This window comes from Toxotes jaculatrix, chromosome 1, assembly GCF_017976425.1.
Source record: "Toxotes jaculatrix isolate fToxJac2 chromosome 1, fToxJac2.pri, whole genome shotgun sequence".
Taxonomy (NCBI): Eukaryota; Metazoa; Chordata; class Actinopteri; family Toxotidae; genus Toxotes; species Toxotes jaculatrix.
The window spans coordinates 5,661,498-6,161,236 of record NC_054394.1 but is presented as its reverse complement, the minus strand read 5'-3'; the positions used below and the strand labels follow the sequence as shown (position 1 = coordinate 6,161,236).

At 40.9% G+C, this 499,739-nt stretch overlaps 11 protein-coding genes, 1 long non-coding RNA gene and 1 other non-coding gene across 18 annotated transcripts; 4 read left to right on the top strand and 9 right to left on the bottom strand.

Annotated features, from left to right (window-relative positions):
• Positions 1-888: 888 nt before the first annotated feature.
• Positions 889-18,140, bottom strand: abcc12 (ATP-binding cassette, sub-family C (CFTR/MRP), member 12). The gene is made up of 31 exons (XM_041042487.1): positions 18,049-18,140; positions 17,088-17,144; positions 16,691-16,848; positions 16,387-16,533; positions 15,938-16,085; positions 14,941-15,177; positions 13,202-13,375; positions 12,385-12,532; positions 11,401-11,549; positions 11,086-11,193; positions 10,507-10,737; positions 10,350-10,421; positions 10,066-10,190; positions 8,977-9,049; positions 7,918-8,121; positions 7,411-7,542; positions 7,012-7,108; positions 6,311-6,361; positions 5,317-5,418; positions 5,100-5,203; positions 4,264-4,446; positions 3,919-4,145; positions 3,637-3,774; positions 3,253-3,442; positions 3,072-3,161; positions 2,642-2,831; positions 2,239-2,398; positions 2,012-2,090; positions 1,635-1,748; positions 1,247-1,411; positions 889-1,157 (listed from the first exon to the last, which is right to left on the bottom strand). Exons 2-31 carry the CDS (start codon positions 17,136-17,138, stop codon positions 1,065-1,067), a joined length of 4,140 nt encoding a protein of 1,379 aa, XP_040898421.1. The 5' UTR covers positions 17,139-17,144; positions 18,049-18,140; the 3' UTR covers positions 889-1,064.
• Positions 18,141-20,445: 2,305 nt separating this feature from the next.
• Positions 20,446-75,081, bottom strand: cep89 (centrosomal protein 89). The gene is made up of 18 exons (XM_041065958.1): positions 74,250-75,081; positions 73,694-73,800; positions 72,665-72,811; positions 71,690-71,882; positions 69,983-70,034; positions 68,609-68,716; positions 67,346-67,591; positions 66,397-66,539; positions 65,004-65,054; positions 64,346-64,429; positions 63,357-63,460; positions 62,054-62,169; positions 61,627-61,807; positions 61,053-61,220; positions 59,393-59,534; positions 54,605-54,694; positions 29,119-29,267; positions 20,446-21,670 (listed from the first exon to the last, which is right to left on the bottom strand). Exons 1-18 carry the CDS (start codon positions 74,289-74,291, stop codon positions 21,370-21,372), a joined length of 2,424 nt encoding a protein of 807 aa, XP_040921892.1. The 5' UTR covers positions 74,292-75,081; the 3' UTR covers positions 20,446-21,369.
• Positions 29,192-46,985, top strand: zgc:165481 (uncharacterized protein LOC100073327 homolog). The gene is made up of 2 exons (XM_041064775.1): positions 29,192-29,428; positions 46,167-46,985. The coding sequence occupies exons 1-2, from the start codon at positions 29,365-29,367 to the stop codon at positions 46,910-46,912; spliced, it is 810 nt and encodes a 269-aa protein (XP_040920709.1). The 5' UTR covers positions 29,192-29,364; the 3' UTR covers positions 46,913-46,985.
• A 716-nt stretch (positions 75,082-75,797) lies between the features above and the next one.
• rhpn2 (rhophilin, Rho GTPase binding protein 2) lies at positions 75,798-105,355 on the bottom strand. Of its 3 annotated transcripts, none has more exons than XM_041060084.1 (15): positions 105,156-105,355; positions 100,288-100,403; positions 94,210-94,338; positions 89,211-89,286; positions 88,354-88,431; positions 87,634-87,758; positions 86,748-86,914; positions 84,541-84,728; positions 84,168-84,324; positions 82,449-82,568; positions 82,044-82,238; positions 81,514-81,590; positions 79,775-79,921; positions 78,474-78,629; positions 75,798-78,125 (listed from the first exon to the last, which is right to left on the bottom strand). In XM_041060084.1, exons 1-15 carry the CDS (start codon positions 105,219-105,221, stop codon positions 77,859-77,861), a joined length of 2,064 nt encoding a protein of 687 aa, XP_040916018.1. In that variant the 5' UTR covers positions 105,222-105,355; the 3' UTR covers positions 75,798-77,858. The 3 variants fall into 3 exon arrangements, with proteins under 3 accessions (XP_040916018.1, XP_040916108.1, XP_040916193.1); XM_041060174.1 differs by having other exon boundaries at positions 81,544-81,590; XM_041060259.1 differs by lacking the exon at positions 105,156-105,355 and adding an exon at positions 101,471-101,594.
• A 12,787-nt stretch (positions 105,356-118,142) lies between these two features.
• Positions 118,143-138,910, top strand: slc7a10a (solute carrier family 7 member 10a). Its single transcript, XM_041034979.1, has 11 exons — positions 118,143-118,328; positions 123,634-123,838; positions 124,958-125,109; positions 133,258-133,383; positions 133,924-134,077; positions 134,309-134,432; positions 134,866-134,969; positions 135,089-135,185; positions 135,373-135,522; positions 136,606-136,783; positions 136,894-138,910. Exons 1-11 carry the CDS (start codon positions 118,223-118,225, stop codon positions 136,992-136,994), a joined length of 1,497 nt encoding a protein of 498 aa, XP_040890913.1. The 5' UTR covers positions 118,143-118,222; the 3' UTR covers positions 136,995-138,910.
• On the bottom strand, positions 125,742-136,244 carry LOC121179882. Of its 2 annotated transcripts, none has more exons than XR_005893895.1 (3): positions 136,181-136,244; positions 133,268-133,375; positions 125,742-127,681 (listed from the first exon to the last, which is right to left on the bottom strand). It is a non-coding gene; the product is annotated as an uncharacterized LOC121179882 (long non-coding RNA). The 2 variants fall into 2 exon arrangements; XR_005893894.1 differs by lacking the exon at positions 136,181-136,244 and adding an exon at positions 135,882-136,137.
• Positions 138,911-142,743: 3,833 nt separating the features above from the next.
• Positions 142,744-150,995, bottom strand: lrp3 (low density lipoprotein receptor-related protein 3). The gene is made up of 7 exons (XM_041039823.1): positions 150,935-150,995; positions 147,095-147,233; positions 146,802-147,007; positions 145,409-146,025; positions 144,668-145,140; positions 144,178-144,310; positions 142,744-143,580 (listed from the first exon to the last, which is right to left on the bottom strand). The coding sequence occupies exons 1-7, from the start codon at positions 150,993-150,995 to the stop codon at positions 142,744-142,746; spliced, it is 2,466 nt and encodes an 821-aa protein (XP_040895757.1).
• A 1,676-nt stretch (positions 150,996-152,671) lies between these two features.
• trnat-agu lies at positions 152,672-152,745 on the bottom strand. Its single transcript has one exon. It is a non-coding gene; the product is annotated as a tRNA-Thr (tRNA).
• Positions 152,746-154,434: 1,689 nt separating this feature from the next.
• dnaja2a (DnaJ heat shock protein family (Hsp40) member A2a) lies at positions 154,435-164,000 on the bottom strand. The gene is made up of 9 exons (XM_041037374.1): positions 163,845-164,000; positions 162,450-162,509; positions 160,900-161,129; positions 160,724-160,804; positions 160,480-160,613; positions 160,192-160,388; positions 157,925-158,069; positions 156,815-156,942; positions 154,435-155,457 (listed from the first exon to the last, which is right to left on the bottom strand). The coding sequence occupies exons 1-9, from the start codon at positions 163,920-163,922 to the stop codon at positions 155,269-155,271; spliced, it is 1,242 nt and encodes a 413-aa protein (XP_040893308.1). The 5' UTR covers positions 163,923-164,000; the 3' UTR covers positions 154,435-155,268.
• Positions 164,001-166,548: 2,548 nt separating this feature from the next.
• LOC121182085 (neuropilin and tolloid-like protein 2) lies at positions 166,549-180,092 on the bottom strand (the record flags this gene model as incomplete). The annotated part of the gene is made up of 9 exons (XM_041038411.1): positions 166,549-167,447; positions 168,498-168,628; positions 168,808-168,921; positions 171,725-171,953; positions 175,640-175,767; positions 176,372-176,419; positions 176,956-177,204; positions 179,602-179,745; positions 180,029-180,092. Coding segments are annotated over 9 exons (1,839 nt in total), but the record flags the coding sequence as incomplete, so codon positions are not given.
• Positions 180,093-186,635: 6,543 nt separating this feature from the next.
• On the bottom strand, positions 186,636-309,404 carry itfg1 (integrin alpha FG-GAP repeat containing 1). Its single transcript, XM_041041986.1, has 18 exons — positions 309,173-309,404; positions 308,785-308,869; positions 308,409-308,542; positions 307,845-307,902; positions 307,016-307,093; positions 306,806-306,900; positions 284,400-284,449; positions 277,082-277,163; positions 263,967-264,061; positions 252,106-252,257; positions 235,094-235,244; positions 233,780-233,888; positions 216,817-216,860; positions 213,947-214,025; positions 199,865-199,989; positions 195,284-195,366; positions 194,164-194,281; positions 186,636-187,888 (listed from the first exon to the last, which is right to left on the bottom strand). The coding sequence occupies exons 1-18, from the start codon at positions 309,348-309,350 to the stop codon at positions 187,829-187,831; spliced, it is 1,776 nt and encodes a 591-aa protein (XP_040897920.1). The 5' UTR covers positions 309,351-309,404; the 3' UTR covers positions 186,636-187,828.
• Positions 309,405-309,897: 493 nt separating this feature from the next.
• On the top strand, positions 309,898-406,042 carry phkb (phosphorylase kinase, beta). 3 transcript variants are annotated; one of them, XM_041063938.1, is made up of 32 exons: positions 309,898-309,990; positions 311,151-311,256; positions 312,468-312,554; positions 322,881-323,019; positions 325,577-325,676; positions 329,333-329,440; positions 330,260-330,340; positions 333,612-333,727; positions 337,380-337,443; positions 340,952-341,047; positions 343,053-343,250; positions 348,254-348,311; positions 349,924-350,001; positions 351,493-351,651; positions 352,039-352,133; positions 378,830-378,885; positions 380,375-380,468; positions 388,326-388,409; positions 389,241-389,345; positions 390,576-390,658; positions 391,319-391,409; positions 393,853-393,911; positions 394,231-394,393; positions 395,470-395,551; positions 395,882-395,939; positions 398,917-399,007; positions 400,279-400,484; positions 400,744-400,878; positions 401,224-401,353; positions 403,021-403,128; positions 403,469-403,609; positions 404,392-406,042. In XM_041063938.1, the coding sequence occupies exons 2-32, from the start codon at positions 311,202-311,204 to the stop codon at positions 404,527-404,529; spliced, it is 3,258 nt and encodes a 1,085-aa protein (XP_040919872.1). In that variant the 5' UTR covers positions 309,898-309,990; positions 311,151-311,201; the 3' UTR covers positions 404,530-406,042. The 3 variants fall into 3 exon arrangements, with proteins under 3 accessions (XP_040919872.1, XP_040919702.1, XP_040919782.1); XM_041063768.1 differs by lacking the exon at positions 311,151-311,256 and having other exon boundaries at positions 309,905-309,990; XM_041063848.1 differs by lacking the exons at positions 311,151-311,256; positions 398,917-399,007 and adding an exon at positions 396,271-396,361 and having other exon boundaries at positions 309,905-309,990.
• Positions 406,043-442,091: 36,049 nt separating this feature from the next.
• On the top strand, positions 442,092-499,128 carry adamts18 (ADAM metallopeptidase with thrombospondin type 1 motif, 18). Its single transcript, XM_041038339.1, has 25 exons — positions 442,092-442,175; positions 442,415-442,417; positions 442,795-442,876; positions 444,209-444,522; positions 458,066-458,378; positions 460,743-460,957; positions 461,106-461,189; positions 461,279-461,438; positions 462,853-462,958; positions 463,920-464,057; positions 464,149-464,302; positions 465,744-465,839; positions 467,506-467,654; positions 473,913-474,085; positions 475,088-475,218; positions 476,353-476,476; positions 476,757-477,001; positions 485,686-485,806; positions 487,095-487,221; positions 493,045-493,249; positions 495,341-495,535; positions 496,136-496,206; positions 496,389-496,554; positions 498,003-498,198; positions 498,747-499,128. Exons 1-25 carry the CDS (start codon positions 442,092-442,094, stop codon positions 498,860-498,862), a joined length of 3,768 nt encoding a protein of 1,255 aa, XP_040894273.1. The 3' UTR covers positions 498,863-499,128.
• Positions 499,129-499,739: the final 611 nt, after the last annotated feature.

Sequence of the window (499,739 nt, the reverse complement as noted above, 5' to 3'; positions counted from 1 at the left end):
GAGTCATGCCTTTATATTTTTATGTGTAAAGATTATCTATCTAAATATGTAAATTATGCATCCCCGTGGTTTTTATCATGAGTGGACGTGAGAGGATGGAGAGTGGAGAGATAAAGAAAGGATTGAGAGAGCAGACTGAGGATGAGACCCCACCACTAAAACACAATAACCAAAGCTGAAAGGAATGTCATGCCTTAACAGGATTTCACAGCAGAAAACCCTCTTGCTCATAAGACACTGGCTGGATCTGAAGCTCATGTGTGTGAAATTCTCTTTTAAAAGAGACACAACTGTCGTAGCAAACTTTCCATATGAACTGATCCTCCAACAAATTTACTGACTTTGCAAAACTACAGAGCATTAACCCCCCCCCCCCCCCCCCCCCCCCCCACACACTTCAGTCAACATGTCCTAGTGCTTTCAGTGCAGTGGATAGAGGGCGGTGGGTCAAGTGGTGAAAATAAAAGAGCTGGTAATGCAAAATAGGCATCCACAATGCATGTAAAAATAAGCAATGAGCAATATTAAGCTTCAAATTTGCCTGACACTTTTCAAATGCAAATTTAATGGGAGATGACAGCTGAGGAGGGACATGTGTAATTGATTGCACAGTTAAAATACAGCACACAGCAAACGGAAACGTACAAATTTCCATGATTTATTGGCACTGTTTGCGACACCAGAAACGTGTTCTGTATGTCTGCAAGACATGTCTGAAGGACCTAGAAAATCAATAAATAATGTGTTTTAAATAAAAGTGACAGGTCATATCCACTCCCATGAAAGACCTATGATAAACAATGTCCATGTATTTGTTTCAGCAGACAGCAGAGATAAACATAACACTGTTTACACAGTCTGAAAGGAGAAAAACAAAATGTTGTCTTCTCCTGCATTAACTTGAAACCACGCCTCTGCTGCTCAGTTACACCTCACACCAGCACATTAGTCCAGATTAGAATGTGAGAATTCTGATTAAGATATGGTTGTGTGAATGAATAACTATTAATATATTACAGTGATCACGGTGCGGTTGTGCTGCGGTGTCACAGGTCGCATGTGGTTCAAGTGTTCGTAGTGTTAGAAGCTGCCAGGAGTGAGGAGAACAGAGAGTCTGGTCTTTGCCTCAGCACATCTGGGTGGTCCAACTCTGCTGCCTGTCAGGCGCAACACACACCATCAGAGTAGGTTCATTATCACGCAATCTTAATCTTTATGTATTGATGTTTGTTTTTGGTTTTATTACCTCTCCATTGTCCATGACCAGGATACGATCTGTGTGCGTCACAGTATTGATACGATGGGCAATGGTGAGCATGGTGCAGTCCTGGAAGGCCTCTCTGATGGTGTTCTGGATCAGAGCATCTGTCTCTGCATCAATGGAGGCTGTTGCCTCATCCAAGAGAATGATCTGTTGGACAACAGGAGGGACAGGTCAGTGTGGATAAAGGGACTGGTTTACAAAGAGGAGAGTTAGGACGGCCTAGGACAGTGAAGGTTTGGCAGGGAGTAGTTAGACTGGTGTCACAGCACACAGATACAGCATATAGAAGTAATTATCTAAGCTGTTCAGTAGCACTAAAACTGTCAAGCATGCAGATGAAAATGAATAAGAGGAAGACACATGAGCAAACCTTGGAGTTACGGAGCAGTGCTCTAGCCATACAGATCAGTTGTCTTTCTCCTACAGAGAAGTTCTCTCCATTCTCCAGCACCTGTGCCTGTAGCTTCCCCTCCAGTCTGGAGATCTGGGGAAATACAGCAATAATCATAGCATCACTTTTAATACTGCAACTTCTACAAGACTGACTAGACTGACAGACAACAAACAGCCATGAGTAAACATGCTTATGTGTTTTTTTTTTTTTTTTTTTTTTTTTTTAAAGACAGATAGATGAGAAGGTCAGTACCACTCTCACATCTTGAATGGCAACAGCTGGTCTGGATAAACGACCACACACTGTAATAAAGCTGTAAATACACTGTGCTTCACATTGTACTGGTATCATACAGAGTCCTTCATGTAGGTCTTCTCCAGCGCTGCCCAGATCTCGTCATCGGTGTAGTTATTAAAGGGATCTAGGTTGTACCTGTAGGCAAACATTATCACACTTGATTAGTGACTAACCCACAGGAGTGTGAGCAATGTGTGTGCGTGCATGCGTGCGTGCATGCGTGCGTGTGTGTGTGTGTGTGTAACCAAAAAGCTCAGTGGAGTTAAGGCTTGGCAAAAGTTACCTGACTGTGCCAATGAATAACACAGGATCCTGGGGGATGATGGACAATTTACTGCGCAGATCCTGCAGACCAATGGCCATGATGTCCACTCCGTCTATCAAGATGGTTCCTTCAGATGGCTCCACCAGCCTGAACAGAGCCACGCCTAAGGAGGACTTCCCTACAGACGCAAAGCAGAGAGCACCTGACCGTTGTAACCCTAACTGTGTAAGAGAGGTAGCGTTTTCCTCAGAGCCACATAGTCCTGCCTTAACAAAATAACAGCATCATTTCAACATGTAAACCCCAAGATGCAGCTGCTACACATGCTGAGCTGTCAAATTTGTCTTGTCTAAGACAAATCAAAAAAAAGAAAGAAAAAATAAGACGTTATGACTGACAACTGCTGGAGTTAAGGTCTTACCAGAGCCTGTCCTTCCCACAATTCCCAGCTTCTCTCCACCCTTGATGTGGAAACTGAGTCCATCCAGGACAATGGGTGTATTCTCCCTGTACCTCATCTTATAGTCCTGGAAGGTGATGGCTCCACTCTTTGGCCAGTCCTCTGGAATCTGAGCCTCCTTTCTGTGCCTGGCGGCCTCAGGCTTGCAACTCTGCACACACCAAACAGCGACTAAGCTGAGGGATGGATCTCAAAAGATAATTAACTGCATGGAGCTCTCTGGTCCTCTTTGGCAAGAAGCACAAACAGCTCTAACAACTCCTCTTCTAGATGTAGTTTAATGGACAGTCTCAAGAAGACCACAGCAGATGGAAGGACTGGTGGTAGTAACCAGCCAATCTGTGTGTAAACGCCCATTATTTTTCTGAGGAAAAGAAGTCTAGAGTCTGACCGTGATGTATTCCAGTAACCGTTCCACCGAGCTGAACCTCGCCTCCACCTCTGTCGACTGCCTAACTACGTATTGAAGCATGCCTGTCAACTGGAAAACACACAAACATTCTGTAAACACACATGTTGCATTTACTTTCAAAAATAAAGCAAACATTACTGAATATGCTGTCTGACCTCACCTGTATGGTGTAGGACATGGCCAGGCCTTTCAAGGCTGGACTGATGAAGTCATCTTTGCTGAGCACTACAAACAGAGCCACCAACAAGGTCATGCTCGCAGCCATGAAGTCCAGCCAGAAGGAGAGCCAACGTGTCCCAGAGTTAAAGAGTAAGTAGTGGTTGGAGTTGATGTCGTTTAGGGTCTTGAACCTACAATGTGACACACAGCACACACAACGCAGACCAGGATCAGACTGAGACAGCATCTACTGCTCCTGCGTTGCATTTACATAAAGCAGTGAACAATCAAAACACTGCGCACATTCTCAGAAGGGTCAGCAAACAAAAAACAAAAACATAAAAAAATATAAAGTATTTCATGATCAGGAGCTCTGGTATCTTACAGTTTTATGTGGCTGTCTCTTATGTTGTAGGCATGAATGGTGCTGAGGCCCTGCAGGGTAGAGGTGGTGAGAGAGATGCAGGGAGAGCGACTGATGTTCTCCATCCTCTTCATCTGACGGATACTCCTCTGGAAAACGCTGCAGAGAAATTGCACCTGATATTCAGTATACCCTAAACAACTCTTCACTGTCCGTTCACAAGCCTGCTTTTAAGACGCGCAGCAGCTTCCACGAAAATCGAAATCGTGTTAACTGCACAAATAACTCTTTGAGTTAACTCACAAGAGAATGAGGGTGAACAAAGCTCCTATAACAACCACAGCTACGAGCATGGGGGGGAAGACAGCAGAGATGATGACAAGTGTGAAAGTGACCATTAGACAAAACTGCAAGAAAGGGTCCATGTGGAGGGGAAGCACAGTGTCCAGCTCCTCCTGGTCTTTAGAGAAGCGGTTGAGAATGCGGCCTGCCGGTGTCGTGTCGAAGAAACTCATGGGACTGTCGATAATCTGAGAGAGGAAATTCAATTGATGTGTGAGGAGTAAACGCTGTTATCTGCAAATGAAATGGTAACGTTTGAATGTTTGATGGTTTATAGTTTGCTGGAGTTCAGCCATTCCACACTACCTTCTTGAACATGGTGTTGTGGAGTTTGCAGGCGGCATTCAAGGTGACGTGAGTGTAGAAGAAGCACTTGATGATGGCAAGCACCACCATGACAACCACCATCATGCCATAAATCAGCTGGTAGAAGTGCAGGTTTGGGTTTTGTGAGATGTCCCCCTGGTTGGAAGTTGTGGTATTGGGTGACTGGGATAAAACAGAGAAAATGTATTATGTTAGCCGAAAGATAAGAGATAGAGATAAACACAAAAATAATTTTAATTACAACAGGGACACAACAGGGCACAGAGGTGTGGATATAACACACACTCTGTCTGCTCAGGTGTCGTCAGTCAATACACAGTTGTAGTTCACAGTATGAGTCAGTGTACATATATAATGGTAATGGCCAGCTTCAGTGCTGTGAGAGGATTCTGTAAACACAAAATTACAGTGCGAGACAAATATGGTTTTCTGATACATCCTGATGTCCAAAGTTAATTTATGTGTAGCCATTTTATCCTTTGAGGGTGAAAAGTAGGTGAAATAAAATCAATAAAAAAAGACAGAGAAAAATGTTACATGTTGGATCCATATCAGCTAAGATGACAAGAGGCTCTTTGGGTAACGCTTCACTATAACTGTCCAAACACGCATGTCTGATAGAACATATAACAGTCTTTATTGTTTCCAGCTGTGGGAGGCTCTAACACATTCACGTTTAAACCAGAGATGGTGAAGGGTTTCTGTCTGTGTGTGCATATGTGTGTGTGTGAGAGAGAGAGAGAGAGAGAGAGAGAGAGAGAGAGAGAGAGAGAGAGAGAGAGAGAGAGAGAGAGAGAGAGAGAGATGGTTCTCACCCCATTACCCTGCCCCAGCCAAAAGCTGAGCCACCAGTTGCTGAAGGCTGTGGACCCAATTATCAGGACAATGTTCAGGAAGGTGAGGAAGGTGATAATATAGCCTGCAGCAACACAGTGACACCAAACATCATCAGGCAGATCTCACGTGTGAATTGTAGATTATTGCATAGAATTACGGCAGTGTGTGCCTGTGTGTGTGTGTGTGTTTTCAGACCTCCAGCTGCCTGGCAGTACTGCTGATAAACTCTCCAGGAGATGGCGCCCTCTGTGGAGGTCTCCTGTTTGACCAGCTGATCATCAACCTTGACAGCAGCAGCTTAAGAGGAAGAAAAGGATTTTATAGAAGCATAGTATGCCTGAAGTGACTTTCATTTGCATGAGCATGCGTCCTGAATAACTGGACTGTGTTCCAATGGATAAAAAAAAAAAAAAAAAAGAAAAGATGCATTCATGTACACTAGCCTCACTGAAGATTCAATCACCCAAACATTTGCTACATTCACAGCTGTGGAAATTGGAAATTCAGTGTGTCTTGAATTCACAGGACTACAGAAGGATGATGATTGTGTTCATACAGATTCTGGGATGATAAATGAAACCATCTGTCTGGATTTTAAATCTGTTGCAATATTTCTGCAGTAATGGCTTGGGATATAAACTTGGGGCCAGGTTATGCTTAAAAAGAAGTGGTATAAACGAGATTTTATAGCTGTTCCCAGCAGTCACACTCCAAGGCAGAGTGAAAATCCAACCATCTTAAAAAGGGGCGAGACGTGATAATTGTTTAAATATGGGGATAGTGGCAGGTTTTTTCTCTCCTGGCAGGCATTAATGGTGTTGCACTTGTTCGCTTGTTTGCGAACATGAAAAGTGACAGAAACAGCTGTGTTATAGAAGACAAGTTCAAACCCTGCTTACTCGCTCACCTCCACTAACCGAGCCAGTCACTGCAGTAGGTGTGAGTGTGCGAATTTCAGACTGTTGGTTTTGGAAAGTTACAAAACTTGTCGTACATGGTCGGACATGTGTGGGGAGAGGGGATATCTGACACTGTTCAACCATCCAACAGGCACCTCTGTTGAAGTATAACCTTTGTCTTTTAGGTTCCCACAATAAAATGAAACAAAATGAGTCTGACCTCGATGTGGAGGCTGCATGTATCACGTCTGAACCCAAAGTACATTTTAATTCAAGTTTTGTGGACTTACAGTTTTGGTCGGCTTCTGTTCCATCATCCGTTTCATCTGATATGTCAAATGCTGAAAGGAAGCACAGATGTGGGTCATTTTGCTGCTCACAGCTACAGTTGGCATAACGTCCACACAGGATCTGACATAACTATCTCCTCTGCTGCTTCTGTGAGCACACAGAAATCCAGCTGGATGTTGGATGGTAAAATATAAATAAAATGACAGGAGATGTTACAGTTGTCTTCCTACTCAAATAATACAATAATCACAGTATACTGACACTCAGGGTTGAGGGTTTGTTGCTCTGTCTGGTATTGTTTTACAAAGCTTTGTTCTCATTAACCTTCCTTTTGCCATCCATGATCGCCTTGTTACCTGAGTGAACTGCTGGCCCCACCTTTTGCCGACTCATGGTTAAACATTGGCACTTGTGTGTGTGTGTGCTGACACTTCATGAGTGAATTGTGCCAAGAGTAACGCAACATGTTGCACCTATCCAACAGTATCCCTGTGTCTTTGTTCTGACTGTTTCTGCTCCCTAAACTAAGCTTTCAGAGACTTATTTCCAACAGTTACTACAGACTGTGACTGTCTAATGAACTCCAGCCTTATTTTCATTCATTTTAATTTCTATAAGGACAAATTGAGGCATCACAAAATGTATCCTCTAAAATTGTGTGGTGATTACATTATCAAACATTTTTCGCTGGTTTCCCTACCAGGGTTCACTATCCCACTGTCTGTGCGATCTCTTTGCTCGACTTCCTTCAGCTGGGCAGCGTCTTGGGGTGACGCTTTCTCCTCCTTGCTTGGAGTCTGCAGACAGTACGCGAAAAGACAGTGATACTGTTGAACTGATGCTAAACACGTGCATGTAAACGTGAAATCTCTCAATCTGAGTTACAGCTGACAAATAATGTTTCAGCAATAGTGAAAAAAAATCGTGTTATAACTGAAATTATTGAACCATTTGTTTATTGTTTCTTTGCTAGTAAAACAATAAAGCAGCTAGTAAAACAATAACGAACTGGTGAAAAGGTTTTACAGCTTGTAAAACAGTAAGTACGGAGAGAGAGAATCGCAGAGCTACAGCAATTAGTTTCAGTTTTGTGACAAACTTTGGAATCCATCTGGTAGTTGCTGATCAGCTGAGCGTAGCGTCCATTGACTTTCATCAGGGCCTGGTGGTCTCCAGCCTCCCGGACCTCCCCATCCTCCAGAACCAGGATATCATCACAGAACTCCAAATACTGCAAAACACAAGTGAAGGGAAAAAAAAAACTCACGCTAAAGATAAAAGCATAAGATGAAGTGGCAGCAATCAAACACCAACTCTTGATGTATGTATTAGCACAGCAGAACAACATAGATCTTATTTTTTAATCACGGACATTCTTAAATTTAAATTATCCTAAATTTATCTTAAATTATCTTAAATAAATGGTAATGTTAAAACTTTTCTTACCCAGAATCCTCTGAAAGTACAGATGAGTTTGACAGATTTATTGAAAAATAAAGAAATGTTTATATATTCTGGGAAATAGCCTTATTGCCCTCTTTATTACTGAGGCTCCACTGTTCACTATCTGCTAAAGACTAAAGCAGTGTCTACAGTATTATCCTACCTGCAGCTGGTGTGTGACCAGTATGATGGATTTTCCCTGGAGCTCCTTTTTAATGCATTCTTCAAAGATATGCTTCCCCACATGGGCATCGACGGCAGACAGTGGATCATCAAGGAGGAAGATGTCCTTATTGGAGTAGACAGCTCTGGCCAGGCTGATCCTCTGCTTCTGCCCCCCTGACAGATTGAGCCCGCGCTCTCCAATCTGCCAGCAACACAGACAACAACTAATAAGACCACTTCTTACCTTTACTATTTTACAACAATGGACAATACATGAAGCCAGAACATGTCTCTGCAAAAAAAAAAAGTACAAGAGGAGGAATGAAAGTGAAGAATAGATTCAAATACACTCAGGGACATTTGGACTTGACCCAAAGTTGAGCTGTAGACAAGACCTGATATGATTTATGCTATGCAGTCCTCTGTCATACAAGACCTTGAAGCATGACACCACCATCTATAACTGTATAAATGAATTTTAAATGCTATTCAGGACAATGTTCAACACCTGTGACTCAGCATTTCCTTCATCCATGTAACTTTTACCCTGATTTTAGATTCACTATAAAAAGCCATAGATGCTTGTGATCCTGTAAAACTATAACTTGAGAACATGACTATTTTTTTGTTACTCGCCAAATGGTGGCTGAGTTCTGCCACCTGGGAAAATACCAGAAGAGACCAGGAAGAAAGTCTCTCACCTGTTCTTAGAGATAAAGGCAGCAATAATAATAATGACCATGAGAACTAAAAATCAAGAGGTTTATAACACACACTAGTGCCAATGACCCTGGTGTTAGACGGAATAATTAGGACAAGGATATGATCATTATTGTATTGATGTCTTTCACTTGATACATGAACATATGCAGGAAAGTGTGTGTGAATATATGTGTATACCCATGTAGACACACACTTCACGGGTGTATAAATGGATGTGTGTAATAAATCAGTGGTAACAAATAAATCACTTTATCTCACTGCATACTATGAATTGATAACTGTGTGAACAGTTAACTTGCCTTTTTCAGTTCAGTGACTGAGAGAAAGCTCCTACCTCTGTTTGGTCACCATATGGGAGGATTTTCAGGTCAGCTCTGAGACAACAGACATCCACAACTCTGTCGTATCTGTGGAGTATCAGTGCAAGACAGTGTCTGACTGAACAGAGCCACTTTCAGAACATGATTTAGTCATTTAGTTAAATTTAGTTGACCCTAACCCTAACCCCTAACAAACTAAAATGAGATGTATCTTTTTTTTTTTTTTTTTTAGAGGGTCAAAATACATCAAGAAACATTTGAAAAACATTATTCTGTTTTCCGAAAATGTAATAAAATGTCCCAACGCATTATATTTAATACTAAACGTAGCACTCTGGATAAAAGTAATATGAATGCAGCCATTTATTTCAGTTTAACAATGCTTTGAATTGTTTTTAGTCAACCATACCAGGTTTCTCACTAATAGTAAAAACAGACTCTAACTGAAAGCTACAGCAGCACAACAAACAGTTTTTAATTCCTGCAGATGCACTCAGACACACTGTCACTGGCAGTTTATTAGGAGCAATGTGAGTACAAACTCTTCTTTTACTGTTTCTGTGGATACACAGACAGTGCACATGTGGGAGAAAAGCAGCATTTCTGTTTGTAGTTTCAGAAAACACTGTCAGTGTCTGACTTTTCCCACAGTATTTACTTCATGCATAATTACAGCTCAGCTATAATAACCAACCACAGTCATAACTGCCAGCCAAGTGACGTGACTCATTAAATACTGTGCACAGGTCAGCAGTCTTGCTTCGTGCCATCTCTGGGAGTGTGTGGTGGCTCTCCAATGATAATCCTGCCAGATAACAGGGACGACCTCTGCTCTTGTTTAACCATTTTGCCAGATGTAAACTCACAAAGATAACAGGAACTTTCTGCGAGTTAAAAATTTCTCAAAAGAAAGGTCTGTTCAAGCCTCATGTTAATAGTGTGTGTCAGTGCAGCCATGAGGAACAGTGGCAAAACATTAACAGCACAGTTGGTATCCCCTTAGATAAAAATAGCTCCTATTGGTTTCATATTCATATCTCAAGTTTAGCTGCAGTTATTTACAATTAGTGACAATCATTTGTGTTGGTTAAGGGATTCATTACTTGGCCTGGTCAAGAGGTTCACCCATCAGGATGTTTTCTTGAACAGTCCCATGGAATATCCAGGCCTGCTGGGAAACGTAGGCAAATGTCCCGTCAGCTGTGAGGGATCCCTCAAGAAGGTGCATCTAAAATCCCAAAACAAACAAACAACCATGGGAAAAGCTACACAACAACACTAAACTCTGGTTTACAGATAGAATAAGGCAAATATGGCAAAATATATAATAATATATGGCAAATTGTAAAAGAGAATAAAAGATGTAAAAGACAAAGGAAGAACCAACCTGTTCCAAAATGCTGGAAATCAGTGACGTCTTTCCACTCCCCACATTCCCACAGACACCGAGCAGGTTTCCCTTCAGAAAACAATACACAGATTATAAGTTTACATTTAGTCCAGTCAAGTTAATCTCACTTATCCTCATCAGTGGTAAAGCACACCTTAGGCAGTGTGAAGGAGATGTTTCTCAGAGTCGGCAAAGCTTTAGTGTTCTCACTGTGGGACACCTCATCCACCTTGTGTTCCTTCACCCCATTCTCCGTGCTGGGAGGGGGGTCTGGCTGGCTCTTTGGTTTGGTCCAGGAAATTGTTGCATTTTTCATCACTATAGCTGAGTCGCTGTCTTTACTCTGCATCAGGTATGGCTCTGGATTCTGGATCATCAATATTTTCTGAAACAGCAATGCGAGGTATTAAAAAGCTTTTTTTAAAGGTTTTTAATGTTAAAAAAATGAGGTTGTAATTGCTGCAGGTTCATTATGTTTAAATAAAGACAAAATAAAAGCTCTAGACAAACTGACTCCATCTTGTGGTTCTGTGGATTGTGACCTTTGAAGGAGGAAATTGTTTTACATCTCACTATCACTAGAAGGTCAGACATTACAATCTTGCAGTTTGTCTTACTGGATGAGATAATAGTAAAACAAGATAATAAATAACAAAATAAAATAACATGAACACTGTGACTGCTAACATCTGTTGTCCTAACTGCTGAGAGAGGGAACAAAAAGAAGATTTACCTTCAGTCGGGTCAGTGACACAGTAGCTTCAGCCAGAGCCTTCACAGACATGGGCAGCAGAGCCAGGCAGAACCTCATGGAGTTGAAGATGGCGATGGTGGTGAAAGCCTGGAAATAACACAAAGAGTGAGGCTTAAACAGAACATGACACCACACAACACTGGTCATACATTTGTTTTAAAAAGACACAATGCTCTAGCAGCTGGGCAGCACCTGTCTGTGGCCTGCTCTGCTTTAGTACAAATCATGATGAACTATTCACAGCAACGCACCTACATTAACCACTTAAATCATAAAGGTTGTTCTGGTACTCACATCGGATGTGTTGAGGCTGAAGTGCAACAAAGTGTGTACGATGAAGGTGAGGATGGTGGCGAGGGTGGGGATGATGCTTGTGATGCTGGTATTAATATTCTGGATGTAACTGACCTTCTGCAGTTCTCTCTTCTCATTTTTCCTTAAGTCTATAAGAGACAACATCAGATTTGTTTTTGTTTTTTTTTGTTTTTTTTTATCTTTACTACTAATCTGCTGAGCTTCCAGCTCAGACCCATCACATTTTAATCCACAGTTGTCCACTGAGCACCTTCACTGTGCCAGCTGAGGGATATGTTATTTGCTCAAAAGCAGCTAGAAGGTGTTTAGACTATGAAGACATTTATAACATTAAAATAATTTGTCTTAAAATCATTTAAATATGTAAACAGAGGAGTTGAAGACCTAGGGACTCTTTTTAATACGTAAAGCTGTGTGGAGTCCATTCCAAAAGATTACAAACACACAAAAAAAGTGCATGAAAAAACTAATTAGGTTTAAACAATAGCACAATCAATCATAAATGGTCAAAACAAAATTTGCTTGTGAGTGAGGCAAAGGTCAGGAAAAAGGTGTCAATTTGTGGCTTTTGCAGCAGTCTCAAAAAAAAAGGGGGGGGTGGGGGCTGAACTGCAGCAGCTTCTAATGCAGTGAGTTCAATGAGAAAGACAGTTGCTGAAATGTAAACAAAGTGTGAGAGAGTATGTGGCCAACCTCTGGTGCCTCTGGCAGGATGGTTATGTGAAAAACTAATAATAAAGTTATCTGAGTTGCAAATTTCCGCTGACCCCTAGATTTCCAGACACATGTTCCCATTTTCCCTTTAAAAATCCCAACTTTTCTCTGGAAAATGGGGGACGCATCTTTCAAGATCAGTGTTGTGCTTACACAGAGTGGTCAGTATAAATGGTGATACACAAACAAGATTAAAGACTCATCTGTCTGACAAAGACAAAGTCAACATGCAGCTGCCTATTTTCATACCTGCAATCTTCTTCTCAAATGAATCTTCCCAGGCATACATTTTGATAAGTTTGATGCTGTTGAGAATCTCATTCATTGTGCGAACACGGCTGTCTGTTATCATCAAGGATTTCCATCTGAAAATGTTAATGAGCTTGGCCAACAAAAACTGAAAATAGAAAAAAAATAAAATAATAATGTCAGTGTCAGTGACAATGCAAGCAGCAAGGTGCTTCTGTGGCTGAGTTAGTAGTCAAATACCTCAGGATGGATGGAATAGGATGAAATATTAGCCTCGCACTTGCTAGTTTTTTTGTTTTTTTTTACAGAGTGGTGAGAAAGATTCATAACAACAAACTTATTGTCTTTGTTTCTACAAGCTACAGTTGTGTCATATTTTTTTAAATTAGACATACTGGTCTATGTTAGACACTGTATGTTTTCCTGCTAAGTCACAGCCTTGAAGTATCATGTGCCTTTAGTTCAGTATTGGTCAGGACACACAGAGGACACACAGACAAGCTGGAGACTATCTAGGACTTTAATTGTATAATATAGTAAAAATGACTCAGACTTGGCAACATTTTTGTTTGTATGAAATCAAGACAATCACGTTTCTTCATACAGCATCATGTAGACTTTAAGTTATGTCTAATGTCTATACTGGACCATTTAGAATAAATGTATAGCTTGTTTACTATATTTGTTTATAGCTTTACATAATTACAATACCCCATTTTATCTGTTTGTAATGTCCTAGATCAAATCTGAAAACAGTGATTTCACTGCTAATCAAAAAAAAAAATATATATATATATATAAATATATATGAACAGACCTGTATGGGGATGAAGATGAGGTAGGTGCAGACTCCAGTCAGTGCGGTGTAGCCCAGGATGTGGCAGGAATAGACTACACACACAATAAAGAGCACTGGGGAAGACAGCAAAAAGCTCCCAAATATCACTGCCTCGAATAATCTGTGGCCGTCATTGGTCAAAACATTAATCATCTGGACGGGAGAGACACAGAGACACAGAGACAGAGAGAAAGACTGTAATCTGCATGTGCCACAACAGCATCATTGCAAGGACAAGATGCTTAAACTAGTCAAAGTCTGTCAAACTAATAATAATAATAATAATTCTGAGTTCTGGTTTCTGGAGGGAGAACATGAAAGAATGAGAAATGCTACTTCCCACCAAGAACAAGCAAATCTCACAGATGATGGGCAAAGCAGTTTTTGCCTGGCTGTCCGCCAAGTGTCCTCTGGTTTTCCCTTTTCTCGACACATGACTGCCCCACCCCTCCACACACCTGTTTCCACTTCTCATGAGCCCTGCACTCACCTGAGTTCCCTCCACCTGCACCTCATTCTCTGATCAGCCTTACACTACATTTACCAGTTCACTGGCTTTGTTCCTTGCCAGAACGTTATGTTATGTTGCTGTGTGCTTCATGTCTAGGCTCCTTGTTTGTGTTTTGACCTTTTGCCTGTTTATTGGATTTTGGTTTTCTGTCTGTCTTCTCTGGTTTTGACCTCTTGACTCGCCTTGCCATTTCCAGGAGCTACCTAGGGGTCAGATCCCCCAAAAGGAAGCAGGGGTCTTGAAGATGTCGATCCTCTGAGCTGCCCAGTTCCACACAGTCTCAGCTGCCCAGTGACCCAGGGCCTCCACCAACCACAGCTGATGCCCAGCTGAATTCCAAGCTGGACCCTGAGTTGGCTATCCCTGCTGACGTCTTGTCTGTGCCCTCGGTCAGGGGGTCCCAGCCAAAGTCCTGCCTGTTTCTGAATCAGTTCCTGAGTGGGCCGCCTCAGCCGACATCAAACCTGTTCCTGGTCCCCAGTTGGCCATCAATGCTGACACAGCTTGACCTTTCAGACCATCACCTGGCTGTCGTCTCAGCCGCCACAGGCGAGCCAGATCATCAGGCTGCCTGCCCGATACTCCAGTTACCTCCCTCTGTTGCACTGGCTCTCAGCTTTGCCTCTGTTAGCTTGTCTGGGCTCCCTGTCACTGGCCTCTCACTCTGGACCCACTCTGGACCCCAGTGCCCCAATCTCTATCCAAAGGGGACCCGCCTTCACCATCACCTCCTGCTTGACTTCCAGAGCGGTCCTGCCTTTGACTTTATTGATGCTCACTGGACTGGGTTGGTTCTGGGCCACCCTCCAGAGCTGCTCCATCTACATCACCAGCATCCAGACCACTGCCTAGAGCTGCACCACCCTTTGATCTTACTTCTTGGTCACCCTGCAGACCTGCTCCTCTTGTCTGTCTTGACCCCAGGTGGTCGGCCTGAAATCCTTCGCTCCAGTCTTTGGCTCACAAGCATAGAATCTCTTCTTCAGCCGTGTTACGTTGCTGTGTGCTTTATCTCTCAGTTCCTTGTTTCTGTTTTGCCTGTGTTTTGACCTTCTGCCTGTTTATTAGACTTTGGATTCATGTCTGTGAATATCTGGATTAGTTTGCCTGTCTTGTCTGGTTTTGACGCTTGCCTGCCTCAACATCCCAAAATCCTTTGATTCTCTTTATGTAAATAAAATCACTGTAATACACACACAGTCTGTACCTCTCCCATTGAAATGCTGCTGTGCGCCCGCAGAGAGATGACTTTCTGAAAGGCCATGGATGAGAAGGCCCCTTTCACTCTGACAGCTGTGCGCAGGTTTATCGCCCACAGCAAGGATATTAGGAAGGCTTTGAAGAACTCCGAGGTGAACAAACCCAAGGCCAGACCAACACCGTAGGACACCGGGGAGTCCCCTGGGTCTTCAACATAGTTTAAGATCTTATAGACCAGAACAGCCTGAGAAGACAGAGGTTTGTAACATTTAAATAGAGCATTAAACAGTAACCAGAAATCAGTGTTGGTGTTGGAGTTAGTTGGAGGTACTTAATATCACCCATTTCTAAACAGGAAGCTTTTATTTCCACAGCATTTTCTTATCTGATTAAAAAATTTTCCAGCACTGATGCAAGTGTAGTGGACAACTTCTATTTTTCTGAGTGTTGTAAAGTAACTAAGTACTTTTAATCAAGTACTTAAATGCAGTTTGGACATACATTTATTTTACTTATGTTAGTTTATACTTCTTCTCTACTGCAGAGGACGTTGTATTTTCTGCACCAGTGTATTTATCTGGCAGCTATAGTTAAGAGTTACTTTTAAGTTTAAGATTTTACCACCAAACAATTTTATGATGTGCTTATAAAATACATTATAAAATACATGCATTGTTAAAGATTAAACCAGTGGTTTCCAGTCTTTTTGACATGTGGCCGTTTACAAGAAAACATTTCCACATGGAGACACATGTGATGTCTACCAGTTCTTAGCAGTTCCACTTGAGACATTTCCCCTTTGCAGGTAGTTTCATTTAACTGTTTTAAGATAGAGGTATATTTTGCTGGTAATACCTTTTGATTTTTAAATAAGCAAGGTTTTGAACACAGGCCTGTTACTTTTAGTGGAGTATTTTACCGTGTCATGTTGTAGTAAAAGATACTTAGATTTATTATTTAGATCTTAAGAAAAGATCTTTCACCACAGTTTTTTTTCCACTCACCGGGCCCAGAAACGCAGCCACCATGGCAAGAACACCAATCATGACGGCCAGAATCAGCCTGGTTCTTTGAAAGCGAATGATCACTCGAGCCAAAGAAGCTTTCTCCAGGCCTACCTTTGCCACTTCTTCCCCCCAGAGTCTCTCAAGCCTGCACAACACACACAGCCAGGGTAACAGTACTTAACAGTACAGGACACTTGTTTTTCCCAAATTGTCTTTACTCATAGTCAAAACTGTTGTCCTTGTCAACAGCTTCATGTATGTAAAAACATACATGAAGCTGGTGTATGTTTCATGATAGTTTCCTCTCATTTTCATCAATTTTTTCCCCGATCTGAATTTCACCAACTAGTCTCGTCGTGTGTCCCGTCTACACATGTGCTGTAATTACATCAAATGACAGTAGAGAAATGTGGGACGCTCATGATTCAGAAAGCAGAGTGTCATACCGCTCTCCGCTGGTGGTAGCCACATCCAACGGGGACAGGTTGAGAGACTTGATGTCCAACTTATTCCTGAATAGAGCCCACATCATGGGGGTCATCCAGGCAAAGGTTGTAAAGGACAGAAAACCTGCATTGTCCAAAGGGTGGGACCTGGACATAGATACATCACCTGATATAAGCTCTGCAATGTGTGAAATATGTAGTAGGAACAAGCAAATAGAACTGACCAAGTTCTGTAAAAATATTATCTAAGAGTGGTTTATCAGATAATATTTAAGTGACAAAGTATGTCATCAATGAGACTGACTGTGAGGAGGACCAGCGGAAGGGTTTGAGGGTCTGAAGGCTCTTGTGGTATTTTCTGAACGGGGACGGGTGGGGTATTTCACTGTTGTCCAGATCAGTATCAGTATATTCTGGACCGGAGACCACAGATCCACTTCTCCACCTGATACCATCCACTGACTTAAGGGTCAGAAATAAAAAGAGACAGTGTCCAAGAGTCAGAAGGACGGAGTTGAACAGAGAAACAGAGACAGCAGAGAGGGAGTGTGTGCGCTTTTTGTCAATATTCAAAGTGAAGATTCTCAAAAACTAGATCAAACACATCTGCCACAAAAACACAGGATACAGGAGAAACAATAGACAATGAAAAGATCTCAGGCAGTGAACACAACATGTGAAGTTACGGGGAGTGTACTTACAAAAGAGTCTCTTCGTGCACCATTCTTCTCCAAAGAATAGTCTGTCTTCATTTTGTCCTGTGCCGAGGGCAACGAGTGTGCAAAGTCAACAAAATATGTAAAGCAGAAATGTTGCTTAAATTACAGGAGTCTTCTTCCTATCTGCGTCGCGCCTCCATTTACACTGAGTCAAAGTTCCTGCAGCCAAATTAAATCACATGGATTGAGATGAGTCCACGTGACCCTTGCTAATGCATAGTAAATTCACAAGGAGATGAAAAGGCAAAATGGATGGAACAGCTCTGAGCCGTTGTAATACTGCGAGTTATGATGGTTTATGAGGATGGATAGAAAAGATATAAACAAAAAAAAGGAGCATTTTCTTTTTTTCTACAGCATAGACCATAAACTTCTAAACCAACACAGAACCACAGACAGTGCAACCAACAGGGGCCCTGCAGGGGGTGGGGTGACAGTGACACAGCTATTTTGTCCTGAGATGAGTTTCTAACAATGATGACCTGAAGCTGGATCATGTAAACTGTATTAAGGGCTTTGTGTCTGCTGTACGCAGAGAGAAGCAACAGAGTGTGATGGGCTAAAAAACACTTAGAGAAACAGATTATTTAAGAGCAGATTTTTAAAATAGCATCTTTAGATATTCTGTTACTGCAACATTCATGTCTCACATGTCAAAAACATTTCATATTCAGACAAAAAATGTTGGCCAAAGATTTCAGAAAGAGGTAACATGGAGATATTAAATTACCTGATTAAACTGAGATAAATTTCATGGAACTGACTCAGGTACTAAATCTTGCGAGAAGCAAAATAAACCACAATCAATACAGTTTAGCTCAAGTTCACCTGAAAAAAAAAAACTTCAACAACAACAACAACAAACAAAAGTGATCCAAACTAATTTAAATTAAACTGAGAGAAACTCTGGCTGTAAAAGTATCTCAGTGAAACAGAACAATACCTCTTTGTGGAGGACAAGGAAGACGCACTGCAGTTTATTAAACGTGAGTCTGAAGCTGAGACAAGAGCAACATTTAACTCAATTGACCAAAGGTTAACCTGTGTGTGTGTGTGTGGGGGGGGGGGGGGGGGTTATTACCAGGTAATAAGTAATTTATAAATGGTAACAGTGAAAAACCGCCCTCTGCTGGTAGATGATGAAAATGAGCTGTCAGTTAATCCAGGACCATAACTGGGTGACAGCTGACTGGGCTTAGAGAGAAAGGGTCGTGAGAGGAAGACGCGATCTCTGTTAAGAGCAAAATGAGCAAAAGTAAATGTGGACATGACAGTTCACCTTATGTAGCTCAAATAAATATTATAACATAAACTTTGTATTTATATGTGTTTAAGAAGAAAAATAAATGATCAGATTATCTGATAATCCAAAAACTATATTTCTTTGAGTTTTTGGATTATCAGATACACAGGTCATGAAAATATGTCCAACACAAAGGAAACAGAAAATGTTTGAATGTTTTGTGTATAATGTTTTTAATGAAGAAAGTTATATGTTTATAAATTAGCGTCCACTATAGTCCACTAGGTATTTAGCTGTTACAGTGGTTGTGATTCACTATAAGTGAATTTTACTTGTTTCAAACTGATAAACTCTGACCAAACAAAGTGCACGGTTTTATGCACATGCTGCTCAGAGTGCAAACATCTCTTAAATATTATCATTTTTTTGGTAGTTTTTTTTTTTTTCAAGGCTGGACTGTGCTGGGTTGCTGCGGGGGATGGAGAAGATATTTCAATCTTAATATTTGACCTTCATCATGCAAAGTAAAAATTCTGGTTTAACCTGATGAAGGGAAAAAGACTGAAGTGTTTTTAATAAAGTAAATACATGTAACTGAGGCTCAGACTCATTTCTCAGGAGTTTATGGCTCTTTACATCTGCTAATAAGACCTCATGTGTAAGGAGAGTGTGTGTGTTGTGCTCAATGAAATGATCCTACATAAATAAGTATAAGGTTATAAAGTATGACTTTGAAACTGTGGTAGAGAATGACTATTGCTAAGTCTGGAACACCAGAGGAGGCAGTTGCCAAAAACTCAGGAGGAGAGGACCCGAACGCAGAAACACTTAGGAGTCTGCAATCAATAACAGGTATGTGAAATAAGGTGAATTTAACATGCACGGTCTGTGAACAACTTAAGTTGGACACTGTTGGATTCATGGATGAATTCTGTCAAACCAACTCAGTTTTGTTGAATTTTAAAACATGTCACCAGGATCATTCTTGCATGTGTTGCTGAAATTTGTGAAGGTGACTCTGATAGGTGATACAGCTTTTGTTGGGCCCACAAACTTACATCGTCTCATCTAAGACATTTTAATATGCAGTGTTTATGTTGGTTTGGACATAAATGTCTGGAGGGCTGACACAGAGTAGTCAGGATGACGTAACATGTTTTATTGCGGTTTATGAAAGCACGTGTCCATGCTTCTTGCTGACAACACAGAGTCTGAGTGGCTCAGTACAGTAATTTGGCTGACTGATTTGTTGGTCATATTCTCCACCTGACATTTTGGCTGGCAGTACGCTGTTCAGATTTACTGGCATGCTCTACTGTTACACCAAGCATTAGGAGGGTCCATCATCCCACAACAGCTATCACACGTGTCTGAGCCGCTGTGCTGCCGTCACCCTGCTCTGTGTTCGTCAGCAGGGATTTGTGGTAAATCTCCATACAGACAGTACTGTAGCTTCACAGGGTTACATGTGACTAAGAGTGCATAACATCACTTCTGTGATACAACCACAGACCTGCTGGATTAGACTGAAAGCACAAGGCAGAGTCCTCCAAGAAGAACTGAATCAACAGCAACTGGGCTTGGTGGTAGCTCTTGAAGATGTTTCACCTTTCATCCTGGAGACTTCTTCAGTTCTGACTGACAGGTCTGAGGAGTCCCAGGTATTTAACCATCGTAAGGTCGTTGTCAAAGCCATTGATGTCACTTGGTTCATTAGTGCTCCTGGCTGTTGTAAAGACAGTCGTGGATGAGAGGTGAAACAGCTTCAAGATCTACAACCAATTCCAGCTGCCCTGGATTCAGTTCTTCTTGGAGGACTCTGCCTTGTGCTTTCAGTCTAATCCAGCAGGTCTGTGGTTGTATCACAGAGGTGATGTTATGCACTCTTAGTCAAACCTGTGTTATATCTTTATGTCTTAGCAATTTTTTTACCTCCACACAATAAAAACCCACTTCTTCTGCATTGCAGTGGAAAAACAATCACTGTTACACAAACTTTCTCAATAAAGATCAGTTTCTGAGTCAGTGACACACATGAAGCTCATGACAAAGGAAACTTGTGCTTTATTAACAGTAAATTACGCCTATGCCTCAAAATATAAACTGATAGTTAACAAGAGTACTACGAAATTTGAGACAAGCATGTATAAATATATGTACATTTCTGTCTGTAAACACTAACGTTTACTCTTTTAATCTGTACTTATTATTTTCAAAACAAGGAAATTCCTCTGAAATACCATCAACAGCATCTCTCCCAGATAAATCACTCAATGTCATTTTGATCAGCAGGGGTCAGTTTGATTTCCTGTGAAAAAAAGTTTGTAAAGTGTGTGGATGACCCCTGGACACACACATGGCGTACCTGTAGCTTTTCCATGTCTGTCACTTCTGGACCACACGTATAATATCACTACAGTGACAATCCCACATGTGTCCAGCAGGTGGCAACGTTCTTTAGGCTTAATCAAGCTAAATATTTATTATTTTTGCTCTTACTTGTTTATCTGTTTTTCTTGGCATGATCTATAAAACCCTGAGACAAATTTAGAAAGACAAAACAGATTTAACAAAAAGAAAAAAGGAAAAAAAACATGAAAAAAAAATCTTTGGAAATCACACTGTCCATAACATCATGAAAAGTCTTGCTGGCCACACTGTCAGAGCTCAGCAGCATTGTTAAGAGATTTTTTCCATTTTGTTCTTTCAATGCTTTATAGGTTTATAGGTTTTGAAGTGTTGAGTGTACATCCCTAAATAACTCCACTTAACTGTACATGTTTGCTTCCACCAGAGAGACATGAGAAACGTACAACTACACTGTGTGTTTAAAGCAGCTGTGAGTTTGTTACAAAACATGGTGCAAATCCACAGCTGTTTCATCTGTGAAGCAAACTCAAGCTGGCATACTGTGTGTCTGTAGGTTAACACGTTGGCTGAAACTAGTCTACAGTAAAAGCCCAGCTATCTTTCCTGATATGAATGGACAGGCACACCTACAGGGTTATGGCTCCTAGAGTTTTAGCAATAGAAATCCAGCCCATGCTTATGCTTCTCATCCAAGGAGCTGTTCGGGTGGACTGAGTCAGATTTTAATACAGACCTTCTCTGTAGCCCAGGGCCTTCAGAGCTGTGAGGCTGATGCTGGGTGGGTGAGGTGGTCTCATCGGGAGCCTGAGAAGGCCAGCCAAGAGAGGCGCTGTCAGAAACAGGCCAGCCATGGAGGTCCGCAGTGAGTCTAGATTCCAAAAGAGTCTCCTTCATCTGCTGATTTTCCCAGGTTGCTGCCTGCCACACCACCTCCAACTCCTCCTCTACTTCCCTGGAGGAGCACAGAGAGAAGAAAAGATAAGGAAGCCAATCAGTCTGAGAGTCTATTTATCTATAACTAAGAAAGCAAGTTGTTGGGATGACATGAGTAAAATGAAAATACAAAAGCAGTTTCTGAAAACACTTAACACTTCAGTACAAATAATACTATTAATATACAGAGTGATAAACTGAATTTAGCCAAACTGGTCAGAGAAAAATTGAGAATGAAATAACAAAGAAGGTGAACAGACTGAGGTAGAGCTAATACTGTGAAGTGCGGGTGTAGTAGGGAGCAGCAACAGTGTTTTTAGGTGGAATAACGGGTGATATACAGTGTGGCTATGGTCATGAAACGGAGTCATGCATCACTGTGGCCACATTAAGGGATCAGGCTGAACACAGGAAGAGCTACACATCTACATCTCTACTGTCTCACACAGTGGAAATCCTGAGACACCTTCAGCTGCCATTAATGGCCGATTCATTTTAAGTGTACTCTGTCTAAATGTTACTTGAGTCCAGTGCTGGCTTATCTGCTGATTTCTACTGTGCAAATGTCATGAGTGTTAACACTGCAGCACAGAAAGAGGCATCATGGGGACACACTGACTCCAGTAGCTCACACGGCTCCATTTCAATCTTCTATCACCATAGCACAATACTAAAAGTACCTCAGGACCCATCCCCACCACTCCTCCTTATCCAAAAACACCGGGCTGCTGGGAATACAATTGCATGCATCATCTCCTTTCCCAATTATTTCTAAAGTAGTGCCTGAAGCATTGAATTTTGTAATTGAAATGGAGAAAGGCTCATAGCTACAATCAACATGCTGTATTTGAGCAGAATCCTGGCTGTAGCAGAATAGAGGAGACAGAGATATGCAGTCAGAGTGAAGGATCTGTATACCTGCTTCAGGATAACTTTAAAATAGTCTGCCACAAGATGTTTTATTTTGTCAGCTTTTAACGTAGACACATGCTTTAGGGCAGTTGTGATATTTTCTCATACATTCTTTTTTATTTTCTGCACATACACAGTATGTCAGAGTATTTTCTTATCTAAAAGGACTGATGGTGCTACCAATCATACTAATGGCCAGATATATTGAGACGGTGTGGCTAGTTTCTGATTCCTTCCTTGTCTGGATTTCCAATGTTTCCATGTGAGCCATGTGAGTGCAGTTTGTGTGTCATGTGAGGTGCATTCTTTATGTCAGCAGTGAGGGATCATCACACACGGAGGAGGAGATGAGATGATATGTGTGGTAGACTGAGAATTAAGCTGGAAAGTTTGGCATTGATTTCTGTCCCTCTGAAGCGTTCGTGCAAAAAAGGTCAGAGCGAGATTACGATTAATAAACAAGTCAAATGTGAAGATCACAAGACTGTGACCCATGTTAACTGATATTTAAGAATTACTAATTAGTTGTGATTGAACAACACTTTGAGGAACGACTTTCCAAATGCTTTCTTTTGCTACGATTTTTATTTCTTTTGCTTTTACCTTCACTCTCCTGACCCCAGGAAATGCTGTCTGATTTTGTCTGCACTGCAGTTGTATGTACAGCAAAGTGACAATAAAGCCTGATTTGATTTGATTTGAGCGAACATCAGGCTGTTTAACAGAGGAACTCAGCAGACAATTCACACTCCAGCTCCACCATCAAAGATGGAAGGAAACGCTCTTTTCACCTCTGCCTGTTTGTTTATCACTATGTAGCAAACATTTTGATTAGGTTTTTGATTGGACACTTTGATTGACGGTGTTCAAACCTGGTAAAAAAAAAAAAACACACTCAGGAATGGACTGGATTAAACCTTACACATGCACACACACACATACACACACACTCACACACCCAGAAGGCTACCTTATTCAATTTGTGTAAATAAAACATTGAGTGTGTAAATCAGTGTGATGACCACAACACTCACATTATGTTAGAAAGGATCTTTTAGCTAAAGCATAAGAGCACTCCTCTATCAAATGAACTCACCAGGCACAATGCAGGAAAAAGTGGAGTGTTTCTATATAAAGCAGCAATCATTGGGCTCAGGCAGGGTGTTACACTGCATTCAGATCATATGGGAATAACTGTCAGAGTAGCATGATTGTTAAAGGCTCTGACTTGGAAGTGCTCACACATTCAAACTCAAATGAAACCATAAAACTCAGCTTTCTGGAGTTTTCTTCCAGAACCACCTTTTAACTATGATGTGAAGCTGTGAAGCTATTTCAGCCTAATCAGCTCAATGGGAGATGTGATGACATTTGATTTGGGTCACACCATGATCATAAAGTAATGTCTCAAAATGTGAATGTAGTCTCTCTGGAGTGAGAAAGAAAATCTTTCCTGGACTCAGATACATAACTCCGAACACTTCACAGTCATGCTGTTGTCATTCTTTTGGTTCAAATTTATTAAACAATGAGACCTTAATCCAAAGTGTCCATACCTAACAGTTATTTTAACCCCAGCGAAACCTGTTTATTCAGCCAAGAATTACTTTAATTACCTGAATTTAACTAAGAGCAAGACGCTTTATAGTTCTTGGTTAAACTCTCCCAAAAGGCAACACTTCATATGTAACTACATCTGATTAAAAAAAAAAAAAAGTTATAATAGAAATACATACTACTGTTTTGAGCTTGATATAATATTAAGGCTGTATTGAGACCCTGTCAGAGAGCTGTTGTTTAAGTTCCTCTCTGTTTGTATAGCATACGGTCAGTTCAAACACCATTTCATTAATGCTGGTCATGTGCTACCTCCCATTATGTTTATACTGGTACTTGGTGGTTGCTATTTCAAAGTGCACGTAAAACAAAAAGTGACAGGTACGTGCATGTTGGGTGAATCCACTAATCATCTGTTATTTCACACAGAGAGGGACAGCAGAGGGGATAATGGTAATAGAAAACAATAACGCTCCAAGGAGACAGCACGTAATTACTTGGGTGTGCTGTTATTGTTACAATGGCTGATGCATTATAGCTCCTCTGTCATATGCTGTTCACACGTCAGCAACTGAAGCAATCAGCTGCCACGTCTGGACTCAGTTAGCTGCTTATTATAGTGGAGGGAACATCAGCATGACTGTACAGCACAAATGGGATGTGCACGTGTAAATACACAAATGTACATGTATATTTAAAATGAAGTGACGGGCTATAGATCCTTGTCGTACAAGAAAGCTACACAGACTAATCTGTGCACACCAGCTTGTCTGAAGAAAACAAACATATTGTACCTCCCCTGCCTCCAAGAATACTACTGTGTGGGACAGTAAAGGCCATTAATTTGTTTGTGTACACCAGCATAATGTGCGAGATGGAAAGAAACTGAAAGTGCAATGACAAAAGGGGTATGAATAGCAGCGCTGATAGCAGATACTCAATCACAAAACACTGTAAACAAAGATAACTCTCATATTAATACATTACTGAAAACCTGGCATGACACAGTAAAATGAGGTGGACTAGGTGATTCATCTAAACTGTTCTGGCGGTGTGATTACGATATGGAAGTTCTTACAAATATATCTGATGATAGACTTGGATGGATCACTAAAGGCCTTATTAATTACAATACATTCATTCACAAGGTTGTATACCAGTATTTTGAATCCTTACAGAAAAAAACATGGTCTGGAATGAAATGATTTCTATATGTATACCTACAAGTTTGGCATTATCTGAGCCAGAACCTTAGTGTAGCTTTAGAAACAGGAGAGACGGAAACCATGAAAATCTTCTTGTCAACATCCAAATCCACAATGTGTAATAAGACTGTGTCCAGACTGTATAATAGCATTCTCCAGATCTGAAAATATAACATAAAGTAGAAGAAGGAGGGAAATTGTAATATTTCAGAGGAGGGCTGGAGAAGAATATGTCAAACACAATGGAATTCAATTAGTTCAACTACAATGATGAGAATTCTGTTGGAAAAATATTGAACGTTCTTTTACTGAGCCCTTGCAAAAACAATACTAGGGAAGTGGAGGTGGATGCTGGAGACTACGTGGGAGAAATGACACCGATTGCTTCCATATTTTAGGGATTTGCCAGCTTATTTTGCCTTACTGGCAGGAAACTCATAAACATATTAATAATTTATTTGGAGTCGACATTCCTTTTAGATGTGATACTATATACCGTATATGGGTGCCATCTCATTTGAAGGAAGGAATATCAGTGATAAGAAACTGCTACAAATACGTTTGGCAGCAGGCTGTCATGAGGAATCGGCTGCAGATGTTTTCTTGAAACTACTGAAAAACAAGTTTAGTTTGCATTTAATAGTCTGGGGCTTTTCCCTATGACTTTCTAAACCTTGACAATGTACATCATGTATATCATATTTTCAATTAATTGTAAATATAATCCACACATATTTTACACCTATTACAAGAATTACTACAAATATATTCTTAACTTATTATTATAAACCCATCCTCAAACAGTTCTCAGTATTGATCCATTCCATCCATTTCAACCAATTCTAATTTATCCTCCATAAAATACAGAACTCATTCAGTCCCACCTATTCAAAACCCTAAAAACTCCACATAGTTTTAAATTCTTAATGTTCTGCAAATGAATAATATAATGACAGGTTGTCAGCCAGGTGACTGCTGAAAGAAATCAAATGAAAGCAGACCTACCTGTCAAAATGAAAATACACCAGAAACTTCAGCTATATTTATGAAGAGCACTCACATATATAGCAAACCTTTCTATGTTTTTGTGGCTAGGTATGGGGAAGGCAGGACTGCTTTTAGAGGGGAAAAAAAAGTGATCTGAAGGCTCAGTCCCCTCCTGAGCTCCTGGAAGTCTCAGGCAGTGCTGCGTCCCTGGAGGCTACGCAGAACTCAGCAGGCAGGCGGCAATCACAACCTATCAGCATCTCTGCTAATGTTGCACGGGCAGAATACAAAGCAGTGGATCAGAGAGAAAAAAAGCATGAGGCAGAGAGAGATTTTTCCTCTGTGTGGAGGTGAGAAGTCAAACTTCAAACTCAGTTCCACAAGGGAAACCTGGTTTCTCAAAACCACAAGTTGGAGCTAGGACCAGAAACTACTACACTGATTTCATACTTTTGCTGTGCCTGCTAAACCAGTCTTCACTAGCTCCTATCATTTGGAGGTCAGTCAGGGCTTCACCTAGATGCATTTCAGTGATGTCCATGGTCCAGTGTAGGGTGCATGTTTGGTGTGTGGTGTGGTAGAGCCTGTAGGTTAGCAGTGTGAGTGATGCGTGCGCAGTAGTGGGTGTGTGATTTGTCATTAGGATGCCCTCAGGGCAGAGCAGGACAGGATCTTCAAACAATCTGATTAGCTAGCTTTCATTTGATAGCAGCAGGCAGCAGGCCCAGAGACTGAGCTAAAAACAGCCATACTAACAGGGGAATAAAGGGGAAGCGGTAGGTTGTTTCAGGAGCAACAAAGTACCAGTCTGGGTTTTTTGCAGGTGTCACTCTCCGTAGCAGTAAAAAAAATCTTAAAATAACGTTTCCCCGAAAACCAGCCATAATTCAAATTGTACATTACTAACTACATTACTTCATTCTTTCATTGTTTATATAACCATGGAACTAGCCTGGCCTTTTCTAATAATTCTGTTTACCACAGCCATGTTCTTGCATGATGATCAGAGTTGGAACTATTTTGCTAAATACAGTACTTCTCACTCCCTCATCAGGACAATTCAATTAGCTTAATGCAATAGTCTGGGGTTATCTTCATTAACAAGCAGCCTTCATTTACAAGATTGCTCTTCTCGTTTTGTCTTTTGACATACTGACATCAGGCACTACCTCAAAAGAATTATATAGAAGAATCATATATTTATATGCAAGAAAAATACAAGGTACATAAATGTACATAAATACAACATACACAGTATAAAAAACTGAATTTGCTGTCTCGTATTAACAAACCATTGCAATTATTGCCTGGTGGGCAATAATTGGTATGTTGTTTAGGACAGCAGTAGGCCTTTCTCTGTAATTCTAAAATATCATGTTTCAGGCACAACTTATGCAAATCCTTTTCAAAAGCAGATGTGACAACACAACTGTGAAATGTGAGTCATAGTAAGGATTGGAGGATTACTAGAAATGGCTGATCCTGAGAGGGTTAATTGACTTAGTGTGAAGAGAGAATTTTAGGATGGAGCTGTGTGATCTGCTGCGTCCACTGGTTTACAGGGGTGTCAGCATCTGTCTCCCGAGCTAACGATGAGACTGTTGTGTACTCTTGTTGTGTGCTGGATTGTTGTACCGTTATGGGTTGCACTGCGTTGTATAAAGCCAAATCGCTACTATTTTCAAGGTTTACACAGATAATCATGCTTGAGATGTAAAAAAATTCAGTGACGTCAACTAAACATGACAAACCCTTTTGATAAAGGATCCCTTTAAATTTTTTTAACACATATTTTGGCCACTTTGGGGCAGCACAAAAAAAATTCTAAACAACCTGTCTCTGAAGTTTAGCCATTGCAGCTAAACTGCAACAGCAAATTGATTTTGTACAAAACATAATTGTGAAAGAATTATGTTTTTTATGTGGCATTCTGCCACCTTTGCTTAATAATAGGCATTCATCTGGAGCTGTGTTTCTGGTCACCTGATGAATGTAAGTAAATTTTCACTCTCCTTTTAGCTCTGTTTTGGTCTCCACCAACTGCTGAGGAAAATGCCTGGATGTTCAACTGCTAAACACTCCACTATGTTCACCATCTACAGCTGACTGTCGGTCTTTCATTTAGTGCTGGGCAGGTTTCATACAGTAGATTTATTAGAGCTCTTTTTACTTAAAATAGCTGCACGCTGCAGCTGGAAATGAGACGATGAGATAAGGGAGGTGAGTGTTATTCAAAAAGTAATGTTGCAGGCTGTGAAGCCACAAGAAGTTTAAAAATGCTGAAACACACTAGCGCTGAGGGGAACTGCAGAGTCACGTGATAATCATCTGTGGGTTCCTCACTACTCTTACAAACATCAATTTGGTCGTTAAGGAGCCGTGTGTACTGAGCAAGGTATTTATTTAACAGTAGAAAAATGAACCTGCCAGTACTCTGTTGAGCAAACTACTGTTTATTATTGTTTTTGAGGCAAACAATTCAAGAAAAAAGACATGATTTTAAACAGCTTGAAACTGATCTGTTAGTCTAGACATCTCTTTCTGTTTCTAGTCAGTAATTGTTTTGTTGATGTGACCTGTTCTGCCTCCATGCACACCTTACTGCTACAGCTCACTGCCTCTGGCCTCCCTCCTTTTTCAAGCTACACACACCATCACCTCACTCTCCTCCTCCTCTCTCATTCACACGTTGTCTTCCTATCCTCCTCCCTTTTTTTCTGCCTGCCTGCCTCCTACCATTTCTCCTCCACTCTCTCCTGCCTCCCTCTCTCTCTCTCTCTCGCTCTCCTCTTCACTCCCCTCCTACCGTTTGGACTGCAGTAGTCTCTCCTCAGCCTCCTGTCTTTCTCTTAGCAGCCTCTGCAGGTGAAGGATCTCCCTCTGGTAAGAAGCTGTCCTCCCCTCTGCTGCCTCCTCCAACGCTGCCAGTCTGGTTGACGCCTGCCTCCGGTACACCTGCACATAACATACACACACGCGCGTGCACACACAACACACACACACACAGAGAGGAATGAGATGTGGAGTGTTGCTATGAAAGAGGTGGATTTACATGAAGGACAGCGCAGCAGAGACAACTGGAGTGGAGGAGGGGGAGTCACACACATTGGGACAAGGTGAGGAACAACACACACTAACCTGCAGATATTCTACAGAGTGGCTACTTGTACTGCATTTGGTGTTTATTTGTTTGGAGGGTTTGCACTTGTGTTGGTGTCTGTTTGTGTCTATGTCCAGGATTAATAGTTGTTGTTTTAGACTCATATTTAAGTTGCTGTATCCACAGATAAGCAGCTGCTGAGCTGCAGACAGCCTATAACTACTGCTCTTAGTGCAGCACCCACACACACTCATACAAGTGGAATACATGTTTATTGTTCTGTGGACTAGTTTAACTCAGCTACTGCAGTATAACGCTCATGACATGATAAAGCAAAAGGAGGGCCATTTAAGTTAAGAAATAATCAATGACAGAAAGCACTGTAAGAAGGAACGAGAGGCAGAGGATAAATAAAGATGCACAAAAAGAAAGAGAGGGTAAGATACTGCGTGTTGCTGCTTTGTGCTCTGCAGTTGGAGAAGGAAAAAGGTGTGAATAAGGACAGAAAAGGACTGAACAAGGCAAAAGGACTAAATAAGGACACACACTGTGTGTGTCTGCTTTCAGCCAGTTTATTTGTGTGTTCATTGGAGTTTCAGTCTGAAACAAACAAGTTGTTTCAACTCTTTTACATACTTACAGATCACAGGCTTTATCACTGGCTTATTGGGAATGGATTATTAGACATTTTGTACTGCAGCACTTAATCAAAGTGTTTTATGCTTTAACACTGGTGATGATTTTGATACTGATTTATCTATAAGACCATACCTCTGATGCTCCCCTGCTCCCTTCCTTTTAAATCTAGTAATTATGATACCAGATCAGAGGCCTGGCGAGATGTAATTATCCAAACATGATGGGTTCGCACATTGAATATTTTCCTGACTGTTGTATACAAGCACAGGAGTCAACTGTTTTTTTTCTTTAGCCAGCCAATTACATTCAGGATTCATGTTTCTCCCAACAACAAAAAACATGGAACAATTTGTCATTGTAAAACCTGAGTGCTATAGAATGAGTCCAATGCTAAACAGAGAGATGGCATACAATAGGAAATCAGTTAGCAGAAATGAACCATTTCTTGTGAAATAAAGGAGTGAATTATCTTTTCTCACCTAAATAACTGTACTCCTGTTACATCTATGTGACACCACCTGTTAAACAGGCTTTGGAATCACATGTTGAACTTCATTACCTGTTCATTGACTTTATAGCTTTGATAATTCACATTTTCTATGATTGAGTCCATGGTTGTGGTTTTGAATTTACGTATGTGTTTCTTATCGATTTTATGAATGTTTAGGCCACGCTCAAAGTCAAGACAGCTTGCTCTCTTTCTAGTCTGTCTGATGAAAGATGGGGAAAAAAAAGAAATGAATTGCCCAGGACAGATTTGAGAGCTGAGAACATGTCAAAATGATTTTTGCTCTGAGTAAAAAGGACTTGATGAACAAGTGGGTAAAATTCATTTTTAAGTTCAGCAGGGTGTGTGCAAAAACACAGAGTCAATGTCACTGAAGGAAAAGAATCAAACAATCCACTTTAATTAGTAATTTGTGAATTAACTGTGTAATGTATACTTGTATGTAGCGCTCCGGTGTGAATTCATACTATAAAATCCTATACTGAGGTAAGTATTACTAACAGAAAAGTAGGAAAATAAAGAAAAATCAAAAGGCATAGCTACAAATCTAACAACTTTTTTGAGAAACCTTAGCTACTTTCCACAGAAGACAGTAACTAGTATTTCCCCTCGAGGGCAAGGTCAGGCTTTCCTACTGCAGGCACACCCCTCTATGTGTCTCATTCATTTGACTGCACATCAGCTGACATAGACATGAATGAGCTTCTAACCTTCTCTCTGAGTGATCATTTTAGAAGTAAATATAGCTGAAATCACAGCACAGCCGTTGTCTTTAACTTATGTGTATGGTGATTTTGTCAGATGACGTTGCACTTGTGAAATCTGGATTTTAGCAGAACAGAGCAGCAGCTTGAAAATGAGCACAGAGAGTAGAAGACAAACAGATAAAGGGCTTAAAGCAGCTGACACCACGCACAATGAAAATATGATACGATGATGTCACAAATATGCTAATTAGCGTATCATGTCATCTAGAGACGTTTGGCAACTTTTCAAACAGGCCTTAGCCAGTAGTTGTTTACAGCAGTTCCACAGTTTTTAATTATGTCCTCAATTTTACCATATGCTAGGTTTTGACCTAGTATTGTTGTATTAGTATTCTTATAATCTATGCCAACTAATGCAAGGATGACTAGGGCACCAATCTGGTCATAGCTAGAAACTGAAGGGGGTGTATCTGGTACCACTATGTGACACTTTCAAGATGTATGATTTGAGTGTAGTTAAATTTGGTTGTTGCCTAGTCCTTCTATATCATACCCATACCCTGTACCATATTCTACACCCTGTGTTACCATTTCTACCACACAGCTAATAACTGTTGCAAAGGCAGGATGCACCTCCTTCACAACAAATGAATCTTATTTTGAGACAAACAGACGAAAGTTAAAAATCAAAAATGAATGTTGAAGGAAGATAGTCCATGAAGAACAAAATCCAACCATTTACCATTTACCTCAATCATTTACCCATTTCCATAATGACTGAATAAACACTGTACCTCAGAGTTGACATTATATCTATACGTGCCCGTTTTTTTATATGTGCTGTATTTATGTGTAATTTCCCTCACTGCTAAAGACAATCAAATGTGTCTCAGCAGTTCATCTCTCAGATATACTTACAGACCACAGAATATAAACAGAAGACACAGCCCCATGAAGCTTATGAGCAAGTCATCATTAACAGATGGATAGACATGTGCAAACGTTTGTTCAGCAGTAGGCACACTGGAAATTCCTGCTGTTGAAATGGATGTGTGAATGAAGTCCAAATCCTGATAGCAGACAGACCTTGAGATCGATTGGGTACATGAGAAATATACTGTACAAGCCCTGACCTCACCCTGGGTGTGTAATTCATTACAAACCTGTTTCATGAAATCATTTGTTACAGGCACAGGATGACAAAGATGTATGACCTCACTGTCTCCTGAATGTATTGGATGTCACAATGCCCAAAAAGCCCTTCAACCATGAGGTGGCTTGTTTTCTTAGATATTTTACCTTATAGGCAGGGCAGCTCTGCTTTATAACACAATGTGCGTTCTGTGCATCATCAGACCAACAACTGAAAACATTTCAAAGATTCTGCTTTTCACTGAACCAACTCTTGTGTAGCTGTTAGGCTTAATCACAACACACACTATGTTAAACAAGCTGTTCTGTTTCCACAAATATGTGTAAGCAAGAGGCCACAAATTGCAAGTAGTGTTGCAGAGACAGATAACGTAAGCATGACTCAGATGCAATTGTGTACACAGCTCAGGACCACACTGCAGTACCACAAAGAATCAAATCAGCACTGAAAAATATGTGCGTATAGTTAAAATGAAGTACATCAGTATTAGTATATACATGCAGCATGCCTATGTTAAATTTTAGCATATGTCATCAGTTACCACCCTGCTATTGTATGATGTACTTAGAAGCCCCTTGAGGCAAATTTATGGTTTGTGATTTGGTCTATTTAAATAGACTCTGACCGAAGAGGCTGTCAACAAAGACAGGCTATTTACCATTGCCCTTCTTCAGGGGCCAGAGAGTGGGAATTCCAAGAATCAGCATCGTCTTTACAAGTAAAAACTCTGATTCTGAGTGCGTGTGTGTGTGTGGCTGCGTTTCAGAGAGTTACACAGAACTTAATCAAACCAAACCATCTTAAGCTGTACTGACAAAGCTACCAGTATGTATTAAAATGACCAAAATAGCTAACGAACTGACCACTGCAACTTGATAATGCAATTATTTGGAAAAGTTTTTCCACATTTGGGCATATGCAGGGTAGGCCAAAACTGTCCAAGAAGTCATTCTTATTTTTTCATTTATTCATGTGTTTATTTACAATGCTTTAGTAAAGAAAATCATTAGGCAATTTATTTATAATACACTGAGGGAATTTACATTGCAGCAAAGAGAAGTCAAAGACACAGGGCAACACACCAGATCAAACATGTTTTTTAAAAATTAGAACGCTCCAGACACATTCAAGAAGCACTCAAAGAAAGTTTGAGAGCACAGGATCTGCAGGGGGCCAACTCTGTCTCAGCAGGGTGGCTACAAGCCCTGCTGACAAGTGCAATCTAAATATTCATCTCAACTGTATCTGAATCTTGTCCTATTATATACTGGGGACATGGCTAAGAGCCTTAGTCCTTTAAAATGGCCCCAGCTTTCTCCCCAGGCAGCATGCTAAATCCCAGTTGTGCTCAGTAACGAATGGAAATGGTATTAGATGTTGGAGAACTGTAATCTGGGAAGCAAAATGTCTCCAAAGCTTGGCCTGAATCTCCATCAACCCCCCAGGGAGGCAGCAGGGCGCCAGCATCAGCCCAACCGAAGCGGTGACATTTTGCCCTCACAACAAGCTGAGCTAAGCAATGCCAAACCAATACATCTCCCCTTGTAGCTGTAGCCCAGAGGCTGGCTGACCTTCTCCACCCAGTAACAGCAAAAATACTAAAAATTCAGAGCAGACAAGTATTTTTTTTCTACATCCCAGGGAGTGATTGTAGCTGTATTAAAGATGTTTTTCATTATTTTGTTAACAGTTTTTTGTTACACTTTTGTCTCCGGAGATTTCACTGAGCACAGTTCTCTTTTTGTCCTCACACCTGAGAATCTTTCAGTACAAACACTGTCTTTGACTGATGGCCACAAGGTTTTCAGCAGGGACTGAGATTTGTTATTAGTCTCAACAATATTCCTGTTAATTCCAAGACAACATTAAATCAGTTTTGTATTGATATAAAGATAGAATCTCCTGTTATATAGGAGGGTTTTGAAACCCCACAATTGAGCTGTATTGCATGTGATCCTTTGCTCAGAAATTGTAAGTACATTTCAGTCGGCCAGCTCACATTAAATGGAGTTTTATGTGAATACAGAATACGTATTTGGCATCCAGACTCTCTGGCAATAACAACTATCCCCTGTGGTGACCTCGATCTTACAGGTGGACGCTGTAGGAGAGCACTGAATATATGTGGCAGTGACTAACTTGGGTTGCCTACTCTAGCTGGCTCGCAGGCTTCACACCATTAATCTTCTAAAATGACCAGTCACTTGATTCCTTTGTGTGTCCATATGAAAACCCAGCTGTAGTTGATCCTTTAGGTCCTACCACCTCGTCAAAGCTGACCATGTCTCAGCACTGCCATATGTCCTGCCTTATGCTGAAATTGGATTTGTGCCACAGCCAACAACTGCTACAACAGTCTGAATGCAGAGCAAATTAAGATTCTGTTAAGACGACTGTATATGCAGTATATGCTCTCTTTTTATCTTCCAACCTGCCATTATTCTAATTAACACCTTGAAACCTCACTAATAACATCATACTATTTTATCCAATTCTTTCATTCACAAATCCAAACGATTCCCTGCAGCAACAACTCCATTCCGTTAGCTAGAAAACACTGCGTGTGTAAACAGATTAACCTTTCCGCCTGAGATTGGCTGTCTCTTGTCATTAGCAAGGGTAAGCCCAGAGGTAATGAAGCAGTTGCATGGAGCAAGCAAAAATCAAGTACACAAGACCCTACCCTACACCCACCTGACTGTATTTAATAAGAGACAAGTGGATGTACTAAATGAGAGCACAGTGAAACAAAAGAACACAATACAGGAAGTTAAATCTAATGGATGAAACAGGTTTATCTGATGTAGGCATGCAGTGGAGCAACATATGTTTCCTGTATGTTTCCTAAAGTACTGTTTGTTTACTCGACAGCTTCCACTAGAAGGCAATGTAAGAGTGTGGCTGCAATTCTTCGCTCCCAGGGGCCCAAAAAAACCCTCTGTGGTTGTACTTGTTAGCTTCCAGCGGCTAACCATAGAACCACAGAAAACTAACAATACACTGGGCAACTCCCTGTGGCCAATAGCAGAATCCTGTGGGTATCTGGGCAGCTCCAAGGTGTGAATACATAAAACTTCATGACTGTGAAGCAGGGTGGGGTTGGAAAACAGCATTTACTGTAGGTCAGCAAACTTCAGTAAAGGTTAGAAATTATGACATTTCTCCTCCTGAACCAGTGGCGAGCAGCATAAACATCAATATCAAGGAGGATCTGATTTGCCACCTCCCACAAGATTTTGCTGTCATACCCCCCTCCTTTAAAAATCTCTGACCTTTGTCAGCAAGTCAAGTTCTTGTGGTGTGGAGAGTCTACAGTTGTGTGGTGGTTTGTTGGAGGCTGTTTTAAAACGGCAAACAATGATACTGTGTAATCTAAAATGCAATCTTTTTTGACTGCTGGGTTTGACACAAATAGCTGGGATAGGCCTGACTCTGTGGCAGGTGGGAGAAAGCTGTTTACCTACCAGAGTAAAATCAACCATTTGTTGGTATTTAATAGAACTGATGTTTTGAAGCATGTTTAAGATGTAAAGATCCTGGTGGTTTGGCTCTGTGTTTACCTTTGAGACTCTTCTTATTTCTTTGTCATTTCCCTGGCATATAATCATTTAGAGGTTAAGGTAGATTAATGAGGTGAATCTCTTTCACAGATCTGGACTTGATACTGTGTATTGCTGGCAGCCTACTGATGCCTACAGATGGCAGTTGTTTACTGCTATTTCTACTGCCCAGATATGTTGTTCTACTTAGTTGTTCTACATTTTAACTGGGATGAAAAATCACATATTGTGCTGTGATGTGTATCCTGTGGTTGGGGTTACTGTGGTATTAAGCTGAACAGCTGTCCACTCAATCAACAACAGACATTAGACATGGGTGTGCATTTCAAGAGGCCGCTTTGCCACTGTCGCATGTTGTCGCAGCACAGCTACCATAATATTTTCACTGGACAACATGGAGGCAGTAACAATAGCCACTCTGAGAGCACTTTAAGAGCACTCCTCTGGTATGGGGAAAGCTGGTGCTCCCAGAATAAACCCACATTACCACAGAGATTCACACTCAGGGCCTGCTTGATCTGAAGCAACAGTGCTCAGTCAACACCCCCCCCCATATCATTCAATGGTTTTTGTGATCATTTCTACTGGACTCGAGCATCTAATGAAGCTTGTTCTGACAAACCACACTGTCAGCAGTGGCTGGATCATTTGTGATGTGGCTAACATATCCATTTCCACCCCAAGGCTTCCCATTGCTGCTCTGTGTCACAAAGTGAGTGAAAGAATGCTGATGCAATTATTTTGTTATTTGCTATTTTTTACATGCATTATTTTGTATTACTGTTATTGTTATATGTTTTTTTACCTCTGGTCCTACAGTAATCAACAGGTTAAAATCATTTCTGCACTACAAACAGATTTCTCCACTACTACTATGCTTCTACAGTGATACAGCAAAAACACCCTGACACAGAATCACTAATCTGCCTTTATTTGACACGCCTGCAAAAACTGTGAGGAGCCAGTTGCTCAGATTACATGCTTAAATGCTCCATTAACACATTATGCTGCATCTTGTTACAGGCCATAACCCCAACTTCAACTCTTTTCTTCAATTCTATTCACTTCTTATTTTATTGTGCTTTTATTGTGAAATACCTTCAGTTTTGTTGAATCACTGCTTACACATGTTGTTAGTTACTAGCTTATCTGAACATTGTATCACCTCTGTCATTGTTGCAGGTGGCCCTGTTTTGTTAGTGTATGCTTTTCTTGCTGCCTCACACTCTTGTGTTTGCCTTCATTAAATGGCAGAGCTTCCAGAACTGAGCCACAATACTGTGCTTATGATGAAACACACTTTGACAAATGTGGTCTTGACAGAATGTTGTTTGTGTGAGATGCATCACTTTAGGTCCATAGATTTGTCTTTGTCACAGCTAAAGATTGCAGAAAATTGCCTGAAAATCAATCTAAATGACAGCAGCTAAAAAGCTGAACAGGTTACTATACAGAATATGGAGTAGGAATGCCACAACTGATTATACTGCAATGTTTTTAGACAAATTTACCTACTGTTCTGTCAGGCAAGGCTGAGAACTACTTAACCTCTCTAACTCTATTAAGAAAAGTCAGTAGACTGTGCTTGGAAGGTTTTGCAGGTGAACATGCACTGAAGTCATTCAGAGATGTTTGCACGGCTGTTTTTGTTTTTACACGTTTAGAACAAAGCGCGCGTGTGTGTGTGAGAGTCGAATTTACCAATCAGCATGCGTGAGATGCAGGTCTGCATGATGCATTGTTGAAATTTGGAAGGTGTGCACGTCAGTTACTCTGTGACCAGTACTTACCCATAACACCCTTCTCTATTGTCTCAACGTAGATTCAGGAGACATTTTTAGATGTATCTTTGCAGAAGCATAATTTCAGCTTAAACTGCCAACCAGTCAAATTTCCATACTTTTTTTCAACTTCTGATTGAAAGTTAAAAATCCTAAATCCCAGTTTGGCCTATTGAGAGTCGTTTGACTGGACTTAATGTCAAGCTTTTGGAATAGTCAGGGTGTAAATGTATATGAATTGATTTAGTTGCATAAACAAATACAATGAAATATGAGAATTTATTGGGATTTAGTGCAGACTTTAAGGAATACTAATACAGAATATAAAGTTCTAAGAAATATGAAAGTGCACCAAAATATTATTAGCAAAGGGCAATGTTCCTGTGCAGTATTTCAAATAAATAAACCCAGAAAGTACAGTTGGAACTTACTCTATGTATTTTAACAGGCCAACTGTTCAAAAAAATAAAGGAAGTTTACCAAAACTGCTCTGTTTTTACACATAATTGTTGTGAACAAGGATGAAAAATCTGCCAACAGCAGCATGAAGGTAATCCTCTGGATCAATGGCATAATTCAGAGAAGCATCACCAAGCAGATATTCTGACAGCAAAGGTCAAAGCTATCATCAACAATCCACACAGAGAGGAGGAGGAGAGAGGAGGGGACAGGGTAACAGAGAACATACAGCCTTGGGAGAATAAATACACCATCTTGTCTGCCATACGATCTGATAAATCATAAGCCATACACATACACACAAATGTGCAGCCAGAGTTTAGGAACAGTGGGGTGCACTGGGGGCTTTTTGTGAAGTGTGCCTGCTGTATGTCTGGCAGTCAAAATGTTGTAGGAGGTAGATCCTCTGCAGGTGTGCTGTTAGTCACATGGCAAGTTTGAGAATTTTTCTCACTTTTTTAAAACTATCACACATGCACTTGATATTTTTGAGCATATGTTTTAGGTGAATTGTAACATTGTGAGATACAGCAGCTCTGCACTCTGAAATTGTTGACATATGTAAGGAAAAGATATTTTCCCAAATAATTAAAACATTGTCAGTAAAAAGGCACAGAATCAGACTCAATCCAAGTACCTATCGGCTAAAACCAAAAGCAAATAGTTTTTTCAAGAAGAGAGCACAAATCCACTAGCTTGCCCTTATCATATGCTACAGTGTAAATGCAGGTAAACAGCGCTTGATCAAATTCATCTTGCCAGGATCTATACAGAGTATTGACTGTTTTTTAATCCTGGCTGTAAAAGGTTCAGATCCAATAGAGCGCCTGGAGATCAGTGTTGCACAGACTTCTGTAGCTATGATAATACAGCTTAGACTTTGCTTTTATCTTGGGGATCAAAGTCTTTTCCATTACGCGACAAAACTTGTCGATCAAAGCACTTTTTTCTTTTAAAAATACCGACTTGTTACTGGTAGTGGTTTGTAGAATAATTTAATGTGATACGTTATTGATTTTCGCAATGGGGAAATTCTCCTCTGGTTGGACCTCACGTGAGAGGGAGGCCAGCTACAAAACAGCATGGATTGAGATGGCAGAGATTCAATCAATCTGTTGGTTAGTACATACTGTTCTAAGTTATTCAAATTAAATGACAAAATACATTGCTTGAACCACCCCTTAGAAGGACACGTTTTCTGATCGGAAGCCCCTATTAGCAGGACGACAGGATTTGTCAGAGTTCAAAATTGTTACAAATCACAGGTCATCTTTATTGTGATGTGACAACTCCAGGGTTAAGGTTTGGTTAGGTTTACGCACAAATACGATGTGGTTAGGTTTAGAGAAAGATCCTGATTTGAGTTAAAATAAACTTGGGATAAAATGACTACTTGGCTAGGTTTCGGGGAGCTTCATCATCATGGTTACAAAGATAAGTGGTTAAGTGGTTAAGTATATGGAACAATCATGGTCAAGGTCACAAGGAAACAACAGGGAACAGTGGTCTCTTGTGTTATAGCTGTATGTTTTAGTGACCCAACCATCCATCCTGACTTCTTCCCTACACAAACACTTTCACCTGGCTGGCTCCTTTGCACCCATCACAGTAACTACTTTTACACTGCTTTAAGGCCTTTCCATTTACTTAACTGAAATATAAAACCATCTGAAGGTGGTTGGACAGGTATGTGTGCAGTTTTAAGTTTAAATGAAATCTAGTACACAGTCGAAATTAAGCATAATTATGCATATCACATCTACTGTGAGTACCTTGATTGACTGTAGGCAGTGAGTAAGCTCTCATCATGGATGTTTATGAGTTTAGGCAGCAGGTATTTCATGGTATTTTGATCATGTTATATGCTGTAGTGAAATCTCATTATCACCTGAAAGGCTCCTTTGATTCAGACTTCCTTGTTTTTCTCATTCCTCTGAAGCTTCTTTATCCCTTCACTATTTCACACAAGTCAAATGTTTTTGTTTTGTCAAGTTGAATTAGGTTTTCCTTGTTGTCATGTAAGAATCACACTGGAACAACATGGAACAACATGGCATGCTAGAGCAGAATCAAATGCATACAGGATAAAAGTGCACATTAGTGTTTAAATGCAATGTGCAACTTAGATAGTAGGTAAACTCAGCCTCCAGTTTTATGTGTGTAAATAACATGTTTCTAGATGTATATGAAATGTTTAGTCAGCCTGAACCTCTGTATCTTCAAAGCACACTCTCTGAATAAAGAGTAGTCTCCAAAATCATTACACAGCCCAACTCATCCTGCTGTCTACAGTATATATTATTGAAAATGCCAAGATAATAAGAGGGACTCTCCTGTGTTTTCTAGAGAACGATGCAATAAACTACTGTATGTTTGCACAGTATGTTTTTACAGTAAGATGTAACTGGATCTCTAAATATCTCTAGAGAATAGGAACACAATTTCATTCTTTCCAGCCTCAACTCTCCCCCAGTCCACCAATTCCTAAATGTCAAATGTCAGCTTTCGTCCACCTCCTCCCCTGTGTTCTGTGTTATTCCTCGTCCACAGTGGAGCTACATAACCATTTCAAATCAGTCTCACACTTTTCAAATTTAACATTTTTACCTTGGAGACCCATTATTCAGTCAGTCAACCTGTCAATGAGTCAGTCGACTAGTCAGTTAACTCATCTGTCAGTCAGTCAGTACATAAGTCAATCACCTGCTCTGTCAGTCAGAACTCACATATATGACACAACACTGGGAAGCTGTTCTCCTACATTTGTCTTTCTTCATGTGGACTTCACAACACTGTATTCTACCACTCTATCACTGTCTTTGATTATTTATTGTTTTGTGGCTCATCAATCGCTCCTCTGCACAGCTACAGCTGCCCTTTATTGTACCACCATGCACCTGTATGAGCCCACTGTTATTTATACCAGCAGCTCATCACCACAGGCTCCCTTCAGTTCTAGAAGAAGGCATGTACAAGGCCAAGTTGAAATCAAGTTCAGGACTGAGAAATGAAGAATCTGGCAGCAGATAAAGATTAGAAAAACACGGCTGGTTGTTGAACCTCAGCAGCTCAGCAGAAAAATGTTCTCCCAAATGACAACGTAGCTGAACTGCTCTGGACCATCCATCTGGCTGACAAATGGTGGCTGTGATGTGCCATTAAAGGTAGTAATAAGCCAATAAAAGAGGAGAAAAAGGAGAAAGCAAACTGATGTAAATAATGCTGATGATGTTTCAAAATATTTAAAAAAGGCTTTGAAAAAGTTTTATGAAATATGAAAAGCATTATTTTGTCTTGATGAGACACACAATTCTTTCTGGTAACAAAGCTGATTGTTGTTGTTTACACTGCAAACACAGGATAGTTCTATGAACAACTGTAACCTTTACACTAAGGTTCATGTTGCATGTTGCATAGCAAGGAGCTGGATACTCCCGTGCACAATCCCAGTGTTGTGCCCTTTCTTTACAACATGTATTTGTCCTTGACTTCAGGGGAAAACAGGGCGATTCTGCTCCTGGGATTGATGTAGAAGGAGCTGGTTCTTTCTGACATCTTTCTGACATGTTTCAGAAGGCTTTTTAACGCAACAGACTGGTGGCTGAAATATTTAACAGTCACCAAGTCACAGAGAGGCCTGCTGGGCAATTGCCAATGCAACATCCACCTATTCAATCTATATTTCATGGTCATGAATGAATGAATGACTGGCTTTTCTTTATATAGCATCTTCCTGTCAGGAGGGGGACTTGCTAATGACCAAATACAGATTTAAAGTAAAGTAATAGGAATGAAGTAACTGCAATGGGTCAGCAAAGTACTCAGTAACTTTTTGGAGGTTTAACTAAACCCTTTGTAATCCTCTTGAACCTTTACAGAATCACAATGAATTTAACCACATAAAACAGGACCTGAACAAAGCTTCTCTGCTGCGACCCCATCCTATCCATGTAGCTACAAGGACTGTATAAGAATGCTTACCATCTTACTGTAGCTGATATTAGGAATATGAGGAGAACTGATGAAACTCTGTATACAGGATGTCCACGTCAGCATGTTCTGGTGGCTGATGATAACATCTACACACCCGCAAAAAGCTGCATATAAGCACATTATGTCTTCAAAGTGGGCAGGGGTAATGCCACTCAGTAGCTGTCATCTCAAAGACTTCAGACCCCATGAAGATATTTCAGCTCTCCTTTTGTGAAAAGTTACACATAAAGCAGGATTCATATCCCAGAAGGACCATTGCTAGGTGACAGGGAGAACTATAAGAAACATCGCTTTTTGTCTTAGATGTGAGGAAGTCCACCAACGGCCAGCTAAAACAATGCCTGATCTGTGCTACAATGGCCAGACAAATGGTGGAGTCTCAGTGGTCAAGGGTGATGAATGTCAAAGATGCATGTTTCTCCCAGACCAATCAGCCTATAAGGCAGATGTCAAAACCACTGTATGCAGGAAAAACTAAATCTGTGGAAGGAAGAGGAAAGTTTCCTACATCATTCATTTTTAATCGATTAGAAATATAAGAAAGCAATGCACATATAGAACAGGACTTTATAAACACAAAGCACACAACTAAATACCAGAGAGGCACCAAAGTAGTTGGTGATACATGCCCATACTACACTGTCTCCAAAATCCTTGATGGATAAGATCACTCATTTTCTACTCTCAGAACAGAGACTGGATTTGGCTCATATAAAGAAAGTAATATTCTAAATTAGTTAGTGAGATTCTTAACATTTTAAAGAAAGACAGGAAATTCAATATATATAGTCCACTGGAATATAATTTTCATGTGAAACTCAATGACCTGACATGCCTCTCAAAGTACACAGTCTTATCAGTTATCACCGCAAAGCTGATCACTGTTAGACACATCTCTGACACAGCAAACCAGTATACTAACACAACTGGCATCACCGTTGAGCTATTCTTGATGACAGTATCTGGAGTGGAGCGTGTTTCTCATCCAGTCCCCTATCCAATATGTTTCAAGTTGATCTGGGAATATGAAATGGCATTCTGAAAATTACAGACCTGCTGCTAAGCATCCCGTCCCTTTAGTGTGATCACACCTATTTCACAACTCTGAGGGGCATTCTGAGAAATCCACAGTAGATTTGCTTCACTAAAGAATAAGAAGTGTTTGAGTCTTTGCCTCTGGTGGTGAGTTATCAGAGAGCCCATCATGGCTCTGATATGTTCTGTTATATAAGCAAAAGAAATGGTATATCACAGCTGAATGTTTGTGGAATAAGATGTGTTGTATATACCGGTATTGGTTGTACAGTACAGTATGTTTTGGTTTGTATTATTTGGTCTGGTCAGTCTCTAGACTTTGTATGTTCCTGGTCCTGTAGAGTTAGAATAATGCAATTCTTTCTGTGCTAAGTAATTTAACAGTAACAAACCACATGTGTTTGTTATCAGCCATAACCTGAGGATGAATCAGCCTTTAGCTTTATAATCTTTGCTAGGTTCACATATTCATAGTCAGAGTTGATCTTTATTATTATATTTTCCTCTATATCCTGGCTAATTATGTTGTTGCCCTTGAATTCTCAATCAAGGTAATGCCAAGTGAGTTACTTTCAGAAGCTCTTGTCATTTCCTGTTAAACACAAGTTCAGCTGGCTCTCCCATCAGGACTGTGAGGGGATAATATGAGGGGAAAGTGAGGCTCAGTGTTTGTGAGTTTATGTTGTTGTAATCTTAGTAGAATTAGTGTATTGTAATTACTGTTTTTGTGCATGGCCACTAATGTTAAGCCTATGTGATGATGTGGTATTTCTGGCCAGAACAAACAACAGTGTTACACTATCAGTATTCACATACGGGGCTAGCAGGGTCACACAGATGTTTGAGAGGGAGGTTGTATCATTAACCTTCAGTCCAGGGCAAAACTAATAGCATGACATTATTGTTACTACTGCATCTACAGTATATTCTAAGATTTTACCAACTGGTTACCACCCTTTCGAAGTAATATAATCATACCATCATGTACCTACCATTCCATACAAATAATCACCACTATATACCACCAACATATTAAACCCCACCAAAATATTCCTAATATTCTAGTATCATTGCCCACTGCACCAAGACACTACCACTCTACAATGATGTTACCAACAAACATTACCACCACATCAACATGTTATCCCCATGCCTTTGCACACTGCCCCAAGTCATTAGTCACTTAAGAATGACAAAAAAATTTGAAAATTAATTATTAAAATTTAAGAAATGATGTTTCCAATTTAAACAATAATATATTTTTTAAAAAGCGTATTAAGACACAGCCACAATGAATCAAGAATACATAGTTACATCTCTTCTCAATGGAATTCAGTTTCACCCTCAAAAGCCTCAAAACATGTGACCCAATCTATAAATCATACTAATTAAATGAAGAGACGAAGGAAAATAGGCCATTAACTGTAAAACTATATTAATCAAAGACTGGACACACAATGTAAAATAGCCTGTACTAAAATAGTAAAATTAATCTTTGCATTAATTTTGAGACTTCGTCGTATTATCATATTATAAAGATGTAGAAATCTTAAGGGACCTCTAACAGTTTGTTCCTGCAGATGATCTACCACAGTAAAAGTCTGGAGCAGAGTACAGGAGGTGGAGGCTCCTTAAACTCATTCCTATTTATGCTTGGTGTCTATGGATGCATGCTTACAGCTATTTGACCTTATTAATGATGACTGACAGCGTCTTGCTGTTTCTCCATGGAGAAAACAGATCTTAGGAGTTTTCTTGTATCAGCCCTTTAGGACTTCAGTAGCTGTCAGCAATTATGTACAATCCCAGTGAAGCTGCTGGCATCGACTAGAGCTGATACAGGAGTGACAGTCACACAAGTGTTGATATCCTGCACACAAGCTTGTCTAAACCTTAATCCCAGATTATAACTTGAATGTATTTTCATGGGTGGTGGGCGAGGGCAAGTGAGCACTGTGTTTAAAGCAGGTACCTCAGGGGTGGTGATAAGGTTGTGTGAATTGTGACATCTAATCAATAACGATGCCTGCGTTTTCTATTCTTCTCCTTATTCTTTGTAGTAGAGTATTTGCAAGTATTTGCAAGTATCTCCACACAGAGTAGATTTAGTTGGCATATAGCTCCGAGGCATGGATGACAGCACCTACTCCTCTTGGAAAAATCAATAGACTGGAAGCATGATGGTTTTTAAGTAGCTTTTTTTTTTTAACTCTACATCTGCCACAGCTCACATGTTTTTAAATTCTTCCATTATTACAACAATTTTGTAATAATGGCTTTAACTTCCTGCATTTGATCTGGATTAATTCAGCTGAAGTTGATGCTAACTAAAACATTAATTTGGTCAGTGACATTACAAACAACATAGAAGTGAACAAAGAAATTACTTTGCTCTACAGTTCCACATCCTAGCAAACCAAATTAAAAGACTAAACAGGGCTTTATATCATCAAAGCAACAACAAATAAACTAAACTAAAAGCAACAATGTAAAAGATTCAATTCAGGGGTAATTTAATGAAGAACTGCAAAAACATGGTATTTTACACAAAAACACTGAATCAACAAAATCTTTTGAAGGAGCAGCTATCCCTACCACCTCTCCCCAAAGATCAATAGCATTACTGGCTCCTGCTTTGCCTCAAAGAGCTGTGGGACGACACCCTGATCCAATTCCCAAACCATAAATCATTCATCAGCAGCAGGTACACAGAGTAGAAGCAGTCAGAGAAGAAGACAGAGTCCTGACCTTTTCCTGCTGGGCAGTGATACACCAGATACTGTAGTCAGAAACATCTGCTTGTTTCAGTGCCATCTCTAACATCCTACTCAGAGTCACAACGCTGGACTAGAAAGATAAAGATCACTGTACCTCTAACTCTTTTTCTCAATCTGTGTCTGCCTCTATATCTTTTCCCAGAACATGACTTGAAGATGAGCTCCCCTCAGCCTGAGTTAGAGGAGAAGGACTGTCCTCCACCAGAGGAATTAGAATGTAAAATTTGTTACCAGCGCTACAATGCCCACAACCGCAAGCCCAAGATCCTGGACTGCCTGCACCGGGTCTGTGCCCGCTGCCTCATTAAGATCCTGGACATTGCTGATGGTGCAGGCTGCATCTCCTGCCCCTTCTGCCGACACCAAACTGAGATTACAGAGTTTGAGGTGTCAGCCCTGCCTGACGATGCTAATATTATGTCCCACTTGGCAATGCGGGACAAATCCTGGAGCTCCGACCACAACAGGGAGGTGGTCCTGACTCCAAAGAGTTTCTCCTCCTCTAGCCCGTCTCATGACTCCTCCAACTGCCTGGTCATCACCATTATGGAAGTGCAGGGAGACACACAGCACTCCCCAAGCCCCAACGGCAGCTCTGACATTTATGCTGAGCAGAGCCTGGACTCAGTATCGATGGGCTCAAATGGGCCCGCTGACCAGGACGCCCTGTCCAAGTTCTGTAATCACGTCCCACGCATCCTGGTCTGGCTGCTGGGTTTCTTATACTTTGGCTCACTGCCTCTAGGAATCTACTTGCTAGTGATCCAAAGAGTGACACTGGGTATTGTATGCGTTAGCTTGGTGCCATCAAGCTTGACAGTTTGCCTGGTATATGGCTTCTGCCAGTGTCTGTGTCAGGGTATGTGTGACTGCTCCTCCAGGGGCTGATACGAGGCTACCAAACCAGTGGTCCTTGGATGGGATAAAGTCAGCTGCAGAAAACAGGTATTTGCTTTGTTATGTAGATAGATATGATGCCAAAAAGTGAAGGTAATGCCCTTTCCTCAACAGGAGTCTGACTGGCTACCAGTCAGTTATTTTCATGCAAATAATGGGCCAGCCACAAGACTTAGGAAGACCATCTTCAGTGATGGTCCACACTTTCCAGCTGACTAATGAAACTCAGAAACTAGTCTGGCAAGAGCCACTGGCAAACTCTGTTAGTGGGAGCAGACTGTACCTATTTCTGTGATGTATTTCTGTGACCTTAATTGTTCAATGTTGTGTGTATGACCTAGTTTATCATAAAACTTGAGAGCAGACCTTTACTCTTTGACTTACACAATAAAAGCACTGATGAAATCCTAGGCCCTCATTTATCAATGTTGTACATCTAGAAAAATCTTGCAACCATTTTTAACTGAATGGTGGGATTTACTAATTTTTAACTTTACTTTAGGATGTCTGTAGATTTTGATTCAGCTTTAAGCCATTAATACATACAGCACCTTGAGTTGAAAAGTGAGCACTACAACTGACATACCATACACCACACAAGCAAACAATTAAGAAAAAAAAATCAATCGATTGTCTACATTCAAAGTCTGGTAATTTACTTGGTTTTCTTGGGCTATAATCAAATCAATTAACAACTGCATTAAATTATGTCTGGAAAATTGCCAATTGTCAGTAGCAAAAAGGGAGGGAATCAGTGTTGTAGGTGATTTGAAATTAAAAGCAAAGGCACCACAAAGACATTGATTGACAGTGAAAACTTATTTTCATTTTAAATTTGAAAATATTTTCAAATGAAACCATTTCTTTGTGCGTTAAGGAGTGTTTTTCAAAACTATACACCAGCATTTATGCTACAGGCAACCCAGAACTGAATGGATGTTAACTGTGATACTCGTCTTGCCATTAGCTCCTGAAAATATCATCACTAAACGAATGTTGTATGAAGGAAATGCATTGGCACTAACATCTATGGGTTGAAAGATATCAGTCTATTGAACCTGTTGATATAAGTCTGTTGCAACATCTTTTTATCCTGACACTGAAAAAAAGCTGTCCATTTGGCTGAATTTTTACCACAGAAATTCCAGATGTTCCAAATGAGGAATAAAAATGATAGTTGCAATGCAACAAACATTTTAAAATACAAAAGAAAATTACCAAATTTAATGAATGAATTGGCAAATAATACTTCATTTGTTTTACTGTCACAGTCACAGCAGTAGCTTTGAACACACAGTATGTGTGATGAGGTTTGTTGGTGTTGAATATTGAATGTGCCCCTCTCCTTCCCTCTCTTTTTCTCTCTGCTTCAAATAAATACTCACATACCATTCAGGTTGTTGTGTTGAATCTACAGTGTTTGGTACATCTAACACATAAGCCAGACTCATATCTCAGGTTTTTTTGTACTCTTTAAATATTAAGCTCAACAACCTCCAGTTTCTTGTTGGGTTGAATGTAGCAAGGCTGCTTGGTTTTTTTGGTACAGGTTGTAAAAAGCTCATTTGGCTCAAAGGTACAGTTTGTGCTTATGGGAGTCCTCTGTTAACCTTCACATTGGATAACCTGGTGCACATACTGCCATACCTAATCCATGTGGATGTGTTACTGTGTGGCACCTCAAGGTTGTGTGTATTATTTATGTGCTATCTTGATTCATGTCAGAGAAAAGCTCCAATATGTGTACGATCCTGGCATATGAACTTCTGACTAAAAGTCACAATAACTTGCGGTGTAAACATTTAAATGTCATTTCAAAGCTGTCAATGAAGTCTCCTGTAGCTTTAAGCCTCTCCTGTGGTTTCCAAAAAGGAGTTTTCCTTTTACTTCTGCATCCTCAATATAAATTCTGCTGTTTGTTTTCTGAGACAGCAATGAGTTAAAAGGAAGAGTTAGACTATAAATTGCTTTTTAGGGGTGTTTCATTATGTAAGTGAAGGTGGGGGTGTTTAGAGCAGTTATTTACATGACAATGACAATTATCAACTTTCTTGTACTCACAAGGACTCCACATTCACTCAATTTAGGACCTTTTCAGTACAACTGTGATAACTGAGGGCCATGGACGGATTACTTTTAGATATATTGGATGATAAACTTCAGGTACTGATATTTTTTCATTAAAATGGAAATGTAGCATTTTGGAAAACACTTTATGCTAAACCCATCCTGTATAAGTCCAGGACTTATTTTCTATTTTCCTTTTTCCTTCTGACTTCTTCCTATCTTTGTTTCTCTACCTGTCTCTATACTCACTTCTATGTTTCCTGTGTGACTGAAGCTCTCAGCTTAGTGCCACGCTTCTGATAAAAGATGCTACTAGAGAATGAAATAAATGGAGAATTATTTTCTATACATGGCTTGTGTGCTTATTATGGGCTGCTTTAATTCATTAAGTTCACTTTTTGAATATCAACAAGTAACACAATCAACATTGCTGTCATCACTGTTTAATCTTGCACAGTCTGTCTCATCAAACTCAAAAAGACTAGGTGCTGGTGTTAGAATTCAAACCAATAAAATCTAAAGGTGAGAGCTTATTAGTACTTTCACAGAAAGTGTTGTGCAGTGTTGGGCTTGCTAAGATAGAGGTCTAGCTGCATGAGATTACTGTTAGGAGTCAAAAAAAATAGTGACAGGTCCAAAGAGACAGACAACAAAAGAACCATGTCTTTCATAGATAGTGGTGATAAGTCAGGGTAATAGCATTCCTTACTTGACAAATATGAATCAGTCTTTTTTTAAAGTACTGTGATGGTCAAAGATATACAGTAATAAAGCAATAATGTGCTGAGACTGTTTTATACAGTGTAATCAGCAGGAGGCACACAAACTAAGACAGAAAAAAGAAACACAGAAATGAGAGATGACAGACAATGGCAGCAGGTCAGACAGTAGAAAGATATTTTATTTTTCTGCCTGACTGGCAGAACTGTTAGAGTACTTGTCAGTGGAGCGTTTGTCCTGCTGGCTGTACTGCCCGACATCTACAGGACCCTGTCTTTCATCTTTTTCAGTTGAGTGGCAGGTTACATAAAAAAAAACTGTCCTCTCCTACATCTGAAAAGAGAATTACCATTGGTCCAAATATAAGACCACTGAACATAGTAGACTGTCCTGGTTATGAGGGATAATCCACAGACCTCACTGACCTCATGTTTTTATAGGGACTGTTTCTTTGAAAATGGTACCAATTATCATAGTTGACAGTATGTAGTGTAGTGTAGTTTATCAAGGACAAGATGTGATAATAAAGAATGCTGATGTTAACTCTTGTTTAGCTTCTGTCTCTTAACACTTCTTTTCTTCTGCTGAAGTTAGCAGGCTAACCAGCCAGCCCTGGACTGGTCGGCCTATCTCGTCACTTTCTGATATTATAACCTTTTGTCTTGTAAACACAATGATGGCTGAAACTCTTGGTAAAAGACACTTAGCAGCTCCTGGTTCAGCGGCAGAGAAAACCTAAGAAGAGCTCCTTCAAGCCCAATCTGACACAGTTACCCTATCTGATCCAATGAGATGAGGGGAAAAATGATTAATTTCTTCAATAAGCACCAAAGACTGAAGGTCAGAGCTCACAGCACACAGGCAACAGAAGGAGCAAATATTCCTATGATCATATGATTAAGGTTAATCACTGTTGTACATGTAAAAGGTTTTGGAAAAGACATGCAAAGAATGGAGGAGAATTTTTAAAGAAAAAATAGGCTGAAAGTCATCTCACACTGACGTCAAGCAGCACAGGTCATGCTTGTGATCTGGCTATATTTATACATACACTCACTAAAATATTCAACATTTTCAGGTGTTTCAAAAAGATGGGGGCATGGATTTTAATTTGACATGAATAATGTAGTAACAATATGTCCTCTCTTTATAGCACACACTTTACACACAATCCCTCACTTTTCAATTCACAAGGCAGCAACGTGCATTACAATCACTATAGGTTTATAACAATCGAATGAAATCTATAGTTGAGTTGAGTTTTTAGTTGGTCACTAAAAAGAAAGAAACTGATACTGATATTTGCTAGTACTGTATTTCATTTCATTTGTGTGAAAAAACTTTTTTTTCAATTCCCACCTGCTAACTGCTGTGAGGATGAGAATCTCATCAAGTTCAGCAGACCCCATGAGCTGCAGTACGATACAAAAGGGACTGTGGCAAGTAAATGGTCAGGGAAAAAAGTGCAACATTTGAAACTCCATTTCAATGTCTTTCAGAACATAATTGAGCTTTAAAATGGAATATTTGACTGTAAAGGTCAGTGAAATGAGGCCACCATCTTGTGGACTTTTACTGTCATTTTAACTGAGTGGACATCATCAACTCACATGCTCCCACAGCGGCATGTTGGCTGCTGTCCTCTTCCTCTCCTACACCTGTCTCTTCATTAGCTACAGTTATCCCTTCCTGACCCTCTCTTTCTGCTTTAGCTGCCACAGCAGCAGTGGAAATATTCTAAACACATGAACTGGATAGCGAACCTGCTGCTGTAGGGGCCCTTTTTTTATGAGACTCTCTGTGTGTTGCCTCAGAGGGACAAACAGCCAGAATGGTCATTCTGGCTGGAGGATTTATGTTTGATTCAGAGTGTGCAGGGAGGAGAGGGGCTATTCATAGATAGGTCTGTTGTCAATGAGAGAGAGAGAGAGAGAGAGAGAGAGAGAGAGAGAGAGAGAGAGAGAGAGAGAGAGAGAGAGACTGGTGCTAGGAGGGGCTGAGTAAATCCATGCACTGCATGCAGCTCTACTGTGAAATAAGATTTTACCCATCTTAAATAGTAAAAAATACAAAATCAATATGTGGAGGCCAATGTTGATATTGTGGTGTGGTTGCCACAAATAAATCAGTGTATGGGAAACACTGCTGTATATGCTCACCACCCTCTTCTCTGGCAGTCATGGGGTTTTTGTGCTGTGAATCTGTGAGTAACTGGCAATTTTGATAATATATATTATTTACTACCTGTAAGTGGCAAACCTCAAACCAAAATGTTTCCTTTCTTTAATTTGTTTGTTGTCGAGGTTCAAAGGCCCCTGGAAAGCAGAGAATTCTGTAACTACCCACTGAAATGTAGAGAGCTGACAAGAATAATAACACTGATGCAGACCTGTGCAGAATCAAAATCTTGAGCAAAAACTAGTTGCAACCACTGAGACATTGTAATCAGGCATTGCATCATTTTGCTCATACAGTGAACTACAAGTAATCGCAACACTATAAAAATTAAAAAATTAAAAAGTCAAATGAGATCAAGTCACCACTCAAATGTCTCAGCACGCTTGAAATTAAAAGAAAAAATTATCGGTGAAGCTAAATCCTACACAAACAACACCACAGGTTGTATATAATCATAACAAATGTAATTCTCAGTAAACAGATGGCTCAATACTAACCACATAACTAACTCGACAATGCAAAATCAAATGCAGTAACTATGACAAAGAAATTATTATGGCTGAATTGTGCCTCTGTATCAGTGTTGTCTTACCCATGTGTAAAGGCTCAATACGTCTTGCTCTGGCTAATGTGAACCTCCTCAAAACTGTAAACTGTGTTTGGCCTGTTTGAGTTGATTTCTGTTTTTTCCTACATGTTTCTGGTCCCTGCAGTGTTTGACAGTGAAGTCAGTAAGAGGCTGGTTGAAGGAAGGATGTTCTCCAGTGCAGTGCAAACTTCCCACGTGCCACTTTCATAAAGTGAATGAGCAACTGCGAACATGACTTCTTTGATATAAGAAAAAAAAATAGCTGGAACCTCCAGGAATGCACATAACTAAGGTAACCACAATTTGCTCTTTTTCTTTGTTTTATTGTGAATTCAGTGTCTTTGGGTTTTGGTTGGAAAAAATGAGTAACAAGATGGTTATAGATCAAGCTCATATATCTAGTGATGAACATTTTTAAAAAAAATTTTTCACACTTCATGCGCAATTATTCCATAAAAGACAGATTAAACACATAGAGACAGCTTATTCAATGACATGAATAATCTGTGCAGGTGCAGGCCTTTTTTGGTATTTAATGAAGGCATATACTTGATGATGCGTGACCAATTTATTGCATTGTGGCAGGTCTATCACAGTCAGTGGTTTTGCTCAAGTATAACCTCTGCAGCACCTTCAAGGACCTTTAAGTGTTATCGCAGTTAATCTCTTGTTTCGCTGGCGGGGGATGAAGAAGTACACTAATGAAGAATAAAAGGAGGAAGGGAATAATGTCCTTCCACACATCTACAGCTCTCCTCTTTCAATGGTCTGATTACCACCAATAGAACTCACATTCACACACAAAAACACACACCTCTTTCTCTCTGGGCTGTTGCTATAGAGACACTAATAAAATTGTCAGAACCACTGAGATGTTTTTCCCTGCTGCGGCTTGATTGACAAGCGCTGCTGACAGCTGGAACACACCAAGAGCACTAGCCCTAGAGCACGGCACCAATAGTGAAAGACTAACATCATGTGCACGTTTAGCATAGCAAACAAACAAACACGCAAACATACAAAGGCTGTACCAGCTGGTGTTGCAGGACAAGTGTCAACCGTAGTGGTAAGATTCAAACCAAGATGGCACTGTAGGTAGATGTAGAAAAGGTAACCATGGTGACTCACTAAAGTGGGTTCATTTTATTTCTACAGAAAGTCATGGAATCCATGCAGTTTTTGTGAAAGAACACAAGAGGAGAAAACAGGTTGTTCCTGTTCTGATATCTACCACTTAGTAAAAAAAAACAAAAAAACATCCATGTACAATAACGTGCTCCAGAAATGATAAATATTCAATTCAATTCATAAATTATGACGAGATATTAAACAGAAAATAAGTGTGGAAACTCTCTCCCACTGCTCCAGTGTTCTGTTCAGCTTAGTAACATAATTATTATAGAGATAGTGCACTCAAACAAAGTGATTTCATACTACTTATCATACTACTTGATAAGTACTATGACGCAAATGTCATACTACTTATCAAGCGTACATTTACAGCACTTCTCATTCTCTGCAGACCAATACACACAGAGTCAGTGCTATTATTGCTGATCATTATCATTATGCGGCTGTTTTCTTTACATTTATCCTGCTGTGTGTAGTGTGATTCTACACTATTAAAGACCAGGAAAAATTACCCAATAAGCCCAGCTCAGGAGATGGCAATCTGAGAGACACGTCTGTTCATCAGTTTATACCTTCTGAGAACTGGAGGCTGATAATAGATAGTTTATCAAGTGCAGTGAAGTGGACAGATCAATAGGAAGTAGAGTGGAGGGGCATCATGGGCAAAATGAAGTTTAGGTGAAACGCTGTGTTTCAGTGTGGTTGGTTTAAGCACCAACTGAGTCAAAGTTGGAGCCTCACAAGCTGGCCTGACATCAGGGGTTAAGACTGAATTAACTTGCATGCCATTTAACAGAGTAGTCTTACAGAACTATGGAATTTTCCGATTCAGCAGATGTGGTTAAATCCTAATTCTCCACACAGGCTGCTCAAAGAAACACCAAATTCAATAAAAGTCAGTGAGCAAGGTTTTGCCAATACATAATTCTCATGATAAAATGGGCCTTTCATAGGGGCTGATTGTAGAGAGAAAGTGATGTTTGAATAAAGGAACTTACTTTGACTTGTTCCTGTAGTTTTCCAAATTGAACTGTGCCATTCAGAATCTTCCCGATGAATTCCTGCTTTTCTTGCTGAAGACCTGAAGCCTGGAGAGGTAGAGAGGGAAGACAGGGGGTTACTGATCTAAGAGTGGAACACAGAGGGGGGTGGAAAGCACAATTGGATGAAGGAAGTTGGGGATTATGGGAGAGATGGATGAAGGAAAAGAAGCAAAGATTGTTGAGACTGTTGCCAATTTGAAGTTGTCCTGTGTGAGCCACAAACACTGCAACAAACTGTCAGTTTAACATAATCAAAGGTCGAGAACTGTAAATGTTCGGGATATAAAAAAGGTGCATGGAAACTACAAAAACAATTAATAGCAATAGTCACTCAATGTCAAATTCTTAATCAAAGCAATGTTGCAATGTCTGTCAGCATTAAACACAGCTAGTGCTTCTCCATGTCACCAAAACAAAGTAGATGGACTTCTCTCTGTCTTTCAATATCAATCACAAATTTGAATAGCTTTGTTAAAAGAAGGTTATTCACTGCAAAATTCAGAAAAGATAGACTGCAGACCTAACTCTAAATTTAAAAGAAACGTGTGTGTTTGTGCTTCAAAGGTGAAGCTCAGCAAACTGTCGAGGAGAGTAACATAAATACTGTTATCCTGGGGGTAAAAGTCTGACACTGAAGTCAACTACAATTAAAAGTCAGCTGCTCTGCCAGTCTTCTTTAAATCTGGACATAGAAACAGCTCTGCTTCTCGCTTAATGTGCTCTAACCACCAATGCAGCAAATAAACAACAATAATACCTGTACACACACACACACCCACACACACACACACACACACACACATTGTTGTGGTCACCTTGTTCTCATCCAGACAAAATTGGTTCTTGTTAGCTTTAGACCCGCTACCTCTAATGTGGTGTCAGTCTGACCTTCTACAAGCTCTTGCTTATCCTCTAAACAGTTAGCTATGGCAAAGTCCCTGCATGTGTTAACATTTACCGGGAAAAAAACTCTCCATTCCTCTGCCAGACATGCAACCAGCTGAGCCAAGTAAATACCGCAGTACTTTCTTTGCTAACTTCTATGTGTTTCAGATTAGCTCTAGTTTTTGGTTTATATTATGACTATAACTGCATGTACTGGTGAGAGCATACATTTGCATAATCAAGGAAATTATACCACAAAACTCAACGCTAACATTATATTAACTTTAAAATTCTATGGATCACAAGAGCCATCTGTGTAAGAGTCAGCTGTGTAACATGACAGTGTACTACTACTGACAATGTTGTGATTCCAGTCAGATGTCAAGCCTCTGTTTGATTTCATGCTTGTGTGTTTTCTTCTTGCTGAAAATAGAAAGTAAAGTAACAGAAACCAAACTGAAGTCTTGGTCAAAGCTTGTTTTAACTTTTTCCCCTGTGCATTGCATTGTGGGACGGTGTGTCTGACAAAAGTCAAGATAGTTTAGTAAACTAACTGACGTAGGAGTATATTCATTTCACTTTTGTGGAGTGAATGCACTACCTTCTCAAAAGTATGTGGCATGGCATTGGCATGCAGCATATTTTTGACCACCTCCACTAGTCAGGGCCAGATTTACCAACATGAATACCATCATTCAGAGTGCACTCCTGGTCTAAGTGTACGAAGGCAGCAGCTCATTAGTGCCTGCCAGGCACATTCTGCAAGAGAATGAGAGCTCAACATGGACATAATTCAGTGCTGCAATTCTCAGTTATTGCCAACTCTGAAAAGAGATGTCATCCTGGCTGATTCCAAAGAATTTACTCGATCTACCTAAAACATCTGTTTCTCTCCAAATCTTTAAGCTTAATTACCTCCTATTAGTAATACCACAGGAGTTATAAAACAAATGTTATCCATCCATATATGGAATGATGGAAGTTTCACCAAAGACACAAAATATACAGAATCAACTACAAGTGGTGGAACCAAGAGAGAGCGAGACAGCGAGAGAGGTCTCTTTAGACCTATTTTTAAAAGTGGCGACAAATTTGACCCTCAGAATTACAGAGAGGTAAAACCTATGATTTCATTAAAGCAAGGTATTTAAATAACAGATGTGCAATTAAAATTGGAAACAAAAGAACCAGTTATTACAGCTCCATGGGTGAGAAAGAGCTGCAAAAATCCACAGCCCCTGGTATAACCCTGCAGGACACAGACAAGTCAAATGATGTTTGCTGATGACCTAGTTCTCCTGTCCCCCTCCACAAAGAGCCTGGACATCCTCCACAAGTTCAGGCAAACATGTGCACTGACTGTGAATATAGAAAAGACCAAAATACTGACCTTTCAATAACAATACAACTCTCTGAAAAATAAAACTCCCACTAGGAAATATAGACATAATGCAAAACATTATACAGTACATATTTAGGCTTGAATATCAATTCCACTGAATATTTTGTCATGGCAGTGGATGAGCTGAAAGAGAAGGCAAGAAAGGCTTTTTTCACCATCAAAAGAAAAATCCTGATTGACTTTCTGATTAAGACCTGGCTCAGAATTCTAAATTCAGTAGTAAACCCAATAATATTAAATGGTAGCAAAGTGTGGGTCCATTAAACAAACAAGATCTCCAAAAAAACATCCCCTGGAAGCTCTACATGCAGAGTTGCACAAAAACATACTTAGAGTTCACAAACACAAAGCAAATAATGCATGCAGAGCAGAACTTGGCCAGTACCTTTTAATAATTGCAATTCAAAGGCAAGCCATTAAATTTTATAAACACCCGCGATCTAGTGACCCCCACTTCAATACTACCTCTACCAATACAAGGCCCTTAAGTGCCAAGAGTCGAACAAAGGGTAAACTCTGCCAGCTGGTCCTGAAGCTCTGCCCACACCAAATGATCTGGTTCAACCAAATCATCTCAAAACAAAAAGAAAATTAAATCAAATATTGAAACAAAACAAATCCAAGGTGGCAGAATACCTGACCGCTGCGACTGATAGAGAACTGAGGAAAATGTTGACAATGACAGACGGAGTGGACACAGCCTGGCCACAGAAACAGGCCATCACAGGCAGAACAGGCACCCCAGGGAGGCCAGGCTGTGCTCACTTTGGAATCACTTCATTATATACTGGGAGAAATGTAAGGATTTGAGAGAAACATATAAACAATATATATCCTGAGTTTATCCAGGATATACTGAATTTGAGAGAGAGAGAGTGGAGATGTGATGTCTCACTGGGGTACATGCAGCCAAATGTACACTCTGAGTGTCTTCTCAATACGATTTTTCGTGATTTTTCATTCCTCCATCCTCTGTTTGTGTGTTAGTCAAACATTGTATTAATCTCTAATCTATGGTCCCAGTCTCTTTCGGTTTTAAGTGATGTATCTTTTATCAAGTCACTCATTTAATTTAACTCACTCTATGTCTGCTGTCTTTGAGTTTACTGTTGGCTAAAGATGATCTTTTTATTATTGTTCCCACCACAGCCTGTCTCATTAATACAGTATACCTGCACTGTATACAGCAAAAAGCTTGTGCCCTTTTTCATGTCAAGCATTTTTACTTGTCATAGCAGGAAAAGCACAGATGAAACATATTTAGTTAATGATGGCTCAGTTCTATCAAGTGTCCCACTAAGCCATGACAGTCAGCGAGCATGTAAATACCAGGACCATGAAACTAGTTCACCTAAATGGAATGCAGTTGTTTCTAATTACACCTGTGCTTTTTCTGCTGTGACAACTCTGTTGCAGGCACCTTAGTAAATTTAGTTGAATGATTTATCAGTTGTCCCTGCAAGAGTGCACCTCAGATGGCAGGGAAACTGCACCTGTTTGATAAATGACACACATGACTTCAGGCACAAAAGCGGCGCAAAAGGTTTCGAAAATCTGGCCTGAGCCCTGAGAGTTTTCTGTCTCTGTGGATCTGTTAGCTCTTCAGTATATGTAAAGGGCAGCGTTACTGGGCTTTTTCCAGATTGTCTGTGTTGCCTTGTTGCTGTGGCACTTGATTGATTCCTGTCTGGAAGTTTGTGTTCGGGGTGCCGGCTCTGCCAGCTCTCCTGTGGTTGTTTTTGTAACCACCACCCACCTGCCTGCACACCAGGTTACATGCCTAACAAATGACTGAGTACTCTGTTTTTAAACCAAACCCACTGAGTTTTAGTGTCTGCGTTTTCAGTCATATGTTGCCAACTAATAAAGCTGACAGTTGCTTTATTTAGCCTAAAGGTCAAATAAACACTGTGGTTCCAAAAAACAACTTTGTCTTCCTGTCCTACTTGGCCTGTTTGTATTCCTTTTTAAAAATTGAATTTTACTATTTGTAACTGTGTACAGCAGGAAATTGGTTTTAAAAGTTAAATCTTTTATTTTATTCACTGGAAAGTTCTATTATTATTATTATTATTATCATTATTATTATTATTAATACTATTCCATTGTTGTATGGTAGAAATGATCTGTGTCCGGTGTGTGTATGTAAGCATGAGATCTCTGCTGTTGGTGGATTTCAATACACAACATTTAGCCTAACCAGCTAGTTTGGACACGCTTACAGAGACAGTAGTGTTAGCACTTTCATTTATTGTACCTGGTCTGTCTCCAGTGTCAACAGTACAAATTATACCTCATTTCCCTGCAGTGTCACAGGTATACTATTACATGTACCTGTATGTACATACCTGGTCTCAGTAGACCTAGAATGCCAGTAGTACTATGTGTACAATGTGTACTGTGTGTATTATGAATAACACAAAATTGTTCTACAGTATCAGTAGCATCAGAAGTACCGTGCGTAATAGCTGGTCTCTCTCCTGGGAAATGTGCTCTGCCACAGAAATGACTGCTTCCATGTAATGGCGAATCTTTTCCTCTTTCAACAAGCACTCTTCCTTCTGCTGCTTCAACACACTCATCTTCCTCTCTGCCTTCCTGGATGATGGAGAGACAGGAGAGAAGAAGGAATATGTAAAAGAGAATTAAAGAAAGTGAGAAAAAAAGATGGGGAGAAAGAAAAACAATGGGATGGAAAGGAAAGGAGGATGGCAAAACACAGACGGACAAATATAGTGGAGAAGGGAGGCGATTTAAGAAAAATGAAGGACAGAATAATGTAGCAGGGGTTAAGGGAAAGGAACATGGCAGATAGAAGCACAGGAGACAAGGAACAGAAGAGAGAAAATAAGAGTTAACTGGACAATGTCTTGAGACCCTGTCATCTTGATGCAGGCAGGGTGAAAACACTGTTGGCTAATCAAACACCTTGTGACAATCTTCACACTTCAGAATGAGAAAGTCCACATTAATCTGAGCTTGTCTATGGGGAGCAGAGGAAGGTTTCACAGGCCAGAACAGATTGTAGAACAGAACAATCGTATTGTAATATGATTAATAGTATTTGTAATGCTGTTCCAAAGCCACTCTAAACTTCACCTTATGTCTGTTCAGTGTTTTAAATAACATCACCCTCTCACAGTGGAACTTTCATGGTCGTTTTTATTTAACTGTTTTGGGTGGAGTGAGCTTCTTAATTAAAACATGGAATAAAACTCTGGAGAGGGGTGATGACCCCCATTTTCAAAAAACTGGTTCTGAGCAGGGCTCCAGCTGTCACACTGCTGACCTTTCCTACAAGCAGGGAAGAGGCCGCCCCACTCAGATCTCACTTCAGATTCAACTTGGGTTTCTAATTAGTGGCTTTACAGCTCTTTGATCTGACTCAGTTATTAGCAATCTGATATGAGGAGGACTTACTGTTTTTTGTGCTTTATTTGATTAGATTTTCTATGATACACCTTGATTTATTTGTCAAAACTATTTACTGTACTGTTATTATACTGTTTCAAGGGAGTTCACTGAGAGTCAGATCCTTTTCAGGAAAGTCCTAATCACACAGTTCTATACACCCACACCTTAAACCTGCCCAGTACAACCACAGGCTGCAGCCTCACTGGAGGAGTTAAGGGTTTAAGGCCTTTCTCAAGGGCACTGCGCTGCTCTTTAACTTCCCCTGCCCACATCTATCCTGCCTATCCAGGGATCAAACTGGTGACCTTCCAGTCACTTTCCAGTCACACACACACAGGTTTGAAGAAGAACACTTTGTATAGTCCAATCTTTTGACAAGAAGTATGTGGTAATGTAATACCCCACTGTTGAGCAGCTGCTCCATCTGTCTGTTAATATATAACAGCTACTCGCTCAGCTTCACAAAGGCACTGCTCCTTCTCTGTCCCCATTTTTGGACTTAGACTGTAACCCATATTGCTTTGACTCTAGTGTCCAGCATTTTTTTTTAAATTCAGCTAGGGTTTAAATCCAAAGATAATTTGAAGCTGACTTTGTGATAAATTAATTGAGCAAAAGGCAGATCCATCAGGGATTTGTGTGGCATGCACCAGGATTCATGTGTGAGATGACAGCAGACAAAGAACACTGAATATGTAGTACCTTTTGGCTTGTCTGGTGAGCTCAAGCTCAGCCTCCATTCTCTTCATATCAGCAGTCAGGTTGGCATTGTCCACAGCCAGTCGCCTGTTCTCTTCCTGTAGACTGGACACTCTAAGAAGCAGCTCGTCTGCTTCTCTCTTGCTCCTGTTCTGCTGCTGCTCCAGCTGCCTGAGAGCCGAGAGCAGATTTCACAGCACATTATAACACAGCATCTGGTACTTAATGAACACTATTCAACAAGATGTATGCTGTCACTATATAATGTACCAATATACAGCAATATGTCTACGTTTTAATAAGCCTGCTAACTAGCATCCTTATGATACCTGAGTTTTCTGTTTAATCCTATTGGCTTTCTTGTCGTCTTCTAACAATACAGCTAAAGCAGTAACAGGTGTGATTTTACTCTACTACATCAACTTATTTGTTCAGTGAATGTGTTCAGTTCTTCTTCTTCTTGTTCAAAACGAGAGAAAAGAACTGTGCCCCCCTCAGAAGCAGAACAGTCATTAAAACTGACTAGTTCATATTTTAAACAAAGAAATATTTAATGAAATAAGACATTGCGGCGTACCCTCTGAGTTTCCCAGCAATGGTGCAATGTTCATCCCAGGTGACAGCATCCTTCAGGCGGGCCTGCATAACTTGGGCCTCCCTCATATTTTTCTGCACCTCCCTCCTGCTCTCTTCCAGGTCCTCCTGCAATTGCTGCTTTTCTGCCTCTAACAACATCAGTTGCTTAGACACCTTGGATACTACAGAGAGAGGGAAGAGATGGGGACGAGAGGAGAAGGGAGTATAATGAACAGTCTAAATGAAAGCAGAGCAGAACCGAGAACAGGACACAGGGCCATGGTGAAAGAGAATTATGCTAGACATTTTCTCAGAGAGGATTTTTCCTTGTACCTGCCTCCTGTAAAAATGAAATAAATTCTTCATTGGTATCACCAGTGAAGAATTTATTTAGTTTCTACACTGAAGTATTTCACTGCACCCAGTACCTTCAGAGTGGTGTCTGCTGTGGTTGGCTTTGGCCTTAACATGATGAGCCTCGAGCTGATCAACCAAAACCTGGTTCTCCTGCAAAACCAAAAAAGCCTGTTCTCGTAGTTGATGACTGCAGAGAGAAAGAGGGAGGGAGAAATGTCTGCACTATTTTAGCTGAACACAAAGCTGCTATGGGAATAACATGAACACAGCAATTATAAATCATCAGACAAAAAAAAAACATCACTACCTTAATTAGTACTGAATAGCTTATAACATTTTGAAAAGGGAATCACTTTTACTTTAAAAGCCACATACTTTATTTCTAATACTAACACTCTTTATTTTTTATGGATTTTTTTAAAAGAATTGTATCTCATACCCCATTTAAGTTAAATGTAATTTTTGATGTATTAGCACTAAATGTAGCTACAGTATGTGTATGCTCTGATTTAGTCATCATCGAAAACAATATAATGTGGTATTTTGTAGGGCCCTGTTTGTTCTCGTCTCTGTGTACTAGATTAAATGTAATGCCTTCTTCTTCCTCGTGACCAGTTTTGTGTGCTTTAGTGCAACCGGTAATCTCGGAGTTAAATCAGGGAACGCAGTAGCGAGATACCAAGCAAACTGCAAGAGCCTGAAAAACACAGGATTCAACCTGACAATCTGTGGAATGAGCATCAAGCTAGAGATGGTGAGAGGTGAACAGGCACTAGACTGAGAGCCGCTTAAATGATTATTTGGTTTGTATGCAAACTGATGTACTGTAAACAGGTCTCGGCTCTTTCTCTTACGTGTTAGGGTGGCACAATAAGAGGTATTATGAGGTATTCTCTTCTACAGCGAGGCAAGCATTTAATTTGAAATCTGCTCTGGAGTTTTCAGAGGTGCCTTTTGCTCTTATCATCGTAATCATCAATAAATGTGGTCAAATTAGGTTAAAATGTCTCAAACTGCAGCTGTCTCATGTACAAGTGAGTGCAATTATCTGACTTACCAGACCTACGTTTACAAAGAGCAGATACTGTAGGTTTGAAGGTGTCAGCAATATTCTGAGTTAGAGAGCTGATGATAGAAAGAGTATTGATGGGGAAAATATAGGTACACAGAAGAAAATGTCAAGGTTTTACTACTTTTATTTTATTATTTCAGGCAATATAAGCTTTAGTAACAGACCCAGAGACAGGCAAGCAGCGGTGCAGAAGAGAATAGAGGAGGTGTTTCAACTACATCAGGAGAATGAGTAGTGACAGTCAAACAAGTGCTGACAGCGCTGAAGCACAGCACACACACACACACAGTATGTCTTCTTACCAGTCCTTCAGGCTGAATCCTCCGATCTTTGCAATTTCATCATGGAGTCTCTCATTTTCTTTGATCACCTCCTCTACGTGAACACGCAACCTCTTCACCTCCTCCTGCGACAGACAAAGACCTCTGATTTCAAGGATGCATGATAAGAAGTTTTAAGCAGGACATGGCAAAATAAAACTGAAAAAGAAATCTTCTACTCTACCAAGGATTAGGGATCCCCCCTAGTGAGACGCCACTTTTGACTGTGACTACAGCCTGGAACACCTGTGCTCTTGTTAGTGCTATTCACCCAGTGGAACTGTTACTTCTTCCCTCAACAAGGAATTGGATTACCTCCATGCACATAAACCTGCTGAGTAGAGTCTCATCAGAGGCAACTTAATTGTCCACTGTGTGAAAGTAGTTTTTTTTTTTTCCTGAAGGCTGTTACTGGATGCTTTTTTGATTCTTATCCGCCTGATACAAAAAAAGAAGGAAGTGGGGAAATGTCAAATTTTTTGAAGGATCTCTAATGTATTCACCATCTAATATATTCTCCCTTTCTTCATTTCTCTTTGACAGCTGAAATAACCTGTTATTATCAAGCAAGACCGAGTTTGTGCTCGTAGATGGAGAACAACTAAATTTCAGTTCCACTTCACCACTCACAGTAAGTAAGTGGTTAATAACATATACAATAACAGACAGCCCTTGTTTCTCTCTAAAATCATAGTTTAAGCTAATGCACAAGGGGCTGTGTTAAAGAGCAGTGAAAAACCGCTTTCAGAGACATCATGTTCACCACTAAGTGTATTGCAGGTTTTGATCCCATGGGTTGCATACATCCAAGCTGGCATATAAATGTTGCAAAATGCAGCAAAGTTAACTGCGTGTTGCTCATGTCTCAGATACCACAGCCCATGGAACACTCTCATGAAAGCAGAGGAGGATTGATGGGATAATAATTAGAAGCTCACACTAATGCATGCAATCAGTCAAACACATTTTACCTCTGTGGTTTGGAGAAGTGCATCTTTCTCATTTATCCTGTCTTCATAGGCCAGCAGTAGAGGAGATAAATACTTCATGTCAAGCTACAAAAAAGGACAAAGAGAAATGGTCCAAATTAGCTACAGCATCAACGCCATAAATCTATTCTCATATAGAGTTTACAAAAGGCAGGACAATCACTTTTCAGCTAGCGAGTCACAGGGGGTGGTAAATCTGAACCATACAAAGTGCAAATGGGCTTAGTTTTCTTTATCGATTCAGCAGGTTTCCAGTCACTGTGGATAGTTCGTAAACAACCTGGCATTCTGATTTAGTCATCTGAGTGATAAAGCAAACCTTCTTTTTTGTGAACCAGGCCCTGAGCTTCTAAACTACCAGACAGAGCAGGGACGATTTCACCCATTAAATCCATCTCACGAGGACGAGACAGAGACGGAAAAGAACAGTCACATTAATCTGCTGGGCAACCATTTTAACTTAATAGGCACTGTCTTAAATGATCATCCAGCCCTATTAAATACCATGACTTGCATATTAAACTAACCAGTCAAGTTAAACATACTGATTAACTAAATTTGACTAATAACCAGCTTTAATGTTAGATTACTGTCCTGCCATACTACAATAATAATGCTATATATATATATGTATACTGACCAGCCAGGGAGGAGGAGACCCTGTCTTTGGTAAGCCACTGATTTTGGAGATCTAAATGAGACACAGTAAGAAAGAGAAAGATAAAATGAAAATGTTAGTCAGCATACCATCATCATAGGTTAATACTGGTCAATACTGTATGTTAGCTTTAAATGTAGTCCTTCGCACAAGCATAGTAAATGTAACACATTTTGTTGATAGAACCAGAGAGTTAAAGTCTAGTATAGTTTGTATGACAAAAGCAGATCTGAAAGAATTCAGGTCACTGACAAAGACAGGGTTTTATATTTTGCTGTTTCTTCTGTACAGGTGTTGGAAAGATTTCACAGGGAATCCATTCCAACATTTTCTATAGCAAAGAACATTACACTTATATAACAATAGAACAAATGGGGAATCAAAAGTAAATGACAGTTCCTATGGAAGCAGACAATTTTAACTAATTAAACCAATTCACACGTCTCCTATGTCTTATTACTGCATTTTTCTACTATAAAACTACTCCCCACTCTTTTTCCTTTATGTCGTCCTTTCACCAGCCACACATCAGCTGTCAGTAATGAGGGCTAGCAGAGACATGCAGCCACAGAGGAAACAAACTGGTAACGATGAAAGCAGGAGATCTCCTGGTGTGAAGACACAGCATGCAGCAGCCATGAATAAAACCACGGGCTGGCTGTCTTCTGCAGTGTAACACACACACAACAACCCAGAATGGACAGACAGCCACAGACAAGAACAAGAAACTCCTTTAGTCCAACAAATCAGATGGAAGAACAGACAAAAAGAAAACCTTATTTCGCTCAGCAGGTTCGAGTTCAAAAGCAGATTTCCATCTTAAAGGATCGGCGAGAAACAATGTTTCTTTTTTTGTGCTAAAGCTGTAAAAAAAAAAAAGATGTACTGGTAATAGATTCTGCATAAAAGCATTAGGCTGAATTAGGCTAGGGGGAGAGGTGATAAAAGGGTTGCAGTGCAGGGTAAAGCAGACTAAAATTTCTCCTGTTAGTGAAAAAAACATATACCTCATACACCTGACTTAATTTAATTCTTGCAACTTGCAATGCAATGGGACAGGCTAATTGATAAGTGGAAAGGTTCGCGGAGCAATTCTCTGACAGGAGGGGCACTTCTGCAGGTAAGCTTTTTATGGCTAGCTATTTAGGTCTTCTCACAAAATCCTCTTGATCAAGGCATAAGCCCATAACTGCATTGTGGGCTACAAGCAGGTTTAAGGAGGCCACATTCATGAACTGTCATTCTTTTGAGAGTGTTTCCACAAAAAAAGAAGAACATAGTCTCAAAAACACTGAGGAGAGTCAAACAAAAGCACTTCATTTATAAATTGGAGTAATACTCAGACGCAGAGGTATCATCTTGTAGCTTGTCATACCTCCTGTTTGGACAACGGTCTGAAGCGGGTTTGGTAGCGGCTCAGCTCCACATTCAGACGGTGTACTGTCAATTTGAGGGCATCATTTTCATCCACCAGCTCCTGAGCATGCTGCCTCAAATTCTGTAGCTCTGCCTGGTTGCCTGCAAGCACAGTACGTCAGGTTATAAATATTTCGGAGACATTAAATAATGATCTTATTCAGAGTACCGTGATACTTAAATAGAATGTGCTAGAATAATTCATAAATCTCCAAATATTATAATACATCATAAACAAGAAGTGTCAAAGTCAAGAGCTTAGAGGCCTTACAATATGCAGCACAACAGCCATAGTCATTATTATAGTTTCAGCAGGAATGAACAGTGAGAACTGGAGAAATCTAAACTAAAGAACATTATGGCAGGATGGCTTAGTGAGGCACTCCATGCGGTCTGCTGGCTGACACTGAACCTCAACCTGGGGGAGGAAAACAGAATGTCATCCCTGGGGTATAGTAAAGAGTACATAATCAATGCATCACCAGCAGACACTGGCAGTAGCACTCCAGTACTTTTCCATACTGCTTGCTCCTTCCCACCAGGAGATCAGAGTCACTAATCACCAAGCCAACCTGCTACCCATTTAGACTGGCAATTTTCCATCCTCCTTTAAACTCTTTTTGATTTTCTCCACTTTCATGTTCCTTTTCATTGCTCCCTCTCCCTCTTCTTCTCATCATGCTGAGGTGGTGCCATGGAGATCAAGGATCAGAGCCATATCTACTCACAGCACTATCTCCAGCTCGCTCCTTCCACCCTTGCACAGCCATCAATGTGCTGTGACTCACTTCTTCATTCCCTCTCTTTCTCATTTCCCTTCATCCCTTTCCCTTTGTTACTCCCTCACTCTCTCTCTGTTGATTCTCTTTCCGTCTTTTTGTATATCTCTGGTGGTTCCTTCACTCTACCTGCAGATGACCTCAGGTTTGAGGAGGCTTGGCTGTGACTGATCTCCTGTTCCAGTCGTTGCAGTCTCTCTTCCAGTAGCTTTTGTTCATCAGCCATTCTTGTTTTCTTCGGCAGGGCCCGTACTGCCTCCCTCTGCACCTCACTGTCTGCTTTGCTGGGATCTGGAGATGGCTGGGTGGGGTGTTTCGGGTTTTTGGCTTGGCTGGCTTGGCTGAGGTGGTCAATGGTTAGGAGGGGTAGCACAGCTGAAATACAAAAGTTAAACTCTTTAAATGGCAGTACATGTACATTTTCTAAATGGAATAATAGGTGGAAATGTAGTGTATTCCTAAGAATATAGTCTCATTACAGACAGAGAACTACTTATGGCTATACTTTTAAAAATACAGTATCTCACATGGCATCACATTACATCACATCTACAAAGAAATTTGTGTGAGGAGCAGTACAATACATGTCTGGAACTGTTACATATTACATAAAGCTTGAAGATCTGACTGTCACTTTGACAATTTCTTGAACTATATTATGTGACTAAAACTAACAACTGTTTGTAAGTACAACTGTATGTATGTAAGCATGTATTAGCTGTACAGTAAAACGCTTACAAGTAAAAGTTATATCATGGAATAGTGTGGTATGGTGGGGGTTGCTTTTTGTCACAGTAAGAGAAAAAAAAAATTGTCCTTAATTGCTACCAGTGGTTGAGGTGAGAAATCTTGTAGCATGAAAGCTCAGAGGAACTCAAGCATATTGCATTTCAAAGGATGCTACATGGATGCCTTCAAATGGACATACGACATAATACAAGCTTCCTGCTACAGTAAATACATATGGACAGACCCTGCTCATACTATTTGATATTTATGCATACCTTCGTTTGTCACAAAGACTGATGTCATGAACACATTACAAAGGGTAATGTCCTACAGATAATCTGTGGTTCCCATCAAACGTCTGGTCTGCCATGACATACAAAGAGAGAGGGCACCACAACTAATGGTGTGCAGTGGTATGAGGCAGGTGTTAACTAATCACAGATAATGGCTATATGACAGTATCTCCAGTGAGTGCACTGGTGAGAGCTAGGTCTGCAGCTGTCTACTTTGGGTAGATAACACGATGAAGAAGGGTGAAAGAAATGTGGATTGTCTCTTTAAATTCAATATACAGAGAGAGGACAAAAAGGATTCTGCAAACTTCAAAAAAACAGTAGTCAAAATTACAAGAAAACATATGGTATCTTCAGGATTTCCACTTACATGGTACATCTTCTTTCCGACTGCCAGAGCTCTTCCTGCCAGAGGCTTTCTTCTCAGATGAATCACAGCTGAGTTCAGGAGACTGGACACTGGTTTCCTCTGTGAAATCTGTGAGATGAGAACATCATGCCATCATTAAATGAGTGAAAGGTTCTGTGGACTTAATTATATAACCCATTTTACCATGAATTGCATATTATTATCAGACTTTGCTCATAGCTTGAATGTTATATATAACAACAATAATGAGGCTTTCCATTTAGCTCCAATGACATAAGGCTACATTATGGCTGTTACGAAACAACATGTTGGTTGAATAAGAGCCGTATCTTCTTTCTTCGATAACGACAGAGGAGACATACTGTATATGGTGCAGCTGAGCCTGTCAGATTCTGTCATATTTCTTTGTTTGGGCAAAAATTCTCAAATCAATATGCACGTCTTTCTTCATATTGTCAAAACAGAAAAGAGTAAATGTCCATCAGATGGTTTTAATGGAGGTGTAATGTCAAGATTTTATTGTTGCTAGGAGGTCCACTTATTCAGAAAAGCTTTATCTGAATTCCAAGCACACTAATTTGAAAGTGCTCCAGCAAAACACCAGCAGCACCATCAACAGCATTACATTTGTTACTGTGATTTTCATAGTATACAGAATTAGCTCATTCATTAGAGTATTCTGTCAGGGAACACTTAATAATTATAATTATTCTAACTACTAAATATACTATCAACTACTGGGGGCTGCTAAGATATATTATTGTTTATTTACTAACACTCAACACAGTATTGTTGGCTGAAGTTGATGTTACCACCTCCCCTTAACTTCAGTGGTTAAAACCAGCTTAATGAGCTTAAATACTTTTAATGTAAATGTGATATGTAAACTCAGTGGACTCCAATTTAGAAAAGTCATAAACAGTGTATTTGCTAGTGACTAGTGATGGGACAGCAGCCTGTATAAATAAACAACGTGATAAATACACAAAAAATTATACTATTATATTGTACTGAATACGTGGACGCTGAGTTTCTACAATCTCTGGATCAGTACTGAAAAATGACTGACAACATAAATACAAAATCACAGTATGACCAGTAAATATTCTAAAGTTCAATAGTCAAATGTGCTTGAATAATTTCTGATGTTTTCCAAGAAATCCCTCTGGAAATCTACAATATGTAGATACCGACTGCTGAAGTTGTTTTATTGGACTGTGTAATATGTAGGTTAAATAAACAGTGATCTTAGGTAAGTTTACTATGGATTAATAAATTATACTATACTCATGGTATTGATAGATACTGTAGAAGACTATACCTGTCTTCTACAGTATCTATCAATACCATCTTCCGTTAGTGTGAAGTCCTTGCCTGGAGACGGTGCTCTTCTGACAATTATCCGAGTTGGGTGGGGCGTTCTGGTCTGGAAGAAGGACAGACAGATAAAAAACAGGCAGTCAGACAGAATGTGGGTAAGTCTTTTCAAACTGATTTCCAAAGCTCCACTGTCTGGATCCCTTTTGTGCGAGGCTCTTTCAGAGACCACTGCATTTATAGCCACTGTCAAAATGTGGACAATAAGATCTTGTGCGTTTACTGTTGTGAATCTTAAGAGACACGTTAAAGCAATGAGTCTGTGTTTGAATGAGTCACGGTGGTGAGTTCGGTGTTGCAGCTGAAAAAAAGAGCAGGAAAGAAACAAAGAATGAAATACAGCACATGACTGAAGAAGAAGACTGCTCTGTAATGAACTATAACCATGATTAGAAAAGATTCTATGGTTATATATTCACATGCAAACAGTACAGTGATTTTTTTTCACACCCACTACCTCCTTACCCTGAATAATAAAGATGGCTCCTGATGAATGTGACTGTTTACAGTCCTGTAAATTTCTGAAGGCATAGTCTAATGTTTCTTCTTGATGGATCTTATTTGTATGGAGGTGCATTATTCTGTTAGACTCTAAAGTACTGACTAATATACTGTGTGCTCTCCTTATATTTTGGTACAAGGAGCAGCGACAACATATTCTGTGTCACAAAAATCTTTCAACAAACTTTGACTGAGTACTGTTGTGAATAAACCAGCAGGCAGCTAGACTCCGTGATTACCTGGAAACACAACTGACAGGGGGAAATAGAGCCCACTGGGGCCATTACAGGTTAGCAACCCAAGGTAGCAGTATACAGGACAAAAATATCCCGCAAGTCTGTGAGAGCAGACTCTTGGCGATATAATCACTGGGACATTGAACAGAAGTCTCACAAGAAGAAATTACCTATAAAGACCATGGAAAAAGACTTGACAGTGAGAAGGTAAAACATGTCATTTCAGGCATCGAGAGAAAAACATTTCAGGTGTGTGGCTGGGAAAAAAGTACCCAGTATTAATACACTCTAGTCAGTGACTACAACCACAACTACTAAGGCACAGAAAAAAAAAATCGGAATTTGAAAAGAGTAACACTGAAAGTCCTTAAAAAATGCTGCTTAGTTAGAATCAAATCCTGTGAAAGTTTAAGCAAAAACTATATAGGTCACTTTTCCACCATAGAGGAGTAGAGATACATCACCTTTTCTGTGTACAACAGTGCCTCCCAGTGGGTCTGACTGGTATCACAATGCCCACAATTAGCTCCAGAAGCATAAAAGATATTTGAGCAACATTCAAAATGGAGCTTGTTTAAAGCAGATATTCAGATCTGTCATAACACATGTTTAACTGATAACATTAGCAATGTCTCAGTTAGCCATTTCAGTGTACACACAGAGCCCTGGGACCGGCTCAGTTTAATGTAATTCATGTCATTAGTAAGGTTATTACTTACACCTGTGCTGTTCCTGCTGTAACCTACATCAATTCCTGTTGAACAGGTTTGCTGGCAGCTGCCCAGTGCAATCCTCTGCTAAGCAACTTAAACTGGAGGTTAACTAGTCTGTTAAAAAGCTCTTTGAGAGCAGTTATTTATGGTGGGAAGAATGTTGCTTTCACTGACAACATTTACTGCAATTAGAGTCAGCAACACTCCAGTCAGAAACTTGCTCACACAAGAATAATCTTTTTGTAGAACGCTACCTTAGGTTTTAGTGGCAGAGAATAAACAGGCTCTGTGATTGAATTAGTCTCCCCTCTTTCCAGTGTTTGGTAGATATGGTCTTCCCTGTCCTCTTCATTCTCTACCTCCTCTTCCTTGCCTTCCAGCTCCTCCTCTGAGTGGTCAGGAGAGGACCAGCGTGGCCGGCTAGCCAAATCCTCTGACCATCTGTCTCTGAAGAAGGTAAGAATTTCATGTTTCAAAAGAACAGTGGAGGAAAATTTGCTTAAATTTAAATTCAGTTTTCTTACATGGACAAACCTGTCAAGCCTGTACTAAAAGTATTTCTCACAGCAAACATTTTAACTTGCCATACTAGAACAAGGTGTTACTTATAACATTAACAATGGCACAGTGTCATGGTAAACCCTGAAAGTGTGACACTGAATCAGCATGCACAATATCATGACCCTGAACATGAAGCAGCTAAATGGATATCAGTCACCGTTAATTTTATTATTTCCACCTATGCTTTTCCTTCTGTGACATGTCAAAATGTCTTCAGTGACGGAGGCCTAAATTACTGAAAAATAAAATATTTTTTTAAATGGGTTTTAAGGCTCACTACAAGACTAGATGGTTTCTTGAGATGGATGTTCTCAAGTGCATAAGAAGCAGATAATTGAGGAGAGAAGAAAACCAGGGCCTAGATTTAGACTCTTTTTCAGGGTCACATCCCACATTTTACAAACAGCTCTTCTGATTTTATTACCACATCTGGAGATCATAGAATTTCTACATTAAAAGGAGCTCAAATTATACTCTTACCTCTAGTCCTAAAAGCAGGACCAATCGTGTGGCATTTTGGCCCATTTGGGACCAATTTCCTATTCTGATGCACTTGATAAATACAGGTCAAGTTTAAACTGGAGCCAACTCTGCGTAGTTAGAATCATTTGACACAAAGCTTGTGATAATACTGTTGTATATGTTGCAATGTTGTAGAGGACGTTTACCTGGTGTAAAGTGCTTTTCTTATGTTTGGTTCAGATATGAAGGACTCTGATCGATCACTCTCAGAGAAAGACCTTGGTCTGGCAGGTGGGATGGCCCATGTCTGTCCAGTGAGTGAAGAAGACAAGATGGCTGCTGCTAATGCTGATCTGTAGATGGAAAAACACAATTCATTTGAAGAGAGATAAATACACTGTGTAACAGAAAGGTATGAAAATGCAAGCTTCTTGTCACATCAAAATTTCAAGTCATAGTTTTTTATTTCTAATGTTGATATTGATGTCACATATTATTCTGTCATGCTATCAAACTCAGTTTCCTTAAATGAGTTTGAAAGCACTTTTTACATTCACCATGTGAAGTAGTATGGTTGACCCCATAGTAACAAATGTCCTCCTCATCTACCCTTTGGTTTTTAAATCACAACAATAACCCTATGAACCAGATATAGGACGTTAAGCAAAGAAAAAGAAAAAAAAAACAAATAAAATTTGTGGTAAAGAAAGGAAAATACATGATGAGGAACAGTAATGAGTGAATCAATAATGGAAACAGTCTTTTGCACTGCAGTGACAATTACAAAGCTCTTACAGGAAGAAACCGGAATGCAACTTATGTAGGACATGTTTGGGACATGTAGAGGCATCAACTCAGACAAATGGGTCAACAATCTGTTGCTACAATCCAGCAGCAAGGTGTTACCGAGGTAAAATGTAGACAATACTGCCCATTAGTTGCCCAATAAGTGACCTTTGAGAGACACTGCATTGTGGAAGATACAGAGAGTAAAAGAAGCTGTTTCCTCCAAATTCATTCAGAAGCTGTGAACAAAAACTTCAAGAACTTTTCACAAATACGCATGATGATGTGAACTAATCAAATGTGGTTATTAAGCTCAATTTCCACTTACAAACTTACAAATAGGTACAGAAAAACCATCACAATTTAATGGTTAACAGGAAACAGTGTCAGAGGAAAACAACAAAACGAAAGAATGATGGAGGTTAAAGGTGATGCAGAGTGTTAGGTACCTGGGTCTCTCAGGTGAGGGGTCTGGGCTACGGGGGGGTGGGGTACGAGGCACAGCAGGCTTTGGAGCAATGGAGGCAGCAGGGATCAAACCAGGGGCTATATGCCTCTACACAACACACACAGAGGGAAGGTTAGGGAGATGGTTAGAATCACACAGACAAACACACAGTGCTGCTACTATGACAATGGTTAAGGAGGGTTTACGTTAGAACATAAAATAACTGCTGACACCTAAACTGAGGAAAAACAGGATAAATAGGAGAATGGGGAAGAGTAGAAAGGATGATAAAATAATCACATCATGACCATCTGATTAACGAGATACCGAGCAGTGATATGTTTACACAGCAGCCTGTGACAGCACGTTACCAGATGTTAGTTTAAATACTGAACATAAGATAACTTTTGTTTACTTTAAGTAACCAAAGCTAGCGTGGTTTCAGAAGCAAATAACAGCTAGGTTAATGTTATCTACATGAAAAAAATAAAAATTACACGTCTAGCTAGCTAGACACAGGGAAACGTTCATTTTTTTGTAAAAGGCTCAAAACTTACAAACTCCTTGTCTTTCTCCCTCCTGAAGCTGAATTTTAACATAGTGGAAAATATGTTTTTGTTCCTTCCTTCTCTGGCAAAGTTATTGTTTTGGCAAAAGCAAACAGCTTAACTTGTTTACCGTGTATTCTTTAAACAACATTAGAGCAGTTTACTTCTCATGGCCATATCTTTCAAATTATCGGTCCTGTAGCGATAAAGCAAAATGCGCTAGCTAACTATACTCAACAGGCTGGTTCGTTTCAGGTTAAGGTATCTAGACGCTTCACCAACGGAAAACACGTCGCTACAAACGAAGCGTTGATTGGCTAGAAGTGAGGAGCGAAGCCAATCAGTGACTGATATATTTCACCTAGCAACGATGCACTTACCAACCAGCGGCCTGACCAACAGGGGGCAATGTCGCCCTGTTTAATGATATGGCTGGTTAAATGCCAGCTCCTGCTTCTAAGTACATGAGGCTGTTTGAAACATTTTTCTTTTCTTTTCTTTTCTTTTCTTTTCTTTTCTTTTCTTTTCTTTTCTTTTCTTTCTTTATTCATCAATAAAGCAACTATAATATTTATCCTGCATACAATAGATAATATACAATACATATCAAATTAAATGCATCCCATTAAAAATAACACATCACTAATAGCTTTTAAAGTATACACTACACACATATCACCATTACCGTTCAAATATTTTTCTTCTGTGCAGTCCACTTCGTTCACAATGTGTTTTGAACTATTTTAATTAGCTGCAAAACTTGGCAAACAAAATAAAGATGTTTGTGCTACCTTTCGAATTTTCTCAAATACCTCCATACCACTGATGGATACAATTTAGGAAAGGGAAAGAAAACATGTATCCTCCATCTTGCTTTTATACACATCTGTTCTCTGAATATATATATATATATATATATATATATGTATATATATATGTATATGTATATGTATATGTATATGTATATGTATATATATATAATTATCTCTCAGTTCTTCCATTCATTGTGAGTTTTATCAAGTGCTGCCCTTTGCCCTTAGGAATGCTTGAAATTTGAATCTTATAATCAAAAGTCAACAGATTTGATTATTGCAATATTCACTTGTCCTGCAAAAATAAATCTCAATACCACAGAGAATTTGACCTTTTGGGGGATTCATTTCCAGCCGAAGTCCAAAACTATAAGAATCAGGAGCCAGCTCTTTCACTCAGGCAGAATGCCCTTCCACACATAACAAGTACAAAACCACACACAGACAAGTACCCAGGCATTGTAGAAACTCTGATGCTATGAATGGTATGGGCGAAGAAAGGCCTGATGGGTAAAACTTAATCACATGGTGTTTCTCTTATGTTTCTATGATGGTGGATTAGAATGCCATGTGAGCACAGGGCAGATTTGAAACTGTTAAAAACCAGTGAGTGTTGACTTAGTGTGTGTTGGCTCACTGAGGGGCTGTGGTCTAACTTCATTCCAGTCATTCTTAACCTGCTTGGTAGTTTCAACCACAGAGATACACAGAAAAACACAATTATATTAGAACAAAATCCAGGAAATTTGTTTTTGTCCCCGTTTTATTGAGATCTGAGTTCACACATATAACAAAGACTTACCAACAAAGCATTTACACCGCAGTTGCTATGCAGCACCGAGTACAGATAAAGAAATGGCAACATGAAACCTCTGAAGAACAGGTACCATAGCTCTCTGCATATACACCCAGGCATTTAGGATCACTATGCACTGTGAAATGCATGCAAAAGTTTAAATCATCACACCTGTGTAGGTATACCTGCCACTGCTAGCACACTTAGTTGGCACCTATTAATATGAATCAGCTACTGCACATTCTTGTTATACACTGATTGTGACACTTTCCTTCATGATTTAGTATAAATGGCACTTAAGACATCATATTAAGTAAACAGAGACAGTAAAGAGTGTTACATCTTCTCAGTGTTACTGTTTAAAAACATTTACATTTTAAAATATCTTTACATAGACAAAATGTACCAGTATATATACGTTCACCAAAGGATTAAGCAAGGCTAGTAAAATACATTCCTCCAAGAAACCAACCAAGAAATCCGACGTGCAAAAATTCACAACTTGACCATTCACAAACTAGTTTTGACACCTACAACTTAACAGGTAAATATATATATATTTTTGTGTGTATTTTTCATTACATAAATAATTTGATTATCAAATGTGTATAAGAATCTACTTTGTAGATAAAGAGATAGTCCAACACTGCAAAGTGTCAGTTGAATGTGGGATGTGAACAGGATTAAGACAAGTAGAGACAAATGGTAGAAACCTGACTGTGGGCTTTGATTGAAGTCACTGACCTGCTGTCTAGGTTCAATGCAGGAATGTCATCAGTCTGCCCACATTCTTCCCTTGCGGAGATAAAATAACCTTTAACTACATCAAGATTCACATTACTGGAGTCAAACAGCTCATGTTCTACCTACAAATGGACAAACTGCCAGACAGCAGCAGCACTGATAAAAGAGGGCCAGAAGTGGGTAAGATGAGTCAGGATGATAAATGGTATATACTGGCATAGCAGGGACATGGAGGCATTTTGGTCTGTGGCGTAACTGGTACATTAAGCAAACCTAAAACACCAGTATTTCCATTTACACTGTGTCCCAGGCTTGGCACTCAACAGAAACAATAATCCTCAAAGGCTATCTCAAAAATACAAAAATGACAATAATACAGAACCAAGGTATATATATATGTTTTTTAGCAGCTTATAGGATATTGCATTCTTCAACTCTCCCCCACACAAAAAAAACAACTGCACAGCACAATCTGTTTTCCCTAAATCAGTTTAACATACTGCAACAAGTTTACATCTACATATCTATTCAGAAAATATATGTATTTCAATACCCAAAACTGATCACTGTCCACAGAACATCTGACAATGACCAGATCCTTCGCATATACAGTATGAAATTAACATTAACTGAGGATACACAGAGAACATAACTGCACAGTGCACAGCTACATCAGTACACAATGGAGCTAACAAGGGAATGCTTAAGCCACAAAAAAATCACCCCTTTGCAGTCAAGTAGAAACCGACACTGGGTGTGTTTGTACAACTTTGTTTTCGTCCTTCAATTCGTCTGGAGTATTTCTTCAAGAAAACATACTGAGATGACAGTTTAACTTAGAAACCTGTCTCAGTGCTGTGTTTATATATAGACTGGAATGATAACTGGTATGTTTTTCCCACAGTGCAGTCGTACTGTGCTGTACGCATACTGGCATGGTACAGAATGATTTTCCATTATGTCTAGTGTGCAGTCCAGTTTACTTCTGATACTGAACTGTGCTGGGAAGGTGCCCATGTACCAACATGGGCACCCATATACAGTATTTGGCACAGCCACTTTCCAAGGTAGCTGGCAGTAATGTCACAGCGGTGACATTCAAGTTACATACACTACTGCTCAGTATTCCAGTGGAAACACCAAAGGGCACTGACTCTGTACCACAGCAGGTCCAGTATGGGTACAGCACAGCACTGTATATAGCCATACTAGGCTCAATATGCATAATGCACGATGCTTGCAGACAGTAAAAAGTCTGCAGCGAGTTCAGTACAGGGCGCTGTCATTGTTGTAGGAGCTGGAGCTGGGGAAGGTGGGACAGGGTTTATTCCAGGGCAGGCCACCAGACTGGTCTGCTGTGGGAAGGCTGAGGGTGCTGGCACTCTTCAGCTTGTTCTTCAGACCCCAGCTGAGGAAGGATGACTTCTTGGTTACCTTGCGGGCTTTGGGGTTCTTGTCATCATCATCATAGGCCAGACAAATCATGGAGTAGGTCTTCGGTAGGTTTCCACAGAAGGTGGCACTCTTGGTAGGCTGGATGGAGAGGGATGGACAATGACATTTAGCGGAAAGTGGCAGTCACTGTGTGTTTCATCAGAGTTGCTCTCTGTTTTGGATTTTGTCACTGTCTTAACACTTAAGTCAATAACAAATACACTGCCGCAGTCTCTAAAACACTACATGTAGGTCACATCCAAAGAGCCATTTCTCATGTGAAACCATACTGTTTTTCTTGGCAGGAAACACCTTTAAGGAGAAATCTGAGACTCTGTTCAGTCATCTGATACAAAAACCAATTTTGCTGTCGCTCTTTGATAATCAAACAAACCAGACAGATGACATTTCTCTCAGCCAATAGGAAGGAAAGGGAGCATTGCATACCATGGGGGGGTTGCTGTCCATTAAGCTGACCACTTGGATGTCGATCCCCTCCTCATTCACGTCCTTCAGAAGCCGCATCACCTCGCTCACACCCAACCATTTGCAGTCAGTGTCGCTCACAGCAACAATGTAGTCACCTTCTTTGAGGCCATCAGCCTGAGAAAAACATGAGGGAGAACAGGAGTTAGAGAGGAGGACCAGTGAAACGTCCTGCTACTGCAGCACACAGAGTAAATATTTGTTTGAACGGCAACCAAGTCAGATTTCAGCTACTTCAACTCCCTGGAGGTATCACCGAGGTACACTTAGCTTTAGTCCCAAACAAAGCTTTTTTTCCACAGCAGGCAAAAGACTTGGTAGTATGTGTGTGTGTGTGTGTGTATCAGAGCACATTAATTCATGGCTGTGGGAAATCTGTCTTATCTACATGTGTGCAGCTATTTCTGTCCGATAACTTGATCTGTGTTCACCAGAGGCTGAACAAAAACTCGGGGGAATCAGTCAGTTCTAAAATAAATCTTGTTCAACGCAGGTTTAAAAGTTATAAAGAGTCTGGCCTAGTTAAGCTTATGCAATACTACTAATCTGTTCCTCTGTATAGCCCGCAGGGCCTAATAAGAGTCTGCTCTTTGTCAGCACCTCTTAATGAGCTGTCAGACTGAAAAGGATTGCAGAGAGTAAATACTCTGATTCTTAATTAAATTAGTAGCCACAGTGGCTGAGGAGGGGGAGGAGAGAGCCACCAAACATTCTTTGAAGCTGAATCCTGTTTAAGTTTCTGAGAATGACTTCATTTATTCAAAGGTTCTCCGAACAGACAAGACTGTGTCATTTGAACTTATTTGATATTCAGTATACAAGCATGCCTGATACTTCAAGCTGTTTGTTTTCCCACTGTAGAGAAAGTCACTCACTGCTAGTCAATCCTGCTGCATATTGAGCAACCTTTGCATCTGGCTTTTGTTAAAGTTTGACAGAAGAAAATACTGAGTAGGGCCCCTGAAATATTTTCTGTGCTCTAAAAATAACATAGTTTGTTAAATTATTTCTAACAGCCTGGGGATGATGAAAATTCTCCCACTGTCCCACGTGTGAAATACAGTTGTATCTATTGATGCATTTGTTAGTAAAGATGAGAGTTAATCACAGTTTACAGTTCTAGGGCTAAAAAAGGGCTAAAAGGACCATAAATATTCAACTGACTATAAATCTACTGTAAGTTGACTGTTGAAGACTGGCAGCATTACAGAAAATCAATCTTCCCCTGTTGAGTCAAAGGTAAAGAAAATAGGTTAACTCACAGCAGCTGGGCAGAGTGGGTCCAACGAAACCACCTGGACTGGTGATTCTCCTTTCAGGGTGAAACCCAGGTCTCTGTCTTCTGGGCAAAGTCGTACTGTCCGTGGGGCTGTCCACCGCTGCTTGGCTGAGAAGAATGACAGAGGGCCCTGAGTGGAGACAGTGAGGGGATGCAGTGGTTAATATGGCTGTTTTCTATAATCAAGAGGATAATATCCTTTAGAGTTTAAATATTTTGGTGAATGTCTGTGGGAAACTGATTAACCACCATAATAATTCCCTCTTGTGTCCTTACAGACCTGTTAAACATAATTTAAGTCCACATATGTGATCTCCTACTACAGCAGTACATATACCTCATAACCAGAATTGTGGTCAGACAGACAGACAGACTCGTGTACATTTAAGCCCAAATTCACAGGTGGTAAATGAAAGTCACGAGTCATGGGCCAAATTTAAATGACCACACATAAATTGACAAAAATGGTAGAATTATCTAGAACTACAGAACAAAAAGTGATGTCTTAAAATTGTTGTTGTTTGTCTTTAAAAAAAACTTTCATGTCAAATACAGGAAAGTATTTTATTTAAAATGGTTTGGAAGCAGGCAAAGTAAAACCAAATGTTTGGTATATGAATCAAACTGAGTTAATTTATTTTATCATTAATAACACTGACTAACAAACATGCCCTACTTTCCATTTAGGCTACTGAAGCCAGCTGCTATCTTGAATTAATGCACTTATCTGATGGGAAAATCTCTCCTCCGCTAAATCCTGACAATCAGCCCTATGTAACACCAAGATGAGGCCTGTTGCTCCTGCCTCTTTAATTATCACCACAGCGATTGTGTGGAGAGATAGTACTGGATTTATCTTTTCAGCCTCTCATTGCTCTGCAGATCTCGAGGGATTACCGTCTTGTTGCTGAGACTGTTAATGAAGAGCAAGGTGGAATTTTACAGCAGGAGCCAGAGAGGTACTTATTCAGAGATTCCTTACACCTGTTGCCTGGGAACATGCTCTGACCTTTGATCTCCTTGCCAGTTATTTGCTTGTAAGGTTGTTCATCATGTGAATGAATCCTGTTTTGTTTTTTGCTTTAGTAATTGTAAACTGTGCCACATGACAGAAATGACGTACTTAAAACTGAATGTCTCTTTCCGAGGACGTGAACAGAAGATTCCAGCTCCAGTGACAGAGGAAGCCAGTGCCCCCACCCAGCCACCACCATGATAATGTGAACAGTATAATAATATGACCTCATGAGGCTTTTAGGAGGTGCTATCAGGGGTATAATCTAATTCTCAGATTCTCCAGCTCCAGCCAAATTCAAATAACCAACACCAACTTCAGTGGAGATTTTTTTTCCCCACTAAACTTTAATGGCAAAGTTCAACTCCTGCCATGTGCCTCTAAATAAATATCACAAAAATCCAAGAGTTTGAGCCAGGATCAGAGCACCTCTATCCATGTTAATGTTAGTTTGGATTTGTTGCTTTGGATGAAAGTCCAGGAGGCTTTGGAAACAAGAGAGGGCTTTGCTCAAATGTGCCAAAGCTTCCAGGAGACTCACCCTTGGTTGGTTGTACTCTGAAATAACAAAAATACTTTCAGGGTGTTGAAAAAACAAGAACCCTTTAAATATCTAAAACACAAATCCAGAGCCATTTCAGGTCCAACCAACCAACATTTATGAAAAAACAGCAATGTAAGTGGAAGAATATTAGTAACCCACATACCAGCCTCTGGAAAAAGTCGGTGACTTTCACCTTTGTGGTTGCAGGAACCTCCATCTCTGCTTTGTGCTCTGTTTTAGCTATGGAAAGAAAGGAGGGAAAACAAAGCTGTCATTCTACAGTGTTTACTGTCAGAACCACATTTTAACTGTTGGCCTGTAGAGAGGGAGTTAGCAGTGCAAACATTACATCATCTGTATGTGGAAATAAATGTCACTTATCACATCTGATTGCAGCAGGTGTGGTACACACCACAGCAATCAGCCTTTTTACTGTTTCCTGAGAGACAAACCTCACAAATCAACACACTGGTTGGCATCAGTGCATTAGTGTTTGTTGTGGTGACACTAAGGCTACTGGTTAGTTTCTATGTCAGCCACAGAGAGAATGGCTGTCACCTCAGTGACGCTTAATGGAGACTCAAATAAACTTAACAATCAATTCTAATCCTATCTTAGCATCTCATGTTTACTTAAACAGGATATTTTCTTTGATTGTGGTGCTCCCCTCTCTCAAAAACACCCAAGACTCACAGATGATGTCGGGCGCCTCCATGTAGTCAGTGAATTCTTCCTCGCTTTCATTTTCACTGAACTTTTTAAGTGAGCGCTGGTTACTGGCTTTTAAAATGTCCTCCAGGATCTCCAGTTTGTTCAAGTGATGGCACAAACTATAAATCCTCAGAGCCTCCTCATGACCCAGGATGGCCCGTCGAATGTGTGCTTTGCCTAGGGAGAGGGAGGGAAATTCACCATAAAATGGATAAGGAGAGGGATAAGGGGTAGAAGAGAAGAGAACAAGAGAATAAGGAGTAAAGAGTAAAGAAAAAGACGGACAGAGACAAAAAGGGAGAGTCAGGTCTGGTGTCACTGGCACTCTACTGTGCTCTACTGTCTTCTTTTGTTTCTTCTGTGCTCAGCCTGTGTGCTCACTCTTACCAATTCGTTCACGCTCATCTTTCTTCTTCAGGATGTCCAGAGGAGAGCGTCCCTCAGGAAGACGATCATAGACCTGTGACAGGGTCTTCTCCTGCTGGTCCTCATCATCACTGGGACCCACTGCACACATAGAGAACACAAGGAATTGTTAACAGAGATATATGTTTTATTTTTTAAAACAAACAAAAGAAAAGGTTCTCCCATGCAGGGTAGGTCATTGTTGAAACAAACGGCTAACACTACACATCATAAGGTATGAATGGAGACAATACACAGTGCATGTCTATATACATTCATGCACACTCTTCGGGTTTTCAAAAATGGGCAATTGGGAATTTATATGATTTGATTTTTTAATGTACAAATCTGATATATACAGAATACTGTAACTGTATGTATCATGGATAACCATAGAGTCATTCACCCTGGTTCTGGCTCTGTTCTAAACTCAGAACTTGTTGAATTCCTTTATCTGTCTCTTCTCCTTCACATCCTGACTCATTACGTTTAACAGGTAAATCCAAAGCACCGGAGATATCTAGAAGCCTGACTACTCTGTTCCACAGAAGACAGTATAAAGTGTTTATTCAGTAGTGTTTGTGGTTAATCTGTTTACTACAGAGGTCCTCATTCTGTCCTGTTTCTGGGCCGGGTTCTCTTTCTACAGTGCTGTGGTAATTGCTCTATTCTCTTCCTTCACACAGGAATCTGTTAATGAGCTGCCAAACTCAAAGCTGCTTCGCTCTGTTGTTCCCCTATTCAGTCCCGACCCATTCATAGCACAGGGTAAAACTATGACCATCCACTGTAAAACTCAATTTGCTGTATTTTGTCCTTATCTTGTTATCGCTCACAGATTAAAACATTTTGAATCGTGGGCCAGTATGACGCTGGAAATAACTAATAAATATAGTGTTTGTACTTTTTCAACTAAACTGAATTAGTTGTCAACTTTATATCAAAAATAATGACAAGCCATCAAGAAATAAAGCAATATGATAAAAAAAAATTAGCAACAACGACTACCACCAATCACTGGAGGCTTTTTGCTTACTCACAAAACGTCTTTCCCTTCTTCTCTCACTCAGTCACTGGCTCTCTTGCCATCTGATCATGTAGACAACATTACGAGGCTACATAACTGTAATCCGCACACAGTCTACACTACTTCCACTTCACTAACTCAAACTGTCTCTTCTTTTCCCTCAAGCTCTCTTGTTGTCTTTCTCTAACCAGAGTTCCTGGAAACACAGCCTCTCTTTACCATGGGGTGTGTGTCCCTGAATAGCTGTTATGTAATAGCATTGTGGCTGGCTGTGGTTCTGACCGGTCATCTGACATGACCAGCCCTGTGGCCTATACAGCACTTTAAGAGAAGGATCAGGTTTTCCAGAGTGTTCAAAACCAGGCAGCTAAAGTCTTCTCACTCCCAGAAGTGTTTTACACCTTAACTGCCAACAGCCAGGCTAATATAACACACACACATATATATATATAAAAAAAAACAAAAAAAAACAAAAAAAAACATCTAAAACTTAAATCAGGTGTTTAGATGGAGTGGGGGTGGAGATCGACTACAGCTGCTAAAACTAAATAAAATGAAGTCCACCTGTTAAGCCAAATTTACTGTGGCAGCACAGTGTTGCTATTAAAAGAGGGACAATGTCAAATTTGTGTTGACATTGTGAAAACTGTGTAAACTATCAGTAAACTTCTTACACTGGTGGTCAAGCAGGGCTGAGGCCACAAAGTAGTGTGCCATGGAGCGGTAGTGGTTGGTTTTGACTTGCGACATGGTGGACCAGAACAACGGGACATTGTCTTTGATTGGTGTCTGGATCATGGACTGGTGAACATGGTCGTAGGTTTCCGAGACCTGGCAGGAAAAGGAGGACAGAGTTACTGAGAGGACATTATAAGCAACTGACCTGGATAAAATCACTGATAGAAGTGAAGGATCTGACTGTGGTGACATTATCACTTTACATTCACTTAAAGTACAGTATATCCAACCGAGTCCACAGTTAAAGAAACAGAACACTGTGTCTATAAGATGTGAGGACTGTGTGTGTGTGTCTTTGTTGCTGTTCACCTTCGCAGCCTCTTGGGCCATTTTCATCAGGGAGTAGAACTGGTTTCGAATCCCAGGCAATGCAGTCTTCTCAAACAGACACTCCTGAGCCTGAGCAAGCATCATCCGGATCAACATACTGAGCATGGCTGGACTCATGTCGTAGCTGGGAGTGTGGGTGAATGTCTCCTTCAGATGGTTCAGGATACCTGGGGGAGAATGAGTCATCATTCCAGGCACAAAACCAAACTATTCCAGTTTAAGAATAATCATAGCTAACAATCATTTAATTCAGTTGGGAGATTCTGTGCTAAAACATGGCAAAGGAAAACAACACTTCTTCATTTTCTTTGCAATGACTTTCTTAACTTAAGACCATTTGGACAGCATAAAAAAATGTTTTCATGTTTAAAAAGAAGGCATGTAACCTCTGTAATCTTCATCCTATTTGGCTCTGTGAGAACAAAATAATTTGACTGCTGTAAACTGCATCATAAGAATTACACATTTTTAAGTGTTTTGTTTTGTGATTCTATTTTGAGACAGCGACTTAAATCTCTTTTCTCTTTCCTATCTCCTCAATGAGAGTGTTCAGTGAGTGGGCTCAGCTATAAAACAAGAGGCCATGTAATCCAAACGGATAATCCAAGAACAATCCGTCATTTACATCCACTGTTGTAATGGTAAACAGAACATCTCTAGTTTGGCTTTTGGTCTTGGGTGTGGATGGACCAAAAGTTAGGAAATGTACAGTAGATTCCCAACATTCAACTTTACAACGTTACTCTGATAGCAGTAGTTTGTCCTACTAGTAGTAGTCTTATAAAATAATGGTTTGGGCAATGTGAATTTTGTAAATTTCTAGTGAATATTCATGAGCAAAACTGGAAAATGGTTATAGTTTACTGGTTCACAAAATGACAAACTGAGCTCTTCAGCATGATGGTACATTAACCCTAATTATTGACACTCTCTTGTACCGATGTTTTAAAATGTTCCACACAGAAGTTAAGTGATTCAGTATGTGTCCTTCCTTTCCGAAGGTCTGTTGCTCTTACTGCAGTATTCAGAAGTGAGATCAATGTCAATGTGTTTCTTTAAAATTTAGCCAAGACACAAACCTTCTTAAATTAGTTTTTCATGTTCAATGGAAGCAATAAGACCATGTGCAATCCAACTGAGAGCGCCTCCCTCTTATTTTACAGATTAAAAACCTGGCAGCACAGAGTTGTAGACAACTTAATAACAGAGCAGTGCCTCACTAGTCTTCATCTAAGACCCTGCGATAGCTGCTTGCCCCCTCCCATCCTCTAAAACTCTTTTGTGTCCCTGGCTAAAGGGCACTGCAGCAGGCCTTCAACAGCTAGAATCCCTGCCTATCACCTCCCAGCTTAGCTTACTACCGGTTCTTCATGCTAGTGACAATGTTCCCCATAACTGCATAATTGTTTTACTTAGTACAAGCCTAAATTATAGCCATCAAAGCGGTACAACCAAAGCCCTGGCTCGTTCAGAGCTGTAATTATACTGCACTACTCCTCATACTGCCAAGTCGTAATTCTATCAAGACTCGTCTGAGCTTCTTGAAACCTCTGAGGGTCGGGAAACCAGTTCATATGACTGGTACTCTCTGGAGCTCAGCCACATGACAAGAAGCCAGAGGAACATCCACTGCATTCTCCGTCACGGAACAGAAGTCAGAGGGTGGAGGCTGGAATATATTTTGAAAATAAGGCTGCGTTCGCACTGGTGCTCTTTTTGCTGAACAGCATGTGCCTGTGTAATGTCAAGGTCATTAGAAAATGTTTGCAAGGAGAAAGGAACCTCTTAGATTTAGATAAATCACAGCATCGTAGTGATGAGCTGATTTACATGTGAAATGTTTAAAAGAACAAAACTATTAAGATATTGTGTTGACACTGCTGTTCTTTATCTGTACTCCTGTACTATCTTTTTCTTCCTCTCTCCCACTTATAATATGTACTCTGAACTATTTCTGTTAAAGGGAAACTTGCAGAACTTTAAGTACTTCCATAATTTTTCTTGTCTGTATCACTGAAACCACATATAGCACGGTATCACAGATAAGCCTGGTTTAAGAAGTAAGGAAAAGAATGTTTCTAATATGGCGTCTTTGAATGTTTGAGAAGACACTATAAAGTCCTCTCTAGGCTGGTGAGAGAGCAATTATCAAATTAACCCAGTTTACCACCCCTATCTCTTCCTACCTGCAGCTTTCTGGAAGGAAGAGATAGCCTCCTCCAGGCCGGCTATTGTCTGTCGGTCACTACGGGTACCGATCTGAGAGTAGAGGGCGGCCATGTTGAAGAGGATGCTGGCCTTCTCCAGGGACAGGTTCTGTTGGCACAATGGCACTCCTGTGAAGGAGTCATACCTGAGGGAAGGAAGAGGGAGTGGTCACTCACTCATAATTAAGTCAAATAAAAGCCAAGATGATAATGTAAAAGATAAAACTAGTAATATAGAATTTGATAATTGGAATAAAAAAATATGTCCAGCAGGAATCAAGAAGGTAAATAATAAATAAATGAATAAAAGCCAGTTGACCACAATTAGGAATTTTACATGCAGTAGTATTTACATATATTATATATTCTGTTTGCACATTTCTAGTTCAGTCTATTTCTCTCCTTCACATCTAAAGCTTGTGAGGGTTTATACTGTTAAGTCTTCTCACTTTTCTCCATCTCTGTTGAACGAATGAAGCACTTTCAGTATCTCATTCTGTAGGGAGCCAGAGACTTCAGGTGCTTTGCTTTTCAGACACCTTTTACTATTATGATGGATGACATAAAATTTCCTCCAAATGAATGAAAACTGTTACAAACTCCATTAATGAGATTCAGTGTTTGTGACTGGCATTTTCTGGCAGAGATATACTAGCTCATCCATGGATTTATGAATGCAACAAAAAACGGAGTATTTGATGTTTAAGCTCCAAGGCTTTGGAAAACCCTGGTGCAGTTAGATTAAAGAGCAGGACAGCTTTGTTTATAATGTTGTTTGCTTATTCTCTGTCGAAGTAACCTTTGATAATTGCTCTTACTATTACATAGTTTTTAATTAGATCTAATTATAACGATTTGTGAGTACCAGGTGAAGAAGATGCCAGTCTGTCGATTTGGGGAGAAGAATCGGCTCTCCATCAGAGGAAGATGGCTGTAGTATTTTGCAAGCAGCTCCACTCCTGCCTCGTTTCGACTTGGCGTCCGACAAGCCTGGGACATGAAAGGAAAGAGATCTGATACAGGAGAACTTCAGGACAGGTGGACAGGATGTTAAATAGAAGACCACCTAAAGGATCAGTTCACTCAAATCGCCAAAAATATTGCACTCACAATAATGTTACCTTACTCTCTGGATAGCTTCACTTTTATGTACTGAGGTTTTCAGGTATCCATCTCTGAAAATTGTGCCACTATATGTATACAACAGAGGTGTGTGTTTTTCTGTTTCTATTTTTGTATGTGGTGATCACAGCATCGAAAATTTACATAATTCAGAGGAAGCTGGACATTGTTTCTGGAAAGGCGCTCTGCGGTTTTTCAAATGTCAGTTTTGACTATCACATACTGTAAAAATAAACAAAAAAAATTACCCAAAAAAAATGGTAGTAGAAAAACCAATACCTGAGTAATTCAGAAAATAAAACTAAAACTATCTGCATCGTTAATGTATGCTTTTGTGATATGGCTGAACCAATCATTTGTAAAGCCCTTTAACACATGATCAATCTGAAACTAAACTATGCTTTATTTGTCTAAATATATACACACACACACACACACACACACACACACACACACACTCTACCTGTCGCAGGTCCATCAGGTCAGCAATCTCATCTTCAAAACTGTTCCCATCTTCACTGTAGTGCTCCAAAATAAAGTCCTGTCAAAAACAAACCTCATCATCATCTTAATACTCGTCTGGCCAGTTGTGGTGAAACCTTTCAGCAACAGGAAAGCCTCTCGCACGGCTAACCCCCTCTGTCTTATCATTTGTGATTGTGCAGTGCCAAGTAGGCTGGTGAGAGCAGTCATTCTGTCAGAGCCAGCCAGAGGTAGGAGACACCTGGTCATTAAGGCTGAGGTGTGCTTACAGTCAATAAAGAGAACAGAATCTGCTCAGAGATCATGAAGTCAAAACACCTCTCACAATGCCTGCCAACAGGATGCAACATGCAATAAATGTGCCATCGGGATATTTACAAGAGTGCTTCACTGCACTGGGGCATAGCTGAAGTACATGAAACTCTACCAACCTCAATAACTACTGACCCACTTCTGGTTCATAGGACACATCTTTTTATAGGCAAATGATGTATTGTTCCTGAATACAAGGTGAACACAGTGTAGTAGCTATTGTACAAGGTGCAGACAATGTGACCCAAATCCTTCTTGAAAGCAGACTTTAATTTTGAAATAACTAAATCCTTACTGCCTACGAATGTGGGTCACATTTGTTGCATTCAAACTGGCAGTATTTTTAGTTTTTATTTGCTTAGTTTCGACTTAAGGCTGCTAATCCTACTTGTCCATGAACATAATCTGTATTTAACATTTAAGTCAAAACACCAAATGGAAAATTCGACATGTCTTGTACAATTATTTATACACATTTGGTTTAATAAGGAGAGAATGGTGAAACTGCAGTAGTTTCTTCTGTACCTTGAAAGGAGTGGAGAAGTCAATTTCTTTTGTCTCCTTTAGACCAAGAGCAATGAGGGGGATGTTGGCAGTTTCCCTGTAAATAAAACAGATCATTATTACATACATACAAGAGGTTAATATTCTTGACGTTTGCTCACAGACATGTTGGACAATAACGCATTAAATGCTGGCAACACATGATACAGCAGGACCTTACACACAAGAGGACAATGCAGTGTTTATCTCATTCACAAAAAACTAATGTAAACACGGCCAAACAGAAAAGCTCATCAATACCACCCATTAGTTTACAGATATTATAATGCGGCTCTAAAGTTCTAAGGCTCTAAGGTGTGGTACAAGACATCAACCAACAAGAAACTCCCTTTGACCAGAGACCAGGCCTTGTTAGGAATATCAGTCAGATTAGTAAATAATAATGTGTATATTGCTATGAGCAGCCTGATCGCACCAGCGTCAGTTTTGTTGCTTGAGAAAGTTTATACTTTGGTTTAATCTTTAGTGAGGTTTCATAGATGGTAAGTCTGGGTTAAACACATGGTGCCGTTAGAGCAAAGCACAGAACACACTGCAGGAGTCAGGATTTAAAGGTGTATGGGGCCCCCACATATCTCTGCGTTGTAAAGTTACGCAGCTCTCTGCTGATTATTCATTCTTGAGTTGTAACCCTGCTTCAGTAACGCAAACAATTCTTTCTTCATGCCACTCAAAGCAGGCTTCTTCTTTATTATTTGATCTCACTTAACAACAAACAGAGAGAGCCATAAAACACCAGGTTAACCTTCTATTTTGATCTCAGCTGTGGTTATAATGGTTTGGAGCCTCCTTGGCTGTATGAACCTGGAGGTCCTTGGCGCTGACAGATGGAAAGCAGGTTCAACTTGTTATCAGAGCTGAGGAAATATAACCTGACAGATACCTACTGCTGATTAGACAGAGCCTCTAAAAAACAAAACCCTTCCCCTGCTGAAAGAAGAATAATGAGGCATTACTAAATAAACTGCCCTTTTTAAAAACATGCCAACTTTGCTTCTGGATTTGCGAGGCATTTAAGTTATTCAAAACAACCGCCAATGAGTGCAACAGCAACGCCAACTTCAGATCCAAAATAATCAATAACCCTAACCCATGAAGAAATATTCATCAATGACCTTATCCCAAATCTATTATATTCATAACACTTTCCGTCAAAGAGATCAGAGATGACGTACAGACTTTTCACCGCAGAAGACATCAAAACCAGAGGGCTCAGAAAACAACTCCTCACATTCATTCATCACTTGATGATAAGGCAGCATTCCTCTGGCATACTGGCTCTGTGAATCACAGATAACCTCATTCATCAGTAACACTGACAGAGCACGATGGAGACTACAGTGTAATCCATTAGTACTTGTAGATGAGATCACGCTGGTCTTTTCTCTGGTCTGACGGAGGGAGGGGACTGGGGGATGAGGATATCTGTTCTGCAGGGAATCTGAAATGTTAAAAGCCTCTCAAAAGCTCACTCCCCCTCCCTACAAACTCTCTCTCTCTCTCTCTCTCTCTCTCTCTCTCTCTCTCACTCACACACACACACACACACACACACACACACACACACACACACACACACCCCTTCCCACCACTGTTTAAGTGCCAGTGTTCAAGACATGGAACAGACTACCACCCTGGCAGTCTAGCCCGAGCTCTGGTTTACAGTGGGGGCCCAGCACAACATAAATTGTTAACTAGCTAATTACTGCTAAAAACTGCTAATGTCAAAATGTGTGTAGTCACAATCTGAGCACATATAGTGAATATAATTTGTTTTCTTACAAGCAATCACTTTTCATAGGCCGAAGAAGCCGAGGGCTTCATCTGTCTAAAATGACCTCAAATAACAAATAAGTGCAAATTTTTCTTTCCACTCTACATCATGTAGCAAAGTTGGCGAAGCTGCCTGATATCTTTATCTCACTGTTTTCATTTGTCATCACTTTAGCCATGCTGATTCAGAAGGTGTTTAGGAAAGTTCAGTTTGTTGTCCAGGTCAAGAACATTGCACAAAGTAACTGAACAAACATTTACTACATCACAAATCACAGAACAAGACACATTTTGGTACTTTGAGTGACACAGAGGGAACAGTACCCTCAAAAAATACATAATCAGCATAATGCTCAACATTTCCTTTCTTTGTTTTCATATTTGATGAGATTGGCAAGAATACAGTGATTAGCTGCTTGTTTTTTCACTGGGTGGTTCAAGGAGGTCACTAACGTCGTGTAGCACGTGTACTATACCAGTCACATATGCTGTATGTGCTTTCTGTTATGCATTACCTCACACCAAAACCAGCTGAATCTGGTCTGAGTGAGAAATAACCTCAGAAAGAACGCTATTCAGGGGATGGTGGGCCGGTGGGAAAAGCCTAGAGAAGCAAGGAGAGGTTTTTGTTTCTGTACCTAAGACTGAGGTTGTGTTTCAGGCTGAGGGGAGGAGGCTAACTCTCCATTGTGGCTGTACGGCGTCATCCCACAGAGACACCTGCTCAGAAATGACAAGGGACGACTTTCTCATCATATCTGATATTCCCATGTACATGTCACCTGTACACCTCTATGTATGGCCATTTGTAAATCTAGTACTGTCAATATAACAAGGTGAAACCTTTGGAATTTGCACGTGTTTAATTTTCTTGTAAACACACACAATGGAGGACAGATGATGGTACTTTCTCAGCCTGCCTATTGTTTGCGCTTGTAGCAGTGAGCAGGTGCTTCTCTAAGAGCCTGACAACAAGGCTGATGGGAGACTGGATGTTCCCACACTCGAGTCCGTTTGATCCCATGTGACAGAGGACACTTGGGTCTAAAGACTGTGCAGAGAAGCAGCTGTTTAATTTTGAGGACATTGCGGTCACGTAATCAGTAAACTAAATGTCTTTTTCTTAGTGGCTGATATGCAATGTTTTATCTAAGTCCAGAAAGAGGAGGTAGTTCCTTGTTGTTCCCTTCACAGCTGACACCCTGTATGTTTCTGTGGGGAACAACATTAACTAAATCACTGAACTTGCACGGGGAGTCCTGTCTGCAGACAGGAAACCTGATTTACCAGGTTAAATCCTTCTGGTCCTTACAGCACCAACATTTGTTAAGCCAAACAAACTAATCTGGCCTTTTTGTGTCGCGCCAACAAAAGCTGGCATTTTGGGTGTTATGAGATCATCTGCAGATTTATGTCAGAAATTAAAAGAAAACACTAACTAGGTCTGTGACTCATTACAAAATACTTTCTAATGCTTGTACAATGACACAGCCTAAGAGTAGAAGCCTAATGCTGAACAACGTATGATTTCTATCAATGACCCTCAGAACCATTACCATGGTTACTGCAACACAACACCCCCTTCCCCCACAAACCTACACTAACCCCCCTGCCTTCCTCATCATTTTATTGCTCTGTTGTGATTTGTTGCCATGGGCAACATGGCATCTTCTGCAGTAGTCTGTTTGTGTTGGGGTTTGAGTATGCACATATGTGTGTGTGTGTGTGTGTGTGTGTGTGTGTGTGTGTGTGTGTGTGTATGTGTGTGTGTGTATGTGTAAGTGTGTGTGTGTCCAGGCAGATGGCTTATAGAGGTCTGAAGTGTTCTTAATAGCCACCTGGAGACATGCTTCAATCAAAGAGCCTTTAAATCATGGTAATTTGCATTAACACAAGAGCTATTTGAAGACTTTTATTTTAAATATATGTTCACAATGGAAAGATTTGTTTGACTCCAGTTCATCATTTATTATCTATAAAAGTGAAAGTCACTACCCAGTTACTGAAGTCATGCCATGCTTTACAAAGCCCTCAGTTAGCTTTACACCTATAGGGTTATTTAGTCAGGGTTTGACATGTTATCATAAGAACATGTCTAAGTTTTTAGACAGATGCAAATTCTCAAATATTATCTGTCACCTCTCTACATTTACGTACCACAGTCAACAACTCCTTTGTGTCCTACCTGACACATGACTGAGGCAATGAGTGCATCCTCATGACATAAATACTGCACTGTCAACCACACCCTATAAACCTTGCTTGTCTTTAAAGAAAGAAAACACCAGAAACTATCACTGTCGCACACACCTACACACACTCGATCATCAGACTGACTGGGAGAAGCCTTGCACCAGATTCTTATCTTAGTTTGCATTCACATCCAGCTGGTCCAGTTTAACAACAACAAACTCTTGCACTTTGTGTTCATGGGTTTCTGCATGTCTGTGTCTTTCTTCATACACCTCTTTTCTCTGCTCCTCTGTCATCAAGCATCTTTCATCTGAAAGAGCACATGATAACATAATCACAGAGGGTCAGAGCCATCACTCTCTTCTTGGCTGCCAATTAACACTATGTGTCTCTGTTCTTCTTTGTCTGTGTTTTAATAGCAGCCTGAGGTTTAGATCTCCAGATGGAGGACTTCTTTACATACTGAGATGACTTTAACCACTCCCTCACCTGCGCAGGTTCAGGAAATCAAAAATGGGGTCAGCTGAGTTTAAGATTATGGTTAAAATTGCACAGAATTTTGGGTCCGTGGAGACACTGTTGGTGCCACTATCGGTTGTATCTACAGTAGAAAGCTCTGGCTGCCATGCATGCATTTCAAGTTGCAATATTCTCATCACAGGTAATTAGAATCTTGATGCATTGAAACTGCGTTTTCATTGGTGAAATGAGCTGTAAACAATGCAAAATGTCACCTGTGTGGTTAAAAAAACAACACACAAAATAAGCTGCAGTCTCTCAAGATCTTGTGCTGCTGACAAGTTGTTTCTTTGATTAATAGTATATCCATTTTACAAATGCCCCAAAGAAGTTCACATTTCCTCATTTTATGATTTCTTTCTTATTTTTTTTAAATAATAAACTTACAAATACTCAACATCTTGTACTGGCAGAGGAGGATGTAAGTACTAGAATTAGTAGCAGTAAAAGACAAAACCGTAATATTTGTACTTACTGGGTGTTCTGGTAGACCTCCACTGAGCTGTTGAGTCCTTCCAGCTGTCCCATCAGTAGCTGCAGGTTGGCATTAACATAACTCAGCTCCAACAGAACCATCTCTTTGACCTTGTTGTTAGATGTGGCCCTGCACACAGGAGAGATTGGTAGGAGAGAGATGTTGAGAAACAATAAAAAAAAAGAAAAAAATGTAAAATGAGAGAAAAAGATCATAAAATGTTTTACATAAAGAGAGGGAAAGAGGAAAAGAAAAGAAATATCAGCCTTGTTATTATCCACCCTGACAGAGCCAAACTTTCCTGTAGCTGATTATTAAAACAAGCGTGCCTCCCCTGGTATTCTGGACCACAGACCTGTGTCACTGTGCCCTGCTGTGCACTTGATTTACTCTCCAGCACACAGCCAAGATCTATGAATCACAGCTGTAATCCTTATGTAGCTCAACAACTCATTACCATGGTAGAAAAAAAATCCACCACTGCATGACAAATTCGATATGATCCCACCATGTACGCAGCACTACACTGCCGATATATTAGTAGAGACCACAAGTCACATGCACAACCACAACCCTGCTGCGATGTAGGTACTGCTCAAGGACACATTAGCATGGTGTGTGCTTGAATATGAGTCCCCTGGCTGAGGAACCGCTTCTTGCTGTTTCCATGAAAGTGTGTTGAATATGACAGAAAGCGCCCTGGAAATAAACATATTCAAACATTTTTCACAAACAATGTGCCTATAGATTTCCACGGGTGATTTATTTCCATGTGACCATCAGTTTCTTAAACAATTTTGGATCATTGTTTAATGTTTTACTGCTTATTTCTGAAAACACAAATAATAGCATGAATAAAAAGAATATGTAAAATATGCACACCTTTGTGTTAAGGTAAGGAAGACCATTGCTCTAAATGTCTGTGTGTTTGCGTGAATGCACGTAGGCACGCACACACATGCACAGCATCTATAAGGAAAAAACAGATAAGGGATTGGGATTGCTGCACAGCAGAGATAAGGTTGTAATGATACCTCTGATGGGTGTGTGTCATTGTGTTTGTATGTCTGTGTTTGTGTTAGCATACACATACAAAGCAGTTAGATTCTTTGTAATGCAGAATTTATGATATATTGTCAGTTTGCAAAAACACAACCTGCAATTCACATGCATCTGTGGTGATACAAGGTAACACACATATACACACACATACACACCTCAGAGGCCTCACAATATCCTTATCTGTATTTTACAGTGAATTGTAACACACACTCAGTCGTAACTAATGGGACACACACCCACACGTACACATCCCTGCTCCAAACCTGTCAGTCTGGAGATGTTTCACTGTTGTCAATCACAGCCTGTTTCCTTGTCATCTTATCTCTCTCTACCATGTAATTACAAAGGATGTGATTCTTTTTTAACAAGAAAGGTGAGATGTGAAGAAGCCCTGTCAGGAAGGAGTTAAAAAAATAAGTTCAGATGAAGGTTACAGTACAAAAAAGTCAACAGAGACTTTGACTGGGAGTTTGTTTTGAGTTTTTTTCCTTCCATTTAAACATTTTCACTCAAAACTTCTTAAAGGTTGTAAGTTTTATTGAGTAGATTAAAAACAAGGGAGGAAAGGACCAGCATAAAAAAAAACTGATACCATTGTGTTTCAGGAGACAAACTCCATTCAAAGATGAAATGATTTAATATAGCACGGCATGCGGTGGAACAACAATGCGGTGGAAAAACACTGTACTCTTTCCTGCTAAGAGTGACCACGGTACTTTACCAGATTACTAGTGGTAGTTTTTCTCTCCATACAATGATACAACTCAGTGGACCATAACCAGCACATCAATATTCACACCACACCATCACATCCTTTTGGCACACTTAAGGGAATGGTCTGGGGAATCCATTAGGGTGGAGGAGGAAGAAGTACTGTTGTTTGGACTGAGTGAATGCCAGTTTGCTAGCCTGGAGGTTATTATTAATATCCAATTTAATATTTAATATCATCCCACAGTGCATGGGAATCAGACTGTAAACCAGTAAGTGTGGTTTCACTGAAGTTTTCCCCATTCCCATTCTCTGAAAAAGCTGTTTATGTTTTTGGCAGACTGACAGTTTGTTGTATTTTTCCTCGAGGTCTTTGATCTGAAAAGAGATATCTGGTACTGATTGGAGTTTCATAACTGACAGAGATATAGATACGGCTGCTCCTTAATAGTTGACCAAACATTAATCGATGAGAAGAGTCTTAGTTGAATGAGTTTTAATAGCTCGGTTGGTCACAGGAACCTGGCTGCTCCCTGTGGTTATTAGATAATAATTATATATATCAGGCAGGAAATCTAAATTGTGGGATCATTTTGAGAGGGTAAAGGACAACCTCAAGAAGGTGACAGGCAAACATTCGCCAATCATTACTGGACCTCAAACGTGGCTTATCATTTGAATCGTGTATGCATCCAAAGGACAGCCACTTAGCATGGCCGCTCGCTCTAAACTTCTCCTTGCTGGTTTTTTCCGCCACTTTCAGAATCATTTCCATTTTTGGCCGCGTTATTAACAGACAGCTCGCTCTGTGCATATGCAAGACGACGTCAGGGTCATCTGTTTGTGGGCCTTAAATTTTTAACAGAACACCTGTATTACAAACTGGCGGTGTGGGGTCTGAAAGAAAGTGGCATTGAAGATATGATGCAGGAAGGGTTCCCATAATGCAACGCTTCTGAGTTGCATTATGGGAAATGTAGGATCGAGTGATTTAAGAGCTTGACCCACACTCTGAACTAAAATTAGGATATCTCAGTGTGTGCTGCTTCACATTAGAATTTTTTTTGTTTGCCCCCTAAATTCATGGAAATGCAAAATCCCTAAAATCCCTAAAATGTTCCTTTAAAGCTCTACATGTGGCTTCATTTTATTCATTTTTTTTTTTTAATTTTTTTTTATTCATTTGATTTATGCAGTGCTTCTTAATGCTTTTGCCAGTGCTTTTCTCTTTACCATTTTCACTGAGAAGAGAAGAGAGGAGAAGAGAAAAGAAGAGAAGAGAAGAGAAGAGAACTGGTCTGACCAGACTGACTCCACCTGTTGCTGATAGAGGGAGGAATGCAGAACAAGAGAGGAGAAAAAAAGGGAGGTAGGGGAATTGACAGCACCAAATGACACACACACACACACACACACACACACACACACACACACACACACACACACACACACACACTCTCTCTCTCTTAATCAGATCTTTACATGTTGCTAGTTTGGAACTGAAAATTTCACATCATCCTTTTGATTTTTTACACCAGGAGAACTGAGAATCTGCTTTTGACATGAATACAGCACGACAATCCAGGTGGATGCTGAAGAAGGTAGGATAGCCATGACATCCCTGTTGTGCCCACCCCAAGAGACGCTGACGCACACAGACGGGGAGATCACAGGTATCATTACAGTCAGACTCCATATGCTTTAAGGGCTTAAAAATAAAGCCCAGGGCATACCTGAAACTCAAAAATGCATCCAGGCTGTTGTCTGGGCTGCAGATGGGCTGGTGAACACACACACACCCACACCCACACACACACACACACACACACACACACACACACACACACACACACACAAACACACACAGTCCATTTCCCCTGGCCTTGGCTGGGCAGACCATGTGAAGTTCTAAGGAATGTGGAGGCTTCAGAGGCTGACAGTGGCTTAGACAGGCCTAACGGACACATACACATATACTAACACACACACACTCACAGCAGCAGTATCCTCCCTCACCAGACTAATCTAAACGCAAACATCAAGAGAGATGATCCAGGAATCCCAGGGGCAGAAGTTGAGGCGACTCTCTGTCAGAGACAAGGTGTGCCATTGAACCTTTTGTTTACCTAGACAGGAAGCTACAGCCTCAGAGACAAAGGATACCACAGGACACTTTTCCTGACAGCAGACACTTGACTGTTCAGTGTGTTGACAGACATTTAACTTAACACCATCCTGATGGTTGTGAAATACACTATTCCTGCCAAAGGCCACATGGAACAAAAGCTGGACAAAGTAACAGGTATAAATATATAATCTAAGGCAATCCAATACAGTATGCCTGAAATAAACACTACTTTTATGAAGCTTATGATATTCCATTTCTGTTGACACTTTTTCAGAGTGTTTTAGAGCAGAGATATACTCTGGAAATTGGAAATGAAGGGCTGAAGTTTTCTCTTACATTTTCTTGTAGATTTCCTACAACTAACTACAATAAAAGGGCCTTAAAAAGATGACGTAAGGCTCTAGATGTTTCCTGTCTTCTATTTTTGTCTTACCAGGCAGCTAGTAGCTGACAGACTTGTTTTTTTCCTGTGTAGCAGGTTCTGGTGGTATTACATTTAAAAGACTGTTCCTCAGATGCTTAGAAATCTACAAGGAAAAGATCATTTTTTGATCTTCAGAAATCCACTTCTCAAATATGATGGCCTTATGTTTCAGTTACCATCAAAAATCATTCTTAATGAGGCAATAATGACAGAGGGTGATCACAGGACGGTTGTGCCAGATTACAAAGTACTTCTGAAAGTCGACTCTGTTCTATAACCAGATTTTACTTTGAAGGCTACAGAAGGGAACAACAACAAAGTAAAAGAGAAAGAGTTTAAACACCTGTACTGCGCTGTAAGGCTGTTAATCATAGATACAACATTCATATATCGCTCTCTGACTGGTGGAGCAGCTTCAGCCTTAGGGTTCTGCTCACACTGAAGTGAAAATGTACAAACATTTCTTCACAGAAAGTACATCAAAAACCTGTATTCTGTTTCACACTGTATTTCACAATATATTCCTGAAAAGACACATAAACTGAACAAATAAAGGGCAGTGCTGATGCAATGACTGAAAGGTGTGACAGCCACAAATTGCATTTTTTGTATGTAACTGTTTGCATACCATTTGCATGGATACGGAGTCACCAATGCATCATTAAATATGTTTACAACTTAGGTTTAAAATATATCAGTGAAACTAAATTCTATGTTTTAGAGGGTTAGTGCAATACTCATATACAAATGAACCTATTTATAGCTTTATGTTTGGCTGACATTACAGAGGGATGATTAGGCAAAGCATGGTGACTGGTTTAAAAAGAAGTGTTAGTCATCACGATGTTATTCAGAAAAACAGCTCTGTTTGGGGAGGAGAAGCCCCGAAACAGACTGAACAAAAAGCATGAAGCTGCAAAGTAAAGTTCTTCATATACTTCTCTGTTTCATTGTACCTGCTGAGAAGTCTGATCTCAAATTCAACCTTTCCTGAACAGGTTTTTTTTTTTTTATTCATTTTCTAAATCTCAGACATCTTCTCCCACAACAAATTCACCTTTTATCTCTACAGCCACATGATAACTACAGAAACTCATACTTTTCTACAGTCCCTTCTGTCTATACAGAAGGGACTGTAGATTTACAGGCCAGGAGAGGACAAATGTACAAAATTAGAAAAAAAAACACCCAAATCCTATCAAAATATCAAAAATCCAGACAGGAGGCATCACAGTTTTGTAATCTATATTCAAAAAACAAAGGCTCATTAAAAATGTTTCATCTTTATTATCTGTGTACATTGAATGCTCCTGTTCAGGATTGTTATCACTTAATATCATCTGCACTTGTTTGAAGTCTCACCAAGAATTCATGGCAAGTCATACTCACACAACGATGGAGGAAGTGAAGCCAAACTGATCCCAACATCAACAGACCAGACTAGAGTTTACTACAGGTCACATATACCACAGTAAACCGACTGACAAACAATGTAGACAAATAAATGACACATAAATGAATGAATGACGTGAGCAGAGAAAGATAAACTTAGAAGCGCTGGCTTTCCCTGGAGTTAACAGCTGCAAATGTATATCTGTGTATGTGTTTATTTCTGTTTGAGGTTAACCAATGCATACTGTTCTCTGTATGTTTTGAAATGATTCGATCCTCCCACTAAAAAAACACAGGCACACACAAATGTACGTATATGTAAGTATATGTGTGCATTATCAGTCATCAGTTTTGTTCTTACTTCAGCAGGTTCTCAGCTCCAGCCCTCATCCTCATCTGTTTGATGATCTGCTGGTTCAGACTGGCTCGCTTATTCTGCAGTTTGCTTCGTCCAGTCTGGGCGAACGGGTTACAGCCCTGAGACAAGGAGATAAAGGAACAATCACGTCAGCAGAAAAGAAAAACTCATTAAAATGCAGAGACTGAAAAGACACTAAGCACATCTAGAAAAACTGTACTGTATAAAAAGGATGAAATGAATCACACTGATGGGTTTTACACTGCAGTGACTCAGTGGACAACAATCATGAATCAGTACCTCAAATTTTTTGCATCTTTATTTATTTATACCAAGTCAGTCACAATGACTTTTTTTTCCAATGAATAACTGTTGTTTTTGTCTTTTTTTTTTTGTTCTTGTTTTCTTGTTCAGTGCATTCAGAAATGTTTTGTTAGTTTAAATCTGAACACATCATGAGTTCAGTCACAGCTAAAAGACTCACAACTTATAACATTTCAGCTCCTGCTTTGTTCTTCATTTTTCAAGACATGTCAATTGACTACAACAGAGCTGGGAAGATACTACCGTTTGGTCAATGTGATAAATTACTGATCACAACATTCACTCTTTTAAATTAATTTATGTGAATTTTTACTTTATGTCTACTCCCTGATATAACAGTAAAAATAAATCTACGCTGGGTGTGGGAAGAGCTGCACCTTGTTATATAATCCACAACAGAAACACAAGCTCTCACTCTCTGTGTGTGTAGTCTTGTAGCGGTATGTAACGGCCTGCATGTGACTGTGACTGTATGTGCCCTTGTCCCTATCACAGCCACAAGTGTCCCAGCCTCCCTAAGTCAACAGGCTGTCACTCATAGCAGCACAGATAAACTGGCCTCAGACATTCATACTGACTGACTAACAGCACAGCAGAGGTGTGGTCTGCACTGCACTTGGATGGCAAAACACAACATCATGCACAGAGACTCGTCAGCTCAGTAAAACCAGTTAGTTTACTGTCCTCAACACGAAACGCTCTTTCATTGTAGCTATTTATCTGATGGAGCTTCAGTTTCTACTTAACAACATCAAGGTAAAGATGTTACCAAGTATTCCTGTGAACATCGCATGGTCATGGATAACACAGAACCAAAGAGAAATCATATCAGTGTAGTTACATGTTAATTTCTCAAGTTCACCTTTTTCTGCACTTGAGGTCAGGGTAACATCAGCAACAGGGAGGCTTCTCTGACTCGTCCCCATCAGGTCATACAACAGCGTAAAAAAAATAAAAATCAAATTTTCACACAAGCCACAACTTTGTTTTTTTGATTTTCAATACCCATTTCTCCTGTACCGTGGTCAAAGTGGACAGGTCACAGACAGCTACCTCCTTGCAAGTACGTTTATGTTTACATCTGAGTCATGTCACTGATGCTCTTACTTCCTGTAAAAAGTAATAAGCAGAACAGGACAGAGGAAGGTGACAGTACCTCAAGAACAAATTTCAACACAAAAGGTCAAGTTTCTGTAACAAGGGTCACATTCACATTTTTTTTTTTTTTAAGTTAAAGTACAATGCTCTCTAACCACTCTGCTATGGTCACCTGGGTGTTCCTGTACAAACACTTCAGTGACCTGGGAGTATAATGATTAACCATTTACACAAATGAAAGCCTCGTTAATTTCACAATAGAGCTGTATTGAGGCTGCTGGGGGCGTGGCAGGGTTGGACATAGCAGGAGTTGTTCTTGGAATGACAGCAGGGTGAGGACACCGGCGCACAACAGGAGCGGGCGTAGACTCATTGCGGTGTGTCATTACGTCAATCATTACATCAAAAATGGGGTGTATGTGTGTGCTAAAGGACAAGGGAGTGGCTCGTGGTTGATAGTAACCATAGCAGTATGTTTCCATTTTTAATATGTAGGCCATTAATGCTAACAACTGCTCGCATTCCAAAGTAATGATCCTGATCCTGAGTAGTGACGCTATTTTAATCAGTGACTAATACATCTCGTCTCATCATTAAGACGTACTTTTAGTCCACAAACCTGATGTCCTGATCTGATTTAACACTGGAAAGTAAAGTAAAAATCAGTGCAGCAGTTCTTATGACCGCGCTGCACAGACCGTTTGACATCCTATACTGACCGACACAGAGGACCCCTAAACCTGGCTACTTGCCCTGTTACTGCCTTGCCTAACCCACTGAACCACTCAGGGAATTGAACCCTTCCTACCCACTGCTATGCTCAAACAGTGCAGCCTTTCTCTACAAGCGCACAAAACACTTTGTTAGAGCAAAACACAAAGACAGTCCAGTCCATTATGATATCCATCAAACAGCAAATAATTTTGCTGTTGTATAACTGAGGCTTCATAAAGAACATGTAGAGCAATGGTTCATGGGATCGCTGGTTGACACAAGTGGTGATTAAGACTGGCAACCAGCCAGAAAGAGGCTTCGGCCATGACCCAGTTGTGGCAGTATAACGGACTCACTACCGTAAATGCACAGTGTGTGTTCAGTATCTCTATATTCACACCTCTTTATGATGAAGTAAATGACAAGCTGAAATCATGTATGCTCCCTGTTTCCTCTCCAGTTATAGTGGGGAGCCTTGGATAGATTACTCAGAACAGAATGTGCCTCATTCAGTCCAAATAGAGACATCTTTATATTCAGTGGACTACTGTAAGAGACAATATTTGATCACAGCTGCATCTCTCATTTCCCTTTTTCCAATACAAACCCCGCTGAGGGAATCTAAGTGTGTCTCCAAGTCGAGGGAGCTCGTCTGGTTTGTGAACCAGGACACATGTTGTCAATTTGTGTCTGTGGTCTGGCTGCAGGACTGCCCCAGGCCAGATGCTACGTCAATGCGCTCATTGGCCGAGGAGGATAAGGAGAAGAAACATGCCGATTCGGCTTTTTGTTCTGCCATGTTTCCATCCTGCAGCCATCCAGTCGGACCTCAGCCAGCTGGAGGTGAAACAGTGGATGGCTGGGAAGGAAGCCCTGAACCACAACAGCTCCCCCAAGCATCGGTCGAACCCAGTGAGGCCTTGTAAATCATTAAACTCATTTTCACCCAAGAGAAAGCGAGGCACAAAAAAATGGTATCGAAGATCATCTTGGCTCCGCTTGGTTAAAAATTTGACCAAAAAGTTTCCAAATTGCAAATCTCTTTACCATGACACAATGAGAAAGTAGAACTCGTTTGCTTTGTGGTTTCAGCGAATGTGCAAGCCTTCTTATACTGAGGGCTTCTGCACTGAAAGTAAAGACTCCTGAACGCTCAACTGAGAAACACGGAGGGTAAAGGGAATGTAGACAGAGTGAGAACGACAGATTAAAAATAGACAAACTGGGCTCCACAGTGTGCGTTACAGTAAGAAAGGAAACAGTTTGTGATTGATGTATTAGGCTCTATAGTCTCACGTCCTGTGGCAGTTCCAGACCCTGGATCCAACTGACCTTTTATAGACACAGGAAGGGCAGAACAGAGCCTAAATCCAGACAGCGTTCAGAAGGGGATTCGGGGGGATTGAGAGACACAAAGGTCCTGTTCAGATGCCCATCTAAACAAGCTTGTCTAGAAAAACAACCCAGTTGAGGACACCGGTGCAAATGTGAGACATAGACCACAGCATGGCAGACAGAGAACTCAGTAAAAACACATTAGATAATCACTCAGCCACTGCCAAGTGCTTTTCTCATAGCCTCAAACGAAACAAACTCACAGCTCCTGAAAACGTTGCAGTTGAAGGTAACTGAGACAAAAAGCTGAGAGATTTCGCTGCTGGTCCTGATGCAAAGAATGCTAATTACTTTAATGATTGTCACTGTATAATGACAACTCACCAGCTGATTTACATGATGAAGAGGCTTCAGCTTCAACACAAACACAGAAAGGGAGAATACTCCTCTTATCTTTGTAACACGGTGGGCAGCCCACCACTTACATTTACATTTCAGTTGTTTGGATGATGCTGTTATCCAGAGCATCTCCCATCCGTGCAACTCTAAGAGCCAGTCAATCAATAAAAAAGGTCAAAGATCAGCGCAATAAAACCTTGAGCACAAAAGTAACTGGTTATGAAGAAATACGAAACTGAGCAAAGTTTTTACCAGATCAAAAGCAAGAAGAAAACAGGTCTGGTAAAATTATCTAAGGGAAGTGGGCTTATCTCACCTAAATTTAGCAGGGGTATCAGCAAACCCTTAACACTGTCAATCACTATCACCCCTGTGACAGCCAACAGGAAACTGAAAAGGTTAATTATGGGATGCACACACTGACGCACACACTGACACCTGATGCTGACAGTGCTGTAGTCTCTGCTGCTGTTGGTGACACATCAGGAGCTGCTGTGTTTGTTAGATTAAAATAAGGCTGACACCACGCTATTAAAAAAAAAACATTTAAACATGTATGTTGTATAACGTTTTTTTCCTCTTGTGGTGTTTTATACTCACCTCTGAATTATGTCAGGTTTTATTTATCTTACATTACGTCAGTGGATATTTGGCTTGAAACTGTGGTTTCAAGCCAAACTAGTTAAGCGAATGGCTGTATTTCTGTCTGCTGAGGAGCAGAAGACAAGGATTTGGGTATAAAATCTGTTGTTTGGGCTCTGTGAAGTGCCTTTGATATGCTGCAACTGAGATGCCTACTGAAAACAGCTCTAGCAAAACCACAAACAGTGAGCCAAAGACATTATTTTTCTGTTTACAGTTGTTTAAAAACAAACAAACAAACAAAAAACAGTCCACCGTGGCATGTCCCTCTCCCTCTGTGTATAACGCTGGCCAGTCCAGCGGACAGATGGTGCCTCCGTATAATTTGGTTGCGAAAGTGACGCGAAACAAAAACTCACCTTTTTGAAATAAGTGCTGTCTCCTCTGCTGTCTTTGATGCCGTTTGGTAAAAGTGTGTCCGTCATCCTGAAGGCTCGCACTCCTGAGTCTCCGAAGAAAAACAAGAGACTTTAAAAAAAAAAGAAAAAAAGGATGATAATAATGTAAACCAGATCGCTGATGTTCAACAGGTGAGTGTCCTCTGTCCTTCGACACTGTCTCTGCTCTGACTTCACTTCACTCAGACGGAGAGTTTTCCAGCAGAAACCAGTAACTCCGCCCAAACGGGGGAAAAAAGGAAAGGAAAAAAAGAGAACAGTGACTGGGTGGTGCGTTCACAGACACGCGCTCCTCCAGCACCTGTGCCGTTCAGGTGATGAGCGTTAGACAGTGGGACAGGCTGCCTGCGACACAACACTGTGTGTTTACTAATACACATCACGCACTGAAGTATGACTGACAGACGCCAGTTAGCCCTAATAAAGTTAATCTCTTTAATGCTAAAATTGCTTGGTTGAGCTAATGGAAGGTCCACTGCTGTATTTTCATTTATATTTAATTAATATATAATATTTAATTCTTTTTATATAAAATTTAATTTATATTTAATTCTACGTGAACTCACAGAAAATCACAAGTGGCACAGAAAATCTAGTCCATACCACAGCAAAACCATAGAGGCTACAGAGGAATTATCTGAAGCTATGGAAATAATAATCACCTAAAGGTCCAACACCTGTCTGACTAAAGGAAGTCACACCTTGACCTCTGTATCAAAGTACTGAATAGTATCAGTGCTGTATGTGAAAACCATATCATTATCAAAAAACCAATAAATTAAACATTTTGCTGACAAAGGCACTGGCAGTAGTTTCAGGCAGTCCTCACCTGCCATCTCATTTTTTCGTTTCCTTAGCTGCTGTCAGCACAGTTGTATAATACCAGTAAAAGAAAAAAATGCAAATGGATCATAGACCGCATGAAATGGATACTTCCCTTTAAAACCACACAGAGAGTGGTCACATATTATATATTCTGTGTCTACAAGTGTAGGAAATCATACTTTGACCTCAGATTCAAAGATGATGTTGAGCTTCAGTGAACAAACAAAATGGTGCTTATTACATCCAGTATATCATCTCATCAGTGACTGTCACATGAATGATTACAACAGTTGCAGTAGCAACCCTTGCCGGAAACACCAGCCGTATTTTCTGAGGCTCCATGGCAGCATTTGACTTGCTGAATAGCATGAATTTGAATTTTATATAACATATCATATAATAAAATACACATTGCATGTGTGAGTGGTATGAAAAAAAATATCCTGAGAAAAAAGTTTAGTATTGTTATGAGGCAAAGAAATAAATGGCAATACTTTAGGTTTAAGGGTAAAAAAAAAACCTCTTGAATCCACAATGAGTAACTGTAACTTTAATAATATTGTAACAGCACTGTTCAGTGTTCAACAAGTGTTTTTCCTTTGCAGATCTCATCACATGTGGGAACAAAGACAGGTGGCCTGAAATAGAGACATAAACAGACAGATCAATCCAAACACTATAAAAAGTAATAAAAATGTAGAGCATCTGGTCTTTAAACTGCAGTTTTATTTGGCTGCCTGGCAACGGCAGCAAGACGAGCCGTGGTCATCTGTCGAGGCTTGTTTGTGACTGTGCTGATTTCTGACTGACTTCTCGGTGAGAGCGTCTGTGTGTGAACTGAACTCTACCCCAGAGTTAACTCACCAGTGTCTTGTTCAAAGGTACCCCAGCAGTATTTGTTGCAGTGATTTTAGCTCTTTCAGTTTGCTTGTGCCTGAGATGAAACACGAGACGCCGTCTGCTCGTGTGTGGCTGGTTCTGCCAGTTAGAAAGCGGGTTAAATTCCTGTTTGTGGAAGAGGTGGTTATTAATGTCAGGAGAGGATTATTGATAACAGCTAAACAGAGGTGAAGCCGGGGTATGAGGGCGTTGATGTGGCAATAAATTAGGCCAAAGCTTTGTCTGGGACATTTCTGCATCTGAAAGCCAGACAAGGGCTTTCATAAGGGAAACGTTTTTATTTCTAACCTGATTTAACATCAGTGAGGTTGAATGATTTCGTTTTCATCTGACTCATGCACGTTAGAAAGAATTATAAATTGCAACTGCAATTGTTAAAAAGGATTTTTAAAAGGATTTCACATATTCATGTTAAAACGAATATCGTACGAGCACTAGTGACTGCTCCACGTACTCCAGGACATTATATTTACACTTTTACAGGCTGATCCCTATGCAGGGAAAACTTTTGGTGTTTTCAGGGCTCTCACAGAAGAGGTTACAAAAGGACAAGAGATGGAAGCTCAAGTTGTAACTGACCATTCACTCCAGTCAGGTGTTACACATTCAACTCACATCACTCTGCTTGATAGAGTCACAGTCCTGTACAAACCTGTCAAACTGGTTATGCTGGTGACCAGTTAATACCGGATCAAAGACATTTGCGCTGGTGAACACCGTGTGTTTCATTTCCTTCACTTTCGTTTTTTTGGTTGTAACAACTAAGCAGAGGAAGTTTGTATTAGTCATAATTTGTCAGCAAAATGTTTATTAGTCAGCACATTTTAATGCTTCATGTTTATGGTCAAAGGAGTCCAGCAACACAGAATGTTGTTGCTTTGTTATATTTGAGAAATAAGCCTGACATTGAGATGATGGTCTGAAAAAGTGCTTACTTCTGTCATCATTACAGAGGCCTGGACTTTCAGTTACACAAAAAACATCACAAAATAATAATAATAATAATAATAATAATAATAATAATAATAATAATAGTAAAGAGTGAGTTAGCTCCTGGATCTGTTATGGTGAATACATGAAGGCAACTGTAGTTACTAATTATGCTGTGAAGTAGCACAATTATCCACTAATGGACTGATAGAAAATTAATTTTCAACATTAATGATAAGTGATTAATCCATCAAGTCATCAAGGAAATGGAGGATCGTTGTTGTACTAAACAACACCAACCACTAGGTGGAGGCAGAGGTTAATACTTAAGCATTAACATTGTACTTTGTTTATTGTGCTTTCCTTGTGAATCAATTATCTGCTTTTCTGTTTGAGTTTTCTCTTGGTTTTCTTCCAGTATTTCAACATTCTTCCACTGTACAGCAAACCAGTGCTGAATGAGGTGCTTTTTTTCACATCATCACTGTATTTACAATCACCCTTCCACAGTTTAAAGAAATTTAAGACTTTAAAACATGATGACAACTCACTGTGCTTTTCACTCATTTATTAGTTTCAAGTGATGAATGAAATCAACAGTTATAATTGTCCACCTCTTCTCTCTTTGAAAATGTGTCTTTGTGTGTTTGGATTGTTTACAGTCCCTCAGTGACTCAGCCGGGGACCTGCTTTATTTCAAAAGACAAACTTTTGGACTTGCCATGGCAGGAAAAAACCAGTGTAACTGATAACAGCACTAATTCCGCCAATGAACAATGACATGAGCAGTGACAAGAACAATAGCAGGGCCCTGGAACTGCCACACCTAAATGAAATACCATCATCATTAATAAATTTATGTACGTCTGTGTTTGACGAGTCACAGTTTCTGCCATGCCTGCATGTATTGATTGTTAAATGTCTTTCATGTTATGACATTCTGTAAAAATGGTGAATAGAGGTTACTATTGATCTTCTATTAAAATGTGCTTTGCTCTCAGGTTGTGAATGATTAAACTGATGACCATACAGAAATTCATTTTAGAATGTACTTACTAAATCTTCCATGGGGGGAAAAGCAGTACTGCACTAACTTCTGTGGATTAAAAGCTGTTAGTCTGTTGAACTTCTGAGCACACCCGCAGTCACAGCAAGGTGTCAGGGTTGTGAGATGTTGAGCAATGCAACATTATTTGCTCTTTAACATTTTCTTCAGAAAACCAGTAGGACTCCAAATGAATAGGACAGACTGTTCAGTCAAAGGTATAATAGTTTAAACCAAAGAAACTCATTAGCTGTAATTGCTGCAGTCTGCACATGCTGTGTTGCTAGGGATGTTTTTCTTGACAGGTCTGTCCACTGTCCTCACAGTCAACAGTGTTTTAGATTTTCTTGTACTTTTCATGTGTCCTGGTCAATGTGAGTTAACAGTGAAGTTTACAGAAGTTATGTAGACACATGACCATGGAAGGAAAAAAAAAAATCCAAGTTCCCTTTGACATTGCATGTAAAGTCATGAGAGCATCTAAAGTTAATGTCTGAACTCCATAAGCTGCTTATGTGAGTTAACCCAGCAGACCCTGGCACTTATGGCTGTAAAACCACTTTAAAGGTTTTGCCTGTGTTCACAGAACTCTGCAGGGTGGTGAAAAACTGAGCTACATTTTCCATTCACAGCATATTTTTATAGCATTTTGCTACTTCAGCAACAGTGCTACATGTTCTATGTTTTAGAGGGGTTTCACCATGGAAAAAAGAAAACACTCCAAGAGAGGACTGAATATTTCCTTTTTTTTTTGTTCATGCAAGCAATAGAAATTAAAAGTACTAAAATCTGATAGCGATGCTCAACTACCAGCGCCATCATTCCAAAAAATCTTAATGCCAGCCTTCAGAAACCCATATTAATTCAACTATATAGAAGTCCCTGCCTGTTAAAGAGTGCAGTGAACTGAGGGTGCTTTGCTTTTCCGCTCATTTCTCTTCTCCTCACAACGAAGCACAAAGCTGTTTTTAAGTGAACTGCTTCCCGACTGCTTTTCTAAAGGCAGAAGGGGCATGGCGGTGAACAACGGGCACTGGCGTTCAACCCCCGGCCCAACAGGAAGTGCTGTGGGGTTGCTATGCAGCTCTGCTTCCCTACAACAAGAACTCTGGGTTCCCTGTTAACAAATGATGTGTGGTGAGGGCAGTATGGCAAACTGTTTGAGCAGGCACTCCAGAAGCCCTACAGTAAGAATAGATCAAGGGCGGGATGAAAGAGAGAATGAGAGAGAATGATAGTTTGTCCTTGGCTGTAAAGTGGTGTTGGGTTCATGGCCTCGTCTCCTTCCTTTCTCTTTGGGTCCCTCTTTACTCATTCCTTCTTTTCTGTTTCCTTCCACCACTCTTCCCTCTCTACCTGTCTCTATCCATTCTCTCCTTTCTCCCACCTTTCCTCCCTCAGTGGCTCTCTCCTTGCTCTTGTCTCTAGCCTCCATCATCTCCCTCGTTCAACCCCCTTTCCCTTCCCTCCAACATCCTGTCTTTCCTTCCTCTCGTTCTCTTCCATCTAGAATGGAAGAGAATATATTTTCTTCATGAAGGAATGCATAACTCGATGCAAAGGTGATATAAATATTCACTTGATTACTGGTGATAAAATGATCTAGACATCATTATGCAACTGATTCCATCCATTCGTTGAGTTAAAAAAAACTACACTGTATTAACTACCTGCAAATTTAAATAGGTGACTATGATATATAAAGTTTTGTATTACAGTTTTAAAACTGTAATTATGGACTTGATCTGAAGGAGAGGACTGAGTAGTGACTGAGCTCCCCAAAGTAAAATGGTAAATATTCCCTAACAGCCAAAAGTCAGAACAGGTAAAACCAGTTTTCAACTATATGACGTGATGAAAAATTTAGGCAAGAGGAGTCAGACCAATTCCACTAAAACCACAGAGAAAGAAAATATGGGGGATTTAGTCGCTGGCTGTGAGGATAATGGATGCCAAGTTATTATATTACCACCCTGACAATTTTAGCAGGGAGAATAGAGACGCAACACATGAGATGAGGAGCGACTTCAGAATATTTTGGAGAGTATGTTCACAGCAATATGAAAAAGCACTTCAATCCACTAAGCAAGAAATAAAACCTTAGTTATGCTGGTGTATATTCCAGAAATCCCACACTATGGTATGGAATTGCTATTAGCTCTTGATTATTGTCATACTCTGTATCCTCAAATCACCAGTTTGTTGACTCAAATGAAGAGTGTTATGTTATTCTAAGAGGGTTAAGGTAAGCCAGATTTAGCTGCACAGTGCTTACTTGTGTAATGTAATGCAAAATAAACAGTTAAAACTGTCAGGTGGACAATGGGTAATCCAAATGAACAAGTTTCACTTCATAAAGTTTTATTTTTGACTGAGATCTGTGAATATAACTATTCTAACCTCACAGTGCTTTGAGCTGAGCTCAAATTTTGGCATGCTGATCGAGCATGTTCACTTCCCTAGTTAACATGTTAGCATGCTAAAAATAGCTAATTACAACATGTGAAGCTGAGGCTGAATTGAATGTCATTATTTTTGCTGCCATCAACCAAACCACTGGAGAAACTGAGTTTTTGACTTGATGGTGGTGACTGATAGACGTTGGGGATGACCAGTGATTTAAATTCATCCTCTGGGGATCATGAAAGTCTGTACCAAATCTTGTGCCAGTCTGTCCTGTAGATGTTGAGATATTTCACAGGATAAGTGAAAAAATTAGATGAGAAGTCAGAGGATCACCCAAGTCTGTTTTCCTTTACTGTTTAACAGACAAAGTCTACCAATGGCAAACCCATAAACGGTCTCCAATTCCTGAGATTACAGTGAACAACTGATGGAAGTGCCTGATGCACAAAATGTGTCCTTTAAATTTGCAAAATTTCTTGGCTGCATGCAGATAAGGCTTTAAAATGGTACAGGTGTTATCAGCCCATCATCAATTACTGTGTGTAGAAATGCAGACTTTATAGGATCGAGCCTCTGAACTGGGACACAACTCTCTTCTGAGGCTACTCACAAATCCTTTAGTTGATTGTCCACTGCAGCCTATAAACACCTGAATCATTATCTTCCTCCTTTTTTTTCTCATTACTTTTCCTTTACTCCTCTTCCTTCTGTTCACCCTGTCCTCTTGGTCCTCCTCCTTGTATACGCCTCTCCCTCCTCCTGCCTCTGTTCTGGGATGCTGTGATGTATTTGTTTACAGCACAACTCCTCCCCTTATGCCACCACAGTATTTTGGCTGTTTACCCTCCATCTCCTCCTCTTCCTCATCCCCTCCTGCAATCACACTGAAGCCAGTGTTTCAGCTTGCCTTCCTGTCGCCAACAAAGCATCTCTTCTCTTTGTTGGGGCCTCCTTTTGGAGAGGGAGGCCGGTCTCCAAGTTAATTGTGCATTCATTAGCATTCGCCTGCCGCAGCTTAACGACTCAACTCCTTAACCTGTAGATGAATTGGTATGAGTGTGTGTGTGTGTGTGTGTGTTTATATATTTGTTATTCTTCTCTGTTTGAGGCTGTGGACACACCACTAAAAAACAGAAATGAAGAATATTGTTCATTTACATTGCCCACCAGGTTTCATCTGCTACTGTTTAAAATAAAAAAGGCAAGCTTTCATTTAAATACATGGTAAACTGGTAAGAAATTAACCAGATAGGCACTAGCAGCTCAGTGAGGCTGTAGTTGGGCACAGTGGGGCTTTAAACTAAATGCAGCATTCTTATGGCTGGTGATAGCAGCACAGACAGGGAGGACACAAGCGCAAACACACGAGCAGGTGCAGTTAAGCAACTTTAATAAACAGAATGAGGAGGACCAGGTTTCCAGACAGATGGATGGATAAGCAGGTAGGCAGACAACAGGCTAGTACACACAGACAATCTGACTGGGAAGAAGGGTCTGGTATAAATACCAAGGAGCAGACCAGGGTGTGTAGGTGGGCAGGGAAGCTCAGGTGCTTGAAAATAGGACACAGGTGAGCAGGTGCGGATTTGGCAATCAGGTGACTGGAATGGGAAGAAAAGTCTGAGGACATCTAGTGGTCAGATGGAGAGTAGCAGGAGAGAGAGGCCAAAATAAACAGGGCTGAGAGAGGAATCGTGACAGTAAGGATGGCAGGCCCAGAGGAGGGAATGAAGGAAACATAAACCTCACACAAAGAACAGATGAGGCTGATGGGAATGCCTCTTGTTTTGGAGGCACATTGCAAAAAAAAGCATTGGATAAATTCAAATTTTGAAATTTAAAGTCAGCAGATGTGAGGCTACATAATGCAATACATGCCCACTTCCTGTAGACATAAAGATAAAACCAAGGAAGTGTAGAACTTCCTTGTTGCTGAAAAGCACAAGGTCAATATCATACGTTAAATAAAAAAAATAGGACAACCAGACATTGTTTATCAGTCAGCCCTCTTCTCTTAAATACTGTTCAAGCACAGCTTACATGCATAATCCTTTATGTAGCAAAGCATGTTTGAAGTTTGTGCAAGAACAGAATCTCTGACCACCACCAATGGAAAGTGTGTGTATACAAGCATTTCCAGAGTGTAAATACAATGAATGACTCCTATGTATTCACATATTTTTTTAAATGCCCAGAAATGTGTTATAGTACTCGGTCAACCATCATCTGCTGTGGACGCGTGTGTAGGTGTGCATATAGGTCGCTGACATATTGAAAAAAAAACAATTGAAAACCAGGATGTCATCAGTGACAACAAATACACTGCAGGGGTGAAAATGAATCATTCTGAGGTAATGTTCTCACACTAGCACATTGTCTGGCACATATATGCTAATATGCCCAACTGGTATGTGTGTGAAGCTTTAGGAGACTCTGAGGAGAGACACTCTAACTTCAGTGAAAAAAAAGACACTCTAACTTCAGTGAATATCTATAGCCCCAGCGCAGATCATTTTCCCTTTCTTCACTCGTTATGGTACCATTTAACTTTCCTGACTCACAAATCATCCGAGGTGGTGACTGTAACACAGTACTGGACCCGCACATTGATCGCTCATCATCAACCTCCACCAATAAACCCAACCACTCCCCATCCTCATCAAACATGTATGGGCATCCTTTATCAAAATCCATTACACTCTTTGAATAAAAGCACACACAATGAGAGATGCTGCAAAGACTGACAAGAGAAGGAACCTAATATCATACTGTACATACAAGATGAAAGAAGAAATCACAAAAAAAAACATTAAAAAAGAGGTGAAGAGTACCTAATCAGCCCAAATCAGCCGCAGTATGGTTGTGGACTCTCTTGGTTTCTATCTATTCAAATGATCTAACTCACTCAATTATTTGTTTGTGTGTCCCCTACACAGCCTAATAATAATATCTGTATTTCCAAGTTTATCTTTTTCAGAAATATCAGAATGAACTTTGTATAACTCCACAAGGAACCAAAGCCATTAAGTGCTCGACAGACTGAGTGTTAACCAGTGTAATCCTATGACCTGTAATTTTTTACTGAAGTGAAGTGAAGTGACTGAAGACGTCTGTGTGGAACAGTTCTCTGCTGATCCCCCACCTCAGAGGAATGAGCAGAGGCTCAAATTACAGCAGCACAGAAGAAAAACAAGACTCACCTGAATCCTGTCCAGCCACATTTTAACCTGAACTATTCTGAGAAAGGGTCAACATTTTAATTTCTTTTATTTGGACAGTGGACAGTTTGGAGGCTACAGCAGTTGTGTGTTTACCACAACTTGATAAAATACATCACAGCTACACAACTGATCTAAGTCATGAGGATTCAGTGTCTTTTCTGGGGAAACAAATCATATGTTTATAGTTTTGTATCAGTGAACGATGGGGCGCCAAATGTAAAAATTTTGCTCTTTTAGTTACTATGTTTTGAATGTTTGGCTCAGTCTCCTCACATTTAAAAAAAAACTGTGTAAAACATCATGTTATATGCAACTGTTAACAATATATATGTAAAAAGTAAATGTTAAATCTAAATAACTTTGGCCCACGCCCCTTGCAGTAGCCTCAGGCTGCACAACCCAGACTTTGCCTGTGTTTGAACAGGTGGTTATGGCAAGTGTACGGACTGCACGTCATGCAGTTCCAGTGGTACTGTCCACACCATTAAAAGTAAGTTAAATAATTTTAACATCTCTCTTCTGTTGCTTGCAAGGCTGCATCAGGATGTGGATCTAAGTACAAAGGCAACTTACTTGAGGTTCTTGAGGATGTTTCAGAACTCAAGAAGCCTTTTGGACAAGAGGTGTAGCTTCTCTAAGAATCTGAAGCAAGTCCAGCTTTTTTAGTTACCACTTGTTGACTGAGTTCTTAATGTGTAAAACTGACTTGTATAATATGTGATTATTGCAATAGGCATCTCCCATGGCAATCAGCTCCTTCAACCCCGCTCTCTAGCCATCCTCTTCAGGCATAGATAGATTGATAGATTCAAGTGCAAACTCATCAACAGCACTTTTCTGCACAACAAAGAGGGCGGTCTGACATCAGTGACATCAGTGATGAGAATAATTCCTACATGGTCTACTTTGTCAATTTCCTGAGCACCTTGGCTGTTGCCAGGTAACATCGTCTCCACGCTGCTCGTGGACAACATTGGATCATTGAGGATGCTAGGTAATATGGGTGCAGCATCCTTTATGTGCAGCAGTGGCTTTTTAGCATTTAATTTCTTAAATAAAGTCAAACTGAGTGTTAGATGTTGAAAGGCACAGTTTTCATTTGCTACTATGGAGCTGCTCAGTTGCTGCCAGTAGGTATTGAAGTTTGATAGGTTCCAGATCTCCTGGCGAGACTGGAGGATTAATAAATCTATTTAGAAGTACAACATAAACACTTTTAATGCATAAATGCCCCACCCACCCTTATCACCAGTGGGTTTCAATGTGATATCTTGCATCTGCTGTTTTTTCCTGTCCTTTGGCAAACAGCAACTTAGCCATGATTGCTTCGCTCTGTCTGTTCAGGGGAATCAGCATCACTTCCTGGAACGCCCTGGATGCGATGACTGCCAAGCTTTACTCCTCTGACAAGAGGTAGGCATTTAAGGCCTGCCCTGAAATTTCCCTGACAGCTTTAAGACACTGTCAGTTTTAACGATGTGTTAAACAATGTCAAAACAGTTACCCGACAATGACTGATTGGCTTACAGGGCTGGCTGACTTTGTGGGGTGAAATCATTGATGGTTTTTGTGATGTAAAGCATTTAGCTGTCTTGTTGGCACCTAATGGCTTTAGCAGCATGTGCTCCTCGGTTTTTTTTGTCCCACCATAAATAGCAGAGTATATAAATCCTAATTTGATCTGCTAATTGAAATTGAACCTGGTATGACATAAAAACGTGGCTGTTAGTTGAAAAATCTCACCAAAGAGACAGCTTTTGAGAATTTTGATTTCAGGAGATGTAGCTCTATCTTGTGGTTATATACAGTCCCTACAGCCTCTACAATGAATAATATGAAAACACTGATAGTCCTGAGACTCTCCTTAACGGTTAATATCAAGGAGTAAATGGCTGAACCTGGGGTACAAAGTGAGAGCTGAATATTCTGTTGCTGTGTGACTCCACTGATTTTCTCCTTTGATTGTTTATATTCCACTGTATTCCGTACTCTTTGCCTCAGGAGCACTGGTTGCCTGCAGTTTTCTGCCCCCTCAAACTACCAGAGATGTGGAGCCAGCTGCTGCAATAGTGTGGCACCAACAACCTTCCAGAGGCAGAAGAGTTGTCACCACACTGTGAATGAACAAATCAAGAGCCCTCCAGATCCTGCCCTCTATCCCCTCCACCCACATTCATAGAGTACAGTTTGCACAACACAACACAACACAGCTCTGCAGTGCTGCAAATGTTTGGGATTATTTGATAGGTACCCCTCTGTGCTATAAAGACAAGTGGAGCTGTGACAAACCATTATAATGCCTGAGTAATTCTGATCTGACTGAGACAAATTATTCATGATTGCTCAGAATTGTTGCCAATGCAACAAGGTAAGCATAATGTTAAGGTGTTCAATGAGACTGTGTCATCTTATACAATATTGCAGTACAATAGTACATTTAGATTTGCTCCCCTGACACACACACAGGGTTGTTTGAAAATTGTAACCAAATGTTTTATTTGGTGTCCCATAGTTCACTGACACAAAACTATAAATGTATTATTTCTTTCCCTTGAAAAGACACTGTATCTTCATGACCTAGATCAGTGTGATGCTGCACACAGCAAATGTGAAGCTGTGATGTATTTTACCAAGTTATAAACACACAACCTTCAGCCTCACTGTAGCCTCCAGTCAACATGTATAGAGAAGTTGGCCACTTCAAAGAAAAGAAATTAATAGGTATAGGTACTTAACTTTATACAAATACATACTTTTTGTGCTTTTGCCGAGCCTTATGACAGATACACATCTTTATTTTTACAAAAACAACAGGAATGGTTCAGGTTAATGTGGTCAGACAGGATTCAGGTGATCCTGTTTTCCTTATGTGCTGCTGTAATTTGAGCAGAGGCTCAAATTTGAGCAGAGGCTCAAATTACAGTGATGGTGGTGGGTGGGAGGGGAGTTCAACAAAAAACTGTTCCACACAGATGTCTTCAGTCCCTAACTTTCAGATCTTAGCAGCCCAGGTCATAGGATTACACTGGTTAACATTCAGACTGTCAAGCACTTAATGGCTTTGGTTCCTTGTGGTGTTATACAAAGTTCATTCTGATATTTCTGAAAAAGATAAACTTGGAAAAACAGATATTATTATAAATAGGCTGTGTGAGGGACACACACACACACAAACAAATAATTGAGTGAGTTAGATCATTTGAATAGATAGAAACCAAGAGAGTCCACAACCATACTGCAGCTGATTGAGGCTGCTCTCAGTACATGTCGTGAATAATAAATCGAGCACAATGAATACACAACATGTTGATTTACATGAATTTGTGTTTTAAATGTGAGGACAGTGCGCTAAATATTCAAAATACATCAGCTAGAAAATTGCAATCAAACTTTAGTGGACGCCACGATTCAACAAGTTAAACACATATCTACAGACTTGTTAAGAAAACTGCAGGTAAGTAAATCTCTGTTTACTTCTTCTGGGCTCATGTGCGAAATCCCTCAGCTCTGTCACACCTGCACAGAAGCCTACCTGAGAGAGGGTGGGGGCCACAGTGGTAGGTTGAGCGCATGCGCACGGCCTCCTCCTCCGTTCATCATTAGGATATTATAAGGGCAGCCCGGAGAGCGGAGCCTGGTTCAGTGTACAGTATCTGGACCGGACCGCGGCGGGCAGGAAGCACATTTGCAAGGCGGAGGAGATGGAGGACAAAGAGAAAAAGAAGAAGGATAAAAACTCGTCCAATAGCGACAGAGTCACTCTGAAAAAAGAAATTGGACTTTTGAGCGCTTGCGCTATTATCATCGGTGAGTGTGTGACAGCTTTTGTCTTAACTGCTGTGTTCACGAAGAGCGGGTCGATACGGTGAATTCAGCTCCGAGGAGAAGTTAACGGGGGTGGGAAACGTGTGTGAGCGACCGGCTGCCGGAGTAACTGCTGAAACGTGGCGGATGTGCAGTTGTTTCTTTGTTGTTAAAAGTTACAATAATCGCGGCACACAATAGGAGTCTGTTTTACAGAGACAGTTTCAGGTCGAGTCCAGGTCTACTGTAAGGATACTGTAGGTGTATGAATTGGACTTATCATTCTGAAATGATTTAACAGGCTGATCTGGCGTAAAACCGCCAACATGCGCGCTGAAAGGTCGGTTTTACGCACGGATGGTCCACTTCTGATCTCTGGGTCCGGTTCAGACTGCCGGGTTTTGGATTGTGTGTGGAAACTGTTGCATCAGTCGGTGATGATCTGAATATGGACATGCCTACGTGGCTGGATCTTCTCACGTTATACTTGAAAGGCACACATTACAGCCTCCGTGTGGTTCTGAGAGACTGTTGAGCATTGATACTGTAACACTGCCAGAGATGGGGGTTCAATTTCCCCGAGCAGGGTAAAGCAAGGCATTGATGTTATTCCTTCCTGGCGATCACCCTATTATAATTCCCCCATAGTGCACATGTGCTGATGATGCAAGACAGGTAGTGTGTTAGAGAAAAGCCAAACTTGACAGACAGTGAGGTTTTAAGGCAGGAAGTTGCGTTGTTTCCTGTCAATATGAGAGATGTATTTGACAGTGTTACTGTGCAACGGTACTCAGTGGCGGAAACGACTCATCGACAGCAGTACGCTCAACAGGTTATTATAATCTGACAGCAATACAGAAGGCTCCCCAACGGGCCTGTGACTGGGTACATACATTATCTGGCCTCTGTTTTTCTAGAGGCAGGAGGAGGAGGCAGCTACTGACTTTATATCATGACACAAATGTTGTCATGAAGTCATGGAGTTATATACTGTGTGAAAGTCTGTTCATGAATTTTTTTTAGATGCTTTGACTTACTTTTTTTTATTGTACACTATGGATTGTTCATTTTAGAGGAAGTCAACTCTGGACTGGATAGATAAGAGAATGGATAAAGAGATCACCTTGTGCCATGACCTTCCTCAAAAACTGCTCTTAACTCTGAAGTTACAACTTAAGATGTATGGCTATGTGTGGTCCTACATCAGGGGCAACAGAGTCATAGGGCAGACTGTCACTGGACAATGTCATGTAGTCATAAGGAGTGAAAATATACAGTATTTTCATATATAATATAAGTTTTCACTGTGCCTCTGCAGACGGGACCTCCAAATGATTAGGGTGGTAAACCACAAGTGGGCGGACCCCTGCAAATCAAAGGGATGGCAGAACAAACCAAGATGACTGGAAGCTGAAGGCAGATGTTGGACATTATAGACTGTAGAACTGGTGGTTTACACAGTATTTTTTTTTGTTGTAAACAGTGTTTATAGCCCCTGTAAATGAGATCTCAGTGGAAAGTGGTATATAAAGCACAACCTGACATTTAAAGAAAGTTACAAAAGAAAAAGGCAGCCATGGGGCCCTTTCAAAACTACAATTTACCATTTCAGTAGCTTATCTTTGTACTCAAGGTCAATTCTGTTGTGCTTTGATAGAAACTGATATCGTCCCAGTTGATACTCATTCTTTGGTTTGCCTGTTTAACTTAGGTTTTTGTTCATTTGGCAAGCAGTAGCTGTACAAATCCTTTACTAAAGTCTCAAAATACACCAACAGTTCTGATTAGCCTTTGCAGTGTATCAGAGAGCTTCAACAGTTACCTATTTGGTCCATTTTACTGTTGCTAGTGTGAAATGAACACTCAAATCACTCAGGTTAATAATGACCACATGCAAAGTCTTTTTTGCAAAGCACAGATGGAGTGAAGCCTGTGCAGCTCGTTCACACAAACAGCTTGAGTCATGCTGTTACCCACCAGATACAGCCTACTCACATATCCAATGCCCCACTCTAGTAAGGTGGGCTGTTGAAGCTGTTGGTGTGCATGGCTGCTGCTTCACTTCATATAACTACTAAATACACCACCACTGCTGCTGCTGCTGCTTACATTTAGAGCTAGACACCGAACCAAATGTATCAAATGACAATAATAATCTCTAAACCAAAATGAATCTACTTATACTTGTGTGTCACAGCTCAGATTTAGGAGGACTCAATAGCACAAATCAGAGGCACTCTTAAAAGTTCAAAACAGCTCACCTTTATTAAGGCTCAGCAGGCAGCAGCAGGTAAGGCAGGTGAAGTCAGGGGGTGGGCAGAGGTCAGCATGTAGGCAAACTAACCAGGCAAAGGCAAAATCCAAAAAACAGGCAGGGAAAACAGGGAAAAACAAAAGAAGGCTGTAAAGCTACAGTGCAGAAAACACAAGGCATGGGAATGGGCCAGTTTAAATACTAAGATCTGATTAGGGAATCAGGAACAGGTGAGTAGGGAAGAGTCAGTTGGCTGAAAGGCGGGAAAGCCACAGAGGGCGTGGCAGGGTCTGAAATGACAGGAGAGTTACTGATATGGAAAAGGAAGGCAGAGAATGAATGAACGCATGAATGATGTGTGACATATCAGTAAATATGTCGATAATCATTATTCCCACATTTTACCAGCCCCACCTCCACTCCAGCAACTGCCTGCAGATTGTTGCCCTTCGAGGGGGAGAGCCTTTTACAGTATCATCACTCCCTTCTTCAGGCTCGTTAACGGTGGTAGGAAAAGTTCAGGTCCATTAAGACAAAAAAAAAAAAATGCCCAATGCACCTACACCCATACATTTTTTCACACAGTCTTTTCCATGATTTGAATAAAATAGGGATTAATCTGAACAGAAATTACTCTGCCAGTGCAGGGAGGCTGAGAAGGTCAGTAGGACTGATTCACGCTTTCAGCTGCGATGCCAAATTTTATGACATAACAAACACAACATAGGCATTATGTAACCGCTCTGCATCTCACCATGGCCTCCACAATCAGTTCTGACAGTGATAAATGTACTATTCGGACCTCCTCTCTCGCATTGCATCATTAGAGAGCATTCAGAGCTGATCCAACAAGGAAACTGCAATGGTGTGCCTCACTGGGCTTTAACGGCTAAAATGTTTATAGTGGACAGAGGTTTTCTTTTTTTGTGAAGACTCCTTTTGACTCCTTTTGTACCAAAGTTCTCCAAAGAGGAGAAAAACATGCAGGACAGTGCACAACACGTTCTGCTTGCACAGCTGCTGTTTGGTTACTTTCTTATGTGTGTTAGTTTTTGTTTTGTCTCTTCTTTTCATAAAGGTGATGACATATGAATGCCAGGATGGATTTGAACTCATGGCTCATGGCTTATTAGTATGTGCCTTAGCCAACAGAGCCACCAGGGAACCTCTGTTTATCCCTGTTTGGGGGACAGCTGAGGCAGGACCTCCATGAGCCATGTTTCCATCACGCCACAAGGCCCAACTGGCTTAACCAGTGCCATTTTCAAATATAATTATCATTGTGCCATTACATGCCTTTAACCAGTGCCATTTTCAAATATAATTATCATTGTGTCATTACATGCCTGGGGCAGATGTTGCTTCTAATTCTTCTGTTGTTTGCCATAGTTTAAATCTAAATTATACAAGCCACACAACAAGTTAAACAAATGATGCTGCAGTTGTACTGATACTTTCCTACTTCAGTTACTATGTTTGTGTCACAGGTGGCTTTGCTGTTTTGGTCCCCAGGGAGCTAATTAGGGGTCCAGTGTTGCCGGGATGAGCTGTTTTCTAATTTCTAATTAATTAGATGGTTAAACTTGCTCTGGGTGGTTTGTCATAATTTGGGCAACTTTTTGTACCAAGAAAATTGGTCCCTTCTCCTGTTAGCAAATAGTGGTATGATTGAAACACAGCTCTTCTACAGGCTTTTTTCCTATTTAAATCATTATTCAGTCATAGATTTGTGACAGAAGTTTTCAAAAAGTTTACACCTGTTCATATAAGTGAGGACTTTAACATAAAATTATTCAAAAGACTTGGTAGTAATAACATTTTTCTGACCTGTGGTGTCCTCCAAATATGTATTAAATGAAAATAAACATTTTTATGATGACTGGGCAACTACATTTGGACACTGTGGGGTCTGTACTGCTTTGTCCTTTGTCTTATTATGATTGTGCAAAAGCAATGTTGTTATTTATTTTTATTTTTTCATTTTTTTGACCCTGGTTAGATCTCACTGACAGTTCAGTACATACATGCATATCCAGCCTTTATCAGAACATAGTGCATCGTCTTAGGTAGCACTGATGCAATTTTTTTCCCTCTTGGTTGGAAAACAATGACTCGATTCTGCCTTAGACTGCAGTGTAGATGGGACTGAACTTTTCAAAAACAGTGACAAATAACTGACAACCTTCACAGGCACGATGGATGGTTGTTTCCATGTAACAGCAGTGATATAATTCAACTGTTTATGTGATTTTAATGGTAAAAATTGATCACAACCTGTATTTATGGTTCCTGTCAGGTGACTTTATGAGCATAAAACAATTCTAATATTCATGCAATCATCTTACAACAGAAATGGAAATGGGGGGACAGAACAGAGGTTCAGCTTATTGAGACTAGGCTGTATGTGCTGTTATGTCTGTCAAAACATCTCTATGTCTAACTTGAACCCAATTCTTTCTTTCTGGTAGATTCAGAGTCATCTACAACTGAACAGAAAAAAGTTGTTACCTAATCTATTGTTAGGCTGCTTTGACCTCTGACCCTACTTCTTTACTAGTGTGTATCTAGATGTGTTGCCTATTCTTGTTATATTTACTGTCCTTATAAATTTACTGTCTCTATAAAAATGAGGGTCAGCCAAATATATGGAATGTAAAATATCATAAAAACTGTCCATCCAGTCCATCACAAGACAGATTCAGTGACAATTATACTGTGGTTTTTGGAGATTGTACAAGTCATAAACCATTAACCAGAGTCAGCTGAAAAAATCCTTAGGGATTTAATTTAAATGGTTGGGATGTTTTAATACGCCTCTTTGGACTTCTTCTTTTTTTTTTTTTGTCTAACCAAGAAGTTAAAGTTTTCACTTGATGCTAAATGTTTGGTGGGTTACAACAGTAATATGATTTGAAATTAAGGTATGATGTCTTCATGTGTAACAGAAGGTAAACTTGTTTTGCAAAGGTCTGTGCTGCCTGAGTGACCTGTATTTACACACTTAATTAGTTATAGGCAAGTGTAAATAACCTTAGTCTTTGCTTTTCTCCTAAGGGAACATCATCGGCTCTGGGATATTCATCTCTCCTAAAGGAGTGCTGGAGCATGCAGGCTCAGTGGGGCTGTCACTCATCGTCTGGGTTTGTGGAGGGGGGATCTGTGCCCTTGGGTCCATGTGCTATGCTGAACTGGGTGTCACCATCCCAAAGTCTGGAGGAGACTACTCTTATGTGACAGAAATCTTTGGAGGGCTAGTGGGGTAAGAACTGTAGTTTTTGTCCATTCCCTTTTTTAACACAACACTTTGACACGTCCTCGGCGAAGAAGTTTGATGTTGGCTGTGTAAAGTTTTCAGCACTTGAACTAACTTGGTATGGATTATACTGCAATGGTCCAGGGCCCATACACAAGAGGGTTGGTTTAACAGGACTGCCAGTCTGGAACCAATCTGCTCTGATGGTCTTATGACTTTCATGTGGTCATGTGACATGTCAGCTGATCACAGAACGATCATAGGGAAGGTCAAGCATACCATACACTGCGTGTCTGTAGGGGCGCTGTGCCTGTTTGGTCCTGTGTTGCTTTTTTTAGTCCATTCATTTGCACGTGTGAGGCACAAAAAGAAATGTATTAGTAATCCAAAGCTGAATCATAAGCTTAACCCCTGTGCTACTCAAACACATGGTTCTCATCCATTTAATTGTATGGGAACTACACTGCACTGAATGAGAAAGTCTGAATGGAAACTTCAAATTTTGTTCAGTTTCTTTTCCTCAATACTGAAAACCTGTTTTTTTTTTTAGCTGACAGCAACAGGGATGCAACAGAAACTCTATCTGTCTTTGTAGTAATACATTCCTCAATTAGTGTATTACAACATCAAGTTTTTTTTTTGTCTCACCATTAAATATGTCCACCAATAGGCAGCACCAAAGAACAATAACCTCATTTATCTAACATTCATGTTTTAAAGACTCAAATTCAAAAATGCTAAAACCCCCAAATGTAGCAGTCTCAGTGTCATTCACAGTAAGATGAGGCATACTCTGTTCTAGTTGCTACAACAGTTTTCACTGGCATAGTGTTTTTTCACTGTCTCCTCATTACATGTCTCTTATAACTAATGCAAAGACGCCCTTTAGCAAGTCACCCAACCCTAACTGAAATTAACAGCAGGAAACTGTGGTTGTACGAGCCAGCACTCAGAACGAGTGTAAAAGTGAAATCAGGATGTAATAGAGAAACAGCAGGGACAACTCTTCCCTCGACAAACTAACCAGTCAACGCACAACCGTTTGTAGCAGCAACTTTTCCATAAAAATCTGAACTGTGTATTGTCACATATGAAACCCAGCTTCTCTTCTTTGTCTCTTTGTAGCTTCCTGTTGTTATGGAGTGCCGTCCTCATCATGTATCCGACCACACTGGCCGTCATCGCGCTCACCTTCTCCAATTACGTCCTGCAGCCGGCCTTCCAGAACTGCTTGCCTCCATTCATCGCCACCAGACTCCTCGCCACCATCTGTATCTGTGAGTCACAGCAGCTCAAAGCCCTGTGAAACTTCTTTTACTCCAGATTTAGTCATAATGCAGTCTATGAAGTTTGTGCTTTTCTATAATGTTTCTAAACTGCGCTTCCTAGGGAGCATCTGTCCATCAGTGTATGACTTTAACTCTTAAGTCTTTTTCCTCTGGTTCCTATACATAAAGCTTGAGCTTACAATGGTGGCGCTCTTTTCTTTCTCTTCAGCCAGGATAACTACAGCTGCTTCAAAACAGAATTTCAAATTGCAAACCTTGGCAGGATTCCTACTCTGTGAGGTTTCTGAAACGCAGTCAGTCATCTTGTGCCATATCAACTCAGTAATACTTTAAATTCTATGCAAAATTGCATACTAAATGATAAACCACAGAGTTTGATTTTCAGGCTTGTGTGTCCCAAAACTTAAGAGGAGAAGAGCTGTGTCACTGCAATGTACAGAGTTTGTAATACGACATGGCAGAAATGTTAGACCTCAAACTTCAGGAAGCAGCATTAAGGTGTAGGTACAATCACCACATCTGTGGAAATAAACTGGAAAGAAATTATTTAACTGACTAATGTCTGAAGGAAGATCAGTGAGGCTCTGAAGAAGTCTAAGCTGTGAGGAATTAATGGGCAATCCACTTTATTATTTAGCTCAGACAACGTTGGTATGTTCACATTAACATCAGTATTGTTAATGGGTTGGGCACTTTCAGCTGATATACTGTACATTACATGTATTTAATCCATATACAGTTACATTTTATGTAGTTAGGGAGTCATTGACTTCCTAAAGAGCAAATAACCATGAGTCAAATAGTTCTCAAAAGGGAATATGTTAAATAATTTGCTTTCCAGGCCTGTTTTGTTACTGTTGGACAGAACCAGGTGAGCTGATTCCCCCAGTTTACAGTTTATGAAAAGCTAAGCTAACTGCATTTGTTTCACATTTAAAGGACAGATACTGTATGAGAGTGGTAACAATCTTCTCATTTAACTCATACTAAGAAAATAGATTTCTTAAAATGCTGAACGATTCCTCAAAACCAAAAATTTGGCTTAGCACAGGAAAACCTTTGTGATGATGTAAATGGTTTCATAACAGAAACGATATCATGTTGGTATGAAGAAAAAAAACTAATTTTGTTGACTGTTGTTAGCCAGTGTTTGACAGAAGCTTTGCACAATCCTTCCAAAGTCACAAGCTGATGGCCTGAAGGTTTGCCAAATGTTGGTCAGGTGGACTTTCTTGGTTGACTCGAGTGTAGATGGTTGATGAGCTTGTTGGTCATCTGTCTGGAGAAACCTGCTTTGAAATCAGTTTCAAATGATCCCATTGGTGTATTGATACTGGAACTGACTGGTCTGCATTCCTGCTTGCTGACACTCCAGCCTCCGTCATCATGACATCCTGCTTCACAGTATCACACTTCAGACCTTCTGTTGCTTCAGACATTCAGGTCATCTGACTGTATGACCCAGAGTGACTCCCACTGGGGTACACATTAGAGCAAACACCCTTTCCTAGATCAGCATTACAAGCAAATGGTCTTAGGGTCAAGGGTAAAGGGTCAGAGCAAACTTACGTTTGATTAAAGAAATACTGATTGAGCACTAAATGATGTTAGATCACAAATAAGTGCTCAGGAAACAAATGAGCAGAGAGTCCCTGTCTAGACAAACCTCTCCATCCAGCTGGATAAACTGGAGCACCCAGTGACTAAGGGTGTCTTCCCACCTGTTCCCACCTGGTCGCACAAATATAGAACAAGGAGAAAGCCACAAAACTACAAAGGGTAAGTCAAACTCTGCTAACCACATCCAGCTACTTTCATCGTATGGCTTGAAGATATTATGATACTGTGACAGTTCACAGTGTGCTTACGGCTGCCATTGTCATTTGATAATTCCTTATGAAACGCTGTGCTCTATTTCCAGCCTCTGATCAGCACCTTTCCTTGAAATGTTGGAGTACAGCAATATGTATTTAAATAGCCAGTGGCAAAAGCAGACTGTGCATGTATCTGGTTGACAAGCCAGCCAGTTTGGTCTTGTCTGAACTGGATGGAGAAAGGGAAACGGGGGGACAGACAGGAGAGGCTTAGCGATCCGTGCATGAGTGTGTGTGCACATGTCAGGCTGGGGTTAGCATTTACAGAACACACCTCCACTATTTTTGGCGACAGAATGCTACAACTGCTGCCTAGTTAGGCCAGGGGCCCACTCTGTGAGTGTGTTGTACTCCTGAGTGTGGTGCGAGTTCGAGTGTCTACGTACGTGGACGTGTGTGTGTGTGTGTGTGTCAGTATCAGTGTCAGACTACATAATGGTGCCAGCCTTTGTGGACGCCGCTAATGAGAGGGTGTGTCTACAGCATTGTGCATTGTTTTGCAGTGGTTACCGTGACGCTCCTGTCACTGAGCGCCATGGTAACACGAAATGGGCAGGACACCTTGCACATCAATGATGGGGGATCCAATTGGCCAGATGACATTCTGGTTGGCTGTTTGATGTTCCTATTGGCTGCTTGGTACCACCCCCATCCTCCTCTCTGGTCCACAGCATCACACTTCGGACCTACAGTCACAGGGACATTGCAGTCATCTATGTGTGATCAGCAGTTACATAAGCTTCAGTCTTTATGTCAGAAACTTTATCAGCAACTTGTGAGCAGGGAAATCATCAGGTTCCACAGCTCTCTGAATCAGGGACAAGAGAAAGTGATGGTAAACACTTTGATATGTCTTTTCACTGTTGCTTCATCTCTCTCAAACACCAGAGAAGGAGCTTGAAAGTGAGACATGTCACTTGTCTAACAGCTGGTGGTGTAAATAATAAACTAGCTCGCTATGCTATCATGGCACATGTGGGAATGATTGCTGTAATCACCACTAACAGCCTTTGCTGAGAGCAGAGGATGGATTTCTATTTTCATTCAAAGGTCACACGTCCTGTTAGCCTTAGGTTTACAAAGCTCTGTATGCAGTGAGTCACTCTGCAGCTGTGTTCATCATAAATGTCTCTAAACTAATCCAGGACCATAAACCATATACCATAAACAGACCCACAGAAGCAAAAACCCGTCGAGTCATTCAGAACTTGGGGAAGGGGAATTAGCAAAACTACAGATCAGTATTAAGCCACGTTAGGAAAGTAAATTAAGTATCTCTGCTGTTGTCTTGACTTTGTGAACAGTGTTTTTCTGAAACACTCAGGGAGATTAACTGGATTAAATGTTGTTCTGCACTGCTGAGTCTTACTGAGGCCACTGTTATGTCAACTGAACTTTTCTCAGTGAAGGGTTTACGAATGTGAGTCAGCCTAGATATGTGTCCCCCCCAGCCCTCACCCCCCCTCCTCCTCCGCAGAGTGTACTTTATGAGAGTCACAAGTAACCCAGGTGTGTGTGTGTGTGTGTGTGAGAGAGAGAGAGAGAAAACCAGACAGGTCCAGTGGTGGGCTGCTGGTGTTTATCTAAGAATAGGAACACTGGACAGCCCACAGCACTATAACACCCACTTCAGGAGATTTACTGTGTAAACTCATCATTTATTTTTTTATTTGACTATTGATCCCTTTTAAAAGACTGCAAAGGGTACATCTACCAGCAGTGAACAACAGAATAAATTTATTCTTGAAAGTGTAAAAGTGTAAAAGATTGTGGCAGGTCTCATAGACCCAAGCACCACTAATTTCACATCATATCCAACAATCAATAGAGATGTGAAATGTTTTTTAGTTTTTGGTTTTTCAAAGCAGGAGAGATACACACCTCAGTTATACTGAGGAGAAACAGGACTATTAAGTTCTGTTTTTCATTCCAGTGCAGCAGGGTGCCAATTTTTGTCACCACATGTGTGTGCCACATCAGTGTGGAGGTGCAGCACTGGTACAAAGACAAGGAGCGGTAGTGTTTTTCATCCAGTCCCATGTTATATTGCTCCCACTGGTTTTGATGGAAGCCATTATTCAAATACATTCAATAAAAATCAACATAATGTTCAAGTGTAGGTAGTGCATTAACTGCAAATTTAAAAGTGAAAATGTGATTACAGAATCATTCAGAAGTCCTTCAGTGTGGCCCAGGACACATTTGCATTCACACTCCATAAAAGAATGTCCAGACCGCCTCCCAATGTGGTCTGAGTGATCGGACGTCAACTGCGTCCTCAGTGTGTCTTGCATTCACACCTGTATTTAGAGCTGTCCAATCGTGATCAGCTGAGATGCATGTTAATACATACAGGGTCTGAACAGAGCCACAGGTCCTCAGCTGTACATGAACTGGGGAGGCTGCAGTTCACTGCGGGCACTTCAACCCATATTTTTCAATGATTTCTGGTCTCTGTACTTCTAACTTCTTTCCTTTTTCTTTCTGGAACAAAAACAAAACTGTTTTCCATTTATAAAAAAAAATAGTTTGTAGATTTAATTTGCTTTGAGTGCTCTTAACAAACAGTGTGTAAGATTTCATTCCTTTGGGCCTTAAGTTGCTTGTCGCTGGAGTTTGGAAAAGAGAGCCCTCCCTAGAGTCAGAACAACAACACAACTATAGGCACAGCATAGACACAAATGAAGCAGTGCACAGTATGCAGGGGAAGAACGGACATCACGCGCTAATCAAGTTTTATTACGTATGAGTGATTCAAATTTAAAGTTGGCACAGATGCATTCACCATGCTGGACTTGTTATATCGAGAGCTGCATAAAACTCATTTAATTGAGGGATCATGGTCAGTCACCAGACTAAAAGCTACAACACGGAAAAACCAGAGTGGTCCACTGAAAAAAGGACAAGAACGAAAAGTGAATCTGTGGGTAACATGACTCACGGGACAGAGAGGTCATCACAAAATGCACATGGAGCTTTGAAACCCTCCAGCATCTTTGTTCTATCACAGGCAAACAAACCAACAAAAAACAGCAAACTACCTGCTATTTTGTAAGCTGTTAAAAGGTAGTGTGGACAGAATTTATAGCCTACTGCACTGAATATAAATGAATGAATGAAAAAATAAAAGTAAAAATAAAAAATACAGTACTTTACCATAGTAACATTGCATCTTGTTTGTTTTAAAGAGTAAACACAGTAAATTGTAAATGCACCACAGCACCAAGAAACCTACTGTCAAAAACACAGAAGAATGTCCCTCTTCCAGTGTCTGACCTTAATTCACAGACATGTCGACACACAGCTCTGTGTGAGCTGCAGAATGGAAAAAAACTCAGTTTCTGTCATTCAGGAATTCTTTTCAAAGCCCCAAAGGAAAACTGTACAAAATGAGCTCACAAGTCAAACTGTCAGTCACACTGTCAGTCCAGCCAGTGTGTTTTTTCCATGACATTCTAATTTATTTTTTTACTCTTAAGGGTTGTTTAATGAAGATGAGCTTGTAAAATTAGGTTTTTTATGTATTCATACATTTTATTTATTATATTTGCTGTTTAAAATAAAAAAACATGGTAATAGAGATTTTTCAAACATGAATTTTTACAACTCCAAACTCCGATCTTCATCAGTGAACATGTATAAAGTACGTGTTGTCCCATCTATCTGTAGGTCTGTGCAGTGCTCTTAGATAGATCTCCTTTAAAAAACCATTGCTGGGGTGAGAATGGGAGTTAAATAGAGAAAGATTAACAGAGACGGCTGGATGCGCCCCTCCTTTTATCTACCCTTACTCTATATCACTGACTGTACAATGTTAGTTGTCAGCACGTCTCCGCATTTCTTTCACTCAGACTAAATCCTGTAGATTTACTGTAGAGTGAAGGGGGTTCTGGTGTCAGATACCTTGTGATGGAAACAGGGGCCTGGGAGGTTATTGCCAGTTCAATGATTCCAGTGACCAGACCCTGGACCAGGAGGAGGCGTTCCCGAGGTCAAAGCCCCCTGATAAATCTGCACTGAGTTGGGATGAGAATCCATTAAAAGTAAAAGCAGTAATTAGTTTAGTATTCCAGTGCTGAGGCAGCCTTCAAAAGAAGTTGTGATGGCGGGACACAGATTTACCTGCGCTGTCACATTCAAAGCCTGCTGGCACCTCCTTCCTGTCAGGGTTAACACAGGGGGAAGCTGGGGGAGGTGGTGGGGGGTTTCACAGGAACACAGGGACGGAAATGCATTTAACTCCCCCCCAGGGTAATTGACTATAAAACACCGCGGTGTTGTAGGGGGAGAGAAAGCTCTGCCCGGTGCCACCAAAACCTCCTGCCAAAAATTCACACGTGTGTGTATGTGAGTGTGCCCGCGCCAACGGAAGCAGTTTGTTCAGATTTCTGTGGTGGGAGGGGAACCTTCCCCTGGTGATGGATGACATGGTTGATAACACCCCCTCGCCCATATATGCTCCTGCTCACACACATATACTGCGGCGCCGCTCCAGGAGTGAAAGGTCAGCAGAGAAATATAGGGATTAAATAAGATGTGTTCTTAAGACATAACAGCATGCATATTTAACATCTTACACTGTTTATTTTATTCTACTTAATACTATACCCTTGATCTGACAGTATTTAATTTAGACTTCATCCATGTTGGAGGTGTTACACATCCAAAACTGTCTGAATTAACAAGATTGTTTTTGCAAATGTTAACAAGGTGCATGTCTGAAAGGCGCTTATAATAGGTACCATAAATATATTCATATTTATGGTACATTGTCTTCCAGGCTCAAATGTGAGGTATAGTGTGTACAGGAGAGGAGAGCACACCCCATACTTAAACTACACAAAATGTTTCCTCTGATTCTCTCTCTGTGCTGGCCAAACTCACACTTCCTGCTGGGTTTACCTCTCATTTGTAAGCCTGCACTTGAGTTTGAGGGCAACTGGAGAGCCACTTGCACTTGCTCCGTTTGGCTCAGTTGGAATCCGGCCAGCCCTTGTTTTGGTGGCACTTGCAAACACACAAAACTGTGGGTCAGTGTGAACACACTGCGCACAGGAAACAGGAGGCAGGAAATGTTCAACCTCATAAACTTCTGTCTATTTTCTCAGGAAAGATGTTCTCTTCTTTTATGTCTGTATGCTGACTAAACAGGAATGTGGAGTCTGTGGTGTGATGTACAATCTTAAGCTTTAACATTAATATGAAAGAGGCATCACACTACATGTAGTCCATGTGAGCTGGCACAGGCATGTACAGTATGTTTCACTGCAAAATGAAAACACAAATGTGATTATACACTGCAGACAATGATACTTGTATATAGAGGAACACCGAAAATTCAAAAATAAGATGAGCATAAAATAACAGTGTGTTTAGGTCAGCTTTGGTCGTTGTTCTATCAGTGTGCAATAAAGTTTTGCTTTTGAATTATTTATCCACGCATCTTTCTGTGAACCAGCCCCTTTGTCGTTCAGAGAGGATTCTGAGGCCTGGTTGTAGCAAAACTGCAAATTTTCTGTGGACTTCAGGATGGAAATCTGATACTAGTGTGACCTCTTTTATTTCAAATGCTTAGTTAAAAATCTGCATATCTCAATGAGAATAAGCATACACAAACACATGTTCACATACAAACATTTTTTAAAGGAAAGTACTAAGACAGATCACCGATAATGACCTTATGATTCAACCTTATTGTTAGATAAAGTCAGTATCAGTGCTGAAACCAATCCAGTGTATTGAAGGCTGTCTAATTCTTCGACTCAACGATTATTCTCGTGCGTCAACACAGAAAATAGTCTCAATGCCGTCTTTGTGCTGAAGCTAACATGGGTGGTTAAATAAAAACCACTGTCAGTGTGTCCTGCACAGAGTGCCATCACAGTACAAAACCTTATTAAGTCTCTCAGACATCCCTCAGTCTAACATTTGCTTTCCTGCCTGTACATATGTATGTCTTACACTTTACATTAGATTTTTAAGATTTTAGATTTGTAAATAAAAATCCAAATTGCATTGTTATAGCTAGTATATAATACTCAGAGACAGAGTTGTAAGCTCTCTGCTAGTCATAGCAACTGACTGAATCAACACAGAGCTTAGTTAGTTAGCACTCAGTAACTTTGACTCAATGCTTTCTGCACAGAAACACATCCAGCTGGTGAATAACCCTGCTGTTTTTCGCTTGAGGTTTATGTCTCATTTTATGAAAGTGTATTTATTCATTCTCTTTGCATATTTGTGTGTGTGTGTGTGTTTGCAGTATTCCTGACCTGGGTGAACTGCTCCAGTGTGCGCTGGGCGACGAGGATCCAAGATGTTTTCACTGTAGGAAAACTCCTCGCTCTGGCACTCATCATAGTGGTAGGACTCGTCCAAATCTGCAGAGGTAAACACACACACACTTACTTTCTGGTGAGACTAAATCTTCCAAATGACAGTAATTGTGGTTTGGTCATTAAACGATTGTGCATTCTGTCACAGCAGCAAAAATGTACTGACGCTGGTGACACATGCACCATGTGAGTCGATATAACATGAAAAAGCTAGTTTGGAAAGTTAGTTTAAACCGGTACAAATTATTGTAATGCATCTGAAAAGTAACTTTGAATATTACAGCTATAGGCAGTAATATGGTGCCCAGGCTCTGGTTTTACAATTTGATCATGAAAAGGGGAAAAATATGATGCAATATTTTTGGCAGAATTCTTATCAAAGCTGTAATGAAGATGAAGGAATACTGTAATGACAACCATCAGGACCACCAACCTGTTAAACCTGTTAGTTTGGACTGTTTGAAACTGGTAAAACTGGTAAATCTCATCATTTTCCATATGACTTGAAGCCAACAAACTGTGGATTTTTTTATTTATTTCACTACCATTGAACTCGACCATGATCTTTTCACTGTTTCATCCACCCCCTCCAGGACACTATGATGCCCTGCAGCCCAGTGTGGCCTTTGAGTTTCGTCAGGACCCCTCAGTGGGACAGATAGCTCTGGCCTTCCTCCAGGCCTCATTTGCCTACAGTGGCTGGAATTTCCTTAACTATGTGACAGAGGAGGTCGTGGAGCCACGCAGGTACGGCATGCACATGCACAGAAAGTGTTTCATATCTCTCCAGTTTTCATACAAGGCCATTAGTGCACTACTGGGCAGTAGCCACACTGCTGGTCTAGCTGGTTACACCTTTGCTACGTAGTTCAAAACTGCATTAGTGGTTTTACAGCATTAACTATTTGTGTAAAGCTGAAACACCAACAATTGAATGATCACCATTACTTCTATCATTGCTATTTTTCTAATAATAAGGAACCTGCCTCGCGCCATCTACATTTCCATCCCACTGGTCACCCTGGTCTACACTATGACCAACATTGCCTACTTCTCCTCCATGACCCCTGAGGAGCTGCTGGCCTCCAATGCTGTGGCAGTGGTAAGCAGCTCTCATCTCCGAGAGTGGATGCTTCACATACAGTCAGAGTTTATATACTTTTATACACTGCTAAATAAGAGTATTGTCTGGAACTTCAATCCGAGATCTAATAACTGTCATCCAATCAGTAAGTCAGTACAGCTTTGTAATGTCCCAGTAGGGACATAACAGTCATATGAGATCAGTTTGTGACTACTTTACTCTGGCAGACTGGAAACAAGTCGTGTTCTGTTTAATAAAAAACAAATCCCCTTTTCTCTGTCACACACTCGAGCCTTGTAAGTGTAGCCACAGTCTGGTATGGCTAAACAGGGTGTTCAAAATCCACATTCCCTCTTTTAGTGAATTTGACCATGAATCAGCGAGTGGATCAAAAATTCAAACACTCAGTGAAAGTCCCTGCTCTGATCCATTATTCACTGTGCTGTTCCAGACATTCGGGGAAAAGCTGCTGGGGATGTTTTCCTGGGTGATGCCAATTTCTGTAGCACTGTCCACCTTTGGAGGAATCAACGGATATCTGTTCACCTCCTCCAGGTAGAACACACACACATACTATGCTTTGGAGTACACTACATGTCCAACCTTAGTTTTAGTGTCCTTTGTATAACTGGTTGTTATGTTCGCACACAAATATATGTCTGTCTCTTTTGTAGATTGTGTTTTTCAGGGGCCAGAGAGGGTCACCTGCCCTATCTGCTGGCTATGATCCACCTAAAGAACTGCACTCCAATCCCGGCCCTCTTGGTCTGTGTAAGTACAGTACTGTCAGTTTTGTCTAAGTTGTCTAGCCTCACAATGACACACAGCCGAAGAAGTGGCCACAGACACAAACAACACTTTGCTGGAGAAAAGCGCTGGGTGCCCATCAACATACTAATTTGCATGTTTTTTAGTTTAATATATACTTGATCTTAGAGTCTGTGTTCATGTCCCACAGTGCATTGCCACAATAGTCATCCTGTGCATTGGAGAGACCCACAACCTGATCAACTACGTGTCCTTTATCAACTATCTGTCCTATGGGGTGACCATCGCTGGCCTCCTCTACCTCCGCAAGAAGAGACCCAACCTGGCCAGACCCATCAAGGTACAGAAACCTAATAGCCACAGATCCATGGCAGGGACAAAATTTAACTTTTAGGGACCTTGTTCAAGACACAGCAGCATATTATTTAACCATCAGGTCATTTCTCTCAGCAGTTTACCACAAATTAACTGAACCACTTCCTCCTTGCCAAAAGTCTTCTGCTCAAATATAAACTTTTCACCTTATCAGCTGTAACTGGGAAATGTTAAAATATTAAATGTACTCTCAACATGAATCCAGAGGCCACAAGATGACAGCAGAGCACACTGAAGAACAGAAATAATGCATGGAAAAAATGTACAGATAGAAATAAAAAACAAAATAGAGTGAATTAGTTCTTGCTGTAATAGTAAGCTTACCTTCGCATGAATTTCATAATGACTTATTTGCCTTAATGCCAACATTTATTAAAAATGTATGTCTACATGGAGGTTAATTGTTTTGGACACATTTACTAACGTGAACCAAACAACTGAAAAGGCTAACGTTAGCTTAGCTTCTCATTTTCGCCTTAAACTAGCTGGGAGACGTCACCAGCAGGTGAAACAGCTGTAGCCAACTCACATTAATTATCCAACGTAGCTAACTGTTATTCCTACAAGCTCTGAACCAATAACTTTCCGTCAGTCAGTCTGTGAAACCACACGTCTGCTGTCACCTCAGCGGCCGAAGCGGAGACTGACAACAGTCAACAGGATAAGTTACAGTCCGTTACATAATGTTATTGTCGGACATGACTTACCGGTAGTTGTATTGTATTCACGGTCATGGATAATATTGTGGCGCCCCCTGGTGCCAAAGAGGTCGCATACACAATTCTCGTGTGTCTTGTCAAGCAGAATACAAATAGTTTAAAACGATATATTATATTATATTATATTATATTATATTATATTATATTATATTATATTATATTATATTATATTGAGTAAATTATATGCAGAATATGTGTGAGTTTCCAAATGTATAATTCATATCAAATGTATAAAAATGTGTTTGTTTCAGATGGAACAATGAATATAAGGTGGAAAATCCTCAGGATTGTGTTGAAATGTCTGTTTTTTGGTTTGTTTTTGTGTGCAGGTAAACATGTTGATCCCCATCAGCTACATGATTTTCTGGGCTGTACTGCTGTGCTTTAGTCTGTACTCTGAACCAGTGGTTTGTGGCCTGGGAATGGTCATCATGCTGACTGGAGTCCCTGTATACTTTGTGGGTGTTCAATGGAAGGAAAAACCCAAATGGATCTACAGGCTAGTTGGTGAGTTAGTCTGTGCCAGAGTGCATAAAAATTAAAATGATATTGAAAAAATATTATTAAATGTTAGCAGTTTGTAATTAAAACACCTCCTGTTGTCGTTTGTGTTGCAGAGAGAGTCACTTATATGGGCCAGAAGGTGTGTTATGTGGTGTTTCCTCAGGAAGACCCTTCAGAGACTGAACCCCTCACTTCCTCCAAAGCCATTGACTGAGCAGTGCAGTCAACCAGGAATTCCCTTTTTACATCAACAACTGTACTTCCAGTTTTTGCGTTACAAGTTTTCATATTGTTTGGTCAGTTTGTGAATGGTGAAGAGATGGTTTCGCCTATGTTTCTTAGTCATAGGTGCAGTCTGAATGGGGCTGCAATGAAGCCGCAGTATAGAAGAAGTGGATGGTTATATTTAGGGCATTAGCATGTAAAGCCCTAAAGCTAGGGCATGTGTTGTAATTGGTTGGTTTGGTAGCACTATCCATCCATTCTCCTCACCAGTATGCCAAGTTTTCTCTTTCATGTGCATTTTCATCTCGTCTTCTCCCTTCTGCTCACTCAAGGAGCTTCCATCTGTCATCTTTCAAGTTCTTATACTTTTATTACTTTAACTAAATCCTTGTGCTAATGTGCCTTATGAAATGTATGTGTCGGTATAGTTGGTAATTGGTTTGTGCGGGTATTTTGAGCGTGTCATAACTTTTATGAGGTAAATATGCAAGCAGTTTCTGCACTTAGCAATACTTCTCTATTACTGCTGCTATCTTCAGCTCTGTTTTCACTAATTACTCACATGATGTTTCCTGTTGTCAACTGTGGATGAGCATTTTTCTGTCTGCATCGCTGCCTGGTTATAGTATCTGGCCATTTCTTTCACTTTACACCCCGTTTTTTCCTTTTTTTAGTACATCACTCCTCTCTCCTGATAGATACTTTGGATGTCTTCATGTTCTTATTAGAGATGTGATCTACACAATGACACTAATCTTTCCCAGCAATATTTACAAGACATGAAAGACTACTTCAGCAGGAGGATCACAGTTTATGGCTTCAGCTTGAAAAATTGCCAGCTCTCTCAGAAATTAATAAGCAGCATTGTTGCAACACATGATGACAGGCTGTTCTTCCAGGTTTTTAATGTTCACCGGTCTCTTTGGTCTCTGAGTTGACCAGCTCAATCCCCCTGGTGAGCGTGTTGCTTTAGAAGTATTCTCATCTCTGGGAATGGCACTGTGAACTCTCACAAGGTGCTTAACCTGCCAAGACAGTTATTAGATTTCACATTTCTCACCTGATGCTATGATACAGTACTTACACGAAGGTGTTGTTGGATAACATTAGCAGAATCCATTCTGACAGATAGGTGGATGATTGGCAGTGGATGTTTACTTGTGCATTGACCTGCTCCCTCTTCCCCAAAGACCTATCATCACTGCAATGAGCCCTGGCCCAGTGATTTATTATAGATCAACTGACTTACTGTGGTACTCTTGACATAATATGATTGAAGTAATTATAGTCCTATTAACTTCTGTTATCCTGTTTCCAATATATTGATTTATTATGGTCCAAATGAAATACAAAGTCGCCTCTAAATTATTTTTGGCCAAACTGATCTCCCTTCTGGAGTTATAGCACCACAGTATGTTAATTTACTGGGGTCCTGGTAACATTGGTGTTGACATGTATTTGGGTAATGTATTACATCACTTGTTTATAGGCGGTTTATGTTATGCATAAAACAGAAGATGAAGGGTTAGGCCAGTGGCCTTTTTAACGTGATGTAAACCAGCAGGTTGTGTATATTTAGTCCTTTTCCAGGCCAGCAGGTGCTGGGAATTTCCCCTGCATCAAATCCACAGACGCACACTTAAGACAACATGCATGTCTGTTTGTAATGTCCAGGCGCTGTTAGCTCAGTTGAGATCTGTAAATACTGTGTAAAGGAAAAAAAATGTTCCAAGTGCGCCAGGGACTCCCACAAAGATCATTCCTCAGACATGTTGTGATACATTTACATACGTACTGTACAATTGATGGGTGTACCTCTGTGTTTTGTAAAAGAGTGTAAAGTTGTACAAGAATAACAATGTAATTGCTTATTAAATATAGCAACTTCTGAGATGCATAACTTTTTTTGGGGGGGTGTGGGATGAGCGCCATCTTCAGGTCATAAATTCTATTTGGTGTTAATAAGCAAATGTTAACGTGCTAATACACTAAACTAAGATGGCAGCTATGGGGAACATGGTACCTGGTAAACATCAGCATCTTAGCACTGTCACTGTAAGCATGTTAGCATGCTGATATTAGAATTTAGTTTGCTTGTTTAGTCTCTACAAGTAACGTTAAAGTACTCCCAAAATATTGCAAATAAAAATGAGATAGCACACTAAAAATCAACAAATAATAACCAGCTTGATGTTTATTCATTGCAGGCACAGGGGAACAATGACTAATAAACAGAAAGCTGTTATGTATCATTACAGGGTTTTTTTTTTTAATCAACTATCCCCACAATGTCATGGTGGCATTTCTCTTTCAGCACAAAATGTACAAATATAGATCTCAAAATGAGAGAAATGCCTTTATACAAACACGGTATATGTCGACTTCAGCCTTTGACAGGAAAGAAGCTTAAAATCAAACAGCAAGGAGGAGGGATGTCACAGACGACCTGGTCCAGCAGGACTACACTGTCCAATGACCCTGATCCAGTGTATTTACCTGTGTGTAAATTTGTTCATTACTGACAGATAAGATTTCCTCTTAACCACATTTGCATTTACCTACAACAAATTAAAACTGAAAATGCTACTAAATCATCTTCTATAATATGTTGGCAAACCACACTTATGTGATACAAATTATTACAGATTCTTCAAAATCAGAATAAACAAGAATCTTCCAGATTATCACTTAAATACACATGTAAATACACTGAGTTAAGGTCACTCGAAGACACATTTTCTTTTCCCTATCTCTCCTGCCATAATAATCCCAGAGACAAGATTCCTGATACAGTAGTGCACTATACTTCCATAGCAGTCTGTTGTACCAATTGCATGTAATATCATACATCTATGTTCAGACACACAGTCAAGTCTAATCTCTTCAAACATGTAAACCACAGCTGTGTTTCATGAAACTGTCCACGATCATTACAATGGCAAGGAAAAACCATTAAGGCATTAAGAACACATCTGTACATCACGAAGCAAGTAAGGACGTACTTTCTGCAGAGGTGTGACTTTTTCTTTCCAAACAGCAGCTAACGCTTTCACTTTAAGTCAAATATGGACTGACAGGCTTTGAACTTAAAACGGCAAGGTACAATGGAAGAAGAGCACAAAATGTGTAAGACTAGGAATGAGTAAAGTGATTTGTGATTTTCTCCATTTTTCAAAGAAGGGAAAAGGAATAAGAACAGGTCCTTGGGGAGGGGTATGGAGACATCTCTAATGGCACATAACATGTAGCAGCTGTTTATGACAAAGCTCATGAGGGTAGAATGGCACGTTTAGCTCGCTTAAAAAAAACAGCAGGAAAGACAGTGTATTTAGTACTGAAACCTGACACTGCAGCTAAAAAAATCAACCAGAATTTGGCTTCTGGTCATTTCCCATGCTCTCCCTTCCAATACAGCTTATCTGACATTTCTGTTCACCACCAATATCCTGCAGTAAAAGAGGGAGAAATTCACTGATTTCAACAAAAACGAAACAGGTACATTCTTTAAGTCCAACAGTGATTAGCAAAAGGTTACCAGTGTCATACCTTGGACAGACAAGCTCTACAAAAAGCCTTACACACTCAAGGTGACCAGGTTTAATTTCAGTGTTTGTCAAGGCAGAAAGAGAAATATAAAGAAGAACTAGTGTAGGTTTCCACTGAGGACTGAAAAATAGAAGTCTTTGCTTTAATGTCAGATCAAAATTCCACAGCATACATTGTGATTGTCCACTTAAACCATCAGTCCAGACGTCCGCAGTGGCCAGTGTGGGGTCCGCAGGACTGCAGAGGTACCACTGGGAAGAAGACGACTCTACAAACAATCAATATTACGAGCCGACGCCTCTCTTCCCAATATTTCCTGGATATGCACAGAAATTCCTCACTGCACTGATTGAAAATCAGAGCACACAGGTGGATTCATTCAAGTGGCAAAAGGTTGCAGAGGACAGGTTGGGTTTGAATTTCAGGAAGAGGAGCTGAGCAGAGTAACGGACTTCTCTGTAAATGGACTCACAATCACACCTTCCATCCAAGTTTGGCTTTTTAAAATCGATGATTTATCAAGTGAAAAATGTTGAATTGAAAAACCAATTGATACTACTTCCAAAACTTTAAGGAAAAGGGTCTTCATGTTTGTTAAAAAGGGTCAGAGTATCACTGAAGAAGATTAGCACAAGAATGTGAATAAATACTGACAAAGGTTTGGCATGATCGAACTCCTGCATGATTCAGGGATGCTAAAGGGAATAGTTTGACGTTGTTGGAAACTAAGCGTATTTGTTGTTAAAGAGTTCGTGTCGCATCTCATACTAATCTCATATTGTTAAAAATAAGGCTATTGCCCGTTAGCTTAGCATAAAAACTGGAAACAGGGGTACAGCTACCCCGGCTCTCTGTGAAGGCCATAAATCTGCCGACCTCCCAAGCTCACGAGCACATCTTCAAACAGAGCCAGGCAAGCTGTTTGATCCTATTTCCAGTCTAATCTATGATAGTGGCTTGGTGTAGCCATATTTTTGTCTAACAAACACAGCAAAGAGGTTGGTATCGGTTTTCTCCTCTAAATCTCTGCCTTCAAGCAAATAAGAATATGTCCCAAAATGTAGAATTTTGCTTTTGAGTGGTTCAAAGTTAAGTTTAGAAGCTAAGTGTGGTGATATTCTACATTTTTCTTACTGTCAACAAAGACCAAAACCAACAATGTATTAATCCTCCAGACAAATATTGTTTGTGTAGTGGCATGTTCTCTCATTACCACAAACATGGACACTGTAGTTAATTTAACTCAGTGCCACATACAACATCCTGCTGCCACAAATACTCAGCAGTGCACCAAATGTGTATTAATCCATGGCTGAAAACAGTCCCCAACAAATGCACTGCTTGCTTCTGTTTGAGACATGCTTCATGGAAACTACATCGCCCTGTTGTTTTTGAAAATGATTTACCCTATATAGAAAATGCAAGTATATGCACAGGCAGCTGAAGTCAAAACAATATTAACAGACAGACAAATACATTGTTGGTTTTAGCCTTTTCACACATGTTGACAATAACAAAAATATAAACTATTGCCAGCTTTATCCTTTAACACGACAGCCACCTATGACTGTCTATAAGTGTCACACAATAATAATTATAACACCACCTCACAGAATAAAGTGGGAATAAGACAGAGGATGATTAATCTGATAAATTCATATGTGATCACTCCATAGGCTTTTATGGTTCACAGTATAGAGCGGCGTATAATGGCTCTGGGTAAGGGCACAAAGGCTGCTTTGGCAAACATGTTGCCAGTATTATGTTGGTACAGGTGGCCAGAATTGAGTGTGATTTTCTGGAACAGGCTCATGATAAGTTTTATATCCAAACAGGTCAAACAGGGAAGTCTGTCTGCATTTAACAGTGGGAGTCAACATGAGTCCTACACAAAAAGTTTTACAACACAGACCAAAAGCACTACCAATGCTGGTTTTATTAATCTTAGGAAAAGGCTGCATGTGCATAATTTTGTGCATATGCAGATTTTTAAGCATTAAATGTGTTTAATGGACATGAATTAATTATATTTTATTGGGTCTGATACTGTACCTCCGCCATGTGGCTGGCTAAGGTAAGGGTCTGAACCCTGGATCTGGTGGGGACAAATTTCAAGGACACTTCAGCAGGGCAGATATTGTCAACACCAGGTCTAAACGGAGTGAGGCAATGGAAAGCATCTTCCTAAACATTCAGGAAGGAGTTGTCTCCCTCCCTGAATCTCCTCCCTCATCACTATAGGTCCTGCTGAACCTGCAGAGCCTGGTCTTGCCTTCCCTCCTCCTCTCATCCCTGTTTCTTCTGTCACTGTCCTCATCTTTCTCAGAAGAAGACAAGGGCTCAGTGGGTGAAGTCACCTCTGGACCCTGTGGGTGAGACTGGGGTGTTGGTGTCTGAGAGCCGGGAAATACAGGGGGTGAGACAGGGGACAAGGGACCTAAAGGAGAGTAACGTCTCAAGGAAACGCCTTTAAGGTTAACTGCAAGCTCCAGAACCAGTTTTCTTGATGCCCGAGGGTGACATAGGGGCACAGAGGCTTCCTGTGATGTCCGGGGAAGTCCACTGTGGGCCGAAGAGTCACTCTGACCAGCAGTGGGAGGCTCAGACTGTGGAGCCCTGGTGAATTCCCTGCTGACAGGTGATGGTTCCTCATCCTCTGGACTGTCTACTGACTGCGAGGAAAGAGGAGAGGCAGGGCTCTCCGGTGTGCAGGGCTGCAGGTCCATGGTGGCTGAGCAGTAAGGGCCTGGCATACCCGCCATGTCAACCTCATCCCCAAGATGAGCCCTGGCCCTGGCCTGAGGCCCTTGCTCCCCCACAGTCCGGTAGCTGTGGAGCCCCAGTGTGACCTGTGTGGGTCCAGGGGGATCCAGCAGTGGGGCGTGGCCTCTGGATCTCCCTCCACTGCGGAACAGGCTATTCCACAGATGCCCGAGACGCCGTCGAGAGGAGGAGGAGGTGGAGCGCCGCGTGGAATGACGTCTGATCTGCCTGCGCATTGCCAGCCGCAGGTTCTGTAACATGGAGGCCTGCAAGATGGCGGAGGGCAGACAGAGGAAGACACAGAGAAACTATAATTCTACAGTTTACCAGATAAAGTGGCCACTTACAGCCCTATTCTTGTGCTGGTGCAAAGCTAGATGTCATGTAAATGCAATGCAATTTTCGTCTATTTTTGTCCTCTTGCACTCCTGGTTCCAGACAAAGCTGTAGTTTAGGCTTGGTGGGCAGTTTTAAGTTTATACAGTGAAATCATCTGGAGCAGAGCAGCCATTCTCCATTAAAGCTGTTGGTGCATTTTGATTTTGAGCTCAAAGCTTCAAACTCAAAAGACCATTTCCTCTGAGTAACCAAATTATTTTTCCACTGTATCAAGAAGATGATTACAAGGATCCATTTTGCCACTCAAATGTAATCACGTCTCAAACCATGTGCAGCAGTCGCACAATTACGCACATAGTGTTCATGTGACTGGGTTCAACCCCACTAAACGCTTAAAGGAGCCGCTTGAGATTTTGGGGAATATGCTTGCTCACTTTCATGCAGAAAGTTCTGTCCATGCAAAAATTGGTTTGTCACATCCGTATCAAATTCCCTTAGGGCAGAATTATGTGTGAATGCGCTACCTGGGTGGGGTTGTACACTGGGAAATCCTCCACTGGAGGGATGAGACCCTGGGCGATCAGCTGACCATAGGAGGGGGGAGCCTCTCTCTGAACAAACTCTGCCTCCATGCGAGTCATCTGAGTCTCAAAGGCTCTACAGGGGACAGCGAAAGAGGAGAATAAGGAGAGCAGACAGACAGCAAGTCAGAAGGAAGGCGAACTGAAGTGTTGAGTGTTGGGAGTTAGTGATAAAGAAAAACATCTTAGTTTGAGAAAGGCTATGAATAATTTAATCACAGCAGCGTGTGCAGCATTTACACCATCAACAGCAATAAGATGCAATAACAGACTGTGACAGTTTATCTTTGGACTTCACTTAACCTGGGAGATAAAACATTTTAAATGTGTTGCTATGGTGACAAATTCATTCAGACATAAATTAAATCAAAAGGAAAACAAAGAAGCAGAATTAAATGCTGAGTAAAGAAAGACAGAGGTGTTGTTTCTCCACCTGTACTCTCTGCTCCTGAGCGAGTGGAGTTTGAGGGCACAGCCGAGGGCAATGACCAGCAGCAGACTACAGACCAGACTGCCGATCAGGGCGGCAGTAATGACTTTCCTGGGTACTGCAGCCAGGCAGTCCCTCTCATCGCTCCCGTCTAAGCAGTCCTCCTGGCCGTCACAACGCCACGTCTCAAAGATGCAGAGGTTAGTCCCACAATGGAAGTTTCCAGGTTGGCAGTCGTAGCAGTTCTTCTCATCTGACCCATCCGGGCACCTCTTCTGGTTGTTGCAGCGCTCTGAGGCCGGGTAGCACACTCCGGTACCACCCTCGCAGGGAAACTCCCCATCAGGGCACATCGGACAGGCTTCCTCGTCGCGGCCAGACGGGCAGTGCCAGTAGCCATCGCAGCGCTGGCGCTCCGAGTAGCAGCCCTGATCGCTGCCGCAGGGATGCTCGCCAGGAAAACAATAACCTTTGACCTGGGAGGGTGGAGGAGAAACAGATCACTGTATAGACACAGAGAGGACGACTTGTACTGAGCCTGACTGATTGTGTTCTCTGCACCAACAGAACAGTTACTTCCTCTACCAAACACACTATTCAAAAAACGATTTAATCCTTAACATGTTTCCTTGGAGAAGTTTAAAGAAGGAGTTTTAAAGCCTAAGTTGAGAAGGACAGATGGAGATGAATGAAAGATTTAGACTTTTCTGAGAAACAGGATACAATATTCCCACATTAAACTACCTGGTATGTGGCGTTAAAGCCACGTCCAGGGCTGTGAGGCTGAGCCATGTACAGCACACTCATCTGCCCCCGACTCGACTCCAGCAGTGCCAGGCGCCTGTTGTTATGATACGACAACACCTGTAAGAGATGCTCTGCCTGCTGCAGAAGGCCATTGTAAACATGCAGTGAATCTCCGGGCCCAAGCTGCAGGTCCAGCTGCAGCACAATGGGTTTGGGGTCCTGGGTGTCCAGCAGCCAGGAACATCTCAGCTCCGTAACAGCGCTGCGATTAGCCTGGAAAAAATCTGGGGAAGCAAAGGAGCCATAGAAGTTCCCCAGGCGTTTTCCACAGGTGGTGTCGGGGCAGCCCAGCTCATCAGTTCCATCGTGGCAGTCTCGAGCTCCGTTGCAGTGCAGGGCAGCAGGCAGACAGCGGGTGGACTGGACCTCAGTGCATGGCAGGGAGCCAAAGGGGCAGACGCCATGCTGGGCCTCAGTGGGAGGAGGGGAGCAGCTACGTTCATCGGTGGCATCGCCGCATTCATCCTGACCGTTGCACTTCCACGAGCGAGGAAGACACTTCCCGTTCCCACACAGGAATTCATCTGACTGACAGCTGCTCTGACCCAGGTGACCTACAGAGGATGGAAATGAACAGACTGGAACCTCAGGCGATCACTCGAGAGAAAGATCTGACAAAAACACACTAGTTAGCAGCAAGCGCACGCACAACATCTTAAAGAGGAAATCATTCAAAAATCATCATTTGGATGTACTGAACAAACACACAAACACTGCCTGAAAGCCACTATAAAAATCCTGAAAACATGTGGACCTGCAACAGAATATGTTATTACTTATTTGATAACTTGTAAGGAAAAAACAATACAATAATTCAGTTGGTGTGTAATAATACACCTGAGCACCCTTAGCGCCCTGTGGCCTGGAGTGCTTACTCTTAAGGGACGGATGGGCTAAGAGTGCTTCTATAGCCCAGGCCCTGAGTTGCTGCTGATGGTCCGTGGACCTTCGTCAGCTCATCGTGGCCAAAAGCTGACACAGATAATAGGAAAAAGAGTCTATGTAGAGTCAAAACCCAACAATGACCAGCAACGAGAGAAAATATTTCTACGCAACATAACAGGAATAAAAATACTGCTATGATCAGACATGGACTTAGAGGGTTTTATAATACTAGTGTGATAAATGACGGCATGAAGACATGAAAGTACAGTATTATAAGCCATCACGCTCAAGGCTCTGGTAATTTTCGCTCCAACTTCACTGACAATTTTATTGTCTGTATTTCAGATTGTTTACATTTTGTTCCTTGTAAAACTAGAAATTTGGATTCACTCGGGTTAAGAAATGGACAAAATATAAACTGAATGTCCTCCCTCGTCCAGCTTACCTCTGATGTAAGAGAGGCGGAAGCCCTGGGCTTGCCCAGAGCTGTTGGCTTGAGAGTGGAAGTAGAGCCAAACACGCCCCCTGGTGGAAATGACGGGTGGAGGCACGATGGAGCCGCACAGCCTGGATTCCCCGTTCCACGTAGGGGTCAGCAGGAGCCAGTCTCCCAGACAATTTCCCGACTCGGCCAGGTCAAAGCTACGGAAACTGTAGCAGATCATTGATCATCTGAGGAGCTTACTCAAATACAAATGTCACATGTATGGAGAGCAGAGTATGTGTTAGTGACTCTACCTGATGGTAATGACCTCGCCGTGACCCCCCTGGATATGCCAGCTGCAGTTGACTCCAGGGGGGTAGTTTAAAGGCCAGGAGGGGCTGTAGATCACACCCCTCCGCTCTGTATGGACCTCCACCTGCTCACTGCAGCCTGCTGGGTAACAAAGAGACAGGGGGAGATGTGAACACATATTAGTGAGGTCGGTGTCTGCAGTCCTTTTGTAGTTGTTCATGTTTCACCAACAAAACACTGACCTGGAAGAAATATTATTATTTCATAGTGTTAGGTCTTCATGAATAAACAGAGATAAAATGAGTAAATGTGCTCCACAGAGATGAATTTTTCTATGGTCATTAAACAACTTGGCTTCACATACATGCATTCATTATTCAAATTTACAGGCGCTCTTATTCAGCACAAATTAAAATGAGAGCGACTGCAGAATTTCAGAGCCTTGGTTAAAGGGTAAGACTGGCGATATTCTATACTTTTGCTATTGTCAACAAATTCCATGAAATGGCTAAAGTCAACAATTTCCCAACCTGACAGTTGCACCCAAACCACATTTATATCATACCGAAGGAACAAATATATTTCCGGCAACATGGTGGTGTATGTGTTCATAGTAATGAAAGAATATGTCACCCAGCGCAACAGCGAAGCTCACTGATGTGTTATTAATGGTGTTCGGACAACAATGGAGCTCTGTGACAAAGAGGGATAAGATATTTCAGGCTTTGGTTGCTCAGAAAATACTTGATACTGGGATCAATTTATTGCTGGTTTTGCCATTTTTAAAGAAAATGTTGACAATAAGAGAAATATCACCATATACATGTCACATCTGTAAATCCATGATGTTTGTCCTGTGGAGCGTTTTACATAACCATGGGGAATCCTTTTCATCTTCAATTCTAAAGAGCGAAACTGCACTGTTTTTTCACAAGAGAGATATCATCCGTTCCTTTACTCACCATGAACTTATGTATGCTCAGCAGGATCCATACGGCTACTGCCAGACACACACTACACACACACACACACACACACTCACTCACTCACTCACTCATATTAGTTCCTTCATTCAAACATAAAGTACCAGGAAAGTACCATTAATGAATCCATTAAAGGGCGTTACCAGATTGCTGCTTCATTCATCAAAAACATATTTACTGTTTTATTCAATTCTCATCTTTTGTCTCTGATCAGAGAAAAAAAAAACCTTAAAACAATCTCTCAACAAGACAAATGACCTAAGTGCCTTTCAGGGGAGCTTTGAGCTGATCACATGGGGCCAAAACAGAAGCAGCAGCAGTCAAACTGGCAGCCAAGGCAACAGCATCGCCTGCTGCCATCACACCATTGCTCCAGGGAACAACACAGTGTGAGCCAGTGCAGAGGAGCACCAGGAACAGGACACAGGCCTGTGTGGAGCACAGGCACTGAATCTTATTGTTTGTTTTGACCTTGAATTGTGACACGAGAGTAACATCGGTGGATTTTTATTCTCTTTCTTATGCTGAGAACAAGAACATAGAGCAATAAGTTTGATGTTTAATCATCTCATTACTGCTTAATGCCACAGTAGGAACGAAACACACGCAAGAAGAAGCTGTCGAACAAGCCCCTTAATTAAGAAGAACCATAGAGACAGAACATTAGCTGAACTGCTTAACGATGATTATCCAACACTCACACACAGCAGAGAGTCTGCTCGCTTCTGCTGAGTATGTGTGTTTGTTTCAAGCTTTCTTGATGAATCAGTGCAGTCAGCACAGTGAAACGGGGGGCGGAGGCAGGAATCATTTAGAGCTCAGTGATGGATATCGACTACCCAGACATGGCTAGCTTAGCACACACACACACACACACACACACACACACACACACACACACACACACAAACAAACAAACAAACAAAGTTAGACTGGATGAAGTAGTCTGTGAAGTAGAGCTGCACAGGTTTGCAGCTTGATCATAGTTTTGACTGCTTTCCACTACAGCAAATTTCCTAAATTAATTCTTTTATGATCATTAGTACATTATGATGTCCATACAGTATGACCGCTAGTGCAGTTCCCTCTGTCTTCAAACTAAAAATCAAAAGTTGTCAGAATAATCTGATGGTGGCAGGCTGGACAAATCAGCACAAGGTAAACCTTCAGGATTCTCTGAGAAGTTACTGGTTCACTGGTTTTTAGTCTCGTCTTCGTGCTTACATGAGTCTGGGTTAGTTAAGTTGCTGAATTTTATTTCTGCCGGTGCACAAAGTCAAAACCTTTTAACTTTCACTTACTTTGCTGAGTGAACAGCAACATACATTCAAAGAGAAATCCACTGTACCAGTTTCTCTACTACTCGCAGTAGCCTCAACTGACCAGAATGCATTGGAGCTACGGGACATGGGTTTTGAAGACAGGGTGCAGCTCTAGCTCTTTTCTTTGATGAAGACTCTGCTCTTTGATGTTCTGATTTTTTCCAGCATTTTAAACCAGAGACCTAATGCATTAAGTTCAGCTAACAAGTACAAAAACAGCAAAGAAGACACTGCTCTTTTGTAAGGCATCACATGCCAAATGGGTTGGAAACCACTGCAATGCATAACATATTATGAGCCCATCATGCTTTTTTAGGTAAACCCTTAAACTCAAAGTAACTGGTAACTACAGCTGTTAAATACGTACATACATAAAGTAGAATATTTCCCTCTGAAATGTGGGGAAGTGCAGGTACAGTATCAGTATCAGAAACTAGAAAAACCTGATTAAAATACGAGTACCTCAAAACAGTATTTAAGTAGAGAACACAGAGTAAATGTACTCACTTACTTTCCACCACATATACTGTACAGACAACCTCAGAAACACACACGGGCGGATTAAGTTTCTGAATTTAGATTTTATTTTGCTGTGTTACAGAGTTAAGCTCTGCAATTTTTCATTGTTGTTTTCAAAAGCAAAATTTAATCCACTGACGCTCTGAAAGTGTGTCTAAAAATGAAATAAAGAGATGCCAACCTCACTATGACTCCTATCAGTTTTTCTGATCCCTAAGTCTGAAGCTGATTAGAATGCTGTACATGTGTGTGTGTGTGACTTTGATCCTCCTAGTACTTTGTGTGAAAAGGTGCTAGGACACAAACAAGCACCAACATGCGTTCTGGGTAGTGTGTGTTACATGGTGTGTGAGTAAACTGGCTGTATCTCCCAAGAACCCTTCTCTCCTCACACACAGACACACACACATACACCTTTAAAATCTGTAACAGTCTAACCTCCCTATTGGACAGCTTTCTCCTTCATTTTCACGCCAATAAAGAGAGGGATATGATAATAGAGAGGGGGAGGAGGGGGGAGGATTGACTGGCTGCAGAGAAGCAGTGATGTAATGCTGATAGCAGCATCACATTTGTGAAAGAGCATCCATGTTTCCACACTAACCCCGATCATTTACCCACAACAGATCAATACCCCCGCAGGTTTCTGCAGAATGATAGCCTCATCCTCTCACGCCACCCGATCACAACAGCCAACACATTTCGTCTCATGTCACTTTATCAAAGTGACACAGGACAAAGCAGCGAGAAAAATAACATCTACCACTATTGGGGGGTGAACGAGAGATGTTACAGGAGCGTTCAGCTGTGATAGTCAGCGTTTAAAGCTTTGGAAACTACAGGATCTGAAAAACAATCACCAAGAAACACAAGGTGTCCACTGAATTTTCCTGGGTAATTCGCATCACTTGCATTCTGCCATATTTTCATTATGAACCGCACAGATATGTAACAAAGATGTGAACAGATCTCCACTTAAACATTACAGCAGTGTGGATGCATTGTGTTTTTTTCTCACCTGCACAGAGCACAGCAGAGCGGAACCACAGCAGTCCGAGCAGCAGCTCCGTCAGTCCCATGGTCCGGCGGGGACTTCTGCTATTATCTCCGGCACAGTTTCCTCTGTTTGTCGGACATCTGTGTCCTCCAAGCAAACTCCCGCACCTGCTTTCAGCTCAGACACACCGGGCACAACGAAGGACCCTCACTGTGAAAAGGCATTGTGTCCTTTGCAGCGGCAGACAAGACGCCAAATTTAAGTTAGCGAAAGCAAACCACACTATTTCCGGTCATTGCCTTCAAAATAAAAGCTACATTGAATCATTTTGAGCAACACCAAACCGTTAAAATAAAGACTGCACCTGAGAACATACTGAATAAGACATACGCTTATTCAGGTGTTAGTTCATAAACTTGATTTTCATGGTTTGTTGTGTTGGGTCTGTGTAGTCTACTAGGGTAATACACAAACATGATATGTACTCAAAGAATGGCAAATCTACAGATGCATTTATATAGCTCTCCTCAAACGTTTCCATATGTTTTTTACATTTCATAATAGACTGAATGTAATCTGAATTTCATGATACTGATCAACAGAAAAAAACACAACATCTAAGAGAAAAAGTCACTAACATTTGATCAAATTTAATTACAAATGTAAATCACAAAACTACTGATTGCCTAAGACAATACTTAAGCACCTCTGGGAGCTGTGCAACCTTTAGTCTGACATATCTGTATCAGCTTTGCACGTCTGGACAGATGTGTAAAGATAATTTTGTTGATCGGGATAAAACAAATGTAATAACATGTTTCTTTAATTTTGTTGTTAGAAAAAAGAGACGCAATGAGGAGAAATTAAAATATCAAAATACAACAGCCTCAAACATAATGCACCAAAATACGTGTATTCAAATTAAAGGTGAAAAAATTGATCCAGAAGGTGAAAGAGAAAAATACACTGATGCAATACAAATGTAGGAACAAAAACACTGGATAACAACAAAGCATTGTACAGAAAAAAAACCCCAAATTTTAGGCAGCAAAGACTAGTCAACTGACGGCTGTACAGTTTTAAAAGTTAAACCTCTCTGCTATGTATGATTTGGTCTTTCTAGGTTATAAAACAACTGAGCATTGTGTACCGGTGGTGTAAGGTGTGTTCTTATCATGAAAAATAAAAATATAAAATATAAAACATATTAAAGACACAGTGTACTGAAGGTCTTATTTTGAAGACAAAACTGTCTAACTTCCGCTCTTATTGAGGTCCACTCTGCGTTCGGCTTGCTGCATCTAAGACTAATCATGATTCTGTTTCCAGGGCTTTTTTCGTCCTCTCATGAGGACTGAACGGAACAAACAGTTGGGTAGAAACTGTACACGCTTCTCTGATGTACACTTCACGCCATGAGCAGTGTTTACTAGTTGCACTGGCGCGTTCTTCGAAGATACGGTTACCTCAGAATTTCCTTCACCCAATCTCTCCATAGACTGACGGCTTCTTGCGTCAGTAGACTGCTCCACTGCCGCCCTCATGTGGCCAGATGGGTGCACCGCAACTCTCTGACAAAGTAAATACGTATTTAGTACATTTACTTTAAATTTCTGCATTTTTACTGAAGCCTCGAAGCATGCTTCAAGAGGTGGAAAGGAAAATGACTGTTACGAACAGAAAGATTAAATCAGTGTTCTCATAAGAGGAACCAACGGGACCGTGGAGAGCAGTAGTACAAGAAAAAAAATTAAGAAAAGGCACCGCTGGGATTCGAACCCAGGATCTCCTGTTTACTAGACAGGCGCTTTAACCAACTAAGCCACGGCGCCGGTGAGTGCATGAGACGAAATAGGCGCTTAAAAATAGTCCATTGACCTTTTTACACCTGTAATTGAATGACGTTATCTGTTTTGATACGGACTCCTCGGGCTCATTTCTCATTAGCCTCTGCTACTGAAGCTATGGTTGTAGTACCGTGGGAAGTTGACACTCCTACTGAAATTAACCTGCAACAAAAGAGAAAAGCACCAATAAGCTAACTCCTCCTGCGTGTTGGCGCGTGTGCGCTCCTGACTTGATCACCTGGCATTTTTCATTAAATAAGTGATGAGTTCATGCCACTATTAATCTATATAAATAAAAACATAAGCTCCTTCAGTTACCTCCGATTCTGTCCAGGCACCAGGTGCAACCCCCCTGTTCTGAAGCTGATCGGCCGGGACCGCACTGCAAATAAACCCTTATGAGATTCAATTAAACAAACAAACAAAAAAAAAAGGAATAAAACATTACGATTAACGAACACAAGGGGGAGTAATGTATGAGCCTTATTCACAAGCATCCTATGGCTTGGACTGAATACTAAGGAGAAGTATTCAGTCCCAATTAGGACTAGAATTCTTAAATTTATTTTAGGGTTAGGTTTGTTCCTATTTTTTTATTTAATTAAATCTAGTTCCTTTTAAATGGTCCTATGTATTGACAAATATTAATTTCACATTCACTGACACTCACCCAGTCACCTCTGAACCAGTCACTGTGGACAGTGAGTACTCACTGCATACGCCCATATGCTTATCTCATCAGTTGTTCTTAGAACAGCATTTCGTGGTTAGAAGGACTCCTAATGTTAAAATCTCAATACAGTAAAGCTCCTTTATTGATCTTGAGGCTTGTTTCTTGACAGTCTTGGTGCCATTCCCTCAGTTTCTCTTGACTCTCATTTTATTTTTATTTTTATTATTATTAAGGTTAAAATTAGCATAACCCTCAGCTGATCAATGTATTCTTGCTTGAAAATCAAGAGAGAAAAATCAAGGAGAAAATATAGGAGTCACCAAAAATGTATGCATGACCAGCAGAAACCCACAGAGGTAATACTACTCCACCTATGCAGAAAACATCAAACTCTCCTTCAGACTTGAAACAGTGCGCTGTTGGTCTGGACAGCTTTCATTCACTCAGCCTGCACTGAGAATGGAGTGTGATCTCACTCATGTTTGTGGAGTGACTGACTGATGATGGAAACTTTTGAATTAGAAAACTGATCTAACGTAAGCATTGTGACATTTTAGGCAGGTGGTGTTTGCTGTCAACAGTAGCTGAGAATAATTGGAAATCAATGACAGTATTAGTGGATTAGTTCTACTCACTGACACCGTTTCTGCAAATGAACAGTTGATTTCCACTGTGGTGTTTTCAGGCTCTGACAGCTAGTTTGGGTGACGACAAAGATGTCAGCAACAAAGATCTGAAACATCAAAACCAATCAGCTGGATACAACCACTGGGGTATTTTTTTATTCATTGTGTAAAGAAAATGAATGAGAATGAAGGAATCCACACACAACGTACATGATATTTCAACAATTTATTCAACAACTTCATAGACATTTTCTTAAGAAGTGTGCTGCTTTATTTGACTGATGTTTGATAAGTGCGGGAACCAAAGCTTTTTTACATGCACATGGTCTCAGCACAGATACAGGCTATAGGGTTTCCGTCATGTTCACTTGTCGATTTTCTTTTTTTTTTTTTTTTAAATCACACAGCTTTGAATACAGCAGCTGATGAAGCTTATCAACAACCAGTTCAATGATATACACAATAACCAATTTTCTGTTTCAATTAAAATATAAAGAAAGGAAAAAAAAAAAACAAGTAAAAACCTACAAAGAAAACAAAGCTGTAAAAATCTGAAACAAATCCTACGAATGACGCTGAGTAGATGAGTCCATGAATGCATGAGTCCAAGGATTTGCACGTCACACATTGCTCAGCTGCTTTGTCTGTGTATGCACATTGGTTAGTTTTTAAATTAATTATTGTAAATACTATGAAAACAAAATGCAAGTCACACACTCAGCAAACAAGAAACATTCCTTTCTTTGATCTGGAGTTCACATTAGAGGAGGGGGATGGACTTTAACAGGGGTGACAGAGGAATGGAAGGGCTGGGGTGGGGGGGTTCACATTGAACACCAGATCACAGTCCTACAGGGCACAGTTTTCACTGGGGCAACCATTGGTTTGGTACTTCTTAAATACTTTATCTAACTTCTACCTGAAGCTCCTGTTTAATGTCTCTAAATCTGTTTCAGGTGCAGTGTAAGAGGTTTTTGGCTGCCCCAGTGTCAGCTCCTCAGACACAGATCAAAATAATCCAAGCACACAGTCAATAACAACAATCAACAACTCCAGGTTCAACGATTCCATGTAGTATCTGTGTCTGAGGAACTACCTAAGCCTTTTCAGTCTGACCTACCTCCTTGTTTACTCTGCAACTCGTACATTTTCTCCCCATGTAGAACGTGGGTCATATGTGTGTGTGAGAGAGAGAGAGAGAGTATGAGATTACTGGTGGGCACACTGTACCCCCGGCCCGTGGTGTCCGCCCTCTTCGTCGGAGCTGTCGTTGTAGGCCTCTCTGCGGTTACCTGATGTCGAGCTCTGGCTGGCGTCATAGTCCTGCAGGTCGACCTCCTCTGTGTCTCCGGTGATGATGGGCGGCTCTGACCGTGAGGGCAGCATGTCCTCCAGCTCCTACGTGTGAAGAACACTCGTCATAACGCGGCTTTAACAGATTGCCTCGTCGTGTTTTCTAACCACGCAGGAGCATCGAATGGTTGTGAGAGTGCAGTGCTACAGATGGGATTCAGCTGTTATCATGGAACAGAAATCATCTCTACTGAGAGCGCAGCATCTTCAGGGAGAATAACAAGTACTACTGTGTGAATAGAAGTGCTCATTAAATAACCCATTAATGGCCAGAATAGCACTAATCCCTTTTACTGGATTTACTGGTATAAATTTAGCTGCCAGTTCTTCCTTGTGGTGGCCTCAGCCTTCTCTTTACAAACGCCACGTGGAGCACCAGTTTACTCACTTTAGTTTTTCTACACTGTAATTCAATCACACATTTTGATCCAGCGCCAATAAATTGATGTTATAAGGCCAAAAATATTTTTTTTAATAACTTGCTCCCCAATTTAACTACAATACTACAATGCTCCCAAATCAAAGCACCATCTACTACTATGTTTAAGCAAAATGATGATATAATGAAACATTTTCTGTGGAGCGGGAGAAGGCCATGGACTGAACTGAGTAAAGGATGTGCCCATATGGAGAAAGGAGGGAGCACCATTCATATTGGGAATTGGGAGGAAATATCTAGACCTGAATTCATAAAATGTTCAAACTTACACATAATGTACAAAGATACACATCACTATAGCACAACACCACAATCTGTATTGGGAAAAATCCTGCTTATTGGAGGCAGTGACATTCCCATGGTTTAAGCACTGCTGGTGATTTATTGGAGGATGGTGTCATACAATAATCTAGTAGAGTAATTTTAACTTGGTAGGAAAAGGAAATTTCTGAAAGTACTTACAGATAAGAAGCTGTATTATGTCTGAGTCTTACAGTGTGGCTGATAACACAATTATAAACTATCTAGAACTACAATAGGAAAATGGCAAAGGGTCACAATTTTATAAAACAACTCACTTTGTCCTACACAATCACCAAGAGTCAAAAACCCAAATATATTGTGTTTGCTAATATAAAAGACTGAGAAAGCCATTAAATACTCACATTGGAACCACTCAATTGTTACTTTTGAGCAAAAAAAATTACGTAAATAATAATCAAAACAGTTTCTGATTTCTTTTCTGATAGACTGATTGTTTCAGCTCTAATTCACATTTTGTAATTGTTGGTCTTGTGCAGGTGCAGCCTGTCTGTCTGTAGGTATGAACGTACACAGTGACACAGGTGAAGTATGAAGTATTAGTTCTAACCAACACATGTTCTGAATGTTTGAATCTTCACAATGAAAACCTAAATACCAAAACCTGATCAGACAGTTAATGAAAGGAGCAACATGTCATACCGCAAGTTTCTCAGGGCTGATCCAGTTGTTGTCGGGGAACTGGACATCAAACTTGACATACAGATCTCCCTTCTCGAAAGGGTTTCGGTACTGTGGCATGCCCTCTCCTCGCACCACCCTGACTGAGCCTGGAAAACATGCAGCATGTTAAAAAGGTACAAGGTTGACACACAATTTACTTTTATGAAATTTCATTCTTGCTATAGACACTAATTAAACCGTGCCACATGCTGCAATATTGCTAATTCCACGACTTCCCATGATGTGTGTGGTGTGTATAGGTCTTTGTGGAGCTCACTGAGGATGCTGATGACCCCACTCTCCTGTCATTTATCAAATACTGTGGCATGTCCATGACTGGGACACCCAGGTCCAAGGACATCCTAAAAAGGTCCCTCCTTGTTGTGTTCTCATTAGGGAGTCTGAGCATTAAATGGTTAAATGTGGTAAATGCATCTTTTTCTCTTTGTTTCAGCTCCTTCAAACTACAGCTGCATTTTTATCGCCCCAAAGCGGCCTCTGGTGTGTGTGTGTTTCAGTGTGTACATGGTAAACGGAGCTTTCTCACAATGATGACCTAAGCCAGCACAGTGAAGGTCGAGGTGGTGCCACAGCAAAGTTAAGACAACCTTCAATGTAGCCGAATACACAACAGAGCTGCTGTCATTATCTTTGGTTTGTGTTGATTTTGACAGACGCCGGGTCATTATAAAATAAGGGTTTTTATCATCGCTGCACAGCAGCGTCTCAGTGACTCCTGGTTAAAATGTAGTGTTTATGGGCCATGATTGCATCACAGGAAAACAGAGAGCAGGAGGATACTGGACAAAGGTGTAATCAGGCTGCTCGGTAACTGGGTGGGTGTGTAGCTGGGGATGTGTGGCAGCAAAATCAAGAAGATAACTTTCTGTTATCTTTTTCTGTAATCATCCACCGTAAACACCGATATAGCTGATGATACCACATAGTTGCTGTCAGTCTGTAAATGTAAAATCTGTCATTTTATCTGTGTTAACAAAATTAGCCCAGTGCCAAAAATCTTTTCCTCATCACAAACGCAAACTAAAACTAACAGCAACTAAAATCTAGATGACGTAACAAGAGTCTCACCTGGTTCAATGACTTTGCCAGGAGGGTACTTCACAACGATCTGTCTGCCGTCTAAGTGTTTCAGCATAAACTGGAAGCCGCACAGCGCCTCCACCAGCCCAATCTTGTGGTTCATGAACAGGTCGTTGCCATCTCGCCTGAATGTCTGGAAGTTGAGAGAAAAAGATTGTTAAAAATCTTGGTTGACGACTCCACAGAGACTTGATGACTTGATGTTAAAACATTTGTTAACAACTACCTAACTAACTGGCTTTCATGGGTGTTTTATATGATACATCACTGAACCTTCTATTATTTCCATGTTTTAATCATAGAAGTAACCTATCAGCATCCAGAGCACAGATTCTGTAATTCTTTACAGTCAGTGCTATCTGTATTGGTGTTGCCAGCTCTAGTAACCTACTTTGCTTCCACCGTGCGCTGACGTATTCTGACATCAGCGGTGAAAACCTCCTGGGAGAAAGAGCCTGGGGCATTGCTACAGCTCAGCCTGCTGTTCCAGTTCAGCCGAAATGACTTTGCACCGTCAGAGGCAGCCTGACTCGTACAAGCCAGTATCCACCGCTGACAAAACCCAATTAAGACAGGCAGGGACAGCTACCTGTGACGATTAAGTTCAGCTGCTAGATAGCAGACGCACAATGAAAATAAAAGCTGTCGTGTAACCAATAGTTTCAGCTCATCATCGCAGCAACAGCCCTACCCAGAAATGTCAGGGACTTGTGAGACTTGTTCGTCTTAAAGACTGATGTCTCCACATTACCTACATCATGTTATTAATGCTCCTCTTTGTTTCTTGAACTCTTAGAAACGCAGAGGTGTTGATCAGGTCATTACCTTACTCAAGAACATAGGACAGACCAACTACTGAGGAGGGTGTGCTTGGCATGGGTGGTGTGCTGGTTAGCAAAACCAGGACTAAACCCACACCACATATGCTGGTAAGTGTGACTCCTACTTTTAAGCATACATTTTCACCAACAAATGTATTTTTTAATTAACTGAACAAAGGTGTGGTAGTGTTTGGCAGAACACTAGAGCCTTTGCTTGACTTACGTGTGTCTGTGCAGTATGAGTGCAAAGTTAAGACATCATTCCAAATTATTTATGTATGAAGGTACGTCTGGTCCAACTACTGCAACATAGCTGTAAATTCTTTTAACTTGCTCTTTCTGAAACCAAGAGAATTTTGCACTGTTCTCTCAATTTGATTTTGAATTTTTTTATTTAATATGAAGAATAAATATTGATTATTCACACAAAAACTATGATTGATTGTTTTTTCTTTTTTAAATCCAGCCGTATTGATTCTTGTAAGAGGGTCAATATGCATTGTGGCAAGTATCCTCTCATGTCCTAAATTTGCACAATGTGACAGAACAGCCCTGTCAAGACAACCTGGTCCTCTGCACTCAAGACAGTGGAGAGGCCTGAAGTACCACCAGCTGGATCTGCTGTGACAAGCTGCTCATGTAACTCTGTAACCCTGTCACAAGCTGTAAACGACTTGTTCTTCTAACCTACACGAGGAAAATCTGATTGATAATGAAACTGGTTATGCACACTCATCGCTGAATGGAAAACCAGTATGCATTCATTTTGTTCAACACATGTCAGTAAGCCCATGCACATCACAGAGGATCAGATACACAAAGCACAGCTACAATGAATCAAAGGGACAAAGCCAGAAAACAAGAACAGCGAACAACAGAGACGATAGTGTTTGTGACCTCAAGTAAGCTGACTGAGTTTGACTTTTACTGTGAAGCAGCTATGAGAAGTGATGGTAATAAATCTTTGGTTTGTAAAGTTTTAAATAAGTGAGTATGAATTTCTATAAATCTGCATTAGGAATCTTTTGCTGCTTTTTTGTTGAATTAGTTTTGTACAATATGAACAATGACTTGGCAATTTAATTTTTGTAGAAGCAGCTGAAGAAGAAACCCATTCCACGTGGTACATTTTATGCATAAAGAGAACTTCACAGGCACAGGGAAACTGCAACCCCAAGAAAAGCTGAGCTCTGAAGAATCTAACAGTGGGAAGTTGTGGCCACATGAGGGAAGTTGGTTTAGAGCTAAGGTCACCTTTCTATGGGCAGGAAATAATTAGTAACTGACAAATAAAACTATGACATAAGCAAAACTGTGTCCTAAATAATAATCTAAAAAAACCCCACAAAAAACATTTCCCCCATGATACAGACTGCGCAGGGGAAGCAGGGGGTGGGGTAAGATGAATATGGCTACAGAGACTGGCCCACCTACCTCATGCTCTTTTTCCTGCAGGACGAGGACTATATCCCCAGGCTCAATGCCAGGTGCCTGGTCAGCTTCCCCTCCAAAGGTAATTTTCTGGCTGTGCTTCATGCCTTTGTCCACGTGTACCTCCAGAATCTTCACCTCCTTCACGACCTTCTTGCCCTCACATTTTTTACAGCGGTCTTTCTCACTGATGACTTCACCTGGGGTGGGTTAGAGGAAAACAAAGTGAGGCAAGTCAAGACCTCGAAAAATACGCAGAAGAATTACAGTTAGAATCGCTGTGCCCCTTACCTTCACCATTACAATCAGTACACACAGACTGCATCTGTTGGACCATCCCTGGGGCCAGCTGTCTGATCATGATGCGCATGCCACGCCCCCTACATGTTGTACATTTCTGTACAGCACCTGTCTTGCCTCCCTGCCTGTGAACGTACACACCAAGACACAGATTAAACTCAGAAAATGGAACAGGATTAACAAGACATCAGCAATGCAATAAGGACTACAGCACCACACTGGTTATACAACTTACCCATTACAAGTACCACACAGTACATTCTTGCTAAGTTGTAGTTTAGTTGTTTTCCCATTATAAAGGTCCTCCAGTGACACCCTGTTGAAAAAAGTGTGATGTTTACATACTGTTAAGTGACACAAGACACACAAAGCATATACACATTACTTAAGTAGAATAAATCTTTGTCTTACTTGAGTGGATGGACCATGTCCTCTCCTCTCCTCCGACCTCCATTCCTGGAGCGACTCCCCTGGCCGCCCATGAAGCCAAAGAGTCCACCACCAAAGATGTGGGAGAAGATGTCGTCCATGCCTGGACCACCCCCACCTCCTTCCCGCAGGCCTTGTTCTCCATAGCGATCATAAAGTTCCTTCTTTTCAGGGTTGGTCAACACCTCATAGGCAAAGCTGATTTCTTTGAACTATGTTTTTAGAGGACAGAAAACAAAAACAACAAAAAATAACCAGATGTGCTTTATCAGAACAGTAGAATCACACAGCAAATAAACAGGAAATGAAGGAGCAACCAGTCGTTTTAACTGACCTAGCGATGCTACAGGCTGGAACAACAGATGCCTTTGTTAGAGGACTGAAGTGGTTAACTAAAATAATTTTCCACATCAGGTTCATATGGGAACAAGAGTTATCATTCATTTTCTGTGAAGGACACGTGGGACCTAGATTTCCATTAGTCTTTCACCACAGCTGTGGTGAGAGCAAGAAAAGCATGCTTATGGCTGACACTTTTTACATAGGGGTCCATGCCAAATCACGTCCTGACACTCATCATCCCATATAACCCTTAAAATATCCTGAAGTTGACACCAATAAGACAAGCACATTGTGTAAAACTGATTACACAGAACGGGACTTTTGAAGACTCACATGTAAACAGCACAAGTACAATTTGTACATATTTCGTCCACTAATTTCATCGATGAATCAAGTTTTAAACATTCAGATATAACTGCTGCTAAATGTGAAAAAAAAAATCCGACAGCATAACGAACGACAATGTTGAACATTACTTCATACTTTACTCAGAACCTCTCTGACAGTTTCTCAACGAAGATTGATCATGAGTTATGAGTCCATCTCTCTGACACTGGAAAGGAGGAGCTGGGCAGCGCACGGTTCATTTGCGTAGATGCAAGTGTTTTGACTGTTACAAATAACTACCTCCAGGCTTCATTCTCTGAAGCTGCCATTTCCTGTTGCTAACAATGTGATCCCCTGCTGAGAAAATGGCACTCTGCCATGGGAAAAGATGGAAGAGAGGGCCTTAATGTTTCACGTCTCCACTAATATTCCAGAAATGCTGCTTTAGAAACTAATGACTAAATTATGTAGAGCTGTGGGAGGTCTGTGATGATACTGATGGGGGGGCGGGCCGCTAATACCATGACTCTGGCCTAACTGTAAAGGAAAAGTAAAAGTAAAACTACAATGGACAGTAAATTTAGAGCATGGTCAGCACCAAAGAAAGCATACTGAGAACTATACATTGAGGTTTCAAATGCAGCAAACTCTAGTCATTTTGCACTGTGAGTGTAATATTTAAACCATACTAGACACTGGTGAATAATACTAAAAATTGTGTAAGGAAATGACTCCCTCCAATAAGCATCATTTTTAAGCCTTTCTGGTGAGGCAACAAACCACCTAAACCTTCGTCTCTTTTATTTACATTTTCATTTAGAGAGAAACAGCAAAGGATTGTGGGATTGTCAATAATACCTTACCTTGTCACCAGCATTTGGGTTCTTGTCAGGGTGGTATTCTTTTGCCAGTTTCCGGTATGCCTAGGAATAGACACAAGATGAAGCTTTGTTAGTTAATACCACGTCCACTGTAGACATGCATTGTTTACGGGAGTCGCACACCGACATGACTCAACCATGTGACGGAACCTTATCTACCGTTTACGCAATCACACTCCCTGACGAAACCAGATGTTAGGCCGGCACCACTGTACCTGAAACTGCGCTAAGCTGTTAAATAACGATTAGCAGTTTACGTTCGGCTGATTCTTGTTAAACCGTTTCCAGGAATTACGACAGTTGCTCTCATAATGACACTTTATACATTATACCCGGAATTACCCCTTTGTTGTAAAAAAGAAAAATGGCAGTTCAAAATGTCTGACAATTTAATCGCTAACGTTTAGGTAAACGTGCGTATGCCAATTAGCATATCCTGCTAACACGAGCCACAGATGACGATCCGGTAGCGGTCTTGTTAACAAAATGTGACATGTGTTGGCTAAACCATCTAATAAAATTAAATTAAATAAGAATGTGACAGTATAATTTGCTTACAAAATACTGGACACCCGAAACGCGTAGGCTCATAGTTAGAACTTAAATAGCCCAGCATCGGATGGTTACAATGACACGCTGGGTGAAGCCAGGTAGCTCATGCTAGCGAAAGCTGGATTTGGCGTTAACAATTTAACACTAATCTTTCACCTTGTATCATAAGCTGGCTTCACAAACCCGGAGGCGAAAATACACTTTTAGGATCCACTGCAGTGATGCCAGTAAAGTAATACTCCACTCAACGTCAAACGTTTACATTACTTTCGTGTACATCTGAACTGAGGCTCAGTTACGCTAATCCAAATATCCATGATCCAAAGATTAAAACTCAAGTCGGCTCCCTGTCATTAACTCAGTTGTCACACTCCCTACACAAATGTGTGTCAGGCACCTAGTTGTCACTAGTTCACAGCTTCTGGGACACACAAACTACCTCTTTCCAGAGTATTCGACAGGCTTAGCTACCTCCATGACAAACACCTAAGCTAAAGCTAACGTGAGGTCAATCGTTTGATTCGTTGAAGCCAAGTTAACTCTATTTCGCTTTCGATTAACGTTAACCGCGTTAAATTTATAGAGAAAAACAATTAAAATACCGGACTGAACGCAGTTTATAGTTCACGTCAACCGTTAGAGCCGAATCATCACATGAACATCTAGGCCAGTTAGCTTACTGGTTTAGCAGGCTAGCTCCCCGCTAACGTTAGCTAGCTGCGCATAGCAACGCATTTCCTGATCGTAGCAATTGTAACATTTAGAAACTCGAAACAAACAAATACCGTGATTCCGCAGTTTGTTCGGCCTTTGTTGTGTAATTACCTTTTTCAGTTCATTTTCAGATGCGGACGGAGATACTCCAAGAATGTCGTATAGTTTTGTATCGGCAACATTCGCCATGGTGTTGCTGTGGATGTTGTTTCAGCAGAGAGGTGGATGGACAAAGAGAAGGAGCCGGTGGAAAATGTTTTGCTCGTCTAGTGTCTGAGTTTCCGGAAAGTTAGGCGCTCTGAGTGTACGCTGCTGCCTCCAGGCTGTTGGTGTGTTGCATGACCGCTGGTCTGAGCTAACGCCAATGAATTCGTTACATATATTTGTTCTATATCACGATTCTGACCCACCCTTTTGTGTGTGTGCGTGCGTTTTTAGAACAGAAAAGAGTAAGCTGCCCATTCATGTTATAGTGACTAGATTTGTGCTGCAGATATTTGTAATTCATTTGAACCTATTAAAATACAAAGTTAATTTAATATCCACTATCTGTAAATTACATTCTGACACCTTAAAATTATACATTCTGAACATTTGCAATAATTTGACTACTGAGTTTTATGAAGTCTCCACATGAATATATATTAAATCTTTAATTAAGTTAATGAATTCAGCAACTCCTGATAAGTACAATTTAAGTTAGCTCAAATTTTAAACAGTCCCAACTTCAGTTAAGGTTACATCTAATGTTAAGATATCTTAATTATACTTTTTGACACATAAATTATTTGCAGTTGTCATTATCTTGAGTTCTGTCCAGATAAAACTAAAGTGTAAAAAGTATTTATTAAAGGTCAAATGTTCTTTAAAGTTATTTATAAAGGTGTTCTACCTTAAAATGAGTTGTGACAGATCTTGTTTGGCAGATATCTTCATGTATTAGTCTGACTAGTGGGAATATGTTTACCGTCAAGACATCATTAATTACCTGACTCATCCAAATACTGTTGTACATATCACCTTTCAAGTACTGTAAAAAAAGACTGTGCTTCATGTTCAGACTGCTGTTTCGATCTTGTGTTTATCAGCAGATAAAAAGTGGAGTCTGTCTGCAGGTGAAGCCGTATTCATTTCTTTCCTCTGAGCGATGTTCATGTTGGAGCAACCCATGGGGGCTTATAGTTGCATAAATACACCACAAGAATGAATGTTTTAATTCTGAGTAAACCGCACAGTGTCTTATCATTAATACTTTGCAGCTAATTGTGTTAACTGTAGACACCAATGATAACATACTGTAGTTCTGTGAGTAGTTATCGAGTATGTGATGTATAACCTTGTATATTCAACAACTCAGTTTTATTATTGATGTAATACAAAGGTTAACAGATATTTGAAGTGATTTCCGAGACTTTAATTAGGAAGATCTGCTGCGCAGCAACGTCTGTGTGTGTGTGTACGAGAGTGAATGACAGAACAAATGCTGCAAAGATTCATTAAACTTACTTTATGCCTTTCAGTCAATAATACCTGAAGCCTGAAATTCTGATTATTCAACCATGAACTGCATCTGAGGGTTCACAAATAAATCATGTCTAAATCACTTCTGCAGCACGGCAAAGGCAGGCACCTTGCGTAGATTGTCTCTTGTCTGTCTGCATGTCACAGTGTGAGTCTTACCTTAATGCGACATCTCCAGCTGCAGCTCCTCCTTGGTTATAATGAACAGCGAAGCTCACACAGGGAGGTGAGTAATTTCTCATTTAATTCAACAGAATGAAATTATACAACCAGTGGTTAAAATAATAAATGAGTCCCATATAGGCTACATGTCTGTCTCTTTATGGAAACAGGTTGTGCTTGTTTTAAACACTCAGTTCATGGGGAAATTGAGAAATGACATTTTCTCCTGGTAAGAGTGGGGTTTGGGAGTGGGATGGTTTCTATTTTCGATTCAGTCCAGGCCTCACAACCAAGCATTTAATACTCCATAAACAATTACTTATTGCCTGAATGCCCATACGCTATAAAGCTCACAGAGCATAAATAGTCTTTTCTTCTTTATTTCTTACCAAAATAAGACAGTCTCTTCATGTGCTCTTCCTGAGGAGAGACTGAATGGAGTGTACCTTCTGTGTATGTGTGAGGTAACCATGAAAACTACACAATTATTATTGTAATATCACATCGTTATCATTGTCATCATCATCATCATCATCATCATCACATTTCTGATCAGCGTCAACAACAGCAACTTCACCATCAACTTCAACCTCACTGTTATCAACACCACGTCATGGATAAGTCATCTTCATAAAATCATCTGAGCAACATTTGAAAAAGATTAAAGAGATAAAAGCCAAGCATCATCATGAGGCTGGATACATACTGGTTTAACAGTACAGTACACTGACAAAAATAAAGACTCAAATAAATTATAATAAGACGAACTATATATCATATATCATATATCTGTGCATGGCAGATGAATAAATGTAAAAACTCAGTCTCTCCACCTTTCTCCCTGTATCTGAGTGGTTTCCTGGTCTTTAAGACAACCTAACAGACAGAAGTCTGGATCTGCATGCGAGAACGTTCTCCTGAAAGTCTCTGATGGAGGGAGAGGTTAAATGAGTTGAAGACCGGAGAAGAGACAAAATGTCTCCAAGCTTCCTTCATATGAAATCCCTCAGTATTCTGCAGAATAGAACCACTGCTTTCCTCGGTTATTCCTCTTCTCATTTCTTGTCTCCCATTGTTCCCAAACCTCCACATGAGACTATGAGTGGAGAAGGTCCTTAAGAGTTTTACCCACAATACTATTCATACTGCTTGGAGAAATATGGTAGAAGAAGAAACAAGAGTGATCAATTTGAGATTATTGGTACTCTCCTGTCTTGTCTTCTTCCTTCTCTTATCTCGATGAGTGAAATGCACAGTCTGCCTGGATTCTCTTTCTGCTTGTCTTCCTCCCCTCTCCACCTAGAAGTCCATGGACATGGAGCGCTGCTGTGGATCAACTATGGTGGTGCTGTTACGAGCGCTGTTGCCACGGACACTGAGGGTTCCGCAGGCTCCTGCCATCCCACCACCGATACCTCCAGCAATACCACTAGGCCCCGCCATGCCCACTCCTCCGGGCATACCCATTCCTCCGGTCATCGCCACTCCTCCTGTTATCCCCACTGCCCCGCCAATCCCTCCTCCCGCTATCCCTGATGCTCCACCTATTGCTCCGCCACCTGTGGCTCCTCCTCCCACTCCTCCTCCACCGCGGCCATAGATCTCACATGGGATCTCCTCTGTGACGCGGTCCTCAATGACCTGCTGGTCGCAGTCGTGAGTCTGTGAGTGCTGCTTGTAGCCGTAGCAGCTCTTCTTGTAGCTGGCTGTGGAGTTGAATGTCTTCATGGGTGGTGGCTTGGAGAAGTCATTGTGGTAGGACAGCTCCATTGAGCTCAGGGTGGTGCGGCTGTGCTTCATACTACCGCCACCAGTAGCCACTGAGGCTTGCGAGCCGCAGTGGTGCTCGTGGACACAGCGGGACATGGTGGAGGAGCGCCGCAGCTTGTGGAAGCTGTCCAGCTCCTCAGACAGGTCAGCCAGGTCTGAGGATATCTCTTTGTCACGTAGAGAGAAGAGCTCGTAGTGCGGCGGATCGAAGACCTCTTGAAATCCGGCCTTGTTGAAAACACCGGGCCGGCGAGCTACAACCTTGAAAACAAGAAGATCCATTCAGACCATTAAACTTTAGTGATTAGGAGACCACTAGTTTTCACGTTGATATCAAGACGACAAACAAAATAATCCTTTTCAGATGTACAGCTGTCAGAAAACACAATAAATGAGCTACTTTATGGGTCCTGTTCTCTCAGTTTATTACTATGAGTAATAGGGTCCAACATTAACATAAAATTTCTGCCAAAATTACTACAGTTTTGAGATTTCTGTGTTGTGTTTTTATGTGTACTGTGAATTAGTTTCTGATGTCTGTTAGCAGGTTGTTGCTTATGTTGACAGACCACTGTCAATTATATCTGATCAATGCATCTAAGGATTTTTTTCAACCAAACTTTAACTTTGATTTTTGCTTATTTAGTTGTGAATATTTAGTTTTCCAAGATGGGAGGTGGGAGGAAAGAGGTAAAAGGTTTTTTTCTTGATTTTTAAATTTGGGGCTATATATATCTGTTTTACTGTTGGGTTATCAGCCAAATGCACAGTATCTGTTGTACTGGTATTTTGTTAGCCTGTGGTAAAAACATTTTCATAAAGTTGCAAGAACATCTAAACCATCATCTGCTCAGCATCAACAAGCCAGAGGTCCTACAGAGCCATCATTTTGCACAATGTTCTGCAGTCGTAGACAGAGAAATCTTTTACAGAGTCAGAGACACCAGTTTCTTTACCAGTAACAGCCTCAGTACACCAGGTATAAAAAAGGCTTTTTGGGTAAGGAGCGCCTTCTGGCAGCTGTAGGAAATCACAAACTGAATCACAGATTAATGAGGCAGGTTAATAGAAAGTGATTAAACCAAAAAGAAAATCACCTTGAAACTAAACATCTCCTGTGATGTACTGGATTAGTTCTGATATGGTCTATAATGGTGTATAATTCAAGGGATTTCATTTCTCCCTGTCTCCAAATCTACATGTGACCCCATCTGGTCTGAAATCCCACAATCGCTTTCAATTATGTTTCTCGTGTTCTGGCTTGATATGCTTTTCTGCTGAGAAAAAAGTCAATCACAAGAGACAAGCTACCTTTTTTCTTGGTTGCTTCATTTGGACCAGGATGGAGATGATAAGAAGAACCAGAACTATGCCTGATGAGACACCAATGACAGTGCCATGGGTCTTAGTGATCTGATGGAACAGCCCCTTAGAGCGTTTTTCTGCGGGGGGTAGAGGTGAGGACAGGAGACAAGAAGAGAGAATAAGAAAAATAAAGAAAGAAATGGAAAGTTTTAAAACGATGTACAAAAAGATAAAAAGAGGATACAAAAACTTGGTAAATATATCCTAAGCCATGATAACTTCAATTGGGAATAACTGTCAGAAAGAAGACAATCACCTTTGCAGTGGTTTTCATCCCATGGGTAGACACAGTTCTGAACCCCATTGCACACCAGGGAGTTGTTAATACACATGTTGCTGTGGCAGAAGAATGTATTGGCTGAACATGGAGCTGCAGGCAAAACACAATATACAGAGAAAGTGGAATTTATCAAAAACAAGAGAAAAACAGCTAACAGTGCTGAGTAAAAGATGACTACACTGAGAAAAGGACCAGAAGCGATTTTGATGATGAGCACAATAAAACACTAGCAACTATAAAAGAACAATAGTTTGGCTGTAGAACTCTGTAGAGGCATGTAATAAAAGATAAAATGTTCTATTAATTCTTGAAACTCTGGAGGTCTAACAGAGACAGATCACACAAGGCCATACATCATCGTTTCCTACAGACACAAGGTGCAACATCAGGGGGTGATGAAGGGAAGAGATGGCAGCTTCACTGAGCTGCAACCTTCATGTCAAGGGAGTCTGAGAGGGGGCGTGGAGAGGGTGGGGGGTCGCCTGTGAGGACAGTTTGAAAACAAGGAGCAGGAGGAGAGGAGGAATATGGACAAGATGAAAAGAAAGGAAAGGGACAGGGGGTGGGGGTAGAAATGGCTTTGGGCCATCATGGGGTGCAGATGGTCAAGCAGGTGCCGTGAGACACCGCACATTAAAGTGACTGTTAGCGTATGAAGGCTTAGATGGCAGAGACAGAGATGACTAGTAATTGATGCTGGCTGCTCGGCTCAGGAGATCATTACAGTGCCAGTCAGAAGGAAGGGCAAGGCCGAGGGAAGATGCAGATGCCTGGGTCTTGGTGTAGATGATTTGCAGCTACAGTAAAAGCTATGGGAAATCTGATGTACAGATAGGAACAGGTGAACTAGAAATTGGTTGAAGGGCAGTGGTTTAATATATTTCTTATGTGTCCTCTAGTGCTATTTTCTTCTTTTTAATTTTTTTTTTCTGAAACCAGCACCTGGTGAAAAGAGCAGTATATCCATCATACTCACATTTTAAATTTTTTCTCTGTAGTGTCACATTTTCACAGAGTTTCAGTAGATGAAACCGTGTTAACGGCATTTTGATTACATGATATTGAGGTGTAAAACAGAGACCTAAGATGAAACATTTGTATTTTTCCCATTGTTACCTCTCATCTATTGAATCAAGATGAGTCAAGTGAATGAGTTTTACTTATATATCTCAAAATCCTCTGCCAGTCTCTACGCCAGGGTAAACTCCACCCAAAACACCCTTTCCCAGCCCCTTTGACAAAAAATTTCCTCGTCGTCTTTTTTTTTTTTCACACACACGGGCTTTAACAGCCACAGACACACTCTTTGAGTCTTTATCACAACTGAAACAGATTGTGGTCCGCTCCACCAGCTTCACCCCTGCTCTGAGGTCCCCTGTGACGAGGGCTCTGAGCCTCCACTTCCCTTTCCCTCCGTGCTTCCTCCGCCTCAGGGTTAAATAACTTTGACAAAGGGACATATATATGTGTGCGTAATGGTGTGTAAGAAAGTGTGTGTATGCGTCGGAGTATCCTTCCCATCTATCTCCCCGTGAGCCTGCAGACGGGGTCGCTCCCCTGACACTGTGATCACTTCCAAACTGATTATGCAACTCCCGCCTTCAAAATGTAGTTTCTCAGAGGGTGTCAGCAGTGCTTCACCCTCTTACCCCCACACTCCCTCCATACACACACACAAGCACACATCTCACGTCTGAAAGTATACACAGTGGGCGTGAGTGAGTCTTAATATGTCTGGTATACATGTCAGAGGGGATTCTGTCAGAAGATTAGAGCACATTAAGGATGATGGAGTGCGCAAGGCGAAACTCATCTTGTTCTCTGAGTGACAAAGATTAATGGTTCCTCCTGACCTCCAAGTAAACTTTGAGCCAGTGGGTGACTCTGACCAAATAAAGTTTGGGAGTCATTCAAGAGACTTCAGACGTCTCTAAGATGAACTGTGTGATCAGAATTAATGAGGATCCAAATGGTCTTAAGGATTCTCAGAATAAAAAAAAACACCCTTGCTGAATTTAAAAGGCCATTAAGCTCTGACTGCAATGGTTATGGCTTTACTGATGAAAACAACATTAGCATTCACCCCGGGTTTGGAAAGTGTGCAGGAGAATGTGGCAATTAATATCTCAGTCTATTCAGGCATTTAATGAAAATATTACGGTGCACTAACAGAAAATCTGTTTCCTGCATGGCAATTTCAGCTACTTTATGTACAATCTTTAACAGCATTTGTTTAAAACTTCTTTGCCCTTCAAAAATGATGAAGCTTAATATATAATTACTTCCACTAGATCCATTAACCCTACTCAGCTTGTCTTTTCACCAAAACAGAGAAATAAATTCATATTTTCCTGTTGTAAGTGACCTCTAATAAGCACAGTATCATGCTATGACACTCATATCAAGAAATCATTTGGTGTTTTATTTAAAAAATGCTGGAGTAAATAATTGGTTTTTGAATATCTGTGCTCTAAACAAAGCACAGTGTAATTAGCTTTCCTCACTGAAATGACACTTCAGTGTCTGTTAGTGGCTACTGATGCAAACAGAATGTGGGGCCTCATAAATCAGCTGTTTTTGTGTGTGGATAATGTGGTGGCTGGTAGGGTTTGGGTGTTACAGTAATGATATATGGTGCCGTATGTAGTCCGTAATATAAAGTTGCACAGTCACAGGGGGCCAGGGAAATCTGAATGGAGCTTCGTCTTTCAGTGATCTCCATACTTAGATACACATTCAGCCAAACTGAAACAAGGACGTGGAATCTGATTTACGTCTGTCACTGGATTTACACTATAAATAATAAAGCAGAACTCTGATATTTTTGACATGGGTTCTATTTTTCCATCCTGCCTCTTCATAAAGTTATGTTGTCCAGATGACTGGTACTCACGGTCAACAAAGGAAGTGAAGAGCATGCGGAAGCGGCTGAGTCGGCTCTTCTCATCAGCCCACATTCGCACGACTCCCACCCCGTTATCCAACATCACATCGTTGGCCACGGTGCTACAGAACTTGGCCTTGAGGTTCTCGATGGCGCTGCTGCCATCGTACACGGCCACAAAGTTCTTCTTGCACTCATTAGAGTGTTCCATCTGGTACTCCATGAAGCGCAGGTAGATCTACAGACAGGAGATGGGAATCAGTGTGGAGGCAAATGAACAGGACACAGCAGTCTTTGGTTTCACCTCACAGCTGTCTAAACATAATGAGAAACTGATTGCTCTCTGATGGCAAAGATGCATTAAATCATTAAATCAAAAAAATGTTCAGACACACAGAGTCAGTAAAATAGAATGGATTAGAGCAGAACCCTGTGATGTCCGATTCTCCAGAGTCCACAGGGACAGAAACATGGTGAACAGTTTAGAAGATGGATAGAAGATGCACTGACAGAGAAACAAATCAAATAACAACAACGCAAATCTAATCTAAGCTGTGATGCAAGCATGCATTATTCATATACTGACAGCTGGCTACTTAATTAATCTTTGAACATATCTGTCATTGCCTGCTCTGTCTCCCTCACCCTTCTCTTTTCTCATAGCTGTGTCTCTGTTCAGAGAATGCCTCAGGGACTGAGGGCTAGTGAGCTGAACCAGCACCCTTTCACAAAATGAGAGAGTCTGGCCTCGGAGTACGAAACTAGTGGTGTGCTTGGGTGGTCCCTTAAAAACTCGAAAATATTCCACCAAGAAACTGTGGTCAAACAGCTTACAGAGCAGTAACTACCAGTGGGAAATTCAGGAAAGTTATGTGATTCTGAAGTTCACAGTGTGAGCTGTGATGTTTCCCTTCAACATGTTCAGCAACTGGTAAATTCAAACACAACCACTTGGTAAATACGACTCACTCATGTGATTATGTACTACCATACAGTTGATGAGGTTTGTTTGACGGGACTGAAATACACCTGTGTGTCCTCTAAGTTCAGGTAAAAAAGAGCTCAGTTTCTAAGCCTCTGAGTATTTTCACAGCAAAGATACTTTATTCTATATATTCTATTAATTACACCACACGATGATGGTTGAAACCGGTGTAGCAAACTCAACTCTTTATAGATTTAAGTCTAACACAGGTCAACATTTCTTTCTACACTCTGGTGCCATGGAATGGAATAAACAACCTCCTATAATTAAGGAGGAAACAGAAATGGCTGCACAATAGTGTTAATAATATTAACATCTTGAGCTATGTAAAACAAGCCAATGTCTCTTATGAATGTGTGAGTAATGCATTTAATGTGTCTTTGTGTGCTTTTGAAAAGACTTCATCAATTGTTTGTTTATATGACTTACTTTTCTTTAGCCTTGCTTTCTAATGTCTAATATCTGTCAGACACTGAATGCCTGTTGGCATCTTGATGAGGTGGGTGGACTGTGTAACCACCAAGAACAATGATGGAAATGAGTCCAGGACTTTGTTCCTTGACGATGACTGGTGCGTTGTACTGTGTATGGGAGTGCGAGAACATGCACTTTTCTTAATATGTGACGTATCAAAATGCTTATTTTGGAAAAGGATGCACAGTTTGAGCTTGTGTCTGTGTTTACACAGGCTTTCTTCACAGCAGACACTTTGACTCGTCATAGCAGGAAAAGCACAGGTGTTACTAATAACATTAATGATGGCTCTGATCTATTGAAGTCTCCGAATAAGCCGTGGCTGTGTGACAGTGAGCTAGCATGCACAGTACCAGCTAAATGGAATTCAGCCATCATTACTTTTATTATTTACACCTGTGCTCTTGCTGCTGTAATATATCTAAATATCTTTTGTGAAAAAGCCTGTTACAGAGCCTGTGGTTTGCTGTCGTTCACTGACGTCCTCAGTGCATTTCTTGGCTCGCTCTGTGAATCAGAGGAACACCAATGTGACCAGCGACTTGCCTGCACAGCAGCTTATCCTTTGCTCATTAGTTAGTCCAAACATACACATGTAGTAGTGTTAGTTTTCACCTTGTGAAGTCATTACAAAATGGGGGAGCAACAACTTTGAAGAAACTCCAGCACATTTGGCACACAGGCACCTGTAACCATGCAGCAGTTAAGCAGCTGCTCTTATGTTGCTGCTGAATGTGCTGCTCTGTTCCTTCTGCTTCGGTGAGCTAATATCTGACTAGGCAACTCAGTGCTGCTGCTAAATTCAGACCCTCTTCAGCACTGCCTCACACTGCACATGTAGGACCAGTGAAATGACTGTGGGGGACAAATCTGTGACTGTGTGAGGGAAGTTGGCTAATGCGGGAGTGAGTCATGCATGAATGTTTACATGTGTATGTATCAGATATTACTTGGTATACACATGTGTATGGGTAATTGCTTGCAGAACTGTATGTGACAGTATTTATTATGTAATTTGTGACTGTATGTGTGTGTCTGTTGTTTTATACTTAATTAGATGTGCATGAATTTGTGTGTGTGTCAGTATATTGTGGCCAGTGAATAGCATAGCAGTGTGATGATGACTCATTTAGTCATGAGGGACAAACAGAGCAGCAATGAATTGAGGCTGTCTAGGTTATGGTTGTAATTTCAATAGGGTTTTGGATCTCCACTCATAAATATCAGAAGTTACGAGAACACATCACTAGGCTTTCACTCTTGGTTTGAAAAAGTACTTATGAATCTCCAGGGCTGTATTTTATAAATAAAATTTATTTGCCTGCAACCCCCACCCCCCGCCAACCCCCCCACTCTCACGCTGCCTCTGTGCATTTTTGCACTGCTCTTACCCATTATGTATTAAAGTACGATCACAATGCAGACATGGCCACTGGAGGATTTGTTCTACATGCATGCACACAACATATTTAAATCAGGAAAACCACAACAGGCTTGTAGAGATATATACGTCTGCTTGGCCGCTTGTTTACTAATTACTTTCTTTGGAACAGAGCCAGTCAAACAATTATTTCCCCATGACACAAAGGCCGAGAACAGAAGGAGAACTTTTGACCCGAAAGATGAATCGCAGGATTTTTGTTTTTGGGAGATAAATCCATTTTCCACATTGATACTGGAATTCTCTATTGAACCATGCACTGACTCCACATATGCTATTACAGAGAGAGTACAAAAGGGAAAAGTGTAAAAATAATACTGATGTTGAGATAGAGAACAATGCCAAGGTGAAGTGCTGAAGCAACTCAGCTGACAGACAGCAGGAACACACTGAACAGAATGATAGTGCACAGGGTGAGTTCAGAGTTGACTCCACAAACTAGTTAGAAATTCTGAGCTGTTCCTATTCTTGTTTATATTCAGAGCATCACTCTGCTTAAACTCTGTTCACACGGTGAGCCTTTATGAGATGAGATTTTATATCACTTGTCATTTGGTCAGGGCTCAGAAAAAAAAAAAACTCTGTGCAGTTGTTTGCCATTTAAACTGATTACAATAATTAGAAAACATTTGTGCCAAAATAAACATTGTGAGTGTGAACATTACAAAGCCCTGAGAAAAAACATGTGCACTAAATCTGTCAGTGTCTTCAAGGGTAGTGAAATGGTAGAACATAACCGAGAGCAACGTTACTGATGGTTCAGATATAACATTTTTAACAATCCTCCTATGTTGTTCAGTCTTTCAGTGGAGTCAATATGAGTGTCTTTAACAAATATCCCCAAGAGTACTGTAATATGTATTTTATAATGGCTTGAACATGAGTCATTCAAATAAATGCATAGACCATAGCTCATAAAATGAAGCCTTCTGAAAGTAGCAAACATGGGTTGAAGGGTTGAAGGATAGGATAAAAGCAACACATGCCATCATTCCTGATGACTAACGTGGTCGCTTATTCTGACCTTGGACTGAGGAGGAGCCCTAATGGTCCAGATACAGTCCAGGGCATCACCAGGCTTCACTCGCTCTTCCTCCTCCACCTGACTGGAGCGAATAACCCCATCCCATCCACCGATTTCAAACTGACAGTCTGTAGAGAGATAAAATGTGGGGGAGATGTAAGAAGAAAAAGAAAGGGGAGAGAGAGAGAGAGAGAGAGAGAGAGAGAGAGAGAGAGAGAGAGAGAGAGAGAGAGAGAGAGAGATAGGGGGGATAAAAGGTAGGGAAGGTGAGAAAGGGGTCACATGGATGTATATGGGAGAAGCAAAAAAGAGGAGAGACCAGAGAGAGAAAGAGCATATAATTTAGAGGGAAAAGGGTAGGATGAGAAGAGGAGCATGACAGATAGAGGGACAGATGAAGGATTTCACTGAAAGAAACGAAGGATTTAAGGTGGAACTGAAGTGAGCACAGTGGATTAGGACAAAGGACAATAAGAAGACAGAAGAACAAAGGCAAGAAGACAGGATGGGAAGTGCAGGATAAAAGGAGTGTGCTCTTTCATGTGTTTTAACTTGTGCATGTGTGCGCATGAACACCCTTTCACTTTATGTACAATTGTGTGCTTGTCAAGGTACATTTGCATGTTCAGCATTCACGTCAGAGGCAGAGATAGCCTCCGGTAAGCTTCTGAGCACAGAGGGGGCTCTTCAAAAGGGATCGAACACGAACCGACGAAATACTGAAGAGCTTACCTGGGATGGGGTTTAGCAGTCCGCCCACGTGCAGATGGAAATCAGGGTCTGAAATGATAAGATTTGGGAGGCACATCACTGTCAATCCACATATAGCAGAAATAGGTAAGCAGAGAACACAAGATAAGATCCCATTAAGGCAGGCCAGATAAAGCAGAGAAGGGTCTGTTTGAAGCTAATATCTGTCGCTTGATGGGAGACGCTGATTTCTCAGCATACTGGGTTCAGGAGGCTCTGATGCTGAATGTGTGTCTGCTGAAGAGCAAGAAAAGTGAAGGGAAGAAGCTTGTGATGTTTGGAAAATTGGAGACCCTGTGGGTGACCTGTGGATGTCCAGCCTGCTGCTGTTCAGTCATTTTTTACTGGTAATGAACGCAAACAAGATGGGCAACGCAGAAAAAAATCTATTTTAGGGAAGAGTGGTGTCTTCTCTGTCACACTGAGATCAGATTCTCCTTTTTACTTTGTGGGACTTTGTAAAAGCAAACTAACCACACACCTTACTCAAAATCTTAGAATGAAGAGTCTGAGGTGTATTGTGTTGTGTTACATTCACTGCATATACACAGTCTGGGTGTCCCTACCTGCAATGAAGGTGTACTTGATGCGGAAGCCAAGGCCCTCCAGCTCCTCATCGCTGGTGAACTTGATCCACATGAAACGTCCCGTTGACGTGACCAGCCCTGGAATCTTTGCCCCACAGAAGCGATCAATGAGTGGTGAGAACCCGAACGGCCCATCACGGATTTCGATGTGATCGAAGCGGCACTCAAATGAGGGCTCGATGTAGTAATTCTTATCAAAAGCCAGCTGAATCCTCTGTCTAGGGAGAGCTTTGGTGAACATGGGAGAGGGGGGAGGAAGGAAACAAAGGGAAAAATCCATGAAAAGAATTAAATTAAATCTTGCTTTTGCAGAACAAAGAAAAATCTGGATGGGATTTGAAAGCATAAATTGAAAGCAGAGTCAAATATGATTCATCTGATGTTGAAGTTGAGAACATAGACTGTTACTTCTAACCCCTTACCTGACTGTGGAGGGCAAACCTTTTAGAAGTTGGCTCAGACCTACAGTAGGAGTACAGTACTATTTATAGGTAACCAAAGCCCTATTCAGACATGGAATGTGTAACACAGCATCTGTTAAAGTGATGGCTTTTTGTCATTCATCATAATATCTTTTACTGAATGTAAGCGATCCTTTCAGCTTGGTTCAGACATGACAGGACATTTACAGAGAGAGCCTCAATGATCAAGCGAAATTTGGTACCTGGTACACGATGAGGACCAGTGGCACTGCTGAAGAACAGCACTGATAATAATACATACATAATAATAATAATGATACACAATAAACAGCAATAAACAGGTTTTTGAACTGTTGAGAAAGCTCTGTGTCTGAGTTCTGTTTCTGGGTCCTGAAATCAATGTGAGCAGAAGGGAAGCTCGCCTCACATGAGGAAGTTTCACACTAATACTTATTGGGGCATCTTTTGAATGTGATACTCAAATTCAACTAAACATCCATGGAACACTGGATAAACTGCCGATAAACTACAGCATCACACAAAATTTATATATATATATATATATTTATGTATATACATATACACAACAGAAGCACAGTCTGACATACCAGCATTGCCGTCTCTGAGTCAGTGTACCCAGAACAGTACAATCACAGCATAAACTGTAGATCACAAGTTCATCTGTCATGCAAATCTGGCCTATGATATGTACTGAATGGACAGAACTCTTTAATAACATTACCCCGCTTCTACACAGAGGAAGTATTTAACAAGGGCAAGTCATGTCGGCCTTGGGAGATGAATCATGCTAAATAAAGATGCTGGCAGTGGGGGGGCTCTGAATCATCTCAGGCATGGTGAAGCCAAACATCCCCCATTAGAGAAAAAAAGAGCGAGGTCAAGGGTGGTACATGTGTACGGCACAGTGTGTAACTGAAATAAAATAACACAGAAGAATCTCTTTTCTCTGTGTGAATTTGCGTCTCTGTTCTTGTCTTTGAATTTGAGCCTGAGTGTTCCGCCTTTCTGCTCGAACGAGCAGCTTGTATGCCCGCACTTCCTGCTATCTCTGTGTACGCTCCCTGGTGTGTTGAGTCTCATTCTCTCCATAACTTTCTATCTCACTCTCTCTCTCTCACACACACACACACACACATAAATGACACGGCGTGATACAGAAAGAGCAGAAAGTATAATCACCCAATCTATTGAGCTGATGAACTGGGGGACATGACACAATCAATGAGCCTCACTAACCACAAATTATGATTACAAAGCTATCTGATTAGCAGTTACGCCAAACGTGAGCATCTCTCTGTCTCTGTGAGAGGCAGAAAAAAAAAAGATACTGACTAAGGCCATTCAAGACCAAATAATAGCAAATGATAGGTTCCATTCGTTGCTTCCAAGACCAACTGTGATGTACTGCTGCACACACCAGCACGCTGCCTGTGATGTAGTCTCCGCTTATTTATCAACAATGGGTCTGGGCTTGCTTTGTCCACAGGGGGAGCCCTTGAGCCATGTGTAAAATCTTTTACCCACCATGGCAAGAAAAAGTACCGAGCACACATCTCATCTGCATGAAAGGCTGGACTTTAACTTCGTGGACAGACAGTTCAGCAAATTAGTATGAAAACACATCAAGCAATATCCCAGACCTCATCTCCTATAGCTGCTAATGATGCCTCACAATATGTTTCCCATGCGGCAGGCCACCAAATCACCCATGGATGTGATTATTTCTGGTAAACATAAAAGTGTTGACAAGGACGCTTGCAATTCAGTCATATATCACCAAAACTCGGTTGTGTAGCAGATGTTCATCTCTTTTATGTTTCATTCTATAGCGGGGGTCATCTAGCACACCCTGCCAATAGAGATGAACACAGCACTACTCTGATTAGGCCAGAAGTCAGGGCTGCCCACCATGCGCCACTTTCCATCATTTTCAAAGGGCTTTAACTGTGCGGTGAAACAAATTCAGGATGGCTCATTCGGAAAATGTCAGGCTGATTGCCCGCTAGCAAAAGAACACAAAATCAGATAGGGGCAAGGTTATATAAAACAATGTCAGTCAGACTAATGACATTCACTGAAGGAGGCAATATGCTGAAAGGCAGGAATCCATGTCAGCTGTTCTGGTGACAACAGCTACCAAGCAGAAGATGAAGTGTTGACATGGAACAAGCCCTGGCTTTACCTTCCAGGATGTAAACACACTCCTTGTTGGGTGGGTAGGTGTTGGGGTAGTTTGGCGACGTGAACACCCCGCCATTGATGTTACGGACCCACGTTCCACAGTCGTTCTGGTTGGGGCTCTGGCCGCCATGTTCGCTCGGGGAATCTGAAAGCAGAGAGGCAGAGAGACAGACAGACAGATGGGTTATTGAGTCAGGGGATCAATGAGAGAATGATTGGAAGGCAGGGGGAGTGGAAGGAGGGTTAGAGCAAGAGAAGGGGGGAAAACAGGCAGGGAATAAAGAGGGAGAGGAAAGACAGGACAGAATTCAGAAAGGAACCATTTTGTCCTATTATACAAGTGAAGATAATGCCTCCTTATTACAGACTGGTGCAGTATAAGTGAAACAGCATTAATGGAAGAGAAAAGAATTTCAGCTCCAGCTTACCTTTAGCTCTCTGTGCCAGAGCGAAGCCCTCTTTTACTAGAAAGAAGAGTATCCACGCTGTAAAGCAGAGATATTACACATTAGTTACAGATGACATAATGGAGAATTTATATCTCAAGGTGTTCAAGGGTGAAAAAATGGAAATCACTAAACAACCACAGAATAAGTATGCGTGATCAGCTGCAGTATTGATTTCACCTGACCTTGATGAATAGACAGTAAAAAAAAACAAATCAAAACCATTTTTAAGTAAATCTCTGACTGAACTGGTAAATTTAAAAATGCACTGCTGAGAAAAGTGGAGCAGAGCTGTGAGAGAAAAGATAATTCTAAGGTATTTATCAATGTAGGCATGTCTTTATAATACTGATGCATGTTCAGGATCTCATCATGTCACTGTCAATAGAAAACATTCAGAAAGGGCAGCAAGGGAAAGAATGAACATGTAGTGATGAATGCTCTTATAAATGATGGAGCTACACGACTGTAAGAAATGCTGAGCATGGACATTGTATAGTTTAGTTGATGAAGTTAACCTTCTCAACTTCAGGCACCCTGGGGACAGATGGGTTGCCACGTACATTATATGCGTTATATGGTTCAATTTCATGAATGCAACTTGAGCTATTCAACATTCTTCTACTCGAGTTATGAACTGAATGCAAACCCGGAATCTTCTGTTCAGTGAGACAGAACATTTATGAACTGTTATCATCCATGTCATGATTTTGTCTTTGTGGTGCAGTTCTCGTCCCACTGAGCTATGGCTGCAGCTAATGATTATTTTCACTGCTGATTGATCTGCATGTCCTTTTCCAGATTAATTGATTAAATATCAGTTAATAAAATGTCAGAAAGTAGTGATAAATCCCTAAGACAAAGAAAAGCAGAAAATTCTCTCAACCGAGCAGATGAAACCAGTAAATGTGTGACATTTCTGCCAGAAAAAAGGGGACTTAAACAATTAATTATCAAAACAGCACTCAAAATGGTAATCAATTAATGAACTGTTTCAGCTCTACACTGAACGAACCAAAGATTTAAATAAAGTACCACTAATTCCACAGACACTCACAGAAGAAAAAAATAGTATTAGCTGTGGCATTAAAGTGTAGTGCTAGTTGTGTTTTTGGCTGCTGACACATACTGAACAGAGTTAAAGTGGTTTAAGGAAGCTTTCTTAACTTCAGTAAAACGAATGGTAAAAATATTTCTTGGATAATTAAAATAGTCCAGTGCAACAGCTGCTGTGAAATAATACACGAACAGTATCTGCTGGGGAACTTGCAATATTTGTAGGTTAGTAACACTTTGTACAGTTAGCACCTGTAGATGCATCAGAATGAGTACATGCTGAAGTAGTATTACTATGATTGGTAGACAGGGCAGGATTATCTGACATAGTCATAACATTTAAAAGTGGACGTACTAACAGGATCATCTAGTAGTTCATTAAACATAGTCTCAAACATCAACTCTCATGCCATACACAAGGCTCTAACCCACTAATCTGCAGCCTCTAGGCACCAGAAACATAAAGCATTAGTAGAAAAAACAGGATTACAGGCTCCAGACTGCAGACTTACAGCACTGATGAGAAGACAGGCATTTGGGCAGAGCATGACTACAGACAATAGGTGAAATATGTTGTATTACAATGATATCTGCACTGAGGGCGAGCGCGTTACAGCGTCTGACACTGTCTTGCCCTGATAAGCCGCTGTAGACCTGATCCCCACTGAGTTCATAATAGGTTGGCCCGTTCACATCAAATTAGAGAGCGAACATGAGCCTGGCACATTGCATAATGGCACCCAGGAAGGAAGGATGGAGGGCTGAGACAGAGAGAGAGAGAGAGAGAGAGAGAGAGAGAGAGAGAGAGAGAGAGAGAGAGAGAGAGAGATCTAATGAAGAAGAATGCATGGTTAACATAAGCAGTGAGCACAGCTGCACCAGTGAGCATGCATGTTTGAACGGACTCATTTTGAAATGCACATATACGCACGGCCCCCAGGCTCCTGGCTCCTCATTACTCCTTATAATACTTATCTCCATTATCATGCAATGAAGTATGGTAGGTGGGAGTATGAACTACCACAGGCACATTTAGGGAACAGGCCACCCAAATGCAAGAGCCAAATAACATCTTATCACACTTCCATTGGCTTTTGGTTGGAAATATTAACTAAACAGATTCTGTAAGAACATTATGTTTGGTGGTGGTTCTACCTGTACATTTTATGAACCAAAAGCAGAGGAAGAAATGTGTATCAAGCATACACATATTTAAATAGAGTTACCAGGCAATAGTTGCATAATTTATGTAGGTATTTGTAACATCTCTAGTAACATTATAAATAAATCACCAGCCAAACAGAGCTGCAGTCATTGTCACTTCAACACCAGGAGGAGAACTTGTGAAAATGGATGAGGAAAAATAATCTGTGAAACATAAACACACACAGATTATCTATTAACATGCTGTGTTACAAAATCCATCACATTTTGGATAATTCCAAAATGGGCTGGTTCGTTCATGTGCAGCTCAGTTCTTTAAAGAAATATTCCCATAAACTTTTTTTTTAAAGGCATCGTCTTATCCCTCAGAAAGAAGTTGCCTCTGACCTCTGTTCCTTTCAAAGAACGACAGGGAAAATCACCGCGGGTAGGTCATGTCATTTTACATCACTTCTCACTTTGGTTTACGAGCCAAGTTAAGGATGTAATCTGCTTCCTTCTCACGAAACTGACAAGACATTAGCACAAAAATAAAAAAATAAAAATAAAGAACAGAGAAGGCCACCACAGCCCAGCACTGAAGATGGTATTCTGTTGTAAATAAGGAACTATGGCCTTACTTAGGTCTATATAAGGCACACTACAGCTACAGAGAGGCCACCAGACCATAGGCGACTTAATAAGATAACGTGTTGAGGTAAAAGGTAAGAACAGGCCTCTCACAGTAAAGCCACCATTAAAGCTTCATGGTCCAAGACATGATTTTTCCCCTGCTGTTACAGCTGAAATGAAGAATTACGCCATTGTGGTAACAAGCCATGGCTTAAAAAGGTAAACTACACCTGCGGCTCCTTCAGAGATAATCAGACTATATAATGAATAGGTATTATCTAGTTAACTGCAGTTAAATAGTAGCTAATGACCTAGGAATGGCATACAATTCACACATATTTACCTGTTTAACCACATGACTGCTGCGGTAAACTGCCCACATCAAAGCATCAAGAACGCTTAGTTGAACGCATCAAGAGGTGTTGCAGCTGTCTGCTGCGGCGCGTGCCTCAGGTGTTGATGGCGCGAGACATTTGGAGCTGGAGTCACTTGAAGCAGCAGCACGCGCACAGGCTATCGCGTGTGCAGGACAGCGGACATTAGTGTCTGGCTTTGAACTTGGACAGCTTCCCTCGCCACCGAGGAGAGACACTCTCACGCAGTGTGAACTAATACGAGCTGCTGCCTGTTTAATTCACAAACACTGTTTTATATTAATTAAAGAAAAAAAAAAGATGGCACCTACAACCTCCAGACTCCAGTGCTTCTTTTTTGGAGACAAAATATTTGTGACGGACAAAATGTTTTTTAATGTTCGTTTATTGGAAAACACTTAGTGCTCCCTGATGGTTGTATCGCCCCTGTATGGATTTCAAATAGGATTTGACCTTAACTGTCCATTATAGTCCTGAACCACAACTAGACTGCACTGGTATGAACAGAGACACTCCTCACTGTGACCGGTTCTGCTCCCCCCTTTTCTGCATTAAGCTCAAACAGACCAGCACACAGGAGAATTACAGTGATATAATGAATCATTTTTCAATTAATAATTAATAATAGCAGAGTATTAATGAAACGTTTTAGGGACTGTTTTACGTTATTTTATTTTATTATTAGTAAAATAATTTCTAACAATGCCTGAGCTCTGGTTGGTTCAGACCAAGCAGACCCAGAAGAACCTCTCTGGCTTTTTCTGAATCTTAGGAAAATAGGAGGCATGCCAGCAGATGCTGGAGCCTGAGCCACTGGATTATAAATCAGTGCTAAATGGAGATGTCGATCAGTGATGTGGGCAATAAAACGGGAAGCTCTGCCATAAAAAGTCACAAGAGGGCAAGTTGATGCTAAAGACAAATAAACGAGTCAGACATAGAGATATGGCAGAGAGTGGAGGAGGAAGACACTGTGCAGTTTTCATTTATTTACCTGTAGATTCGCTTACTGAATACATGCAAAATAAAGAGGACTTTGTTCTGAAGCTGACCCATAATGAGCTTTTTATCCTTTCGTGTGACTGTAATTGCTTTATGATGTGTGTCGAAATCTAAATCATCCACTGTGCGAAGAAGAGAGAGAGAAAGGACAAAAAGATAAAAACATTTAATCCAAGATTAAAATGAACTGGTCCTTGTTTCTGCTCAGGGCACCGGACCCTGACGCGCACCGCGGATGCTCGGGCAGCACACACACACGCGCGCGCACACGCACACGCACACGCACACACACACACACACACACACACACACACACACACACACACACACACACACACACACACACACACACACACACACACACAACTCACCTCTGTACATTTCCTCTCACGGTGTGATTCCAACCCTAAAAGCACCTTTTTCTAAAAACGCCCTCCGTCCCTGTCCATTGTAGGGGTCCTCGGGGATCTTCACAAAATCCAACTTTTCTCGGCCAACAGTAAATCCATTACGCAGAGCCACGCTCCAAGAAGACAGCCGCACCGTGCTCCTCTTCAGTCGGCGATCCCGCTGCGTTTGGCTGGAGGATGAGCGCTGCTGCGAGCCGTTCAGCCAGGCATCATCGCTGTGAATACAGCTTCCAGTGGGACCACAGCGGAGATGACATGTGGAGATGGACTGGTCCAGGTGGGGTGACGCGTTCTAGGAGAGGTAGGTATCCAGAGGACGCATATGGATGGATGATGGATGGAGAGAGACAGAGAGAGATAAAGGAAGAGTACGGAGGAGGAGGAGGAGGAGGAGAGTCTGTCTCTATCTGATCTCCGTCCGTGTCTGAACTAAGAAATGCTCCTGAACGAGGCTCATTTAAGCCGTGGGCGCTGCTTACATCAATGAGTGGCTTGTCATGAGCATTGCCAAGATAGACGGAGTTAAGAAACCATTCTTCCGGTTATTTCTTTCAAAATAAAATCTTACTTGTTGCAACTTTTAAAATTACAGCAGTTGAGTGAAAAGTAATCCAAAGAGCAAGCAAAACGCATCACATTTTTTTGTCAGAATTTGCATTTTTTGCTATAGGTTAATTACTTGAGGATATATTACTGAAATACACGAACGTTATAAATTAAGAGGTGGGTAATTAATGGAAAAGGTTTGTCTCCACCAAATAAAAAAATATATTGCGAATCACTTCTGATGTTTTGAAACTCAACCATGCTAACTTTCAAGTTGGCAGAAACTACAATCATTTTAAAAGAAATGATTGTAGAGACTTGCTGAAAGAAGCTGCTCTCAGTATATATCACTCAGATCCTAAAGGCACATGTCTAATCAGTTCAGAGAACTTTATTGTCATTCCCTTTACGTCTCAAGTACGTTTAAACAACGAGATTTCGTTGCACCAGCTTGAAAGATCACAGTAGTTAGAGGCAGAGAAAGAAAAACACAATAAGCTACAAAAAATAATTTACCGTAGAATAAGGCTAAAATAAAATACAAAGTATTTACAAAGTAAGTCCTTTTCAGCAAAATGTGATGTGGATATTGGTGTCAGTCTAAGTTAGGACACATTAGAATCTATGATCTGTCAGTTGCAGACTTAATCAGTCTTTGTTCTGTTCATATAATTTTTAAGTTTTAGTAGCGACTGTGGGGAATTTCTCTTTTTTGTTTCCGTACTTTTATTTTTAAGGCTACACCACCTCGTTTCCGGTTCTGCACCGGTTTTCTCTATATAACTTAACTCAGCTTGTAGAGCAACACCCCCTCCTTGCTTTAAGCCCCCCTCTCTCTCCCTCTCCCTCTCTCTCTCTCCCTCTCTCCGTGTCTCCCTCCCAGCAAGCACACGGATGGACACAGCTATTGACCATCAATACAGTATATGTTTGTTACACACGTTAGTCTAACATACACTAACATGAGTGACCACGCCCCCTTTCTCGCCGACCGTTTCCCATCCGCTTAAAGGCTACCAAGCCTGGGACTGTCTTACTCTCATTTGCCATGCAGGGGAGGTTAACTCCCTCCATGCATTATTTAGCAGGGTGGCTCCTGGAGTGGGGTGCTGGGCGCAGAGGGTTGCTCAGAGGGGGCTCCAGGGGTCCTGCGGAAAATTAAAGGCAGTTTAATTTCCGTGCTGCTTCACTCAGTACAAATTTAGATAATGAGAGCATCTAAGGGTGATTATTTTTAGAGTAAACTTCCCTCTAGCTTCCCTGCTACTAAATAAACAAAAAGATGTTCTTAGAAAGGAGTTTCAGGGGAAGAATTCTGGGTTTGGGACCTAATGTGTATTGATTTATTTCACAAGCAGCTTTAAGGAGAGTTCAACTTTAAAAAGACAAGAAATGTAATAACCCACACGTTAACCAACCCAGAGCTGATTTAAACTGGAGAAACCTTTATTCTCAACCTCAGTAAGTAAACACATTTAGTAGCTTCGACATTCATTTGCAGATCAAATTCACAAAACAAAAATAAATTGCATACAGCCACAATTAATCATTAGTTTAAAAAAAAAGTGCAAACCACTTGGAAAGGCATGAGCTCATATTCCTGTGAAATAAATATCTGAACACACCAGAGCACTGAGCCCGATTAACTTTACAAAGACAACCAAAATTAAACCTACACCTCGAAACAAGCTGGAGTTAATGGTTTTAAGATTCTTTGCAGAGCCTTGATGCAGTAGCATTAGACATTTGCAGGATGCAACTCCTGTTTTTGGGACTCCCATGATGCACTGTGATACAGTCGAGTGTGAAAAAGTTGAATTTGTACTCAGCAAACCTGAAGGCCATTCATCATTTTTTGGTGAGATTGGCAGCAGAAAAATCATGTGTCCGTCTTTCCCTCCCACTTTGCACCAGTTGCTGCTGCACAGTTGCCGTGCTGAGACTGATATCACAGAATTGAATTCAGTTTCATTTCCCAGGTACTAAAGTCTGAAGGATTTCTTTACAATGAAAAACGCTGAGGAGAATTAACCAGACAAAGAGAACAGACAGTGAAACACACACACACACATGGATTTCAAGTAACATGACAACACCTGGTGCCAAAGGTGCTTCCCTCCCAATGAACTGATATAAACAACGACACTAATGGAGGAACTTGTTGGGCGTTTTCACACAAATCTATGTCATTTTGTCAAAATACTCTAATAACACCACTGATGATCATGCTGCTGACGACAGCCAGTCCAAAGAAATCCCTGCTTTAAACTGGTGAGTGATCTCCATTAGGATTTCTCTCTATGTCTCCATGGCCGTGTTACAGCTCCTGTACTTCTAACACTGGAATGAATAAATGAAATGGAACATAAATATTTTACATCTGACTTGAGGACTGAAAAATATCAAAAAGAAACGTTTTGGTGCAAATGAGGATCCATTTATTGGCCCATGAAATGAATCTGTGTGAAAATGTGTGTGTGTGTGTGTGTGTGTGTGTGTGTGTGTGTGTGTGTGTGTGTGTGTGTGTGTGTGTGTGTGTGTGTGTGTGTGTGTGTGTGTGTTGGGGGGGTTTTGGAGGGCAGGCGGAGGAGTGCAGGAGATGATGCAGTTTTCTTCCTTCACATGGCATCGAAATGGAAACGGTGGGCTTCCTGTCTCTTCTCTCGGTCGTCCGCTTTCTGGACAACACACACACACACACACACAGAGTGAGACAGACAGAGGGAGAGAAATATAAACAGTCAAGGTTTTTTGGTGTGTGGATCGTGATCTGCAACATCAGCCTTTAACTTACTTTGCAGTGATGAACACACAGGACGTGTAGATTCTGTCGTACCTGTGTGTGTGTGTGTGTGTGTGTGTGTTTGTGCTTACCAGTGTTTATTTTGTAAAAAGAAACTATAACCATTTTTTCTAAGTTGAACATGAGACTAAACTAGTATGACAAAATGTTTTGCAGTGTGCGTCAATGAATAATAACTACACAATAAGTGAAAGATGCACAAATGAACCATATTCCAGGCTTATCCAACAACCTGCAAACATCTGGAAACTCACACACTATAAAACAGAATCTGCCGCCCAAAAATAAATCTGTCTGAATGATCTCACTGCTCTGTAGAGACAACAGGCAGCTACAATAGTGACCAGTGAGCAGGAACGACAGGAAGTGTCTGGCCCTGTTAACCAGACAGAGGAATGACAACTGGATTTACCAATGTGGGTGATTTGGACTATTTAGCCTGTTATTACTGCAGAGAAGACAGATGTTTATAGCAACAGCTATAAACAGGTAAACTGTGCCTTTGCCGCTAAAGACAGCAACACCTGTAATCATGGAAACTCTACAGATCAAAGATGGAGACAGAAAAATAAAAATGCTCGACAAAACTGAGATGTCTTTAAAATGTCTTTACTTTTTTATTCCCAAAACTAACAATAATCAGATAACGTGAATAAAAATTATATATATTTTCATCTAAAGACTACACTAAAATCAAATGGAAATCAGGCACCAGGACTACAACTGGTGTGTACCATTGTGTGTATATGCGTGTGAGTGTGCTGTATTACAAGCTGAGAAAACAGCCAAAGTGTGGACATACAAGCTGCACCGTGGCCTTCAGTGATCCTTTTCAGCTGGACCAGTGGCTTCTTTCAGCAGTCACAACCAAACTGAATGTGTTCAGATTATTTAAACAGCCATAGCACTAAAGCCAGTTGTGTTAGAACAGGCCTGCTGTAATATTCACTGATTAAATATGCCCATATAGCTTAATTAAATGGAGCCACTGGTAAATCAGTGTATTTTGGACCCCTGTGCTTGTGCAACAACAACTACGACAACAACTACCAATTAATTAGTGAAAAAATGAAAAAGCCACTAGGCAAAAAATGAGCAAAGAATAAATTAAGGTGAACTTTGTAGTGTAATTATCAAATTTGTTGAGCGACCACGAGAGAACAGATGTAGCAAGTGTTCAGTCAGACTTCTGGTGAGGAAGTTAACCTTTTAAATATTTAATTACAGAGCAACAGGTAGAAAAAGTCACATCAGTTATCTGCCATCTTGGCAAATCCTTTGTCTCACACAATCACAGGAGGAAAAACACGGCAAAAACACAGCACAACATGGAAATGATAACAATAAACCAACTCAGACACACACACACACACACACACACACACACACACACACACACACACACACACACACACACACACACACACACACACACACACACACACACACACACACACACACACACACACACTCTGTCCTTACATGGAAAGGCCTTTTAAGGATAAGTGTATATAAAGGCACTGGTATGTGTGTATTTATAGCCAACAGGCTATTATCATCATCTGGGTATCGAGACAGACAGGCAGGTGTGATGGCTGGAGGCGGCTGCGTCCAGCTAAGCTGAGAACAAGCTGACAGACGTGCAGCATCGAGCACCTCACCCCCCTACAACACCTCCTCCCCGAGGGCCCCGCTCACATCACATGATCCTGATATTCGTGGTGTGGTGAGGACAAAGTTTAGACAACAGCAGCGGCCTTTCATATTTCAGACTGAGTACGTTTCATGGCTGAGGTCACAGTTAAAGTGGACTCCAGCCTAAATCTCACACAACGTGGACTTCAAAGGTGGCTGTAAAAAGTTTTTAGTTTATAATTTACACCAAAATTCAGCTAAATTCACTGTGTCTGTCTCAGTCCTCTCCCACTGTTGAGCTCGTGAGCAGCAACCACTCTGCCCTGACTTACTGAGTGGTAAGCCTGATGTTTTACTGCTCTGTAGAGACAACAGATTTGAACTACTGATTTGATATGGTTTTACTGCCACAAACAGGATGGGGAATCATTTGAATTTTGTCAATATTATTGCAAATATACTACCAATGTTTTGGTACTTCTAATTCACAAAAAACCCTGAATTCTCAAATGCTAAATGTCACCAAAACACAAACAGTTATACGAGATAGAATTCAACAAATAAAAAACAGTGTAAAGAGTGTGAAGTGAACAAAGCTGAGAAAGATTAGATGTCAGCTTTTAGACACACTGTTGTACAGACATATTTTAGTCAGTGCTCAGAAAGTACTGTGACCGTGTTCGATTTCTATCCTGGTCACAAATTTGGTGACGTTTAAGAGAAGTCTGAAGTTACAGTATTTTTAGTGTGAAATTCTCTTGTTTCCTCCAGACAATGTGTCCTCGCTGAGCTGCAGCGCTGGGACAGTAACACAAAGAACAAATTCTGTACTGTACTCTGTATTGTCAGAGAACAAGAACTGTGGATTTTGTTCCCCATCTCTCACATGTGGGCATGTGAAGACAGTTTCAAGACAGACTTGAAAAAGTGTGAACCTGTCCTTTAATGTTGTAGCTGGGCCAGGTGGAAATCATTTTTCCTTCTTCATACCCTTTGTAGTTACATCGATAGCAATACATCATGATTTATAAGCTGATTTCAGCAGTGTCTAATAAATGTAGTGGAGTAAAAAGTAAATGACTTCCCTCAGAAATGCAGAACAGTAGATGTAAAACGTAGAATTAAAAGGAGATTCATAAATACACACGTACCTCAATATTGTTCTTAAGCACAGTATTTGAGTAAACTAGATAACATTTTAATATTTGAAAGATACATTTTTCCTGGAATACTGCTTTAAAAAGTTCATGAAAACTTTTAATTCATCGAGATAATGACGGCTAAGAAAAGGAAAGACATCATTTTAAATGGCAGTTCACTGTAATGAGGTTTTAGAGGGGCCCAGAAATAATGGAGTGAAGCACATTATCATACTTTTTTTTGCAGGTCACCATTTTACAATAGCTCAGTGCACGAGAGAGAGAAAAAACCCTTCCATATCATCTGTACTGGTGACAGCGAAGTCAATAATGCATTTGGATCTGTTATATGAGATCAGTGATGAGCTGAGGACGGGGAGAAAACAGACATCAATTTTAAAGTATCTGAATGGAACCATCCTTTTTTTTTCAGTCCCTTAACACTTTGGTCTAAACGTTGCAGTGAAGCAGATGTTTGTATGAAAAAGACTGAACCTAGTCTCAGTACATCTGAACGACTGTGAGATGACTGTTCCCTTTTAAAAGACGACCAGTCCTTTGCTGATGTTGACTAATTTGCCGCACACACAAGATGGGCAGCAACACATTTACTGCAATTTTCTTTTTTAATCCCGTCAGTTTTGGTTTGTAATAAAGCCTTAATCTATCTTCCAAGATACCAGTGTCTTATATTGACTTATTTTGTGCTTTTATTTTTCTTTTTTGCCATTTTTGGGCACCATGTTTTAAGGAGCAGATGGATTGATGTGATGTTCTTTCCTTTGGATAAACGATCCACTGGGCTGTGCTGCGGTTGAAGCCTGGTCTAATTAACTATCTGGGGGATACTACCAAATTGTCATCTTGAGGCCTGAATCATCGGTAAGCTGCAGAGGCATTGATTTGTGTCCATCAAAAAGTTTCAGTGACGCAGTGTTGCGTCTGTGCCTGAAACCAGGTGGAAAGATACAGTCAGACATGCTGTAGTCTCTAATGTCAACTAATTAAGTCTGGCCTACTTGTCCTATGAGACGCATCTCAGGTGAGGAGATGGATTATATTCCGCTTCATTGCATATTTTTTCCATCCATTTTAAAATACAACTTTCCTTTTCTCTCTGACTTTTATTCATACAGATATTTCTGTTTACTATCCATTATTACCGCAGCTAATATTTCATTGCAGACAAGTTCACGGCAGCTGTGTAAAAGCTTGTTAGGCAGAACAGCACATCTTTGCCCCCATGCTTCTGCCCTCTACCTGACTTTGTTATTAGAAGAGCAAATACCAGGGGCCGCAGCGCAAACACACAGAAATGCCAAATGTCAATCAGCGGGCTCGCCCTGACCTTACTGGATGCCCTGCCGTAGAAGAGGTGGGAGAAGATGAGATATGAGGGAGGATGTTAGCGACCGGTATACAGGATTCACCCTCAATCTTGATTCCCTGGATGGTGCAGGAGGTTACACCACATTAGCCTGTCAGTCCAGATGTGTGTCTTTCAGTTATTAAGGCCAGCTGCATGCTCCAAATGTGCTGTGTTTTCAAAAGCTGTCAGTCTGGGCACAGTCCTGTCGTGTATTACAGGTCTGTTCATCCAGATAGGGACAACACTGCAGAGATTTAGGGGACTAAGAACCACTGTGGCACAGTTTTAGACAGAACACTGTTAGAGCAGTTAAATTAGAAATGGCTAAGTTTTGATTTATGGTTAGAAATGATTTTCTTTAGGCACAACAATGCCCATGTTATGAAGTGCATTGCGAATTGGGAAGAAATATTTCAGGTGTCCACGGTTATGGAAATTAAAATCCTGTTTATTTTTACAGCATGGATGATAGGATGTTAGGTGACTGGTGGAAAATCCAAAAGTACAAGCATGTGTCCATTGTAAGTCCAGAGGTCAGTTCTGAGTCACAGGGAGCATTTCAGTGAGAAACGCAATCACTGAACCTATATTTCTTTTGCATGAGCTGCAAACACAGCAGACAGTGAGAGAGTAAGCTTTGTGGAACTGTGAATACACCTTATTTAGATTTTTTGAATCAATTACTTTTTGGATTTTGAGTCAGTGTAGGATGCATTCACCAAATGCGGTACAGTCTTTTGCTCTGAATTTCAATGACAGAGTTTGAATTGCTACAGTCTGATACCAGCTTTTTTTTATAATTTACCAAACTGAAAAAAAAAAACTTTTTTTTTTTTAGAAATGAAGTTGAAATAATTCAAATGGGTGATCAGAGTGGCAAAAAATATTTCCGGAACCAGTGAGCCCTTTCGCCTTGGCAAACTCTTCCTTTTGCCTGTGTGAACATGCCAGATCTGATTTCAAGTGAAGTACATTCATTTTGCATTTTTTTTTTAAATAAGAATTTTCCTCCACATGGCCTTCACCCCCCTCGTGACACACACGTATCTCCTCCCGTCCACCTGAGCCTACTCGCCTGCTATCTAGACCCTCGGTTCAGGCACCAGCCAGTTTTTGTGCAATGTCGGTTCAAACGAAGCTGATGCTCACACGCACATTTACCAAAAAGAGGGCACTTAAAGTGCCTCCGTGTGTGTAACCATGTGCACGCTATCCTTCACGTAGACACACATGCATTCATACAGGTACACGTGAAGTGCACACACTCGCACGGCAGATGGCTTGGAGAAGATGCCAGCAACTTACGGCACCGCTCAACCTAGCAGTCAGCATTACCACAGGGTGTGTAGATGAAAAACAAAACAATTCAAAGAACAACAAAAAAACAGTAAATATGTGAGAATCAGTGTTACAAACTAATGTTTGTGTCTGTGTGTCCTCGACCGTGCTGTGCCAGGGTACATTTTGCGGCAAGTGCACCATGTGTGTGTGTGTGTGTGACTCAAACAACTCAACAACAAGCGGACCAGGAAGAGCTGAAGCACAAATCACACGTGAAAACATGCACCAACTCCCTGGTGGGTGTATTTATGGCCATAATGAACAGCAGATCTGCCATGCTGAAAGGACAGAAGCAGGCAATTACAGCTGAACGTCCTTCCAGGTTGTGGTCCGAGGAGAGAGAGCGAGAGATAGACAGATAGAGAAAGAGAGAAAGAGAGAGAGAGAGAGAGAGAGAGAGAGAGAGAGAGAGAAAGTGTGTATGTGTGTCCCAGTAGGAGGCTAGAGGACTACAGGACAGGGACAGTGAGACCCATCTGCTGCTTGTTGTGACCAATCTGCTCTCTCTCTCTCTCTCTCTCTCTCTCTCTCTCTCACACTCACACTCACTCACACAAACACACACACACACACACACACACAGACATTCACTTTAAAGCAGTAAATCATCATGAAGAGGCCAATGTTAACTACACCATTTTTGTGTGTGTGTGTGTGTGTCCTGACCTTCTCTTGCCAGTGGAGGATGCCAATGATGACAAGAATGAAGACGCACACTCCGATCAGCGCGATGGCCGTCAGCAACACGCTGTTGCTAGGAGTCAGGTACAGTTTAGCACTCCAACTGAAAAGAGAGAGAGAGAGAGAGAGAGAGAGAGAGAGAGAGAGAGAGAGAAAGAGAGTGTGTGTGTGTGTGTTGAAAGATTTGCCATATGCTGTTTTATGTTTTATCACAGTTTTATTTGACAGAAAAACAATGTAATTACCAAATGGTACACATTAGCGGAGATTGTGTCCTAATTAAGTTAAAATAAATAAATGAATCTCTCTTTCACTTTCTTGTCACAGCTGGAGAGAGTGAAGCTCTGTTCACTCTCTGGCGTCCAAGAACTTTTACGTGGTTCTAGCGATTCAGCCATGTTGACATATAAAATTATTATTATTTTTTTTTTTTTTACTTCCATTGTCCAGCGTCTTTGAGCACCCGGAAAAGCGCTATACAAATTTGATGTATTATTATTATTATTATTATTTTTAAATTTATCATCTCACAATCTGCTAACTTCTAGAGTATGTAGGGAGAATACCAACACACTTAGACTTTGTACTTAGATCTCATTACACTCACAGTGTGTATGTATGTGTGTGTGTCTGCGTTGGCAAGTCTGGCAAGCTTGGTGGGTGCACAAGTGTCATGCGGCTACATGGAGGAGAGTGCACATGTGTATGTGTGTGTTTGTGTTGAATAGCCATCTGGAGCTCCTCGTGATGTTTGAGCTACATGTGAACAATGTCGTGATAACATGAAAACACACTATGGTGAGAGTGTGTGTGTGTGTGTGTGTGTGTGTGTGTGTGAGAGAGAGAATTTGCACGCTCACATCTGGGTATCGTTTTGTGAAGACACACCACAGGGACTCTATCTGCTCTGAGCTCAGGTAACATCAACTTGAATATGTCGTTAAGTGGCATCGGATGAGGTGGTTAAAGTGTTGAATGGTATCCGTAGCAACAAGCGTCAATGGGTCCTCCCAGAAAAAAAATTACATTGCTGTGAACGAGGAAAATGGGCCCATATGACCCATTCTATACAGTGTAATATCCTCGAGTATAAGTGTTTATGTACCTGCGCGGCTTGTTGTGCGGGTAGGGGATGACAATGAGCTGAGAGTTGGGAATGATGGCCGTCCACTCCTGCTTCCTTATGTCCTGGAAAGATAGAGAAAACACATGAACTGGGTATGCACACACATGGTAATACACTGTGGTGAACATACAAGATAGCAGTGCAGATTTCCACGAGAGACACACGCACAAACACACACACACATACACACACACGTCACAATATGTATGTTAAGTCCTATGGGGCAGAGTAATAGAGTCCCATGTTTTTCCTCAGCTACTGTGGAGAGGCTATTTTAAGCAGCGCATTTACGGCACAGACAACCTGCTACTTGAAATAAATTACTGCTGCTTTGGGGAGCAACAGAGTTTTTGTAGTGTGTGTGTGTGTGTGTCTGTGTGCATATAGGTGTGTGTACTTGCATGTGTGATTAAGTATTTCCGTGGTTGTGTGTGAGAGTTCAGCCGTCCACAGAAGAGAGTCATTATCTCAGTCTCTGTCTTGATGATATACGTCGTCTTTTCTCATCCTGTGACTTGACTCATTATGGCAGCACTGAGCTCTGCTCTGCAGACTGAATTCATGGGAGAAAATTGGAACCAGTGTGTGTTCGCGCTCACATTAAAAGCACATCAAGGTCTGGGGTGATTTTAGGTAATTACTGTCATAACGTTTTTTTTTTCTCTAAACTGCCCAGTAATGACTAACTTGATTTTTGTCCATAATATGAATATTAAGGGACATGTAATCCAGTTGATTGTCCTATTTCATGTGACAGTAGTACACTGTGAGCCAAAAAAAAAAAAACATCACAGAAAATCACGTGAAGAAACAGTTTATAAGAAGTGAAAGGCAACATATTCTGTAGAGTATAGAGTATGGGGTGGGGTGAACACAAAAACCCAGTTAAAAGAACAGGAGGCTGTAACACAAACTCAGGGGTGCACCCCCACCCTCCTCCCCTGAACACATTTACCTGCACCTGGTCAACACTGTCACATAACTCGTTTCTGGTTTACATGTGTCCTCTGGGCTGCATGTCTCTGGTTTATATCCTTTGTTTAGATCACATTTCTCTCTCTTCTGTCCTCATATTTTTTAGTTACTAATTTTTTTTGTTAAAAATTAGCGCTGAGGTTGCAGATTGCAACACACTGAATACCCCTCCCCTCGTTCCCCCTTTCCAAGCATGTAGGTGAACCTACAGTGTCCTTCTAAAGGCTCTCTCTAGAGCTGGTGTTTGGTTTGTCTGTTCTGGGCTACCGTAGAAACATGGTGGTGCAACATCGTGAGCTCTGTGGGAGAGGACCTGCTCCCTATGTAGATATGAAGGGCTCATTCTAAACTAACAAAAACACCATTCTTAGTTTCAGGTTATACACTAAGGAAAACATAGTCACAAACATTATATTCTATTTCTGCCAACAGATCCCCCTGAATCATACACTGATCCTTGAAGGTTCAGCATCCAATAATGACATCTGACATAAGATACAGACACAGACTGTAGTGCTTTGATATCTGGAAAAGCCCAGAATCATCATCAGTTTCTGCTGGCTTTCTGTTTTCCTGAGTCTGATTTACCTTGTGTCTTGTTCAAGCATCTCAGCTCGTGCTTAGGCTCATTAGGGGTAAAGAGTTCACAGGGGTTAAGCGACATGAACAGGGGAGGGCCGTGATATCAACGATTTAAAAGCTCTAATCATTCTTGTAGCTGAGAGGAATTCACATTTGCAGTTCTGCATTTGGCAGCGTGTGGAAGTGCCACTGCTCGTTAATTGTAGCTCTCTGTTCTCCATCAATTGAGAGGAACCACATCTTGCAGCTATTTTGAATAAGCGTGCAACAACGGCATTGCTTTTTACATAACGAGCACATTCTCGCCGCCAGCCATTGTCGCTTAGCTCTTGGAAAGCGCTGCCGTCGGTGCGGCAACTGGCGGGGGAGCAGAAGCTGGAGACGAGTCAGCCTCCACTACTGCTGCCTGGGAGCAGATCCGATCTGGCTGTTTGGAAGAGAAAAGTGTTCCCAAGTCTTCAGAGAGAAAGAGAGACACTCTGGTTCAAAGCCAGGGAAACTGGCACACTATGAGAGAGCGAGGCAGACAGATACAGAGATGGTGGGTGAGGGAGACAGAGGGAGAGTGAGAGTGACAAGTAGGGGACTGATTAGTGAAGTAAACCACTTTGAGCAGCAAAGGGAATCCCCTGGGTGGAAGATAAGTGAACAGGAGGAGAGAGACTAACAGAGGAAGATGGGGAGGGGGTGAATAAAAGAGAGGAATGATTGGACAGAAGATGGAAGATATCCAAGTAGATTTTACAAAACCTCTCCTTCTGTGAAACAGCAGGCAGGAAGCCTCAGTTTGGAGGAGGCAATTGTAAAGGCCACAGTGGGGAGGAAAGCAAGAGAATGGGAGCAGGGCAGAAATGAAGACAGAGAGGGAACGAGAACAAAAATGAGCGAGAGACAGATCAAGAGAGTCGACAAACAGAAAGATCGGAACCTGCCCACTGAGCGGGGTGGTGTAAACCTTCTCCTCTCTCCTAAAGAGCTTCCCAAAGCTTCTCCCCCTCATTACAGGTAGATCTGATGAAGTTACTCCACTTCCAAGTCCCTCCGGGTAAAAAAAAAAAAAGTACCCTGCATAATGGGCTGCATCTTCAGGCATTCATTAATTCACTTTGTACAGGGAATGGGTGAGGAAGAGGAAAAACGGGGGGAAAAGATCACATTTCTTTGCAGAGAAAAAAAGGAGTGTGTGGAAAGGGGACAACAAAGCAGCTTGTTTGAGATGAGTGTTCTTGGTGCACTACAGTTTCTGAGCCGCGGACCGACCGATCTGCAATTCTAATCAGCCGCTTGACGAAGACCTTGGTACCACACGGGAGGGAAAAAAAGGGCCCTGTCGTGCCTAATATTCAGTGTGACGAGTGCAACGTGAGAGAGCGAGCGAGAGAGAAAACAGAGATGGAGATGAATGCCGAGAGAGTGAGAGAGCTGAACTGAAGAGAGCTGACATTTGAGGTAGTGTAGTGTAGTGTAGAAATGTGGCTGACGAATAGATTAAAACCATAAAACCAATCAATTATTTACTATATTCATATAACGCCAGCTTGTAGAATGACAGAAGGCACACAAGGGCTGCATCCAGAGAGTCATTCATACATCCTCCGCTCACAGGGCTGATGAATAAAGATGTGATGGAAGTTCAAAGTAAAAAAAACGGGTGTGTTGGTATTTCTGTTCCAGTGAGGAGCTCACTCCACCTTTATCAATTCCCCAGGTGATGTCATCAATCATCCAATATATTACAAGCAGGAAGTGGAATTTATCTGGCATGAAGAAACTGTCAGTGCGCCATCATGTTCAACTTGTTAAAACTCTGACTTTTTCTAACGGTGAGAGCCGCAAGAAAAAAAAAGCTTGAAAAGTTACTGCTATCAAAACATTGCAAAATAATGAACCATTCCTCACTGAGCGGGGTTTAGTTTCTATTTAAAAAAAAAAGTCTTATTGTGTGAATTCAAATTAGTTAAACTGTGAAAATTCTGCAACAACAATAAAACACTATTTGGTCCTGTACAAGAAAATGAACAGGATCTATAAAGACACAAACAAACCAAAGACTTCCAGTAGAACACTGGAGTGAGAAAAGACCTGAGAACTGTGTAGGTCTTAATTGGGTTTTTTTGTTAGCAAATAACAACTTGATCATTCACTTGACAAGTAAGTAAAAACAAAAAACAAAACATGGAGTACAAGACTTTCCCATGCTCCTGTAACGTGCTACCGTCGCCTGCAAACATTTTGTACATATCATTACGTGACAACTGATATAAACACCAGTTATCACGTATTTTGTTGCATTAACTGGGGCTTGAATTAAAAAGAAAAACCGCCTCAACCAAGCATGAAACATTTTCACAGCTGTTTCTGCTCAGCATTTCTAATTTGATAAGAACATTGGTAGAGGGAAATCCCTGTTCTGAATCTTCACTGAACACCCTTCAAACCAGCCTCACAATGCTCGGAAGAAATGTGTACCATTCAGCCGCTGATGAAACAAAGCCTGAGCAGCAGGGAGAAGAACAACAGTTTTGCTCCCTGCTTATGACTTTAAAACTGCCTGAATTGCTCTTACCATGAATTGGTCTGCCATTAGATATTTTTCTTGGAAAGCTTAACATCTTGATCCCAAGCCTGTTTTTGTTTGTCTCTCACTGCCGTTTCTTCCTAGACTTATTACACAGACATTAACTATCTCAGCCTCACATGCACTGTTATATGCAGAACAGGATAGGGTGCTCAGAAATGACTTCATTTGGCACGAGTGGCACTATACATGTTCTAAGGTGTGTTTTTATGAGACAGGTATTTTAATGCAGTTTGCGTCCGGTGCATTGAAGGGGTTTGCTCTGGTTTGGCTCAGCGCTCTTCCTACCTTTTCTCAGCTGTAGCATGCACACACCTCTGTAAGAGAACCTGCCTCAAATATTCTGTGAGATCGTGCAGCCTGTAGCTGTTCTAAAGGCGTGCTGCGAAGTGTCGAGGTAATATAACCTTCTCATATTTCCTCACCGTCTCTCCAGGCTGCCGGGGGATGCCAACAAAAAGGTGGTCCAGGAAGTTGGCGCTGCGTCCGAGGCCCAGCACAGTGTAGGGCAGCTGGAGGGAGAAGTAAGCCGACTGGCTCAACTGACCGGCTGCAAGAAGGGCGGGAGAGAAAGGATACAGTTTTTAATGTCATTAAAAAGATGTACTATTTTTTTTACACTTTTTTCCTTTTGACTTCTAGCCATCATAGCACAGACCATGACTTTGGTTCAGACTGAAATATCTCCGTAACTACTCATGGAGGATCATATTGATGTTGTTCAGCAATTCACAGCAAAATTTTAGCATGCTAGCATACTAAACTAGGATAGTTAACATGGCCAACATTATACCTGCTAAAGATCATCAGTGCGGCTGTAGACTCTTAGTCTTGTTACTGAATTATTAATACATTTGAACTGCCTTTGGCACACAAAGGATTGTTTTAAATTCAACACTTTGGTTTGTGTGATGTCAGGATTTTCTTATTTCACTGGCTGAGTGGTGCCAGGGCTTTTATTTTTGGCTGGTTACTCAGTGCAAAAAAGTGTACAATATAAAAAGGTTCTCAATTATCAGTATTTTACAAATATTCATTTTCACCTTTGACCCTGGTCACTCTCTTGCACTCACCTTTTGCATTTTTGAATATGTAGATTTTTTTAAAAAGCAGTCTTTATCACTACATTTTAAAAAAAAATATCTCGACTTATATCCCTGTCTCATGAATATAAAGTCTTTTGCTGCAGCCCGTAAGCCTCACATAATTTCATTCATCTCTTTCAGCTCAAAACAGCTGACTGAATTGTAAACATAACCCCCACTGTCTTGAGTGATCTCACGATACTGCAGCTGCAATGGCCCTGCTTTCCAAAAGAGACCATTAAAGTTATACCTAATGAAATGTAATTAGCTCTAACCTAACCTATCCTGACTGTCAGTGATAAGACTAAAATGTACAAGTAGACATAATGAGAGGGACGAGGAGGAAACACACAACAGGAGCGATCGAGCCAGAGGGACTGCAGCATGAGACCTTGTGTTCTGACATGAAGAAGCATCATAAAAGATACAAATCAGAGTAAGACACCTAAGGCCAGTCCAACACCTCTGCCCGTCTCCTCACCCAACCTCCCTCCTCCATCCTGTAATCCCTCCTTACTTACTATTCTCATCCAACCCTTAGTCTCTTCTTTCCTCCTCTCTGCTCATCTCTCTCTCCCTCCTCTCCCCTGATACATCACTTCGATTTGGCCTTACTCATTTCGCTTCCCCTTCTTCTCCTCCCTCCTGCTTGTCTCCCCCTTCTCTCTCTCTCCCCTTCAGCTGCTGTATCTCGCCCACGCCACCCAACTCTGCCAAGTGCAGCCGACATAAATCAACCTCTACGTGGTAAACAAAGAGAGGGAGGGAGAGAGAGAGGGATGGAGGAGGAGGGAGAGAGAGCCTTGAGGCAGCCACTGATCAGAACTAATGTGGATGGACTGCGTATTGCAGAATGAAAGGAGCACAACAGTTTTGCTTTTCTCTCTCTTTCTCTCTCTCTCCATTTTTTAAATCTCTGCTGAACCTGAATCCAGTTAAATAAAAAATAAAAAAAAAAGATTTGTTCAGTTCATTTTTGGCCACCTCAGCTGTACCTGGGTCAGGTCAGTCCAGCTCAATATGTCTCTTCTTCAGTGTTTCTTCATGTTGCACAGATAAAGCTGCATCATCTCACATAGGGGTAAGAAATGATCAGCCACTGGGTGAAAGTGAGTAGTTACCTCAGGTAAAACCAGCGGTGGCTATTGTTTGGTGTTAGAGCACTAAAAGCCTGTCTGTCTGAACGCTGAATAGACCCATCGACTTTTGCCACCTTTTACCAAAGAAAGATTTTCATCATTCATCTTTCTTTATCTCTCTCAGTTTCCCTTGCTTGCTTTTGCTCCATGTATTCTGTTTTCCCAGCATTTTAGTGCTGGGTTGTGGTGTTGTGAAGAGGCGGCATAATTGCCGTAATTGCGCACCGTATAGAGCGAAAGAGAGAGGGAGAGAGAGAGAGAGAGACAGAGATATTGGCTTTCCAGCGTTACCAGGAAGCGCTGGGCACAGTTTCATGGACACTGACTTGTTCTGGGTAGTACAAAGCCCCTGCTTCTAACAGACACTGAAGATGAATCCTGGGGTGTCTGACATTTACTGAGAGGTGCATGTGTGTGTGTGTGTGTGTGTTTGTGGCTGCGTGTGTCTGTGTGTGCATGTGGGGAAGAAAACCGCACCAGACGGGTAAAGTGGAAAGCTGTGTTCTCCTGTATAACGTATGATGTACACATGATTTTAAATGATAATCTGGTAAGTTCACTGAAGCAAGACGTAAGGGGGGAGAGACATAAAATCGGAATGACAATTAACAGAGCTTTTGAGCCGTGGTAGTGGCACGGCTCTAGGGATGGCAGAGTCGGTCAGTGGAGTACACGACACGAGTAGATGGACAGTTTATGAGGAGCAAAAACAAACAGGGAGCTGTTTATTAATAAACCTAACTTATACCCACTCACCAATTACACAACAATATAAGGTAAATAACACATACAAATAATTGTCTACCTCATACAAATGACCTTTGACCCCTCAGTACGAGAAAAGCAATGTAAGAACAGTACCAAGTCACAAAGGGATCCTCATCAAGACAGCTGAGGATGTAAATAAGCAGTACGTTAGAAATGAAACTGACAATAACATGGACAGTAACCTCAAAAAAAAAAACACATGTAAGACAATAAGAAACATGATGCAGCAAAAAAAAAAAAAGGTTATATTTCATGGCAATGAAATGCCATGACTCCAGTTCCTCCCTTGTCTGTCTCAGTGTATGAGTGCGTATGTGTGTCTGTGCTGTGGGCGTGGCGCTCCTCACTCTCTCCTGGCTCTCTGATTGGCAATCTGTCTACACACCTGCCATCCATCAGCTCATCAGCCCAGCAGTATTTAAACCACAGTAGTGACCACTGCAGTTTTTTGATCCTTGTGTATTTGCTTGAACTGTCCTTTGTTTCCTTGTGCCTCAGGATCACCTCCCTGATCAGTCTTCCTGCTCCACTCTCTGCCTGCCACGCTCCCTACCCCAAAACCTGTTCATTTCCACCAGCCACCAGCTTTCCTCAATCACCTGCCTCTCCTGCTAGCTCCTCCCTCATTTCCCGCTCAGATCAGCCCAACCATCCACCCTCCACCTTCACCTGTTGGAGCCCTACCTAACCCATTCCCTGTCTTTACCTGATCATCTAAACACTGAGTCTGTGTTTGGGTTCACTTAAACATAACATTATCTCTGTGTAAGGCTCTGAATTAAAACAAAAAATAAACCAAAACTGAATCCTTGAGTTGGTGAAGGTGTGAAGGTAACTCAGCTGCTGGACCTGACTGATTAAACCTAATAGCCAACAACCACCAGCAAGAAAGCAAGGCTGTATTTAAGTTTGTACTTTTAGTTTCACTGCTTATGCTGACTGCACCAGCATCTGTTGTGAACCCTGAAGTGGCCTTTATGGTCATGCCATTTCTTTTTGTTGATATCCACCAATCAAAAGGCCAGACAGACTAAAAGGGCACCGACTGTCCCACAGAGGGAAGAGCTGGTAGAGTTACAGAGTGTTACTTTGAGACGGATCCAGCAGGGGAAGCCGTTTTAAATCACTCCACTGGCGCTCAGCGCTCCACACTGAACCTCGTCCATCGGGCTCAACAGAACAGGATTTTTGAGGGGATTGGACCTTTAAGCCAGTCTTGGTTTGATGTTTTTGACAGACTGCTGCTCCCTGTCAGTAGGCAAGAGGTGGATGGCTTGCACTCGGCCACTCAGCAGGGTGGAGTGGGTCTGTGTGTATGATGGAGGATCAAGCAGGGTTACGTTGCAGGCAGGGATCCTGGCTTAGCATCTGCTGAGTGCTGTGTGTGTGAGTGTGTGTGTCTGTGCAGACTGGCAAGGAAATGTGGCCACGGCTGGAGCAAAGCCATTTCACAACATGGGGAGGCTGGCAAAAGGGTATTATGCAGAACAGTGTATCGGAGTGTCTCTGTTTTGTGTGTGTGTGTGTGAGAGAGAGTGTGTTAGTGTGTTTCTGTCCTGTCCTATCTGCCTATAGCAGAGCCAGTGGAGACCTTGGCAGGGAATCCCACCCTGAGCACATGACTGACAGTCTACAATTCATCCCAGAGAAGACAAAGCAAATTCAAAGCAGCAAAAGCAGTCGGCCATGGTGTGTGTGTGAATGCTCGTGTGCACTTCTCATTTTCACAAAGTTTGAAACACACACACACACACGGCACGATATGCATTACATTCAGTGAGTAAGAGTCCCAAAGTCCAGCCAATAATACAAACAAGAGAGCTCATGGACACACAAACGTTCAGGACCACACACGCACCTGAAAGTAAATACAGATTTCTAAAGGTTATAGCCCAATTTGTGCTGAGAGAAAAGGAGAGACAGAAAAATAAAAGAAACTGAGTGAAGCAGAAGAAGCTGCTCTTCTCCATCTCATTTCATTTATTGCTGTCAAATACCAAAACTGAGGTGTTTCTGTCCCTCAGAAAAATTACCCCATGTGCACTGATCACCAGTGGCCCAAACTTGATCATTTAATTGTCCATTAAAAACTTGGACGGATGTTTTTGAATGAGAAATTTTTGCATTTCTGGAGCCGAGTATTTTAAAATATAATTATGACCTTAAACTGCTGTGTTTAAAGAGTTTGACCATGTGAGACACAACAAAGACAAGCTTTCTTCAGCGCCTGGAGGTGGCCTGACAGGTTCCCTACCTTCTGCTCCAAATTATTCAAATTAATGATGTGTGACGTGGCTACGACACGTGTGGCTAAAGCCTTGTAACGCTGAAAAAATGGAGAAGTGTGTGCTTCACAGCTGATGTTTGCAGAATTTCAGTTTCTTTGAAGCACATGCTTCAAAGAAACTGAAATTCTGCAAACCCTTCTCTCAAGAACATTCATCTAAAGATTATATTTTCATGCTACCACAAACTTAAAATTTGTACTCAAAGAGAAGCAAGATTAATGCAACATCTGTTGTAAGTCATGGATACAGAATGCTCTGTTCTGTTCTGTTAACTTCGCTGAGCGAGGATTACATTTTGTTCATCTTTGCAAGGCCACTTGATTGAAGGTCTGTGTCATTATCAGCATGACATAGCAAACTACATGATGAAGTTTGTCTGAAATGTTTCACTCACAGTCACACAAGTATATACATGTTGCAAATACACTTGAATACCATGACTCTTGTGATTGATTCAGATTTGGTAACCGTGTAGTGTGTCCTTGCCTTTAAAAACTTAGTCTGACTCTTGCATTATACTTTACCTACAGTGATTTGTAGGGCAAGTGTTTTTTGAGCCTGGTGAAATTTTGATAGTTCCCGCATTACTGTTCCACATTTTTCTCACAGCATAAAACCTGATAGTGAGGACAAAGGGATTTGGGGATATTAAGACTCTCCCTCATATTGAAGCTGACAAACTTTACCTCCTTGTGGGCATGAGAAGGCGAAAAAAACATGAGAAACATTCAAAAGTAAAAGACAGGGAGAGAGAGGACATGGATGCCTCTGAGGGGCCTACAACATCCTAATGTGTGTATGTGTGCGTGTCCATCTGCTGAGGTCTAATGACACATGTCCTCATGTAAAACCTTGTCCTGTCTTGAGGTTTTAGCACCTTTGGGCAGACAGGCAGGGTGACAGCGTGATGTGTAACATCAGCCTGAAACTGAGTCAAGTGTGTTATGGGCACAGAATTAAACATGAAATTTGAGACAATGAATAATACAACAAACTGAGAATAAATGAGCAATGTAAACATAAAACATGTAAAAAGTGAAAACATACTACATGCAAATCCTTCTATAGGACAGAGAGATATATGCAAACATTACCAAGAAATTAAATTTGGTCATAAACTTAACTGGTTTGCAGTGCAGGCACACACACACACACACACACACACACACACACTCTCCCTCTCACTCCCCAGGGCTTCAAAACTGAGAGAAAAAATGTTTTCAGAAAAATTCCTACTGCCTGTCGCTATAGAAACCATTTGCTCCCCTGATGGCGATAAAAGAGGCAAATTGCAGCGATGGAGGGTGGAGCCACGAGGGATAGAAGTGTACACACACACACACACACACAGAGTCTGCCTCGCCTGGAGAGCTCCCTTCAGTGCCCATACAATGGTGTCAAGATCTGGACATTGATTTGGAAAGGATAATGTGTGTGTACGTGTATGTGAGAGTGTGAATGTGTGTGTGGTGATACGCTGAAGGACCCAGAGGGGTTTAAAGGTGTTCTGTCCATCACCATCCAGCTTTGCAATACCTCTCTACTGCGAGGAGCACGTCCACACCTGGGCCAAGATGACAGCCGAAATGACAGAGTGTGTGTGTGTGTGTGTGTGTGTATGAACACACCTAAAGACAGCTCTCATTGCCCTCGTTTGCCCTTACTAAAATCTAAATCGAAATAACATGCTCATGAAGCATCCATTCACCCCTCACTTTAGTTTTCATATATTTTATTCAGAGATGAAAAACCAGCAAAAACTGAAATAACAAAGTTGCAAAACAAGTTACTAAATGAAACGCACCAAGTGTGTGAGTTTAAAAAGTTTAAAGAAATTATTTAAAAGAGAATATCGTAGAGCATAACCTAATTTTCACAGAATAGAAGCATGTACGGCAACATGCTCACAACGACAATGCTAACATGTTGATGTTCAGTAGGTATACTGTTTGCCATGTTCATTTTATTCTGGTATGTTAGCATGCTAACATTTGCTAATTAACACTAAAAACCAAGTACAGCTGAGGCAGAATGTCATTAGTTTCACTAATATTTGGCTATAAAGTGTTGCATAAACGTGTTGGACAAATTAAGTTAAATTAACCTAATTAATTAAATTAAGTTTGACAGCATTAGATGAAAAGTCAGTGGATCATCAACATTATTAGGATTCATCCCCTGGGCACCATGAATGTCTGTAGAATCATTCATGGCAATCTGGACCAGAGTGTTGGTCGGGACATGCCACTGGTCTGGCTAAAAACATGGTCAAACAGCCTCCGTCAAGACTATTCATCTGACAAACAAACTGAGGAGGATGAAACTCGGGACAAACTTAGTGCCACAGGCAGATTTTAATTTCTTTAGATTAGTTTTACTCTCTGTGATAATGTACAGCACACACTGAGACACAAACATGCATTTTATTCCTTTACAGAGAGGGATGCTTAGAGACAGATCAACAGGCAGACGTGACAAACGGTGACAAATTAAAAACTAAACAGTCTTTTGACAGTTTATGAGATCTATAAACTTGCTGCAGAGGAGAGAGATTACAGGGTGAGAAATGAGAGAGAGAAGAGACAGATGAAAGTGAGAGGAGGGCTGGAGGAGGGATGCGGAGGAGAAAAAAGATGAGAGAAGAGAGACGGGGGAGGGAGGTGAAGGAGTGAAAAACAGGGAAGAGAAAACGCACGATAAGCCTGATCAATAGCAATTCTCCCTGTGTCTGTGGAGGGTTACCTCTCCACTCGTTTTTTTCCACAACCACTTCAATATTTCCTTCTCCTCTCCTCTGTTCTGATCTCTGTGTGCTCTTCTCCTCCCATCTTCTATCTTTCTCCTTTGTTCCACCCTCATTTTCACTCCTCTCGGCTTTCAGCCCTGTCCTCTGCAACCTCTCATTTTCTCCCCTTCCAACCCTTTTCATTTCTCTCGTCCACCTACTCTCCTTTCTCACTCCCATATTGTGAATTCTTCCCGTGAGCTTCAGGCCTTTCCTCCATATACCGTGCAATAAAATGGGTTGAGAATTGGGTAACACTCACTGTTGACCCGATGAGGTCTTTGAGAGCAGGAGTATACTGTGGCCATAGATCAGTATGACGTCAAGTGCAATAGGCTGGTCTTTACGACACCGCTTGAGGCACCAGCATGATGCAGCAAAAACCAACATGAATTGCTTCAAGTGACTGTACAACTCAACACAACTCAGTGCACACACGAGCACACACACACACACAATGTTCCATTTGAATCTGCATCTAACGTTGTTTTAGATCTTCTAAATGTCTAAAAGGTTAAGATATGATAAATATGTTTGTGGATGAGTTGCTGCAGGTGAACATGTGTTTTTCTTTTTTAAAGGTTGTGTATGCACGCACAATGAGTGTGTGTGCTGTTTCAGTGTGTGCGAGTGAGCCACTGCTAATCCCCTGAACTCATTAGCCTAATTGGACAGTCTGCAGAGAGCTCCACATTGATCTGAGCCTGTTATGATTCTCCTCCCTATGAGCACTCACTCTTTTCCTTCTGTCTCTCTCTGTCCTCCCTCTTAGTGCCTCTTCTCTCTCAAATGTCCTCCCTCTCTTCCTTTCTCCCCTGTTCCCTCTGTGTGCCCAATAATCTTTGGCACCATAGACACACTTGCCCTGTCTGGACACAGCCTAACAAACAACTAGCCATCATTATCTGGTAACTGAGAACATAAACAAATATATTTGTTTGTCTTCAGGTAGCATTAATGCATATACCAGGTTAAAAAAAAAAGTACACAAAATGAAATGCACCTGCAGGCAGTTTTACTGGTGTCTAGCTGATGCAAGTCATAACCACAGATGCACAGAGCCAAAGCAGTTTTGAAGTTTAGAGCATCAAAGTACAGTGAAATACAGTGACTTCAGAAAGTATTCACACACATTCACTTTTGCAATCTCACATGTGTTGTATGTGTTGTTTCAGCAGCAGGGACAGGGAGACTGGTCATTACTGAAGGAAGAATGAATTCAGCCTAGTACAGAGAGGTCCTTGAAGAAAACCTGCTCCAGACTGCACACAACCTGACACTGGGGTTCCGGTTCACTTTTCAGCACGACAATGACCTGAAGCACACAGCCAAGACAACGCTGGAGTGGCTTCGGGCCAAGTCTCTGATTGTCCTTAAGTGGCCGAGCCAAAGCCCAGAATTAAACCTCATAGAACATCTGTGCAGAGACCTGAAGATGGCAGTTTGCAGGAGCTTTCTGTCCAATCTGACAGAGTTTGAGCGGATCTGCCAGGAATAATGGGATAAACTGCCCAAATCCAGGTGTGCAAAGCTTGTAGAGACAAAGACTGGAAGCTGTAATTGCTGCCACAGGGGCTTCTACAAAGTACTGAATTAAGGGTCTGAATACTTTGGTAAATGACAGATTTTTGTATTTTTAATAAATCTGCAAGAATTTCTAAAAAGGTTTTCACTCATCATTATGGGTTATTGGGTGTAGATTCATTTAAAAATGAATCTGCAACAATAAAGTGAAGGGGCTGAAACTTTGTGAGGCCACTGTGTGTTTGTCTGATGGCCACTTTGGAAATGCAAAATCAAATTGGTGACATTGAGATGATGTTTTCCAGAGCTGAAGATTTTTCCCAAAATGATACTGTACATTTAAGTTACATTTAAGTCCTATAAAAAATATAGTGTACAAAATTGCTGCTAAAGTAAATTATCATTGATCTTCAGACTATCATAATGGCTTTTTACACATCTTTGTCACGACAAATAAGGCCAAATTCTGACCCTGACATTTTGGTCTGGGAAAACTGGATTGAAGAAGTAATTAGAAGTATTACAGTGCAGCATAAATGATGTTATTACTCTGCTTTGTCATTGTTCCTGATGACTCCTGAGTGTCTCATAGACCAGAAGCTGTTTTTCTCTTCTGATACCTTTAAAGTGAGGGTCATTTTTTTTCCTGTCCTGTGAGTCATAAGACAACCAACTGTACGAAGGGTGACAACACACTCTGAGATCAGTTTGTATGATAAATTCACAACAGTGGGACTACGTTCAGGAAAAGGAAGTCAACTTTTCTAGCTGATTAGTTGACAGCTGCTTGTGAGAAAAATGAATTTTTAATGAATTTGTCCTTTTGACTGTTGATTATAATCTTACTATAGCCACTGAAAGTTACATGTTACTTCTGAACACTGTTTTCTAGTTGTCCAAAGATAAATGCTCTTGGATGTCCATGTGTGAGACAGGACCCAGAGCGAAACACACTGTGGTGTTTTTCCTGCTCAGCATCTCTGAGAGTGTCCACAGTGGGAGAGAGAGAGAGGGAGGAATAAAAAGGTTGTTAATGAATAACTTCAACTATTCATTTCCACCACCCCACCTCTCTCTCTCTCTCTCTCCCCCTGTCTCTCTGTCACAGCAGGAGTCAGTTGATAATGAGGTGTGGTGGTGTCAGAATCACAGTCCATGCTCATCCATTCCAGCTGCTTAGCAAAGGGCCTGCTGCACCACTGTTTGGTACGTATACACACACACACACACACACACACACACAAGGTCATGAAGAGACAGATGTCGGTGTATGAACATGCACTAATGCACACATGTGGGCACACACACAGCACATAGACTGAAAAATATGTGTGGGTTTAGACAAATACATGAACACACACACACACAGACACACAGGGGCATAGATACACAGAACAGTGGGATAGTTAGAATAGTACAAAATGTTGTCAGTATTGTTGCTGACCTTTACTTGTCAGATCAGAGGGTGGCATTATCACTGTGATATGCCTGAGGGTACATGAAGATACAGTGTGTACTGTATGTGTGTGTGTGGGTAGTAATGTCTCTGTCAGGTACCTCAGCAGATGAGAGATGGCTCTACCTCTGCTCCTCACTACACTCAAACTATCTCTTCCTCTTCTCTTCATCCTAACAACCGCCTGATCTCTTTTAACCTATTTCCTTCCTTTTTTTTTTTAACCATTCATCTCTCTACCATCTCTGTGTTCTGTGCCTCCTCAGTCCTTGTCTCTATCTCTCAGCATATTATAATCTCTTCTTTCCTCTCTGCTCTCTCTTCCTTTCAGGAGGGTGAAGGGTAAGTGAAGATCGTTGGGCCCCAGTGGAGAGGCCCAGACATTGTGTGTATGTGTGTGTGCGTAAGAGTGTGTGTGTGTTTGTGTGCGCCCCATCATTGCTCATCTCTGGCAGCCTCTCTGTCTGTTCCCCAAGCCACAAGCTACAGAATAAATACACTTTAAATCACCACACACACGCAGGCAAGCAGAGACACACAAACATGCGTGCGTGCGTGCACACACACACACACACACACACACACACACACACACGAAGCCTGCTCCCTGGCAGCACTCTGCTGCTGTTAAATGAGGGGTCTGGGGAGTTGTGCCGGCAAAGCCTTTGGCTACTCTCGCTCTCCTCCTCTCTCTGCACACTCCAGTCAAACACACACTGGAAAAATGAGCCAGAGTTATGATGGGCAGACTGTAATACGCCAGGATATTTTAATGTTATATAGATGGGATTCTGCTTACTGAACATCACTGAACCAGGAGCATAAAGGCACTCTGGGGACCCAGAGACTTTCTCCAGAGAGACATGTAGTGACTCAGTGGACAAAATGTCAGGACCATCTGCTCTTTGCATGAACTAGATCGAGTGACGGCATCGTGCTGAAAAATAGGATACCTTCATTAAAACCTTTTTAAAATTATTTCTTGTGTGGAAGTTTTGAGTTACATGAAACACTGCTGACCTGCTCGAAAGGTGCCTGTGGAGAATCAGACCGGGGCTACTCAGCTGCATAGTGCTGGCCTTCAAACCCACTTTGATGCTTCATTTCACCTCTTAGAAAGCCTGGGAGGGATTTCTCTTATTTTTGTGGGAAAAAAAAACTGGTTCATTTATATTAATGTAGCAAAATCTACTGAACTGGGCAGCTGAAGTATTTTTGGCCCAGTCCACCACCCCTTTAAGACCATATCGAACAGTATACAAAACCGATGCCAATTCAACACATCAAATAGTAGGTGAAGGAATGTTTCAGATTCATGCTTTAATTATACTTACTTAACTATAAATGTGCCCAAGTTTAGACAAATCTTTTTTTTTTTTTGGCCATTTAGACTTTATTTGACAGTGAGAGTAGAGACAGACAGAAAAGGCTGGGGAAAGAGGGGGGACGATGGGGGGATGATCAGGCTGGATTCTAACCTGGGCCGCTGTGGTAATGACTCAGCCTAGCTACCCGGGACACCCCCACTCTCCATCTCCTCTGTGGTGGGTTTAGGTGCAAGTGTTGATAGCCCTTCCTTACACTCCCTCACTCTCTTTGTTTTCTGTTTCTCTCTATGACCATTCAACTTCATAATTTAAAGCAGTGGGGTGTGTGGAGAGGGAATGAAACCATGTGTTTCATCACACTTTGAGACGACTAAACACAGCACGGCCAGTGTTGATGTTTTGCCCATTCAGTGCTTTGGCCTTGGACACAGAGCACCTAACTGAAAAGTCTGCAGCCACTGGAGCATTAGACGTAGCACTGTTTTAGAGCCAGGAGCTTGAAGACATCTAATGGTAGTAAAATAATAATGATGTTAAACTGTGATCTGTCTTTTCATTCTTTAAATATGTATCTGCTCCAACTTTACCGACAGACAAATGAAACAATGGAATCTGACACAGTGAGGATTATGCTGCACACAGGAATACACATGCACACACAGACTATATATATATCCCTGACCCCAGGCTGTCAGTGCACCTTGTCCTCATCCAGCTCTCTGTCCTTCCCACAACGTAACATCAGCTAGGTTAACTGTAGCTAATACGGCACAGCACTGCTATCCACAATGTCTCCACTTATCTGTCTGTCTGTTTCTGTCTCTCCCTACCCATGTCTATCTTTCCTTCTTTATGAGACTGAAGCAGGTCTTAGGTGGTGCAGGGTGGTGCAGAGTCCCAGGGCTACAGAAAGTGCTCATCTTATGTGATCCCACACGTTACAACATAACAATCAAATATACTGGTTGTAATTTATGTGAGAATTGTGACCAAAACCTGCTACTTACAGCATTGTTTATACCGCAAACTACAGAACAGAACAGATGTTGACAGGACTGATAACAATAACAGAAGGAGTGGCCCTGTGAGAATAAACGAAGAGAAGCTGTTTGAAATTGAAAACGAACAAAACAGAAATTCACTTCCATCATCATCATCTTTCCAATGAACTTTGTCAAAAGAAGTCACGAGTATAACTACAGGCGATACAAGTCCACAACAAAGACACTGGTCCTTACTAGAAAGAGATTTAACTTGGACTTAATGAGAAGAAAAAAGTGAGTAAGCCACAGCTTGTTGAATGCTGCTTCACTGCAGAAGGAAGTTCAGAGGACAAAAGGTCTTCAGTGTTTTTAACCTATTTTTCTACTATAGCCTGGCAACTAAGAGAAAACTGTCTCCCATAGACGATGCCACCGCAGCAACTCCAGGCTTCATATGTGACTGATACCTGTATTTATCTTTTAATACTGAATTCTGACAAACAATGGCTGAATATTAATTTTCCAGTGACTATTTAATATTTAGATATATTACAGCATTTTACAAAATACAAATGTGAGTGTGACCTGCATTTACAGGGGTGAAGGAAAAAGAAATTCAGCATCTAATAAGGCCTTAAATTACTTTAAAATGTAGATAAAATAAGTGTGAACTGAGCACACACACTACAGAAGCATCATGGAGCGAAGATAAGAGCCTTATCAAACTGATTTATCTTCCTTTCAGTTACAGCACTCTTGGGAAGGACCTTCTTTTTGCCTTTTCTTTAGCTGCCCTTTCTGCTTCAGCCTTTGTCTTTGAGGCACAGGGGCTATTTTCTCATTTATACAAAAAAAAACAAAACAAAAAAAAGACTCAAGGAAATGAAATCAATACGTCCCTCTTCTTCTCACCCTCTACTTTCTTAAAATCATCCAAAACAAACCCTGTGGGGTTCAGCCATACTCAGGACAGCTGTCACTGTTAGGAGGTTAAGTTATTAATAAACCTGATGTAGATGTATAAAAGCTCAGGCAGTGGCATCTTCAGAAAAAAATGATGCCTCTCTGGCTATTCTCTATCATGAAATGGATAGTTTGGCATAAGAAGTGAAAGCTGTCATTAAAAGTGGTTAAAAACAGAAAGTACTTACCAGAGGCGTTTTTCAGGTAGCCGTTGGAGTCCACTGTGGTGTACATGACATAGGGACCTGGCTGGTTAACACCAAAAGGCTGTAAAAAAAACACACAAATAAGCAAAAAAACAACTGACAAATGCTGATGTTTTGCAAATATCATTTATTTTTTTGTCAGTGAGGGCAAAAGAGGACAGGGAGGAAAAAACAGGGGGGGGGGGGGGGGGGGCTGACAGGGAAACACAGAGAGACAAGAGCAAGAGTAGGCAGACAGACAGACATGCCACCACAGTGACCTTGAGCACTTTTTTAGTTTTATTTTCACTAGGTGACATGGCAAATGTCTGACTTAGCCGGCTTGAATCTGACTGAGCATAAATGAGTGTGACAGCTGTGTGTTTGCGCGCCTGTGTGGGCGGATACAGAGAGGTTGTCTTATCTCTTCATTATGAAAGGATGACAGCTAATGAAGAGATCTGTTGAGCCATCCTTCGCTTTACATCAGCTAATCATGAGACGCAAACACCCCCACTGCAACAGAGACTTGGCTGTTCATGCTGTGACACTCAGCGGTCAGGTGAAAGAAGAAAAGGAACGAGGTCAAATAAAAGAAAAAGAGTGAGAGAGAGAGAGAGAGAGATGAGAAAGCCACAGAGGAGCAGACTAGTGGGCTGAAAGGAAGACAGCAGAGGAGAGCTGTGACTAAGAAGAAGAGGAGTGGGAGAGTGAAATGAAAAGATAGACGTGGTTGATGGATGGGAGAGGAGAGGAGTAGAAACAGCCGCAAGCTCCACTCGTCTACTGCATTCATCATACCTTTCAGTTAGACAACAAGCGGGTGGAAGAGTAGAGAGACAGGAAACCAAAACAACTCTAATACCAGCAGCCTCTTGTTGGTGTCAAAGCTAATGTGTTTTGCAAAGGGCTTTCCGCTGGTGAAAGGTTGTATAAGGAGTGATGCTATTGGCTGCTTTATTTCTGTCAAATTCCTCCATCCGCCTACACAGAAGCATCCAACATGAGCTCTTTAGGATGAATAAAAGGTGCTTAAAGCTGACAGCTTAACAAAATGATGGCTACATTTAACTCCAAAATGGCACTATATGAGAGCATACGGTTTGTTTTCCATGCAAAACATTACACCCCCGAACACTGAACAGAATGTTTCATATGAAAGGTTGAATGCAGGTTAAACACAAAGTGACTTGTGTCATACGTGCATCTGCCGTGTGAAAGCGGTTTTATTCTGCAGCGTAACTAGTAGCTACAGCCATGAGATAATGTCATGGAGTAGAACATATTTTAATATACTGAGCTAATTTAAACCCTGTCCCCTTATGAAGGACCTTGTAGCAACATGAATAAGGCTGTGTGTAAACCAACATTAGAAGTGAAGGAAAAACTTAGCCCTTTTTCAATAGGTCCAGAGTTATCTAATAAAACAGTTGAACACAGCTCAGTGTTTGCCGTCTGGTAACAAACAGTGCTGTCCAATCAAATAAGTGCAAGGGCACATTTCTGGAAGATTACTCTGTAACACTAAGGACATATTTCTACTGTTGTATACCACATAATGACCGAGATGGAGGACAAAATAATTGCCACTGTAGGTTATAAAAATCTTCCCTCCTCCTACTACAAACTGCTATGAAGTGTCTTCTCATCTGTAACTGAAGAAACACACCTCCATCAACATATTTATGCAAAGCTGTATCTGGATTTCCATAGTTTTCAGTACCTACAGTATCTTTCTCTTTGCTGCTGTAACGGATGTAATTTCCCCATTATGGAACTAATAAAGGTTTCTCTTATCTTATCTTATCTTATCTATGCCTATGTTTTGTATGTCATTGTTCTAAGTTTGTACATTGTGGTATTTGAATCTTTTAAGTATTTATGATGCCGTTTTCTTGACCAAGCTTTTGTTAATGAGGCAAATTCTAGAGACACAAAAGGAGCTTAAGGCCAAGCTGGGACCTCTGTGAAAGGCTGAACTTAACCTTGCCCAGGTTTGTATGTATCAGAATGATAAGCACCGTTTGGGCTTGTCACACCAATGCAGCACAAAGCCTTGGATATCTCATAAACGTCCAGAATCTGAGCAGAAAGTAAACGAGCGATGGATACCCGTTATTATAAAATTATTAACACAACCCAGTGTCAGCTGAGACCATCGCAGTCAAAGTGTCCCTGAACAACAACAAGCAATGAGCAACAAAACCTCCAACTACATTCACGGAGGACAGGAGCTGGAAATCAGGCGCTCCTGGCATTTATTTGCCCTTGTATTCAAAAATTTCTCACGTTGATATTTTATCTGAAAATGTCAACCACTAGAAAGAGAATGAAAGAATGAGTGGTAGCATGGACTACTGACTCTTATTATTCAGGTCTGTTAGGAGTGTGAGCAGGTGAAAATTAGTTTACTGCATAAAGCCAAACCTCATGTATTTTTGTGGTTTCCATTTTTGTCATATTTTTCATGCTGCAGTAAAAGATAGGTACTTTATATATGAAGCGGGGCTTAAATGGCCCTAGAGTTAAAAAAACAAAAAAAAAAAAAAAACACATCACCCATTCAAATCCACTTCCCTAATTTCCTGAATATAAAAGTTGATCCTTGCCATAGACTTTTTGGCCAGCAGTGGAGGCATATCAGATATCTCTCTCCTCCCGCTAAAAAAAAAAAAAAGCTGAGTACAGGCTCTGGAGGAGGATTAAGATTTATGCTTGTAAGGATAAGTGCAAGGGTACAGACAGTACACCCAGACAGACACACCTGGTCAGACTGGTCAGCTGTCAGGATAGATAAGAAACATCTTCACTTCTTTCATGCCATCATTAGAACAGTGGACAAACCAAAAGGCAGACAAAGACAGATTTCTTACCTTCACTTCTTCTGGACAGTCATTGGAGCAGAGGCCACTGAGAACTGAGAAAGACAGAGATGCCAGAGTTAGACATGTTAGTCAGCATGTGTTACATGTCTAACACAATAACACACACTGCTGTGGAACGATCTGTGATGGTGCTGTTTCTGTGCCCTAAGGGCTGCTGATGCTTAAAACATCAAGCGGTCAAACTCACACAGAGAAATAAACTTTGCTTACACAGTGACTCAAATTCTACTGTGACTGACAGCCAGAACAAAAGAAAAACACTATCCATATTAACCGTGCGTGTCACTAATGTTTGCATTATATTTCATACACATGAATCATCTTTTCTGTTTGTTAGGTGGACGTAGACAAGACAGACAATTAAAGAAGGGAGGGAAGGAGGGCCTCGGTTGCCTTTATTTGCCTGATGGGAGTCACGCTGAGGCCCAACACTCTTTAATAAGGTCTGCACCCAGTGCTGTAATAAACAGCAGCCAGACTCAGAGCACCTATTCAGTGGGAACATCAAAGTGCCCCTGGCTCAGTCGTATAGACAGTGGGCGGATGAAGCCTCGGTATTGGATTGTTCATCACTAACATGCCAAACATGTTAATCACAAATGAAAAAAAAAAAAAAAGGGAAAATGATTGGATCATTGTTTATTAACTTTCAAGCAATACATCTGACAAACTACTTTGCAACTTACAATGAAGACACTGCTTGAGTCTAAACCAGTGTCTGCTCAGCTGTGACATGTACTCTGCTACATGTGCTGCAGACACATGAAATATAGAGGAGGTGGTCGGACCAAACAGCCTCAATCACCAAACTGAACAAAAGTGAGCACTCTAACTATTTTATGAAGACTTTCCAGTTAGGTACGAGCTGTTTAAAATATGCTGTTGTACACTTGCAGAAAACTGGCTGGTGAATCTGAATGCAGAAGTTACTAATAGAACAAATCGTGTCGTGTTACACAATCTCCATTCAACCATTCATGATTCATTCTTCTCCACAGCTCTCTAATTGTTCTTGCCCACATTTATCCATTCTCTCATCACCATGGCTCCTCTATTCATCCTTCCACAGTGTTTATAATATTTATAGAGCTGTGCAGCACACCGTTAAGCATTAACAAATGGTAACTATTAGTAAAGGCTTAAATACAGTAGGTCTAAAGGGCAGGACAGTGTTTTCTAAAGCACTTCTGGAGCGTTGTCTCACAGAACAAATATGCTTCTCCTCCTACAAACATGTCAATCCTCTTAGACACTAGTGTCAACACAACCCACTCTGTTTTTATGTTTAACATTTTTTTTTGCCCTCCTGTTTTTTTTTTTTAACCTTGCGACGTGAATGAAGCCATTCAAATCACACAAATATTCAACTTTCTCTATCTTGTGAACTTGTGGAGGGTATCTACAACAATCGGTCACGACCTCCACTTTCTCCACGAGCTTTCAAGCTTCCCTGTGGTTAACTAACGCTTAGATTAGCAAGGAAAATAAAATAAATGAGTCAAACAGAAGATAAGTTAGATTCTTGTATAGCTCTTACACCCATCAGCCACAACATTAAAACCAGTTAGTGGTTTTATATTTATATTTATATATTTATATTTATGTATACATGTTCAGTACATGTTTCACTGACGTATTAGTGTACTGTAACTAACTGTGATTGGACTACCAAAACAAAGTGTGACTAATTACAACAAATGCTGTATACAAATGCAGTAGTGGTCCAGGGTTGATGACTGCATTGCACCATTTTCTTGTACTGATCCCTCTACGTGGTAACTCTACTGCCATCACTTTGTGTGAATAAACAAGAAGAATTATTTTTCTGAAGCTTTGATTTAAAAAAAGATGGCGTACGTGTGGCAAAAGCAAATTTGCAGCTTTGAAGTTCACAAGCTTATTAAGTATATGCCTGAAGTGGAGCTCCCATCAAAGACAAACATGTATTCCTTGACCCTAACTGACCACGCTGCGTGTCAGTTTCTGCTTGTTTTGTTGTCATTTAACATGGATTTTCAAAGCACATTTAGTAATCACATAGGCACTCTAGAAAACTGTCAGTGGCTGTATGTGCTACGAAATGTTTTCAAGTGAAGGATATGAAAACAGGCCTGCAGTGACTACAGACCAGTCATCGTTTAATGAGACTATAACAACTTCAATTAGGTCTTTATTTACTCACTCATTGTGGAAATGTATGTGAGAGAGAAATTTGGAACCTCTGAGTCTGAGACTGCAGGCTATTTCTCACTATTCTAGTGGCCTAGAAGCTGAGTAAAGTTGAATAAAGCTGAATGAAACTAAAAAATCATTAGGTTATTTGACTCTGAAAAGATCAAAGCCTTCAGGAGTGCTAGTGGAAGTCTGACCTAGCGCACCAAAGTGGTCAAAAACAGCCCTGCATGTAATTATACTGCTCATCACTCTGAGCAAATACCACATCATCACATCCCAGGCTTTGGACCAAAGTCATCTATGAAGGACACCGATGATCAATAAATCATACGGATCAGACTTTTCATCACTTCTTTGAATTTCATGCTGTTTGAGGTCAGGCTACAGACACCACTGTCACTGACACTGTAAATCAATAACGCACAGGGATTAGACCGCCATTTGTTTGAAGTCAGTCTCATTTGGTATTATCTGGACAACATAAGACAACATAGGACAAAAGACAAAGGCTGCAGCAGGACTCAAAGCCACCACACCACAGTCTCACTGCAAACTCCCCAATCACCTTTGCTGCAACTTTAGTCTATTAAATGCTTTGCAAAACATTCTGCAGTATAGTGCAGAATGTGTTTCCACACATTAGAGAGCAGATATTTTCATTTCTTTCTGTCTGTGTGGCTAACAGGTCAGCTGAGAAATCTGAAATATGTCAAAACGCACCTCCCAGAGGAGTCCCCGCATCTCTGTGGTCTACAGCACAAACTGTGAACTCGTGTCACCGTTAGAGTCAATCTGAGTAAGACTGATGAGGAATATATCCTCAATTTACATAACACCACAGAGAAAGAGAAAGATGTCAGTGCATAATAGGACAAAGGGGAACAAACAATGTCACGCAGCTTAGGTGGCATTCAGCAAATCCACTGCATGCCAGGAATCGATTGTCAGGATACTCGTTTATTGGGAAACACGTGAGAGGAGGTTCAAGTGGACACATTTGAAAGGAACTGATTTGCACGGCAATCTGTGTCTTGGTGGTAGAAGACAAAACACCAGATTTTGGCGACATTTTAATTTCCGGTGTAGATGTCATCAAGCTAAATCACACTTGGCACCCCATGGAAATAACACTGTCAGAGCACGCTTCTCTCATGCCAAACTTTCTTTAGCCTTTTTATTTCCTGTCAAATATGCAACATCTAATAGCGTCCAGATCAAAAGGAGACACTTTTAGTCAGATGTCTTTACACATCCATTCCTGAATGTGAGGTATATCAGGCAATGGAAAAATTTGTAAATGTAATGGTGGGAAGGGACACACACATGCTACATTAAAAATTTCATGACATGAATTCATTGATGCATACAAAGAAAGATAGACAAACTGCAAACTGCATGAATGCAGAAGTCCTTCACAACTCAATGGGCACGCTGCCACTCCAGGTGGAAGATGAGTCTGTGTCGGGCTGTGTGTGTATGTGTATGTGTATGTGTATGTGTATGTATATGTATATGTGTGTGCGCAGATGTATCTTTGTGAGGACCAATCTGAGCATAGACCTTATGGAGTGAGGACATTTTGAGAAAGTGAAGACGTTTTGATTGGTCCTCACAACTTAAAAGGGCCGTTTGAGGGTTAAGAACTGGATGATATAAGTTTGTGTGCATGTGTGTGTCTCAGCAAACCTCCGGCAGACATGTAACAAGTATGTAACAACTCCTCCATGGCTAAAACAAGCTCTCACACATCTTGTGGGGAACAGATTCTGTCTCTGTACACCCATACAGTACAGCCTATACAGCCTCTGTTAGACTGAGAGAGAACCTATTTTCTAGAGTGATATTAAGACTGATGGCAGCTTCTTTGCAGGACTAACCTAATCAAGTGGAGGATGAACCGATCTGTGTGGGTCTGTGTGTGTGCGTGTGTGTGAGCGTGTGTGTTTCCATTGTGAGCCAGCCAGTGAGAAGCATTTCATCAACAGTCTGTGAGTATGTGTACTTCTTTTTTTCTTCATATATATATATATATATATATATATATATATATATATATATATATATATTGGTTTGGTCCAGTCCAGTTTTAAGTGTGTCACTGAAAAATTGTCTCAATGATCAAAACAGTCCATGTGTAAGTGGAACTGCAAAACAGAGAAAAATAGGGATAGCATGATTATGTCTACATGAGCAAATATAAATTATGTACACACAATGTTGAGAAATAAAAAGTAAAGGCAGTTTTCCAGGCCTCCGGAAGAATCAGGAAACTTATGTTCTGGTTTCACATCAGAGATCAGAACTTGTTTTTTTTATTTTTCCTAAAGTGATTAAAATGATTAAGACTTAAGATTCCATTTAGGAGTAGAGTTACACTTAGTTGAAAGTTAGGTTAGTTTTTAAATCAGTGATGGGTGGATTTTTAATATCCCAAGAGGGACGCATCCCTTCCAGCACAGAGTATATAATTACATACAATCCTGGGATTCTTCATGAGAATCAAGAATAAGGATTGGGCCTGTTCCCATGGGAATCCACTTGTGTGGTTTTTTCAAACACTGCTGAACACACACTCATCGTGCTGCTCTCCTACTGAGAAACTAACATCCCCAAAGAAGGGATAAACCGGCCTGTGCGAGATAGGCTTAACTACTGCATCCCAATTAGTTACTTCTTTTTCTAATCCAGGCAGTTTAAAATTTGCACTGGCCAGTTACAACTTGTGGGGGAGGGCACAACCAGGATGTCTCTGTGATGTCTCAAAATCTTCTTCTGTGGTAAGTAAATCAGATTTGGTCAGAGATCTGGATCTGACTAATGTGGTGGATGTTTTTGCCAAGAACCCGATGAGTATAAATAAATATCTGTTTTAAGGAAGCACAACTCATTTTGAAGGTTTATGACTAATTTAATGATAAGCAAAAGACAGGCTCCTAAATCAGACTGTACGTCAGGCCTTGTCTAGTTTCAGTGACAGCTTGACAGCTGCAGCTACCAGTTAGCCATAATTCAGATTTAACAATGGAAGGATGCTGATGGCTTCTGGATGAAAATGCATCACTTTTTGTGATATATAGCAGTTTGCTTTTATTGAAGATAAGAGGAGCCTCTGTGTTCTTAATCCGTGCCGCAAGTTTGTGGTCTGGGAAACCAGAAATCAGGTCATTTCTCACCACTAAGAACTAACTTATTGGTGTAGTGTGATGTAGTGTTATTACTGCGACCAAATGCCAGGGGAATTGTATAAAAGTTCCAAAAAACTGAGGATGAGAGTCCCCTGCAAATGTACTGCCTAAACCTCATCTATGGTTGTGTGTCCTAGACTCCTCAGATGGATGAGGAGTCTAGGACAGCGAAGATTATACTTCATATTTCTTATATTCTGTGCAGCAATATCTTTCTGTTATAGCCTAACAGGTTTGAAATGAATTTACTGACATGTTTGGGGTTTGAGGTGTTGGCATAAAATATTAATGAGCTCCTGGCTGTAATTTTAAGCATTCACTGCCAAGCACAGGCAATCATTTCATCTGACTTTCTAATGAATATCAAGCAAAAGCTCCAAATGTTGCAGAAAATAAAACCTGAATTAGGTTTGTGCTTCCATCAGCTGGGTTGCAGACAACTAACTGAAATGGCCTCTTGAACTGTGGTGTATTTGAGGGGAAATTTAAAATGTTACCCACTGACCCATTTTACTCACTGTGAGCAAAGAGGGAGAGCAGTAAATCGACAACATCCTCTCTCAGCTTTTCTCATGCATCTTTCACTGATACATATCGTGGAGATTACTTGCTATTAAAAAAGTAGGAACTGAAGGAACCTTTCTTAACTGCTGCATATTAAAGACCAAAGTAATATTTATACATGTGCAAGTTTCTATGTACGATTTTATCACTTAGTGTATTACTGGGCAGCACACTCTAGTTTTTTAGTTTTCATGCAAACATACTGAAATTTGAAAGTTTTCAGCAGCAAACATTTCATAATGTTCATACTGTAACAAACCGTAACAAAATACTTTCTTTTTTATGTGTGCTACAAACAATGCACCAAGAAAACTTTGTGGTTAATTTCAACAGATATGCTCTTTGAGTGCATTTTCACCCACCAGAAAAAAAACAGAGAAATATAGTCCTCACAGTGCAGAGAGGTAATTTCATGGGAAATGAATTTCTGTAACTGCACTTGTAAACACACAATTCTGCATGCATGTCTTTTCACTCAAAAAATATTATTTCTGTTTATACAATCATTGTTTTTTTTAGCTGGAGCTTCACCTGTAATTGGATACTCATTGGCACTCTATAAAAAGAAACTATGGGGAACCATGGTAACCACATGCATACTTCACAACACAGTCCTCAACTGTTGGGTCAGCTGGCATCACATACGCACAGAAACACACACACACACACAGATGCGATGAGCAGACCTTGACGGGGGAACATGACAAAACAGGGGGAAGTGTGTCAGTGCTAGTGGCTACAAGCGCGAGTCAACAAGAACCAAGCAGACACACACTGTACATGGAAACACACTGACACACAAACACAAGAATATGACAGCTGAGCGGCATTTGCTCTGAGATGCTCATCACATCTCATTGTCCTCAGGGTGCTTTTGCTGACCACAGGGCTGCTTACAGACACGCATGGGCACAACACATGCACACATACACGCACACGCCCCAGCAGACACACACCATGACTAACAGCATGCTGACATCTGCTCTTAAAAAGCAACTCCAGAAATCACCACCTGCTCATGGCTAAGTAATCTATGTTACAAGGATAATCTACTCAGTAGATTATCACATATTAAATGTGTGCGTGAATGTCTGCACATTCACAGAGTTTCTGCTTCTCTGCCCGGTTTATTACAAAGGCTCTGCAATAAGGAGCTGTCACTTACCAAAATGTCTCCCATGAAACTGGCTGCCTCATCAGTGCCTGACTGAAAACTAAAAAAAAAAAAAAAAAAAAAATCCCTATTTGCCCCTATTAGGCATAATTTAATGGCTCCTGTCTGGTCGAAGTGTAAGTGAGACAAGGCACTGCACTGCTGTGGGGATTCAAGTCCCAGAGGGAGCTTTTCCTGCTCAGTGTTCACTTTGGGTAACATCATTATAGTGTTGTTGTATGCTCACTGTCCCTGAACAGCTGGCAGTGGCTTCCACCGTGTTTCACTTTCAGATGAACACTACAAATGCAATGTGACCACCACATTAATTGGCCATATCAATTAGAGTAACATTTAACATCCTCACAGGGGCTAACTGTCTAGAGAAAGCATGTTCTCTTCATCCAAACATTACAGAAATATAACACCAAATACTAAGATGCAGCAATCTTTCCTGGTTTCTTTTTTTTTTGTTAATGAAGCAGTGGGAGCAGGTAGGCATTTGAGGTGTGACACCATCAAGTCCAAAGTTTCGTTACTGAGAAGTGATGAAAGATCCAAATATGCTTTTCAAAAACTCACACAGGAAAAGTAAACATTAAATATAATGAACAGTATATGAAAACAAACAAAGCATAATCTGTATTATGAACTATCCAACACAGAACACCCCCCTTCCCCTTTTTATTATTTAGTAATAAAAAACAATTACAGTATAAAATACTAAGTATTCTCATGTCCTCTCAGGCCAGCAGGTTTGACAACATTGTAAAATTTCCCACAGCTGTAAAAGACAATTGGCTGACCTGCATCACTGGTTCATAAAGTCAAATGTTAGTCTTAAAATCCAGCTCACAAACTTTTCCTCTGCTGGCTGTAGCCTGGCCAGGCTCAGTGGGACTTTGCTTGGGTTAGGAGTGTTGTCAGTGGCCACGGAGCATAATTAATTTGCAGGCGATTGGATTTGCCTTCAGAGCCATAAATCAAACACAGTGCCCAAGTCTTACTCAAAATTAGGTGCTGCCCGTTGTTTTCATCTTCTAAACCACTACCCATAATTTGCTAATTGGTCTGTCTTCCAGCTACCTCAATTCTCAGTGGATGTGGTCCATGCTAATAAAATTGAACTTGATAAAACTTGAAATTGATTCAGGTTGGCTTCTCTCAGGCTATAACGCTGTAGTCTCTGTGGGCCTGATGGAAAGATAGGTGGTAAAGTTTCTACCTTATTTACACTGAAAAGAACAGTGATATGAACAGAGACCATTTTAACACCATATTTTAATTTCATTATTGAAGAACTACCAGCCAATGACTCATTTTTCTCATGTTGGTTCACAGATTAATGATAAAAAAAGTTGCCTCTAGAGATGTCTTCCTGCTATCTAGATTTTGGGTAACGTGCAAACATCAGTAGAATAAAAATTGAGTTATGAAACAAACATGAGTTACTGCTCCCTGAGGGTAATTAATAAAATTGCTGTAATATGTAGTATATTGTTTTGTATGACTTGCTTGTGGTTACATTTGCAGGCAGAGCCATTAAGACTTCAACTGTCAACATAAGCTGGTGCAGGATGCGATTTTGACAAACATGGGCGCAGGCACTCCCACTCAGCCTTCTTTGTGTGTTGCAGCAGAGAAGAAGTATTCACACCAATCTGAATATGCAGCCTCCAGTCAAATCCTCCTCCGGACGACAGAGCCACACTGAAATCTCCTCGTTTTCATTTGAATGAAATGAAGAGGGAATAAAAGACAGCTCTGACTGACAGACTGAGAGAGAGGCGGAGAGGAAGCGGGAGGACAGGAAACAACGTTTGTCTCAGAGAAACAAGAGGGAAAGGCAGGGTGAGGGCGGAGAGGTGAGAGTGAAACCAAACCAGAGGCTGAGAGGGTTAGAGGTGAGGAAATCAAAGAGGCTAAATGAGGAAAGATGGGAGAACAAGACAGGGGAGGAGAAGAGGTGAGGAAGTGTGGAAAGAGGAAAGATGAGAGCTAGATCTGGTATAGGAGAAGAAGAGATGAAAGGGGAGGTAAGGAGTGGAGAGAGGAGAAGGGAGTATGTGGGCCTGAGAAAAGCTCCCAGATGTTTCTCAATGCAGCTAATCTGCATCCTAATAAGTGAGCAGGAAACTAATCAACTCATACAGTTCTGCCTGTCAGTCTCTCTCTTCATCTATGTCCCACACGCACACGCACACACACACACACACACACACACACACACACACACACACACACAAAGTCGAGATGCTCATGCAGAGATACCCCCTCCCCCTCTTCACCCCATCAACCATCATTTTATCCTTCTTTCTAATTTTGGAGTTTATGATTTCTCCCATCTCTTCCCCCCTCAGCAGTAATCATCTATCCATCTGTCCACGCTGCAACCAAAGTTTGCATGCTTCTTAGTGGATCCTCACATAGATCCTACAACATTCAGAATCATATATCGCTCTTTCCCCTGGTTCAACATGGACCAGTGGAAAACCTCTCCAAACCTGATGTGCAAGAAGTCATTTTCAAAGAGAGAACCAATTCTAATTTAAACCCAATTCCAACAGACCTCAGATTAATTAGACCTGATGTGGTTGACCTGAATAGATGCTCCTAGAGAGTGAGCGCAAACGCTAGCCACATGATTAATGAGCAGCTGCATTCAAAGAGTAGTAGCAAGTAGCAAGTAGTGTTTTGTTTGTGTTAAACAAAACACATTCTTCCTGTGATGATTATGACTCAACACATGATCACAGCTGATACCCATATGGGTATTATACTGACACAACAGAGACCTGTTGCAAAACAGAAGGACCAAATGTGATCCAATATGAACAAATATCATTTCTTTATATAAACTCACAATCACTTATTTGTCATTATCCTATTAACCGGTTGCCAAATGTCAAGACAGGGGGTCTTATCACCAGAAACTGCTCCCACCACCATAGATGGTGCTAATGAGAGGCAAGGGGAGAGCTAACTAACATCACTCTGCTGGCACTTCAGTGATTTTATCAACCAGAGCTATAACTAACCGTTCTAACAAAAGCATAGAAATAATGGAAAAATGCTCAAAATGTCAATACAACATTTTAATCAAACACGCAGCTGGCAACAGAACTGTTTAAAAAATGAACGTTAAATGTGGTTCATGATGACCCCTGCGGTCCTCTCAGGGTTTGATCTGGTGCTAACCTGTATCTCTGTGTGCTCTGCAGGTAGCTGATTAGCATGATCTGGAACACCTGTGGTGCCCAGTGTGTTGTAGGTTTGCAGAAGTCCTGACTGCAGTCTAACCTCTCCCTCTCTCTCTCTCTCTCTCTCTCTCTCTCTCTCTCTCTCTCTGCTCCTCTCCACAGGCACCCCACATAAATTGTCTTAGTTTATCTTTACGTTTTGTCTTAGTCCTTACAACACCCACACCCATGTCCTTCACTCATCCACACCACACACCACTGACTTCACTGATTTTCACACCTTATGTTGTAAATATTTAATTTGGCACTTGGATTTCATTTGATTTAATAAAATATTCTTTATTAATTGTTTCCAGAAGTGTGCCTCCCTTTTGTTGTGGCCACCTGAGCCTGGTCAAAACAGGTTAAAGCAGGTGTGCATTGATTTCTAAATTAATATGACTGCTGCTGGCTGGAGGAGGTAACTGCTGCTGTTACTGATTAGTCCTTTGCCTTAATGTGATGATGTTGTTGATGGTGATAACAATACAGAAACTGCAATAATTAGTAATACTAATAATGAGACACCAAATTTCTTTAATCAATGCAAACAAGACACTGGATCTACAGCTCTGCTAGCAGCTCTGTGAGGTTGTGCTTGAGCTAAATGCTCACTTCAACATCCTAACATAACATGATATTAAGCAGGTAAAATGTTTACCTTGTTCACAGTGGAACTTTAGTGTGTTAGCATCCTAACATTTAGTATTTAGCACTAAACAGAACATACTGCTTAGGCTGATGGTAATGTCTTGAGTTCTGCAGGTTTTTATATTTGCCTAAAAGAAATCTGGACTAGATGGTGGTGCTACATTAAAGGTCTGGGGAGATATTAAAATTCAACCTCAGGGGAGGTTGAACGTGTGCACCACATTTCACAGCAATCCATCTAAAAGTTGCTGAGATTTTCCAATATAGACCCAAAATGTCAACCTCATGGTGATGCTAGAGTAAAGCTCAGCGGATTACCAAGGTCATCAGAGTACATCATCTGGGAACCATGAATTGGCATGCAATAAACATTGCATAGGTAAAAACTCTGACCTGATGGTGGCACTAAAGTAAAGTCAGAGGACCACCAAAATCATGACAACTCATCCTCTCCTGATCTTGAATATCTGTAGCAAATTTTATGGCAATCCAAGAATTTGTTGTTGAGATATTTCATTCATGACCACGAACATCAATCTCAAAGTGCACTAAAGGTAAGGTCAGGGGATCAACAACATCAGAAGATTTCATCCTCTGGAGACCATGAATGTCTCTATAAAATGTCATGGCAATCCATCACATAGTTCTTGAAATATTTCAGTCTGGGTCAAAGCAGTGGACCAACAAAAAGACTGACACTGACACTATCCCCAGAGGAATGCTTGGCAGCATAGCTAAAAATATTAGGCTCTCAAACATTTCCATCTGGTCAACAGGTTAAATGTTTAAGTGTTCAGTATTGCTACTTTTTCATTAGAAAAAAATAAATAGAATCTTATCTGTGACATTAAGTTAGTAACATTAAGAGAATGTCAGTGATTAGCAGACCTCGGCTCCATGCAAAGTTCACAACAGTACTAGTTTTTGCCAAGAAAACACCAACAGGGGATGAAACTGAACTGCAGCTACACACCAAATAACATTCACCCAACCACTTTAAGAAGAGTCTTTCTTGACGGAGTGTCAAAACAAAATGACATACAGGCCTGAAATGTTTTTTTTTCTCAGCTTTCAAGGATATATATTTATTTTTACAGAATGGCATCTTAGCTGCCAAGTCTTCCTCTTGGCTGCAGCTCTTCTCAAAAGCCTCTAGCCTACTCCTAAATAATATATGCTCCTATGGCAACAGAGGTAAGGGTCTTGATGGAATGCACCAGCAAGTGAGCTCCTGCATGTTCGGGACACAGGAGAATAAGATGTCAGACTGGTACAGGTTCAGGCCATCTCAGTGTGAAAAGCCCAGCAAGAGTCCAGGCCTCTGGCAGGCAGAGAGGCAAGGCTGCTGTTTGAGGCGAGCCTGTGATGGATTTATCCCTGGAAGTCCGTGTGCATCACAGGATCTTACCTTTCATTCACAAACTGCACGCAGACACATACACACACCAAGCCCAAAGTCAATCCTTCAGCGGGTGTTGTTCAATAATGCTCAGAGGAGGGTTGAAGGATGTCATCTTGAGAAAATAGGATTCCACATTACAGAACAGAAGACTGGATCAGGCTGTCTACACAGACACATCACTGGCTGACATAATGTGTCAAGTCTAAATATGAAGTTCACACACTCAGTCTCACTTATTACAGTGTAACGCTATCAGCTGTGCTATCAAATGCGCCTGAAAGTAATGGTAAATAAACTATTTACCCCCCCGGGGCTTTTCACGGGAGGTGCAAAGCTGTTAAGCAGCATTTGAGCTCACATTCACAAGGGAGACGAGTGACATGTCGACAGAGTGTAATACTTGGCAGCTACATTTTTATTTTGGTTGCTTGTTGTTTGCGCGCTACTCTGCAGTCAGCTAGATGTAGAAAATGCAACACTGAGCATGTATGAAATATTTACAACCAAAAATGTAAAAACTGAAGTCAAATGAAGAGGAGAAGTGAGGGAGCTGACAGCGTTTGCATCGACGGGAGAAAAACAGGCGTTTTTTGGTGTGGGTGTATCTGTGTGTGTTTTGTTTGAAATGCTGCAGTGAGACAAGACATGGATAACGAAAAGAGCAGCGGTGTTTAGAGCGGCGGCACCAAAGGGATTCACGTTACAGCAGGAGGAAGGGGGATGAGTCAAGGTCACAGACAGACGTACAGTGCTCACAGCGGCTGCCAGGATAACTGAAATACATGACTCTTCCTTTTACACTTTTGTGTTTATTGATATATAATTTAATATATAATATATTTGGCATTTACAACATTTTCTCCCAAACATAGTCATCATTATTTCTCAGTTTGTACCAGAGTGCTTGTTGTTATTGAACCCACTGTGCCTGGAGAGACTGTAAAGAGCGCTCCTCTGATACCCAACCCAACCAAGTTCAGTTGCAACCCATGTATTAGAGTTCTCGTAAAAACTCTACGAGATGGACTGTATTTGACTAACTATGAATCGTGGTCTGGAGATTTGAGGAAAATATCTATCTAGTGATTTTTCTTGCCAATATCGTGACTGTGATTTAAGTTTATTTTTGTCTATGATTTAAGGCCCTACACATCCATGTATCTGTGGGTGTTTACAGACTGTCTGACATCTTCCAGACTTGTTTCAGCTGTTAGAATAGGGCAAATGACACCATCATTTTTAATGGTTAAAGGGATCTGGCGGCCTGACATATGTCCAAGTGTAACTCTGCACATCTTCAACCTGAGCAGAGGTCTAATCAGCCAACAACTAGAACACCTGTAAGGGTACACAGGGCCTTGAACAATTCTTGTATTTGTTTTCTACATAACATTGAAGAAGATGAGTTTGTATTGAGCATAATAACTCGATTATCCTGTTCCTACAGTACATGGAAAGTATATATATAGTTAAAACCTACATAGTTGTCCTCTAACAGTATTAATGATGAACTGCTTGTTAGTCCCTTCCTGACAAGCTCTAAGAATAGCAGTGACAGCACTGCACACTGCAGACTAACTGGACGAGGACTTCTGCAGTACTTTCCAAATCCTGTAAATCCCAAAGATTCAAAGGTGATAAGCTTAAAACAATGGTACGATGTGTTTTAAATGTAAACAGCAACTTTCTGACTACTGGTCACTAACCACCAGCTGCCACTCATTTACACTAATGAGACAGCTCATCAGGGACGGAGCGTGAGCTGAGGTGATGAGCTAGATCATTCACCTAGGAAAAGACTCATCATGGTTGGTGTCTGTTGGTGTTTTTGAACATCTATAAGGCACTATCCATGCTCTCTCTTTTCATACACCATCGTGAAACAAAGATGGAGTAGAACTGCTGAGCTGGGCGGTTTCTTTCTTGACAAAAAAGAAAAATATTTGGTCAGCCACTTCATTACTACAGTCACATCATGCAAGAATTTGTCAGAACAGCCAAAAATGTAATTTTGCAGTGTGGTCCACCTCAGTAATTAGCATGAATTAGTTACACCAGATTGCAGATGACAGCCGGCTAAATTAGCACTTGCAGGATAATTCTTCCTCATCTTACAGCTTTTTAAAGACATGACTAACAACGTGTTACAGCCTCAGCATTAGGGGCTTTTGCAAATTGAAAACTTAACTCTTTTCATTTAAAAACAATAAATCTTTCAGCCCCAGTATGGACATATGACAGCATGTATGACAGTAAATAACCACAAGAATCAGATGATGTGCTCCTCACAGACTTCAACTGGGCACCTGGAAACCACTGGGTCCTCTGCTAGGACCCTGCATTTACCTCAACCTAGAATTCAAAACAAATGTCCCATAAATGCTGGGAGGCATGCCAGGACTTGGGACAATGGGGACTCCCTTTTCATGGAAGACATTTTCACTTGTCAATATGAACATGAACAATACCCGAGCCCTTGAGTGCTTTTCCTTCTCCTGATTTGACCGATCAAAATGTCTGCTGTAAAATGGGCCTGTTTAGATCTACCCCAGAATCCATGACGTCCAGCTCAGCAGTTCTACTTCATCTCCTGCAAAGAACTCTAACCACTGTCATGAAACCACAGGAGCTCTTCATGGAACTGGTTTGAACACTGCAAACTTTCTGTAAACAACTTCAAGTACAACAGTGCTACAACCAATAAGACCAAACAGAGTTATTATGTCAATTTTAGCAGCTCAGTGTGATACAACTAATCCTCGTCTAACACTCCAGTCCCATCATTAAAACCACTGCAGCATTACCCATCAACATTTAGCACAGTTCCCATTTCAATGCAAGGCTGCAGTGTGTCCTTCAGGTGGCTGAGAGGGTGGTCTGCTGCTTGCTTTATCACACCAAAGATCTGCATTACGCCCCCAATTAAGGCATTTCACTATTTGACTTCCTTCCCTGCGGATGATACTTCTTTAATCTTGCACAATACCAATCTGGTGAAAGATGCACACAAGCACACACACACAAAGGGCATGGTGATGATTTATGTGTGTGTTTCTTGTGTGTGTTGATTCTGATAGCAGAGGAGCAAGTATAGCCCCTCCCTTCCCAAAAGACAAAACAACTGTTCGCCAGCTTTGCTGAAACAGAAACGAACAACGATCCTTTTCCTACTAATGAGCGGAGCAGAGTGACAGATTAAACTGTGCAGAGGCCCACCCTAGAGTGAAACTATTTTTGCTTTCCTCAAATGTCACTAGGTACTAACGCTGTACCAACATTTTGACTTCAAAAGAACGCGTCTTGATTTTTACTCAAACGCTGTTACAATAAAAAATAAAAGAAATAAAATCTATTAACTGAGAAAAAAGGCAGTGTGCCAAAAATATATGGAACTGTTTCTGAGCGTTGAGAGCAAATATTGAAGCTACAATTGCTTCTAGTCAGACATCATTTGTGACTGAACTACGGCATACTGCACTGACGACGTGTGCTGTTTCTTTAGAATTAGCAAACATTTAGTCATCTTCGTTGCACAGACAGAATAAGGTTAGGAAGGAAGGAAAGGAACAGGTTATTCTTCTGACATTTCTGACACCATTATCAGACAATCAAAAAATGGAAAGTGACAGATAATGAGGGGGAATGAAGGAAGAGGAAAACATGCAATAAAAATGCCAGCCTGGCTTTCAACCCAGGATATTGAGCCTACATGGTACACACCTGACATTTGTGCCTAGTAGTGTATCAATAAATCATTATTAATTAAGTGAAGAGTTTTACAAAGGGTTCTTAACGCCTCGATTTGAAACACAGTCTTATTATTAGTTTTCTGTACTGAGAAAATCTGGCGTGGAAACAGTACTAGTTCACAATGTAAGTCACACATTTTCAGCCACACACTGGTTTAAAAAAAAAAAAAAAAAAACCCAACCAACCAATAACTTCTAACTCCAGGAACCACACATATACAGCAAACAAAAAAACTAAGGAAATCAGATTATTGGATTTAATGTAAACAGAAACAGGATTGTGTCCTTTCCCACAAGTTAGACATGGCCATTTTCAAATTGAAGTTATTGCTGCATTAATATCTTTGTTTACATTAGTATACAGGCTTCTACTAGAGTAGATGGGAAAGAAGTCTGAGGCAGTATTTAAAATGACCTTTTGGGAGAACGTGCATTTACTACAGCAGTTTTGTGCTGACAGTGGCCATTTCAGTTTAGGCTGAAATAGAACAAAAAGCTCAGACAAGATCCCCTTTTCACCACCAACTGAGTCGCTCCAGGCTAAAAATCCAAAATAATATGACAGATAATAGTCATGACCATCTGCTTTCTAGGTCTGGGAAAAGAGCTGTTCATGTTCAGTGATTCTAATTGGTCTAGGAGGGCCTGTTATAGTACAAAAAATACACTAAATCATAAAATATTAAAATTCCAGTTGTGAATGTAATATGGTGAGGACAGCTTGGGAAGAGGACGAAGGCCTTCTCTGCCTTCATGTGGCCCCTTTAATAAACAAGTTTAGGGATGTGGAAAGGAGGGAGGGGCAGAGAATAGTAGGCAAATCGGCCACTTACCCATCACTTTAACGAAGTAGGCATCCGCTTCAAAATTGTTCTTTAAAGCATGGACGATCAAGTCATTTCTGCTCCCTGCCTGGCTCAGAACCAGCATGTCTAATATACCCTGCAAATGAAGACAGGCATATAGATAAGGGACAATGAGAGCAGGGTGTGTGTGTCTTCTGATGTACAATTTTATCCCTCTAACACACTGGGTGACTGATCCAGCATTATCTTATCATCTCTATTCTTCCTCTTTTCTCCTCTCCTCACTACATCTCTCTCTCCCCATTTCAAAAGTCTGTCTCAAGGGTGAGTGAGAGAGCGAGAGATGAAAAGAGAGAGAGTTGAATTCAACACACAGGCCACGTGAGCAGTAATTATTGATTCTGATGAGACAAGCACATACAGTAGATTAAAATACAGCTACTGTACTTCATGGATCTGTATCTTTGAGCAAACACAAAAGTATGACACACAAAAGGAAGGACTTTGACAACATATGCACTGCATGTATGAGAATGAGTGCGTGTGAGAGTGTGTGTGTGTGTGTGTGTGTGTGTGTGTGTGTGTGTGTTTTGTAGTGTGTGCCAGTGCAGGACTGTATTATTAGTTTCTGTGTACATCATCTGTACATCTTTCCAACACACCATTATCACTATGGTTAGAAAAATAATTCAAAAGAATTACACCAAGAAAGATGTGTGAGTACATAATGTCGGCATGTATACAGGGTGTGAAAAAAAAAACTCAACAGAGCATACAAAGAAGATAAACACGTGCTTTGCCTTGAGAATACAATAGCTGGCAACGATGGAGTAAAGTAGGCTTGCACACAAGCTACTGTGTGTGCTTTTAACAGCATTACTGATTACAGACAAGCGCTAAACTGAACACGACATTGTCCTGTCCTCAGTTCAAATCTGGAATATTACTTCTGAGCATGAAAGAAAAACCATAAACTTTAATCATTTTGGTTACGTCAGTGTAGAAAAAAAAGCTTTACACATAATCCACTTTTCTGCATTAGAGAAATCAAATATTCTTGTTTGCTCTGTGAGATTTATTCATTTTTATTCTCCATTTGGCATCAAATTATAATACTGCAGAAATTCTCACCAAGAGATGCCATTTTAGCTGCATATCTAACTGCCTGATAGCAGTATCACTGTTGATAAGGAGGATAAGTGAGAGGAGACGTCGAAGGAGGGGAACCAGATGTGAAAGGTGCGAAGAAGTGGAAGAAGAAAGAATGAGAGAGAGTATGGTATGCTGTATGTATGACCAAAGCAAATCCTAAATTACATTTACTCAGCAAAAGTTACTCACATCCTCGTAGATGTCGAAGAACGTGGCCATAGTGGCATTTTGGATGGCTCCCAAATCTGACTGGTCCCAGTGGATGCGGAACATTCTTCCCACACTGTGGCAGCTGGCGTTGTTACAGGGCACGTTCTCCAACAGGAAGGCCTGCTGACCACTGGGAGACAGAGAGAGAGAAAATACATGTAATCATTGGCATCTTAGATGCTGACAATCGAGCTTGGTGCTAGCTCTCGAATCATACCAACTGACTTAAACATGCCAGTGTGTTGGTATTTTATCAGCTGGCAACTCACTCTTTGCTTACTCTTCATACAATTTCCATCCCATTCTGATGCTTACTCCACCACCTCCACCTCCTGACACAAGCGATCTATGCCATTGTGAGCACTTACACTTGCAACTACACCATCAAAATCTTAGCTGGCGGTGGGGTTTCTATGCCACTGTGTTGAGTTTCTTCATATAATTCAAACAATGAGTTGGAGTTGGAGCTAATAAACGCTGAACAACAGTTACAGTTTACTGAAATGACTGCAACACAGAAAAGAGAGAAGATGACGTGTAGGACCATTCAACCGACTGAGGCAGAACGTGTAGGAGGAAATGCACTGCTATTAAGTGGATCAATCACAGTTGTTGCGGTCTGTGTTGCTGCGATGTGTCATTACATTACTAGAGAGGTGCACATCAGACTATGGCAAAGGATACATGGATATGCCATCCAGTAGTGTTGATTCTACACACAAGTATAATCTGGCCTTAAGCAGCACATTTCTCAGTTCAGTCTAATGTAGTAGTTTGGTTTTAGATCACAACGAAATGTTTAAGTGTGTGTTTTTATTTGTTACAATGAACAGTCCACAATCTTTTAACAAAAGTGTCTGTGAACTTTAAATGGTAACCTTCTGAAATTCATTTTGGCTTTTATAAGCCCGTGACATTTGTTATATTTCATAGCAAACAGCTTTGAACCAGAAAATGAACCAACGTTGCTCCGACGAAAGTGTCGTCTCTGGGTGATATAAGGGAAATGAGGTGGTCTTACTCTCTGAAACAGTTAAACTGTTATTAAAGAAATTTGACCAAGACCCCTTTAGATCTAGAAACCATCATCACTCTCTAATTTGTAAGCACAGCCATTGTAAAGATTGTCCATAAGCAGCTAGTTGACTGCCTAACTGTCAATAATGTACATTTCTCAAAAGACTGTACTGAAACAGTCTTTCTCAACATACAGTGATCGGTGATTTAAGAGTGTATATCGACTCTCTGGGGAATGGTTTCTAGTTTAAACAGACTTGCTTATGAGCACAAATTCAAATTTTGCAACATTTTAAGATTTAGGGTGGACTTTCTTCTTCTCAGAGTCAGAGCATCAGTGTTTCCGAGCATGAGAGCTGCCTCAGGTTGGATGCTCTTGGAGCACCTACGATGGTACGACATCCACAGGCAGTGCTCTCTTAAACTGCTGCACATATGTCTACTCTTAAGATAGAAAGATTAAGATCTTAGGATTCCTGCTTCCTTGTACACAGCAAAACACAAAAATACACAATCTTGCATGCACACATTTATAATTGTATGGACACTAAGGTATGTCCTTCTGTCTAAAAAACAAGTCAAAACATTTTTTAAGCTCTTCCTTTTGCTGTGACCACACCCTGTATTTGGATTCTTTTTTAAAGTATTTTACGAGAGGTGAAATAAAACCCAGCCACTCTTGGACTTTTTCCATTCTGTCTCCACCTCTCTGTCTGTACTTTGTCTTTGTCACCATCTCCCTTCGAATCTGTGGGGAGATTGAATCCCCCTCTTCCTCTGTCTGTGTGTCTTTCTGTCTTTGGAGATGGCTCTCTGTACCTGTTCTTAGATCTCTGTGGGAGTGGCGAAAAAAAAAAAGAGCTGGACTAAAAATAGAATAATCGTGAAAGCCCTCCCTCCCTCAGGATTTTAAATCTCTCCTTTTTTCCTAACTCTATCCCAATGCAAGTGTCTTGGGAGTGGAGGTGAAGACACACCACGAGCTATGAACCTGATGGGACACCTGCCATCTGGGATGCCTTAGAAAGACAGTGTGAGGTGGTGGTGGAAAAACAAAATCTGCCTCACTTGCAGCAAAATATTCAACTGTCACCGGGACAGAAAAAGAGAGGTGACAGGCATAAAGAAAAATATCAAAATGTATTAAAAATACCTCTTGATAAAATGTGGAATGATTGATTACTGTCTTTAATATGATGCTATGGAGAATTTGGAGAATTTAAACTGAAGTATGATACACGGCTAGACAGAGACAGAGAGACAGATCTGGTTTTTGTTTTGTTTGGTTTTTTTTTCTGGCCTTTACAGGTCCCGAGCATACAATATGACAGAACAATCTAATCTTATTATTCCACGAAAGGAGACACGCACACAAGTTTGTGCAGCTATTCTTGTTAGGACACTGCATTGACTTGCATTCATTGTGAACAACCTAACCCAACCTTAACCATAACCAATTCATTCCTAAACCTAATCTTAATCTAATCTCAATTTAAACCTTACCGGGATTAGCTGTCCTCATGGGGACCAAGGTTTATACTGGAAAAGGTCCCAAAGTGGTAACAAAAACACACACACACACACACAATGGTAAGCCCCAGTTGGAATGACTCAGAGTTAGTTGTAAAAAGTCAACAAACTATTGACAGTGAGTGAGAGAGAGACTGACAGAAAGAGAAAGAGAGAGAGGGAGAGAGGGAGACATGGACTAAAGGTGAGCAAAGGGAAAGAGTGGGTAGGTCCACGTAGATGAAGTGACAGTGAGACAGTGATATGTTGTCAAGGCCCTGAGGCGCTGTGGTTTCTCATTCTGCTAGCCACTGTGGTGATGAACACAGGCGATGACTCACGGCGACACACAATCAAAGTCAAAGAACATCCTTTGGTAGTGTCACTCGTCTACACAGTCCGCCTGCCGTCACTCACTTTTTCATTCTCCTTGTCTCTCCCCGGCTGATTCTTCGTCCCACACTCTGGTGTGTTACATAGTCAGCTTTCTTTTGAGTCTGTCCTTGTTTGTGTCCTTTTTGTCTATAAGATCACACCGCAACAACTAACAAAGGAGTTTGTTTTACAATGATGTAAACAACATTTTCATTAGAAAAGAAAGTTGTGACATGTAAAGAAAGAAGTACTACATCCATTCCCCCTCTATCACTTTCCTTAAAAAGAAGAAAGTATTGCTTCTAGTTGCAAATCCACATTCACATTAAGGTTAGATTAGTGTTGCTAGATTGTCAATAAACACATCTGGGGAACAATAAAGACTTGAAAAGACATGAATAACACTGAATACTTGAGTAGCTGAGATGGTGGGTGGGAGTGTGACAAAGATCAATGGTTAAAGCCTGAGTGTGAATTTGGGCACTGAGCTTGAAGTCCCCATCTGTCACCACAATTCTGCAACCCCTGTGGCCCAAACACTGGCTTTGCTATTGTTTTCACTGGAAAAACTTCTAAATGACTGACTGAGCTTCTGATACAGTAAGAGACAGCATACAAATACTTGGCTACACTCAACTGGTCGCTGAGACGTTGTCTCAGTTCTGTGGGATTACGATGGATAATCCAGCTTTCTGCTGGATGGACCTGCTTTTTTGGACTCAAGCAAAGAATGCACATTTGGTCACTAACGTCTGCAGCTTAAAGACAGTGATACAAGACAGATGTTGACTCATTAATGACTATGTCCTCACAGCTTTGCTGTTTTTAGCCATGCTAGTGACATGGCCTCGAGGGATGACCATGCCAGTTTGGCCTGTCGATCAGTCAACCACTTTCATCCTGAATGACATGTCAACATCTATTGGATGGATTATCATGGAATTTTGAACAGTCATTCATGGTCCCCAGAGGATGACTTGTAAGAATTTCAGTAATCCCTAAACTCCCCTAACCTTAACACCACCATCATGTCAAAATTTGTCATTTGTCAAATGCGTTTTTTTTATGGACACACAGCAGCAAGACTAATGACAATCCCATCAACCTCAGCTGTGCTTTGGGTTTAATGCTAGTTGACAGAGCATTTGACCAAACTAATATGGTTAAAAAGGTAAAAATTATATCTGCAAAAAAATCTTGTTAAAATTGTCACTGTGGGCCTGTTAGCATACTGACTTTAGTATTTAGCTCAAAGATGGTATCACTGCCCTTAAAGTGTTGTACTATGTCTCTGTCCTTTGACTTACAGACTTCTGTAGATGCTGCTTATGTACCATCTACAGCAGCATTTAGTGCTTTTTCTTTGTTTATCACTCACTTATCACTGCTCAGACTAATTAGCTAGTTGAACCCATTCCAAAGAAGCACGAAGAGTGAAATGGGTTTACGCACTGTACAGCAGAGGATTTGTTCCAAGACAAACCTGTCAGGATACTGGATACTCAGAGCAGTTGATGGAAAACATTCCACTTCCTGGATAAAGGCTTACAGTCATATAAATATCAACCCATGACAGAGAATAGAAAACTAGAGATGTATTCATATGAACACACTAAAGATTATGGCTTCAGAGAAACAGATGTGCTTTCTGATTAATGAAGCTTACACACCTCTGCAGATTTTGCTGTAGTAGCTTTGCAGAACTGCACGCTAGAATATGGCATAATGACATTCTTTAAAACTAATCATCAAATGACAAACACCCTCTTTGATTATGCTATAACCGTGCAGCTCCCTAGAAAGCCACTTAATTTTCTTTCTTTATTAAGTCATCTGAGGCCAAACCAGCCTCCCACCAAAAAGGTGCACTTTGGAAAGAAAATATTGTGCCTAAGTAACGAGGCAAATGTCTTGTGCCACTCCAGTTTCCACCCTGGCATTAGCATCAAAACAGAAACAAACACAGCTACCATACAGAGCTAACATACAGAGCAGGATGGATTTTTAAATAGCATTAGCGAACAACAGCCTGCTAAGCTCTTGGCAGCAGCTTGGTTCGGGGTGCATACTGAAAGATGGAGACACAAACACGCATATACACTCACAGCAACACTAAAACTTAATGTGATGGAACTCATCAAGACATCAACAAAGTGAGGAGCAGTGAGCTTTACATAACCAAGAACATTAACTGTTGCTCTGCCACAGATGATTGGGCACAGAACGAGGCGTTGTCCTGACTTCAACTCTGAGTTTTATCACATTAAATCTGAATTTAGTACAGAGGTCAGCATTACAATACTGTCAAGTTAACTGCAACCAATTTCCATTACCATATTTGCAGTCCATTATGAGGACAGTAATTAGGAATTATTATGCAGCTAATTATCTTTTTGATCATGCTTATTGATGCAAACCACTGCTCATTAATTGTTTATGTTCAAGTGAAATTATATGTTTGTTTGTAGATCATCAATAGAGGCCTGGGAAGTTATTACTAAAAAATAATCACAATATATATCACAACCACAATACTGATCAGAAAAACTACAATTACATTTAAATTCTTCTGTCCCAGCCAAATCTGAATGCAAGAGTAAAGGCTGTCCTTGTCCTACTAACCCAGCTCTGTATCTCTGTATTTTGATGAGTGAGGCAAAATAAAGAACATAGAGTAACAGAAACAGAAGTGAGGGTGAGACAAAAGACAGAGTTTGGCAGAACGTTTCTGAAAAAAAAAAAAAAAAAAAATCTCCTGCTATAAAAATAACATGTTCACTGCATGAGAGTGAGTGAGATAGAAAGAAGAGATGAGAACAGAGACATTTGTTGTGATTTTGCTGGGCAACAACCTCCAACAAAGGTTAACTACATTATTCTGTTACTGTCAGACACCCACTGACCTATAGCCTGAAGAGTTCTACACTTAAATGTGTGTATGTGCTATGTTTGTGTGAGAGCAAGTCGTGCGGATGTGCCACATCTCCCAGAGGCTTTTTGTGTCTTGTTGTTGATTCACACACCACTCCTTACCAAACACACTCGTGACATCTGAAAGTGCGTCTTCATGGACAAGAACGGTTCCAATCAGTGGTATCTGTAATCACCAGTAATAAGTAGTAAGCAGTGTACAGCACATTGTGATGTGCTGTCATGTAGTGATGTGAGATACAACAAAAATCACTTAAGTTCAGCCGTCTCCATCTGTGACCTCATTTTGTATTCCAGAAATAGCTCCCTCTCAACACACACTGCTACACGCATGGCTACATGTTACATGTACACTCTTGCACACACACACACACACGCACACACACACACACAAACACACACACACCAATGCACGCAGAGCAGCCCAGTGGAGGGTGGAGTGTGACATTTAGACCATTTCTCCTGCGATAGGGGGCTCTTATGAAGCTGGGGTGGACCATTTCAACATCAAACACTCACAGCCAGCAGGACGCTCCGTCTCCCTGAGGGCACTGGATGAATGGGTAGTGTGTGTGTGTGTGTGTGTCTTCCTGTGAATTTGCAGCCTACCTGAGTAAAGAGAGTGGCTGGGCTGCCAGCTGCACTGACAGACGATCATAGTACGTAAAAATAGTCCTGTCGTCTAACCACATCTGTAAAGCGCTATTTGCTTCAAGGAAACATCGTCTTTGTCACTGTCATCACAGCGGAGGGCTCTAAAAAGCTGCAGGAGCTTTGTTCTCCATCTACGTCATTACATTACTGACTAAATCTAATAAGGATGGGAATATAGGAAGTTCTGCGAGGGCACGTTCACACTATGCTGCTTATTCAAGAAAAAAATGTTTTTAGGAGTAAAGCCAAAATTACATTTTGTGCTGATATGGAAATCAAGCTGCTTGATGTGTGCTTTGTTTACCTAATGATCAGTTGCGGTAGCTGCATGCAGTGCTTCATCAGTGCTACACCCGTGGAAGACTTAGCACAAACCCCATAATTCAGCTAAAGTGAACACTGCATAATATAGTACAACGCATTTTGGAAGAGCAAAAGCAGTGCAGTTAAGACCTGCCCTTAACAAATCTAACTGTTTCAGGACATTCTAATAACCCAGAACATTTTTACCCATCGGTGATGGGTTTGGCCAGACCTTTCAAATAACGTGACACCACGAGAATCAGAAGATCAGACCAACTGATGGGAAAATGTGCCTTTACACACCTACCTAGGTTTGCAACCTCTGTTGTGTAATTTAATACATTAGATTGGACGAGCTGATTTGAGGTAAAAGAGAAAAAAAAAATCAAAGCTTTTGTCCTTTAGTTGAAATATTTTCACTCCTGGTTTGTCTGCTAAGAGCATTTTTGGTAACATATATAACATATTAGTCATATGATTTCTTGTTCTGTTTCCTTCCCCTCCAGTGGAAGCATTTACCATTGTTTTACCATTCTCAAAAAATGGAAAGCAGAGAAGAAAGAAAGCAATTATGTCAGAAAGAAAGCAACAAAGCCCTATTATACTAATATCTTGGGAATTTTTCTGACTTTTAAAGGATTTTGAATGCCATAATCTATCTTCACAGTGTAGACTGAGGTTGAATAAGACAGATTACAACTGACTGGAACCTCAGACGTGAGGTTTTCATGCATTTAGGGAGCTCTCCTCCCCGTCTCCCTGCAGCATCCTCCAGAGGTTACAATATTTCACATACGCTTGGCAACACAAACACATATTCTCCTCATCTCTCCGTGTCTGGCACACATGTAGTGAACATACACAGTCCTTCTCATGCTCAATCTCTCAGAGAGCCCTAGAATCTTAACAAGGAAGATTTAATTAATTTTCAAAGTAAATGGGTGAGCAAAGAAGGGGCTATTATCTTTATGCTGAACAGCGGCAGTTGTGTGTTTCCATGGAGAGAGCCTCTCTGGTGGTATTCAGGGAAACACTATGGCTTTGATGTACAAAATGAAGGAGAAAGAAAGAGAGAGAACGAGGGAATGTGCACAGGCTGATTGTTCTCCTGTGTACAATGTACAATGAAAGAGCAGGCAGATGGTCAGTATTTTGCTCAAAGACCAAAATCTAGGTTACAAGACTTTTGCCACATTTGCAAAATGTATAGAGCCAATATTGTCAAATGTGTCACTGGGAATTCATTGGAGAAGGCCTTCAACAAAGAGCTTTGGCTGAGACATCTTGCACTTTTGGACCCCCAGTGTTATTTTTTTCCAATTCTCATGAATATATAAGAGAGAAATAATTTTGAGTATACCAGATATACCATGCGGCAACAGAAAATGATCATTTATGTAAAAACACCTGTTATAAAAAGGTTCTCATAAACAGGAAACACTTCTTTTTAAAGTAATGATTTTGAACAGATTGTGCAGAGACATGAGACAGAAATACCAATTTCTAAACCTATAGTAACCTCATAGACTTTACAGAATTCACAGTTGCTCAAACAGAATTTTTTGTTCTTATTGCAGTTGTCTTCTCCAACAACAGTAAAGATGTGTGTGTGTGTGTGTGTGTGTGTGTGTGTGTGTGTGTGTGTGTGTGTGTGTGTGTGTGTGTGTGTGTGTGTGTGTGTGTGTGTGCACAATAGGTAGCATCTACCTCTAAAATCCCAGAGGTGGATTTCAAGGTCTGATCAGTATTTTTCCTCTGACATCAGCTGGTCAGAGCTAAAAGAGCAGAGGGAGACAGTTAGTGCTGCTAACTGCTGCCCACGCCACACTCTTCACTTGAATACAAACACCAAACAAAAACACTCCACATACTTCATTATCAGAGGAGAGTTCAGCACTTCTACAGCCGCCGCAGCATAGCACAGTGGGAGAGCTGACTGATGTAAAAAAAATCTCCACACCTGTATGCATACGAATGCCCTTTAAATATTGACACACGCAAACAAAACATGAAGATACCTGTGGACCTCACCACCTACACACACGCTCACACACACATACACAGTGTGGGTGGTCAGGTACAAAGTCTCTCATAGAGGGATTACAAAATACATTTTGTTATGTGCATCGTAAATGCCCAAATTGCAGAAAAATAGGATTTTCTGGTGGTGATGGTGTAGCAATGAACATGCTGTTGTTGTCAGTTATTTTTGCACAGCCCACAAACTCAATACACTTGATGAAACAGAGACTATATCATTTTTTATTCTCTGCCTGAAGCTGTAACCTCTAATGCTATTTGAGCAGATGGGAAAAACGTATGCTGTGAGCCACCTGTTTAAAATGTTTGAGGCAAAGTGTCCTAAACTCTTTCCAAGCTCAGGTTTCTGGTGTTAAACAAGAAGAGCGGTGAGGAAGCTTCGCAAAGCCAGAGACAGATGTCAGGAGATTCAGCCTGTCTAACAAAAAAATATTAGGACTTTTAACTAGGCTCCTATTCTAAGTTTTCATTTTGCTGGAGAATATAATAGTTGGTGAAAACAACTGGATCCACCCTAACAAACCACTATTATAGATTATGTAAACATATTGTGGTTTGCATTAGTAAATTATATTTTGGTTGAGAGATTCAAGCGTAACCAAATGACTGTCTATAGTAAACAGAGGGATAATACAATGAGGGAACTTCCAACAATATTAGAAACACCCCACTTTCTCTAAGGTCCAAATTATATTCCCCATCTGAGCAATCAGGAACATTTTTCTGGCAATATTAGAGCGGCAAAAATATTGAGAGGAAAAACCTCCACTACAGCACATTATACATTATTAATTACTTTTAATTATTCAGCCCTTAAGAGACAAAAAGGCAGTCCTGGGAAAAAAAAGTAAGACAAGCATTAAATTAATGAATTATTCTTTCCACAATGAAACATGTGGATAACAAATACCTATTGCAGCTACTGGTGTCCTGGTAGCTGCAATAGATATTTGAAATACAATATGTTTTTTCGTTGCTTGATAAGGAGCCGTACGGAAACAACACACACTAATTTCTAGATCCCTCAAAATGAATCAATTCCAGCTGCTGGGACATAACAGTCATGAAGACGGGCAGGAGCTTGTCATTACCATGCCATGCTGCTGCTCACTGACAAATACACAAAATTGTCAGTTTGTAGGTTTCATATGATGGGAGTGACAGGATAAGTGGGGCTGAAGTATTGCTTACCACTAGCAAGTGGTCTTTCCAGGCAAAAACAACAAATCCACTTTCTGCAGGAAGTGAAAATTATTCTATTTGAATATAAAATTAAGGAAAATATACTTTGGTATCTTTAGTAAACACAATGTAGTATGAAGAATGGGCCTCATTTACACTGATACTGAGTAATCTGGCTTAATGTGACTGTTAATATGCCACAGCTTTCCTCAGAAATGAACAGTGGTCTGCTGAGTTGACGAGTGACAAACCATCATCTGATGTAGCTATATGGCCCACTATAATCTGTTGGTCTCATCTGACTGGTGGTCATCTGCTGAGGTTAAAGGTCACAAGCCAAAGCTGTCACTGGGATGACAGCTTTGGCTTTCCAGAAGCCTCAGATCTGGAGGGAGGCTGCTTGCATAGTGATTTGACTGTTGTTTTCAATTGCTTGAGAAACACATGCTGATGTGCACATTAGACGCATGCACAAACATAATTATATCTCAGTCGCTTGAGGCAGATCACACTCTAAAGCTGACCTATGTGCCCTTTAATCGGTGTATGGATGTGATATATTGAAGTGGGAAAAAAAAAGACATGATTACGGCTAAGGATAATCCCATTCTATAAGGGCTGATGGCTAACACACACAGTCCTATACCACACACACATTCATACAAGCAATGTGAGTGTGACCTGTTGTTGACGTTATTCCTACAAAGGACAGATATTTACTGATGTATCTACAGAACAATGTGGCAGCAGGTGGTAAATACTCTCTTACTATAACCATATGTCATATGTCAGCTGAAGCTCTGACATTTCTCAAAGCCTCTTATTGTCAGCTCGAATGCTGATGATGGCACCGTGAAAAGAAAAGAAAGTATAATTGTTTTGCAGGGAAGCAGAGAAAAAAAGGAAGAAGTAATAGATTTGGTTCCATCTGGCTTCACTTTACATGCTGTTTTACTTTGTCTGTGAGACGCTGTGCCCTGTAGCAACATTCATTTTTGACCACTACACCTTAAGTTGTAGTGTACTGTACTACCATGTTACTACCGTGTTATTAAGGTATATCGTATTGTACCGCAACTGTACTACCATAATGTATTTGCTGCTTTGAGTTTGCTGAAAAATATTCATTGAGACTTATTCCTGGCACTTGGTGATATCAGCACATATTTAACGATTTTATTATTTGAGAACATAAAACACTCAATTCCAAAGGTATTGCTGCTACTTGTTTGTTTGTTGTGCCAAGGGGATTTACCACGTACTGGTAATTGCAGCAGTACACACATACATCCACTGTTAAACTTACAACACTGGTCTGTAGATTTCCCTAACATTACTGTGGGCTGAAGCTCCACCTTGTTCTATTCTCTGATTGTCTGGGCTGCTACTCTTCATCCAGCAGAACTGGAGGATGAGGAGATCAGAAAGGTGATTCATGTTCTATTTTTCTCAATCACTTCACAAATGTTATGCTGTAATCCAGCAACTCCATTAGTCATTTAATTCAAACTGTAATGCTAATTGTGATGTAAATGTAATATTTTCTTGGCTAGCGATATCATTAACTGTATACAAATGGCTTGAATGGACACTGTAATGCACAATTTCACTGCTGCACAAATCTAGATAATTGAATACTTGGGGATAATTGTACATTATTATAATTGTACTGTTTACAAATGTTTTGTAGTAACTAACTGTAATTAATTACAAAGAAAAATGGTACTTAACTATACAGTATAATTGTAATTGCAAAAGGTGCATAAACACAGCCTTTCATGGAAGGAGAATTCAGTAGCTTTCTTCAGTTTTCTTGATGTCAAATGTGTCATTGGCGGCTTACTGAATAACAAGAATAGCACTGCTCTGTCTGTGCATGGCAAACTTCAACTTAGTACACACTATAAGAGACTGTTTTACTTTACAGAAGCCAGGAGGGAAAATGGGACAAGCAAACTAGAACATGAATAGTCAGACAACTGTGTAGTCTGTGTCTTGCCTGGAGAGAATTAAGAATCTGGTATATAAGTGGTGTAAGCTGTGAGGTGCCATGCCATGATGTGTCACCCGCATCTGAAAGAACTACACTTTATCACCAGGCTTCCTCCAGAAAGTTTCTCACAATGATATAAGGAAAAGATAAAAAAAATCTCTCCTTCTTTAGTTTCATGCTGTTCTCTTTCTAAGTCTGTGTTTCTTTCGCCTTTACTGTGTCACCTCTTGTTGCCCCAAGACCCCAAATGCTTGCTTTTCTGCGAACATGGAAACACCTATAGGAGCTCGTTCCAGCAGAGAGCAACAGCCTTGTATTCTTTGCTGTGATTTAACAATGTTCGCCTGTGTGAGCATGTAAGTGTGTGAGCGAGACAGAGCAATGGAGAGACAGAGAGTGTGTCTGGAGGCACCGTCTGTCCTGTGACCTGGATATAATGTGGACTCTGAGGAATTCAGACTGTGAAGCTGCTGATGGAAATTACACACTACACAAATATGAAAATATAAGTACACATAGACACAAGGACACATATACGCTGACACACACGCACACCCCAACATCTGTCTTGCAATTCCTAATGATTGTGTTTCCAAACAGCTGTAAAAGGATGATCTGTCCTTGTAAACTGAGTATTAAATAGACCTATGTATTACTATTTTTACAAGAACAGTATAACAGCTTTGTAATTTCATGTTGATGAGTTAAACCATAACTTCTGTTGACTACAATATCCTTCAGTGAGTCTACCTATGGTGCAGTTACACAAATAATAAGTGATGAGATAAACAGCAGCAACAACACAACAAAGGCAAGTACTTAATAGAAAGAAAAGTATGTGTGGCGGCAACCACCTATGCACCACTTACAGAACTTTAAACTTTAAATTCAATTCAACAATGTTTACCTGTGATCAGGAAGTTCCTTTGCAGGGTGTCTGGACATGGCAAGGACATGGTGAGCATCTGATTAGGATTTACTCCTCCCACTGTACCCCCTTCAAAGGTGTTGAAGGCATTGGGGAGTATTATGAACTGAAGGGATTACAGATCCCATCTGGCCAGTGAACGCTTTGGCAGTGCCCAAAAAGAACTGGAGGTTGTGATGGTGAACAGGGGTGTCTGGGATCTAGCTTGCTGCCATCATCCCCAGTCTGAAGTCTTGAAACTTGGATAAATCTCTCACTTTTAACCCATTATGATAAAACATGTTTTTAGAAATGTATTAACAATCAAAAACTGAAATCTCTCATTTTAAAAAAGAATTCAGACCTTTAATTCACTACCTCCAGTATTTCCTCTTGGGTAAGTCTCTACAAGCTTTGCACACTGGGATGTGGGCAGTTTATCCCATTCTTCCCAGCAGATCCTCTCAAACTGTCAGACTGGATAGGAAGCATCTGTGAACTGCCATCTTCAGGCCTCTCCACAGATGTTCTTTGGGGTTTAAGTGCAGTGCCTGGTGTTCACCAGACATAATGTTTGGAGTTCAATTTTAGTCTAGACCAAGAGACTGTTCTTCTCGTGTCCTCAAAGTGCTTTAAATGCCATTTGGCAAACTCCAAGCAGGCTGTCATCTGCCTTTTACTCAAAGTGGTCTAGAGTCTAACCACTCTACCATAAAAGCCTGATTGATGGAGTGCTGCTGAGATGGTGGTCATTCCTGCGGGTTTCCCCATCCCTGCAGAGAACATCTGAAGCTCTGTTAGAGTGGCCCTTTGAGGTCACCTCCCTGACGGACGGGCAACTCTCAGAAGAGTCCTGGTGGTTCCAGGCTTCTTCCATCTCACAATAATTGAAGTTGCTGTGCTCCTGAACAGTCAAAGCCTTAGAGACAGTTTTATACCCTTGCCCTGATTTGTGCCTCACCACACATTTGTACAGCAGTGTGCATGTTTTCTACAAAAGTGTGCAAAAAAGTGAAGGGTAATTCTATCTGAAGCCGCTGAATGTAGAATACTGTCACACTTTCAAATAGAAATAATAGTTGTGAGGTTTTGTACAGTAAGTAATAAAACAAAAAGTAGAGCAATCAACAAAAGAGCATTAATAAGACAGGCCTTTCCTTCAGAGGTAATATAACTAAATCACTGGTTTTGTCAAAGCTGTGCCTAACAAACACGAGCTGTATCAGGAAATGACTGTGTTCTTACGTGACCTCTCAGCTCTCTATGTATTCCTACTGCTCCATCCATCTGTTCATTGTTCTATTGATTTCACCCGATTACTCTCATCTCACACCCTCTCTCCTTCCGTCTTCCTATTTTGATCATCTTAAAAAGGCATTTGTTTTGCTGGGAGGAGGAGTGATGCAGACTGGCAGGACTTTTATCTGAAAAGCAGCTATAAATAACCAGTTGGAGGGACGAAGGAGATGGAGAGGGAAGAGAGAGAAAGAAGGAGAGGGAGTGGGAGTTAAAATAGACCAGCTGTGGGCTGTACAAATATTTGGTAAGCAGAGAGCATTTGGTTTGAAGGAAATCAAAGACAAAGCAAAGCCCAGTGCAGGACAGACTGTGAAGTGCTACTGAATCCAAAGCAGGCGAGTAGACAGGAGGCATTTTATATAATGTCTGAACAAAAACAAAAACAAGCACATCTCATCACTTAAACATGACCTCTGAAACCTTGTGCCTTTACTAAAAAGAAGCTGTGCAGATGAGAGTTACTATGACTTGTGGAAGCACAACTTAAATGTACTGTTGTAAATGTAAGAATGTGAAGCATTTTACACGTTAATCGCTTCTTTAATGCCAAAGTGTGAACAGATTGAAAGGTAACTTAAAAAATAAGACCTTCCCTCATTTTCTTGGTTGTCTACAACAGCCTGTGAATTGATTTCTATGTACAGGGCTGAAAAAATCCAAAGAATGTGGCGTTAATGCTCGATCTCGAGCACCTTGCTTCAAACATAGTCTGTAGTCTCAAATATAGCCTATAGGAGTTTCGCTGGTTCAAGGATTCAGAACAGAGGGCATTTAAGGAGACTTCTCTAACCTTTAAACTATTCTTCTTTCTCATCACCCTGATCTCCTTTCATCTCTTCATTCCTTCTCCCTCCATCCTCCTCTTCCCTCCACATGCTGATGATGTGATTTTAAATGTTACTGCTAGGGTCAGATTGCATTGGGGAGGACTTTCGCAATAAAGTCCAGGGCTGAGTAAAGTATTATAATGCTCAGGCTTAGAATGAGAAGGAAATGGAGAAAAGGGAGGGAATCAAGAGAGAAGCCATAGCTTGTGTGATTAGAGCTGGTGAGACAGAAGTCATTTCTAGATGAGGGTGACCACAAAGAGTTAAGCCTGACAGGACTTACTGGTGATTATATACAGCCTAGACAACAAAGTAGGGTTCAAATGTACATGTGTGTGTGAGTCGTTTGAAGCTCTTAGTCAACACATACTATTTCTGACAGAACAAGCACTCAAACACTCTCTAAGAAATGCACACACACACACACACACACACGGAATAATCAGTATGCATAGACAATCACAGCTCTGACCCGTTCAACTATCTTATCTTCATCTATGGGGCCAGATAATCCACATGGGTCCTTCAACACACAGACACACAGACACACACACCCTCGTGTCCATGGTGCTAACATCCTAGCACATGCTGTAATGATTTTTAAAGGGCTGGCTTATCAGTTGTCATGTCCGTAAACTGAAGAACACATTCACCTTAGCTGTCTTCTCTCACAGTCAGTGCTCTAGTAAACTGGATGGTGATCACTTCTTTATTATACTACAATGTCACAGATTTCAATTTCTCAGCGCAAATCATTTTTAAAAGATATATTCTGCAGCCAAGGACAGTGTCGTGAATGTCAAAATGTCAGCAATCACATTAACGTATGCCTAATTTATGCCTCAGCTAATATCTTATGGTTTATGAATGAGAACATTTAATTAATCTACTTTTGAAAACTACCGTACTGAATATATGCTATACAATTGGTATGAGGACGAGAGTTGTTCTTTAATGGCGGTAATCTAAAACAGGTGAAGACTGCAGGTCCATTCTTTGTGTATCAGCATTAAAATGTAAAGAACAAATAGGTAGGATTTTTGGCATCATAATATTTCATTACCCTTGCTCTACTTTTATCATTTTCATCACTAACCAGTCTATCAGCTGCTTTTAGTTGAGCCTGACAACTGTAAACTGAAAAGTGACAAACATACCGTATCAATGGAGCGACTGTTTGTAATGGAGACTTTTTTCTTCTGAGAACGTGTCAATGCAAGCAAAGTAATTTCACAGTATTTTAATGAGAAAATCCATACTCCATGTGTCATCTTTAAAAAAAACAAAAAACATTGATAGTTTTGAAGGCTAAACAGATTTGTAAAAGCCATTTAAGTATGCATCTTGAGTTATTGCGTTCCAATCAACTGAATTCCCTGTTCTGCTGGAATGCTATAGTTAGTATAATCTCATCAAAATGTGGTGTGTTACATGATAAATCCAAATGTAGGTTACAAATGGAGCAAGTGTTCGTGAGAATTGAGAGAATATGGATTTGAATGAAATCTATGACTTTCACGACATAGGTTTCCTGAAACCAGAGTAATAACGATGCAAACGCTGCTTGTATTTAACTTGCAACATATACAGGCCCTCTGTGCCTGTGCAGCGATGGCTCATGAAGGGAGGCATAGTGCTGAAATGATTAGTTGGAGTGGGGTTCAGAGACCTGCTTGACAGGATTCCAAGGGATCTCCTGCCAAGTAAGGATTAGTTTAATTTCAGCAATTTCTCATTCATTTACTTGACATTGTCTTAAATAAGGGTCTTAGAGGAACTTACACTAACTTATTGTGTGTGTATTCCAAAAAGATTACTATAATGATGAAAACCTTAATTCATGTGTCACCCTTACACAACTAGTTTTGCTTAAAAAACAGATCCCACTGGAAGACTCTTGAGGCAGAATAGTAAGTGGAGCGTAGGTGAGAGTGTGTATATTTTTTTCCCTTACCTGCCACTGCTGTTGCGGAGGACCACCAGGGCATCAGGGAAGCCGTCCAGGTTGTAGTCCCCAAGGTGCAGGGCCAGGGGTTGGCTGGGTTTTCCTGGCACAAAGGTCCAAACTGTTTCCCTCCGCTGGAAATCTGGCAGCACTGACACCCACTGCAACAACATCCAAAAAAAAAATTACACATCAGTCAGAATTAGCCAGTACAGTGGACTCAATAACAGCGAAAACTGAGGACCGGAGAAACGCAAAGTATATGTGTTTCGAAAATGAACAAGGAAGAAGAAGAAAAAGTCACTTAACTAATGAAATCACCTTTTTTTTTCAGTAGATTCAAAGCAAACTAGTATAAATCAATTTGAAGTGAAGGCCAATAAACTGTTCTTTCACTGGCATAGTAATGCATGTTTTTGCTGTACATCTGCCATCTCTGGGCAGGCAGATATAAACACTACAAACTAAAATGAATACTAAAAAAAATGTACAACATATAATCCCAAATCCATAATCTTTGTATTGAAGCATTTGAAGTTTTGAAGTGCTACATGAAGTGCTGACTTATTCACTAACATCAGAGAACCTGGGTATTAACTCCTTGTTCAGTATAAACTGGTCAGGGTGTTTCTGCTCTTTGAATTTACCTACAGCACACCCTGAATGCCAAATGAGACAACACCACAATTTTTCACTCTTACTTTTAGAAAAGCATTTACTTGGGAAGTAAAATGCAAATCACATTATTTGCTGAGATTTATTCCTCAATTTAGCAACTCCTCTCCTTGGTGCAGAGAGCTGTCCCAAAACAAAGCAGAGTTAAACAAGAAATAAACAATCAAAAAACAAATGAACTAATCCAAACTAAATAAAACATTAACAAAGAAACCAGTCTGTCTTATACCAACAATGAATTTCAGATTCATTATAAGTAATCACTATGTCTAGCAATAATCTGCACGGCTGGGTTTTAGAATCAGGTGCAGTGTGTGTGCTCATAGCACTGCAGTCTTACCATTCTCTATACACTTCAGATACAGGTACTGAAGAAGGCCTCCTGCTCGTTTAACCAAACACAAATAAGGCATCTTTCCCTCATCTTGACAATTCAAATGTTGAGGTAATAGGGCCCTCAAGGGGGCCTTGCTCTAATGCTACTACTGACTGATGTTTACAGTGGGAAACAGTCAAACTACAGAGGTACACACTGTAAACTGACATACACATAAAAACAAACAGCACACTGGAGACAGCGCTTTAAAAAAACCTCACTGAGACCATTATCGCTTCTCACTTAATATGAATGCTATTTCTCTGAGCAGCTGCATCATTCCTCAAACCCACTAGCACTGGTTTAAGCCTTGACTCTCCATTTAAGTCATAACATCTTTCTCTCTCACTCTGTCTTCATACAATTGCACCAAATGCTGGTGACTGTAACAGAAAAAGGGGCTATTACTTTTCATTTTGCAGAAGAAAGGTTTATTGTAAATGCCCAGATATTCTAAGTGAATTTTAATAGAGTTCCTACTAGTGGCAGGCAAAGCTAGTCTCCCTGCTTTCATTAGTGCCATTTCAATGAGTTGTTAGGCAGAACTCCTGTGAGTCAGTTATAATACAAGACAGGGAGGTGTAAGAAGTAGAGAGAAACAGAGACAGGGGACCATTATCATCCCTAATTCACACCCCAGCATCATCATGAGTGGCAGTTCCTGAGCATGTGTCACCATTCAGTTACAGTACATTCAGTTTGGTACATGAATTGTTTCTAAGTGGTGCAACACATGAAGCAAATATTAGTCTTCATTAGTTTAATAGTGTGTAATTATAGTCCAGGTCTTGGCACATATGGAGTTTAATTTCCAACAAGCTTTACCAGAGTGTTGGTCTGTCCAAAAGCAGTGCCTTGTTCACTACCCCCTGACATTCAATTTTTAAATCTGTGGTGAAAATTATACACAGATTTATGTGTACATAGTTAAATTGGTACTTCAGACAGTTAATCGTCTTTTACATCACAGACCGTTGTTGTAAAGCATATCAACAACTTGTATAGGAATAGGAAACTGCACGTCAACACTATCTGACCAAAATGTGTAACATTAGGTCTTTGGAAACAGGTATACCTCAACTGGAACAGGAACAGGCTGGTGTACAAGTTCTTCTCCCCATGGCCTTTAAGCAACTTCTCACTGCAAAGAGCTTACTGACAACTAACTACCACAACTAATGCCAGAACGGACCCCAGACCCCAGAACCATGGATCATACTGCTGCATTATAAATCACACACTGAAGTTAACAATGGTAAACATCTACACAATAGACAACAGCTTATTTCTAACACATACACACGTAAGTCTCGTTGTGCATCCACAAACACACTGACAGCTTCCTTTAACACAGGGCCATTTCTTATAGTGTATGCATTTGAAATGTTGTAACACGTCTAAAAGGGAAGTAAAATGAATGGTTATGGGATGGATAAATGAATAACAGTTGTGTTATTGCTGTCAGTATACTGTGACCGTGACACCAGATTTGAAAGATGTTTGAAACGATTTGTGTGCATACGTGCAAAGTATATAACTCCACTGGAAAATATATATTCGGTTGCTCCAGTTTGACAGATATGAATAAAAAATTAATTTTGACACTCAAAACTAAACTAAATGACCAGTTTAGATGACTTCTGTGTGTGCATGTGTGTGTGTGGATCCTTGAGAGGCGCGTGGCCAGATGCTGGAGGTTTAAACTATTCATGAATGTTAAACAGAGAGAGCAGGTGCAGGGGAGAGTCACCAGAGAGACACTCACCAGAACTGCCACTAATAGCTCTTAATACAACCAGCATGTCTGAGAAAGACAACCACAGCCTATTACCAATTAGTCTGAAATTTATCACCAAAGACTGATGTAAGTTACCTCCAAACCAGCTGTGCACACTATGTGAACAAAGGCACTGATGTAGAGATAAGCCCTGTCTGTAGCTGTGGCAGGCGTGGTGGTGGTCGTGGAGGTCAGTTTAATGACGTGATGCTTCAGTGGCTCCCTGTCGAGGAACGGGCGCTACTGACAAGTTCCATAGGCGCTTATGGGCTGAAACATAATTTCTTCATTTCTAATCTTTAATAAAAAGGTAACTGAAGAGTTCACAACGGCAGACTTGATGATATTAGGACGTGTGACAAGAACAAAGCCTTTCAATGTTTTTCATTGAGCTTCATGTAGGTTACAGTGCATGTGCAATATAACACAGCAGAATAAAACATATGAAACAAAATATCACAATTGCTTTTCCTATTCAAATTGATCTTTTGGTGAAACAACACAATTGAGGTAATTTGTCTTATTTCATTTGTCTCATTACCTTTGGTCTGACTCTGCCACCAAATGTAAAGAAGCTGTTTATACCAACTATACATTGTCCTAAAGATAGAAAATGATTTCAAATGTGATATTATGCCCCAACAAAAGTTTATACTGAAATTCATTAATTTATAGGTATCATATTTGTTGATTTTATACCCAAACTAATTCCAGAAATGTAACCTATTTAGTCTTTAGCATGCACTAAAACTTTCTCTGTTTTATTTTGAAAGGGAATACTGTTAGATATTACATTAAATTGATATAGAAATGAATTTGAAGCATAAAGAGAAAGAGTACAGCTTAGTCTTTAGGTTTGGATGTGGAGTGACTTGGACTGACAGCGTAGGCGGATGTCAGTTGACGACCATAGTAATTACGTTCCTCTACATACAGATGGTGTCATAAAAGCAGGGGAGTGATAAACCAAGACCCAGGTTGAATATTTTTTCAGACGATGAGAATGAACTTGGAGCTTTGAAGCAATGCTGCCCAGTCAAGCTCTCATTAAATGACTGTTGAGTGATGTTGCAATGCGGTTTCAGAGACTGACTGCCTGCCATATGGGCGTAAAGCTTGGCCATGATTACTGCCATCCAGAGTGCATGGGAGTGCTGGAAATGACCACTGTGCTGCGGCTGGCAGGGAGAAGTGAAAAGAGAGAGAGAGAGGCAGACCTGAGAGGCTGCTGCCAGCCCATTTGTGGCCAGGAAACACAATGCTAGACACGGACACACATAAACATTCACATTTGTACACACTGACAGAGGTGGGACCATTATTCCCCTGTTAGAAAAAATGCCACGGGCAAACACGTTCATCTCAGTTATTTATAGTTTTTGGGGATGTTCCATCTATTAACTCTGAAAGTAACCAATGAGACAAAGAGTGTGGAGGGAGAAAGAAATGGGGAATATGAGAAAAGCAGAGAAAAAGAAGGGAGTGAATACAGACATGCAAGTAGGTCGGATGATCCACTGGTGTAGGCCTTAATCTAAAAGAACTGACAGCTCATTACTTCCAAAGAGGCCACTGATTTATAATCCAAATGACATTTGGCTTAAATCCAAAATCCAGTATCTAATGAACATAAAAATCTATACATAAGAATACACTTGTCATTCAAGACGTGCTAGTTTGAAAGGGGAAAAAATGTTGATCTAATGAGTATTAACTACACATTAGTTCTCATGTCAGCAGATATTCTCACAGAGCAGGTCGCCATGTTTTCAAATAGCTGCTACATCTTCAATCTTTTTTTTTTTTGCTCTTTAATTGGCAAGGCAAATGAATTCACTGGTGAGTTATCTTTATGCTGGAGTCCTTTGGTCTGTGCTCAGAGCTGCCATGATGTTCTCTCAGGACAGTGAGGCCTTTGCTGGCCGCCAGCCTTATCAGCAGACCACTGTGCTGGTGTTTACCCTGAGGCAATCAGTGTACTGTCTGTTGCTTTTTTCTAACGCTGATTAGAGGAGGAGAGAGGAAGAGAACGAGAATACCAACAGCATCTAGTCAACACTGCACAAACGCAGACGCACAAACACACACATGCACGTGTGTCTAATATGTATGAGGCTAAAGAGATTCATCTGTAGGCTCAGTGATGGTGAGACAGCTGTTGATTAAATTGGAGATGTCGTCTGACAACATGGGTGAAGAGCAGAGGTATAGGTGAAAGGATGATGAAATAAAGCTTCAGACTGAACAGACACTGGAAGGATGATATCAAACCTATACATACACGTGTGTACACATGCATGCATTCGCTCAAACAGATGACAGAGAGATGCTTAATCAAGCAGGAGTCCAAGATTAAACCTCAAACTTAAGTGATGCATTATCAAGGATGTCTCGCTGTAACTGATACATTATACTATTTCCTGGCAAAAAAAAAAAAGCTTAATTGTCTCTCTCAAACGTTACCTAATGACAATGATATGTGATGATCATATTGTGTGAACATATGGCAGAACAAAAGCAGATGATGAAAGACTTAATTGTGGTAAATTAGCAGACAATATCACATAGCACAACAGCAAAAGTGGAAGTCATAAGATCAGTCTTTTCCAATCAACTGGAGGGGGAAAACAGCCATGTACAGCATTTTCCCACAGCAATAAGAGACAGTCTTCACAGCGTGTTTTGTTTTTATTGCTCAGCAGTACGATGTGGGGAATTTAGGAGGAATTATATGGGCGCTAGTGAGGATATTAAAGGTTTCTAATCTGATCAAATCGTTTTTCATTTGAGAAGCTGCAATGAATAAACCTTACACAGGAGCCCCTTAAATAAATCATGAAGCAGTTACTCCTTCCTCGTGGCTGCAGAAGTTTTGACATTTAATCACTAAATATAGCAGTAGAGTATTTGAATAATGTCAAGTGTATATCTTTAAAGATTAATCCGTGGCCCTATGTTCTCCTAGTCAAGCAGTGTGCTCCTATGTCTAAAGAACGTGATGCTGACATTCGCTGGTTCAAATGTCAACATATTAACATACTGAGGAACGTATTGAGAGTGTGTGTGTGTGTGTGTGTGTAAGCAAGGTAGCGCAAAGATCCAAATGACCTAGTTAATGGAGATGGAGACAATGATGGGATTTGTGCTCGAGAGGTAATCTGATACCTTAAATGGTAGTGAAGGGAAGGATCCCGCATACAAATGGCTTTTTACCAAACAGCGTGAAAACACACAGACCGTGTGCAGACAGCTTACTGTGGCACATGCTCGCATGCACATGCACACGCAAAACATGGAAGAAAGCGTATAGAAACACACATAAAAACCAAAAGAAGCACAAACACAGATCCCCGGCATAAAATCACTCTCCTGGCTTTGCTGGCAACTAAAGTGAAAAAGCGGCGGCATGCTCAGAGACTCCCATTGATTCAACTTGGTGGAGAGCGCTCCCGCTTCATTAGGCCAAGAAATTAAAATGTGGGCGGCCTGCGGTGGAGGTGGGAGGTGGCGGCAGGGTGATGTGGGGAGGTGCTGTAACACCTCAGGCAACAAGACCGTCCAAGGCAATAAAATAAAGGACAAAAACAGGCGTGTAATGAAGCAATAGCTTTTATGATCCCAGCGATATAATGACTGTAATGCTCATCACATTAGAACTGGCACTGAAAAACAGCGTGGGTTTGAACACTGGAGGAGTGGGCAGGAAGAGTACATGACTGCCACACAGCAAAGCAGAAGTTTGACTTGTCTTGCTATAATCGTGGACAACAGAATGATTGTGGCTTTGATTATGTTAAGATCATGTTTTAGGTGATGCAAAATATTTTACACTATAATATAGTTTTCGAGCCCAGAATTTGCAACTAAGTCAGTCAATATTTTCAATAACATTTAATAAGAAAATGAAATAGTTTTCTGTCAGCAAGTATCCTAAAATACCAAAGCCCAGTGGCACCAGACTTCTTTCTCATTACATACTGGATTTACTGAAATGATATTCAAACAGCAATGGGAAATATGAATTCCAAAGCTAAGTAGAAAAAAAATGTGCAAACTGTTTTACACAGATGCAGAGAAAGCAGAGATAAATGTGAATCATGATTTTAAAGGTGTCTGACACCGAACAAAGGGTTTGTAAAAGTATTAAATCGGAGGAAAATAAGGAAATTAATAAAGGATGTTTATTATTTGAATCACAGTAAGTCTTAAATGTCTTGTTGTTGTTCTGAGCTAAACTAACTTGCTGACACTAGCTTTATATTTAGCATCCAGAGTGCGATCAATCTCCTCATCTAATGCTGAATAAGTATATTTCCCACAATGTTGTACAGTTCCTTTAAATGGCGATTCTGTTTCCCCAATCACAGCATGTGTTCCAAATCCTTATCCAAAGCACAGAGACACATATTGTATACATGTTACATTTAATTATCAGGTGGAAATAAGGCCATAGTTTGTCCCCGCAAAAAAGGCAAGCAAGAGTCAGAGCCAGAGATGGAGTGAGACCATATGTCTTTGTGTCAGCTGAGCAGGGTGGGGGCGCTGCAACCTGCTGTCAGTGTCACCTCTTTGACCACTGACTGACCGGCTGACTGGGATAACTGGGAGGAAGCTGTCTGGCTCACACTGGCTGCCCTTACACTGTCTAGGCAGCAACAGTAGGCACCTGGCTCGGTCTTCATGGGGGCGGTACGTGTGTTTTGCATGAGAGCATGGCAGGGATTTCAACAACAGGACAAATATACACAGAACTGTGCACAGAAAACCAGACTTAACTGCAAACGCCTAAAGAAGTGTTTAACTCAATACTATAATAATAATTAGTTTTACACTTGTTCTGTGTAGAGTTAAGTTTGTTACCACTGTAGGATATAAAAAATACCAAACTACATTTATTTAATGAATAACAATTTAAGCACTGCGCAATGCCACTGCACAATAAATGAAAACATCTGCTGTTCTTCCAATATACTGTATAAGGCCTTGCAGCGAAAGTAAAGGGATTAGTTTGTGTACACCACAAAATAAAGTTAGCATTAACTAGCACAAAATAACAGTAAGAACATCCTCAAAGCCAATCAGCTCTTGACTGTTTGTTTTTGCCACAGAACCAGGGGGAGTGGCCTGCGGCCAAACGGTGGCCATCTGGGGTCACTCACTCACTGATGATGTGTGGACTGTGTGTGAGAAGGCTGCATCAGCACTGTGCTCAGCACTGAGTCCCAGTATGGTTCTCTCACAGCACACAGACAGACTGAACTATGGCTGTGTTCATTCACAGCATCACTATGTGTGTGATACCACCTACTATCAGAAGATATAGAGAACATATAGACTATGTTCTAAATACAACAAAAGGCAAGATGAACAATATCACAGTGATTTTAAACTATTTTTGTGTATATTCATTTGATCCATCTATCTTTAGTAAGAAGAAGAACAACTGCCCCCACAGAGTCCTGATCACTTACATTTACACAATACACTGTTGACCAAAGACATGAACTACGGCGGCGGTAGTTAGTGTACTATCGACGTGCTCCATGTACTAATTATTGACAATTTGCTTTTATACATCCACTGTTGGTCATAACAGTATGTTTCAGTATAAAGCAGCTACTTAACAGGAACCTGATTATTTAGACTCAAAGGTTATATTTCACTTCTGCTTTGTGTAAAAAAAACAAACTGAAGCCTGAAACTGTTAGTAATACATGATGATAATAGATAATAATAAATGATTGTAATAAGGATGGTTTGTCAAAATTATTGTTCTGATTAGAAAACTCAATTTTTAAAGCCATTTCATCAAGGCTTCAAAATACTGAATTGTTATTAGCTATATTACTCACTCAGCTCCACCACATAAATATTCCTGTACTTAACTGGAAAAAAGCCACGGCCTTAAATATATACTGGATGGATTTACTGATTGTACTTGTGAAAGTGCTCTCTAATGTTGAGGAGGTCTTTCTGCTCACTTTTATCTTTTTGGCTTTTCTTTGCCACAGTTTGTTTGACAGATGTAACACCCACAGACACATAATTACACCACTGTTTGCAGTAATATCCGATTGCATTACAGAACCTAAGAGCGTACAAAAGATAGGTCCATGGTGCAATAAATGTGCTCAGTGTGTGTTTGTAAGGATGGAGAATGAAGCAGGGAGGTGTTTGGAAGCCCCCCCGTGGTTTCCTCCAATATGGTGAACCAACGGCCCAGGGGCTGCTGCAGAGGTAGAGGCAGAGACTGCAGGAAGAACAGAATGAATTTCTGTTTGGAGGTGAACTATAGACACACACTACTTTCTACTCAGTGGGTCTTCCGTGCACACCCAAAGGCATCTCGCCACATCTTTGCCAGTACACATATCACTAGCCTTATTCACTCTCCACTCCTCTTTTCTGCCTCTCCCGCCCTCATTCCGTCTGATTGGATGTTCTTCTCAAAGTGGCAATGAAGGGACAACAGAAAGAGATGGGTTTTTTTGCCCTCTCTCCCCTCCCTTCCTTCCCTAGTCTTCCGTTCCCTCCACGTCCTGCATCTCCCTCCCTCATTCTGTTTTTCCCATCAAGCTTTCTTTTCTTTCCATTTCTCTCCCTCCACCTCCCTTCTGTTTTCACTATCTCTTACACTTCTCCTTCCTCCGTCTCCCCCTCTATTTTCTTTATCGTTCTCAGTGGGCAGATACCTCTAGGGGAGACATCTGCTGACTAGCTGCTACATTAACATGGCTGGGGAGCCACTGTAATGGAGCCACACACACACACACACACACACACACACACACGCACACACCTACATGCATGATGTAAGATCATGCATGATTACAGCTCAGAGTGTTAACATCACAAATAATGATGAACTGATGAGATCAATACTGTGATGCAGATAAACATACAAACTACATGTGTGTGCTGCCTCCTGATGAAGGAGGTTACCCTTGTGAAAGTATATTGTTATCATTTCATGAAAGCATAGAATCTTAGAGGGAGTCTGGTTTCCTCCTCACTCTTCCCACCCAACCCTTTCTGCCTGTCTCTCCCTCTGACAGTGACGACTGTCTCTCAAACACATAGCGACACAGTAGACAACATGTGTTCACTTTATCCATCAGTGCCTATACGTCCTCCTCTCCCCTTCCTTTAACACTCATTCTTTCACTTCTTCCTTCAATCATTTTTTTTTTTTTTTTGTTGCTGACAGGCAAACAAAAGAAGGCATGTCCACAGGGAGTGTGCGTCTGTGTGTCTCCATGTGTTTGTCTTTTGTGTGCACATGTGTGTGTGGGGGCGGACATGCAGATAAGCCTGTAATATTTCTATTTTGGATTGAAAGAAAGTGCAAGCTAGTTCTCTGGTGGCAGAGGAAGGAAGAAAAAGGAGTGGGGTCTCCTGCCAACTGGTAGGATGCAAATGAAAAGAATCACACAAGATGGTACGTAGGTGGTGGTGGTGGAGATAGTGTGTGTGTGTGTTCATGTGAGTGTAAGAGCAACTGTGAGCGAACATGTCCGTACACATATATTCATTTCTGTGGATTAATAGGATGGGACTGCGTGTGTGTGCATATCTGTTACTTGTATCTCGCATGGCTCTGCAAACAAAATGACACCCGCCGGATCAGCCCCGACGTCTTTCTAAGCAAGAACCCCCTGCAGTGAGCCACGTGTTTAAAGCCTTCCTGAAATAGACAGCCATTGTACAGAGAAACAGTAGCTCTGGCACTGCAATGGAGCCTCTGGTGAGGAGGCCTTCCTCACCGAGGAGATCTAATAAGTCTTAAAGAACATAAAGGAGAACGGCGTGGGCAAGAAAAAAGAACAAACACTTAAACCAATCTGCTTAGAAGTAACCTCTTTCCGTCGTCTCAAAGCAGCACAAGCAGATGTAATGTCAGATGGAAGTTCACGTGCCTTCTCCCATTAGCAGTGATCTTTGAGTTGTTTTAGCCATGATGGCAGTGATTTGTAACCTCAACCATGATTACGTCAGAAAATGGGCCTATATAATGGGACACTGAGGAGCATAGGTATGATGGCCTGTTGACCTTTTTTTCACGTTGTTCACTTCAATATAGAGGTGGATGGTATAGTAGGCAACAATTCTTTTTATAATCAGCCTGCAGATCATTTGTCTTGATTAATTGATTAAACACTGGTGTATTTAACATCAGAAAGTTGCAATGGCCAGCACAGTTTCCCAGAGTGCAAGCTGATGCCCTGAAATGCTTTGTTTTGTCTGACCAAAACTCTACTGTTTACTGTGGAGAAAAGGAAAAGCAGCACATTTTCACACTTGCCAAACTTAAACTAAAGAGTGCTTGTATTTTTTACTTTCACTTTTTCTTTTTTACTTTTATTGTACATCCATACTGTTCTCTGGCCTGAACCGATCTCTGTGGATCCCCCCCTCTTCCCCAGCGCTGTATGTTTTTTTGCCAGTGTAAAATTCATTTCTAAGAATGAGTATGAAAAAGAGATGATGCTCCCAACTTTAGACATATATTGTCCTGTTGTATATTTTCGAGACTTTTAAAACTCGCAGGTGAAAGTTGATTTTTTGGTTTTACAAATAGCAAATATCAGTTCCTGGATTTTTATCAAAGTTTTGATAAATGAATAAATGAATGGGCCACATGTAAATTCTTTAATGCTTTTTGTAAGATACAGTATAATGACCTCTTCCACTGTTTATTAGATCAGAACTAGTCCTTTAAATTAAACTGACAGTAATCCAGTATATCCTTACTTTGTGATCCTATCTATGCCTCCTCTGAGGATGTTGTAAAAACTGGAAGGAAAGAGGCCGAGCAGAGAAAAGAAGTGTAACAAATGCAACAAAGCAAAATCCACAATGATGAGAGTTTTAAGCAGAGAGTAAGAACAGAAAGCAGAGTAGAGCAGAGTGGTGTTATAAAGAAGGGTAGAATATAATAATAAAGACCAGCCAATTAAAGTGGTTTTCTGAGTAGAAAACAGGCTAATTATTCAGAGTGATGTGTGTCACATCTGTCAGTACGGTCATGTGTGTATTCTGTACCTCTTTTGAGCCTGACTTGGCCAGGTAGATGGCACTGCGTAGACACTGGCTATCCAAACACACGGGGAGGAGGTGGTCCTGGTAGCCATCACCATCTGCCAGAAACAGACAGAGAATTAGACTGAAAAGCAACAATGTAAGATTGCATCAGTGGGAAGCGTGATCCTTTGTTTTCCAAAACTGTGCTATTTTAATATTTTCACTCACTCACAATACCTTGGATTTGTTCTAGAGTTGACTTTGAGCGCAGCACAGTTTCTGGCACAAAGAAAATTGTTCCTGTTTTTTCCACGTGTGAGTCGGATCACAGGAACACCTGCTTGTTTCCTATGAGCAAACACACATCTAAGCAGCACTTGTCTCTTTGATGCCTTTTAATAATGTCAGTCGACTTGAAGTATCATTCTCTCCGCTGATTTTCATCGCTATTAATTATAATAATCATAATACATGCAGGCTTCATCTAATGTACAAACAGGGACAGAGCCTCCCAAATCAAAACAACAGCTCTTCAAAGCACAAACACTTCAGTGCATCAGGTTCAGCTTCATGATACAGACAGACACACACACACAGACCACGCACGTAACATGACAAAACGATCCCTCATTATGTGATGCGGACTGAATCATAAATTACTTTTCACTACATTAACATCCGCGGGAACAGACACCATTGTGATCTACGTGTTGTTTTCCTGTGTCTTCAGGTCTTCAACTCTGTGAGGCCAGAAACAAACTGTCACATGAAAATGAAAACGTTGCTGAGAGACAACAGAGGCTGCTCGAATTCCTTTACAAGTGTGAAACTAGTTCAGATCGCACAGATGTGAGCTGCACACATCCACTACAGTATGAACATGAGAAAAAGAGGCCTCTGTGAAAGCATATATGAGACATAAATAAAAATCCCTCTTCATGTGGCAGTGTGATTCTAAAGACAGTGAGTGTGGTGAGAACCATCAGAGGTTTTTGTCAAAAATCAGAAAGCAATAAGGGATTGGCAATATGAGCTAAAACCGCAACACATGGTTATATTTGCCTTGATGATAATAACTATTACTAGATCTGAAATGATTAGTCGATCACTCAATTGCTAAGATAATTAATCAATAACTATTTCAACTGACCAATCATTTTAGTGATCTTTAAAGCAAAAATTTCACAAATTCAATTCGGCAGTAACGATTGTAAGGCAAAATATATAATGCCTCAGTGCATACTTTTTATTCTTGTGTTGCTTCATGTCTGATACGCTTGTCCTTGTCCCTCTCTCTTTCTCTCTGAACCCAACCATTCGAGGCAGGTGGCCGCCCACCATGAGTCAGGTTCTGTTCAAAGTTTCTACCTGTTAAAAGGGAGTTTTTATTTGCCACTGTCGCTAAGTGCTTGCTCATGGGGAGATATTGGGTCTCTGTAATAATATAAAGAGTACGGTCTAGACCTGCTCTATATGAAAAGCACCCTGAGATAACTTCTGTTCTGATTTGGTGCTATAGAAATAAAACTGACTTGACTTGATTAATAAAAGTGAGATTCTTGATTTTTTTTACTTCGGTGTTTGTCTTTGTTTGAAATCCTCCTCGATGTCACTGGTTTTATTCTCAGTTTTACTGAACAGGCTAACAACATTTTATTTATTGAAGACTGTGATATGAGTACGTTTAGGTCTGTAAATGATAATAGCAATAATTATGTACATTTGGTTTTGGCTTTGACATTTTGACATGTCAAAGTGGGAAGATCACAAGAGTATTTAATTTATGAGATTTGGCTGGTCCACTACAGACAGTGCACAGACACAGACACACACAGACACAGACACACACAGACACAGGCACAGACAGACAGACAGACACACACACACACTCTGTGTGTTAAGAAGCTGGCATGTGAATTGACACCAGAGCATAAAGAGGTGAAAATGCTTCCAGGCTTCTGATCACACAGTGTATCTGAATCCTTTTCAACAGAGCAAGTGCAGCACTCCCAAACAGATGTTGTGCCATGTGGAAGGAGGAAACTGAATGACACTGATGATGAATGACAGTACAAAGCAGGGGAGGAGGAGAAACTGAATGTGGCTGTCAGGGGCAGCTAAGCGAGAAGCAGAAAGGGGGAGAAAATGTGAGGGAGATAATGAGATACACTACAGAAGCTAATAAGTCAACAGGTCATAAAGAGTGCTATTAAATTTTAAAATCGTTCTCTTCTTTAAAAATCGAAAAATGTCAAACTGTCTGTCAGTACCAGCTTCCAAATGTAGAAATTTGTTTTGACAAAATGATGAAAACATATGTTTAAAATAATGCTTAAAATATAGAGAAAAAAATGATCCATGTACAAAACATATCCTCACACAAACCATCATATCCTGACTTTGTCACACTGTAATGTCACTGCGGCCGTCGTTAAAGCTGACAAAGAAAAGACCGTGAATTCAAAAAGAAGATAAATGAAATAAAAACATGGGTCAAAACTAAACGTGAGCACTCGGTGGAATGGCTGTAAGGAAAGAGAATAAAGTACAGTAAACAGTTTTCTTTTTGCTACTTTCAAAATGCACCTGTTTGTAGTCAGGTTTCTTTAAAAGGCTGGAAAAAGTGAGTGTAAAGACTAAAGGTGTTTTTTGCAGTATGGACAGAAAAAGGGAGCGAGAGAGAGAAATGGTTAATGATAGAATATGGAATGAGGAAATCTCTTTAACATGTAGATCACAATTCATTCATTTTTAATTCTGTCCATTTTCAGGGCAGCGCTTCACACAATTTAAAGGTGACACATACTGTAGTAATGTAACGACATGTCTGGTTTATAGCAGATTTTGTACTTGGGCTGCAACTAAGAATAATTTTGTTGTGGACTAGCAGCATTTTATTTATTGGTTAATTGTTCAATATACAAAAATAAATTAGCGTGTCAGATTAACAGAGCCTGCAGTGAGAAAACTATTTTTGTCTTGTCAACGCTCAGAGAAAGAAGCAGAAGCAGCATGTGAACATTTTCTGCAGCACAGATAGAGAGGGATGTATCTGTAGTGAAGTACAGAGAGGAGAGGAACAGAGACAGGACGAGTGCTAATTCAGCCCTACAGAGGTTATCACTCGCCATCCGGTCTCCGATGGTTACTGTCAGTTCTGTTACACACAGACACACACACACACACAATGCTCCCTCCCTCTGTCCCACCTGTCCTCCATGAATACCTTTTTTCGTCTATCTATTCATCTGTCTCTTTTATTCCCGTTATGCTCTTCTTCACCCGCCTGCTCTCTCGCCCTCCTCCTCCTCTCAGTTTCTCTTCCCCCTCTTCTAGCTCACTCCTCTGTCTGTCGTTCTCCCTCCCTCCCTCCTTCTATTGCTCCCTTCTCAGTCTTAATGCCTCCATTTCGTCCATTTCTCCTCCTCTTTATTCACCCTCCTTCCCTCCCTCCCGCTTTTCATTGCTCCCTCCCGCTGACGATGCATGGTGTGATGGAGATTGGCTGAGAGAGTCGCAGAGGGAGGAAACTGCAGGTAGGGTTGAAACGAAGAAGGCAGTGAAGGCAGGGAAGGCCTGGGAGGGAACGGGGCAGAAGAAGAAGGGAAAATAGAGGAGGAAATAGTTTAAGACAACAATATGAAAGAGAGCGACGACGAGAGAATATACAGATACTGCACAGATATGTATTGGCATTCATAGAGTGCAGCACGGTGCCAAGTACAATGCAAATCACAATATGCACACGTACAAACACACATGGTGAGAAGCCTGTGTCTCATTATTAAACCTATGATCTAATATAGCAGAGCATAGTGTGGGTCACCGTCACGTGTGCATTTTTTTTTTTTACAAATGTTTGTGTTAAAGGTGTAATAGAGTGGGAGGAACATGTGTGATATAACAGAGGTCTTGTCCTCGGGGAAGACAGAGAGTCATAAAAACACAAGACTGAAAGGAAAAAAAAACATAAATGCTTATATAAACATGTAAAAGAGAATTTCCTAGTTTTGGAAATGTGTTCGAGAGCCCAAAGTCATTTTAAAACAAGAACTTACAATGGATTCACCGTCTAATTTTTTTTTTTTTTTTTTACAAAGCTGTCACACTACATACGTGTTTGTCTACGCCGAGTGGGATTTCACACAAAGCAGGCACATTTACATTTTTAATTTAAATCTAATTTAGTCCCCAATCTTTAGCCTGAATCTTGAGTCTGAGTGGATCATCAGTGAGAAAGCAGTTTCATAGCAGAATGTAGAAATAGTGCAAAAACCATTCAGAGATTGTCAAAGCACTATAATTGTACAGCACTGTGCAAAGTTTTTGGGTATTTGTGAGAAAATGCTACACACTACTTTAAAAATATAGGTAAGTTTAAGAAAGTATAAGTTCATAGAAAATTCTTCTGGGTACACAAAGTTTTTCAAGGTTCTTGGCAGGTAGGTTGTTGCAGGCCTCTTTTCTTCTGTGGATTCAGGCTGTCTCAGTATCTTCTGTCCCTTCATGTAATCCCAGACTGACTCCATGATGCTGGAATCAGGGCTCTGTGGGGGCCAGACCATCTGTTGCAGCACTCTTCGTGCTTTTTCTTGCTGAACATAGCTCTTTATGACTCTGGCTGTATGTTTGGGATTGTTGCCATGCTGCAGTATCAATGTGGGACCACTCAGCCTCCCTGATGGTATCGCATGATGGATTAGATTCTAAATATCTATAGTGCCTAAAACTTTTGCACAGTACTGTACATAGTTTGACTGATAGTTTTGTCTGAGCCTCCCTCAGACAAATCTGAAACAACTGCACCCTCCCCAATCCCCCATAAAACTATTACTGACAGTGCAACAAGATTATTATTACTTGCTTTACTTTGATTTGGGGAAAAAATGCGCTCTAAGTTTTGAAAAAGCAGTTTGCATAATTTAGGGGCTTTGCAGGAAGTAAACAGAAAGTATACATTTAACAAGCACTTTATGAGGAACACCATACTAATACTGTGTAGTTCCTCCCTTTATTCACAAAACAGCCTCAGCTCTTCGTGGCATAGATTCCACAGGATGATGGAAACTTTCCTTTGAGGTTCTGCTCCGTGTTGACGGGAGGCCTCGGAATTAAACTGAACTCACTGTCATATACATGAAACCAGTTTCAGAGGACTTTAGCCTTGTTCATTCTGAGATGTTTTTCTTCTCACCACAGTTGTAAAGAGTGGTCATCTGAGTTGCTATAGCTTTTCTGTCAGCTCCAACTATAGTCTGCCCATTCTCCTCTGACCTCTCTCACTGTAATATTTCTGTCTCCACAGCTGCAGCTCACTGGATGTTTTTTGTTTTTCCACCATTCTGAGTAAAAACTCTGGAGACTGTTGTGCGTGAAAATCCCAGGAGATCAGTAGTTTCTGCAGATTTGACTGAGTTATGACTCAGAGATGGAGTACAAATTTTGACGCAAATTGCAGCAATCAGGCGCTAAGTGCCTCAGTCACTGCGCAGCCTAATCAACAGACCAGACTATAATAACTAACTTCCTCTTGCTATCCGAACATCAGTATGCACCCTTTCACCTCAAGCAGTATTTATTTTTTTTTTTTTACCTCAGCCGCCCCCGCCAACTCTCCCATCTCCCCCTGTGGAGGCACGCCTCACAGTTTGAAAACCTCCGGCATATTGTAATAGTGGGTGCAAACACAAAATGATGTTGTGTATTTGCTTTTTAATACACAACACATGTAATGTGCAACAATATAACATTTTAAAATTAATTCAAAAATAAAGTGCTAATTAGTGTGTAGATCACTGTGGGTGGATCCTTATAATTGAGAGTACTAAATATGCATAATTACTGTGCAGTAGATATGGGAGTAAAAAAGAGGGAGATGTGGGTTTTACCTTCAATGAAGGACACTTTTGTGTCAGATGTACTTTGCAATTTGCATGAAATTGAATATTAAAATGTGCAAATTAATATCTGAATTCGGGAACTGTAAACCCGGGAGACTTGATAATTTGCATTTGGATTGGAATATTTCTAAATGCGAGGGATATCACAAAATGGTGCTTGATTAGGAGATTTTATTTTTCCCATTGCCGCGTTTTTACTTCATTAATAGGGTCTGGAGGGATGTCTTTAACATAAACGCAGATGTATGCTATTATGTGTTACTGTTTACACAACTCACTCTGATCTTAACTAGCCAAGCAGCGCTCCAGTAGATCTTTTTTAACAGGTACGGGTAAACCCATTACTGTGAGAGTCTGAGACTCAGAGAGAAAGTGATGGAGAATGTGAGTCTGAAAACACAAAGCAAGGGAGAAAGCAGAGTACACTGGTTGAAAACATGACAAGACAGCCAGTGAAAGAGGAAAAAATACAGAGGGAAATGAAGGTAAAAAAAAAAAGTAGTGTGAAAGGTATGCAGTGGGTGAGGAGAGAATGAGGCAGACAGAAAAGACTGCGAGGAGGAGAGGGTGGATCTAACACAATATAATAAGATGAGTAGAGGGAAAAAAACAGTGGAGGGGAGAGCAGAGAGAAATAGGCTGTCCTGTTAACATGCTGACTTACCTGCACGCACACACACTCGCACAGACATACACACACAGCATGATGAAAGCCTTTCTGATTTTAAATATCACTTCCAAACACATTCCCGTCTCGCTGTCTGAAAAATCTCCCTATCTGAGTGAGCTACTGGTCGCAGAGCAACCTCCCTCCATCCTACCTGCCGTGAAGCTAGCTGACACACTTGGTTGTGGGACTTGGTTGCGCTTTACCTAATGATGAATTATGCATCGGCTGCTGTCACTTTGAAAAATGCAATTACCTCAGTGATAAGGCAGATGGGCCTGTTTTGTCTGGCATATGCTGTGCATCTATTAAGAGTCTAGAGCTGGAAACAGAACTGCTAGCGCACAAACACAGGCGTGTGGACACATTCCCGCATGTATCCATGAACATACACGCACGCAAGTACATACACATGTACACACACACACCATCACCAAGTTTAGCCAATGCGTGCTGCCGGTGGAAGCTATTCAAGCAGATGACTTTCAACAAATCGGTAAAACAAACATAACACTGGGGTCCAAATGAATTCTAACTGTTTGGTGTTTACAGTATTTATCACATTGACCATGTGTGTTCTGAGCGAAGGTCACTTCTGTGTCTGAGACATTAGTGGCTGCAGTGAAGACACCCCTCCTTTTCATCGCAAATGGGTTCTGATTATAGTTTTGTAAACTCTTAGGACCCATTAAGTGACTGTATCACCTTTTTCATCATGATCAACATGCTCAGGGCTGTCCAGACCAACTTCTCACTCTATGATAAAGGTGGCAAAAGTAACATAGCCCAGACCTGATGATAATTAAATTAACAGCAGGACACAAACTCTTTAAAACCTGTTGGACTCATTTTAACTGTGAATTTCATAAACAGAAAAAGACAAGATGAAAATGCTCACAGAACCGCAACAGTTACCTCATTAAACTGTAAATTATCAGAATTAAGAAAATAATGATTAGCAGCTGTCCTCTTTCTCTTCTTCTCTCTTTCGCTTTAAACGGACACACACACCAACACACACACACACACACACACCACCAACATCCCCCCAATCTGTCTTTAATGCACAGACCTTTTTGATTTGAGTGATTTGGAATATGTGTTTAGTTATTACACCAGACTGGACCAAGGACCCAACAGGGGCCGCATCCTCCAGAGCATCTGCCTCTTTGTAAAGATCCATTCTCAGACTTAACTCTGTTCAATTCACCTGGAGCTTCCCGACACTTGTTGCTTGACAACCGCTGCATATCAGAGATCACCACATCACTAGGAAGTTGCAAGTGGAGTCAGAATCAAACCACTTTGGATCGAACTCAAAGGGCCCAACACTGACCCGATGCTGTAAGGTAGGCTAAACTTTATTTCTGCTGTCTGTGGTGAGAGTTGATGTTGAGCTCTGAATTATTAATTACAGGTCCTAGAGAAATCATTCATTCCTCTGGCATTTCGCCCTCTCTGGTAAGTCTGATTAACACACTTCACTCACTACTGCCAAACTAAGTGACCAGTATATTTTGTCATTTAAAGAATGATTTTGAATATTATTTCTGCTGTTGTCACTGTATATTATTATTATATACTCTAAATAAATAAATATATATGTACACACACATATATATACACATCTGAATTTAAAGAACCACCAGATACAGAGAGAATGTAGAGGAAGATATGGGAGAAAAATGTAGTGGGAGACAGTTGGAGGTAGAGGTAGAAGGATAGAGTGAGAATTGACCGTGTGATGTGTGATAGAAATAATTCCCACTCCAGATCACACAGGGATGCGATGCTGCCCTCTGCTTTATCTCATCCTTCCCTCTCCTCCTCCTTAATTCCTTCATTATTCTCCCTGCCACCTTTTCCTCCTCCCTCTGCAGATCATCCACCTCAGCATATATTTATATTTTTATCCTCTTTTCTACCTTGGTTTCTTGTCATCTTTGAAGTGTGCCATTCCCCCTCACTCTTTCATTTGCCGCACTCTCCTCTCTATCATTCGACCTCCCTGTGGTCATTCATTCAAGGTTTCTCAGGAAAGCCAAGATATGCTCTTTAATTAGGCTGGACAGAAGCTGCTCAGATAGGCTCATAAGATGGAAACATGTGGAGACAAACACTGAATGATAACATCAACAGAGTTAGACTGGTGGACAGGGATAGGCTGTCACAGTGGGCTGGAGTTTAAATACGTAGATAAAGAATAAATACAGGTAGAAACACAGGAAAAGGGGATGGACACAAAACAGCAACACCTATAGGACTTAATGCAGCACAACAAACAGTGATAAATTTAATACCTTTTTGGGCCTAAGTAGTTTTTGGGGTTTTTTTGTGACAGAGCAGTTAGATTCAACATAACCATATATTTTAAAGCCTTGTTTTGTTGTATTGGATTGTGTTCTATGCTCTGTGGTGTGCTTGTTATTTTCTCCACCTTGTGTACATGTACCTCCTGAACTCTGGGTAGACACAACTCAAACATGCATATATGAAGCTAAGCTGTGAACTAAGAGCTTCAACATGATTTGATCACATTAGATGCAGGCTACACAACATTTTAATGTCACTTCAGGTGTGTAATTGCTTGGTTAACTGGACTAGAGTGAGAAAAATGTCACACATTTATCAGCAGCTCTCAAAATGTAACTTATTGTTATAGCTATTAGAGGGAACAAGAATACACACTTAGTCTACACAGCCCTGCTAGAAGCTCTGTGAAGATGAACCAAGGATTGTATGAAAAGATAGATGACGCATCTCAACTTCCTCCCACTTAGATGCAGTGGCACATTGAGCAAAATGCTGACATCCACACGCTACATTGCTTATAACGACAATGTTAACACTTAGATGTTTAGCAGGTATGATTTAAACCATGCTAACATAACTAAATAGTATTAAAAACAAAACATCTTTGGCTAGTCTTTGGTCACACACTAAAGTAGTGAACAAACAGAAACTTTATGTGGTGTTATATGAAGAATTAAGTGATCAATAAAGTTATTTAAATCTATCCTGAGGAATCTATCCTGGAACATAGACTGGTTATTCAGATTTGGTAAAATATAGTAAGCACCGAGGATAAGGGACTATTGTATCACTTCTGTGTTCACTGGAGCTGTGTACATGTGTGTGTTTGTCTTACAACTATAGCAGACTATAAGGGAAAGAACACAGCATGCTTCAGGCTGAAATGCATTTTGAACATGTGGCATTAAATTATTTAAAGAGTTTATACCTGAGAGTGAAGGGTTTTTTCAGTTGTGTGTGTATTTCTTGTCAGAGCCAATCTTCTGTGACTCATTCTGAGTCTCCTATTCAGCCCCATAGATTTTATAACAAGCCCTAACTCCACTCTTGTTGGCATGGAGCATATCTCTCTGTCTCAGCCTGACAGTATGGGAATTAGAAATACAGACTAAGAGACATAGTTAGGGTGATGAATGTGGTTGAAATTAAAGTTGATATAGTGTGTCTGACGTAATCAAGCCTCACTTGCACAGAGAAATTCAATTATTGCTAATTACACCCATATTATATATATATTATATTATTATGTTTTTATTTATTATTTTTTATATATTATTAGATGTTATTGCTCTATATAGAGTTAAAGACTAATTACGATAAATTATATACCTTTTAAGAAAAGCAAATAATGACTGGGAAGGCTCTGATGAATACACAACATCCTAGTAGAAAAAAAAGAGAGGCGGTCACTCTTGTCCTCCTACAACAATGTAATGAAATCTGAAGTTCCAGTGACACCTAAAGCTGTTTAGATGAAGAATAGAGGGAGGAGAAGGAAAACAAGCGTGAAAAACGAGTAAGCTGTAGATAGCAAATATACAGTAGATCAAGAGTAATAAAGATAGACAACGACAGCCGAGGAGGGGTTGAGCGTAGCAGACAAAACGGGACAAAAAAAACCCACTACATCCTGCAAGGCATCTCTCTCCCAGAATTTGGCAGATTATTAGAAGCGTGACCCTCACAGGCTTTAATCCCCAGCTAACGAGGGCAACATCTTGAAGTGACATTTCCGAGCTGAAGGAGGAAGTGAAAAAAAAAAAAGAGGAAAGAGATTAAAAGAAATGAAAAAGTTTTTGCCGAGATAAGCTTGAGATTTAAACAAAAAAGATCACCACCCCCAGAGATAATGAATTAAATACATACACATTCGCAAGCAAATCACACATACACAACCACACACACACACACACACACACACACACACACACACACACACACACACACACACACACACACACACACACACACACACACACACACACACACACACACACACACACACACACACACACACAACATATAGGTCATTTCCCCTCTGGCTCATACATTATTGCCAATTTGAGAAGGGTAAGTTTGTTCACTAAATATTTGATGGACACCCCTAGCTGCAATGAGATTAACAGATTAATCTTGCCAATAAGGATGTGTTTATCAGTGTGAAGCTCTGTGTGCACACTTGTGTGTGTGTGTGTGTGTGTGTGTGTGTGTGTGTGTGTGAGAGAGAGAGAGAGAGAGAGAGAGAGAGAGAGAATGAGAAAGAGAGAGAGAGAGACAAAAAGTTAATTAAAAATGTATCCAACATTACACAGTTAAGGGCAGCACATAGCACAAACTAAGTGATAAGGGTCTTAATGTTATAAGAGAAAATCAACTGAAAAAACAGGAAAAACTCCAATAGCAAACACAACAGCAATCCTTTAGCCATTCAGATATTATAGAAAGACACCATTTATCACACTTTTAAAACGTCACGAAAGTACTATCATTATAATACAAATAAATGTCCATAGTTTCATATTGCCTGTTGATTTAGTATTCATTGTGTGTTAGGAAGAATCCTAGGACAAATTCACTAATGAGAAAATGTGCAGATTTGTAACTTTCCTGTCTCAAGGACCACTGCTGCAAGAAAGGGGATGATGTGATGCCGGATGTGTAAGTGATCTCTGGGGAGTGAAATGCGAAATCACCACAGGCATTATTGCTTTCAATGAAAAATGGAGACAAAGTGAAACAAATAAAAATCAAGAGTATATAAAAACAAACAGCAACACAGTCTTCCCTCTTACAAATAAAAAGTTGCATTCATAAGCAATAAAATGTGCCCTTGCTGTCTTCAGTACGCTCAGGCGTTTGGCTGCTACAGCCTCAAAGCACACCAGCATTTTAAACAGGGGGAAATACTGTGGTAAAAATAACTAATTGCAATGGAATTGTTGCAGTCAGTGGATCTCCTTGAAGGGGTGAAGCAAATCTGCTCAGACCTTTTGCATAGGGCTCAACCTACTTGTGCTAGTGTTACACTCTGTTTTATCATGTGACAGATAGACATTTCATTGAATGTAGGGAAAATCAATGTGCCATTAACCAGTAATTGCCACTTGTGACCACAGTGGCAGCTGTAGATTGAAAGCTACAGTCCCACTTTTAAGCTAAGAATCGTTTACATCTGGCTTTAGGCTGATGCAGGAACACCAAGCTTAGTTTCACAGTCAGAGTTATTCACATTTACAGTGGGAGGTGCACAGTGTGGCCAGTCTCTTTCTTTTGGCCCCTGACCAGCTACATTATAGCACCTGGAGGTACAGCACATTGCCCACCTCGACAGCAGAAGCCGAGGGAGAAAGGACTATTACTCATTCAATTTTCTCCTTCACCCTCTCCTAAAGCTAGAGTGTTATATACCATCAGATTGTTTAGGTGAGCAGTATTTACCTTGAACAACATGCATAAGAAGCCACAACACAACCCTCCTGCTCCCCTGGCTAAGGTGGCCGCTCTGACAGGAGCGACCAGGGGCCACTTTGTGGTGCACAGGCTGCAGCCTGGAGATTAGAGAGCCAGCAGAGATTTGCTGAGGATAAATGTAAAGCTGAGCTGAACAATGAATACCACTGGCCAAGATTGTTTAAGGGGATAAGACGTTCACAAAAATCTGGCTGTATGTGGGATTAAGTGTGTGTATCAGAATGTGTGTCTGCAACTGTGTGCGCATGTGTAAGATTAGCCTGTCTGCTGAGGGGTGAGCATGTGTGGTGTGTGTGTGGTGTGTGTGTGGTGTGTGTGTGTGTGTGTGTGTTTATGTGAGTGAGTGTGGGGAAAGAAAGTTATGTGATGAGAGAGCTGTAGTGAAAATTCCAAAGCCAAAAAGACCAGACAGTCCTATTTGGAAGCCTTTGAAGCTACACAGCTTCAGATGCAGAGGGAGCTTAAAGGACTTAGGATGGGAATGGATCTGCCACACACACACGCACACACGCACAGATATATGGGACAAGACACTTTTGAGTGTAATCTGTAATCTGCCCAGTACAACTCCAGCGTTTTCTAAGTATCCTGAGCACGTTTACACACCGACTTCCTGTGTTCTTGATGTTTTACATTCTGACTCTGTCCAATTACAAACCAAATGCCCACAGAGCAAGCCAGGGCTAGGTTTAAAACGGATCTCTCTGTCAGTCTGTAACAACCACACACAAACACAAATGGATTGTCAAAAATGACAGCAAATGACAAATCTTTGTCATCCTCACCAAAGTCGACAAAGGAGGACTGTCCGATTAAGCTGGCAGGTGGCTCTGGTGGCATCACTTCAGCTTTGGTGAAGTTCCCGTCCTGAAAGAATAATAATTACATAGACAGAGAGAGAGAGAGGAGAGATTATGCAGTTTCATAAATGTTATATGCATATATACATATAATAACGGTTGGACTGTCGGCTGCTGTTTTCTTCAAGAGTCATGAATAAGTCAACCTCAATTCAATAAATGTAGTGTATAATGTAACAGATCCAGTGGATCTGGAGTGAGATATTAAGATGGAGAACGGAGGTGTAAAAATTAACATACTGCCTCTGTGCTTTTACTCTACAGGTCCAAGGTTCATGGAGTCTTCAATGGGCTATAGAAACAGAGTTGCAATGGATGGCTTTTGTGTGTCTGTGTGTGTGCAGTATGTGCATAAACATGAGAAGTGCATACATGCGCAGAAACTTCACTGTCAGGAGTTGCATATATACATATATTTTATCAGACACTGGAAAACCACAACTGCAAGGCTCTAAATACCCCGACATTGACAGCAGCAGTCTGTGAGGACAATCTGAACGATAACATTCACCTTGTATCTTAAATACTGTTAAAATGCCCTAAAAAAGAAAGAACAAATCATATTACCTCCTTAGACAAAAGGAGATAATAAGTGAAGATTAAATGGATCTGAGTAATCTTTTTGAGAACTAAATCTGTTTAGAGAGAACATTTTGCTCAAGTAATCCACTGAAAATTAAAAGCGCGTTGGCATAATTTTACATGTAGCTACACTCAGATCCTTTCAGTAGAAAGTTTATGGAACTAACATGTTACAAATGTTAAAAATGAATCTATAAATTACTTTTTGATTAATAGTTAAATCTATTTAATCTCAAAAAGTAGTATTTAATACCTTTCACAAGTCCCCTACAAAATGCTAATATGTCCAACCAGTATTAAAAAGAGCAAATTATCACAATGAAGAAGCTGGAACCAGCAAATGTTTTGCCCTTTGTTCAAACATTTACCTTCACAGTTCACTCATTATTAAAACCACTGTCAATTAAATTTCATTATCAACTAATAGCTTCAGCACTAAGTGGTCTGAGGGCTGCAACTAATGATTATTCTCATTATAAATGAATCTCCCAGTTATTTTCTCACTTAATCAGTTAGTTGTTTGGTCTATAAAACAAACAGAAAACAATGAAAAATTGCCAACTGAAATTTCTCAGGTGCCAAGCAGATGTCTTCACATTGCTTTGTTTGTCTGAGTAATAGTTCAAAACCTGAAGATTTTAAATTTAGCAGCAAAAATCCTCAATGTTTGACAGTTGTGCTTGAAAAATGGCTCACAGAGAACTGACAAATTGTGGCAGACTATCTGTATTTCTGTCGATCAAATAATGAACTGATTAATCGCATTATTTGGATGTTAGAGTGCACACCGGATGTCTGGTGTACTGTATGTATGTGCTTTGGCTGCTTTTCCAGTGGGAAACAGTGCTGTGACATATCCTGACACGGTGTGTCACACAGGTTTATGTGACTCTTGATGCTGCTGGTCTGTGGGCTCACATAGACAACAGTGGGTCTGAGTGTTTTAACACACACTGAATGCCACCGGTGTGTGGTGCCCTTTACAGAGGGGAAGGAAGAAAGAAGAGGAGAAAAGAAGAGGACACAAGCATATTAGGGGGGAAATAAAGGGTGTGAAGGATATGTGTGTGCACACCTGTGTTTGCATGTGTATGTACGAGCGGATGTGAATCTGTGCACTGGGAAACTGTTGCCTGCTCATGCAAACATTAGTGATTTATGGGAAGGACAGAAACAGAGAGAGAGTGTGAAAGACAGGGAGAGAAAAGGTGAGAGAGATACAGTGACTAAATCAGAGAGAGACACATAGACATTATGTATGAGTTACTATTGTGAGCAAGGTGGTGACTGTGTAAATGTAGAAACTGCTCAACATTTATGCGATGTATACACTGTATGAACAGTGCAGTCAGAAAGTGTTCAGGCCCCTTCACTATTTCCACATTTTAAATAAATTATTTTTTATATTCATCTACTCTCTCTACTCTGTGATGACAAGGGCAAAACAGATTTGTAGACATTTTTGCAAATTTATTTAAAAAAAAAAAAAGTATTCAGACCCTTTGCTATAACACTTTAAATTTAACTCAGGTGCCTCCCATTTGTCTTGATCAGCTTTGAGATGCTACACTCTGACTGGAGTCCACCTGTGGTTAATTCAGCTGACACACACATGACTTGGAAAGGCACACACTTTATAAGGTCTCACAGCTGACAATGCAAATCAGAGCGAAAACCAAGCCATGAAGTCAAAGGAACCGGCAGCAGAGCTCAGAGACAGGACTGTGTCAAGTTTTCTGCCTGCACCAAAACAGCTGTCCCTCTTCACCCGCCCTACTCCCTGTAACTTCTATATTACGATTCTTTAAAATCATACTTTCAAATACTTAAAAGTGACTTTGCATATACATTTTGTAGAATTTACAAAAACGGTAAAGTGAATCAAATATAGAGATTTATTTATTCATGTAATGCCCCTCTACTTTATCAAATGCTATCTTCTATGTTCAACTCAACCATGCAGAAGATGCAAAGATGATGCAAAGATGAAATGTACATGCAAAATGGAGTGCACAAGAAAATGTCACACTCTGATCGCACGCTGATCTGTTCAAAAGCATGGAGAATCAATGCATGTCAATTAGATCAAAAGCTTCCAATCACACACACAAACACACACACACAGAAGAGCCCACAGATGTGGCAAAAGGGTCTTAACTCTGTATGTGTTGAGGATGAGATCTTAGCCAGTGTGATTGACTGGTGCTGGTTGACTGATTGCAAGATGTCATGATTAAAACGTATGTGTGTGTGGTGTGTGTGCATGTGTGAGAGAGACAGCTGATTGATGTGTGAAGATGAAAGGATTACAGGTCTTGTTATTATTCTTCCCTTCTGTTCACATCACACCCCACACATGTATCTCACACACACACACACACACGCACGCATGTCACCAAACAGTGCAGCTGAATGACATATGCACATTTGTAGAGGTGTAAGACATTTTACAGCGCAACAAAAATAGCAGGAGAAGGATTCTATCCTGGGGTTTTTAACATGGCTAAAAAACAACAAAATGAACCAATATTGTGCAGAATTAATGAAAACGCTGATGGAAAAAGTGTGTATCTATCAAGTTTTGCGCAGCGATGCATGACATTTGGGGTAAACAGTTTTTTGTGCCGGGAACAGTGGGATTAGGGGTCGGATCTACTCAAAGTGCCTGTGTGCGTGAGACATGCCCTGTATTCATATTTAATATATGGCTATCCTAGTCAGGATAAACTTATTCTCAAGTGAAAAAGATAATAAAACAGGGGGCTGTGAGCCATTCAAGCTTTTCAAAGTAAGAATAAAATATATGATCTGTTGATGAAGAAGCCTCAACTTTTTTATTTTGCACAGAATACTGAAGCGCGATAATTTGTCACACCCCTTACAGAAGCACAGGCTTTATGTGGCGCAAATCACATGATATTATCCTGATGAATTCAGAAAAGATACACATGCATTTGTATCATAAACATTAGACTAAATCGTCTTCAAGAGGAAATGTCTAAATTTAAGATTTTTCATGCAAAATCAGGGTATTTTGTTTCCCTCTATGAGGTAAGGCCTACATAAGCTCAAGTAACCACTCTGTTATGAGAGTATTATGCTTTTAAGCCCAGAGGGAACATTTGTAATAGTAGTGACAATGCCAAATTAGCATGAAATGAGCTATTTTGCAGGTGGGCATTTCATTGTTTTCCTGTGTGAAAATAACAATATATATCCCAGCTCCAGAGTTTTGCCCCAAGGAAGCAAAATGCTCAAGTGTTTCAAATGTACACTGTAAAATTCTGTTTGTTCCTCCTCTTATATTGACCTCTTTGACGTGTATGCTTGGCGAGACTCTTACTGACATTTTCTCCTCACTACGCTAGAGTCCTCTGAATGTTTCTGTTTGCCTTTCTCTGTGAAGGAGCGGTAAAAGGCGCGAGGGTTTTCTTTGTATGACAGACTAAAATAGAGACACACATCAAAACACTGATGTGTTTATATAGCCTACTGCAGTATGTCTGTATTTTCATGTATGTGACCAGAGGTACGTGTAAGGGAGTGACTGGGTATAAAATCAAACACTAATGAACAAACTTATTATATCAGGCATTAAAGAATTGACCTTTAAAACCCACTGGCTCTGCTTGCCAGCCAATGAAAACACCTCTCTTCACTCATCTCTCTGGCTTGTTGATCGCCCCCTCTCCCCCACCCCCCCTTCTGTGACTGCCTTCTCTTGTGTAATCACAGGAAAACAGAGGGACAGGGAGGGATGGAAGGAGACTTAGGGGGAGAGAAAACAGAGAAAAGTAATTAAAACAGAGTGCTGGAGAAAGAGGAGTGAGCTGGCCTGTGACCGATAGATGCAGCTGCATTGAACCGAAGACCACAGCGGGATTAACAGGGGTCTAATGCTCTCAGGATGCTGGGAAATGGCTCGGTCTTGTGTTTTTGTATATATAGGTACGTGTAAGTGTGTGTTCCTTCCATGGCCATGGCCATGTATGTCATGTGCTTCTGGATGAAGAGCATTTCTGAAATGATTCAAGTGTGTGTGGATGTGAGCACTTATTTGTGAATTTAAGGAAGAATAACATAAAAGTAGAGAAAATGCAGGGAGATGAAAGGGAAGCATTGGGCTTTTTGATGGACTGAAGGAGAGAATGAGATGGAGTGCTACAGATAAACTGCAGAGGACCAGATTTTTTACTGACACGGCTAAAACGAACCGAGTGCATGTGTTCACTTTGTCTTACTCCTAAATCCTCTGCTCCACACTCCCTTCTGACACGATTTCAAAGCTCCACTTCACCAAACAATGAAACTTTATCAGCCAGTTAGCAGTTGGAACAGTGTTCAAAATTACAAGACGCACTGACTGAGATACTGACCCTTCCTACAAAGCGAAGAACTAATAAAAGATTGAATGATAAATTCATTATAATAAATAAATGACACAAAGCAAAACAAAAGAGAGTTTCACAAACAGTTGGGAGACAAATGTCCAGATCTGCCATTGAAAATACTGCATATTTTCAACCAGGCTTGTTGTGAGCTTAAGATTAACTTTGTTTCCTTACACAGATAAAACAAATCTTTGATGTCAAATGACTTCCTATTTTTACTGCAGCAAAGCAGCCCTCCAATTGTCATCTACATGCTAATTCCATTTTCTAATTTGCTTTATGGCAGATAAACAGGAGCTTACAGTTGAAGCAGTAAGAACCCCAAAAATACCAAGGCCGAAAATGAGTTTTTCTTGTAATAATGGAAAATGTTTAAACATTTTTAGTTTGGATCTAGATACAGATCTGCATCAGTTTACACCAAAATCAGATTCATGTGTCGCTTTCTCATTTGATTCAAATAAGTTTAGTGGTTTATGAGGAAATAACCAGACACTCTTTCGTCCAGTCAAAACAAGGCTCAAACACGGCTAACAGTGTATAGCCAGGCTAGCAGCTTAAGCACAGTGGAGCTCTGAGGTAAATGCTGAAGTCAGCTCACAGTTATATTACTATTTGCAGGAATGTCCTTACCTTTGCAGGTATTTAGTCATAAACCAATATATTGGATAAAGAGAAATTCTGAGCTGAAGATGGCATTGCATGAGAGCGTTAGAGCGGTTAAAGGGAAAGTTGGAGGCTCACCAAAGTCATTACAATTTATCGTCAAAGGATCCTGAATACCTGAACCAAATTTAAAGGAAATTAATCCAATAGGATATTTCACCCTGAATCACTAAAGGAGATAAGACTGTAAAGTGAAAGGATTACTAAAGTCAGTTTGGATTCATCATGGTTGTTGAGATACTGTATTTCAGTCTGGACCGACAGACAGTCCTACGTTGCCCTTCCTGAAGCCCTGTTGCTGACATGGTTATAAACAAATGGACTATGGACTCTAAAAAAAATCTTCTAAGAGACAGACAACAGACAGACCACAAACAGAACACAGAGGTTAAAAAAACAAAGAATTCCCTCAAAAATTCAAAAGATCTTTATGTTTTCCACTGGAAATTCTCTTGCTTCATGCTCTCACCTGATCAACATTCCTGCCACCTGTCATGCATCCTACAGGTCTTTGGGCATGTCAGTTTATTTGCTCTGTTTTGCTCCTGCTCGGTCTCTCTCTCCCCCTTATACACATTCTGTCTCTGCCAAATCCTTCAATCTCCCTCTGTTTCTCTCCTCTTCCTTACCTCCTCCCCCTCTCTGTGATAAGATAGACCACTGTTCGGCTTGTGCCCCGACCTGCTGAATTTCAAATAGGCCCCTTCGACAAAAACCCAGAGCCACGGTCTCCCCTATCTGCTCTGCCAGAATATTAACTAGTCCTGTGGCAGTGCCAACAGTCCTGCACCCCCAAGCTCAACAAAGCTTTGCAGATCAGTTTGTTGCATTAAGGAAATGAATAAAGTGGTGATGGGTGGGTCATCACTCCCTCATCACAAGATGAATAAGGAAAAGGCACACATTACCTAGTGGCCATATTGTAAGTTCTTAGTTCATGGAAACCAGTGGCTGAGAGCAAGTGACTGTAAATCTAAACATGCATGTTAACAGTAAAGAAATGTGTTATTTTCAGCTATGAAGTTATCGCCAGACTCTTTAGCCTCTGCTACAAACAGCAGAGACTCACCTGAGTGACAAAGCTGTTGATATACAAGTAGGGAGGTATCACGTTGTAGTGCTGTTCTTCACTAGGAAGCAGAAAATAGTTCTTTCTTATAATTGATTAAAAGTTTACATCATCACATTAACAAACATTGCTGATTTCAACCTCTCAAATCTGAGAAATTACCTTACGGGGATTTTGACCATTGGTCAGACACAGTGAGCTTTTTATACAGTACTAGTGTTGTTACTACTGCTCGACTTTTGAGTTGTATTTTGTCCACATATACTACATATAGGTAAATATGAAAGCAATTGTTGCAGCCATATTACAAACTTTATTTTTTTCTGCGCTAACAGTCAAAAATATGACCTGATTTGTACAAAACTGTGTTTACCACACAGTGATCATGCTCTCTGCTGCGCAGGTACAGCGGCGTGAAGAGACTCACTCATACCTGTCCTGACTGAACTGGACTGGATTCTTAAAAAGCCAGGATTTAGAAGAGAAAGCTGGGACAGGGAAACAAGAAGCAAAGCAGTCCAAGAAGGCTTCTTACCTTGCTGATCCAGGTCTCAAATGCTGGGCTTTCGGTTGTCAGGAATAAATCTGGGATGGACAGAAGACAGAGAAACAGAAGAGAAGATGCAATTCATTAAGTGACACGTTAGTTCATTATGATGATGAACAAAATATTAGACGCTCAGTATCACTGTTAATGAGATGAGGCGAGCATTGGGATTATAATACCCAGCCCAGGTCATGTGTTATATACGGGGCTACTTGCACATATCAGGACTATTTATATTTTCATGTTAACTCTTATATTGAATATTAGTGATAAACAGACCAGACCTTGAAATATTCTGACCTTTTGCTTTAACTCTGGAACTGACAGTCAGTGACTGTTCAATACACACTATAGGTGGGATTCCATAAGCGATAAAGATGAATTGGCTTCTTAAAGCAGTACAAGAAAAACAGATGAAGAGAGGGAAAAAGGATAGTGTAGAGATAGTAGGGATCTCCCACTGGAAGCAACAGGATTTCATTCTGCTTTCTGGAGGCTTCACCCCCTGGTAACGCCTGTAGCTCGCTCTATTGGAATCCTATAACCTGCGCTTGTACTCATATTCCTTGCTCTTGAAGCTTAGGCTGCAGGCTGCACATCTAATGTGGTTTCTGTGTGCCTCTGTGAGAGGACGTTTACTTTCATCGCTGTGTTCTCTGGACTGCGGTTCTGCCCCAGTAATTGGACATGAAATAAATATCGGCATTGATCTGCCTTCAGGCCCTGCGATACTCTAGCTGTTGCCGTGCTCTGCATGGGAAAATACAAATGATAACGGAACGGGGGATGAATGGAGGGAGAAAAAAAGGGTGGAGCAATGATGACAGGAAGAAAGAAGCCTGCGTGTAATGAAAGATTCAGGAAAAGGTATATTACCAGTGTCAGTACTGTAATGGCCACTGCTGCTAATATAGCAAGCTTAAAATGTGGCACTGTGACTCCCCACCAAAGTTAAATATAATTATTTATATAATAGATTTTTTAAAAATTCACTGAATTACTAATGTTTCTATGAGCATACCAATTTATAACCAGCCCTTATACTCTCACGCATGTGCTCTGAAATACTATCTCAGGATTCCACTGCATTCATGCCCAAAACCCAGGTAAAACTCAAAGCAGAAGAGTTTTCTCTAACAGAGCTCTACTCTGCAGGAACATCCTGCTAATTACCTATCATTTTTCAATCAAGGCTTTAAAGAACATGTGATTCACGCTTCATACTTCCTGCCCAAAGCCTCTGCATTTGCACTTCCCATTACTGTAGTACCTTTCCACTGATTTATTTTGCATTACAGCTTACAGTAAAAAATACTGTTTTATGGAGTTTCTGTGGTACAAACTATTACCAGATCTAGATTACATTGTAAATTAATTTGTGGTTTAATTAACTGCGGCTACGATGATTACAGTATTATATATAAATCATTATATTTGTCAAACTGTAATTTGAGGCTTTAAGCATTTGTGTTTACTCACAGGAAGAAAAAGATGGTGGTGACTTAAATAAATCCAACTACAGCTGCTGGGCAGTGTGTTAAAAAGAAGGTTGCAATTTTCTTTCTGTCTTAGTACCACTACTACCATCTTTGTACACACACACACACACACACACACAAACCCTTGTTTTATTACATTCATGGGGACTTGTCATTGACAAAATGCATTCCCTACCCCCCTTACCCTAACCTTAACCATCACAACTAAATACCTAACCCAAACTACCCTAATCCTAATCCTAATCCTAATCTAACACTAACCTAGACCTGATTCTAACCTGAACCCTAAAACTAAGTCTCTCAAAGGACTAAATGGCCAAAATGTCCTCACTTTCCCAAAATGTGCCCTGTGAAGTGAGGACAGTTCTGTCCTCACTTCACAGGGCCTGTAACTCAAACTGGCCCTAACAAAGGTAGAAGTACAAGAATACACAAATGCACACACACACATAGCCATCTGAAATAACATTGAAAACTCAGTTACAAAGTTAAACCACGTTTAAGATGCCTAAGAGTTCAACTTAAATGTTTCAAACTTTGTAGACTTGCAGACATGTTGCCCACACAGACGTTTTACAAATTCAGAGAAGATAACAAATGCTTGCATAGATTATGCATATGTGCACACACACACACTACAGGATACACTAAGTAATTTGCACACTGTGTGTATGTTCTTGCTCGTGCTACTGTGTGCGTTTGCAGTCGCACCGGGTGGTGTGTTGATGAGCCTGGGTAATCAGCCAATCAGGCCTCTTAGACAGAATCCAGCCGTGATTGGCTGATTAGGTGCGATGGCAGCGTGTCAGTGAGAGAGGCATGGGGTAGACGGAGGAGCGGAGAGATGCACGGATAGATCTTCATCTTGTAAACACTTAGCATTCTCGCTGTGGGGGCACTTCCTCCCTTCGTTCCTCATCTCACCCCTTGTCTCTCTTTTTTCTTTTCTTTTTTTTACCTAAGTTCACTCCTGCTGAACTCCTTTCTCCACTAATTTCTCTTCTAGTCTGTCACTAAATGCCAGTCCAACTTGAAACTGCCCTGCTGTTCCCGTTGCTGGTTTGATTCTCATCACTGTTAGGCGGTGTAATTAAGGGTGTAAACTCATGATTTCACAGTGGAAAGTGCCCTTGGGCTGCACATTAAACTTCAACCTGCTATCTCCTTGGGCACTGTACCACACATGACCTTGCTCTATGATCTGTCTTGAGGGGGAGCGCGTTTTAGGAGCATGTCCAGGATATGCACATACAGAAAAGTTAATTCCCTTTGGAAACCTAAGCAATACAGAAATTTTAATGTGGCATTATCCTCTTTCATGCATTGTCCTCCTTCACTCTCCCCTCCCTTTCTCAGGGCCTCTGCCAGAAAGTATTCTACACAGTCTCATAAAGTGCTGCTAGCTAGCAATATAAACCTAACTGCTTCCACCATCACTCACTTTAACACAGTTTTACTGTTCCAGGGACTTTTACTGGGTCGCCAAGGGCCTTTTAGGGACTCATTCAAGTTAAAAGAGATATTATAAAGAGGAACAAACCCAGCAGAGAGGAATCGAACAGAACAGAAACAGAGCAGATGCTAAGTGAAACTCCTTTGTGTAATTAAGCAGTTAATTTGTATTGCTCTGCTTTACCCTGGTTGAATTTTAGTTTCGAATTAGTGCGCTCACCTCAGCAAAGCACCTTATTACACTCATATTTATATCTTTATTATTCTTTCTGGATTTCCTGGACGCTTTTTTCAGACTTCTAAAAAATCCTGAACATTCAAAAACAATATTCAACTATTTTTGTTCAATGTTTGTATTCAGTCTCCTGGACAATGTACTTCAGGTTATGTTATAATCAGTGTTAACTGTTTCTGAAAAACAATGTTTTCATTTTCAGTTTGGTAGGGTGGCTGCCTCTTATCTCTGTGACACTCATGAGTCTGAGCTGCTAAGGAAAAGAAGCCAGGTGAATAAAGGTGCGAATTTTTTGCAAATTGAGTAAAATTCTTCTTTCACTAAAAACACTAAGCCCAGCATCTGAAAGCTAGCTGAATAAAAACTGCTGAATGCCTTGTTAGGTGTCTACAATGTACAGTGTTTGGAAACTGCCACTGTGGGCTTGGAGGTGCACCACAGGGGGCAGAGTCCCAATTAAAGGGGAACTCCACTGATTGTACACACCAAAGCCTGTTTACAGGTCTTGGAGAGTGCTGCTGCATATGTGACAAAGTGTATAAAGCTTCATGCAGCCCCAGAGGGAGCTACATGAAGTCTGATAAACTGTCTCAAGAGATGCAGGGTCAGGCTCAGCCAACCACTGCATTACCTTTGAACACATCAGGCCGGGCACAGAGGTATCACTGAAGTAAATTTTTCAGTGTTTCAGGGACAAAAAAGAACTTTACTCACTCATCAGATATTGTATTTTGTGACCACATTTTACTGAGGAGGTGCACCAATGGAGTATCCAACCCAGGTGATCCAGTCCACAAACAGAAATTATACTGAGGTCATATTCCTACTCTATCCACCATGCTGAAAAAGAAGGCTAAACCCTTCTACACTTTCCCATCCTGCAACATAAAACAGCATGTTAGACAACAACAGAACTGCCCTCAAGTCAAAAGTGAAGGCAATACATATAGGACCTTCGTTAAAAGGTGACTGCGAGGTCACACGGTAACATCAAGCAGGCTCTGCGGCTGTCCCAGTATCATAACGAGCCACCAATAATCCTGTTAGACCTGTATGATTGGCACTGACCAACACACCCATCGAAGCCAGCTAATCCCATAAAGCCAAGGCTCAGTAGAAAAAGACGAGCAGGAACGAAGCTGTAATGTTGTGAACTGCCAGTACGACTTAAAACACTGGCTTCATAAGCCTGATTATTTCTTCCAAAATATTCCTTTGATGTCCTTTAATTTGCATAATTTTAGGGCTAGATCCAGACTGTCATTAGTCCAAAAAGCTGCTACCAGCCAAGAATTACAAAATTTCAGCAAGAGCAGCCCCATTTTAGCTTTATTTCTTTGGCCATCGCTGAATTAGATTTGAATTTAAAATTGTATTGATTATTTTGGAGGTGTTGTTTGTACTGCTTCCTACCTATATCACTGAGTGTTCAGTCCTCTACCCTCTGCCCTAGATAGTGCTCTGATCAGTGCATCGTCTCATCAGAAAGCCTGTCAACACAATATCCTTATACAAAAGGATGCTTCTACTTTTTTTTTTACTTTTTTTGTTCATAATTTAAATGTTCTGTGTATTTCTTCCTTATTCTGTAATACATTTTTTGTTCTTAGTTTCTTTGTTGTCTCATTTACTGTTTAGACTTTTATCTGCTGCTTACATTTCTAAGTATCTTTTGACACCTGTTGTAACAGTGTTTTGACATGTCTGCTTTCACTCAGTAATGTTTATTATGCTGCTACCTGTAATTTCCTTCCACAGAATCACATAAAAAAATGAAAAACACATACAACAATGTGTCTGATCCTGGAAATACAGAACCAGTATATGACGGTCTCAAGTGATGCAGCTATTACATTTGTTCTTGTTGCTGTGTCACCCACTGACTTTTATTTATCACCTTTAGGTTAACAATAAGTGCTCGACAGACATCCAAACCTAAAACGATTCAACAACACCACCGATCTGGCCGTCTGCATTAGGAGTGCATACACACATTCAAAGCATGAGCTAATAGAGCTGTCATACCCCACCACTAGGGAAAGATGCATACATAATTGAGGTATATAAATGTGTTTGTGTGTGGGAGGGTGGGGTTGCATAACAGCAACAGGGATTCAGAGCTCTAAGTGGTATGTCATGTCGCTGGGTAATTAAAGACATGCTAACTGCAAAGGCTGGGGCAGCAGCTATGCTAGGCGTCGAAAAACACACAGCAGAGGGAGACTGAGAGAAAGAAAACGACTGATACCAGATGCTAGGGCCATCCAGTTTTCAAGGTGCATCTGAATACATGAAACGGGCTTAGAAAACAAATCACTACAAAGCAAAAAAACGCTAATCCTTTAATTGCAACAGGCAATCTATAATCACTTGATTATTTTTTTCTGCGTTCCTCCGCTCTGACACTTCAAAAATCACAGTCACACCCACATGAACGGGTACATGATGAGCAGGCTGCGTAAACACACAAACACCCACCCCCACACTGCATGGCTGATTTCAGCACTTTATTGAAATATCTGTGTGCATCTGCATGTGAATTTCTTTGTCATCAGGTTGTGATCCAACCAATCATCCACAATCAGCCAGTCCTTTCACACTAACACAATAATTGCAAGTGTGACTGTTACTAATAACAGGGTGTTAAGAGCAACAACTGCCACAGCTCAAGTATATTAAAACAAATAGCACAACAAGGTAAACTGCAGCACAGAGCAGCGTGCTGCAGAACTGGAGAGGTACTGTAGGTATCTGTGCTGTTTCTGTCAGGACATATATACACATATAGGTTTCATTGGTTCTGTGCTGTTTCTATTGGGACACAGATGAGCTTAATATGAAGTGGGAAGGGTGTATGTTTACTGTTTGTTGGACACACATTGGCACCAGAACATGTAATGTGCCTCATGTGGATTAAAACATCTGCAACCACAGGAGAGTTACTGTGCTGGAGACTGTTTTTTCATTTAAGGCAGTTTGAGACTCAACAACAAAAAGAATATTTCTTTCTCTAGAAGTTCATTCATTTTCACATTCTAGAAATCTGTGGCCTGTTGCACCGGCTTAATTGTAACTACTTATAGATCCATACTGTCACAGAAAGCAGTGTTTCATGCAGCACAGAATTCAGTTAATGCAGGAGAAAAGACACAGCTGACTAGTGACTGAAAGTAAAGCCTTAATGGTACACCTGGATGGATGTGGACAGCTGTGGACTTGCACACCAACAACATGTGAGCTTCTGTACATACTACAGTTGTGGGTATGCAATGGCAGACATGTTCCACACATGTGCACTAGAAAACAAACTAGTGACTCCCTGACAGAAAGAAGAAGAGCTCCTTTGTTTGTTGGATTGGGTTGAAAATGGGGTGAGTGAAAGACCAAGGATGTGGAAAACAGTATTTACAAACATCTGTCTGTTTTCAAATTTTGAGCACCACATGGACATTCACACAGCGGCCCTCGTGGACCCTCGCAGACTTGGACTGGGGATGAAATGTACGTCACATGGACCCATGTGGCCACATGGACCAATTGGCCTCAAGAGGCCTAAAACAGCACAGTTTTCTGTTTCGTTTTGTCTCTTTCAAAAGACAACATAATATCAGAGTCAAGTTCTCTATCCATTCAGGAAAAAAAAAAAATTAAACGGGACTTGCAAAAGATCAGTCCAGCAAATATAAGCTGGCACTTCCTAATTAAAAAAGTGAAGTAAAGTGAGTTAATCCAAGTTGATACTGAGGTTTAGACTGCTTTGGAAAGGAGGAGGAGGGGAGGTAGGAGAAAAGAGAAGAGAAAAGAGAAGAGAAGAGAGGAGAAGCAGAGTGTGGGGAGATGAGCGGTCCTTGAGTTATTCATAGCCTCTCCATCAGATTTGTTAAGGGGATTGGAAGCAATTTATAGGCCTCTGCTGACTGTTTGACTCGAGCAGCATTATGTCTCTCTATTCCATTATGTTGAGCCGCAGTGTGGGGATAAAGACCAGGCTTCCTATTAGCCTCTGTATAAACAGATAGGGTGATGCTAGGCGGGTGCTAAGCCTCGGCAGAGAAGGAGAACTCTGACACTGAGGAGAATAGACAACAGCAGGCGAGAGCCCATACTATCTCCTCACTTTGTCTCACTACCACCTCCCCTCTATCTTTTTCTTTCTGCCCACATATACCCCCTTATCTTCCATTCTCTGTAGCCCAGGAACGTAGCACCATTGCTGTGGATCAAGAGGTGTTGTGGCTCAGAGAGCTCAGAACAGTGACAGGGCAGTACCTCGGTACAAATGGATGAGCACATTAAAGGCACAATTTGTGACCCAACAAAAGGGGGCAGCCGCACCACCGAAACTCACACCACAGCAGTGGAAGCTGCCAGATAGACTAATATAAGAAATTTGCATTATTAAGACTTGTCAACACAAAAGAAAACCAGGCCTACATAGTCAAATATGTTCTATTGACAAGGCACTCAGAATATCTACAATTCACACTCTTCAATATACAGTACATGCGAATATGAATCAATTCTTAACAGGTCAAAACAAATATGCATTTGGCTTTTTAAGAGCAGAACAAAATCCCTCACTGATCATTGTTTCCCTGTAGAAATGTCAACAAACATGAACAACTTTCTCAAAATGTTAAAAATTCAAATTTTTTCTGTTAACTTTCAATATGTTAAATGGATAATTTTACTAAAACTGGTGCGATTTTTACCACACTGTAGTGGTTTACAACCTGAAAATTCCTATTGTCCACAGTCTCCTGTTATAATTGTTCAAATGGAAGAAGACTATTAAGGAAAAATAATGCTGCAAACCCAGATTGTCTAAAAGGGCAGGACAGCGAGGGAGGCAGGAAAGAGAAAGGAGAGAAGATGGTGTGTGGAGCTGTAGCTAATTACTCTGTTCACACAAGTTCCCTGTAACTCTCATGCTTGCCACTACAGACGTGTGCGAGTACACACACAGGAGCTGTACACACTATACCATACTAACCCACCCACACTATCCTTTCAATGTGACCTTTGCCTTCAGCACTGTCGAAACTGCGAGCCTCATCGATGTTCACTAAAATGAGCAGTCGTTTTATTCTGCCAGACTGTGCTTGCAAGCTTCCAATTAGCAGCTTATTAAAAGTGCTGGTGTGCTTTTATGAGGCTGCCAGGGCTTGTTTAGGCCACAGCACTGACTCACAAGAAAAGTCAGGTCAATGAGTCACTCAAGGCCCATATACTGCATATATACATATAAAACATATTCACACTCTTCATACAAGATACAATCTACAGTGGCTTCAGGAAGTATTCAGACACCTCCACTTTTTGCACATTTTATAGGGCTGTAGATTTAACATTCAAATTGATAAAACTGCTATTTTTGCCCCTCAATCTATAATCAATAACCCATAATAACAAAATGAAACCATGTCTTTGGGATTTTTTTTTTCAAATGTTTTAAAAGTCAACAAATTGGCACAGGGTCAGGGTATAAACCTGTTTGTAAAGAGTTGAATGTTCCCCGGAGCACAGTCACCCCACAGAGCTTCAGAAGTTCTCTGTAGAGAAGAGAGAATGTGCTGGAAGTGCTCCATCAATCAGGCCAAAGAGGGATGCCGCTTTGGGTAAAAGACACCTGGCAGCCTGCTAGGAGTTTGGTAAACACAGAGAGGTCCTTGAAGAAAACCGTGTCCAGGGTGCATGTGACCTGAAACTGGGGCAGCAGTTCACCTTAAGCACACAGCCAAGACAACAATGGAGTGGCTTCAGGACAAATCTCTGGCTGTCCTTAAGTGGCCCAGCCAATACTCAGAGAACATCTGTGGAGAGACCTGAAGACAGCAGGTTACAGATGCTTCCCGTCCAATTTGACAGAGTTTGAGAGGATCTGCCAGGAAGAATGGGATAAACTGCCCAAATCCAGGTGTGCAAAGCTTGTAGAGACTTACCCAAGAAGACTCAAAGTTGTAATTGCTGCCACAGGGGCTTCTACAAAAAGAGGGTCTGAATATTTTTTTCTAAACAAGAAATTTCAGTTCTTGATTTGCAAAATCTCTAAAACCATGTTTTTACTTTGTCATTATGGAATACTGAGTGCAGATAAATGGGCAAAAATGGTGATTCTAACAATTCAAAATGAAACCTACAACACATTCAGCATAAGAGGCTCTGTTCAGACCTTGTACGTGTGTCTCAAGTGATCCTATTACAAGTGGACAGCTCTAAATACAAATGTCAATACACCCAAGACACACTGAGGACGCATTTGAGATCTGATAACTCAGACCACATTCAGAGGTGGAACACGCCAAGGTATAGACCCAGTTCGTACTGTATTGATTTCTTTTACTTTCTGGTGGACTAGGCACAGCAAGTGCGTTTCTGCCTCTGGTTAAAAACCACAAAGCATTTGGTCTTTGCAAACAGAACTGATGTATGTGTTTATTTGCATATAAAGCTGGGAGGTGAGATCTGATCACAATTGGTCTCTAGAGACGCATTTGAATGCCAGGTTTGAACTGACGTCCACCTGTGCTGTCCACTTGTGACTGGACCACCTGAGACATGGTAATACCAGGTCTGAACAGGGCAAGAGTGAGGATAGTTGCTGAGATGAGAGAGGACATAACTGCTAGTGGAGAAAGCCATGATAATTGATTCCACTGTACTGGCTGGTGCTGGGACTATGTGTGACTGGACTCGTCTCTCTTCCTTGCTTCTCTTCTATCCACCCCTTCACCTACTTCCTTACACTGTGTCATATAGAGCGTAAGAGCGACCAGATGATTTGTTCAGTGAGGGTCTCTCAGATCTCTTTTTCTGACAGACAAAAGTAGAATTCTGGTTAATAAAGTTACATACCTTAAAGAGGCCAATTATTTCTCCCCTTTCTGTTAAACTGTTGTTGTAGTTCTGTGTTATTCTGTGTAAACTGCACAGCAGCGAGTGGAATAGCTCGCAATTTTGAAAATCCAATCAGCAATGTTGCAGATATCAGATAATATTTAGGTGAACAAACTAAGAATGTACCCCCCACTGTTAATTCATTCTGAGCACAGAACATGATGGCATTTATTATTTAGATTGAGGATGAAAAAACTGATGAGTTAGTCTTAGTGACTCATTACATAGAAAAAAAAACAACTTGTTTCCCTTTTAAATGTCCCCTCTCTCCTTCTCTCCTTGTTTTCTGTAAAAGCTTCTTCTGCCTACTCCTCCTTCACACACCAATATCGTCCCTGTCCGTTCTTTCCCTAGTCTAGGAAGGCAATCTGAGGCCAACAACAACAGTAACAGCAGCAGCAGCAGTACTACAGCCCCATCCTTGTACCTGTAAAAGGCCTTGCAGCAGCAGTAGCGATGCTTTATCCAGACTGCAGTGCAGAGTGGATCTGACAGCTAGCACCGCGGCTGCAGCATTAATGTCTGATATGCTGTGTGCGTTTGTGCGTGTGTACTGTTGCCTCACTCATCATCAGCACTCTCCAAGCCATTAGGGTTGTGTGCGTTGGTTGGTAGGGCAATATAAAGTGAAATTTTGGCAAAAAAAAAAAAATGTGTAAGTACAAAATGACAGGACGAGGACAGAGCAGGAGAGAGGGACAGGGAAACCAATGGAAATGGGGGGAAAGAGAAACAGAGGTAAAGAGACACTGTGATAAAGTGAGAGAAAGAAAGAGAGAGACAGAGAGGTCTGATTCTCTTCATGTCTCTAATGCCCCTGAGCAGGCTATTTGTTAGCCTGTTACTCAGCAAACAAGCTGTGACTCCTATCCCCCGTTGGCTGTCAAAGAGACACACATATACACACATACAAACGCACAAACACACACGCATGCGGACACACAGTTGTGGGCTTTATCCCCTTGAGGTTGCTGGAGAGATGGGCTCAAGGAAGGCCGCCATGCCGACTGATCTCATTGCTCTGTTTGTGGGGGTTTGGGGACAAATGTCCACTTTGTGTGTGTGTGTGAGTGTGTCTGAGTTACAACGTGTGATGGAGTTTGAATGAGGCTGACAGTAATGAAGCAAAATGAGAAGGATGAGAGCACAAAGTATGTGCGCCTGCGATTGCTTGTTTTTGTGTTTGTGTGTCTTGTGTATATTTGTCCATAGTCCTGCTGTACGTTGTTCTGCAGCCTATCAGTCCAGCCCTCTGTGTTCATCTGTTTGCATCGATTTGCTCCCTCTGTCTCTAACCCTCGGACTGATCCATGTCTCAGCTGGACAGAGGGAGGGCCTTTGGCATTCTGAAGGAAATGTCACAGCCGTCACAAGTGAAACAGATACTTTGCCTCCAGCAGACATTGGGGGGGTTGCCTCTCTCACGGCAAGGAGAGAGCAGGGGGACGCAAGGTAAAAAGGTTAGTCTGAAAATACTCAGACCTTCAGGTCCAATCCATTGATGTCTGTTACTGTTTCAATGTGCAAACAACCAATAGAGGTTGGACATGCAGTCAAATAATTAGCCGAAAAACGTATGTTCTGCAAATCCAAATCTTTAAAAATACTTCCAGTGATCAATCAGCTAGTACAAAAGAGTGATACAAAAATGCAGAGGTCTGTTTAATAACTTCTGAGAAGATTTGTCTCATTGAAACCAACCCTCTTATTCACACGTCCTGCAAACACACACACTCCACTCCTCAAAGGCAGCATGCACTAGTCCCTTCCCAGACACTGCCTCCAGAAGGATTTCAGTAGTTTGCAGATTTGTGTTAAACCCGGATAAATACAGCTATTAACAATGCAACCAAGGATAATATACTCTTTAAGCAACACTTCAGAACAACCTTTTCTTATAACAGGCAAAGTGTCTAGTGATGGAGGGCAATATACAAAAAAAACATTATTTCTAAATAGCTTTTCAAAACTGTTTAAAAGTACTTCAGAAGGCAAGTACAAATTTAAAAAGTGAATCATTATAAGTCATAACTAAATAAGAAAACAATATGTGTATAAGAGAGGCAACAAAGATGCACAGAATATACATTTCAGGAGTGTGGTGAGCTACAGCATATAAACACGAGGCTATCCAGCCTGCACCGTGACTTTGTATTACAGCATAACAACCAGTAGTTTCCCTGCAGCCTTGGAAAAAAGATCCCATATTGCCAGCATCTCCTGCAGGTCTCCTGCAGGCTAGGCTGCCCTACTCTGACCTCCACATAAAACTATGTTTTTAAGATAAGACTTCAAATATGATACTGATTCTGTGAGGCTGGGATCCTCAGGAAGGACATCCCAAAGCTGTGGAGAGCTGACAGCACAGGCTTGATCACCTTTAGCCTGAAACCTCAGGCTGCAAAGAACAAAGCCTGCCAAGGAATAAACAGAGAAGAAAAATATTTGGATGTCAGGATGCAATGCATAAAGGTAAGAGTTAAAAAAATAAAGCCAGCCAATGACAAAGTGCTTAAATGGCTGTGGTTACAATCTAATATGATCTTAATTATTGTAGCATCTGAAGAGTCAAAGTCATTTTACCAAAACAGGTATAAAGGAATTATAGGCATGACAGCAATACTACATTTATGCATTTATAATCTGTGTATTGTTGGAAATTAGTATTGATGAATCTTTTGTAATGTTTCTTCAAATGACTGGACAAGCTTTTCAGTATGTTTCTCAAAATTTATAGCGAAATGCACAATGTCAGAGTGTCCCTTTCAGAGGTGTGGGACAGAGGGGACTGCGTGGAGTTGGAGCCAAATCTTCTCTGGCCACCTCCATTGATATGTGGCCCCTGTCCCTCTGCTAGCAAGGAACCAGTGGACTGTGAAACAAGCTTTTCCAAACTTGCCCAAAGCCCACAGAGACGATTTACTATAGTGTCGAAAGAAGGAGCAGAAGAAAACCTGCTACATTTGTACTTCTACCTTGTCGGCTGAGGGAGAACAGTCGGGGTAAGCTGTGCCATCACATACACTTCACTCGGTAATGCAGTGAAATATGACAGTCAATTTTCCCCCCTCAGTTAAAATGTCTGACAGAGGCTGAGAGGGTTGAAAGATTCTCTTCAAAGATGCTTTTCTCTTTCGGAGATTTTTTCCCAGAGGCTACAACATGGCTGCCTTGGTTACTTTGTCACAGCGCTTTCAGTAAAGCATGAATGCTGTCTATCAATGACATGGCAACCACACAGGTTTATGTGAATACACACTCAAAACCACAACCACGCGCACACAAACGTGCACCAGTGCATACTGCTAACACACTGATATTAGCTCAGTGTGCACAACTAATACTCACACCAACATGTACTGGAACATCAATAAACTGTACCTCACACCCTCATGTTTGCTCTGATGTGCACACAGTCACATAAACACACCCACCACCCTCCCTCACATAACCACCACACACAGAAACACACACAAATGCTCAGATAAAATGCACAAGCCAGGCCAGGAACAAAGTGAAAAGCTCTGCAGAATTAATCCGTCTCTAAGCCACTATGTAGCCCTACTCCACACTGACTGACTTCCACCCTGATCTATCAAAACGAGTCATTCACAAACATGGCAAAACACACCAGCAGAGAATGGAGCAATGCTATTCCCGGAAGAAATAATCTCCTAAAACCATTACAGGGAACAACGTAGGTGCAGTAGCTAGGGGGAGGATTATGGCCAAACCCTCTCATACACTAACACACGCTTTCCATCCTATTCTGCTCACAACACTTTCTTTATGCTGCACGTGTGCGTGTGAGTAAATAGAAACTGCTCACAAAACTACCGTAACAAGCATAGGAAAGCTCATTTCATGGACTGGAACAAAGTCTGTGTATATATATATATGCCTGTATATACAGTACGTGCAAGAGTGGAGTGTGCCAGCATCAAGAGCAACATGCACTGTAACCTACACAGACACACAGAGAGATATCAGAGTATACAGTAGTAATATAATATATTATCACTGAATACAGTGGTACCTCTCTGTGTGTCTATTTGTGTAAAGTAATTAAATTTACTGAAGACAAATTAAGATCGTTGTAAGACACACTGCACCAGAATGTACACATAAAAACCTGAAATCCAGCAGAGTGGGCTGACAGGGCTCATCGAGCCAACCATGTTTGTGCCTTTAGTAAAAATGTAAAGAAAACAGCGTGTGCTGGTCTTCTGGACGTCTGAGGTGCATTACAAGAAACCATGTGACTACAACATCAATGGCTGAAATCCAAAAAGGAACCTCAACTACCCATCCTCTCACACTGTTTAATTCATTGTATATTCTGTTGCACTTAGTTAGTGAGTGAAGGAAAACAAGACTATAGGTCTACAGCCATGACAGAAGCTCTGTCAAGCTGGAGTTATGTACAGGAGGTACACAACTCCAGCTGAGGTAAATGTTAATGTCATGCTGATGTTCAACAGGTATAATGTGTACCATGTTCACCATCCTTATTATAGGATTATTATTATTTTATATATGAACAAATCTGAAATCATCGGGACAGAGTGACACACTGACCAAAGATTATGTATCTGTTTTACTTTTCAAAAATACCATTCAGTGTAGGTTGTAATAAATTAAACATAGGTGAGTCACAACAATATTTACAATTAAATATTAAAGTATTTTCTTCTAGACAAGGGAATGTGCTTTGGGACAAAACATGGGGAGACAATATGACCTCAAGCTATGGTCACAGTGCTGCAGGTATCAGAGAGGAAATGCTCTGCCTCATTTCCTTCTGTTATTCATTTATCTCCAAAAACACCAGTGCTTACAAAAATAAACACAGCATCTCTTTCGCTCGTTTGACGTCGCGCCAACTTTCCTGGAGGTGGAGATGTTACAAACGACACACCTCAAAGGGATGGCACATCGCACCAGGCGCTCCAAACACGCCTGTGAGCTCATTCCAAATCTCTATAAAATGGGAAATTAGAACGTGAGGAACAGCAGCAAATACAACTTAAGTGTAAATGAAGATGTGGGCTACATGTGGCTGTGGGTGCCGAGGGTTTAGCACTGGGAGACATTTTGGGATGCATACACTGAAAAGACAGTTGTTTAGATGCTTGAAAATAAGCCACAGATTAATTCTGTTTTGTTTTGGCCCTCTATCCAAATTATGCCAGCTTTTTCCTCCACTGAAAACTGAGTTTTCCAAATCTTCGCCCAAGTGGCTAAATATGTGTGCATGGGGGAAAATCAGCTTTTCAAAAACACTGGCCCATTATTGTCAGGCTGCTATAAACATGGCCAAAGCGCCTTCAGGAATCAGACAGGCCGACAGTTAATCAAGATTTTCTCAGCAATCATTTCTTTTGGGTCAATGGAGTTAATCACACAATACGAAATTGTTTCTTTTGTAAGCCAGCTATACAAGTATGCAACAAAAGATTTTGAAGATGAGACTCTGTACATTAGCCCTGAATATTTTGGGGCAGTGAATCAGGCTGACTGTCTGATGGGGCTTTTTATATGAGCCAGTTTGCTCAAGTACTTATTTTGATGGTATAATATCATTCATTTCAACACTGAACTAAGTTTACATGTGAGAGCTCCCCTTGAATTAGATGAAATGACCAGAAACATATGGTGTAAACTCACTGTTTACCTGCATAGAAAGTCAAAATACGGAAGTAATAAAACATTATCATTATTATTATTAGTAGTAGTAGTAGTCGTATAGAAATAAATTGGCATTACTATTACTTGAAATGCATGCAATATCCTTCTGCACTGGGTGAATGTCTTTCTCTGTGATAGTGCCCTGATTACCAAATGGCTATTAAAAATGCCTCACTCTACCATCCAAATGTAAACTTAATCCCTCTATAATCAATTCTTCTTCTTGGCCACCCTTGTTAGGTGGCAAATCTGCTCTCTTCCCCCCACCACCACCACATTATTAGTCAGACAATCAACAAGCCACTCCGACACAGAGCTAGTTTAATTGGATGCTGCACAGAGCATTACCATACCCGTTGCCTAGCAATGGATCCTTATGCCAGTAATGCTGTCTTTGTGCATGTTTTGCCCAAAATGGCATCTATAATTACTTTGCAATTACTACCTTTTCCCTCAAACAAGTTCTTATCACACTCCTGATGGCTTCCTGCCTCGCGCTGCTCTTTCTGAATTGACGTGATGTCATGTGGCCCCTGCGGGTTACTATGATCCTGTACCAGAGACAGATCTAATACGGGTGAATATTCCCAGTGTATAGCATTCAAATAATAAGGACATCTCCTGTGGTCATTTGGCTTTGATGATTACAGAAGCTTTGAGGATTATTGAAGCACCTGCTCACATCAGCCGTCTATTGTATAAAACTGAGCCTCCTGGCTGTCCCGCCTGTCCTGCTAATTAGTTGTCACTGTGGTGAAAAGTAACCAGAACAGATCCAGCTTGGTGCTTAATGGTGTCTCTGCTTTTGTGGTGCAAAGAAAGGACAGCAATACACTGTACATACAACCTTTTTTGTGGCAGCACTGTTTCTAGGTGCTAACTATTACTAGCTTGAGAACCAAAAGGTTTAAGGCATGGTTTAGTCCTACAGAGGTAAATCCCAGTGGATCTACGTGAAGGAATTCAAGCCATGTTCTCCTAAACTCTTACATGTATGTGACATTCTATCCATTCTCCTGCCTTGTCCTACACTCTTGACTCTTGACATTGTGTATGTATTTTACACTAAAGTACAAAAGTCACAGAAAGAGCTGGAAAAAATAATTGACTTAAAGAAACCTGAAATCCTTCAATGTGTGAGGACAGACACAAAATAACGGGAACAAAACGGCATGAACACAAAGCTGTTTTGAATGCATTGCTGTTAGAGACGCTGGCTGGAGGAGGATGATGTTAACAAAAGAGATTACGAGCAATATGCAGTATGTCGCCGCCAGGTTGGTTGGCTGCAGAGTCCAATAAGCAGGCTAAATGAGGCCTTGACACGAGCCAGGAAACAATTCCAGACTTTCTTTCATTGGCAGTGCTGATGTAGTGAGGTCAGCCAATACACTACCATGGGACTGTTTACAGCTATGACACTGGACTGAGATTGGAGTCGTGACACAGCCCTGAAACAGCCCTCATCCACCTCGGACCACACTAACAAAATACTTCACTGTATTACTGTACTGGAAGATGAGAGAGGGGACACTTAGGGCTTCTCCACATGAAAACCCTTGCTTAAAATGATGAAAGGTAAGGTGTCCCACATAAGCACTGCTTCCATTCAGTGGTATTTCCATTATAAATACTAACTAGAATGGCAATCAGTAGAACACATATCTCTGCCACAGCGAAAAGTGCCCTATCTCACAATATTAAGGGAAATGATAAACATTTCCTGGAAGCCCTCCTTTAACCAGATCCACCATAAAATGGTCATTTTCTTTGCTGGTCCATTCCCCATCCCTCCACTAAACTTTGGTGCAGACACGAGTGAAAACATAACCTCCTTAATCACTATAAGCTATAAAATTATGTGGCAAGAGATGCCTCATACAACTTTTTGTAGACTTCAGACAAAGCATTAACAAACACAGGCAGACTAAAGACCCAGAGGGTAACAACAAATACACATGATCAAGAAAGTATCCTAGAAAACAGCATTACTGATGTCGGCTGTGAACACTTACAATGTAATACACAGTGTTGTTAAAATACACTAGATTGTCAGTTTATTAGGCACGCCAACTCTAGCCAAAACCAATGTATTATAAAGCAACTCCCATCTAATAAGAATAACCTTGATAAGCTTATGTTTGGTTTTAGTTCAGACTGAGGCCCTGACTCATTTGGAAGCTACACAGTAGTCTGTGGTGTCCTGTATTATATTGAGACGCAGGGGGAGTACCACTATAACCATATTTATTCCACTCTGGTGAAACATGAATCTTTATGGCAGTTGAAAAGTCCTATCTCCATAAGCTTCCAACTCTACTTTATCTTAAACTGGCTAACGAGTAGGACCCAGATTGTCTTCAAAATTCACTCTTTCCCTGCTTAAGCCACACTGTGATGCTCCAGCCGGTACCGCTTAGAGGAGCAGGTGGTCACAGCAGACAGTGAGCTGAGCTGTGCTGAAGTCACCCAACGCCTTGCTCACCACCCCCCCTCCAGCCTTCCTCTGCGCTTTATCTTTCCGTCCATCCTTTTCTTTCAAACCATTCATCCAACCATTCATCCTCTCAGACTCAGCTTTATTCCTTGCTCACTTCCTGCCTAATTTCCTCTACTCTCTCTAGCTCCCTCCATCTGCATGCCCCCACAGACAGTGGCAGCCAAAGAGTCTGACATCCACCAGATGTACAGCGGGTTTTTTTCCTGCTGGTTCTCATCCTTGTGCTCTGTTGTTCCTGCAGCACATTCACCGTCCGCAAACTGAATGTAGCTGAATGCACTTAAGAAGCCACAAGGATTTAATCATCCCTGTCCTGTGTGTGTGTGTGTGTGTGTGTGTGTGTGTGTGTGCATGTACATATGGGTAGGGGAAAGCAAGTAAGAGGTGATTTCCAACAGCTGGGACAGGCTGTGCAGAGCAGAGCACAGTAAGTGAAAGAAGAAAGCTGACATGCAGGCCATCACTCTGACTGACTTATGAGTCGCAGTATATTTGATAAGGCAGTACAAACCAATGATACGCGACACAACCCAATCCATTTTAAAACAAACACCAAACTATTGCTACGCAGATTTTTCTTTTAAAGTCTGCCACAGAAAGTGCAAGTTTATTGACACTCTCCTAATCCCTAAACAGATTAAATATGAATTAAAATTTGCTCTGGTTAAACTGTGACAGTCCTGGGAATAAAACCACATGGCACAAAAAGATACCTGCAGTGAGTATGACACGACTAAATCCTCTCTGATTACCTTAAACACGAGGATTAGTTTCCAGAGGGAAAAAAAATCCTCCCTTAAGTCTAAGTGACAGTGCTACACTTAGTGGGCAGGACAGGAGTGAGATGCTGTAAAACAAGAACAGGGTGATTTCTCCATTCACTGGTGAAGAAAATGGCTATTCCGTTCTCTCTTAGTCAACTTGAAAATTGGCGGCATTAAATATATGTTTTGGTCTCTTGTCTGGTTCCCAGAGTTTCCTCAGGAGAAACTTTGCGGAACGCACTTCAGAAATCAATGTCTGTGAATTTGGGTGATTGTGTGAGGTCCACATCACTTCATATTAGATCTCTTTAACAAGAACAGAGGTCAGCATTGGTCTAGAGAAGATTTTATAAACCAGGCAGCATTCGAAAACTTGGTAATTCTTTCACTGAAAAATACCCAGATTTGTTAAAAGAAGCAGGTCACACAGATTTTATGCCTTTACGTACCCAGAAGTTATGATTTCAGCTGGAAGGAGACACTCATTACTGCAATTTACAGTAATTTACAGTGTTTCTGCAACACTGACAACTAGGAAAATGCTTCAGGTAACAGAAAATAAAGAGGAAAAGTTGGAAGATGCAAATTATACCACCATAGTCCCACTTGATAAGTAAAGACAAACAAAGCAAAAATAATCAATTGTTAAACTTCAGCATTTTTGGACCAAAAATTGGGTTTTTAAAAGCATTCAGATTTTTGAATATATATTTATATATTCTCCTACTTTCTAAGTTTTTAATAATCCAAATAAACTGAGCTAAACTGCCATTTTTCATTTAAATAAATAACATAAATACTGAGCCATAAGTACATGCCATTGTATATCAGGATGGATGAGCAGCAGATGTTAAACCATGAATGATATTTAAACCAAACGGGGATAAGGGTCATTAGGCTTCTTCCACTACAGGAACGTAATGACCCGTAATGCCATTGTCACAGGTTGTGCCTTTGCTCTTCATTGCAGAATATCTTGAAATTTTATGGTGCATAGCTTTTGAGGAGACGCACGTATGACCAAAAATACCAGATGTGCCAAAGGCATGCTGTTCCTTTGAGAGCATCTGGTAATTAAATGTGCAGAATTGCACACTTTTTCAAAAACGGGCTCCCAAGATGATGATAGCCCGAAGGATTTCTCATTTCAGCAATGGCTGTTCTTTGTTCCATTTTAGCTTCTTTTAAATCAGTCCAGGACTCAGTTGTGACTTGTGCTTGGTTCTCTCCTAACACACTAACACTTACTGATCCGTGTAGGGAAACACTGAAAGCCCATAGTGGAGGAATAAGCCACAAAATAAAAGAACGGTGCCAGCGGTTTAGGTCTCACTTCTCGTGAATGAATGACACAGTCTGCAATCAAGAATGTGGAGTGCACAGCACACAGTGAGGTCCAACTGGAGGCAAGCGTGTTTGTTTTTTTTTCTGTGGCTGTGCTCACTTACACGTTCATGCTGACAAATATCTGCAGTATTCTGAAAACATGCAGACATGCAAAATTTATGAATCAAGACATCAGTAAGGAAGATGCTTCGTGTCACAGTGGTTTCAACCTTTTTTCCAGTTATTGGATGGCCTTTACCTTAGGCTCACTTCATCAACTTGTGGGCTACTTATACACAAAACTGATTATTTTGGAAGATTTAGGAATTGTGTCCAGAGTTCAGAGGATGGTCAGTTTGATGAAAGGATGTTTTTTTGACAATGGATGAGATTTTGAGGCTAATTTGTCAGGGTTCAGCTCATTCGCCCATTCCACACTTCCATCAGCTCCTCTGCTGTTTCTTGGTTTGAAACCAGTGATGGTCGTCATCCCACTCCACACCACTCTCATGTTGTTATGCTGAAGTTTCCCCTCCAGCTTCTTCCTGTATATCTCCTTGGCCTCTCTGATCTTGGATTTCAGGGTTGCCTGTGTTTTTCGCACCTCCTCCCTGTTGCCAGCTCTGAATGCCCTCTTCTTATCGTTTAGAATGGCGTTGATGTCCTTTGTTACCCACGGCTTGTTGTTGGGGTAACAGCTGACTGTCCTGGCTGGGACAATGGTGTCCACACAGAAGTTTATGTGTCCCGTGATGCACTCAGTGAGCCCATCAATGTCGTCACCAAGGGGCTCACAGAGTGCCTGCCAGTCTGTCACCTCAAAGCAGCCCTGAAGTGTCTCCTTAGCCTCGTCTGTCCATCTCCTCACTGTCTTTGAAGTTGCAGGCAGACTCTTGACAAGAAGCACATAGCAGGGGGTGAGGTGAACCAGGTTGTGATCTGACCTGCCCAGCAGGGGGAGGGGGGAAGAGCTGTAAGCATCTTTTAATTAGCATACAGCAGGTCTATTGTTCTTCCTTCCCTGGTAGGACAGTTCACAAACTGTGTGAAAGTGGGAAGTGTCACCCGAGATAGCAATGAATGCACACGGGTGCTGAGTCTGTAACCGGGCTATTGCAGAGTGAATGACGTCACATGTGGTGTTTGGGTTTGCAGAGGGGGGAACATAAACTGCCACCATGATCACATGAGAAAACTCCCTGAGCAGATAATATGGACGAAGTCCAACAGCACACAGTTCAACACCCAGGCCAAGGTGATGTGAGCGGGGTTACACCACCGATTATTCACCAGAACGGCGAGCCCTCCTCCTTTGCGCTTACCGCTCCTGACGCAGTCTCTGTCGGCTCAAACCGTGTGGAAGCCCCTGATGGTAGCGTTATCATCAGGAACTTCCTGGTGCAGCCATGTCTCAGTGAAGCACATCACACTACACTCACGATACTCCCTCTGACTCTGGGCCAGCGCCATCAGCTCGTCCATCTTATTTGCGAGGGATCTCACGTTCCCCATGATGATCGAGGGGAGACACGGCTTAAAGCTTCTTTGTTGTTTCAAAGCCTCCCTCTTCCTCTGTAACTTCTTGTTTCCTCTGCATCCCCGTTGTGACTTTCACCAAATTTCAGCAGGGATATCCTCTTGCCTTGTCAGTGAAAAAGCCGGCTTGAGGTCGATCAGCTGATCCCTGCTGTAAACAATGCGGGCCGTGTGGAGTTGTTGTGTCGCTACGCCGGAAAAAAGTAGCACAGCGACAAACAAAAGCCCCAAAAATCTCACCACCCACATGTCTTGTGTAGTGAAAAAAAGAGTAATCTAACGTGTTAAAGAAAAATTTCGAAAAGTGCCGAAAAGTAGAAAGAAGTGAAAGAAAATTGGGAGCTCCCGTAACAGGTTGCACACATGGGCACTATCGCATAAATGCAAAGATTTGATAAAATGCTTCCCTGAAGAGTATGCTGTGAAAAAACAACCCCCAAAAATTCTACACTTGTTTCTCATCATGTCTGGACACAGTTTAAACATCACTGACTTACCAGCAGTGAAGTCCTTGTTGAGATCAATGAAGGCGTTAGAGTGAGGGATGCGCATGTTGACAGGTGAACTCAGTCCATTCCGCCACACTGGAATCCTAAAGGAAAGAAAAAACCACAAGGCAGCAGCAGGATTTAAAAACTCCACACTGTAGGATATATGATTGAAACAGAAAGAAACACAGGAAATTGTGAATTTGAGAATGACATTACCTGTTGGTGAGATAGCAGACTTCAGTGTTCATCTGGTTGGTGACTCCAAAAACATCCGGGATCATGTCGCCATTGAAACTGTGGGAAGGTTTTTTAATTATCAAACTTTGTTAACTGAGTTATCAGTTTATTAGCTACATACTGTACAAACTAATGCGACAGGCCTGCAGTAAATACTTTCTTATGTTGTGTTTCTGTTGACACTGTCAGATGTGTAGCTCCACGTCTATGATCATTTTAAAGAATATCTTGACGTTATCCTTTAAGGACACAGTTATGGCCTTAAAAATTTGATTACCTAGATGTAGCTAATAAACTCCCAACTTTATTTATCTTAATCTTTTCTAAGACCAGATATAACATTTTTAAATAATTATACATGTGTTTTGACATGTAACAATATTTCAAAAACATGTTTGACTGGAAACATCTGACAAATCTGACAAAACTTAACATAAGAATTTTTTTTTCTATGACCAGCATTATGAGCACAATTCATTCATTCATCTTCTATACCGCTTGATCTGTCAGGGTCTCGAGGGAGCTGGAGCCTATCCCAGCTTACTATGGGCGAGAGGCGGGGTACACCCTGGACTGGTCGCCAGTCAATCGCAGGGCTGACACACAAAGACAGGCCACTCACGCACACATTCACACTTAGGGGCAATTTAGAGTAGCCAATTAATGTAATGTGCATGTTTTTGGGATTGTGGGAGGAAGCCGGAGTACCCCGTGCAGAAAAAACCTACGCAGACAAAGCGAGAACATGCAAACTCTGCACAATATCTAAGGTAAAGTTTATGTGATCACTATTCAGATGAATACTTACTCCATAACAAGAGGTTGATCTGTAAAGGTCTTGTTCAGCCTGAGCCTGTCACCTATATCTGCAGAAGATGAACAGAGTCAACATGTGAGTAATGTTTGGTCTGACAGAAACATACCACAGAAAATCAGTGCAAAATAATATATCACTGTACACCACCTTATAGAATCAATATATCAAAGACTGTGAGGTAAATTTACAATTGTCTATGGTCATCGCTCTGGACCAGATGATAACAGGCTATACAGGCTCTGTTCCCTTCAGGTGTCCCACTAAGCCGTGACATTGTAACAAGGAACCAGCATAAACAGTACCAACGCCCTGAATCAGCTAAACAGCACTCAGTCATTACTGCTAGTATTTAATATTTACACCAGTGCGTCTCCTTCTGTAACAACCCAAACAACCAGCTCTGGCAACTTCTGTGAAAAAGACCAATAGGCAGCAAGCGGGGGCATTATATGGTGGGGTTTATCAAAGTATATGTGCTCAAAAGAGTGATCACTGTTCATCACTGTTCTCTGGCCTCCACCCGCCCTCAGCACCCATTCCCCATTGGAGCTGTACCTAATGTCTGATTGTTCCCCCAGAAGACGAGAACATCCGTTACTGTATTGCCATTGATCGTAGCTGTAAGAAGGACATCCATCTGAGAGTCTCCATCATAGTCTCCAGGAACCACACTGGTGATGATGGTGCCCCTGACACAGGAGGAAGATTGTCCATTAATATGTGAGTCAATAACATGGAGTGCAGGTTTTTGCCCTGCTCTTAAGTAAATCATTCCCTCCTACAAAGCAAACATAACCACCCTGAAACGTGAGTCAGCTCCTCTGTGCTACCATACAACAGGAAATTAGAACATGACAAGTTACATACCATGTTTAAATGGGATTATACATTGTAGTTTAAATGAAAACGGCACTGAAATTCACATATTTACCTTGGCAAAACATCTTTAGTGATTTGGACTTTGGGCTTGAAGTACGGTGTCTTTGAGTCAGCCAAGAATATCACCAGCTCAGACTCTGAAACAGTAAGAAGTCAACACAGGTATCTATATGAAGTAAAGCTCAGGTAAGCTCCAGTGTAGCTGCTCAGATTTAGTCAAGAACGACAATGGAAAGAGCTTGTAAGCACAGATTCATACATTAGACACACTGTATTGATAAATAAGATTATTGCGATGCACTTTTAAGATATTGTGCTATCCATTATTACCGCGACATCCCTAAATTAGCTTAGCCGTACACAGTTTTATGACACAACACCTAATTTGTACAAGCGGGTAATTAACTAACACGACAGAAAGTACTGATGCAGTAACGTACGTTCTCTGATAATGAAGATGTCTGTCTGTTTATCCGAGTTAAAATCTCCAAACGCTGCAACCGTCCCGTAATTTTCGTTACCGAAAAGGTCGACCGTTACATCCTGAAGAGCAAAGGTGTTATAATGTCCCACAAAAAATAATAAAAATGCCAAAATATTGAATTTGAATATCCACATCCTTCTGCTAGTTCAGCTCCTCACAACAACACCAACTGCAATACGGCACTCTGCTTTACGACAGCGTGAAACAACAGTTTTTTAAAATCAAATGACGTATTATATCAAATACCCATTTCCATTTTAGATATATTTTCTGCTATTTTCATTTCATCGGTAAGATGTGGAAGTAATACGGTGACACAAGGGTAAACAATGCGATATTAGCGTTTCCTTGTTTACGTTACTGTCGTGTTCTCGGGTAGTTTGACAGTTGACAGCTGCATCAAGTTAAAGAGAATTAGCTGGAGATAAGTAAGAGAAGAAGGAAGTTAACTTTCAAAATAAATGCATGACGTCCGGCAATCACATAAGGAGAGAAAACACATTACAGCGAATGTAAGACCTTAATACTCACTAATATGACGTGACACTTTGCTTAACCAGTAATTAATTATTTACTAAAAGGTCACATCTAATTCTCACATTTGCGTTGTTCACAACGATGACTGGTAGGAAGAGTACAGCCTCTGTTTTATTTTGAAGGTTTACAAAGGAAATCCTTAAACGTTCGGGTGAATTTGATGCTGTGTAAACATGGCGAGCCTGGCAGATGTCGGTTGGAAACTCCTGGAATTCAAAGCCCGATCAAAAAGATCAGGTCTGGCTCATTACTTTGCATGACACCGTACAGTGTTGTACGCCCGGTTGTTTCTTTTGTGCCAGTGCTTGTGTGAGACTGTCTGTTTTTGAAGCCACTGAATAATATGAATGTGACTTGATCTGCCCATTTAATTTGTCCACTGCAGTGACGGTACAAGCATGAAAGGTCAGAGGTGTAAATGTGCAGCGCTCAGGAGCTATTTTAAGAGGTCTCCTTTCGCTGTTACATCTCACCCATGGTTAAATGTACTGTGTGCGCTGCATGAAGTGTGAGGATTGTCAAGAGGGCCTGTGTGGCCCTGTGAAAGCTGGCAAACTGTGTCATACATGCGCTTGTGGTCAGCCACTCGTAGGAGAGTGATCCCAATATAAAACATTGAAGGATGTTATACAATGTAAGGTTAAAAACACCACAGCAACTGTTATTTACCATCACATGTAGGAACACTATCATTTCTACCAACTGATACAGCTGAGATAAACACTACGAATTAGTCTTTCTAACTGTTTGGGTTACCACAGACACACTGTAAATCCATGAATGATTATAAACTTAATCAGCCATTCCGCTTGTACTTTTTTTTTTTGTTGTAGTAATCTTTTGGTGTGTTAAATATAGATTCCAAACCACTGTTCACCCATAAATCATCAAGTAGTGTCATAACAACTGCTGTTGCTTGAAAACCCTGTATGTGCTAAAAGGCAGCATGCAGGGCGAACGGACGGAAAACATGATCTTAGAGCACAAATTCTGCGTTTTCTATTATTTAAAAATAATAAGTTGCATCTGTTCTCAGTTTTCATCTGACAGCAGATGTACACAGCTTTATTCTGAAACCATAGCATTTTGAGGTGGATGTTATGGAGCATTATGGGTGAGAATTAGTCAAGTACTGTCCTTTCAATTTATTCAAGTAGTTTCCTTTTAAAGTCTTAATAATACATCTTAATAATTACATTACCATCATATGATAATTCAGCATTACTCTATATCTTTCAAAGGTTGAAATAACTTTCATTCCTGAGAAAATGAATCCATCATAATTTTTTTGCATGTTGTTCATGATCATCATCAGCCCAGGGTGTAATTCATCGTTGATTCATGCATGTCTGCTCTCTAACTCTGTGCTACTAACTCCTTCCTGTGAATTGCTGTAGATTTGTGATTTAGCTGAGAGAGACGATTGGCCTTAATTTCACCTTTTGAGAATGGCTGGTTCAGTGGCAGCGATTGCCCGGGCTCATCAGAAAGTTCAAAGACTCGGTAAGTAGTGGCGGCAGATCTGAGGAAAACAATGCAGTGAGCCACACACAGAAGACCAGGGAGGTGACCAGGAAAGATCACAAGGAAATAGTGTTGTAATGTGAACATGAGCGGTTTATAATAGGTCACAATGTAATTATTTCATGATCACAGGAAAACGTGTTTGCCCTAATATGTTGAGAGCTGGAAATCACAAATAGGCTTATTAGTTCTACATTTTCTCGTAGTCTCTGAATATACAGGTGGCACAAAATAAACTTACTGTATTAATGAAGTCACGCGGTTTACTGCGTCTTTAAGAGTGTTAGACGTCTGCATCACTGAAGTTAGACATGGGATCGTTTAAAACCAGCCAAACACTGACAACCCACATTAGTCTGATCTCATGTTAGAAATTAAAACTGGAATATTGGACTTCCTCTATGCTCCTTTAAAGTGTTATCTTTAAAAAGAGATGAATTGGCTTTGTCCCCCTGCAACTTTTAAGCTGATGGAAATTATGCTAATTTCAGTCAGAATGTGAATTTTTCAGTACCTGTGGTATTGACCCAAGGTCGAACCTATTAAAATGCAAATCTCAGCAAAGTGAAAAGTGTCTGAAAATAGAGAAAGTCAAACAGATGGGGGTTTCCCTCAAATTCCTGCTCTTTCTCAGCTCAGAGGAAAATGTTAGGATATATCTGGTGGTGAGTCACATTACCATTTGAATTTTTAGCTCCGGGTCTGAATATTGTTTTGTGTGTTGAGCACTTGAGATGTGGTGTGTTGCAGTGAAAAAACAAATTACTGATGGCATGTGTCGGTTGTTTTTTATTTTATTTTATTTTATTTCTTCTGGTGCTTATTTTCTCTTACATTCACTAGAAATCAGTAAGATTTGATGAAAGAAAGACATCCACAAGCTGCTGCAAACTGCAGACCTTTTTTTCATCTACATATTGGAATATAAGAAATAAGACTTTGTCTCAAGATTGAAAAAAATGAGGAAGACCCATGCTACTTTGAGATGAAAACCATGGTCACTTTAGACCAGTTTAGTCCTGAAGGCATACTGTTTATGAAGGTGAGGAGAAAAGTCTGACTAATTTTTTTGGATCTTTTAAGGATCCATTGACAACTGAGGCATCAATTTAGGAATAAAATGTTGTCGGTCAATATTTAGAAGAGTAACATTGGTAAAGTTTGTGTCTAACAGTTGTTTTCTTCTCCAGGTTCCATCTATGAACCTCTTAAGTTGTCCATTCTCCAGCGTGAGGATGAGCCCCTATGGGAAAAGCTGGACCGCTACTACAATGCTGGTAAGTGCACGTATGCACTATTGGCAGCCTAGCAACAGTATGAAGCAGGGGTCATCTAAAATTAAGATGCTATAAGAAACAGAAGGCGTCGCTGTGAACCACCAAACCAACAGTTATGCCAAGTAAAGTATGTGTGATTACAAACTATTTTGGTTGGACAGAAAAACTCTGTTCCAGGAACAGATCATTTTTCTCTCTGAAAACATGAGGCCCGCCTACAACATGGCCACACTGCTGAGCTAATGTATGTGACTGTAAAGGCTGTAGTTGTTTTGTCATTGCTGATATTCCAAAATTGCAGCCTTGGGAATCATGATTACATCGTGCAGACATTGTTTTCGAGAGAAATTGGTGTTGGCTGGCAAGATAAAAGCAAGGCACAGGCGATCGCGGGTGTTACAGAGGCAAAAGCATTTACCCAGCATGCACTGACCTGAATTTATTTTAATGCAAAGGTGCTCTGGCTTGACTTGGCACTGCACTGCACACAGCTGGCAGCGGACAACAGTGGGAAGCTACTGTGTGTGTGTGTGTGTGTTGCTGTTTTAGAAGTTTTTAAACTGATTAGTCAGGAGGGTGTTTTATATTTTTATACTGACAGAGAAGATCCCACAATGTTACACACATAGAGGGTTTATGTGTGCTTGATGGTTTTGATATTTTTGAAAAATATTACCAATGTCAGGAGCCAGTTGCATGTTTTTATGTGTTACAATGTTAGCATTTACTAAGTGGAGATTTACGCATCACTAAAATAAAACTATGTACACAAAGTAGTATGTAGGGAGTAGCTGTTACTATATATTTACTGCCAGATGTAACTTTTGAGTCACTAACTGAACCAGATAAGGTTTGCTAATACAGTCTGACACATTTTAACTGAGGTGTAAAAGATGTAAGGGAATATGGCCAACATGATCAACTTGATCAAAATAAACAAAACACCCAATAATAATAACAAATAAATAAAACAACTCATGCCCTCAATTACAAAGGGGTGTTGCAAATCACTAGTTTGAATCTAGTAGTTAAGAAAAACTTAAGAAGAACACAAACTCAGTGATAGATTTACAAATAGCTGGTGTGGCTCTATCCAGGTGAAGCTGCTGGCACGTGTAATCAGTAAAGGAAACTTGAGCCTTGCTGCAGGAGAGATAAATACACATTAGCACTGATTACTAAATTACCAGCAGCTGTGAGTGCAGCACTGTATCAGCGGGTGCTACCTCCCAGTACACACAAAGAAACCACACCTTACTGCCGCTTACTGCAGCTAAACATATAGTGTCCTCTATTCCTGACTTCAGTAAGATCACCCCTTTGGATATCAACAAAGGGAAGCCATCTTTTTTATAGAAGTGAAAACTGTTGTTTTTTTGTTTTGTTTATTTTTAAAAGGAATTTGGAGTGAAATATTGCTATCGTAAAATGCTTGTGTGACTGGGTGACTCACCACAAATGGAGATCTGCCTGTCTAACCGTAGACCTTTCCCTCACAGAGGTTTTTACGTATCATTTCCTAAAAAGTAGAGGTGTAACTAATAACATTTAATGATGGTGCCATTCCACCGAGGTGTGCCAGTAAGTAATGCCAGTGAGCAAGCATGCACAAAAGCAAGGCCCTGGCACTGCAGCACCTGAAGTGAACGCAGCCCTTATTAATCTTATTTGTTCCACCTGTGTTTGACGAGTCTAAATGTCTGCTGTGAGAATGGTCTGCGTTTATGCCAGATTAAGCAGTTTGCAAGCCTTGATGAGACGAGCTGTGGCTGAAGAAGGAGAAGCAGTGGTGAGTAATCAGAAGCGCGTGGACCAAAAGACACTGTGAAACATAAGAACAAGTAACTAGTTATTGGTGTCAGTATACTGGGATGTACCAGGAATTTAAGTATGTGAGAGTGCAGCTTGTTAGCCCAGGTACACTGTGGCTATCAATGAAATTGGATTAATGGAACCACAGTGAATGTGGGTCACAAACCAAAAAAAATACATATAGAAAGTGTTTCTTTTGTGTTTCTTTTGTCTCATGATGACAAACTAGATTTCTTCTCCTTTTTATTTCACAGAAAAAATCAATACAAATACAGCTAGAGAGCAAAGGAGGGGATAGGCCAAACACACCAGTTCTTCTAAGCAGATAGAGCTGGGTTTAGTGTGCAGAAGGCAGGATCATGTGTTGCCTCTGGCTGTGTGTGGCTGTTAGATTCTGGTAATACAGCTCAGGATGCTTTCCCCGAGGATCAGTGCTGGTTTTGCCACTGTGGACATAAGCTGGGCTTTTCCCAGTTGCTCTTTTTGAGGTAACAAAAATTTATGGTACTAAACCAGACCAATCTTAACTCGATGCATCATTAATATTTTTATACTGTTTTTTTTTCCTGCTTCTTCAAGGCAAATCGTGTGTAATCATACATATTTGATATGCTATATCCAGATTTGTCCATATGTGTGCACTGTATTTAGCTGTAGGAATGTGTAAAACTTGTATGGTATGCGGTACTGTAAAAAAGACTCATCTCATGACAGATGTCATGTCTGCTTGGAGCTTGCCAGTGCCTCTGAACCCATGACATTTAAGTGATTACAGAACATTCAGAAAGCATGACCTTCTCCTTGTAGTGACCTACTTAAAGGTGATGTAAATTGTCTTTTTTCCAGCTGGAATTGGGCAGAAGTGCATCAAAAAATGCCTCCAAACAAGGTGACAGGGTTTCCCAAAGCATTTTATACATCCACACCAAATTATTTTTACTCTTTTATGAAATATATTGAACTTGAGGCATTGGGCTCTCTCACATTCAGCTCAGCAGGTGACGTCAATTATATGTACAATTTGTGGTAATTATTTAGAGCAGCATGTCCCAGTGTTGGTTAAAAAAGAAAATCGTCTGGGTTTGTGTAAAAAGTGGAGGCAAATGGCTCATCAGTCACAGTCAGGTGGGAGTGTGAGAGGAAAAAATGCTGATCAGACACCAGGCCCTGGTTAGTTTGGTGATAATGAACCAGCTGGACATATGTTTTACCTAAGAGAGTCTGCATCAAGCTGAGTTGGATCAGTACTTGGATCAGTACTTTAGCTTCAGTGAGTGTGATCAGACAGAGAGTTCATTTTAAGAAGAGCTCTGTCTCATCATCTGGATACAGGTGTCACAGTGTAGTTCGCACCAGTTTCACTGGCTGTGATAACTTGTGCTTGAAATGTTCAACGGGCACTTGTTCCCTGCAGTCCTGTACCAGCTTTACCTACAAATCCTGGATCACATGGTTATGGAAAGGTTACGTTACATGTTACATTGACTGGACTGGTGGTGACTGATTGCTGGATATTAAATACTTGCAAGGGTGATGACTCCAAATAAAAATCCAAACTAAGTCAAGTCCTTCACAGGGAAGATCAGAGCTACAAAACATGTGGATGTGAATCACAGTTGGACAGTTGGCACCTAGTATGACCGTGTCTGTGCCACATCAGAGGTACACAGCCTGTGCCCTGGAGTTGCTACATTTCTTTACTCCCTCAGTATGTGTAGTAGTTCCCAAATAGAGGATGTTTATAGATCTTTATAGTGCAGAAAACCTTTATATGCAGACTGATGTTTATGATACATAAGTCAAAGTATCCATAATACATATGAAATGGTGTCAGGTGATATAAATTTTGTAAGGACTGTAAATGCTGGAGAAAAAAAATTACATTTACTGAGCCTAACAAGACAGAAAAATCACAGCTTTGGGTCAGGATTTGGCTCAGGCAGTGGATTTGCTTAAGACTTTAATGTAAATTACAGCTTTGCTCAGAAGTGAGCTGTTACATTTTTGTGTCTTGTTGATTCACTCCACCAATTAAACAGAGCAAAAGGAAAAGTAACTTCCTCCAAACCAGGTGTGGATCGAAGGGCTGTTAATGCGTCCTGTGTGAAAGCGTCTGTTCTGGTCTGGATGAACCGTTTTCTCACATGAATACACTTCTGGCAGATATGATACAGTCCACTGGTCTGCCCTGATGAAGACAGGGCCGCGCGTGTGTGTGTGTGTGTTAGATGCTGTGGTTGTATGGTTGGTGGGTATTCATTAAGCTGCGTGTGTGTGTTTAGAAAATAACAGAAGACAATAAACGGAGCTTAGTGTGCAACAGGTGTGGCTGTCAGTTGGAACTGATTTGCTGCTATCAGCGAGCGCAGCATTGCCTTCAGCATCAGCTGCGTTGAAACCCCATAGATTTACGGAGAAAAGCCTCCGCCTGATTGCAGCATGTCGAAAAAACGCGGCGTCGAACATTGGGCTGGTTTAATTGTTGTGTTGGGTGGCGGCTGGAAGCGCTTGTCCAATTCTAGCGGGGAACAAAGCCAACATTGTTATCGCCAGCACCCAGACCTGCCTGCCAATATACCTGCTTTCTCTCACTTTCAGGGAGGAAAAGGGGTGGAGAGGGGTGAGGTCGGGGTGACAATGACAAATCAAACCAGTTACATTTTCCTCCTTTCTCTTTCTTTGTTGTTTTGTTGCAAAGCTGCCCCCAGCTTAGTGGAAGGCAGCTGTATTAAGCTTATGCTGCTGTTGTGATAGGGGACTTGTTTTCCATTATCAAGGAAAGAATACCAGGGGAAAGTTTACCTCCATCTCTCCTACTCCATCACCCCGTCATCTCTTCCTCTTTTTTTCTCCCCCTCCTCTTTCACTCCCTCACCTCTCAATGCTTTTTTATTTATGTGGCAATGTGGCCACACTCCATTGACTCACCCTGCTTCCTGATAATACTGGAGGCAGAAGGCACTATCGCTCTGCCGTCTGGCTCACACCGATTAAGGAACGGAGAAAACAAGTTTTTTCTTCTTTTTATAGTCATTATGAGCTTATTGCAATAACATGGTTATCTGAACTGTTTTCCCTTCTCTTTGTTTTTAATATTTGATTCTCTTTCAGTCCTTTATCTTTTCTTGACATCCTTCTTTTTCATTGCCTCACACTCATCTTTTGCAGTGTTCAGCCAGTTCAGGCCAGTTTAGGTCTGTCATGTTTCAGTGACTTAATTCTGCAAAAAAAAAAAGTTACCACTGTCAAAATTCATCAGGGTTTACAATACCTGAGAAAACAATTTTCTACAAATACCAAATAACAGATTTAACAGTTGCTGTCTGATAAGAAGAAGAAAGTAACAGAATAAAAGATGCATTATTAATTAATTATTTCAAAAGTCTCACCATGAATCTCAAAGCAGACCTTTGTGTTGACACATGGATTTTAATAGTCATGGAATTTATTTCAGGAAACAACAACAACAAAATCAAGATAACAATACAAACCATGGTAAACAGTACAAGGTTTGACACTGTAGTGAGACAGTAGCAGTTAATTTTGAATTTTCCCTTGTAGCTAATGAGCTTAGACCATTCACAATTCCTTCAATAAAAGTCCACATAATCTGTGAATGCATGAATGCATGCTTCACTTATATCTCTGTGCATTTGTCATTTTTTTTCAACCACTAGTTCACTTCACACAGGATTTAAGTGAGGCTGGCTGTTTGCCCATGCCTCCAGTCTTTATGCTAAGCTAAGCTAAACGTCACCTCCTGCCTTAAGCTTCCTCCAGACATTATATTGATGTTGATCTTCTCTTCTCACTCTTGGAAAGAAAGCAAATAAGTGTATTTCCCAAAATGATGAATTATTCCCTTATGAAGATATATTTTTCACTGCGGGAGCTCAGTTAGCTGTCGCTCCTCTGTCAGCATTTTGAGAGAAGTGGGTTTTTGTAGCCAGTGCCTTCGTTTTTCATTCAACGGTAATTCATGTCACAGATGTTAGGTTGCAAGAAGCATTATGTCAGCATCAGCAGAAGTAGACGGAGAACTTATTGTTAAAGCTGGCATGAACAGTGAAAATCATAGTTTGTGTATTTCCGTGTTTTCCTGTAGCATCTGCTGTGGGACTGTACAAGTATCATCTTACTCTTTCTATCTATCCTCCTATATCCTATGTTTTTTTTCCTCTTTTCAATCTATCCACTGTATTTTTTTTTCATTCTCATCATCTTCTCTCATTTTCTCCACTCTGTCAGTGCAGTGAAATGGCCCATTGTAAAAGAGCAGATTGTGTGCGTCTGAGACATTAGCTGCTGATTTAGTGGGACATTAGCTTGATGGATGGCTAGGCAGAAAACTCCCAACAACAGTCGATTTGCATACAAAGAAACTTTCAGTCTGAAAATGAACAACGTTCAGCATTCTGATCGTTTATGTTGTGCATCTAATGATGACTGCCACAGCACCGTGTCACAGAAGATAAGGCCTTGAGTCCTTCACAGCTTCGAACTGAGAGGTATCAGAGCACCTCAACTCTCTTTGTCCAGGTTTTTTTTTTTTTTTTTTTTTGGGTGAAATATTTTTGACCTGACATATTATGAAGATAGAATTTGGGGTATTTTATCTTAAAGGTCGATTCTATGCCATTGTGGTTCCCTATGTTGATACATGTCATTCAGTGATGGCCACCATTTGCAAAATGGTCAGTTGAATTTAGGCAATTTATTGATCATTTAATCTTCTTAACATTCATAATTGTTGACAGCAAAGTTGAAGATTGTATTTTTATCTTGAGGTATGTTCCAGAAAATATGAAAGAGCAAGCACAGCCCTTGATGAACCTGGCATGTAATCTGAAAATTAGCAGGTCATACATACTATCGTGACAGATTTGGCTTTGTGGAACAGATAATTTATTGACCACAGTTTCTTCACTCACTTGTGGTCAGCAAGACAGACAACACATTGAAATGAACCATTGTGAACCAGTGTGTATATATGCGAATGACACTGGGGTGTCCGCGGTGTGTTACGACCAATGCATCTTACAGCTTTTCACATTCTGCCACTAATGTAGCCACAGTCAAAATTAGCTTATACCCAATGGCACTGTCCTATTATTGGTTAACATATGAGAGCAAACCAGATGAATCAGGAGGGGATTGTTCTGAGTGTGTGTCTGTGTGTATATATCTAAGGGTGTGTGTTTACACTTAATTTAATCTATGCTGAGACCATGTCCATAGTGTCCATACAAGGGCATAAAAAAAAATCAGTAAGTATATTTGTCTTTGTGCGTGGGCCACTTTATATTCATGGTTCATCTTTTCAAATACAGTTACTTTAATAAGGCGAGGGTTACATACAGTATGAGTCAGTTGAATGTCCTCAGACTACTAATACAAGTGTGTGTGTGTGTGTGTGTGTGTATTTGTGCATGCATGTGAGTGCATACTTCATTAGTATGATACTTGGAAGTGGACTACCTGAGAGGCTTATTAATATTCTGTCTAATTCACCCCATCAACCTCTTTATCTCACTGCCAATGTGACTGTCGCCTTCAATTGACCAATGCGCACAAAAACATGAACACACAAGCAGACAGGCTCACGTACACACACACAGACTGACATTCCCGCCCTCTGTCTCTCTCCCAGTACACATTACTTTGACGCTTTTTATTCAGACACACACACACACACATACATCCTCTTTTCTCTGTCTAACACATGCATCTTCTCTGTCTCTCTTTCCCCCCGTCTCTGTCTCCTTCCATCTCTCTTTCCACCACTCTCCCTCTATCTGTCTCTCTTTTGCTCTGCAACAAACAACAGTGCAGAATGGATGTCCCCTTCATTTGCACTGGCATAATGTTCTGATGAAAAATGAAGTGATCCCTCCAGACAGATTAGTCATCAGTGAGGGGACCTCTGCAGGAGAGGAGGATATGAGTGTGTATGCGTGTGTGTGCTTGTGCATGTGTGTGTGAAATAGATAAATTACTTTCCCGGAGGCCCTCTGTTTGAGTATGTAATATTTCAGCATATATTATTGGAGGGCTACGATCTGCTCGCATTAAGAGCTTCCATCCGTTGTTCTGGCCTCAGTAACTAATGCTCAGCATGAACTTTAGTGAACTTGAACCGTCTTAGTTTATCTTCGCTTGTCCATTTAGTGCAGTCAGATTGTCGCAGTCACAAACCCAGCCGAGAAATGTCTGCCTTATTTCCACAGAAATGACCACACAGCGACACTTTGAGCTACATGCTAATATCAGCATGCTAGTGTGCTTACAAATACAGGGCAGTGTCATTTGTTGTGCAGGTATTTAGTCATAAACCAATGTAATGAATAAATCAAAACTGTGACCTGATGATGGCTCTAGATGAAAAGTTAAGGGATCACTAAAGGTATTACTATTAATTCCTGAGGGGGAATAATCTGTAGCTTTTTCATGACTGTCCACCCAGTAGTTGTCGAAATGGCGATGAGAGAGATAATGAGATGGAATGATGTTTTCCAGTAACAAGGTCACAGAGTCACCTTTTAAAGTCAAAATAAGTCTGTTTCCACCTCTTAATGTGTGATGGTCCGTTTTCTGTCTGTTTGCCCTCTCACTGCCCTGCCAGTCTTCTGTCATCTTTTATCACTACTATAGTCATAATAAACAAGCCTAAGGCTGGGCAATCTAATTACCAACATGCTGCATGTATAAGTTGATTTACAGTAATCAGGTAACTACCGTGTGTATAAATGTGAATGCCAATTATCTCTGAGCAACCTTGGCTACTTAAGTGTATGTAAATTCACTGAATAAGTTTCTTCCACTCGGGATCATGACTGTCTATATAAAATTTATGGCTAACAGGAGTAAATATTCCTGCATTATTTAAGTTTTAGTCAAGCATTATTTATAGTTTAGATTTCAAATTACCAAGCCCGTGGCATATGCAGTTTTGTTCCTCAGGCAGCTTCCAAGAAGCAAGATGTTGGGTTAAAGTTTATGTTTGAGGTGCAAACATGCCCCACATGAGGAAGTTTCTGTGGGTGATTTCTTCATTTCCACTCTGATGCTGGTGCAAAGGTGGAGAAAGACTGCAGGTCACTCAATGTTATATTTTCCAACTTTTTAAAATATATTTAACAGTAGCAAAGTCTCTCAGAGGGAGTCCAGAGGTCAAGGTCAGCTACAAAACAGCACTGGAGCTGGAACGGAGTCAGTGTTTCTTCCCTAAGTTACTTTAGCAGAGTAGGAACAGAGGACTTGATCTCACTTCACTGAGTTAGATTGTTTGGCAAATGGAAATGATGCCTCTATCTACTTACTCTCATGTAAGTCAAAGTCAAGTCTGGAACTTTAGGTGAGGTATGTGCACATAACACATCTACATCGACCGTGTCTTGCTAAACACTGACAGGAACTGAAACTGACTCCTTCCAGCTTGTGTAGCACAGTGAAGCTAAACAATGGCATCATGAGTCCAAGTGATATTCCTCCAGGAATTATTACTTTCCTTCTCTGTTGCATTTATACTTTCCATGTCACAGTTCACACTTTGCTCTATTTGAACAGGCATCCATCTGCTGTTACAGTGCATCTGTTGTCACACTCTCACACAGTGCATGCTGTAAATGTCTGCATAACACAAACTGAAAGAGCTCCGCTCCAAGTGACTTTAATACATTAACTTTTTCTTGCTTTGACCAAAGAGGAAGGATTTCTTTCCCCAACCTTTTTCTAAATTGAGCTGAACACAATTAGATTTGATTTAATTTAATTTACTTGAACCTGAATATTCATAAGAGGAACTAAGAGTAAAGGATGGGGCAGTGACAACAGCTGCACAGCCTGAGGGAGGTCACAGGTCGGTCAGTGCCAGCAGAAGAAGACAGCTGTAACCCTGCTCGAGGAGCTGGATAAATATTTCCACACCTTACAAATGCAGACTACCCTGGAAAAAACAGAGCAGGAGCAGAGAGGGGGACATGCTTGTAGTCAAATTCTGCATGACTCTTGCTTGTCTCTGGTGCTGCTTTTGTGCCCACTTGACACAGAAAAACAAACAAAAAACATGCACAGTGGATCTGATACATCAATATCTTAAAACTTGATCACAAATATATCTGGTAGAGATTGCATTTGGTATGATTTGAGTAATGCTGCTTCTGCGTAGGAGTGAAAATCCTACTGTAATGTAATGTGTGCGGGGGTGTGAAAGTGTACTGTCAAAAACAGCATACTCAGTGAAGACTAGTAATGAACGCTGGTGTATGTCATGTCAGTCTTTTGGACATTTTTGGGAGTGTTTGTGTTCAGAACATGTGCATTAAGCTTCTCTTCCTGAGTCATTTTAGAGCCACTTCAGTTGTTTTGTAAAAGGCTGATGGAGCAGTTCTAGCTGGCTTTCTTCACTGGTTTATCAACTAATGTGGGTGCCATTGCTATTAGTGCAAGAACTGTTGAGTCACAACTTCCTCTGTCTCTGTGTCTATCTCTCTGTCTCTCTTTCTCTATATCTAGTCAAGACGACCATTCTGAACTACCAGAGTCCCACCACAGGCCTTTTCCCAACCAAAACATGCTCCACGTGCAAAGAGGCCAAGGTCCGGGACTCCCTGTACTGTGCTGCTGCTGCCTGGGCCCTGGCTATGGCCTACCGGTTAGTGCGCAACATGAACACACATGCACAATAAACAATAAACCCAGCAAGATTTACTTCATATGTGTAAAACTGAATGTTACCTGCAGTGGGTATGTGGTCTTACTGAGCCACTCCATTCGTGTTCATTCTTACAGGTAAATTAGGACTTTGTCTCCCTGCCTGACGTCTAGTTTTATGACATGATGCACTAATTGATATGTACTATATCTCCTACAGGTTTCTGATGTTTTAATGGTCAGATCCAGATCTTTAATCTGCCTCTGTGATCTGAGGGCTTTACTTTTTAAACACATCTTGATTATTGGTTCATGCAGAACACTTTAGAATTTCACTGAGAACAGTCTGAAGGCCCCAGACTGCTTTAACAACTATCCTTGCTCTTGATGCCTGCATTCTTCAGTGATTAGTTTCAAGGAAAAAGAGCACTTCCAGAAAATGAGCCTCTAATAGGACAGAGAGATAGAGAGGGAGGAATGGATGGATAGAAAGATGTGGAGAGAACGAGAGAAATGTTGGAAGGATGGAGCCAGAGTGGAAAAGGGGAGATACAGAGAGAGAGAGAGAGAGAGAGAGAGAGAGAGAAGGACTGAAGGAGAAGATATGAGGAGGGAGTTGGCGGGTAAGGTGGGCAGAGGAGAGATGAAGCGAATGGAGAGATAAGAGAGAGAGGGAAGAAATGAGATCGAGGGGGAAGACAGGGAAAGAGAGGGGTAAAAATAGAGCGCACTGCAGTGATGTGACCAGCGGCAGATCCCAGTCATCAGTCATGGCTGCCTCCTATTAGAATTGTCACTGGGATTTAATTAAGATTATTCTCATCTGACAGGCTTGGCTAGTGCCATTACTTACTTCACACCCAGCTACTGTGTGTGTGTGTGTGCGTGTGTGCGTGTGTGTGCATGCGTGTGCCAATGACTAGACTGGCAGTTGGATTTGCTACAAACTTCTTTTCTAAATAGACATGAAAACTTTTATCCATCCTCCCTGTCCAGCCACATTTTATTCTTTATTTATTACATTTAATAATGTTATAATTTTTTAAAGGGCTGTTTTTAACCTTTCTGACACGTTGTATTTTTTTTTTTTTTTGATTAATTGTAATTAAATTAAAAGAGCTGGGTATGTTACAGCAACCTCTGGTCAGTGCTGGATCATCTCATGCATATAATAATACTAGATAGTTTTGTGTTAACAGGATGTTGGTAGATGAAGAGCTGCCTGCTGTTCCCTCTGCCTACAATCACTGTTGCTGTGGAGGGTCACATCTAAAAGACAGTGTGATTAATGCACTGTGTACCAATGAAATTTAAACAAGTTTCACCTCAGTGGCTTAGCTATCCCGTATCAATACCCAAAGACATTATTAGGGTGACCTTTGTTATGTGCATCTTAGATCTGCCATCCCCACCAGAAATGTGCTGACTGCTACGGCGACCATAATAGGCTGACTTCTGAGTGATATGTTACCAAGATGACCCTCTTAAAAACTACACAGTGACGCTTGACCACAAGTGATTTTACTGTAGCTAGTCATTGCTCAGAAACTGGGATGATGTGCATGCAAATATTACACAAGTTTCCAAAGTTTTTTAAGGGTTTACAAATTGCACAATCCCTTTTAAGCCGTTATTGCGTGCCACTGATGATTTGTTTAGAAAGTCTACTTTGTGATAAAAAATGTTGCTTGCTCAATCCCTGTTATCAGCAGTGACTAAGGTCATTTTTATATCTGTAGCTGACTTCAGTTTGTCTGGACCGAGGAAGAAAAATCATACGGTCGCTTTTTAGTGCTCATCTCTTTAGTGTTCACACTGGCTTCAAAATAAAAAGGAGTAAACATGAAGTCATATGAAATGACAGGTCACTCGTTCATTGGGCAGGTAAGCAGACTGCACTGGATACTGGGTCAGCACCAGACTCCAGAGGCTGACGGCTTCCCAAGCTTTATTCCTCAGTTATTCATCTTCTCTGATGGCTGCAAATACACCATGAAGAAATAACTAATTATGAGCAGTATTAATGCAGACTGTAACTGGTCCTAATATGTCAGAACCAGCTTTTCAGGTGGTCTCAGGTCCAGTTGTTTGGCCCACAGCATAGTTCTTTCACACCAGCTGAGACAAACTCAGCCAAACAATTAAACCAGACGATGTTTGAGCAAACTAATACTACTGCAGTACTGATATCTCATCCAGGGTTACTTCTTCTGCAAAAGTTATTACTCGAATTGTTCATTTTACATGATTAAGCTATCACCATTTAAGGACCAACTGGTTCAGCTTTGACTTGCTGTACTCTCTGTATTAGACTGGTTTGCAGTCATTTTTCCCTAATAATAAAGTGGTTTAGAAAATCTGGTTATACTGTTGTCTAATCTGCAGCCTGTTTGATTCTCTGACTGCTGATTGCCTTATCTTTATTAAGAACATATGACCATTAGGAAAAAATCAAAGCTATGATAATAAAACCCAAGTTGTAATTGTTATGTTTTGAAAACACTGTTAAAAACACTGTTTTTCCCTCATGTGTTCTCCCTCTTTCCGCTACCGTCCAGACGCATTGATGACGACATGGGACGAACCCATGAACTGGAACATTCTGCCATCAAGTGTATGAGAGGGATCCTCTACTGCTACATGAGACAGGCTGATAAGGTGAGTTTTTAAGCTCAGCCTCTGCTCAGCTCCTGCTTTCACACTGCATGTTTGCATAAAAGCACCCTGCAATTACACACAAATTACAGATCAAAGGTGTATTCCTGAGCTGCTATTCATCAAAGCCTCTCATAGCTGGAGCACTGGACACATCTGGTTCCTCTTTCATATCATAACAAATCACAATGGGAGCCGGTCGCTTTAGTCCTAAGGGCTTAATAACCAGCAATCTGTTAATTGCCAAGGACTATTGCTCCGAAGGGGGACATTTCACACCACGTCTGCAGGAAACCTGATGCATGTGTATAAGTAGGCTGTGAATGACAAATGGCAAAACACACCATTTTATGTACTCAACGCAGAACCAGATATTGTAAGTCCATTGTATACTGTTCTTTATTCCTCAAAAACGACATATTTTAATAGAGCAGCCCGCTGCCGCACTGTGTAAGTGCATGTGCATGGTGTGTGTCTTCGAAAGCCATTCTGTTTCATCTTGCTTCGACCTTGACGACCTAATTTAGGGGAAAGCTTTTCTGTGTCTTAATTACAAAGCTGCGTTTACACAGTTAATTACACAGAGCAGCGTTTGTTACGGCCCCGTCTCCAACACTTACGGAGAACATGGCAGTTTTAATAGAGACGTGACACGGGGCCACTGCCGGACAAATATCACAGAGCAAATATAGCTGCTGGGCCCCACGGTCAACCTGTACTATGATGTAAAAGGAACCAAGGTACTGTTATTCAGTTTGTTTGAATTTTATAAAGTGATATAAAATTGGAAGCAAAAAGCAAAAGTGTTTGCTTTGACAAAGAAATAGTATATTTCACTTGGTATACGTTGTGAGATGATATGGTGAATTTTTGTTCAGGTATCCTGATTACACATAGAAAGCTACAGAAAAGACACGGGTACCTGCTTGCTTGCTTGCTTGCTTGCTTACTAACTAGTTGGGGTTAGCTATCACAAACATTGGCAAATGGGACAAGACACTACTGACCTATGGACTAATGTTTCACACACCTGTCAAACTGAAACACACCAGCCTCTGCATCTGTCTTCATGCCTTTCAACTCTCACAGGTCTCTGCAATGTTGAAAAGCCTCACTCTGATGTTAACGTGGCATTTCGCCCGTGCCTGATCATAGCATTTCCTTTTCACTTTTTGTTCTTCTGACCTTCTCCTCTCTGGCTGTTTCTCTTCCATCTCTTCTTCTTGACAATGCATCTCTGTGGTGGAGTTCAGCACATTAGCAAGATTTACTGTCTCTCACTCCCACTGCCCCCTGTACACAAGATTTTTATTTTCAGCACACACACAGAACAGACAGCTGGCAGACCGTCAGGAGATACTCGCTAAATTTGACAAAATATATACTGGATTAGAATTACTGACAGAAATTTAATACAAAAAAGTTCACAGTGACAGCATGATTATTTACGTTTGATGAAAGCCACAGTTTTTTTCTCACCTTACCACACAGTTTTGTTGGCTAAACTTGTGAACCGTTGTCTCTGGTGTGACATTGTGCATTTTACACACCTGCCATCCACCCCAACTGCCTCATAGCAGCTCCACTGCTGTTAATAACTGTAGTGCTTCATTCACTCAAAAATATGTTGAGTCTGAACATGACCCAGTCAGAGATAATGTTTCCTACAAGACATGTTTGCTGTTGAATTATACTTGTAAATGTAAATGTCAAGATGCCAGATATCATGCTGTTTTAATGTCATTTTTAACATAAAATATTGTGCCTCTTTAGTGGGGTAGCACTATGTACATTTTCAAATGATTTAAACAACAAGTGTCTGACCTTCTTTAGATGTAAGAAGTGTGGGTTGGTGCCTTATTCTTGACTGGCTGCTTTCTGAATTACTGCTCCAAACTGGGCTGTGTCCCCGTTTTGTTTGAGGAAAATCAAACTTATCTCCTTTGTTACCAGAAATAACTAATAAATGCATGAAGGCGGACTTGTACAGTAGCCTTTTACTGTATGAAGCAGCAGGCATTTCACTAATTTGAAGCTCATAGTGGTGCATTGCAGCACATGAAAAAGTAAGCAAGATCTGGGGCCTCTCAGAAGATCCTGAGAGTGGAGCCACTTGACACTGTGGCTCTGCAGGAGTGAGAAACCTCTGCACAAAAGTAGGTTTTATAGAAACATAAACAGCGGTACCTATTGTTAGCTGTTAGATGCAGAGGTAGCTCTCCCTTTCCCCCTCAGCCTCTCTCACACACACACACACACACACACAATCACGTATTAGCCGCTGTGGGATGGCAGGAAGTGGAGCAGTTTCAGTAAAAGTGGGACATAGGGTCTCCACTATGACCTGGCTCGGAGAGAAAGGGAGAGAGAGAGAGAGACAAAAAGGTGGGCAGAGGTATTGTGCCAGAGGAAAGAACGAGAAAAAAGGGGCAGTCTGAGAAAAGAGATCAAGACACAGAGAGGAAGAGGGACAACAAAGGAAAAGGAGGGTGAATAGTAGAAAGTACTGGGAGAGGGGAGGTAGAAGTAAGGAGAGAGAGAGGGTGGGAGGTAGAAAGAAAAATGGAGACAGCAATGGGTGGCTTGATGATGGAGAGAGCAGCGAGAGAGGTGGGGAAAAAAGAAACAAACGAGGTAAAAATGGGACAAAGGACCAATTATTTATAACTCTGCGCGACGGGGCTGGCGGCCTAGCTGTGATTTGGTGTGTAGTCGAGTCGATGCAGCAAACAACACAAAAAAGCCACCAACAAACCACCGAACACAAAACACAACTAATATGTTGTTCAGGGTTTTTATGTGCTTGTTGTAAACCAAGTCATAGTTTGGTTGCCCTTAACCTGAACCCTATGTGCTTCAGAGCAGACTATGTTATGTTGTACAGTATATCTGACTGGGTTATTGTTCATAGAGCAGGCATGTTTTTTATTTCATGTGAGAAACAAAATATGTCACTGCAGCTGTTATGGATTCATGCAGACCTGAATTTCAGGGAGTTGAACATGGCCTTAATGACAGAGTTAGCAGTGTGATTCCACTGGGAGCACAAGTGGACCCAAGGCCTATTTTTTACAGTGAAATATATTGAAGTTTGGCTTAAATCGAGGCTATGAAATTAGCTGAGGATGCTCTTCAAACAGAAGCGCTGAAAACAATTTTAGTCAGAGTTGAAATTTGAGCACCACAAGAAGTTGAAGTATCAGTTGAAGTGAAAGATCTAAAAGGAACTGAAGAGTCAGTAACATGCGAGCACTAAAAAAAAGTTGAAGTGGCAGCTGAAACAGAGGCTCTGTTTAAAATTTAAGTGGCAGATGAAATTTAAGCACCAAAAGAAGCTGAAGTGTCAGCTGAAGTAAAGTGATGAAAGGAACTGAAGAGGGGAATGGGAGAGGAGCTGCCCTCAGTATCCAACAAACACAATTCCAATCTTACATCAGTGATTTGGTTGTTTCATTACCGTGCATGATCTTAATACACAAGGTTCCCAACTATGTATTTTTGAATGTATTCAGGGCTAATGCTGCGGCATGCTGTGTGTCTGGAGAAGAAATAACTTGACAGTAAACGCCCTCTCTCTCCCTCTCTTTCTCTGCTTGCTGCTTACCCTTGACCTCTCTTGTTCATCCTTTCCTCTCTGGCTCTGTGCATCTCTCTACCAGGTGGAGCAGTTTAAACAGGATCCCAGCCCCTCCAAGTGTCTGCACTCCGTGTTTAATGTAGACACTGGTGATGAGGTTTACTCCTACAGCGACTACCACCACCTGCAGGTCAGCCCGCGAGCAGACAGGGGAAGAAATGAAGCAACCCTCAATGAAATAACGAAATCAAACTAGATTTTTACATATATGCGTGTACACAATATGTATGTGTGGGTTTTAGAAATGTGCATTACTCAGTGTCCACCCCAACAAAGTATCCAGTTGATCATGTGTATAAAGGTTCATTACAAAGACTGAAAATCCCACCACACTACTCTGCTATTACCTGTTTTCACATATATATATGTATCTGATGTAACAATATAAGAAATAAGTTCTCTGGCTGTGGTCAGTAAAGAGACTCTATGAGAAGTGAACCTTGCTAAAGATGAATGAACAACAGGATAAACGAATTAGATGCTTGATCTCTTAGTGGCTTTGTTTTTGAGTGTATCGGAAAAAAGCGTGCCCATAAAAATGTCTCAATTCTTCTTCCCTCTTCTTGGCATGCATGTACAGTTTGCAAAATCGATTTGTCCTCAGAGGTGGATGTGCATTGAATTGGCACTAAACAACTTATTCTTCTGTCAGTGGTATGGACGGAGGTCAATTTGGTGTGTAATGTTTGGATGGAGGCTTCATATCCAGTGTAGGGTGGCCAATACATCAAGAGAGGCAGATAGAAAATCTAAATAAAACCACTAGGTTACTCAAAAATCATTAATGCTGTATAAACTATTTTCATTTATTTCTTGGCTGTTAAATATTTTACAGCAACTTTACCATGAAGTAAATTCAAAGACAGCTGTATTGACAAATTTGGAAATAACACAGTAATTTTTTAATGGTATCTCACTCACTCTCGCCTTCCCTCTGTCATTGCTGCAGATCGATGCTGTGTCTCTCTTTCTGCTGTACCTGGTGGAGATGATCTGCTCTGGTCTGCAGATCATTTACAACACTGATGAGGTAAACAAGACGGTAAAATGACTGCCAAGGTGATCGATTCTGGACACTAGGGATTTATACCTCGTCCCATTTGTTAGTCTGATATTTTCTGGCCAGTCCACTGCCATCAATCAGCAACCAACTTATTTCCCAGACAGTTTAAAACAACTACTTTTTTTTCGTAGAATACAAGAATATATTATAATACAATTTAATATATTGTTTCCCTAACACAATGCTGCCTTTCTCTTACTGTTAATATCAAATTTACTTCCATATAAAATAACCATTGAGGTCATTTTTGAGTGCATTTAGGTCACTTGTAAGTGTTTTTAGGCATTTGACATATCTCATTAACTTTAGTATGGATTATGGTCCCAGTAGTGTGAATCCTACTGGATCCTTGACCTTTCAATTAAATTAGTTTGCTTACTTTTAAGACCAAATACGTGCAAAAGAAATGACATTATCATCAGCTTCAACGGTACTTTATTTTAGGGCTAAATAGCAAATGATAGCATGCTAACACACTAAAGTGAAATAGTGATAACGTTATGCCTACTAAACATCAGCATGTTATTGTTATTAGCATGCTGACACTTGCATTTAGTACCATTACCATTCGTATGAAGTACAGCCTCACAAAGCAGCTAGCATTCTGTTAACACTGTATGTCTCTGAGTTCTGTCAGTCCAAAACATATATACAGGATCCTCATAGTCTGCAGTAATGTGTTCTGAGGCATCTATAAACTGTACACATAAAAGTGATGTTGTGAAAATAAAGCTCTGTTAATTCTGAAACAAATCATGGACCTAATGAAACTCACTTTTATAAAATTATGTGATGGTACCTGAGGATCCAACAAGATGCTATAAAGTAAGACTTAGGGGTTTCTAAAGCCGGTTAGATGTACCCTAAATCCCCCACACATATCCTTGAGCAGACACAAATGCAGGATTGGGGGACAGTATCTCACTTTTATAACCTGGCTCACATTTATATTTTTGCTGAGACGCTCAATTGACTTTCAGCAGAGAAACGTTTAGATGATTTCATTGTGGGGGCTTAAATGTCCTCGTGGGAACTGAACCGATAACGTCTTATTTGGCAGCACACCAACGTATTCAGACTGAGAAGTTTCTTTGAATGGTTTCTTCTGAGTTTGATGTATCTGTCCGCTGTCAGTTTTCTTTTTTTTTGGTCTTTTTTATGTTTGGCTCTTAATAAAACATCAAGGTGACATAGCTGTTAAGTTTACACACTGTGCTGTTTATTGTGTGGCTTTCAGGAGCAGTTGGAACTTCATTAATTCTGTTAAGTTTTTATAGTGTGCTCATTCGCAGCTTTACTTACTGCCATAGAGAGGTGAAATTTGTGCTGCTGGTAAAGGGAATCCATTTGTTTACTAGATTGGGCTTATCTTCATAAAGTAAGGACATGACCAACATGGCAGTAACCAATTAGTGCATGCAGTTTTCACTTTGTTTACTGAGCCACCCTGTACCTCCACCCCTCCAAATAACCTCTCATTTTTCTCCATTTCCCTCTCCTGATGGCAAAGAATTTGACAATGATACTTCTTTTATGAGGGCAGCCCTGTTTGTGAAGCAGCCTTAATTTGCATGCTTAAACAGTGCTTATTAGGTCGTGTAATTCAAACTGAAGCAGTCTGCACAGCCCCCCCCCACACGACCCATCCCTGTATTAACAAACATCAGATCTACTGAGCAAAAGGACTTGTGATTTGTGTTCTCACTGAACACTGTTTGAAATGCGTTTCATTTGGACTAATCTCATTATTGCGGCATCATTTATTGGTTTGTTGCTAGCTGCCACTGCTTGTGAAGTCCATTGGCGTTTACTTGACTGAGCTGGAAGCTGCATTGCAGTATTTTTTTTTCTTTCCTTGAGGTGGTATAGAAAGGCTGCTGCATGTCCTCTGAGAAGATGCACTACCGACCTCTGTACAGATGCCATTTTCAGTTTCATGCAGCATGAGTGTCTCATTAGCTTGTGTGTTTCTCAGTCTGTTTCTTTTTTACATAATACAGGTGTATGCATTTTTTTCACAGTCAAATCAGAAGTTAAATCAGAAGCACATGTAGAATGCCTCTTCAAATGTGCCCATGTGCTCAAACTTCCTCTAAAAAAAGCAGTACTGGCAGGGACGGTCATCTAGCAGCAGAGAGACAAAGAGGCTCGTTTGGCCGGTGGGCAATAACATTCATTAAGATACCATTAAGATACTAAAAAGTTCCCCTCGTTAATCACTCCACTCATAAAACCCCAAATAAGAGACCGAGCAAACACCTTTGTTCCCTCTTTCCCTGCCCTCCTTCACAGACTGGCCTATTTAAGTCCTTACACAGGTTCTATCTGCTCCTCTCTGTCTTTCTCTTTCACTCTCTCATCTCTCTCTCTTTCTCTCCCCAGCTTTGTCATTTCAGATTAAATCTCCCATCAGTCAAGAACACACACACATGCACTGCTACTCTCCAGTCTTTTTAATGATTCAAGGCCTTTAAGTCATCACACATTTCATGTCTCTCCCTTTTAGTTTTTTTCTAGATGTGACTATTGATTTTGACACGTCTCTCTCAGATGCAGTGTTTTTCGGCACAGCTGGTGTGGGATAGATGATAGATCTGAGAAACTTCCTAACGCTGTTAATTACAACTTAAAAATGATGAGGCCAATGTTTTCCTATTTTTTGTGGTGATGAAATCAAGGACACTGCTGATGAGTTCTTAGAGTCAGTAATGAAAGGGCGATGCACTGATGATTAAAATGTTGCTATAAATGGATGTTGTGCTGTGCGTCCATTCAGCCTCTCATCGTGGGCAGTTGACAAAAAGGCAATGAAGCTATAGCTTCACAAACTGCCACGGCTTACTACTCAATTACACCTTGTCTGTGGCTGCAGAATGAGTTTGACCTTGAGCACTGATGAGGAATCAGCTTTCTTGTCCACTTTACTAACCTTTCTAATGAGAGGGAGAGTTACACACATCAACCCAGATCAATATCAAAGGCCATCCATTCACTTTATACGCATGTGTGTGTGTGAGACTGTGTGTGTGTGTGTAGCTGCAGCTTAAATTATGTACTATGTGATTGTGTGTGTCAGCATGGAAACATGTTTACTACCTGCAGCCATGGATCTATGAGTGCATGTGTGTGTGTGTGTGTGTATTTGCAAGATGCTGTGTGTGTGTGTGCAGGTGTCTGTTTTGCATGCACTCCCAGTGGCCATGCCTTACTGTGTTTGATGTGTGTTTTCTGTGTGCAGGTTTCCTTCATCCAGAACCTGGTGTTCTGTGTGGAGAGAGCCTACAGGGTGCCTGACTATGGCATGTGGGAGCGAGGCAGCAAATACAACAACGGCAGCACTGAGCTGCATTCCAGGTCAGTCAGTAGTTCAGCAATAAATTTACATATCAGAATTCAAATGATACTGATATTAACCGCCAGATGCCGATATCCAGTCTCCCTGAAGGAACATTTTGCTGAGTTTCAGGATGCATTAGTCATAGAGATAACATATCTGTAACATCCACAACACTTCACATATGTTCTCTATATTGCTGTTGACAGCTGTTTACCATTTACTGATGTTTACTGGTGTCAATATATAAGAAACAATACTCGTATCAAAAAGACACTACAGTGAAAGTTTGACTGAAATAAGTTTTATTTTCTCCTGAGTTCTGCTGCGGGAAACGTGCTGTAGAAAAGAAAATTGGATGGATTCACAGTGTTTATACACACAAAGCTTTATAGATTAAACTGTGTCATGTCTATGATGCTGTAAATTTCACTGTTGTGTGTTAGCGTTTCATGGATTCTGTTGCCCATGCCAGTGCAGAGTGTGTGTGGGTGTATGTGATAACTTGGGGTGGGGGTGGGGGGTCGAAACTTTCTTCAAACATAAACTGAAGTAAACAATTAGTGCCAAAAGCAACAAGAAAGAAGTCAACTGCTAAATGTGTCTGTAACCTTACACGGCATGTGTGAAATGGGTAGTTATGTAATGTTATAATAGTCAATTCAACTTGGAATGGAGGCAGGGAGAGGCCGATAGAAGAAAGAAGGACAAAGAGGAAGTTACAGAAGATGTGAAAGAGCCAGAGATGCATTCAGTGATGGTGTTGTCATCCTCTGGCCTAAAAGCTTTTATGATTGATGGTGTATTTATCCCTTCGTTTCTTGTTGGCCATGTCTCTGGACATTTCCGGCAGGCTTGTTTTAAGGGGCCATTCAGGACACCACAGAGGGTTGTGCAGAGCTTTTTATCTTTTGTCTGTTTAAATTATACTTGTACTGAATTGAGACAGTCAAGCATTTACAAGACCAGAACACAGACATACCCTTATTTTATATATTTATATATTTTGACCACTTGGGGGCAGTGCAACAATCTGTAAACACAGCTATGATATATTATTACCTCACAAAGTTCATACGGGGAAGGTGTTTGCAAACACAGTAGCATTCATTTGAAGTGGTATTTACAGATGTGAGACCAATATTCACCAATACTAGTCCAATATTAGCTCTGGTTTGGTCTCCACCAACTCCTGAGGGAAATATCTGCTCCATTATGTTCACCAGCTAGTTGACAGGTGATTAGCTAGTGACTGACAATGATGCTGCTTAGGGTGCTGACAGTGCACCAAGAAAAATGAAACCAAAAACCAAAACAGTGAGCAGAAAGAATCAGTTAAAGTGACAAACTTAGTGTAATTGAATTAATGTGTGTTTTTTTTTTTTTTGTTCAGTATATGGTGTGTTTTTAAAGTCCAGGCTTATTTGTGTTTTTCCCATGTTCCTTAAACCTCTTCTTTCTGGTTATGTTAGTCCTGCTGTTGGAAGAAAGAAAACAACTTTAATATAGTCACACCTCATCTCATCAATGTGAGTTTATGAAATTGTAATGGTGCCTCTTATCTTTCTTCTTGGGAGTAAGTAAAAACAGCCTCTTTACAAAAAGAAGCAGCAGCGCGGTCAGTGTGTCAGTTTTAAAGCTTATTTACTGACGGAAATGTCACATCACTACAACTTGGGAACTACATAACCTCTGTCAGTGAGAAAATAGCCTGTATTGAGTTAAAATGTAATGGATCAACAGTCTGAGCCGCTGTGATGCAAGAAATGTTTGACCACATGTTAAAACACCACCACTGTCTCTTGCCAGTGAGCTAAGATTGCAGTGAGTGTTTTTTTACGTGCTTAACTGATTTATCATCCAAGGTCGAAGTGGCCTCCCTCTCCTCCCTCAGTGTCTTGATAAAGATCCTCAATTTCTACCAATGCTTATCTCTGGGAAGCATGTTTTTTTTCTTTCTCCAACAATCCAAGGCTATTGGCAGCAGCTTGCCAAGATATCCTCAAGAAGAGATAACACAGTCAATGCAGTGAGGAGGCACTGTGTCTTGTGCCTCTTGTATTTTCTCCCCTCGTGGTCATGCTCTGGATTTCCACAATTAGTGAGGTAGCTTATACATGTAGTTGCGTAATACCAATTAAAGTGCTACATGCAAATAGTGAACTGTGGCAGGCGCAGATTCAGAATGGTTCCATGTAAACAAAAATCTGTGTAAATGATCGAATTGAGCAGCCATTTCTGCTCCCAGAGTGCCAGTGGGCAGAAAAGAGCTCGGAGGAAATGAAGAGGAAAGGATGAGTTCATTTTGGCAAAGTGTTCATTTGTCCATATCAAATCAAATGATTGATTTTATTTGCTTCTGCCTCATGTTTATCACCACGCTCAGTCGAATGGCTAAACTGGAGCTGTTTTATTTAAAGTAGCATGTCTAATCTCATAAGCATCAGGATATTTTGAAATATGTCAAGTTGTCATGAGATAAATGTAATTTTATTAAGAATATAGAAACAGGGCTGCGCTTGTATGTCATTTCATGTGCTGTGAGTTGTGGTACACAGAGCTAAACAATGAGCTGAAACTCACAAATTTGCAACATTTTCACATTTTCATTTGATACATTATTATAAAATATAAATATATATCCATGTTATATATCCATATATCCTTGACGTGTTAAATAAGCACATGGGGACACAGGGTTTCCTACACAGTGCACCAAGGACAAGACATTGTTTGGAGTAAGCCAACAGGAGCCCAACTCAAGTATATGAACTATAAAGCAGTTAACCCAATATGACCTCGACTGGGGATATGAGCATCAGCACTGCATGTAAACACATTTACTGTGAGACTAGCTGAATATTGTTTTGCAGTGTACAGTAGGAGCACATGGACAAATAGTCTACAGCAACGTTTTCATCATGTGAATCTTTATCTCCAGCTGTCCGCTGAAACTGTTGCATCATGATGCTGTTTTGGTCCTGTTTCCTCGTATCACTTTTTTTTTTTTTTTTTTAACCTCCTGTTTCCCCTCCAAGCATCATATCTCCTCTATCTCTGTGCGAGGTGCTGACAGGCTTACTGACCATTGCTGGCCATTTGTGTGTGTGTGTGTGTGTGTGTGTGTGTGTCTTATACTGAGCTAGTTTTGAGCAGAGCTCTTTTCCAGGCTGCATTAGCCAGCCATCCTCTGCATTTTAAGCATTGATTCAGGCTTCACTAATGGTATTGAATGCATTTTGATATGTCAGCAGATCTCCCGCCAGTCATCGCCAAGTTTCCTGCAATTTTTTTTTCCCCTCCCTTCTTTTCTTTCCGAGGGAAATCTTGGCAGGGTAGAAAGGGAAACAAAATGACAGTGAAATTGATTCACATTTAGTCTGCATTGCAATCATAGTAGCCAGCCAGTGTGAAATTCAGTCTAAGGTCTTTTTTTTTTTTTTTTTTAAGCGATCCATTATCTACAGTTTACCACAATCTCAGGAGCCTTCAGCTTTATTGAATCTCAAATTCTGAGTGCTTTTTCTTTTTTTTTTTTGGCATCTGACAATTGAAAGACACTGCCTCCATCCCAGCACCACATTTGTTGTCACTCTTATGAAACGCAGGATAATCTTTTACGTCTGCCCCACTGTTGAGTTGTGTAATTCTCGGCGTCTCTTATCTCTGCAGCTCTGTGGGCCTGGCTAAAGCTGCGCTGGAGGCCATCAATGGATTCAACCTGTTTGGAAACCAGGTATTTGAATAATTCACCCACTCCTCATACGAGCCCCAAGACACACGTATTTGTCTCTTGTCTTAATTGTGTCACATAACTCAAGATTGCGTTATAGATAGATGGCCTAGTTTCTAATTCAAATCTGCAGAGGCCCATTACAGCTCCATACATCAGCGAGATGTGCTAGATGTGTGCAGCGCCCTCAGTAGCTGAATTTATGGAAAGACACTGCCATTTCAACAAGTAGACATCATCAGCATAATTAGTGCTGCTGTCATCAATGCAAGACTGTGTGTTCAAGAAGACGGTTGACCATCAGGAGATTCATTTAGCATGTTTGGGTTTGGCTCAGCATATTGTTTGTGCTCCTACAGACTTTGATCAATGGCCACACTTGATTCCCTCCGAATCTTGCAGTCTGCTTTACACTGTCCATTAGTGGACATGTGTCTTTTTTTTTCTTGCTTCTGTGGAGAGGAGGAAAAACAGGGACATTCATTACACCTACTAATGGATTGGAAAATGAAGCCTTCCACTTAGCAAGCCTCCTCTCTTATTATCTTTTCTTTTTCTTTTCTCTCTTCTTGGGCGTTAGCCAGTGATGGCTTCTCCAGCCATCTAATGCATCTGAGTGCCATTCTGATCATCATAGGGGGCTGTAAGGACGGGTTTATACTGAAGTCGTCGTTTGTGTTTCTCCTCTGATCATACTGCAAAATGAGGGGTTCAACTGTGCCTGGAAATAGATTTTGTCATCGAGCTCAGCTTGTTGAAAGAATCTATTTTATATAGGTGGCTGCTTTATGATCCATGCTGTGTGGGGCTTCTGTAAGTGTGAGTGTGTGTGTCTCATCCAGTTTCTTGTTCCCTCTGTGGGAATGGAAGTGCTACAAGCCGGTTGCTTATAAATGATCTCTATCAATCTTGATTTCCCAGCTGACTCTCATCCTTCCAACGCCAAATGTAACTGTCCCAACCCCTTTAACTGGAACATTCGGTACGCTCTGAACTCTGCTATCGCATTTTTACACCGGCTGCAGACTCTTGTGGGTGTGTGTCACATTTAGCCTTTGTACTAGATGAATGGACACGCAGCCTTCAGTTTCGTGAAGTTTTGATTTTTCCATGATCCCCTTGACCCACACAGCGGATGCAAAGATAGCAGCTTTGCGGTGTGACAAATTGAACTGGGTGGATAAAATTGATCTCGCCGAGAGGAGGATCCTTCAACTTTAAAGCCAGTCATTAAATTCACAGAGCTGTGTACACACGGATGGACAATCAAATCCTAACAGGTTCCACTTTCTATCTGGGGATTGTCACCTAATTCACACCCAGTCAAGAGCGGGGGATGTAGTGGAGCGCACGCACACCTAACTCAATCCAGCTAGGTTTTTTTTTTCTCTCTAGAATAGAGTTTACTCACATGAATCTTTGAATTTCATTCGTGTATGTCAGTGCACAGAAAGCGGTGCCAAATTGATGCACATTCCATCACTATCGGGTCTTTGAAAAGGATGCTATGTATTCTACACTCTACTGTGAACCTTTATTAGTATACCATAATAATATGGCTTTCAGGCACACATTATGGTGGCTGATCCTTGACTCATTTTATTCATTCACATTTTCATAATAGACGGACAAAGGCTAAATCCTTACATAGAGAAGGAGGTAAAGAGAAGAAAAATGCATACTTGAAAATATCACAGATTTTTGTTTTACATTGGTGGTTGTTTGCTTTTAATCATCAAAGACTGCAGGTCATATTTTCTAATCCTTCCACCACAATTAAATTGGACTCTTCCATGGTTTACTCTACCAATTGGTAGCACATTTTGCGTCTTAATATCTCACGTCTTTCTTAGTATCTCTCACACTATATTGAAGTGTGTGTCCCCAGAGTGCACTGCAGTTTTCAGAAACTTTTCAGGTGGCATCCTTCCAGGCATAACTCTTGGACTGTGGCCTGTTTAGGGTGGAGTTTCCAGAAGCAATCTGAGTCTTTTTTTTTAATGTAGTTTAGTTGCAGAAGTCTCACTGAGCAAAGTGATGTAAATGCACATAAAAAAACTGTGAAGACAAATGTTTTAAAAACACGCTTAGTCGGTCAGACTGATTTAATCACAACAGCAGTTGTGAACATTCCTGGGGGTGGAGGGTGAGGGGGTTTTCAGGTTGAATACAAGTCCAAAAAAAAAACTGAAGAAAACCAAAAGAAAAGGATTAATTGCCACAAAAATTAAAAAAAACTGTTGAACTGTTGCCTCCAAAGTAAAGATGAACAGAACTAATGGAGAATCAGAAGACTTTACTACAGATGATACTGTATGATTTCTCAAAAAGCCCATTTGTATTATTTATGTTTATTTATGTTGATTAGCTTTGTGCCATATTCCATTAAAATGCCTTTTATTTTCCCTCAGTGGAACCAAATCAAAGTGCACCACTTGGCAGAGATTCATAATAATTAAAAAATCTAAAATGATTTTTTGTTGTTGTTGTTGTTGTTAGTGCTCAGACGAAGTGGGAAATGCAAACAAAAATATGTTTGTTTGGGGGTTTTTTTTGTAAGTGAAACCATCAAAGGGTTAACCAACATAAAAGACAGTTTTGAAAGATTGTTTAGAAAGAAAATTTTAGCTGACTGAATGAAACCACAGTCTAAAGCGCACATATTCAAGGGAAAATCACTCATCTTACCTGCTGAGTTTTCTTCCACTGTGCTGCTATAACACCAGAAAAGGTTTCCCTGAGAGGTTCATTTCACATGTCACGCAGCTGCCTACATTGGTGGCCAGCAATCCACTGCACTATGCAGATTGCTACAGGAAAGCTTGCTGATTTGACTAAAAGCCCTGGCTGGACCTGTTTTTGGAGAAAAAAAATAGACTCTGGCAATATTCATACATAATGCATCTGACTTACATTAGAAACTGCTTAGCAGGTTGCAGGAGTGACTCAGTTGGTTTTATGTAAGCACTGCCGATGGAGGGATGAAGTGGACTGGACCAGCTTTTCAGATCCAGAAGCGGTTTTATCTTGCCTTACTATGTAAAATCATAAACTGCCCACCCCCCCCCACCAGAGGTGTTTAAGTGCACTGAACAGACAGACTGCATTGTAGTACCAGCACTTTGTTTTTGCACACGGGGACATTTCAAGTGATAGGATGACTCTCGACTCACTCTTGTTCAAGCACTCCCACACTGTACTTCAAAAACATATGCAACCCAAAAATATCAGCCTGCTTTTACAGTGAAAGAGTGTGTTTTGATGTGCAGAGGTGTGAGCTGTGAAGGTGGGGGCTTTACACCGGGTCATTTAAGTCATTTAAGCCATTTTACTTCTGTTTTTTTTTTTTTTTTTCCCAGATAGGTGTAGGAGAAATTGTTGGGCATCTTTGTGCACTTTTGTGGATGTGCACATACACAACCAAAAATGTTGTTGCTGTACCTGTGAAAGGTGAATAGTTCAGCTGTGTGTTGGATGATGACTGTGTGTGTATGTGTGTTTTGCTCTGCAGGGCTGTTCGTGGTCGGTGATATTTGTGGACCTGGACGCCCACAACAGGAACAGGCAAACCCTCTGCTCTCTGCTGCCCAGAGAGTCTCGCTCCCACGTGAGTCCAGCCATCTATCTGTATCCATCTGTGCACACACCAAAATGAGACTATTAGTGACTAAAAACCTATAGAAAATGTGATTAATAGCCACACGTGTAATAACCAGGAGATCAGCTGACTAGCCTAAACAAAAAGTGCATTTATTTTATATGAGTGTCAATCGGTCCATCACTTTGGTCAAGACTGAAATATCTCAGCATCTATTCTTAACATGTAGCTCAAAGCATTGCTGTGCCTCGCTGTACAACCTCACAGAGCTGCTAACATGGCCCATGGATTCTTTATCTTGTTTTATATGTAAAAATCTTTTTGGAAATCCTTTTATTTGTAATTTTCATTTTACATCTAGTCTTGTTATAAAAATGTTATAAAAAAAAACACTATTACATGTAATAATTCATTCAAGAAATGATATTAAAATAGTGTGGACAGTTTGGCTCAGAGCTGAAAAGCTCTTCTCCTCTGCACAAGTCGTTGCAACCTGCTTCCTTTTTTTGACTCTGAGGAGCAGCTGTGAGCATAATCTCTACCACTCAAAGACTGAAATCGAAGCCTGCCACACATACGCCAAATTCTGAAATGGTTAATTGCACACATCAGACAAACCACACACTTGTGCCAATATATCAGTGCGAAAATCTGTGCTTCAACAATGCGTTTCCCTCATGGTGCAGTCATTACACTGCCCATACCTGCGCTATTGATGGTTAAGCATTGACAAGAGGTGGGGAAAGTGAGAGGTGGCTGCAGAGCTGGAGGGAGGTAAGGCTGAAAATGGCAGGAGTGAAAAAAAAAGAAGTGGAATGAAGAGAGGAAAAGCAAGAGCAAAATCGCTCCCTTCTCTCCACTCCGCCGCTTGCAGACACTTAAATGATCACATTTCTCTCTCTCTCTCTCTGTGTGTGTGCTGAATGTTTCAGGCAGAATAGCTGCCATCAGCGTGTGGGGAAATGACTCTAATTAGACGACCAGAGTGGCATTACAGACGTAGAGACTGACGTTAAAGAGCTGGAGGGGAATGAGTGCAGTAAGGAGCGGAGAGACCAACATACTGCGGGATGATGTGAAGATAACCAAATTATCAATACAGTATCTGCATCTTCTTATGCTACGGCAAAAGACTGGAATACAGTATTCAATTCTAGATACATTCAGTACCTGCACCAAATGTTTTCTGCAAGCTGATATCCCATTACAGCCACAGCTGCTGAGGATGTTAACATGCAGATTGGAGCTGTAACAAGAAGTGGAAGAATAAGAGGGGACTGGAGTAGACAGAGCAATGTTTGGCTCCTCTGTGAACTAGAGAGATCTGTGTAGATTAAAAAAGCTTCTAGTAAAAAACACAACAGTGGCATCAAACAGTGAACCACCCATCTTGTACTGAAATCTAATCCTTTACTTGTTTGACAAACCGGTTGTCCATGTTAAAAGTCATGTCAGTGCTGTTATCAGGGACTTCAGCACCACACACAACGTAGAAGGAAAGCCTTTTATTTGTGGAAGCTCGGCTGTCTATTAATAAACCTCAAATATTCCTAGCTGTTTGCAGTGAAGCCGGGGCTTAATAGCTTTCATTTCCATTGCTTAATAGAGTAAACCAAACAAAAATGAAATGAGAGTATTAGATGCCCAGTCATAATGGTTTGTCAAGCCTAATAAAAACATTCATTCCTAATGATCGCTTCAATTGAAATTTAAACGGACGGTCCTTGTTTTTCAATATGGCAGCTGTAGTGTGCTGTTCATAACCAGAAGCTTTCACTATTCAGCTACAAGACAGTGTCTGGATCTGTTAACATTGGTTAAGACTAGTTCTTTAATTATTTTATATGATATAAAAAGGTGATAATTTAACATTAGATATGGTTATTTAAAATCTAAACTGTGTGTCTTGTCGTGTCTCATATGCTGTAAAAACAAAACAAAACAAACATTGTGGAGCAGAACTTCATTTCAGTGAGCTTCTTATGTGGTTAAAGGGAATCTTTTCTCCCTGCAGAACACAGATGCAGCTTTGCTTCCAACCATCAGCTACCCTGCCTTTGCAGTGGACGACGATGCTCTGTACAGTCAGACTCTGGACAAGATAGTTCGCAAGCTGCGGGGCAAATACGGCTTCAAGCGTTACCTCCGTGATGGCTACCGCACCACCAACGAAGACGAGAACCGCAGCTACTACAAACCTGCTGAAATGAAGGTGGGTGCTGATGGGACACCTGGAGGATATGATTTTTTTTTTCTTACGTCTTTCTGTTTATCTGTGCTTTACTTCGCTGATTTTTTTCCTCCATTGCTCTTGTGAAGTTTCACAGCTTTTAAAGACAACAGGCCACCCAGACATGACCTGAATTGCTGAGAGAGAATTTTTGTCCTCACACATTTTTAGCATTTTATCATATCAGACATGAAAAATACAAAAAAAAAACATATGACTCAGCAAACTCCACTAGAGATGAAATGAAACAGTCCCTTTTACCATCGCAGAGAATAACCTGTTTGAACAAAACCAGTTCTACATCACCAACTTTGCAGACAGGTGATTTTAATACAACTGCTTTGCGGGTCACAGACACTTAAAAACAAATAAAACACTGCGCAGACATCAAAACAGCAGCAGTTTTGTTTAAACAGGCCACCATTTGAATTCACAGTGGTCACAGCTGTTTCTAAGATAGACACTGAGATACCAAGGTTTCTTCAGATTTAAAGAATAATAGTGTTTAAAAATGGACCTGGAGTTTATTTCAGGCAATAAGTTGTTCAAGCTGAGTAAAAGTGCCAATGGTTGGCAGTGCATAAAATCTAAAAACGTTCTATTTGAAAGTGACTGAGTGTGACATTTGAAAAGTTTTTTTGAAATGCATAAGCATGGAAAGGTATTATCCTTTCATGATAATGCTAAGAGATCTGCCTGTGACTTAGCCTCTCCTATTTCAAGTGTGTTAATCCTGCAGGTATTTCACCCCGAATCTTAGTGTGTTTGTGTGTGCGAGACACTGTCAGTGTGTGTGTGCGCGCGCTCTCATGCGTATGTGAATGGCCGTGCATTCATTGTCCTTTCCTGAATCCCCTGTGATCCTGGCGAAATGACAGTACATTCACTTCAGAATCAGACGATGAGTGAGTCAGAGAGCGGACTCTTGATACTAAACAAATCATTGCATTAGCTGCTGAACTAACCTCCTAGAATGAATGAGCTCAGAGAGGCAGATGGAGGAAGCAACGGAGATTTACAAGCAGAGTTTCTGTTCGGTCTAGAGGATGTTTCACCTCTAATCCAAGAGGTCTCATTGGTTTTACTGACTGGTGGGTCATTCACACCTGACACTCACGTTGGTCATATGAGCCTCATTTTGAGCAGCAACAGACAGTTTGAGAGCTAAGGAGCCGTGTTGTTTACATCAGGATTTGGTGGAGACCAAAACTGAACTAAAAGGAGAGTGAATTTTGGACTTTGGGACATTTAACAGGAGGCCAGAAACACAACTGCAAAAGAAGACCTATGTAGCTTGATGTCTGCTACGTCTGCTACTGTGTAAACAGGCAGTCCCTTTGCTAGCATGCTCACCATATCAGCTGTGATATTTTGTGTTTACAGCTTGTTGTGCTGCTTCCAAGTGGCCAAAAATCAACAATGTAGGTTTAACTTATTGTATATGTGTAGAAATGAAGAAAACATATCTGTCTTTTGAAATACTAAACATTTTTGAAATGTTTCCACCAAGTAATCTTTTTATTGAAGAACAAAAAACAAAAAAAAACAATACTGCAAAAAACATTGCTTTAAAAAGGTATTTGTTTTTCAAATAGCTATAGACATGAAGTATAGTTCAGCTGTGATTTGAAGGCCTTGTGGCTGGCAGTGACCTGGTTTTTAATGTTCTTTAGAAGGACTTGACAGATTGCTGCTCATGGCTCTCACAGCTGCTATGTGGCTGTGAAAAATGTTTGAAACGATATCCCCTTTACAAAATTAGATTGCTTTTGGCTGTTTTTTTATCTTCAGAATTGTCAGAAACTTGAGAAAGGTGGAGCTGAAAGGTTGGTGGTGAAAACAATCCAACAACAACAACAACAACAACAATAAACGAAAAAAAAGGCACTGACGGTGGAAGTGCTTGCTCCATGTGTCACAAAGGGCAACTGTGGTTCACCAACTCTGAACCACCCAGCATACTTTGAAATTAGCTTTCTTTAATCCTGCAGCTAAGACGATGCAAAGAGTCTAAGGCTAAGAATTAGCAAACAGCGTTTAATGCCTCGGCTCCTTCAGGCTCCATCCTGCCCTCAGTTGTACCAGCAGGCAGACAGATTTACTGTGGAAGACACTGATGCCAATTAAGTTTCTGAAAGTAAACTAATGATCACTACTGCAGCTATTTGCCTTCCATCTACCAACAGTAATATATTTGCTACTACATCAGCAAATACTGCAAGTCGAAAGAATCTAGTTATATAAGAGGAAACTGTGCCAAGTGGTTATTTATTACCCAGTGCAGTAAATATTACCATCAGAAGATGAATATTGAAATAAACTGCTGATTTTTGTAATGTTTAAAAGGATGCATTTGCCAGTTTTAGAGCTGTAACAGAATAATAACATTAAAAAAGAAGTAATAAGTAAAATTTTACCTCCTTTGAGTGATACGGCAAAATACAGAGTGATGAAATGCCAGGGTCTGACACAGTGTGAGCTCTGCCTGGAGAAAAAAGAGTCACAGGTAGACCAGGTCTCCCCTGCAGAAGACATCGAGTGAAGTTGTTGTTGGTGCTTAAGAAAGAATTCACAGCAGGGCAGATGTCTGTGCTCCCTGTCTGTTTACCATTGACAGAGAGCAGCAGCCTGTGTGATAGACAGTTTTACCAATCAGTCGAGCTGCTCAAGCACAAAACACCAGGGATCCCTGCCTGTTTACAGCCTCAACGGGCCAAAAAGCATAGGCCTCACTGGGTGGCTGCCTCAGCTCTCCCCTTCTATCTTTTTACCCCCCCCCCAACACCTCTAAATATGCCTCCTCCTCTGCTTCTGTCTCTCTTTATGCTCTCTGCTGTCTTTCATTTGTCTCTCTCTCATCCCTTTCTCACTATCTGATAGCAACTATTGCTTCTTATCTCTGCTGAAACACACAGTTTGAACCCATGCATACCTGCATAATCACATGGGGCAGACATTAACCGTTTAGAGAAGCACATTCAAGTCTACAGACAGTAGTATCTGCTAGTATCTGTGGTAGTGAATGCAGCTCTCAAATTTGTGTGTGTGTGTCTCTGTGTGTGTGTGTGTGTCTCTGTGTGTGTGTGTGTGTGTGTGTGTGCGCCAGCTGTACCAGCCATTTGTTATTGCACTAGGATGTAATCTCTGTTATCTTTCATTAGTGTGAAGATTATTGGAAAAAACTGAGGGACAAAGATAGTCAGGACCAAAATACATGCACACACACATTTATACTGATGGATTTTATAGAGGCTTTTAAAATCTGCAGCTTCTTTGATCTTTTTAAAAGCTGACCTTGATAATTTGCAGTGTTTGTACAAAATTGGTGACTGGTGAGAAAATATTTTTGTGTGTCTGTGTTCATCTTTTTTGGGCGAGCATTAGCAAAATGAGATTGAATTACTAGAATTAATAAGACTCTGATTCGCTTCACTGTCCTTTCTACATGTGACTTGTAACCAAATGACTTAAGAAGGTTTGTGTATGTGTGTGACACTTGTGGCAGTACACACACACATAGTGTGCGATCTGTAATAGGATTTCTGGTTGAGTAAGATTCAGAGAATAATCCAAAAAGTGATGATGTTCATGTCAATTCAAGTGTTTGTTCTGGAAAATCCTCTCCAGCTGCCACATGTTGGCTTTTTATTTGTCTGTGGTCAGTTGACTGAAAACAGCCACAGTTGCATAGTCAGTGAAAAACTCAGTCAGTTACTCAGTCAGATCGACCAGTCAGTCAGTCAATCAGTCAGTCACTCATAGCTGACGTAGGGAGAGGTTTAATTAAATGAAGAACCTCAATAGATTAGTGGAGAAACATAACAGATGACCATGTTTCAGAGCTCTAGGGGTCAAAGTGGTGCAGATCATATGCTATGTTGAAGAATGTCATTCATCCCTCCAGTGCAGCTCTATAGACTTATTGAATCTGTGACAAAGAGCTTTCAAGCTTGTGGCCCACGGTGGCCCAGCACCTTAGTCAGGCTGCTTTTCACACCTAACCTGTTCGGAGCGGTTCAGATGACCTCTGGTTCATTTGCCCACCTGGGTCGGTTTGTCTCAGCTGGTATTCAAGCTGTCAGTCAAACTGTGGTGCTGATTTAACAACCAGGCACAAACCAAAGGAACTTGGTGTGAATGCCAGCGGATCTGTGATGTAGCATGAATCCATAGCTGAACAACCATTAAATCGTAATTTCCTGATCTGTGTAAGCGATGTATAGCTTATATTTTTAAAATGATTTGGTAACCATGGTAACGCATATGCACGTCAGAGTTCAGTTCCCAAATAAAAAGTGAGTGAAACTAAACAGAGTGACCACATCAGAACTGTCTCCCCATAATAATATGGCACAAAATCCCAGTTGTACTGTTTCTATCTGTTTGTTACTTTTTATGATGTCTAAGGGTCAGGTGCAGTCTCAGTTACTTCTTGGTTAGTGCAACACATGAAGTACAGTACAGTGGCATAACCTGCTGTCAGTCACCAGAACTGATTGATTTCCACTGCCTACTTCATGGACTCAATGTGGGTGCAATTTTTGTACTTTAATTAAACTTATATCTATCTATTCTACATCCAAGTCTCTTGCATACAGTAGGTCTTATGTGAAAGTGGTGGACGTGGTGGGGCCACAGCTATTGACCTCCAAACTTAGAGTGGTCCACTGATCCAACTTTTCTCTCTGTGTACTTCATGTGTTTGTCACTGTAAACTTTCTGACATCTCAGACCTTCAACTGTCAGAACAAACAGCACAAGTTTGAATTTTTCAAAAATGACCTTGCGAGGAAGCGTTATTATTCCTCTTCATTCTGTCAGTTTTCATTCACAATGTCACGTCTTGTATATCTTTCCTCTGTGCCATGCTGTTCCATATTCAGTGCTACTAAAGTTCAACCATCCGCTTCTTTAAAGTCCCTGTGCCTCTCTCCTCTTTCTGAAATGGAAAAGCAATAATTCCTCCTCTCTCTGTCTCTCTGCAGCTTTTTGATGGAATCGAGTGCGAGTTTCCCATATTTTTCATCTACATGATGATTGACGGTAAGCGCTGTTCTGTCCATAGCTGCTGTTATGATGCCTCAAGTGGGTCATTGACTGGAAATTACATTTTGGTGTTTGCCAGGTTTTAGAGGACTTAGAGATACTTTTTAAAAAGATGTGATGTGTGAAATTTGCGTGTGAACCTAAGGGAATGGTAAGAAATAAAGTGAGGAGTACAGTTTCTCCAGAAAATGTGAATTCAAGCATCATTTAATCACCCTCATGCCAGTTTATTCTCCACTGACACTTTTAGCACTAGCAGGCAAGCTCAAGTCTCATTTTGCCTCCAACTATTCATCTTTATGGAAGAATCTTTTTAACAGCTCAAAAAGCATAAAATGTCCATTAAACTGACCCAAACAGCTTAAACTAACAAACAAACTAACAAAGTAAACAGAACTTTAAAAGCAAGGCTCCAAACTTGAATGCTCTAAAACTATCTTCCATCACCTCTGTACAAAAAGTACAGTGACAGCACCACAAAAAGGTTCAATACACTGTAAACCTACAGTACATTATAGGCCCTGAGCCTGTCTTCCTGTTGGAAGCCATGTCAACAGGACTATTATTTTATTTACGTCTACCTGACTGATGTAGTAAACAATCGAGCATGAAATTGCAGAGGCCTGTTTGGGATTATTTGGATTTAAATGGTCAGGACTCATATTGCTGTTCAGTCAGATGTAGTGCCTTTCATTTGTGAAGCTCTCAATGGTGCTTTAACATTAAAGCTGCTAATCAATATTTTCATATTAACAGTGGAAGAAATTACGATATGTATGTGTAATGGGCCGTCCATAGAGATGAAGTAGCAGATTATTGTGAACCATTGTCATTCAGCTTTACTGAGCATTTTAGCATATTTAAGCTTGTTGTTTTGGTTTTATGGCCCACAAGTTTGCTGTGGCTCTCATCCACAGTGTTTCGAGCTGCAGCAGGCAGCTGTTTTCAGTGAAAAAGCTCTGATGAAGCCACTATAGAATACCTTCCCAGCACCAAACAGCAGACAGACAGATTTAGCGACTAGCTGGTGAACATAGTGGAGCATTTAGCTGCTCAAGTGCTAGATACTTTTCTCAAGAGTTGGAGCGAAGCTGATTGAAAAGCACAGAGAACTTTGGACTCACATTTCTCAGGAGGCCAGAAACACGACTGCTAATCTCGCTTTGTACCTGCTGGATGTGAAAAAAAGGAGTTAAATTAGTTGCTGGTTTAAGGTGATGTTGTGCCGAAAGCTTAGTGTAAATGGTTTTTAAAAACTTCTATTTTTAGATTACGTAGCTTGTGTTTTTAAGCACAAAATAAAATAAAGTATTTAAAACAGTATTTTCAGAATGTGCATTCACTGTAAACACAAACACACAAATTTGAGTAAGTACGCACGTTTACATTCAGTTGCACACACAACGATGGGAAAACATAGGCATGCATGTACACATACACACAGCGTCCTCACTCCCACATACGTGTACTGCCTCTACTATATATTTTCTTAATATAGCACATGCTGTATGTTGTATAGATTTGTACAGAATGTAGATGTTGAATGTTGCTGTAACATCAGACTAACCATGTGTTAGCTTCATCCAAACATTGTGTGTGTGTGTTGCAGGGGTGTTCAGAGGAAATAAAGCTCAGGTCAAAGAATACCAGGACCTCCTTGAACCCATCATCTTCCAGTCATATGAGGGTCAGTATGTAAATATTCATGTAAATACACTCAAACACACACACAAATACCATGACCTATAGATGGGGAAACATTACAAATTCACAAACACACACACGTGTAACTTTATCTCATTCAGTACATCCATATGGTTTGTTTTGGAGCTACTCAGTCTACCTCCATTCTCTCTCCCTCTAGCAATGAAAACCTTTCTCTTATTAAATCGCGTCATCCATATTCATACACCACATGCTGTGCCGAGGCTCACGGAGGCGTTACATTAGAGTGAACTCAGCCTTTCCTCATGAGCAAAGAGTCTGGCTTCTATATTCACCTGCACACATTGCTGTGAGGTGAGACAGTCAAATGATAGGGATGTCAAGAGCTTTGAGTTTCTATCGGTCTGTTGATAATAGAACAGGAATAATTGGAATACAGAAAAGATGATGATGTGAGACAGGGCTGAATGAAGTCGCCTCATATGTCTCCACAGAGCCTTTGTACTGGTTATATATGAATTAAGAAAACTCCTGAAGTTAATTGGCTTGGTTTTAAAGGATAGCACAAGTGTACTTTTTTAGGCTTTCAACATTAATGCCCATGAAAAGTCTAAACCCACAATTGAATTTGCTGCTGTCAGAAGCTGCTATTGTCTATTCTGCTGCAGGTTTGTCTGACCTCCCAAGAGTCTCTCATTGTTTTGATGATACATAGACACATGCAGGGTACAGCTCTGGGAGAAATGCTGCTGTGTTCTGCTGAATGGGCAACCAACGATAGTTGTGCCACCCTTGTCAGTATTTTCCTTTGAATCAGGTTAGATTCATACAAGACACATACAGGTGCATTTTCTGTTACCTGCACTTTGTATGAATTTAATTGATAAACTAGACATTTTAATGGCATTATTTTTTAAAGCTGCCTCACTTTACTTGTAGTGCCTAAAACGTTTGTTGCTATTTTTTTTAATTGAATTACAACAACCTGTAAAAAATGCTAATTGGCTAAACCGTGTTAGTAAACATTGTAAACATCATACGTGCTAAACATCAGCATGTTTGCTGACATTAGCATTAAACTAAAAGCATAACTCTGCCAGCAGCCCTTATTGTTGCTAACTTTAATTTGTACTTCAGTTTGTATTAATTAATTTGTATTAAAGAAGACATTTTAGACAGACCAAACACTAAGAGTCACTAATTCTGCAACAAGGACATGATCCCTCACCAGCTTCCTACCCATGGTTCTGTTAGGCAAAAAAATAATAAATAAGTAATCTTGGTTGCACAAGAAAATTGGTGGCATCCTTATTGCACAGAACCTGTGGTGTTGGTTGAATCAAGTGTGTATAGGCTAAAATGTAAAGATGTTCTTCCTAAGTAGAAAAGTGGTTTAAAAATTACACACAAACACTGTTTGGGAGTGAAGGGAGTGAAGTTCACATCCAATGCACTGCAATGCATGCACACATACATAGCACACAAAGCTCACTTCGCTCGTCTCTCATCCCAGGCCACGCTGTAATCCCCAAATACTACTACGTACCGGCTGATTTTGTGGAGGCGGAGCAGAACAAACATGGAAGCCAGAAGCGTTTCCCTAGCAACTCTGGACGAGATGGGAAGGTCTTCCTTTGGGGTCAGGCCCTGTACAACATCGCCAAACTCCTCGGTATGACTCTGCTTGTGTATGTTTGTGTGCTGTGCTTTGACCCACGCATTCTGTTCACTCTAGTATCAGTCTTTAAGTTAATTCATAATGCAAAACTAATATAACCATAAGGTCCTATTTGATGAGATTGTCAGAAAAATCAATTTGTTTTTCATTATTCATGTTTATTTCTTGTCTGTAAATATTGCTTCATTCTTCACCAGCTTGAATCCAAGGAGACGGTTGTTGACTGTCTGCATTTGTGTAAATTATAGTAAATAGATTGTTTTGGTATTTCTTTTTTGAACACTTTCCTTCTTGTCTATGTCGGTATGTGTTTTGTATTTATGTATTTGTATTTATTTATGTTTTTTTTTTTTGGTCTGTGTTTGTGTGTTCACAATCCAGTGGATGAGCTAATCAGCCCTAAAGATATTGATCCCGTCCACCGCTACGTGCCACGCCAGGACCAGCGCAATGTCAGCATGCGATACTCCAATCTGGTAAGCTTTAGTGTGACTGTGATTAACCTTCATCACTTGGCTCTTATCTGAACTCTGAATACTTATTTCACAACTTAGCATCTTGAAGACTCATATGCACTGTGGACGTTCATTCTCAGTCTTGCACTGCATTCAAGTGCTCTTTGTAAACTTGTACTCACCCTTGTAAATATGACTTAACAGAGAATTTAAGGGCTTTTTGGCCTGAAGTAATAACATACACTTACTAAAAATTATCTGCCGGATATTGTTTTATTTTAGAAGTCAAGTAGCTGTAATTGCTTTCTGCTGTAGAGGCAGAGAGTGGGTTGCAAGTGGACTGCCCACTCGTGATGGAAAAAAAATAAAAGTTCTATGTTTGTAATTTATATATACATGAAGTACTGCTTGGAAGTGAAAGTAAGGGATAATAACTGTCAAGTTGTTTATTTTGTGCAGTTGTAATGGATAATCACAAGCCTGATGGTTTCAGGATTTTAGAAGTCAAGAGTTTTAAAATGTCTGAAATTTGCTTTTATCACACACATTAAGAGAAATTGCACTGATTGCTTTCACAATCCAAACACACATGGCCTGTTCTCTAATAATGGAGAACAACCCTGCACTCTGCACTTTGTAATATTATTATTACATCTTTCCAGTGTTGACATGCATCACCCAGCTGTCTGGCTACCAGCTTTGCTGTAGCTATGTCAAAAGTCCTTCTTCTTCGTCTTCGAGTTAGTTTATTTTGAAAATCCACTTTCAGAAATTCGATTGTGGTATTGTTCTCATCAGGTTTTTTTTTTCATTCACATTCTTTAACTAAAGGAAAACTATAGTTTATCCTGGTAAATGATTTAAGAACAACAAATAAACCCCTGCATTAGGGGTACCAGGTTACTGGACTAATGGAAATGTGGCAGCCAACTGGAATCAAGCGAAGTGGCCATGGCAGAAACAAAAGCATGTACCAATAAAAAGAGAATAAAAAAGATAATAAGTAATAAGTAATAGATGTATACCTGGACCGGCTAACTGCATGAATGAAAATCACCATATATTTATGTATATCACTCTTCTTATTATATCCACTCAGTTGAGCTGGATTTGTACTTGACTCATTGTGTTAACAGGAGTCCCACCCCCCTGTAAACTCCACCTCAGGCAATTCCCTTATCTAATTTAAAAAAATTCCCATTACTCAGTCCTGCTCCCTTTGTTGTCTTATTCATGTGTGATAAAGTTTTAATTACAATTCATCATCAACACCTAAACAGCAGAGGCTATCCTTTTTTACCTTGCCAAGGGCCAGTCTTGCAGATGAGGATTAATCCTCGTGTCTGAGGCTTAATCCATATCTGAGACAGCCAGCAGCTCAGAGGATCACACAGATGAAGGGTGGAGATACGTGTTTCAGCGGCCTGCTGGTTGGTTCTCTTTGCTGTACAGTGTGGATTGATATGTCCCATTCTCCCACTGTACTGTGTGTTGAGTTCTGTTTTTTTTTTGTAGCTGGGCTGATAAGATGGTGCTAGAACAAGGCAAACAAGAGATGACAGGTCTGCAGACTAGGCATGATGAACGTCAGACTGAATCAAACTGTTTGCAAGGAAAAAGATCAACAGAAAAAACAAAGACAGAGAGAAACAAACAAAAAGGCAGAGACAGAAAAGAGCGTGTCAGCCGGTGGAAGAACTTAATGGAGACAGAATAGGAGATGAGCATTTGCCTCTGGAGGTACAAATGTCATTATTGAACTCTCTAGGGCATACTAATATTCTTTTTTTACAGGGGAGGCCCTGTAAGACTCTGTAAGTGACTATTATTGTGAATTTTGTTCACTTAAAGGTTTTGACATTTAAAAGCTGTGTAGAGACATTTCTCATCTTGTCTTTCTCTGTGCTGACTTTTTGTAATAAGGGCTGGTTGTAGAACTTCTACAAGAAAAGTGTGATGATTTCAGTTCTGTGTCACCAGTTCATTTCGCCTTTAACTAACAAGTTGGCTCTAATGCAGGTGCATGATCACTGTCAGCTCAAGAACCCCTTCATCCACATCACCTGTCTTGTTTCAGATATAATTAATTGGAACTGATTTTATACTGGGTAGTATTTAAATGTAAAGGATTTTAAGGTGAATAAGATGTGAATCGGTTACGTTCCTTCACTCTTCGCTATTCCAATCATTTATCCATTATTTTTAACAGCCTGAGCCTTTTATTTATCCATAACCTTTAGCTATTTCAACTGTGTATTCATTCATTTTCCCTAATAATTAAACTGTTTTACCCACTGCTTTAGCTAACTTTTAGCTGTTTATCCATTCATTTTAGCTGATAATTTCAGCTGCTTATCATTTACTTTTAACTCTCCGTTTTGACCATTTATTCATTATTTTTAGCTGTATCAGCGTCTCTGCTGTCTCGTGTTAGAGCTGAGTCAGTATGTGGACATACAGTTGTGTACATAAGTTTGAGCACCCTTGGACAAAATGCATATTTTGTTTACTGTAAATGAAAAAAAGTAAATACAACTCAGCAAACAGAAAAAAAATTAGCTTTTCTCTGAATGTTAATGCTCTGTTATTTTTTTCTTTCATAAATAATTTGAAAACCCTGTTAAGGTAGCGCTTAGTATCCCTCCCTTTAGCAGATATCACAGCTTGCACATGCTTTCTGTAGCCACTAACAGTCTTTCTGTTCTTGATTTTGGGAGCTTCACCCGCTGTTCCTTGCAGATCTCTTCATCGTCTGTGATATTTTTTGGACTGTCTTGCAATCACAGCATGTTTAAGATCCACCCACAGATTTTCAGCAATGTTAGAGTCAGAGGACTGTGACGGCTGTCCCAAAAGCTTCAACTTGTGTTTCTTAAAGTAGTTCATGGTGAATTTTAAGATTTTGCTGTGGATGATTGTTGTGTTGTAGAAGCTCTCTTTCTTGAGCAGTTTTCAGTTCCTTGACTGACTGCATGACATTTGGATCCAGAATTTGCTGATATTTAGATTCATAGATTATATTAGTCCATTCTTCCTTCTATCCCTGCCATGACGTTGATGAATGATATTTCCACCTTCCTGCCTAACACTTGGCAAAGGTGTTCTTTTCATCCAGTGATGGTTGATTTTAATTTCAGCCGTCTACAGCATGTGACTCCAAATCGACTCTGGCTTATCCAAATGTTTCTGTTGCTGTGCAGATTTCAAGACTCTGACTTTTGTGTTGAGGTTGCAGGCAAGGTGATGACTCTTCAGTGTTTGTGCATCAACACTGCACAGTGGAATGGTGTACCTCTGTGAGTCAGCCAAACCTTTGCAGTAATATGAGGGTTTTGCTTTGCCTTTCTACCAGTCAGACATGCAGTTTTATCTGATAGTTTTCTGGAACGGTCATCATCTGACATTTCCTACTGACAGTTCTTGACCTGCCTCACAAATCCTAATAAATCAACTGAGGCCCAACGAGTTAATGGCGCTCTGAGTGTTTTTATAATGTTTAACGTTTGGAGCAGGGGTTCTGTTTACTTCTTTTCACTTCAAAAATCAACAAAATATGCAATTTGCCCAGGGGTGGCCAAACTTTTGCATGCAACTGCATTTTTAAATGAAATCTTAACTTCTATTTGATCACATTAATTGAGCTACTCCACCATCTTTCCACATACCCCCCAGCAACCGCAGAAGTACCCCCTGGGGAACAAATACCCCTGGTTGGGAATCACTGATCTAAATCATTTGAGTTGCTGAGGGGCTGAATGAGCAGATTAAGTATTAATGAAAATTTGTATGGTTTGTGCATTTTTGGTTTACAAGTTGTTTAGATCTTTAATTGGGATCAAACAGACAGCATTTGTCATTGTTAATAGAATATAAGCATATCACCATCAGCTTACTTGTAGTACGAGATGCAGTGTGATATTTCCCTGTAGGAAAACAGGATGAATACATGCAGCTCCATTGTGCTGGCAGCACTGCTTTTATGCATTCAGATTCTAAACTAGTTTGCAGTGTGAGGAAAACCAGACTCCCCTCAGGTAGGCTGAATATTTTGTCGAGATTATCTGAATTTTTATCACAATAACACTTTGTTGAAACTGGATTTTTAGGCAGCGTGACAGCTTGCTGTGAGCCCGGCCTCTGATGGTAGCAGGCGCCGCTCTGCATGAAGCCCATCAACAAAAGCCTATCACATCTAGTTTGATGTTTTCAGCCACATGCGGTCCAAATAAATAAACGACTGAACGACTGGTTTTACTTTGACTTCATTTCTGACAAAATTGAAAGCCCAGTGGTTTGCTGTCACACTGATGAGGCACTATCTTTTCATGGCCATTTGAAGCAGAATTTGGGGTCTGCACAACTTGTTAATGAGGTTATTAAAGAGCTGACAACTTGTTACTTAAGTTAATGCAGACTGTGAAGGGTAACGGGGTGTGCTGAGTTTCATCAGTGCAGTGTGTAAGAGGGGAAGAGATGATGAATCCAGCCCACCCACCAGAGCCTCAAGGTGAATGTTTCAAACCGTAACTGGTTTGCTGTAGTCAAATAAGCAGTTGTCTAAGGCGCCAACGGATGGGGGGCACAGAGAGAGGGAGGAAGATACTGCTTGTTTCTCATTAACTTGCTGAACCCAAATGTTTCCATTTGTATGTTCTCAGAGTCATAACTCATTGCAGATATCACACGTTGCCATAATTAGCCCAACTTCCACTCCAGATATGGTGATTTCTCTGATGTCAATCGCAGATGACTGTCCAAAAGAAACAACAGAAAAAAGAAACACCTAAAACACCAGATCTTGTCTCATAATCATTTTATTTAGACTTTTTTTTTATGTGAAAAGTAATTCACCGAATGTTGTCTGTCTGTCTGTCTCTGTCTGTCTCTGTCTGTCTGTCTGTCTGTCTCTGTCTGTCTGTCTGTCTGTGTTTACAGTTTACAGTTTACAAAATATAAAGGAACATAAGCTCAAAGTGCAGCATAGATATATTAAAAGAGCTCTTGATAGGACAGCTGCAAGGTTGGTTGTGACACTTTAATGAATTTATCTCCACAAAGATTTTATAATGGTAAAACATTCACAGGGCCCAAAAAAGACATTTTTATTTGCTTGCTGTTTTCACTGAGCCGAGTGGGAACGTGCATGTGGGGCCATTGGGAGAAACACTAATGTGCGTGTGCAGTGGGCTGCACAACTTGAATGCAAGCCTGGAAGCTTGAAAACTTTTTTGGCTTCCTTGCCCAACGAGCAATTTTCATTCAAGAGGGTGGGCGCCATCTTAGAGTCCTGTATCCAGTTCCTATAATACATCCATGGGCTACGGCTAACTCGTCTCTATGGCAACATTATACTGTTTACTTCTCCCCAAAGCATAATGGGAACCCAGGTGCGTAAACCTCGGAGTGAGACTTTGCCTAGGACACCAAAATATCCATTGCTACTAGGTGGAGGACTTTATGACAATTTCATGCACACCAACATAATAAAAACTGTCTAAAGCAGTTATTGCTTTTGTTATCAGAAATACTTTGTGATTACAAAAGTAGTAGAATTTAATTTACATTTCATCCACTTCCTTAAAAAGGGAAGGGTGTGTGTCTGTGTGTGTGTGTGTGTGCGTGCGTGCGTGCATGCATGCGTGTGTGTGTGAAAACAGATAAACCTCATGGTTGACTTAAAATGGCAGCTGCATGGCTTCCTGGCTGGGTAGAGGCCAGTAGAGTTAGTTGCTCAACGCCAGCTCTGCTTCACGGCTCATGTTGCTGGTTAAATCAGCTGGCAGACTTTGTGTTGGAACCACTGGCACTAAATTAAACTTGTTCACTAATGGTTAATCTTCGGCAGGCTCTTGCGTTGCTGCCGGTGAGAAAAGAGCTCAGTTCAGCTTTGTGCTCCGAGCAGGCCACAGGGAGGTCAGAGAGCAGCAGCTCATGCTGCAGTGAAGAGTGTGGGCAGAGAAGAGAGGGAGAGCCAAGCAGGGGCTGCTGCATCTGCAGCAAAGAAAGTGAGACAAAGGAGAGCTGGCATTTTGTTGACCTGGTGACATCTAGGGTCAGAGGCTACACAGTGACCAATGGTAGCTGGCTGTTGGGTCCACGAGCAGGAACTCATGAGCTTGTGGTTACAACATGGGAAGTCGTGCAGACAGTATGCTTGGCGTTCAAGTGGTTTAGTCATGAGAACACTACTAGGCAACAGCAGCATGGACGCCAAAAGACCCCTTGTTGTTCTGTTTCTTTGCAGGTAACAATTTAACCTGCTAGTGAGTGGGTAATATAATGCAGAAAATACAAAGGCGTAATGACAGAGTGAAAAGCTGAGGGGGGTGTTGATTCGGACTCTCCTCATGAACACAGTAAACATGACCCCATTTGAAGGTAGCAGAGGGATTCTGGGAAGATGACTTCAGTGTAAACACACAATGGACAAAGTCATCTTGAGTCGCTGAAGGTCCTACACACTCCTAACTAAGCTAAGATGGCTTACATGCTCCTGACAAAGACAAATATCAGTTAATGGACTAACATATGGTTTTGTTATTGATGCAAACATGGCACATTGTAACAATGGACTTCTTTTCACAACTCTCCTTACTAATACTTACCTTTCTAAGTACACTGAATCTGGGATGTGATGGAAGTCATTCATTTTGTTGGCATAAAATTCCTATGCACAGATGATGCAGGTATTTTTGTATGTAGGTATTTTATTTTCCTGGAGGACATGAATTCAGCAGATCAACTGAACTTTCAGTTTCAAAGAGTGCCTGTATGCTGCCCTCAGCCGGGGGAAATTAGACGTGGTTGTTTATTTATGTGGCCGGAGTGAAGCTGAGCGCCTTACAGGGTCAAACAGCCGCACAAATAGTAGACTTCATTCGTTATTCCCTCTCTCCTCTGCTGCTTCCCGCACCTTATCTTTATTCTTCTCATTGCTTTTTACCAGCCCTCCCTGTCTTTTTTCTTCATATTCTTCATCTCTATTTTTGCTTCTGTATCTCTCTCACTCACACCTTTTCTGTCTCAGCTACACACTTACCATACATGTTGTGTTGGCAAACATGTCTGAAGTTGGCAGAGAAAAATTAGAAAGGAGAGAAAAAGAAAAGGGGGAAACAAGGAGGTAGACAGAAATACTCGCACTCTTGTTGTAGTTGTAAGGAGGATATTTTGTTTGTGTGTGTGTGTGTGTGTGTGTGTGTGTGTGTGTGTGTGTTGTGTGTAGCAGCTGTCTTGTTGCCTCTGCATCATTGACGTCCAGTGTTTGGTCTGCAGGCAGGAAAGGCACATGGGCGTGCTGAGCTTTCACATTCAGTTAAGGCTGGATTTGTACTCTCCCCTTTCTTTCTCTGTGTATGTGTATAATTTGCTTCCCATTTTGAGTATCCTAAAAAAAAAATAAAAAAAGTGTGTTATGAGTGCGCATGCATGCATGCATCTATCTTTGCATATCACTGTCTCAGTTTATATGAAAGATGTGTGTGTGTCTGTTCCTGTGGGCACAGTTGTATGCAAGCTTGCTTGTATGTTTGTGTGTATTATTCATAGTTCCATTCCTTCGAAATGTTATGCTACCACTTAAAGTCCCTGCATCAATTCATTCCAGAGCTGGGGAGAATGAGATGCTGCACAATATTAAACCCATGAATAGCCTGCAATATTGTACTGTTTGGTTCCACATATAGGCTTATATAAGGTTACCTCAGGGTTATTTGACATGTGGTGCAAAGGAGCTGGCGAGGTTACACCACTTTATATAACCTCTAAATACCTGTTTAAGTTAATGCATCAATTGAGTCATTTCTACCAAAATATCTAGAACATCCCATTTTGAAAGATTTAATTTAGAAACTGTTTTAAACAGCAGGATGTTTTACTGCTATATTTACCATTGAATATCAGTATCAGAAAAAGATGTTTGTGTTTGCAGTCTTAATGTTTTTCACCTGAATACAAAACACCATGTTTATCTACTAACTGATATGTAAGATTATAGTTTTGTTTTTTTTTTGTTGTTGTTTAATGTTGTTATGTCGTGACATAATTTTAATCTCATTCCTACATAAATCCTGCCATGACTCCAAAACCCTGCTGTGATGTCCTGCAGAAAAAACTGACTCTGATGTGTTGCAGCTGACAACACAACACTTGCCATTTTTGCACGTGAGCGGGTAGTACATATTAAGAATGTGCACAACACGGCATCTATTTTACATGGCCAGTCTAAATTTAATTCTGATTATACAGCACATATCCCCATATTGCACGTAAGCAAGCCAAGATGTATTAAATTTGCATCATGTGTACATCTCAGCGGCAAAAGAATGTGGGTTTTGCCTCAAACAACTAGCATTTAGAGGGTGGGAAGTTGTGATTTAGTTAGTGAATGGGGCGTTTATGCAACTTTAATGCATAGTGGAGCTTGATGTACAGAAATCTTTTACTACCATAATGAACTTCAAGCCTGTTAAATAGAATATGAAGCTGTAGCATAAAGCTACACAACTTAAATATGTATGCAAACCACACGGCAAGTGGTGTAAAATCAGCAAAAAAGCATTACTACGCTGCTGCTGGCATCTCTGTGCCCTAATAGTAGCTGCAAATGGATTATTCTCTAAGCTTGAAACTGTGGATAAGTGCGGCTTTCCTTATATTTAGCAGCTACCAAAGTGCAGTGGTCGACTGTATTGGGTTTTTCTGCATGAGAGACAACACGCTCCGGGGCTGTGAGGGTGAGTCAGATCAAACGCACCCTGGAGAGCGTGGCGTGACATCCCACTGACAAACGTGCAATAGTACGCAGCAGGCGTAGCAACGGGGAGATGTGAGAAGTCATGAATGGCTGTAAAAATGAATTAGCTGGTTGTGTTGCTTATGTCACACACTTGCTTTTAATGTTATACCCATAATCTGCCGAGCTCAGGCGTGGTCGTAGTGTCATGTTCTCTCAGTTCGTCTCTTCTCGCTCTCTCTTATTCCTTTTCCTCATCTCTCTCTTTGAATCTTGTGAATTCAACAGCCCACATACACCCACAAACAACACTGAAGCACATGCAAGAATAGCACTTGTATGTATTTAAAACAAAGCAACGTACCACTCAACTGCAACACTGGCTTCTGCCATATTTCACTTTTATATATACAGTATGTACTCACACACACATGCTTATCTGGCACTACACTGTGAAAACAAGGTTAATGGAAAAAGTTGCTATGTGGTCCACTCTGTGGGAGCCACCAGTCATCAATCAGAGATAAGACGTGGGTCAGGAGAGGCCCCTGATTGGATAGTACAGCCTGGGGAACAAACATACGTCCTTGGAGGCGGGCTGGAAAGAGGAAGAAAAGGGGGGAACAACCGAGGTTTGAAAGGTCAGAGAGAGAAGAGAGGGAGCGAGACTGAAACATACAGGGGTAAGAAGGAAGACAGAGGGAACCTCATCTCATTCTCTATGTTTAATATGAATGTTTGTCAGAATGGATCGTACATGAATACACTGTTTGCACTTTGAAATTGGTTTGAATACTTTTAGTTATTTCATATGACAGATTCATGTGTTTATGTGTGTTTTTCCCGCTGCTCTTGCTTGTTTGAAATGGGCGGGGCACAGGTAGAAAAAAAATGATGTCACTGTGCACCTGTGCACCAATCAAGATTTATCAACATTTGAATCAGAATCTGGTCAAACTACACTCTCACAGTCCTGATGACCGAGTTAAACTCTTCATAAAAAATGCATTAAGATTTTTAATTATTTATTTTAGATTATTTATTTATAAAATACTTTTCAGGACCTTTACAAACTCAACAAAATCTGGTAGTTTTTTTTTTTTTAAATCAACCTTGTGGTCTCTAGTGGTCAAAAGTCACATCCTGCAGGTTTAAACTTCAAGTTCACCTCCAGACGTATTTTACAGTATGTAAGAATATTCTGCAATGATTACTAGATTTTGTTTAACGTGGTTTTCCCCACATATGAAGTTTAAAAATGTCTCTGAACAGGGGCTGGAAGCACATCTACACTTACTTCCTCATTGAGAAATTGTGGAGCTATGAATTTTCAGGCCTCGTTCCTTGCTCACCACCACTGTTTGCAGCAGTACACACTCAGATGGTTAGTGTGAGAGGTTAGTGTCAGAATGGTAAGTGTAGTTAGAATCTTTCATTTGTTCATGTTGTTTTTTAGCTTGTTAGCTTGTAACTGGCAGCGGCTGACCCAGCGTTAGTGGTTGTGCTAATGCAAACTCAAGTTGAAGGGATTGGTTCCTTAGGTATGTGATGTTCCAAGGTGGAAATACACATGAAAAACACCATACTGAAATGTTAGCAAGGTTAAAAACTTGATTTTCCTTGGAGGGGGTCTTTAAATATCAATAGGTATCCATTTTTATTTTTGTAACTGCAGTAAATTGGTGGTTGAATGTTCTGGTTATGTTTTCTCCCACATCTGAAAAAAGTGTGTGTGTTGTAAAACCTACTTTATTCCATAATAAAACATAAAATCTTATCTATTTTGTGTACAATTTGATAGCACTTTCTGTGAAGTACAGAGTAATTATACACATAGCTTGTGAAGAATGACCACACTCAAAGTTATATATCAAATTCCACCAAATGTGTAGGCTGACATACAGCCTAAATGTTTGTGTGTGTGTGTTTTTTTAAAGAAGTTTAGGTGTCTCTCTAGCTCTGCCTTGGGGAGATTTTTTTTTTTAAAATCAGACACCCGTGTAAAAACAGCAAATGAATAGAAGCTTTCATATAGTGACTAGGCTGACTGACACTAGAAATGCTGCTTATCAGTGCAGCTTATCAGTGCAGTAGATTCAATGTGAAAAAGTGGCTTAAACATTTTCACTCATCACTTGAGTGACGTGTTAAAGCTTTCTGTGTGAATGTGTGATGTGGGTGATTATCCATTTGAGTGCAGCTGGGGGTGGAGAGGCGACCTGGCTTCCTCCTGCAATGTTTTCCAGCCAATTTGCTGTAGGACATTAATGTGTTTAGATGAGTGGTATGTACAGGCACTTGTATGTTTAGTGTGTAAGGAGTGTTTCAACCATAAAAAGTTGTTGTTCTGTGTCAGTAAATGGACCAAAAATGAAGCGCTGTCATCATCTCATTGTCTCACTTTACAAGACAGGTGTGTTAGAAGCCTGTTCAGTGGCTGTGTGGTCAGATCATTTGGTCCACACACCTGTTAAGTGACATGTGAATATGACTCCAGATTCAAACAGCAGAACACAGATTAAAGGTCAGCAGATTAAAAGTAGTTGGACACCTCTGAATTATCTGCAGACTGTCCTTTTCTGAAGAGCAGAGAGACACCTTGAGCAGCAGGGAACAGATGGACGCTACGATCCTTCTGACCCAAGCGCGCGCGCACACACACACACACACACACACACAATATAGCGCTGCATTTTCAAACTTACATGCCCCTCCTCTATTTCATGCAAGCCTTAAAAACTGAATCACACATATTCACGCCAATACGCACACATTTTCTCATTTTCCTCCTCTATCCTCACTCACACACACACAAAACATGCGCACACACATGCACAGACACACAGATGGAGAGTGTTCTAAACCCTGCTGTTTGCCAAATGGCCTGGTGGTGGGCAGGAAATGTCGAGCCCAGTGGTCTGTGACAGTAAAAGCCCTAGAGAGATGGCTACTGACCTTAACCTGCAGGGAAATGGACATCACTCAGACACACTCACACACTTTGCATGCATTAACACTTGACACTCTGCCTGTGCTCAAATGCATCCTCTGATCTCTCTCATACAACACATTCACATACTAGTTTTATATATCCTCTCAGAATTTGTACATATTTTACTGTCTTGCTCAGACACGCCTCTGCTTCTTCTTCTTCTTCTGTGTTACGGCCTCTACTCTGTGGGGGGGGGGGGGGGGGGGGGGCATTAGTGGTGTCTGATAGGTATGGCCCCCCTTGTTTCTTTATCTCTCTGTCAGTGTTATTGGCCAGCTCCAGTGTACGGAGTCTTCTTGTTTGTGGCTGAAGTATCGCACAGAAAACAAAAGGAAAGCATGCTGCCAGGATACACACCCTCAGGGAGGATGGCAAAAAACACCCGAGCACAGATCAAATATTTGAACCTGCTGTGTTCAATTCAGCCAAACCCTCACTTGAACAAAAGGCTGTCACATTCCTTGTACATTAAGGTACATCATCTCCTCCTCCTGCTGCTGTACTCAGAGTGTTAGGTGAATATGGGGTTTGTGTTTGGAGCCAGGTGTGCTGAGAGGAAGCATCTTGGCCTCTATTAGCTGGTTGTGGATGGGTACTGCTGACAGTCTACAAGCCCAGGCTTCATGATTGGAGGAGGGGGGGGGAGGGGGTTGTTGCTTTTCACAATACTCACACCTGCACCTACTAGCTCTGCTTTAACCCCAAGAATTGTTACAGCAAACAATAGAGTGAGACAGACAAAATGGGGCTGCCTTTTTCAAAGCCTGGTCTGCTGGTATTTAAGGAAAGGCTCATATGAAGCAACATAAAAAAATAAATAAATAAAATGACAGTGAGTTACTATGCTGGCAGGATTGGATTTGCCTCTGCCATTCTGAGATTGAAATGTTTTCAGTTACTTTGTTCTTCTGAACGAAGGCAGAGACCAAGTCCTCAGTCACTGTTCATGTGGCAGTAAATCCAGTGACAAAACCATGGTACTACACTTATTTACTACACTAATTTACCTGGGAGTAAAAAAGTTTTCATTTAAGAGCAGAGTGAATGTATTTGAGAGGCCAAGAACAAGTCATAGCTTGTGTGATCTGTCATTATTTTTGTTTATATTATTGTAGAAACATCTTTCTTCGTACATGCCTTTCAGAGCATTAATATTCCTGACTTATTGTTTCTCCTTGCTCTGCCCAAGAATGTCTTCATTTTTCTTTGGCTTTTCAAAGCTTTCTTTGCTGATTTACTTCCCTTGTTGCCATTACTTCTAATGTCCACTGGACATGGCTTTGTTACGTTATGGCTCTGTTGTGCCTGCTGGGGACAATCTGCTGCTATTCTGAGACTGTCCTGCCCTGAAAAATGACCCTATAGGTTGTCTGTTTAAGCAGCATTATGACCAATAGTTATATTTTATTGTGAGGCAAACTTGACCACTGACTGCTGCAGTAATTGTAACAGGAGCACAGGAGGAATTTAGATGAGATTTAAGTCCAACAAAGTCCACTTTAAGAAGAGGTTGAGTTGGATGGGTCGGCAAAACATAGGATTTTGGCAAAGGAGGCCTCAGTTTGGTTCACCATTTCAAACCATTAGTCATCATTACCTATGACTGGTATCCACACTCTTACCTGCATGTTTACTGTTGTAACGATGACGACAAAGGTCCAGTATGTCTGCTGCCTTAGAGGTGCTATTTCAGGAGACGTGTCAGAGTTTAGGGACAAATGTTCAGGGCTTGTTAGCCATTCTAGGAGGTGTGCCAGTGTCCACTGTGTCTCACTTGTGGCTCACATGCAGCTCTTTTCTTTTAAAACACATACAATTTGAGCAAAACAACCACATGTTATCAGTAGATTAACTGTCTGTGCCTTTCCATGTGTCAGACATTATGATACACTTCTTAAAGGTCCCGTATTTTAAACATTTCTAGCAGTTTAATCAAACTTTTGATATCCATAAGAATTGGTTATAAGTGACAAAAACTCTCAGTATAGTTGTACATCATCACACACGTGTCTGTGTATCAAACGTCTCTTTGGTCTCTGAGCCTCTCTTCTGATTGGCTGACTGTTTTCTGAGTGACGCACAGCCAGGCCAACCACAGGTAACAGATTGCAGCCATCTGCTGTAGCTTGGAAAATCTCAGTGATGGTCAGTCAGTTCTGAAATGAGCCAAACAGACAGTCAAATTCTAAATGACTAAAATGCTCTGATATTTCAGAAAGAAATAACCACTGGTCTCTAATATTAATCTATGTGTGAAGGCTGTACAGTGATATGGTGGCTTCTTGACATCCAACGATTGTACAGTTTTTACTTGACATTTTTCTGTCTTGTATCTTGCTAGCTCAGTGACAGAATGATTGCTTGGTGTTGTGGTTTTAGTAAAGTTAAAACAACAAAAACATGGTTGGATGGTGGACCTGAGTGGGCTGTGTTGGGGGCATGAGTCCTGAAGGCTCCTTTTTACAGGCACAGTTTCTGATTATGGGCTGTGCGCATTTCTCCATGGATCAAACCTTTTGATACCTACTCACAATATTTATATCAGAACTACAGCTTCTTTATAATCAGAAACGATAGGGAAATGTCACTTTCTACAATACAGGACCTTTAAAATTCAAATGGAGGAATTTATTTTTGAAACAGTGTGGTCAGGAATGTAAAGGGGGAGGATCGGTGTGATAGATGATCAGGATGTCGGGATCAGTTATGATAAATCAGATGTTTTTTTTCTCCTTACCTGTGGGTTTATTAGGATTACCTCCCAAAACATCTCCTAAGAGGAAACTGAAGTTGACATTCAGCTTCAGTGCTCCATTACTTTATCAGGGCTCTCAGAGGTTATGGCATTTATACTGAAGGTATACAACGATTCATTTCTATTCCATCTGTACCAGCGACATTGTGTATAAGCGCCTGGAAGGATACAGATCACAGATTGCAGCTCCTGTTGTGGCCTTGGCACTTCAGCCTTGCTGCTGACAAGTGGCTGACATGTCCCTTGTGTAATAACAGCTGTGTACTCAGAGGTTTTTAACTATTACAAATGCTTCTGATTTCACCTTGGCTCTCTTCTGTATGTCCAAAGGGAAGTGTTGGGACTGGTTTATAACTGCTCCTTTGGCAACAAGCATAACAGTGCAGTCTGTTTATTTGTCAAGCATTTTCAGAGCTTTTGTGAGTGTGTGTGTATGTGTGTGAATGAGAGAGTAAGGGAGAGAGAGCACATTAGAACCATAATGCCCATCTGTTCCCAAAGTTTGTAATTATGTGTGTTGTGCATCTTTCTGCGTGAACATCTGAGTGTATGTGAGTGTATCCTGGCACACCGACTAAGGTCATATTTCTGTTCCAGGGTCATTGTCAGGCTGTGTATGCATTAAAACACAGACACACACACACACACACACACACACACACTCAGTCACCTTCTGGCAGATTCGAGAGTCAGTGCAAGTGTTTCCATTTGCCAGCTTGTGTTTGTGGCTTTTTTGTGGCTGATTTGTAAAAGGGTGGAAAGTGAAGGCATTATCCAGAACTACATTCACACAAACACACACACAAGGAAGAACATCACCTGTTCAAGTCTGTGAGACAGCGTGTCACCACTATATGATTTTCATATGCTGCTGCATATATATTTATTTTTCACTGTTGTCCTCAGATTATTATGCACACACATCACAACCCCCCCCCCCCCCCCCCCCCCCCCCCCACACACACACACACACAGACGGTAGTAATCAGGCCACTTATCTTCCCCAGCCTTCCCAGCTCTCCGAGCCTGATATCAAACGGGGATGCTCTGACAAGCCCGGGCTCCTGTAGCTCACACCATGGCTCGCTTTTAATATCAGCTGATTTTTTTCTTCTTCTGCTGCTGCTGTTTCACTCGTAAAGATTCTCTGGCGGAGGATAATATTTCTGAGCCGAGTCCGGGGAACAATGTATCACTTTCTCCGTCAGGGCGCCCTCACAATTACACCAGCCAGTGGCATGCAATCCAATTCTTCACTTGTTTCTCCTCTGCCGAGGTGATTCCACACTCCCCCATCCTCCATCTGTCTCCCTCTCTCTATGACCGTCTCTCCATCTCGGTTTCTTTTTCTTCCGTGTCGTCAGACTGGAAGCGTTTCTCTAAATCAAACTCCCACCTCATCACCTCCACATTCCTCCGACTGTGTTCAGCCTAAAACTGTGACAGATTCTCGTCATGGTCTCGTCTTTATTTCCACCAGATGACCTTTTGAAAATGTCTAACTTTAAAGACATACACGAGACATTTTCCTCTCCCACATCATGGATTGGAAATGACTTAGCATTTCTTTCATGTCCCCCCGCCCAACGTATTTCTGCTAAACCCATGACACTTTGAAATACCCTCATCAAAATATGAATCTCTGAGCTGCACAGAGCACAGAGACCAACTTCCTGAGGACGATACAGAGCCGGAGTCATTCGTCTGTGCAGGGGCATGAAAAGAAGGGATTATATTTCATTCTAATAGTTTTTTTTAGTTTTTTTTGGGAGGGTGGGGAGGTGGTGGATAAATTCTCTCGCTTGCTTTTTAACTTTATGAAAGTCTTTGAATGTTTTATTCCTTTGTGATGTGATGCTCGCTTGAGGCTGCCTCCCTCGTGCTGCGCTTTGCCAACCGGCGCACTGTGAGGGATCTGACCTTGAAATAGCGTTAGCGTTGTAGTCTCTTATTCAGTCACACAGAAGTTTTTTTTACACTCACTAAGCTTCATTTAAATGATTGAATACTGAGCTGAAAAAGAAAACGTAATAATGTCAGCCAATCAGTCAGGTAATCACTTAAAAAGTCATTGTGTAAACATTTGACTGAACAGAAAGTAGAAGACTGAAATAACTGAAATTGTGTTTGTGTGTGTGTGTGTGTGTGTGTGTGTGTGTGTGTGTGTGTGTGTGTGTGTGTGTGTGTTTGTGTTTGTGTGTGACCTTGAGTGTGTTATCTCTGCTAAGTAGACATTCACAGTGGCATTCAACACCACGATTCGGTAAACACACACACCTACAGATCCAGCTGCTCTCTGCCGCCTCAAGGCATGAACATACACTGCTCCCACCTGTACTATCTGCATTTCCTTATCTGCTCAGTCCTTTTCATACTTACACAGAAATCATTTTCATTGTATATTTTACTTTCAGACATGCACAGCAGGCAATTAAAGTGCTGTTCTTCCATAACAAATTGTTTCATTTATTGAACCCTCATGACTGTTGAGCGAATTTCTCTAAAAGGTGAAATGAAACAGCAGAAATGTAGCTGAAGAAAATAAAATCTCAAAGTTTCAGTTTAGATGTGTTGATGCTTTGTCAGCTGCCTGATTTCCAGGCTCACAGCTGTGAACACAAATATGCTCCTGGCTCATGTCATTTGCATCGTGTGTTTGTGTGTGTTTGATTGTATTACGGGCAGAGGTGTTCTGAGATGTGACTCTGAGAAATGCTGTTTGTTTGTTTGTAGATGATTTACGTCTGACCTGTGAGACACATCTGTGAGTGACAGGGAGACTGAGAGGGTGAGAGGAATGACGGCAGGTAGAGACAGAGAGAGCAAGAGAGAAAGAGATAGAAAGAGGGAAGGAAAAGAAGGAAGGAAGGAAAGGAGAAAGAAGGATGACAGGTAAGGAGGAGAGGGAAATAGAGGGAAGAACATACAGAGAAGTAAGAAAAGAAGATAAATTTGGGAGGATAAAAGGGCAGAGAGGTGGAAGGAAGGAAAAATAAAAAAAAATCAAATGACAGACAGATGAAAGAAGGGAAGGAAGAAAAATAAGAATAGGATGGAAAGCAGGAAACAATAAATAGAGGAATAACAGAAAGGAGGAAGGAAAGAAGAAAAGAGGGAAGGACAAAGGGAAAGAAGAAAGAAAAATAGGGACCGGGAGAAATCAAGAAGAGAAAAGGAAGTAGGATAGAAGGACAGAAAGGATAGAAGAAAACAAAGGTTGGATGGAGTGATTGAAAGACAGGAGAAAGGAAGAAAAGAGATGAAAAAGAAAGATGGAAATATGGGAGGAAGGAAGGAAAGAAGAAAAACAAGGTTGGAGGGAAGGCTAGAAAGACAGAAGGAAGGAAGAAAGGGAAAAATTAAAAGAAAGGAAAGAAAGAAAGAAAAAAGACCTCAGACACACTTCTTTTCTTGAGTCACAACTCAGTGATTTTAATTTGGGGGAAAAAGTCAAATGAAGCGGAGCTGAAATTCATTTCTGTTCTGCAGGGACTCACAGCAGAATTCTCTGCCAAATGGTTTTTCACGTTGTCAAATTTAGCGTGGCCGTATCTCTGAGGGGCAGGACGCAGCAGCCAGGCCTGCTGCTAACTACTGCCAGTCCGTCCTGCAGCTGGCCTGCTGTCGCACTTGTTAGCAGCATGTTTCAATTTGTCCCACCTCCACTCTTCTTTTATTTCCTTTCTTCCACCTTCTTGTCTGTGTGGTCTCTGAAGCCTTGCTTGTTTTTTTTTTTTTTTTTGTGAGGCCACATTATGCAGTTTTCTGGAATCCATTTCCATGTTATAATCTGTACCTTTTTTTTAAAAAATCTGACATATCATTTTCTAATCTCAATTTTTGAGTAGTGATTGAACCTGTAGCCAGTTCAGGGAAGGGTATTTACTGTCCTAAGCAATTAAAAAAACACTTTATTGGGATTTACTAGAACAGCAAAGGTAACATCTGTCATGAAATAGATTTTGGTTGAATTATAGGTGAGTTCTTTTTTCCCTGTCTCTGTGTCTCCCCTCTATTATTGTGGAGAGAGGAAGAGTGGAGTAGGTATTTATTCTCATTTGTTTGGCTTTTGTAGCAAATGTGTGCCATCTCAATTTATTAATATGCCTGTTTCATTAGTCATTCTGTGTGTTAACTCGTGCTTTCATAGGTAAACAGTAGTGTTTGTTCTTCCTGTAACACACACACACACACACACACACACACAGCAGAAACAGACACTTTTATTAGCCTCTCTCTTTTAGACTGATACAAAGCAAATAAAACACAGCTCTCTGACTCCATCCCTCTCCTCTGCAAATCACACACATTGTAAAAACTATTTAAAACTGGTTAGGTGGGAATTTGCCCACTGCAGGGTGTCTGAGATACCAGATGAGTGACAAGTTGAATAGAAACATAAGCAAATAATAAAGAATGTACATTAACATGCATCAGTATAATTACATAATTCCTCAGGCCAAAACATATCTATCTACATATTTTTCCAAATGGGAGGGATTCAGCTGTCAGTGTTACCTCTAACATCATGTACTGAAAGTGTATGTTGCAACTTAGGAGTTACATTAATTTCCATGTAATGAAGGCTGAGGTAGACTTGGCACAGATGACACGGCAACATAATGTCCATTAGCACAAACTGAGAGTTTGATAAACCAATCACACAACAGGGAAGTAGAACAGTAAAATCTCTGTTTTCAGCAGTTGTGCTCCGTCCTCTTCTGCTGCCTGAGCACAAGTGAGGAACGAGAGGGACCAGTTGTCTGACTCTATCCTGATTGGTCAGGTGTTGCGAGAGAGAGAGAGAGAGAGAGAGAGTGTGTATGTTCTGGTCTCTTCTACACACACACTCCCACCCACTCACACACAAGCATCCACCTTTGTAATCAGTGTCTCTCTTTGTTGGAAAGTAAATTTGACTGACAATGAATAATTTTTCCAAGCAGTTACTGACTCCTTCGCATTTGGAAACCTAGTATTTGAGTGACAGCTCGCTTGGTGAGGTGGGAGGGTGCTAGAAATTAAAGAGCTGGAGACTTCAGGACTTTAACACTTATTGTAATGGAGAAGTTTATGTGCAGTGGAAAAAACAGCTGGCATTAGCAGAATCCATTCACACAGTGTCCAAAAAGTAAACCATCTAATGCTAAGTGGACTCTTAACTGCTGGACTCCAAACTTAAACCTGCCACACATCTGATAACCCACTAAAGCTAAATAAACTTTGGTCTGACCTAAACCTGAACTACACTAACAGTCTCCTACTACTATTAACCATTGAATCGCTCTGATATTACACAGTTAAACAGACAATAAAAAGTTTGAAATCCACTCTGATATCTGTATGATCAGAATGAATCTACAGCCAGCAGAGGTTCAGCTTAACTTAGTACAAAGACTGGAGACAAGGGGAAACAGCTCTTTATCATGACATGATCATGACTTTATCAGGAGATAAAAATCCACCCACCAACAGTTCTAAAGAATAACAATTAATATGCTATATCTTGTTTGATTAATCTGTAGAAAAAAATAGAAAAGAACAAAGTGGACTACTTCTTGGTCAAGTGCAGTGACTTTTCATGATGAAGACCAGACTTCAGAAAGTCACTGAGCCCAACCAAGAACATTTTATTTACCATTGGAAAGAGCCACGCTAGCTCTTTCCACCTCCTTACACTCTGTATGATTAGCTAAGGCAACTGTCTTCTGTCTTCTGGCTTTAACTGCAGAGTAAGTCACTGTGATATATAGTATGAGCAGGAGGTCAATCTAGGGAGGAAGATCTACTTAATTTCCAGAGTAAATGACATTACATTTGTGAACCCTGTAAGGCACCAGAGCAGGTACTAAGAGAAGTAAAAACCAGGGAACTTATCCTCTTCATTGAAGATCAGCACACTCCCACCCCTTAACTACTAATATCAAACAGGCCTCACTCTTGCAGAGTGTGGTTAAAGTGGGAGAGTCTGGGATGATGACAATGTAAAAAGGTAGAAAGGTGAAACAATGTTAAAGGATGAGGCTTTGGCAAAACAGATGACTCTTCACAGTATTTAATTCATTGTTGTTGCTGTTGTTTTTCCTTTTTTTATAATGGTGAAAGATAAAACAACAGCAGCATTATCATCTAAGAATAAACATTTCTTAAATTGGCTCAGACCAGTCTTACTCAGCATAGGGCTGTGACTGTGGGACTGCTGAGCTGTTGTTTTCTAGATGTAGACAAATGTCCTTTTTGCTGCTGCAGCCTTCTCTGTTGGCTGCAGAAAGATTTTCTTAAACACCTCTGGCACAAACTTCTGTAATTCCTATTTGTGAGTTAAGCGCCGTAGTGTGTGACTTTTGTTTTGAGATTGATTGTTGATTAAGTCCCTTTATACATAAAATCATTTGATAGGTGCTTATGGTAAAATGGTTTAAAAATAAGCGTGCCTTGGTTAAGACAGACCAAACTCTGCAGGATGCTCCATATGGAACCAGAAGGAAGGAGTGAACTTTTTGTAATTCTGCGTTGCCGACTTTCTGTTGTTTTCATTTCCATATTTAAAGTTCTTGGCCAGACTTCAGTGTGTGTAATTATCATCCAGCCACTCTGCTCTCACCACCTGCCAGTTCCTGCTACAACCACATCCTTCACTGAAGGCTTAAACCGTGTCTGTCTTTTCAAGCACTACTCCTGCAAGACTTCTCAAGTTAATATTAAATACTTCATTGCGTTGTCTTAGCTTTGTTCTGCTTAATTCATGAATAAATGAATCTTCTTTCCATATCAATTCAGTGGAAAAACTGGAAGGCCAAACTCAGTGGTATTCAAATGATTTAATTAAGGACCGGTTCTGGTTGGTGGCAAGATGCCTGCACTGGTGATATGATCAGTTTCTACCTCACCCTTAGACCTCAGGCTAACAGAGCATGAGTTCTGCTTGGTGGCATCTCTTATGTCTCTGCTTGCCTTTGCCCTCTCTCAATGTTTAGGCATTAGATGTTCTGACCTGGTGAACTGGATTTCCCTGAGGCACATAAATATTTCATATGATGTGTTGTGTATTTGCAAAAATGGCTCAGTATTAAAAGAAGATCACTTAAAATCGGCAGCTGAAACAAATGGTATGGTGACCCAGGGATTATCTACAGGTCCATAACAAGGCTTTACAAAGAATTCAAAACCTGAGCATTTTAAACTTGTTAAATTCAGTGATTGATATGCATAGGCCTGCATTAACAGATTTTCTTGCCCAGTTGGGCAGTGGAATCAATCTGTAAACAAAAGCCTATTATCACCTTTTAAGTTGATATGGCAAATTTGTCAGCAAAATATTGTATTTACACATTCAGCAGGAACAGAACAAACTTAGAATTCAGGGGATTCACGTTGTGTCCAGTCCATGAACCTAAATGTGATCTTCACTCTCCTTTTAGCTCTGTTTTTGGTGTTTTGGTTTCTTTTATTGAACAGAAAGATATGACAATGGTATCAATCGTCTCTTCTCACTTTCGGCAAGGAAGCAAATGTATTTCCCAAAATATTTAATTATTACTTTACTTTGAAAATATTGGTTTGAATTTGTGATGTGATGTGGTGTAGCCTACACTGAATTTGATTTAGAAGTTAAAGATTCCTTGTAAGATAGGGCAAATCATGCAAAAATACCATGTTCCTATGAGAAAGGCACCAGTAGTGATGTTGTTTTACAGTCTACATCTAAGGTTTCTCCTTAGCCATGTTACAGTATCACATGTCTCAGATCAATATTACTCTGTCAACAGCTGTATCCCCTCTGTTTGCCCACCAGCGAAGCTCCCTCTTGTATACATACTGTACTCTGTTAGATACCATCAGTCTGTGATGTTGAGTGCTGCCGAGGTGATGCAATTCATTTTTGTGGCTTAACTCAAACTCCCTGAGCCAAACTTGTCTTCTTCTACTGCAGTCAGCGTTTTCCAGTAGAATTCCCCAGAAGAAGCAAACTGAACTTGCAGCGTGCAGGTTTAACGTGTGTCGTTTTTCCAGGCAAGAAGAATGTTATTCACATACATGTCCGCTCTAAGATCAGTGAAAGACTGGGTTAAAATGGCATGTCTGTTTTCATCCAGTCGGCCTCACTAAACACATTTGGACATCATTCCTCTAAGCAATCCATTTCCTTTTGTGCTTTGTATTATAATGCTTAGTTAAAGTTTCAGAATTTTAATTATCTGTGTTCAATTGCAGCTTATTGGTTCTACCAGTCTTTTTTCTTTTCATTAATTAATCTAAAATCCAATTCCCGGGAGTGCTACAAAGGTCTTTAAAGAGTCAGATTTGGCCTGAGCTGTGCTGACATCAGACCAGCGGCCGCAGCATTGGGTGCATCCAGGGTCCAATATGATTTGTTAACTACCTTTTAGCAGTCTATTGCAGAGTCCCCGTGGAGAAACAACAAATCTTTTCTTTTCCACTCCCTTCTCAGGCTTGACACCATTTCGGTCACACTACATTGATGTTTTTGGGGTTCTACTGAAAGGGTTGTTTAAAGAAACATTTGAAGACTCATCTCATTTTCCTCCCTGTGGTTTGCACAGTTGTCTGTCGCCAAGGTTCAATTGTGGTGTGGGGAGGAAAGAGGGAGAGGGAGTACACTTCTCCCTTGTCTCCATTATGCATTTCCATATCTTCTCCTTTGCCAAATGAGTCCTTTGTCTGCTCAGAGACCAGCGTTAATGAGAGAGTTGCATTGCAGCATTTTAGGAGCCATTGCTCCCCTATTCATCAGGAAAGATTTGTGCTCAGCCATTTGTTTTTTTTCCTACTCAGCCACCCGCTTTCTCCCTCTACTCTCTGATTGATAATAACAAGGTTGTTGGCTACAACCAGCTAAGATCGACCAAACAAAATGGCTCCCAGCTTTCTGTGTGCGTGTGTGTGTGTGTGTGTGTGTGTGTTTGTGTGAGCATATCTGTGCAAGCTGGTATCAGTGCTCATGTGCCTTTATGTGCTAGACCTTATGTGTCCCCCTGTTCTGTGTGTATATGCATGTATCAGTATATGTGTCTGTCTGTGTGTGTGTGTGTGTCATGACCACAATGAGATGAAAGGCCGCTGCTCCTGTGAGTCACAAGCTGCTGCCTGCTTCCTAAATGGCCCTGAATAGACCATCACTCAGTGCAATGAAGATGATCGTTTCTGCTTACAATTCACTTACACACACAGACACACACACACATATATATAATTACATTTATATATGTATAAATGGGACTTCTACAAATAAAGAACAAGAAGATGAAAGGCACTGAAGGACATATACACTGACATTTCCATGTGCATAAATATAACAATTCAACTCGTGGACAAAAAAAAACAAGAGCGAAAGGAAAAAATGCACATCTGCTAACACATAAACCTATCATGAATAAAAGTTACAGGAAAAAGACACATAAATGTGAATCTTAGCAAGGCATAAGACAAAGAAATACTGTCACACAAACTTAAATCAGACTTGTAAAGACAGGACAAATTGACTGACAGATGCATACACTCATATTTCAAATTTACAGGCATATAAATATAACAGGGGAACAAACAAAGAGAAATAGATAAAAAAAACACACACAAATAAAAGTGTCTTCCTTCTCTGAAGATGACAGCGATTGGGTACAGATATTCTCCGTATTCTGTCTTCCTGTTCTGAAAAAACATTGATGCCGTCCCAGCTTTTGTAAGTGGAAGCTTCAAAATTCAACTTGTCTCTCTCAACATTTTTACTTCATTTGCATGTGATTTATTCTGCGTTCGGGTGTTCCACTACAAGACAAACAACTCTGATGTCTCTTGTCTGTGTGTTTTCCCTGATTGTCCACAAGCCCAAAAGGTCTGCGAGTCAGTTGCAGCAGAGGAAACCTCCTATGAAATGTCTGTTGCCCCCCCATTTTTTTCTCTACTCTCTCACTGTCTTTCATGTTGTCTCTCACCCTGCATTCACACTGCAGGCAACACGAGTGATGTATTTCTCTATTCTGGCCAGTTACTGTCTGTATGTTGTTACAGAGCTATGAAGTGTCTATGAAAGCAATGAAAAGCCATGTTTTTATTGCTTCAGTCTTGTCTTCCCTGATGTTATCTCATTTTTAGCAGACAGAGATTTGGCTAGAAAGCATTGAGCATTAGCATGTAGAACACAAATTAATGTTTGTATTTTCTCTTTATTTTGCCCTTTTATAGTCGCCATTGTGCAGTTTTATTGCTACATATCTTGTGGTTATTGTCCAGCCACTTTGTTACAATGTTAAGAAAGCAATAATACTGTACATGAGAGGGTGCCCTAATATGCGAGGACAATAAATGTAGTAAAGATGAAGAATGCTACAATGTGAAGCCTGCTGTTTTCATTGTGCATTGATTTGGTCTAGTGGTTTATGTTTCAGGCTGATATTGGTCTGTATTTTTTTCTTGTTGTCAACTAATTCCATAAAAAGACCAAAACCTAAAAAGCATCCGCCTGTTTATCTCTACTGAAGATGAAAATCTTTAAAAACAGGTCACAAATAAATGGTTTCATTTGTGAACATGTCTAAATCATTTCCTAAAACAGCTGGTTGCTGTAGCCTTTAGCAAACTTTACTCAAGTAGGAGCAAAGAGTGTGTTTGTTGGGCTGACTATTTTCAGCTGCAGATTAATACGCATTTGATATGCTGGTGAATATTTACAGCAGCAGGACAGTGTGCCTGGGATTGACTCAAAATAAACTACAGTGCAAGTGTTCATGGTAATGAGGGATCATGTCACCCAGTGCAGCAGCGTAGCTTGCTGAGTTTTGGAAAGCAAATCAAGTCTGTGGCACAAATGATGCTATATCAAGCTTTGGCTGCACATACTTGTTAGTAGGATCAGTTCATTCTTGCGTTTGACCTTTACGTGGGATTTGTTTACAGTAAGAAAAGAACAGAATAACCAGTCTTATACTAAACTGTTATTTGCTGATATTCGCTGTAACAAGTGACCCGAAGGTGGAAATTTGTGGTGTACTGTTTTAATGATTTCAACAGAGACCTGCCAGCCAGTCAGATATTAGAGAGGTGGAAAACTTGAATAGTTAGGATCAACTCCTACAAGGAGGACATGGAAAAAATTACATTAAAAATGTGATATTTCTCTAGCTCTTCTCTCTACTTTGACATTTAATATAATTTATATTCCACATTTGATAAAATTTCAAATTATTGCATTGTGTGGGCACCAAAGTGGAGGAGACATCAGTGTAACAGCCTCATGTTTCTCTCCATCTCTGCTCTTCATTTCCTGTTACACATCACCCATCCTTCATAATGCCCATGTCCTTCCAAGTCCCAGCATTGCCGCATCTTTGATCAACCTTTGTTGGTGTCCATTGGCTCCTTGAGGGTTGCGGGGGGTTGGAGTCAATCTTAGCTGTCATTGGCTGAGAGGCGGGGTACACCCTGGACAGGTTGCCAGTCTATCTCAGGGCTGACACTTAGAGGCAAACAACCATTCAAGATCACATTCACACATACGGGGCAACTTAGAGTCGTCAGTTATCATATGGCCGGAAACCAGAGTGCCTGGTGGAAACCAATGCAAGCACGAGTCCACACACAGAGATCGTGGTCAGGCAGAAGGAAGGTTTTCATCCAGGACCTTCTTGCTGTGAGACGACAGCGCTAACCACTGCACCACTGTGCCATCTTATTCAGCGTTTTACTTTCATTTAATTTGTTTGAGAGTGGAGGTAGCACTAATACAGGCTATTGTCATTTTATCAGGGAATGAGCTGAATTTTGATTTTCTCTCTATCTCTCTCTCACACACACTCACACACAGAAATTAGTTAATTTCCATTAAATTTGAATCAATTCAGTTTTCCAGTTTCCTTTGTGGTGTGGATGTTTGATGAAAGCCTGGAAATAAATAAATAAAATAGACAAGAATGCAGAAAAATAACTACTACATAATAGAGGAGCTGTAAAAAAAATAATGAAACCAAACTAAGTGAGGAGCGCAGACTGGATTGAGAAATAACAGAACAAGTACTTGGATCTGATTGTTGATAACACATCTGTAGAGATTCAACAGGTTTGCATTAGTTTCAGTGTAAATTTACAACATTGCCAAAGGAGGAATGTCTTCATTAAAGAAAATACACAAACCGACATAATAAAACCCCTGATGCAACATATGCAACATGTAGCATGGATGCAGTTCACATGTTAATCTCTCTGTTCTCTCTCTTTCACAGGGTCCCATAGAGAACGATGTTGTGATTCATGTGGCCCTGATAGCAGAGAGCCAGAGGTAATGTGTGTTTATGTACGTGTGTGTGTGTGTGTATGTGTATGTGTGTGTGTGTCTCTCTTCATGTGTTGCAGGCCATAGAGTGAGGTTATTTTCCGCTCCTCTCCCCTATTCAGCTCTCTCACTGCTGTAATTGTGGGGAGCTCATAAAGCTGGAGCTCAGTCTGACCTCTGCCATCATCTGTCACTCTTCTTATTGTGCGTGTGGGTTCATGTGAGTATGTGTGTGAACGTACGCCTGGATACGTGTGTAAAAGTGTGGGTGTGTGCGTGTTAAAACAGGATCAAATGACTCTGTGAAGCTTGTTAACCTGTCGCTTCAGTTACTGCTGCTGGCAAGTCCCCATCAGGACCAATGCATCGTCTAACTCTCTGTAGCACACTTATGCTCCACTATAAACTGTGCTTCAATAACAGCTGCAGTTAGCAATGTGAAAAGCTGTTCTTTTCATTGTCCTGAATCACTAGAATCATTTGTTAAAAAGATTCATTCGAAAGGGCCAGCAGTGCTGTTGCTTTGACAAACACGTCAAATTCCATTTCATAATTCTCAATATTTCAAAAATTTCCTCAATGAATGTCGGAGATGAGCCCAGGTTTTTAGTGAGTTCAGGTCTTTTTAACTGATCTTTATAACAGTGAACAAATCACTGAACGTGCACCGTTTCCCCGTGGTGAAAGGATCTGAGACAGTCTCAGGAGCCGCTGACTATCACTGAGCCTTTTTCAGTTTTTGCCGTGTTTTGCTCTGCTATTCATCCTGTGTTCTGCCATTCATAAATTCGTTGCCATGCATATGTTCTGCTGATGTTTATTTAGTTGTCATATCTACTGAATTCACAGCTTTTAATTCTATGGGTTCTTGTTCCTATATGCTACTCATGACGTGTGTTGTACTGTGAGTCTGCTGCTGTTGTGGTAAAGTAATTTCCCTCTGGGATCAATAAAGCACCGACCTAGACTTGACCACACCTCATTCCTCCTGCAAACAAAATGACTTGAGTCACTCAGTGAGTGTATACCTGCACATTCTCTCACAGCAGCTGACTGAGAGCTTAGCTGAACTGAGAGATGAATGGATCGTTTCAGGAAGTGATTCAGTTCAGTTCGTTCTCCCAAAAGATTTGAGTTTTTTGAAGGAATCGTTTGCGAACAATACAACACGCTGGTGTTAATGTTCTGTTGACACAGATGAAGCTTCAACAGCAAAAATTAACGAAGTTTCAGATTTACAAAAGGTAAATCAGTATAAATAGATTTAAAGCTTCTGTAGACTTGCAACAGTAGATTTACAACAGTAGTTGGAGAAAATTAATAATCTTTCTTTCCCCAGAGATGTAAAATAAACAAAATAATAAATAGAGAGATTAAATAAATATTTTTTTGTGTGTGATTTAGGACTGGTGTGAGGGGGTTTCCAGCTACAACTACATGTAATGTGTCTAACATTGTCAATGTATTTTTTTCTTGCCTGTGTGTGCATGTGCAGACTGCAGGTGTTTCTGAACACCTATGGCATTCAGACCCAGACGCCCCAACAGGTGGAGCCAATCCAGATCTGGCCTCAGAAAGAACTGGTCAAGGTAACAAGAGCACACATTGATACTGTTGCACCGCTTAGCTCTGTGTTCTTGAATGGCACATGTGCTGTGTACAATGATATGGTTCATAGTAATTTTGGAAACAATGGGCCTTGACTTCAGAAACAATGAGACAGAATTAGGCTTTTCAGCTGTTGATTTTGTGAAAAAGATTCTTTCTTGCCTGATATTCTCATTGAAAAGTGTGTAGGATCACAAACTCATAAGTTGAGAACAAAAGGCAAAAATCCTGCACAAACACTCTCTATTTACAAGTGACAGTGTGTGGGAGTTTTGCCTTTTGTTCTCAGATTTTACTAGCTATAACAACTAGTTAGCTATCTAACATTAACTCCACCTGCAGCTGACAGCTTAATGCCTGCTGCATTGGTTCATGTCACTAGCTTAGTTGTTACTGTTTTCCATGTGGAAAATGGAAATAAAGGAGCAACAATGTTCTTGTATTGTAGGGTAGAGCTGGTTTGTCTCAGTGTTACAGTAATCCAATCATAATGCTCTTTGATATTAAACCATAGAATAATACCAGCCTATTGATACTATTGATGCCACGCTCCAGGCAAACGTGATGAGTTACTTTAATAAACAACACAAAGGCTAGATTCATACTTTGTTGTTATCTTTTTCAGAATGAACAGAATGATTCAGCAGAAAAGTAAAATGATGAGTGTGACAAAGTCACCTCAGGTAAACAGATCCAGTGCTGGTGTCACATCAGCTCTCATATCATGGATGTGTCAGTCCTAACCAGTCAGACATGCTGATGTTAGCTGATTAAATTAGAGCAGACAAGCACACAGTTTAATCCACTCGTTACACTTTTGCTGTTGCGTTCTTGGTTTTTGGAAGGTTAAAAAGTCTCCATCCTCCAAACTCTTCATATCTGTAATACTCCTCTTACTACAGCCCTGTGCGCAAGGCCTCAGCATGTGGAGAAATCCAAAGCTTGACAGACCTGCTTTGCCTAGTTACAGTTGTTAGGCTATGACTGAACGATCGCTGTTCGAGGGAGGGATTTTGCCACTGTTCAATTGAAACCTCACTGATTGCAGAAATTTTGCAGTGCACGATTAGCTGCAGTGCCTTGCTGCTTGGTTTAACAGCGGATCTTTAACTTTAAAAAGGTGATTCCCAGTCATTGCTGTTTTATCGTGAATGATTGGAAGGAAATTTGAGGGAAGGAAACTGTGACAGACTTATCGATGGCGCCCCACCACCACTGCCACAACTGCACACATCAATCTTACAGTCAGCCAGATTACATTTCAGCGGTTAGCTATCAATATCCCAGCAGAACTTGGCTCAGTCAGTCCATTTGCTTGTCAATCCAAGATTTCCTGCTCTGAAGACTTTCCTCTTGATTGTCCCATCAATCACAGCAAGTCTGCGGATTGGTTGAAGTGATTGATTAGTTGAACAGTGATTGTTCATGTTGATTGATCAGCATAATGGTGCAGCCGTCACCGTTTCACTCTGGCAAATTGGAGATGCATGGACCTGAGCAGTTTTTAAATTTGTTCTCAGAAGAGCATGTTAGATGGACCTGTAAAAGCTGAAAATATCTCAGATGCTGAGCTGTGATATTCATAAAGGTTAATTTGGAATCATTTCCATCGACACCTTAACAACTGTTTCACTCCTGCATTTGAACACTTGAAGGTCAAAACAGGTAGATCAGTTGCAGAGGAGCTTCTGAAGAGAATATAAAAGAGCTGTAAGCTGCAGTTGGATGAAATCCTGGTAAATTTAAAAGCACTTAAGAATTCAGAATTAAATCTTTGAAAAATATATTGTGGTTTTTGAAAAAGCCTATTAGGCGTCAGCATTATGGTAGTGCCTGTATAATATGAGCAAAAAATAAAATAAACTAAGCTTTTATTCAAACCTCTTTGTTATTGTTCACCCATTTCCAAACCAGCCTGTCTACATTGTGTTTAACAAACTATTTTTGTTGTTAAGTGACAGTCATGCTGCTCTCGCAAGTCAGATGTTAAAGTTTTGGAACAGGTCAATTGAAAATGAAAATTTAAATTCTCTGTCCAGCACCTATGATATATAAAATCCCTGTTGTCCTTTTCATTATAAATCAACATTCTCAACAAAAGAGCTGGCATTCAGTACCACTTCACCAAATCTGCTAATCTGCTCATCAAAGTTAAATCCTTTCAAATCCCTTATCTAATCTATTCAGCTTTAACTTAACCAACAAAAACCATCAATCATAAGTAACTTAACATTTAAGCACTGAAACACAAAAATTCTTATTCAAACACTCAGTTCAGTCTGATAGCTCTGATAGTTCAAAGATATATTTAATATTTACTTTTTAGTTGAATGACTATGTTTTGTGCATCATACGTGCTGTGCTCATAAAAAAGTAGAAAGTGTACTCGTGTACACCTTCTCATTCATGCCATTATCAGCAAATTATTATCAGCCAATCCACCAACCATGGCTAAGCAGTTCACTTTGTAAAAGGCATGAAATGGGAAAGATGACATCTCAGTGACTTTGACCGTGGCATGAGTTTTTCTGTACCTGCTGATCTCCCCTGAATTGTGCAAAAAAAAAAACATCCATATTAACAGTACAGATACTCTGTTGGTAACAGTCTGTTGTAACTTTGTGAGTAACAAGTCCAGCAGTAGCTGCTACTTCCACCCCGTCCACTCGGCTTCTTTCATCTGAAGCAGATTACACCATCTGTACTGTCATATCTGTGACACCAACCACTACCCTGCTTCCAACTTCTGTTTCACTCCCATCACATCCGTCACTCAAACCCTCGTCTCTTCTCTAGATACTTTCCCTCATCTGCATGTGTACTGTTTGAAGTCTGCTATCTCCCTGTCTTCTGTCGGTCCCGTCATATCCGTCACTCAAACCCTGGTCTGCTCCCTAGCCTCTGTTCCTCATCTGTCACGTCTGTTATGTGGCATCTATTTTCCACATCATGTCCTATAAACAAACAATTTCTCCTATCATGTCATCTCTCTGGGCTCTCTTCTCTCCTCCAGGCCCCCTCTACCCTCTGTCTCTCTCCTGCTTTATCCGTCACATCCGTTTCTCTAACCCTATTGTACCCTCTAGGCCTACATCCTGCCCCGCCCCCATTACGTCCGTTATACCAAACAACTCTCCCCTCCAGGTCTATCATCTGCCTTTGAACTGTCATACCTGTTACTTTCTCCTCCTTTCCCCTCTGCCTCTTTCTGCTGTGTGGCGCTCTGCCTCTCAGATGGATGTGCAATTGTGAGTCAGAGCGAGCACTGTGTTGAATATTAAATCCAAAGCCCAGACAGCCTTTCTTCCTCGACAGAATCTGTTTATCTCGGAGTCACCACCGTCTCCAGTGCTGCAGGCTGCATTTGCTCACCTCACCTCGTCCCTCGCAGCCATTTGATTGTGTTGACAACAGCTGCCTGACGATGGGAGAGTGGCAATTACATTTTGCAATGTGTTATTCCCACCAGTATCCCCTTGCAAATCGCTGCTTTGCCCCAAAATAGCCTCCCTTTTAGCTGTTTCTTTCCCTTTTTCAGGTCTGATTGTCAGTGTGGATGTCATTGTTGATGACATTCTGTTTTGTTGAGACATTTTCTTCACATGTTGCAGTTACAAGCAACACCTGGAGCCTCAACAGACTTTAAAGGGAAGTACAGTTATGATTGCTCCTGGGTCTTATTCTAATATTTTTTGTCAATTATGACTTTTGGCCATAATAACATTTTGCTCACCACCTCTGGTGCAGAGATTAAGAAAATGCATGGAATGTCAAACGGGGAAACACAGGGCTGCTACAGCTTTAAATTGAATAGAAATAATCTCAAACACTTTTCACAGAATGTAAAAACAGAAACCTGTCCCACAGAAATGCTGGAAACTTTGTTTTAATACAAAAATTCCTCTCCATGTTACTGTCCCTTCAAGGCAGTGTTATCCATGGGAATTTTATAAATTAGAAGTTGTAACTTAGAAGAAGATATCCACTTGATTTGACTGCAGAAGCCTCGTATTAGCTTCACCTGAAGTTTAGAAGGTATTTTTACACAGGCGGAGGAAGACTGTGGATTTTGACCCCAATCCCTTACATGTGAGTCCCTCTAGGAAGGGACTGCTTCACAGGAAGCACAATTACAGCAACAGAGAACTCTTTCAAGGTACATATGAGGATGTGAGAATTGTTTTGAGACAAACGTGAAAAAATAAAACTCTCTCCTTTAAAAACATTTTCTGGGGCATCCCAGTTGTAGAAAACAAGTTTAATCCCCAAATTCAAAAGGCATATACAGTAACATTTTGAGTTGTTCGGCAAGCTGCTGAACCCCTACCTGCATGCTTACTATAAGTCCCCCTGGATGACAGCATCAGCTGTAAAAGCAAATCTGTCACACACATTTTGTGACACCGACAGTTACATCTACACCATTTGGGGCGCCAACCCAGCAATGATAAAATGTGCAGGAACATGCTCTTGTCTGAGCTCCTATCAAACCACGGAATGTCTCTGTGGTGAATTAAAAGTTTTGCAGAGTTTGTCAGTGGTAGTGGTTGTACATGCTCGCACTTTGTGGCCACTGCAGAAGTGTAAAATGCACCTTTTAAATATGGCATTTTATTATATCTCCCACCTGTCAGGCTTGCTGTCTGTGCTGCGGTCAGTGGGAATGTGAGGGAATGAAAGGATGCTTTGATAGGCTGCCTGTGTGTTGTCGTTCCTCATTGGTATTCTGCACACAGGAAGTGTTGGGTGCAGAGGTTCTTCCAACCTCCCTTGCTTTTCTGCTCCAGGTCTCATCCTCGCCTGTTAGGGCAGTGATTTGCAATCCTGCTTAATCCTCAATTAGCATTTCTCTCTCTCTTTCTCTCTCTCTTTTTTTTAAATAAACACTGTACTTTTTCCTCTTTCAGTGTAATTTCTTTTAATTGGTCCAAGCCTTGCCGTCTCCTGTTGTATTCAGTACAAGCTTTTCAGAACAGCAAGTGCACAGGAGTAGCAGAGCACCACCTTTTGGCTGAGATCATGTATTGCAGTCAGTGTGAGAGGTAGAATGCGGCACAGAGGGCTTGATAGGCAGATTTCCTGCAGTGACACTTGAGTGTGTGGGTGCACTGATGCTGTTTCATGATAGGACGCATTCGGAGGTGTTTAAATTTAGAATTTATAGGCTGTCGCAAGGGGAGTAAGTACTGTGGTTTCACTCTCAACCAGACACATCAGAAAACATAAGTGTAATACACAGAACACACTTGTTCAGTAAATGAGATGAGCTTGAAGCAAGCAGAGAAATCAGTGTCCATCTTCTCTCCCTTTGCATCTTTGTTTCAGTGTGTTTTGACAGGAGGCGACACAGCGCTAAGAATCTTTTATCTGATGCACCAAAGAAATGCTCTGGAATCTGATAGGCTGGAGCTTTTTCTTTCTTCCATCTCTAAGTGTATTTCAGAGATGTCTGAGGGAAAAGGCCATGACCTTTTCCTCCTTTTTTTGTCTTGACGAACTTTGATTTAGTAACGCCAATAAATCAACTCTAATTACTGCAGCATCTGCAAAATAAACAGTCAAGGATTCCTTATATATACCTCTTGCTCTTTATATATCTGTGTAATTGTGCAAGGGCATTACTAATGCCACAATTGCTTCAAAGCACTTCAAGTACAAGATTGTTGTTGATTGGAGCTTGGGTTAAGGTTTGAGCTGAATCAGCCTTAAAAAATCTAGATTGAACCTGTGGGTGAATTGTACTTTTTTCCATCTGACACCACAGGATTTCATTCCACCAATTAAGTGTGAAATTTCACCTCAGCTACCCTGAGCCCATCTTCTTCAGGAAAAAAAAAAATTATTAATGTCAAGTTCTCTCTTAGCCTCTTTGCGCTGGACATCCTACACTGCTGATGTTAACATTTTTTTTAGCTCATAAACTTACTTTATACTTGAGATTTGACTTGACTCAGTGTTCTCACCTTCAGACTGTGGGGTCAGGCTGAGTCTGGAGACATGACTTCAAACTTGATTAAAGCTCCTCTGCTTCTGCTGTAGAGCCGGAGGGGATGGAATTACAGTGTGCGAACAGATTATACATTGATCAGGTAGAAACCACGTATTCCAGGGCTCAAAATAAAGGACCTCATGCCACTTCCACTCTATATCAGTCCTACTTGTGAAAGTAGGATCGGTGCATTTGAATAGAAGGTGTGTCTCTACGCAAAAATATCAATCAATCAAATCAAAGCAGCAGAGGCTGTGATATACTGATCTTTGCTCTACCAAATAGGTTAAGCTCCGAAAACAGTACATCCTGTATTTCCCATAATGCATCCAGCAGTGCCTCTCCTTTAGACCCTCCCACCCAGGCCTTTCAAACTCCATGTCCTTACTTTGTAATGCCTCGTGTTATAAAAATGTAAACACCAAGCCCAATCTAAGATAACCCTAATGATATCATCATGAGTAAATCTCCTCATGATGATTAAATGGACCTTTATTTGTAAAATTGTGGAAGAAAAATGTGACTAAAAATGACCATAACCAAGATAGACAATCATTTAAGTGTTTGCAAAACCATTTTGCCAAACAGTGACTGTCAGTTTGTCAGATAGTCAGGGATTATCTGTTCTAATATAAGCAGCAAATGCACCTCATATCTACAGTAGAAACCAAGCAATACTTCCAAAGTGAAGGAGCATATCATTAGATTGGTACATTATTTAGTGCAACATGAATTACCACAAAAATCCTCTGCATGGATGCCAAAATGCTGGTAAATCAGTTTAGAGTGACAATAGCAATTCTGCCCTGCTTTTTATATTCCATTTTAAACTCAGCTGAACTCATTACCTGAGATTACCTGAGCGTTGCATTTGCAAAACTCATGGATTGGTCCACATCCTCAGGAAGGAGAAGAAACATATATTTTTAAAGTCTGGACAATAAAACATAAATCTAATATCTTTGTTGCTTTTCCAGGTGTTTTTCTGTAGTAAGCATGTATGTAGTCATTATGTGCACATTTAAGATCCTTTTACAGGTTCTCCTTTGAAAATAAGTCAGCTAGAAACATAAAGTCAGCTGGAGACACAGTTTTGAAGCCAGCTCACTGAGTTAATAATATAAATCTATAGCTGATTAAATCTCGTTGCGACAGTCAGCGTCTCAGCTGATGAAATCGACATTTGTCAGGAGAACTGAGAGAAATTGAAGGCCCATTGTACAAAAAATGCTATGGATTTATTTGTTTTTAAGATGGCGTCTGGTGTTCAGAAGTGTATAATATGCAAAGTGGCTCACACGGGCAGTATCAGACAGCAGGCTGTCGTTTATTTATTATAATGAGGACTCAGCTAGGTTTCTGTGTCTCTTCTTATGGGCCTCTGCATCTCAGTACAACACTGTTATCAGCTCCAGTGCCCATGGGTGTACTTGGTTCCACTAAGCATGCCACTGATGGCAGCACAGGGACCTTTCATTATCGCCACGTCTCATAACATTACACAGAGCTAATATCACAAGGTGGTTCTGCCATATGGAAGTAATTTCAGCTTATGAGTTGCAGCAACAGAAATGTCTCAGTGGGACAGACAGATGATGGACTCACACTTTCATTATGATAAGAAATGGAACTGTGCTGCATGACATTTCGAATCAAATATATTTTTAATCTCAAAGCAGTAATGATGCGATCGCAGGGAAATGTACAGATAAACATTTTAGTTTTCTTTGAAATCAGAAAGCTTAGGTGTGTGAAATGTGAATGTTATGTTTACTGACAAGGTATTGTGCTTGTATCTGAATGTGTGCGTGCGTGCGTGTGTGTGTGCGTGTGCGTGTCTTCATTGTAGGCATATCGTTTCCTTGCCAGCAATAAGAAGCTGGGGTTGAGTGGGCGTCCAGAGAGGCCAGTGGGCTGCATTGGGACCTGCAAGGTATATGAATTTACACACACGCACACCTACACACATGTGCATACTTACATGCACACACGTATGTGCAGTCCATGTTGCCCTGCTGTACAGGTCATGGGTGACTAAACCCACCTCCGGCACATTGATATGCATAAATTTTCCAGAGTCAACTCAACACGGAGAAAGGAAATATTCAGTTTGAAGGATCTGTCTCTTCGTCAGACAGTACGTTACAGTACGCTTCAATGAGTGCTGAATAGATTTAGCTTATTGTCAGGACTAGCTGCGTTTTAATATGCTAAACTGCTGTCAGCCAGTCTGTCTCTGTGTATGTCCATGTGTGTGCAGCTTATGTGGCTGTGTGTGTGTGTGTGTGTGTGTGTGTACTATTATCCCCTGCTGATGTTGTTTGCAGTTTCTTCCAAATGAAGGTCATAGTACGACCAAAGAAGTTGAGCTACAGCAGTTTTCTCAAACAAAGGCATCGCCAAACAAATGAATCATGGCTCCCAACGCATTGTTAAGACAATATTATAATGGAACGTTTATGGGGAAGATGGCAGACTGCCAGAGGACATTATCATCATCAGTGTGTCTGTATGTGTGTGTGTGTGCGTGCGTACATGCCCCTGTGACAATCTGTATGTGTGAAAGGGAGATTTGTACCAGTTGTGTGTATGTACTGTATGTGTGTGTGTGTGTTATCAGCAGTGGTTGTGTAGCTCCTGTGTGCCCCCTCTATCTTAGGATTGATGGCTTGTTTTATACGCTGCCCAGAATAATGTATACGTGGCTACTTGTGAGCCATCTGTCTTCTAATGCAATAATGTGTGTGTGTGTGTGTTCCTCCAGATTTATCGTATCCTGGGCAAGACAGTGGTGTGCTACCCAATAGTGTTTGATCTTAGTGACTTTTACCTGTCCCAGGATGTTATGCTGCTGATTGATGACATTAAGGTAAGTCAGGGGCACACTTTCCATTGCCGTGGCTCCACAGCTCACCACTTTTCATGTGCTCATAGAACATAAATTACTGAGATATATTCATTTTGTCTGGTCTAAAAAAAAATGCGACCTGACATTTGTGTTAAAGGCTGCTTAGGGTTGATTGCATACTCATTGTACTTGATCCACCAGATTGGATCAGTGTCATACAGGTAGCTTTTAGATTTTCCTAAGCGACATTCTTTTATACTTACTTTGATTGATTGAACATTTGAGTGATGAATGAGTTTGCAAACAAACAAAATAAAAGTGTATTTCCCAAAACGTCAAACCACATATCAGATACCAAATAACAGTCGATCGGCTTCCAGCGCGTTAGATGGCTGTTTAAACTTTTTAAAAAAGTTATGGAGAACTTTATCCTGAGACTGATCTTCAGCTACTGGCCATCCTGGGGTCATAGAGATCAAAGATACACTGCAACGTCCCCAGTGTAATTCATGCTGCATGTCTCCTTCTCTATATTTCTCCATATTTCTTGTCTGTCTTCACTGTCATCTGTCAGATTAAGGCAAAGATGTTGTGTTTAAAGATGCAGCAACAGAGCTTTGTGTGGAACAGTTTCAATATAAATATATTGTATGTATTGTAACATATTGTCAAATCTAGTTTATACTGAGTGTTTTAATAATAATAATAATAATAATAATAATAATTATGAGTTGTATAATATATAAGTTAAAATAAAAAAGCCAATGCCATGTTGGTACAGGGCCAGAGTGTAATGTACATTGTAAAACAGAAATAAAATTTGATATAAGCACATTCAAATCTTAGTAAAACTGCTGATTTTGAACGTTTCTGTAGACTTTAAATTAAATCAAGGACAAATTCAGTTATGTTGTACCTGACTCTCATTTTTGAGCATTTTTATTAATCACAGTTGTTGCTTTTTATTCAAAAAGTAACACCTGTCAATTTTTGTTCATTTTATATTTTGAAGATAAATTAATCTTGATCAAAAGCTTCAGGTTAAAATTTAAATTCAGTTCAGTTGGCCAGGTGAGGAAACTGAACTTTAGTAATAGCACTGATTCAGTTTCTGCTCAGAAAGAGAGGAAACTGAAACCTTTGAACCTGCAGCATATCCATGCCACTCTGAACTGCTGTCTGTGTGTGTGTGTCTGTGTGTGTCTGTGTGTGTCTGTGTGTGTCTGTGTGTGTCTGTGTCTGTGTGTGCAGAACGCTCTGCAGTTCATCAAACAGTGCTGGAAGATGCAGGGACGTCCTCTCTTCCTGGTTCTCATCCGTGAAGATAACATCAAGTAATATACACGCTCCATAATACGTGGCTTTCTTCCTGTCCTGTGATAGCTTTCTCACAGCATTCTTCTTCCTCCCATATCTCCATACATCTCTCTTTCTCTGTCTGATACCAGCTGAGGCTCGCAATAAAATGTCTTGACAGTCACAGTGCAATTTAGTTCATGTTTTTAATCCAATATTTCTCTCTCTCTCCCACTCTTCCTCTCTTCCCTTCGATGTGTACCATTTATCTTTATAGCAGGAAGGTGGTACTGTATTTGCTTGTTGATTGGGTGATAATGTTTCTCATTTGTATCACTATAGCTCGGCTGGTGGGCTGATTACAGCACTATTGACCATTATCCAAGGAGCCGTATGTTAAATGTGCTACAGACGCTTAAACAGCCACACTGCAGCATCTGGAATGAGTCAGTGGGTTCTCACAGAAGTAACTCAATAGTCATTAGTTTGATATTGATCAGGATGACGGCCTGTATAGACGGCGACAGCAGACTGAATAAAGCAGTGAGGGTTTGGGTGAAGTGTGCCGGTTCATTCACAAGTTTCAGCTGTGATTGTATCATGCTCATGCTTGGTTTAATACAGATGTTGTGTTTGGAATAGTGAACACAAAAACAAACAAACAAACAATACAAACATTTGAACCTCTGTCTCTCCAGGGGGAGCCGCTTCAACCCAATCTTGGACATGCTGGCCTCTTTCAAGAAGGGCAACATTGGAGGAGTCAAAGTTCATGTTGACAGACTCCAGGTTTGTGGATCCACGTGATGAAATTAGCTTATTTATTAATGACTTTAGTCTTCCATTTGGCCATTCTTGATCACTCTTTGTTTTAGGGATATAAATTTAAAGCAATTTCCTCAGTGGATAATTGGATGTGTTGCCAATCAGTAGTTAATTAATAATAATAAATAAAACAGTTAATTGCTACAAAATGACACAACACAAAGTGCAGGTTTTCTGTAACAACAGCGTGGCTCTTAATCACAAAAAATCCAAATGAATTACTTATTTGATTAATAAATAAACATTGTTTAAACAATAATAACAAAACAATGGCTTGTTCAGACTGTGCGTGTCACTATTCAACAAATGACTCAAACTACTAAATATAGCAAATAATGCTGCACAGCTTCTCAGACAGAAGTTTGTCCCATTTTTCTTGTATCAACTAAAAGGTCTGTTACCATCAACAGCACATGACTGTTGTTATAAACATCCCTTAGCTCAATGACCACGGTGAGATGAGCCATGTTGGGTCACTTTAGGAGAAATGTCCCTGTAGCACCAACTTCATTCACGCAGGCATGTCCATAAACATTTGTTTTTAAATATTTTCTGTTGTAATGTGGCTCTAAATTTGGCCATAACAACTACACCCTATAGAAGTTTTGGCTTATATGTCCACAATCTTGGAACGCCATCATCCACCATCGAGGTATCTGTTTCTCTACTTCTTTAACACATAGTCATACATTTCACTGAGAGGATCTGTTTGCATATTGTGAATGGTTTACAAAGAAGTGGCCGTCGGCTGAAAATATGCCACGTTCTCTCTTCTGTTGGCTCAGTTACAGTGAATATTACAGCCGTCTCTGAAATAAACATTAAATTAATAGAACAAATGCTTCCAACAAATTGTGTTTCAGGGCTTCATTCATTTCTTTGGTAGCAAACAAAATTTTCCCAGCCCTTAATCTGAAGTCCCTCCTCATTTAAATAGGAACACCAGAATTGATCTGTGTTTCGACCTTGGTCTGTCAGTTTAAATTTTTAAGGCAGTCTGTTTTTGTTTACCTTGGAAACGTGGAGCTGGTTTGAGCCTGGACTGTTTTTAAAAAAAGATGGAAAGCATTGGGCTGAAGCTTTTTTGTGACCTGTAAAATAAACACACTGGAATGACTTTCAGGCTCAACAGCAAATGAAATGGTAAATTAACAAATTAAAAGGCCATCATCCCTCCAGTGTGTCTTTTTACCTACAGAGTGGACTGTAGAGAAATCTGAATCAGAAACTCAGTGTCAAGGTACATTGATTAATCAGTTTACATTACTGGTTGATACCATATTTGCGGCATCAACCACAAATATGGGGGGCAGGCTGAAAACTTCCAATCACAATCATGAAAATTAGTACATTCAGTTGTGATAATGAATGCCAATATTGGTCCTAAAATGGTCCTTTTGATTCATTGTAGCGTCACAAACATGTCCTTTATTTTTCTGGCTGCCTTATTCATGTCCTATGTGAAGATGCCTCCTCATTGTTGGTTTAACCCACTGGATTACTCACAGCAGAGTTCATGAATTTAGAATCAATGATATAAACAGTTTGCAGCAGACTGTCCCGGTTTAAGCTGCAGGATTTTGAACACTATCAATCCTCATGATGGCAAAGAGCAGGAAAATAAGGCCAAGGTAAAACTAGAATTATTTTCACATTGGTAACTTTAACCAACTGCTTTGTCAAACTTATGACAGGTTTCCCAAACCTAACCTCTCTCCCAGAGTGTTTGTGGTGTTCAGCAGAGACTTCCTCATATGATCCTTTTTTTTTTTTTTTTTTTGCTTTAAAGTTCTTCCTTCCGTTCTCCTATTTGCTATTCACTTCACAGCTAACTCCTACAGCTTTGAAGCACTTCCCTGTTTCATCATCTCATTGTTATGGGGAGCAGGATTGCTCTTCTCCTATCTGCCTCTTATTTTTGTTTTGGAGTTGACTTCAGTTGGAATGGCTAATATCACATTTATACCACAGGAGCAAGTTGTATTGAACTGTGCTCTACTCCTACACAGCTACGCTTTTAACATGCTCAAATTTTTATCATCACATTACTGTGTTAGACACTCACTTGTTACCGCAGCCTTACACATTTGTAAAATTTGAAACAGTGAACTTAGTTCACACCTTACTACTCCATGTGTTATTTGTTATGAACTGCAATATTCAAACAGTTGTTTTGTCTGCTGAGTCACCCAGCTAACACCCCCCTTGGGGATTTATACAGCACTGTCTCCTCACCTCCTGTATTTTTGTGCTCTGGAGTATGCCTTTATAGTAGGATTTCCTCATACATTTCTTCACCCATATTCATATGTGTATTACTGTGGAACCTCTTGTATATTGCAGCCTTATTGACAGAATAATCGCTGTGCATATTATTAAATGTTTCTTTTTCTCATCAACCGTTTAGACCCTGATATCTGGAGCAGTGGTGGAGCAGCTGGACTTCCTGCGTGTCAACGAGGCAGAGTAAGAACTTTCTCTGTTCTTTATGCTTGATTTGTCAGAGGTCAATGCTTCTGCCCCTGTCATAAATGTTAAACTGCTGCTGTACAACTGACTTGATGTGAAGTTGTTTTCAGGATCAGTAATTCAGTTTAGTGTAAAATAACAAAATGTCAGAGGAACGATGCCAGCATTACTTTGTTTGTTGTGTCATATGTGAATCAAAGGGGAAAAAAGTTATGGTGATGGGAAAAACAAGCAGTACAAAAACTGCATATTGGATCTACTGTCTACATACGATTAGCACACGTAGTGTAATGCGTCTCTGTGTGTGTGTGCATAGGATCACAGAGTTTAAGAGCTTTGAAGAGCTGGAGCTGCCTAAACACTCCAAGGTGAAGAGACAGACGAGTACACCCAATGCCTCAGACCTGGAGCAGCAGCCAGAGATCAGTGTGGAGGAGTGGCTGCACAAGCCCACCAATGAGATCATCCAGAAGTTCCACGTGAGTTGATCGGTTTTAGGGCTAAAAGGCCCACAAATAACTACTAAGACTAATGACTTCCATTAAAATTAATACTTCTGAGTAAATTAGAGAAGGATAAACGAATATAATTCATAAGAAAAATACAAGTGTCATTCACAGCTGGACATCATTGTTTTTTAACCATTATATAAAACTGCTGCCTGATTATACTACTCTAATGATCGTATTTTAACCAAACAGGTGAGCATTTGGGGTCAGAACTGACAAGGACTGCAGAGTAGGAAATTGTCCATTGTAAACTGTGGAAAAAGAAACAGTCAGACGTGCAGCCGTCCTGCAGGAAGACCACAAAATATCTAAATTTCACTATCAGATTTTACTCAGTTGAAACATTTAAATGTGAAAATAAAACATGAAAGACCTTCATATTACTAGAAAATTATTCCTAATGATCAACACAAACCCAGGAGGATAAACAATTCACAAATCCACTTCCAGTTAGTCCACCTGTGAAAGGTTTGCCTCATTATTTGTGTGAAAGCTAAACTCTCTGCACTCATTGTTCCCTCCTGTCGACTCATTGACAAAACTCATTCTTTTCAAGGCTCACTTGGCCACCTGTCTCCTGTTCCATTATAATAAAATCTTATTAATATGTTCAAGCATCTTTCTCCATACCAGGGTCTGCCCGAGTCAGCGCACAATTATTAACAGCTCTCTGCAGTCTGGCTCTGTACCTGAATATTTTAAACTTTCAAGTGTTCAGAATTAAAACCTCACCACAACTTAACTGCAGTTGTGATTTGTTGAAATTCAGGATAAAAACCAACATAAAAGTCTGAAAAGCCACATCTATATTAGACTTTATCATGTTTTTAGTGATCTATCCCTTGGAGCTATTTTTATTTAATACATTTTTTGAGATTGCAGAATTACAGAAAACAACTTTTTCAAAGAATAATAATTTCAGTGTGGCTTGTTAGTGTTTACTGAATTTGTGTTTGTTTATCTGTAAATGTTTTTATGCATAACTGTGCGTTGCTTGCATGAGTCAGTTAATCTTTTTGTTGTTCTGTATGTGTGTCGTTGTGCAGGACTCCAACTGCCTGGCCAGTCAGGCTCAGCTTGCAGCCATCCTGCTCAGGAGAGAAGGACCAGACTTCCTTGCCAAAGATGGTAAGCACATACTCACAAAGAGTGAGTGAACAACTTCAATAACTAGACTAGACAGGAGATTTTCAGTTTCACTAAATGTATCGTATCAGAATTGTGACCAATTAGCAGCTTTGACATTAATATTAATATTAACTATTCACAGTCAGGCCACAGAATTGCTGGAAAACTCAGTTTTGTTGCATTCACCAGTCCTTTTTAGTCAGTTATGCTTTTGAATATGTAGGTTTGAAGTTCTTATCACAGAGAATGAGGGGTACATCTGCATATGACTGCATTTGTCTTTATGATGTTTTTAATGCTGAAACACAAAAAACATCTTTGTGATTCCAGAGAACCTGATGGATGAACTGGAGAGAATCTACAGGAGAGCTGGCAGCAGAAAGCTTTGGTCTGATATTCTCACACACATACACACATACTTACAGTGCATACATTTGTTGAACTTACAGTGAGACACGTTGTATTTTATAATATTGTCCAGGTGATTGTGTCTGTCATCATTAGTCACTGCTCTGTTGAATAATTTAGTGTGAATTAAAAGAAGGTCAGAGTTCATATTAGAAAATGACAGAGATGTGAGAAATGTATTTTTTGTTGGGTCCTGTGAACCATGATGTGTTGTGTCTATACCTGTTCTTTCCCCCATTTGTCGTCCTCATAAAATCTTCTCTCTTGTCGACGCTTTAAAATAACTGTTATTTAATCTGGCTGAACTGTAGGCTGGCAGTGCGCCATGCTGCTGCCATTATCAAGAAGTTCGCCAGCTCTATAGCTCCTCACATCACCACAATTCTGGTGCATGGGAAACAGGTAATGTTCAGGCAGAGGTGGACTGAAGACTGCATGTTGTCTCATTTAGCCAGCTAGCTCGCTAAAGAGCTGTGTGAGGTTCAGCCAGTTTTACTTTGAATTTCCTCATAACCGGAGATTATTGATTTGCCAAATTTAAGGTCTGGATTTGTGACTCAGATATTTCCAAAAGTTGTTATTTCTGCTCTTCTATTAGCTTATGTAAATTAGTAAATAAAAGTTGAGACTTAAAGCTTAAAAACCTGCACTTCCAGAAAGGACTAAGAATATAAATACTGTCAATACTGACTGTACTCAGCATTATTCAGGCTATTTTTTAAGTGAAACTAATGCCAGCCCCACATTTTTCTGCAGTAGTAGACTACTATCTGAGCCTCTTGTATAACGTTAACTAGGTAAAGCTATTTCGGGTGAAAGCACCAAGTTAATCTTGACAGGATGGCTACCTCTCACACAGTCATGAGTTTTACCAAGCCAGCAAGGCCGAGCTAGTGAGCGCCTCGACTCAGATGTGTCGAGGAGCTTGTCATCAGTGTTTGCTTTCTTTCCCCATTAACCATCACAGAGGCTGGACCCTTGTTTCTGTTGTTTTGTTCTTCTGCAGCATCACCCACCGCTCTAAGGCTGGCTGTATACTCCAAATGAAATAGAATTTGGCTGCTGGATACGGTGCTGTCAGTGCCTTTACACTCTGTGTTACTCCAGGTCTGTTTCATCAAGTGTGCCCCTGCTTAGATGGAAGAGCGTGGTAGTTTCTTTGAGAGCAGACACCACTTTGCAAATCCATCAGGACAAAAAGGAAAAGCTGTATTAGAACTAATGTAACTGGATGCGAGTACCCAGAAAACAGTGGGCACCAAGGGCTTAAGTTACCTATTTAGATCATGATAGCTTTTTCAACACTGTTATCTCTTCCATGTTAAAGCTATTAAAATATTGACTAGTCACTCCAACTTCACATACAATATATGAAGTTGTGTCTGCAGTAATGCTTGATTAGGTATTCTAGTGTCTTTTGGATTATCTCAACTTAAACGTTTAGATTTCTCAGCTCTCTATTTATAGAGTTGCAAATAATGTTAAATGAAGTGTTTGGCAAAGCCAGTGTCCACTGTTGTTTTCAAATGAAAAATCTTTCTCTTTTTGATCTTTGATCACAAAGCTGCCAAATTTCAGTTTTGTTTGTGGTATATTGTTGGCCTGACTCACAAAGACTTGACCTAATGCTGTAAATGGTTGTCCCAACTTCTCATGTGAGCTTTTGTTCCCCTCTTTAGCGGTCATTGTTTTCTGTGTCCGTGGTCTGATTTGAATTAGCGTCAGGTTGACTGACACGACAACTTTTATTGTATGCTGTTTAATTAATTAATAGGATTTTTGCATAGAGAAATTTGATTATACTGCAAAGGGAGAGGGAAAAAAAAGCCCCGGAGGCTGATTTTCAACTAGCTGGGAAATAGCGTCAATACTCAGTTCAATTTACTTTTTCATTTACCTAACATGGGCCAGGAAGTGAAGCTTGAAATAGGTTCCTCAACAAAGCATCGGTGGATTGACACCACATCATGCCTTCTAAACATTAAAGCTTTGTTGTCATTTTATTCATTGTGCTCAAGATGTGCCTTCGTATTTCTGTAGATTTAAGCACTGAATAACTCCACGCACACACACACACACACACACGCACACACACACACACACACACACTAAACAGGAGTTATTCTCAGCATATAATAAGAGGAGGTTGTTTTTCAGCTGATTATATTCATGACCCCATTAGTGAAATTACTTAATTTGTTCACTGCTTCTGTGAGGATGGCTTCAACTCCGTGTGTGTGTCTATAGCAACCCTGGCTGTGGGCTACCATGTGAAGATAACCACAGTGAATGTGTGCTGCTTTTCCCTCATAGGATTCCTGCAGGCACGAGGAGGCAGTTTGAAGGCCGCTGAGACTCTTGTGAATAATGAATTCCGAAATGAGTGAACATTAAAATGTTTTGTGGGAAACCTTTCATTTAGGCTTCAGATAAAACTAAATGTCTTAATTCTTTAATTGTTTGTTTTGTATGGTAGAAAATGTTTAATTTAAAAATCAATGTCGGCTTTGATTTTAAAGAGGAATCAGTTCTGGATTTTGTTTTCATTTTCATTCTGATGTTTGGATACTTTTTTAATCTGAGGGGCATTGATTTGCTAAAAAGAACATAAGGAACGTAACTAGCAGCAACTTCTGGACACAAATTCTTGCCTTTTTATCTTGTATCATTTTAGGTATTTCTTTTAATATTGTTCTATTAATTTCTTAGGAATGGCAATGATCATGAATTGAAAGTCTTTTTATTCCAATACTATTAGTGGTGACACATACAGTACATGTACACTGGATAACACATGCTCTATTGAGGCTGTAGTAAAGTTGAGGAATTGGCTCTTCAGCCTACAGGTTACAAATGAACAAAAAAAAAAAGATGTTTAAAGTCCGAGCTGTTATCCGAGCTGTTAGCTGTTATCTGTCATGATGTCAAAAATGTTTTTGTGTCTTTTCGCCCACTAGGTCTGTTGTCCGACTTGCTGCCAGTCTCTTAACTAAGCTAGTGGACAGCCTTGCTCCCAGTATTACTAGTGTTTTAGTGCATGGCAAGCAGGTAAGTGGACACACAGACAGCAGGGCCTGAGTAGTAACTTTCCATTTTGTAAGATTATTTTGTTATGTTTGGGACAGTGGCATGTCAGGACAACAATTTTAATGTTCACTGATTAGAAACGAATGAAATTGGAAATATATGATTGTAATCTCCTCATGCTGTCATCCTATGGGACTTACTTAGACTAGCTGCATGCTCATATTCCCCATCATGGCTCACCTCCATTGTGTGTGTACCACAGCTCTAGTTGTAGTGAGGCTGAGAGCGTGACCACCACAGAATCCTAACATGCACCGTGTCCTCGTGTCTAGACACACTCCATGAGACAATTGATATTTTGTGACCCGGGACTTTGTCTGATGCCACTCCCTCATCCAACTTATCGCTGGATGAGTTTCGGTGCATCATTTCCTGTCAAGTGTTATTCAGAGATTAGCCTCCTCTCAAGAGTGTCAGTTATCTCGCCTCATTTTTACCCTTCTGAACAGTTTTAGGCATTTCATTATGCTGAAGTAGCTCAAGGTGTGAATCTGCATATAGATTGCCTACTGGAGGGAATGCTCCTCTCAACATGATTGGAAAAGCTGATTTAAAATTTGAGACGGCTGTGTTCCTCTGCTTACAATAACAGCTCAGTTGAAAGGAATAAGAGGCACCACCCCATTTAAGTCAATTCTGACTCAAGTTTTGATTATATTTCTTTTCAGTATCGAAATCCAACAATGTACTCCCCTTGAATTCAAAGCCCATCGTTTCCAAACTTTATTTCTGGCTCCAGGCTTCCCTTTGCTCAGTTAGAATCATTTTAGATGTAAAGATGAATGATACATCTAAGTCTTCAGAGTGCTGGATTTCATTAGCTGAAGGCAAGGATAAAAGTGTGTCCTCTCATCAGGAAGATTGCTGAGGTGTAATTTTCATGAGATGGCTTTCAGAGGGAACAAAACACAAAAGAGTAATCTTGGGATCTGTAATTTTTTCCTACTCTCTTTTATGTGACTCTGGTAGAGGAGGCCAATTTTAGAGTGATGGAACAAAGATACTTGAATTGCACCTCGGAGGAGGTACTGTGTGCACATGCAACTCTACGCATGTGCACACTCTCACAAGTGTCTGTGCACGTGTACTGACACTAACACTGCACAAACAGAACAATTCTGAGATACTGCTGACAACTTTCTAACTGTATGTGGGTTTGGTGTGTGCTCCCTTGTGTGTGTGTGTGTGTGTGTGTGTGTGCGTGTGCGTGTGAAAATGCCTGTGATTACCAGGTGACTCTGGGCCTATTTGGCCATGAGGAGGAGGTGATCTCCAACCCGCTGTCTCCAGGGGTGATCCAGGGCATCATCTACAGCAAGTGCTCCCCTCATGGCGGGGAGCGGGAGGCTGTTCTTCAGCAGGAGCTGGTCATCCATATCGGATGGATTATCTCCAACAACCCAGAGCTGTTCAGCGGCATGCTCAAGATCAGAGTCGGGTAGGACTAAGTCAGGTTCAGGATGTGGTGCCTGACAAATCTTGTACATTTAGTCAAGCAAAGTGGGCTCATGCAGGATGTGTCCTTTGCTGTCCTTCTCCAAAATTAGCCTAAATAATCCCAAAGGACACATCAAAGTATTTTGAATATGTAGTCCTTATGTAAAGGAAGAGACCACCTTAAAGTCACAGTGAAGTGGAATTTAGAGCGAGTGATTTAATAGCTACTGTGGGACCGTGTGTGTTCTGTGGATCTCCAGATGGATTGTCCAGGCCATGAAACATGAGCTGAAGATCCGGGCAGGAGACATGCCACCGCAGGACATCTACCAGCTCTCCCCCAGCGACATCAAGCAGCTCCTGCTGGATGTCTTGCAGCCGCAGCACACTGGCAGGTACTCTTCAAACACTCTACTAAGAATATAATCCCTGTTTTCTCACCCCCTTCATCTCACAAACCTGCCTTTGAAGATGTGTCTTTATCTTAATGCATTTACTTGTTGTATAATCTTTTTAGTTTTAATTATTTTATCTTCTGCACTGTCTTGTCTACAGCCATATCTCATTATCTGCTGCTGCTGCAACCCAATTTCCCCATGGGAATTATTAAAGTTTTATCTTATCTCATCTAATCTAATACACATTGACTCATAGACAATTTCCTGTAGCACAGTAGCTATCCACATTATATTTCAGTCTCTGAGCATTGGTTCAGCCATTTCACCCTCGTTTCGCCCCAGGTCTTGGCTGAACAGACGTCAGATCGATGGCTCTCTGAACAGGACCCCTCTGGGCTTTTATGATCGTGTGTGGCAGATCCTGGAGAGGACCCCCAATGGTATTCTGGTGGCCGGGACCCACCTCCCACAGGTACCTGCCTCCCCTGACAACACTTCAGGATAAATACTTTAAGCAACACTGGTTAAAGGTGACACTGTACTGTATGAGGCTGTACAAACAGCTTCAGCTGTAGTAACCTGTATGACAGTCACATATGTGTCTTTACCAACAAATTCTGCCTAAGAGTGTTGCTCCTATTTATGCATTGTTTACGTACCAGTGACAGTATCTGCCAAAATACTTTTTCTGCAAATGTGGTCCACATAAAAAAACAAAAAACAAATCTGTCCATAGTTTCAGAAAGGAATTGAGTGGTGCCTCCCTTTGCTTTCAAAGCAACCTCATTTTTTTATGGCACCGATTCCACAAGATGAAACTTTCCTTTTGAGATTCTGCTCCATGGTGACATGATGGCATCATATCATTGAGCTCACTGTCATGAGACGACTTTAGCTTTCTGACACGGAGCATTATCCTGCTGGAAGCAGCCATTAGAAGATGGTAAACTGTGGCCATAAAAGGATGAACATGATCAGCAACAGTACTCCGCCACACTGTGACATTCAGAGCATGACTGATTGGTATTAAGGCCCAAAGTGAGTCAAGAAAACATCCACAACATTACACCACTACCACCAGGCTGGGCTGCTGACAGAAGACAGGTTGGGTCCATGGATTCATGCTGTTGACGCCAGATTCTGACCCTACCATCTGCAGCCTCAGCAGAAATCCAGATCCATCAGACCAGACTACATTTTCCAGTCCTCATCTGTCCAGTTTTGTTGAGCCTGTGTCCACTGCAGCCTCAGATTTGTGTTCTTGGCTGACAGGACCGGAACCTGATGTGGTCTCTGCTGTTGTAGTCCATCCACCTCAAGGTTGGACATGTTGTTCATTGTGAGATGATTTTCTGCTCAGCACAGCTGTAAAGAGTGGTTATCTGAGTTACTGTAGCTTTTCTGTCAGCTCCAACCAGTGTGGTCATTCTCCTTTAACCTCACCCATCAACAAGACATTTCAGTCTGCAGAGCTGCTGCTCACTGGATGTTTTTGTTTTTGGCTCCACTCAGATTAAACTCCAGAGACTGTTGTGTGTGAAAATCTCAGGAGATCAGCAGTTTCAGAAATACTCAGACCAGCCCATCTCACTGAGATCACATTTTTTTCTCGTTCTGATGTTTGATGTGAACATTAACTGAAGCTCCTGACCTGTACCTGCAAGACTGCACTGCTGCCTCATGATTGGCTGATTGAATAATTGAATAACCAGGTATACAGGTGTTCCTGATAAAGTTTAGTGCATACTGTATAACAACAATATACAAAATAATAATTTTACTGCAAAGTTAGAATTGTGCCGTTTGATTTAGGGAGCAGCTTTGACTTGCCACACAAAAAAACTTACACACACTTACTGTAGCTGTTGGAACTGGTGTTGCCTCACAGCACTGTTTGTTAATGCATTATGATTTGCAAGCAGTCATGATCTGGATCCACTTTGATCCTAATTCCTGCATCTCCAATAAAACTTAATAGTAAAAGAGGACAAAATAATGAGAACAGCCCTATGATCCAGGCACACTGTCCACAAACTCACAGAGGACGGCCCTTAGAGGTCATCAGTTACAGCATTCAGCAGCTGACATGGCTGTTCACTATCACATGAACCACATTTTCTTTTTACTGTCTCTCTGTAGCAACCCACCCTGTCTGACATGACCATGTATGAGATGAACTTCTCCCTGCTGGTGGAGGACACGCTGAAGAGCATTGTACTGCCTGAGTACAGACAAATCATTGTAGAGGTAAACGGGCCCAAAGTAAATGAAGATGAACTCAAATCAAATTAGATGTGTTGATTTTTAATAAGCATAACACTGACTTTGCTCACTTTATTCTGGCAAAGTCACATATCTCTGTTTAAGCACTGCAGCATGCCCAGAATCAAGCAGCATCAAGAAATGACTCCATTTCTAGCAAATCTCAGCTGGCTGTGTATGTGGTTTGAGGTTAATTTTAAGCTTCCTTGGGATTATGACGTCAGGTTTTGTCCTTTAAAAAAGTAAACAGTCAGCTGTATTGCTGTTATTTTATTTATTTATTTTTGGTTCTGACAGCTTTTTCCTGTCTCTACTGTTTGAGTAGTTGCTAATGGTGGTGTCCATAGTTCTGGAGAGAAACCCAGAGCTGGAATTTAGCGACAAGGTGGATCTGGACAGTGTGGTGAAGGAAGCCTTCAGTGATTTCCAGAGGGATCGCAGCTGCTTTGAAGGCATAGAGAAACAGGTAGAGGTTTTCCTCCAGGCTGTCACGTTAACTGATATTATAACATTTTCCCCTTTGAACACAACCTGTCTACCACAAAATTATCTCATCACCTTTCTAAATTGATGTGCTGCCAAACTGAACTGTGCTTCACACACTGATAATTTAACTAAGGGGTTAGTTTAATTAAATGGTTTTTAAAAGGGCTGCCATTTTCCAATTCAGTAGAGACTTATTACATTTGTGAGATTTAATCCTTCCAGGGTGTTTTTATGCCTCTATTCCAGCAACAGCCCTATGCACAGGGTTCTTCCGTTCTCATCTCGTGAACACGATATCTCAAGACTGCTTTGAATTTCTTCAAATTTGGCACAAGTGTCCACAAATGTTTTTGGCTGTAACTCCAGAACTCATACCCTAACACAAATGTCTAATAAGACAAAATGATGAAGTGATGACATTTTATATGCAAAAGGTCAAACATCAACTTCACTCTGACATAGTGTTCTGCAAAAACACGGTTCCAACCATTAGTTAACACACTTACACAGTGCACATACAGCAGAATTCCCTGAATTCTTTCAAAGTCCGTACTGCATACAGTCTGAACAGACATGAATTTAAACTGTAATTTGACGGAGGCCTACAACCATGAGGGAGAAAGTCTAGTTTCTTATAACATCAACAGTTTTTTCATACCTGCAAACTTTGAATCATTTACTCCTAATTAGCGCTTTTTAAAATTCTTAAAGTCACCTAATCTTTGTAAGGTGTTTCTTCATCTGTGCCTGTGTTTGTCCCAGGATGATATGGAGGCATTCTACAACACACCACCAGTGGGAAAGAGAGGCACCTCCAGCTATCTGACCAAGGCTGTTATGATCCAGTTGCTGAAAGGGGATATCAAGCCCTGCAAGGACGACCCATGCTCTGTTAGCTAGATTTACCATGCTTTGACCCCTAATCCCAGCCTTCTGCAGTGTAGTCATCAAATGGTCCGGCAAGGACGACTGAATATCCATCACATGTATTCAGACGATAACCTCTAACCTCTCCAATCCTCCCTCAGCAGCACTTTACCCACTCATGCAAGCTACATTTTATCTTGACTTTTGCCTCAGCAACTGCAGAAGCTTTAAGCAGAGGCTTCAAGTGTAGTAGATTAGCATGTCTGCAGTTTGCTCCAGGCGTTAAAATACATCCATTAGTCATTCTAAAAATCAAAGCGTTAATCATTTGGGATAAAACTCATCGTATCACCGGAGTGTTGCTGGTTTTATTCCTATACGTATTTGTTTTGTCAGATTTCTGCATCCCAACTGTATTGCACATTTAGATTAATTATTTTAAGTTATCTTGATTAAATGCCACATAACTAGTTAATATATTGATATATAGCTAGCAAGCTGTTCTTCTTCCCTTCATCTTAATGCCACAGATTAGCATGTCTGTTCCAAAGATTAACATACCGCACATCCACGGGTTATGTTTAGCTCAGTAGCACACAGAACCTTGCTTCACCTCTACACATCTTTTTGTTGCCCGAGTTTAGTCTCCCAACTGTGTTGTGCGTTGAAATTAAGGTTTTAAAAGTGTTACTAATAATTTTGGTGTTGCTTAAAAATCCATGTTAAATGCTTTGTATTCTGGATATCAGGTATTTAGAATTAAGGCCACTATGAATTCTGCTAAATGAACCAGGCTCAGATGTAACCGTATAAACCGTACATTTCAGCTCACCAGCAATGACCTGGTCGTTATACAGCAATTTAACATCCAAGAGTCAGTCATGACCACGAGCATGAGAGATGTAGTTCTCCAACTGGGACACTTGGCTCCCACTTGACTCCCAGGGGCCTTAAGAGTAACTTATCACCTGAAACAGAAAGCAGTGAATTCTGCCCAAAATTGAAACTTTGGATTTCTTTAGTGAGTTACACAATACATTTATTCTGCTCAAAATATATAAATGTCAGAGTTAGGTGTTTGTTGTACCTTGTTGAGTTTCTCTCATAGGAACTATGTGTCCCCTTACCTCTATGCATGCACAGTCTGTTGCATGACAATAGGTACTGTTTGCCATAACCATCATGACAGTTTCTCCGAATGTTATAGGCTACAAAATAGAGTTTCTGAGAGGCCCGTTTTGCACAGTAGGGCTCTGCATGACAATGACTACTGCTCATCTGAAGTCTTGGGACTGAGGAGCCTTTAGAAAATGTTGTTTTGTTGAATGTGGGCAACAGAAAAGACTGCTGTCATCCTTAGGTAGAAATGATGAAAGACTCACTCTGACTTATTTTAAAGCGTGCCTCTCTGAATATCATCACTGTGATGAATCTGCCCAACCTTGTCACTGTGTGTGAGTGTGTGTGTGTTGTTTACCGTTTTCGTTCAGAAGAAGTATTTTTAACTCGAAACTAGTTTCAAAGAATAAAGTTATCGTGGAAACTATAGACATGTGCCACTTTACTATCAGCTTCAGAAACTATTTGTGAGTTTGCATTATGCGGCTGCTTCTGCATTCTACAGTTATGTGACTATCAAATACAGACATATAATGACTTTACATAAAGCAAAAAATTTCTTGTTCTTTGGCTAAAACTGCAGCAGAAATGGAGCGTGACTGCCACAGCCCTGAGGGGTGTGTTTGGTATTTGTGTCGGATCCCACCAGTTACACCCACTTATGTTGCCTGAGCCCCTTATCAATCTGCATCTCGCCACTGAGGCTGTGTGCGCTGTCTGCAACGCTGACTGACTGGCAAAGAGAGGTGGGCGAGAGCCAGAGGAGAACATAAATGAGCTCTGCCTCACACTCAATATATTCAAATCAACTTGCACGCTGGTGAAAGGAGATCTTGCCTGTCTTCTTGAATAAATCTCTTCTTTACCAAGACAAATCCAAAAGTAATTTGTTTCTCTCAACATTAAGTTCTATTTATATTTTACTTTTCTGTTTTTGTCTCATGTTTTCATATTATTTTATAGTAAAGACATTTCCTCTCAAACAGTAAGGATTAAAGGGAACTTACCAACAATTTTACCCAAAGTCAGTTACTACTTACCAATATTTATTCTGTGAAAACAGTTGTATAATGTCTTAGGTTGCTCTGAAAGTGGTTTGTGAAGTCTGAGAATAACCCCAGCTGATGTCATTAGGGATGGCCATTAGGGAAGTGTGGAATCCAGTGTTTTTCGAGTGTGACCCACAGTCTGGATATGTTGGCTTCTGCTTCTTAGATTGTAAAAATGCGTTTTTAAAAAATCTGTCAATTGTGTGTCCCTTTGATGAAAGTATCTGTAATGGGACTCGATGGAGTTTGAGTTAGAGAATGATAGAAAATAGAGTAAAATACAGTAATCATATCTTTAAAAGCATTCAGATGCAGTGAATGTTATTAAGTGATACCACTACTGATGTAACCTTTGTCTAATGAAGACTGTCATCTATTTTATTTATTTAAGAGTTTATTCCTAATCTGTCCACTAGGAAGCAGCAGAGTTCAAGAAATTGAATCGATATGCTGTAGGTTTCCCAGATATTTCATCTTCAATAAACAAAAAACAATAACTAGTGAAGATGATGCACAAATGAGGTAGATTCAAATCCATGATTTGTTTGCACATAACCAGAATACCCAGGCTCCAATATGTAGTATAGTATTTTTCTTTTTCTTGTCTCCTCACTGTTTCCTGTTGCTATTTTAAAATCAGTTATCCAATCAGATATGTGGTTTGGAAATGGATAAGAAGATGACAAGAGCGTGGCGCACAGAAAAACAGGAGTTATCTCACATAGATACTGATCAATGGATAAATCCTCAAAGAAATAATTGAAAACAACAGCAGTGTCTCTGTGCTCCTCATAATCAACACACAGTAGCACAGAAAACAGGTCCTCTTTCACCTCAGCTTCACATTGGTGTGTTATTTTCTGTCTAAAGGGCAAACAAGGTGAGTGCACAGAGTAGCTTTTTCTTGTCAGTTGAGAAACAGACGTGTGGGAGCTGGCAAGAGGTCCTGCTGTTTGGCTGAATGGAGAAGAACAAGGAGAGACATTTGAAACCAACAGTGAGCAACACAAAGATCAATATGGCCTACAACATTTTTTCTCAGGACTGTGGAAAATAAAATTAAAATAGAGTCATAAAACTGAAGATTAGATTAGATTAGATGAGCAGAACTGTGAGTAAAGGGAGGACAGGCTGACAAGTTACTCCTTGAGACCAAAACATGTTCAGTCAACTAACCAATAAAAGAAGAGGTAGTACTGATGTATTATGGTGACAGTTAACTGCAAACGTGGGAAAGCATTTCTCTTATGTGTTTGTCTCTTCCCCTCTTTGTTTTTTTCTTTCTTTTCTTTTCTGACACACTCGTGTTTTAATAATTACACATGCACCACAGCACTGCAGCCATACATTTCTCTGGAAGCGTGTTGTCAACATAGACATAACTATTAGGGAGCATAACCACAGATGACACACTCTCATGCTCTGATTGACTGTTGAACACTGCAGATTTCTCCCATGGCGGTGAGCACAGCTTTCCCACATCTGCACCTCTATCACACCTTCTGCTATAATATAGTTCCCCGTCTCCTCCCTTGGTGTTATCTGAGTTTGAGATGCGAGTGGCTGCCAGAGTGTAGATAAAACGCCACAGTAATGTGTTTGGTCTGTAGGCAGCCAACCACTCGGGAATTTATACGGTCGATCCACAGGTGGTTCTCCATATATCATGTATACATCAATCAAAAGAAAAAACTTGTTGTTTGTGAAAAATCCTTTTTGTCTCCTTGGAAACATTTTAGCCGGGCCGACAGAAAGAGGATGGGAGGGAAGGCATTGTTGATCAGACTGAAATATCTCAGTCACTGTGAGCTGGGTTGTCATGAAATTTTACACAGGTATTCATGGTACCCAGAGGATAAATCCTTATGACTTTGGTGATTGGTTTATCCTCTAGTGCCACCATGACATTGATATTTTTAATTTTAAGTGAAATGTCTCAACATCTGTCGGATCAGTTGCCATGAAGTTTGATACACACAGTCATGTCCTACTCAGGATGGCAATAATTTTGGTGACCAGATCAAAATTTCAATTTGTCAAGTACTTAAAAAAAAGCATATTCCAGTTAGCTTCAGCTGTACTTTGTGTTTAATGTTCATTAGAATGCAAACACACTAAACTAAGCTGGTGAAGATAGTAAACATTACACCTTCTTCACATTATGACATATTAGTCGTGCTGACATTAGCCTTAAAGCACCACTGTGCCTAAGTACAGTCTTGCAGAACTGCTAACACTGTTGTGGACTGCCAGGCCCGGGTTTTGTCTGTTTTTACAACAGGTTGTCAGACCACATTTGAAGGCTGAAGTGTTTATAGTTGTCCCTAACAGCCCACACAGGAAGGCTGGGTGAAAAACCAACTGCCAGAGAGGGGGAGGACATGATAATCATTTAAGCAAAGGGACAATGGTGCACAGTTTTATACAGTGTCTCCTGAATGATATTCACTCTGTGTTGCACTATAAACACAAAAAAGTGACAGATGTAGTTGTGTGAAGAATGAAGCAAGAGCGTAAGAGTGACATTCAGACATCTGTATACTTTCTTCCCAACCCTGGCCAACTTCTGAGTGACGTGGGTGTGAAAGTTACAGAAAGCCATCCAACAAGCAGTTCTAATGAAGTACATTGGCCTCTTACGTCTTGTTATGAGCTGTAAGCTCATTATCATTCTGTGGCCACAAGAATAATGGCAGGTTAGTACAGCCTTGACCTTTAGCTTCATTTTGTTGCAGTAATTCAAAATTACTCTTAACTGATTGTTGATACAACTGCAGTCACCACAGCAGCTGAAGATGACATTGTATTAATATGTGTAATTTAGAGAGCAGATTGTCTTGTGAGGGACAGCAGGACAGCAGTGCATTGTGGTTCCCTGAAACAGTTTGCCTGTGTTATGACACACTGGTGCTGTTGTGGCCCTATAACTCAGCATCTGTCATCAGGAGAGCCAAGGTGACACACATCTATCAACATCTGAAATGGCATCAAGCCCAGGCGCGTACACACACACACACACAAACATGTATACAACAGACCTTGAATGACAAGTGATATTTTTAATCATGGCTAAACTAATGTACAACATGAGACAATAAAGGTAGTTCACTTTGTAGAGCTACATGTAGCTAAGAGGTTCAAGACTGATTTCAACCCCGGTCCATTAAATTAGCTCAAAACCTTTATGACAGTGCAGAGTTGATGGTTTTACTGAGCCCTGTAATTTTAATCATTACCCAGGCATTATGAGAACAGATGTTATGGCAACATGATGGGATAAACAGCAAGGTGTGTGATGTGGTGAAATCCTGTGTGTTTGTTTCAGCTAATACTAAACGGCAGTAGGATAATGGTCGGTGTTAGATCCCAAAGCTCGGAAGTAGATTCTGGTTGAAGTGAAGTCTGTTTCCCCGCCCATATGTGTGTGTGTTTCTCCTTAGCTTAACCTGAACTGAACCTTCACTCTAACCAGTGTTGCGTTCGGGTGCATAACCTAACCCAGATCTTTCCCCAGCCTAACCTCTGCGCACTCCAGTGCATTGGAATCTAATTTTGAAATCTTTTTGTCCTACATTGAGTGAGATGCACAGATGTAGAAATTTTGCATAAAGTACCGTGTATGAGGCAGTTACTGTTTGGCTGAGTTTGAATTTACAGATGTTGTTACCTTGTGAGAGCGTAACGTGACCAGATGTGAGCAAATTTGTTCTGTGGAGGCACCGTGTTCAATACAAACACTCTTGTGGTTTGGGACTCCATAACAAACATGCTTAGCTGCGTATCTGGGCACAAATCCATTGCTTAATTAAAAGGAAACAAGCTCAGTGCCACTTTCAAGCTTGCTACCCATTTTCTGTAAGAAGGCTGACCAAAGTAAAGAATCAGAGGCAAGTATATCAATTGCTCTTTCACAGTTGCCGATAATTCCCAACATGCAGGTTAAGCTAAAACGACATCACACAAATAACAGCTCGGCCAATACATTTTATTTTCTCCCATAAAGAAGCACAAACAGCTCCCATTGATTTTCTCCAGTTATTTCAAGCCTGACCAACTATAAGCAGCTCACTTATAAACTCAAGTCTATCATTGATATTTTATGCACAGTAACATGCAAACTACCTTATCAGTGGTTGTCATGATGATGATTCCAGTGATGATGATGATGATGATTCCAGTGATGATGAAGATGATGATGATGATGAACTCTAACCCTTTGAACAGCTTAATACTGAACAATTCCCTTGATTGATAAATGAACACTGTTCACAGGAGAACGAGCAATGACTCTGAGAACAGAAACTATGTGAGAGATGGTTGCATACAGTATATACCATTTTCACCATCTTAGTTTAGCATGCTAACATTTGCTAATTAGCACTAAACAGAAAGTACAGCTGAGGCTGATGGGGATGCCATAGTTGTGCAGGTATCTGGTCTGGTCTGTCACAAAGAAATTTTGACCAGCGCTAGATGAAAATTCCACAGTTACTGCATTTCATCCTCAGGGGAACATCAATGTCTGTACCAAATTTCATGGCAAGCTATCCATTAGTTGCTTTATCTATCTGTCTATTAATTAATCTGGGCCAAAGTGACTGACCAACTGACCGACCAGTGTCGGAAAGGGTAACATTAGTGCAACATTCATGCCAATGACATTTATGTTCCTGTACATGTCAAACTTCACAGTCCACTTTGTACACAGGGTTAAAATCACACTGTAATGCTTGAAGAAATATTATATGTTTCAAAATAAGTCACCTTTTAAACACAGAGTAGGTTTGATAATGATAATGCTGATGATGCTGAGGGTGATCCCAGCAGATCCCAGATTTCATTTGGACATTGGGTCATGAAACCAATCATGCTCTCTAATAGGAAGACGATGTTGGTGACAAAGTTGTCACATTACTGTAACATGTGTCCAGAAGTTTTTATACATTTCATCAGAATGAGGGATTCCATCCGGGGATCTGGAAACATCTTCCACTTTTTAAAATGCGATTTGACTAAAAGCTCCTTTAAACAAACTTTAAATGTCAGATTTAATCTTGTTTGCACTGTGTGTGTGCTTTAATGGTTGCTGAATGTAAAGGGGAGTGTGTGAGATTAACGACAGGGTGAGCAGATCCTCCCATTCATGCACTCCCTGTCTCCCTTGTCTGCCTGTGTTTGGAAGGAGGAAACCGTAGGTGAGATTAATATGAACATACCAGCACCACCTTTCCTTCCTGGGGAAATTTGATCCTGTCCTCTGTCCAGGGCTAGATCCAAATGAGGGTCAATGCTTTCTGCACATTGGCAGTGGAGGACAGGAGGAGGTGAGGAACAAAGGTGGAGAAAGACAGAGAGGAGAACATAAGAAGAGACTTAGAAGGAGGAAATGTAAGACGGTGGCAGACATGCAGTGTGACAGACGGTTGATGCAGGGTGACAGGGCTTTTGAAAGAGTAGGAGAAGAAAATGAGAAAAGAAAGAGGAGGAGTATGCGAAGGACATTCATGTCCAACCTCCTGCGGTGTGTGTATCTCAGGAGCAGCAGTAGGTCCAGACTGAAGACGATGGGAAATCTGCAAGGAGACTGGTGGAAGTACCAGAGTCCCTGACCCTGTCACGTGGAAACCATTCACAGCAGGAGGCTGACAAAGAGGAAAAGGGAGTGTAAGACAGGAGTGGAATCGAGCCAGACAGAAGTCTCGGCCTGTTCGGCTCTGAGTCAGGGAGGATGTGGTTAACACAAGGGAACAGTAAATTTTATGATGAAGAGAAGAGACAAGAAGAAAAGGAAGCGTTCACATGGAGGAGGAATCTAATTCTATAGCCCCTTACTTTAATGCTGAGTTATTCTAGTAGCAGAAGGCATCAAAAGCTGCTGTCCTGTTATATGCAGAGCTTTGTTTGAGGATTACCAACTTTCTCTGTTTTCCTCTAAATAGACTCAAAGTCCAGTTACATGTACAGTTCAGGTCTTCTGAAAGATCTGTACCTGACGAGGAGTTCAGGGTCCAGTGTTTTGCTAAAGGGCCTTTTGGATGGTTTGGATGACACCACTGAAGCAAGACAGGCCAAACTCACAGCACTAGATTACAGCTTGTAGGTGACCTTCTATACTTCTGTTCACACCCGCTACTGTACAGGATTTTTCACACTTCACTAATTAGATTTTGCTGAATTTATCAAAGAAGAATCCTGAAAGTATATCACATCAAACATCATGTATTCCTGCAACTTCAAATGTATTAAAGATCAGTCAGTCTAGGAACATAAGCTGTACTTCACTGTCGTTTGATAGTTTCTTAGATTTCTCTTTTTAAAGAGACACGCTGGGTCTGTCAGTTTCAGTCTCATGAAACTTTGAAACTTTCATAAAAAAAATCACACATGAAAACTTAGATGTGAACTTCAAACCATATGCCCTTTCTGGACACTTTGGGTTTCAACACAAAATTTCCCTTTTCCTGTGTTAAAATTTCATATTTTCATATGTAATCTTTACATATGGGAAATATATTTGAATGCAAAAATTCCTAACGCTGACAGATTCACAGAGAATCATCACTCCACTCTGCAGTTCCTCTTATGTCTATGAAGCAATTTAGTATCTTTTAGCTTATAATTTCGGCTCTCTAGCACACAACTCTGCCGTTTCATTCCCAGCCTCAGTAAGTGGCTGTTGTCAGCAAAAAAGTTCTGGTGAGTCCACAGTACACTACCTACCAACAAACAGCAGACAGATAAAGATAGTGAACAGTTGGTCAAAGCAGTGGAGCAGTTAGCAGTTAAAGTGTGTGGTCTCTCAGTCTCCATCCCTCAGTCCACTCTGTTCCTCTGATGCATCGATAGTCACTGGTTCCATAATCAGGAGTGAACGTTTCACAGCCACACACTGTCACCCTGGTGTCATGGCCCCTGTCATCCTGGAAAACGTCCAGGATTTAGTGCCCTCTCTCCCAACATCCATCAAAAGAATTATTCTTCACATGGGAACAAATGACATGTCCATTTCAACCGTAACTTTCTAAAAGAATGTGGTAAATCTTTTTTTTTTTTTAATCTCAGATCCCAGTCTCAGCATCAGACCCCTTATCCTTTACAACTGCCTTCTCAATTTCAGGGACAATTTTGAATTTTCTTTGGATTCAAATTTTTTTGGGGGGGTAGTTGGTTGTATACTGGGGAGACCTTTGCCTTTTTCATTTTATTTTATTAAACCTTTGCCTCCTTCTATGTGCATGTCCTATATGCTTGCATTAAATAACTACTGCAAAGCCTGCAAGCCTCCAGCAGCAACATCTGAAAAAGGGAAACTGAACTTACACCTTTTCCAGAGGTAAAGTAGCTGAGCTTGACCTTTGACCCATGTGGTCAAACACAGTGTCACAAATACAGTATATGCCATCAGATCAAAGTCCAAGCCTTGTACATTGCAACAACAAGAACAAATCTTTTGTGTAGGGAGATCAAAAGAATTGAGAAATTATACATGAGATGGAACTAATTCCACATGTTTATAATGTAAATTAGTTTTTAGAATCCTTGCTAACAAAACAAATGTCAGTCACTTGAAATAAGGAAATACTCACTATGTAAAATTGTTGTTGTAGCAGTAGCAAGTAAACGACAAAGAAGATAATGATTCAATTTCTGTACAAGACTAAAAGAGTTTCTGATGTTTCTGTGCAGCAGAGTCTGGAGTGTCCTGCAGGCAGAGTCCAGTTCAGTGTGCACACAGTGGGAGTGGTGCTGAAACAAGGGACCCTGCCCCCCGCCTCCCCCCAACCCTGACCATGCAGTAAGTCTACCCTATAAATCAGTCTCACCCTGGGGCAGGACGGGCTGTCTGCTGAGCTATCAGTCTTCCACAGTGCCCACCAGGAGGGTGACAAGCTGCTTCAAACAGCATCACATCTGCTGGTGTCATGTTGATGCTTGACCAACACCATCAGCTGATTATAACTCTTTTACCTTCACTTCCCCTCTTCTTCACATCACCCTTTATCTCTGCCTGTCAGTGCATCCATTTGTCTGGATCTGACTGACCGTCTGTCTCTCTGCTTCATTGTGTGCTTCCTCCTGTACTGTATATATTTCTGTTTGAGATGAGATATGATAACATTTTACTGATCTCTGTGGGGGAATTGAGTCAAGCAGCAGCAAAAGTAACAGCTGGAAAAAGAAGAAAGGGATAGGAAGAGCAAAAAGAGAATACAAAATAAGTAAAATACAAGTGCTGTACAACAAACTATTATAAAATACAGAGCCTCTCATAAATACTACTTTTTAACACTTTGAATTTATATTTTTTTGTATATGCATGTAGCTTATTTAAGTATAGATGCTGTAGATACTGAGACAAGACAAAATTTAAAAAAAAGATTTGCTACCTTTCAGCGTTCTCTCATAGACAAACACTCCATGACCAAATGACTATCACACAGGTTTTAAGGGTCAGACCTTTGAATTCCTTATTTCTATAACTTTTAGTGATCGTGGCTTTAAATTATATTCTCCTGTCGCCCTCACTATAAATGACTGTGGATGAGACCACCAATCAAATGCCTGAGATGTAAGATGTAAATGAATCTCTCGCATTATGTGTCTGCTCTACAGCTGACCTGACCTCTGACACTTCCTGTGGAGGCTAACACAACATCCAAGAGATCATTAAAGCATCAAGTGTAGCAAGTGTACCCTGCTTACATTTATTTATGGTTTACCTTCTTCCAGCAGTACTGAAGCAGGCCACAAGATGGGGATAGACAGCAGCAAATTGAACAAACAAACAGCTTGGCCATACTATTTCTTGCATGCTGTCTCACATAATAAAACAAATGTTGATGAGTTTAATAGCATAGACATACATTTATAGACAAAAAAGATATAAAAACAGAAAATATATAAATAGAAAATCATGTAACTCTGAAATAAGATCAGTGGTGAGGTTGAACAAAGCAAAGTTTATTTAAAAAATGAGTATACATGCTGTATTTATGTCCTGTTCATCCTCCCTCAGTGTCCCACACAAGTTCTGTCACTCAACTAAACTTAACTCAACAACTCCACCCAAAATCAAGAACTCCTGTGTCAATGTAGTTAAATTTTCCAGAAAAACTCTGACATTTAAAAACTGAGCAAAACTAAAATAAAAAAAAGAAGACCAAGACCAAACATGAAAACCATAACCACAACTCTATCAGTAGAGATTTTTTTTTTTTTATGAAGTTGTTTGTAAAGACACGTCCTACATTTTTGCCCTTTACCTCAGATCTCACTTGATTTGTCTTTTGAGATTACGGTATATGTGCTTCTTGAAATGCACACTAAACATAAAGAAATGGTCCATCAGGCAAGTCTCTGCTTTTTGCAGATGATGTGCTTCTTTTGGCTTCATCAAGCTGCAACCTCCAGGATGCACTGGGACAGTTTGCAGCTAAGTGTGAGGCCAGAAGTCAGAACCTCCAACTCTGAGGCCATGGTTCACTGCTGATAACATTTATTTTTCTTATGTAGATTAAACATTAAATCAATGTAAAGGAAAATATATTTCCATGAACATTTTGTGGAGACTTAGCTTCCCCCAGCCAATTATTCTTGCTGCCTATACTGTTCACTTTCCATTCTGTTGTTTAATTAATTAGACCAAATGCCTCAAGTGTGTGTGTGTGTGTGTGTGTGTGTGTGTGTGTGTCTTTATTTGACCATGTGTGGCCAATATGGCCCTTATTGCGAACATGTGAATTATGAGCAGTGGATTATGGGTGATGACTAAGAATGAATTGCTCTGGTCTGTAAATGTTTGTCGGAGCTTGGGATTAGTATTTTAGCACAATTAGTTGGTTTGAGCTGATAAATGATGCCACCAACAGCCACAAAATTGATATTCTCCTGCTAGAAATGATAATCCTGCTTTTGTCTACTTCTGCCTCAAATCAAAGACCCAGTTTAAAAAAATGCTATTGGTAAATCTATTGGTAATAACTGTGAACTGCACACGTGCAGTGCAAGTGAGTACTGAAAGCTTGACACGTGTAACTACACTCATTTAAGGGGGCGTGAAGCTGAGTGGATTATCATATCACGTAGCTTGTCAACAGCACTTCCAAGTTTCCATGTGTGTATTTAAGTAGAAAGTTAGAGTAAAGCTGTGTGTCTGTGTAAATCTTAGCCTTATCATGCTAAGTTTTATTTGTAACTATAAAAAGAGTTTTTGGCTTGCGACACAAAAACATCTCTTTAATATCTTTAACATCATTTCTTTAATATCTTAAAAATATATAAAGGTTAACATTTTGTTAACTAAGGACTTTATCACAGATCGTTCTGTTCTCTGGCAGCAAATGTATGTGTGCCTTTTGTGTAGAGCTGAGAAATAAACTGAACCCGAGCTGATCTTTTCTTTGGTTAAATGTATGAGAACGGACTAATAAACCCTTGCTTCGCTCTGCAGTCAATACTAGGGAATGAGAAAATAAGCCACATTTGCATCTCTAGCTGCCTGAACATTTTAAGTACTTTAATTTCCTGGTCCTGTGCACCCTGAGAATTGTCTGCTGCTAATTGGTTCTTTAGTGTTTATCAAAAGCGTAGCTGCTGTATGTGTGCTCTAATAACAGCTTCATTATACACTGGTTCTTTGCAGTGCACTTTTGTTGGCTTACAAAGCACTGTTTGCCAACAAGGGTGGCCCTGAGGCAGCAGGAACGCTATGAATAACTGATTAAAGGGCTATGTTTTACACTTGAGCTGTACAGCTGCTTGTATGCACTGCCAACACTGTTCAGCTTTTGAATGAAACAAAAGTACAGAAATTACCATACTGCCCAGAGAAATTCCACTCTGTTTTTTTTACCTACCAGTTCTACTAATTAGAAATAATTTGATCTCATGAACTGTTTCTTTTCCAGAAGTTTACACATAAGAAGAATTCCAGGAATACGAGCGTCATCCCATTATTCTTTCACCATAGATTTTTAAACAAGGATCTTGCTGTCTGTGCCCTGTGAACGATTGATCGTTTGCTGCAAGACTTCAGCCCATACATGCAGCTGCTGCAGGTGAAACTTTAACCTGCAAAAAAAAGAGCTACAACAGTGCCAAACATCATCTGAGTGAGAGGGCAGTGTTTGTGTGTTTCTATGTACGAGCTCATACTACAGGATGTGTCACTGCACAGTGACACGACAGCTGGGTGTAGTTATAGGTGCAGATCAGCACACTTCTGACCACACCAAACAACATCCATCAGTGACGCTGGGCCTTGACAGATCTATGATAGTCTCTGTCACTCATTGCTTTGGAGACTGTAAATACTGACCTGATGGTTTAGAGTGTGATCATTTGAAGAATAATTTTGAAAATGTGTGTGTGTGTGTCCCATAATCCACTGCTCTTTCTGGGGGCTTGGGAAAAAAAAATACTTATTGTCACATGCTAATGGTGGCCAGCATGAGGAGAGCAACCTGCTGAGAATAAACATAATCTATTGGCAGGAATCTAATCACATCCTCAAATGAGGATCCAGTTGAAACTTATAAATAGGACTGATGAAGACCAGCTCAAATAATGAGACAATGGTGGGAACACTGAGTTTGTCTTTTCTATTCTCTTATTTTTTTTGTGTGTGTGTGGAACATCTTACAGGATGTGTACAAGTCAGAGACAGAGATCAATGTTTCTCTTCCCACTTATGTTTTTCATGTTTCCTCATCAGTCAGTGCATAGAAAGAGCCGCATTGTCTTTTGTTGTGCTGAAGACCTGGCACGGTCTCTCATTTGTAATCCAAGATGAGAATTGTCAGAGAATGGATGCCTTTTGTTTGGTTTGATTTTCTTTAAACGACTTCTCACCAGTTTAACAGCAGATAATGGTCCCTGTGTGTGGGTCTGTGGTGTGGATGTGTGTATGCATGTGAGTGAAACATGTTTATGCAGGCACTCAGAGCAGATGAGGGGATTTTTTTTTCTTATCAAAGGGGATGTGGCCAGCCACAGAACTTCACACTTAAATATGATGCTTTCTCAGATCATGTTTCTCATTTATGAAGCAGCGCAACCTTCACATTATACCATGGCAGATGTTTCATTTTATATATTCTGCCTGGGAAGGAAACCGAAATCACAGCCTTCCATTAGATGTGAGAAAAAAAATGTATTAATGCACAAATTCAAACAGTACATTATTAGAAAACAGCAACGTTGCTCTGAATAACCAATTCCATATGTTTCCTCATGTCTAAATGAATACATGTTTCTCCCATTTGTTTCTCTGATGTTTGCATGTCTGTAAAAATGGATATTTATGTATGTGTGCTGGAAATGTTTGTATGTATGTGCTAAAAATGTGCAGTACATATCAGCCTGTGTGGTGTAGCTGGGTAAATGATGGCGACTGGAGAAATGCGTCTGTGTGTGTGTGTGTGTGTTTCTGTGTCTGAGATGATGAAAATTGCATGGTTTGATTCTTGGTGTGCTGGTGTGTGGGAGGATGCGAGCGGTCATGGTTGCCAGAGCGCCCTCGGTCCATGTAACCTCTCACTGCTGGCTCTCCACCTTCAGCAGACCTTTTACATAGAATATTTATTCCACGTTTTGAAGGCCAAGGACTTTGCAAAGGCTCATTATCGTATCTGTTCTTTGCTAAAGAAAATTAGCAAAACACCCCAAGCAAGGGATGCAAGTCTAGGCGTTAACACTCCCACTGAACAGATTGATCATTAAAAAACCGCACTGTAAAACAGAGTATAAACAGTCATTACCCCGAGCGATGATTGAGTCATAATTTTCACAGGGATTTGAGGAGATATTAGGTGGAAGTCTGGTATATTTAAACTCAATCCCTGGTTACAGTGAAAACAAATCTGTAAAAATGTGTGTTGCACACACACACACACACACACACACACACACACACACACACACACATACACACACATGCACCACATCAAGACCCAGCATGCCTTCATGTATACAGTAATTTAATAAGGGTTGCTGCAGGCAGCAGCTTAGTTGAAAGGAAGAGCGCTGATTTGAAAGAAAAATTCCTTGTCGTGTTGGATGTAATGTATTAGTGAGCGTTGTGAGATACATGTTAAACTTGAAACTTGAGCTCATACAAGTTACACAAATGCATTCTGCTTCATGAGGGAGTCCCAGGCTGAGCTTAGCTTCTTCACTTCCTTTCATTTAAGACAGTGAAGTTAAAAATTAAGTGAGACAGATTAGGCTGCTTTCATCACTGCAGCTGCATGAATGGCTGAAAAACAAAAAGTGACCGACTGTGGCTTGTGTTCACCGCTGGCTGAAAACCTTTACCTGTTGAGTTTAAAAGCCTTTACACACTACAAGTGATATATTTGTTTATATGTTTTTTCCAATAAGCAGTGAGATATTGCACTTAAAGTACCAAGTCACACCTATTTGTGCTTTTTTTTCTTTAATTTCCTGCATTTACACTCAAATTTTTGTACGCACATATTGAAACTGACCATAAAACAGGCGTATATCAGTATGTGTAAATAAGTATCTGCACATCTGTCCGGTTTGTTCATTTGTGAGTTGCTAATTAAAATACAATGAAAGTGCCAATAACACATTAAATTGTCCCACAGACATAGGTCTAAACACAGCTTTAATCCCTGCAAGAAATCTGTGTTCTTTCCTCCTTCTCAGAATGCACCTAAAATTAGATTTTTACCCCCTTTTACTTATAGAACAATAAAGGCTCTGTTATTTCCACAGAGTTGTCTTGGACCTCTCATCGTTAATTACACCTCTGCTTTTCAGTCGATCAGTTGCCTTGAAAAAAGCCTCTTTGTATCATAAATCGCTTAAAACTTAGAAAAGCAGAATATAATGTTTCCTGTCTATTGCAATCCTTACTACTGTACAGCATCGAGTATCTAAAACATAGACCTTTTTAAAGGCTAATAGTTTGCAGTCGTGTGCATCCTTGGCATGTAAACAAGCGTCAGGCCTGAGATGATGTCACGTCTCGAGCTGTAAGAGTGTGTTATTTTGCTTCCACGCTGTGAACTCAAAGAAGAAGAGAGATGCAGAGATTCAGCTGAGCAACAGAATGACCACTCATTCAGTCCAATCAGGGCGGAAAATCGAGAGACAAGAGACCCCTTCCCTGCTGGACGTCCACCCACCATGCACATACACACACGCGTGCACACACACACACACACACACACAACACCCCCCCACCCCACACACACACACACTGATGATGACTGGCTTCCTGTGGCCCTGGCAGCAGTTGAAAGTGGTCGGTGGGATCAGACGAAACGAGTTAGGCCTCTATTGTAACAGATGACTAGAAGAGCCGTGTCACCACTCTGAAGCTCCCCGCCACTCCGCTGTGGGATGGGCGGGGCTTGTCAAAGGATGAGCTCATGTGCCTGGCGGTTACTCTTGTTGTCATTATTTACTGTAGCTGGTGTTTGGTTGCGCTGATATGCAGCTTCTTTGTGGACAGGAGCGCAGATCAGAAACCATGAAAAGTCTGTAAAGCCACTGATGTGTCTGTCAGAGTCAGAAGCCATTACTGTCAAGTTCGCCTCATCCTTTAGAAGTGAGAAGCTCCTATTGTGTACAGCTTGGAGGGGCCATACTGCTGCTTTGACTAATGTCATCATGTTGAATGTATTGTTGCAACTACAAGTCTGTCTGTCCTTCAGTCCCATAAAATGAAAAACTAACTTTACTGCAGTGAGCTGAACAGATGCACAATTTAAATCTGGTTCATGTATAATCTGCCTGAGTCACTAATAATCAATATTTTTATATCAACAATGGATCAAAAGCCTTTTTGAAATATGAAAAGTGTTTGCTCATCATGCTGAACCCACTGAACATTTTAATCCAACACTGCAGTTCTGCTCAGAGCTGCAGAGAATTTTAGCCTCTTTGCTGGTTTGATTTGCTCTCACTGCTCTCATCAGCAGTGTTTGTAGATGCAGGCAGTTTTTTTAGTGTAAAATGGTCTGATGTATCCTCTGTACACTACCAAGCAGCAGACAAAGCTTGCTAATATAGCTTGTGAATATTGGACTTAATTTCATGAGGTATCCAGAAACATGATTCCAAATGAAAACTAATGTTGCTTTGTGCACTGTGTAAATAAGCCTCCTTTTACTCACATGTTCACCATACAGTATACAACTTCAGAAGGTGATTGGATGTAAATAGTGTATTTGCAGCTCGTTGCACTGCCCCCAAGTGGCCAAAAACTCATTTATTACAGGCTCTCTTTAGAATAAGTCGGGCAGCAGGAGATCACACTGATTTAGTTGCAGCTGCTGCTATTGTGGAATTAATGAGCCATTTTAGGACAAAACGCTAAATATATGCAAATTTTAAAATAATACACAATGTTATCAAAAGAATCAGTCAGGGAACTGTGAGCAGTTAGTGTGCAGAGTTTATGAAGATAACAGGATCCTATAGGACCTTCTGGGAGGTGAAAGCAGACATTAGAAGCTTGCGGCTGCATCGTTATTGGGTTTATACTCTTCACATGATAAAGAATATAAAATTACAGGGTTCTTTTTCTTTTGCAAGCTGCTCACAGATAGATTATATCTTCCTTCCTCTGTCTCTAGTGTCAGGGCTCCTATAGCACCAGGAATAATGTGGCATTGTCACATTGATGGCTGTATTACCTTTATTAGTCAGACCTGTGAAAGATTAGTAAGAGAAGACCTCTGATTTCTTCAGCGGACTTGGCTGTGGTGTGTATGAATGAGCCTCAGTTCTCTGTTTCTTTGATACTGACATTAAATCACTTTCAGCCCAAACCACTGAAGAGATGAAACCTCCCACCATGTAGTAAACCCCTAAATCCTCAATGTTCCTCTTCAGCAATAACTCACTGCACATCCTCTGAATTCCCCTCAAATCTGAATTAAAATGTGTCAGATTTTATGTCCACACACACACACACTGACACACACTGACAAGGGCAAATGGCAAAGTAATGAGGGGGATGAAAAGGGCCAGCGTGATGTTTTAACACAGTATTTTTATGTCCGTGAGTCTTTCGGTGTCTCAGTGCTGGTGTTAAACTGGGACTGAATTGGCTGTGGAATCTTAATTGAGAACTCATCTGTTTAGTGTGCTTTTACAGCTGTCTGGGCTCAGAGCATCACAGTGATTTACAGATGAGAAAAAGAAACATCTCTCTGCTTCTAAAACATGACTCTCAGATGTGCTCTTCAGCAGAGACGCAAACCGGACAGAATGTCTTCCCTCATTTAAAAGTCGGTGTCATGAATACACACTGATTTTGTCCACAATGGTAGTTTCAGATTTTGAATAGTTTCATGACTCTGCTTCATCTGATCGTCTTCCTCTTTTGGTGGCAAACAACCAAAACCTAGTAAAGAGACAGACATAGCCCGAGTTCTCAGTTTGCTCTCCGTAGTTTATATGACAAGGATGAGTAAGATTCAGAAACTCACACTGTGTATGTGTGTGTGTGTGCCTTTACATATAACTTGGCCGTCACTGTGCCTTGCTGAATGATGTTGCTTTGTGGTGAAAGTTATGCCAGATTCAGTTGTTTTGTTGGTCAGCCCTGTGTTGGATCCCTCTGTCAGGCAGTGGCTTTATTTAAATAATAGATTGAAGGAGGAGAGTTGGTGTTGCCATGAATGCAGCCTTATTTAGACTGAAGATGGCTCTGGGTTCAGACAGTGCACTGGTGGTTGCATGTACTGTATTGTCTGGTGTAAGAAAGACAATGAAAATCAACCCAGGAAGCTCTGGTTCAAGGAGCAGATTCACTGGTTTGAAGGTTTATCAGATGCCACAACTCTGCACAATGTTTTGCATAAATTTTTATCCTGAGCAACCTTGCAGTATTTGTTTTTGGTGGAGCCCTCTGCCCTTACGTATGGTAAGCAGAGAGGTAATTTCATATGACTTTAGACATGTTTGAAACCATCTATTTAGTGTGGGTGAGTACTGTGGGGATGCATTAATAAACCAGTATGGTACACAGTAGAGCGCACGCCTCCACCAAGGCGAAAAACAAGGCCTTCACACCCACAATACTAGTTCAAGGTCAAAGTGCCTGCTGATTATATCAACTTCATGTAATTCTCACATTCCTCATGCACTGAGCTGGTTTTCAGTGGGTGACTTCATGCTTATTTCACTACAAATGGGATTTAAAAGCAATTATCAAACACGTTATGCGAAGACCCATCGCAAATAAATGCTTTTCATCCATAAACCTAACCCTCTGTGTGGAACTGGACTGCCATTTTGTTGTGACCTGACAGAATTCACTGTTGACCTGGGACCATTACATTTTAAACAAAGGCTTTTTCTTTAGCAACTGGGTTCTGACAATATTGTGATGCTATGCCTTTTCTCTAGCTAGCCGCTCTCAGTTTGTTGACCTGCCTCATGTTTTGTATCAGCAAGCACGGAAACATGCTGTACATTGAAACTCTACGAGCTGATGATCAAAGACTGGCAGATAATGTGGCTGAAGTCATGGGAACACTGCCCGTTGAGGACGGACTGAATAAAGGTGCACTAGAAACAGTTATATAAGACTCCATGAGTAGACATTATACGCAACAAACATTCAGGGAAGAAATTCAGTTCATTTCTTCATGACTTCCAAATGGCAAACTCAGCACAATAATCTCTCCATTTGGATTCAACCATGCAGAGCCCAGTGGAAAATATACCAGTCTACACTGTTTACAATGCCTTTTGTAGGCTAACAGTTGGCGCTTAGTTTTCTTGCCACACAAGCCTTTGATTCAGGTTGGTAATTTGTGAACAGCACATCCATCCTGCACAAGTCAGCACTGTGGCATTGGTGTCTTTCTCACTGTCGCTGCCAAGTTTGATCAGCACACTGTCCAACCACAGAGGCTTCAAGTGCCACTGCATCTGCCAACTTTGTGACATCATTAATATCACAAGATGCTACACGTGGTGAATTATCCATCTGGATTAATCATCTGTAGCTGTGTTTGCTTAGAAAATGCACGATTTAAAGATGGAAAGCATTTATTTTTGCACATTAAAAAAAGAAATCTAGAAACGAGCTTCCTTGGGCTGCAAAACAGCGTGATGATGTGGCTGTCCCATGATTGATGTTTTGCTGTTGTTTTACTGATATACGCTGGAACGCAGCCTCTCATTGTTTCATTGACACAAAAACAAACTCCTCAGATTTAATGCCCGCAGGATCGACTCTGCCCACGAAACAAAAGCAAGACGGGACTCAAGGAGGGGGGGTTTCCTTGCACTGGGAGGAGGAGAAGATGAAGAACACTTGTTGCCTGGTGCTGCTCTGTCTATTTTGAGCTGTTGCTTGATTCATTATGCCAGCCCCGGGGCCACGAAGAAAGCTGTGTGTATTGCATATCCTTTCGAGAAATCTGTCAGCAAAAAACATCAGTCTCATGTGCACCTGTTGAAAGTTTTATTTTACCTCCATTTATTTTAGAAATGTACAGAAAACAGTCTGTATTTTCTGTTGTTGATTCACTGCTTTGTCACTGACTTCAAGAGAACGTTCTGCGCCTGCCAGCCCTAAAAATCCTTGAGCTTTAGCTTTTGTTAACTCAGCAGGCTTGAAAAGTGAAAAGACTGCATGGTGCAGCAATATCCTGCTCTGTATTGTGTAGTTTGAGTAGGGTCGGAGACAATGAAGCTGGTGTGTGTGTGTGTGTGTGTGTGTGTGTGTGTGTGTGTGTGTGTGTGTGTGTGTGTGTGTGTGTGTGTGTGTGTGTGTGTGTGTGAGTGACTGTGTATGTGTGACTGTAATCCCATTTCATGATCTCACCTCTCTTCAGGTCACTTCATCATTGAGGCCCTCCATCTTTTGTCCTCTCCTCTCTCTGGCTGTATTTCCTTCTGTGTTTTTCTTTTCATTGAAAAAGCAAATTGGCTTACCCCCACACACATACACCAGCACACACACACACACACACACACACACACACCAGTGAGAAGAGAGGAGATAGAAAAGTCAACATCGCCAGCAAATAATCCAGTGCTGTCCCCTTGGAGGACGGGGTGTCAGGGGTTTGTCTTTGCCCATTGTCCAGCCGTCGAGGCCAGAGGCAGGGGAGGGTTTCCAGCTTCTGCCCCCAGACAATGGGGCCCTTGGAGGGGGCCAGGACTGACAAAGTACAACAAGGGCCCTAGTTCAGTTAGAGGGGGTCAGAGAGGTCACTGGTCTTCACACCTCAACTTGTTTGACTTTTGGTTTTAGCTGTCAGAAAATGATGACTTTAATGAAATCCTGTCTGAAGTCTGAAGTTGTCTCAGGTGAAGCATGGAGGCTTGGAGGGATTAAAAAAGTTCTGTCAAACATGTCAGGATCACAGAGTTGGGCAGTTTCAAATTTTCACCATGCCCTAAGATATCCTCCTTTTCAACTAGTTTTCCAAAGAAGTTTTTCCCTAAGACACAACTTTCGGTTTCAATTCTCAAGCTATGATCGTCTTGGCAACAAGACACCATTTAACATAAAATAAATGACCTCCCTGCGGTTCAAAGTTCTCCTATGCTCTCTGCTTCCCGTCTACTTTGTGGTGCATTTTACAAACAAGCAATATGTACTTATAAATACATCAAAGCCCCTTCCACCCTCAGCCCGTCAGAGAAGCCACAAGTTGAAATCCACGTGCAGCAGTCAGAGGATGAGATTATCCCTTGAAAGACAGGGTCTAAATACAGAAGGCCGACGTGCCTTCCCCCCATTGAGCCCTGGTGAACCTGCTGGTTTTCCTGCTCCTGGCTGCTTCGTGTATTTTTACAAGAGATGTTTACCCTCAAAATGCCAGTTGAGCTGTAATTTTGGGTCATCCATCCGTCTCTGTGTCTGTCTGTTGCTCTCTGGGGGAGGAAAGAGGTTGTGGCTGCTGACCACTAGTGCAGGCTGAGGCCGAGCTCCTCGTACAGCGCTCCTCCGGCTGAGACACTAACACTGGTGCAACATGCATCACCTCTATAGAACGTGGCTGAGACACAGCCTCTGTTCACTGGCAACTGAAAAGAGAAGAAGTCCAGGATGTTACTGCTGAATTTGTGCTTTGAAGGTTGCAATTCTGAAAATATGATTTTCAGTCCAATAACATACAGCTGTCTACTTCCCCATGTGGAACATGACTCATGTGCAGTGTCCTGGCATCATTACTTTGAAGTCCTGCACAAGATGCTTCATTGATAATTACAGTGATTATAGTCACTACAGACATGAATTATAACAAAAAATACTATATTTTACATTTAATTTTAGTACATGTTGATTCTTTTTACAGCAATATTACTAAGTTTTAAGACAATGTATTTGTAGTTATGACTGGCAAATTTGTAGTTATGACTCAAGCTAAGTAAGAGTCAATTTGTTTTCTTCCCACTGCTCTAGACCTGAAGAGCTTACACAAAAATATTGTACTATTTTCCAGTCTATGTCCCCAGTCAGCCCATTTTGATTCCCTCGTTCCTGTTTTGAGCCAGCAGTTTGGTGGTGCCACCATTAAGTATTTATTTTATGATTTAAAAGAAAGAAAAAAAAACACTGAGAATGAACAGGAATGACCTACATTTCTCACAAGGGAACAGAAATTTGAGTCAATTGGATTGGTATAATCTGTCAGTCCACCCATCATTGCATTTTATAAAGTACTTGTCTCTTCAAGGTAGTGAGCCGCTGGAGAAGAATGGACTGAGCATGAGGTAGTGTACACCCTGGACAGTATCAATCACAGAGACAAACACATTATGTTGAACGCCATACTTGTGTGGCACAGTGTCCCATTGGTTGGCATTCGGGTTGGGGCCCTTCTGTGTGGAGTTCACATGTTTCCTGACGTCTCCATGTGTCTCCCACAGTCCAAAGACTTGTCAGCATTTTGAATAATTAGAAACATTTTCATATACAACTTCACAGGACTTTAAAGTGCATTGTTGAACCAACTCAGCTATTAATCTGAGACTCTGCAACAGATTACAGTGCACATTTGCAAAAACAGATTTCAGAATGTTCTCCAGATACTGTATGAAGAACCACTGACAGATGTTGTCTTTGTTTGTCCACATAGACTGAAACTGTGTGCAAAGACTCAGCATCAGAGTCTTTAGCCCCATTATTTAGAGGATAATGAAATAACTTTGTCAATACTCATCAAATCCCAGAGTTCAAATCCGGCCTTTTCTGGGCCAAGGGCTCAGCAGTAATCATATCAATCAGTGTGTGTGGTGGAAAAAGAAACCCATGGTAAGCAGCAATTAGCCCATTTTACCACGCCATGACAACACAGCTATGGACCTGCGCTCTGTCACGTCCCTACAGGAAGTGAGTGGACCTCACTTGGCCTGTAGGAGGTGGGTGGAGTGAGGGGGTAGGGGGGTAAGGGGGACACCAGGGCTGACTATGGGAAATCCCAACATGCAGGGCCAAGCCAGTGGTCCTGCACTGATGGTGAGCCAACAGACAGTGGGCCATGTGTTGACTGAGATGGGTTTGGGGTGGATGTGTTTGGGGGTGGGAGGGCAGACGGGGGGGACATTGGCAGGCGGGGCACCCCAGATGGAGAGAGATGAGTGCTGCCAGTTGTCACGTTGTGTTTGTACCACGGTGGAAAACAGAGAACCGCAAGTCTGAGGCTCCTGGCCGGACCTCATTATCCCATCAGCTCTGAAGTGACTCACTGAGGCAGACTTTCTCACTCTCACTGTCTGTTTTAGCTTCATCCTTCTCCTTCTTTCACTGTATTTTCAAGCTTAGTTTGAAAATACTTACATTATTCTATTTTTATGTTTAATCCCCTATGTGTACAGAGGTAGACAAAATACTTAATAGTATTAATTTAGTAAAAAATTTAAAAACTATAAAACAAACCACTGTTGCAAACGCTTTGTCACTGCTTCACTGTGTACAGTATGAGTAATATCCATGTGACTGCTGAATCTCACAGAACACCTAATTTGTGTGTTTTGCATGTGTGGTCATAATTTTCCAGACTCTTTCAGACTGTTCCTGATGTATTAAGTAATTTTCAGTCTTTATTGATGCACCTGTTATATGGACCTGGATACAGTCATTTGGCCTTTTTAGAGCTCTGCTGTCTTACTTGACAAATATGGCTATATCACCTGGTTAAGACAAACTGTTCAGTGCTATCTGTTTTTTTTGTCTGCTATTGTGAAGAAGCAAGGTAATGATAACAAGAACAACTGACAAACGTGGGATTAATGGGAACTGGAGTATGTCCAGTTGGTAACATGGACAGAAAACTAATTAGTTTAAAACACTACAGTTAGATGGTCAGCTAATTTTCAACTTACCTTTATCCATTTAAGCAAATTTTCAGCTTCTCTTGTTTCATTAAGATGTGAAATAAGTGTTGTGAAGAAGGTGTGATGCTTTGGAGAAACAAAAAACTATTAACATAACAACAGATATGACCATAGATTCCTAAAGTGTCCTGTATTGGGCCTCATCCTTTTCTTTGATCAGTTGGTAAGACCTACAAAGTTATTGTTAACAACTTTCAAGCTAAACTAACTTAATACACTGTGTTAGTGTAAATGCCATTGTATATATATATGTCTCTACATTTGATGCTTGAGCCTGATGAAAGACTGATGTATAGATTCATGTCACACCTCAGTGAAAAACACTGTTTGTTCTCGACACACCAGCATCCTGATAATCTTTACAGTATGTTACTGAGATTTTAGATGTCTGCCATGTCTGATTTATCTGTTTCCATGTTTGTGTTTACAGTAGTGTGCCTGGCTCAGAGGCAGCTGGCACGCAGGAGGACAGGCAGAGACAGGAACACAGGAGGACGAGAGAGACAGGTTAGCATACAAAATGCGCAAGGATAACTGAACACCAGGAAAAATAACTAAAAAGCCTGGAAACGTCTACTACCACTGAGGTTGAAGCAATGATGTGGCGAAGAATGCACGGAGAGCCGTGGCTGATGTACAGCAGGCAGATGAGCTGATGGGAAGCAGGTGTGCAGGTGGTCAGGAAGCTGGGGGTCATGAGAGGGAGGAAGGGAACCACACCAACACACAGATACAGACAAAGACAGACAGGGGAACACTGGGAACACAGGGAATGCACAGCTGGAGTTTGGCCACAGCTGTAACACCTGTGCAGCACAAGGTCAACTAAACACCTCCATACCAATCAATAGAAAATATCCTTCTTCCACTTCCTCTACTGCAGACTGATACATACAACAGCGGTCAGCAGCACAGCATCTGAAGTCAGGATTAGTGAAGATCCACAGTGATTGGTAATTTGTCAACGAACTGGGATTACAGTTGACAGTATTTTCTCTAATAATCCCTGAATTTTTCAGCTGTGAGATGCTACAGATGAAACTATTACACGTCTTGCAGGTAACATTGAGGTGTGAGAGGTATGACTCATTGCAGCCGGCAGAAATTCTTGTTGTGTCACCCCCATGTGTTTGTACTGTGTAACCTCGGAAACAAACAAAGAATGTTTGACTCTGTTCATTAAGACATTTCTCAACACCACCACTGGTGCTCATAATGTCCACGCCGCACCTTTCAGTAGATGGTGTAATCTGTTTTTGCTGTATCCAGTCAACAGGTTGGGTAAATGACAATATGGCTCTTCAGGCTATGGAATAACCAAATACTTGTATTCTCTAAACTATCTGGAATTTGAATTTGGGAGTAGGATAAATTGCCTCAAGACACTGCCAACCAGGCACACCGCCATCTTGGAAATTATATCATCGGTACATAAATTCACACCAGACAGCACCAGGATGTTGGGTGGCTGTCATTTTGGGATTTTGTGAGTTAAAATCGTGGATAAAGCTGTGTAAGAAACTTTCCAGAACATCTAAAGAGCTGGTGACACCTGTATCACCATGGGTTCTTATGGGTTAAGGCAGAAAGACACAATAAACCTGCGACAGATGACAACAGCTGCAAACGTACCACATGAAGACAGCAGAATAATTGGTTTGTAATACATGTAATCACACTTTACTATAATAAATACAATTGTGTGCCTACTCTGAACTGAAACATCTTGCTGTGTGGCCTTGTCCTCAGAGGAGGGCAGAGCTGGTGAACAGGATGTGGTTCTATGTCCGTCTGACAACATCTGTCTCTGGACACATCCGCTTTGTTTCCTCTCTTTTGTACTTTAGCAGTACAAGTCAAAAGGTGTTTGCAGAGAACAGATCATTTCAATTTTGTATTTCAAAGATCAAGAGTTCCCAGCAAAGGTCTCACTTGGTGGTGGTTGGTGTTCAGCTATAAACTCCGCCTCTATCTGTGAAGGTTTTAGAATACACAGTGAGAGATGGTGCAGATGACAGAGGTTTGGCTCCTCACACATCTCGCTGACTTTTAAATGATGACTCCAGTAACTGTTCACCACCTCTGTCTTCCTCCAGTCGTGCTTATCTTCCACTCCTCTCCTTTACTGATCTCACCACTGACTTATCTCATGATAGTTTAAACAGCTTTAAGTCACATTTTTGTCTACAATAATAAATACTGGTGGCCTGTATAATAAAATGCCTCTGACCCTGCGAGTTATTGGGAGTAGAACGACTTCAAAACACGCTTGACTTACGGTTCCCTAACAGAAAGACATCAGCATGGCAGTCCCTTTGGAGGTCTCAACTGTCCAATGTCAGTCCAATATTTGCTGACATTATAGCCTTGGATGGAACGACTACCAAGAGTCTCTTTAGCCCACTGGGTGTTAGATTCTCACCAACAGCCAGTCACGTGCATCACTCTCCAGCACTTTGCTCTTGGCAGATGGTTTGTAGGTGACCTGGTCAATAGGGAGTGTTACTGTTACTGTTTCACCCTCTGTCATATGATCTGTCATAAATAATGTGTTTGATGCAGTTGATGCAGCTATTTTAGTGTTTCTCATTCTATATTTGAGGTCCCTGTTGCTGCCTTTTTCATTAAAATGGTATTCAACCAATTTTTTTTTCTTCTAGTGTTCCTCTTGGCTTTAAAAGTGGCTGTTAAGATGTTGTGTTTTCCTCTTTTACAGAGAACAGCAGCTGTGGGCAGTCCACAGGAAGTCTACACTGTAAACCACCTCTCAGATGTCCATCTATGCTCACAATGTTCAAAAACATTTTTCAGAGTACCAGTGTCAGTGTTAGATGAGCCCACACTTTTCAAAAGGCACTTCATCAAGATGAGTGATGAGTGTTGGAGTGAAAACTTTAACGACTGACAGACTAATAACACACTTTACTAACTCAGGGCAATAAGTTTTATTTCATTTCCTCTTTGGTGGATGTCAGTTTCTATGTATGCAGTGTTTACTTCACAAGCAGAGCTGTCGTAAGTGATGCTCTCAAGTTGGGTGAGGCACAACACAGTATGAGTGAGAGTGATGCTCTCACTCATACTGTGTTGTGCTATAACCTGAAGGCTTCTACTGTCAGCTGCCCCCTGTGCCTCACAGAGAGAAGCAGTCCACTCCAGAGGTCCTGAAAAGACCTTGATATGAATGGAACAGTGCTGACAAGGAGGTTTTGCCAAACATTAGCTCTTTTTGTCACCTGTCATCTGATGCCTGCAACTCTTTGTCTGTGTAAAGCCATTAAGCAGGTATCTGAGGCCACCAGGGCGCCGTGTGACACAAAACAAACGCCCTCTGTTCTTCTTTACCTGCAGCTCCTGGGGGAAATGGAATGAGGTAATGCTCCGCCTATATGATATGTGCACACACACACACACATACAAGTTACACGTACGTGGATACAAGTTCAAGTACACAGACAGGCCACAAACCTTTATTGTCTGATGGATAAACAGAGTCTGTCGACTGCCCCATGTCAGATTTTCTTTATGGGACAAACTCTCCTCAGTGTGTCTGCAGCTGCTGGTCCTTCCACCAAAATCGGCCTCCTCTTATCTCCAGCTCAGGCTTGCCCTCTTCTTGAGGAGCATTAAGGTATCAAATGATTACCCCTACAGTCAGCTTTGTAAATATTTTGGTCCAATAAGGGTTTATTAAGGACTTCCTATTTTCATTGGAGAGCGAACGAGGGGAGGGGTTGACAGCTGCTTGGATTTTCTTTCATTGGCATAGTTTATACCTTTCAGCCTCACCGTCATCCTTCTCATCACTGACACAATACTTGGCCATATACACTATTGAGTCATCTCTTGACAGAGTTTCTGCCTCTGCCAGATTCTTATTTGTGTAGATACAGTATCTGTGTGTGTGTGTGTGGTTGTGTCTCTGTGTGATCTTGCGGAGATGGGTATCTAAAAAGCAGTGCTTGGATTTATGGCAGTACTTTCAGAGAATTTGCTGTTTACATATGGGATTTTTTTTTCCTGTTTTCTCTTTATGTCAACTAAAAATAGTAAACTGTGTCTGTGCAGCCAGATTTTTAATATCAAATACAATACACATCAGACCACTTTATAAACACGATTTTCTGTCTGAAAGAAAACAGAGAGTCAGTCAGTGGTTTTGTGGCCGAGCAGAATCTCACAAATCTTTTGAGTCTGATTTGTACTTTGTGTACTGTACAATGTATGAAAGACATCAGGGTGTATTTGGAGAGTGGATTAAAAACATGGTTTTTATCCTGGGTGGGTGGGCCTGACAGTGTTTAGCAGGAAAACTCAAGTTACTTTTCAAAGTTTAAAAAAAAAAAATCCAGCATTACTGCAGGGCTGAAATGATGGCATTAATACACTTCTATACTCCTGCTACATTGCAGTGCTGTGCGTGTCACTGACTGTGTTGAGATGACAATGGACCAGTTGAGACATGGAGCAAGGTCAGAAAGTCTGTCCTGGACTTTTGTCAGTATTGACAGCTTCACACCTCCATGCCTGGCCATCTGTTGTGTAGAGTGTGTGTGCCTGTTGGATCGTCAGACAGTTGTTGTTTAGACTAGAATAAAATGGTATGTCCCCAATTCCATATTACAGTTTAATACCAAACATTACGCATCATCTTCTAATTTTCATAATACTTTTCATACTTTCATAATAATTTTGCATGTTTTACAAGACACTGATGGACTTTGCTGTTAACAGGTAATCATACAAGAGTGTGTTTAGCCAAAATGTTTCTGACAGTGATTTAACTGAACATGGTTCCATGCTTTATTTATTTACTTTTTTGTTTTGGAGTATGTTCCTTTCAACACTGTCCAAAACATGTTTGAATTTTTTGCAGCCGTACTTTCTCAGTTGTTGATGTACATTGCTTTGAAGGACGATGTCAATCAACACACAACATCATACACAAAACTCTTAAACCCAACGCAGCTTACACAACTTCAGGGTAGTGTAAGGTCATAAGGGCTTTTCTGTCTCTGTAAACGAAACAAACTCTCTCATCTTTGTTGTGGTTTGTTTGCTGTAGGCTGATTTATTGGATTGCTGCCTCATCACAACAGGTCTACAAGAAGGAACTCCTTTGATACAGGCCAGGGAGAATTTCTGCAATAACGTAGCATCAGCTCTGTAAAACGAGGTAAGTGACAGGATAGTATGTGTGTGCGTGTGCGTGTGCGTGCGTGCGTGCGTGTGTGTGTGTGTGTGTGTGTGTGTGTGTGTGTGGGAAGCCTGCCACATACAGTGAGACCCCAGGGCAGCAGCAGACCGTATCTAATAGGAATTAAACAGCGTATTAAAACATTGCCCAATCATCTCTCTGCCCAGCCCTGTCACAACGGTTGGAAACTTCCTATACTTGGCTACTGGACAAAGTCAAGCTGTAGATCTCATCCATGGATGGAGGAATGTAAACTTCAAGCACTGCATGAGCAGTGCACGCTGAGCAAAGTCAGTGATAGAAGAACATTGGTGGTGTTCAGAAATACTGTTTGTCTGCAAAGCTGACAGTCCCATCCGCCTCAGCTGTACTTTGATATTATTATTATTTTAGAAATGCAAAAGTTTGTTAACACACTAAACTAAGATGGTGAACATCATCCCTGCTATACGTGCACATGCTAGCATTGTAACTGTGACTATATTTGTATACAGATGTTAGCGTTTAGCTGAGGGAGAGTAGTGAACCCAAACAGTAAATCTGTGGGCCTTTAGTACCAAAACAATGAGCTGAAAGATGCTAAAAATGTCATCATCCTATGATAATTATCTGTGGGTTTGGATTATAAGCAGCTCCTTTCTCATTACATGCAATAATTTGACCCCCAGTTCATATGAACATTGATGTATAGTAACCCCTCCCGCTCTCAGACCATCAGTTGAAAATAGGCGTCACTGACTCTGAACTGAGTTAACAGTTAACAGCTTAAATACCTTGTCACTGATTTACTCTTCTTACTTTTATTGCATTAGCCTTTACTTATTGAGCACTTGTCAAAACACTGTTACAAAGTGCTTTATGATACAAATAAATGGGCACAGCCTGATGGGAGTGTCAGAAACATGTGCCCCACCTAGATTCCTCTTTACCTGGGCATTTGAAACTGGCCGGATCAATACTGGAGCAGCAGAGGTTTTCACATTTTAAGTAAGATGCCTATTCCTTGGATTTTTTTGTGTATGCAGTTTTTATAGGCAGCAAAAGTTTGTTTCTGAACTTATCTTATATTTTCTTTTCTGTTCTTTTCTTGCAGCGATGGTGGCTCATTCTAACTACTCAAGTTTATTCCAAGCAAACCAAAAACATGGAATGCATCTCTTCCTGTGTGCAAGCTTGTGATTCCCAGGTAAGACCTCCATGACACAAAGAGCAACTGGATATAGTTTAAATCAGTGTTACATCTACCAGCAGGAGAGTCATTCTTTGGATACGCTTGTGTGCAAATAACATGTCTTAGCTGGAGTGTGTATGTGACAGATGCTCCACGCACATTTCATAGTCAATTTAAAGCACAGAAGTGAATCTGAAAATAGTCTGGCCTGGTGCCACAGGAGCAGTAGGTTTTTATTCTGCCTGGCAACAAAGGCTGAGACATATGAAGCACACACACCGGGCCGTTAGCACCTCCACTGGCACAGGCCCACTTGACGTCATCAAAGACCGAAATCCCAGGTGCTGATGGGATAGGAAATGGTCTCTCTGGCTCTTCTCCGACTCCTGGCACCTGGCTGACAACTGATGACATCTCCCTTTTCATGTAATGATCCCCTTGACTTCAAAGTGAAAGTAGGGAAATCCCACCTCGCTCTCTCTCTCTCTCACACACACACACACACACACACACACACACACACACACACACACACACACACACACACACACACACACACAGCATTTGGACATGCATTTATCTAATTTTTCTTCCCAGAGGCAAGGTGTGAGATGATTATAGCTTTTATTTTCTTTTTGTAAATATTCTTTAGATGTGCAACTCTCAAATACAGGGTTTAAAGAAATGCATGTTTTATGTTATTATGGTCACATTATGTGAAACCCAAGACATTTAACAGCACAGCAGAGCACGAATGAATGAGTCAATGCACTGATGTAAAACTAATCTGGTTGAATGCATTGTGCATTGTATACATGAGCTATTTTGTGGTCTTCAGTCTACAAACTGAGAAAAAAATCTTTATTACAAATAACAAATATTTATACTCAGAAACTACCAGTCAGCTCTGGGTAACTGACCAAGCCCCAGTCCCCGTAAATAGTTGCTACTACCACTAATCAACCACTCAATCAACCACTAATTTTGGGAGATGGACTTAAAAGTTCATTTTGGACCCTGATTGTAAACGTGAAAAGCACCACAAATAGTTGCGTAATAAATGAAAATAGAGAGCTAGACAGAGAAGTGCAGTCCCTAGCTCCTTTCTGACCTCTGCACAGCTGGACAATCACAGCATACACAACCCAACCATCACTGTTTATCTGTCGTTGTCCGTAGGAGCAGTTTAGCAAATGGTCATTAAGCATGAATCACAGTTTACTTATGAAAGATATGATGTAGGAGAATTGTCAACTTCCTCTTGACAAGACACAAACACGTCTAAGTGTGTAATCTGAGGTCAGGTAGCCTCTGTAGAGCCATATAATCTGACCTGTACAGTTCAGTCCAACTCAGCTGATGACTGATATTACAGATGATGTCTCAGGATTCTAGTCGGACCATCTGTGAACTAAACTATAGTATTTCTCTTCTTTGATGTTGGTGGGGGGTAGGGAGAAGTGCCAGAAGGTCTCACTGCAGAAGAATTACTCAGAAAAAGATGAAGCTAACGACACCGAGTAATACTGGAAACACACACTCATGGAGACGTACAGTTCCTGTGTGCATACATGTTCATCATGGACTTGGTTCACTGTCTCTAGCTAGACTCCCTCTGCCAAAATGTTGCTTTTACTACACTGATTGTCTATAAAAAAAAAAAAAACTTAAAAAGTAAAAGAGGTTTACACTTTTTCAGAATCTAAGTCCTTTGACCTCTTTTGATAGGATTCTGTGTTGTAATTTCAGGGATATCGTGCTCATATAAACAGACACATCCTGTAAGTGGTTGGCCCGCACTTTGTTTCTGTTCATCTGCGTGGAAGAAGAGCTCACACGTGGCCGCAAAGGAAGAGACATGAGTGACAGGCAAACAGATGTTTGCCACTGTGGCAACCGCTGACACAGCCAAAAATAATCCTGGAAGAGGAGACAGAAATTCACCCCAAAAACTCCCACAGATAGAAGCAACAGGGAAATTATACGGTCTCAAATGAGGACCAGATACAGGCAGAGAGGACAGGACAGGACAGGACAGGAGAGAAGACTAGTGTCTGGCTCTGGAGTTGTACATTCTGGAGCCCACGCTGGAAAAAGCAGTGCCACATGACAGAAAAAAAAAAACAAACAAACAAAGGCAAAGTGAAAGGGAGAGAAATCAGGGGAAAAGTTGACATGTTCCGGAGGTAACAGCTTGCTCCCCTCAGTCCTTCACTGAAGTGTTTGACTGTTCAGTAAACAGGCCCTTCATCTGATTAGAAACAGAGTGCACCCACTTTCTCAACCAGCACGACACCCAACCTTGAAGGAGAGGGGTCTCCCATAGGTAAATTTGTGGCGCAGTGTTTTGAGCAACGTACAAGTGGTGATGAGTGATGCCAGTGCAGCCCAGCCCATGACCTGAAACAAGGACTCACTCCAAAGCTGGATAACCTAGAGCACTTTAAACAGTCAACATCCCTCTTGGTAACAATGTTTTCCAGCTCCTCCTGGGGGATCCCGAAGTGTTCCCAGGCCAGATGAGATATTTAGTCTCTCCAGCATGTTTTGGGGCCTCCTACCAGTTGGATGTGCCTGGAAAACCTCCAAAGGAAGGCGCCAGAGATGCGTCCTGATAAGACACCCGAACCACCTCAATTACCAAAATACGTGAGAAATTAGAAACTTGTCATTCCTCACATTTTGCCCACATTTTGTATTGTGCTACAACCAGTTTGGGATAAAGTGTTGGACTGTTTTTTGGCACAAAGTAAATTGTGTTACTGTGCAAAACTGAATGAAGGGAGAGGGCTCTAGGAAAGAAAGAAAAAAATCACTTTATTTTAAACATGACTTTGCTGACATTCATGACAACAGGAAAGAGGATATTGATATTAAAAGCTCATTTGGGCACTAGAAGAAAAGTCAGGGAATCTCCAGAGTCATTAAGATTAATCGTCTGTGGACCATGAACATCTGTACAAAATTTACTGTCAGTCAATGTGGTGCATGTTGAGATATTTCACAGGATAAGTGAAAATGTGCCGCTGGAACTAGATGTAAATGAGGGGAACATCAAAGTCCTGGGAGCCGTCCTCTGAGCACCATTGAGGTCTGTACTAAATTTCAATTATCAGGCCATTTCAGTGAAAAACAAAAATATCACCCATGTGGTGATAGACGACAAGCTGTGCTTAACAAATAGAGAGGCTGAATGTGTTTTAAATAATTACACTTGGAGTAAATGAAGATTTAAAATGTTTCATAGTAGATTAGACTAAGCTGCTGTGTTTACTGCTCTGGGTCATGCAGACCATGTTCACCATCATGATACAGAGCTTTGAGAACCACCTGGCAAATAGGTATTTTCAGACTTGTTTATATTATGTTACCCCGTGAGTTCACATATGTCTGAGTAGGTACATTAATGCAGTCTAGTAGTTTTAAGATGCCATCAACTTAAAAAAGGGTCTCTTTACTCTGGTTCCTCCCTCATGGTGTTCCCAGGACAGAAGGCGCAGGGGATGGATCTCATCTCAGTGTGGTCTCTAAATCTTACAATCTATTTCCATCCCTGACCAGAAAACCCAACTGCTTATATTTCCAGCTGCAACTAGATATGTTGTATTGCTTTTGGGAAACAAACAACAGACTTGGCCTGACAGGCCATGGTAATTCAACAACCCAACTGGGGGAGAGACATTGTGAGAGAGAGAGAGAGAGAGGGAGGGACCGCTAAGGGCTTTAGACAGTTGGTTTAGCATGCCGTAAATAAGCACATCGTCTGTCAACACGGTGGCAACGGGCTGTGGTACACTGGGGTGTAACACTGTTCAGATTTTAAAACATCTGTAGCCCCCACCGACAGATACAAACTAGATTTTCAGATAGAAAGAAAGAGAGACGCTGAGAGAAACTGACCAACACAGTAGGAGAAATAGCTGGAAACAAAAGACACTAACCATAATTAAAAAATGCCTCTGAGCCCACAAATCTTTCCACTTTCCAATCTCCATGTTGTACGTTTGTATGTTGTTTGCAGTGGGCCGAAGCAGAGTAATCAGGTAGTCGGATGGAGCGTCAAACATGAGCAAGTTTATACAACAACTCAGGGACCTTCACTGCGATCTGTGGAAACACTGTGGTTGTGTTTCTTCGCTAACTCTACATCAAACTGTGCAGATGACAGTGCAATTACCCTCCAAAGTATAGTGCAGGAAATTTCCCAGCGACCTCAAATCACTGACACTTACACTAACACTTAAACCAAGTACAGGGCCACCAAGATTGCATCTTATATCTTAATGACAAGCAGAAACTGTAATGAGCCAATGAAGTATAATATCATCATGAGGCTGTCTATTCCCATGAAGAGTTTTGTTCCCTAGTGTGACATCTTCTATCGGAAGAGGTCGAAACTATTTTCAAGTTACTGAAAGCATGATATTAAAAAAAAACTGCTGATTATGCATTTCCATTTTCTTAGCTTACTTTACTAGCATTGTGCATGATTAACAGTGAACTAAAGAGAGAGTGCCATTTCTTATAGCCCAACCCTGCTCGGCCTTCACTAGTTTTTCGGGACTGAAGCAAACAAAAGACCAACCCTGTAACTGAAAGAGCAGCACAACCGTGTGATTTAGGATGGTGTTAGTCCCCTTTTTAGTTGATGCAGTTATGTACAACCTGCCCATGGTCACACCATGGTGATTTTCAGTGCTCTGCCCGCAGCATCCACCTGAGAGTAGAGTGCACCGTAACTTTCACAAGTTTTGCCTCTGAATCTGTTGCTTCAGCTTCTGCTTTCTTTTTTCCACAGAAGACTGTGGGTGTGGAGGCTTTGGAGTCACGGGAAGGAGCCTTTAATGGAGCAGGTCTGAGTAACAAAAATAAAGGTTGATGTGAATGAAATTTATATTTAAAATATACTGCACCTATTGTTTTAGTAAAGCAGCACATCTCATCTTAATTGAAGTACCTTCAAAACCTTCAGGATGCTGTGATCACGTCTCCTGCATGCTTTGGCATGCTGTGTGGAATGCACTGCCTGTTCAGTTTGTCTGTCACTATGACTGGATGCTGTGTGTGAAATCCCTTCAAAACAGTGACAGTGGCTCATTTGCTACATTGGGGCACTTCATATGCTTAGAAGCTGGCAGTTCTGGATTCTCAAGGTGCTGTGGGGATGTGCTCCACCACAAGTATAACTGCCTCAACAGCCTCTTTGCTGTAAAGGTTCTCGTCTTCATTGGTAAATCATAAATAAAATGCCATGAATGGTAATTTGGTCAGTATACTCTAAATACACTATTAAATACTGCAGACATTCATAAGCCCCATGAGAATATTGTAGGGTTATTAAGGTGATATTTTATTCGAGCTGCGCTTTGTGCTCTGCCAGAGAAGCTGGCATGAGCGGTGAGAAGCCTTATTATGCTCGGCAGAGTGTGAATATCTGTGTAGTGAGCTGGCTGTACACTTCAGCTGTGTGTCTGTCAGTGCATTCCAGCAACCTATCCAGGTGTTTGCCAGCCACCGGAACAGAAAAGGCTACTGCAGGACCACCTGTTCACTACAATTAGGACTACACACGTGTTTTAACAATACGAGCCAGTGAAGTGTGAACAACTTTTCACTTTAACACGACAGATTAAATTATATGGCTCTTAAACACATAGACAATGTGCCATTTTGGCTACTTAAATTGACTATTCATTCATGGTGCTGCATTCAAATGTTGTCAGTAATGTTAGATTTTTAAGGTTAGTCACTCAAAAAATGGGTTAGGTTCATGTATATTTTAAACATTATATGTCAGACTTAATCTTAGGCACCATGGAGCACTTTAAGAAACAAACATTTCAGAAAACACATGCAGACCACATTTACTGCAACCCCTACATAAAAACATCTTGATGCTTGTTTCTATAAAGCCTGTATTTGTTTTATATCCCGTGCACTGGTGCTCATGTGTTATTTTTTATACATAGGCTTTGTTATAATGTTATTTGTACCCCAGTGAAAAAACATCTTACTGACAGTTACACAGCTGCAGATGAAACTGTGCCTAAAATGATCTGACGTGCTTCAGGGACGCCTGCTAATGATCACGTCATTGTAAAACAGTTTAAGCAGCATTCAGAAAATCTGCATCCTCTCTTGTTTATGCATCTGAGCCGCCAGTTCTTTATCTGCAGTCCAACCAAAACAATTAAAAATTCCACAACCCAAAGAGGATGTTAATAAAATATCCTATGGACATTAAAAATAAAAGTTGTCTTTGCATATAGGCTGTGACCAAATGTGAGCGTGTGACACCCTGATGAAGACTCAAAGAGGAAACTTGTTGGTTTCAATCCAGGATTCAGTGAAGGCCTCTGTTCTTATTTCTGGCTTTGTCTCAGTTTCTTCTATCTTTCACTTCTGATCTGTGGTTATCCTATGAGCACCTGAACTGCCATTCTGTTGTTTGAGACTCATTATTGTGACCCACTGCAAAACCTCATTGGTACTTGATACTGTCCTGATACTATTTCATCACCATCTGGAAAAAGAAAAGTGAAATTTTTCTGCTCTTCATCCACCCACTGCAAAAACAAAAATCTCTCAGAGCCAATTTTAAAAAGTCACAGCTCTGCTCGCTCATTGAAACTGAAGTAGCTTTTTACGAGCGGCACCTGAACGCAGCAGTCCAACTGCTGCCAAGAGGAGAATCTCTTCTATTCTCTGTTATGTGCGCATGGTAATGAGGCTGCACGCTGATTGGCTGCTGGCCGCTGACTTGTCTGCCATCCCGCAGGCCGGCTCTCACAGAGCCGGCTCAGTCAGCTATCTTCCCGTTGATCCCCGACACCACCACCTGCAACTCCTCACACACATACACACACTCACTCATTCACACACACATACACTCATGAGTGCGCTTCGTGTCTGTGCGCACCACCGGCTGCTGCAACCTGCCGACTTCACCTGAACCAGCAAACAGGAACAGAGCCACTAAACAATGCGTGCATACTGCATTATGCGTTACCGCAGGTTATTACTACTTTTGCGCTCTTTTAGGAGGTAACGGGGGAGGTGTAAGCCTGCATGCCATCATCATGGACTGCCTTTTTCTTCTGATATGGACTTTACCCATCCCGATGGTCGGCTGCACCTCACTCAAGCTCCTCTCCACTCTCTTGTCCTGGAATATTATCAAGGCATGTGGCATCTAATTATAAATGCATACAATGAATTCAACCCATGCAACTTTTAAGTATTTGTTTCTGTCCAGCGTGATTTATGTCAGCAGCAAGCTGGTGTTTGTGGTGAAAAGTAAGACAAATGATTGTCATCCCAAATTAAACTCGTGTTTCAACAGAGGAACTCCATTTATCACTGTTTGGCTTCCCACTGCCTCCAACCTGTTGCTACCTGTCCGTTTATGATTTCTTTTGCAGACGCTGCACATTTACTGCTCACACACCTCCCACACCGTTTCGGCCAGCTATTCTTCCAGCGACAGCCGCGGATTAAATCATGGTGAGTGCTTGTCTTTTGGCATCTATGGATGTTTCGTCCAGCTGGCAGAATTTCATGTTTGTTGAGAGAAGGTGAAGAAAACGAGACACATGACAGTGGTGGGTTCAGTTGCTGGACCAGTGGTTCCCAAAGACCGCAGTCTTGAATGAAACAAAAAGAAATTTTACAGTTTCAGTGTCAAATGGTGTCTATGGCTTATGTGATTAAATAAAACAGTCAGAGACCCTTGTTTAGGTTTTTATAATAAGCTGACACTTCTGCAGTGGCTATTGAGACAGGACCAATGAGAGCAGCGCACACACACAGGGATTCCCTCTTGGCTGCTTTGTCCTCTAGAAACCAAGGAAACAAGCCGGGGTGATTTACATACTGAGATTTACTGAGGGAAGAAGGGAGATGGACTTTTTTCTTAGGTTGTGAAGAAAGCATCTTGATTCTCGCAGTTCACCACTGAAGGGTTATTTTAAGAACATACAGAAAGTCTTTTGTCAAGTTACCAAAGCTGAAAGAGAGAGGAAACAAAAAAAAAAAAAACTTAATGGAAATGCTATAGCTCTTGTTTTTAACTATGGTGTCTGTCACTGCTTTCCTGTATTGAAACAATGCAGTAATTGTAGTATTTTATTTGACTGGAGAACCATGACAACTGCATGAAATCAGAACATTTTATATTTACAGCCTCTGGTTTGGGAAGTATTGAACCATATCTGACATGCATGGAAGTATGATGTTGGCGTTATGGCTTCTGTTAATATCCATCTGTGATCCATATGATTTGCTGCGCTTTGAATAACAATTGAGTCACTTCAGTAACAGAGGTTTTGTTTCCTAGTTGCAGCTCTGAGAGTGATGTATTTACATGTTTGTGATCTATCTCATGCATCTCATGTGTCTGGGTGCATTTGTTATTGTTTGTTATTTTAAGCCATATAAAATATACTTTGAAAATGGCTTGCAGCCAGTGAAGAAAGATACAGCTTTCTTTTAAAAGTGGTAAAACAGTAATGTCTCCATCAACATTCGCTTTACAGTAATAAACAGATGGGTGGCAGTTTAACTCTTTATTTTCATGCTTTGAATATGGTGCAGCTGTCACTCTCTCTACTGACACGTATCAGCAAGAGCTAAATTCAAATGTTCCTTGGCCAAATATATTCTGAAAAATGTTGGAAATCACTAACTGGAACAGAGGGAGATGAAGCAGGATGTTAGAAAGTGTGAATGCCAAAGATCACAAATCAGTCACAAATTAACTCCTGGAAGAGAAGTATCTGAGCATTTGGTGTTGGCACTTCTTGATGTGGCTTCCTTTCCATCCCTTTTGCTCCTTAGACTACGTGTTTGTAACCCCGGTGGAGGTGGACTCTGAGGGAGGATACCTGAGCCACGATGTGACAAGGCGAAGCCATCGTAGCAGGAGGTCCCTCCCCTCTTCTCTGCACTACCAGCTCTCTGCCTTTGGGCAGGACATGCACCTGGAACTGCATCCATCGTCTGTGGTCGGCCCGGGGTTCACCGTGCAGATGCTCGGCTCGGACGGCATCGCCACAGTGATGGGTGATGCAGGGTTTCACAACTGCCTGTATCAGGGATCTATCCGTAACTTGTCAGCTTCCTCGGCAGCCATATCAACGTGCTCTGGACTGGTAAGTGTTTTCCACTAACTTCTTGGTTCTTGAGGAATTGCAAGTTTTTATAATGTGAAGAAAATGCTATAGTCATTTTATAGTTTACTTCTGCTGATTACATGGTTTCTACATGGTTTGAAAAAATTTACAATCCCTTGGGTTGATGAAACTTTTCCAGAATTTGCTTTTTAAGATAACCTCAAACCCCCCTGTTTCAGTTTCTGAAAAGTTTAGAGGACATTTTAGAAATGAAAGGCACACATCCAGCAGATTTTGTGCTCCACCCCTGCCTCAATCTCCGTGCCTCCATGTCCTAAAAGCCTTTTTTTTCCTCTAATGACTCAGTTGTTTCAATGCATCATTGTGTGCACAATCAGTAAATTGGTAATATTATGGGTGAACTGTAACATGACATCATTACCCATGAGTGTAGGCTTTGGTTTCTAGTGCTTTGTCCTGCACTTCTTTGAACACTGGGAGGAGCGGAAAAAAGAGAATGAAGGGATTAAAGGAAGAGAGCAGTAGAGGAGAGGAACATTACAGAGCTGACATTACAGTGCAGGAAGAAAGGACACTATTCACTATAAGTGTTCACTGACAAACACACCCTTATTTATTGATCAGAAAGGACAATCGCAGGAAGATTCAAGAATCAAGAGTCTTTATTGTCATTGTGCGAGCATAACGAAAGAGACTCCCGGCTTTAAGGCACACATATAAATAAATAACACAATACTTAAAAAAGAAGACTTATGAAAAAATAAACACGAAGTAGAGTAAGTAAAGTAAGTAAGTAATAAAGTGACATATTTGTGTGTTTGTCACCAACATCACAATATACATCTGTGCAAACTTTATTTAGGATATTGTTATGGACAACACAAGAAAAAAACAAGATTCACACTGGTGTCCTCATCATATTTTCCATGCCAGGGCCTTTATTTGCACATCTATGCTAAGTTTTGGTCACTGCTATTTCCATTTTTCCTCAGTCACCACTCTTACTAGTGCACTGTGTGAATAAATATTCAACAGAACAGCTCAACATGGTAACATGGGAAATGCTGAGCTGTTCCTTGAGAAGAGAACATTAGTCTCAACCTCACGTCAGCACTTTTACAACAGAACTGGAGTGAAGGTGGGTTTAGCCGTGCTTTCAGCCCGAGCAGTGACTTCAGCACTCTGTACGTTACTTCATGATTCTCTACAAAAACGACCTTTGGAGGAAAAGTGTTTTTAACCAGTATCCAGCAGTGGTTTGCATCTTCAAACTGTGACCTCACGGTTGTCTGCTTTCTGCCTGGAGCATAAAGTGTTTGCCTGGGTTTAAACCTAAGTTTCCCACAGACTGCGCTGTTCTGCTGTTCTTCTTCAGTGGAACATGCATTAAGTCGCACGCTGCGACAATGACGGGCTCAGTCTGTAAATATTTGCCTCAAGAAAACATTTCAGACGGAGGACATCTGTGGAGATACAAAGGTATCTTTGACGATAAAGCCTTCTGCTGTATAACAGGTAAAAAAATATTCACTCTCCCCTAAGGTGTGCGTTTAGGAAAAATCTGTGTAAAACTAATGTGAACTCTGAAGTCACAAATAGAGCTAGCCTAGTTTAATTCTTTAGTTATGGCCATTAATAGAATATAAGAATAGCACCAGTATGTCATCCGTCTTGGGCTTTCAGCTGATTTGCATGAGTTCTTATCATTCAAGATAGAGATATTTTTCCTTTAACCACAAAGACTCCGTAATTACAAGATCATCTGTTTTCATTTGTGGTTTATGAGGTTCAGGGACCCTGTGGCCAACCAGCACTCACACATTCTTTGACACGTCTCACACCAGATGGACACACTACACCTCCATAAAAGCCATACCTCCATTTATCATCCTTCATACCTCCTCTTACCTCCTCCTTCCCTACTTGCCCTGCTCTTTTGTCCTCTGTTTGCCCTGCTTCTACATCTCCTCTTGTTCTCAGCAATTAAAGCCAGGGTGAAGTTTGAGCTGCCTGGCTGGCACTGCTAATCTTCGCATTGTCCCTTTCATTAGGCTAGCTCCCATCCACAATAAAACACCACTGACCCGTTCCCTTAAAAGCGCTGCGCGGACACAATGTGATTGGGTCATGATTGCATCTGAATGGGCCTCGACGAACGCTTTGATCTATTTATTACTCCTCCTGAGCTTGTGCTTCGTTTTTTTTTTCTTCTTCCTCTCCCAAGTGGGACCCCAGGGCCATCGTTGGTTGGATGTTCACTCAGCCAGTTAAATGGACTCATGTTTTTATATCTCTGGCAGATAAGCAACATTTTTGGAAAAATGAAAGATGAATGAATATAGTGAGACAAAATGTCAAGCGCATGAAAAGTGAATTCTGGGCCTTTCCCTCCTCTCACTGTCTCTTTCTTTTAGTGCATCAGTCTGTGTGTGTGCGTGTGTGTGTTGTTAGACTGCAAAGCTTAGGACCACGAAAGCAGTTAACCTCTGCTTTTCATCTAGCCCTCTGCCCAGAATATTTGGATTAAGTCAAACGAGGAACGAGCCATTCAAGCCTGCTCAATGCAGTGACGAGCTCGAGGAAGAGATTAAGGTGGGCTTAAAAACAATGCCAGAGAGGAAGAAGTCAGGAAAAAAAAGAGACGAAGACAAGCAGGAGAGAGAAAAGTAAAGAGAGTGAAATAATGAATGAGAAGTGAGCTGGGCTGGGCTGGGAGCAGGCTGTGCAAGAATAATGTGAGTTCATTGTCTGGGGTTGGAGCTCCCAGGGAGGCTGGATGGTCTCTTTATAGAGAGTTGGAGAGATGGACTAGGTTTATGTCACAGAGCTTTGGAGAAGAAATGGAGTGAGAACAAGAAAGAAAAACTGCTTTCTCATTCTTCATGTCATTGTCTCCTTTCAACAGAGAAGAGGAAAGAGAAGAAAAGGGAAAAGAAAGTGTCTAAAATAGGGTTTTTGGACTCGACTCTGCTTGTTGATAGTGCAGAGGTGTCAGCACCAGCTACTGGGCCAAACCAGGACCGTTTTTAAACATTCACCCCGGCCCAGGCCAAACAGATGGAAGTGGGATTCAGCTGTTTAAATGAAGACCAGGGCGAGATGGTATTAAGAGCAGGGCATGATGGATGGATCACTGGCAAAGAGGGATTTTCTACTGTAAATCCCCATTAATTGAACATGGTGATATTTGCTGGCTTTTAATTACTTTCCCAGTGTCCTCATGAAGCACCACGTTCATGTTTTTGAGTGAAATGAAGTTGTCTGTTTCGCTTTTGCATGAGAGATGAAAGGATGTTTCAGATGTAATGCTCTCTGATTTGTAAGAGGAGTGGGGGGGGGGTCCTCTTTCTTTCTTCTTTTGAGGGTTTCTCATCTGAGGTCGCTTTGCTGGTTGACCCCAATCCTCTCTGCTCAGGCATATGGGGGGTGGGTGGGTACTTCTGCGGAGGGGTCTCAACCTGCACTTTCACAGGTTCTTAGTATATAGTGCAAGTTCAGCGCCGCTCACCGCTCGTGTGAATGCAGAGAAGAGGAGTGATTTACTGCTCCCCTCTGTCCTCCCAGCCTCTTCTCAGGATATGATTCTTCTCTGGGGTGATGAGGGCAGATCTGAGTCCTGCAGTGCCACTGTGCTGGTCCCTGTGAGAAAAAGAGTCACACTATATGTCCTCAGAATGTAAGCAGAAATTTCTTTGCAGCTTGTGCTTGAATTAAAAACAAACAAAAAAAAGTACAGCAGACAGACAAATAAGCAATTAAAATAGTGAAATTATTGTGTTGTGTGTTGTGTAGCAACTGGCAATTTTTTTCTACCATCAGTTAATAAGTGTTTGGACCGCAAAAAGTCAGAAAATGATTTTCTTTTTTTAAAATAACCTGTCACAGTTTCTGAGAGCTGAAGATAACATCTGCACATTGCAGTTTTTGCACAGCCAACAGTCGAAATATGTTCAGTTTACAATGAAAAGAAGCAGATCCACAGATGGGAGTATCTGGAGCCAGCGAGTGTTTCAACCCTAGATATATGCTATAATATATAGTATGTTAGGCTATACTGCATCATTTTTACACCCTTTAAACATCTGTAGAGTTCCTTAAAATGCTATCCCTTGTGTGAAATCTGCAGAGCAACACATTTTTTTGCTTAACTATTATATGACATACCTTTCCCTTTAGAAGTCAGGATCTAATATTGGGATTTCTATTTTGTTATCAGTTATCTGTGCTGCCACATTAAAGACTCATATGGCTGCTTTAAACGATGCCATGACTTCATTACTGAAACACTGGAGAGTTGGATACACCCAGCGTCAGGCTGGCTGTGTCAGGTTGTGGCAGGGCTGACCGTGACCTTTACTGTGACCTTTCCCAAGCCCCTGCAGGCCAGATCAGCGACAGGTTGGGTTTTCTGGACACTGAGTTCTCAGGTTCAGAGTGACCAGAAGGTGCAGTTCAAAGGATCGGTTTTCCTCTTCTGTAGCACTTTCTAAGTCTGTACGTTGCTACACCAAGCACAATGTCATTAAATGGCATTTTAGTTCGTGACGTCCTGCTCTGAGTAAAAGCAGAAAGCAGAAGAGTAGAGATAAAGTGTTTATGTACATGGAGCTGAAAAGCAGAATAAGCTCAGACATAACTGCCTGTTGGATAGCTTAGTTGGATATAGTACCATCTTTAATCCTTGTGTCCTTCTAATAAGGCAAACTGTAAGTACACTTTACAAACCAAAGACATGTATACTTTGCTTTTTAGTTTTTTTTTGTACCATGGTTTGGTCACGGATGAACCTGGGAGACGTCTAGGACGTGTAGAGGGAGTGGGCCCCGACAAACCAGCAACCCCCAATGAATCCCATTTTACTGCTTAAATGTGTGTTGGCACGGCCTTGTAAAGAAAGTGTCAATACACACCTTCTTTATTCTCTCCTTTAGCTCCCTTCATCTTTCCAGGCAGCTCAGATCAAACCTGCTGTCTGATGGCCGTCGTTGACACGGTGCCGCATTTTGTGGCAACCACCAGTGACAGTTGTACGATGGGAGCTCAGCCTACGACCCGTGTCTGTCTCCACCGAGCACAGGGCTCCCTGTGGTGTGAAAAAGGCATTTGCTCTTTTCCCGGGCCTTGTTATTGATGCTGGATGTATTGTAGCGTCTGGATGGCTTTGTGGTTGTAGAATCACAATGTGATCACAATATGTGAAAGGTTGAGCTTCATGACTCCTTTGGAAAATGTGACATCCTCTCTTGCGAAATTGTTGCTGGCATGAAAGACGTTTTGAATATGTATTTCAGGAATAATTGATGTTTTAAAAGCCAGGTCTACTCCACATGACATTCAAATAATCTGAAAAATTGTCCGTAAACTACGTCTGGAAAATAAAACTATTTTGCCAAACGACACACTATTTAAACACTCACTTGCTCTGTTTGAATATTTAACATATGTAGATGTTGTAATCCCATTAGACTCCTCAAGGAGCTGAGACAGTATATGATTATTCATCCATAGGGCTGAGGACGGAAACATGATGTGTGTGTGTTTGTCAGTGTGTTTCATATCCCTTAGGTTTTTGCTGAGTTAAAATGACACTTGAGTGACCGATTTCCAGGAAATACTTGGGCCATTTGTACCTGTCCGCTTTCTGTAAAGGCCAACAAATTGGAACGTCTCCCCACTACAATGTGCCTCTCTGGCTTGACCATAATTCAGCGACAGGGCTGGGCCACAGAGGAGCTCAGAGCTTGGCACTACAAGAGGAGAGTGGCCCGGAGCTGTTCCCTGGTGGTCTGGATGCTGACAGTGATGTAGTGCCCACTGTTAGATGCCAGCGGGAGAGGGGGGTCGGACTCTCAGCATGGGTGTGGGACGTTGTGTGTGTGAGAAAAGAAGAGAAAAACACAGAAAGTCTGTGTGTGTGTGTGTGTGTGTGTGTGTGTGTGTGTGTGTGTGTGTGTGTGTGTGTGTGTGTGTGTGTGTGTGTGTGTTTGTATGTGCTTGTGCGTCCTTTCTAGACTGTGCAAGGTCTTTCTCACACATGACTAATGGCTGGTGTTGAAGTCTTCAAGTGGATGCTGCAACTTCTACAAACAGAGCCCATACATCACATCTGACCTACTATTGTCACCACTGCATTACATTCACTGGTACTGTGGTAAAACAGTCCAGGCTGACCAGACCAGGTTGATAAAGAGGAACAAGCAGTTTGATGAGTTAAGTGTGAGACCTGTAATTTTATATTTGTTTTAAGAATGTTTTTCAGTCTTTGTTGACTAGAACACACGCTAATGTCAGAGTTTGTGTTTTAAATTAGGGCTCGACCGTAGGCCAAATTGATTGGCCAATATTGGCCTATCATAGATATCATTATTGGCATACTTGTTGTCTGATATACAGTAATGAAAACTTTTTTTTAGAGAACATAAGGAAAAAAAGATGTTTGGGGTACTTTAGAAATTGCGTCATCCCATAGTTCATCCAGCAGAACCTGCTCCAGTTCCACAGTACTCTCAGCACCATCTGCAGCATATGTACTGATGTATGGATCACAGCAGAGTAGGTGGTGCGGAGTCAAGCAGAGTCTCCACAGTAAGTGGTAAACTAGTTTGTGAAATATGTTGCTGGAAAGTTAATGATCTTCTTTAATGACCAATATATTTTATACAGATATCTGTAAAAAATGGATCGGTTAATATATCGATGTCAGAATTTTTCACTCCTTAAAATCGGTATTGACATTGGCCCCTAAAACCCAGTATCAGTCAGGCTCTAGTTTCATTATCATGCAGTGTTGGGCGCCTTGCTGACCTGCTACAAAAGTGTATCAGACTGTTGTCAAGGTGAGGATGGTTTTTCTGACGGTCATGTAGAATTAGATTAGGAGCTGCTGTATCACTTTTACTGGTGTTTAAGATGCTCTGTCTTAAGTTCTTGAATCAAGCTTTGATGCGATTGTATGATGATGATGTTTGTTAGTGTACATAAAGAGACTGTTGTTAAGATTGTAGAGATTGCTCAAAGTAAAACTGGATATATAGTCTTTCAGAACAAAGTTGGACAGTGTGTTGTCTATGTTATAAAAGCCACATGATACATACAGTACAACTCTTTTAGAGTAGCTGTCTTTGGAGAGTATCATCAAAGTAAGCTGGGGGATGATAAAGCATAAGTTGCTGTTGGTACCAGAGGTCAATGAAATGGTTAGAGAACAGTGCATATTTTCTGGTGTATGATTGATACTATATGTTAGAGTTTGATTCATAAACATGGAATACACCATCCATCTACCGACGTAGATCTGTCCTGGCTGTTGTTCAGAAGTGGAATCTCTTTTCTGAAAGCTCACTGCCTCCCTCAGTGCCAACAATGACCACAAACAGTAACCAAATTAGGAATCTGGTGAATGTGTGGAGAACAAAATGTGTGGTGGAATCAGAGCTCTATCCACTTTTACACCTGGGCACACCTGGTAGATCATTTCAGGAAACAGGTGTGATTTGGGGGTTTTTGGTTTTAGAAAATTGGGTGATAAGACTCCCTCTGTTTGCTCTGTCATGCTGTCTGAAGAGAACATTTAAAGAATGCAACCAACTTAAAGGGAAATTCTGGTATGTTTCAACCCTTGTCCAGCCGAAACACTGAAATTAGCTCCTTGTAGTGATGTTGAAAAAGACTAAAATTTCCCTCTAACTCTCTGCCACCTTCATAACAGGAAGCACCAGTGACATATGCAGGGGCTGATGTTTGAGATTTGTAGTTATCACCTGTTTATACCAAAGCTGAGCAATGTCAGACCTGTGTTTAACTGGGAGCCAGGCAGGATAACACATAAACCCATTCACACCAACAGCACTGGTATAAACTTTTTTTTTTCCACGATAGTTCATTGTTCATAGTATTGTGTAAATGTTCTTATTTCTGAATATATTCAGTCAAAGTTTTTCAGTCCTGGAATTATGGGGAATTTGTTGAAGGTAAAATCATTTACAGAATTTTTTTCCTGCCTGTGGAAGTATCAGTTTATCATCACTGAATATGATGACCCACTGTAAAACTGTTTTTTCCAAAATCTTTTTTCTTCCTGTAAAGCTTACACCTCATTCAGCTCCTCTGGGTGTTAGGGTGTGACTTTCCATCTCTGTCACCTCCACCTTTCCAGCCCCAGGTGCTATTACTGAGGGCTGCTCGACCTTTGCTGGAAAATTGAAACGTTTGCGTCACACACGTCTCCAACACATTTACGTGCATTTCTTTTGCACAGTTAGGAACTTTTAAGTTCATTTAAATTACATTCTCTCATCATTTGCATCACAGCAGCACTATATTTTTAAGTCAGTAAAAGTGTTAGAGCTGCACTGTAACCCAGTTAGAGCGCAATTAACAGCACTTTGAAGGAGGACATTTCCATTTGTATAGACTGGTGTGGGAGTAGCCCTCCTGTTTCCTGCTGTGTCTACACAGGATAATGAGTGGGGCCATGCCTAAAGGCTCCAAATGACAAAAGACTCATCCAGCACCATCAGTTTCTCTCTTTGTGTGTGCCCACCTCTGCTGTGTTCCCCAGACATGCTCAGAGGGTGTCAGTAGGTTGTTCAAAGACAATTAGCAGGGACAAACAAGGACTGCAAAACCCTGGGCTATTGACACGTTGTGATCCTAATCTATCATGTACATGAGGAGGGTTATCTTGACATGCTATTACCAGTGGAGTGGATGTAAATGGCTTGGCTGCAGTTCACCAGTCCAGTTGTGTTTCTGTGAATGCTGCTGTGCCATGTGAAATACAGCCATTTGAAGTTAAAGGAGGAAAAATCCAACCAATGCCATGCCCTGTCATTGCTGTTTGGCTCTTGTCTACTTCTAATCCAAGATCCAAAATTACCATCTCTTCTCTACCCATTTCTTACCCCATTTTAAAGACACATAATTTCTCTTGTGCAAACTGTAATTACTCAGATTATGATTCTATTGAATAAGTTAGATGCCTGAGGGGCCTCCTCTGCTCCTGAATGATTTTTTCCCCTTCACCACACAGTGCGTTCACATGATTCTCTGCTGAGCTGGGGTGCAGATGTGCTTTAGAGCTCGGTAATCACCGGCTTGGGGCTTCTCGCCACTCGGCCCTAGTCTTTAACAGCATGTAAGCACTTACTCATTTGCCTTATAATATCATGGTGGGAAACCTTAAAAGAACCTATGGTTTATACAGAGACAAGCTAAAGATGCCGTCTCCCCTGGCATAAATCTTTGAATTGCCAAAGAGACAGAGCTCTTTGTTGGAGTGGCTTGTGTTGGCTTTCTCCAAGGAAAGGGAAAAGTCCTGAGAGAGTGTTTTGACCCAAGTTCTTCTCATGTTGGAAATACTGTGACTGGAGGTGACCTGGTTCAGCCTGTAATCTGTCTGTGGGGATATGAGTGTGTCAGAGTCAGAGAAACGTGTGAGTCTGTGTGTTAATGTGGGTGGAAAGTAAAGTAGTGTTTAGCGGAGAGTGTTCATCCCTTTAATCTAGCCAAGTCTTACAAGTGTTAATGTACAGAGATAACTAGAGGTCTGCTGTATCATCGCCTGCTGGGCTCTCTGGTGCCTACAGACGCCCTGTAGAAGCATGTGAAACTCTACACAGCTCATCTGTCTTTTTCTTTACACATCATTAAATGTACAGGGCAGCACCTGAGTATTGGGTTTCCACCAAATGAGAAAAAAACAGTTATAAACAGAGTTTGATACACGGAATAATGTAATTTATCTATAATCTGCAAGATGCTTATTTTTTTTTTAAATGTATGCGCAAAATTTAAACTTTCAAGGAAAAAAAACTCATTGTTATGACATTTTAGCACTGCAACTGCCAGAGATCACCAGTGGTTTCAGTAGTCTGACATCTTTAAGTATACTGACTAACAGAGGTAGAAGCAAATTTTATTATGTTACTGTTATTGACCATAAACTTACATGTATGTTTGCATTAAAGGTGTGCTCCATGAATTAGTATAGCTCCATAAAAGGTGGTTGAAGCCAGAGACCAGTTCTTAATTCAATTAATAATTGAAAATGAATTGTGACCACAGAGCATTGCTATAAAAGGCCACTGTCACTGGCACCTGGAATATGTGTTTGATTCATGGAGTTTTGGCAAGATAGAGGAGTCAGTCTGGAGGAATATGGCAGCAGGAAACATGGCAACCAAATGATGTAAAAAACATATATACAGTCACATGACGGTGCCGACAGATGGCACAGAGGTGAAGGATGTGTGAAAGTTTAAGGAATTAAGATGGATTTATGCCCGACACAAGCATATGTGTCCCTCCATAAATACATATGGCTTAAGTTTTGATTGATACTTCACCATTTTATCTGCTGGCAGCAGCATGGTGGGAAGGTCCTCTTTATCTCATTACTGAATAGGATCCACGTATTTACACTCTTTCATTCGTTTCACATTAATAAAACGTGACAGTTGTGACAAGCAGCGGGTTTGCAGTGGAGCTGTGAGTTTCTGAAAAGCAGTAGATTCCTCAGCCTTTCTCTAACTTTATGGTGTTGTCTGCATTGTAAACAATCATTGTATGCATCAGAAACTGTAGCAGAGCTGAAGAAGTCTGTGCCGACTCCATGTGGAATCTCTTTGGCTGTCGCGGCCCTGATGTTCACTTCCTTTTTTGATCCAGCAGCATCAGCTACAGCAAAGCCTCCGGTGCAGCTATGGCAGCTATGTGTGCAGGTTTTATAGTTACGCCACAACCCCTTCATGCAGAACAATAAATCCACAGTTTAATGGTTGAAATGTGGTGTTGATCCAGTGATGCTGTTCTACTTAGAACTGCAATATGTGATGTTTTATTTTTGTAGATCTGAAAGGCAGGTAACAACTATGTTCTTCTGTCTTTGGTATTATGGTATACTAAAACACACAGTACATACTGACAAAAGTACATACACACACACACACACACACACACACACACACACACACACACACACACACACACACACACACACACACACAGACCATTATTACCATCCCTGCAGATGGAATTAATTTCCTGTCATTATCATCACAGACACTTCCATCTGCTAACTGCTGGAAAAGAAAGTGGAGAGCTGGCAGATGTGGTGACGCAGCAAGAGAGAGAGAGAGAGAGAGAGAGAGAGAGAGAGAGAGAGAGAGAGAGAGAGAGAGAGAGTGATAGAGAGATGTGAGGCATGTCAGTTGATGTTAATGAAGTAACTTCAGACAGTGCAGCCTTTAGTGTTATTACTGGATTGCGGAGTTTGCCAGGTTGGGAGTTCATTGTTAATTTCACCTTTGTCTGATGGCAAATTATATGATATATATATATACTGCAGAATCTAAAGTGTAATCAGTATAACCTCGTGTGTAAGATGCACATTTTCATATTGTCTTAATAAGGACAGTGTAGGTTGAGGGGAGGAAAAATTACGAAAATTATCTCCCAGTGATGTGGGCTGATTACACTGATATCGTTTGACAGAAGGAGCTGTCCAAAAAAAAAAAATTAAAAGCGTTTCATCTTTAAAATTTGATGAGGTGAATGTTTTTACTGGTCAGGTCTGTTGTAAATGTCAGGCAGAAAGACAGATGAAAAGATGGGCAAACGAGAGAAGACAGCAGTGTGTGCTGATGGGAGACACCTCCTTTGACCTGCTCAAACTCTGTTTTGAATTCCGGTCTATTTTGGGGAGCTGCAGTCATATTTGCTGAGGACCTTTTCTCTCTCTCTCTCTTAATTCAAGTCTTTGATTTGATATAATTTTTTCATGGCCTGGGGGAAGCTTTTCTTTCCACCTTGTGCTCACAGGTTGAGCCTTTTAGGCTAGGATGCTGCTGGAGCAGGAAGCTGTGTAGTATAGTACAACAATCGGCCACAGCATTAAAAAACCGGTAACTGGTTTTCAAACCGATTAACCGGTTTTAATGCTGTGGATGGATGGTTAGAGGGATGGATGGGGCTGATGATGGCAGCCTGCCATGTAACCAGGCAGTGTTTTGACAACAAGAGCCTCGCCATGGCTTCCCCTTTGTCCTGCCTCTGTTTATTTTGCCACCTGCTAGTCTCGGGGGGAATGGGGTCAGTTCAACAGGAGCAGGGTCCTGTCACACACACATACACAAACATACACACAGACACAGAAACACACATAAAGGCCAGAGGTCACTGGGTCAGTGGGTGTATGTGTGTGTGTATATATGTTTTTGATGAACTCAGTGAGTGTGTGTTGTGTTCTTATAGCTATGTGTGTGTGTGTGTGTGTGTGTGTGTGTGTGTGTGTGTGTGTGTGTGTGTGTGTGTGTGTGTGTGTGTCTGATTGATTGCACAGCTATTTTGTGTACATTTGGTGGGCTGTGGAGTGAATTAGGTAGAACTCCGTGGTCAGACGGAATGTTTAAGGTTCAGTAGCTCAGTCTCTCAGTTCAGAGGGCAGTTAAGGCCACTTGATCAAAACAGGGAGCCACTGCACTGAGGTGACCTGTTACTTTGACATTATGGTGGTTGGCTGCACAAGCTGATTTCCTTCATAATGTGTCTGGGCAATAAAACTACAAACACAGGTGCAATCTCCTCACATTTTGCCTTTCTACAGAAGGGGAAGTCAAATTAGATTAGACTAATATGCCTAGTGCAGTTCAGCCATAAATGCATGTCCATATGCTTATGTCATTTCCCTGTAAAGAAGACATTAGCTGAAACATTAGTTGACTGTTTCAAACCAGTAAATAAGATTAGTAAGAGTATGGGAATAGAAGAAAGAAGTGAATTAAACTTTTGAAAATTGATTGACATATAGAAAAAAGAAGAATTACACAATGAACTTTATTTTGAGAAATTGTGCTGCACACTGGACAGATTTTATATTGGAAACAATGCCAGGAACACTAGGTTGTAATTATATGAATATGTCAACAACAAGCACAACAGTATTTTCTACTTTGAGTAAATTTATGTTTTGAAGTAAAGCCCTAAACTGGATTGAAGCCTAGTTAGATTTGGTTGTAATCAATTGAAAACAAAACTCAGCTCAGCTCATTTTACGTGTATCTGTCTTCCAGCTAAATAAGACATGTCTTCCTCTCAGCAGCTGTATGCACTGTGCACATCTGCCTAATATTAGTGTAGGTTCAAAGTTTAGGTGCAGCTGATCTGAGTGGTAGTTCTCTGGTTAGAGCAGGAAGGATTGCTGGCTTAACCAGAGGCTGCTTCAGCTACACCAGAAGTGTCCAAACTGTTCTACAAAGGGCCGTGTGGCTGCAGGTTTTTGTTCCAACCAAGCAGCAGCACACCAGACTTGACTCATTCAATCAACTGATCTCAGTCTTCAGACAGTTGATTGGTCAAACTGTGTGCTCTTCATTGGTTGGAACAAAAACCCGCAGCCACATGGCCCTTTGTGGAACAGTTTGGACACCTCTGAGCTACACTGTATAGCCCTGTAAAGGCTATGAGGGGAGACTATGCTATCAAATACCAAATACTAAATGTTGTTTAAAAATGTATCTTACTCATTGTCCATGCTTTTTGTTTGTGTGTGTGTGTTTTCCAGTCAGGTTTGATCCGTGTGTCTCAGGAGGAGTATTTGATCGCCCCTCTACCGCAACATCTGGCTGAACAGCACAACTACAGCGCCCCCAGTGGTCACTATCCACATGTTGTCTACAAACGCTCAGCAGAACACACTGTCCACAGAAGATCCAGCAGCCCATCTAGCACCAGTTCTTCCAGACCTGACAATCCGTATCTTCACCATCATCATCATCATCATCATCATCATCAGCAGCAGCAGCAGCAGCAGCATCACCATGACTACCAGCATGGAAAACTGCAGAGGCAACACTTCTGCGGACGCCGCAAGCAATGTATGTAAGGGAACCTTATATTCCTTATATATTCCTAATGTTCCTCCTTCACCATCTGATTATTGTGTATTAATGCTGAGGAAGTGAAGTTACTGTCATAATGAGTTGTCAGTGTATTACATGTATTGTTCATACAAATTGTACACACCAACAAGTCATATATCATTGAGGTGACAGTGAGGTGTGATAGAAATGAGGCAGACCAGCATTTCCCAGCTTCACATTCATCAGATACTTGGTGGGCCGTGGCTCAGGTGGTAGAGCAGGTTGGCTTCTGATTCCTGGTTTGGCCATTCGATCCCACATGTGGTGATTTGGCATCTGGTGTAAAAAGCCTGTGCCAAATAAAACGTGTGGATGGTGACCCACTGTGGTGACCCCTGACAGGAGCAGCCAAAAGAAAACAACAATAACATTCATCATCAGTGGGCATTTCAACACACTCATAATTTATTTTGGCTTTATGCAGAAATGAGACATCTCTTCTCCTCTGACATGTACACCATGAATCAGCAGTTTTACACAGTGTCCCATCCATAACTGGCTTGAATATGCATACATATGGTCAACCTGCTGAATTTAATACTTGATTTTGTCATTGTTAAGTTTAAAAGTGCAAATACATTATTCAGTTGTTTTGATTTAAAAACTTCCGGAAAATTGGTTAATACCTTGTTGTTTGCAGGGCAAATGTTAACTGCAGTTAACAGTTTTCCAGAGACACAAAAAAACACAACAGCAACATAGTTCCATAAAAATCTGAATAGAAGTATTCCTTTTATTTTATTTTATTTTATTTTATTTTATTTTATTTTATTTTATTTTATTTTATTTTATTTTATTTTATTTTGAAGAAACATGCTCCTTACTTGCCTGTGTTGTTGAACAGATGTATTCCTGAGGTGCTGGGTACATCTCCATGTCTCTTGGCCACTGTGAATTCGTGGTGTATCATATTGAAAAAAAAATGAAGACATAAAGACAGATATCGTGTGGGAATATAGAGAGGATTTTTTTTTTTAGAATACATGGTCAGGTTCACAAGACACTAATTAATAACAATATTTTTAATAACATGTTATTAAAATAATAATTAATAAAATAATAATTTTATTAATTACAGATGATAATAAGAGCTTTCACTTACTTTGAGTGAAAAGCTGAATCTTTGAAAAATGTATATGAATTTCAGAAGCTCTTCTCAGTATTTCTCAAACTTGGATCGATCAGTAAGTACAACTTTTTTCCAGTCATCCACTGTGAAATGCTGGTTTTTCTTAGCGCTTGGCCTTGTTCCCCCATCCTGAGACCTCTGAGACCACTGCAAGTTTCTGCAAAGCATTTTAGAGTTCCACGCACTGCTCCCTTAGAAACCTTTAATCTAGCCATGATTTGGCGCTGAGGAAGCCCCTGTTAGCTTAGAATAACAATTTGACTTATGACACTTCCACTCGGTTCTGATGCCACATTTCCCCTCTACCACAGTACTGCTTAGTGAGCAATGATCTGCTGGAAACTTGAGGCACAGCCTTGTTTGTAACAGGTGAACACTGGCTGCAGGCTGAGGCACGTCAAAAATATGATAAGACATCTCCTGGTAACACAAACTAAAGGACAAGAACATCATTAGTTACAATATTATATTTACTTCTATATAAAATATAGAAATAACATACCTATGTGCCAAATTTAAGTTTATCCTAATCATTTTTTCTCATCTCCCAGGCTTTCTCCCATTAACTGACCAGTTTTAATGTTTGTGAACAGCCAACTCCATTTTTGTGAATCATCCATTATAATAGTTTCTGTTTTTATCATACTAAACAAAGCACTATGATGTGCTCATTGAAAAGGATAATAGAAAACAAAATGAAATGTATTTTCTGTATCATTAACAGGTTCGGTTTGCAGGATAAAAAAGCCTCTGAAAAGCAATCGTACTATCATGGGGCATTAAATACCAGCTTATCTGTAATACAAAATTATCAAACAAAATTAATTGCTATGCCGTTATTGTAAAGTTATCACCACCAGAGTCATGCCTTTTATTTATTTAATGTATTTTTCACAAATGTATTTGAGGCCATTATAAGAGAGCTACACAAGCCCAAGGCTTCTGAACCCTCTGCCTAGGTTACAATTTAATCTTTCCTTGTAGTGCTGAGAGGTAGGAAGCAGCGTCGGGAGTGAATTTCCTGTACTTTCAACAAACGAGCCTGCACTCTTATCACCTGGCACGAGCCAGGAAAGAGGCATTCATTCATTTGACTCTCACTGCCAAGTTCTCTCTCACTCTATGCGTCTTTGTACTTCATATTCTCTCTGTTTCTCCTCCCTTCCGTCCTTCCCTTTTTGCCCTCGTAGACTCTCCCAAGCCTCCCGCTGAGGACCGTTTCATCATGCCTGATGAGTTTGCGGTGCCCGAGGTGGAAGGGCCAGGAAGGGCAAAGAGATCGCCCATCCACTCCAACAGGGTGGGTGGTCTGAACGTGGAGACCCTGGTGGTGGCAGACAGGAAGATGCTGGAGAAACACGGCAGGGACAACGTCACCACCTACGTCCTTACCGTCATGAACATGGTGAGGGTGGGAGAAGAGAAGGGAGGAGAAGGAAAGGAGGAGGTGTTTCTCTCAGAGAAAAAAGGAGACTATAGGCAAATCAGAAAATCATGAATGTTAGATCTGACACGTGGGACATTAACAAACTCTGTTTCCTGCTCTTTTGCAGGTTTCCAGTCTTTTCAAAGATGGCACCATTGGGACTGACATCAACATTGTGGTGGTTAGCTTGTTACTACTAGAACAAGACCCGGTGAGTGGATGCAGGATGTAATTTCGGTGATTGATTAATTCACTCAGTCACTCGCTCTTATGTTTCTGTTTCTCTTCCTTCACTTCCAGCTGGGCTTGAGCATAAATCACCATGCTGACCAGTCCCTCAACAGCTTCTGTCAGTGGCAGTCAGGTCTGGTGGGGAAAGGCGGTAAACGGCATGATCATGCCGTTCTCCTCACCGGGCTGGACATCTGTTCCTGGAAGAACGAGCCCTGTGACACCCTGGGTATGCTCTGCAATAATGTTCTGTGACAAGGGAGCTGCCTGCATTGGTTACAACTTAGAAACCTTCACACAGCATAAATGTTGTAATTTTGGCCTTGTTGACAAGTGTGGAGATGATATTGTGGGTGTAGGCATTATAGCAACTAGTGTGCAGAAATTTGACAGGTGCTAGAAGAAGAGTTGCGTATCTCAATCACACGTTTGGGAGTAACCCAAATGTGTTTTTATGATTTATTTTTGGCATTTTGCCTTTCTTGCATAGTGAGTGAGTGAGTGTAGACTCAGGCAGGAAACACTGAGAGAGAGGAGGTATGGCCTGCAATGGAAGTCCTTAGCCAGAAATGCAAACATCACCTTGATCAGCTGTCACTCATTAAAAAGTATCCTGCCATGGTTGTCAGTCAAATCTGTGTGAGAAGCAACAAATGTGAAAAACACCTGGGGTCTAGATGAGCAAGATGAGAAAATCTGCAACAGATTTTGAGAAAGAACCATGGTCCACCATGTCTGGAGTGACCAGCGTGCTTTAGGATGAGCCTCGTAAATCTTAAAAGCTTGTAGAAACAAGATGCCGCTGACACAACAGTGTAGCCAGCTCATGTTGGCTAAAATCACAGTCATGTTGCTTTCACACTACTAAACGATAGAAGTCTCAGGGCAGCACTTTATCTCATTAGCTGCTGGGGGATAAAAAAAAAGGGAAGTGACTCATAAGAAGAATTATTTATTAATTGTATGCAACCTCTGTACTGTCCGTCTGTAAAAAAAAAATAAGCCCTTGACAAAGACAAAAACACAAATGGTCAAGTTGAGAGGTATTGGCTTTGAGAGTAACAACATTCACACAGTTATGTCCTGCCAGTGTTGTTAAATTTAACATCTGGCTCTTTAAGTCATAGGCACATTCATCAACCACATATTGATGTTCCTACTGTGCATGTTCTTATTTTTGGGTCCGTTGGGAGAAACCGCTGCCAGATAATAGGAAAAAAAACAGTGACCACAACTGAATATTTTATCAGCTTGTCAGGAACCTTAAATCCCACAGCTAGGATCACTTAACTTTCTCCTAATGTTATCAGGTCCTCCATCAGCAGTTGACCTCGAAACTGATCGACTATCAAAGTCTCTGATCGGTCTAAAAGGGATAAATGGATCAGGATTATGATACGTAGTACTTTGCAGCTGCTGTGAAATCCCCCGCCATTCACACAGGCACATGAAAACGTTTGTTACAGACATTTGTTTCCTGCCAACAGAGGTATGTGCTCAGTTACAACACAGAGAAAGAGACAGGAGGATTTCATGTTATAGATTTAAGGTCTGATTTAGTTAATCTTTGGCTTTTTATGTAGCCAGTATGTTACCATACACACACATAAACATACTCTCTCCTTCTTCCTTTGTCTGTGCAGGTTTTGCCCCCATCAGTGGCATGTGCAGTAAGTACAGGAGTTGTACCATCAATGAGGACACAGGACTGGGCTTGGCTTTCACCATTGCTCACGAGTCTGGACACAAGTATGTGTAGCAAAAATTGCATTGAAACAATACCAATAAATCACACAAATTTGGGCATCATGTCACTTTCTGAGTGCCACAGTTGTAAAGTGATTTCACAAAGTTGACAAAAGCATTGACCGAAATTGTACCAGTGACTTAAAACAGATGAAACATTGTCATGAGACATTTTAGAGCAGTGTGTCAGTCTCTATACAGGCTCTGTGCTGTAAGTGGATGTAATGGATCTATATTAAATGAAATGAACATGGTCTGATTTAAAGAAACAAATACACTCTGAAATACAAGCATTACGTTAGAGCACTACTTCATCCACTCCGTGACACTTTTATGGGAGAATAATGGAAACTGCCCGAGGCGGCACAACTCTGTGTTTGTGTTTAAACGTTTCCACTGAAATAGAAGTTTATTTTTGATATTTGCAGATTTCATGTTGCGGTAAAAGTCTTTTGTTTGTCTGGTATGTTCTCAACACAAACTTGGAATAAAGTGTTTTTTTTTTTTAATTCACCCAGATGATAATATGTCAGAATATCTAAAATCGGCAGGATCCTAATGAATTTAGTCAGCCTAACAGAAACATGTTGACTCTAGAGCTAAAACTTACAAATTAACAAAGAAGCAATTGTTAAACTTATGACACAGTGTAGTAATGACTCCATGCAACAAGCTATATTTTCATTTTATTCCATAGCGTAACATGAAAAAGGTGGACAAACGATGACATCAGCTTGATCATAACAAGGGAAACTGTCAGTATCAATAAAAATCAAATTAATCGAAAGCCTTACATTATGTTGTTTCTCATTAAAAGTCCTTATCTTTAAATAACTTACATCACTTTGACATTATACTGTCATTAAAGCTGTCACTGTTACTCAAGAGCTCACTCTGTCTTAATGTGTCCTGCTATGTGTGAACGTAGTCTGTAAGTCACCTGTTTCTCTCCATCCTTCTCCAGTTTTGGGATGATCCATGATGGGGAGGGAAACCCCTGTCGCAAGACAGAGGGCAACATTATGTCTCCAACTCTGGCTGGAAACAACGGGGTCTTCTCCTGGTCCACCTGCAGTCGGCAGTACCTCAGCCGGTTCCTTGGGTAGACATAAGACACGTACAGTGTTAATTTCAGCTTTCAGCTTTCGTTGCTTTATTTCTGACTGACGCGGGTGGTGTGCTGTGTTCACCAGAACAGCCCAGGCATCCTGTCTGGTGGACGAGCCCAAGCAGATTGGTCAGTACAAGTACCCTGAGCAGCTTCCAGGACAGTTGTACGACGCAGACACGCAATGCAAGTGGCAGTTCGGTTCAAAGGCTAAACTATGCAGCCTTGATTTTGTCAAGGTGAGATATGTATTCATTTCAACATTTTTAGCATGGTTTTCATTTGTTGTCATTTTATTTTACCTTCATTGAAAGCTGCTATAATAATTTTCTCTATTACCTACCCAGCACTAAACTGCTGACAGTCCAAGTTAGCAACTTGCTGATTAACAAAGTGGAGCATTTAGCGGCGAAAGAAAGAAGAGTAACTGAAAGAGGAAGATCATTCCCACAATACATCATTAAACTAACCCTGTATTATCCTCTTACAAAGAACCAAATCTATAGCAGTTGAATAACCCTGGTTTTACATGGACCCCAACAATTGTCAGTCAGTTCTTATTCATGTGCCTTTGCCTGAACCAAGGTGCAGCAGATGAGTCTTCGGTAATGAGATGGAGCACTTGGATCATATAGGGGCCGGAGTTGTATGCTTTACAGCTCTAATGATGCCGTACTAAACTGGCACTTTATTAATTAGCATGATCTTTGCACAACAACCTTAAACCCCTCACATCTGACCCTGCATTAAAAGGCATTCCATCACTTGAATGGGAACACCCCCCCACAGCTTCCCCCACGTAGCCCCCTCAATCCTTGTGGTCTTGGTATAAGCCTTTATGTTAGGTGCATTCAGTGATGTGGATTCACATGTAAATGCTGTTTAAAATACTGCAGGCTTTCCTCTTACAGGGCTATAATTGCTGGGAAATCGACTTTGCCAAATCGTATATATGATGGATTAGCACACATGACACCGCCTTGGCTATTCACGACTTCTCCAAATCCCTGCTATGTTTCCCTAACAGAAGATCAAATACTACATCTGCATTTCTTTGACCTGTGTGCGTGCTACTCGGTGGGTGGTAAATTAATCTACACACTGATTAACAGTGGATTTGGGGCTTCCTTTCACACTTTTCCCCATTTATTTCTTTTTTTTTGTCCCTCATGGGCTCATGTAGAGTGATTTTCAGTATGGCGGTGTGGCTGTCAACCACCTGCTCGGTGTCAGAAAAGTGAGGATAAAGACTCAACATACACAGTAGAGCTGACTCTCCTGCTCTTACCCACCGTCCTTTCTGGTTTCTTTCCTGTTGCCAGTTGCAGTTGGGCGGGTTGCCAGACTCTGCCGCCTGTCTCTCGACCTTGTCTCTCCCTCTGTGCTCGCTCGCTCACTCTGTCTCTGTATTGGTGGGTCAGATGACACATGCAATTATGACCCGTTTCATTAAAGAAATACAATGATGAGATTTGACGCCTAGGCCTTGTGGAGAAGCTTATTCCTGGTTATCGAGGCCGTGGGGGCTTATCAGCCAGCGTGATGGTGGTCCTGGCAAGACGCAGGTGCTGTCGTTGTCAGGAAGAGGAAAGAGCAGAGACACATGATGTCAAAAGGTGCCATAGTAGTAGAAAACATGGACGTCTCAACCTGTATGTTTGTGTGTGTCTTGTTTGACAGGACATCTGTAAGTCGCTGTGGTGTCATCGCACAGGACACCGGTGTGAGACCAAGTTCATGCCTGCTGCAGAAGGTACCAGCTGTGGCCCTGACATGGTGAGGAAAGGTCGTCTTGTTCCCGTGAATCACAGTAGCCATTCACTCACTCACACACTAGTTAGACACCATTCATACATTTAATAATAATAATGCTAATAATCTTCATTTGCGGAGAACTTTTCAAAACTCAAGTGCATAATATCAGCAAAATAAAATGGAAATCATAAGATAATCAGTGACAAATGGACAAATATCAACCACACTGTGTCTCATTCGGATGCATAACATGATGTTTTGTATATGAATGAGCACAGAGACAATAAACACATACTGACAACTGTGTGTAAAGAATCTAAAAATGATACGTTGATTATAATTATGACTGATTACTACTTTGGTCTTGGGCCGTTATTGGCACCAATAACATTGTACTTACAGTTTAACTTAGTTTCTTTTACTTAGTTTAACTTCTGAGATGTCGGAATGGTGTGATAGCCTGAAACATATGTCTGACTGGAACATCAGCAGTCAGATGATTTCAAAGGACTGGTTTGACATTTTTGAAAATATGCTTAGTCACATTCATGGTGAGAGTTTGATGAGAACATTTATATCACTCTCACGTCTGTTTGGTAAACATGAAGCTGCTGCCAGTGAAGCTTAGCTTAATGCAGTTGCTTGCTGGAGAAAGTCACTGCTTTCAGCCAGTAAGTAGTCTAGCACATAACCCCACTAACAAACAAATCAGTGAATACTATTTTACCTTTGCTTCCAGTGTTTGTGTTAAGCTATGCTAACTGGCTGCTGGTGGTAGCTTCATATTTATTGTACAGACAAGAAAGTGGTATTGGTCTTTTCATCTAACTCAAATGTGCATATTACTTTAAACAAGTCCCCAGTCAGACCCAGTGAGGGCAAACCTTAAAATTATTACACAAATGGTCCATTGTAAACATCCATCACAGTTTACAGAGCCACTTTATTGTTTCAATGTTGATCTAGTGTAAAGTCATTTATGTACACAGTTTCCCTGTGTGTTGAGGGATGGTTTAGTGCAGTCCACTTACAACCTGTCTGAAGCCATATCTGCCTTTGATATAGTGATGCCATGGTGTTTCTAGATTGCATTAACTACTTCAGTGAGTAAAATGTTTTAATAACTGATAGAAATAGGAGCTATAAATATAAGAAACATGTTGTAACAAACTGCAGCCATCCTTTTAATTAATGTATTCTCACTTTCCCATGTAAAAGTAAATCCTTGCAACTTAAAAAGGCAGAGAAGACAGCTCAAACTAGATTCTTTAATTTGAACATTTACTGGATTAAAAGACAAATGCTAATATCAATAACTTGTACACTTGTATGTACCTGCAGAAGCTTTTTTGCACATGTCAGTTCTCTCAGCTGGACACAGAACGGCTGCACCCCTTCACATATCGAAAGATGATATTTAAAAGAGAGAGAGAGGTGATGATGTGTGTGAGTGGAGGGTTTGGCTTGGATCAGCACGGGTGTGGTGCACATTGTATGTGTGTATGTGTTTTGGCTGTAGCTGGAGCGAGTGGGTGTCCAGGTGTGGTGCTGGGCATTTGTCCAAACCAGGAGCAAGGCCAGCAGCAAGCAAGATGCCAGGGCCAACGCTCAGGTTCTGATAAGAAAGCTATTTCTGTGCGTCTTATTCTGTTCTCTTCATTCATTTCCCTCTTTCTCTTTTCTGCAGTGGTGTCGGCGGGGTCAGTGTGTTAAATATGGGGAGCATGGTCCCAGGGCGGTCCATGGTCAGTGGTCACTGTGGTCCCAGTGGTCTGACTGCTCCAGAACCTGTGGAGGAGGGGTCATGTACAGGGAGCGCTCTTGCACCAGCCCAAGGTACAGACATTTTCACATATTTGCATAGTCTTCTAATCTGATTCATCACCTCCTCTTTAATGCCTTTAGATAGATCTAACTAGCCAAACAGATGACAAAGTGATTCATGTTGTCATGTGGCTGCTTCTATGAAAATCTGAGTTGTTGCCAGAAAGTAATTTCTTGAAGGTCTCATGTCCCAAAATTCTTCCTTTCTGAACACCTGAAAGTGCAGTCTGCCAGGTAGCTGTCAGCGAAGACATGCACTCACATACTGTACATGCACACACACACATGCGCCTGATAACGGCTCTCATCAGTCAGGCTGACAGTCCAGACAGACAGACTATCTCTCCCTTTGCTCCAGACGAGGAAAACCTCCTAATAGCAAGCTCTTTTCTCAGAAAGCTGCCAAGACAGTCAGCAAACGTCCCCTGTTGCTGCTCACTCACACAAACATAATGCTGCAGACCCAGATCCCACAGTGCATATCTCTTTGTTAGCGAAGGGCTCTGTGCATGTCATTACAGGCACATGAAAGATTCACTGTTTTAATGTTGTCCTTCGTGACAGATGTAGAATCCCTTGTTGGTATTCCCCAGAACACTTAAGAGATTTATTAGATGTTTTTAGGACTTTATTTTACTTTCACACAATACAGAATAGATTTATTGTTGTAGTTCTGTCACTATGGTCTGATCAAATAATTGATTGTCTTGACCTGCAGTTACTGTTAGAGTTAGTCAGTAACTGCAGGCCAGTTTGTGTAATCCTTAGACCAAAGCTGCTCGAACGGAGATCTTGATAAACACTGACATTATGTTGCAATTATATTGAATGTTTGAACACGTTTTGTTGCTATAAAGGGTTTAAAATCATGGCCTTGAAGAATGTTTATACCAGCTATTTCCTCCATACTGTAACACAAGGACACCTGTGCTGGAGTCAGTGGAACCAATTAACAGTGTTTTTATTTTCACTTGTGGGAGTAATCAACAAGAAACAAAGTGAACACAAATTCCTAGACAGGAACTCTGACGTTTTTCCTTGTTGTGTTTCTCACCAGCCATCAAGTGAAATTGAAGCTCCCTTGATATTTAGTAAGAGAGAAGAGGAAGAATTGACTTTAGTAGTATCCTGATGGACTACCATGTGGATCTACGACAATTAAAGGAAACAGCTTTGTCACACAGAGCTTAAATTCATGTGTACAGAATAACTAGACTCTCATTTCACAGTAAGTTTCCTGTAGGATTATGGCTAATGGCTAACATCCAAGGCCGCTGCACCACCTTGATTGGTGGACAGATCTCTAACTTCATCACAGAGAATCTGCTGATTGGTTTCTACTGTTAATGATTGCCATGATTTAGGAATTAGTCATAGCAGGTTAGATCATAGTGGCATGTCACATCCAATCGTACATGTATGAACACAGACTTGTGTCTCTGTGTGTTTAAGTGCAGGTGAGGTGATCCTGTCATGACAAGGATACGAGGGACAAGGTTGCTTTCTTAATTACTGCTGACCCTGTATACTGTTTGTCAGCCAAGTAGAGTCTGCGTATGTGACTTGAATATCGAAATGACTTCATACCATCATCCTTCGTCTCACGTAGTCGTTCACACAACCTCCATGGTTGTCAGTCAGATACATAAGAGCATATGCTGAATCACCACAGGACCATATAACATAACCAGTGCACTCGAACAATATAATGTAATTTAATAGATCGGTTGGATCAAAGTAATTCGTGTTTATGAACTAATATTTCAACTACTTTCAGTGCTTATACATCAACAAATGGTTTCACTGCGTTCACTTCTGATTCTTTACCTGAGCTCTTCTGCTTTTGGTGATTACACCTACACATTGATGGTACACTGTCTTGTAATAAGGAGAATGGTGCCTCTTTCATTCCCACCCCGTGTCCCAAAACGCTGTTCTTGGAATATGTAATTTGGGTTGACCGGGTAAAATCACCCACAAGAAGCGTGTCACTCTATAGGACGCTACGTCACACATCACCAACCACGGGTCTTTAGTTAGGTATAAGAGGAAGCTAGCTTCTAGTGGTACACTGCTTCCAGTGCCCTTAACCACTTGGACTTTGAGCCCAACAGAATTTAACGCGGCAGCGTTGTGTAATTTACCACTTGTGGCTTTTGCTGCTGCTCAGCAAAAGGTACACTGTGTTGCTATAATTACACTAATACCTCAGACCCTTTCCAGCCTCAGGTCTTCACCTTTGAAATAAAAACAAACTAAGGTTCTCAAGTTCTTCTCGCTTCCGAAATTCCCACAACATACTTAAACTGCGCTCAGAGTTTACACTTCAGCTGCCACTTCCAGGTCAGTTTATCGGTTACACGTTGTTGATTTCTGCTCCTTTCAGTGCTCAACCTCCAGCTAAACCTTCAACTTGTCTCAGCCCTTTCACCCCAACTAATCACACCTCCAACTTTACTCAAGGCTTACATTTAAACTGATATTTTAATTTAATTCAGTGCTTACAGTAAACCAATAATTCAACTTCTTTCAGTAATTGAATTCCAGCTGCCACCTGTTTTTAAATTATATCCACTCCACTAAGGAGTTTCTTCAGATATTCACAGACTTCTACTACACCGTCTGCTTTACTCCACTGGCTTCATCACTGCTTACTTAACAGCAGGGCAGATACTGATGTGGCTGTTCTGTCCGTCACAGCCGACTTGTCTCCTAATCCCTGTGAGGGATCAAAGACGTTTTCAGAGGCAAACCGGCCCTCATATGATACACATTATACACCATGACTGGCAGACCAAAAAGGGCCACAGAGCCCTTTAAACCAGGTTAGCTGTCAACTTCATTTATCATCCCTGTGCCACTAAAGAGCGCTTTGTAGCAGCTGCCGCTGAAAAATGGGTTGATGCTGCTAAACGGTGAGTTATGGGGTCAGTGGGACAGAGAGGGGATGTGAAGATGGGGAGGGTGAAATATTAAATCCAATAATGCCAACTCATGATATCATTATCAGAATACATGCTATGGGCCAACTGGTTGTCAGATCCCTAAGAAATCTAAGGTGGCAACAGTAAAACTAGGCCTGGGTATATCTTAATATGACACCTCCATCACCATCTTCAACTCCACCACCACAACACGTCTCCAACAAAAGAATTCAGCCACCCAAACACACTTGTGCCAACCAGCACCACGTACCCCTGAGTCACGTTTTTGTCCCTGACTCATGTCATTCAGAGTGCGTTTGTCCCAAAGTAATCTCTGTGATTATTTTGGCAGAGCCCCTCTGCTCTTAATCTGAGCAGAACACGAAGGATTAGCCTGAATCTGACAGCTTGTGTCTAATGTCATCTTCACCCCCAAACTGGACTGTCTGGACAGTCTGGGGTGTCACCCTCAAATCTCAGCAAAGATCAGTGACTCTTGGCACATTTTAAACATTCAGATTCTTCTCAGACTTGCAGTTTGCGTACATATGCTTAAATGAGACGTATGTTTATCCATATGAAACCCTGAGTTGTTTGTTGAGTTGAGTATAGCTTATAGAGATGACAGCTTCTTGTACATTTTAACCTCTGCCCTACTACAAAATTTTCACCCAGCAGGAGCTAGGCTCTTACAGATCGTTCATTTGATTCAGTACAAACTCATCCATTTTACGAGGCAAGCATGTATCTTTTGCTCAGTCTTGTAAAAGGCTTCTATGGGATCAGCCAATTAAATCCTTCCCTTCGAGGAGTCTCTCCAAGATGGAAAATGAATCTTCTCCTCTTCCCTCCCTCCCTCCCTCCCTCCACCTCCGTCCTCCATTCCCCGTAGACCACCTGCCAGATCAAACACAGTGAACCTAATCCTCACCAACAAGCCTGGGAGATTAGGTTCACAATCTTGACCTGATTTTGTAGGGAGCACATTTTGTCACACACTCGATTTAAAGCGGAGCAGAGGTGTGTTATGAGGGGGTGATGGTGCTTAGATGGCGGTTTGGCAGAGTCTCCCGGTAGGCTTGTAAAGGTGTTTTACAGGGGTTAGGCCTGCAGCACAGCAGCAGAATGTGGATCTATGTGGGAAGTCATGAGGGGACAGCGAGGGAGCAGGTGATTCAAGAACAAGACAAGACTAGACATGATGACCTCTGACCTACAGGAGTTCAGTCTCAGCTTCTGTCGCCAGGTAGATTTACGGGGCTCCCGGGACATTTAAGCATCCTTAAAGGTCCTGAGGGCTGCTGGGGCTGAGTGTTGAGACAGAAGAGGAATGGCTGAAACACAAACCGAAAACTTGTCATATCTGGTTTCTGTCTTGGTGTTGGAAGTAGATTTACAGTTGCAATGAGACTGGATGATCTAGGGAGAGGAGACAGAAGGATGCAGAAGAGATGAGGAAAAGAAACCAGGAGTATTGTGAAACTCACGGCCAGATGTCCATAATCCATGAATTGGATTCTACTCCCCTCTCAAGTAAACTGTCCATCTTCTATGCTCCTCTGATCAGAAGACCTTGACTGACGGAGTATACGGTGTAGTCCCCCCAATGGCCTGCCATGAGCACATTACCATATGGGCTGCGTTGGTCTGCCGCTAAGTCTTAATAGGATCAGGACTATGAAAACCTGGGCCAAATCCCCCCCTCACCAAGGGAAACAAGATCAGCACAGAGCAGATTTACACACAAATGCACACACCTTCAATGAAGCTCCATCATTCTTGGCAGCTAAGTGACTCTGAGATTGAGTCCAGGTCTGAATGGAGGGGATGAACAGCTGGGATTGCAGAAAAATGCATTTTTGCATCTGAGTGTTGCTAACATTCGTTTCACACGGACATATTCCGAACTGTTACAGGAAACTCAAAAGATCTATGTCTCTGGCTGCTTCATCCTCCTTGTGTTTACTGTGTTTATCAGACACAACTTCAGTTCCTTTTTCCAAAGCGTTTCATTACACAGTAAAACCTAGTGAACCAGACATTTTTGATCAGCATGATTCCACAGTCTGTGTGTGTGTGTGTGTGTGCCTTGTGTGTCTGTTCCAGCCACGTTCGCAAATGGCAAAACTCAATTTTCTCTGCTGGTGGTTGTGTTGGAATGCCTGGCATGAGTTTAGAAAGCCTGGGAAGTCTGACATGGCATCCTAATGTTCTCTAAATGTCAAGACTCTGCTTGTCTTCTCTCTAACAAGTGGTGATGGCTTTCATCATTTTGATGGCATATTAAAGCTCCATTATCTGCTTATGTTCTGTACCTTCATTTATATCTGCGATTGAAGAAGTGTTGATGTAGCATGGGGTATAGCAACAGCTGACATGACATCTGGGCTTTCCTTTGACAGCACCTACATGAGCTTTAATCCTGTTGCTCCAAAACTTTAACCATAATTTACACTTTGATCAGGGATAACAGATGACACCAACAGATGAGATGGTGTCATATTCATATATGAAAGCAGCATCTTTGATTGATTTAAACCTTTCATTCAGTTTAATGATAATGATACCATTGTCCTCCAACATGATTCAGTGTGGCCCATTGTCCATTAATAAGGAATATGAATGGGAAAAGTGCCTGGTGAAGGAATAGCCTGATGTTTGCAATATATGCTTATTCAATGTCTTGCTGAGAGGACGATGAAAGAGAAGAAATCACTCTCATGTCTGTGTGACATTATGATGTAATGTCTTGTTTGTTAAATCTGTACAAGAACTGAAGTTTAAAAACATCAGTCTAAGGTTATGACAGTGATGTCCTGGAGTCTTGTGAGGTTGCCAGGTAACCAGCAAAGACACCCTGCTTTGGTCAGAGCCAAGCCAGCTTCCACTTTCCAGTCCTGATGCTAAGCTGTAGCCAGCTGCTGGCACTAGTTTCATGTTTAATGGACAGACATGAGTGGTATTAATACCTAATTCTTCTTGGTAACCAAATCGTCATGTTTCCTGTCAAATTATTTCTTGCTATTTAAGATTCAGTCTGTTGTGCAAATCTGGATATTAAAACTGTGTCTCAAGTGTTTTTTTTTTTGTTAAATCTGTACTAACAGTTAGAGAAAAATAATACAGAGTATTTCTGCTCAGTCCTGCATTGAATTTTTGGGTATTGTTCCCTTATCAGCAGAATTGTTCTCTTCTGTGGAGTAAACATCAGGACATCAGGAGTGTGATGATGTTAACTGGCTTATTGAAGCACTGATCACAGTGGTAATGAAACAAATCTCAGATCTGTAAACCATTTTTCTTTATTTCTCCTTTTCTTCCCCGTCTTGTCTTGTCTTCCACTCAGGCCACAGAACAATGGTAGATTTTGCTCGGGCTCCAGTCGCCTCAACCAGCTGTGTAACACTCGCCCGTGCCCTCTCAATGCCGTGGACTTCAGGGCCCAACAGTGTGCTGAGTACAACAGCAAGCCCTTCAGGGGCTGGTACTACAAATGGAAGCCCTACACCAAAGTGGACGGTGAGTTTGTTAGTTGATTAGACCCAAAAAGAACTGCCTGTTCAGTCATGTGGTACATTTATATTTAGTGTATGATTGACTCTGAAGATGACGTGGATGGATCTAATTACAGATATATATTTACAATATATTTACAAATCATTTTGTGAATTGAATTGAATTTCTTCTCGAGGACGATGAAGACAGTATTCTTGGCACACAATGCTCAAGAAGAGAAACCTCATTGTTCAGAGAACACTAAATAAACAGAGAATTTCTGATTGCTCGGGGCAAGCTTTTTCTTGTCTTAATTCTGTAGATCTTTTATATTCTGCACCCTGCTGTACTCTGCTCGTCCAAATCTCTTTTATAAAGTGTTTTTGTAATGCCAACCTCCATTTACTGCTGCAGTGATTAGGGCCAAAAAGCTGGAGGAAACTATCATTCTGTGTAATGTGCATGAGAGACATGTAGCCACCTGCACCCCATGACACAGTGGGGATAGATTTAAAAAGGAAGCCTGCGGGCCAGCTTTGTTACATAGAGCGAGGGAGAGAGAGAGAGAGAGAGAGAGAGAGAGAGGGGGGGCGGGGGGGGGGGAGTGAAATGAAGGAGAGCAGTGTGTTTGGCTGCCGTCCCAGGCCTGTTTAAGCTGTTGATGAATGGGAGGTGATGTAGAGAGGAACAGATTCTGAACTGCCTTCTGGGACCTTGGGCCAAGTCACCTTCACCATCATTTATTTTAATCAAAGATGGCTGCAGAGACTTGTCTGTGATAACTGATCTGAACTACAAAATAAACCTGTTGCCCCACATGAATACCCCTGGGTGTACTCATTGTCAGTTCCTGGCTTTTCCGACTCAGTCTTAGCAGGAACTGTACATACTGTATATATAACAGGTTAAAGTACAGTAGCCAGTGAAACTATGTACCAGGTTGTATATAGGTTTTATTATGTAAATTTAAAGTTCTGTTAATTCTTTCCCATTGGTCCTGTAAACATCTGTATGTTCTCTGTGCAGATGAAGACATCTGTAAGCTGTACTGCATTGCAGAGGACTTTGACTTCTTCTTCGCCATGTCCAGCAAGGTCAAAGATGGCACCTCCTGCTCTGATCACAAGGGAGATGTCTGCATTGATGGAGCGTGTGAGGTACAGAGGCTGTTGTGTGTGAGCACTGAAAGATTTGGCATTGTGCAAAGAAAATTTGCTCCTGGGCTTTTTTCCTCATTGACATACAGCAGCTTCAGAAAGTATTCAGACCAACACTCATCAATCTGCAATGACAAGATGAAAACATGTTTTTAGACTTTTTTGCAAATTTATTAAAACTCAAAAACTCAAATCTCTTATTTACAAAACTATTCAGACCCTTCTGTTGCACAATTTTGTGGTCAGGAGCATCCTCTTTGCTTTAATTATCGTTGAGATGTGTCCAGAACTCGATTGGAGTCCACCTGTGGCAAAATGAACTGATTGGACATAGTGTTTATAAGGCCCCACCATTTAAGGCCCCACCATTCAACCATACTTTTTGAGCAGAGCACCTCCTACAAAGTACTGAAAGGGTCTTTTGTAAATAAGAGATTACAAGTTTTGATTTTTAATGAATTTGCAAAAAAATTGTAAAAACACGATTTCACTTTGTCGTTACGGGTGGAGTGTAGATTTATGGGCAAAAATGAACATAATAGACTCCACAAAAATACGTTAACATTTCAGAGGTGCAATTGGTGCAATAAGGCCAGAAAGACATAACACATAACATAACACTGACATTTACTTTTGTTATTAATTCCTATTAATTAAGATTTAAATTATTTTCATTTAAATCTTTTTTGGAAGGGAACTCAAAGGCAAATGTTAAAGTGCAAGAACCATTTCCTTTTTCAGCTTTGACCTGCTGTATTTATTTCACAGCAGTGTAAAATATGATTACACTTGACATTCTGGGTAGGTAAACTTACAGTTTCACTTCGAAATAAGAGATGCATATAATTGGGTTAAACTGGGGATTTGTTTAAAATCTGTCTAGTTGTCAAAATCTGTCATTTTGCTGGCCATACTCGCTGTCCTTTGAAGATTCATTCTTGCCAATATGTCATCTAATTGCTTGTTGGGTGCATAAGGAAAAGGTGCAGAGTAATTTTGTGTGCCCCAGTGTGAGTTTAGCTCAGCATTGTGAGTGCTGCAGTCATACTTTTGCTGGAAGGTGGTAAAAGTGTCTCCTTTACTTTACGGTTTACTCTATTTTAGTGCAAACTTGTCTTTTTCCTGTGTGTGCAGGCAGTGGGCTGTGACCAGATTCTGGGTTCCAAGGCCTCTCTGGATGCTTGTGGAGTCTGTAAGGGAAACAACTCCACTTGCAAGTTCTTCAAGGGCCAATACACCCTTCAACACAGGGCTAATGGTAATCTTTTCTTTTTAGTGTGTCTGTACATGTTAAGTATAGCACACACTGATTTTTTTCTTTATGATAAAGAGAGTTGTGGACAAATAAGATCAAGAAGTAAAACCGTACACAGATGCTTTATAATAGACAGATTCAGTTCATGCATGTGTGATAAAACACTTATACCAGAAATAAAATTGAGGTAAACATGCCATAAGAATTGAAGACATTATGAGGAGAACAGCAACAAAATGTCTACACGATAAAGCCCTGACTTTACTTCCTTCTTTTTCCCCAGAGTATTACTCTATGGTGACAGTGCCAGTAGGGGCACGAAGCATTCGCGTTCAGGAAATGGAGGTCTCCACCAGCTACTTAGCTGTCCGCTCCCTGAAAAAGAAGTACTACCTGACCGGGGACTGGACTGTGGACTGGCCGGGAAAGTTCCACTTTGGAGGAACTGTGTTTGACTACCAGCGCTCTTTCAACAAGCCAGAGAGCCTGTATGCTGCTGGACCTACTAATGAGACGCTGGTGTTTGAAGTAAGCCGCTGCTGCCGGGTGACGTCCGTTTGTGGCAATTGACAGTGACAGGGTCTCTTTTTTTTTTTTAACGTCTGAACATGACAAGGCTTAGAGGAAAAAAGAAGTTTGGGTGGAAGGGAGAACAGGGGTGGTTGTAGCTGTCTGCAGTGCTTCTGTGGGGGATTAATTGTGTTGGGTGATTGGTTACGTCAGGCATGATGTGTGGATGGGTGGGTGGTGTGGAAGGCATTAGAAAGAAACTAGAGCGTTTGGGGATTCAAACAGACGGCCCTGTGCATGGCTGTCCTCTTTGTGAGTAACAAAGCGGAAGAAAGAAAATATAAGGGTAAAGAGTAGAGGAAGAAGAAGACAAATAGGATGACATGGACTTTTAAGAATCAAAGACAACAGTTTAAATTTTTGGTCCACCCAGAGTACTCTATCAGTGATTTAGGACTAGTTTTTCAGAGAAAGTAGGTCTACTGACAACACAAAGAGATCTGTGCATTATACAGAATTAACTTGGACACTGTTTTAGAAAAGACATCTCACTTTCAAATTTTAAAATGCATAGTGAAGGTGCATCCTGACAGAATATGAAGCAAATTTTCATCTCGCTCTATTCTGACAGATTTGATATCTGTAGTGTTTTATTAAGTCAGTGTTTATTTGACCCATATACTCTACAGACGTTAGTTGTAGCTTGCTATCAACACACATATCGTCAATTTGTGTTCACAATATAGCAAGGATTTATCACTGGATTTAACACACACATTTTGTCTGAGCACTTAAATTCAGATGAAATGTGAAGACATTTTTCATCTCACTTTGTTTGTACAAGTATAACCATCTGAGTGTTTTGAGGCCTGCAACCATTATTTGCCCCAAATATCTTATGTTAAATATTATGTTAAATTACATTGTGCACTTATCTGTAAAGTCTTTATGTGTCAGCTCAGACTCAGACTGATCTCAGAACTCACTGGAAACTCCAGTTTGGTCGGCTGCTTTCCTATAGTCTGTTTCCTTTTAACTCCAATATTCATACGTTCATGAATCAAATTCATAAAGCTCAAAAGTCCATACAAAGAAGTTTTTCATGGAGACTAGTTCTTCAGTGAAAATTCCACTGAAAATAAAACAAGATTGGTGGATTATCCACAGTAGCTGAGACACTGTTGCTTTTGAAATTCAAAATGTAATAGTGTGTAGTAAAGGTGGCAGATATCTCCAGACCAGAACTAATAAAACCAAACCAGATACCAGTGAGGACAGGATGAGTAAGAGTAAGTGAGACAATGTTTTCTGTAGTTTGCTTGAGCCCTTTAAGGATCACCAGAACGACAGGGGGAATAATCACACATCATTGAGAGGGAGATGTGGCACAATTAGTCTAAATCAGCCTTTGTGCCACTTTCACTATTCAGATCAGTCTCACGTGGCAGAAGCTTGCCCCTTGTTTATAAGCGCTACAGTTTCTTGGTACTGCCAGCTCCAGCGTAAACACAGTCACATGTTTGTCCATGTTCGCATATTCAAAGCCATGGATGTGGCCCCCCTGGCTGCTGACCTCAAAAGTGCTTTGTCCCAGCCATGTGATTTGAAGCTAATAGAGCAAGGAAAATCTTTAAGTCAACTGCTCTTTAGAGGCAGGGATGGAAAGTACAAAATCAGATGGTCGCCTGGAGTGAGATGTTCTGCATAGTATATGGGGTGATTTATGAGCTGATGGTACTTTTTTTGCCCCGTGTTTGTAATCAGTGGTGTGTCAGAAACCAAAGCTCCGAGGGGAGAGCGAGTCTTTACCCGTCCTGAAGACAGCAGCAGAATGTGATGCTGGACGGGTGTATCCTCCCCACAGCAAAACTAATATTCGACAAGTGGCCGACTCATTCTCTGTGTGACTGTAGGTCTAAATGAAAGGTGGTGGGATGTGCGGGGATGTTCTTCCCACATAACTTTGTCAGCGAAAGCATTTATTTTCTCTTGAACTCTGAACCCTAGCTGTGGAAACAGAAGTGGAAACCAGGTGAAGAGCAGACGTTTGTTTTTTTTCCCCCTCCATCATGGGTGAACTGATAGTCATGTAAAAGCCAGTCTGCCCTCAGTCCCTTGGGTTACTGAAATACTGTGGTTAGAGCAGGAATGATTGGCCAGTAAATCCAGGAGGAATACCAGTGTGATATTTCCAAAGTGCTTGGCTGGTCACTTGTTTGGCCATCAGGAAATGTCTGGGTGTTTTTGTAGCTATTTTAGAAAAGAGGCTTCTGTTTGTGGGCAGTTTAGCAGAGTTGCTGTGTAGTTGGCATTTGAACAGCCCATCCTTGTTTCCTTGTGCAAGATGAATGCTTGGAGAGATACAGGCTGGTAACAATAATCTAATATTGCCTTTCCCTGAGCAGATTTCAGGATAGTTTACATTATTATTATTTCTCAGCAACTTTGCAAAATTGTCTGCATTCTGCAGTGGTACAGTCTTGCTTTCACTGAGCATGGTATTATTTAGGGAAAACATCGGTTTTATTTATTTATTTACAACTTTTATTTTTAGCCATGCTTGAGGCATGGCTTTAGGGATGGGAATGTTGCTCTGTCAGACACTCAGTCAGTGGGTTCACCATTTTGGTCCAGAATGAAATATCTCAACAAGCAATCCATCAAACAATATTTCATGAAACAGTATTTCATGGATTGCCATGAAATTGTGAAGAGACATTCACGGCGCCCAGGGGATGAATCTCAATAACTCTGGTCATCCCCAGACCTTTCCTGTTGTACCACTAGCATTTTTCACTCATGTAAAGAAATATCACAGCATCTACTAGATGGTCTGGCACAAAATTTTGTACAGATGTTCATGGGTCCCTGACTGAGTCCCAGTACTTTTGTTTATTTTTAAATATCTTTTTAAGATGGTGAATATTATACCTGCATGTTAGCATTGTCATTGTGAGCATTTAGCTCAAAGCATCTCTGTGCCTAAGTTCAGCCTCACAGAGCTCCTAGCATGGCTAATGACTAGGCTCTTACTCTTGTACATTTGGCCTTTGTTCCTTTGGTAATGACAACATTGTTGAATGATTGCTCAGATGGTGGTTTTGCTGTGCAAAGTGGGGATTGTTAATGGTATTTCAGGTGTCACCGATCTCATAGTGTTTTTATAATAATAGAAAAGAATAGAAACAATGGCCTGAACCACACACATCAATTTCAAGTTGTAATAGTGATAAATTATCCTTTAAAGAAGGGGTCTTTCTAAGTCTCACTGTGCCCCTTCTGCTTGTCTCTGTGTCTCAGTCATACATCTGTCCAGCAGAGAACACATGCTGCTGATCTGCAGATGACATGACCATAATCTCTATAAGTATGTCCTGTGATTACAAAAAGGAGAAAGAGGTTGATGGAAAGAGAAGGATAGAGAGAGATAGAGGGGAGGGAGAGTGAGATTAAAAGATTAAGAATTCTGCAATTGAACTCTCTGGATGTGAGAAGTTAAGGCCAGGGCACTGGGACTTCAGCTGCAAATGAAAGGAGCCAAATGAAGGAAAACGAGTGGGATTTTTCTTCACTGCCGATCCTCATCTGTTTCACACATTCTACTTAACTGGCTCCGACGCAGAAAAACGGAGAGAGCGCAGTGGGGGAGGGTATACGCACCAATCACTCCCAGACCCTTACTCAGCTTGAAACACTCAAAGAAAAACAAATGTTGAGGAGTGTGAGCGTAAACTGTGACAAGGTGTTCACATAGGCACAGCTGCTCTGCTGCTAAGGAGGAGGAGGGAAGGGGAAAAGGAGCAGTTAACAAGAGCAGGAGGTGGAGACAGATATAACATATGGCTGTCTCTGGAGGTCTCAGTCGATACCAAGTAGCATTATTCCCCCTGAACTGACATTCTTGTGGCATGGCCAAACGAGGTCTTGCCAGTCCAGGGCAAAGCACTGTGGGTCCACAAGTGAGATTGATAGCTTTGTCTGCTATGTTGTAATTCATCATCATCTCATCTGACTTGATGAGTAGTGTGGTGTGGTGGTTGGGTTGTGAAAACCAGCACATTCTGTGGTCTGATGTTGCACTGTAGGAAGAGAGACACACATCAGTCGCACAACTCAAACTTGAAAGACACGTCATTCTGAACTTCCCTTTAGGAAATATTTCTTTCAATAAATGTAAGTCTAAAGAACAAGAGTCAATATTTGTAACCATAATTCAAAATAAATGCCATTCAGGAGATGCAGACGTTTGTCATTAATGAACATTTCTCCAACTTAGATCCAAAGAAAAGAGAATAATTCAAGTGAGCGCAGTTTAGATGTTATTCACTACCATGTTAGAACATGTGGAAAAATAAACCTTTGATGCATAAATTTGCATAAAATCTTTTCCCTGACAAGCCTGATCACTCAAGAATCACATTTGTCTCCTAAGGTAGTTTTGCAGCTGCATTGGCATTTTTTAAGAGTATGGTAGAAGACTGAGCAGTAAAGCAGAGTTTTTATGCCTCTGCGCCGGCGATAGCCAAGGCCGGATTCTTCTACACGCGATATCTCAAGAACGCTTTGAGGTCTCTCTGTCAAACTTTGCACATATTATCACTGCTTGTTGGAGGTCTGAGGTCAAAGGTCAAGGCCACTTTGATCTTGTGTAAGTTTTGCTTGTGAACACCCAACACTAACCTTCCCAAACATTGCCATTAATATTACAAAACACCCATAACCTCTACCTCTACATCTGTTACAAATTGACCGCAAATACGCACCTGAGGCTCATGGGTAGTGTAGGATTTAGATGTGTCTACCATGCCAAATGGACAAAACAAAATATGATGTCTCTGACATCATGTTGAAATGTTACAGCATAACGCCAGTATACATTACAATGATTGGCTTTATCACTGCTGTTTAGCCATACAGCAGGGGACATTATAACATGACACTTCCTCACTGTTACTCTGAATTCACAGAGAGCTCCCTAAACCACCAGAGCCTTTTCTATCAAATCTAACATTATAACCATTTGCTGTAAATGGTCACTTCTTAGATGTAAGTCTCTCTAAATGAACCTTTGGCTGAGTAGGACTGTAACATTACCCAGGAGAGTTTTCTATGTGACTAACATTGAGGAAATACTTGAAATGTGATCACAGAATGGAGAAAAACACTTCAGGACCAGCAGGCACCCTGTCATTTCACAACTCAAGCTCTAACCAAGTAAAATGGATTCTCTGGCCATGATCTAGCAATGCAAAATGGTTTAATGATAGATTTTTAACTTGCGGAAACAGAATCCAGATTTTGTGTTTGCATGGACATTTATGAAACAACCAGAAGTGGAATTTCTACTACTTTCATTCTCTTCTGACAGTTCCTGCTGATAGTGGTTTGTTCGGTCAGTTCAGATAAGGCTCATTCATTTGCTGGCTGTAGAGCTTATAGTATGTTGGTGCTGCTGTTAGTTTGTTTTGACAACCAAGGAGTTACAGGGCCAGTTCAAGCTCTGTATGCGAAATGGGGACCACAATGAAGTCACTGTTGATATTGTGACTGATTGCAGGAGGTTGTGGGATTTTGGTTTGCTGTATGGGAAGGTATGATATTTTCCTTTGTTCTGACTGGTTTTGGTGTTCAGTTGTCAGCCAGGGGATGAGCCTTGGCTGCAGTTGTCCCAGACTGAAGAAGTGGAGAGAAGACAAGGTTGGACATGTCTAAAATTATTGTTTGAAAGTTATTGTCTATCCTGGCAGACAGTGTTAACGCTGTGGTTGGCTGGGTGTATTCAACATTGTGGATAGCTTAAGAAAGAGAGATCAGTTATTTAAGAAAGCGTCAATGCTTTAAGGATGTGTTGGTCCTCTATTGAAGGGATTATAAAAAAAATACTGAATGTTGCTTTTATAGCTGCTGGTTTACATCACTGGGGGTTGTTTGGCAAAGGAGCGAGAATGTTGGTAAGAGCTGGTTTGCTTGGATAAGCATAAAGTTCCAGTGTGGTTAGTGGTGGCAGTTGTTTCATGGCAGTGGGTTTGGGTTTGGTTGGGGTTGGTAACATCAGCAAAGGAAGTGTGGGTGTTAAAGTGTCGCTGGATCTTTCAGGTTGGGCCCACAGCTTTATTATATCCTAAAGTTTAGAGGGGGCATTGTGTGAAACACTGAGTTTGCAAACATTAAATCATGGTGTAACGTGTGGCTTTAAAGCCAAGAACATGTAATGCGGCTGAGAGAAGAAAGGCAGAAAGGCAGCTCTTTAATTGACTGTACGAATGTATGCATTTGATCTTGAGGCATTTTAGATAAAAACTAAAGGTAAACTGTAGAGTTTTTAACTTTTAGTAATACTACAGAGCACCTTTTTATAAGTGCGTCACAGTTTTTTGACACAGGCAACATGATGTTCCACTGACTGACAACTGGTGGTGGTAACACGGCAGCAAATGTTGCAATATGGCAACAACTGCAAGCTCCCAAACATAGATATAAACATTTCATGATTTGAAATATTTAAAAATCAGCTGCAAATAAGAAATACGTATATTTTAATATCAGTGCTAGATGGTGTGAACAAAATCATACGTGAACCTGTTTCTGCAGTCGGTTGGACTCCTCACTGTCAGATTTACATAAAATTCTTTTATCAGTGCAGAATAATTTGCACAGCAGGTTTTAGCATGTGAGCCTCATTCAGGTAAACACAAGCTTTTGCAGAGTTGTGGATCCCAATCCTTTTAAACTGTGGCACTGTGGGCCCTAAAAACCTGCTACTGTTTATATTTTTGTGTACATTAAGCTGAATTAGCTATTAGCAGGCCTTGTTTGCAGTGTACTGATGGATGCACAGGCCACTATCACTGATTTACTTTGATACTGAGGAAGATTGCATGATGCTGTACAATATGGGTCCTGTGTTTTAGTGGAGGATGGTATGCATGTGACTGTGCCTGCCTCTGTGACAGTATCTTCATTTGTCTACACGGTGTCTCACTGGTTTTCACTTCCAGTTGTTCACAAGTCTGCGTACGCTGTACCTACATATGCAGATGTGTGTCTGACATTAGTCAGCTCCTTGCTCTTCTCCAGATAAACATCTCTCCTTTTGTCTCCTGCCTGGCACTGGGCCGACCGTACTCACGGAACAGTTAACAAGCAGAACAAGGTGACTGGTCCAGTTTGTGAAAGCGCCCCAGGACTGTTGAATGTGGATCGAACCCAGAAGGTGCTTGGCTTTCTAAGTTGGATGGTTGATGGTAGATTCCTTTGTACCTTAGGATATACCCCAAAGAAAATACACTTGTCAAAGCTCATTATTGCAGATATTGATAGACTGGTGTGTTTGTCAGGCATTGGAGTGGATGTTGACAGTTGGACTTAACACAATTTGCCAAATGGATGGAGGATTTATAACCACCCAACCTGAACTAAACTGAAGTGGGCTCTAAAGGAGACACAACTATACTGAAGACAATCCAGCGCAGTGTTTTGAAATGGTTTAAAATGACACACTGTGAGCTGACTATGTAAATGTGCCTCAAACAACATTCTTCACCATGGCAGTGAATCCTCACAAGGTTGTTTTAATGATACCCTGATGCTTCTCCTGTAATGGGTATGTCTGCTGTCATTCATCCGTTTGTCTCTGCTCGAGTTGAATGTCCAAATAAATCTCCTGAACAGAAAAGGTAATTCAGAATCAGCAGCCAGAATAAAGGATGTGGTGAAAAGGAGCTAACTCTCGAAAAGAAAATGGAAATTGTCCCTCATACGTTCACTGTGCTGTCCAAATAAAATGACCTTATAATAGTGTGGTCAGCCAGTTTGGACTAGAGTGAGGAACAAAGAGCTCCTTAATGTTTCTAGAGCCTCCTGGTTAGCGGGTAGTGGATCTAACGGCTCAGTGGGAACTGAATGCTGAATTAGGCCGCCACGTAGTCATTGCTCTTCAGTGGTGGAGGAAGTACTGAAGCTTAGTACTTAAGTAAAAGTACAAATATTCTGCACATTTACTCAAGTGAAAGTGGAAGTACTACATCAAGAATCTTACTTAAGTAAAAGAACTAAGTACTAACTTTAAAATTTACTTAAGTACTCACGCAGTGGGTTGTCTCAGTGTCTGGGCTGTGCCATGTTGCATGTTGTTTCTTCTCGCCGGAATCAGGCCAGTCCACTAGCTCGTGCTGCTCCCAATGATGGCGCGCTCTGCCATCATAGGAGGTAATAGAGCCACCTGATTGGTTGGCAATGGCAAACAATGCCACAACGCAATCAGTCAATTTTTTTCGTGCAAGATTTTGAGGAAATTATGTTCATAACATGTAACAAGTAATGGCATGAACTGCTGTTTCTAGTCTCTCAAATGTGAAAATTGGTTGTTTTACTCTGACAACCACTAGTGAATTGCTTTCTAGCAAAAACCTGTCTTAGCTGTAATTGTTGACCATTGGTATTTCTTTAAGGCTTATTGTGTATAATGATTGATGTGTGAACATGTGATTCCTTACTTATATATATTGGTAGCCTGGAGATTTGGGGGAGGAACATTGCTGGTTTGACTCCAGCCAGGAAAAAGTGATTGCAGTGAATGACTCTCAGTTTAATGTGAACAATTGAAGACCTGATGTGATGCTCTCCCTGGATGAATACAGGTTAAAAGACAAACTATACACACATGTGACACCTTTCTGACTGACTGTGTTCTTGCCTGACAGATCCTCCTGCAGGGAAAGAACCCGGGTGTGGTGTGGGAGTACACTCTGCCTCGCACTGAGAGGAAGCCTGACTACATCTGGGGTGTTGTTCGCTCTGACTGCTCTGCTCCCTGTGCTGGAGGTGAGACTGTGTGTGTTTGAATATAGGCCAGTAACATTTGTTTGAGGGATGAAGCTAGAAGATCTGTGTGTGTGTGTGTGTGTGTACATGAGTTGTGCACATTAATTGAACCTTTCCCTTGAACATTGATTGTCCAATCAGAGCTTAGTCATTGTAACTATGCACAACAGGCCTGTAAAGCTTTAGATTTCTCCACATGTTGAAATGAAGTGCATGGGGCTGTAGTAAGAGCACACCTCTGCTTTAAAAGAGTTCTGAGCCAAAAACACAAGATCAAAAGTGTAAGAAAAAGAAACAGCATGTTTATCTCCTCTTCAGTCTTTGGCAAGTCCGGCTAACTAACTTCCCACCTACAGTAGTAATGTTAGCAGCTCTTTATTGGATATGGGAACTTTACACTCAAGCAACCCCAGTCAGCGTTACTCAAGATGGAGTTACATTTGCCAAATACATCTGCTCTTCAGCAGGTTTACAGTAGAACATTAGCTTTACTTGTGTACAACCAAGTTCAACACTGTGAATGTCTTCCTAGAGAGATGGTCTTTACAAGACTCTTGCTTTCAAACAAGTTAGAAGTCATTTTCAGCAAAGTTGTGGAAGTTAATATTAGCTTATTTAGCTAGTTGTCAGCAGCTGATAAAATCTGCCAGTGACATCTCACCTCAGCAGGTAAAACTAACAGTGATTTCTTTTATCTCTGTCAGAAAACCCACTGTTTCAAAATCTACCAAGAATTTAAAATACAGCCGTAGCAGTAATTGTAAACTGCATATGTTCGTTGTGAGAATATAACGTTTGACAGGCACAGCAACTGTAACTTAGGAGGGTGGGGCTTAGCAAATGGTCAATAACAAGAGGAGACAGGTATGTGTTTTTGTGTGTGTGTGTGTGTGTGTGTGTGTATGTGTGTGTGTGCTTTTGTATACAATTCCCTTCTGCTACAGTGTGGTCCAGGAAGTGTGTTAAGGCTAATGAAAAGCACCTTTGTCACCTGAGAAGTTCAGACTCTGTTGGTCCCAGAAGACTCTCAGCAACCCTCTGCTCACTTGTCAGTGGATGGATGTGTGTATGTGTGTGAGTGTGTGTACGCTGACTGTGGTTGTTGTAGCTCCACTCTAGTTTGTCTCCAGAGGCAGCAACAGTGAGCAGGCATGCAGACATACTGACTCAACACAGAGATGTTGATCTGTGACAGTTGTAAAATGTAACTGAAGCAGTCAAATTGCCTGCAGGAACTACACCAGCTCTCTTGCTCTCAATCACTTTTTACTGTCCATTTTTCCTTCAGGTCGTATCTCCACCAAGGCTATCTGTCTGCAGGACCAGAAAGTTCAGGTCAACTCCACCATGTGTAATCCCCTCACCAGACCAACACTGGGCTCCCATCTCTGCAACACGCAGCCCTGCCCTGCATAGTAAGTGCTGCGCTGTGTGTGTGTGTGTGTGGGTGGATCAGGACTTAGGTGGTATGTATGTTTATGTAGCCAAATTTTCAGGAACTTTATTACAGGCGCACACACAGCCACATACACACACAGACACACACTGTGGTTGAGCAGTCTAGAGGTTGCCTGTGGTCCATTTGGTGTGGCCAGGCACTACTCTGCACTGCCTGTGTTCTCCATGCTCCTCTCTTCTCTACCCACTCTCTAATTTCTCATTTTTCTTTCCATTTTCCTTTTTGAGAAAACACAAGAAAGCTCTCCCTGTATGCTGTCTCACACTGAGTCAGTCTTTACTTATTGCATTGCAGTGTTTTCTCCAGCTGTATGTCCATCTGAATGTCAAGAGGATTCATGCACTGTTTGATTTCTTGTCTTCATGTTTGTGATGTCCATGTTTGTTCTACCACTTGCTGAGAACTGGCTCCTGGTGGATGGCAAGCAGACTTTTTAGTTTAATCTGAACTTTCTCAGGCTGGGAAGTCTTAACCAGTCTTAACCAGTAGAGGGACCCAGATATACTTATTTTTTGTCACTACAGTCAAAGGGGCTTATTTTTAAGCATTATTTAAAGCACACTTGGTCGAAGGAAATTAAACCTTTTGTTCTCAGCTCTGGATTCAACAGAAAACTGCTGTGGCTGCCACTGAGGTCACCAGTGTCATGTCATCAGTAATATGTCTGGGTTAAAGGACACAAACAGTTAACCTTCTGTAATAATACACATGTTGGATATTAGACTAAATGAATACATTTTACAATTTTTATACTATTATTAGACTATGATTAAGCTGCAGTTGATAGAAAAACAAAACAGTTAAATGTGAAGTGTGTGTCTCTGAGAATCATCAGCCTCAGATGCAGTTTGTGTTTAGTGCTAAATAGCAAATGTTAGCATGCCAACATGTAAAACTAAGTTGTGAACATGGTTAACACCTCAGTGAGCTTGGTAGCATGCTGATGTTAGCATTTAGCACTGCTGTGGCTAAGTACAACCTCACAGATTTGCTAGCATGACTGTAGACTCTTGCTCTTGCTACATACCTAGAGAATTTTACAGAATATGGTTGTTGTCAAACATTTCTTAGGTGGGTGGGGTTCTGTTTAGGAATTTGCAGTTTTGACCTCAATTTTTTTTTAAAATCCTGGCTACAGGCCTGTCAGAAACATCTTATTTCAGTCTAATCCCTAAGGTTCAACCAAGTGGTTGACTGTTTTTGTCATGAAGTAAATGCAGGATGATGTTTCCAAGTCAGCAGTGGAGTTTTTACTTTAGCGAACACTTGAGAATAAGAGAGAAAGAGAAAACTAAAGAAAGACAAGGCTGAAGGGATCGAGGGAGACATCAAAGCCAACTCGGAGTGATTGTGGCTCTATGTGTATATCATCCCTCTCATATATTCTCAGTCCAGAGCTTCCTGTCTTTCTTTGTATCAGACTGATGCCCATGTTTCATCTCAGCTGTCTAGACATTGTGCTTAATGACATTCATTTTAAAGGAGCATTCAGGGGCCAGTACAGCAAGTAAAGGAGGAAACCAGGCTAAAGTGCAGTGGAGTAACAAGTTGCAACAGCACTGAATAAATGGCCTCTCTCTTATGTAGGCCTTTGGCTGAGGGAACTGGAGCTAGCTTGATTTACAGCGCCGCTCCAAAGAACAGGCAGGGAACCGTATCCTGGGTTCAGTGAGAGTGCACACACATACACACAAATGCACACGTGCACACAGGGCGGCATGCACTTTTACAGTTCACATAGACACACACACGTTTTCCATATACATAATGCCGAAATAAAGTATTCCGGATCCAACCCACAAGGTAAAAATAGAAATACAAGCTGCTTGTGTCTGATGTTAATGATGTTGTCATTTTGTCCACCATCAGCCATGCTGTCCAGACTGAACTTTCTCCTGTGTCAGGGGTTGAACAAGCCAGACAACTATCGGTTACACATCCAACATACAGCCTCTGTTTCTCACCAAGTTTCCCACCACCCTAGAGGGCATTTCCTGCCCCTAATCTTGGGCATACCATTTCTCTTATCTTGGTGAAAGGTATTAAACAGCCTTGTTGCGTGTCCCGACCTCCCCCCTTTTGTTTGAGTGAAGAAAGTGGTATGCTCCAGATAAATAACATTGCAAGTTGTCTATCCAGGAAAATAAAGCAGTGTTTAACACCCATGGATCGTATTATACAGTAGCTGACATCATTTATCAGCTGGTTGCGTGTACAAGCCAATTTATGGGCGCTGCACAGGAAGACAGTTGAGTTGAGTGGGCAGCATGAAAGCTTTAATGACTGCATTAAGACCTCCAGGATGTATGGGCACACATTCAAGCCCAGCAGAGGAACGAAAAATTGACAATGAGGTGGGCTGCTTATGTGCTGTGTGTTTGAGTGTATGTGTGCCTGACAGGAGGGGGAATGTAAAAGGGCCTGCTTATCTCTGCGGTGTGTTTCTCGGGTGCTGACAGGCCTAACCGTGTTTTATTGTGCAGAGACAGTGAGATTCCCATGGGGCCCGGCCAGTCTAGCCATGCAGAACTCCCGCTCCACAACCCTCACCCCTTCACTCCCATCTACACCCTTTTGCTTTAGACCCAGTTTAAACCTTCACTCCTCATACTGGTGTGCGTCTGTCAAGGATTTTAGACTGTGGCATTTCAGCAGTTGCTGTACATAAAAAGGGGATGCAAGGAGAATTTTAAGACATTCAGTCTTCCAGCCCAGCTTTCAGTCAGGAAGAAACACACCCATAGCTCATAGAAGTTTGTGTCCTCTTCTGCTTTGCCCACTTCCCAACCCCCATCCCCAGCTCCTACGACCTCTCTATCTTTTCTTCCTCTGTAGTTACATCTTTGCTGTTTGAAGTTATTCTGGCAGAGGCCATCTGTAGACTCACTTATCACAGGTTGGGGATTTCTCTGTGTGCATCATGCACCAGCATATGTAGACAAATCAAAGCCAGGTATGTTGTGCCTGTGCCAGAGAAGATGTGCAGGAAAATGGTAACTAAAGATGTATGTACAAGATACTGACCAGAGCCTGTATTTATCAAACCTCTAAGAACTAAACTGAAGAATGATCTAAAGAGACAACTTTCACCAAAAAAAAAGTTATTTGGTGTAAGTGAATAATAAGTATACATTTATTAAGTGACTGCTACTTACAGCAGAGTGCCAGAGGAACATTTAAGGGCAGCTCTTAAATGACCACCTGATTAATCACATGTATGCTCAGATGCAAGAAGATCCAATCAGAGACAAAAACAATTCAGATCTTTTTTGGTTTATTTTATTTGTAATAAATGAAAATCTGTGAAATTAAGATATTTCTAATATATGAGTATCCACATAGGGATGAAATGATAGGAAATCTGCAAAATTAAACTAAGAGATACCAAAATGGGGAAGGAAAGTCATTCTGCTGCTGGTTGATGAGGTTAGCGAAAGAGTTAAACACACACTGACAACAGCAGATGCACAGAAAATGATTTAAAATCAAAGCAATGTTTGCTGTATTCTGGTTGTTTGCTCTGTTGACACAGTGTCAAACAGATAAATAATTTAAAAAAAAACTGCTGCAGCATTTTAGCAAATATGAGTTTGGAGCTGACAGTTTAGTAGAAAGCAACCAGCTGCAACTAGTAGGCTAAAACAACACTATATTTCTGTGTATCATGTCTCAGAAGGTGTGTATTCACCTCTGTGTCTGTACACAGACTCTGGAATTTGCTCTGGCCCTCTTCTATCTGTACTTCAAAAGGCATTACCTTTATTCTTAGGTTTGATAGTAAGGGTCAATGTGAAGGATTTTTACTTCAGCAGTTTGACAAATACTTGCCTAGATCTTGATTTGTACAATTAACAGGTCTTTTTCACAGCAGGCGTGTGCAGTTGTCACAGTAGGAAAAAGCACAGGTGTTAATCACAGCATTAATAATGGCTCAAGTGGCTGCTCAGGTAACGGCTACGTGTAGAGAATCTTTCAGTGAGCAACAGCAGTACCGACTGTGTGGAATACCAACATTGTAAAATAGTAAAAGGAAGGGAATACAAATGTCAGAAGCTGTAGGAACCATTCCATGACCTTATTGGAGTGAAGTGCTGAGAAAAGAAAAAGTATAAGCAGCGAGATAGAAGGGCTGCTTATGCAAGCTAAAGGAGTACAGACAGGAAATGTCCAAGTACACCAAACCACACAAATGTAAAAATCTGAGTTTCCTAGAGTTGAGGTTAATATGGGTATAGCAACATGTTTAACGGAGGTGGTCATTTTTGTATATAATTATGCAGAACAACTTAAAGAACTTAAGAAGAGTGTTGGCCTCCAATCAAACTCAATATTGGGGTAAGAATAAATGTTCATTCATCGGCGGTAACTGGTCTGCAGCCATACAAATACTACAAAATGCATGGGTGAGCTTTTTAGAACCTCCCCTGCAGTATTGCAGTCCTCTACCTCTAAGTATGTCATTTATTGAAAGATTTCAGAGATACAAATTACAGCTAGGTCAGTGGCGGTTTGCAGCGAAGCACAGTGGCACTTCAGCCACTTTTCCCCAATGATATATTGTTATTTATAAGCCAGGGAAAACAGAGGGAAAAAAAGCAAACAGTCTCTAAGCCAAAAAATCCAAAACCAATGCTTTCAGGTCCCAATGGGTCACATCTTTCCCACTTCCAAATTGCAGTTTAGTCCTGCTGCTTCATTTGTCTGTGGCGTTTGAAAGAGAATGAAAGCATTTTTCTTCCCCTGAAGCAGGTCGGCGGCGTGGAGGAATGGTCTTTGCGGTAGCATGCCGTCTCAGAACTGGACTGAGCCATCTGCCCATCTCTCCATGTCCCTCTTCTGAGTCTGTGGTTGTCAGACCACTCATTTGCTGTAATCTCCCCCTTCAGCGCCAATGCCAAGACAGAAGCTATTTTCGAAGCAGCAGTAGGCTTTCATCAGTGGCGAAGCAGGATTTCAAAGACACTTAAGGAGAGGAGAGGACAGGAGAGGCAAAAATACGCAGGACTCAAAGAAACGAGATTAGAGAGAAAAGGAGAAAGAACAGGTAAAAAGAAGAGTGAAAAACATAGAAAGAGGAATGAAAAAGACAGGATAGGACACAAGAGAGAACTGAGAGATTGTGGACCACATCTGTCTGTGGCCTTATTGTATGTTGTATATTGCGGTTGGCTCTGGAGACCTGGGAAAGCTGTTATGGAGTGTCGTATATACAATATGGTTTCCATGTTTAGTTTCAGATACGAATAGTATGGAGAGAGATTGATGGATCTGGATATATATTTCAGCCTGTGTATTTTCTTTGTATGTCCTTCACTACCAGTTTGCACAAAGAGAATGATCAATGTGTGAAAATATTTAAAGTCTTTTAAAAGCAGTGTTTGATTAATCATAACTTTTAAGAAAAGTAAGAAAAGCACAGCTAGTTCACCATTTGGATCTTTTAACCACTTAATAATACATGGTGCTCTGAAGTCTTTGGTGTGATAGTGCTCAGTGGTAATTTAGGGTGAAATTGTGTTTTTGGGCCCAAAATAAGTACAGCAGATTAGAGCTGGGACCTGTGGTTGACTGTCCTGATTAGGAGCTCAGTCATGTGGCTGGTATCCTGATGACAGAGTTTACTCTACAGCAGCTCTATATATCATGTGCAAGTCCCTGGATGTACGATTTAGCATTTTATTTAATCACTGCAATGTTTTTATGAGTACTAATGTTCACTGACGACTGATACAAACCTTAAATCTCATCACTCACCTTCTCTCTCGATACCCTTCCACAGCTGGGCGACAGGCGACTGGGGGCCCTGCAGCCGCTCGTGTGGAGGAGGCCAGCAGACGAGGACCCTGCGATGCCTGAGGAAAGTTACCTACCAGAGGGAGGAGGTGGTGGCACACTCCCTCTGCCCTGTCATTTCTCCAGCTCAAGTTCAGCCCTGCCACACCCAGGCCTGTCCGCCCGAGTGGAGCACCGGATCTTGGTCACCGGTGGGTTTGCCAAAATTTTGAAAATCCGTTAGCCACACTAGCGACGTGGCTCTTGGGATGGCAATTTTGGTTGACTGGTGGTTCAGACTGGTGGTTCAGTCCACCAACTTGGTCCAGACTGAAGCTACCAACTACCATCCAACTATTAGATGGTTTGCCAGATAATTTCATGGTTCCCAGAGGATGAATCCTAATGAGTCTGAGTATTCCCTGACAAATTTCAAACTATTCATTACTTGTCACCAAATACTCCAAAACCATCACTACATCCTCAGCTGTATTTTGTGTTTAGTGCTAATTAGTACATACTAGCTTGCAAACAGCTAAACTGAATTGGTGAACATGGTAAATATTACATGCTAAACATCAGCATTATACCATTGTTACTGTGGGCATGTTGGCATGCCAACATTAGCATTTAGCTAACACACCACTGTTCCTACATACAACAGTGTAGCTGCAAGCTCTTGGTGTTGTTATAATTCTCCTATTTTCAAAGACAAATCTGGCTGCAGGCTGGAAGATTTTTGAGTGTGTAGACTCTGAATAATAGACTTTGAAGCTACAGTAAGTTAAGACTGCTTCTTTTAATCTATAAACAGACTATCAGAACACTGTCCATGCAGTATTACTAACCTGATGTAGAAAACAGCTTTCAATCATGATGATTAAACTGTTTTTACTGTCAGGTTTACAGATTATGAACTCTCTGTCTAAATTAATTTATTGGCATGTAAATTGCATGTAGAGTGTTGTCAACCTTAGATTAAAACACAGTGACAGTATGTGCCTGAGAGGAGATACACACACATATATACAAACAAAGATGCATTGGCTTTTCTGTCCAAGCTGTCAGATGTTTCACTCAAGCTAAAACAAACGCTCTGCTGCCCTCTGTTGGATATGGAAAACACTGAATTTAATCATGTGCCACAGCTCTGGATACAAATGACCCGTTTGTCAGGAATATTTAACTTTTATCCTGTGACATCTGCTAAAAACATTCTTAGTTTTCTGTTTTCATTGCAATCACAACAAAATGTTTTCTTCCTTTCCCTTGTCCTTCTTATTTAAAAAGTTTAATTTGAGCAGTTTGATTACAACAAACTGCGTTTTACTAAACCTTGTGTTTAATAAGCAAATGAGTCACAAAACAGTCACAAAAATGATCACAACTGATCATTGATTGGATTTATTTACTGTATGGAAAGATGCTTTTTGCAAAGCTAACATTTGATCAGGACACTTTTATTTGCACATTTGAGCTTGGCAGCAGATCAGACTGTTTTTCAAACTTTCTGTTATTATTAGCTGGTGTGACCTGCACAGTCCAGACATTCAGCTGTCATTCAGCCATCATTCTTTGGGACACTCGTGTTGTGCTCTCAAACTGTTTTGCAACACCAGTCCGAGTTCAGTCGGCGGTCATGCAGAGACAAGGCCAGTCTCCCTGAAAAAGATCAATCGGACCTTTCACTGACGAAAGGACAACTGGGATGTGTGTATGTGCGCGGTTGTGTGTGTAAATGGATATGCACAGATGTGTATGTGTCTTATGTCTAATAAATGAATGTGATGTTGTCGCATAAACTGCCGTGACGGCTGTGGCCGTCAGTCCCAGCGGAGCAGTTTGACTCTGCTGTCCATATCTCTGCAGTTCATGTGGAGTTTATGGCAGCGATATCTGCCGTTGGTAGAGACTTTGATGGGTTGGGGTCACATTCATCTCCGAGTTATTGGTTTATTGTATTTAATGTTAGGCCATAATGTGCTGTCATCTCACCAGTGACCTTCTGTTTGCTTGTCCACCATGTGGTGAATTACAAATGCATTTACAGTGCCAAAGATTTAACCTCTGCTAATATGGCCCAGTGCTTAAATGTGATGAAAGCTGAAGGTTAAAACAATCATAAGAAAGTATCAGGCTAACTTACTTTATGTGCATGTGAGTATGATTTAATCTGTGTATTGCCATTAAACCTTTTCCTGCTGAATCCCTAAACTCCTGATCATACAGTCAGATCATACAATCTGTGTCTCTGACCTTTACACCACACTGACTTCTTTTACCTCCTCTTCATCCACTCACAGTGCTCCAAGACCTGTGGCCGTGGACTGAGGAAGCGGAGTGTGTTTTGCCGCAGCACTGATCCCGGGGCCAAAGCAGTGGTGGTGCCCGACAGCATGTGCAGGCAGCACCACAAACCCAGAGCCCAAGAGACCTGCGTCCTGCGGCGTTGCCCCAAAAACGAAAGGCTGCAGTGGATCCCCACTCCCTGGGGAGAGGTAGGAACAAAGGGACTCTTAGCTCAGGGAGCAGTGGCATCAGAGCTGAAATGTGTTGTTTTCAGTTGAATCATTTTTGAGGAAAGATCCACCCTAAAGCACTTGAAATATGCTCAAAGAAATAGCTTTTGGTGATGCACCTTGTATTCATGGCTCCCTGATGCTCGGTGGTGTGTGTGACTCACTCCAAGACATAACAATCAAACTGGCCTGGAAGTAGAGGAGGTCAGTGTAAAGATTAGCACGAGGCTACCACAATAACATGCGTTCAAGATAGTTCCCAGAATACACTGTGATTCGGTTTTTGAAAAGGAGCCAGACACACTCACATGTACATATACACTGCATGCTCATCAAATATAATGACTAAAAATACTCAGTAGAGCACTTTGTATTTTGGCTCTATTTCTACTACTAAGTGACCTTGTGGTGTCTGCTGCTATGGGAACCCTGCACGCCACACACACACACACACACACACACACACACACACACACACACACACACACACACACACACACACACACACACACACACACACACACACACACACAGAGTTCATTTTCTAAAATTGTCCCTCCTGCCTGCACTCTTTTTAAGTGCTCCAGGTCTTGTGGCTCAGGCATCCAGAAGAGAGAACTTCGCTGCGGGGAGAGAGACTCACAGGGAGGGTATGTGCCCTCAACTGCACACCACGACATCCCTCACACTTTAATAGATCTGCACACATACTTAAGACCCCACTGTGTCATCTGTGTACTCTATCCTCTGAGCCAGAATTTCAGTGTTTTCAAAATTGGAGTCTCTGCTGGAAAAGTCATTTTGAGCAGACAACCTGTTCTCCCCTGCACAGGTATGTGGAGTTCCCTATACGCAGGTGCAGGAATACAGCCAGACCTTTGGTGGATCTCCAGCAGGGCTGCAACCGAGGTCCGTGCCCAGAGCTCCCTCGGGTCGTCCCTGGCAGAACAACCTTGAGTGCTGTGGTCTTAGGCTGGTACTCCTCTCCCTGGCAGCAGGTACATTTGCTCATGCTTTGATCCAAAAACTGTCTACATGAGAGAGTGTTAGTCTGATATGTGTGTTCCAGCTGAAAGTCGTCCAGTTTGGAGTCTTTCTCCCACACGTGACACACTATGCTGACATGTTGGATGGTTTCAAATCATACGGCCAAAAGCTGCAAAGAGTCATTTGTCACTCTGTGTGGATATATGGAAGAAAATAGGGGCGTGTGATGCATGACTGGATGCTGAGGCTAGACTTTGTCTTTGTAGCCATGATGACACTTAGATCTCACATAAGTTATCTGGACAAGGACAGGGACAAGAAGTAGAAAAGCTGATTATATTGGCGACTTCAAAACTTAGAAAGGGGAAAGTACTATAGAGGAAAATGTTTCGTAAACAAAAATGGATGCAGTGGTGGTGTATGTGTATAGTTTCTTTCTAGTTTTTGTTGGTAACACATTTGGACAAAAAAATCTTAATTCAAATTTTACTTTGGCCCAACAGCAATTTGTCCAATCACAGCTTAATAACAGGCTTGTCAAGCTTTGGATTTCTCCACATGCTGAAGCAGTGTGCACAGGGCTGTAGTACGAGTGATACTAGACATTCAAAGAGATTGAGATGATACGGGTATTTTTTAAAAGCTGTACAGGCAAAGCAATAGTAACTAGGGGGTGTGTGAATTAAATTGTAAGCAGAGGTTCTTCAAGAGTTCTTCAAAAGCAGCTACTAGTGAAGCTGTCCCACTTTGTTATCAATGTTTTTAAACTAACAAATCTCCTGAAAAGGGCTCCTTAGATTCACAACATTTATTTTCTACCCCACCATCTCTCATTTCATTGATTTTTGTTTACCAGGCCCTCTTCTCTGGGAGGCCCTGGAAATAAGGAAGGCAGCACAACGTCCAGGCCAGAACTCTGATCAATACAGGACATATGACCACAAGTGGTTTCTCAGTTTCCCTAAAACACTCAAAGACAGACTGTACAGTGTAGGTGGTGGTAGTTCACAGACGTAGCTTAGTGCTTCCCAGCAGTGGCAGGCTAAGTGGACAGAGCCTCAGATGCTATCCAAAAGCTCCATTCTGTTAGAGAGCCTCTTGGGGCAGGTTGTGTAGCTTATGTGTTATATCATCTTTTATGCAAAAAGTCTTAAGGGAAGCCTCGTATAGCACAGTGTGTTATTCTGCTTGATCTGGAGCTTGTAATCCCTGTATGTTTCAACCAAAGAAGATATGTCCTGACATCTCGCTGGAGGGCGAGTACGTGCTGGATGCAATGTTTATTTTCTTCATCTGTTCTTTGTCTCTGTTTGGACTTCTCCTCCATCCGTTCCCCTCCTCCCTCCTCTGCTCTTTTTATGACGACTCTTTTCTCTCCGTGCTCTCGTTTCTCTCCTTCTCATTCTGCCTTTCCTTTTGTTTTCGTCTCTCTGCTGTTCCTCTCCTGCCTCTGTCTCAGTGCTCTGTGTCCTGTGGCGGAGGGGTTCAGACTCGGTCCATCCAGTGTCTCCGGCAAGGTCGCCCTGCAGCTGGCTGCCTGCCCTATCAAAGACCTGTCACTTCTAGGGCCTGCAACACACACTTCTGCCCCGCCGCTCCCCCGGCTCCAGCACACCGCTCTGGCCGGATCACAGCTGCTGGACCGACCATGAAAGGTAAATTCCTCAGGGGAAAAAAGACAAATTTATCTAACCATGAAACTACAGTGCTGGGTGGTTATTCTGCTGTTCTTCATGGACTCTTTCCAAAGACAGCTTAGGTGAATTCAACAGTAAATTGTCTGTATGGTATGTGTTTGTGTATATGTTAGCCCATTGATTAACATGTCCAGTTGATCGACAGAAAATAGATGAATTTGTTATTTAAGTCTTTTTTTCAAGGGTAGAGAATGTGAAACATTCTCTAGTTTCAGCTTTTCAAATGTTCAGCTTCTCTGCTTTATGTCATTATAAAATGGAGGTCTCTGGGTGGTAAAGCTCCTTTGTCGGGCAAAACAATCAATATGAAGGTGCCACTTTGGGTTCCTTTGAAATTGCGATGACCACTTCTCACTACTTTCTAACTTTTCGGGGGCTAAATAATCAAATAATCAGTCAAATAAATAAATAAATAAAATGTCCACAAAATAAATGAAAGTGAAAACAGTTATTAGTTGAGGCCTAACAATGGCTGCTAAATTCCTTTTCCTGTTTTTCCTCTGCAGATGAACACTGTGTGGATCATTTCAGCTGGTGCCACTTGGTCCCCCAGCACAGTGTTTGCAACCACAAGTTTTACGGGCAGCAGTGCTGCAAGTCCTGCTCCAGCAAGAGGCCATAGAGTTCTGATACCTCTATGAAGAGTCTATGGCTTCAAGCCTCAGAGGCCATTCGGGGTGGTGATGACTCACAAGACACAGAACTGTGCTCAGCAGTGTGTGTTTTCTTCCTGGAGTACTTGACTAATGAATTTTGAAAAGAAGTAAAAGTGAGAATCCATGGACCCCCCTTTTTTCTTGAAGAAGGCAATGTGGCTGCTGATGCTCATCTGCCAAAGCGTCAAGTCAGCAATCACATTGAAACTAGAAAGACAGTGCAAATCACAGAACTGAAGACTTGTTGATGTAATATATATATGTTGTCGTGTTGCGATTGTTTTTTTTTTTGTTTGTTTTTTGGAAACCTCTGAAACTACAAGCCATCATGAGAACAGCAAAGGACAATAGCATTTTTTAGCTTGCTTATACTATATGTTGTATATTTAAAGGCGTCTGGTTTCATACACCTTTGTTTAAATTATTATGGTTCGTAATATATGATTTGCATTTTGTCAGGTGTACAGTGTCAGGTGTCTGTTACATGTTATTTCAATGCTTGGATATACCATAGGATTGTGCCAGTCACCCTTGGATCCACGTCATAAGATTTCATATAAAAGCATTAGTATGGTCAGAATTTCTTCTTCTCCTTCATACATTCTCTGCTTGTCTTGTTTGCTGCTGATGATTCAGTGACACATTTTTTCCTGTGCATTCCATTCATGTAAACACTATGAAAACATGCCTATCTGTGTATGTAAAACATTTTATTCAGTCATGCTGTAAGTGGTCGTGTTTATCTCTCCTGTATCATTATGGTAATACAAGTTGATGATCTATTTGCCTTTCTTTTCTTTCCTGCATTCTCTCTATTGATAGCGGCCACAATAAGGAGATGAA

Coding starts and splice junctions, on each gene's coding strand:
- abcc12 (XM_041042487.1), bottom strand. CDS start 17,138: ATGAAGACAGACTATTCTTTGGAGAAGAATGGTGCACGAAGAGACTCT. Junction 16,534..16,690: donor TTCCGCTGGTCCTCCTCACA/GTCAGTCTCATT, acceptor ATCTATGTCCAG/GTCCCACCCTTTGGACAATG. Junction 15,178..15,937: donor TGGCTGCGTTTCTGGGCCCG/GTGAGTGGAAAA, acceptor CTGTCTTCTCAG/GCTGTTCTGGTCTATAAGAT.
- zgc:165481 (XM_041064775.1), top strand. CDS start 29,365: ATGAAGGACAGCGCAGCAGAGACAACTGGAGTGGAGGAGGGGGAGTCA. Junction 29,429..46,166: donor GTCACACACATTGGGACAAG/GTGAGGAACAAC, acceptor ATCTTTTCCCAG/AACATGACTTGAAGATGAGC.
- cep89 (XM_041065958.1), bottom strand. CDS start 74,291: ATGTTAAAATTCAGCTTCAGGAGGGAGAAAGACAAGGAGTTT. Junction 72,812..73,693: donor CCCTCACCTGAGAGACCCAG/GTACCTAACACT, acceptor TTCCATCTACAG/ATCAGCATTAGCAGCAGCCA. Junction 68,717..69,982: donor CAGAAGAGCACCGTCTCCAG/GCAAGGACTTCA, acceptor CTCATCTCACAG/ATTTCACAGAGGAAACCAGT.
- rhpn2 (XM_041060084.1), bottom strand. CDS start 105,221: ATGACGGACACACTTTTACCAAACGGCATCAAAGACAGCAGAGGAGAC. Junction 88,432..89,210: donor ACTTCTCCACTCCTTTCAAG/GTACAGAAGAAA, acceptor TGTTTTTGACAG/GACTTTATTTTGGAGCACTA. Junction 81,591..82,043: donor GGAGGCGCCCGACATCATCT/GTGAGTCTTGGG, acceptor TTCTTTCCATAG/CTAAAACAGAGCACAAAGCA.
- slc7a10a (XM_041034979.1), top strand. CDS start 118,223: ATGGAGGACAAAGAGAAAAAGAAGAAGGATAAAAACTCGTCCAATAGC. Junction 118,329..123,633: donor CGCTTGCGCTATTATCATCG/GTGAGTGTGTGA, acceptor TTTTCTCCTAAG/GGAACATCATCGGCTCTGGG. Junction 135,523..136,605: donor ACCTGGCCAGACCCATCAAG/GTACAGAAACCT, acceptor TTTTGTGTGCAG/GTAAACATGTTGATCCCCAT.
- lrp3 (XM_041039823.1), bottom strand. CDS start 150,995: ATGGGACTGACGGAGCTGCTGCTCGGACTGCTGTGGTTCCGCTCTGCT. Junction 147,234..150,934: donor CTCTGCTGTGCTCTGTGCAG/GTGAGAAAAAAA, acceptor TTTGTTACCCAG/CAGGCTGCAGTGAGCAGGTG. Junction 143,581..144,177: donor CAGTGTACAACCCCACCCAG/GTAGCGCATTCA, acceptor GCCATCTTGCAG/GCCTCCATGTTACAGAACCT.
- dnaja2a (XM_041037374.1), bottom strand. CDS start 163,922: ATGGCGAATGTTGCCGATACAAAACTATACGACATTCTTGGAGTATCT. Junction 160,389..160,479: donor TACTGATTGTAATGGTGAAG/GTAAGGGGCACA, acceptor AACCCACCCCAG/GTGAAGTCATCAGTGAGAAA. Junction 155,458..156,814: donor TCAGCCCTGAGAAACTTGCG/GTATGACATGTT, acceptor CTTCACACGTAG/GAGCTGGAGGACATGCTGCC.
- itfg1 (XM_041041986.1), bottom strand. CDS start 309,350: ATGTGGATATTCAAATTCAATATTTTGGCATTTTTATTATTTTTTGTG. Junction 308,870..309,172: donor CATCTTCATTATCAGAGAAC/GTACGTTACTGC, acceptor TTACTGTTTCAG/AGTCTGAGCTGGTGATATTC. Junction 195,367..199,864: donor CCCGGCAGCCTGGAGAGACG/GTGAGGAAATAT, acceptor CTATCTTTCCAG/GACATAAGGAAGCAGGAGTG.
- phkb (XM_041063768.1), top strand. CDS start 309,927: ATGGCGAGCCTGGCAGATGTCGGTTGGAAACTCCTGGAATTCAAAGCC. Junction 312,555..322,880: donor GGACCGCTACTACAATGCTG/GTAAGTGCACGT, acceptor CTCTATATCTAG/TCAAGACGACCATTCTGAAC. Junction 330,341..333,611: donor TCATTTACAACACTGATGAG/GTAAACAAGACG, acceptor TTCTGTGTGCAG/GTTTCCTTCATCCAGAACCT.
- adamts18 (XM_041038339.1), top strand. CDS start 442,092: ATGGTAATGAGGCTGCACGCTGATTGGCTGCTGGCCGCTGACTTGTCT. Junction 461,439..462,852: donor CGAGCCCTGTGACACCCTGG/GTATGCTCTGCA, acceptor TTGTCTGTGCAG/GTTTTGCCCCCATCAGTGGC. Junction 465,840..467,505: donor CCAGCTGTGGCCCTGACATG/GTGAGGAAAGGT, acceptor TCTTTTCTGCAG/TGGTGTCGGCGGGGTCAGTG.